Genomic DNA, 537,051 nt, shown 5'->3' with positions numbered 1-537,051 from the left:
GGAAGCCACCTCACACGCAGGAGGGATTCAACCAGCCCTGAGCATCCATGTTAACTAGCAACCAGGCAATTTTAAATCAGAATAAGGAAATGAGTGTCTTGTAGGTTCAATTCTTCATGTGTCAATGTGATATTCTAAGACCTTCATTTCAGAGTGTGGAAATGAATTGATCTGTGCACCTGGGCATTCTGCATTTGCTCAGAGGCTCTCCCTACCCACTGTAATGGCTACGCCATGAGATGGTCAACAACAGCAGTCAAGTCGAGAGGTTGAATCCTGTTGTAGAAGACCACAATCTCAGATGTGTAGGGCAGGATCGAATGACTTACAGGTAAGGGAACATTCATTTTCTTACTCACATTCTTTGCTACATTCCTACTGGACTGACCCTTGGGGCAACTTTCACAATGATAAAAAGCACAATGAAAACTAATTAAAAGCCATAAACAGTGCAATTAACAAAGCAGTGCAAATAAAGCAGTGAACTGCCCAATCCTGTATGAAACATGCACTGGCAGAGCACACAGTCCAATGGCAGAAGCATCTGGTCACAGTGCCTGGATCCACTGTGCATCCAGTGAGGGCCCACTTGCTGAAGCTGCTGGCAAGCGCAAGAAGTCCCCAGTGCACTCTCTGGCAGCTGCGCATGCCAGCCATTGAGAAAGACGCCATCTGTTGAGGCCAGGTAAGGCAAGGAGCAGGAGGGAGTAAAAGAGATGGGGCATATCTGGGAGGCAAAGAGTTGGGGAGGGAGGCGGAACGGGTGGGAGGGGGTGTCGGGGAGGTGGTCATATCCTTTCCCCTTTGTTCTGTGTCAGTGCTTTGTGAAACTGAGTAGACCTGCAGGGAAAGAGAAGGGAACAAAAGTTCTTTCACCCTGAGAGTCCTCTGCAAGGGCTCCGCCCACCATACAATGCAGCACATGCGTCCTTGGTGCCCATGCATTGGTGGTGGGGGATTCTGATAGGATTGGGGCCTAAATCATGGCACTCTGCACATGTTCAGTTGTGATTATTCATTTCTTTTTACTTTGTGGGTCCCATCCAAACAGTCTCCCTAGCTGAGCTCAGGGGAAGCCTGTGCGAGGGTCTCACTGTATGGACTTCAGCACAGTAGAGGAGAGCAGATCTTCTAGGCCAGTGTTTCTCAGACTTTTAGCACCACTTTTTAGAATGATAATCTGTCTGGGATGCACCAGAAGTGATGCCATGGCTGGAAGTGACATCATCAAGCAAATTTAAATAAAGTAAAACAAATAAATGAGGGGAAACCAGCCATGTTCCATTTTCTCTGTAGCCTGCCTGCAATAAAGCTCTCCCCCAACAAAAAAGTCTGTCAGATTTTCAGCCCTACCCAGTGCCCAGTTCAGTTTAAGCTCTTGTATTTAAACCGCATCACTATCCGACCCACCTAGCTTTACAAGCCTAAAAAAGAAAAAAAATTCACCTTACCAACTCAAGCCTCTGTTTTATTCTTTTTAGGAGGGGGGGCTGCCTTCAGGAGCATTTGTTGAACTCCACTTTCATCAGATCAGGTCCATTCTGGTGGCCCTACATTCCTCTTTACCTAACCTGACCATGAGCCAAGGAACAGTTGCTTACTTGCGAGTAAACATGAATGTGTCATTCATTGCACAATCCTAATTCACATTACTTTCCAGCAGTGACTTAGCTGTGCCAATGTGGCATGCACTGCATCCTGTAGTAGGGAGGCAGTCAAGGAGGCCTCCTCCAGGTAAGGGCATGTTTGTTACCTTACCTTGGGGCTGCATTGCGGCTAGGTCAGTGCTGGAAAGTTGGGTAGGATTGTGCACTTAGTTATGCTTTTCAGAGGCTCAATTCATTCGTCAGCTTGGAGGGAGAGACTTTCTCTTCGGGTGTTTTTGGGGGGCTGTGTTCATCAGATCAGGACCATTCTGGTGTTATTGAATTCCTCTCATCCTGCCCTTTCCAATGGACTAAGGCAAGTTTGTGATATGGCTCAGTGTCACTCTTCATAGGGATCCATGCATTTGCCTTCTCGGCTATCAGCTAAAGCTTTGGGACCCACCAATAATCAGATCACAACCCACCAAGTGGGTTGAGACCCACAGTTTGAGAAACCCTGATCTAGGCAGTAACAGAAGGAAAACAAACAACTGCTTTTATGGAGGGGGCAGCAGCTTTGTCATGGTTGACAGGCTGCAGCCCAGGAATTCCCTTGATTTTTGTCAAATTGCCACCTCAGTGTGTACTGGGATATTGGATTATTTAACCCCACCTCCTCCTGCAGGGCCCTGATCCAGATTGCCCTCTGCCCATTGTTTTGCAAGAAAAGTTAAGTCCATTATCACCAATGACTAGAGGTGCTTGGAAATTGTTATTTATTTTACTCAGAAGTAAGCCCATTATGTTCAGTAAGACTTAGGCTGTAAGTCTTACTGTTTTACTCATTTACCCTGTTTTACTCATTGGAAACAAACACCTCTACCAATGACAGATTTTACATGTAGTTGAGCTTTTGTCCTGTGCTAAGCCATCAAGCTCATTAATGCATACTCACACTCATAATGTGTGAGTAAAGTTCACTCCAGCATGTTATCTTTTCCAGTGGCTGTTGCTGGTGTTTTGCTTTGTTTAGATTGTGAGCCCTTTGGGGACAAGGAACTATTTCTTGATTTATTTTACTACATAAACTTCCTTGTGAAGTACTTTTGTAGAAAAGTGGTATGTCATAACAATAGTATTTAAATTACATATCAATAGACTGACTTGCCATTGATTTTCATGAAAATCCAGACAGATTCCTAAGATGTCTGGCCTTTCCCCTTGACATTATGGTCCAAACTCCCATAAGGCATTTTCCACCTTGGTCTCATGTTAAGGGAGTTCTTTGCATCTGTCTTCACGGCAGAAGACCTCGGGCAGATACCGCTGCCCGAACAGCCCCTCCTAACCGAGGAGTTAAGTCAGATAGAGGTTAAAAGAGAAGATGTTTCAGACCTCATTGATAAATTAAAGATCAATAAGTCACCGGGCCCTGATGGCATCCACCCAAGGGTTATTAAGGAATTGAAGAATGAAGTTGCAGATCTCTTGACTAAGGTATGCAACTTGTCCCTCAAAACTGCCACGGTACCAGAAGATTGGAGGATAGCAAATGTCACGCCTATTTTTAAAAAGGGAAAGAGGGGGGACCCGGGAAACTATAGGCCGGTCAGCCTAACATCCATACCGGGTAAGATGGTGGAATGCCTCATCAAAGATAGGATCTCACAACACATAGACGAACAGGCCTTGCTGAGGGAGAGTCAGCATGGCTTCTGTAAGGGTAAGTCTTGCCTCACGAACCTTATAGAATTCTTTGAAAAGGTCAACAGGCATGTGGATGTGGGAGAACCCGTGGACATTATATATCTGGACTTTCAGAAGGCATTTGACACGGTCCCTCACCAAAGGCTACTGAAAAAACTCCACAGTCAGGGAATTAGAGGACAGGTCCTCTCCTGGATTGAGAACTGGTTGGAGGCCAGGAAGCAGAGAGTGGGTGTCAATGGGCAATTTTCACAATGGAGAGAGGTGAAAAGCGGTGTGCCCCAAGGATCTGTCCTGGGACCGGTGCTTTTCAACCTCTTCATAAATGACCTGGAGACAGGGTTGAGCAGTGAAGTGGCTAAGTTTGCAGACGACACCAAACTTTTCCGAGTGGTAAAGACCAGAAGTGATTGTGAGGAGCTCCAGAAGGATCTCTCCAGACTGGCAGAATGGGCAGCAAAATGGCAGATGCGCTTCAATGTCAGTAAGTGTAAAGTCATGCACATTGGGGCAAAAAATCAAAACTTTAGATATAGGCTGATGGGTTCTGAGCTGTCTGTGACAGATCAGGAGAGAGATCTTGGGGTGGTGGTGGACAGGTCGATGAAAGTGTCGACCCAATGTGCGGCGGCAGTGAAGAAGGCCAATTCTATGCTTGGGATCATTAGGAAGGGTATTGAGAACAAAACGGCTAATATTATAATGCCGTTGTACAAATCGATGGTAAGGCCACACCTGGAGTATTGTGTCCAGTTCTGGTCGCCGCATCTCAAAAAAGACATAGTGGAAATGGAGAAGGTGCAAAAGAGAGCGACTAAGCTGATTACGGGGCTGGGGCACCTTCCTTATGAGGAAAGGCTACGGCGTTTGGGCCTCTTCAGCCTAGAAAAGAGACGCTTGAGGGGGGACATGATTGAGACATACAAAATTATGCAGGGGATGGACAGAGTGGATAGGGAGATGCTCTTTACACTCTCACATAATACCAGAACCAGGGGACATCCACTAAAATTGAGTGTTGGGCGGGTTAGGACAGACAAAAGAAAATATTTCTTTACTCAGCGCGTGGTCAGTCTGTGGAACTCCTTGCCACAGGATGTGGTGCTGGCGTCTAGCCTAGACGCCTTTAAAAGTGGATTGGACGAGTTTCTGGAGGAAAAATCCATTATGGGGTACAAGCCATGATGTGTATGCGCAACCTCCTGATTTTAGGAATGGGTTAAGTCAGAATGCCAGATGTAGGGGAGAGCACCAGGACGAGGTCTCTTGTTATCTGGTGTGCTCCCTGGGGCATTTGGTGGGCCGCTGTGAGATACAGGAAGCTGGACTAGATGGGCCTATGGCCTGATCCAGTGGGGCTGTTCTTATGTTCTTATGTTCTTATGTTCTTAAGGGAGATTCTTACAATACCTGCTGTGATCTGAGCAGGACTGCACTTGGCTAAAAACAGTGAAGGGAAAGTTTCTGAGAAACATTTCTTGGAAGATGTTTAGCCTGTATTTGATAAATAAATGTTCTTACTCTCATGCCTGTGTGCTCCTAAAACTAATTAACAAGCATTGTTGGCACATCTCGACTCCAACATCACCAGGAAACTATTTTCTGATTAACGTTCAGAAGAAAATGTGGGACTCTGCCAGGGAAGGCAACACTGCTGAGTCACCGAAACCAGTGGTGGAGAATTCTGGCTCTACTAGAAGCACATTTTTCTTTCCCGCTTGTCTTGCTTTCCCTCCAAGGAGTTTAGGGTGGCGCAGGTGGCTTTCCCTCCCCAACCACCTAGCAACCTCATGAGGTGGTAACTGGCCCAGTCTCACTGAATGAACTTCATGGCGGAGAAGAGATTTGAATCCAGGTTTCCCCTGTTCAAACCTGCCACTCTGTCTCCTACACCTCTGGGAGGGAGCTGGAGATTTCTGTCAGACAGACAACACCCAGTAGCCTTTTTTGATGACTCTTAGCAGGTGAACCCAGTGTAGTTAAACGAGAAAGAAAGCAGTTAAAAATCTGTAGATGTACCTTGAGATTGTGAGCGCCACACAAGACACAGCTGGTGTGTGGTTATTTCTAGTACCTTATTAGCATTGACCTCATGCTTCTCCTAAGTCGTTTGGCCACATTTATGGTGTTGAGTCTTACTCTGATGATATAAGGCAAGCCAGTGGTTAATTGTTTTGTAATACAGGTGGAAGAGGAGGGCTGAGGAGGAGGGCTTGCCTAGTCCATGGCCAAGACTTATTTATTTATAGAATTTATACCCTGCCTTTCTACCCCACGAAGGCACTCAAGGCAGCTTACAAATAAAGCGATAAAACAATACTCAAAACACTGAGATATTATTAAAACAATCCAAGCTGCAGGTATCAATGGCAGTTTTCCTAGTTCACATGCTTCCGGTCTAACCACTATGCTATGCCACTCACATCCGTAGAGGAGGAAACCTGCAGGGCCTTCCTGTTCATGGGGACAGCTGAGGTCTTTGCCTCTGGCAGTGGAGTGACAGGGGACATTACCTCTGCATAGCAAGCCACCTCACTGCTGCTGCTCCTCCTCCAGCTTCCTGGTTTTGAAAGAAAAACAAAAGGTGGAGCAGAGTGGCTGGATAGAGTGTCTCTCATCTCTAGGGCCAGCCCAACCATGAGGCCAACTTCAGTGGTCACTTCAGGCAGCAGACAGGTGAGGGGCACTCACTTCTGCCTGCCAATTTGCTTCCACCGCTCCTCCTCCTCCCTAAATTGGAGAAGGAAGAGGAGAACCAAGCAGAAGAGGGAGGAAAGTGCTGAAGTGGAAGACTGGAGAATGGGAGGAGCGGAGGCTGACATTTCCACTACAGCTTTAATCCACTTGCAGTGCGCTTAATGCAGGGTGACAGTGGAGGACAGAGTGCCTGTCCCTTTAACCATTGCATAAAAGAGGGAATATTGGCAGGTGCAGCTCAACATGGATTTCCAAAGCTGCACCTGCCAACATTCCCTCTTCTATGCAATGGTTAAAGGGACAGGCATTCTGCCCTCCATTGTATCTGGTCACCCTTGATGGAAAAATTTGGGTTATCCCTAAAGAGATAAGATAAAATTTGGGTTATCCCTCAAGGCAGCATGGCAAGAACTGCACTGACATGTGGACGGAAAATTGTATTAACTAGAAGAGAAGATGTTAAGAATGTCAGCATAGAAAAGAGCACATAAACAGTACAGTATGTTACCCTTCCAGATAGAATCTCCAAAGATGGTCTCAGCTCTGGTAGCTGCAAGCTATCATCTAGTCCAGGGGTCTCCAAACCCCAGCCCGGGGGCCAGATGCGGCTCATGGCAAGCCTCTATACAGCCCGCGGCCAGCTTCTTGTCCCCTCAAAGCTCTCTTGCCAAGATCTGCCACTCTACTGCCCCTCGGGCTGGACCTTGTGGCCTTTTCTAGGCCTTGCAGGCCTTCTTGCTGGAGAAACTGAGGCTGCAAGCTCCTATACACACTTTCCTGGGAGTGAGCCCCATGGAACAGACTGCGACTTACTTCCGAGCAGTCATGCATAGGATTGCACTGTTAGTTTTCAGTCTGGTCAGGAATTGATTGGCAGTTACTGGATACTGCCTGAACGCTTGAACTCTTTCCTAACACTCTTCCCTAATGTGGAGGGGGCTGTAGTTTGTTAAGGTACCTGGGAGCTGTTAGAGCTTCCCCAAACATCCTCCAGAATGCACTGGGGTAACAGAAGTGCATTGGAAGTGGATTAAAACTGTAGTGGAAATCATCATTGTCATTGGCATCCTTCAGTCTCGGGAGACTCTGGTATCGCGCTCTGAAAAGTGGTTCTGGAACAGTGTCTAGTGTGGCTGAAGAGGCCAATTCAGGAAATGCAACACTGAATAACTTTGTTTTGTACTGTATAGTTTGTTTTTTCATTGCCCAGGCCCCCAGAGGCCCTGGTCCTAGGGAATCTGCCCCCTGCACCCCCTCTCCTCAGGCCTGATTAGCTGTGAGAGCTCATGCACGTCCGCCTCTGAAATGAGACATTTGTAAGATGTCTGAACCCTGAAAGCAACGTTGGGTAATTTCACTTTTTGAGAATTGTCCTGCCCCAAAGCAGGGCCTCCAGAGGAATTTAATCAGGGAGCACTAAGTTTCTCTTGAGCCCCTTCCCAAAGGGGGAGAAGAAAGGGCAAAACAGGGAGGGGGAGAAGGTGCCAAAAGCTGGAAAAGTCTCCAGAGCCCAGGTCGACCTGCCCAGTAGACCTGGCCTCCCGGTTAGTCCAGCCTGCTGTTTGGTCCAGTTTCCATCTTTTACTTTCCTGAGGCAGCTGAGATCCTAGGAAATTTCAGGTGGCAAAACTTCCTTCTGCAGCAGCTGTGTCCCTGAGCTTCTGTATACCCCTTCATGGTGCGCAGATCCACAAGCCAGAGAGCTGCTGCAGCAGGCCAGTTTCCTCTCAGATTTGATGATATTTCTGCCCAACGTTGCGTACACGCAAGAGGGGTCACCTTTGGGCTGGGCAGAAGTAGGTCAAGGCAGTGATTTTCAACCTTTTTTGTCTCACAGCACACTGACAAGGGACTAAAATTGTCAAGGCACCCCCTCAGTTTTTTGACAATTAACAAGGCACACTAAGCTGTTGGTGAGAGGCTCACATCCCACAATGGCCCAACTAATAAATGACCCTCCCCCAAACTCCCACGGCGCACCTGCAAAGCATTTGCAGCACACCAGCGTGCCATAGCACAGTGGCTGAAAATGGCTGGGTTAAGGAGTGTCACATATGCATTCCTCGCCCCGGTGCATATGACTTGTGGCAGCAGTTGTTGCCAGGTGGCCTGCGGTAGTGCCCCAGTATGCCTTGCGTGAGGCCAGGCTGGAGCTGGTGTGGCAGAGGCAGTGGTAGAGGCCACACAGCAACAGCCACAGGGATCCTGTGCAGGCAGTGAATTCAGGTGAGATTGGAAAATGTAAGATCCCAGAAAATTTCTGGGTCTCTTTTTGACCTTTGGCCCAGGAACAATTTACCACCTGCTCCCCCTTCCAATGGGCCCTGCCCCAAAGTATCGCCTGCAGTTGACTGGGTGCCTGCTGTATTTCTGTAAGGCCAACAAACAAGGCCATTATCAGTCCCTCTCTCTGGGATGCATGCGAAGCAGAGCGAAGGGTTTTGGTTGGGTGATGCCTTCTGGCAATAATCCCACGCTTTAATTGCCATATCTCTGAATGTGTCTGTCTGGGCCTGTTGGAGATGAAAGGCTCACTTTCCTCTTTGATGTGAGTCGGTGACTCTTATAAACATTAATAGAAGATACATCAATAGCAGAAGACGTGAATGTGGAGAGACTGCTGTGCTGCCTCCCCCCCCATCTCCGAAGCAGGGAATTCAAGGCTGGAATGATCCTGAATGGATGATACGTGCCCAGAAATTCCCTCATGTTCCATCTGCTGACTGCCTGCCACGTTCCCCCCACTCCCTGGTGTTTTGGCTCTTTGTTGGTGTTTGCCAGACGTGGATCTCAGATTCAGTTAATTGAAGGGAAATCTGTTAGCTGGAGATCACAAAAAAGGCAAGGAAATAAATAAATGAAACCAGTCCCAAGGCGGGGGTGTGTGTGTCAAAATAAGCTCTCACCATTCAGAAAAATACCTTGTATTGCTTGTGCTGCAAATGCAGTCAGGTGAACAATTCCAGAGTTACACTTTATTCTATTGATTTATTAATGGAGGCATAATTTTGATGGAGGTAATGCTGTTCAAATCTTTCTTTCTTTCTCTCCACCACATGGTTCTCATGTGTGAGCAGCCAGTCTCTGCCCTCCCTGCTCTCCCGTGTTCTAGCTGTGCATTCTCCTCGCTTCACATTCCCTCCTCCTCTCTGTCTCCTTCTTCCTTTCCAGACTCAGGAGTGGAAGGAGGAGGAGGCGCCCTGGAGGTGAGGAGCTGGGTAGGGATGAGCACCTGCCTGACATAACTTCCAGAGTAATGACATCACTTTCACTGAGTGATGTAATTGTCATTCTAAAAAGTGGGTCCCAGAGCTAAAACGTTTGAGAATGACTAGATTAGACTATATATGTCAATAAATCACCTTCTCTCCAGCAGAGACAGCAGCGTGAAGCAGGACTGTGTTCTTGCACCAACCTTGTTTGGGATTTTCTTCTCCGGACCAGATCAGACGGAAAGCTCTTCAACCTCTCCAGACTGAGAGCAAAGTCCAAAGTCCAGCTGAAATGTCTGCGTGACTTCCTCTTTGCCGACGATGCAGCTGTCACTGCCCACTCTGCCAAAGATCTCCAGTAGCTCATGGATCGTTTTAGCAAGGCCTGCCAAGATTTTGGACTGACAATCAGCCTGAAGAAAACACAGGTCATGGTTCAGGATGTGGACTCACCTCCCTGCATTACAGTCTCTGAGCATGAACTGGAGGTTGTCCATGACTTTGTGTACCTTGGCTCAACGATCTCCGACACTCTTTCTCTCGATACCGAGCTAAACAAGCGCATCGGTAAAGCAGCTACCACGTTTTCCAGACTCACAAAGAGAGTCTGGTCCAACAAGAAGCTGACGGAACATACCAAGATCCAGGTCTACAGAGCTTGCGTCCTGAGTACACTTCTGTACTGCAGCGAGTCATGGACTCTTCGCTCACAACAGGAGAGGAAACTGAACGCTTTCCACATGCGCTGCCTCCGACGCATTCTCAGCATCACCTGGCAGGACAAAGTTCCAAACAACACAGTCCTGGTATGTGCTGGAATCCCTAGCATGTATGCACTGCTGAAACAGAGACGCCTGCGTTGGCTCGGTCATGTCGTGAGAATGGATGATGGCCGGATCCCAAAGGATCTCCTCTATGGAGAACTCTTGCAAGGAAAGCGCCCTACAGGTAGACCACAGCTGCGATACAAGGACATCTGCAAGAGGGTTCTGAAGGCCTTAGGAGTGGACCTCAACAAGTGGGAAACCCTGGCCTCTGAGCGGCCCGCTTGGAGGCAGGCTGTGCAGCATGGCCTTTCCCAGTTTGAAGAGACACTTGGCCAACAGTCTGAGGCTAAGAGGCAAAGAAGGAAGGCCCATAGGCAGGGAGACAGACCAGGGACAGACTGCACTTGCTCCCAGTGTGGAAGGGATTGTCACTCCCGAATTGGCCTTTTCAGCCACACTAGACGCTGTGCCAGAATAGACCAACTGTTCTATTATATTACAGACTTCTTCCGCCTCATACAGAAATTAATCACGTTGATTGCCTCCTGCTTTCTCTCTCCACCTGAGTTAGTTTAGCTAACAGTCAGTCCTATCCAGCTTTCCAGTGCTGCTGCCGCTGTGGCTTCAGGGCGTATGCTGCATGCTGCAATGGAGGGGAAGCCAGAGGCTTCCTCCAGGCAAGAGATTGTTTGTTTCCTTACCTCGGCGCTGCATTGTGGCCGCATCATTGCTGGAAAGTTGGGTAATTTGGGCCATACTTGGGTCATAATCATGTAATCTTGTGCATGTCTACTTGGTGAGTTCCACTGTGTCCAAACAGGCTTACTTGCGGAAAGTGTGCACAGGATTGCAGCCTAAATCTAATATTTATCAAACACTTTCATTCTGCCCCTTCTCTCCTTCCAGAGCAACTGGAACAGAGGCAGGGAAAAGAGTGGCATGGCAACAGCATGCACTCAGATTTGACAGGTGGTAGGGAGAGAAGAAGTCAAGGCAGGAAGCAGACGGAATGTCATGGCAGAGGAAAGCAGGTGGATGGGTGGGAGACTGAGGGGGCTCAGCCAGAGCCACTCTTCCAAACCCAGTGGGATTTGCCTCATCTAGGGCCTCAGCCCTTGCCGCTGTTCCAACAGAGTAGGCCTAAAGCTTGAAACAAAATGGTGGCAGGAGTACTGAAGTCAGTTTGCGATTCTCAGCTGGATCCCAATACTGCTGTTGAAGACCTCTCCGTGCCTCATGCATCCTGATCCCTTCTTTCCTTTGGAATCCAGGAAGCTGGAGGAAGAGCAGCAGCAGAGACTGGCAGATGGAGGTGGCTGCTCTCTGCCAATCTGCCACCTGAGGCAACTTCCTCCATTGGCCGCATAGGTGGGCCAACCTTGAGCCCTGTCAGGCCCTGACAGGTGGGGCACTTGTTACAGAGAAATGAAGCTGACAGCAGCATAAGGTGCATTGGAGGCTACAGTAAAATCACTGTGTGGGAAGACATACGACACGTCCAACCATGTTATACAGTGATTTTTTATATGCAGATTTGACTCAACACGAATGGCCCCTGCCAATGAGAAGGAATGTGCTGATCTCTGGAGAAGGGGAAAATGCACCCCCTATACTGCTCTGGGCCAGGGTATCTTAGAGATCGCCTACTCCCGTACAATCCAGCTCGTCCTCTCAGGTCATCAGAGAAGGCCTTTTTACAAGTGCCGCCGCCTAAGGAGGTACGTAGGGCGGCGGCAAGAAACAGGGCCTTCTCAGTAGTGGCACCAACACTATGGAACTCCCTTCCCCTTGACTTGAGAATGGCTCCCTCTCTTGAAACTTTTCGGCAAGGCCTGAAGACCTTGCTGTTTAAACAAGCCTTCTGACTTCATGGCCTTTTAAACATCTTTTATACATCTTTTAGTTGCTTTTTACAGGCCTGATTCCTCCATGAACTGCTGTTTTATGCTCTTTTTTATTCTGACTTTTATCTGACTACTGTTTTTATGGTTTCTGTTAATTGTGTTTTTAATATGTTTTTATCTGTTTGTTAAATTATATTTTAATCTGTTTTTAATATGTTGTAAGCCGCCCTGGGTCCCTTTAGGGAGAAGGGCAGGATAGAAATAAAGTTTATTATTATTATTATTATTATTATTATTATTATCCCTTTAAAATCACAGTTTAAAAAAAAACTGCTTTTCTTACTGTTTTAGTCATGCAAGCAATTACAGGTATAACCTAATTATCCATGGATTTTCATCTCAATGCAATGAGAAGGGCCTTTAAATTAAAGGAAAAAACATGTTTAACAATAGCCTGGTTAATGCTAGAGAGAGCAGCCCGCTGGCAATCCATCAATCATTCTCTGTCCAGGGACTTAGAACAGCTGCACTCCAAGGCAAGCAACCCCTCCCTTCCCCCTGAGCACATGAAAGAAAGATAATCACTTAGCATTCTTTCCCAGTGAAGGGAGGGTCATTGGCTCTGTGTAAAGCATTTCTAAGAGCCTAGAGAGAGACTGATTGATGGATTGTCTTCCTAATGACTTGTCTTACATGACAAAGGCTGTTTCTAAATCCTCTAGCAAAGGAAAGTTGTTTTTTAAATGGATTTGCTTTAATGGGCTTTTTACCATCCATGAGAGTGAACACTCCTGAATAATGAGACTTAACCTGTTCTTTAAAACAAAAAGAGCAAGGAGATGCAAGTGTTTCCATAGGACTGGGGCAGACACAATTGGTAAAGAACTAAAACGTGACAGTGTTCTCAGCAAGAGTGCAAAGTTGTATGAAAAGTTCTTGCACAGACTTCCCAGTCAGGATGGGAGTTTGCCTGGGGATCAAGAGTATCTTGAGTCCTCCCAACTGACATTTGTGCTCTTTAAATCCCAACACTTAAGAGTGACCAAACAAGAGCCAGAGGCATTGGCTTGCCCTTCCTGAAGCCAGCTAAGGCTGCTACATCAGGATGTATTTGGTAGGCGTTGCCAAACTCTGTCTGCCCACCCACTTACACGACACCTCCCCCCCCTTCCTGGATCCAAGAGAAAGAACAGAGAGCTGGAAGAGTGGAGGAGAACTGTAGATCAGAGCTTCAGAATGTACATAAGAACTTAAGAAGAGTCCGGCTGGAACAGGCCCAGTGCCCATCTAGTCCAGCTTCCTGTACCTCAGAGTGGCCCACCAGATGCCTCAGGAGCGCACAAGACCACAAGATGCTTGCATCTCGCTGCCACTTCCCTGCATCTGACGTTCTATTTACCCTCACACCCCCCAATGAAGACACCACAGTGACCAATTTTTAATGCATGATACCTTCTGAACATACCTTCCCTCCCTCTCTAGGCCTTCAGACATCTGTCCAATTCCCTTTTAAAGGTATCTAGGCCAGATCCCATCACCACATCCCATGGCAAGAAGTTCCACAGATGAATTACATGCTGGGTAAAGAAATATTTTCTTTGGTTTGTTCTAACTCTCCCAACACTAAATTTTTGCGGATGTCCCCGCTTCTTGTGTTGTGTGAAAGGTAAAAGAACATCCTCCTATACCCTGCATAGTTTAGTATGTCTCAGTCATGTCCCTCAGTTGCCTTTTTTCTAGACTGAAGAGCCCCAAATGTCATAGACTTTCCTTGTAAGGAAGGTGCCCCAGCCCAGTAATCATTTTGGTCACTCTCTTATACACCTTTTCCAATTCCACTATATCCTTTTAGAGATGTGGCGACCAGAACTGAACACAATACTTCAGGTGCAGCTAAGAACATAAGAACAGCCCTCAGGCCATAGGCCCATCTAGTCCAGCTTCCTGTATCTCACAGCGGCTCACCAAATGCCCCAGGGAGCACGCCAGATAACAAGAGACCTGCAAGGCCTCCTGGGAATTGTAGTTAAGAACATAAGAACAGCCCCGCTGGATCAGGCCACAGGCCCATCTAGTCCAGCTTCCTGTATCTCACAGCGGCTCACCAAATGCCCCAGGGAGCACACCAGATAACAAGAGACCTCATCCTGGTGCCCTCCCTTGCATCTGGCATTCTGACATAGCCCATTTCTAAAATCAGGAGGTTGTACATGCACATCATGGCTTGTACCCCATAATGGATTTTTCCTCCAGAAACTTGTCCAATCCCCTTTTAAAGGCGTCCAGACCAGACGCCATCACCACACCCTGTGGCAAGGAGTTCCACAGACCAACCACACGCTGAGTATAGAAATATTTTCTTTTGTCTGTTCTAACTCTCCCTACACTCAATTTTAGTGGATGTCCCCTGGTTCTGGTATTATGTGAGAGTGTAAAGAGCATCTACCTACCCACTCTGTCCATCCCCTGCATAATTTTGTATGTCTCAATTATGCCCCCCCTCAGGTGCCTCTTTTCTAGGCTGAAGAGGCCCAAACGCCATAGCTTTTCCTCATAAGGAAGGTGCCCCAGCCCAGCAATCATCTTAGTTGCCCTCTTTTGCACCTTTTCCATTTCCACTATGTCTTTTTTGAGATGCGGTACTGGACACAATACTCCACGTGTGGCCTTACCATCGATTTGTACAACGGCATTCTAATATTAGCCGTTTTGTTCTCAATACCTTTTCTAATGATCCCAAGCATAGAATTGGCCTTCTTCACTGCCGCCGCACATTGGGGCGACACTTTCATTGACCTGTCCATCACCACCCCAAGATCTCCCTCCTGACCTGTCACAGACAGCTCAGAACCCATCAGCCTATATCTAAAGTTTTGATTTTTTGCCCCAATGTGCATGACTTTACACTTACTTACATTGAAGCGCATCTGCCATTTTGCTGCCCATTCTGCCAGTCTGGAGAGATCCTTCTGGAGCTCCTCACAATCACTTCTGGTCTTCACCACTCGGAAAAGTTTGGTGTCATCTGCAAACTTTGCCACCTCACTGCTCAACCCTGTCTCCAGGTCATTGATGAAGAGGTTGAAGAGCACCGGTCCCAGGACAGATCCTTGGGGCACACCGCTTTTCACCTCTCTCCATTGTGAAAATTGCCCATTGACACCCACTCTCTGTTTCCTGCTCTTCAACCAGTTCTCAATCCATGAGAGGACCTGTCCTCTAATTCCCTGACTGTGGAGTTTTTTTAGTAGCCTTTGGTGAGGGACCATGTCGAACACCTTCTGAAAGTCCAGATATATAATGTCCACGGGTTCTCCCGCATCCACATGCCTTTTGACCTTTTCAAAGAATTCTATAAGGTTTGTAACGTAAGACTTACCCTTATAGAAGCCATGCTGATTCTCCCTCAGCAAGGCCGTCTATGTGTTTTGAGATTCTATCTTTGATTAGGCATTCCAGCATCTTACCCAGTATAGATGTTAGGCTGACTGGCCTATAGTTTCCCGGGTCCCCCCTCTTTCCCTTTTTAAAGATAGGCATGACATTTGCTATCCTCCAATCTTCTGGCACCGTGGCCGTTTTGAGGGACAAGTTGCATATTTTAGTCAAGAGATCAGCAACTTCATTCTTCAATTCCTTAATAACTCTTGGGTGGATGCCATCAGGGCCTAGTGACTTATTGATCTTTAATTTATCAATGAGGTCTGAAACATGTTCTCTTTTAACCTCTATCTGACTTAATTCCTTGGTCAGGAGGGGCCGTTCGGGCAGCGGTATCTGCCCGAGGTCTTCTGCCGTGAAGACAGATGCAAAGAACTCATTTAATTTCTCTGCCATCTCTAAGTCTCCTTTTATCTCCCCTTTCCCTCCCTCACCATCCAGAGGGCCAACCACTTCTCTGGCGGGTTTCCTGCTTCTAACATATTTGAAGAAGCTTTTATTATTCCCCTTAATGTTGCTGGCCATGCGTTCCTCATAGTCTCGCTTGGCCTCCCCTATCACCTTCTTACATTTCTTTTGCCACAGTTTATGTTCCTTTTTATTCTCCTCATTAGGGCAAGACTTCCATTTACGGAAGGAAGCTTCCTTGCCCTTTACAGCCTCTCTAACTTGGTCATACGGGCACCCTCCTGGATTTAGTGGAACCCTTCTTTCTTTGTGGTATACACCTCTGCTGGGCCTCTATTAGTGTTGTTTCCCCAATGGCTCAGTAACATTGACATCTCTAACCAGGTCCTGTGTACCGCACAATATTAAATCCAGAGTCACCTGTCCTCTGGTAGGCTCCATGACTAGTTGCTCTAAGGCACAGTCATTTAGCATGTCAAGGAATCCGGTCTCCTTTTCGTGACCAGAACACAAATTGACCCAGTCAATATGAGGATAATTGACATCCCCCATGATTACAACCCTGTCCCTCCTTGTCACCTCCCTGATCTGTTTCCTCATTTCAAGGTCCCCTTCCGATTTCTGGTCTGGAGGACGATAGCACGCCCCCAGTATTACATCACTCCTCAGGCCTGGCAATTTAACCCACAGAGATTCTACAGTGGAGTCAGACCCACCTTCAATCTCTACTTTGCTGGATTCTATCCCTTCCTTAACATAAAGGGCCACCCCACCTCCAACACGCCCCTGCCTGTCCCTCCTGTAGAGTTTATAGCCTGGGATTGCGGTATCCCAGATTCTCCGCATTCCACCAGGTTTCCGTTATGCCCACTATGTCAATGTTTTCCCTTTTCACCAGACATTCCAGTTCTCCCATCTGTGCTCAGAGACTTTGGGCATTCGCATAAAAGCATTTGTGCATGGAATGCCCCAGGCTGGGCTGCTTATTCGCTCCTTTGTCCCCGCATCCTCTCACTGTGCCAAACGTCTATTACGCTACCATTCCCAATTTCTTCTCCTATTCTGCCTTTGTCTTGTTGTTCTCTAACCTCCCCATCCTTGTCCCATAGGGATGAGGAGCCCCGAACCAGATTCCCCTCGGCTCCTGTCGGCCTTCCCCCAGGGATCAGTTTACAAGCTGCTCTGCCACCTTTTTAATGTTATGCGCCATCAGTTTGAACAATGGCATTATAGTATTAGCTGTTTTGTTCTCAATCCTCTTTTTAATGATCCCTGGCACGGAATTGGCCTTCTTCACTGTCGCCGCACATGGGGTCGACACTTTCATCGAGCTGTCCACCAGCACCCCAAGATCTCTCTCCTGTTCTGTCACAGTCAGCTCAGAACTCATCAGCCTATATGTAAAGTTTTGATTCTTTGTCCCAATATGCAAGATTTCACACTTACTTCCATTGAAACACATCTGCCATTTTGCTGCCCATTCTCCCAATTTGGAGAGATCCTTCTGGAGCTCCTCACAATCCCTTCTGGTCTTCACCACCCAGAAAAGTTTAGTGTCATCTGCAAACTTGGCCATCTCATTGCTTATCCCTGTCTCCAGGTCATCTATGAACAAGCTGAAAAGCACTGGTCCCAGGACAGCTTTTCACCTCTCTCCATTGTGAAAACAGCTCATTGAACCCATTCTCTGTTTCCTGGACTTCAATTAATTCTTAATCCATGAGAGGACCTGCCCTCTTATTCCCTGTGAAGTTTTCTCAGCAGTCTTTGGTGAGGGATGATATCAAATGCATTATGAAAATCCAGATATATAATATCCACAGGTTCTCCCACATCCACATGCCTGTTGACCTTTTCAAAGAATTCTTAAAAGTTCATGAGCAAGACCTTACCTCCAGGGTGGCTCTAGCCCACCACTGTCTCCTCCTCCACACCAGTGGCATTCCTGGGGGAGGCAGCAAACCATTAAGTTTCTTCAGGTGCCTGGCTGCTGCTGTAAAGCGTCCCCCCCTCCTTGCCTTTAGAGCCAGTCACAGCTGCAAAAGATTTTGCAGTCACAGCTGGCACTGAAGGTGAGGAGGAAGACTTGCTTTACACCAGTGACCAGGTGCCTGAAGAAACTTAGTGTTTTGCCCCCCTTCCAGGAACGCCAGTGTGGCACACTGCCTCTTCTGGTCTGTTCTCAAAACCAGGGAGTGGGGGAAGAAGAAGTAGGAGGAATCTCTGCCAGGTGTCTGGGACAGCATTTGTCACACTGCTTCAGATATTCTGAGATCTTGGGTCACTCCTGGGGAGCTCAGCCATTTTCAGCACCTGTCTTCTCTTGGGACAGGAGAACGTTTCTTTGCCTTCCTGGCTAATTTAGAGCTGTCTTGCATCTAGTTTTAAAATATCCCAATTTTACCAGTCATTTCCTTAGGCTTCACTCCCAGGTTTCTGTCTTCTAGAGTAAGTAACACAGAAACCCATTAAGCTTTTTTCCTGACTGACGTTTGCCCCAAGGCTGTTAAGCCTCGCCAAACTGGTGAAAGGGATTTTGGTTTGGGTTGCTTGATCATTTTCAGAATTAGAGGCTCACCTCTGAGAAAGTTGGCTAAATAAAGCTCCAGGATGCCAAGGAGCTGCTTGCCTGTGCTTGTCAAGTGCAGCCACTTGGGTTCTGAAAAATAATCATAAGATGAGTGTACCAGAGTGCCTCAATAGAGGGTATGAATGATTGATGGCAAGCGAAGGGATAAGAAAGGGAAGGTGTTTTTTTTTTTTTTTTACCAAAGAGTAGCTAACTATGTAACTGCCAGATTTGTAGCCCACCTAAACTGCTCAGGGTGTTTGTGTGGCGTCATCTCATTTTGTGTTAAGAAGCACTGCTGCAGAACTTTCATGTTCCACAAACAAGTTACTATCACCCTTTGGATGAGGGCAGTTTGGCTTTCTCAAGCAGTTTTTGCCCATTTCCAAACGCTTGACTGGTTTCTCCAGCGACTGAGGTCGATAGAGCTGGTCCCGTCAGGCTGCCCACCTGAGCGCCCCCCCCCACAGGCCTCCACTGCTCCTCCTCTTCTCCATTGGCTCGGATAAAGACAAGGGAGACAGAACAGAAGAGGAGGTATGCAGGAGGAGAGGACCCTCTTCTCCACGCTTCTTCCGCTCGGTCTTCCTCTTTCTTTTCCAGTCCAGAAGTGGGAGCAGCAGATGCCAGCAGATCACCAGGCAAGTGGGGTATCCTTTGCCTAAGGCACCAGGTGTTGGGATGACCCCAGGTTTCCCACAGCCCAAACCACCACATGCAGCAATACAGCAGTAACAGTGTGGCGTCTGCTGCATCCTGCAGGGGAGTTCTGGCATCTTGAGACCTCCTCAAGGGAAGGAAACATTTATTTTTTCCTGCTGCTGTCATGGGTCAACTCAGACCTGCGCCAGTGATATGACTGGCACAAGTTGGCATTGACCACGAAGGGAGGTTGGACCAGGGAAGGGAGGTAGGATTCGGTTGCTACCAAACCAACCCCCCTTCCTGAACCCAATCTGACCTCCTCTCCACCCCCTTCCTGCCTCTCTCCTGAACCCTGCATGTCCTCACCTGCACTGGTGGGCATCGGGGGTCCATCTTTGTGTGGACCTGCTCCTGCCCACTTGCAGCAGTGGTCAGGCCACACACTCTGCCAATGCCATGTTTGTGACAGCCAGAGAATATATTCTACCAGCATTGTGCAGCCATAGAATTGGCCCTCAGTCTTTCCAGAAATAAATTTTCACCCTGCTTATCCTGTGTATTTGAGATTATCCTAAGACTTGGCCGCTTAAGTTTTTGGCTGTCTGATATTCCTGGTTTCAGTTTTGCTTGGTTGTTTGTTCCTCTCTCTCTCTGTGCTATAACTACATGTATGCCTGTGTACTGCCTCTAAAATTTCAGTGCATCTGATGACATGGACTGTAGTTCTGTTGTTCATAAAAGCTTAAGGTGAAAAAATGTGTTCTTGTTTCAGATGTCACAAGAGTCCTTGTTTTGTATCTAGCTAGCACCTGTGTGGCTGACAAGTGAGCACTCAGACATTTGGATTGCTGAGGGATGACTAAATCTGGGGGGAACCAGTGGACAGAAGAACTGGGTTGCACGCTAAGAGAACTTCAGGTGATTCTGTGTGGTAGAGCTGTAGAAACAACTGTCCAGGCAGAGATTTATCAGAACATGAGAGCAGAAACATTAGAGTGGGAGATGATGCAGCTGCCATACTGAGTCCAACACTTGGCCTGTGTTATCAACACTGACTGGCAGCAGGTCTCCAGGGACTCCACAGGAATCTGCCTTATTTGGAGGTGCCAGGGATCAAACCTTGCGCCTTCTCCACTAGCACGTTCTTTGCCATTGAGCAATGACCCTACTCAAGAATCCAGGAGCACTGAAAGGCAGAGGCACAGATGCTCTTGGCAGTGTACAGATGTCAGGAGAAGTCCCACTCATGGTGTGAGCAGTTAGAAGTGGCAGAGAATCAAGAGAACATATCTGTTCAGTCAGAGCTGGTCTCGGGAGCTGCAGGCCCCAGGTTCACAGCCAAGGTCTGCAGAGTCTAAGAGATATCAATAAAATTTATTATAGACTTTCTATCTCTAGGGTAGAATGGAAAACCATCAAACTGTGCGCTTAAAAAGTTAATGGACCAAATGGATTTAAGCACATTTTCATATAAAACTGCATACAAGACTATAGTAGATGATGCTTGTGCGGAGCCAAATGGGTTAAATCAGGCCCAGTGTTCAGTTGTTTTGAGCTTAGACACTCTCCTTCAGTGGTGTGAGAATTATTAGGTGTGGCTGCTGTGTAAAAGCACAGGAGTCCCCACTGTTGAGTTTTTTCACTATTTGCTTGCTCCCTGAAAAACCAATTGTCACTCCGGGGCTTTAGAAGCCACTTGTTGATGTTGCATGTTAGGTGTGGCACTGTGCCAGCAGAACATTCTCTCACATGAGTCTTCCTTGGGTCATGTAAGAAGTCTCAGTAATGGTTTGGGAGGTCCAACCATGACTTTTACACGTAGACAACAAAAAAAGTGACACAAAAGTCTCTTTTGCACATTACACACGGCAAACTTCATCATTACTGGATGGAGTAATCCTTGCCAGAAAGTCTTCACTGGGGCCTTGTGTAAATAAAAACAACTTGAATTTCAACATGGGAGTTTTGTGATCTGACCAGGGACTGCATCCAAGGCTGCCACGTGATGGTCAGTTTTATTTGTTCTGCCATCCCTGCCCCCACCATTCTCCATGAATACTTCTTTTGACATCTTACAATTGAAATTCTGCACACCAAAGCTTCTGATGCCCCAAATCCAACCCTGCACAAATTTATCATTCGTACCACGGACTGAGCAAAACACAGCTGCTCTCCCCCCCAACAAATACTGTCATGTTTTCCTCTCTAGAAGCCACTTTATGGATTTGCTTCTTTGTTCACAGAATTTCTACAGTGCTTTTCTTAAAGGTCAGGTAGAAGGTGCTTGATTCAGGCCCAGCTCTCTTGTCTTCTCCACACTTTCTCTTCCTTTTCAAATGTGGAAAATGGGAGGAGGAGAAGCAGGGGAGGGGGTGGATGGAGGCAGAAGCAGCCTCCGCATCAAACTCGTGGATGTGGGTGTCTGTATGGACAAAGCAGGGCCCAGCTTGCAACAAGTGGAGACTTTTCAGTGGATCACGGCAGATGCATCACAAATGCCCATCACTTTGTGCCACTTTACCTGCCATGACTTATCCTACGGAGCTGTAGTATGGCTGGGATCAGCAGCATAGCTGCCTCCTCTGACACCCCGGGGGCAGTGACTCCTGGCGTCACCCCAGCTTGCAGATGTGGAAGTCATGTAACGATGTGTCTGTTACCACCAATTACTTTCAGGTAGGCAGTTGCTGACTCAGGGCTCAGTTTCCCAGCGTCAGTGCAGCTGTGCCATCGGCACATGCACTGCATCCTGTGGTGGGCAGGCAGGCAGGCACCTCCTCAGGGTACGGAGACATTTTCTCCCTTGCCTTGGGGCTACATTGTGGCTGCAGCAGTGCTGGAAAGTTGGATAGGATTGGGCCGACAGCTGCTTCTGCGCTGTGCTGCACTCCTCTTGGAGCGTGGTCTGAGCAGCCTTCTCTTGTTTCAAGGAACTAAGCAAGGGCGTGTGTGATTTTGCTGTGCCACCCCTCTGTTCCTTTGCCTTTGGAATGAACGAAGGAGTCCCACAGTGAGATCACACCCACCGCCTTCACTTAGAGGCAGTGCTGTGCTGCCCCTCCGTTGGAGGGAACGGGGGGGGGGCACAGTGAGATTGCCACTACCTCGGTTTCTTCAAACACTTACAGGCAGTGGTGGGTGCAATCTGCAGTCCTGGCTGGCCTTGCTCACCCCCCATATGAACTCTGGGTTGGAACCCAGGGCAGCCCACCCACACCCTGCCAGCCATGCCACTGGCTGCAATGTCGTATTTTCTTAGAGATTTCTAGCCTCCCTGCTAGAAATACAGTTCTGGGATTCCCTGGGAAGAGGGAATGACTACCAAGCCAGTTTAAGCATGTGGTATGGACAAGGCTGGCCCATCCATGAGGCCAACTGAAGCAGTTGCCAGCAGCCCAATCCTGTGCTTCCCAGCACACAGGGCTGCAGCAGCACCAAGATGGCTACTACTGCATCCCACGGGACTGGGAAGCTGCACAGGGTCTACTTGGGATCAGGGAGCTTATGTTCCCTTACCCCATGTAATCCCCAGGTGGCCCTGAGGGGTCTTTTCAGATCTGTGCCCACTACTGGGCCAGGAAGGGGGTTAGGATAGAGCAGCAGGGTGTGCCACCATCTTGGCTTCCTCCCTCCCTCCACACCTCTGAATGCCTCCCCCCACCCCCACTTACCAGTCTGCTGCCCAGCACTTGCTTATGGCACATTTGCAACACTGCACACCAGCACTGGGCTGGCATGGCCCATTTGGATTGGGCCCTCAGGCAGCAGGTTGGTGGAGGCTGCCCATTTGGTTGCAGCCTTCAGTCTCAGAAGACTTGGTGTGTGTCTGCCTGCCTACTTGCCTTCACTGCTCCTCCTTCTCCTTCCACTCCACAGACTGGAAAAAGAAGAGGGGAGCAAAGGAAGAATGAATGCGGAGGGGAGGAAAGGGCTGAGCCAGAACAGTGAAGACTGCAAGGAGCAGAGGCTGGTGCAGCATCTGGTAAAGGGAGCAGCATCCTGCATGTCCTCTAAGACTTCAGGAGGTCTTAGGCCAGCCCTGGCTGTAGAGGACGTGACCTTAGTAACATTCACTTGTAGGAACATTTAAAACCTTGTTGTTTGCTAACTTGGCAATAGAATCATAACACAAGGAAAGTGTTAGAGTTGCAACCCTTTGTCTGGTAAAGAGTTGTCTGGAACCTTGGATGAGCAGGCACACAAAACAGCACCCACCAGCAGAGTTCTTTGAATGCAGTGGTTATATTTCAGAGCAAGGGTTATCACAGGCAGAGTAAACAGTCCTAGTCAGCACGATGAGCAGTCAGTCCATAAACAACAAATCCAAATCAGTTTTCCAAGATACACAGTCAAAGTTCATTCCATGGTCAGTAACAACATATACATACTCACATCCAGCCTCCCAAGCTACTGGCAGCAGTTCAGTAGTCTCCTACTGCTGCACTGTAGGCTCAACAGACCAAACATTAAGTAGTTGGAGTGGCCAATCAGTGTAGGCTAAGCCACACCCAGGGTGAGGCAGTCACAGGTGTTTGCTGATCCTGCTGACTCCAGCAATCTGCACCTGTTCCTGAACCACCTTGTTGGCTGTGTTTCTGTCTTACCCAGAACATAGACCTGACAGAAAGGAGAAGACATTTATTCATTTACGCTAACAAATAAAAGATAAATGGAGGAAGCAGCAGTAGCTGTGGCAGTGATACAGGGGGAGATGTATTTGTCAGAGGCATCTTAGAAAAGACGGGAGGGCAGCACGGCCTTCTACCCCTCATTCCCCGTCTCCTGTGGTCTCCAGGCACATCTAGTTGTTGGCAGTAGACCTAGATTGCATGAGAACGCTGGGAAGCTAAGTTGAAACAGAATTAAAGGAGGCAGCTCTTCCATGCCTCATTGCAACAACAGGTGGAGCAAGATGCAAAGGGGGGGGGTCACTAATCTACAGACAAGATGTCATACCAGGATCTTGAGACCATCAGAATCAGGCTGGTGGCCCCACCTAAATCCAGACCTATCATGTGTGTGGCTCTCAGGTCAGTTGCTGAAGCTGGACATTAAGTCAAAAGCCTGAAGACTGTGTTGACCTCAGAGTCGCCAGTGAATTGGAACAGTAGGCTTACTGCCCCAGCCTTTCCCCTATCATTGTTGCAGATGCAGCTGTGCCATGGAAGCAGGGGGGGGGGAGCAATCAGGAGGCCTCCTCTAGGCACAGGAACTTTTGTTCCGAATAGGCCACCTGATGGCCTATGGATCTCCTCAGACCTGTATTTGTGCTATAGCCGGCAGAAGTTCAAGGACAGTAAGGAGGCCACATGGGCTAAAATGAGGGGGATAGGATTCAGTGTATGCATCTGCCTCCGAGACACCCCCCGGTCTGCTTCCTGCCTCTTGCCCTCCCCACTGATCCACCCAAAAACTCCCTTTGCCCTCCTCCTCCCTACCCACAAAATGCCTGCCCCATGCCAAGTTTAAGCGGACCTGAACAGTCTCAGATAACATGGGGAGACTTCAGCCTGGGCTCTTGGGATGGGAGCTTCTCTAGTTGTGGCAAGAATGGAACTGAATGCGACACCAGGCGGGTGACACCACTGCAGAGCACAACATAAATTCACACTCTTGGAGCATTTGCCGTGCGTGTGATCTGGATGCGCGGCACGCCCCTCGATGCCCAGCACGACGCCGTCACAAACACCAAGGAAAGCTGCATGAGAGCAGAATCCAGACTCTTTGTGGAGCCCAGCTCCACAGACTCTTTCCCAGGCGTTCAGGTGACAGTTAATAGGAGGTGTGTTTGTATGGGTCTTTTGCTGGCCTTGATGTTTTCTTTGGTGAGGACAGAAAGCCAGTAAAGTGTGAACAAGGTCCGGAAACTGCCTCCAGGGAGGGAGCTGGGAGTTCACAACCCTTTCATGTGTCACTTCGGGTCTCTGGCTGGCTGGAGGGCCTCCGCGCACAGTGGCCAGAAGGCATCTTCTGGCTGCTGTGCTGGGGGCCGGCTGGCCTGGCTGTCGCGGGGTGGGTGGTGGCCCTGCTTGCCTGCCAGGCTGCAGCCCAGTCCTGCAGGACTGCTGGGCTGGCCTCTGGGAGGAATCTTTGGGCCCTTCCCACAGAGGGGGCAACGGTGGCGGGGAAGTGGCTACAGCCGAACAGCCTTGGCCAGGCCTATGTCTTCCCAGCGCAGAGCTCGGCCTGCAGCCGGACAGGGAGGCTCAGTGCACTCCAGGCTCCGCTGTAGGAGCTCCGTCTCCCAACGAGGCTCGCCAGAAGCCAGTAATGATGAATACTGGGGTGGGACACCCTCCTTATGAGGAAAGGCTACGGCGTTTGGTCCTCTTCAGACTAGAAAAGAGACGCCTGAGGGGGGACATGATTGAGACATACAAAATTATGCAGGGGATGGACAGAGTGGGTAGGGAGATGCTCTTTACACTCTCACATAATACCAGAACCAGGGGGCATCCACTAAAATTGAGTGTTGGGCGGGTTAGGACAGACAAAAGAAAATATTTCTTTACTCAGTGTGTGGTTGATCTGTGGAACTCCTTGCCACAGGATGTGGTGCTGGCGTCTAGCCTGGACGCCTTTAAAAGGTGATTGGACAAGTTTCTGGAGGAAAAATCCATTATGGGTTACAAGCCATGATGTGTATGCGCAACCTCCTGATTTGAGACATGGGCTATGTCAGAATGCCAGATGCAAGGGAGGGCACCAGGATGAGGTCTCTTGTTATGTGGTGTGCTCCCTGGGGCATTTGGTGGGCCGCAGTGAGATACAGGAAGCTGGTCTAGGTGGGCCTGTGGCCTGATCCAGTGGGGCTGTTCTTATGTTCTTAACTACAATTCCCAGGAGGCCTTGCAGGTCTCTTGTTGTGAGATACAGGAAGCTGGACTAGGTGGGCCTGTGGCCTGATCCAGTGGGGCTGTTCTTATGTTCTTAACTACAATTCCCAGGAGGCCTTGCAGGTCTCTTGTTGTGAGATACAGGAAGCTGGACTAGGTGGGCCTGATCCACCAGGGCTGTTAAGCGGCCCCCTCTGGCAGAAGGCAGGCCCTGCCCTCCCAGCGGCGGCGCTGCTCAGGAACGTGCTGCTGCCGGTCCGGCCACAGGAGCCTGGCTGTGGGCTACTGGGCGGCACAGGGCACCCCTTGACCCCTCCGCAGGCCACCCCCGGCACAGCGGAAGCGGAAGCGTGCAGGAGGACGAAGGGCGGGCAGGCGGGCGGGGCCCTCCGGAGGACAGGCTCTTCGGCGGCGCCTGCGCTGCGACAGGAGCGCGCCTGCCCCGGAGCGCCCCCTAGCGGCGTGCTCGCCGGGGCGCCCCGCGCAGCCGCCCTGCCCTGGGGCGGGCCCGCTCCCCGTCTCCCTGGCGACGGCGCCGCGCCGAGCCCTTCGCCGCCGCCATGCTGGTGCCGGTGTTCAGCCTGAAGCTGCGCCACCGCGTCCTGCCGCGCACGGCCGCCCTGGGCAGGCTCGACGGCGCCCACCCCTGCCTGGCCGCCGCCACCCAGGCCGGGAAGGTAGGCGCGCGGCCCGGGCGGCGGGGCAGGCCGCGGGCGCGCGGACTCGGCCGGCCGGCCGGGGGCAGGCCCAGAGCGGGGCCCGGGAGAGGCCGCGCCCTCCGCGGGGCTCAGCCGACGGCAGCGCCGCCTCCCGGCGAGGGGCCCCGCGGCCCCCCCGCCCTGACGCCGGCCCCGCTGCGCGGCGCCTCCCGGGCCCTCGGGAGCCCCGGCCCGGCCCCGCGCGCAGCCTCACCCCGCCTCGCCCGCAGGTCTTCATCCACAACCCGCACGCGCGCGGCCCGCGCCCGCCCCCCGGCCGCCTGGCCCCGAGCGCGCAGGACGCGGACGTCTCCCTCCTGAACATCGGCGAGGCCGTCTCCTGCCTGGCCGCGGGGCCGCTCAGCCCGCGCCTCGGCCGCGACGCCCTGCTGGTGGGCACGCAGACCAGCCTGCTCGCCTACGACGCGCACGACAACGCCGACCTCTTCTACGCGGGGGTGAGCGCTGGGAGTCGGGCGCCGCCCTCGCCCGCGGAGCGGCTCAGGGAGGTGGCTGCCTGGGCGCTCCTGGCCCCTGCGCCCTCCGGGCCTCCTCCTTCCTTTGGAGCCCGGCTCGGCTTGCGGACCAGGAAAGAGCTCCGTGTCTGCCCGCTGGTTGACTCTGGCCAGGCCTGTCCAGCCTTCCAGCGCCGGTGCAGCCCCGAGGAGGTCAGGGAACATGTTCCCGTGCCTTGAGGAGGCCTCTGTGGCTGCCTCCCCACCACCGGGTGCAGGGCACACTCCACTGGCACAGCTGCACCAGCGCTGGAAAATCAAATTGCGTTGGGCCCTCAGAGGCCGCATTATGGCATCAGGGGTTCCCAAACTAACTGCTGCCAGGGCCACCTCACTCAGTCCTGCTGTTGTAGGAGGCCGGACCAGGTTGATGACAAGACATAATGTATGTACAGATCCAACCTTGTTATACACGGATTTGACTCAACAAGAATGGCCCCTGCAAATGAGAAGGATTGTGCTGATCCCTGGAGAAGGGGAAAAATGCATCCCTTTAAAATCACAGTTAAAAACCGCTCCTCTTACTGCTGTAGGGAGACAGGGCCCAATCCTATCCAACTTTTCAGCGCCGGTGCAGCTGCAATACAGCCCCAAGGCAGGGGTACAAATATTCCCATTGGCATGGCTACATCAGGGCTGGAAAGTTGGATAGGATTTGGTCCACAGTCATGCAAGCGATTACAAGTGTAACCTAAGTATCCACAGATTTTTCTATCTCAAAGCTGATGAGAAGGGCCCTTCAACTTAAAGGAAAATAATTGTTTAATAATGCCATGGAGAGCAACTGGCTGACAATCCATCAATCATTCTCTCTGCAGGCTTCTTCCTTCCCCCTGAGCATGTGAAAGAAGGTGAAATGGCAGCGATTATCACCTTCTCCATTCTTTCCCCCTTGCTGGGGCTCCTGGTGAAGGGAGGAATTGCTTCCTCCTTGTGAAGCCTAAGGGCCTGGAGAGAAACCGATTGCCTCTGTATGCATGACAAAGGTCAGCATGGCTGTTTTTAAATCACCAGAGCAAGAAGACCCGCTTTTTAAAATTGATTTGCTATAGTGCATTTTTCCACCATCCATGTGAGTTCTTGGAAAGGAACCCTCCAGAATAATGAAACTCAACCTGTATATTTTGTACTTAAATTTTCACAATAGAAGAAACATATTTGCAGTATTTCAGCTGCAGGACTGCTTCTGCGAGCTCTCTCTCTCTCTCTCTCTCTCACACACACACACACACCCCAGAACTCTTAGCAAGAGTGATCCAGTCAGGCAAGAGGGAGAAAAGCGAGGATGATGGGCAAGGATAGGAAGGAATAGGAGGGACAATGCCACTGTGTTCGGTGAGCCAGTCAAAATCTGTAGGTGGACCAGGTGTGACCGTGGGTCATAGTTTGGAGGCTCCTCTTAAATATGCTTTGAGATGCATTTCTGATGGATGCTCATGTCATGAAACTCATTGGCATAGTCCCATAGTGGACCAGTTCTGTTTCAGTATGTGGAAGTAACCCAGGGGTTCCCAAAGATCGGTCCAAAGCAGATAATGTTTAGAAAGGAAGTTATTAATGTGGCTTAAATTTTTGATGTCTGACACTCTGAAAATATCTAAGTTTCAGCTTTCAATATCAGTGTTTCTGTTTTCTGTTGACGTTTTCAATTGTCTCCTCATTAAAGTTGAACTTCTTTTTGGATAAACGCATTCTTTTGTTACAGTAAATGATGGAACACCTTTTGGATATTTTTTTTAACCTACTTAGTTTTTTCTGTGCCTTATGTATTCTATGCATATGGATACAGTTTAACTGCATATGGATACAGTTATTATGTCTCTTTGTAGGTTCCTGATGGAGCAAACGCAATTGTGCTGGGAACGTTGGGAGACATTTCCTCTCCTCTTGCTATTATCGGTGGGAACTGTTCTTTGCAGGGATTTAATCACGAAGGGAAAGACCTTTTCTGGACGGTGAGGGTCGTTTTCTGTGTTTCAACTGGTAATCTCTGTAGACTGTTATGAAACAGTGGATTAAGGCTATATATGTACGTACGTATGCATTCATGTTTTCTGGCCCTCCACGGTGGCTCACATAATAAAAGGTATTAATACCATCCATGGAATCAAAACAGAAACAGCACATGATGAAAAAAGAAAACAAGTAGCAAGAGCAGAATAAGAACAAAGTCATAATCAACAGCCTGTCAACATGTTTCCCCAGAGTAAAAATAACACAGAAATGCCTGGGGAGAAGGAAAAGTCTTAGCCAGGTGTCCAAGTGTCAGCGGTGAACAGACAAAGCATCAGTGCAAGGGTAGGAGTTCCATAATCTGGGGGCTACCACTGGTAAGGCCTGGACCTTAGTCCCCCACCTCCCCTGGAACGTCTGATGAGGAGAGAACGTAGCAGAGTGCCCCAGGTGGTGGGTAGATTGCTACAGGAGAAGACAGCCTAGCTCCCTGTTCTTGCATGTTACATTTCTGTCTGGCTGGAAGAAGTACTCTGGCTCTGCCTTTCCTGGGCAGACTCAGGAGACTGTATGCACAGCTGTTTCTAGGCAAAGGTGTGAGTCTGACAGCTACTTGTTGGGTGCACTGCAGAGATCCTTTGAGGGCTTGGGGTTAAAGTAGTGAGAAATGGGGAGCATTGTAGTACCCTGTGCCACAAGGAACGCCACAAGGAATGTAACTTCATTCCATCTCGGGTGAGACCTCCCTTTTGATGCTGTCATGGGGGTGGGGAGTTAAAATAAGCCAGCTTCGGGTGTATTGAGGCAGCTCAGGACTTTGGGAACACAGGGCAGCTATGCTTCCAAACTGCATTACATGGAGGGACTTGTTCTTTGGTTTCTGGCAACCCATACCAGATACCTTGTTTAGCAGCAGCCATCTTGTTTAGCACGAGTCTAGCATCAGCGATGTTTGGTCTTCTGACTCCAGGGTGGAGAAAAGCGACCTCCTTTTCTGGACCAAGGAATTCTTGCTCCTTTGTGGAACAATGATCTGTAAAGTGTACCACAGAGACAGGCAACTGATGATTTGGGGGGCACAATCCGGCCTCTAGGACTTCTTAACTGGCCCCCAATCCCAGGGACACTCCTCCCCATCGCTGTCTGAACAGTGTGAATGCCACACCATTATTTTATCACAGGAGTGAGTCCTAGGGGAGTTTGGTGGATTCCTGATGTGGAATGAGGAGGAAATCTCAAGTGATATGGAGCTTATGAGAATTAACAATACCACATGAATCATCTATTTACCATGGAATGAGAGTATTGTTTAGACCTGGTCTCAGGCACTTTCTCCTGAGCAAGCAGAGACCATGATAAGGGGTTCTGTAATATTTGCCCTGCAGGAGTATCAACAGGAGCTCTCTCCTTATTGTCCATCGCAGTGCTTTTTCCCATGGTCCTGCATAAATATTGTCTGCCATGGTGGTATAATGGCAGACAATACCAACCCAGATAGTAATGACTCAGTAGGCAGCAGTTTCTTATGTTATATGTAGAAAACGGTGATAACAAAATAAAAATGCTTAACACCAAAAAGAAAACAACCCTGAAATTTGGGGGAAAAATAAAAACATTAATTTGGTTTTCATTTAAATGTCGAGGTGGAAATGTGGAGGTGGGATTAAAGATGACTTTTTGCTTCTAGGTTGTATAGCAGAGGGCATAAGGCAATTATTCTGTCTAAGCCTCTCCAGAGATCAGTTTAAAGGGCAATTTTGACCCCAGAGATAAATTTAAAGTACAATTTGCCCATGAACTGCTCATACATCAGTGGAGTGAGTCGGTGTTGTTGGCCCCTGTTGCAATAAAAACTAGTTGTCGATGGAAGGATAATCACGTTGCAACTTGCTATACACAAGATAGCAATTAATAAGGGACTGTTAATTTTGATGTTTGTCTCCTTGCAGCCGAAGGCACTGGAAAAAGGTTGAGGCAAAGCAAGAAGTAATATTGGTTTTTGTTTTAATTTTAGGTCACTGGGGATAATGTTCGTGCCCTGGCACTGTGCGACTTTGATGGTGATGGGAAAAAAGAGGTATGGCACATGATGTTTGCATTATCTTGCTTGCATTATTTCCTGAATGGGTGACTTTTGCAGCCGTTGGAATCATTACAGCCTGAGTTCTTCGTTTATTGGGATCATAGCCAAGTACTACAAGGCACATCTGTACTGCATACAGAACATGGCTGAAGCTTAAGTTGTCATGCTAGCCCCCTAAGGCCCTCTGGGAACTGCAGTTCTTTGGGTGAGCTGATGATCATAGTCAATACCCTGATTAAACTACAGTTCTCAAGGCCATGTTTGGGGAGCAGGTGTCAGTTAATCTGGCTACAAATCAAATCACGTGTTGTATAAGTAGTCCTGATTCGGGTTCAAGGCTTCACAATGAACTACTTAGAAGATAAAATATATGAACAAAAATACATTCTGTGCCCATGTGCACCTCCCCCCCCCACAAATTCTGGAGGCATACAGAAAATGAAATAATTAATTTCAGTCCGTAATTTAGCTTCTTTAGTTGCAATTGTGCAAATGTTTTCTTCCTCTTTAGGTAATGGCACATAATTTTACGCACACAGACCTCCCTCAGCCCCTGCTTTGTACTTCGTTGTGAAAGCTTCCCTAGTGGGTTTGCATTGGATTGCAAGACCAAGGGTTTTCCCAGCTCTGTTGTGGCAGGAAAGTGAACAGACTAGCTAGAAAAGCAGTGCATGTGAAGGCAGAGTTGCTCATGGTTCTCTAGGCGAGGGTGTGCACCCTTTTAATCTCAAACAATATTTACACACACTTTTCTGGCTGGGTAGTTTAACCATCAAGCTTCATGGCTGTAACAGACCAGATAACCCAGTTCGGTTCTGTTTCCCACCGCTTTAAGTCCTGGTCACGTTATTTTTAGATGTTCGTTCATTCATGGGAGTCACGAACATCTTTGGCTACACAGGAGACCTGGTGTAGCATAGCGATTACAGAGATTGAGCTGTGAATTGGGCTGTCTCTGGTTCGCATTTTGTCACTGTCATGAACTCATTGGATAACCTCTGGCAAGCTGCTCTCTCTCAGCCTTGCTGTCTGCATATGCAGTAGTACTTACCTCATAGGGTTGTTGTAAGGATTACAAAAGGAAAATATCTGGAATGCTCTGCACATGCAGAATACTATACAGATGCTAAGTATCACGCATGATGAGCCTAACACTGGAGCTAGGAGCTTCTGGATTTTGGTTGCATCACTTTTTATAATGCATTTTGGAGCCCTAGAAGGCAGTTGGTGAAGTTGTGCATGTAGATATTCCCCATGATAAATTAAGCAGCCTGAGGTGATGTGAATGGGTCTTGTGTTTCTAGAAAGGTTAGTGCCCCAGTTCCTTCTCATGTTCCTGAAGCTGGTCTGGGTGACTGGAGAGAGAGGTGGTTGCTTGTAGGTGAGCAACATTGTGCATTAACATGTGTCTTTTTTCTCTTTTCTGTTTAGCTTCTTGTTGGGTCTGAGGATTATGACATCAGGGTTTTTAAAGAAGATGAGATTGTGGCAGAAATGTCAGAAACTGAGGTAAAAGGAAAAATAAAATTGAAAACATTATTTTATATGACAGAAGGTTCCATTTGGAAAGGAAGAACCAAGAAATCGGGTTAAGTCGTAGTCATGTACGATGCTCACGCATTTGGCTCTTGCGAAATACAAGAATGATGTCTTGTCACTCAGCTTGTTGGAAGTCTCTGCTTTGAAGGCTGCTACTTCAGCCTTCTCTGCCTTATATCCTTCCTCCTTCTGGTGCCTTCCTTCTCTTTAGGTCAGTGATTTTCAACCTTTTCCATCTTGTGGCACACTGACAAGGTGCTAAAATGGTCAAGGCACACAATCAGCTTTTGTCAACTGACAAGGCACACTGCACTGCCAGTGGGGGGCTCACATCTTCCAGTGGCCCTATTAATAAATGACTCTCCCCCAAACTCCCTGGACCATTTGTGACACACCAATGTGCCATGCCACAGGGGTTGAAAATCACTGTTTTAGATGGTTTTGTGGCATTCAAATGTGAATTGGAGTCGTTTTTCTGCATCAAGGTGAGCAATGAAGGAAATGTGTGCCTCTGGTTTGGTGCCGGTGTGTGGACAGGAGGAAGCAGTGGGATGCTGCCAACAACAGTCTCCTCTGTTGTCGCCTGGGATTGCAGGAATATTGCTCGTGTCCCAAAGCTTCCAACGTCCCCATTCCCCCCCGTTCCACTAAGGCCCAGTCAGTAGCAGCACTGAAACGGAAGAAATGTAGTGAACATAGGAAGGAATGTAGAAACGGAAGGAATCTTTGGAAGTGGAGAGAAGAACAGCCGGGGAGGAGCATGCTGGAGCTTGTTCCCCACTTTGTGGCTTTGCAGCTGCTCCAAAGGAAGAAGTTTTCCCACTGCTGCTTGGGATTTTTTCCTGCAGACCAGTATGGCTACTGCGTTTTCAGAACTGGAACACGGTGGTGCCCTGCAATGAAAGGGTTAACAGTTGTGGTTTCCGTGGCAGATTTTCCTTTTGATTCCCTCCAGTGGCTGAGGTATTAATATTATAATGCTATTGTACAAAATCGATGGTAAGGCCGCACCTGGAGTGGTGACCAGAACTGGACACAATACATCTCAAAAAGGACTTAGTGGAAATGGAAAAGGTGCAAATGAGAGCAACTAAAATGACTACTGGGCTGGCGCTCCTTCTTTATGAGAAAAGGCTACGGCGTTTGGGCCTCTTCAGTCTGGAAAAAAGGCGCCTGAGGGGGGACATGATTGAGACATACAAAATTATGCACAAGAACAACAGAGTGGATAGAGAGATGCTCTTTTCCCTCTCACACAACACCAGATCCAGGGGACATCCACTAAAATTGAGTGTTGGTAGAGTTAGGACAGACAAAAGAAATTACTTATTTACTCAGCATGTAGTTGGTCTGAGGAACTCCTTGCCACAGGATGTGGTGACGGCATCTGGCCTGGATGCTTTTAAAAGGGGATTGGACAAATTTCTGGAGGAAAAGTCCATCATGGGTTATAAGCCATGATGAGTATGTCAGATACTCCTGATTTTAGAAATGTCAGAAAGTCAGATGCAAGGGAGGGCACATGATGCAGGTCTCTTGTGTGCTCCTTGAGGCATTGGTGGGCCACTGTGAGATACAGGAAGCTGGACTAGATGGGCCTTTGACCTGATCCATCGGGCTGTCCTTAGGTTCTTATGTGCTCCTGGCTCAAAAAGGGGGAGCCGGCCAATTGGAGGGCTGGGGAGGTAGGACCAGTGGAAAGTTCTAGGCCTGAGACTCTCTCCTGCTGCAGGCTCCAGAGTGGGCAGGACAGAGGGAGCCTTTGGGAAGCAGAGGGAGCTGCTGGGGAGGGAGAGTCCAAGGGAAGGAGAGAAGGGACCCGGCAGAAGCCAGTCAGTCACACCAGGCTGTGTTAGTTTGACTTTGTCCTCCCCATCCAGAGCTGGGAGCTCTCAGCAGCCTAAGTTAAGGCTGGGTTGAGTAGAATTCAGGCTCAGCCTAATCTTGGCCTGCAGAGTCAGCCCATTCAGGGAATGTCTGTTGGTTGTAACCCAAGCCTGTCTAAATAGTGTTTTTTCCTCACCTGTCATTAAAACCCTCTAGTTCCAAACCTCTGCTTGTGCTGGATCAGTGGATTGTCACCTCCCAGCTCTGCAGGCCATTTACAACCTTGTATAGCCTTCTTGGGGAGGGGTTTTGCCCTAGCAGTCCTTCTGGGTCCCTCTGGGTTCTCTTGGGCTAGTGGCAGCGGACAGCTCTACCAGGTCTGGTCCCACCAAGCTGCAGGGTAACCTGATTGGAAGAGTGGGGGATGGGAAGGGAATGAGTGCTTGGCACTGTGCACCACTGCCCTGGAGCAGAGGGTGATCGCTGGAAGTCCTCCCCCCTTTCATGATATGCTCTCCCCTTTCATGATATGTGGATGCTTTGTATACTACTGAGTGCACTGGTTGTCCTGGCAGGCTTTTCATATCACTTATTTTGCTGCATGCCTGGGGGCAGCCTGCCTTTAGTCACTGATTTTTGCAAGTTTATGTCCAGTGCCATTCAAGAGTGCTTGAGGCGTTTTCAACAGTTAAACGACAATGCAGAATGGGCAGTGCAACAGACCAAAACAAATCCAAACCAGCATAGATCTGCTAAAAAATGCAGAGCTTGTTTGTGCTTTGTTCAGCAGCATTTGCATCCTCCCCCAAATTCTATCCCTGTTCAGTTTTGCCTGGCCTTTTAGCAGTGCTGTTTTTTGGTACATTTCCTCTTGCTTTGGGTGCTGCTTCATTAGAATTGTAAATTAGGTTGCTTGTTTTAAAACTTAAAAGAGTCTGTTTTATTGCTTAATCCTCTTTGATTATCACTTTTTCTTGTGGTAGAAAGAGAATAAACATTTGTTTTGAGCAAGTGATTGTAAAGAAAAAGGAGCTTGGCACTTCCTCGCCTTGCCTCTCTGCTAAACTTCAGTGAGCAAGAGGAGGGGGAGAAGTGAAAGACTTAAGGGTAATCTGAGAAGAGTGTCATGGGAAGAAGTTTTGCTGCTGGAAGGCGGAATCAAAGCTCTGGAAGAAGATATCCGGTTTCCTGCTTGCTGTATAATCTGGGACAAGAGCTGGCACAATGGGCCAAACCTGCAGATGCTGCTAAAACAGACGGAAGTTGTGCAAGGGTCCTCTGTTTTGAACAGTGACATTCTGCGTAGCAGGGCTTCTGCAGGAGATGCTCCAAGTGGGCCTTGCCTACCACCCTTTGGCATGGAAGAAACCTCAGTTAAGATAATGGAGGCTGTGCAAATGTGCTAGTGACAAAAACCCCTTCGAACAGCTTCTGCAGAAGGAGTTTTTGGTACAGTATTGGAGGCTGTCATTGGAAGGGTGAGTTGGCAGAACTGTGGGCATGCTGGTGACCTTTCAGATGGATTGAAGGCTGCCCTCAGTCTCAGTCAGCCTTGCAAATCACCCCATAAGTGTCACTAGTGGACACGATCACTAGCCTTCCTTCCCACTTGTAACTGTGCCAGTTACTTAGGACTCAAAAGGAAAATGCTCCACCTTTTCCAAATCATTCCTCCTCCATAAGAACATAAGAGCAGCTCCAGTGGATCAGGCCATAGGCCCATCTAGTCCAGCTTCCTGTATCTCACAGCGGCCCACCAAATGCCCCAGAGAGCACACCAGATAACAAGAGACCTCATCCTGGTGCCCTCCCTTGCATCTGGCATTCTGACATAACCCATTTCTAAAATCAGGAGGTTGCACGTACACATCATGGCTTGTAACCCGTAATGAATTTTTCCTCCAGAAACTTATCCAATCCCCTTTTAAAGGCATCTGGGCCAGATGCCGTCACCACATGCAAGAAGTTCCACAGACCAAGATGTGTACGCGCAATCTCCTGATTTTTTAAATGGGCTATGTCAGAATGCCAGATGCAAGGGAGGGCACCAGGATGAGGTCTCTTGTTATCTGGTGTGCTCCCTGGGGCATTTGGTGGGCCGCTGTGAGATACAGGAAGCTGGACTGGATGGGCTTATGTTCTTATGTTCTTACACTGAGTAAAGAAATGTTTTCTTTTGTCTGTCCTAACTCTCCCAGCGCTCAATTTTCGTGGATGTCCCCTGGTTCTGGTGTTATGTGAGAGTGTAAAGATCTCCCTATCCACCTTTTGGTGGATCTCCCTATCCACCTTATCCTTCCCATGCATAATTTTGTATTTCTCAATCATGTCCCCCCTCAGGCATCTCACAGTACTCCAGGAGTGGCCTTACCATAGATTTGTACAACAGCATTATAATATTAGCCGTTTTGTTCTCAATACCTTTTCTAATGATCCCAAGCATAGAATTGGCCTTCTTTACTGCTGCCGCACATTGGTTGACACTTTCATTGACTGGCCACCACCACCCCACGATCCTCCTCCTGATCTGTCACAGACGGCTCCATTGCTGAAAGAACCTTTTTCACTTTCCAGAAAAGCCCAACTGAGTGGTAGTTTGCAGACATGATTGCTTTGTGTGTGTGCAGGGGCTGCATCACGTCTGTATGTTGCAAGTGTCTCAGCCTTGAAACAAGTTAGGGTCATGTTATGGGAGAAGTACTGCTTTTCTGACAACGGTTTGACACTGCAATTTATTACTACTTCAGTGAGTGTCAGTCCTGCCCCAGCAGGCTCCTTTGATCCTAGGCCTTCAGGTTGTTGCTTTTGCCTGCGGTCTTACTGGAGCAAAATAAGCCATTTGAGGCAAAAAAAATGCCCACCGCTGCTTTCATCAATGCAGTAATAGCAGTGTTGACAGCATACTGGGAATCTGGCCTAATCTGAAATGTTTAAAGGTCTCTAAAACTCCTCTTGAAAGGTAGGGTAGAAAGAGTGGAGATGTGCAGTGTTCATTACAGTTGTGCAGTTCATCTTCTAGCATACTAGAAATCAGTTGTTCAAGCCAGAGGTGGCTTGATACTGCCTGTCATTCTTGGAGACAGATCCATGTCTCATTCCTCTGTCTTCCAAGTTCTGTTGCCAGTAGCCACTGGCCAACTTCTCCTCCTTTGGAAAACGGACGGGTCAACAACTAGGTTGACCTAAAAGTCACTAGTTACTGACCGATATCCAGTATGCATCTTTTTTTCAGAAGTTGTGCTAGTCCGGTGGTTCCCAACCTGAGTGGAGCTCAGGGACCACTAAGGCAAAATTTGGAGACGGCAGGGACCACATGCAACCCCCCCACCCTCACACACAAAAAATACAATTAAATTTGTAATACATAAGAAGATTATTTAATAATTAATGTGATGGTTGTGCTTGCATTTGCTTCACTAGCTGTGAAAGTCTTGGGTTTACATGGAATACATGGAATACAAAATAATTTTCCCCCAACTCAGAGGTTTTCACACCCACCCAAATCAATCCAGTCTCTTTTCCCCCACACCAGACCACATTACGCACAGCCCTTGCCTCTTTTAAGTGTGGAAAAACACCTCAAAAAGGGAGAGGATGAGGCACAAGGGAATTATAGACAAGTCATGCAAGGTAGTTAAATGAGCCAACAGAAAGCACACACATCCCCCCCACAGTTCCTTTGTTACATAGCCCTGCTCCCCCCACTTGTGAGTCCAGAGTCTTTAGGAAAGTGTTCAACACAATTTAGGCAGGTCGGTCCTGAAGGAGAAGCACCAGCTCAGAGTGACATCTCAGAATGGCTGCTGCATGTCTCAGGAAGAAAAGTCCTTTTGGTGTGCACTGCAAGGTCTTTAGGGGGAAAAAAGCCTATCTTCACTTCCTGTTCTGTCATGCTCTAGCTGTGGGCTACTTTGGTTGGAGCTAAGAGTGTGTGAGCAAGCCTATAGGTAGGCTGCAGCCACAAAACAACAGCTGCCTACTCTGCCATTAGTCTGTGGAACTCCTTGCCCCAATGGTGTGATGATGGTGTCTAGACTAGATGCCTTTAAAAGGGGATTGAAGAAATTTCTGGAGAAGTCCATCACAGCCAGTGTGACTAATAGCCCCATTCTAGGCATGTCTACTCAGAAGTAAGTCCCATTATAGTCAGTGGGGCTTACTCCAAGGTAAGCATGCATAGGATTGCAATCTGAAGAGATAGGGAACTGGTCAAGTGTGGGGTGGGGGAGGGCTCCCAATGGGCAAAGCTGCTGCTGCTCTCTGAGGAGGAAAAGTCGGGGGTTCCACCTGCTGTACTTGGCTACGGTGGTGCCTGTTCTGCAACTTCTGGAATTGCTTCTCCCCAGGTGGGCAGCCTGCAGTAAGACAGCAGAGAGGCTGCCAAAAAGGGGCTCCAAAAAGGGGTGCAAAAACCTGGTTGCCTGGATCCCTTGCTCCACCCCTAGGCGTTAGAAGAGCACATCCAGGAGGCCCAATCCTGCCAACTGGGGAGGGGGTACCAGGGCTGGGGGTTCAGCATACTGTTTCTCCCCTCTCCTGCTGCCACACTGCCTCCAACTGTGTTCCCTGGCCAGCTGGAGTCTGCGCTCCCAAGGAAATCGCATCCAGTGCAACCCACTCCCAGGGAAACTCCCCCAGTCAGCCAGCTAGCCAGCCAGTGATGCTTTTGGGAGCCTGCTCCTCCTCCTCCTCCTCTTCATTACTCCCATTCCTCCCCCTTCTCAGGTCCCTCTCCCCCTCCCCCCTCAGGCCTCCCTCCTCAGGCCCCCCCACCTGCCCACCCACCTGTCCCTCAAAAGGGACTTCCCAGCTGGCTGGAGTCCTGATCTGACTCCTGAGAAACCAGGCTGCCAGGGCTCACTTGAAGGCACAGGGTCAAGGAATGGAGGCAGTAGGCTGGAGGCAGTGGGCGGCAGGGCACCTCTCCACTGCATGCAGCTGAGCCACGAGGCTGCACAAACATGCGCACACCTTACAAGGTGCCTGCGCTTCACTTTTTTGCTTGTCTGGGCACTCACAGACAAGGAGGAAAGGGAGGTGGAAGAGGGAGGCAGGAGACGGAAGGCTATGCTCTGATGGCTCTGAGCGGTTGCTGCCGCTGCAGAGGCTTTTTTTCTAACTGGAAGGGCATTTTTTTCTTTTTTCACCAGAGACATCACGGACCACCTGGGGGGGCACTGCGGACCACCAGTGGCCCGCAGACCACGGGTTGGGAACCCTAGTGCTAGGCCCTCACTGTACAGTGAACTGCATGGGCTGGAGGGTAGTCCTTTCCAGCAGTTTAAAACAAACAACTCAGCTGTGTCCAGCATTAACAGAATCCTTTTTTAATGCACTGTGCGGCACTGTTCAGGGGAAGGTTGTTGTGGTCAGATACTTCTAGAAAGAGTCTCCTGAAATTGGTGTGACTATCTGACTGGTTTAGCTGAAGGCAGGGCACTTGACTGAAATGTTTTGGTCTGTTTTTATATACCGCAGGGTTTAGCAGGTGCATTCATGGACCCTCGTGCTTTCTTTGTTTTCCAGACTGTCACTGCACTCAGCCCCATGTGTGACAGTCGTTTTGGCTACTCCTTGTCCAATGGAACAGTCGGTGTTTATGACAGGATGGCTCGCTATTGGAGAATTAAAGTGAGTGTTCTTGAACTGATCAGTAAATGGGGAAAGATCAGAACTGCAGGGTGGTTTGGGACAGTTTTTCAAGTACAGAAATGTTGTTTGTCTTACCCAGGTTGAATTTTCCTTAGGTCTGATATTTTCCTGGCATTCTCGATATTCAGGAAAATAGAATCAAGCTTGGCATTTTGTAGCATTTTTGAACGTTCAAGTGCTTTAGCCATTCTTACTACAATCGTGTAGACCAGTTTTCCTAGCTTTTCTCATCTATTCTTTGTGCTTATTTCCCTGCAGTCTAAAAACCAGGCAATGAGCATACATGCGTTTGATCTCAACTCTGATGGGGTATGTGAGCTGATCACTGGTTGGTCTAATGGGAAGGTGAGCTTTGGGCAGAGTTGACGTTTAAACATACCCTCTTATGCAATTGTGAGATTCTTCCAGTTAGATTTTGCTAGTCCTTACTCTGGAAACCCTACTCTCAGGAATTGCTTCTGTCGACTTGTAGCACTGTTACTGCTTAGAATTCTGCAGCTAGATAAACTAGCAGGCAGAATGAATTGACACAAATTTGCAGAGATGTATTTATTATTATTATTATTTTATTAATTTGTACCCCGCCTTTTTGCCCAACGGGCACACAAGGCGGCTAACAAACAATTTAAAAATACAACATGAAAAACAGTTAAAAACAATTTACAATGATTAAAAAGCTAAAAACAAAACAAACCCCGTGGATTTTCATATAAAAAGCAAGAACGCCAGCCAGCCTGTCAACAATTAAAAGCTTTTTGAAATAAAAAGGTCTTCAGTCCACGCCGAAACGTTAGCAATGAGGGAGCAGTTCTCAGTTCTAAGGGGAGGGTATTCCACAGTTCGGGGGCCACCACCAAGAAGGCCCTCTTCCTGGCCGCCACCCCTCTCACATCTCTTAGTGGCGGCACAGTCAAAAGGGCCCCCCCAGAAGATCTAAGAGCACAGGCTGGATTGTAAGGAAGGAGGCGGTCCCTCAAATACCCCGGACCCGAGCCGTATAGGGCTTTAAAAGTCAAAACTAGCACCTTGAATTGGGCCCGGAACAGAACCGGCAACCAGTGTAGCCGCCGGAGCAACGGCTCGACAGAGTCAAACCGACGTGCCCCAGCAACCACACGAGCAGCCGCGTTGTGTACAAGTTGTAATTTCCGGACCGTCTTCAAAGGCAGCCCCACGTAGAGCGCATTGCAATAGTCTAATCTAGATGTCACTAGGGCATGGGTTACTGTGGCTAGGTCCGCACAGCTCAGGTACGGTCGCAGCTGGCGAATCAGCCAAAGCTGAGCAAAGGCTCCCCTGGCCACCGCCACCACCTGGGACTCCAGGAGCAGCTGTGGATCCAGGAGAACCCCCAAACTGCGGACCTGCTCCTTCAGAGGGAGTGCAACCCCATTCAGAGCAGGACGATAGTCCAGCACCCGAGTTGTGGCTTTCCGAACCAAGAGCACCTCTGTCTTATCCGGATTTAATTTCAGCTTGTTCGCCCACATCCAGCCCCTAACTGCCTACAGACAGCGATCCAGGACCCCAACCGCCTCCTCAGAATCAGGGGGAAAGGAGAGATAAAGCTGGGTGTCATCAGCGTACTGGTGGCAACCCACTCCAAACCCCCGGATGACCTCTCCCAGCGGCTTCATGTAGATGTTAAAAAGCATGGGGGATAAGATGGAACCCTGCGGCACCCCAAACCTAAGAGGTCGGGGTGCCAAACAGGCGTTCCCCAGCACCACCTTCTGGGATCTGTCAGCCAGGAAGGAGCGGAACCACTTCACAACAGTGCCTCCAAGCCGCAATCTGGCCAGCCGATCCAGAAGGACACCATGGTCGATGGTGTCGAAAGCCGCCAAGAGGTCCAGCAGGACTAACAGGGTTGCACTCCCCCTGTCCATCCCCCGGCGAAGGTCATCCACCAAGGTGACCAAGGCGGTCTCCGTCCCAAACCCCGGCCTGAAGCCAGATTGGAATGGGTCCAGATAATCCGTTTCCTCCAGAACCCTCTGAAGCTGGGACGCCACCACCCGCTCAATAACCTTGCCCAGGAATGGGATATTCGAGACCGGCCGAAAGTTGTTAAAATTAGTGGGATCCAGGGAGGGCTTCTTCAGGAGGGGGTGAACCATCGCCTGCTTCAAGGCAGGCGGGAGCACCCCCTCCCTCAGAGATGCGTTCACCACCCTCCCCGTCCACTCGGCCAGCCCTTCCTGGGCAGCCCTAATTAACCATGCTGGGCACGGGTCGAGCGGGCAAGCAGCAGGTCTCACACTCCAGAGAATCCTGTCCACATCCTCAGGCTCTACAAGCTGAAAAGAATCCCAAATAGCAGGATAGACAGGTGCCGCGGGGACATCAGTAGACATGCCCACCGCGGCGTCCAAGTCATGCCGAATCCGATCGACCTCTGCAAAGTGTCTTGCAAACTCGTCACAGCGAGCTTCCGTGTGCTCCTCCCCACCAGTAGGGGGGGCCAGATGTAAAAGGCTACGGTCCACACGGAAGAGCTCAGCAGGACGGTTCTCTGCAGATGCAATGATGGCAGAGAGGTGTGCCCTCTTAGCTGCCACCACCGCCTTAGAATATGCTCTCAACTGGGCCCTAGCCCGTGTACGGTCAGATTCGGTACGAGTCTTTCGCCACCGAATGTATTTAGCATGGATGTTCTCTTTTTGGTTGCTTTTTTTCTTCCTTCCAGAAATGGAACTTTTTGTTACAGTATATGACAGGAAGTTTGTTTAATGGGAAGGACCATGGTGTTGAGGACAGTAGCTTGTCCTTGGAAGAGTCTTGGATAACTAGAAACTTTGCCTTGTTTCTGTTTTTAATAGTTTAGCAGAAATTTCCATATTTTAATTTTTTTATCTCTAAAACAGTAAGGACTAGAAACTTAAAAAAGAAAGAAAACTTTGACTTCTCAGACCCTTTAGGTAGGTAAAGGAATGATTTAATGTTCAATGACATTTCTTTTAATGTCGCCTGGGGGAATTCTTTGTATTGTAGATTGATGCACGAAGTGACAGAACTGGAGAGGTAATCTTCAAGGATAATTTTGCTTCTTCAGTTGCGGGAATAGTGCAGGGGGATTACCGAATGGATGGTAACACCCAGTTGATCTGCTGCTCTGTTGATGGTGAAGGTAAATGTATCAAGAGTCCATTCCAGATTCAAGGTCTTCTGTTTAGATTGAGAACAGTGTGAGTGTTTCTGTGAAATTGTAAGTGTTCCATGGCTCTTAGAGTGAGAGAAAATGGTTTTATCTTGCTCACAGATTGTGGTGTTTTCCAAAGTTAGAATTGCAGAAAGTGGTACTATGTGTTTTTATTCAAAATTTACATTATAATTATAAATTATAATCACTTTTTAAGTACTAGGTAGGTGATATAAGTGGTGTAGTGTCAGTAGATGCAGCCACAGTCATTACCTCTGCACCTGTCCATTAAATAATAAATAAAAACCAAATAAAACAGTTTTATTTTATGCAGATTTTGGGTTTTTGTTGTTGTTTTTTATAAAAATGAGAAGTGCAGAAGTGCAACGGGGTTATGTGTTTAGCTACAGGGGTTCTGAGACCCTGGGATGCTCTGGGTCTTTTGTGTTTCTCATGGGAACAGCTGGGATGGAAGCAAGGGGAATTGTAGCAGGGCAGTTTGCACTTTGTAAGGACTGCGCCTTAGTCTTTGTCATTCCTTTTGATTTTTTAAGTGCTGTACTTTGTGCTATGGCAGCTCAAGAACCCTTGTAGCAAGATCTGCACCTTGTTTGTTTTCCTTTTGTGTAGTACGAGGGTACCTGCCAGGAAGCCAAGAAATGAAGGGAAACCTGATGGACACCTATATGGAGCAGGACCTGATTCGAGAGCTGAGTCAAAAGAAGCAAAATCTGCTCCTGGAGTTAAGAAATTATGAGGAAAATGCAAAGGTAGTCATTTGTATGAGTGAGAGAAGAGGCTCCAGCTTTGTTATATCTCTCTCTAACATAAAACATAGGGTTAACAAATACAAAGTGGAACAGGCTGCCTGTACCTTTAACCATTGTGTAGAAGAGAGAATTTGGGCAGGTGCAGTTCAAGATGGAGGAGTTTAAAAAGCTACACCTGCCCAAATTCCCTCTTCTATACAATGGCTAAAGGTACAGGCAGTTTGTCCCACTTTGCATTTGGTAACCCTAGTAAAACAGGAGTAACTCCAGCTCACACAGTTGAACTCAGGAACTGAGACGAGGATTGACCTACAACCAATTCAGAGCATAGTAATCAAAGATGATTTGTTGATTTGTTTTGCTGGGTAAACTGCTTTGTTGGAAAGCAGTATATAAATTTTTTACTATTATTATTATTATTATTATTATTATTATTATTATTATTATTATGTATTTATGTACATTTATATACTGCTTAACAGATTATATTAGTAAAATTATTATTATATTTATATTTGTAATAATATTACTAATAATACAATCTGCCACTTTGTATGGGATGCAATCCTATACACACTTACCTGTGAGCAAGCCCTGTTAAACACGATGGGACTTATTTCTCAATGCATCTGCATAGGTTGCACTGTTGGTCCTCCTTCCCACTCTTGATTGGAGAACTGAGCCTGAAAGGCAGAACATTGTCAGGGCCATCCATCAAATCCCTGGCTGATAAGGGAGGTATCAAGATCTCCCTAGCCTGTCAGGACTGTACGTTGGTAAAATGGGCTGGTACTTAAGTGATTAACAAAACATACATGTGGTTGGATGGTATCCGCTTAGGGTTAAGTACTTGAGCATTAATTTATTGAACAGCAACAAAGAACAGAAAATGGAGCTACTGCTACTTATAAACAATGACCCATCTTCTAGCATACTAGAAACCAGTTGTTCCCAGAAGCCTTCTGGGGCCCCAGGCCAGATCACATGGTGGTCCTGACTCCTTGGTGATTGTTGGCGCAGTCCTATCTGGGCTGGGCGATGTCAGTGTGCCTCTTGCACTGGCACTGGCTGCTAAAGAGACTGAACAGATCTCTAACCTGCTGCTAGGAATGGTGGTGGGAAGGCCAGAGCCTGCCTTCTGGCGCCAGCTGATCTGGAGCCACCCACTGCTGAAGGTAAGATGGAGGAGGGGTAGGGAGGGCAGAACAGGGCGGTGGCAGAGGATGAGCAGATTAGGTCTGGGAAGGGGATGGGTTTGGGGGCTGTGGCTGAATCCTAACCCCCTTCCCAAACCAGATCCTGCAGCATGGGTCCACACAGACTTGCTCCAGCTGTTTAGCTAGCACAGGTCTAAGTAGACCCTCCCCCTGGACTGTAGTGACCTTACGCAATTTTTCCCAGAGGCAACCTCCACAACTCCCCCCCCCCCCCCAAATACAGCAGTATTCATTTTGGCACCACTGAATCATCAGGGACAGGGGAGAATAAGATTGGGCTCTAAGAGACTTGCTAATCTATAGACTTATAATAGATAGATTCATTACAATGCTCCACTTCTGGGTCCCTTTTTGGGAGAAGGGCGGGATAAAAATAAAGTTTTATTATTATTACTTCTGGATTAACTTTGAATGCCATTTTTTGGCTTGAGGGCTGGCCGTAGAAAACAGTGGAGGAATTTAAGATTTTAGTGAGCTGCAACCAGGAAGCCATGTGTTCTCCCCTACATTGCCCCCCACAAAAATTAGCAGCTAAGACTGGACTTCTTTTCTAACTTAAGTCTTATTTTGTATGAAAATATGCATGTTTTGTTTTTAACATTTAAAAGTGCAACTTGTTTGCATGTTTCCATTGAGCCCAAGGCTTCTGCATACAGTTGAATGCTGGGACCTGGGCTGCAGAGGTGGTGTTGAATGACCCTTGCTGAGCTAGAACAGGAGCCCTGAGTGAGCAACGTGAAGGACTCTGGGCTTTAAGAACTCCTTGAGAGAATGTTACAAGGCACTAAGAATAGCCATCCAAGGTATATGCCGCAGTGAAAGAGAAGCCTAGTTAAAGGATTAATTGAACCTAATGAAGGTTTGCAGTTAGAATCCTTTCTTAGGAGGGTGATTTTGTTTTAGATGCATTGTGTTGGAGTGCTTCTGAAATTACAGTCACCAATAATCCCGCTTGGAGGTGGCTGAGTTGGAATCCTGTTTTACAGCAAGTGGAGCTGAACACTGAAGTGAGTGAGATGGACGGGCAAAGGGGTGTGATTCCAGCCAACACCCAGCTCCAGACGGCGCTCTCTGTCAACCTGGGTTCGGACAGTGAGTCTGCTCATGTGGAGTTGTGCATTTCCACATCTAATGGTGAGAGACGTTCAGCAGTAAAAACTTGTTTTATTTATTAAGAACATAAGAACAGCCCCACTGGATCAGGCCACAGGCCCATCTAGTCCAGCTTCCTGTATCTCACAGTGGCCCACCAAATGCCCCAGGGAGCACACCAGATAACAAGACACCTGCATCCTGGTGCCCTCCCTTGCATCTGGCATTCTGACACAGTCCATTTCTAAAATCAGGAGGTTGCACATATACATTATGGCTTGTAACCCATAATGGATTTTTCCTCCAGAAACTTGTCCAATCCCCTTTTAAAGGCATCCAGGCCAGACGCCATCACCACATCCTGTGGCAAGGAGTTCCACAGACGAACCACACACTGAGTAAAGAAATATTTTCTTCTGTCTGTCTTAACTCTCCCATTACTCAATTTTAGCGGATGTCCCCTGGTTGTGGTGTTGTGTGAGAGGGAAAAGAGCCTCTCTCTATCCACTCTGTCCATCCCCTACATCAGGGGTCTCCAAACCCCAGCCCAGGGGCCAGATGCAGCCCGTAGCAAGCCTCTATCCAGCCCGCAGGGAGTAGTTTTTAATTCCACCAGAAGGGAATTCCATTACGGTGGCACCACTGCAGAGAAGGCTTGCCCTGCGCCACCATCGCTCTAACTTGGGACAGAGGCGGCACTTAAAGGTGGCACATGAAGGAGAGCCTCCTCAGATGACCGAAGGGAGCGGGCCAGGATGTATGGAAGAAGGCAGCTCCTCTGATAGCCTGACCCAAACCTTGAAGAGCTTTCAAGGTCAATCCCAGCACCTCAAATTGGGAGCAGAAATGAATGGGCAGCCAGTGTAGCTGCTGAAGCAGTGATCCAGCAGAGTCATACCTTCTCGCCACCGAAACCACCCTGGCCACTGCATTCTGCACTCATTGCAGCTTCTGAACCATCTTCGAGGGCGTAGAGCTCACAGAGCGCTCCTGACAGTAGTCCAGTCTTGAAGTCACTGAGATGCGTTGTTCCCTCACAGCCATTGCTCAGCTGATGTTCCTGGATCCAGTGCTACGCCAGAAGGCACAAATGGCAGCTTTGGCCTGGACCCACCTTTTACTAGTGACAGCGTTTGTGTAGAGAGGAGAAGGACCTTGTCATCCTCTTCCACACAACTATAGTATTCTGTGTGGAGCCGGGACCTGGCCGAAGGTGTGTAACTGCTGAAGCTAAGTGGGTCTGAATCTGGGTCTGCTGAGTACCTGGACCAGAAGTCACGTGGGACCCTGAGTTCCTTGGTAGAATGAGAGTGGGATAGAAGAGTAATAAATCAATACCTTTTGGCTGCCCTTGAAGGCAGAAGCTTCAGCTGGTGGAAAATGCTGTTCCCTGAGCAATGTCATGGTCATGCATCAAATAGTTGCACTGGCTACCCAGTTGGCTTCTGGACCAGTTCAAGGTACTGGTGTTACACTACAACATGCATCCCTGTGGGACCACCTGCCCTTGTATATTTTTCCTTCCATTGAAGATCTGCACGAGGGTCTCTGATCCGGACGCTCATCATTTTGTCAAGTCATGTGAACCTCAGCAAGGAGCGAGTGGTGTTTTTTTGGTGGTAGCCCAAGGGTTGTGGAGTGACCTGCAGAAGGATGCTCCTGAAAGTTAGTCTCTTGTGGCTTCTGGAAGAGACTGCAAGATACACTTCTTTGGAGGATGTACAGAAGCGGAATCAGTCAGTGTGGTATATGCAGTGCTATTAATTTTGAAAGTGTTTAGTTTTTGAAAAGTGCGCTTGTTTTTTTGGGGGGGGATTGTTGTGGTCTTAGTTGTTGTGAGCTGCCTCTAGCATGAGAGTGGACAAGGTACTTGTGTCATTGAAGCCCCCAACCCAGGAATTAGCAGGGTCATAAACCCATCATCCCCTACTAAGCCTGACTGGCTTCTGTTTATTTTCCCAATTGCTCTCTTAATACTAGGAGCTCTCAGACCATACAGTGGGTCAATTTTATTATGCTCAAAGCAGTCCTTCTCCCAGCCTGAGTCCCCACTCAGAGGGGACACAAGGCACACAAGCAGCAAGGCACAGGGCACCTGTAGTAGGTAAGACTGAGTCACTGGATTCAGCTACAACCGGTTCCCTTTAGGTTACTCAATAAACAACACAGCTGTAAATAGAATTTATTTTAGGATAGACCACAAAAGGACAGGCACTTCATAGGTCATAGATTTAGAGATTTAAAGAGCATACATCACACAACAATTTAAAATAATAAAAACTAACGCTTAACACTAACACTCCAAAGTTTCACATCCATAAATCTCAGTGCATCAGCCAACCCCACTGCGGTTAGGGTGGCACATTCTGGAGCAGTGTAGTTAAAGCTCAGGTTCACAGACCAGAGAGGAACTAAGATGAAAGCTAAAACAAAGGAAATTTCCCAAAGCTGACTCTTGTATCAAACTTGGACCCAACAGCCAATCAGAAAGTCGGAGCACCCAAACATTTGAGAGGCCTGCGTGCGTCCAGGCTTCTTGCTCGTGGTGGTGCCCCCTCTCCCAACCTAAACACACAGCTGGAAGGAACTTGCAGTCAAGGTGTCTTTGGGCCAACTAAGCACTCTCTGCAGAGATGAGGGCCTGCCACTCCCCCTGTTTCACAGATGCGGGTTCCTCTAGTATGCCATAACGAGCAGCATTCTCACACTCCAGGCTGCTCCCAACTAACAACCAGTATTGTTTATCCAGATATGCAGCTGCTGGGCCCGTGGAGAAGGAGAACTCACTGCACATTAATGTTCTGCATTAATAACTAGATTTATTATTTAATAAATTTATTATTATGGCCTCCGACGCATCCTCGGCATCACCTGGCAGGACAAAGTTCCAAACAACACAGTCCTGGAACGTGCTGGAATCCCTAGCATGTATTCACTGCTGAAACAGAGACGCCTGCGTTGGCTTGGTCATGTCGTGAGAATGGATGATGGCCGGATCCCAAAGGATCTCCTCTATGGAGAACTCGTGCAAGGAAAGCGCCCTACAGGTAGACCACAGCTGCGATACAAGGACATCTGCAAGAGGGATCTGAAGGCCTTAGGGATGGACCTCAACAAGTGGGAGACCCTGGCCTCTGAGCGGCCCGCTTGGAGGCAGGCTGTGCAGCATGGCCTTTCCCAGTTTGAAGAGACACTTTGCCAACAGTCTGAGGCTAAGAGGCAAAGAAGGAAGGCCCATTGCCAGGGAGACAGACCAGGGACAGACTGCACTTGCTCCCGGTGTGGAAGGGATTGTCACTCCCGGATTGGCCTTTTCAGCCACACTAGACGCTGTGTCAGAACCACCTTTCAGAGCGCGATACCATAGTCTTTCGAGACTGAAGGTTGCCAATACCAATATTACTTTATTATTTGATTCCAGTTATATACCAGTGTTTGGCGCAATGCGGTGTGTTGATCGTGAACTTAAACCAGATATTTTGTAGCAGCCCCACCTGCCCTCCCCAACTGCTTAAATTCTGAAAACCACCCAAAAGAAAAGCCACTAACTGCTCACAGTTTTTTTCTCGTCTTCTTTCAGACACCATCATCCGTGCAGTGCTCATCTTTGCTGAAGGAATATTTGAAGGTGAGAGCCACGTGGCCCATCCCAGTCTTCAGAATCTCTCAGGCCTCATTAAAGTTCCCCTCACTCCACCCCAAGATGTTCCAGTGGATTTGCACATCAAGGCCTTTGTGGGATACAAGAGCAGGTAAAGGTGATGCCGGCAAGGAGAAGGTATCTCCAGTAAGGATGAGCAGCTTGGGATACAAGAGCAGATTTCTCCAGTAGTGCCTGGCTTGGCCTGCTTTCCTGAGCTGCTTGTGGGGTGCTGTTTGTTCACTCAAGCTCTCTCCTTAGTGAACAGAATTGTATGCTGCTGAGCAGGGCCGATGCACCTCAGGGTAACCTAGACTGGCCTTGGGCTGGGTCAAGGAGGAAGCTGAAGTACCCAGGTTCTTCCTCCTGATCCCTTGCTCATTGAGCTGGGCCACTGTTATCTGCCAGGCTCTGGCCTGGCTGTCTGCTTTCCTTCTACTGGGTTGTCTCCTCATCTTCCTGCCAGGTGTTCATCTGCTCTGTCTCCCTGGGGGAAGTGGCGCCCCCCTTCCGTCCGACCATCTCCAAAAGGAGAACCTCCAGCACCTCCACCCACTTGGCTCCGTCCCTTTCCCCTCCCCTCATCATTTATCCCCTCCTGTGGGGTTTGTCTCCTTCTGTCCGCCGACGACAGCGCGTTGAGGATGTACTGGATCTGGCCTCCAGCCGCTCTCTCCTCTTCCAGGGGCAAGTGCCACCAGAAGCCCTCCTGCGCCTTGGCATCCAGCACTGCAGCCCGCCCCAGAGGGTCTTGCAGTGTGGAGGCTGGGGCCAGCAATGCTGAGGCCAGTGACCTTGGCCTGGAGCTGTGGGTGGCAGTGGCTGCCAAAGAGTCTGGGGGGCTGCATCCTAGCCAGCAAGTGGCATGGGAACTCCTAGGCAAACCCGTGGCCCATTGGCTGTGACTGCTGAGGTGGGGTCTTAGTGTTAGATTGTGTGTATGTGTGTGTGGAGGTGTTGAACTTTCTGATCCTAGTCCAATCCTATGTCCTAGTCCAGGGGTGTCCAGCCTCGGCCCGGGGGCCAGATGCAGCCTGTGGCTAGTCTTTGTCTGGCCACTGGCCAGCCTCTGGCTCTCTCAACCAGAGGCGACCGGAGCTGTGCTCTGCCTGCATCCGGAGGGTGTTCTGAGGGCTGCGCGGCCTGGTCCTCAGAACACCTTCTCAAGGTCTAAAAACGTCAATTCCTGATTTTCCCGGAAGAAAAATGAAGTAACTTTCTGTGCCTTCTGAAGGTCTGAGGAGGCTTTTTTAGAGTTTGGGAGGACTTCCCAGCCCTCGCAGTGCGCTCCCAGTGTTTCCTTCGATGTGCTGCTTCTGAGGCATTTGCTCCTGTACATTTAAGTTTATTTACTTACTTTATTTATTTATTCACTTTATTTCTGTGGTGTGTTTTGGTGCTTGAAGAAATTTGGGAAATCTGAGTCCATTCATTCATTTATTCATTGATCTGCCTTAAGTTCCATCTCTAATGTATTTATTTAAATTTTATATTTAATATTTTCTTTTTCTCGGCCCTCGACACTGTGCCAGATATTTGATGCAGCCCTCTGGCCGAAAAGTTTGGCAATCCCTGTCCTAGTCCAGTCCTGTGAGTCTGCGAATCCTGGCTTCAGCATTCCAGACACAGCCTGAATCTTTGACTGGCTTTTACTGTGTGTAACTGGGGCTGTTTTGTACACTGTAACGTGTATTGTAGCTAGAGGAGAGGGCTTCTGCCCTGGCAGATCCCTGTTTCTTCTGATCTCCTGGCTTCTTTGCTTTCTGTCCTTCTCTGTTGCCGTTTCAGAATTTGCCAATGTAGTTTTGAGTTCTGCAGAAACCCAGATATTGCATCCATAAAAAAATGGCAAATAATGTTTGCTGACCCAAAGGTTCACATACCCCCCTCTTCTTGGCATGCTTTACCATAGCCATTTTGTGTGATGCTCAACATGGTAGGCTGTGAAGCAAAATAACCTTGAATGCTACAGGCTTTGATATCAATGCAAGTCTCATGTATGGGGTAGAAAGTGTTGTGGCTTTTACTGTTCAATGTTGTACAAAGATACTTGTGTAGGTTTCAGGTTTTTTAATGTCATGTACAACTCTGGCAGGACTTGGGAGAGAAGCAGAACAAATGGAATACAGGAAGACAGTAAAAAAGGCTGGGGAGGAACAAGGCACAGGGCGAATCTGTTGTGCAGCCGGTCTCTTTCAGTGTCCTCTGCTTGCCTTTGATCCTTGGATCCCCACTGCCCTCTAAAACTGGACTTTGCGTTTGCTAAGCTTAGGACCAGGCTTGTCTTCTTCTCTTTCACCCTCAAAAGCTCAGGAACGCAGTATTGGTGACTATCTGAGACTTTGCAGCACATCTATTAAAAATTACTTTCTAGTCAACATTACCAATCCTGTGTGTGTCTGCTCAGAGGTAAACCCCTTTCAGTTAAATGGAACTTCCTGCTAGATGTGTAGGATTGTCGCCTTGGTGACTATCTGTGGAGTGATCCATGATGTTTGTGTAGTGCATTCTGAGTGTGCAAAACACTTCACAAATACTACCTCGAGGTCATCCTTAGGACAATCCTGTGAACCAAGGAAGTCGTATTTATTATCCCCGTGTTGCAGGTGGGAAGACTGAGTGTAGAGGGAATGACTTGCCTCAGGCCTCCTAAAGAGTTCATGGCAGTGGCAGTGTTTGAACTGGGGAAGTCCTGAGTTGCAGCTCTGTCTCAGTGTGACCCTCACTCAGCCACAGTGTGACCCTCACTCTGCACAAAAGGAGTTATGGGCAGACCATTGTGGATGGTCACTTGAAAGCCAGAGTTAGTGGGGGGAGGGGCTGCTGGTAGTTGTTCCTTAGTTTTTGGGTGTGTGATGCCACTGGCTGTCAGAGTTTCAGGGAAAGCTGTTACAAAGGTCTTTGCAGTGTAAAGTGAACTTGCTCCACTACACTAACAGCCTGAAGACACACAGTGTCTTTTGTGACACCTCCTGACAGTTCCTTTGGGTCTCCTTCTAGTATGCAGTTCCACGTCTTTGAGCTGACAAGACAGCTTCCTCGCTTCTCAATGTATACGCTGAGTAGTCCAGACTCTGCTCCTGAGCCTCTGAGCTTCGTGAAATTTACCATCAGTGAACGGGTGCAAAGGGTATGTGTCAGCTCTTTTCTCATCTTGGGTGCCAGTGTTTATTGACTGCTTTGCAAGAGTGGCTGGCTGGTGTTGTCCCTTCTGAAATTCCCCAGGCTTGGGTTTGATATGGAAATTAGGGTTTAAACATAATTGTTGTGGATTGTTCTTCAGAACTGCTTGTCCATTTCCTGTGCTTCCTTGGGGAAGATGGTTGAGCAGTTGCTTTGTCTGCAGGAAGTCCCCAGCTCCATCCCCATGGGCTCCAGTTCACAGGAACTTTGATAGCAAGGCTGAGGAAGAACCTGCCCAGAACTATGGAGATCAGTTGTTTCAGAAGCAACAGAAAGATGCCTGCTGTTGCCTGTCATTGGGAGGGGAGAAGGGCCGGGTTCCAAGTGCCAGTGTTGTCTCGCAAGAGGATGAAATGTTAACACGCCTCAGAGGCCCCCTTTTATGCAAGAATGATGAACCAGTTTCATTCTGGGGCAGGGGGACCATCTTCAACACGTTGTCTTCTGCCTGTGGGGAGAGAGCAAGGCTTATCTTGAGGTGGGTGCAGGGGAAAGAAGGGAGAATAGCTACACTCTTGCCCCTGCAACCTAGTCAGCAGTGTGTCAGTGTAACTAGGCAATCTGCTGCAGGACCGTGGGGCTCCTGAGTGAGGAGATGCGAGCTGTGGGGGAACAGATGCCGAACAATCTAGGTCAGCGTTTCTCACACTGTGGGTCAGAACCCATTAGGTGGGTCACAAGCCAATTTCAGGTGGGTCCCCATTCACTTTAATAGATTTGATGCTACTATATGTGACAGCATTTGGGGAAACACGAAGGATCTGTACTTTGAACAGGCTACTCCAGTGTTTTTCAAACTGTGGGTCGGGACCCACTAGGTGGGTCATGAGCCAATTTCAGGTAGGCCCCATTCATATCAATATTTTATTTTTAATATATTAGACTTGATGCTACCATGGTATGTGACTGCATTTGGGGAAATGTTACAGACCTGAACTTTTAACAAACTGCTATGTGTATTATTTTAACAATGAAAGTCAATGGGACTTACTCCTGGGTAAGTGTGGGTAGGATTGCAGCCTAGGATTGTTAAAAATGTTCCAGCTTGATGACCTCACTTCCGGTGGGTCTGGACAGGTGGTGGGTGGCACATTCCTGGCATGGACTGTGTCGTGCATCCCCGTGAGACCCTGTTAGGCAGAGAACTTGAATTTGCTGATGGAAGGTGATGCGGCCACTTGCCCACCCTTATGGTGGTGCAGGCAAGCAGTCGCTTGTACTACTTCCAAGATGGCAGAGCACGGAGAGGCTGCCCGTTCTGGCTCCTTGTGCCAGGCCTGGCATAGACACAGCACGTTAAAGGAACACTTGAAATCTTCCTAGAGGGTCACGCTGTGAATTTTATGTTTCAAGGTCATCATGTGGCTACATCAGAGTTTTCTGTTACCAGAGGACATGGAAATCCAGAGCGCATCCTTCCAAGTCTGCTTCACCTCCCTGCGTGATGCAGGGCAGCTGTGCATCAAAATGAAGCCAAGTGGGGAGGTAATGTTTTTCCATGTGGTGCTGTCGTTCGATGGCTAGTCATGGGTAGGGCATGACCAGGCTGGGAAAGGAGTTTGTTATCGTCCTGGTACAGTTGGGCTTATCAAGGGGAATTTTCTCCCCTAAGAAACAATGTAAATAGGGCTTAGAAGGGAGTGCGCGCACAGCCATGCCCCTCATTCGACTTAGAGGGGAATTTTATCCTGTACAAAACATGGGAATAAGGTAGGAATAGAGACTGTAGTGAGTGACATGCGGTCCCACACCAGTACCCCCCATCCACCCTTTGTAACAACCCAGCACACAGCACCCATCTTGTACCATTAATAATTTTACTGATGCAGAATTTTATGTCAATATAGGATGAACTTAAAAACGCTCACAGTTTTAAAAACACTGTGACTTAAAAGAAAAGCTTTTGTAAACATTTTCACATAAATCAAGTGACTTGGGGCCCAGTCCTATCAAGCTTTCCGGCTCTGATGCAGCCACAATGCAACCCTGAGATAAGGAACTCATGATATTCCTTCTTATCTGCTAAAATTGGATTCAAGTTTTTGGCTCTGATTTCATCATTTATGGGGCACTGTAAGAACACACGTTGAAGAGATAACGTAAGAGTTAACCCTGGGGAGGGGGGAGATAAGGGAACAAATGTTCCCTTACCTTGAGGGGGCCTCTGTGACTGCCCTCCTCCTTGCACGATGCAGCACATGCCCCGTTGGCACAGCTGCATCAGTGCTGTAAGTCTGACATTTTTTTTCTGGTCTGTCAGATCACCATCAGCACAGATGACATTAACCTGGCTGGTGACATCATCCAGTCCATGACCTCCTTTTTGGCAGTGGAAGACCTGCAAGTGGAAGCCGATTTCCCAGCGTACTTTGAGGAGCTGCGCAAGGCCTTGATCAAGGTGCGCAAGGCCTTCATGGTCTCTCTTGGTGGCCTTTGTGCCCCTGAGAAGCCTCAGATCCCCAGTGGGAGCAGACAGTTGCCCCCTTGCCCAGTCTCTTTGCTCCCGTATGGAGAGCCTGGCAAGCACCTGCTCTTCTGGTTGGTTGGCTTGTGGAGCAAGGTGGATCCGGAACCCTCAGCCTCAATTGGTGCTGCCAGGCACAGGCATTGACTTGGGACCCGGTTGTTGGAAACAAGTTGCCCAGGTTGGAATGGAGCTATGCAACTCCTCTTGGTTTCAGTGGGACGTGTGCCAGAGATGTTGGGGGGGAGGGATTGAGTCCAACTGTTGCTCTTATCCTCTCACTTAAAGCAGACTTGGTGTTCTCTGTGAAAAGATCCATCTGAGTCTGTTTCCTGAAACAACTCCATTCCTTAGCTGTTTTTCCTTTTGGTAGAGCAGGTCATCCTGGAAGGTTGCTGTTGACACAACCAATGGCAGGACCGTTCAGCTCTATCCCTTCCGGTGGGAGGAGCGTCTTCTAGTTTAATACTCACCTTCAACAGAAGAACAGATTTCTCAAGCTAGGCGTAACTCTAAAGTTCTGTCATGCCCTCCTCCATTATGCCTAGTGGAGCTAGGAAGCGGGCAAAACAAAAGCTGGGAACCTGATAGTTTGGGAGTGCCAGATGTGTTAGAGTGGAAGCCTGGGTGTGATTTGGGTGCTTGGAAAAGGATCACTATAGCTCTTTGGAGGGGGAAGAGGGAGGGCCTCACCCTCTGGCCAAGGTGAGCAGTCAGTGGGTGTCCTGCAGTTATGGCTTCCTGGGAATAGTGGGACTGGGAATCTGTGTGATGCCCCACTTGGTGTTGGGGGCCATGTTGAATGAGTGTTACAGTGGCACTTGCCCAAAGGCTCACAGGGATCTTCAGCAGTGTCACCAGAGGGTCAAGACCTTGTCCTTTTCCTCCCTGTAAATGATGGAGGTGTCAGCATTGTCTGATCATGCTGAGTGTGCTTGAGTACAGTGTGGGTATCCTCATGTCTGGATGGCTCTTCCCTCATAGGTGGATGACTCTCACTCAGTGTGTCAGAAGCTCACAGCCAACATGGCTGACAAGTCCGGCCTCATCCGCAGCATGCTAGTTCGAGCAGAGGATTCACGCCTCATGGGAGACATGTGAGCTGACTTTGTGTTGCTGCCTGTGTGTGTGTGTGGTTTGCTTATCCTAAATGCAGGTAGAAATTTGCATCTAAGATGCACTGTGAAGTTGGAAAAAAATGTCCACTGCTGTTTCCTTTCTGTGGCTTCCACCTGCATGGAATTTCTGGGCCGACCTGGCAAGTCCTGGAGTGGGACTCTCGGCAGTCTGGGCTTCTTATCTATTTAAAGCAAGTTTGTTGGCCTTATATGAGGATGTTCTTGAAAGTAAGGACTATTTCAGCATGTGGTGTGAAGAGGTGTTTTGTGTTTGTTTCTGGAATGCCTTTGAAATGGCAGAGCATGAACACAGCCCACCAGCCAGGGTAGCAATTTAGAAGAAACTAGATGGGTCCTTACCTGCCTGCCCTGACACTATGAAAAGAGCCAGCTCTTGGCACGCCACAGTACATGCCTGCTGGGCTGTTTGTGCCTTGATAAGACACACCTTCCACACACATTGATAGTCTGGTACACTTTCCTGTTTTTTGCTTTCAGTTCAATTCAATTCAAAACCTATATTGGCATAAACAAACATACAGGGAACAAAAAAAGTTTTAAAAAAGCAACAAATAATAAATATCTTAATCCCAACAGGTCCGGTAATCAGTCAAACTCCTTCTTCTATGTCTTACTACCAACTTCAAAAAAATACAGATATTGGAATGTCTAATATCTTGACATCCTCCAGTGATAGGATGCAATGTACATTATCTTGATCAGACCAACCACCCATCTTTGTCAGTATCGAATCGAGTTACTGAAGGTGAAAGTCTTGGTACAATGGACAATATAGGGTCATATGTGCTGGGGTTTCAACCACCCCCCAGTTGGCACAAACAGCATCTCTCAAGATAGGGAATCACTTTAAACCTTTCATGTAGGACCGCTGATGGCATCACATTGCACCTTGCGTGCATAAATGCTCTGTGGTCCCATGGGCACTGTAAGAGATAAAGAACAAGGGGCTTGCTGCCTTATTTTATGGGAATAGACAAATATAATGGGAAACCATGTCAGCATAATCCAGCAATTCTTGTTGTTCAGCATCTAGAAACCTGCGCTTTATCTTTTGGTAGGCTTCTGCTTGGTTTAGCAAATGTACTAAGTCTCCCTATTGAATCTGATATCCAACTTTCCAGAGCCAATGCAGCTGTGCCAATAGGGGCACACTGCATTATGGGTAGTCACAGAGGCTTCCTCAAGGTAAGGGAGTGTTTGTTCCCTTACCTTGGGGCTGCATTGCAGCTGCATCAACAGGGAACGTTGGATAGGATTGGGCCCTAAGTCCTTTTGGAATGTTGCACCTCCCACTGACTTACAGGACCAATTCTCACATTCTTTCTTGATATGTCATTGGGAGGCAATTCTGCCTCACCTGGAGTACTGTGTCCAGTTCTGGGTACGTCACTTCAAGAAAGTGTTAGAGTTGCAACCCTTTGTCTGCTTTCACTTTGTGCTGAGCTGAGGAATGCTGCTTGTTATCTTGAAGCACTCTGTTGTCTTGTCTCCTCCTTTCCTCATCAAGGAGTCGACTGGTGAGGCTGGGTATTGTCAATTCCGCTCGTGGTATCACTTCCATGTTTGCTACAAATTGGTCATAGCTTTCATCTAGTGAGCACAGAATGATGTACACTTGCTGAAGTCAGTAAATATTAGCTCGTGTTCTTGGAGTTCTCTTAGAGTTCGTTTCATAAACTCCAGGTGATTAAGCATGTTTCCTCCTGTTTGGAGGCAAGCCCAGAGCAATTTTTGCATTAGGTGTATCTGTGCACTGACACTGTCCCTTACGTAAATAGCTCGAAGGGCATCCCAGCAGTCCTTTGCTGAGGTTAGTCCATCTATATGGACCAGCTGCTGATCCTCCAAAGTCAGGCCAATAATACACAGAGCCTTTTCATTGTCCCTGTGGTAGGCCTCTATAAGTTCTGCATCATCTTCCTCATCGAGGGCTCCCAAATCTGGTGGAGCAACTACCACATTCCACAGGGCCTCACGCTTCAGTAGCAATGTAACTTTGCGAGACCAAGTGGCATAGTTATGTCCATTTAACCGGGTTATCAGGAACCCAGAGGCTGTGACTGCACTCATCTCCATGCTCTCTCGAGTTGTAGCCTCCTGTAGCTTTAACAGCAACAGCAGCTCTTGTAGCTCACCAGCCCACCAATTCAGCAGTTGCTGGGCCCATAACCCTTGTTAGAGTTGCAACCCTTTGTCTGGTAAAGAGTTGTATGGAACCTTGGATGAGCAGGCACACAAAACAGCATATACCAGCAGAGTTCTTTGAATGCAGTGGTTATATTTCAGAGCAAGGGTTATCACAGGTAGAGTATTCAGTAAACAGTCCTAGTCAGCACGATAAGCAGTCAGTCCATAAACAACAAATCCAAATCAGTTTTCTAAGATACACAGTCAAAGTTCATTCCATGGTCAGTAACAACGTGTATATACTCACATCCAGCCTCCCAAGCTACTGGCAGCAGTTCAGTAGTCTCCTACTACACTCCTACTGCTGCACTGGAAGCTCCAGCAGACTAACCTTATGTAGTTAGCTTAGCCAATCAGTGCTGGCTTGGTCACACCCAGGGTGTGTCAGTCCCAGGTGTCTGCTGATTCTGCTGACTCAGCAATCTACACCTGCTCCCTGAACCAACTTGTAAGCTGTGGTTCTGCTTTCCTCAGAACACAAAGCTAACATTAAGATGCAGCCAAACTGGAGCAGGTTCAGAGGAGAGCAACAAGGATAATCAGAGGGCTGGAGGAGAAGCCCTACGGTGAAAGGTTGAGGAAACGTGGTATGTTCAGCCTGGAGAAGGTTGAGAGGCGATATGGTAGCTCTCTTCAAATACCTAGAGGACTGTCATATGTTCTCAACTGCCTCTGAAAGTAGAACTAGATCCAACGGGTACAAACTACAAGAGAAGAGATTCCAATTGGATATCAGGAAAAAATTCCTGACAGTCAGGGCAGTTTGGCAGCGGAACAGATTGCTGAGGGAGGTGGTGGACTCCCTCACTGGAGATCTTCGAACAGAGGCTTGACAAGCACCTGTGGGAGATGCTCTAGGAGAATTTCCTGCTACAGGCAGGGGGTTGGACTAGATGACCTATTAGGTCCCTTCCGATTCTGTGATTCTCTAGCATCAGTTTTGTGGGGCCATCTTTGCAGTACCTCACTGCGTTCCTTCTGCAGCATTGTGCCTCAGAGCTGGCCTGCATAAAATTGAAACTCTGGCCTGGCGAAGATTTTGGCTAAGGGTCAGCTTTGAGGCAAATTGGAAAATCTTGCTTAGTAATATCCTTGCTGATGGTCCTCTTTCCCCAGGTCTAACTTTATTTTATAAAAGACTTATAAAGACCTAGCTGCTTGGTCTATCACCTGACCTGCTAGGAGGGTTATCCTTGCCTGCTGCTTACAATCTCATTCGGAACCGACTATTTGATATAGAGAAACAGGATTTACAAGCTGTAGCCTATAAATCTTGTTCCCCTTTGTATTTTGGTCTTTCATGACCCTGTGATTCGGGTTCAAGCTATCTTTCATGCGTTCCCTCAGATTCGTAGAGCCAGGTTTAATATCCTGCCTACGAACGTGCTGGGAGCAAAATGTAATCGGTCATTGGAGAGTTCCCAGTCATATTCCTATGATCTAACCTCCATTGAGTCTTTGGTCCATGTGCAATTTTATTGCCCCCATATACTGATTTACGTCATCAATTCCCATTCCCGGAAAACTTTCACGGATCGGATATTGACGCTGTTCGGTATCTGCTGGATGGGACAAATGAATGTTGCTCCATATATGTTGTGAGATATTTGCTCTCAGTGTTGTCAAGGTGTAATTTTTATGTATTTCTGCTCCCCTACATAGTGATAGTTCTATATTGAACCATACCAAAATTTAATGTTACGAAGAATTTCCTTGGAGGGGGGGAATGGGACAGACAGCACCATTTCCCCCCCTGAAGAACCATCATAAGTTCTCTTTGGAGGTGCACAATGGTGATGTTAGTGCAGAGGAGATTCACAAGATGTGGCTCTTGGCATGGCATCTTGAATCAAGCTTGATTGTCCCTGCGTGGAAAAGTTAGACAAGGGTAATGAATTACAGTGTGTTTTCTGAGATTGTTGTGGATCCTTGTAAAGGACCTGGCCTGGATCTAGGATCCTGCCTCCAGATCTGTCCTAGAAACCTGGATAGATGATGAATTCTGATGCAGCTATTCAGTGTGCATGTACAGAGAGCAGCAAGCATTTTACAGTGTTAGTAGTTACTTTATATGGTTGTCTGGAACAAGCCTTCAGTTTTTGGACAAACACAAGTGATGCTGCGTCTTGCTACCTCAGCCCAGGGCTTGGAAAGGAAGATGGGAAAGAAACCTTTCAAGTGCTTCATGTACTAAGATTGCCAGCGGCAACCTCCCTTCCAGGTCAGGTGATGCCTCACTGAGCATGAATATGACAGTTTGATTCTTTGTCAATCACAAGCCCCTGAATGGGACTGGCTTTGGTCAGAACTTGTTTCTGTACTTTTTTGATTTACACATTCCTGGTTGTGTTTATTTCTGCAGGAAAAACATGAAGAAGCGATACATGGAGCTGTATGATCTCAACAGAGATTTGCTGGCCGAGTACAAAATCCGCTCCACCAACCACACAGAGCTTCTAAACAACCTGAAAACAATTAACCAGGCTATCCAGAGTGCAGGACACCTGCGAGGTATGTGCCAAGGAAGGAAGGAGAATGGCACAGGATCATCCCCTTACTGTGTGCTTGACTTGCTTGCGGGAAAGAGTGGGAATAAGGAAGTGGGTGTCTTTAGCGGAGGAGCTGTCACTCAGGCACATGCATGAGGGTCTGTGGAAGTGGATGCTCATGGGCCTTGCGGGAGGTGAAGTCATGTTGGTGTCACCTGGTGTGGTCAGCACCCCTGCCCCCACCAGTGACACCACTGCCTATCGCTTCAAGAACTTTTGCTTACTTGGCTGTTTCGATCATGACTGTATTGGGGAAGCATATTTATTCATGGTAGTCCGACAGTTTTTTGGGGGGAGGGGAGTAGAGGTTAACGCAAGCATTTATTCATCTTTCTTAGACGAGGTATTTTCATTAACCTTTTAAAACGGTTTATGGCAGAAGTGAGGGCAAGGTGACCCAACATTGCATATGGGAAAACATGTAATGATATGGTTTCCAGCCATCATCATGAGCACATTTATGGTTCATTGTGCTTTGCAGCCAGTCTCTGGCGAAGAGCTTAAACTGCCACAATCACAAGAGAAACTTTTAGAGAGCATCACATTTGGGGGAAAAGAAAACATGATTTCCGTGTCTGAATTGAGTATGCAGAGCCCTCCCTTTAGGGTGTGTTGCCTTTTCACCTTTTGTTTGTTAGGATTGAAGAGGACATTTTTATGTCTGCTGCGTGCTAGAAGTATGTTTGTCTTGCTGATTTCTTTTTCTTCTTTCTCCAGTTGGCAGGCCCAAGATGCAGGTCATTACTGCTTGCCGGGATGCTATTAAGAACAACAACATTAATATGCTATTCAGAATCATGCGTGTGGGAACAGCCTCCTCTTGACACTGCAGACTGCCTTGGGATGCTCTTTGCAGAGCAGCAGCTGCATGGTAGTCAGCAGCCCAGTGGTGTAGGACAGGCCTGTATAGAAGAGTTAGCGCGACCTGCTGTCTACTACAGCAAGAGGAGATGGAGTGAGCTCCTCTTATGCTCACTGTAGTTAAGAAATGCAATAAAAGGTTTAGCACTCCCCTAGAAAGGACCACTGTGAATTGTGCTTATGGAATATTGCCTAATGGCCTATTTGTGGAAGCAACAGTATTTTGGAATAGATCACTTTTCAATAAAACAGCCATCAACTTTCCTCTTGGATGCAGTTGAGAAATACATTCTTAAATTATTCTGAGCAGTTTTAATACAGCCTGGTTTATAGAATCATGGACTTAACAAGACAATTTTTAGCAAGTATGGGCACCCCCTCTGGCCATGGAGAATACTTTTTGCTGCTATCATCATGGATGCCTGAAACCTACTCAAATTGCCTGTCATGCTTACGACTCACTTAAATTTGCAAAAGTCAACCTTTGCACTTTGGAAAGCAGTGAGAACCTAGACTCATCGCTGCTAGAGAATGTGACAGTGAGATTCCTAACAGGAAGTAGTCTAGCATTCTTGCTCTCAGCTTCCTGTTAGTATCCTCATTGTCACTGCCTCTAGCATTCCTCTAGCAGCAGCAAGTCCATGTTGTATCTGCTCCCTTTTCCAAAGCAAAAGGAAGAAAAAATTGCCTTTTGCAAACCAGGAGAGATGAGTTGTAAGTGGGATGGAGGGATTTGAGACCTGTGACTAGGGGGAAGGGGGTGCTACTATATCTCTAGATCAAAATACTTCTGTTACCGCAAGGACTGTTAGAGGGTGAATTGGGGCTCAGTTCTGTTCAACTTCCCAGTGCCAATGAAGCTGCAATGATGCCCCCAGGTAAAGAAACAACTGTTCCCTTTTCTTGAGGAGGCCTCCATGGCTGTGACTCCCACTGCAGGCTGAGGTGTGTATGCCCTGTTGGCACAGCTACATCATGCTGGAAAGTGGGATAGGATTTTGCCCTTGTAAAGTTCAGAAACCACAGATAAAACTTGCTCTGATGCTATACCTTCACCATTGTGAGATACCTTTTAACCCTCACACATAGTTTATAGTAGTTCACCTTTAAGGTGCTACAGAACCTCTTGAAACACTGTTGAGATAAACAGGCCCCCCTTCCCCAGTTACTGGCTTGATGTTTTATCAGGTCGGAGATAAGCATTCACTTAAAGGTAGGCTCCCCACTTCCACCCATCTACCTCAAGTGCACAGATGAACAACAACAACAACAACAGTATTTATATACCGCTTTTCAACGAAAAGTTCACAAAGCGGTTTACAGAGAAAATCAAATATCTAATGGCTCCCTGTCCCAAAAGGGCTCACAATCTAAGATGCAACACCAGCAGATAGCCACTAGAAAAGACACTGCTGGGGTGAGGTGGGCCAGTTACTCTCCCCCTGCTAAATAAAAGAGGAGCACCCACTTGAAAAAGTGCCTCCTAACCAGTTAGCAGGGGTTATGAAGAAAATGACTGAATCTGCCAGTAAGTCTAGTGATAGCTGAGCACCCTGACTACTTAGGTCACCCAAGGAAGCTTTGAATTAATATGCAATAAGTTGGTGGTTGCAACAATCTGGCCGCCCCACTTGCAGAAAGAGACAAAGTGATCAACCACAGCATGTTTCCTTCACTTTCCAGTACAGCAGTGTAGCCAAACGAATTGTGCTTCTTTCTATAAACCTTACCGACTATATTGAGCACTTTCTAATTTATCATTTGCATCACAGATACTTTACTTCTTCCAGGATGATGAGGAGCAGACTAGTTATTAGCCTGCTACAAATAGCAACTTTTCCTCCTGCTGCCTTGCTATTTTCCCTACTCAGATGTAAGCTTGAGCTGACACCTTGCTAACTTGAAGGTGTATGAGCTGGGCAGATATGCCTACATCCGTGTATGAGAGCAGTTCCATATTGGAGTGTGAACAGTCCAGGATAGCCATCAAATGCTACAAGGAGCACTGTGTGAGAATTAATTTGAAGCACACCATGCCTGGTATAGGAACCAAATAGGAAGCAGAGATTGCAGAGTGTGATTGAGAGCGAGTGAAATTTCCTCCTCCAGAAGCTGCCCCAGTGGCACCCTTTCCTAGGAACGACGAACCTCTTCTTGAGAACATTCGTAGTAAACAAAGCAGAAATCCCAGAAGCCAGTGCTTTCAGGGTGCGTCGCAGTCCGCTCCAGACTACGGTGGTTTATGTACTTCACAAATTTCAGTGTCTCTCGGTCCCTGTAAACCAAAGCCAAGCAGTTGTTCTCTGGACTGACTGTCAGCAGCTTGTGGAGAAAACCAAATAAGAAGAGTTAAGGATGCAAACTAGGATTCTTTGGCAAACATACACCATCTACTTGTATATTCAGGTTCTCTAGACCAGGCTCTTAAACAAGCAGAGGGCAGAAACATGCAAATGCAGTGCAGATTATTTCAAGCCCCGGGCAAGACAAGATGCTTGTGTCTGTTCTTACCTGGCAGAGATGAGAGAGAAGTTGCCCTGGTCTGGGAGAGTGGTTTCCCTGCCCATTCCCCTTACAGACTGTGGAGACAGCCCGTTCCCAAAACTGATGTCTCTACCAAGAGTTTTGGTTACAACAAAATAGCAGTTGTGTGACTGAGAAGGGAATACAATATTTGGGAACTTTTGCAGTGCAAATTAGGACAAAAGTTAAAATGACTACACAAAAAAGGAGCTAATACTGTGTTTCAGCTGTAGCATCAGCCTGTAGTCATTCCGGGGATAAGTGCAAGTGGAACCTTTTTTGCCTGGGGGTTTCGTCCTCTGAACCTTTGCGATTGTGAAAGTCCACATGTTGCCACATCAGAACCAGAAATGACATTATTTTACACAAATTACCTACAGTTAAGCAAATAGGGCTACAGCCTGACACTTGGGGAGGGAAGAAAATGACAAACCCTGTTGCTAGCTGTCCCCACTTGTTTCACATAAGAACAGCCCCACTAGATCAGGCCCTAGGCCCATCTAGTCCAGCTTCCTGTATCTCAAAGCGGCCCACCAAATGCCCCAGGGAGCACACCAGATAACAAGAGACCTGCATCCTGCTTTTCTCTTAACCCTAACCCTGGTGCCCTCCCTTGCATTAGCAGTTTGACATAGCCCATTTCTAAAATCAGGAGGTTGTACATGCACATCATAGCTTGTAACCCGTAATGGATTTTTCCTCCAGAAACTTGTCCAGTCCCCTTTTAAAGGCGTCCAGGCCAGACGCCATCACCACATCCTGTGGCAAGGAGTTCCACAGACCGACCACACGCTGAGTAAAGAAATATTTTCTTTTGTCTGTTCTAACTCCCAACACTCAATTTTAGTGGATGTCCCCTCTTTCTGGTGTTATGTGAGAGTGTAAAGAGCATCTCCCTACCCACTCTGTCCATCCCCTGCATAATTTTGTATGTCTCAATCATGTCCCCCCTGAGGTGCCTCTTTTCTAGGCTGAAGAGGCCCTAACGCCGTAGCCTTTCACAGGTGGGATGCTGAGCTTTTAAGAGCCCAGTCTATGCCTCAGAAATAAGCTCCACTCCAGTTAATGGGGCTTACTCCCAGGAAAGTGTGGAGAGGAGTGGCCAGGATTGTAACCTAAATATAATGCTTCGGATTGCTCCGAAGACTTGCTTGCTGGGCTGTTTTGCTTTGTAGGCCGGAGCACACAGCCTGCACCATTTCAGTCTGAAGGAGCGGGGAATTTGGCAGAGGGTGCCTGGTTTTCCCTTCTCATTTTCAGCTCTGAGAAAAGCAGACAAAACAAGGTGAAGGAAAAAACTCCATGCATGTTAAAAATAAAACATTTTTAAAGAAATCCCGTTACTACTGCTTTCCTACCTGCGCTCTCTCGCTTACTTGCGAGAGAGAGAGCGCAGGCGCTCCTTTCTGCTGAACCTGGCTACAGGTGCTTTCCCCTTGGCTTTACCTCTTGAACACAATGTTAAAGAGTCTCATTGATGGCTCGGAGGCCACGTCTTACTGTTCCTTCGCAAGGTGTGCAATCTTATGGAGCCTCTTCAAGGGCTACTGTATTTCTGTGCCTGGGCGAGGCGCAGCCTTCTTTGAATGTTTTGGGCTGCCTTGAAACGGAGCAAGACACCAGCACGGGGCAAATGTGTGTGCGACTTTGAATTCCCCCCCCATGGGTTGAGATAAATCCGCAAATAAAAAAATCAGTGTATAAAAAGGTTGCAGCTGTATAGCACTCTTGCCAACTTCTTTCCTACAGTTGCCCAACAGGGAGCTCTAGCCCCTGAAGACATGATAGATCTACCCTTTAAATGTCATGGCACAAGGTGATGCAGATAAGGCCATTTGTGAGTACTTTGGAAGATGAAAGCTGTGGATATCAAGGGCTCCATTCACCCCCTAGCCCCAGAAGCCAAAACACTAGAAAGGAAAAACTGGCCAAAGACTTAGATGTAACAACTTTAAAATGGGCTGGTAGTCCAATGAGTCTGCCTGCCGCTGGTTCAAAAGAGACACTTCTCACCTCTTCATCTTCACCTTTTGCAATGTATGATGTGAAGCCACCGTAGTCCATGTCCCAGTCTAGAATGGCAAAAACGATAGTGAAAAATCCACACAGTTTGCACTAAAACAATATGAGGAGGAAGTAATATCATGCTAAGCACGCATACAGCAGTATGTTTTATTGGTTAACCAAAGAAAGCTTATCTTTATTTGCTATCTTAAGCAGCTATCTTAAGCTGCTCATGTAGATGATGTGTTTATTCTGCCAGCAGGACTCAAAACAGCCTTCTAGAGAACACTGGCCTCCAAAGTCTGGCCCACAGGCAAGATCTGGCACACTGGGATTTTCACCCTGGGTGCAGCAGTGAAGAGGCCTTACTGTTCCACCTGCAGCCACTGCTTGTCAAGCCTGATCTTTGTGCCTTCCCCATTGAGGCTCACAGCCTTCTGGGGCGACAGGCAGTGGCAGCAGCTGCCTAGCATGAGGCTGTGGGGCTGAATGGGAAGGCCTTGCCACTGCCACTGCCACACCCTGAGTGAAAATTCTGGCATATCACAGGCCGTGTTCAGAAGCAAGCCACAGTTAAGAAAGCAATGTGTGTGTAGTCTGCAAGTTTGAGCAATACAGAGCAGCATTAACAAGCACAGCTCACTTCTTAACCTCCAGAAACCTGCCAATGAAGCATGTTGCAGTTTGAGAGGTTTCCAAGAAGGGAATGGCGTTTCCAGTTGTGCCTTCATCAAGGAACGTCCACCTCTCCCCAAAAAGACAGCCTCAGGCACTTCAGCCAATGTTCCCTTATCTCCCTTTGCCTTCTTTTGAAGTCAAAACCCTCTCCTTGCCCAGGGAGTGCTAGTCTGGTGACTGGCAATTTGCTTCAGCACTTCCTTTCTGTATAGTCTCAATAAGGGGATGCATCAACTCTTGCCAGCCCTTGATGGTCTACCTGGTCAAGTGGGAGCAGAACTGAGGGGCTTGACACTCTCTGGGGGGATGGATTCTTGCACTTTGGCTGTGCATTACAGCACTCCGATTGCTGCTCTCTGGACATGCACCAAGGAAGTAATGCACAAGGAAGCTGGCAGCCAAAAACAGCCCTGTCTTCTTAGAAACATACATGTTTTTACCCTGCCTCACCTAAGCATTGGGAGCAGTGGAAAATAATGAACTGACTCTACCTACCTTCACACCCACAGAAGAGCAGCAGGTCCAGGGCAAACTCTGTCATTTGAGCATCGTGGACCAAAGTGTAGCAGCCATTTGTCCAATGTCTCAACTCTCCAGAACACAGAGGGACGTTTGAGCCTGACAGGGAAGAACACTTCATGTATTCCATTGGTCATGCAACACCAGCTATGGGGCCATATCCACCCCCACACATCTCTCATTTGGTCTCAGCACAGGCCCTGATCCCTAGGACACCCCCCCTTCCCACTTTCTCCCAAGCATAGAAACTGACATAAGCCCCTTCTCCCACAGTATAGAAAGCAAGAGGCTTTGGCAGGACTTCCCCTTGTGCATTTCAGCTGCTTGTTCTTGCACATGAGCAAAGAGCTTAAAAGAAGAGAACAACAGGAGTGCTGAAGGGGAGAAACTGCTAAAAAGCCTGTCTTGCTGATCACATTTGGAGAGAGGCTTTAAAAGCCCCTTTGCTTTGGCTTAGATGGAAGGTGGGGTCAGTTGGAGGGTGGGGCCTCCAGATTTAGAAATGAGCTCCAACAGAACATACAAATCTGGCTTGCAGAGGTAAAGCAAGGGTTGCCGATAACAAGCATGTTACAAGGGTAACTGCAAAGCCTTCAGAACACCCATTTAGTTCACTTGGTCAAATGCTCTTCCAGGAAGCCAGCAAGCAATACTGCAGCAATCCCGACAGTCCAGCATCAGAAGGAACAAAAACTGAATAGCTGCAAAAAGCCTATCACGTAGAAATGGCTGAGCTGCAGGAATCCAGACTGGCACTGTGTGCCGTCAGGCAGGGCTTTCTCTACAATACAGTATTTTGAATATTTTTTGTTAGTGTTTTAAGTGAATAATGAGATATAAAAATGATTGAAAGTATCTCTAAAATGAACGCTATTGCAAAGCACACAGACGGTGAGACTGAGGGCCCAATCAAATCTCACTTTCCAGCACTGATGCAGCTCTGAGGTAAGGATATAAACATTCCCTTACCTCCATGACTGCCCTTTCCACAGCAGGATGCAGTGCACACCCCACTGGCAGGGGTGCAACAGTGCTGGAAAGTTGGATAGGATTGGGCACTGAAAGATGCTAAGATGGACAAAAGCAGGTGTAGAAACGTTGCATGATACTCAAGTTGAGGTAGAACTTGTGTATCATTCAAAGTTTCTACACCTGCTTTGCCTCTGTCCATCTTAGCAGTGACCCTGCAATTCACAAAAACCTGAATGAGGAATACCAAACAGCAGCAATAATTTTGATGCTGCCCTGTAAGTTAATGCATACGTTTAGTCACACAATGAAGAGCTAAGGTATGCACCTCCCACTAGTCCAGTACCATAGAGGTCCCGACAGTGTCAGACTAGAATTGTACTGTGAGTGGTTGATGAATTTGCCCCGGAATAAACTGCTGACTCCTTCAACCGAATTAAGAGAGAAAAATTCCCAGGGCTGGGTACAGAGCAGGGACCACGAAGAAAACAGGACACCAAATCTAGATGTTCCACATACCTCTTTGTCCATCCTCATTTTCAGAGACTTCCTTAGGCTTGTCCGTTTGGCCTCTACTGCTGGTTTCATCTTGACTGCTCACTTTTGGCATGTGCTTGAAAGAATCGCCTCCTGCAGCTGTTCCTTCTTCCCCCTCCTCTTCCTCCTCTGCAGGTGCTAAGAAATGCAGCTTCAGGCCAGTGAAGTTGGACAGGAGCAAGAAAAAGGCCTCCGAGCCCAGCAGTTCCATACACTCTTTCAAGACAGTCGGCAGGCTCGCCTCTTCTGCTCTCTTATAAAATCTGGAAGGACAGCAAGCAACAGACCTGAGGGTACTCTGTGTCCCTTCAAAAAACAACAACCACATTCTGCACAAAAGGAAGTCAAAGTGTGCTTAGAGACTGCAAGCCAAGCATTTACAGGCTTGCATGCAAAGCTGCTTTTGCTACCTGAGTGCAGGTTTGCCAGTAATTTTTTTTTAACTGAATTTGCAATTTGGGGAGGTGAGATCCATCTCTCATTTTTGTTCTTCAGCCTGCCTTCAAGATGCTCTAAGTCAGGGGTGCTCAATAGGTGGATCGCGATCTACCGGTAGATCGCGAGGCAAAATGAGTAGATCGCGGAGTGCCGACCCCCCCCTTCAGGTGCCTCTGGGAGGAAATGCCGGGAGTAAGGCCCACTGTACTCAATGGGGCTTACTCCCAGGTAAGTGTGGCTAGGATTGCAGCCTCACAGCCTAATCCTAGGCATGTCTACTCAGGAGTAAGTCCTGTTATACTCAGTGGGGCTCAAGGTACACCAACATACATTGTACACATAAATGTTATATGTTAAGATGGCGCGAACATTGTAAAAAAAACTGTGGTAGATCTCCGGGCCTTGCTGGGTTTCAGAGTAGCTCTCAAGCCAAAAACGTGTGAGCACCCATGCTCTAAGTGGCACACAATGGGCTTCTGCTGCATTTTCTCCTCACAGCACATTTGCGACTGTCTCTTTCCATCCCTCAAAACAGGCACACCTGGCTCTGGAAAGAATAAAAGCTCAGTCTGGCAGGGAGACCTGAGCTCCACTTCCAGCCAGCAGGGAAGCCTGAATTCTGGAATCTTTTCTAGCTGCAACCAGGCAAAGGGATTCTACAGCTGGCCATGCCCCAAGTTTAATACTGGCTGTGTTGGGAGAGGGGGGGGTGAGGTGTGGCCTCAAGAAAGCATGCAGGGCCTGTGGCACTCGGGAATCCCAGGTGGTCTCCATCCTGGTACCGACTTGATGTCAAAGACGATGCCCATAGTGAGCTCTGGCCTTTAAGTAACTAATCTGGAGGTGCCTGTTCCTTTGCCAACCCCACTGCAGTGCCAATCTCAGCTACTAGAGGGGAGACTTCTGCTGCCTCTTTGCTGACCCTGTGGCACTTTGTCATGGCCACTAGAGGGCAGTTTCCTCTGTTGTGAGCTTCAGCTGTTTTTAGCCATCCATTTATTTAGAGAATTTTTATACTGCCTTTCCCTTGGCTAAAAGCCTGTCTGCCTTCTTAGTGACTGTGGCTGGAACAGCACTGGGGTTGGCAAAGGAACAGGCAGCAAAGAAGTCTGCCCTCTAGTGGCTGTGACTGGAAGTGCCAAGGGACAAGAACCATCCAGGTTACTTAGCTAAAGGCAGCTGATGCGCACAACAGACAAGTCTGCCCTTTAGAGACGATCCTGCATGCTGGGGTGGGACAAAACACAAAGACCATTTGCTGGAGAATCTCGTGGTGCACACAATGTGTAGTTCTGCCCATCTGTAAACTGCACCGAGTCTCAATTTAAGAGTAGAAACAGGCGTGTATTAGCCATGGGGAAGGTAGATGAAACGATGGAAGATGCTGCAGTCCCCACTGTGGGACTGTCCCGCTTTTGTTTTGTGGGAGTCCCGCTTAACCCTCTCCGCTATCAGAGATTCTGAGCAGCAGCCTACTGACCAACCTGGACTGCTCTCTGTGCCACTAAACTACTTGCAGCTGGGATTTGCTGATGTCCTCAGACTGCCCAAATTCCATGCCAGTTGCTTACATTTCCTTCACATGCCTCAAGTCCTAAAAGTGAGCGGCACAGGCACAGCCTGTTGACCTAAGAGAAGCATCAATGCATTCTAGACCTGCAGATTAACACGGCCCTACCTTTTGTTCGGAGGCCCAGTGCTGCTCAACCTCAGTCCATCCTTCTTCAAAGCCTCGCAGACCAGGTGAAATTTGTCCCTCTAGGAACCAAGCATACCAATCAAAACAATCCTAAAACCAACCAGTGCTGGAGGCAGAGTGTCGAACCACCCTTGCCAGTGATACTCCATCCATCACTGCCTCCAACTCCCTGGATTCAAAGAAAAAGAGGACAGCAGAGCATAAAAGCAAGTGTGTAAGAGAGGACAGTGCAATTTACAGCATGCTATCTATGTAGATGGCACTTGACACAGAATGAACAGACAGGCCCCTGCCTTGAGTGGCCTGCAGTCTAGAGATCATGGTGGTCCAAAATAAGGCCTACAGGCTGCATGTGGCCCGCAGGGCCCTTTTTGGTGTGCCCTGAAAGCCCAGTTGAAGCCCCCCCACTGCCTCCTCTCGCTACAACCGCTTCTCAATTTCCCCTCTGCGCTGTTCTGGCTTCTCCTTTGGAGAAGGAGAAAAAGGGAGACAGAAAAGCCTTGCCGCATCCACTGCGGGCTTCAGGAGTTCAAAACACGGAAGTAATTGGTGCTGATGTTATCACATCACCACCAATTACTTCTGGGTCAGCACAGCCAGGGGTCACACAAGGGTCATGCAGCCCCTAGATGACCTAAGTTTGACTGCCCAGCACTTACCTTCTTGCCACTGGTCGCTGGGGCTTCCGCCAATGTGCTGATGGGGCAACACAGGCTTTCCTGCTGGCGCTACTTACCCTGTAGGTGCCAAGAACATGTCTTACGGCACATTTGTGACACCCAGTATTGGTGCTGGGCTGCAGCACCAATGCTAGAGCCCAATAGGATCAGGGTTCTTCCCTTATGTAGTTACTCCTCAAAGAAAACGGAGCATTTGGGGTCTTGGCTCCCTCACCCTGCTGCTCAACACAGATGCGTAACTTGCTGTGTCTTCTCTTACCTGGCACTTTGTCCCAATGAGGCACTTGGTTGGAGGAGGTGCACTCGCTGCTTGTGGAAAGATCCTTGCTACTGCTCTTACCCATTGGCCAGAAAAAACCTGCAACTGGTTTAATCCTGCCAAGTAGAGAAGCGCCTTCTAAAGCAGTGACTTCTTTCATTTAATGCAGGGGTGCCCAAACCCTGGCCCTGGGGCCACTTGCAGCCCTTGAGGACTCCCACTGCGGCCCTCAGGGAGCCCCCAGTCTCCAATGAGCCTCTGGCCCTCTGGAGACTTGCTGGAGCCCATACTGGCCCGATGCAACTGCTCTCAGCGTGAGGGCAACTGTTTGACCTCTCGCGTGAGCTGTGGGATGAGAGCTCCCTCCACTGCTTGCTGTTTCACATCTGTGATGCAGTAGCGGCAGCAAAGGAAAGGCCAGCCCTGCTTTGTGCAAGGCCTTTTATAGGCCTTGAGCTATTGCAAGAACTTCATTCATTCATTTGTATAAGTTCATCTTTAATATAGTCATTTATGATAATCGAGCTGTGCTGAGAGGTAGAAACTTTCAAGACTCACCTTGAGAAAATCTTTCAGCAGGATCTCAGAGCGATCCTCAAACTCCTCCTGGATCTGAGCCTGAGAATCCATCTCCAGATAAACTGGGTTGATCCAGTCATACAAGATTTCATGCTAAGAATAAAAAAATCACAGCAAGGGGAATGGAAAAAAGCAGCAGGAACAAAAATCTAATTAGGGAACCAAAAGTAATTCTCCTGCATACAGACTGACTCTAGATGAGCACACTGGTGTTCGCAGGCACACCAAATTCACACAGACTGGTTTGCATTTCAGAGCAATCTCACAAGAATCCTCCGCATTTGCCAGTGGTGTTGCTAGGATCTGTGCGGAAGGCCAGACCGTCATGCCCGTGCTGGACCTCCAACCCTGCACTGGGCAGTGCCTCAGGCATGGGCGTGGTGATGCACCACTGCCCTGCCCACCTTTTTTTGCTATAATGTTTGATAGAATAAAAATATTCCAACATGGTTTCTTTCACTGCATTCTGCATGAAATTACACATTAATGATGGTATTATTCAGAAATACCAAGATTTAAAAAATTTTGGCCAGTAGTGGTGTCATCCCCCGTGCACATCACCAGATGCAGCCTGTACCCACTAGTGACACCACGGGCATTTGTACAGTTCCTTCCAAGTATTCAAAGTGCTTCTCACATGTATTAACTTGATATAATCCTGATTTGCACCTTAGTCTTGTAGCCACGACACTATACCAGCTCTCAACTTCACCCGGCATTACCCAAGATCAGATCTACCTAGTCCAAAACGAGGCCAGCAAAAGGAATACTCAGAAAGCAGATAAAAATCTGATCCTTACTTCCAGGAGTTAACTCCCCTAAATCTTTTCCTATACACCAGGAGAAAAGACTTCTATGCTCTCTAGATTCCCTTTTACTTGCTGGATGAGAAGGGATGGGGAAGACAGACACAGAAGGATATTTTGCTACACAAACTAACCCCACCCCATAACAGGGGTTGGGTACCATAAGAAAAGTTGGCACCATAAACTGTAGGCCTCTGCAGTAATGGTGAACATGCATACACTTGTTCATTTTTTATTATTTTCTGTTACTTCTGAATTTAATTTTTCTGTATTATCCACTGTTTACTATGGCTTATTATTTACTGTTACAGGAAAGACAGTATACATTTCCAAATAAAAAAATACATAATTCACACTCTAAATCATTAGATCGGCCATTTTCGACCACTGTGCCATGGCACACTGGTGTGCTGCGAATGGTCTTCAGGTGTGCCGTGGGAATTTGGGGGAAGCTCATTTATTAGTAGGGTCAATAGGGATGTGAGTCCCCACCAATAGCATGGTGTGCCTTGCCAGTTGTCAAAAAACTGATGGTGTGCCTTGACAATTTTAGTGCCTTGTTAGTGTGCCTTGAGACAAGAAAGGTTGAAAATCCCTGCATTAGATTCTTGGCATTCACCCAAGAGTTATTAAGGAATTGAAGAATGAAGTTGCAGATCTCTTGACTAAGGTATGCAACTTGTCCCTCAAAACGGCCACGGTGCCAGAAGATTGGAGGATAGCAAATGTCACGCCTATTTTTAAAAAGGGAAAGAGGGGGGACCCGGGAAACTATAGGCCGGTCAGCCTAACATCCATACCGGGTAAGATGGTGGAATGCCTCATCAAAGATAGGATCTCAAAACACATAGACAAACAGGCCTTGCTGAGGGAGAGTCAGCATGGCTTCTGTAAGGGTAAGTCTTGCCTCACGAACCTTATAGAATTCTTTGAAAAGGTCAATAGGCATGTGGATTTGGGAAAACCCGTGGACATTATATATCTGGACTTTCAGAAGGCGTTTGACACGGTCCCTCACCAAAGGCTACTGAAAAAACTCCACAGTCAGGGAATTAGAGGACAGGTCCTCTCATGGATTGAGAACTGGTTGGAGGCCAGGAAGCAGAGAGTGGGTGTCAATGGGCAATTTTCACAATGGAGAGAGGTGAAAAGCGGTGTGCCCGAAGGATCTGTCCTGGGTCCGGTGCTTTATAACCTCTTCATAAATGACCTGGAGACAGGGTTGAGCAGTGAAGTGGCTAAGTTTGCAGACGACACCAAACTTTTCCGAGGGGTGAAGACCAGAAGTGATTGTGAGGAGCTCCAGAAGGATCTCTCCAGACTGGCAGAATGGGCAGCAAAATGGCAGATGCACTTCAATGTCAGTAAGTGTAAAGTCATGCACATTGGGGCAAAAAATCAAAACTTTAGATATAGGCGGATGGGTTCTGAGCTGTCTGTGACAGATCAGGAGAGAGATCTTGGGGTGGTGGTGGACAGGTCGATGAAAGTGTCGACCCAATGTGCGGCGGCAGTGAAGAAGGCCAATTCTATGCTTGGGATCATTAGGAAGGGTATTGAGAACAAAACGGCTAGTATTATAATGCCGTTGTACAAATCGATGGTGTGGCCACACCTGGAGTACTGTGTCCAGTTCTGGTCGCCGCATCTCAAAAAAGACATAGTGGAAATGGAAAAGGTGCAAAAGAGAGCGACTAAGATGATTACGGGGCTGGGGCACCTTCCTTATGAAGAAAGGCTACGGCGTTTGGGCCTCTTCAGCCTAGAAAAGAGACGCCTGAGGGGGAACATGATTGAGACATACAAAATTATGCAGGGGATGGACAGAGTGGATAGGGAGATGCTCTTTACACTCTCACATAATACCAGAACCAGGGGACATCCACTAAATTTGAGTGTTGGGCGGGTTAGGACAGACAAAAGAAAATATTTCTTTACTCAGCGTGTGGTCGGTCTGTGGAACTCCTTGCGACAGGATGTGGTGCTGGCGTCTAGCCTAGACGCCTTTAAAAGGGGATTGGACATGTTTCTGGAGGAAAAATCCATTATGGGGTACAAGCCATGATGTGTATGCGCAACCTCCTGATTTTAGAAATGGGTTATGTCAGAATGCCAGATGCAAGGGAGGGCACCAGGATGAGGTCTCTTGTTATCTGGGGTGCTCCCTGGGGCATTTGGTGGGCCGCTGTGAGATACAGAAAGCTGGACTAGATGGGCCTATGGCCTGATCCAGTGGGGCTGTTCTTATGTTCTTATGCGCCTGGGGTATCGAAATCATGTGCAGAGAAAAAATTCTGCAACCAGCATCAGTGAAGCAAAACTGAATGCATTTGTAAAATGTCTCTTTTCCAATTTAAATTGGCTTTTCTAAATACAGGAAAGGGCACGGACGCTGAAGACCCCCATCTTCCAAATCTGATCCAGCCTCCTCAATGACTTCTGAGAATTCAACAGACACGTTTGGAGCTTTAAGGGCTAAAACTTTTTTGCTTTATTAAAATTCTAAAAAGAAGCTACAAGGAGAAATTTTGCATTTTTAGAAGACAAATGGAGGGTGTGTGAGGAGTGCTTATGTCTCCTCCCACCTACTGAACCTCCCCTGCAAATGTCCTTCATAAGCTCAGCTGGGCCTGCCACTGGTTTAGAGCAGGCTTCCAAACTCCAGCTCGGGGGTCAGGTATGGTGCGCCAGCATCATCAGCTCAGGCGCAGCAGTGGCAAAGCCTCACTGCTCCGCCCCACAGCCTCCTTTTCTTCACACCCAATCACTGCAGAGATCTTTGCAGAGCCTTTTGCATGATTTTTACAGAGACTACCTCATGTTGGCAGCTGCATCCCCTGGGAAATTGGGGTGCAGAGGCTTCTGGAGCAATGTAGAGCGTGAGGCTCTGTAAAGATCAGGCACAAAGAAAGGAGGCTGTGAGGCAGGAGGTAAGGCTTCGCTGCTGCCGTGACCAAGCATGGCGCACCACGGGCCGTGGTCTGGAGCGTGATGGGGGAGGCAAGGAGGGAAACACACAACATGGGGAGGATTTGTGCCCTGCTGCCCCACCCACAGGCATGACATTTGCCTTACGAAGAAGACCCGCAGTTGCACGTAACCTTGGCAAGGGCAGTGAGCCACTCTGTATAAAAACTAAAACAGCTGAACAGGAAGCCAGTTCGTACCACACACCTAGACTAAAGTTTGGTGGTGCTGCCCCAAGGCACCATTCCTTGCAAACTCTACATCCAGCCCCTAAAATTATTTTTCCCCACAAGTGGACTGTGAAACAGCCAGGCAGGAAACAGGAAGCAGTACAGATGGATTCAGAAAAGTAAGTTCTCCTCTCCAAAATACATCCAGTAAAAAATGAGGACACTGCAGAATTAAGCTACTCCAATCTTGGAGGGCAGTACGGTAAGGAGTACAGCAAAGTATGCTTACGTCACGAGGGATATGGGGGCTCCGAGGTAAGAGTGGCTCAACATGGCGGGGCGGCCTTGCTATTGGGGGGCCATGAAACCAGCCACTCACGGACAAGCGACACTTCCCCTGGGAAATAACTTCAGCCACCTGCAATAAAGAAAAATAAGCAGATCGTACCATCAGCACATGCTTCTCAGGCACGGAGACCAAAGAGAGGATTTTAACAGTTTTACCAGTGCCTCTTTCCTCAGCTCTGGACCCATAATTAAATACAGTCATGTGAATAGGTTACAGACCCAGCTGCTAAGCCAAGCTACAGCCAATGCATTTCAACCTGCTGCACCAATACCACAGGCAGCACTTCACAGATTGCAGGTGATTCTTGGCCAAAATGGCACGGTGACCCTGGCGTACCAACTTCGCCTGGTGTGACTCCGTGGAATTGCCTGGCCCTTCAAAACAGACATCGCTTGCAAGAGGAAGGTGCAGGGCAAGGCCACCCACCTCTGTGCACAGCTGGAGGCAGCAGAAGTGCTACTTGCAAAAGGCAGTGCAAAAGAGTCCACACTGAAAAATTCTGCCATCGACCAAACCACAGACTGAAAGACACCCCAATAACCAAGAATCAAATCCAGACAAGGAAGTCTGTGAGTGGCCAGCATGCAACATGAACACCATTGATTAGCATTGGGAGAGAAGGTTTATGGCATTCTGGAGTGCACACCAAGGAATGATGGACCTGGCTAAGGCAGAGTCAAGCCTCTGCTCTGGCTTGCCTCACTAGCTCTTAGTTACCTGCTGGCTCCCTGACCCACACCAAAGCAGGAGGGGACAGTGATGCGCAGACTGCAGGATGCACTAAAGCACCACTATGAACATTTGGCTGCCACTGCAAAAATTTTAGCACTCAAAGCACTGAGCCCCATCAATGCTCCTCCTCTTCTTCATTCCCTCCCCAGCAGTTGTTTTTCCCCAAGCATTTTTCTCCTTGGCCAGACTCCAACATTGGAAATGTCTTTGACAGGCTTTCAGCAACAGGGAGAGAAGAGGCAGAGATCAGGAAGGCTCAGAGCCTCTTGCCTGTACTCCTTTTCTCTTTCCTTCCTGGTTACTGGGGCAATTGTACTTGTAACACACACAGAGTTGCCATTGTTGTGTCTAGTTAGAGCTTAGGAGCGAGGACTTGCAGTAGCTCCCTTGAGAAAGCCAGATGCTCATTTCTCAAAAGTTTTTCTCCTCACACAGAACGGCTTCCCCGAAACAGTCTTGGAGCATGGAACTCAAGAGAGGAAGAGACCTGGATCACCTTTCCCTGCTCCTCAGGCTCCGCTGACACCAAGAGAGTCTCAAAGCAACTGACAGTCAGGGGAACTGAGCCTGGGTGGAGGTGCATGAAGAAGGGGGCGTTCAGAAGAGGGCAAGAACAAAAGAGAAGCCTCCTTGCCTGGTGGAAAGAGACTGGCGACACTTCAAAAAAAGTCAGAGAGTTCCATGACGGCACCAATGACTTGGTGATGAGCTGAGGTTGGAAATGGTCTGTGGGAGGAAGGAGGAAAAAGATCATATGGCAGACACCTCTGAACAATTTGGTCCAGCAGCAAAAACCACCTGCATTCCAACCATCACCTTCAGAGTATGAAGCCAGCATAGGAACTGCGCAACATACCACAGCTTCACTTATCACTTCTTTTCATCACCCAGTCTGTTACGCACATCTGTACCTGTTTTCCTTTGTATTCCTGTCCTGGAAGACCGATGGCATACAAACCACAGCGTGGAAAAGGAGAACCTGGTCACTCCTATGAGCTATCCGTAAACTGAAAGTGATGAGGGGCTAAGGTAAGCCACACCCTGTGAACCTCAACCCAAGACACATGAGAACAGACTATGGGCACACGTGAAGTTATCTTCTGTGGACCAGTGGTCCAGCATAGTGAAAATGGACAAGCAGCAACTCCAAGGTGCTGGATGCAGCTCTTTCCCAGCCCTCCCTGGAGATGTTGCCAGGGAATGAACTGAGGACACTGGAGCGCCACTGCAAGGCAGTACAGGCAACAATGATCTAGATGGACTTTGTGTCTTGCTCAGGACATGGTAGCTCCCAAAATCCTACGCCTCTGGGCAGTAAATATTCTGTTCCATTTTCATTAATGCTAATAAAAAGATTACACAGTTGCTTTTCCTTGTATGAAGGTCTCCTAGTTGCTAGGCTGGTCATGGAATCTTCAAACGCATCCTTAACTACAGAGAAGTCAACTTTGCCAAGCCAAACCACCAAAGGGAGAACAATCCAAGGTCATTTGGGATGCAGGGAAAACAGAAACATGTGCCTCAGGTGCCCAGGGACACCTGGAATGGTGCGTTATTTATGGACAAGGAGCAGAAAGGTTTGAGGCTTTAAGAAAGAGGCACGTGCATCAAGGGTTAGTTCCATCACAAGTGTCTTGCTTCCCTTGAGAGAGAATAGACGACGACCTACTATTAGCACATGGTCTACACTTGCAGCAAAATGAGAGTGAGATGGACTCTCAGCAAGCACAATGAAGTGATCCAGTCCATTCTACTCTCTCTTCACTACCACCTGATTCAGCTGTTTGCATATTCAGAGCCAGTGGGGCTGAGAAGTGAGAACAGCAATGTAGGGGTGGAGCAACCTGGAGCAATGCCCGGTGACATCTGGGCTCTGCTGCCTCTGTGCTACAAAAAGGGGGAAAAACCCCCCAAACCAAAACGCTTGCTGTGCTCCTCACATGCTGCGTTGCCCCTGTAATGCCCTCACGCATTCACAGCAATGCGTGAGGTGCGCGGCCAGGAGGGGAACAATCTGCTTCTTGAGTGAGTGGGAAGCAGATCGCTGTGGCGTTCAGAGGTGACAGGTGAGGAGAGGCAGTGGCAGACTCAGGGTGAAAGGAACCTAAATTCCGCCACTCCGAGACCCCTCAGAAACCGCTGCTGATGCGACCTACATCTGGTGGCTGCGTAGGGCCTGACAGCGTGCTAATGGTAGCACACCCAGTATGTTGGGCTGCAGCTGATATGGTCTCTTTTCATTTACTGCCCTCTAGAACAGCCAAAAATATACGTTGCAGAGAGATGAACGGGCTTACGCTTTTCAACTTACCGTCTGTGCTGAACAGGTCCAGGGTGCCCCCATCAGCCTTGTCCCATGACGGTACAAGATAGAGAATGAAGGCGATCCGCCGTCCCTCCAGCTCGTCATCATGGCAGAGCAGGGCATCTGCAAGGCACGCAGTGTAGCTAGGGTACCATTTTGGGCAAAGAGAGCAGGAGCTGGGGGTTGGCTCAACTCCCAAGCTCTGCATTTTGCATGAATCCCTCAGGTCCACGTTACGCTTCAGAGATGGTGCACACAGTCACTCCCCATCAACACGCCAGACTTCTCCCTTCAGCGGAGGCTGTAGGAAAGGGCTACCCACCAGTATAGTCATATTTAGCACAGGACAGGTCAACGGTTGGCTCCAACTCCACTTGGGTCACTTCCGAAAGCCACAGCCGGAATTCTTCAAAGAGCAGTTTCCTAAGAGAGCAAGAACAGGGACGGGAGTCGGAAACTCTGCCAGCGCAGCCACTTCTGCTGCCTGTGGGGTGAAGCCCGACCTGCTGCCATCTTTTTCACCTTAGCAAGACGGTCACAATCCACCGGTCGGTTCCTCCAAAAGCTCACGCACGGGTAAGCTGCTGGAATGCAGGTGGGTATGCAGCGCCTGCCCAGCAGCGTGTCATGCACGGCGCTTTCTGAACATGCAGAACACCACACGCATGTGGCGAGGACCATGTCGGGAAGAACTTAGCAGCGTCAGCTCCGCTCCCACGCTGTGGACGGGGAAGACGGGGCTGGCAGGCAGCGGCTCGCCTGAGGACACCCAGAGGGTCTGCGCAGAACAAAGGCCTGGACGGGGCTCGCTCTCAGCCCCGCCGCCCGGCTGCGTTCGGCCAGGCGCCACCCGCAGCCCCGACTCACCTCAGCGCGGCGATGTGGGGCTCCGTCCTCCTGCGCAGGTCGCTGGACTGGCACATGCAGAAGAAGAAAGGCGGCTGAGCCCTTGCGCCCCGGGCGGCTCGGACCCCAGAGGGGCACGGCGAGGCCGTCCTGCGCGGGCCGAGACCCGGCACGGGGGGAGGGGGGCCGCAGGTACCTGCTTGAAGGCGTAGAGGTCGTTGCTCCTGCGGCGGAAGTCCAGGCCCAGCAGCTCCTCCCGGAGCCCCCGCAGGAAGGCCTCGCTCTGCACGAAGCCCGGCAGCCGGCAGTGCGGGAAGGGCGCGGGGTCCAGCAGCACGGCCCCTGCGGGGGAGGCGCGTCAGGCAGGCAGGCAGGCAGGCCGCCCGCTCGGAAGCCGGCCTCGGGCAAGGGCCCACCCCGGGGAGGCCGGCCGAAAGGCGACCGCCCCGCACGGGGCTCGGACCGGGCCCCCTCCCGCCCCGCCCCGCCCGCGCCTCCAGGCCGCCCCGCAGGCCCCCGCCTCACAGCGCGCCCCCCTGCGCCGAGCCGAGCCCCAGCCGGCCGGCCGCGCCCGCCAGGCAGGCAGGCAGGCAGGCAGTCGGAGGGGCGCCACGGAGCCTCGCGCCCTACCGAGGTCGAGGGCCTCCCGGCGGGCCCAGGCCTCCGCCACGCGCGCCCGCACGCCCGGCTCCCTCGCCGCCGCCGAGAACTCCGCGGGGGGCCGCGCCCGCCTCTTCGCGGCCGGGGAGGGCGAGGGCGAGGGCGGCGAAGAGCCGCCGCCGAGAGCAGAGGCGGGCCGCCGCCGGCCGCTCATCCTCGCGCGGGAAACTACGACTCCCGGCAGGCCCCGCGCAGCCGCGTGAGGCGGGAGGAGCGGCGCGGCGGCGGGTCTGGGCGTGCGCTCTATGGTCGCCGGAAGCGCGGCCTGCTGGCTTCCGGCGCGGGCTGGCGGGAGGCCGAGGGGCGCGGGGCGCGGCGCGCGGGGCTGTCTGGCGGAGGCTCGCGCAGGATGTCGGTGGTGCCGCCGAACCGCTCGCAGACCGGCTGGCCGCGCGGCGTGAACCAGTTCGGGAACAAGTACATCCAGCAGAGCAAGCCGCTCACGCTCGAGCGCACCATCAACCTGTGAGTGCCGCGGCCGCCCCCCGCCCTGCGGCTCTGCCCGGGGGCTGCAGCCCTGGCGGGCACCGCGGCTGCCCAGCAGCGCCAGGCGCACCTGCTGCCCGTGCGGGGCTCGCGTCCTCCGCTGACCCTACCATAAGTGGCCTTCCCCCGCACTCCCGCGGCACACCGGTGGCCCGCTCGCGGCCCACCGGTGTGCCGTGGCAAGCGCTTGGACGTGGCTGGGTTGGAGCGTCCTTTGCGTCTCCTGCTCGTGGAAACGGATCTGGGCCCCCGCGGGGGGGGGGAAGCGCCTGTGGCCTCAGCACTGCTTTTGCGCCTGCTGCTGTCCCTGCAGGTGGCTGTTTTGCGTGGTGGGCTTTCCGCTGTAGCCGGTTCCGTTTCTATAGGTCTAAGTCCCAGAACGGACGGCCGGCTTGCCTAAAGCGCCTCCTGTAAGACGCCCTTCCTTCCTTCCAGGTACCCGCTCACCAATTACACCTTTGGGACCAAGGAGCCTCTGTACGAGAAGGACAGTTCGGTGGCGGCCCGGTTCCAGCGCATGAGGGAGGAGTTTGACAAGATTGGAATGAGGCGGACCGTGGAGGGGGTGCTGATCGTGCATGAGCACCGGCTGCCCCACGTGCTGCTGCTGCAGCTGGGCACAACTTTCTTCAAATTGTAAGTGAGCTGGGCCGGGCCAGTGCTGCGTCCTGGCAGCGGTAAAGACGCTCAGGAAACGCCTTTGCGCGTATGTCGGCAAGCAGTATTCGATTTCACATCTTCTTGGGCAGTTTCTAACTGACTCGTCTGCTTCTTACGGAAAGCCGTCCTGGACAGAACTGGAGTCCTGAGGATTTTAGGTTTCTTAAAAAGAACACTGCACTCTCCATTGGACCTGAATGCATGTGGTGCACAAATGCTTGCAACAAGGGGTGCTTTTTCTAGGGAAAGAGAAAGTATAAGACAGGTCACAGGACGTGAAGGCCTTTCCTGAGTCCGAGCGCTGGTCTGTCTTGCGTGCTGTTTCAGCACTGACTGCCGGCAGCTCTGCAGAATTTCAGACAGGAGTTTTTCTGCTTTAACTAGAGATGCTACCACAGACTGAACCTGGAACCTTGTGCGTGCAAGACATGTTCCCCACCACTCGTCTGCAGCCTTTCCTTCTAATAATGCCACGTGCTAGGTTTTGTTCATGAAATTGCAAGTTATTCCATAGTTCAGTATCTTGAAAACATTTTGAAATGTAATATTAAGTATTTTACAGTCAATCAGTAAAAGAGCAGGCAGCAAGTTAATTCTTTAATTTACTCTAAAGGTGCATGTTTTTAAAGTTATTGTCTTTGTTCCTTAGGAATTATTTCAGGAGTAGATGCCTTTTGCCTCCTGTTGGTGACTTAGATTGGTCAGAATTGTCACACCAGACTTCTAGTTTCTTGCAAATGAATAAGGGCCCAATCCTATCCAATTTTCCAGCCGCAATGCAGCCCCGAGGTAAAGAAACAAATGTTCTCATACCTTAAGGAGGCCTCTGTGACTGCTGCCCCACCACAAGATGCATTGCATAGCCCAGGGGTGCTCAATAGGTGGATCGCGATCTACCGGTAGATCGCGGAGTGCTGGCCCCCCCCTTCAGGTGCCTCTGGGAGGAAACGCCGGGAGTAAGGCCCATTGTACTCAATGGGGCTTACTCCCAGGTAAGTGTGGCTAGGATTGCAGCCTCACAGCCTAATCCTAGGCATGTCTACTCAGGAGTAAGTCCTGTTATACTCAGTGGGGCTCAAGGTACACCAACATACGTTGTACACATAAATGTTATATGTTATGATGGCGCAAACATTGTAAAAAAAACTGTGGTAGATCTCCGGGCCTTGCTGGGTTTCAAAGTAGCTCTCAAGCCAAAAAAGTGTGAGCACCCCTGGCATAGCCCATTGGCACAGTTGCACTGGCATTGGAAAGTTGGATAGGATTGGGCTCTAAGTGAGATGAGGAGGAACTGTAGTGTTTGCTTTTCAGTGCATTGCTGTTAATGGAATATTCAAATAAGGAAGCACTTCTTGGCCATGGAGCCTTCAGATGTCACAGTGTACAGTGTGGGAACCACCAGGTTATTGTGGTCTAGATGATTGCACATTCTACTGTTATTTTCTAAAACGTTAAATGTGTCTGATGTAGCTGATGTGCAATTAAAACCATGCCTATGATTGTTTTGGAGACAAATAACTCATTGAAGTATGCTGAGGCTTGATACTTTCTTGGGTCAGAATCAGTCCAAACAACAACAGGGATGAAATATTGGAACACTGAATGTTTTTTTGTTTGTTTTTTTTTTAGTTGTTGGCTAAGCTGAAACCTTACGGGTGAACTTATAATTTTGGGAAATTAACTCATGAAACTCTCCACTATTCTTTGATTCTGATCGAATAACTCATGTTTTATCATGGATTTATCTTCAACAGGCCTGGTGGTGAACTGAATCCAGGAGAAGATGAAGTAGAAGGTCTCAAACGTTTAATGACAGAGGTACATAACAAGTTTGTTTTTTTTCATTCTGAGGGTTTGGGGTTGATTACCACAGGCTTTATGATTGTATTTACGTGAACAAAGATGAATAGGATTTAGTACATCTATAGGGCAAGTTGAATTTAAAATTTAATTTTATTTATTTTTTGTTAATTTACACTTATGTTTGGATGGTGCTGTTTTTCCCTCTCAGAAGATCAGTGAAGTCTCCTCAGGGTATTTGAATTCTGTATTGTTCTGGTTAAAACCCCTCACTGATGTGGCCCATCCATTTACTGAAAAGACGTACAGGTGGGTCCCCTGTATCTGGATTTAGTTATCTGTGGATCCACCCCGCCACCTCGTGCCCATTTCCTTTGTCTTTGTATACTAGCAGTGGAAACACTGGTGTTTCTTCTTTAAACCAAGCAAATTTCTTGCTAAACTGAAGAGTGACGTGCAGGCAACCAGCCTGCACACTAGAGGGTGTCGATCTGAATCGACACAGAAAAGTGCTTCCTATTAACATTAGTCTCCTTTCTGTAGTGTGCAGTTTCATCGCCTGCAAGTTGTTCTTCAGTTTAGCAGTGTAGTTTAACTAATCACTCTGACCAAGAGGTTTGTTTGCTAAGGCTGCTACATTAGGTATGCTTACTTGGGGCGTAAACTCCATTGAATTCTGTGGGACTTGCTTCTGAGTAAACATGCCTAGTATTGGACTGTGAACCTATGCTTTGTGATCCTTACAGAATTTTGAGTATATTTAAAACAATCCTCTAAATATTAATTTCTCAGATCTGATTATTTTGCTGTTACCTTTGGTACACTCATACTAATAGATCTCTTTTAGCCTGATTCATCTGCCAATAAGGGGCTGCATCTTTACAGTCCAATCCTGAGCTCTCTAGTGCTGGCAGTACAATTGTACCGCCAGCGCTGGATGTTGCAACTTGTGCTGTAAAGCACTTTTATGGCACTAGGAGAGTAGGGAGCACCAGTGCTGGGCTTCAGCACCGAGAAGAGTTACAGCAGGAGCGCCAGGCGGTAAGTAGCACCACCAGGTGGCAGTGTGACTTTTGGGGATGGGGGAAGGGCAGAACTGAGCAAAGGAAGGGGAGGGGAGTATCAGGCCTGGGAAGGAGATGGAGACAGTGGCAGGCTCTGCTGCTGTATCTTGTACTCCCTCTAGCCCAGGCAGGCTGACATGGGCTCTTTGGTTCTTGGGGGTCCTGCTGGACCACAGCTGCTCCTGGATTCCCAGGTGGCGGCTGTGGCTAGGGGGGCCTTCGCTCAGCTTCGGCTGGTGCGCCAGCTGCGTCCATACTTGGATCGTGCAGACCTGGCCACGGTGATCCATGCTACGGTGACATCGAGGTTAGATTAGGTTATTGTAACACGCTTTATGTGGGGCTGCCCCTGAAGACGGTTCGGAAACTGGAATTAGTGCAGAATGCGGCGGCCCGTGTGGTCACTGGAGCTAGGCGGTTTGACTCGGTCGGTCCGCTCCTCCGGGGACTACATTGGCTGCCCATTCGTTTCCGGGCCCAATTCAAGGTGCTGGTTTTGACCTTTAAAGCCCTATACTGCTCTGGGCCAGGCTATCTTAGAGATCGCCTACTCCCGTACAATCCGGCCCATCCTCTTAGGTCATCAGAGAAGGCCTTTTTACAAGTGCCACCGCCCAAGGAGGTTCGTGGGGCGGCGGCAAGAAATAGGGCCTTCTCAGTAGTGGCACCAACGTTGTGGAACTCCCTTCCCCTTGACTTGAGAATGGCTCCCTCTCTTGAGTTTTTTCTGCGAGGCCCCTGCTCTTTAAACAAGCCTTCTGATTCCATGGCCTTTTATACATCTTTTAGTTTCTTTTGACAAGCTGGATTCCTCTATGATTTGCTGTTTTATGCTCTTTTTATTCTGACTACTGTTTTTATGGCCTCTGTTAATGTGTTTTTTAATTTTTTTTATCTGTTAAATCATGCTTTTTAAAATTGTTTTTACATGTTGTAAGCTGCCCTGGGTCCCTTTCAGGGAGAAGGGCGGGATACAAATAAAGTTGTTTATTATTATTATTATTATTATTATTATTATTATTATTATTATTATTATTATGTGTCCCTCAAAAGCATGCACAGATCCAAGGAGACGCATTGGTGCCACAGCGGCTTTACTCAGGGTAAGGGAGCAAATGCTTCCTCACCCCAAGGGGTTGTCCGGCATCCCTGAGATACAGCAGTTGCCGTTTTGGCTGCGTTGTAGCCTTAGGCCACTGGCGAGCATAGGATTGGGCTGTAGGTAGTGTTAGTTGTGACTAAGGAAATGAACTGAGACTAGGGTTGTCGTCTTATGCACTCTTACCTGAAAATAAGTCCCATTGAACTTATTAGGGCTGACTTCTTCATACGTATACATAGAACTGTGTTATAATTCTAAAATTCCATTGATTTTAATGGGACTCCCAGCACAATCCTATCCAACTTTCCAGCACCAGTGCAACCACAGTGCAGCCCCAGGGTAAGGGAACAAATGTTTCCATACCTTAAGGAGGCCTCTGTGACTGTATCCCCAACACAGGAAGCAGTGCGTGCCCCATTAGCACAGCTGCACCGGCCCTGGAAAATTGGATAGGATTTGGGCCCTTAATCAAGACTAATTTCTTTATTCGTGACTAATAACACTTAGGCTGCAACCTAGAATGTTTGGCAAATTAATCATCAACACAACTCCAATGTTGTGTTTTCTTTATCTTATGACATAGATAGTGAAATAAAAACCTATAACACAGAAGTTATTTCTGCACTTCTCATTTGAAAAACAAAATCTGCGAAAAAGTAAAAGTATTTCATTTGGTTTTTATTTATTATATAATGGGGGTGCAAGGATAATGACTGTGACTTCATCTGCTGATACTGTACCAGCTATATAATCTACCTAGTACACTTTGAAAGTCGTTATATCTTATAATTATAATGTAGATTTTAAATAAAAACACATAACACCACTTTCTGCACTTCTGCCTTTGCTAAAAACTGACACCTGTGAAAATATAAAACTGTGGTCTCCCACCTCTAGATAAAGACATTTCTCTCTCATGGAATGCATTGAATAGTTTTGTTTAGTTTTTGTGGTGCTGCGAAAATTCTGGGGGCTCCTTGAGTCTCAGTCTGTATTTAGTGGGCTGCTTTTTTCATCATTTTACTGTTTTGCTGCCAGTCTTTAATCCAACTCTATTCTTTCACAAGTTTTTTAGTTCTTTTATTTTTTATGACATTTTAATATTTATGTATGTTTTAATACTTATTTAATTTTTAATGTTTATATATATGATAATTTTTTGTAAGCTGCATTGACTGCCCAGCAGGGAGAGAAAGCAGGGTAAAATACTTGTAAATAAATAAATAACTGGGCAGGAACAAATTAAAGGTCTTTCATTCAACAGAGTCTGACCAGGTTCTTCCTCTTGTTCTCAAAAGTGTATTGGTTGTAATTTGTTACGCTCAGATGCAGAGAGGTGTCTTTGTTTTGCTTTGAACACTGAGGTGTTAATGGGTTGAACCTTCTCAGATACGTGTGTATAAGTTCTAAACAACCAACATCAATTCTATGCTGGATGTTGCATTTATTTATATGTTCTGTAGGACCAATATGTTTACCTTGAGTACTGTCTCATCAAAGTCCTGGCAGGAATCATACAGGATTTGTCTCTATTTTGATAGATACTCGGTCGTCAGGATGGAGTGCAGCAAGACTGGGTCATTGATGACTGTATTGGCAACTGGTGGCGACCAAACTTTGAACCGCCACAGGTAACTGAAGTTTCCGTTAGCATGTTCATTTTATTATTTTTGTGGACTGGTAGCCCACCCCATCCCAAGAGCTCGGAGTGGGTTCACAGTATTCTAATTATTCTACTCTCTTTCTCTTCCTATCCTGACCTTGGCCTTCAGAAGAAGTTTGAATTTAAAAAAAATTCTTGCATGGCTTCTGAAATGCATTCAGGCTCAAAGTTTGATGAGTTTCTCAGGGAAGAGAATTTCAGAGGCAGTCACCAAGGAGGAATGTCTTAGCAAAATGTCTGTGTGGGTCCTTGGAAGGAAACTGAATAAAATTCTTATTTTTGGTTTCCCTTGTAAGTTTGTGTGTCCCTTCCACAGTATGTAACCATGCATCTAGCTTAGTACCCTCTAGAGCAGGGACCTCAGCTCAGGGGCTGTCGGGGACCTCCATTCTGGCCCACAGGGAGCCCCCAGTCTCCAATGAGCCTCTGTTCCTCCAGAGACTTGCTGGAGCCCGTACTGGCCCAGTGCAACTATTCTCGGTGTGAGGGTCAACTGTTTGACCTCTCACGTGAGCTGCGGGCCAAGGACTCCTTCCGCTGCTTGCTGTGTCATGTCTGTGAAGCAGCAGTGGCAGCAAAGGATAAGGCCAGCCTTGCTTTATGCAAAGTCTTTTATAGGCCTTGAGCTATTGTGAGGCTTTCATTCATTCATAAAAGATCTATCTCTAATATATTAATTTATGTAAATTTATTCAAATTTTAAATGTAAAATTAATTCTTTTTCACTTGGTCCCCAACACAGTGTCAGAGATTGATATGGTCCTCCTGCCAAAAAGTTTAGACACTCCTGCTCTAGAGCTTTGGACCTGTGCATTTTGAACAGCAGCTTGAGTTATGTTTCCTAGAATAACTATGCAATCTTTTATTTAAGTTCAAAATAAGGTTTCAATGATGTTTCCTAAGCTATTTGGAGAACTCTCTGGAGTAGCCTTTCAGGCTGCTATAAAGGGAAGGTTGGGAACTGATGTGTACAAAGCCCCTTATCTTGCTGTGTGCCCTTTAACTTTTTCACACATGCAACTTGTGGCCAGGATCATTCCTTAAAGTTTTTCGCTATATTCAAAAATTGACAGAAGATTTTTACCCAGAATTTGAAATTTCAGTATTTTGACAGCTGCAGTTTGAAACGTTCAAGTTCAGGTGTCATAATTGAATGTTTGTTTCACCGTCTTAATTTTCAACTGTTCTTTTTGGACCATTCAGAATGTTCAACATTCTGGGACATACTGAATTTATGATTTCTTTTGTACATTTGACACTTTGGACGTGGACGTGTGGGCCACGGTTGGGATCTTCGACAGTTGAAATACAGTCTTACCTGTTTCAATATCTCTCATCTGATGCATGTGTTTGGAAAATGCCATCAAATGTTCCTGTACAAAGGACGTGTTAGAGAGGAGCCGGACTTGGACAAACCTGTGTGTGTTTATTTGTAGTGAGTCGATTGGCACCGTTTCAGAGAAACTGTACGTAGACATCAACCAACATTCTTTTTTGTGTGTCTCTCCTACAGTATCCATATATTCCTGCTCATATTACGAAACCGAAAGAGCACAAGAAGCTGTTCTTGGTTCAGCTTCAAGAAAAGGGTATGCTGCCTTTTTAATTTTCACGCCTATTGGGGTTTTACTAAGAGTCGAAGCTATTTCAGTGGGATCAAACATTTCTATGTGCACAAAAGTGTTAGTGGGAAGGACTGGACTGTGAAGTCTTAAAGTGTGGTCTGAAAATCTGTACCTCAGTGCAGCACATTTGTGAGGGAGAAATCACCATGTGATTGTAAAATATTCACATTTCCATCCAGTTTTTTTCCAAGGAGCCCGGGGATAGTGGTGGTGTCCAGTTATCCTTACTGCATTCTTGAGGTGTAGAAAGCTTACCTAAGACTCTCTCCATGGAAGTGGAGCGCGATCGCTCCACTTTCACTTTCGAAGCTGCAGGGAGCCCTGCAGAAGGTCATGCAGGGCTCCCCGCCCCCCCCCGGGAGGCTGCAGAAGGCTCAGGTATGTGCAGCCAAGCCCCTGCCTCCTCCCTGCCTCCTGGCTGCCCCCGCACCTTAAGGGGGCAGAGGCCAGGACCCACAGGCTGGGGCATTGCGACACCGCAGTCTGAAAAGCCCTGCTCTAGGGCTTTTTCTGTTGGTTGGTGGGGAGGGCAAGAGGAGCCACTGTTGCTGATTCCCCACTGTTAAGTTTCAGGGGGTGTGTGTGTTGTGATTTCTCCCAGATCCTGGTGCCAGCATTGACTGTTGATTTGAATAAGAGAGTGCGCTAGTGCTTTAATTTCTCCTCAGATTTGGTGAGACTTCAAAATGCTTAGTGTGAAGGTGCCATGTTTTTAGGATATGTTCAATATGGTATGAGTTTGCTATGTTGGGCCTGGATATCACTTTAGAATGACGTTTGAAAGAAGCCTTTAAGGCAGGCAGAGCACCTGAGTATTCAAACTGTATGAAGCAAGTCATTTAAATAATATTACCTGGATTTAAGAAACATTAGTCCATCCCCCTTAATCTTGGTTTATTTCTTGCTCTTTTTAAATAAGTTCTCTCTTGAATTTGTCTTAGCTTTGTTTGCGGTCCCTAAAAATTACAAGCTGGTAGCTGCTCCATTGTTTGAGCTCTATGACAATGCGCCAGGTTATGGACCCATCATTTCCAGCCTTCCCCAGCTTTTGAGCAGGTAAGCGGATGCTGTGGTGTTTCATTGTGTACTGATTTCATGCTACCAGTTGGGGAGAGTAGAGAAGGATTCGAGCGTTCCTTCTCTTGGTTGTGTTAGCATTGTCTGGCTGAGGTAAGTACTTGTTTTCTCATATTCTTTTTGTCATGCCTGGATGTTGGTGTGACTGAATTAGTAGAAGCAGTAGTACTAAGAATATCTATGTGCCACTTTTAACAAAAACATTAACATGATGGTTTTACATAGCTAAGTAAATGAATGGTTTGTTATTACATCATTAGAATAATTCAGGCTGAGGCCCTCTTATTGCTTACTTAGAATTGCTTGATTCTGTGACAGTGAGAAGAACGGCAGTGGCAGAGCAGCTTCTCTGATATCAAGTTTTCTGGTCTCTACTGCTGTTGCTCTGAATGTACACTGGGGCTCAGAGTTGCCACTTTTGCACAGGCGCAGTCCATCCGTTGTGGTGCTTTTGCATAGGTGCGATAGTGCTGGGCCAGCAAGAGCCAGCAAGTCATTTGACATATGGATGTTCCAACTTTGGACAAACTTCCAGAACAGAACCAGTATATAACATGGGGACTCAGGGCCCAATCCTATCCAATTTTCCAGCACCGGTGCAGCCACAGTGCAGCCTCAAGGTAAGGGAACAAATGTCCCAAGACCTTGAGGAGGCCTCTGTGATTACCTCCCCACCACAGGAAGCAGTGTATACCCCATTGGCACAGCAGCACCAGCACTAGAAAATTGGATAGGATTGGGCCCTTAGTGTATAGGGAAATATCTGCATGTATTTCAGAAAAAGTGTAGTAAAGAGGAGGAGCTGTAGCTCAGTGGAAAAACACATGTTTTGCTTACAGAAGACCCCAGGTAATATTGGGGAAGACCCCTGTGTGAAATCCAGAGGAGTTGCTGCCAGTTATTTTAGATAACACCGTATTAGGTGGACCACGAGCCTGACTCAGTAGAAGGCAGACCATGGGACACAGCAGGATGGAATATGCTGATACATGCACGTAGCTCACTGGGTAATGTTCTGTCTGAAATGTGTGCAATCTAAAATGGGTCCTGAACTTGGTTCACCCATGGAGCATTCTGGTGGTGCCTGCCTGGGTGCCCACCAACCCATCTACTGCTATTGGCACCCAGCCACTGTTCCACTTGATCACATGAAATAGGAAGTGTGGTGAATGGTGAAAGACAGAGTGTCTCCCTCTTCCACATTTTCTCTTCCATTCCCTCCCCTTGTAGACACATGCACAAGCTGAGCCAAGCAGCATGCTGAGAAGCAGGTTAGGTAGTGAGGGCGGTGAGATGGCTGGATAGAAGATGTGTATGGATGAATGAGTGGGACGCCTGTGAGATCACATTTTGTGCCTATCCCCACTGCCTGACTGCCATTTAACGGTGGTGCCTTCTCACACTCCTCTGGCAGAGGCTCCATCAGGTTGGAGAACCCTGTTCTAGACTATGCTCCAAAATCTTTTACAAACGTGTAAGGATACCATACCAGAGTATGTGGAAAGAATTCTGTGTTGATGGAAAGCAGTTAAAATCCATGATCTAGATCAGGGTGGTCTAACTTTTCATATCAAGCGGACCACAGGCGTACTTCCAGAACCCAAGGGCCACACAAAGAATTATTATTATTATTATAACAACAACAACAACAACAACAACAGTATTTATATATAAAGTTCACAAAGCGGTTTACAGAGAAAAATCAAATGACTAATGACTGTCTGTCCCAAAAGGGCTCACAATCTAAAAAGAACACCAGCAGACAGCCACTAGAAAAGACACTGCTGGGGTGAGGTGGGCCAGTTACTCTCCCCCTGCTAAAAAGAGGAGCACCCACTTGAAAAAGTGCCTCTTGCCCAATTAGCCCAATATCGTAGATTAAAGTGTTCTCAATATATTTATTTTATTTAATATACAGATAGGGCCTCTTTATCCGTAGGGGGTCTGTTCTTGAACCACCTGCGGATACTGAAAATTGCAGATAAGTGAATCTGTGATTTTCAGCCCCTTATGACCCGGAGAACTTCCCTCAACCTCAGAATACCTTAAATTTTAATATTAAAACACTTAAATTGAGTATTTCTCAAACTGTGGGTCAGGACCCTCTAGTTCAGGGGTCGGCAACCTTAAACATTGAAAGAGCCATTTGGACCCGTTTTCCAGAGAAAAGAAAACCTCGGGAGCCACAAAACCCTCTTGACATCTAAAATGAAGATAACACTGCATATATAGTTTTTTTAACCTTTATGCTATGTATAAAAAAACTATAGTGTGTTAAAATCAATGGGATTTCGTTTGACTGCAAAGTGGAGTCAGGTGAGGGGAAAAAAACTGATAATTGCTGCTTTGCGCTGAATCGAAGCAATGGGAAGACTTATGCAGGCTTACTCAGAAGTAAGCGCCTTTCTGATTTCCATGGGGCTTCCTCCTTAGTCAGTGTGTGTAGTATTAGGGTCACATCCTCCACCCTCATACTTCTTTTGGAAAGTCTGCCTTGTCGGTTTCAGAGAGACTGACTTCCATGCTCAGGCGCACTGACCAGGAGAGAAATCGCACGAAGGCCAGAGGGACTGATTCTGGAGTCGGATCCCAATCCTAAGCATGCCTACTCAGAAGTAAGTCCCATTCAGTTCAATGGGGTTTACTCCCAGGAAAGTGTGGCTAGGATTGCAGCCTCGGGCTGCTGGAAGGGAGCTTGGATTGCGCAGTGTGCCCAGCCAGGGTGCTTTGGCTGTCTCCACTCGCTGCAGGTGCACTCCAGGGAGCTCCAGGGTTGGTCACCCCATCTCTTCTGCAGTGGGGGGGGGGGCAACATTAAGGCAAAGGGCGTCACGAAGGATCCCCCTGCCTGCTCTGTGCGGGGGGGGGGACGGCGCCAGGGTGAGAAGGGCCCAGCCTGGGCGCAGGGGAGGTGCACGCGCACCTCAGGGAGGGGTCGGAGGAGGCTTCAGTGCGCAGTTTATCTGCCTTGGAAATGCCTTTGTATTTTTACATAGTAATTAATTTAGCAAAGGGGGTGACAGAGAGGTGCTCTGTCACCCCCTTTGCCACTTTCACCCGCCCTTCCCCGCTGAGCCCCTGCGTCGCTAGCTCTCCCTGCCCGGCCACAGGGGTCCCTGCAAAGCGCCCCCTAAGCCCGTCACCAGCGGCCCTGTTCCGCGTTTCAGCCCCCTGCCCGTTGCAGGGAGAAGGAAGGGCGCAGGGAAGAGGTGCCCGGCTGCCCCCCGCGCCTGCTCGCAGTGGGGCGCAGAGAGCAGGTGAGGGAGAGCGCCGCTGCCCCTTCCTTTGATGCCCTTCCCCGCTGAGCCCATGCACGGCCATGCCAGAGTCACCAGCTCTCCCTGCCCGGCCACAGGGGTCCTTGCAAAGCGCCCTCTGTGCCCGCACCCAGCGGCCCTGTCCCGCAGTTCAGCCCCCTGCCCGCTGCAGGGAGAAGGAAGGAAGGGCGCAGAGAAGAGGTGCCCGGCTGCCCCCCATGCCTGCTCGCAGTGGGGCGCGGAGAGCGCCGCTGCCCCTGCCTGCCGAAGGAGCTGCTGTGGGTGAGGGCGGCCCCCCGGCCCCGCACTCACCAGCAGCCAGCGCCCGCAGCACATCGCACCCGAGAGAGGCGCCCTCGGAGCTGGGCTGGTTGGGCGGCGGCCGCGGGGCAGGCGCCCCGCTTCCAGCCCCCACTTGGGAGCTGCAGCAGATGGCTGAAAGAGCCGCATGCGGCTCTAAAAACACAGGTTGCCGACCCCAGCTCTAGGTGGATCGTGAGCCAATTTCAGGTGGATCCCCATTCATTTCAATATTTTATTTTTAATATGTAAGACTTGATGCTACCATGGTACATGACCACAATTGGGAAAATTGTTCTTTTAACAGGCAATTTTGTATATGATAGTCAGTAGGACTTACTCCTGGGTAAGTGTGGGTGGGATTGCAGCCTAGGATTGCTAAAAAATTTTCCTGCTTGATGATGTCACTTCCTGTCATGACATCACTTCTGGTGGGTCCTGACAGATTTTCGTTCTAAAAAATGGGTCCCAGTGCAAGAAGTGTGAGAAGTGTGAGGTCGATGAAAGTGTCGGCCCAATGTGCGGCGGCAGTGAAGAAGGCCAATTCTATGCTTGTGATCATTAGGAAGGGTATTGAGAACAAAACGGCTAGTATTATAATGCCGTTGTACAAATCTATGATAAGGCCACACCTGGAGTATTGTGTCCAGTTCTGGTCGCCGCATCTCAAAAAAGACATAGTGGAAATGGAAAAGGTGCAAAAGAGAGCGACTAAGATGATTACGGGGCTGGGGCACCTTCCTTATGAGGAAAGGCTACGGCGTTTGGGCCTCTTCAGCCTAGAAAAGAGATGCCTGAGGGGGGACATGATTGAGACATACAAAATTACGCAGGGGATGGACAGAGTGGATAGGGAGATGCTCTTTACACTCTTACATAATACCAGAACCAGGGGACATCCACTAAAATTGAGTGTTGGGCGGGTTAGGACAGACAAAAGAAAATATTTCTTTACTCAGCGTGTGGTCGGTCTGTGGAACTCCTTGCCACAGGATGTGGTGATGGCGTCTAGCCTAGACGCCTTTAAAAGGGGATTGGACAAGTTTCTGGAGTAAAAATCCATTATGGGGTACAAGCCATGATGTGTATGCGCAACCTCCTGATTTTAGAAATGGGTTATGTCAGAATGCCAGATGCAAGGGAGGGCACCAGGATGAGGTCTCTTGTGATCTGGTGTGCTCCCTGGGGCATTTGGTGGGCCGCTGTGAGATACAGGAAGCTGGACTAGATGGGCTTATGGCCTGATCCAGTGGGGCTGTTCTTATGTTCTTATGTAACCACTGCCTTAAAAGGCATAAAAATGTCACTTCCGGTTTTCCTTGAGAAACCGCAAATGGCATTTGTTTGCCTCTACGAACCATTCTGAAGCCCACAAAGGCAGCGGACGGGTGTGCACTATCTCTCTGTGCTTCAGAAAGCCTTCTGGAGGGGACCGGAGCACAGCTCTGGTCCCCTTTGGAGGGTCCAGGTGGGGCCTGAATCTGGCTCAGCCTAGGTCAGGAGGGGAACCATGTTGAGCCAGATCTGTGGATACAGGATCCACGGATATGTAGGCCCCACCTGTACTGTGTATACACGTTTCTTTTATTTGATGTAGTATTTTTCAGATCTAATCCTAGCACTTACTGTTCCGAACTGGAAACTAAGTAGGTTCAGTAACTTCATGGTTGAGTATGACAAAAGTTATACTAGCACCAATATTGTGTGTCAATAATTAAAGTTGTTTTTATAATACCTGATTGAACCATTTCTGCTCAGCCCACAGGGGTACACATTTGATCCCTGTTGCATATATGCAGCATTGGGCAGAAATGGCTTAAAGATAATCTTATTCAAGATGGGTCCCTGTGTGCTCATCAGAATTTTCTGGAACTCATTACTGTTTCTGGCACTGGTTAATGAACTGATTTCTTTACAGGCACAGCCTGGTCCCCTAAAAGGGATCAAGGGCAGCTGCTTATTTGTCAGCTGATTATATTAAATGACTGCTGCACAAGTCGACTTGTCATTACCAAGCTGGGAAAGAAATATACTTCTAATCTAACACTTCTTATTCTGAGCTGGAAACTCAAGGTTCACCATCCCAAAACTAAAGTTAGCACCAATATCCTGTGGCCTGGACTCGGAAGGGGGACTGGGGAGGCTCCATGCGACACGAGGGCTGAACCATCCAGATCTAGATGATTCTGAAAATGCAGGTGATAAATCAGTAATGCATTACTGAACCTCCAGGAGGTCATGACAACTCACCTTTTTCTTTTGCAGGTTCAATTTCATTTACAACTGAATTTCCCAATCCCTGAATTGTGTGGTAGAAGCCGTCTCTGTGAGAACAGCTTTAAAATGTAGAAGAAAGGAAACACGATGCAAGGATTTTTTTTTTATGTCTGTTCCCCTTCCCTGCACCCTCAACTTTCTACCGTCTAAATAGGAAAGGAAATCTTGACTGTTTCGATAGTGGAATGGCGAGTGTAATCGCGTTTTAATTACCTATGTTGTGATAGTCACTTGATTTTTAAAAAAATATTAAACAAAATAGACTACAGTCTGTATTTCTTTTACAGTGTGTATTTTTTTCATCCAGAGAAAGCAGATAGGAGATGCCTGATACCTTGCTGAAAGCTTCTTCAGCCATCTAAATATATTTGGAGAAAGCAGCACACAAGACCTGTTCAGTATTAGCAAGGTCTTTTGGTGTAGAAACTGATGGGATATTGAAACTCAGGTCTGCAGCAAGCCCTGAACCTGAGACCCCATCAACGTTAGTATACAACTTTACTTACATCAAAACGCATAACATACTTTTTTAATGTTTAAGTATTTCCTGTTATTAACACTGTTAATAAATACTGTTAATTTCCGAAGCTGCGTATAACAAAACATGTTTAGGAACTGAAACAGAAAAAATCAGAATGAATAATATTAAAAACAGCTGTTGGCATCCTTTAGTCTCGGAAGACTATGGTATCGCGCTCTGAATGGTGGCTCTGGAACAGTGTCCTCTCCAGTACGCGAAGCCTGGGAAAAGTAGGTATGGAGGATAGGCTGTTACCCATGCAGCAAATCCCCCCTCTCCACGTCGCTGAAATGGTCCAATGGAAAGGCAGAAGCCAATACGGTTGGTTCCAGCGGCGTCGCAGGAGTTGCCAGAACGTGACTGTGTTCAGCCATGAACTGCCTCAGGGACTCCAGCTCCTGATTTTGCCTCGAGGTTGACTCCTGAAGCCTTTTCCATAACTGGATGTAGCCACAAGGCAGTGGAGGTTTGGGATCAGAGTTTTCCTTCTCCCAGATGAGCTGCCTTCCCAGGCTGACGAGCCCCATCTACCCGGTGGCTGTTTAGTCGCCTCTTACGACAAGTACAGCCAAACTGAGGGCCTATTCTTATCCCCAGCCCCCAGGGGAGATTAAAAACAAATCATGCAATAAAACAACAGATCAGTGGTTCTCAAACTGGTGGGTTGCGACCCACCAGTTTGTGTAACACTTCCCCCGTCCCTTTAAGGGGCAGGGGAAGGGGAGGGAGGGAGGCAGCAACGCAATCCCCAGGATTGCGTCGCGAAGGGGGGCAAGGGGGGGTGCTTGTGCCTAACTTTGCAAGATGCTGGGCTGCTGCAGGAGGTGCAGGCAGCCCTGCACAGCGCTCCCCGACGCTTGGAACCTGCAAAAGAAGCAGGCGCAAAGCACTTCCTTTTTGTAGGAGGTGCTTTGCGCCTGCTTCTTTTGCAGGTTCCAAGCATCAGGGAGTGCTGTGAAGGGCTGCCTGCACCCCCTGCAGCAGCCCAGCATCTTGCAAAGTAAGGCACAAGCACCCCCCCTGCCCCCCTTCGCGACGCAATCCTGGAGATCGCGTTGCTGCCCTGGCCCCTCCCACACAAGAACTTACTGAGGGAGTAAAGCTCCCTCAAAGTTTGCGAAACGCTGCAACAGATTAAAAAGCAGCCTGTTTAAGAACTCTCAAGATAAAATCAGTTTTACTGTTTGTCAAAATTAGGATCAAATAAAGCTGTAACCGTTTACCTTACACTGATCAGAGATGATGTATGGTCGAACCCTTAGAACAGCCATTTTCAAGCACTGTGCTGTAGCACACTAGTGTGCCGCGAGAGGTCCATAGGTGTGCCACAGGAATTTGGGGGAAGATCATTTATTTGTAGGGCCAATGGGGAGGTGAGCCCCCCACTGGCAGCTTGGTGTGCCTTGTCAATTGTCAAAAGTCTGATGGTGTGCCTTGACAATTTTAGTGCCTTGTCAGTGTGCCACAAGATAAAAAAGGTTGAAAATTGCTACCTTAGAAGAACATTCTGAAAGCAAGGCTGCCTCCACCAAAAAGGCCTTTTCCCTGGGGAACCACCTGCCTCACCTTTCAACAATAGGAGTTCCCTAGAGAAGGGCCACTAATGGAGACCTTACTTTCAGCCAGATTTGTAGGAGAGGGCAATCTCTGCTATCTCTCAGCTCAGGAGAGAAACCAGCCAAGGAAACCTCTGAATAACAGGCTGGAGTGGGTTATTTGCTAACCCCTGACCCTTCTAAAAATATTGAACTCTTAACTTAAAGCTCTGGCTTGTGCAATTCTCTTCAGAGGTGAAAAGCTTGTGCAGGAGAAGAAAGTAAATGCTAAGAAAGTTTGGAGCGCACAGAATTTCCAAGATTATTAATGGCTGAGTTAATATCAAACTACAGGCATCCACGTTAAGTGGTGGATGCCTGTAGTTTGATATTCACTCAGCTGTTGACTGTTGTTAACTCCATTGTTGACTGCATATATGATGGTTGTCAAAGTACAATAAAGATGCTCTGAATGAGGCAATTGCTTCTCCCATAGCCTGCAGCAGAGTGTCTGTTTACACAACAGAGAGGCACAATGCAAAGCAGCAGCAATCTGTTTCCAGTAGCCTGTGCAGCCAGCTAGTGTCTGGCAGGGAGTATCTGTTTACACAACAAAGGCAATAGATTGGACTGAATGTTCACTTAATGACCTAATCGCATAACAACAGGGATTGGAGAATGTATCCCCGTTGTTAAGTGGTGCACACCTGTATATTTTAATGCACTGGGAAGTCATTGTTTTATCTTTCAGAAAGGCTCTTAGTAGGGGTATGTTTGACTGTGGGCCCAATCCTATCCAATTTTCCAGGACTGCTGCAGACACAATGCAAGCCCCAAGGTACGAGAACCTTCCCTTACCTTGAAAAGGCCTCTGGGACTGCCTCTTCACCACAGGATGCAGCACACACCTGCATGGCTGCATCAACACTGGAAAGTTAGACAGGGTTGGGCCCTGTGTCATTTTAAGTGTGTGAGTACTGTATTTCAGAGGCCCTCATAGCTACTGAGCTCAATAAGAACACACATCTGCCATTAATCCAGGCCCATTTGCTCAAGTTCCTGCCTGCAAAAATGTGGATCTCTGGTTCACATTCCTCTGCTATGCTGGGGATAAAAATAAAATGCTCCGCATTCACTTTTAGTATGCGTGCTATACGCATTTGCATACAGATGCAGGCAAATGAAGCCACTTTCATTTGGAATAACAGTTGCTGCTGTTTTGGTGATGGTGTTTGTTAAAGTAGCATAGTTCTGAAAGATACTTCTTTCCAATTCTAGATGATGTTTTGTTTTCTTATTCGGTCTTAAACCATGGTGCTAGTGTTGCAGCAAGAACTATTTGGGCTTCACGGCCATGGTCTACAAAAAATTTCATTTCCTAACGTGTCGCTTACAACCATGGCAGGCATTTTCAAAGGACTGGAGATGAGAACCACAGTTTGTCTCACCCCAGAGCAACTGTCAATACCTGTCCACTGATCTTCCAGTCGCTTACCATGTATTCTTACATGCTTTCTTTCTGCAACTCAGTTCTTTTCCTGTTTCAAATTCCTGGATCCTAGCCTTTCTAAGGCTGGTAGCCAAGCATTGCTGATCCTCAAAGTCCCTTCCTATTAATACTATTATGGTGTTTTTGTATCTCAATCTGTAAATTCAAGTGTGGTATTGGTATTGTCTAAAATTTTTGTGCACATTGGAAATCCATCGTATGGCCTGTCTTTGCCATGTGTTCATCCACAGCTGATGCGTCAACCTGTAACTACCAACAGTGCTGCTCATGTTCTTTTACCCTGACGTTCATGCTCCTTCTCATGGTGCCTTTGTACACTTGATCACAGCTACATGGGATTCTATAAACCCCTGCCAGCGAGGGGGGGGGGCTCTTACATCTTTAGTAGAACATAATTTCTGCTGTATTTTCTGAGTGGGCTTAGGCTGGACAAGTTCTCCTTCTGCAGACCGCTATCTGTACAGTCTATTATGTTCTTTATGTAAGGAAGGCTTTTATCTTTTAGTCAAATTGTTCCTTTGCCTGTGAATCATTCTGCCACTGGGGTTGCATTGGTCTCTGTTTCAGAATATCTATTTTTCTGTAGAGCTTGTGTTATATGGTCCAATTCAGCCTAGAGATGTTGAGGTTCTGAGATCCACTTTGCCATCAACGAGATCACCCCTCTTTTTCTCGGATGGTGATTACAAGTCACCCCTGGGGGCTGGGGGATAATAGGCCCTCAGTTTGGCTGTACTTGTCGTAAGAGGCGACTAAACAACCACCGGATAGATGGGACTCGTCAGCCTGGGAAGGCAGCTCATCCGAGAGAAGGAAAACTCTGATCCCAAACCTCCACTGCCTTGTGGCTACATCCAGTTATGGAAAAGGCTTGAGTCAACCCTGAGTCAAAATCTGGAGCCAGAGTCCCTGAGGCAGTTCATGGCTGAACACAGTCATGTTCTGGCAACTCCTGCAACGCTGCTGGAACCAACTGTATTGGCTTCTGCCTTTCCATTGGACCATTCCAGCAACGTGGAGAGGGGGGATTTGCTGCATGGGAAACAGTCTATCCTCCATATCTACTTTATCCAGTGGGAGTCCAACTGTTACCCTGCACATGCCTGATCTCATCTGATCTGGGAAGCTAAGCAGGGTCAGGCCTGGTTAGTACTAGGATGGGAGACCACCTGGGAATACCTGGTGCTGTAGGCTTATACCATAGTCTTTCGAGACTGAAGGTTGCCAACCAACCAACCACTTTATCCAGTCTTCGCGCTCTGGAGAGGACATTCTGTTCCAGAACCACCATTCAGAGCGCAATACCATAGTCTTCCAAGACTGAAGGATGCCGATGAATGATTACAAGTATAATGTACTTGTCAGTGTGGGTGAGTAGGATGTCCTAATGAGCAGTCTTCCTTGCAACTAACCAACACATCCAGAAATGGTAATTTCCCTGTTTCTCCACAGAGAACTTTATTACTGGGTATATGCTGTTAAGGTGTAACAAAAATAGATTTAATTCAAACTCCCCTTGTCCCCAAATTGCGAAGACATCATCCACATGTCTGACCCTCTGTTGGTTTGCACCCTGCCGTACTCAAACCTCGAACCGCTCCATATAAAAGTTTGTGACCACAGGGCTCAACGGGCTACCCATGGCCACACCATCCGCCTGTTCATAATACTGTTAGTTCCATGAAAAATAAGTTAAGTCAGACAGCGATGAAAGAGCCCAGCAATATCCACAGGAAATATTTCTGTAAACAAAGATTCTGCGTTGACGCTCGTGCAGATGGAGACTAGCAGAATGCCATCTGGAACAGAATCTGTCCTGCTTTCCGTGAACGTTCTGTTCGTCTCCTCCCTGTACTGTGCAGGCTGCTTGCTTTCTTCAGGTGAGCAAAAATGTTTGCGTAGGCAAGAAACACCAGTGGAAAAGAAAGGTCATGGGGTGGGGGGAGGCTCTGTTTATACAGCTCTCACCTGTACCTGTGATTTCTGTATGGGGGGGAGAGGAATGGGACCCCCTGCGGATATGGGGGGGTGCCTGTATGAATGTCTCAACCAGGAGCCTCCCAACTACAGGCCGTGCGCCAAGCAAGCCTCCCGGGCGCAGCAGCAGCAGCGGGGCTTTCCCTCCTGCCTGCCGCCATCTGAAAACGTGCCCCGGGCCGCTGCTTCCCGGACCCCCGGGGCACTGGAAGCAGAAGCAGCTGCCCGGGGCGAGGACGGGGGCGCTGCGAGGCCCGCCTGTTCCCACAGCCGGGGTGAAGACGGAGCCGCTTCGGGCTTCGCACGACTCCCGCGGCAGCTCAGCAGGGCGGGCGGGCGACACCCGAGGGGCGCAGTGCGGGTGCAGGCGCGCAGCGGCGCTTGCTGGGCGCCCTCCGGCGACGGGGAGGCTCTGCCTCACTCGCCCGCCCGCCCGCGTCCCGGCCGCTCTTCGAAGGCGGGGCAGAGCCTGGGCCCGGGCGGCGCGGGGCTTCTCGGGAGGCTGTGCCCGGGCCGCCTCCGCTGGCTGCCGCTTCTGCGCAGGCGCGGCGCTTCCCTGCGCGCAGGCCCGCCGAGCGCGGCGAGACTGGGGCCGCGGCCCGCCTCCGGACGCACGGACGGACGGCCGCTGGGGGAGCGCGCTGCGCGGGCGGGCGGGAGAGGCGAGGCCGCCATGCCGCTGCTGTTCCTGGAGCGCCTGCCCTGGCCCAGCCTGCGCACCTACGCGGCGCTCAGCGCCCTGGCCCTGCTGGGCACCGTCCTCAGCGCGCTGCGCCCGCCCGCGCCGGACCCCGACCCCGACCCCGGCCGGGACCCCCCCGCGCCGCCGCCGCCGCCCGCGCGCGCCGCCCTCGACCTGGCGCGGCACCTGCTCGCCGACAGCCTCGCCGTCTGGGTCAGTGTCCGCGCGCCTTCGCGGGCGGGGCTCCGGCTGCGGCTCGCCTGCCTGCCTGCCTGCCTGCGGGCCCGGGAGCCTCCGGCGGGCTGAGCCGCGGCCCTCGATGGGCTTCCCGGGGGCTGCGGGCCCTGCCTCGTCCGGGCTGCCTCTGCCCTCCGGGGAGGCCTCTCGCCCTGCCTCGGCCCTGCAGCGCCGCCTCCTGGTCCCTGCCCCGCAAGGAGCACTGCTGCCCGCACCGGCCTGGGCCTGGGCCTGGGCCGGCCGGCCGGCGGCTGCGGTGAGCTCGGCTGCTCTGCCCGCCTCTCGCGGGGGGTGGGCGGACGTTCCTTCCGGGAAGGAGCCTGGGCCGCCCGGCCCCAAGCGCTCGGCAGGAGCCCTGCCAAGAGCCTGCTTTCCCCCCGCAGGTGCTGGTGAACGCCGCCTGCTGCGTGCTGATGCTGGTCGCGAAGCTCCTCCAGCGCGCCGTGTTCGGCCCCCTGCGCGTCAGCGAGAGACAGGCAAGAGCAGCGGCCGCGTTTGGAGGGTTCGGGGGAGGTTCCTGCTGCTCCAGGCAAACAAAGCGAAACCTTCCGGAGTGCGTTTGTAGCAAAGCTTGTCCGCGCTGGCAGCTCTGCAGGCTGATGAAGACAAAGGGGCCCCCATACCCCTGGGTCCTGTATCCGCGAGTTCATTTGTCCATGGATCGGGTCCAGGCCCCCCCCCCACACACACACCTCCTCGGGGGCAAGGGGTGCTCAGCAGAGGACTTTCCCAGGCCTCCTTATAAGGCATTAAAAATGACACTTTTGGTTTTCTGAAGTTGCATGTTCTTGACCAAGAATTAGTTCAAGCCTGGCAGAGGCTGCGGATGGCTTGTAGCAGAAACAAAAACCTTTTATAAAACTGAACCTCTTGGCTGTGAAGAACCTTAGAAAGAAAGGGCCCATTTCCCCATTGTTTTTCATTTGTCTTCATTTTTTGCATAACCTTCACAGCTATGTTATTAACCAATTCTAATTTCTGTGTCTGAACAACCAAGTTGAAACACAGATAACACTAGGAGTCTAGATGCTATGATAGATATGGGGCTGGCTCCTGCCTACCTGTGTCTTTGGTATTGTCTACCAAGAGATACATTATGCTGCTCCCAAGGGGTGAGGAAAATTCACAGGAACTGAGAAACAGGATGTGATGAAGTTTCATCGTGATCTTTTTACTAGGTGTAATCGGGACCTGTGTGTTGTCATCAGCCACATACTCCTAGTATCATCGGACTAGGTCCTTGGTTCACAAAGTGTTATTGTGCAGATACCTTAAGACATTCCCTGGAATCCTCTTCAGTGTACAAGGATTCTTCCATAGGCAAATTGATGGGGAACTTAAGGAAGTTTGGAAACTCACTCTCATTGGAACGAGATGATAAATTGAAAAGAGATATTTATAGACAGTAGTATCTTAGGGCTAAGAACATGTAATTGGTGTGTGGGGGAAAACCAAATTGTGCAGAAGATGTATTGCAGTTTCTGCCACTACAATCTTCATGCCAGAGCAACCTGCAAGAATCTGGAAGAATTAATTGAGAATCAGGATTCTGGTTTGAGCGTGAAAGCAGTTTTGTACAGTAAATAAACTTTCTGCAGATTGTACTTGGGAAATGTAGCTAAGAGGTCCTGGAGGCCAAATTTATTCTGCTAAGTAGGAAGCTTAAAGCCAGGAGCCCAAAGGTAGCATTCTCAGAAGTGCTACCTGTTCCACGCACAGAGCCAGCTAGGTAGGCAGAGCGCAAGTGTCTCAATGCGTGGATGAGACAGTGGTGTCAGGAAGAGGGGTTTAGATTCATTGGGCACTGGGGAACATTTTGGGACAAGAGGGGCCTGTACAAGAGGGACGGGCTTGAACCAAAATGGAACCAGACTGCTGGTGCATGACAGTAAGAAGGTGGAAGAACAGTAAGAGCAGCTTTTAAATTGACCCCTGGGGGTAAGCTGACAGGAGCCGAGTAGCGTCTGGTTCAGGACTCCTCATCTGTAAGGGATGAGGATGGGGAGGTTAGAGAACAACAAGAAAATTAGGAGTAGGAATTGAGTGGAAACGCAATGGTATATGACAACCAATCCAGCAAAATGGGAGGTTATGCAGATAAAGTCTCAAATAAGCAGCCCTTTTTGGGGGACCCCATATACAGGTGCTTTTATGCAAATGCACAAAGTCTCTGAGCAAAGATGGGAGAACTGGAATGTTTGGAGGCTGGGGAAAACATTGATATAGTGCAGAAATTCCCACACCTTTTAGAACGGGGCCCACTTTTGAGAATGACAATCTGTCTGGGACCTACTGGAAATGATGTCATCAACCTGGAAGTGATGTCATGGCTGGAAGTGACATCACTGTTCTCACCTAGTAATTCATTAACTGCAAATAACAAGAGAAAATAGTCCCGCTCAGAAGCTTGTTTCAATTCTCACCGCACCCCCTCTTGCTACCAAGCATCCCACCTGTTGACTGTATTAAAAGGAGAGTATCTCGCAGTATTTTATTAGCATTTATTGGGTTATTTCTCAGCCATTTTCCACCTATTTACAACCTTGACAAAAGCAAAATAATATCCTGGACTACAGGATTGCCAGAGCAAATACTCTGCAAAAGTCAGCTTGGAAGAATATCAGCATCTTATCAGAGCCACAAAAGCTGTAGGAAGGGCTTCCTACTGCACTACTTGCAAATCATGCTTAGAAAACCGTGTCTTGCTCACACACCAGTCTGTATTTCCACTAATAAGTAAAAAACCAAACAGACAGGCAGCAAAGGAGAGCGCAGGGACAGACTGCTGTCTTGCATTTCAGAGACCATTCCTAGCATAAGACCAACAGATGCACCTTCCCTCTCTCCATCTCTAAACAACTGCATCAGCTTTCTAAAAAGATTCAATATTTAGATGCAAGGACCAAATCCATATCAGTGAGAGCTCATTCCTGTGCATGTCTACTCAGAAGACCCATTATAGTCAAAGGAGCTTACTCCCAGGTAAATGTGGATAGGACTGCAGCCTGAATCACTGTTATGTAGCACAACGGGACTTCTGCCATAATGCTTGACCTACTCTCCTCAAGTTGCCTTTACAATCAGGGGGCTTCCCAGGTATGTAATTTTTTAATAAGTTCATAAATTGAGACATCTATTTCATTAAAAAAAACACAACTCCAGAAAAACCTAAAATCTGCTGAGGTTGAAGTTCCTGGAGGGGGGGTGGGAAAGGCAGAGCTTGGGTTGGATGAGAGTAGGGAAAGGGAGAGGAATAAAAATGCCCCCCACCTAACAGGGATCTGCTGAGGTTGAAGTTCTAGAGGGGGAGAGGAATGCACATTTCTGTACCAGGGCTGGATCACAGGGCAGAGCTTGGACTGGAAGGAGGTGGTGAAAGAGAAAGCAAAACAGACAAAAAGTGGTTGGCAACCTTCAGTCTCGAAAGACTATGGTATAAGCCTACAGCACCTGGTATTCCCAAGCGGTCTTCCATCCAGGTACTAACCAGGCCTGACCCTGCTTAGCTTCCGAGATCAGATGAGATCAGGCATGTGCAGGGTAACAGTTGCTGCTAATCAAAAAAAGACTGCACCCCATTTGCAGGGAGGGTTGCAGCCCACCTCAAGGTAATCAGGCAGCGCTCCCTGAAGACACTCAGCAGACACACTCACGCCTGTGCAGGCTGCTCTTTTGCTCCTGGGAGGAGCTTTGAGTACACACAGGCAAGCTGAGGCAAAGGCAGTTCCAGCTTCCAATATGGCACCTCCTGCCTACTTTGCCAGCTTCCAAGATGGTGTTGCACATACAGAGCATGCTTAGGCAAGGCAATTCCAGCTTCCAAGATGGTGCTGCCTGCCTAATTTATCAGTTTCCAAGATGGTGGCGCGCATCTTTCCGCAACCCACCTGACCTCAAGTCGCAACCTACCAACGTCTGTTCCAAGAAGGTGGAATGCCTCATCAAAGATCTTAAAACATAGAAGAACAAACCTTGCTGAGAGAGAGCCTGTATGGCTTCTGTAAGAGTAAGTTTTGTCTCACAAACCTTTTAGAATTCTTTGAAAAGGTCAACAGGCATGTGGATGCGGAAGAACGTGTGAATGTTATATACCTGGATATTATATTTTTGCATTTGACATGGTCCCTCACCAAAGGGCAGAAAGGTTCATTCAGTAGGTTTCATGCATAAATTGGTCACTGTGTTTAATACAGTAGCATAACTTCAGCAGAATTGCAATCTGGTGACTTTGCTGGGGGGTGTGAGCATAAATAGAATGCTAGAAGCAGGGAGGTGGCAGCAAGATGCAAGCATCTTGTGGTCCTGTGTGTGCTCCCTGCGAGATACAGGAAGCTGGACTAGATGGGCAGTGGGCCTGTTCCAGGAGGGCTCTTCTTATGTTCTTATGTTCTCCTCAATTGCTAGTAAGGACTTTCGCCTTTCAAAGAACCAGTGATTGTGAGGATAGACGGACAGGATTAGAGAACAAAGCTATGCATTTGTGGTTAATTTTGCATTGAAAATGTGTGATTGATAATTGACATCTGTTTGACATGTGCATCAGTAGCCTCTTTCTTGCATATCTTTTTTTTTCAGCATCTCAAGGATAAATTTTGGAATTTCATCTTTTACAAGTTCATCTTCATTTTTGGTGTGCTAAATGTCCAGACAGTGGAAGAAGTGGTCATGTGGTGTCTTTGGTTCTCTGGGCTTGTATTTCTGCATCTCATGGTACAGCTCTGCAAGGACAGGTTTGAATATGTAAGTTGGTTTTGCCAATAGCGAAGTAGCTTGCCAGTTGCTGGGAACTGGGACTGGCAGGGATTTCATTTATACAGGAGGCAAATATATTCTCTCACCCAGGAAATTTAAACCTAATCCTTTGAATATATTATGCAAGTTGGTTTGTGTGGGTTATCTTTTCTGGACATTTTAGTGAATTTGGATTTCATGGCAAGGAACTCAAATAGGTAAAGGAGAATAGAAGGAAACATGGTCATGTAGACCAGGGGTGCCCAAACCCCGGACCTGGGGCCACTTGCAGCCCTCAAGGCCTCTCTGTGCGTCCCTCAGGGAGCCCCTAGTCTCCAATGGGCGTCTGGCCCTCCAGAGATTTGTTGGAGCCCACACTGTCCTGACGCAACTGCTCTCAGTGTGAGGGCAACTGTTTGGCCTCTCGAGTGAGCTGTGACATGAGGGCTCCCGCCACTGCTTGTTGTTTCACGTCTGTGATGCAGCAGCGGCAGCAAAGGAAAGGCCAGCTTTTCTTTGTGCAAGGCCTTTTATAGGCCTTGAGCTATTGCAAGACCTTCATTCGTTCATATAAGTTCATCTTTAATATATTCATTTATGTAAACTTATTCAGATTTGAAATGTAAATTAATTCGGCCCCCGACACGGTGTCAGAGAGATGATGTGGCCCTCTTGCGAAAAACTTTGGACACCCCTGATGTAGACTATCCAGTTGTCTTATGGTGGGGCAAAAAATAGCTCATGGAAGAGTGAGAGCTGCATTCAGAACTAAAGCCCTAGAAAACTCTTCCACTGTACACGCTATTCTCTTGTCATAGCATTCCAATTTGGATTAGGGCAGCAAGCCATGAGCTGGAGCAAGTCCAGGCAAAATTTCTTAGGGCAATCCTGGGGTGACCTGGGTGTGCCCCCTATGCCGCCACGTGTTTGGAAACAGGGCCAAAGCTCTTGTGAATCAGAGCCTGCCTTTTGTCCATCTGATATTGGTTACACATTACAATTTGCCTCCAGATAGTCTGCTATATTTTATGCTCGGTGAGCTTGATCTTTCTTCATGGTCAAACTATATAAGGAAGAAAATTGAGACAATAGGGATCTCACTAGACCAGGGGTGTCCAAACATTTTGGCAGGAGGGCCACATCATCTCTCTTGACACTGTGTCGGGGGCTGGGAAAAGAAATGAATTAATTTACATTTAAAATTTGAATAAATTTACATAAATGAATTTATTAGAGATGGAACTTATACGAATGAATGAAGGTCATGCAGTAGCTCAAGGCCTATCAAAGACCTTGCACAAAGCAAGGCCAGCCTTTCCTTCACTGCCACTGCTGCATCACAGGTGTGAAACAGCAAGTAGTGGAGGGAGTCCTCATCCCACAGCTCAGGAGAGAGGTAGAACAGTCGTCATCGCGCTGAGAGCAGTTGCATCGGGCCAGCAAGGGCTCCAGCAAGTCTCTGGAGGGCCAGAGGCTCATTGGATACTGGAGGCTCCCTGAGGGCTGGACTGGGAGCCCCCGAGGGCCGCAAGTGGCCCCCGGGCCAGGGTTTGGGTACCCCTGCACTAGATCATCTGAACATGTGTTCTTATTCTGAGGCTTATCGGAGCATCACAGTCAGACTGTTAGATTTTGAATTTCAAAATCTTAGTGAACAGGCAACAAAGGTTTGCTTGTCCTTATATCATTCCATCCCATACCAGTTTGGGTAAATGGCAATCTATCTGACAGACCCCAGAGAACATCGCACCATAACCCAGGCAAGGTTCAACATTATTCCCTCAAGGGTGACAGTTGGGAGATATCGTAAGATTCCCTACCAGGACCGTCTTTGCCCTTGTAACATGGAGTCAGTTGAATCTCTTCCACCTATATTTTTCTATTATCCTAGGCATAATAGTGCCCGCTTCACCTATCCAATGCCCATCCTGGTTAATAGGGTGGGTCTTCCAGATATGGTAAAAGTTATTATTAAATGATTGCTCACCTTAGAGTTGAAAAAGGTTTCAAAATTCTTGATGGTGGTGACAAGCCATAACTACTGAATGATGTTTTCATTCCTGTAACCAAGAGGGTGGTAGTCTGTCTGTAGCGGATGGTGACAAGTAGACCCAAGAGAGGCTATATTTTATGTTAGGCCACTGTGTTCTATATGGGACAAATATATCTGATTTATTTAGTTATGTACCCTTATATATTATAGGCTTGTACTCACTACTGTTCTTTTTGTTGTGTTTGTGTTTGCTATGTGTGCCAATAAAGGTATCTATCTATCTATCTATCTATCTATCTATCTATCTATCTATCTATCTATCTATCTATCTATCTATCTATCTATCTATCTATCGCATAATGACTAAGAGACGGAGCTTCGAATTGGGACGTCCTCACTTTGGATCTTACGTGTGCCACAAACTGACGAAGTGGCACTCCTCTCATTCTCAGCTTTTCCCATTTGCAATATGGGGATAATATTACTTATTCATACAGGCTTGTTGTAAGGAGTAAATCAGAATAATACATGTGGAGTAACTTGCTCAGAGCACTATGTAAATGCTAAACAGTATTAAGTTCCACTTTTTAAACGGTATTAGGCCCAATACTACCCTTTTTCCTGCCACAGCTTGCAGCTGCATCAGAACAGGTTGTGCTGCATGCTATATTGGGAGGGGGAACTGATCAGGAGGCTTAGGGGGGAAGGGAAAATATTTGTAGCTGGTGCAAGTCTGATGAGACAAAGACAAATGTTAGTTGGTTCTGGAGGGGATGGATCTGGCACAGGTCTCCTGTGCTGGTTCCCACCCCTCCCACCTCTGACACGCCCTCAGTCCTTCCCCATATCTGCCCACTCCACCAACTTACTGACATTGGCAGGATGCTGCCATGTGTGGGGTCCTCCCCAACATCTGCAGTGGTGACCTGTAAGCACATGGCTTCGCAGGCTTCCATAGAAGCTTTCACGGTGCCATAAAGCATCAACTGCCTCCAGAATGCTGGTTCCGGTGGCAGAGCTGCATGTCTGCATTGGGCCATAAGTCTTTGTCGGCTTCCTGTACTCTTGTTCAGGCACCTAGCATTGTATGAAGAGTAAGGAAGTCTTTCTTGATAAGATGGGTATCTTATCCTCTTTGGGCACCTCTGCACAGTAAACCAGGCAGACAGCTCAGCCTGCACTAGTCCGATTGTGTGGGTGAGCCAGGAACTAATCTGAACCAAAGGGCCCTCCATGTAGAAAGGATCGACGTGGCTAAAAAGCTCACTTTATTCTTCCTAAAAACAACTTCTGGAGATGCACATTTATTTGTTTATTAAAAATAAAATATGCGTGATGTGGTTTTCAGTAATTAAAACACAATAAAATCTAAGGCATGCCGTTGAAGTTGTTGGAACCAAGCAATAGGTTTGGAAATCACAATGAGCAAAGGATGTCTTCTTACATCTTTGTTTTCATGTTGCAGCTCTCTTTCTCTCCCACCACACCGATGAACAGCCACATCAGAGTCCTGACCCTGTTAGTAGCTATGCTTCTTTCCTGCTGTGGGTTAGCAGTTGTGTGTGGCATTATTGGCTATACCCACGGAATGCACACGTTATCTTTCATGGCGGCAGAGGTGAGATTTCCTGTAAAATGTGGTATTTAATGCTCTCTACATTCCTGGTTTAACCCTTCCTGGCTTTATTTGTGTAAGCGTCAGCCATTATATACGAGAAATCATTTGTACGTTGCATCCACCCTCAGACTCAGTTTCTAAGTAGTTAACAATATCGTTCATGTATCTTAGAGGTGGACAAAGTTGACTTAATGTATGAGCCACAAGCAATAAACTTTGGATGTTTGGGAGCCGCAATATTTAAGAAGCATTTAAATACTTAAACATATTTACTGACAATGAACATTAAATTTGTTTTAATCCAGTGGATTATCAGTTTATACCTGATGATTTTCTTATTTACCTTTTATATTAATTGTGATGCAGAAAGGAGTTCAGCCAACATATTTCCAAGAGCCACATATTATATTTCAGAGGGGCAGGAGCACATTATATTTCAAGGAGCTCCCAAGCAGCAGTTAGCCACCCCTGATATATCTGAATCTATGGCTTGCACAGTTTCAGTGAGTCAGGATGAATTACAGCATTCATTCCTAGATGAATCTGAGAGCTCTTTCATTAGGGAGTTCTCTAGATTTGAGGGAAAGGGAAGACAGAATGTGTCTTGACACTCTTGCTATCATTGTCTCCTTTCATATATAACTGCTTATTTGATCAGTGCTGCTTTTCTCAGTATTTGTTCCCTAAGAAATCAGCACCACAAACAATCCCTTCCCCAGCATTCCTTCATCCATACCCCTACCTCAGTGATTTTCAACCTTTTTTACCTCGCGGTACACTGGCAAGGCGCTAAAATGGTCAAGGCACACCATCAACTTTTTGACAGTTGACAAGGCAAACTGTGCTGTCAGTGGGGGCTCGCATCCCCCAATGGTCCTATAGATAAATGACCCTCTCCCAAATTCCCGCGGCACACCTAGGTACCATTCGCGGCACACCAGTGTGCCACGGCACAGTGGTTGAAAATGGCTGCCCTACCTATTTGAGAACTGAGCCTGATGGGACACTGGCTCCATTTTGCTGCCAGCTGCAGAATATCTACTTCAGGACCTCATTGCAACTGCCTCAGGAATGGAATCCCCTGGCCCTGCTGCAACCAACCATTTCTTCAAACTTCTAGTGATGAGAGATTTCACTCTGCACTTTTGCAGCTTTTTCCGCGCCTACTTTTATACTTAGGAATAACCCTAACCTTTTCACAAAAGTTTTGATTTCTCATGTTGCCTGCTTTAGGTAAAAGGTGGCTGATTCCTATCCTTCTTAAAAAAACAACTTTTCATGTAATCCACACCTTCTTTTCTCCAGTCTAAACAACCCAATTTCCTTCACTCCTCCCACGGGTGTCAAATTCTTCCCTCTTTATTTCTGTTCTTCAGCTTCCCCATTCCCACCTTCATGATGCCTGTTAGGAAGTGTTATAACTAGGTTTTTTGTTTGTTTGTTTTGGTTAAAAACACATAAAAGCATAAATGCTACATGTGTGTTTAAAATATCCAAATAAAAACACACCACCACATTTTGGTGTTTAAGATATTTTCAAAAATTAGATTTCTTTTCCAGTTAGAAATACTATTGTGGCTTCATCTGCTGACACCTACTTAGAACACTTTTAAAGTGTTTTAAAATTAATAAAAATGAGAATGGAGTAAAAACACATAGCACCACTTTCTGCCTTTTAAATCACAAAATCTATGGAAAAAATAAAACCATTTTCAAACACTCCTAGTTATAAGAACTGAATGCAGTACACTGCACCCCCTGTATCTGTGAATTCCATATCTACGATTTCAGTTAATCGCAGATATGGGAGCACCCCCCCTCCGGAGGCTCTTGTGCGGCCTGCAGAGGCTGCGTGTGTCCACTTGTAGCCTCTGCAGGGCTCAGAATGGCTGTTTCAGCCGAAAAAACACTTCTTTTTTTTGGCCAGGCTTCCCTTGCCTCTGGAGGGTGGAGGGGCATTCAGTTAACCATGGTTTCAGTTAACCAGTATCTGTGGTTTCAGCTAACTAGAGTTCAGGGTTGCCCTGGTATCTGCGGGGCTCCATTGTGGAACCTCACGGATCCCAGGGCATGCCTGTACTCTAGTCAAGTCCTTACCCATACTGGATAGAATGACAAAGAATTTCCTGCATTTCTCTACTTATTAAGGTAACCTTATAATAATAATAATAACTAAGTGTTTATATACCGCCTTTCTGGTCATCAGATTACTCCTCTGACTTTATTCAAGGAAGTTTACATAGGCAGGCGTTTCTAAATCCCTCAAGGGGATTTTTACGATCATAGAGGTTCTCTCTTTCAAGAACCAGCAACATTTCAGATGTATCTTCCTGGTTTGGTCTCACTTCTGGCCTCCGGTTCTCCCAGCAGGCTGACAAGCAGCTCCATCTCTCACATGGAGGGCAGCCAAGACGCTTCTTGTTCACACCAAGAGCAGGTGGAATCACTCAGCTCAGCTTGTCAGCTGCTTCAAGATCTCGCCATTCTCAGCCGTTCAAGGAGCTGCCGATGCCCTTGAACTGGCGACCTTCTGATGTTATCTTCGGGCTAACGGAGGCTCTACCCTCTAGACCAGACCTCCTGCCTGTGGATTATACCGTGGATTATTATTTTTTTTTTGCTGTAGTAATAAGTTCTTGTGTCACGTTCAGCCTGCCGTCTCCTCTGTCCCTTGTTCTGTTCTGCATGGAAAGTCACAGGACAGATGTCTCATGTAGCAGTCCTGCTACTGTATTGCATTTTATCTGACTTCTTTCCAGTTAGTTGATCAGTGTGTAGGATGAGCCTGTTTCGCAATTCTCTGCAGTTTAGCCTCATTAGAAATGAAATTTTAATTCCCTTGTTCGTTAGTTTGATGGGGTGATCTTTTCTTCTTTCCTCCTTATGCATCCTGGCAAATCTGCAGATATTTAGTGGCACAGACAACAAAATGCATTTTCTCTGTAGTTTAAGTGCTTCACCAAACTCGAAACTTGTGAAGGGAAACCATTGAATAATTCAGCATACAGGATTGAAGGCTGGTTGAAAGCCTTCAGTAAGCCCTCAACGGCATCCCCTACCTGTAATAGGGCATTTAATACATTTAATAAATGTCTCACTGATAACTAGGATCAGACAGTTACATAAATGAACAATGTATGCAGGATAAGTCTACCACGCCCAAGTTGCCTAACCTGTGAGGAAAGAACCTGCAGTTTCCATGAGAGAGGAGTGCTGCAAGATACGTTTTGGTTAATGTTTTGACTGATTCTTTCCTTTATATAAAGAGCTGCTTCTTATGGCTTTGATTTGGGGGGGGGGGGTAGGATGAGTTTTTAAAACTCCTGGTAGGATAAATACATTCTTTCCTATTAGTTGGTTTTATCAGTCCTTTTACTTGTCTCTCCTTCCTTAAGTCTACCCCTAATCTACTGAAAACCATTTGGAAACTCCCTCCCATCATCATCCAATGTCCTAATGAAGAATCCACAGCCTGAACTTGTAACCTTCAATCTTGGACACAGGCAGGGAGCCAGAATTGGCAGTTGGCAAGAATTTAGGACTGAAATTTAAGAAGCCTGTAACAATCTGAAAAAACTGCTCTTGTTCTTCTAGTTTGCAAAGTTGGGTTTCAAATGTTGTTTAATGAGTTGCTTCTTTTTTATACCCAATAGTCCCTCCTGGTCACCGTGAGAACTGTGCATGTGATTTTACGGTAAGTAGGGGATTTTGTCATGTGTCCAGGGCATAGGTGGGGTTTTGTTTACAAAGTGTCAGGGTTGGTGGTGGAAGGTTGCTCTTTGGTTCAAATGCCAAACTGTTGGTTTTTCTGTTTTTTTCTTTGCATACTATAGTTCATTGCAGTGACAGAAATGCAGTAAGGTGTAAACTTAAAAAACACATGGTGGAACAGAATTAAGAATAATAGAATGTTCTAGTAGTTGATTTAAAATTAGGAGAATGAAGTAAATCAGGGTTGAACAGCTTGTTGCCACTTAGTTGGAAGCCTGCATCTTGCTCAAACTTAGTAGCAATAAAAATTATCTGAGCACTTTCTGAATATGGTAGATACTGTCGCTCTGGCTGACATGCCTCTTCTTTCAGTATTCTGCACATGGATGAAACATGAGTCAGATCTACAAAAAAAAAATAAATTGGAGTCAGTGGTTATGGCATAACAAATGTTGGAAAAACAATGAATTCAAGCATCTTCTTACTTAATGTACTTTCTACAGGCCTTAGCTGGATTGCCTTAATAGTTACAACTTTATCAGTGTAACCATTCATGCTGGAAGTGTTTCCAGTACAGGTGGAGCCTATTTATTTGCGTTAGTTCCATTCCGTGACTTGGTGTGATTAATAAAAAACGCATTGTGCTAAATTCCATAGAGTTATGCAAATACACTGCAGCCTGACACTTCCGGATGGAAGGAAACTAAGGCAGCTGTTATCAATCCCTTCCCCTTTGCTCCGTACTCAGCCCTCCCGTTGCCAGCTGCCCCGCTGAGCTTTTAAGAGTCCAGCCCTATGCGTTTCTACTCAGAAGTAAGCCCCATTGTGGTCAATGGGACTTATTCCGAGGAAAGTGTGGAGAGGATTGTAGGCTAAATCACATGCTTTGCTTACTGGGAAGGCTTGCTCGTGTCGGTGATAGCCTGCACCATCTCAGTGGGGGGGGGGTTGCTTGTGTCGGTGATTGCCTGCACCATCTCAGGGGGGGGTTGCTTGTGTCGGTGATTGCCTACACCATCTCAGGGGGGGGGTTGCTTGTGTCGGTGATTGCCTGCACCGTGGGGGGGAATTCGGCAAACACTCCCTGGGTTTTTTAAAGCAATCCCCTCTCTTGCTACCACACCTGCCCCTGCATGTGTGTGTGAGAGAGAGAGAGCAAGAGCGAGAGAGTGAGCTCCACCTTGCTGCACGTGTTCTGGCTACAGAGGTTTTCCGCCCCCCCTTTCCCTCTTCAGCCTCTTTGCTGACTGAAGGGCTCCAGGAATGTTAATGTTCCTTGCAAGGGGAACCTCTTCCAGGGCTCCAGGGCTATTTCCCTGCCTGGGCGAGGCAGAGCCTTTTTGCAGTGTTTTGGGCTACCGGGAAACGGAGCGAGATGCCAGCGCAGGGCACAGGAGGCAAAGGTGTGTGTGACTTTCAGTTCCCCCACCCCATTCTTTGCAGATAGCTGCAAATCTGCAGATAAAAAATCTGTGGATAAATAGGCTGCACCAGTCTTCTACTCTTCAGAAAAGTGTGCGGGGGGGGACGACTGGATACCTTTGTAATGACTTAGGACCCAATCCTATCCAATTTTCCAGTGCTTGTGCAGCTGTGCCAAAGGGGCATGCAGTGCATCCCGTGGTAGGGAGGCAGCAGCACTGGTACAGTGGGTCATTATATTGTATGCTTTATGGTGTACAAACTGAACATGTGGATTGTTGCCCAAAGGGTATGAATATTTTCTTTCTCTCTCATGGTGAAATGTTGTATTGCTCAGGAACTACCAGTCCTCACATCTGGAATGTTCTGAGCACTTAGTCCTCACTAACCGTGCTTTGTTGATGTCCTTGCTTGTATAGAGAGTTGGACAGAAATCTTTGGGATACAAAGTATTTGTCGCTTTGTTCTTTCCCAATCTTCTCATCTTAATCCCCACTTTCATATTTGTTTCAATGCACATTCAAACTCTACTACAAGTTAGGAAAACTCGCTTCTGTGTACATTTTACAGCCCAAATCAGATTAGTTTTTTACCCCTGGAATGTTGGTCCTTTAATGTTGTCCTGTATTATTACTAGCCTAGCTAAGGCAGCAGGCAAGGTGAGTAAAAAGGCCATATCGGCTTCTTGCTGGACTACGTTGCCCTTATGGATCATGGGCCATAGGATTAGTAACAGGTGTGTACCATAGTGTGTTAGGAAGGAGTAGTTGCAGGTAGTTCCAAATGCAAGGGAGTGGCACCAGGATGCAGTCTCTTGTTGTCTTGTGTGATCCCTGAGGCATCTGGTGGGGCCACTGTGATACAGGATGCTGGACTAGATGGGCCTTTGGCCTGATCCAGTGGGGCTCTTCTTTTGTTCTTAGTTCTGTTGCTGCTTTGTTTGTAAAGCTAATATATTGCTGGTTCAGATAACATAAGTATCTCTTCTGCACTCACCCAGTTACGTCATTCATCTTTGGGATCTCAATCATGAGGGCACCTGGGAGAGCAAGGGAACGTACGTTTATTATACAGATTTCATCATGGAGTTAACACTTCTGTCGCTGGATCTGATGCACCACATTCACATGCTGGTAAGCAACATCACTAGCTCCTATCCTTTTGCAGAACGGGCTCAGCACAGAATTGGCTTTCATAGAAGAGTAAAAATGGAATGTTGCTATTTATGATTATTAAAAATGTATATACTCTACCACTTTTCAACAAAACAACTTCACGACATGGTTTACAGAGAAAAACCAACTAAATGGTCCCCTGTCCCAAAAGGGCTCACAATCTATTTAGTAATTGCTGCTGCTTGTAATCCACAGAAGAGCTAGGAGTGTGTAGAGACCCATGCAGACTGTTTCAGCTCTTCTTGTCTCAGCATTTTGCAGGACAGAAGAGGCAGGCCACTCTCTAAACTGGGAAATAGCTTGTCTCAGTGGCATTGGGATGTACTGTGATAAAAACAGCCAAGCTCTGGCTGCAGAATATACTTAACTATGCACATGCCTCCCTAGAAAGGTTTTGTTGTGGTGCAGTGTAGATCCTAATAATTATCCATTTCACAAGCAGTTATTATCTTGCTTTCTTCCACATCTTGTTGGTTCTAAGTGACATCTTGTATTGTGGAGATCTTTATTGCATCCTATTATGCGGTCCTTTGAGGGCTTTATCCTCATTCCCTTTGGGAGCAGTAAGCAAATGAAGCTGCTGCCTTCAGACTGAAACATGAAAGTGCTGGAACATTCCTGATGTCCATTAGGGACGAATACATTGTATGATGGTACAGTGTATTGTAAAAGTTAATGGTCTTCAGCCTTTGTAGATGCAAGATATACCTCAGTCTCCAACCTGAAACATGGAACCCCTTCTTAATTTCTGTTTCAGCCTTGTCATAGAAGTTTTGTAGCATTTTTTAGGGAGCAGTGACCCACTTCCTTCCCCACTTGCCTGAGTTCCCCTCTTGATCCCACAGTCCACTGATAGTACCATGTGCTGCGTTCCCTCTTCCTTCCGGAGAAGAAGCTGCAAGGAGAAGCAGACATGAATTCTGCTGCTTCTTGCATGCTGTAGTGTGACTGTAACCTCTGGGATGCTGTCCTGGGGTGGGGGCTTTCTTCTTGCTTCGTGTTTGGGGGAAAAAGAAAACTGTTGTGTAGCAGTCTCAACAGAGCAGTGATCTTAAAGCTGCTTGTGAAGCCACTTCTTGGCATGCTAATGTGTTGGCTTTTGAGGGAGAGCCAAGTGCACTCTGGAATATTTTCTGCTTCCCAGTTTAAAAGAACAAGTCTTATGGCACCATAAAATCAGGCACCTTAATTATGGCTTTGGCTGTTATGAACTAAAACCCATTCCATGGCATGCGTGAAGTGTTAGCTTCAGTTGGATGGGTTGAGAGTGTGTATTTTATATGCTTAAAGCTATCATTGGAAAGGAGGAAAAAATTGTGAACTGTGGAACCCAGAAATACAAGGGCCGTATTCTGTGGTTATTATTTAAAGGCTGAATGTATGAGACGGACTGCTATGGTAATTTACAGCAGCAGATATTGGTGATAGATTGAAAGATCATTGCTGGAGGGTGCATGTTCGTAGGTCAATCTTTTTTCAGTTTAACAGTTGCTGAACTAATGCTTTATCTTTCTTTTTTAATTTATAAGCTATTTGGCAATATCTGGTTGTCGATGGCCAGCCTGGTAATCTTTATGCAACTGCGTTATCTATTCCATGAGGTTCAGCGTAGACTTCGCCGCCACAAGAACTATCTCCGCGTTGTAGGAAATATGGAAGCACGGTAAAGTTGATTGCAGTTGCATTATGATGGGTTGTCTGGGTCCACAGTGCCTGGCTGGCATCCTGCTGGCCCAACGTGGGGCACCTTTCCTCTGATGGGATCAACATCAACACCACTCCAGGCAGCTGAGGGGACCTTGTGGAAGTCCCAGTGGGTGATGCTGAGTTCCTTGTGAAGCATAATCCTGGTCTCCTGCTGAGAAGGTTTCCTGTTCCTGCCCCTCCAGGGTCACCAGGGCAACTCTGAGACAGGGAGGACGGGGAACAATTGGGAGCAGGGAAATCTAAAAAGATAGTCGGTAACAGGTGGAGAGAGGAAGGACGGGCATTAAGGGAGAGCCCAGGGTGTGCCTCAGGAGCCCTGCCTTATGGACAGGAGGAGGACTTGTGTGATTCACTCCTCCCGTTTCAAGGAATGTCAGGCACCTGAGGGAATTGAGGTGAACAGGGTAGGTCTGTTCCCCACACACCCCAAGCTGTGTAGGCGGAGGTTTCTGGTGTACAGTTTGGCTCTTCTGTTTCCTTATGTTGTGGCAGTTGCATGACTGGCTTCACTGTAACAAACTTGTTGAACCAAATATTCAGTTATCTCAAACGTAACTGACTGGCTGAAAAACAGCATAGAAATGGAGGTGGAGAGTTGTGGTTAGCCTTTTCCTCATCCCCACTGGTTTTAGGCCTGTCATCCAAGTAAAAAATACTTGTCAATTGATCCTATGCATTTCAGTCTATTTCATCAGTTATATTGGCATAAATATAAGCATGAAGAGTAAAAAGATCATTTGAAGGGGGGGGGAACATTCTTTCTTTATAATTAGTGCACTTGTCATAGCAGGTATTGTCTTAGAAGATGTTCCCTCTTGTGTATGAGAGAGAAATAATGTTCTTTCTTAAAATATGCCTGGTGCTCCTTAAAATATTGCTGTACAGTTATTTGGGACCTCTTCATAGTGGAACTAACCAGTCCAGCCAATTGATAAAGTAAACATTATAGCTCTGGTTGCTTTAGATTTTGCCCTTGTCTGACAATCCTCTGATAACTCCTCTGGTTTTTGTACTGGTCCTTTATGTCAGTTGGACCTTCTCGGCAGTCTCTAATTCTGCATATTCATCCCATATGTGAATGACACCCAGCTCTGCCACTCTTTCCCACCGTGTTCCAAGGGAGCTGTTGAAGTTCTGGGGTGCCATGTCAAGGTTGTGGCACCACACCTCTGGAACCAGCTGCCAGAAGATCTGAGAACAACTTCTTCAGTACACGGTTTCTGGCAGCATTTGAAGACCTGTCTGTTTCACCTGGCTTTTGGGGAGGGAGGTGCTCCTTAGGGACCCCTTAACTTTTTAAACTTTTAAAAACTTTTATGCTGCTATGTATTATTTATTTCCTATGTGCTCTTTTGTTGTTTAAAATTGTTTTATTGTTTTAATGGTTTTTTATTTTAATAATTTATTTTGACGTTCTTATGTATTGATGTTTCATTGTAAACTACTTTGGATGTTTAGAAAATCGGTATAGAAATCTCTTAAACAAATAAATGATAGAAGTTTGCAAAGTAGAGATAATTAACAACTTGGCAGGGGTCTCTGCTTGCAGCCTTGCCCAACAGAGCCAGCAGCACAGGGAAGAAAAAAATGCAGGAGCCAGCCAGGGAGTCTCCTCATCAGGGAGCAGGACAAGGGTCAAAATACAGGGCGGCTGGGACCTGAACTAGCACGGGAAGAGGAAACTCTCCCTGTATTAGCTACATTTAAAGAGCAAGAAGAGGACAGAAGGAAATATTTCCTTCACCCAGTGTATTATTGGTGTGTGGAACTCCTTACCACAGAATGTTGTGTTGGCACCTGGCATAGATGCTTTTAAAAGGGAATTACTTGATTTATGGGGGGAAAGTGCATCACAGATTATAAGTCATGATGACTGTGTGCAGTTTCTGAGTATTAAATGTCCTAGGGCTCAGTCCTAACCCCTTAAGTTAGTGCTTTCCAGCACTGACATAAGGGCAATGCAGCTCCAAGGTAAGGGAACAAACATTCCCTTACTTTGAGGAGGCCTCCGTGAGTGACACCCAACTGCAGGATGCAGCACAAGCCCCTTTGGCACCACTATGCCATTGCTGGAAAGCACTGACATAAGGGGTTAGGATTGTGCCCCTAGTTTGTGAACTGGTTTTCAGACAAACACAAACCACAGCTATTATGTGATCCACCATCAAGGGTCAGAAATGGTGTGAGATAGGAGGGGGCAGTGGTATCGTGAGAACTCAAGCATTATTCCTATCAGCCATAATTTGGCATTGCATGTGAATGGGACCTTTGGCGAATTCTGAACAGAGTAGATGTCTTCAGCCCAATCCTATGCATGTCTACTCAGAATTAAGTTCCATTGCAATTAGTGGGTCCTCCTCCCAAGTAAGCTTGTTTAGTACTGCAGCCTAAACTGATTATTCCAACTGTTGGAAGGAATCCTGTGTATCTTCATCCTTAAATGAAGGCTAGATATCCTAGCCAAGATGGCATTTTAGTTGAGTCGATGATAGATTTCTGGTGGAACTTCTTTTGTGTCTGTTGCTGTGCTGATGCTCTTGTAATTATTCCCTGTTTGCTTTCCCTATAATAGGTTTGCCGTGGCAACTCCTGAAGAGCTTGCAGCGAATAACGATGACTGTGCCATTTGCTGGGATTCCATGCAGGCTGCACGTAAACTCCCTTGTGGACATCTCTTCCATAAGTACGCACCTAGGGAATGAAGTGGGGCAGAATATACACTACTTGTCTGCAATTATTTGATGGGTTTCAGGACACACCCAGTTCTTTCACTCACCTCTTCTGTGTTCTTAATAGTGTGTTCCTTGTTGGAGTTTATGGACAGGCTGCCTGCAGAGCCCTGACTCCAGCCAGAGTGGAACGCAGTGCAGGAATGTGTCTTTGCAACAAAATGCATAAGACAGGAAGTTTATCTACCCATGCAAAAGATTAGTTGAAATGATAGTTGACAGTCTTCGTCATGCAGTCCAGCCCTTCAAAATGCTGTTACATTAATTTTTTTAATTTCCCTACACTGTATTAGATTTTTTTCTTGTGTATTGAATCTTACAGTTGGGGCCAACTTGCTTCATCTCCTCAGCTGTTTGCTTGCAGCCCATTTGTTCACTGGCACCACGTTTTAAACAGGCTAATGTTTGAAGTCTGAAACAGATGCTGCCTTAATCCAGCTGCTAGAGTGATTCTTGAGAGAACACATTATGTGGTGGAACTTTGGAATTTCAAAATGGACTGGGTGTGTTGTTGAGTCAAGTTGAGGTGTTCCAGTTTTACACAGTGTGTTTCTCCTATAATTTTAGTGTGGGGATTTTCAGCTTGGGACTCCAGTATCTGCAGGGGTGGCCACCCTGTGGAAATGAATGGCAATAGATTCAGGTCAAGGCACACAAAGATATGCCTGAAGATATGTATGAAGAAAACTCCTTCATACAAAGCATATGATTCGATACAACGATCATTTGCTGTGGTTGCTTTCAGAGGGGATTGTTGAGATGGATTTGTGAAGGAGGTTAATCAATGGCTGATCCTCCATGCTCAGAGGTAACATGCAACTGAATGCCCGTTGCTGGGAGGCAGGAGGAGGGGAAGGGCTACTGCCCTCATAGCTATTCAAGTGGCCTTGCTGGGACCCCAGCTAGGCTTTCTGCTTTTGGAAAGAGGATACTGGACTAAATAGACATTTGGTCTGATAAAGCAAAGCTCTGGAGTAGCCCTCAGTGGGGTTGTGGCTTTGATATGCATCTTCATGTACTTTTTGGTCCTCGCTCCTCTTATTTCCATCTCACTTATGCAAGATGTCACTGGTATCAAATCAGAGGAGGGTAAAATTCAGGGGACAGTTTGTTCAGTGCAAGCCATGCCAGAAATATTTATCAGTAGTTCAAGAAGCCTCTAATAGAGCAGTTTTCAACCACTGTGCTGTGAATGGTCCACGTGTGTGCCACGGGAGGGTCATTAATTAGTAGGGCTGTTGGGGGAATGTGCGCCCTCCACTGGCAGCATGGTGTGCCTTATCAATAGTCCAAAAACAGATGGTGTTCCTTGATAATTTTAGCACTTTGTCAGTGTGCCATGAGATGAGAGAGGCTGAAAATCACTGCTCTAATAAGATAATGAGTTGCTACTAGAAGATACTTATATCCACCAGTCAGTCTTGAAGCTTCCCTTCAGAACTGCTGTTCCACTTGCTGAAAATTATATTGTTGCTCTGCCATGAGTCAAGGTGTTTGAAAACTGTTATTTACTCAGAAGTAAGCCCATTGTGTTCAGTGTTTTAGGTTTACTCACCAGAAACAACACCTCTACCTGTGAGGTCAACTTACTGTCAATGCTACTGAGCTCTTAGCGCCATAGATTTGTGTGCGTGTATGATGAATACTGAATGCCTGCAGTATGTTATGAACTGAGTTCCATTTGTACGAGAGACCCACAACTAACTCTTTGCAGTTTACCCCTCCTGAATGCAGCAGCCATCTCCTCTGTGTCCTGGCTTCAGCAAACTCTTGAAAGATTTGTCAGGGTGGAGGGCTGCTGCTGAAAGGGAAGGGATAGGAAAGTTTTGTTGCATATACTGGCTTCCACTCACTCAGCTGGATACAATCAAAGGTACTTGCTTATCATTAATCCATTTCTGCCCAGCCCACAAGTGTACACATTTGATCCCTGTTGTGTATATGCAATATTGGGCAGGAATGGCTTAAAGTTCTAAATGTCTGATGTCATCGTAGGGTGCATCTTCTCTCTCTCCCACCCACCCACTTCATGCATTAAGATCAAATGAAGAGAGAGTGTTTTGGGTGCCACCACCATCTGTAGTAACATTGTCTCCCCCTAGATGTAGGGTTTTTTCTGTGGTGGCACCTTCATTATGGTACTTGCTTCTAGGAGAAATCCTCCATACCCATTCTGTTGACAAGAAATGTTTTGATGAAAACATTTCTAAGTTGCCAGCCAAAGTTGGCTCATAACTCTAACTATAAATTAAATTTTTAAAAAATGAGATGTGTGTGTTTGGCACCTTAAGTCTTAGCTTTGTGTTTAAGGCTGAAGCTTGACTGAGGCTTTGTTTTATTTTCTTTTATAACCAGCTCACGGCACACTTGGTTTATGTTCATTAATTCCGAGAAGTTCACTTAAACTGTCCTGTTCATCATTAGCTCCTGCCTGCGCTCCTGGCTTGAACAGGACACCTCCTGTCCCACCTGCAGAATGTCTCTGAATATCACTGACAACCATCATGCAAGGGAGGGCCACCAAAGGGAGAACCTGGATGAAAACTTGGCTCCTGTGGCAGTAGCTGAAGGCAGACCTCACCTGAACCAACATAATCACTTCTTCCACTTTGATGGTTAGTTTATTTGCCTTTAACCAATAGGGGGAGGAGTTGTAACTCAGTGGATTAGCATCTGCTTTGAATTCAGAATTCCCCAGGTTCAATCTCTGGTGTCCTCAGGTAAAGGAAAACTCTCTCAAATTCCTGAGGGCTGCTGCCAAACAGTATAGGTATTCCATTGTTCTGGCCCAGAAACACCGGTAGCAGCCTTCTACTCTGATTTTAAAAACTGTTATTAATGCTTTTCAACCAGAGTAGTTCACAAAGCAGTTTACATGACAGAAAAATCAACAGATATCACTCGGACATCTTAGCAAAGAGGAAGTTGTGTTTTTGAGGACTTCTCTTTCAGGGGCAGAAGTGGACACAGTCACATCATCTTTTTTGTGACTTCCCAACTTGCTGGGTTGTGTTGTCGCCCTGAGCGAGCTCTGTTTAAGACTAATCATGTTGTGGTACTGCAGCTTCTGACTGTGTAAAATAGGAATAACTGCTGTGTACGACAAGAACAGGCTTTGCTTTCAGAATGATAGAGATCTTGAGATCCTCATGAAAGTGTTTTGCTCATCTTATTTTGTTTAATGAATTTTTCCCCACCTTTTCCCAGTAAGGGGACTCAAAGCAGCTTATGATTTCATGTACCTTAACTGCTCATTTCATGTTTGCTGCTTATGAGACAGTGAGTTAGCACAGGGTTACAGCATGCTGTAGGGAAACCTGCTGTCATGATAACAAGAGCAGCAAGCAGACAGCAGGACTCCTTTTTGGTGGCTTAAGAGCAAACTCGAAGACATCTTGTGGCTGGTCACTTGATTTCGCCAGAATCAACTCTGGCAGGCACACCAGCAAAAAATCACACACCAAAAAGACAGATGCAAAGGCAGGAGTGCTTGTGTGGCTGCCCTGGATTATGGTCATCCAGTACACAATTGCAAATTAGAGAAAATATTTATCTTTTTTGTGTTGCCCTTTAAAACTCTGTGTCACAAGCATGTCTCTGGTCAACCTAAACGCTGCCTGTATGACTAAAAGATTGTTAAAATTAATAATGCACCTACATTCTGGAAATTCCTTGTGTCAAGCTGAGTAATGATGGAGTCATTTCAGATTCCATACCTGGTCAAAGAGGTATCAGGCAGGGATGTGTTCTTGCACCCCACTTGCTTAACTGTATTTAAATGATTTTGTTCCAAAACTACTCGAAACTGCCACCTGCGCACCATGCCTAGGAAATAGACTGGTGCCTGCTTTATTGTATGCTGATGACTTTGTTTTATTGTCAAGAACTGAAGTTGGTCTAAAACGCTCCATAAAAGCATTTATTGCATATTGCTACGAAGAGCTACTGGAAATAAATGAGGATAAGTCTAAAATAATGGTTTTCACAATGTCAACAAGGAAGGCAAATAAAATATGGTACATCAGCACATACAAGCTGCAGTAGGTCAATGAATTTAGTTACCTGGGAATTGTATTTCAACCAAATCTTACATGGTCAAAAAGTATTCAGCATCTCAAGAGTAAAATTGAACTAGCCTTATTAGTACTGAAAAAATGTTTCTGTTTTAAAGGAGGACAAGATGCACTAGCACTTCTAAAAACATAAAGCTACATTTTGCCATGCTCACTATACAGCTTTCAGATCTGGTTCCTGGGCCCAACAGAACAACTCAAAAGACTCCAACAAGCTTTCATGCCGAAAATACTATCCTTCCTTGTATAGCCTCCATAATAATATGTTTGGATTTAGGGCTCTCAAAGATCCTAACTGATATGGAAAGTTATTATCAGTTTTCAATATTGATTAGCAAATGCTGAAAACCTTCCCACCTTTACAAAATTAGAAGCACAAGAACGCTGCTGGACAAATGGGAATGATGAAACTGATATGAAAATATGTAAGCTGGGTCTACAGAGTACAGGAAATCTGAACGCAAGAAGATGCTTGTAGAAAAGTTACCTAAGATTGGGGAATGCCTTCAGGAGGAAGCCAAGCAGAAATGCTTTACTTAAGATTCAGATTTCCTGCTAAATTTGCCTTGCCTTTCTACTTAAGTTTTGACGGTTCCCAAGATGAGGCAGGCATATTTGGTTGAATGCTGTAATGCACTACCAACCTTGAACAAGTGATTGCAAAAATATTCAGTGCTCCCAGACCCTCCAGGACTGAAACTACCTTTAAGCAGTTTTTGTAAAGGATTTTTTATAGACATGGCCAAGTTTTGTTTTAAGGTGTTTTTAATTTCAGATTTATAGGTGTTTGGCTTATGGGCTGTTTAACCTAATAAACTTTGATTCCTTTAGAACAATGCCCCTGATCAAGGGAATACTGAAAAACTTTACAACTCTTAAGCATATGTCTTAAAAAAAAAACAGGTGTTTGTTACAGGCAGGGGATAGATTTTAAAGTTATTTAGAGCACTGCCTGTGGACAGCTGGAAAAAATTTAATGCCCCCACTTATATGTTAAAGATCCAAACTGTTTTATCAATGTTTTATCTTGGAGACGCTGATTACAGAAGTGACAAAATGTGCTTTATGTCCCCATGGAGCTCCATAAATATGGAGGGATCATTAAGCAGAAAATATATTTAATTCTCTATATGATGGCTAGGAATTATAGACTCTTAGCTGTGCTATGAACAGGGTGGAGATATTCTGCTTTAAAAAAAAAAAAGGCCATTTCTTTTGCCAGGGAATCCACATATTGCACCAAGAAAAACTGACTTTTGCAATCTTGTGCAATTGTGATCTTAGGTACTTGTTACTCTGGCTTTGCTAATTGTGGGGAAGGGCAAGAAGCTGCAGTTGGTGTTGGAAGCCCTGTCTGTGAACCATTAACAGTCTTGTTCAGTTCCCTTCCTCCCCTTTTTATGTTCTGAGACATCATCGGGTGCTCTGCCACCATGGGTTGGTGGTAGAGCACCTGTTTACTGTGTAGAATATGATCTTAGGTTCAGTCACTGGCAGTGTTTCCAGGTAGGACTAGAAATGACCCTTGTCTGCAACATTGAAGAGCTGCTGCCAGTGAGTGTTTACAGTCCTGACCAAGGGTTTGATGCAGTACAAGACAACCTCATACATTCATGCATATCTTTGCCGTCATAAGGGCTAGAAACTTGCCTTTCTCCGGTGGGTTTTCCATTTCGGGGTCACTCTTCCTAAGGTGGGTAGCTCCTCCTCTCAGGATAGGCAGGTCAGGCAAAGCTGACCAAAAACAAAACTGAGATTCTAAGGAATCTGGCCACTACTCCAGCTACCATGTTCTGTGCTACTGTTGAACCATAGTGAACACGCACTTCTCTGCCGAGGAATCCATAGGTTTGAATTTATTTGTGCTGTTCAGATACTGTTTCTGGATTTTCATTTAATAAAACATCAGTTGTCTTCTAACAGTTCATCAACTCCTGTATTAATGAAGAGTCTTTACGTTGCACATCCCAGTCAAATCTTAGCCAATGACAGTTTCAGTAAACATGGTACTTCTTAATCCTCTGTGCATTTAGCTCTCCATTCACAATAAAATGAAGGTAAGTGCATTTAAACTCACGAATTACTTGGAAGGATTTCATGCCTTGGCTTTTTGTCTTTCTTTTCCAGGCTCCCGCATAGCAAGCTGGCTGCCTAGCTTTTCAGTGGAGGTGATGCACACCACGAATATCCTTGGTATTGCACAGGCAAGCAACTCCCAGCTCAATGCTATGGTCAGTGTCTCTGTGTTTTCTTGACATTGGTAATTTATGCAGCTTCATGTCTGTGTAAAGTGTTGTAAGCACACAAAAAATTTCTTGAATCAAGTAGCTAAGAAGTAGCTTGAATCAAGTAGCTGAGAAGCCAAGACCCTCGTGAACCAAAAGAGCAGACTCCCTAGTGGCTCTTACTGCAAGACACAGCATTTCCCTTTCCTGCCTGTTTCCTTTAACATAGTGGTGCACACATCAATTTGCACTGCAGGATTAGTAAAGCAGAATGGTGAATGCTATTTGGAGCAGGTAATGTGCCAGAAGTGCAGGTGGATTATTCTGATTTTTCCCATTTTAGTTTTTAAGAGAGATGCAAGGATGGTCTGGTGTCAAATTCAGGTGGAATTGGTATTTTTAGTGTGAAATGAAAGGTTAGCCCCTCTCGTTGGTGGCCCATTCATGTGCAGAAGTTTGTTGTGTGCAGGTTATATGCAGCAAATACGCTTTCTGCTGCACGTATTCTTGAAATGCCTGCTGCTCAATCAGGAGCCCCAGTATGATGAGCCCAGGAACATGTGTCTGGCAGAGCCTCTTGCTCCTGCCATCGGAGTCTAGACTCTGCTCCTTGGAGTTATATTGTGAAAGAAGTGTAGGGAGTCGGTTGATAGAACATTTCCCTCCTCCCTCGAACACTTCCTCTTCTCCCATCTTTAAGTGCACAAACACTTGCTGAGCCAAATGGGGCTTCAGAGGGCAGGGTGCCAAACCGGGCAGGACAAGAGCAGGTGAAATGGTGCTTGCAGGTTTGGAGCTACAGAGGAAAGTGAAAAGCAGGTGTGTACAGGTGCCTAGGTGGATCCCAGGTGTATACATTGGTCAACCAGTTTGTGATTGTGCACCCCTCCTGGACCAGCTGTTTTGCAGTGGTGCCCACCATTCCTTCTCAGAATCTCTGTGGTGACCATAAGCTCCACAGTGTTGGGGATTTTCTGTACTAGTATATTATGCAATGTTTTTAAATAACATTAACTTCACCTATCCCATGAATCATTCTGTGAATCAGGTCCCTTAATTTCATTCACAGCTGCCCACACATAGGCAGAAAAATGTACATTAGGTACAGATGTACGTCCCCAGGAGTAATCCCAAAGGTAGTTCATATTTTTCCTACACATCTCTGTGTTCCAGTTACATGCTTCAATGTTAAGTACACAGCTGGAGACTTCTAATTTTTGTGTATGTCTCAAATTGCAGGCTCTGGAGTTTGGCCTGGAAAGAAGTTATTGCAGGCAAACTTTCTCATTGTTTCCAGCTAGAAGGCAGGGATGCATTTTGTTGTATTTATTGGTAAAAAGCTGCATTTTGGGGGGCTGTTAAATAAAGCCAAACCTATCTCACAGTGCTGTTGAGAAGATAGAATCGTGTGGGGAGGCAATATATATGGCCTGTAGCTTCCTGGAGGAAGTTCATGATAAACATAATGCATTATTATTTAAATGTAGTTGAAGAAAAATTGTGCAGTATTTCATATTCTTGTGTTAAGAACATGTCCTTCCATCACTGTCTGTTCTTGTGGAAATAGCTTCCTATTTCTGTTTCAGTGAACTCTTATTAATGTGTACAAATGACAGCTGGAAAGAGGTTGCAGTGTTTGCTTTTGTCCTTTAGTATGAGAAGCTGGAGCTTTGGGGAGTTCTGGGAAACGAAGCATGATGCTGTTGGGTCGCCAGTGGTAACCGTGCAAGCCTTGCTTTTTCCAGGCACACCAGATTCAGGAGATGTTTCCTCAGGTTCCTTATCACCTCATTCTTCAGGATCTGCAACTGACACGTTCCGTAGAAATAACAACAGACAATATTTTGGAGGGGCGTATTCAAGTGCCTTTCCCAACACAGGTCAGTCAAACAAAATGTATACAGTAACGAACCAGAAATTTCTCTTTTTGTTTGCTTATAGTTGACGTGCCCCCAAGGCCTGCCCATTGTTACCAGTGTTCTTTCTCCAAAATTCATTGTCTGAAAATATTACCCTGAAATGTGAAGCTTTCAGTCTGTGCTGTCTTGAGTAATCGTGAACTAGGAACTGCGTAATGTGATGCTGTTTCCTTTTCCTTGCCTCTGTGTGGTCCTTAATATTTATCAAGGGGAAGCTGTCTATTAGTCTGTTGTTGCAAGAAGAGCACATGGTCATAAGAACATGAGAAGAGTCCTGCTGGATCAGGCCCAGTAATCATCTAGTCCAGCTTCCTTTATCTTACGGTGGCCCACCAGATACCTCAGGGAGCACACAAGACAACAAGATACTTGCATCGCACTGCTATTCCCCTGCATCTGGCGTTCTATTTACCCTCACACACCCCAACAAAGACACCACAGTGACCAATTTTTAATGCATGAAACCTGTTGAACATAGCTTCCCTCCCTTGCTAGTCTGGGGTAGGAGAAAAAACTGCCATCCACAGCCAATTGGGATGACAGAAAAAATTCCTACCCAGCCCTAATGATGAGCAAGCAGCTAATCTGTACACATTATGGCTTGTAATCTGTGGTGGAGTTTTCCTCCAGAAAGCTGTCCAATCCCCTTTTAAAGGGATCTAGACCTGATGCCATCACCACATCCTGAGGCAAGGAGTTCCACAGACTAATTACACTCTGGGTAAAGAAATATTTTCTTTTGTCTGTCCTAACTCTCCCAACAATCAATTTTAGTGGATGTCCCCTGCTTCTGTTGCAGTGCGAGAGGGGAAAGAACATCCACCTATTCACTCTCCCCTGCATAATTTTGTATGTCTCAATCATGTTCCCCCTCAAGTGTGTCTTTTCTAGACTGGAGCCTCAAACACTGCAGCCTTTCCTCATAAGGAAGGTGGCCCAGTCCAGTAATCATTTTGGTCACTTTTCAGCCTTCCATGTCGTGGCACACTGACAAGGCACTAAAATTGTCAGGGCACACCATCAGGTTTTTGACAATTAACAAGGCACACCATGCTGCCAAGTGGGGGCTCACATCCCCATTGGCCCTACTAATAAATTATCTTCCCCCAAATTCCTGTGGCACACCTGTGGACCACTTGTGGCACACTAGTGTGCCACAGCACAGTGGTTGAAAATGGCTGTACTAGAGGTTTAATTCTACTGCATTCATTGTTAGTTGGTATTTTAATTGACATTGTGCTTTTTTTTGTAATTTACCTTGGACACTTACCTTTTATGATGGAATGGTGGGACATACCACCATTGATGGAGTTGAGGAGGATGGTGGTAGGAGTAGGGTCTTCTTGACAGTGGCACCCCAACTGTGGAATTCCTACCCCTTGAAACTGCTCCCTTTTTGTTTTTTTTGTTCAAGAGGGCTTTTGATGGCATTTTCCATGACCCTCGATAAGTTGGGGGTAATACTTGGGGTGTGTAAAATTCTTTGAAAATAACTTACCAGGAATTGTTCTGAGGCAGCTGCAAGAAGCCAAGAAGAAGAAGAGCTATTTTACCTTCTTCTCCAAACAGGAAGGGAGATAAAGTGCTTATGGGAATTGTAGTCTTTGTAAGGAGTACAGCGGAGCACTTCCATAGCAGCAGCCCTCATACAGACTAGAATTCCCATAAGCGCCTTCACTTGTCTTCCTGTTTGGAGAAGAAGCTAAAATGACTACTTTTTTTGTTGCTGCCTCTGAACAATTACTAGTAAGTAAAATTACTCTTTCCCCCCACCCTCTGCGTCCTGCTTCTCAGCCTATCCCACCCACACACACACACAAACAAGTCGATCCATGTTTTTAGGTCATTTTTAGGCATATTTTTTTACATATACACGAGTACATACGGTATATATGGTAAGTATCTAAAACAGTGGATCCCAAATGTTTTAGCCCAGGATGACAACTTCTAGAATGTCAGTTTGTCCAGGACCCACCAAAAGTCATGTCATGGCTGGAAGTGCAGTCATTGTGATGCAGCAACAAGTGGGGTTATTTCTCAGCCATTTTCCAGTAGCAAAGTGAATCAGAAAGAAAAAAAAGTCTAGCAACAACCATGACACAAGATAATGCGCCAGGTGTTACGTGACCCTCCTGAAATTGACTCGAAACCCACCTGGTGTGTCCAGACCACAGTTTGAGAAACAAAGAGATTGTAAAGGAATCCAGCTCCGCTTACGTTAGTCATTCTACAGAATACCTTAGGAGAAATCATTGAACACTTATTAGACATACAATGAAAAGCATAACATGTGTGTGGTGTTTATAAACTTTTCATGGAAGGGATACCGAGGCTGAAAGAGACTTGCCTGGTGATTCTGCATTAGAGCTAAGATCTGACCCCAAGCCCACCACTTTTGCCCAGTGGATTGTTTATCAAAGCATTTTATTTGAGTCTAGCTTCCCCATTCACATCAGTTAAGTTGGTTCTTTTTATACTTCCAGCGTTCAGAGAGCATCAGACCTGCATTGAACAGTCCCATGGAAAGGCTCAGTACTGACCAGGAGGAAACTGAAGGGGTTACCCAGGTAACTTGGCAAAGAGTGTGCATTATAGCGAATGGAAACTGATTAGCTAAGTGCAAACAGCAGAATGGAGTTCTGGAAAGAACAAAACCAGCCTACCCATGAGTTAGGTGGCAGATTGACAGGGGACTGGGGGGAGCCTCTGCTGCTGCTCCTCCCACTCCCTGGATTCAAAAGGGAACAGGGAAGTGGAGCAGAACAAGTGTGGAGCAGAGAAGAGCGATGGGCTAGAGTGGTGTTGCTGCTTAAGGTGACAGTTCAAATGTTGCTTCCGTCCTTAGGTGCTGGGAGGCCCTGAGAGGCTATGGAGTGTTGATCAGCATCAACTGCCAGGAAGGCTTTCATAGCCAAGCAGCTGAAGGGGGGGAGGGGAAGAGCCGGAACCAGCATAGAGTAGGCAAAAGAGGAGCAAGAGACAGGCTGGACAGAGAGGAAATGTAAGGAAAGAAATGAGTAGCAGGAAAGGGGGGAGCGAGGTGAGGGAAGAAGACTGTAAGAACGTGGGAAAGGCAAGGATGTCTTCCCATCTCACTGACAAGGATGAAGCCCCGTAGCCTGCTCAGGCCAGGAAGCCTGGACTTCCTCCTGTCACTCCAAGGAAAGTCCCTGGATAGTCTGTCCATGTGGGGCAAAAGTGGAAGGAAAATGGGGCTTCCCCCAAAAAGCTCCCTGTGATGATCCCAGAAGGGCTTCATTGTGGATTATTCCCTCTTTAAGGGGACCTGCAGTTGCAAAGCAGAAGTGTCTTGGATCAGGCCCTTCCTGAAGCAGCATTTCTTGGCCTCAGGTGGCTAGCTCTTTCTTCCAGGGGCCAGATCTGGGCAGGTCATCTCTTACCCTACTCTATACAATGTAGAACTGCCACCTGAGGGGGGCGGGGAGCACCTCATCTGGAAAGATCTCCTGCTCTGCATCTTTTCCTCAGCTTTGTCACTGATGTACTTTGGAGATGCCGTTACAGGTAATTTCTGGCTAAAAGGTGTACACAGGCTGATGATGCAAGGATAATTGTCCCTTTTGGGACTGACTGTGTGAATTCTTTCTTGTGTTTTGCGGGAGGAGGGCTCTGGGGATCAGTGTTCCTAGTAATCTGAGCTCCTTGACAGAGGAAGATTGGCTATTAAAGGAATGTTTTTACCATTCTGTGTTTAAATAGGTTATACAATGTTTTATGTTGTTTTGTAGCAATTTGTTCTTCTAAAAGTGAGATAAATTATTTAAATAAACAATTGTATTGCCTTTTGGTGCTGAGATATTTCTTCCACAATTGCAGGAGGCATGTAGACCCTTGGCTGGTGGCCCACGGACCATAACCAGGGCTTCTAGCCTGCAAAGTGTCTGTTTTGTATCTTCTCTCTCTAATTTCACATGTTCCCGTGTGCTAGCATGCATTCTTTCCTTATGGTACTAGCCCAGTTTGGGCCACTCTGATTTCCTGCTCTTCTTCCTGTGCACCATGTGGGCAGTGAAATTGTCATTCTCTCAGTGGCAGAACAGCTGGTGGGGTCTGTGACGGGAATGCAGAAAACCAAGGTGAGAGTGCTGGGCCTGCAAGTGTAGCTCTTTCGTTCCTCGACTGCACAAGGCCTGTGTGCAGGCAGTAGAGCAGCTGCACCTGTCCTGTCCACCCTGCTGTCAGCAGCAGTGCTCTCCACAACCTTTGACTGCAGCCCTGGAGAATTCGGACTACCCTGACTACACAAACTGTTTGCATCCAAGCTGCACCTACTGCCATGCACTGTATGTGGAGCTGCATTTAAAATGATGTAGAAGCTCTGATTACCGAGAATGTACAATTTTGTACCATGTACACTGGCTGCCAACTTATTTCCAGCCCTAATTCAAAGTGCTGAGCTTTTCCTTTCCAAACCTTTAACTCCAGTTACTCAAAGGACTGTATTCTCCCGCATCAGCCTGCCCTGCTCTGAAAATCTGTATCAGAGGCCCTGCTGTTTGGTCTGCTGAAAACAGAGTTCTTGTTGGTGGGCAAATGAAATAAACTTTTTGGTGGTTTCTCTGCTGTTGTGAAATTTCTTGCATCTTTTAGGAAGAAACTAAAAATAATTTTTAGACTTTCTTATTCTGTAACTTTGTGCTGTTTATATTGGTGTTTGCTGTTGCTATTTTAATATCTGTATGTGGTGGTGGTGTTAGTGTTTCATCAATTGCTTTCATCTTTTGAAAAAGTGGTCTAAAAATTGAACAAATAAATAAAAATGATCAAACACTTTTGAACACTTTACTGTGTTTTGATCAAACACAGTAGTGCAGACATGAAAGCAATAAAATCAGTGAATTTATTAGATTCACAGATCTAATAAAATTATTTTTTGAAGCCTGATAGCACTTTTTGCAGTTGGTTATTTAAAGACAACAAGAGACAGAGCCTAACACATCTCCTTGAGGGGGAGAGTTCCTGCCTCTGGCACTGAGAGGCCCTAATATATTCAAAATAAAAATTTGAAATGAATGCAGACCCACTTGAAATTGGCTCACGACCCACCTAGTGGGTCCTCACCCACAGTTTGAGAAACACTGATCTACAGGTATAGCCTAATTATCCACTGATTTTTATCTCACTGTGATGAGAATGGCCCTTTAATTTAAAAGAAAAACATCCTTTAACAATAGTGTCGTTAATGCAAGAGAGGGCAGCAGGCTGACCATCCATCAATCATACTCCATGCACTTAGAACAGCTTCACTCCAAGGCTAGAGACCCCTCCCTTCCCCCTGAGCATGTGAAAGAAAGATAATCACTTTGCATTGGTGAAGGGAGGAGTGAAGCCTTTCTAAGTGCCTGGAGAGAGACTGATTGATGGATTGTCTGCCTAATGACTCTGCCTTACCTCACAAAGGTCAGCAAGGCTGTTTTTAAATTACCTCGCAAAGGGACATTGTTTTTAAGTGGATTTGCTTTAATGTGATTTTGTCATCCACTTGAGTTCTGAGAACTGGAACCCTCACGAATAATGAGACTCAGCCTGTATTTCTACCCAGTGCTAGTCTCCTAATATAGTCTTGTTGCTGCTGTTTATGAATAGAGAATTGCTTGGCAGAGCCGTCTGGGACATCCTTCCTTCTTTGTGGTGAAGATGGTAAGGAGATGGCTGTGGCAGCAGGAGTTGGCATAGACATCTGCCTCCACTTCAAGAATGAGTAGCAGTGCGCCATGGGCATGGAAAATGGCTGATCACCCTCCATATATCTTTGCAGGAAAGACAGCTTTTCGATTTCCTTTAGCAACATTTACCGTTACATTTTCCACAGTTGAAAGTAAATGTTGGGACTAGATCCTATAATGTGTTTTGATCCATGTTTTAAAGATTTGATCAACATGTTAAACTGTTTTTAAACTCATTCAGCCATGAAAGCCTTAGTATGTTTGTAATATTTACAACCTTTGTTATACTAGACCAGTAAAATAGGTATAGCCCCCTGCCCCACCCTTGATCTTCTGCTGGTGTTGAATGAAGTCATGCAGACCTTCCTGAATTCTTTTTCAATTTCCTTCTGTGTGATAGACAGAGAGAGTCCCCCTGGAGCTGAACTCGAGGCTGGAAGAGATGGTGGAGGCCAGCGAGGTGGAGGCAGAGTCCACGGAGACAGAGGACTTTGAAGTGAGGGGTAGTCGCTTTTCCAAATCGGCTGACGAAAGGCAGCGGATGTTGGTCCAGAGGAAGGAAGACCTGTTGCAACAGGCTCGCAGGTAGGCCCTGAGTGCTTTGCGTCTCGCATCTGGGGCTTCCCCCTAGTAACTGTACAAGGCATAAGAGGAGTCTGCCATATCAGAGGTGCATGAAATAGCAAGAGTTGTTCCATAAGACTCTGTTCCACCTGTTGGAGGTGACCCCCCGTTCACTTTCAGTGGTGTTTCATCTTCATGGTGTGGGGAGTAGAATGGCTCATTTTTATAATGAGTGAATGATGGGAAGAAGGTTTTGGGGACACAGGTCAAGCATCTCCTTTTTTTGGAGCTCGTTAATTGTATTGAGACTTTTCGGCGAGGCCTGAAGACCCTTCTGTTTAAACAAGCCTTCTGAGTTCTCAGCCTTTTTAACATCTTTTATATTTTTTACAGGCCTGATTCTTTTATGATTTGCTGCTGCTCTATGCTCTTTTTACCGGACTATTTTTTATCTGACTGCTGTTTTTATATGTGTTAATATGTTTTTATTTGTTTTAAATTATGTTTTTAATCTGTTTTAACCTGTTGTAAGCCACCTTGAGTCCCTTTGGGGAGAAAGGCGGGGTAAAAATAAAGTTGTTGTTATTATTATTATTGAACCCCTTTGTCAGTCCTCTGATATCTAACTCCTGTATAAGGAGCACCCTGTCTTGCCTGCTCCTCATGGCCAAGTACTGTGTTAACTGTGGCATTTGAGAGAAGGAAGGCTACTGGGTGCCCCAGTCACAGCAGATCTCTCTAGTGCATTGCAGAACAGAAAGATGTTCTGATTCTGCGGCAGTGCTTGGTTGCTTGGCAGAAGAGTGAGGACTGCGGGGTGTAGAATTCCTGATCTTAGAAAGCAAAGTTTATGCTGAGCCAGGTCTCCTGTACACCAAGGGCTGGTTCTTATGGACTGCACAAGTGAAAAAGGCCTGTGTCTATTGCTTTGGTTAGGAAGGGCTCACAGCTATATACAGTACGTGGTTCTTATCTTAAAAAAAAAAAATGAAATGCATGAACCTTGTGGTTTTTTCAGTTGCTCGTCATGCCCAGGTTCAAACCCTCATTTAGCAAAGAGCGAGTCTCCACCAGCTAGTTGCACACTGTCAGGCACACCTACTTTACAAGATTGTGGTGAGGATAAATGGAAGGCAAGGAAAGCTTGTACACCAGTCACCCTGAGCTCCATGGATGGGATAAAAACACTAAACATTATTTCAGAGGCTGCAGCCTACCCTTGCATGCCCCCTTCCAGGCTGGTGTAACAGTGTGAAGACTTTGTGCAATGGCTCAGGGCACAAAACGTCTGCTGTGACCCAGGAGAGGATTTGAGCAGCGCTTCAAACCTTTGCAGCTCTGCTCAGCTGGCTGCCTTGTTCCCTTTCCTTTCAGGCATCTTCTCTGTGGCTATGATATTGGAGCAGGGTGGTATGTTATGGTACTAAGGGCAGTCCACCCACTGGCACAACGTACAGAGGAATTGTATTCAGTGGCTTCTGGTTGTGTTTAGACTCCGTGATTATAGGGAAGAAGACATCACTTAGCATGGGAAGATGAAGGAACTGTTCTGGGGAGGGAGTGGAACTAAGGTGCAGAAGCAGCTTGTAAGTGTGGTGGCACAGAGGGGGCAAAAATAGAGACTAGCAGGTTGTATGTCTTGAAAGTAACAGTGTTATCTGATAGGTTTGCATAGGATGGATCCAGAGATCTCCTAGAAATCTGTAGCGCATGCAAAACTGTGTGCAGTGTCAACTGAGGGGGCCTTTTGGAGTGTTGGCAGATGTGCACCTGGCAGTGACATGTGAGAGAACCTTCTGCATTGGCATCAAAGCTCCACCCTTTCGCCATTCTGAAAGTGACTGAGAACAATTTGTTTTGTATAGCCTTTGGGGCCTAAGTTTATATTGACTGGTTTCCTCTTTGTTCAGCTGTTGTGTTACTATTTTTCTACTGCTGTATCTTTTAATGATGGTGTCTTTTTGCTAATATTGAATATATTTTTATTGTATTTTGTGTTATTTTAATATGTTGGCTACTTTGAATGCCTTCCTTGCTGGAGGAGAAAGGCAGGATGCAAATACTTTGAACAAATATTCTTCAGGTGGTGGGGGGGGGGCTGAATTGGGTGCTTGGTTCCAGATTTGACTTGAGACTAGCTGTGTGTCTTTTAATTTGGAAAAGATTCATTTAGAAAAGAATTGGCTTCCTGGCTCTTGTGGCTGCGGAAATACGGTTGGGTCTGTGTGCCATGTTTGCTGACATCTTGAAAGTCGGGAGGGTGGCTGTGCAAGATGTCTAGTAGGCGGGAGTGGCGCTCCATAGCCGAGTTCCTTGCACCCAGCCCTGAAAGCATCTTTGCCTGCTAAGGTGAAGGCTTAAATGCAGAGTGGACCGGAGGGTGTTTCTGCTTTCTCTTGACCCCTAATTTTTCTCCTTCCAGGCGCTACCTCCACAAGAGCTCCGATGAAGACCCTGTCCCTGACACCTCGCTGCAGGCTGAAGGAGCCACTGCTGACCCTACCACCTTGCGCCGCAGAACCCTGGCTGCTGCTGCAGAGCGGAGGCTTCAGAAGCGACACCCATCTTAACATTTCCAATTGTCTCCTGTTCCTTTTCTACAAGAGCAACAAAGAGGCCATTTTGCCCCCTTGCCCTCAGTAGAGAGGGCCTCCTCAGAGCTCCGCTCACTCATGGGAGCACAAGTGGGCTGGCTGCACCTTCACTGTACAAAGCATGTGGTACCTAATAAGTGTTTGGACAGCTGACAAATTAACCTTTCGGGATACATTTTTGAAAGAAGTGTCATTTAATTCCCTTCTGCAAACATGTACAGCCTTTAAAGCCCTAGGCATGATTTGCTGCTTCACGTGAGTTGCAGAAGGAGGCGGCTGAGAAGTTCCATGTCTGTTCACTGCTCTTACGCACTAAGCTTGCTGCTCCTTTCTGAGACGGACGTGAAAAACCAAGGAATTGTACTGGCACTTTCTCCTAAGTAGGCACATCCCAATGTCAAGCATCTCAATTCATCTCAAGAGTGAGTTTTCCAGGTTTTGCAAAGCCTTTAGATAAAGGAAGCATTTCTAGGTGCTGGAACAAAGGAACGGAGGCCGCCAAGAGGACATGACATCTTGGAGCGGATGGTGTCAAACTAAGTTTTAAAGTGCTCTTTGACAAGGTGTTTTCTTTTTGGCCCCAAGATGGACGACATTTTCACATTTCTGGACTGCTGCTGGAGGCTGGTTTGTTTTGTATGCATTTTATTGCCAGCAGCAGATGCGTGGCTGAGGAAGAATGCAGGAAAGCAGGCCACCGATATGCCTCACCTTATCATGTCAGCATTTCAGTAAGCACATAAAAGACTGGTGAGAGCATCTATGTTTGATCTCTGAGGCAGTTTGCAAAAAAGGCTCCCTTTTAGGAATGGGGATAGGCCATTTATTAAAAGAGACAAGGTGGTCTGAAAGTATCTTTATTTTTTTAATGACATTTTGTTATAATATTGCCCCTTAGCTTAATCAGATGTACAGGATTGAGGAGTGGTCAGACTTTTCACTAGTATTGTACAACTGTGATAGATAAATGGAGACCTCTGGTCAGAGCTTGCATAAGTGAGTTTTACGATGGCAGTGGAGTCATGTTTAAGTGTTTGAGGAATATCATTGTCTTTCAGAAGGGTTGCCCCAGTATTATAAAGGGTAAAAAAGATTATAAATTCTTTTTACTGCAGGTTTTTAGGATATTTGAAGGTGAATACAGGAAAACTATGAAATTTGGAAGTGTTTAAACAAAGATAATTTATTTCAATAAACCCTTCTTTCCAAAAGAAGCCTTACCTTGCAATATTTAGTAAACTTTTGATGAAAAAAGACTTCTTTGTGATTCTGTTTTGTTCAGAGCACAGTCTTTGGTTTTATTGTTTTAAAAGAAATAAAATTCTTGATCAGTGTTTGAAATGCTTCAGAATTTCTTTTTTCTGTGTTGCAAATTCCCATTCTCTTCTTTATTTCCCTGCCCTTCCTGGTCATTGATTGTCAGCGTAGATCCATCAGTCTACCTGGGATGAAGGCAGTTGTCCTGAGGCTGCAGGGGCATCTGTATCAACCTGTCCAAGTGGCAAGGAGAACTTGACCACTTGCTGTGTAGGGTAGAAAGTGGTTCAAATGATCACCCACAAGTGTAATGAACACTTGGTTTGAGGGTTATATCTGAAGTTAAATAGAAAAATCAGTGCACTAACCCTGACACCCCCCATTGACAATCCATCAATCATTCTCTCTCCAGGCACTAACAGCTTCACACCAAGGCAAGCTGCCCCTCCCTTCCCCCTGAGCATGTGAAAGAATGCTAAATGGCAGTGATTATCACCATTCTCCTGCCCCCCCACCCCCCATACTGTGGCTCCTGGTCAAGGGAGGGATTGCTGCCTCCAAGTGAAGCCTTTCTAAGCACCTGGAAAGAGACTGATGGTCTGCTTGATGCATTACAAAGATAAGCAAAGCTGTTTTTAAATCACTGAGCATAAGGACCTTGTTGGTTTTTTTTTGGATTTGCTTTAGTGCGATTTTTGCCATCCATGTGAGTTCTGGGAATGGAACTCTTGCGAATAATGAGACTCAATCTGTATTGCATCCAGTTCTTGTCACCACATGTCAAAAAGGGTATCGTGGAAATGGAAAAGGTGCAGAAGAGAGCAACCAAAATGATTACTGGGCTGGGGCACCTCCCTTAGAGGAAAGGCTACAGCGTTTGGACCTCTTTGCCTAGAAAAGAGGCACATGAGGGGGACATGATTAAGACATACAAAATTATGCAGGGGATGGATAGAGTGGATAGAGAGATGTTCTTTTCCCTCTCTCACAACACCAGAACCAGGAAATATCTACTAAAATTGATTGTTGGGAGAGTGAGGACAGACAAAATATTTCTTTACCCAGCATGAATTTAGCCTGTGGAACTCCTTACTACAGAATGTGGTGATAGCATCTGGCCCAGATACCTTTAAAAGGGGGTTGGACAAATTCCAGGAGGAAAAGTTCATCACAGTTTACAAGTCATGATGTGCATATGCAACCTCTTGATTTTAGAAGTGGATCACCTCAGAATGCCAGATGCAAGGGATGGCACCAGGATGCAGGTCTCTTGTTGTCTTGTGTGCTCCCTGAGGCATTTGGTGGGCCACTGAGAGATCCAGGAAACTGGACCAGATGGGCCTATGGCTTGATTCAGCATGGCTGTTCTTATGTTCCTAAGTTTGCTAAAACCCAGACTGGTCCTTGCTACTTCACACAGCCAATTTGCTTGCAAACGTGTACGGCTGTGGTAGCATCACAGGAAAGCTTACACCAGCTTGTGATAACTTACAGAGTGCAGTGAACTGGATGGCCCCCAGTCAGGTTCTACCTGGAGAAATCTGAGAGTCTCACAAAGTTACAGTTTTTAAGTCTTTTTGGGAAAGGATGTCTCTGAATCCACCATTTTCTGGGTGACTGAACCAATGCCTAGTTCTCTGGCTGCACATGTACTGTTTGATGACTGCAGCCTCAAGATGAGACATGCAAATCTGAAGAAGATGCTAGTTGATTCCTCTCCACAGAGCTTTTGTGCCACCTCACATTGCTGCAACTACTGTACTTTTTTTTTAAGAAGTTGGAGCTGAGTTCCCACAGACAGTTGTTGCTCAAGTGCTCATGAGTAGCAACTGCCCACTTTTCCACAGTCTCTTCCTTAACCCTAACCTGCAGACTGGGGACCTGAAATCGATCCTGTCGGGCTGACAGAGGAGGTTGGAATGTGCTCCCTAGCAGAACAGCAGTCTGGTGGGGCCGCACAGGAAGCAACTGGTCCCAAAAGAAGCCACAGGCACAGCAGGCTCAGAGACGCTTGTCTTGAAAAGGAGCAGGCAGGACAGTAGTCATCGAACGGTCCGAGGTCAGGTACAGGCAAGGCAGAGTGACAGTAAGCAAGCCAAATCCAGCTGCCCTTCCCCACATCCACCGCATACAACCCACACTTAGTGACTGCAGCAGCCGCCTTATATTGCAGAGTCCACCAATCACAAACAGGATGCCCACGTTGTCTCGTGACTGCCAATCCCATGGTGCTTTGCATCACCTCTCCATAGGCTTACGTTATGCCTCTGTGGCTGCATTTTTACCCTGAGATCGCATGACTCCAATTTATGCACGCAGCTGTCTTATTATACATTAGGTTACAGTGTCAGACATCGGGTCTTCCTGCCACATCCTGGCTTTAACAATCCTGGCCTGAGTGATGTCAAAGGCCTAACAGACCCACTTCCCTCCCAGGCCCCATCTGCCCCCCCGTCCACTCCCGACTCATTAGGTAGCCAAATATTCTTACTGGAGACAGCAAAAAAGTTACCCTGAAGCCTGGCACTGGCGAGAGGCATTTTAGCACAATGGCAAGAACCTGAGCGGGACTGGGACACACCAGATGCCTCCCCTTGACTGGTGGTGCCCCAGTCCAGTGGTCCTCAACCCTTTTTGCTCCTGTAAGTTGCTGTGACCCCACAAGTTAGGCTTTGCAACCCCAGTGGGGTCATGACCCCAAGGTTGACTAACACTGCTGTAGGCAAATCTTTCTTTCTGCAACGACTGGATGCAAAACAGGACTCTGGCTGATGCTTCCTTTGCTGGAATGCAGCTTCTCTCCCCCTCGCAACCAGCTGCCACAACTATCTTGTATTGATCAACTGCGTCATTATGAAAGGTCAGTGTTTGGTGCCCCCCCCCCTTTTTGGCATCTGATTTCTCCTGGCTGGTTCACCAGAAACTGGAGGGAGGGGCTCACTATAAACAAAGATGGCAATACTGCTGTTGCATCTCCACTTTAGACCAGGGCACTATCTGGGTCCGAAACTGTCAGCTGAGGATTAGTGCCCCCAGCCTATTTCACAAACTTGGGGCCCAATGGGTGGGTTGCAACTCGATGTGTGGTGGGCCAGTGGAGAGGACGCAGAGCCAATGGAGGCCTGCAGCAGGCAGTGCAACCTGAAAGCATCCTCCAGGGACTCTAGTAAGGCTTCTGGGGGCAGATTTGACCATTGTGTTCTGACCCACGAGGTGAGTCACGGTGCTCAAAAGTTTGGGAACCACTGCCCTAACCTATCTGTCCTTAGGACAGTGGCATAGCTGGGTCAATTGACACTTGGGGCCCAGTAATTTTTGTCACCCCATATGATTTTTCACATTTTTATACCACCCTTCCTCTAAGGAACTCAGGGTGGTGTGGATGGTTCCTCCCCCTATTTTGTCCTCACAACATCCCTGTGAGGTAGGTGAGACTGAGAGATACTAATAGTCATGACATGAAATGAATAATAATAGCTAGAAAATAAATACAGTGAATATTTCCCCACAAGCAATGATGAAATTCTGCATCAAATGGTAGGTAACATGATTGTTTCATTCCTAAAAGCCATGATTTCCACAATTCTGGTCACTAGGGTGTCGTCCCCCCTGAGGATGTCTCATTGGTCCGTTTTGAGTTAAGGCAACGGTTATCTAACTTTTATCACTGGGACCGAGTTTTTAGAATGACAATCTGTCTGGGACCCACCAGAAGTGATGTCATGACTGGTGGTGACATCATCAAGCAAAATAAAATAATTAGAAATAATTAAATTTTTTTGTTTTAATTTCTCTGTAGCCTGACTACAATAACGACCCCCTCCCCCCACAAAAAAAATCAATGAGATTTTCAGCCCTACCCAGTGCCCACTTCAATTTAAGTTCTTATAATTAAACCAGATCACTATCAGGACCCATCCGGCTTTACAAGTCTACACTCTGGGGGCCTCATATTCCCCTTTGCCTGGTCTGACCACAAGCCAAGGCACGCTTGCTTACTTGCGAGGAAATGTGAATGTGTGGCTTAGTATTGCTTTCCATAGGGCTCAATACATTGTCAGCTGGAGGGAGAGATTTTTCTTCTCGGGTGCTTTTTGGGGACTACATTCATCGGATCAGGTTATTCTGGTGTGGAATTCCTCTTGGCCTGCCCTTTCTGATGAACTAAAGCAAGCTCACCTATTTGTGAGTAAACATGTGATAAGGCTCAGCTGCACTTTCCACAGGGCTCCATGCATTTTTGTTTTCTGGTTCTTTGGCCATAATTTTTGATAGAATGGAGATATTTCACTCCGGGTTTTTCATTGCATTCTGCTGTGAATTCCACATCCAATGGTACATAAGCATGATGGGGTTATTCCTAACCACTGCAATTTTGGTCATTTGTGGTGTCACCCTCCCCCCAGGCTGATACCTAGGGCAGACTGCTCCACCGCCTCTCGCTAGCTATGCCATTGCTTAGGATCAGAACATAAGAGCTCCGCTGCATCAGGCCAAAGGCCCATCTAGTCCAGCTTCCTGTATCTCACAGTGGCCCACCAAATGCTTCAGGGAGCACACAAGACAGCAGTCTTGGATATCTTCCTTGAGGGAGTGTTGAGCATTTGCCAAGAAAGTAACGGTGACCTCTGTTGTGCTGGGCAGGACACCTTGGAAGGGTGTTCGTGGGAGCAGTTTCTCAAGATCTTGTACCTTTACAAGAAATACATCTCAGATGGAATATTGGCAGAACTGGCATGGTAACTCGGTAGTACCCATGCCTGCTGGTTAAGGAAACCCATCTTATCTCAGACGTGATTGCCTTCTCCTCCTCTACTGCAAGAGAACAAGCCAGTGCAAAGCTAGGAGGTTGGCAGGAAGCAGCTACCTTCTGGCAACTCAGCTCACAAGATGGTGATGGACAGACAGACCCACAGCTGTGTGGAGAGCTTGCTTGGTGGCCCCAAACACAGAGAGGTCGTGGTAGCTATAATCTACCTCTTGTGTATGGCAATGGCATGAGGTATGTGTGGTTTCTAATGTGATTAAAGGGTGGGGAGCTTCATGGAAATGAACATGGTGCTACATTATTAGCCTGCCAACCACTGCATCTGCTAACTTGGCCTCACCTGCAAGCAAGGGGAGATGATCCAGTTGCCCATCACATATTCTTCCCACACACACCAACTATCCTGCTCTTGATGACTAGTGGGAAGAGCGGTGTGGTCAGTGAGACTGGGCCAGGGCCAGGAAGGAGACCAGTGGGGTGGACAACTGAGGCTGCCACATGTGGCTGTGTTTCATTTAGCCTCATTAGCAACCACTGTTGTGGTGCTGCAGTTTCTAGGTCTCCTCTAGCAGCACTGCAAAGCTGTACTGTGTGGATATGCCCGAGACTGAAGCTGCTTCACTGCCAAACGTGCCCTTTGTCAGGCAGAGTGTGGACTGAGTTTGGAGGGATCTGCATAGAAGCCTGGGTGGGAACTCGGCTGATGGAGTGCAGGGAGCCAGCTTGGTGACTAGGCTTTGTTCTCTCTTCTCCAGGCCGCCTGTGCTTCTTCCTGTGCTCCGTGTTGCAGATTTCATGTTGTGGGTCTGCATGATCTGCAAATGACTCATGACACAGGAGTGTCATGGCAGGAGTGACACAGGGCAGGAGTGACACAGGCAGCTGTGGACTGCTTTTATGTATAGGTGGAGCAGTGCCTGGAGCCCAGTCTGTGTGGCAAGCCATGCACCGGGGTGCGAGACGTGGAAAGGTAGCAAGGAGGAACTTGAACCCGAATTGGGCAGAACCCTCAACAGCAAAACTACATTGGGCAAGGTGGGGGAGGTTTCATTTATGAAGTTTTAGATGACTTTTCCAAAGCATTTCACAAAAAAGCAAAAGTTGCAAGAGTCCTAAGCACATTAAAATACCATTTTTGAATCTCTCTTCTCCCCCGGCTCTCAACAATTCCCTTCAAGTTGAAACTGCAACCTGGGCCTTTGGGAAGAAAGACTGTTCAATCCAGTCACTGCTGAGATAGTTTCATATTTGCCGGGAATTATTCATATATTGTTTCTTAACCAATTATTTGTTATATTTTTGTTTTGTTAAATCCTATAATTGTAGTACCTTCATCCCAATTATTTTCAGGAAGAAAAATGAAGGTACTATCGAGGCTGGACAACAAAACCCCATCTCAACAAAACCAATTAAAGAGGTAACGTAATAGGGAGCTGAGCCCAACAGCCAGTAGGTCCGGGGAGCTGTGAGTCGAAACCACTGGAATAAGTTGTGAGTGCAGCACCCAGTACTGAAGCCTGGTCTGTTAAGACTCCACTAACAACAAACCCACTCAAATGTCTTCATTAAAGTGCTTTCTTCTCCCCCCACTCACTTCTCTGAAACACAGTGTGGCTCCTTTAACAGCCCAGCTCATGTAATCCCAAACTTTTGGAGTGGATTGCTATAGTTTTAAAACAAAGTACAAAAACAGGATTTAAAAAATTTCTAATGAAATCTAAAAGGGACAGTATGTTAGAATGCCAGCCTCTGCAAGTTTGACTCTGTGCAATAAGACTGACTCCCAGGCAAATTCACTTAAGTCTGTAGCCTTGTTATATTATCTCTCAGGTGACTCGCGTGAAAGATGATGGCCATGACACGAACGTATCCCCCTAGGCACATTTCTCAGTTGGCCTCCTGTTGAGCCTGATGATTCTGTCTGGCAAAGGTTTCAAAAGGAGCACCTCGGCATGGTTGCTCATAATGTCACTGTTCTGTTCCAGAAGAAGTCCTGGAGCACTGCTCTCCCTTGACTGCGCCCTGGCCACTGGTGGCTGACGGTTAGCCTTATTAAGTGTTCACCCCTGTATCTTCTTGGTTTGGAGCACCTGCAGCCCTGACCATGCCTTGGATGATGTTGCTATGATGTAAACCCCCAAGCAGGCTGTCAAATAAATGTTTTTTAGAAGAGCAATTAAACCCAGAGAGATGCTGATCCCCACCCCCTCCTCAAAAATTAAAGAGGAAATGATTAAGTACAATGACCAGATTCTTGAATCAGAAGGTGAGAGTCTTGATGGTACGGACAAACATTTTCTTTATTTAAGCTACACATGAATTTTCCATTCGTCAGAGAAAGAAATTGGCAGTGTCTAACTAGATCACAGAAACCTCACTGATTGGTAATAGAAAGGCTTAGAAACACCTGGCGCTTTTAGAGTTGTTTTTATATATATGTATACATGTATACATACATACACGCACACGTTTAGTTTTTCATCTTTTGTTTTTTGTAAGTTTTTTCAGTTGAAATTGGTGCTACTGGCTTTCTCCAGCAAAGGTACCACAAAAGTGAAACTGTGAAGACATCTGAGATTGCTGATCAAAATAGAAATGATAAAGGGTTGCTCATGAAAACAGTGGCCTTTTAAATAATGTAAACACTACATTCAATTTTTATTGTTTTTTATTTTTATTTTTTTGCATTTTTTGTGTATTTTTAAAACTTTATCAGGTGGGTTTCTGGTTTATTTTTTCTTGTTTTTTGTCTTTTTTTCTTGTTTCTTTTTGCAGCACAAACATCCCCACATGAGGGGGGGGGACACCATTCACCAAAGAGGAAGGATCCGAAGGTGAGAGGCGGCAGGGGGTGTGTGTGGGGAGGGGGGGGAAGCAGCACAAAGAAAAGCATTCACAGGGAAGCATGGAAAACAATAAAAAATCTGAACAGAACAAACAAAAAATATCCTCCCAACCCAAACTAACCTGCATTAAAAAAATAGAAAGAAATGAGATGGAGAAACGGAGAAAGGTACAAGGGGCACCACGTGATACAGTGTCCTTTAAGCTCCAACAAGGGAATTTAGGGAATTTGGGCCTCTTGAGGCCAGTGACAGCTGTGCTTATTGTCATTGTATTTATGTAGTTTGAAATACAAATCCTCAGAACAATGAATTGTTATCAAGCGGAAAGGAGAGGGGCATCGCTCTCTGGCTGGCGGGGCCTGGCCCACTCGGAAGGCAGCTTTGCTGAATTATTGTGTGCACAAGAGGCTCTTGGGAGGAAGAACCTTCCTGGAGGCCAATCTGGAAAGGGCAACAACTCGTGCAGCAGTGACTGAAATAGAAAAATAACCCCTCACTGACCCTTAGGCTTCCCCTGCCCTGCCTCGGCAGACTGCCAGCGCTCCCCTTGGGGAGTGGGATGCAGGGCAACGGAAGAAAGTTTGCCTCTTCTCTCCCAACCCCATGGACAAAAAACAGCACCGGTAACAGGGGAGGGGGAAACTGGGAGGCAAGCCTGAAAGTCCCATTTGACTGGTGTGTCCTTGGCTGCATTCCCCGCAGGTGTCTGGGCAAAGGCAGGCCATTCTGAGAGCCAATTCCAGAGCATGATCAGAAGGGCCTTCATTCAAAGTGCCTTTCGACTCCAAACTCTGGATGGCGTTTCTGTCCTCCCAGACAAGAGTCCTCTGCAGGGGTCGAGGTGTTGCCAGCATGGTCAAAACCAGTTCAACTGCAGAAAGCCTCACTGGGAATGGGTCGTTATACTGGTGTGTGTCTGCGTCTCTGTGCTGCTGAAACTAAAGCAGGGGGTGTTGGAGTTTTATCCTGTTCTTATTTATTTATGACATGCATGGACGGGGGACTCTCTTTTATTTCCACTTAAATCTCTCTCGTGTGTGTGTTTCCCTTCTCAGTGTAACAAGAGCAGTTTGGACAGCACCCCAGGGAACCTCACAGCCATCATGCAGGACGTCGCATGTGCCGAAGGCTTTATGGGCCTTTATGCAAAGGTGCAGCTAGGATGTTACTATCAAGAAGGGGGTCAGCAGAAAGGTGAGCTGGCTAGAGAGAAACAAAGGTGGTCAGGGGTCAAGGGCTGTAGGGAGGGCAAGCCCCAAGCCACAGCCAAATAAAACTGTATTTGAATTGAGTTATAATGTTTCGGTGGGGTGTGTGTGTAAACATTCTCTTTGTCAGCTCCCTGAAAACTGACAATTCAGAGATAAGTGTCATCTCCTCCTGGCCTCAAGGAGGGTGTTTTAGGAGCGACTTTTGAGCTGCAGAGAGGAGTGGCCCCCCACTCTTTCTTGCAGTCTCCCATGCTGGCTTAAAGAGAAAATGAACACAAGCCTGCCCATTTCCAGCACATGAGCTCAGGGAGAGTTAACATTCTCAAGCCAAGGGCTCTTTAGAAAGCAAAAACATATAAATAAGGATGTGATCCTGTCATCTCGTTATGGGACAAAAAAACCCCAAAAACAGATTTCCTGCATTGTTTTCTTTCCCACAATGCCTGGGGGGGGGTGTTTACGGGTTTTTAATCACACAAGAGCTGAACGGAACTGAGAAACCCCAAAAGCTCAGCCCCTGTGGCAAAGGATGCAGTGCAGCAACAGTTTGATGAAACATTCCCACAAATGGTGGTACCTTGAGAAAACAAAAAATCTACAGGAACCAGGAAAAAAGCAGATTTTTTCCACAACCCTAAAGCACCCTGACGCACAAAGGAGTCTTAAAAAAATACTACCACTTTTTCTGTTTTCTTTCTGTGTTTTTTTTAGAAAGTTGATTCCTTTAAAACTCACATGAGATCCATGTGATTCAAATAGACGGGTAGAGCATTTAGAAAAATTCCGTGGTGGGTGGCTGGTTGATCTCTTTGCTTAGCATTTTCCAAACATGGACTTTTCAATGGAATAATTTGCTATTACAGTTACTTTAGCCAGAACGAGGGACTGAGACCTTGTCAGGGACGTGAGTTTTGTCTAGAGCTCCTTGAGATGAATGGAAGATAAAAATAAAAATAAAAACTGATGTTTGTTTTCTTTAAATATACATTATTTTTCATTATGCCTTTTTATTGACCAACTTCCATGATTATTTATTAGTGTGTGTGTGAGTGAGTGTGTGTGGGAGTGAATGTGTGTGTGAGAGAGAGACTCATATTTTGTTTTGCCTTTGTTGTTGTCATATTTTTCAAATATTTTATTTTATTTTCCTCTCGCTGTGATTGTTTCCAAATAAGTTGCTTTGCTATACAGGATGGAAAGGAAAAAGGGGAAGGGGTGTGGGGGGGTCAGTATAAGCCGCAGCCTCGGAGGTTGTTGGCAATAATGATGTCGGTGACAGCGTCGAATACCACCTGGATGTTGCCCGTGTCTGTCGCACAAGTCATGTGACAGTAAATCTCCTTGTTCGGGGAGCGATTTTTGCTTTCAAATTGTGCTTGAATATAGGCTGCAGCATCTTCATATGTATTGGGACCTGCAGGCAGAGAGAAAACAGGAAGGGGGCAGGCGGCAGGGGGAGAGGAGAGAATTTTTCCAATCAGTGACTGTTGTTTATTCTTCCCTTAAAAAAAAACAAAAAACCAAGATGGCAGACTCAGGCACCCCCAAACCCAAAGTACTGGTGGGCACTTGGGAAGTGGGTGAGCGCAGGCCCAGTGGCAAGGATGTCGGTCTGCCCTCCGCCAGTCTTCCTACAGCTCCACGGCCTCCACTGCTTCAGCTCAGCCGGGCAGCAGGCACGAAGAAGAGCGAGAGGGCACAGGCAGAGGAAGCACGAGAAACACTCTGCCCTCCCATCGCCGCTGCTCTCCACAGTTCTCGTGGGAGGCAGAAAGGAGAAGGAGTGGCAGCAGCTGGACAGGCGGTGGACATCCTTGCACAAAGCGGTGCCGCGCTGGGGATGCCGAGACTAGGCCAGTGCTTCCTAAACATTTCCGGCTGGCGGCTCCCTTGACATACTGGGCCACTGGCCGCAACTCCCCACTAGGGCTACAGTCCTACACATTGTGTAGGTGGCAGATATTTTGTGAAGAATCCACGGCTCCCTGGCTGGCTGGCTGGCAGGTCATTAGTTCCCTTAGGATATTCTGTTATGCACTTATACAAAACCAAGGTACGGAACAGCTCTATGCCTCTACTTTACAATAAAAAGACTGCAGAGGACCCCCTTTGCAACTGTTGCTTTCCAGCAACTGGTCTTCAGAGGCAGGTGGGGCTGTGCATGGCCGTCATGACCAGGGTACCTTTCTGGGCTTGAATTTTTCCAATACTCCTTTGAAGCTACAGGGGCTAGTTTGCCACCATCATCACACCTTGCAGCAGTGAATTCCACAGACCAGTGACACACCGCTAATGATGCACGTGTATACAGTGCATGTGCGATGCTGATAAAAATGCAAAGGTTTCTCAGATGTGTGCTTGGTGTAGAGACAGTGAACAGACTGGAGTCTTTCCTTTCTCTCGATACAGGGATTTGGCCTCACCACATCTCCTGCAATTAATCTGGAGCATAAATGATACAGTGTGAGAAAGAAGGATGGCTGGGCAAATCCAGTGCGGCCTGACTCAAGTCTAGTCATGAGTCATTCCCTTTAAAAAGTCAGCTGGGGGGAAAGGGCTGCTGCTGGTGTGTGCACACACGTGTGTGAGTTCTCTTTAACCACTTGCCTGCTGCTCCATCCCATCTTTAAACAGGGTGGAACATGCTGCATGCGAGTGGGTTTAGAAGTGGCAAGAGAGAGAGGCAGTTCACACACAGCAGCTGCAAGGCTTACCAGGACAGCCAAATCCTTGGCAGCTCTACTCAGAAGTAGTCCCACTGCAGCTGGATCATTCAATGGGGCTTCCTCCCCACAAGTAACAGCAGAGCTCCCAGCAGCCATGCGATTAGAAAGCACGATCACTACGAACTGCCCGCCCTGCTGCCCCACTCCTCCCCCCCCGGCTTCTCCAGCCAGTCCTAAGCCAAAACCCCCCTTGGGCTCCTCTTCCTGCCCTCCCTCATCCAAAGAAAAAAACCAGACTGGTCATGAGTCCACAGGACGCTGGGGACACATTCAGGTAGTCCTGAAGTCCCCTGCTGCAGGAGGCAACTGTAATGGAGGAGACAGGCTGTGGTGTCAGCAGTGGCCCCTTTAAGGGTCAGGCCTGGGCATCCAGCAGAGCGTGCTGCACAGCTGCAGCCACTGGAAGGCAATGGGGCCCTCAGGCATCAAAGCACCTGATGAAGGGGGAGTGTGGGGTGGGCAGGGGGAGGAAAGCCTGAGGACTGGAGAAAAGGCTATTGGAACTGATTGGTGAATGGACTCTGGAGGCTGCTGGAGCAGAAACTGCAGACCCTGAGGCTGGTGTTTGGCTGCCGGGCCTGCTGAGGACCAAAGTGCTGCTATAGTGGTGGGAGGAGCTGCTGGCAAGAGGAAGGAGGACCTCTGCAGGTTAAACAGGCGAGCTGCCCTGGTGGTGGGGTCCAGCAGTGCTGCAAGGCAGAACTAGGGTCGTTTTGGGGGAGAGAAGAGGAGCTAATTAGCTTAAGGTGGGCATAATTCTCCAGGCGGAGTTTGGACTGGGAATCTGGCAGAACAGCGTGACTTGTGTCCTTGGTGCTCTCTCCCTTTAAGGTTTGGTTTCCCCAGAGGAAAGCCAGAGGAGGCCCATTCATCACAGAGAGCAGACGAGGAAGCTACAGGCTGTCCTTCCCCAGCACCACCTACTCTGAGCAGAGGCGCAACTCACTGTCTCAGCACCGTGGGCAGTGATGTCACAGTGTCATGTGACACTGGGTCTTCAGTTTACCCCGAGTTCTAGTATTATGAGAGAGGAAGAAGACTTCTATTTCTCCCCTTTTTCCACAGTGCCATATCTGTTTGGCCCTTGCACTGCATTTTTTCTAAAAGAAAAGCCCCCAAATGTTCTACCATTCTACAAGGAAAGGCTACAACATGGGTTCTGCATACATGCTACGGTTTCAGGCCTAGTCCCAAGTATCTGCACTTAGATCTCAAGTAGCAGGCTTAGAGAAACCCTCTATCCCAGTGGTTCTCAAACGGGTGGGTCACGACCCACCAGTCCATGTATCACTTCCCCTGGCCCTTTAAGGAGCGGGGGAAGGGGAGGGAGGCAGCGATGCGATCCCCAGGATTGCGTCACTAAGGGGGGGCGCTTGTGCCTTACTTTGCATGATGCTGGGCTGCAGCAGGCTGCAGGAGGTGCAGGGAGCCCTGCGAATTGCTCCCCGACGCTTGGAACCTGCAAAAGAAGCGGGCGCAAAGCACTTCTGTTTTGCCGGAGGTGCTTAGTGCCCGCCTTTAGCTACCGTTCCAAACTTCAGGGAGCACTGTGCAGGGCTTCGCAGGGCTCCTTGCACCTCCTGCAGCCTGCTAGCATCGTGCAAAGTAAGGCACAAGCGCCCCCCCTTAGTGACGCAATCCTGGGGATCGCATTGCTGCCCTGGCCCCTCCCACGCAAGAACTTACTGGGGGAGTAAAGCTCCCTCAAAGTTTGAGAAACCCTGATCTATCCTGCATCCCACAGAATCACTGCTAGTTGGAGTGAATAACACGAAGGGTGAGATGAAATTGTCCCCTTCTCCTGCTTCACTACTCTATTTGCAGGTGGCGAAGTGGAGGGTGCATTTTCGGGGCGCAGGGGCTGTGGTTGGGAAGCAAACATTAGGGCCACAACCCTGTTCCTTCCAGCAGCTCCTGTACAGTGGCTGCTGTTTGCAACCACATTTCCCAGGGTCTTTAGCTCTTGGGAAGCTGGCCGCCACAGCACCCAAGGTGACAAGGCAAGAGACTTAAGTGAAAACTGTCCCTCTGTTGCCTCCAGGAAAATGGTCTGGGAAAGTGGAGAAGCAGGGTTCATGGGGCACGGGGTTGGAGAGGCATTCAGCACCTATTGCACATGTGGCAATGTCACAGGGCTAAGTTTCATCATTGGCCTTGGATGAAAATGAGCTTTATTGTCATTTTTCCCAATTCCAAGCTGAGGTGGGAGCTTGCCTACTGCGAGACCACATCGGGCTAGAGGGTGTGGGTCCCCTGCAGGACAGTTTCATAAGCTCACACACCATCCAACAACTGTGAATATCAATCAGTTCAAAAAGAAATTGAGAGAGGAGCAATCGGGGTGTGGAGGGACAGGTTCCTGGGGGTGGATCCACCAATCCATTTGCATGTCTGAAAACTCTACAGCAGATATGAAAAGGTCAAAGCCTTTTCCCTGGATCTATGCATTTTGTAAATACAGAACTGTTTGTTTTTTGCAACTGGACAATCCATCAAAAGCTGCATTAGATAGTTTGTTTCTGACTGACCCTCCTTCCTTCCTTCCTTCCCAGTGGCTCCAATTCTGAACATTCTCTGACACCACAGAAGATAGGGATTTTGGTTGGGGCAGATGATGGTAGGCAGTTGGCCAGCACGTCTTCTGTTCTCTGGGGGTTATACCTCTGAAGCAGTGCTGGATTCAAGATCTGGGAGCCTGATGCTGAACCACAGTCTTGGGCCTCGGCATACACCTGCCACACTCTCATCTCTGCCATGTCCACTGGTCTTAGGCTGCCTTGCCTTTGGATCCTTGAGCAATCAAGGCGGAGCCATCACATACCTGTGTATTCAGGGAAGCAGATGGTCAGAGGAGATTTCTTGATCTTCTCACCGAACAGGTCTTTCTTGTTGAGGAAGAGAATGATGGAGGTATCAATGAAGAATTTGTTGTTACAGATGGAGTCGAACAGCATTAGAGATTCATGCATACGGTTCTATGGTAGGGCACATGTCAGAAAAGGAAAAGGAAGAGACAAACAAAGAATGAAGGAGGGAGGGAGAGAGAAAGAGAAACAGCAAAGTTAGGCTTAAGGAAAGAGAACTGTTACCAAACCAGCACTCAAGAGAGGGTTAAGGAGCCACGTTTGCAAACTCAGAGCAGTTACAGATCATGAGAGTGAAGGCAAGAACACAGGCAGTTATGTCTCCATCACACTGAGCAGCCCTCTCACCTGGCACAGAACTCGGACAAGACTTTCCTGAAAAGAGTTAGGAGTTTTTTTAGTATCTGAAAGCAACAGTGGTACAAGGTGTTTATAAGGTCATAAAGTCATGAACAAGTTTTTGAGTTCACCAGCAGCATTCTTTCCAGACTGGGTGTTATGCAATGCAAAGCAAAACAAAATAAAATGATAAGGGGAAGAAAATAGTCTAGGTCTACAATGTGGACTAGTCTCCCAATGTTGGTCAGGAGATGTTGGGCAAAATCCATTGCACCAAAAGATCATGGGACAAAGAAGCAATGGTTACTTTCCTCTGAAATGGCCAACAGTTGTCTGGATCTGTCTCCAGTGCTAAGTGGAGCACACAAGTCTCTTGAAATCTGGAGACACATCACCCAAAGTTTACTTGATTATTTTAAGTCCATATGAGGCTTCTCTGCCTCCGTAATTCCTCCCTTCTGCTCAGTTCTCCAGACCTCTGCTTTGTTTTCTCCTTCAGTGCCCCCATATTTTTATGAGATGTATGTCAAAGGTTCAGTACCAAGCTTCTCAACATCAGCTCATATGTGCCCAAAGTGGGCAATCCAAATCACTCAAGTGAAGTTTGCATCGCACAGTTGTCAGCAGAAGAAACATTTGAACCAGGTTGCTTTCCTCTCCCTCGGACCTGCTACAAGGTTCTTCCACTAGTCAAAACTGACTTGTAACAAATGTGCCATTTATGGTCCTTGCCTCTCCAAAGTGAGAACAATTGTGATAATTCTGTGCCATTGCAGCAGCTTTTTAAAAGTTATCTTCCTGTTGGAACTGATGGAATGTTTTTCTGTTTTTGGTGCTTTGATGCTCCCACTGTTTTTCTATTGCTCTTGTTTTGTAATGTCATTTCCTGCTGTGACTTTTGTCTTTGATGAGATGAAGCAGGTTAAATAAGGACTAAAGAAATAAGGGCCTGATCCGATCCAATTTTCCAGTGCTGGTGTAGCCATGCCAATGAGGCATGCACTGCTCCTGTGGTACGGAGGCCTCCTCAAGGTAAGGAAATGTTTGTTCCGTTATCTCGGGGCTGCATTGTGGTTGCACCAGTGCTGGAAAGTTGGATAGGATTGAGCCCAAAGATGGTCCAGGTACCAGCTCAGAGCCAGTTAAAGGGGTCAAGCTGTAGTGCAGGAAAGCATGGCAGGAATAGGTTAGCCAGATGGATCAGTGGATGATCTCTGTGGCCATTAGCTAACTCCTACCCCACCCAGTAGCAAGTGGTTATCTAGGTATGCGGTAAATGGGACTCCTTCACCCTTCTAAGAAACCCAGGTGAGTGTTGGCTTGGATGAATTAGTTTGAACAGCCTTGCCATTCCGGTCCCTGTAACTTGTTCATCCACAGCCCATCTGGTCCATGGGAACCTGAAAAGAAGTCTGTGAAGTCTCTCTCTCTCTCTTGCGCACACACAGAGATTGGCTGATAATCTTAAGAAGTGCTTTCACAACCTTTCCCTTCTGTGCTCCTTTTACCTGCTCTATGGGGGAAAGGATGCTGGCCACAGGCAGGTCGGGAAAGCAGGCAGAGCCTGCAGGAGAGGGAATAAATGGAAGGCTCTCTTGACCAATAGAAAAGGAGTCCTGTGAGAGGGAGGTGGGCACCTCAGCCCATGGGAGGCAAGGACAGGGAGTGGTGGTAAGTGGGCAGAGGGTGGGCAAGCCAGAGCAATGACTCTCCCCCAGGATAAAGGGGGGGAGCAAGAAGGGGGAGGCGTGAATGGAAGTGGGGCACAGGGAGCCAGGCTCCCCCACCACTCCTGACCTAGGCCTGAGGGGGCAGAATGGTGGGCTCGTCCAGGTGAGGAGCAGTCATGTTGGTTGAACCCAATAAACCTTGTCTAATTATTACCAATTTAATAGGGGTTTTTTGTGCACAGGGGAGTGCAGTTGCCTCTGGTCCACGACAATTCCATTTCTGCCTCAATGGCCAGCAATTTCATGAAGGCTGGGACCCTCCCCCCCAACTGGACTGGCCCCAAATGCAACTCCTAGTCCTGCAGGAGCCTGGCTCTTGCAGGCCTTGCCAACTTGCCTCTTTTGCAAACACGTCCCCACTGGCAGGTGTTTGCAGAGGGTGTCCCGTGGCTGTCCCTGCAGCAAGAGAGGCTTTGCCACTCGCTGCCACCTCCTTCCTCAGCCCATGCCTTTTCTGGAGGGCTGGGCTGCTGCTCAGTTCTGCCTTGCCTCTGGCACACTGCTGCACCCCAACCATCTCCACTTCCAGTGGAGGGCGGGCAGGCAGGCAGGGCGGAGCAGTGCTCAACAGGACAGTGTCAGTGGTATCAAGTGCCAGATGCCACACTACGAAGCACCACCAGCGGAAAAGTTTTTGCAAAGGTGGGGTATAAATGTAATGAAAACAAAGCAGGCACATGCTGAATCCAGGCAGGTTTACTGCTGATTCGATGTGGTTTTCTTTTTCTACCCAGCAGGGGAGTCACGCTGACCATAAAAGGATGGAAGCCCATCATGCCTGTGTGGCTACCACTGCTTTAGGGTTTACATGCAGACAAACAAGGAGGACTCCGCCAAGCTTGTTAATAATTTCTGGAAGGTGCCCTGGAAGAGGAGGACAATGAAATGTTTCACGTGCTTGAAAAAAGCCGGCACTTTATTAACAGTTGGTAACTAATAAATATATTACTGACAGCCAATAAATTATTACAATCAGAATTAAAATAGCTAGTAAACTAAGGCCAGACATTCACACTCCATACAGAAGGACAGTTATTAGAGATCAATTGAACACGCAACTAACTGGCACAAGTGAGGAAGCTTCAGTGCCCCGTCGTGTGTGCAGTTAATGGGGAAAAAGAGGCGGCAGAAAGGCTGGGAAGCCAGTGAGGAGAGAGAGTGAGCGTGGCTGGCAACGATGACTAGGAGACAGAGCTGCTCCGTCTCATGAGGGTCACTGCCATGTGAGAAGCAGGCTTCTGAGGGCAAGCCCCTGGCTGGAGCCACCCGTGGGACTGGGTGCTCTGTTTGCAGTGTGTCCCCTGAGCCAGCTGCCAAGGCCAAGTGGCTTGGTACTCACAGGCAGGCCAGCACAGATGAACCGATAGCCACCCAACGCCACTGGCTCCTTCCTTCCCACTAAACGCCTCACTGGTGCAATTACTGATTCTCTGACAAGGCTGAATCTGTGGAGAGCTGGATCAGGGCCACTGGGTTTAATCCTAATTCAAAGGGCCCATCCTTTGGATGAGACTCAGGAGGAGAAAAACGGAGGAGCAAATACTATTTTCAATTAACATTTCAAGCAAAAGGCTGCGTTGTAGGATTCTGGCTGGTTCTGTGGGCTGCAACCCAATTCTGCCGGAAAGGGAAGAGATCCAAGGGCAAAAGTGTTCCTGATAGAAAAACAGTTTCTTTGCTTTTCGAGGAAACCCATTCAGACAAAAGCAGCTGCTTTGGGAGGAGTTTGAAAGCTCCTGGAGGGGGCTTTGAGTTTGAAAGCTCAAGGAGTCCTGGAGGGGCTGCTCCAGCGCCACGTCAGGCTTCAAGATGGTGGGGACGTCAGGACCCAGCCTGAGGGAAGTTCAGGCACGCAGGCTGGGTGAACACCCTCATTCAACAAAGGAGATCTGTGTGCCAAACTGGCTTGTGCACACCCAGACTGTGGCTCCATATGCACATCTCAGTACACATTCATATTGCAATACTCTTTAGGTTCTGGACCACATAAAAGTGGTCAGCACATCATTTTTTGTGGATGGGGATGTGCATCACTATTGATGTACTTGTTGGAGATCATGGGCAAAACACAGAGATAGCAGAAGTGCAAACCGGCAGCTGCAGCGTGTGGTGCTCAGAGCACAGGGGAGAACGCCAGAAAAAGGAGGCAAGGCCCAGGGAAGTCCCAGCACCAGAGGCTATTTACAGGCAGTATTGACAAGTAGAAGGCAGTTCTAGAAATCGGCAGTCAGAGGCAGTCCAGCAAACAGTCCAAGTGGTCAGCAAATCTCTGGCCAGCAGAGATTCAAGCAGCAACTCACTCCTACAACCCGCACAGTGGAGTGTGCTGGTTGGACATTTATACTCCTGTCAGCCAATGGGGGGCGCCATGACCTCATCACTGAGGAATGTCATTGCATCATCCTGGGCGGGGATTGCATCAGCTTTCCCCATCTCTCCTTGTTCTGTGCAATGACTCAGCACTTTGCCCTGATTGGTCCTTGCCCCCTTGTCTGACAGGTATGCTTACATTTGGCACACACATCTGCAGTCTGGTAGGCCTGCCTTTTCCAGCCACCAAATTGCCTTGCTGTATGGGGCACATACTGTAACAGCACTAAACCAATGAGAAGCTGCACAGACACCCCTCGGCCTATGCTGCTTAGGGTTGACAAAGTGCCACAGGCCATGTGTGAAATTATCCCCCTTTATCTATGGGTACAACAGAGGCTGCCTCTGTTGCTGTTCCTCCAACTCCCACGGCCTGAAGTGTGGAAGGGCAGACAGAGGTGGCCTCTAGTCCAGTGTTTCCCAAACTGGGTCGCGACCTGACTAGCAAAGTGTAGAGCCCGATAAAAAGTGAAACGCAGCCACACACGTGTTTACTCATGAGTAGGAGATCTGATGAATGCAGGCACCGAAAAACACTCGCGAAGGACGTCCACCCTTCAAGCTGACAAGAAACATGTATTGAGCCCGATGAAAACTGAAACGGAGCCACACTCGTGAGCAGGCCTCAGCCCACTATGGGCGAGGACTGAACTGCTGGGCAATTTATTTTCTCACTAGATAGTGTAAGGAAAGAATATGCTTGGCAAACACACTTGCTTCATAAGGTATGATTAATCTTAATGGATTCTTCCATGTTCAGGACTGATGCAAGATCTGCCAGAATCTTAGATGGGGTGCCAAATGTCAGTGCCCCTTTCCCAAAGGTGTGCCAGCAAGAGAAGAAGCTTGGTCATCTTCTGCATCCTTTTCCTTCTCCTTTGCCACGGTCACTGCTACTTCCACTGTCCTTGAATTTGGCAAAAGGGAATTGGAGTGGAAACTGGAAGCAGAGGAGAGGAAGTAAAGGCTCAGCCCTAGAACTAAGTCCCATGGAGCTAAACGGGACTGACTTCTGACGAGACACGCACAGGATTGTGCTGCTTGTCTGCTAGAACATCTCCGACACGAGATCACAGCTCTCCTCTCTCCCACTGCCCTCTTCCTTTTCAGATCCATCAAAAGCTGGAGTGGCAGCAGTACTGGTTGAAGAGGTGACCGAGGCAGATGTAGGCGGTAGCATCTCCTGCTAACCTACTGCCTGATCTACGGTGACCGTCTCCATGTGCCTTGTGGGTGGGCTGTCTTTGTAATTGCTGAATTATTGCGACATTAGTACTCTAGGAGTAACTAACAGTTCAGAATTTGCACAGTATTGACAGAACTGCTATCTGTGAATATGGAGCTGACACAGAAAGTTGCAATTCTGCCAGAACACAGAAAAAGGACAGAAAGCAGGCACAGAATTCAGCTTCCTAAGATCAGAAAAAATTCAGTCCTGACTGCCAGGACTGCTGAGATACGCTTGAAAGTGTGTGTATGCAGGCAATCCCTGCAGTGGCAGACCTCCCGAGCCCCGTGCCCTGGGCAAAGCTCTGCGATGGGCCCTCCTGCACAGAAATCCGCCCTCCCCTCTCACCTGAGGCCCACAGAGCCTTGCGCAACCCCAGCCTGGGTTGGGGAAACTCCCCGAGGCCTCCCCAGCGCTATAAACTGTTCTTCTGGGAAACTGGAAGCACAGTTTCTGACCCCATCAGGAGCCTCAGGGAGGCGTCTGTGGGGTCCTACAGGCTGGCACCCAGGGCCTCTGCCCCATCAGACAAAACGGGAGGTCCGCAACTGCACCCCGGTAGAACACGCAGAAGCCAGAAATTGAGCTAAACATGATTTTCAGTGGTGGTGGGTGCAGGCCCAGTGTTGTTGCCCCTCCCCTTAATTCTGGTAAGATGAGAATTATGCAAAAAAACTTTTAAAATATACCATTATGAAAAAAATAAGAAAAAAATCAAATTTGCAGTATCTAGATTTCTTGGCACAGACTTTGCATGGACTGAGTGCAGAATTTTAACATGTGTTCCCTTATATAGGAACTAAGGGCCCAATCCTAACCAACTTTCCAGCACCTGTGGAGCCACACTGCAGCCCGGAGGTAAGGAAACAAATGTTCCCATACCTCGAGGAGACCTCTGTGACTGTCTCCCCACCATAAGATGCAGCACATGCCCCAGTGGCATGGCTGCACCGGCCCTGAGATGGAAATCCCATTATAATATTTACATGGGAATCACAGGATATTTCATGGCTGAAAGGAGCTCACCGGCCCTTTCTGAACATGACACTGTTTTGGGGGATTAATTTGATGATGAATGTTGATTAATTACTATGTTGAATAAAGCATGCAAAAGGTCTGCCAGTTGGTGGGGGCGGCCCCAGGAGTGGGGGGGGCCAACACAGTGCACTTGCGCAGGGTCCCCCCCTCCGTCACACTCACCACCCAGCCATGGTGACTGCAGCTGTGGCAATCCCTGGCGCCAATGGTGCCGTACACAACGTGCGGCACCTGAAAAACAGTTGGTGGTGACACGATGACAGCACCACCAGCTGCTTCTGGGGAGACAGGATGCAGGGCCAAGCGAATGCAGGAGTGGCGGGAAGGCCAGCACAGCAACCTGCTCACTGCACAGACGACTCCATGCCGGGGCAATGGAGGCAGCCCAGGGCCCCTCCAAAGGGCAGGGCCTGAATTGGCCAAATTGCCCTAAGGCCAGCCCGGGGGGGGGAGGGGGAGGCAAAAATAAAAACAGTGGAATGAACTTATCTGTGCTGGAGTCTGGTGATTATAAAATGAGGAGTCTGGGTTGATGTTTTGGCACAATTGCAAGAACACGGAAATGCCCCTGGCATTCAGCTGTGGCCTGGTACAACAAGGATGAACAATACATTGCTTCTTGCAAAACAGGAATGAATTAGGAGTCTCCACTAGTGCCTTTGTAAAGGTTGTTAGAAATACAACCTATGAACTGCTCTTCAACTCCTTAAATCAGTAAGACGAAAAGGGGCCCGTATCTTGAAAGAGCATTGTCAGGAATCGCTCATAATTCATATTCTTAGTAATCCGCTAAGAAATTTCTCAAGTGTAAGACAATGGTGCCCAACCCGTGGCCCGGGGCCACAGGTGGTCCGTGAGACCCCAAGAAGTGGCCTGTGAGGTCTCAGGAAAAAAAAAAAAAACTTATCACCTTTGATCACCAGGGTCTCAGCAAGTGAATACCCCCCATAGACCCGTGAAGTGTCAGCTATGGCTGTACGTAGTACGTTTTGTGCCCTCTCAGGTGCTCCAGTTCTTACTGAAGTGCCAGCTATGGGAGGGTCCATTCTCCACCCTTTCTGGTAGTCTGTGGAGGAGTGGTCACCCGACAAGATGCTTCCCCATGAACCACCAGAGGGGGCGGAGAATGCCCCCTCTCCCCACAGCTGGCATTTCCAGTGCCTTGCCAAATGCTCTCTCACGGGGCACCAAAGTGAATTGCATTTTCTGGTGTAGGAGAGGAAACAGAAAGCTTTCCACATGTGCTGCCTCTGACGCATCTTTGGTATCACCTAGCAGGACAAAGTTCTAACAATACAGTCCTGGAATGAGCTGGAATCCCTAGCATGTGTGCACTGCTGAAACAGAGACGCCTGCGTTGGCTCGGTCATGTCGTGAGAATGGATGATGGCCGGATCCCAAAGGATCCCAACTCGTGCAGGGAAAGCGCCCTACAGGTAGACCACAGCTGCGAAACAAGGACATCTGCAAGAGGGATCTGAAGGCCTTAGGCAGTGGCACTCAAACTTTTCCGGCCGGTGGCTCCCTTGACCCCCGTGGCTGTTGGCCATGACTCCCCATCATGTTCCTGAGGGCTGGAAGTGATGTCATTAAACAGGAAGTGGCCAGAAATATTAACTATATTAAATATAATATTATAATATTATATTTATTATAATATAATATTAAATATATTAACTATATTAATATTAATTATATTAATCATATCATTAATTAAATGTAGATCCTAAAAATACATTATTAATACACAGCAATATACATGCTTTATAAATGATCAGCTGCTGATCACTGTTGGAGACAGGATGCTGGAGTAGGTAGATTTTGTCTGGTCCAGGAAGACTCATTTTTTTTTAACTTTGCAAGCATACCAACAGAATTGTTTTATCAAATGAATTTTGTGAACAACCAGTTTGACCAACATTACGCACACGCACCCCTGTGGACCCCAATCCAACTAGTCATTTCTCCATTCTCCTTGGATAGGATTGAACCCTTTATTAATTTAATGAAATTAAATTTTTCCAGCAGCTGGTGGGGAAAACAAAAATAGACCATGAAAATCTATCAGAGCTGATAAGGGTTTCGTCAGGAAGCTGATTTGTCTCCTATACTAGGAGATGCACAGTTCAAGAATATGCATGTCTACTCAGAAGTAAGTTCCATTAGAGTCAATGGGGCTTACTCCCAGGTAAGTGTGGATAGGATTGGGCTGGCAATCACTTCATCAATGGCTGATAAGTATTCCCTTCAAATAGCAAGATTCATCACTTTAAAAATACAGCCTTTCCTCTTCAGTCAAACTACAAAATTAATCAGTCACTTTAAAAACAGTCCCCTTTTTCTGCTCCTGGCCAAGTAAAGTGTGTGCTTCTCTCTCTCTCTCTCTCCCCCCCCCTTTGCCAACTGCATGGAAACAACTTTAAGACCCCTGGTGACTGGTCAAATAGGAAGCGTTTTATTTGGGGAGGGGGAGGAAAGCGGGAAGGTCTGAAGATCAAAAGGGGGGAGTGGAAGAGGGAGGGGTTGGAAAGAGAGATTTCACTTTGATGAGAATCGATCCCAGGCTGGGAACTAAGAACCAACCAGACAAGGATCAGCGAGGGTTAAGGACTGCAAGCTGAGCAAGCTTTGGAAACACAGAAGGTGGCAGCCTGGAAGAGGAGGGAGAAGAGGGCGGGGCGGCAGCAGCCACTCTTGCAGTTCCTCTAGGAGCAACTCCTGTTTCTTCTGCTTTAAAAAAAAAGCGCAGATGATGGGCTTGTATTCTGCCCAGGGGTGTGACTGAATTGCTGGGAGAGGACATCCTGCACCTCCCCTTTGAGTTCCTGGCGCCTCCCTAAAGAGCCACGCCTCACAGTTTGAATAACACTGACCTTAGGAATGGACCTCAACAGGTGGGAAACCCTGGCCTCTGAGCGGCCCACTTGGAGGCAGGCTGTGCAGCATGGCCTTTCCCAGTCTGAAGAGACACTTGGCCAACAGACTGAGGCAAAGAGGCAAAGAAGGAAGGCCCACAGCCAGGAGACACACCAGGGACAGACTACATTTGCTCCCAATGTGGAAGGGATTGTCACTCCCGAATTGGTCTTTTCAGCCACACTAGACGCTGTGCCAGAACCACCATTCAGAGCGCGATCCTTTCGAGACTGAAGGATGCCAATGAATGGGAATGGAAGGGGTTGCATGTGGTCCATGACAATTCCAATGTTTGCCTCAGTGGTCTGTGGGCTTCTAAAGGTTGGGAACCACTGCTGTAAGAGCTGTCTGGAGCTGGAACCATCTGGCTTGTGAGCTCTCCCCCACTGGAGGTTCTCAAGCAAATACTGGATGGCCACCTGCCAGGGCTGCTGAGGTAACTGCCTGCACTGAGCAAGAGGTTGGACTAGATGACCTTGAAGGTGAATGATGCTAACAATGGGGGACTGACAGAGAAGGAACGAGCCTATGGCAGAGGGGAGGTCAGAACTGGAGAATGCCTGGATCAGAACTCCATTAGCAGCACTTCCCAGTTTTCCAGGGCCCACAAGGCCCCTTGTGCTGCCAAGGCTTCTGGAAGCGACTGGTGAGGAGTTCATTGCCAGTTGCTCCTGGGGTCAGAGACCTGGATGCAACACTGCCAAGGACAGGAAGAGGCTCAGGGCCGGCTGGCAGGCCTTTCCAGAGCACGAAAACTGCGCCCAAGAGCTTGGCCGGCTAAGCGAGCCCTTGGCAGTCTCACGCTGTTGTTTTGCAGCCAGCTGGCAAGTGGCCACCACACCCTGCAGGGGGCCTTGCGATGTCCCAGCGTGTTGTGATACACAGTCTGGGAACCCTGCCTTTAACTCTGACGCCCGCTGAATACTCATCTCAACCTTTCTCCTTGTCCCCAGAACTATCAACTTCTATTTCCCATACTTGCTCCAGCCTGTAACATGCCTCCCTTTTCCTCCTTTACGCCCTTTTAGGATTCCCCTACACAAACCACAGCAGGCACTTGCCTATAAGTCAATCTCACAGAGGGCAGGTTTTGAGCCCCAAATCACGGAATTTTCCATCACCCTCGGATAAGTCGGGGGTTAAACTTAAGGGGGTGTCTGACTATAGTTTTGTCTGGTTTTACCCGAGGCCAGATCCTGAAAAATAACCTACCAGTAATTGGTACCCAAGAACTGTACAGTCTCGAATTTATTGAAAACATAGTAGAAGACCATAAAGATACCTTTTTTTTCTTTTTAAATTCTGGTCTTCACCACCTGTTTGCAAACACTATCAGAGTAAGTGCACTGTAAACAACATACCAGTAAAACAGTGGTTCCCAATCTGGGGTTCCCAAGGGGCACTCAATAGTACCTTTAGGGGAACTTGAAAAAGAATGGAATAATGGCAGAATGCAGGAAGTGCTCCAGAATGCCTTGCAGGGCCAGCAAGGCAGGAAGGGAGGTAGCTAGATGGCTGTGAAAGCCCCACCAATAGCTAGTTTTTGGTCATCAATTCATGTATGAACCATTGATTGAAAACTAGCGCAGTAAAAAAGCTAAAACATAATATGGAAAGTGATCAATCACCCAGAATTGTTCAGGACACTTCTGGTGCAAAACAGTGCAAAGGCAGAGTCTTCTGTTCTTCAAACAGATAAAAAGAGAAAATACTGTGATGAATACATGAAGTCTGGGTTTTCATAGAGAGGAGATGATGACTTGTATTATTAATTACAAACATTAGCTAATATGAAGGGTACAATTTATGGGAATAGGCTGCCAAGGGATATGCAAGTGAAAAAGGTTGGGAACCACTGCAGGAGATCCATGAATCAAATCCACCTTTAAGGTGCCTGGTGTGTTAAGCCAGTTGCTCTACATATAACATACAACTTGCAACACATAACTGGGACTGTGCAATTCACAGCAGAGAGATGAGCAAGTGCAGTTGCATATAGTTGCAACCCTTTTTACTCAGAAGTAGACCCACTGCTTTCCATGGATGTTATTTGTAGGTAATGGTGCACTGACCTGTAGCCTGGGACTTTGTTTCAAACGGAAAGGATGACATCCTGGTGTTGAAAAAACAGACCTCTGCCCAATGCGAGCATTTGCAAGGCAGAGTGAGGCTGCAGCAGCATTTGCAAGATGGAATAACTGTTGCTTGATTTCACTGGAAGCCTTGAGCCCTTTTTCAGGAGCAGAATAAAAGGTTAACTTGGGCTGGAATTTCTCAGGGAGGTAACCATAGAAATTAACAGCCCTCTAAAGATCTCTGCATTTCTTCTAATGATCAAGAGTTGCTTGAACCTCAGAGATCAGGTGAGGTGATGATCTAAGCTTGATTTCTTGGCAAAAATTTCTCGCCCTGTAGGCAAGTGTCTACAGTAGTTCTGTGCAATAAATGCAGATTTGCTTTGCATTCGTTGCATTTAATCCTCATATCTTAATTCACTCCTGCTGGAAGATACGGCATTTTCCAAGCAGGATAGCTGGGAAAACAAGCAGTTCGCAAAGCTTCTATTCCCCAGCAATGCCCTTGCAGACGCAGGGATTTTCTGTTTCTGCTGGTGCAGGCCTTCCCACCAGCGCTGCCGGCTCCCAAGCAGTCACAGATGTGCTTGGCGGCACTCGAGGCGGGTGCAGGGGCCTCTGCGTGGAAGAGCCAGCACTGAGGATTCTGCTGTCAGACGTCATCAACGTGTGTCACGTCCACACCAGAGCTCGGGGAACTGCCAGATCTGAATTGGCTTCCAAAGCCCCTTCCAAATATTATCTGGGTGTGCAAATATTCAGTTAACCCGCATTCTGCAGAAAACACTCCACAGTGACTTGCAATCACTGAGTCCAGGTGGCACCAGATGTCGTTTATCCACATTCAACCAAATCAGGAAATGCCCCAAACAGGTGATTTTGAATCCTGATGCCACATTTCAGAAACCTCACCCAAAACATTGCCCAAGGGTTTATTTTCATCCAATATCCTTTTGCTTTTCAGAATTGAGTCTTAGGTCTACCAGAAATACCAGGTCGAGTTCCCCCCGTCTGAGATGAATTGTCACCACTTCCCCAAGTGCAGCACGTGTCCCCTGCCCTTTTTTTCTCCAAGCACAAGTGGCATCCAGTCACTCTGGCCAGAGAACGCTCTCTGCCTGCAGAGCTCTCTCTGACAAAGCCCGGTAGCAGAAGAGGAAAAGACAGAGCGGGAAGATCTTCTCCAGCAGGGGTTCTCAAACTTTTAGGGAGATTTACTCCCTTAATAAGTCTTTGCGGGGAGAGGTGAGGGCAGCAATACGATCCCCAGGACTGCATTGCTAAGGAGGGCGCAGCAATGCTTTCGCTTACTTTCACTATTCTAGGGCTGCTGGAGGCTCCAGGAGGTGTGGGGAGTCCCATGCAGCCCTCTGCAGCCCCCCCCCCCATGCTTGGAATGTTGTGAAATGAGTGAGCACAAAGCGAAGAGGAAATGCTTTGTGCTCACTTATTCTGCAATGTTCCAAGCATCAGGGAGCCCTGCAGAAGGCTGTGCAGGGCTCCCTGCACCTCCTGGAGCCTACAGTAGTGGAAGTAAATGAAAGCACCCCCCCTTTTCCCTCTTAGCGACTCAATCCTGGGGATTGCGCTGCTGCCCTTGCCCCTTAAAGGTTCACCACCCCTTTACACAAACTGGTGGGTCGTGACCCGCCAGTTTGAAAAGCTCTGTTAAGAGCATCTCCTGGGAGACATTTTGGGCTGCCACCACTCTAAACACCTCACTTCTGCTTCCTATGCTTTGTCACGGAAGTGCTGTGGAGGGGGTTGAGGCAGAGGGGCAACAGCAATGCAAGCTACTGCCGTCACTTGTAGAAAAAAGGGGTACCGAAAGGCAGCTCCTCAGGCAGGATCAGCAAGAGAGCCGGTGGGCCACCTGGCTGGAGCATCACTGTCACCTCTGCTAATCAGGCACTTGGAGAGGCCAGTCTCATCTGTGGTCAGCCAGGGGACCACAATGTGTTCACCCAGAACGTCACCACACACACAACTAACAAGAAACTCAGTGAAAGTGTCTCAGAACTCAGTCCTACTGCATGATGAAACAGCATGGCTCTCATTTCCTTTCAAGCCCTTCTTCACAACCCCACTGATGCTAAGCCCTCAATGGCAGATAGAAATCTGAGATGTCCCTTGAGATCTGATGCATTCGTTTTGTTTAAGTACAAATCCCAATGTCTAAATCCCATACAGAGTAGGACTTTTAATGTTCACATGTGGGTGCAATTAAACGTGGCCTTGCTCAAATTCAGTGATCAATTTGTTGTATTTGATCTGGATCCTGAGTCTCCAGCCAGTGTTGTAAAACCAAAGGAGCAGTTTGCATCTCAAAATCCCCATTTCCGAATTTGCCTTCTAGAAAGTTCACATTCTAATTATCTTTAGGTCACATTTGCCTTGCTCTAATGCCCACTTCCTTAATCCCTAGACTTGAGGCTGGGGCTTCCTCTCCTCTCTGACTTCCACTTATTTTCTCACCTTCACACTCCCCCTCACCATACTAATCCTGCACCTGCCTTGCTGAGACCACAGAGATCTTTCTTTCTTTCTTTCTTTCTTTCTTTCTTTCTTTCTTTCTTTCTTTCTTTCTTTCTTTCTTTCTTTCTAGTTCAACTTAGGGTCAAACTTACATGTGATGTGACACCTATTATTCTGGCTAACAGGTTTATTTTTAATTGAGTTAGCAGCAGCTGGATCAGGGCCCCCAGTGGTGGTGGTGTGGGGAGGGCCTTAATTCTACTGGATGATCATGGTCCCAATCTGGATCACTCCTGACATGCTGCACCAATGGGAGCGGCTTTCCCTTGTCATGTGACAGCTGACAGTGCCTGGGGGACCCGTGGCATTGGGCAGGGTTAGTGCCCCCTCCTCACCCCACCGTTTCAATTCATACAAGCCTTTGATCAAGCTGAGATTTACCCAACTAAAAACAAGTCCGCTTTAGTCCTTTATGTCACGTGTTACCTTCTGAGTGACCAAAAATCAGTTAAGTTTCTGCAAGCGTAGATGAAAAGTGGTCAAGAGCACATGGCAGCTCCAGCTGTTGAGGGGTCTTAGGGCAATAGGGATGCTCCCTCCCAAATGCTTTGGAAAGGGCTCAGGCACCCCCAGGCCAGCTGACCCTCTACAGATGTCAGCACAGTATGCTACATATTGATAGGCATTTGGGGTTCGATGCAACCTCCACCAAAGGTCTTGGAATTGTTTCGTTTCCTCAGCCTGCCACTGCTAGTTGCAATAAAAACCTCTTGATACAACAGGCAGGCACAAGATCGTGTCTGCCATTCGTCACTTGATTTTTCTCTGTAAACTGTTTTGTGAACTTTTTGTTGACAAGCAGTATAACAACAACAACAACAACAACGTGCTTGGGAATAGCCACAGACAAGCCAAGCTAACACCCCCACCCCAATGCCTGAGTGACACAGCAAATGCCAGCCCCTTGCCTGGAGGCAGGCTGGTCACAGCCCCTGCCATTCCTCCTCTCAGTCCTGGGGGAGGACAAGACACTGGAAGGGGCTCCACACTTCCTCTTCCACTCTGCTCCCTTCCTCCTCATCTAACCCGGGGAAGAGGGGAGGAGAAGTGGTGGGAGTGGTGGAGCAGGCATGCCCATCAGTCTGCTGCCTGAGACCAGCCTCGCCCACAGATCTTATGCTTCAGTACCACAGTTGCCCTTGGAATGAGAGCTGGTCCTCTTGGCAGCTCTGGCCTTGCTAGAACTCCCAGTAGCCACTGCAAGCAAACAAAACCAGGAAAACAGGCCCTTCCATGCTCAGCCCTCTCCAGTCTGTGCCTTCCCACAAGGTGGTACCTGCTCCTAGGTGGTGGAATTCCCAGTCTTGCTGGTTTCCATACCCCGTGTCTGTCCACTCCTGGTAGTGTTCACTCTGTCTACTCGAAGGTAGTGAAGTGCTGCCTGTTCCACGCGCAGGGCCAGCTAGGCAGGCGGAGATCAGGGGTCTCAACGCGTGGATGAGACAGTGGTGTAGGGAGGAGGGGTTTACATTCGTTAGGCGCCAGGGAACGTTTTGGGAGAAGCGGGACTTGTACAAGAGGGACGGGCTCCACTTGAACCAGAATGGAACCAGACTGCTGGCGCATAACATTAAAAAGGTGGCAGAGCAGCTTTTAAACTGATCCCTGGGGGAAGGCCGACAGGAGCCGAGGGGCATCCGGTTTGGGACTCCTCATCTCTATGGGATGAGGATGGGGAGGTTAGAGAACAACAAGACAAAGGCAGAGTAGAAGAAATTGGGAATGGTAGCCTGATGGGATGTGATAGACGGTTGGCACAATGAGATGATGCGGAGACAAAGGAGCGAATAAGCAGCCCATCCTGGGGCATTCCATGTACAAATGCTTTTATGCAAATGCCCGAAGTCTCCGAGCAAAGATGGGAGAACTGGAATGTCTGGTACCAGGGAAAACATTGACAAAGTGGGCATAATGGAAACTTGGTGGAATGCAGAGAATCAGTGGGATACTGCAATCCTGGGCTATAAACTCTACAGGAGGGACAGGCAGGGGCGTGTTGGAGGTGGGGTGGCCCTTTATGTTAAGGAAGGGATAGAATCCAGCAAAGTAGAGATTGAAGGTGGGTCTGACTCCACTGTAGAATCTCTGTGGGTTAAATTGCCAGGCCTGAGGAGTGATGTAATACTGGGGGAGTAATATCGTCCTCCAGACCAGAAACCGGAAGGGGACCTTGAAATGAGGAAACAGATCAGAGAGGTGAAAAGGAGGGACAGGGTTGTAATCATGGGGGACCAATAATCCTCATAAAAGGAGACTTAGAGATGGCAGAGAAATTAAATGAATTCTTTGCATCTGTCTTCACGGCAGAAGACCTCCACTCTGAAGACCTCAGGCAGATACCGCTGCCCGAACGGCCCCTCCTGACTGAGGAATTAAGTCAGATAGAGGTTAAAAGAGAAGATGTTTCTAACCTAATTGATAAGTTAAAGATCAATAAGTCACTGGGCCCTGATGGCATCCACCCAAGAGTTATTAAGGAATTGAAGAATGAAGTTGCTGATCTCTTGACTAAGATATGCAACTTGTCCCTCAAAACGGCCACGGTGCCAGAAGATTGGAGGATAGCAAATGTCATGCCTATTTTTAAAAAGGGAAAGAGGGGGGGGGGGACTCAGGAAACTATAGGCCAGTCAGCCTAACATCTATACCGGGTAAGGTGGTGGAATGCCTCATCAAAGATAGAATCTCAAAACACATAGATGAACAGGCCTTGCTGAGGGAGAATCAGCCTGGCTTCTGTAAGGGTATGTCTTGCCTCACAAACTTTTTAGAATTCTTTGAAAAGGTCAACAGGCATGTGGATGCGGAAGAACCCGTGGACATTATATATCTGGACTTTCAGAAGGCGTTCAACACGGTCCCTCACCAAAGGCTACTGAAAAAACTCCACAGTCAGGGAATTAGAGGACAGGTCCTCTCGTGGATTGAGAACTGGTTGGAGGCCAGGAAGCAGAGAGTGGGTGTCAATGGGCAATTTTCACAATGGAGAGAGGTGAAAAGCGGTGTGCCCCAAGGATCTGTCCTGGGACTGGTGCTCTTCAACCTCTTCATAAATGACCTGGAGACAGGGGTGAGCAGTGAAGTTTGCCAAGGTGGTGGTGGCCAAGTTTGCAGATGACACCAAACTTTTCCGAGTGGTGAAGACCAGAAGTGATTGTGAGGAGCTCCAGAAGGATCTCTCCAGACTGGCAGAATGGGCAGCAAAATGGCAGATGCGCTTCAATGTCAGTAAGTGTAAGGTCATGCACATTGGGGCAAAAAATCAAAACTTTAGATATAGGCTGATGGGTTCTGAGCTGTCTGTGACAGATCAGGAGAGAGATCTTGGGGTGGTGGTGGACAGGTCGATGAAAGTGTTGACCCAATGTGTGGCGGCAGTGAAGAAGGCCAATTCTATGCTTGGGATCATTAGGAAGGGTATTGAGAACAAAACGGCTAGTATTATAATGCCGTTGTACAAATCGATGGTAAGGCCACACCTGGAGTATTGTGTCCAGTTCTGGTTGCCGCATCTCAAAAAAGACATAGCGGAAATGGAAAAGGTGCAAAAGAGAGCGACTAAGATGATTGCTGGGCTGGGGCACCTTCCTTATGAGGAAAGGCTACGGCGTTTGGGCCTCTTCAGCCTAGAAAAGAGACGCCTGAGGGGGGACATGACTGAGACATACAAAATTATGCAGGGGAGGGACAGAGTGGATAGAGAGATGCTCTTTACACTCTCACATAACACCAGAACCAGGGGACATCCACTAAAATTGAGTGTTGGGAGAGTTAGAACAGACAAAAGAAAACATTTCTTTACTCGGCGTGTGGTTGGTCTGTGGAACTCCTTGCCACAGGATGTGGTGATGGCATCTGACCTGGATGCCTTTAAAAGGGGATTGGACAAGTTTCTGGAGGAAAAATCCATTATGGGGTACAAGCCATGATGTGTATGCGCAACCTCCTGATTTTAGAAATGGGTTCTTATGTTATGTCAGAATGCCAGATGCAAGGGAGGGCACCAGGATGAGGTCTCTTGTTACCTGGTGTGCTCCCTGGGGCATTTGGTGGGCCGCTGTGAGGTACAGGAAGCTGGACTAGATGGGCCTATGGCCTGATCCAGTGGGGCTGTTCTTATGTTCTTATGACATCAAGGCAACATGCAGGGCACTGCCTGCTGTTACACATGCTTACGTTAGCAAAGTGCACTCAAAACTGCTGCTAACAAGTGACAGGGGAGCCCTGTGAAGTGCTGCGGGACAAACAACAACAAGCACCTTTGCAACACCTTAAAGATTAACCAAAAATTTGTGGGCTACTTTCCATGTCATCTGATGCATGAAGTTTTATCTTCAGTTGGCAGGTAGATACATAAGTGGGGACAGAGAAACTGTCTGAAATCTCTCCAAACTGGCAGAATGGGCAGCAAAATGGCAGACGCGCTTCAATGTAAGTAAGCGTAAAGTCATGCACATTGGGGCAAAAAATCAAAACTTTACACATAGGCTAATGGGTTCTGAGCTGTCTGTGACAGATTAGGAGAGAGATCTTGGGGTGGTGGTAGACAAGTCGATGAAAGTGTGTGGCGGCAGTAAAGAAGGCCAATTCTATGCTTAGAAAAGGTATTGAGAACAAAACAGCTAATATTATAATGCCGTTGTACAAATCTATGGTGAGGCCACACCTGGAGTATTGTGTCCAGTTCTGGTCGCCGTATCTCAAAAAGGACATAGTGGAAATGGAAAAGGTGCAAAAGAGAGCGACTAAGATGATTACTGGGCTGGGCCACCTTCCTTATGAGGAAAGGCTATGGTGTTTGGGCCTCTTCAGCCTAGAAAAGACATGCTTGCGGGGGACATGACTGAGACATACAAAATTATGCATGGGAAGGATAAAGTGGATAGAGAGATGCTCTTTACACTCTCACATAACACCAGAACCAGGGGACATCCACTAAAATTGAGTGTTGGGAGAGTCAGGACAGACAAAAGAAAATATTTCTTTATTCAGCATGTGGTTGGTCTGTGGAACTCCTTGCCACAGGATGTGGTGATGGTGTCTGGCCTGGACACCTTTAAAAGGGGATTGGACAAGTTTCTGGAGGAAAAATCCATTACGGGTTACAAGCCATGATGTGTATGCGCAACCTCCTGATTTTAGAAATGGGCTATGTCAGAATTGCAGATGCAGGGGCGGGCACCAGGATGAGGTCTCTTGTTATCTGGTGTGCTCCCTGGGGTATTTGGTGGGCCACTGTGAGATACAGGAAGCTGGACTAGATGGGCCTATGGCCTGATCCAGTGGGGCTGTTCTTATGATCTTGGCATGTCCCTGCTTGCAATCAAGTATTGATCTGCCTCATGTCTGGACCTCATTCCACCTTCATATGGACTCTCACTGGCTCCAGACTCCGAAATCAGCCCCCATGAGCCTAACCATGAGCTATGCGGGTAGCTGTGGTACCTGGCAAAGCAACTGAGGGAGTGCCGCACAACACCTTCTTTCTGCTTGATTTTCTAAATTGCCACTCCTCTGCCCTATTTTGTAGTTAACACTATATGGCAATAAAAGAAGAACTAACATTTTAGGCTTTTAGCTCTCAAGTAACCACAGAAAATGAGTGTTAATGCTAGGTCTGTTTCTGGCTAGTTGCCCCTTTGCTTCCTAACTGGTCAGGACGCTGCACGTCACACATTATGGGCTCAGTTCAGAAGCAGATGATTCCTCTGGTGAAGAGACAACACCCTGCATGGAACCAAAGAAATACGCTCATCTCCCGTCTTCTCAGGTGTGCCTCTAACGTGCTACATTCTCACGGCTTCCAGTTCATTGCTAACATACACCTTGAAAATATTTTCTGCCCAAATACCCTGAATCCATGACTGATTCATAAGAATGCAAGAGAAGCCCTAATGAATCAGGATAAAGGCTCACCTAGACTAGCACAGTAGCCCACCTGATGTCCCAAAGTCCACAAACAGAAGAGAAACAGCGGACCCTCTTCCACTATGGCTCCCTTGCAGTTGGTATCAAGAGGCAGACTCTATTGAGCCTGCAGGCAGCCAGGCTGTGTAGCAATCCTGACTCAGGACTGCCACTGACAGATCTGTCCTCAATGATCCCACAGTGATTACTGGTGGTCTTTTGTAAGATGAAGCTTGCAAGTGTAACCTATGAACATTTTTCATGAACTGGTGTACTGGAATTGCGGCAGATCCACAAGGAGATGGGATGTGGTGTCTGCAGTAGCCCCTTTAAGGGTGAAGGCCTGGGCTTTTAGCAGAGGGTGTGCTGCACAGCTGCAGCCACTTGAAGGCAATGAAGTCCCTAGTGATATAAGGAGCACCTGAGCAAGGAAGGGCTTGTGGGTTGTAGTGGAGGAGGGAATGGCTTGCTGGCTGACTTTGTGGCTAACTGGACTGCTAACTCATGGACTGACTTACGGCTCTGCGTTTTGGACTGAACTTCTGGCTTACTGGCTATTGACTTATGGACTGACCCACGACTCTGCTAATGAACCAACGGACTGCCTAAGGACGTACTGGACTGTCAGACTGATTATCTGGCTCACTGACTAATGGATTAACCAATGGACTACACAAACAGCCTGCTGAGGTGCTGCTGCTATACTTGGAAGGATGGCTGCCTTAAGAACTGGCAGGAGGGACCCTGCAGATCTACAGGCAAGCCACTTACTGGTCTCCTTCCTGCTGGTGCTGGACACAAGTAGTTCTTCTGCTAGATCTATCAGTGGTTAAGCTGGGGGAACTAATCAGCTTAAAGTGGGCATAGGATCCCTAGACAAAGCTCCGACCAGGGAGCTTGTCAGAACAGCTAGCAATAAGACTGCCAGAGGGTCAGGCACATGAAAGTTGACCACAAGGGGCATCATTATAGAATACGTAGATTGTTAAGACAATACTGTTGGTTTATGGCACACGTAACAATGGCATTTGGGTATGATGAATCAAGTCCACTAAAGCCTATTACAGTCATGGAGAAAGGCAGCAATCCCTCTGCATGGTTGAACAGTAGGCGCAAGGAAGGCGAGATCTGTGAGGCAGAGAGAGGAATGTGCTCCTCTTCTTCCACCACCTGCATGGATTGGTGCCCATGTACTAGGGATTGATCAAGCACACAGTGTGTGAATGATCTTCACAGATACACACTTTCTTTTTGCAGAATGGAGATTTCTCATCAACTCTAATCCAACAAGGATATATGCATCACACAAAACTTCACCATTCCTACAATGCAGTTTGGAACACAAGAGTTACTACCAATGAACCCCCAAGAACTGCCTCAGGAAAAAAACAACTGATCAGGTAACAATCAGAAGGGGTTATAGGGGGAAAATGGCTACAAAGCTACAGGGATTCAACCTGTTTCAGGCTTGAGGCAAAAACGTATCAGTCATGCGAATCTATTTGGCCAGGGGCTTTCACACATTTGACCTTCACGGACCTGTTTCGTGGCTCTTGGGGAACCCCCAGGTTTGGTCCAATCCACCACTATGTCTGAAATGGCCCCCCTTTTTTGTCTACGTGCACACTTGCAACTCCTGTGGCTGTCTCCTCCACTCTTTTCCTGCTTGCTCCCGTGTCACAAAAAGCTTGGCATGGCCTGGAGGGCAAGAGGAAACGGGTGGAATGGGCTGGCCTAGTGCCTGCACCCCAGGATCACCACTCTGCAATCCACACACTTCCTCTTCGCTTAATCCCCAGGCGCTCCCCTCGACCTGTCACTCCTTCACCTGAGATACTTGAGGCACTTCACCAGCGGGCAGGCCCTGGGAACACCTGCAATTCTGGAGCATCGTGTACAGGCAGTTGATGCAGAGTGTCTACTGAGGCACGGGACCCACTGCTGCCACCCAGAAGCTGAATCTCTCTTGCAGCAGCACAGGGGAAGAGTGGTGATGGCGGACAAGAGGTCTTTCAGAGCAGTTCTCTGCCTTGCTAATCTCATTGAAGATCCCAACCAAAGTGGCCGAGAAGCTCCATGGTTTGAACACCATTGCCTTAGGTTATTCCAGAATACTTGGGCTGCAATCCTATACTCGTTTACCTGCAAGTAAGTCCCAATGGGCTTTCCTTCTGAGTAGACACAGAGGATTGACTTCTTAGTAACTTCTTCTCTAACAGGGCCTGTTCTATTAAGAGAAGCTGACAAAAGCTTTACTATCTGACTGCTTTGGGCATCCGGTTAATTGCCTGTAAAATTAAAACAAACCAAAACCAACTCTTTGACTTCAAGCCAACTCCTATGACTGTCAGCTGGACTGTTCACTAAACTTTGGGACAGAAACTGGGGTCGGAATGACTCTCAGGAAGGTCAAAAGGGGGGAGATGGGAAAGTTCCCGATGTACTCATGGTTTCTGTTCTCACACGTCATTGTGTTCCAATTGTCATGTTGAGGCCAAACCGTTCCAGTTTTGGAGGGGTGCTCTGAAAAACAAACAGCTTCCTGTGACTTTGCTGAACCCCTATTGCAGTGCTTCTCAAACTCCCTGGGAGAGTCTGAGAGCCACCAAGTCTTTTCCTCAGCAGGCAGAGGCTGGATGCAGGTGCCTCTGATCTGGGTGCAGGGCACGCTGCCACTCACCGCTGCCTGCAGCAGCCTCCCAGGGGTCAGGGGAGCCGCACCAGTCTCAGCAGGGCTCCCACGCAGCTCAGAGCCCTCCAGAAGGCCACTGCGACCACTTACGGTTTTGCGATCGGGAAATAGGAAGTGGTCGTGATGGTCTTTTGGAGGGCTTTGCTCTGCCCGGGGAGCCCTGCTGAGGCTGGCGCCAGGCTCCCTGAACCCCTGGGAGGCTCCTGCAGGCAGCACACCCTGCACCCAGACCAGAGGTGCGATGCTGGGCACTGCGTCCCTGCCTCTTAAGGGAAAACAGCACAGGGCTCTCAGACAGGGTGTCGCGATGCCCCAGTTTGAAAACTACTGCCCTGTTGGGTGAGGTTCAGTACTGGCTCCCATTCCAGAAACAGAATGGTCAAGAAAGTCACAAAAGTGTTTTTAAAAAACAGAGAGAAGGGAGTAGAATTTTCAGCCAAGATGTGAAGAGTCAGGACAAGGAGGAGGCTGCTGTTTCTTTCAGAGGAAGCTGCTGCCTAGCAAGGCATCCCACTGGGTCAACACCGATTGGAAACCACTTTCCAGAGGTTAGGGCAGGGGTTGTCCCCAGCCTAGCCCGGAGAAACCAGAAGCCAAGGACCTTCTGTATGCCAGGGCTGCGCTCTACCACCGAGCTGCAGGCCACTTTCCTCTTATTCAAGAGGACCAAAAGGCCACGGCAACTTCTCCCTCAATGTGTGCACGGTGGAATGTCTGTGGCTGCAGACCCCGTGTTGGGATAAATGCACATTCACAAGACTGTGGTCACCACATAAATACTGACGTAGGAGATTGGCCACGTTGGGACATGTAGCTGTATGGAGGGGTGTAAATTAGGATGGAGGGGAGCACTGTTCCCTCCAAGGGGTCTCTGCCAGTGTGCAGGCCCCTTCAGCAGCTATGGAGTGTCATGACCCAGTGCAACGCCTGCTCCAGACATTCAGCGATGAAGTCATCACTGAACTTCCAGGTTGCGCTGGGCAGAGCTCAGCTGGCAGGGGCGTGGCTGTGCTGCCATCCACTTGAGCGGGAACAGTGCTGGGAAGTGGGACAAGGTGAGGTCGACAGTGAGAGTGCTTCCCAAGGTGGGAGGGAAAGAGAAAGGAAAGGGAGGGTTTTAGTACAGTCCACAGCCACGCAAATTGTTGGCAATGATGACGTCAGTTACAGCATCAAAGACAAACTGGATGTTATTGGTGTCAGTGGCGCAAGTGATGTGCGTGTAGATCTCCTTGTCGGATGACTTGTTCTTGCTCTCGTATTGAGACTGGATGTAAGTCACAGCTTTGGAGAAAGAGCTGGGTCCTGCAAGAAAGAAACACATACGCCAAGAGTGTCTGTTTTGAAGCATGAAAAAGCCTGCCTCCCCCTCCCCCACTGCTCCTGCCCGGCCGTGCTCCCTTCCAGGGGTATGCTGGAGGGGGAGGGGAGTTCCCACAGCAGGAGCAGTGATGTTATCAGCAGGAGGGCGAAGATGCTGTCTTCAAAACTTTTTCAAAGCACCTTAGCTTAGAAGAAACACCAGGAGGCCAGCTGAGAAAGCTGCTTAGGATGGCGATTGTCTTTCCCGTGGGTTGCCTCAATATGTAGCTCAGGTTGCAATCCTAGGCAAACGGACCTGGGAGAAAGTCCTGCTGAACACAATGGGATTTCCTTCTGAGTAAACACGCAGAGACTAGCTCTCTGATAGACCTCCTGTTTTCTGAGAGAGTTTTTAATTCCAATGTTTATACCTTTCTTTCAAATTGTTGCAACCCAGTCCAAGAATCTGTGAACGACATGTTATGTTCTTAAACCAAGAATTAGAAATTTCAAACTAGGAATAAGTGCCAGGAGAAGAAAATGTCTGAATGAAGAAATTTGAAGTTGACTTAATTTTTTTCTATAGCCTTAGTGAAGCATGGCGAGGGGACGTGTCATGGTGAGTACCTGTGATTCAGTTTACCATGAGACCACTCCACCCATCTGATGCCAGGATGAGACCAGAGGTCTTGCAGGACTCCAATTTGGGGTCTTTGCAAAACTCACGTTAGGGAAGATCTCATGGTCAACATCCTGGTGTACAGAGGCAGTTCTGGGGCTTTCGCTGCCCAGGGCTGCTTCCCACTTGGCCGCCCCGCTCCCTGACCAGCAAGTAATTGCAGTGACATCATCACATCGCCACAATCGCTTCTGGAATCGTGCTGGGAGTTGAAGCCGCACTGGGTGCCATTCTGTGCTGCTCAGGACCACCCCCCCCCTTTATAGGAGAAGAGGAAAGATGCTGCCCAGAGTGGTGGGGAATAGCACAGGGAGTGGCTGCAACTCCTGGCGCGACCCACTCTGGGTCATGTCTTTCCTCTCCTATAAAGGGAAGGAGGGGCGATCCAGTGCGGCACGGAATCACATCCAGAATGGCTGCAACTTGCTGGTATTCTCAACGCAATTCTAGGCCACCCCTACTTCATCAGGAGGAGATTTTTAACTGGCGGCGGCGGCGGGGGGGGGGAGGCTGAGGGTGCCTCCCGGGGCATTTGCACCCCTTGCCCCACAGGTGTGCCACTGCTTGTGTTCCAATTATCATGTGGCCAAATATTTCAAGATCTGGGTAACTGCTTTTGAAAACAAACACAGGCATTCAGAATTGCGAGAAATAGAATTGCTATATTAGCATTGCAGCTTAGGCCGATGTATAGGGTACCATTTAATTATCATAGCAAATAGCCATTTCTAGATTCAACCTCCACAAATTACTAAGTCAAGTCAGATCTGGCTTCTGGGATTCACTGTGGTGTTGTGGAAAATTCTGAAGTTCAGGCGCTTGTCTCAACAGGCCCCCTGTAACTACACCCCTTAAACTATAACACACAAAACAATTCAACTTTAAATGTCTTCATTTAAGTGTTCTCTTCTCCTGCAATTTATTCCTACTTTTGACCCATTTCTGCCCAGCCCTCAGGTGTACACATTTGATTCCTGTTGGGTAGAAATGGTTAAACATGTTATTCTGCATTTACAGATCTAATTTCATTCAAAAACTCTTGAAATGGGCTGCATCAATGTATAAAACAAATGCGTAAAACTTGAAAAATTTATAAATTGCTATAATGGCATTGTAGCTTAGGCATGTTTACTCAGAAGTAAATGTGACTGGATCCTATAGGGCATATTCTCAGGTAAATTTGCCTAGGATCACAGCCTGAATGTAAGCTAAGCTACATACTGATTTTAACGGCCTCAACACGAGCATATGCCCCTAGGCAGCTTTCTCAGTTTGCCTCTTCAGTTTGGTTCTCCTATGCGAAGGTGCTCTGCACCTGAGCACTCCTGCCAATGATATCCCTGCTGCAGAAGAAGTCCCAGAGCTCTGCTCCCCCTTGATAAGTCCGCTGTTGTTCATAACCTACCTCCAGACTGGTTTGCTGCCACATGCTCCAAATGATGCTGCCCTTGTCTGGAAACTGCAATTGGTCTAGAGTAGGTTCCCAAACTTCCCTGAGTCACGACACCCCTGCAGCCTCCTCAATGGGGCACCGACATCTTGGATCTTGCGAAATCAAGATTCAAGATGGTGGCACCTGGGGAACAGGCACGAGGGGCCATGGAGGACATCCTGGGGCACCCGTGAGTGTGCTGCACACTTTGGGAACTCATACGCTGGAACCCCTGGTCTGAAGTGAGTCTGTCAAATGGGCGTGAGATGTTCGGACTCCTTAGTCTGGCCCCAATGCACTGTGTAAGCCCTTCACGTTGCCTTTGGACCCATTCCGGGAGGTGAGAGCAACACGGAGGCATTGAGATGCCTGCAAAACATAGTGCTATCCCCCCCCCCCCCAGAATGCTACTGTCCACTGGCCTTCTTTGGAGTTCCTCTGCTGTCAGCTGAATGTGAAAGAGGGCCTTTACTGCTATGGCTCCCAGGTCATGGAACACATCCCCAAGAAGGTTTGCCAGACTCCAGCACTGACTGCCTCATTCCACCCCACTGCAGTGTGCCAGTGCTTAGATCTGCTCTTTTGCGACGATTGCCTTACATGGCTGCTGCTGCTCTACGTTGCATTAGTAGGATTAGCGTAAAATGTTGTCCTGCTTACTGTAATTTAATTTGTTATATTGTTCTGATAAGGGCAGGCTCAACCATGTCACCAACTGAGGTAGTTGCCTCAGGCAACAGACTGATGAGAGACTAGGATAGTGGTTCTCAAATTCTCATTTAGAATTTGTGAATCACTCAGAGCCCAATCCTGGACTCAATGCGCCTGCTGACCACCCGTGCGTTCTGTCGCAAACATGCGGTAAGGCACGTCTGCGAGGCTTACTGTGCTGGGCTAGCGCTAGGTGGATGCCCGGCCTCCACCACTCGGCAGTCGCACGGACCACTGAGCCGCGGAGAGAAAAGGGGGTGGGGGAAGGAGACACAAAATGCGTCGGCAGCCATTTTCGGTGCCGCCACAGCCGTGTGCCGTGGGAACCCGGGATTGGGCTGCCCATCTTTGCGGGGGTGGAAGGGAAGGCGGGGTCCCCGTGTCTTGGAATGTTAAAAAATGCGATCGTGACCCACTTCCAGTTTCGCGACTGCAACCTGAAAGTGGGTTGTGATAGCATTTTTTGAACATTCCAAGAAGCGGGGAGCCCTGCAGACGGCTTGGCGGGGCTCCCCGCACCCCCAGGAGGCCGGCACAAGCAGGTAAGTTGATGAAAACGTCCCTGGCGGTGGCACGATCCTGAGGATCATGCTGCTGCCTCCCCCCCCTTTAAAGGGAAAGAGGCAGCGGTTCTTGGGCTGGTGCATCGCGACTCACCAGTTTAAGAACCACAGCTCTGTGACTATTTCCTGATACAGGCAGGGGGTTGGACTAGATGACCTTATGGGTCCTACCAATTCTATGATAATATGACACCAGTCGCTGCCCTCCTCCACTGTTTCTCTTCCTCCTGTCCCCTGGATTTGAAAGTGAAGAGAGGAGTGAAGAAAAAGTGTGGAGGAGTGGAGAGTGGCGGACTGCTGGAGTGTGAAAGATGCTGCGGCCCACCTCCCTCCCTCCCTCCCTCCCTCCACACTTCCACTCCTGCCTCCCTCCCCTTTTCTTTTTCAACTGTAAGGAGCAGGCGCTGAAGGAACCAGGAGGCCCAACCACGAGACCACTTGAAGTGGTGCCCTTGGAGGTCAATGGACAGACAGGCAGATGCGCCCTCTGCTCTCTCCAGCTCACAGCCCCACTTCTTTCAATTTGCTGGGAGGAAGCTAGAAGAAGCTTCCAGCACTGCTGGAAGTAGGTAAAAAAAAGGAGAGCCGCCAGGAATCCAAATGGCTACTTACAAAACCCCAAGAAGGAGAGGTGATTTGGAGGCCATCTGCCCCTTCCCTGTACTTACAAAGATCACTGTGTGAAACCTCCCCACTCTGCCCTGTCACGTCTATTTACAACGAACGTGAGCCAAGGAGGCTGGATTACCAGCACCCCTTAACTTCAAACAGAAGAGATGTGACGTGCCGGAGCCTGCACAGTACGTGCTATGGAAGCAGAGGAAAGTTGGGATGGAAGTGTGCCTGCTGGTTTGCCCCCCTCCCTCCCTGAAGGGATATGCGCAGGCATGTACAAGCAGGGACAGCACTGGGCAGTGGATTCAGGTGGGGCACAGGCTAGTGCTGCCCCGGAAGGAGTGGCGGGGTTAGCATGTGTCTGTGTAAGTGGAGGTGGCATTTGGCGAAAGTCGGGATATAAATTATAGCAATAAGAGCATAATCAAAGAATCCTTCTTATGTATAAGAACATGCATTCCATTTGGAGCCCAGTGCCCAGCAAATCAAGATTTCTTCTTCAGCCTAACCCTAGTTACATCAACTGACACCAGCTTTGCAGCCATACTGAACTCTTCTGTTTGGTGTTTTCAGATTTTGAAAACCCCTTTTCCCTCCCTTACCTGCGTAGTCTGGAAAGCAGATAGTTAACGGGGATTTCTTAATTTTCTCCTCAAAGATATCCTTCTTGTTGAGGAAGAGGATGATGGATGTATCTTTGAACCACTTGTTGTTACAGATACTATCAAAGAGCTTCAGTGATTCATGCATGCGGTTCTGCAACACAAAGGAGACGGAACATCAGGCAAGAGGCGGTGAGAACACCGTTTTCAACATGTAGGGAAGCATCTAAATTAATAAAGGGGGAAGCACAAGGAAGTAGACAACAGCAAAGATGACCAAACCGTTGTGCACATACTGGAAAAAGTGCACACAAAGACAGAGATGCATTCCCTGCAAATCTGATGTCAGTTAGCAGCACTGTAGGAGCTCTTTCTTATCTTTACAGGGCTGCATTTTTTGCACAGCACATCTTTCTACAGGAGCCCAGCTCAGACCAATCATCATGCACCATGCACGACCAGGGGGAGAAAGACTACTGCCCCTAAAGGCCGAAAAGCTAGACTGAAGGGCAGGAGGTCATGCAGATTTTCTAGAACATTCTCTTAAAATTATGATCTTGTAATTGGCGCATGTGTGTAGGGGGAGGTGTATCTGGTTGCATACATTAACCAAGGACTGATGACATCCTTGAATTAATTGAGAGTTGTAAGCAGACCATGAGGTGACATCTTCTTGGCAGTGACCTTGCTGTGGCCTTAGACCTGGAGCAGTTGGTTTAATGTTGGTTCTTTTTAGTATGAGCCTCTTTCGGGAAGAGATGGTTTGATTGGAAGTGTCTCTTAAGAAAATTTAATGGATTAGAGAGAAAAAGAGAGGGGGGCAGACAGAAAAACAGAGCATCTGTCAGCAGACTGGCTTGTTGATGTTAGGACATGCCTCTAGGAAAAGGATTAGATTTGGCATTTGGGTTGTTTGTTTTTCAGGCAATGCCATAAGGTCAAATGCACAAATGAAGGGAGGTAGCTTTTTAGTTGGAATTCATGCAATAAACAAAAGTAGAGCACAGGAAACAGATAAGATGAAAATCAGTGTATTGGTTAGGTAACTGTGGGATCTGAATGGTGATGGAAGGAGCTCACAGCAAAATCAACCAGTTGATGTCATGTCCCCACAGCTGCTTTCAACTCTTAGTTTTCTCAGTTCAAGAGATGCTTCCTACCTGCCAAATTTGGAGGGTCTCTCAAAATCTCATTATTTTGGCCTTTTGTCTGGTTAGGAAAGGTCAGACGGCCGCAGAAAAGTGGAGCTGGTGTAGAAGTCTGGTGAAGTTTGGAGCAAGAGGCTGAAGCCGGAGCGTCTGTGCCAGTCGTGCGGCCGCCTCTCCCAGTCGGAAACGGAATAGCAGAGAGAAGGAGCCATAATGGAGATTGAAGGGCACCCAAAGATTCAAGGGCTTATGAAGAGGCAAAGCAGGTTACAGACCAGAGAGTGTTCTTTGTGTGTTGTCAGCAGCACTTAGAGTGAGATGCTGTGGTTCCCACCGTACAAGACTAGCGTAAGTCATAAGCAACAAAGGAAATAAGATAGCTAGAAAAGTACTCTGCGTATCTATGGAAAGCCTTTTGGAACAGTTGGAATGCAACCCCCAGCCACCTGCTTCTGTAATGGTCACACAGTATGGTTGCACCATATGGTCACCAAGACAGCCATTTTCTCAGTGTGTTTAAACTCTGGGATTCCTTGGAAGATTACCAATAAGAATACCACTAATGGAAGACAAGCGTTCCTGAAAGACCTCTTGCCCATCATCACCACTGCTTATGGTTCCTGATCATGCCATTGGCACTGCAAAGGAGGGTTGGGTCTGCTGTCTCAGTTCAAGAGAGGCATTTGGAAAAGTAAGTGTCTTGACTGTCCTGTAAACCTCACCAATGGCAGGAATTCTACATCAGTCAAAATGGCAAGTCTTGTCTCAGTACAGCGCACTAGTGAAATCATGCCCCTTTGCCTGGTTTTGGAACAGAGATCCTCGGAAAAACCAACAAAAAAACCTTGCAGCCATTATTTCAATGGATCCTTTGGACTGGAGGAAGGAAGGGAACGGAGTGGAAAATACAAAGGGAACAAGAGTATCATCCTTTGCAGTCTCTGTCCCAGAGGGACGGAGTATTTGAGAAGTCCCACCCTTACTGCAGACGAAATGCACAATGCTTCAAAGTAGAGAGAACCACTTGATTTCCCCCCCCCCCAGTATAAAACAAGATCAAAGGGAATGGAGCTCCATTTCGGAATGCTCCTGGAATTCCAGATTCAGCAGCATCTCCCCTTCCCACCACAGAGCAGCCACGAATGCAGAACCTTTTAATGGCACTGGAAATGTGGTTATTTCCTATTCCAATCAGTAATGATAAACTCTTTGAATGGTAACAGTACTTACTCTTTTTTTAGTCTGCAGTCTCCTAATTGTTTGAGAATAATTAGAAAAGAATCACAGCAGGTTAAAATGGAGGCGTGAGCAAAGAAGATTAAATAGAGGTTATTGTACTGCAGTCAAAGAACATAAAGACACATATGATGGGAAAAAGAGAAATTCACTTGTCAGTCCTTCCAACCTTCACCCAGCTGAATGAACTATCCAACACGCTGTACAGTCCAGTACCCCATTCCCTACTTCAGTGCTACTTAAAAGCATCCTTCACAGCTAAGTAAAGCCTCTGAGCCACCACCTTACACTTAAAAAACACCCACACCGTGCTTGGCAATTTCAGTCCACCCCAGTGCCCGCTGGATGAAACCACAGTGACTGCCAGCCGAGAGTATGACGAGGACGGCACAAATTCTACTGGTGCAGGCAGTGGACACTGCAGCTGAAAGGCAAAGGCACAAAACCCAGAAGTGGGTTCTCGTGAGGCATCTGATCAGGGAATTCTTGCAGCGGGGGGGGGGGTGCTGCTCTCGGTGTCACAGTGTCAGTTTGCCGGAGGAGCTTCTCTGGCAGGTCCTCTGCTGCTCTACAACACTATCATTGCAGATGGCCCAGTGATGGTATTGGAGCTGCCAGCTTAGCAGGAACAGGTGACCCAAGGGGCCAACAGAATCTCACCAGGTGCTCGGAGGATGGCGACTCCCACTTGGTCGTCACAGGGTTGCTATGAGAATAAAAGGAGGGGAGAACTGCACGGGGGGTCCTTGAAGCTGGGAGTATATCCTAAGTAAGTTGCGAGTCTCAAACAAGGTACAATGGCAGCAAGATGAAAGGCACCTTATTCTCTTGCTTGTCTGCTGTGCTTTAGTGCCATCACTGCTTCCGATGGCCAAGAAGGAATTCTGGAACTCTGAGCTCCAGGGAGGCCAGGAGGTGACAGAAGGGCCATGCACCTGGGTTTTTACCTGGCTCTTTCCTGGTTCTTCAGCCTGACCAAAGTGCTTATTAGTACAGATAGACTGCCTGACCCTGCCTGCTTTCTCAGCTTGTCTCCAGCCTGCCAGTCCAGAGAGAAGCCAGGTGGAAATGCTCAGCCCACAGCTGGAAGGCCTCAGAGGCTTCCAAGGTGTGACTGGAAGTCACTTCCAGTTCATGCTGGTGGCTTCTGGTCATGTCCGGGGGTGTTCTAAGGTCCTCCAGTTGCAGATTTAATTATCCATGGAATTTGGTATCCGTGAGGGGTCCTGGAACGGATACCCTGCAGATACTGTATATTTGTTTCCCTTCTCTTCTGTGCATGTGTGTGGGGGAAAGGAACATGGTGTGTGCAAACACATGTGTTTGAGAAGCACTGAACTCTAGCAATAAAGAAAAAAAAATATGTAAAGGGTGTCAGCTTCAAGGAAGGAGGCCTCCAAGCCAAACCTGCTTATTAAAATAAATGCTGCCGTGTAGTGGTCCAAGAAGAACACAAATGCACAGAATTCTCCCTTGATTCTTTGTCAGCTGAGCACAGGACAAGCTCTCCTTTGCCAAACCCACCTGTAAGCAATTCTGCCCCTTTGTACCAGATACATTAAATAGTAATGACCCCAGATCACACATATGCTGGTCTGTTATGCAACTGAACGAAACCCAGGCCCTTGCTTTCCCCAATAAGCCTTGAACGCGTTCTGGTTAAAAGGGGAGTGCAGCTCTTGAAGTCAGTGTGCATGAAACAACAGCAGTTAAGTTTTTGCTTTGAAACCTCTCATAATTTATCTACATTCAGGGTTAAGACCATGAAGCTGAGATTCACTGACGTGAGAATGAAGGCATTCATTTAGATCCAAGGACATGCAGACAAGTTCTCAGCACTGTCTAACAGGAGCTCAGCCTCACCTATACTAGAGCTACTTTAGGTCAGAAGGTATATGACATCCCTGGTGGGAGGGCTGGGATTATTTTAGTATTATTATTAAAGAGCATAAGGCTTTGTTGTTTGTGTTATGCCTGTAAAGGTTCCTAAACCTAAACCTTTAGCTGCCTGAACTACTCTTTTTCCTCCACCTTTTGGTTTCCAGTGCAGTTTCTTCTTTGCAATATTGCTAAACATTATCATGAAATTCTTCTAACCACCAGACAAAAAGAACATGCAATGTTTGCTACTTCAGCATGAGAGCGCCGCTTCCTCCAGCCTCCTCCCTCTTGCTTCCACCAGGCGTGGCACCAAACTACTCAAGAAGACATGCTCTGTGCACACAGCAACACTGCACACAATTAGGGTTGCCAGGTCACGTGTATCCCAAACCCCTGAGGATTCTGAGGCAGAGCCTGGTGATGTCATAAGGCAAGGTCTAGTGATGTTACAAGACTGCCAACTCTTGCAAAATGAGGCAGGGAATTTGTTATTGAGCAGAGTCCCATGGCAAAGGGGTGGAGACCAGGAGTGAAACCTAGTGGCAGCCTCTGAATTGCCACTCGTCCTGAGAAGACCTTTGCCACTTGTTGCAAAAAAGCTGGAAAGGAAGCATGACCATTTGGGGCAAACTGGCAACCCTAAAAATATTTCTTATACAAGTGCAATAGCCCTCAGGTTGGTGATTGAAAACTCCTTAGATGTGAACTGCAACGCTCTTAAAATCTTGCCAGCCAACGGTGAACCCACAATGTGACTCTTCTTAGAAGAGAGTCTTACCAGGTGGGAAAAACAGGGATTTGAAAACTGACAGCCAAGAGTCAATAAACAACACAATTTGGCCCAGAGAAGGAAGAGAGAAGAATTCTAACAGCACAGCAAATAAGGAGTAGGTCACCTCCATTTTGCAAAAAGAGGAAGCAGGGCTCGAATTTCACTCAGCTGGGAATTCTGCTCAATCCCTGGCATGCTGTGGGCACCAAGGAAATACAAATTCATTCTCATATAGCAATTCATTCTCAAAAACTCCTATGTTCAGAATAGCGGTTTGTCTCATTATTTCTGGCTCTCACCAAATTCCATGTGACTTCATCGTTTGCAAAGAACTAATTACCAAGGAATTGTAATATGGCCAGTGTTTACACCTCCTGACAACATCCACCCTACAAAACTTACTGCCACGAGGGGAAGAGGGAGGAAAACATGGGCATTGTTTTCATCACGGTAGACTGCTATTAATATTTGGTCCACTGAACTTTCACTATCATTAGCAAATTTAATATTTACATAAATTTATAGAAAAACATTTAATATTATTATTAAATAAAATGCAGAGGCAAATAAGCCTGTTGTTGCCGTACATTTTCATTTCAACCGTCTGTTTAATACATTGGGGCTCCAGTTTTGTCCTTGCACACTGGCCCTCACTGTTTAGAAACTTGCCTTTTCCAGTCTTGCCTTTTCACTCTTTTCTGCAGTAGAAAGAGTGATTGCACCTAACAAGCAAAGATGAGTCATCCCCACTCTGGGCAGCAGTGGTGCTTGTTCACATTCACGTCTCTGTAAGCACCTTGGGGCAAAGAACTGTCAAGTTTGGGCTTCATCTGCAATGCTCTATGATAATGACTCCATCATAATAAATCTGCAGCTTGCTTTATTTTTAAAGGGCTGCTTCAGATTATTTTCTTATGTCACCTCAAAGCAGCATTTCTCCACCAAGGGCTTGGGACTACCTAAGAGAAAGGGAACCAGCTTATGGCCAAATTCTTGATACGTTTGAAAAGAGAGTGAGGAAATTTTATCTGGTCTAAAGTTCCCAGTTCAATGGATGACTTAACATCCAGCATTTGGTGGGGGAAGCATTCAAGACTCTAACAGCACAATCCTAAGCTGCACTTGGGCCAGTGCAAGTCCCTTGTGCCAGCCCAGGAGGGTCGCAAATGTGCCGGAAAGCACGTTTGTGCCTCCTCACGAGCAAGCCACATCACTGCACAGAGGTGTGCTGGCACACGGAGGCTGAATCTATCCTCCGTGGCGGCTTGTGCAGCTGGGCCAAAGCTGGGGTGGGTGGGGAGGAAGTGGGGAGGAGGCAGGAGGGAGGTATTCCTGGACCGGGGGAAGGTGGGCAGGGGGCAGCCCAGGGGCGGGTGGGTGGGACATGGGAGGGAAGGCTGGGATTCGGCAGTTATGCCAGATTCCAAGCCGTTCCTGGGGAGTTCGGAGCAGCTTCAAGCCACTCCGCTCTCCTCGGTCTTGCGCCACCTCTGAATGTGGAGCGGGTCCAAGAAGACCCATAGGGGCCAGGGTGCCTTCCCAAGGGGTAAGGGGAAAAGGTTCCCCTTGTCTCTGGCTGAGCCGACTCTGGCCCCTATCCTGCGTTGGATACAGCGCAAGCCTCTTGGCTTGCATGTTCCAGTGCAGGATAGGATTGCGCCCGAAGAAAGACAGATGAGTAACAAAAAAGTAGATCCTAGGCATCTAAGGTTAACCTTGCTCCAAGCAAATGTGAGACACAGAAAATGGATCACTTTTCAAGCATTCTTTTGTCCAGCAAATACTCACCGTGGTTTCGTCTTCATGGAGCACCTGGTCATACCCACTCAGTGCAACACAGAAAATGATTGCTGTGACATCCTCAAAACAGTGGATCCATTTCTTACGTTCTGATCTCTGACCCCCCACATCAAAGAGCCTGAGGAAGAAACCAGAGCAATTCTTTGTTAAAGAATATGCTTCACGTATCACCAGCATGACCTTATTTTCTGGTCCTGCCCTTAGAAAACAGTGAACTCCAGTTATGCCTTTGCAGGGGAGAAGGCAGCTTCTGCTTGGGGATGGTCCCGGTCTGGGGTCTTTCAGGAGGCCTCAGGTTGGCACAGGGGGAGGGGGCTAAGTCACGCTGGTTCCCCCCCCCCCGGCACAGCCCTTGAGACTGAGTCCCAGGCAGGCACTGTTGGAGACACAGCCTTCTGCCCTCATCATGGGCCTCCTGTCAGTTCTGTCGGCTGCTTCCTCCTCCAGCCCTGCCCCTTCCTTACTGGGAAGGGCATAAAAGGGACCCTGCCCAGAGCCTCTCTTCCTGGTGTCTCCTCCCTTGTCTCTCCCTCCCCCCTGACCTCTTACTGGGTCAGGTCCTTCAGGCCCCCCACCTTCTCCCCAACACCAGGTGCTCCAGTCAGGGAGAGGTGCCCTGTCAGCAAGGGATGTGGAAGGTTGTTGGGCAGACTTGCCTGAGCCAGGCGGCTCTCCCTCTTGCCTGGCCAAGCTGCCCTCCCCTTTTGTCTCCTTGGCCCCCTTGCAAGGTAAGTCTGGGTCTGGCGGGAAGGAGGGCACCCTGGCACCAAGTCAAGTGGCCAACTAGCCTCTGCCTGAAAACCTCCAGTGAGGGAAGCCCACTCCTGCAGAAGGCAGACTGTTTCAACTGCTCCAGTTCTTCCTTGAGCACAGCCCACTTCCCTGCAGTTTCAAGCAATTGGGTCTAGTTCTACCATCAAGAGGCGCACAGAGGGGCAGCCCAATCCTGAGCTGCCTGGCATGCGGGGCTGCAGTGGCACCGAAAATAGCTGCCACCGCATCCTGTGCGCTCCAGGCAGCCGCCGACAGCTCCTTGGCAGAAGGGGACTTTTGTCCCCTTCCCCTGGGTAAAGCGAGTAACCTGCAGTGGGGCTACTCGACGGTGACCCAATGGTCGGTGACCCAATGGTCGGTGTAGAATCAAGAGCTTCGGTGTTGGGCGGCCAGCAAAGCTCTACCGGTCCCGCCTTCCTCCTGCCCCTCCCCTCCCCCGAACACCTCCTTCCCACCCTCCCTCTGCCTCCCCCCTCCCTGGAACGCCTCCTCCCCGCCTCCACGCAACCACCAAGCAGCGGAGCTCTGTGCTGGGCTAGCACCGTGGAGTACCAGCACTAGGGCCCGCAGGCGGCACATTTGCAACAGTGCACGGTGGCAGGGAGCTGGCACGCCAAGATCAAGGCTGGGCTCTCAGTTCTTGCCCTTGTCCCTTGTGACAGCCCTTGAGATACTTGATTACAATGATCTCCCCTTAGTCTGCTCTTCCCCAGGCCAAGCACAGCAAGCACTTTCATCCACCCTTAGGACTCAGATTCCAGTCTTGCCCTCCTCTGACCCTGCTATACCCTGCGACATTTGCACACTCAGGAGAACATGTTTGAAGTTTTGCTCCACCAGAATAGTTTGCAGTCAATTTCTGCTAACCTGAAGTGGAGGTTTTTGAACGTGAAATGGGTTTCTACGATGCCGGTGGTTTTGACCCTGGTTCGGAGGATGTCTTGCTCTGTTGGCTGGTAATCAGCACCTCCAATTCGATCTAAGCTGTCTAGATAGCTGCAAAATAAAAACAGTAAAAAAAAATAATCTAAGAATGAAGTAGATCATAATATTTTTCAGGGCTACTGATGCTTAAGAAAAAAGGAGAAATCTCTTTGGGGAAAAAGCATTTTAACATCAGAAATAAAATCAGAATCACCAACCTGAGAATAATCATCTTGGGTTGCAACCCTATATACTTACCTGGGAGTGAGTTCCACTAATTCAATGGAGTTTACTTCTGAGTAGATATGCATAAGATTGTGCTGTCAAACATATATGCTTCGTATATGGAACTTACACATAGGGAATTTCAGGAACCACCACTGCAAGGATGTCCTTGTGGCATGTGGACTGGCCAGTGAGGCTGACCAAGATGATTGACTCACAACAGGTAGGTTGTGTGTGCCTGTCTTCATCTGGCCACTTGCCTTCACCACTTCTCCTCCACCGGAATTTGAAAAGAAACTGAATGGAGCAGAAAAGGGAGGAGAGGAGCGTGGTGGGCTAGAGCAGTGGTTTCCGTGCTGAAAATTCCTTCTCTGGTGCAAATGGAGCTTACCATTCCGCTGGGAAGCCTTCTATCTTCCTCTCTGATTTCCCCTTAAGTTTGTGCCGGCCAGCTGTGCCTGCCCAGAAATCCAGGTGCAGTGTATGCTGGGGCAATGAAATGCAGGCGCGGTTGGCCGGCGCAAACTTTATGGGAGGTGCTAGAGGTGCTTCCAAAGTTTAAAGAGCCAGTTCAAAGAAGCAGCAAAGTAAGGGATGCACAAGTCTAGGAGAGGAAGTGGCCGTGTGGGGGGCAGCACGATCAAACTACCTCATGTGCATGTTTCAGACCTCATGTTTCAAAAGATGTTTCAGACCTCACTGATAAATTAAAGATCATTAAGTCACCGGGCCCTGATGGCATCCACCCAAGAGTTATTAAGGAATTGAAGAATGAAGTTGCAGATCTCTTGAATAAGATATGCAACTTGTCCCTCAAAACGGCCAGAAGATTGGAGGATAGCAAATGTCACGCCTATTTTTAAAAAGGGAAAGAGGGGGGACCCGGGAAACTATAGGCCGGTCAGCCTAACATCCATACCGGGTAAGATGGTGGAATGCCTCATCAAAGATAGGATCTCAAAACACATAGACGAACAGGCCTTGCTGAGGGAGAGTCAGCATGGCTTCTGTAAGGGTAAGTCTTGCCTCACAAACCTTATAGAATTCTTTGAAAAGGTCAACAGGCATGTGGATGCGGGAGAACCCGTGGACATTATATATCTGGACTTTCAGAAGGCGTTTGACACGGTCCCTCACCAAAGGCTACTGAAAAAACTCCACAGTCAGGGAATTAGAGGACAGGTCCTCTCGTGGATTGAGAACTGGTTGGAGGCCAGGAAGCAGAGAGTGGGTGTCAATGGGCAATTTTCACAATGGAAAGAGGTGAAAAGTGGTGTGCCCCAAGGATCTGTCCTGGGACTGGTGCTTTTCAACCTCTTCATAAATGACCTGGAGACAGGGTTGAGCAGTGAAGTGGCTAAGTTTGCAGACGACACCAAACTTTTCCGAGTGGTAAAGACCAGAAGTGATTGTGAGGAGCTCCAGAAGGATCTCTCCAGACTGGCAGAATGGGCAGACGCACTTCAATGTCAGTAAGTGTAAAGTCATGCACATTGGGGCAAAAAATCAAAACTTTAGATATAGGCTGATGGGTTCTGAGCTGTCTGTGACAGATCAGGAGAGAGATCTTGGGGTGGTGGTGGACAGGTCGATGAAAGTGTCGACCCAATGTGCGGCGGCAGTGAAGAAGGCCAATTCTATGCTTGGGATCATTAGGAAGGGTATTGAGAACAAAACGGCTAGTATTATAATGCCGTTGTACAAATCGATGGTAAGGCCACACCTGGAGTATTGTGTCCAGTTCTGGTTGCCGCATCTCAAAAAAGACATAGTGGAAATGGAAAAGGTGCAAAAGAGAGCGACTAAGATGATTGCTGGGCTGGGGCACCTTCCTTATGAGGAAAGGCTACGGCGTTTGGGCCTCTTCAGCCTAGAAAAGAGACGCCTGAGGGGGGACATGACTGAGACATACAAAATTATGCAGGGGAGGGACAGAGTGGATAGGGAGATGCTCTTTACACTCTCACATAACACCAGAACCAGGGGACATCCACTAAAATTGAGTGTTGGGAGAGTTAGAAAAGACAAAAGAAAACATTTCTTTACTCGGCGTGTGGTTGGTCTGTGGAACTCCTTGCCACAGGATGTGGTGATGGCATCTGACCTGGATGCCTTTAAAAGGGGATTGGACAAGTTTCTGGAGGAAAAATCCATTATGGGGTACAAGCCATGATGTGTATGCGCAACCTCCTGATTTTAGAAATGGGTTCTTATGTTATGTCAGAATGCCAGATGCAAGGGAGGGCACCAGGATGAGGTCTCTTGTTACCTGGTGTGCTCCCTGGGGCATTTGGTGGGCCGCTGTGAGGTACAGGAAGCTGGACTAGATGGGCCTATGGCCTGATCCAGTGGGGCTGTTCTTATGTTCTTATGACATCAAGGCAACATGCAGGGCACTGCCTGCTGTTACACATGCTTACGTTAGCAAAGTGCACTCAAAACTGCTGCTAACAAGTGACAGGGGAGCCCTGTGAAGTGCTGCGGGACAATCAACAACAAGCACCTTTGCAACACCTTAAAGATTAACCAAAAATTTGTGGGCTACTTTCCATGTCATCTGATGCATGAAGTTTTATCTTCAGTTGGCAGGTAGATACATAAGTGGGGACAGAGAAAAAGGGGGGGGACCTGTACAAATACAGGAAGGGCAAAGGCTATGAAATGCAGGAAGTCTGATCTGTGTCTGGCTTTTGTACACCAAAATGATGACAGTGATGATTTTCAATAGAAGCAATTAGTTACGCTCAATTGGCCGATCCAAACCGGGCCTTGGGCCGGCGCATGTCCCTTGCGCTGACCCAAGGCTCTCACAAAAGTGCCGTAAAGTACGTTCACGACAACCTAAGTGGGGTTAGGCCTTCCCATGCAGATGCGGGCCCCGGGAGGCAGGAAGGTTGTGCCACGAGCTCAACTGATACAGGGGTTGGGGTGTGTGCGGGGGGTGGGGAGGAGGCGTTTTGGGGCAGGGGGAGGGCGGGCGGTGGGTGTTCCCAGGGGCGGGTGGTGGGAGGTGGGGCCAGGATCCAGCAGTTATGCCAGATCCTAACCCCGTTCCCGGGCAGCCCAGGGCAGTCCCGGACTGTTTGGATTTGCGCTACCGCTTGAGGAGGCGCAGATTTGAGTAGTCCCATTGGGGCTTTACCCGGGGTAAGGGGAAGCGATTCCCCTTGCCCCAGGCTGAGCCGCTTGCAGCCCCAATCCTGCCTTGGATGCAGCGCAGGCCCTCTGGCCTGCCTGTTCCAGGGAAGGTTTGGACTGCACCTGTAGTGTGTTAATTGTCCTGTTCCGATTCAAGCCTAGAATCAGACCTGTGGAGCAAATGGCTGTGGAATGCCTGAGATGCTGTCTGTGCTCATTTTTATGCAAAGGGAACAGCTAGCCTGCATCAGGAAGAGGAGAGGAAGCAAAGGTTCAGGACATCTCCTACAGCAGGGGTGGTAATAAGCAGGAGTGCTCAGGTGTTGACTTTGAAGTTACTGGAAAAGTCCCATTTAACACAGTGGCACTTACTTCTGAGTAAGCATGCAGAGGCTAGAATTCTAATATACCCTTCATATTTACTGGGCAGCTCCAAGCTAACAAGACTCCCCTGCACCGATGCAGTGGCACCAGCGTGACCTGTACTGCATCCTGCAGGGAAATTGCAGGCTGCAGGTCTCCACCAGGTAAGGAGATATTTGTCCCCTTGCCCCTGGGAAAGCCCCAGCCACAGCAATGGGTCTACTGGGACTTGTATCTGCTAAATCACTAGCGCAAGTGCAGGTGAATCTGTGTTGGTGGATCTCATCTGGGAATATGCCAGCCTCTGCTCCTTCAGTGTTCCAGTTCAGCTCCACATGTCCTGTTCCTCTGTGCCCCTCTATCCCTTTTCCAATCCAGGAGGTGGGAGGAGGAGGAGGAGGAAGAGCAGTGGAGGTGACTTGGAGATCAGAAATGGGCACCCCCACCAATCTGCTGCCTGAAGCTACCACTTCAGTTGGCCTCATGGTTGGGCCGGCCCTGCTCCCTGGATTCAAACTGACGCAGGGAATGAAACAGAAGGGAGGGAAGAAACGAGAAATTTCCTCATTTACCGAGTCACTGGGTAGAAGGTTCACGCCTGCATCTCACCCAGCACTACTGCCCGCCACTCTTCCTTCTAGGAAGTCTGAGCAGCATGTGCAGGGTTGCCCCATATTCATATGTCACAACTCTGTAATCTGTGCATTAGGCTGAGGGAGAGGGTGCCCAAGGGTCGCCCAAGAAGCTACACGGTTACCATACACTGGTCCTCTCTTTCTCTAATATGCACAGCCACACACATGGGGGGGGCGGGGAGGGAGAGATGCATTACTCATCAATGCAAACCCAGTCTTTGAATTTTTAAAATTAATGCATTGGTTACTACTTAGCGTTGCTGTACATCATTAATGTGCATAGCAAAGAGATAGGTTTCTGCCCTGAGGAACTTACAAGCTAAAATTTGCCACCAGAGGCAGGCAAATGGAAACAAAGAAGATCAGGGAAAGCGCATATAGCCAGGTCAAGCACTCCTACTCTTTAAACTTAATTTCCGTAAAAGATAAAGGGGACTAACTGTGCCAGCCTATGCTCGTGCCTATGGATCACGCCGCTCAGGGGGCTGCAGGGGTTTGGGTGCACTTACCAGAGCCTCCTGCAGCTCCCCGGGGGTGCACGACTGCCTACAGGGCACAAAACTGCAAAAGTGAAAGTGGAGCAATTGTGCTCCACTTCCGGTTTAGCGGAAGTGGAGTGCGATTGTTCCACTTTCACTTCTAAAGGGCTAACCAGATCCCAAGTGGTCACAGGCAGTCCTGGGTGAACTGTCATTTGTATCACTGCCTGGTGTAGCAAATGCATCAGGACCTGGAAGGTGGGAGGACGGCCAAGCATTGCCCCCTGACAGGCTCTCCCTGACAAGTGTTGAAGAATACCAGAGGGGGTGCCCCAGCAGTCACTGAGTTGGGCCTGCTTTTGTCCGATGAACTTACAGGCCAATCTTGGGCTGCCTGTGCAGGGGGCTGCAGTGGCGCCCAGCATGCCCCAGGCAGCCACCACCACCTCCTCAGGAGAAAGGGCTTTCGTCCCCTTCCTCTGGGTGAAGACAGTGGCCCCGCAATGAGGCTACTCAATTCTACAATGACCTGGGGGTCGGCGTAGAATTTAGAGCCTCCATGTTGGGCAGATGGCCTGACAGAGGCTCAGGATCCGGTGGAGCCGCCCCCCCCATGCCCCACCTGCCTCTCTGCTGCCCGGTGGTCCACGGAGCTCTGGTGCCCCACTGGTGCTAGCCCACTGCCGGTTAGTGCTGAGCTAGCACTGGAGGACCCGCAAACGTGCCTTATGGCACATTTGTGACAGTGTGAGCCAGTGTGCACTGGTTAGGATTGAACCCTTATATATTCAATCATAGTCCAGTCATAACCATACAGTCACACAAACAGTTCTCCAGCTGCAGTGATGTCAGAGGAGGGGTGGCTGTGGACCAGACCTCTCTTCCACCACGTGGACGTGGCTCTAGCAACTTATTCATTATTTCAGAGACTGAGGTTGCTAAGAAAGCTCAAGATTTGCCCAAATACATAGCCCACATCCATGGGTTCCATATCCGTTGGGGGGCTGGGGGGCTGGAAAGGAATAAAAACCAGCAGATGCAGGGGGACACCTGTATTTATGTACTGCCACTCTCGTAGACTCATAGACTTTATTCTCGCTGACCGTAAACCCCATTTTTTAAAAATGTGTGTTTTTACAAGTGTTCTTCCATGAGAAGAAGTCACAGAACCTTCCATTTCTCCAGATATTGCACTCCCTTCATAGTGCAATTGTCATCATGGCTGCACAGATCTTGTGCTTTCCAAGCGTCCACAGGCAGCTGCAATACACATAGGCTGGTTCTCAAGATGTTGTCCATTTCTTGCTGACTCCTCCACACTCCACATGCCTCCACTTCCTTCCTCTCTTGCCAGCAGCTTCCACTCACCCATCACAGACAAGTCCCAAGCAGCTGATCCTGCTTAGCCTTTACAGGTAAGGGGCTAGTTCAACCTCCAGACCACCCCTCCTGCCCTTTCGCCAGCCTGGCCTGTTCCAGGGTATTCATGAAAGTGCTTTACAGCACAGTTGCAAAACTCCTGGGCTGGTGCAAGGGACTTGCACTAGCTGATCAAGCACTCTGGACTGCACTCTTAAAGGATCAAGCTTGTAGCTAAGGAATGCTTCTGGATCAGTCCTTGAGCTTGGATGTCCTATGATGCTTGCTCGATTGCCTTTAACCGGCTTAGGTGGTGGGATCAACAGCATCCGGCCTTGTCTCAGGCAGATCTCACTCTGGTGAGACCAAGGTTGGACTACTGTGGTGCATTCTTTGTGGTGCTGTCTGTGAAGATTGCTCCAAATCCAACTAGTATAGAATGCAGTTGCAAAGCTTTAGAGTGGCACCAGGGGGGTGGGACCAGGTCACACCCTTCCTATTACCTCTCCACTGACTTCCTGTACATTTCCAAGCAGAATTCAAAGCAAGGGTGATGACCCATAAAGGCCTTAATGGTTTTGGTCCTAGACTTTTGAAGACTGTCTATCAGTGGTGATTTTCAACCTCTGTGCCGTGGCACATTGGTGTGCCACAAATGGTCTGCAAGTGTGTCACTTGCAGTTTGGAGTTTGGGGAAGAGTCATACACTAGTTGGCCCATTGGGAGATACGAGTCTCCCACCGGCAGTGTGGTGTGCCTTGTCAATTGTCCTAAAACTGATGATGTCCCTTGACCGTTTCAGCACCTTCTCAGTGTGCCATGAAAATTGCTGGTCTATCCTCTTATGAGTCTGCCCATCCCTGAGGGCCTCACACTGTTGTGGGCACCATTGCCTTTGTTATTGGTGGGCAGCAGTGGAGCTTTTTCATGATGACACCCAGCCTAGAAAATACATTCTCCACCCTGATCAGAAGCACCTGCCCCCCTTCTGGCATTTGGAAGGGGAGTGGAAGCATATCTGCATCTCGCAGCCAGCTGACTGCTTTGTGTTCCTATTACAAAAGGCGCTCCAGCTTTTTTGACTCTGCTGGGCTTTCCGTTTGGTTGTTTGCTTTCAATTTGTTGCTGTTTGCTTTTGATGAAATCACTGTTGTGTTTTTGCTTTTTGCTTTCTTCCTCCAATTTTTCATTATTTTTTTGTAAGCCTCCTTGAGCTGCCTGTCAGGGCTTGAAAAGGCAGGGAAATAAATACTTGTATTTCAAGCTAATTAAATAAATGTACCCCCAGCAATATATTTGGCTTTGGAATCTGAGGTGCTGTGGGAAGGGGCAGGTATTGGTAGCAGAGGAAGAGAGCCCCAAACCAAACCTGTCCAGCTCAAGAACAGGCAGCTGTGACATGCAAGATGATGAGGACAATAACATGCTTGATGCATTTAAAACATCTGAACGTTGACAAAATCACTATCAGTCAAATTCAAAAAGCTACCCTGCTTGATCCAGCACACATGATCTGTAAATACATTACAGTGTACTAGGCCCCTTGGTGGGGCCTGGCTAGTGATTAACACCAAGTCCAGCTAAAGAATGGGCAGCTGGGATATGCAAGAAATAATAATAATAATAATAATAATAATAATAATAATAATAATAATAATAATAATAATGATACATTTGTGTTTGATGTCCTCTTTTTTCTGGCTCAGAGTTGCAGTAACAAGCCATTACTGAGCGATTTCCAGCCACACTATTTAGTTGTCTTCCTTCCCGTAACCTCACACGGCTCAGCCCTGGTTGCCCAGCTGTAGCTCCTGAGTCGTGCAGTCCATTTGTTGGCACATGTCCAGGTACTCTAATACCTGATGTGGTCCTTGCTGACCTGGGTAACAACCGATCCAGTATAGGATTATGTTTTATTTGTTTCCCCATACTAAGAATGGGTTTGGGACATATTTAGGGTGCAATCCAAACTGCCCCATGGGCCGGTGACAGTCCATGGGTGACAGGAGTGTCACGAAAGTGCTGTAAAACACTCTTGCGTCGCTCTGAGGGGAGTGAGGCCGGGCATGGATGTGTGCCGGCCTCCCTCTGCTGCCATGGCCCGGGAAGAGGTACGTTTTGTGCCTGCTGAGCTTGGCCGATGCAGGGGTCTGGGAGGGGCGTGAGGAGGAGGTGGCGCTCCCGGGGAGGAGTGGGCAGGGAGCAGGAGGCAGGGCAGGATTCGGGACTTATGACAGATCCTAACCTCATTCCCAGGCAGCCTCAAGCTGCCTGGATTTGCACCACCTCCTGAGGTGGCGCAGATCCAAGTAGCCCCATTAGGACTGCAGTGGCTCTCTCGAAGGTAAGGGGAAAAGTTTCCCTTTGCTCCTGCTTGCACTGGGTACAGCGCAGGCCCACTGGCCTGCCTGTTCTAGTGCAAGTTGGGATCGGGCTGTTAGTCTGACTTCTCAGCAGAGGCTTGTCTCCTTTGGGTGGCCCTGTCCAGCTTAGCCCCCTGCCTCACTGAAGCATGCAAGCCCCACCACCACTACAAGGTGGTGTCCCAAAGATTATGGCACAAACCAGCAGTGGTGACTGGTACACTGGGTGCAGTCCCAAAAATGCTTGAACTGCATTTAAAACATCTGAACATTGACAAAATTATTATCAATGGAGGGTACCAGGAAGCAGGTCTCTTGTTATCTGGTGTGCTCCCTGGGACATTTGGTGGGCCGCTGTGAGATACAGGAAGCTGGACTAGATGGGCCTATGGCCTGATCCAGTGGGGTTGTTCTTATGTTCTTAAACTACAATTCCCAGAAAGCCTTGCAGGTCTCTTGTTATCTGGTGTGCTCCCTGGGGCATTTGGTGGGCTGCTGTGAGATACAGGAAGCTGGACTAGATGGGCCTATGGCCTGATCCAGTGGGGCTGTTCTTATGTTCTTAACTACAATTCCCAGGAGGCCTTGCACATCTCGTTATCTGGTGTGCTCCCTGGGCATTTGGTGGGCCGCTGTGAGATACAGGAAGCTGGACTAGGTGGGCCTGTGGCCTGATCCAGTGGGGCTGTTCTGATGATCTTATATCAGTTAAATATAAAAAGCTACTCTGCCTGGTTCAGCACAAAATATTTGTACATTACAATGTCCTCGGTCCCTGGGTGGAGTAATTAACTCCAAGTCCAGCTAAAGAACAGGCAGCTGCTATATGTAAGATAATAAGAACAACAACACAATGAAGACAAAAAATAGCTTGGTCTTTTGGAAGGACTCGACAGGTGAATACAAGCAAAGTCCAGTCAAAAACAACATGACTGTGTGAAAATATAATAATAATAATAATAATAATAATAATAATAATAATAATAATAATAAAGGCCAATTGTCTCTGGTCTGTCTCCTGGCTGTGGGCCTTCCTTCTTTGCCTCTTAGCCTCAGACTGTTGGCCAAGTGTCTCTTCAAACTGGGAAAGGCCATGCTGCACAGCCTGCCTCCAAGCGGGCCGCTCAGAGGCCAGGGTTTCCCACTTGTTGAGGTCCATCCCTAAGGCCTTCAGATCCCTCTTGCAGATGTCCTTGTATCGCAGCTGTGGTCTACCTGTAGGGTGCTTTCCCTGCATGAGTTCTCCACAGAGGAGATCCTTTGGGATCCGGCCATCATCCCTTCTCACGACATGACTGAGCCAACGCAGGCGTTTCTGTTTCAGCAGTGCATACACACTGGGGATTCCAGCTTGTTCCAGGACTGTGTTGTTTGACACTACCCCTCCCATCAACCCACGAATCCCATGCTAGGGATTCCAACACGTTCCAGGACTGTGTTGTTTGGAACTTTGTCCTGCCAGGTGATGCCGAGAATGCGTCGGAGGCAGCGCATGTGGAAAGCATTCAGTTTCCTCTCCTGTTGTGAGCGAAGAGTCCATGACTTGCTGCAGTACAGAAGTGTACTCAGGACGCAAGCTCTGTAGACCTGGATCTTGGTATGTTCCGTCAGCTTCTTGTTGGACCAGACTCTCTTTGTGAGAGTGTGTAATAATTATTGGTATGTTCCGTGTGTTCCGTATGTTCCAATTACATATTGGTATGTAATAATTATTGGTATGATCTTGGTATGTTCCGTCAGCTTCTTGTTGGACCAGACTGTTTTTGTGAGAGTGTGTAATAATTATTAATTATCAATAAATAATTTATTATTTATTATTATTTATTATTTATTTAAAAATAAAGAGAATTAAAAATAATTCTCTTTGTGAGAATGTGTAATAATAATAATAACTATTAATAATAATAACTATTATTATTATTATTGAGCGGAAAACCCGTAAACTGATGAACGTTCACCACTTGCCGCATCCCAGAAGTGACGCTGACTGACTGTACCTACCGAGGAAGACTGGAGGCCAGGAGCTTTTGCAAGTACAACAAACAGTAGAAGAGGAAAAGTGAGGACTGAATGACTCTATCAAGCTTGGAAAAGTTGATAGAAGCAGTTAAGTCAGAAAACTTGATGAAAGTTGCAGAAAGTAAAGAGGAGTACAAAAACTAAGAGTATGAAAAACGGGTCAACAGCTGGAGAGAAAAGCTATTGCACAGACAATTCATTAAAGGTAAAGAAGGCAAGAGCAATAACAGCTTGAGTTGGGCATGGTTAAGAACAGGCACCATCAAGAGGGAGACTGAAGGACTGATTCCAGCCGCACAAGATCAGGCTCTGCAAACGAATGTAATGAAGACAAAAATACAAGGCACCAGTGATGATAGTAAATGTCGTTTATGCAAAAAATGGGACAAAACAATCAATAATCTCATTTGCGAATGTCCCAAAATAGCCAACACCGATTACAAAGAACGGCACAATTATGTGGCTAAATTAGTTCACTGGGCCTTCTGTAAACAGTGCAGCATACCCACATCAGAAAAGCCGTGGCAGCACCAGGTAGAAAGAGTAGTAGAAAATGAAGAGGTCAAAATCCTGTGGGACTTCCGGATACAGACTGACAGACGCATGGAGGCCAATACTCCAGATATTACCATCATAGATGCCAGGCGCGTGTTAATCATAGATGTTGCCATTCCTAGCGAGTCACAAATTTTGGAGAAGGAACAGGAGAAAGTAACCACATACCGCGACCTGTGCATAGAATTGACACGAATCTGGATGACGCATGTAAAAGTGCTGCTGGTAGTAATTGTCACGCTAGGAACAATGTCATCACAATTTAACGAGTACTTTGCACAACTGGACGCCCCGCAATAGCACCAGTTGAATTACAGAAGACCGCCATAATTGGCACAGTGTCCATCCTTTGTCGGTACCTCATCTACACCTAGACGTCAGGCAGATGTCCATGTGGATGAGTATTCACCAGCTGATAAATGTTGTGGTTTTTGTGTGTATACGATCACTATTAGCTGTGTTGTCATTTTGATGCGAATTTTTAAAAAAATTAATAACAATAACAATAACAATAAAAACCAGCCAAAAATTGGTGGGAGCATAAACCAGAAAAAGTACCAAAAAATAAGAGAGTGAAAATCTTGTGGGATTCTCAAATACAAACTGAAAAGTTTTGGCATGCAATACACCAGACATCACAGTAATAGAAAAAAATTAAGTGACTATCGCAGATACAGCAATACCTGGTGATAGCAGAATTGACAAAAAAGAACATGAAAAAATTAGTAAATTTCAGAATTTAAAAATTGAAACCCAAAGATTATGGTGTAAACCAGCAGTGGTTATTCCAGTGGTAACTGGTGCACTGGGTGCAGTCCCAAAAACACTTGAACTGTATTTAAAACATCTGAATGTTGACAAAATCACTGTTGGTCACATTCAAAAAGCTCCCCTGCTCGGTTCAGCACCAATCATTTGCAAACATATTACGACGTCCAAGGCTAGTAATTAACGCCAAGTCCAGCTAGAGAACTAGCAGCTGGGATGTGGAACATAACAATTGTCATTGTTATTGTCATTATTGTTTGCACCGGCCCAAGTTCCTCTCTGGATTGCGCTCATAGTCAGTAGATGCAGCTACAGAATTATTTCTAACTGGAAAAGTGATCTATTTTAATTCCTAGAAAATCTCTTTAACACCAAAAGGTGGCGTTTGATGTTTTTATGCATTTTAAACAAAAGTTAAAAAAATTAAAATTACAAAAAAATAAAAACACTGTCAGAGGTTGAGAGGGGGGAACTTCCAAGGTGAGGGGGAGGGGAGGCCTTAAAGCCCCAGTGGAGGAAGGGGCGGGCCTGAGAGGGGCTGGCCCAGCTGGGGGGGAGGGGGAGGAGGCAGCCTGCTGCAGCGAGGCCAGGCTGCTAAGGAGCCCCACGACCACAGAAGTGGGGAAACCTCCGTCTGTGGGGAGAAGGAGCCAGAAGAAGTAACTCTTTCCTCCACTGAGGCTACTTGGGCCAGCTGACTGCCACAGGAGACGGACCCCCAGGGGACCCCGCTGCCACCCCTCACGTCACTCCTGGGGCCCACACACCCCTACCCACAGGGCACCTCCCTTAGACTCAACTCTGAAAATCTACTCAGCCTGGCAGTAGTGATTCAGATTTGGGAACAATCCTGAGAGCTGCCACACAGACCCTGTACTCCAGTTCTGGCCAATGCATTTTTCTGCTTCAGTCCACTTTTCATTCCAGCTTCCTCTCCTTCCACCTGCCCCACCGTAACTTCCCTGCCCAACTCCTCACCCAACAATCAGTTTTATTAACCTGAACTCGCCAGAGATTGAAAATAGAGGGCTCTGTGGATGCAAAGCACCTGAGCTCCAGCCTCAGACATGATTCAACACTTACTACTGAGCAGAGTCATTGAGTTGATATTCTCGGGACCGGTTGAAGCATTCCTGGATGCCAGAGTCTGCCCAAAGTCTCATCATTGCCGAAAGCAGCTCTGGAGAGAAGGGTTCTGTGTCCTCCATCCGACTCACAACGTCGCAAACCATCTTTGCATCAGCCTAGAGAGAGAGAGACAAGGAGACAGATGTCAGGTTGGTGAATGCATGAAAGCCAGAGAGCCGGCCTCTCCTGGATCCTAGGAAGAAGCTTCTCCAGACATGCTGGGTCAACAACAGGCCATATCCATGGCTATGGACCACCAGGGATGGAGCGGCCACATTTTGTGACTGCCTTGGTCAAATTCTGGAGTCAGGTCAAATTATGCAACTTATGCCCCCATCTATGTAATGCATAGCTTACCCCCCCCCCCCACCACCTATGCAATGCAACTACACTGCTGGAGTGGGAGCTGGATGCTGTAGTGGGGGGACAAATAAATTTGATTTACTTCTTCAGAGGCTGCCTGACTATCCATGGGTCTCCTCAGACCTATGTTAGCTATTTTGCTGGCAGAAGTCTGAGGAGAGTAGAGGGTTTGTTTGGCTGGAAAAATTAGGGTAGGATCTGGCATGCCCCACTCCTGCATGGCATGGCCACTGGCATGCCCCACTGGTGCCAAGATCCTTGGTCAGGTGTTGGTCACTTCTTAGTTCCATACAGCATCATGACACTTGACCCTTCTGCATTCTTGGTTTCTTGAGCAGCGGAAGCACATCAGGCAGAGAAATGGGTCTGACTGAGAAGTCCTGCTCCAGCAGTTCTCTTTTGGAAGAACGTGATTCCAAGTGGCAGGTGACCAGGAAATAAAGAGATCTGCTTTGGAGGAACAGGGCTGTTTGGTGAGCAGGCAGCAGTCTAGTGAGACAAAGAACCCTCCAGAATGAGAATATGCTCTCTCCAAGATAGGTCTGCCAGCCTGCAAATGTGCATAAAGAAGGCAACATAGCAGGTTGAAAGCTAATAGTTGGACGAGATTGGTCCTAAGCCAAAGAGTCACACAATCCCAATCCAATGCACTGGCAGAACTTGTGTGTCTGGCAGCACAGCATGCTTTGTGGCTGCCAGAAAAGGCAACAGTCCCTACAGTGTGGCCTGGCCCCTGCTGCAAGCAGTAAGTGCCCCAGGCCATGCGCCAGCAGCCCAACAACAAGCCCTGGCCCTATGAAGTCAGCTCATGGGGCCACTGGGAAGCAGGAGTGGGTGGAACAAATCTGGGGGGCAGACTGAGGTAAGGAGGGGTGGATTCCAAAGAGAGTGGATGATGAGGCTTGTGGAGTCAGAATTCACCAAGAGATGTGAATCCCCACCCACAGATTGGGAGGCACTGGCCGAGAGAATGTCCAAGGAGATATTCTAGCCCACCACTCTCCTTCCTTCTTCTCCCACTCCGTCCCCTCCTCCTTTCAAATCCAACAAGGGCAGAAAAAGGAGTAGTGCCCAAGATTTTCAACCCAAACTTCCAGCCATGCTGTTTCTACTTGTCCCATATCCTTCCAAGAAATGTCTCACTTCTTTTTGTGTTACAGTGTGAACAGACTGTACTGAATGTGGTCTTAAAGAAGAGGCACCTTATTCAAGCAGTGCCATGCCTTGGGGCACATATCTAATTTCAACACAAGCAAATGGAAGACAGAGGAAGGACATCAATGGACAGTGATGATACAGCAGAATCCAAAGCTAAATAAGGGAACTCAATGGGCTCTCAAGTGACAACGAAGTCCTCAGTTTGGGACAGAGGCTGAGCTAATATGTCAAGACAGAAGTTATTTTGGAAGCCACAAAATCAGCAGAAATGGTACCTCCCCGCCACTTAATGCAAAGATAAATAAATCAATGTTTTGAAGCTGTAACAGTTCCAACGTAAGAGAAAGGGGCCATCAACAGTCAATGGAGAAGGGACAAGAGCACATCAATTCTCCTGCAGATTTGGGGTTCCAAAAGGGAGCTTTACTCCATGTACCTTCCGAAACAGCTCTTCATTTAGACTAACAGGGTTTATTTTTATTTTTTAAAAACCACGCATAGAGATTTAATGATTTAAAAAAGCATCTCCACACCACACAACTACCCACTGAAAGGGCACCGGGTCCAGGCCCTCAATGTGTGCTTTTGTTAGCAGACTTAACAAGCAATTAACAGTCCAAGTGGAGAGGACGGCCCTTTCTGTTCTTGCTCTCCAGGACACACTCAAACTGTGAATGACCTTCACTTCTTTGTCCCCCCTCTGAGCCCAGCAGGCCAGATTCTGAAGCAAGGCCTGCCTGAATCTCTTTCTCTTCCCTCTTCCCCCCAGCCTTCCTCAGTCTCTTGCACCCCCCTCCCTAAGGCAGTGGGACATACACCTCCTGCCAGGCTTTGCCATCTGTAGCGAAGTGTGCAATTAAAGAAAACAAAACAGAAACACACCGCGTGCAACCCTAGCAGTTCCCATCCTACTGGGGTCTCATTTAATGAATACTGTGGTGGTATTTCAGACAGGAGGGAGCCAAAAATAGACAAGTGGGCACTCAAGGGATGGCTGGACTGAGAGGCACAAACAGGCTGTTTGCTGGAAGGTGACACGATGACCCTTTTCTTCTTGCTGTGCTTCCCATTTTCTTCTCTACAGTCCACCTGGTCCAGCTTCCTGGATCTCACTGTGGTTGACCAGATTTCCCAAGGAGCACTCAAGACAACTAGACATCCATATTCTGTTGCCACCACCTTGCACTTGGCATTTGGAGGCTGGGGTACCAGGGAACAGGGATGCCAGACTCAGGATTTGCTTATTTACTTATGATTTACTCTTTATTTTAAGCGCCACAAGCACTGGAAAAGTCACACACACACTTGATACAGAGCCCAGTTTCAGCCTTCAGGCCCATGGCTGGGGCATACAATTGGCTTCACACACAGGACACCAAGACTCTTGTTATGTTTAGAACAGGGGTGTCCAAAGTTTTTGGCTGGAGGGCCACATCATCTCTCTGACACTGTGTCGGGGGCCGGGGAAAAAAAAGAATGAATTTACATTTAAAATTTGAATAAATTGCATAAATTTACATAAATGAATATATTAAAGATGAACTTGTATGAATGAATGAAGGTCTTGCAATTGCTCAAGGCCTATAAAAGACCTTGCACAAAGCAAGGCTGGCCCTTCCTTTGCTGCTGCTACTGCATAACAAATGTGAAACAGCAAGCAGTGGAGGGAGCTCTCATCCCACAGCTCAGGCGAGAGTCGCCCTCACACTGAGAGCAGTTGCATCAGGCCAGTGCGGGCTCCAACAAATCTGTGGAGGGCCAGAGGCTCATTGGAGACTGGGGGCTCCCTGAGGGGTGCATTGAGAAGCCTTGAGGGCCACATGTGGCCCCAGGGCCGGGGTTTGAGCACCCCTGGTTTAGATGCTAGGGAAGGATGCTATGCGGCAGTGGACCAGGACAAAAACAGAACACCAGCAGCCTGTGGAACACCAGCAGCAGTTACCCTGCGCCGAGTCTTGGCTTCTGCTTACAGCACTGAGAGTAGTTGTGCAAAAGGAGATGGTGATGGGAGAAAACGGCAGGCCAGGCTGTCTCAGCTGCTACAGAATCTCTGAAGTTGGACGAGTGCCCAGTCAAAGAGAAGCAGGGAGGGGGACCTGGTTTGGCTTCTGCTTTAGAGCATTGCAAACTGCTGTGCAGAGGGAATAATGTGACGGTAAAGAAACATCTACAGTCCCTTCCCCCATCACCCCCTGACTATGAGTCTGGGAGAAGGCAGGGTAAATAAGGACCAGTGGCTCTACCACAAAAGGTACCTTGCAGCGTGCCATGTGTTGGTGACTTGCATCAGTGGCATAGCTAGAAGGAGTGCCAACGGGGGTACACCTTCCATGGCCACCCCAACTCCTCCAAACGTGACTGGAGCTGTGTGACCAAAAACCCGTCTCTCTACTCTGTCCATCCCCTGCCTAATTTTGTATGTTGCAATCATGTCCCCCTTCAGGCACCTTTTCTCTCTAAAGAGCCCCAAACACTGTAGCTTTTTCTCATAAAGGAGATGCGCCAGCCCAGCAATCATTTTGGCCACTCTCTTTTGCACCTTTTCCATTTCTAGTATATCCTTTTTGAGATGTGGTGACCAGAACTGAACCTAAGAACAGATCGATGGATCAGGCCAAAGGCCCACCTAGTCCAGCTTCCTGTATCTCACAGTGACCCACCAAATGCCTCAGGGAGTACACTAGATAACATGAGATCTGCACCCTGGTGCCTTCACTTGAATCTGACATTCTGAGGTAACCCACTTCTAAATTTATTTACTTGATTTATACCCCACCTTTCTCCTTGAAGGGACCCAAGGCGGCTTCTATAATGTTAAAAATCAAAAAAGATTTCTAAAATCAGGAGGTTGCACAATACATGTCATGGCTTGTAACCTGTGATGGACTTTTCCTCCAGAAATTTGTTCACTCCCCTTTTAAAGGCATCCAGGCCAGATGCCATCACCACATCCTGTGGCAATGAACTCCACAGACCAACCACATGCTGAGTAAAGAAATATTTTCTTTTGTCCGTCCTAACTCTCCCAACACCTAATGTTAGTGGATGTCCTCTGATTCTGGTGTTGTGTGAGAGGAAAAGAGCATCTCTATCTACTCTATCCATCCCCTGCAGAATTTTGTATGTCTCAATCATGTCCCCCCTCAAGCACCTTTTTCTAGACCAGGGGTGGGCAAACATTTTGGCAGGAGGGCCACATCGTCTCTCTGACACTATGTTGGGGGCTGGGGAAAAAATTAATTTACATTTCAAATTTGAATAGGTTTGCATAAGTTTACATAAATGAATTCATTAGAGACGTAACGTATATGAATGAATGAATGAATTTTACTGAGCTTATTTATAATGCACATGAAAACTATAATACAGGCATGTAGAACCACATGAGAACTATAAACTGTTTGCCACACACCTCTTGCACAGTGAAAACAGACCAACCAAGCCACTAACACACGGAGACACAAGTTGTTCAGAGGCAACTGGCCGAGAGTCGTTTAAAATAATGCTCAGGGAAAAGAAGAAAACACATGGAGGCTGCACAAGGCCTCGTAACTCGGCCTGCAGCTCTCAGTTGGCGGTCATGACCGGCAGTCACAGGCCAGTGCAGGCTCCATAGTCTCTGATGGGCCAGAGACTCATTGGAGACTGGGGCTCCCTGCGGGCCAGATTGGGGGACTCCCACAGGCTGCAAATGGCTCCCAGGCCGGGGTTTGCTCACCCTGTTCTAGACTGAAGAGCCTCAAACACTGCAGCCTTTCCTCATAAGGGAGGTGTCCCAGCCCAGGAATCGTTTTGGTCGCTCTCTTTTGCGCTTTGCTACTTACGCGACTGGCTCTGGCTGCTTTATGGCCATCAGCAGCAACACACACCGGACTGGCTGTCAATCTCTTGAACAAGGATTCCAAGCACGGAATTGGACTTCTTCACAGCCACACTGACCTACCTTCATGGCTTATTGCCAGCCAAATGCCCAGAGGGGGACTGAAACCAGCACTGGTACTCCACCCCACCCCACCCCACCATAGGGCCCTGAGGCCTCTCACTTCCTGCTCACTTCTCCCTGTCAGGAAGGCGCACTTCCTCCCTTCGTCTTGTGCACTGAGTTACCAGGACCCGACTTGATTTTATTTTAACCTTTACTGGCGTGAACAATATCTGATAAATGGTAGCAATGGCAACATAAAAAGCTTACAATAAGCAGAGGGATAAAACGGCCAAGGTTGAAACTACTCATTGCTCAGGGTCACTATATAGGGGAGCAGAAATACATAGAAATTTGCGCCTTGACAACACAGAGAACACAAGCAACACTCCTTGCTGCCATCCAGCAGATACCGAACAGCGTCAATATCCGATCCATGAAAGTTTTCCAGAAATGGGAATGGGAATTGATGATGTAAATCAGTATATGGGGGCAATAAAATGGCACATGGGCCAAAGACTCAGTTGAGGTTAGATCACAGGAATATGACTGGGAACTCTCCAATGACCGATTACATTTTGCTCCCCGCACGTTCGTAGGCAGGATATTAAACCTGGCTCTACGAATCTGAGGGAACGCATGAGAGATGGCTTGAACCCGAATCACAGGGTCACGAAAGACCAAAACACAGAGGGGAACAAGATTTACGGGCTGCGGCTTGTAAATCCTGTTTCTCTACATCAAATAGTCGGTTCCGAATGAGATTGTAAGCAGCAGGCAAGGATAACCCTCCCAGCAGGCTATGTGCTATTGTGGCTTCTCTTGCGACTAGTCCCAGTTCCTCCCCTGACCAAAAGTTCCACTCCAGGCACTGAGTGTCCTCAGAGGGACTCAAACTCTCACCATAGACTCTGTGCTGGTTGCACACGACCACCCTCTTCTAAGGAAGCTCTCCTTTAAATCTCGCTCTGCGATGCGCAAAAAATTATTCCTTGGACACGTGTGACAGACGGGGATTGCGCCTCGGGTTTAAGGGTGGTGATGGTGTGGCATCCAGTGTGTTATCCTTGAGTGTGGCATCCTGGGGACCCTCTTCCTGCTTCGTGGAGGTGCCCTGTTGCTGCACTGCTCACCCCCCCAGTGCTGGCTGTCCGCGGGCCCTAAGCCGCCCCCTTCTCTGTTCACCCCGCTTGCTCTTCTCTGACCACCAGCACTGGGGCTGGGTGGATGCAGTGACTGTCTCCTTGGATATCACACCAGTGACACAGACACAGACACGACTCCAACGATGCACTCATGCCGTGTCGATGTCTGGAAGCTGCTCAACAGGTGACAGGCTGTGCTGGGGTTTCCATCAGTGCTGTCGATGTTGCTGGAAAGGGCCACATCAGAATTGTTGGGGGGACTGTGCTGGCACGGCACTGCCTGGACAGGCTTAAGGTGTGATGGGAATGACACTGGCGTCTGTGTGACACTGGCACAGGGTTGGGCCTTAGCAGTCTGAACTGTGAATTCCCAATCCAACCTCATTGGCACCACCAGGGATGTGAAAGCCGTTTGGTATAGTGGGCTGAACGGCATTCAGGGTGCCCACTGAGGGCCGGAAGTGACATCATCAAGCAGATGATGGCCAGAAATAAGCTCTTTCTCCTCACATAGAAACTTATTAGTTGCAAATCCCAGAAGAGAAAATGTGCGATCTTGTTCATATTTTCAAGAGAGCCCAATTATCACACTCAAAGAGCCCAGTTATAACAAGGGCCAGAGAAAGTGCTTCCGGGGGCTGCATTTGGCCTTATGTTTGACCCCCCTGCACTGGATGGTACCAGGCAAGCCACTTCTTCCCAGCCACCGGATCCAATCCTTTTCCGTTTCCCAGAGCTGATGCAGCACTAGCGGCAACGGGGCATGCACTGCATCCTGCAGCGGAAGGGAAGTCAAGAGGCCTCCTCAAGGTAAGGGTATGTTAGTTCCAGCACTGGACATTTGGATAGGATTGGGCCCTCAGAGCCCAGTGTACACTCAGAAGTAAATCCCACTGTGGTCAATGGGACTTACTCCCAGGAAAGTGTGTATAGGATTGAAGCATCAGTATCTCAGTTTACAAGATGGGAATTATAAAGCCCACCCAGCCAGGAATTATTCAGGCCACCTGCTGTTGCAAAGCAACAAGTTAATACTTACAAATGTGTTATCAAGTGACACTAGATCAGTGCTAAAGCAAAAGCAGAATATTTCACTCAGCTCCTCTTGCACACGAAGGAGCAGAGGCGAACGGGGTTCCCTTAAGCCAGCTCTCATTGCAGGGAACCATGTTTTCCTGTCACATTTAAACCTGGCCTAAAACATTATAATCCAAAACAACAACATGGTCCTCAGAGGAATGTGCTTGTTGCATTTCTGCATGAGTCACTGCTCTGAGATGCCCTGTGTCAATCATGAGCACATCACGGCAGGAAAGCATGGGGCACAGACTCTTTTGGGGGTGGGCAGTTAGAACAGGCCCTCTTAAAATGGGTTATTGTTTGTGTAAAAGGATAAACACTTTTAATTTAGCAAAAACACTGATCTACAGAAAGAGCAACAAGGAAGGAGAAACACAAAACAAATGAAAAGAAACAGAATGAAGACAATGTCCACCCATCCCAGGAAGTGAGCAGTAAAATTAGATCTACTGCAATATGTACAGTGTATGTTTCTGACATGTTAACTAAAAATTAGAACAACGGGGCACGGGTTTCAAGCATGACAGTGCCTCCTCCCCATGGGCAGTCCGTGGCAGCCCACGGACGATGTCCAGAGCCCTGCTGTTCGCTGACAAATCCGCACCATTAATTGCAGGGTGGATGTGGGTCCCCACCTCCCAGCACTGAGCTAGGAACAGGCAACTAATTACTGGGTTCCAGCACTGCTTCCCAGCATGAGGAGAATGCCCTATAAATCATCCACCGTGAGCTGTATTTAACTCCAGATGAGTGAGTGTCTTTGGTGTATTTAAAGGCAGAGCAGACATCACTTGTGTCTTGGTTACATTTGCATGTTTCCTTTTGTCTTACCAGTTCCACCACATTCAGCCCTCCTTCAGTTCACTTCCCACAATTCTTAGGGTCAAACAATGTGCTATGGTGAATGAGCAATGCAGCCCTTTGGTGTTTTTTCCGCTTTGGGTAGGGGGTAAATCTCTCATGGGGGGCGGTGAGATGAGCCAGGCTGCTTCAGGTGGTCAAGAGACAGCCTGCGTCTATTGGCCACCTCTACACTGGCCATATTTTCTTCCGCACCCCCTTCTCTATGCTGCTCTACGGTTTGAAACGGAGTGACAGAGTAGGGTGGAAAAGGACAGCTGGGAGAAGCATCTTTCCACTTTCCATTCTCTTGGTTTTCATGTTCCATCTCACTCTGCTGTGTTATTCAGACGCGGGGACTGGGGAAGGCAGGTAGCAGCAGTGGTGACACGGGAGAAGGGCTGCCATCACCGTCTGTCATAATTTCCTCATCCTATCTCCACCTATGGCCACCACCATCACCTCTCATCCTGCAATGGAGAAGGTGGGGCACAGGGGCAGCAGTGGCAGCATCAGATGCCACTTCCCCTTGGACTGAGCCTGCTTAATATTCTGAGCTCTCCTAGTCAATTTCTTGTGACAGCTCCACCTATACAACACCGTAACTAAGCCCAAGGTACAGGATACAATTGCATCCTCTTCCACAGCTTGGCCCTTCCAGCCTTGCCACTTCCCTTCCTCTGCTGTCTCCTTAGTGTCAATTTCTAGACTGCAGACCCCTCGGGGCCTGTCATTTGACTGAATGCCAGCCTATCTGGGTAAAGGGGTGGGATGGATCAACCAGGTGGGCTCCACTCATCCAGTCAGGCCACCTGATGTCTCCATCAATTCTAGGATTCTTAGGCTCAAGCACAAGCATGCTTATTCTTAGACCTAAGTCTTATGGACGTAGACCTGGAAGATCCAGGTTCAAATCCCCCCTCAGCCATGAAGCTTCCTGAGTGACGTTGGGCCAGTCACTTTCTCTCACCCTCACCTACCTCAGAGGGTTGTTGTGAGGACAAAAGGAAGGGAGTGCTGTGCACACCGTCCTGAGCTCTGTGGAGAAAGGCCGGTACAAAAACGTGAAAACATAAATAAATTCCACCAGTTCTACTGTTGGAAGCAGCAGCTGGTTTGCAGAGGTTACATCTACTGACTTTTCAGGCCAGGATTCCTGGGACACTGCACTTTTCCAGCCAACCCGAAACCTTCCCTGGTTCAGAGGCCTGGGGGGTTTTGTGAGCCTGGCTCTTGTGCTCCTTCAGTTCTTCTGCTGGGCATTACTAGTGACTGCAGCCAGTCTGGTCCAGCTATTCTTGTTTTGTGGGCATCCAGCCAAGTGCAGATCACTCTGCATGTGCTTTCTGACACAGAACTGGGGGACAGGACATCCAGGAAGTCCCAAATGGCACTGGGGGAAGAAGACAGCCCGCTGCCGTCTTTGCTCCCCACAACTGCCTGGTGAGCAGCCCCAAGGGGCCTGCCTTGCCAGCTGGCAATGAGGAGGAGCAGAAGCAGCACGTCATCACTGCCTCGTGGGTGTGATGGACACTTGTGTGGACACAGGTCCCAGCAGGCTCCACCAGGCCATGTCTCAGAGCTTAATGCAACTCACTGCCAGTGCTGGTGAATTGGTGGGAGGGGTAGGAATGGAGGAGTGGCAGGGCAGGGAGGGGGCAGGTGGGAGGCAAAGGAGTGGATCCTGGCAGTACCTGCGTGCACCAGGATCCCACCCTTGTTCCCTCTTCTCTTCCCTCTCCCTTACTCTCCTCGGACCTGCACTAGTAAAATGGCTGGCAAGGAGAGCCATTCAGGCAGTGGAGGTTTATCCCAATGTTTGGGAAAGAATGTCTGTGACTGACCCCCCCCCCCCATGCAGTGCATGCTGTGTTAGTGTGGCTGCATTGGTGGGGGGGGGCATTAATTTACTGGCTCACAGCATGTGAGAGAACAGAGAGAGAAGGAATGGGGGGAAGTTGGTCTTAATGGCTGTTAGGCTGACCTTTCAGCCATTAGTGGTGCAGTGCAAAAGTGTCTTGAGACACCGGGTTCAATTCATCTCTCGCTGTCTCTGAAGACTCCTATGCTGGCTGCATAACGCAGGCCAAAGAAGCCCACTGCTGCATTCTCATTCTCCTGAAATAAAAGAAGGACGCAGCTCTTCAACATGGTACCTGCAACTGCCATGGCATCCTTCAAAACTTACCTACTCCAGGAAGGACTTCAGAAAACCCCAGATGTGGAGGTTTGACTTGCTGATCCATGTAGTCATTCAGGATTTGGGGTCTTACTAACAGTGGCCACACAGCTAGAGCAGGGCTCCAGCTTTCAGCAGCCGGGGACCACATGGCCCTTGTGTGACCCCAGCTGTGCCAACCCGGAAGTAATTGGCGGTGATATGATGACATCACTACTTCTGTGTTCTGAGCCTGCTGAAGTCATTTGGCGGATGCAGAACGTTTTCTATCTCCCTGCGTCACAGTTCTGGCTTCTTCTCCAAAGGAGAAGCTGGAATGGTGAGGCAGGGAGACCAAAAGGCTTCTGAAGCAGAAGGAGGTGGTGTGGGGGTTGTGGCCAGACTTTTGAGGCTGCCAAAAAGGGTCTCAATTCGTGGGCCACATGTTGGACTACCATGACTTAGAGCAGTGGATCCTAAACTGGTGGGTTGTGACCCATCAGGGGAACTGGAAGCAGGGCATTCCTGCTTAAGGGGTGTGGCCCTGCTCTGATGGAAGCGAGGCGTCTCGGCAATTGCAGCTGCCACTTCCAAGGGGCTTTCTTACTTACCTGGGGGTGGCGCTGGCCTCCTGCAGGACCCTGGAGGCTCACAGCCCCCTCTGATCTCCTCCTTAGCTGCTGTAAGAAAGCCGTATCTCTGTTTTCAAGCTACTACCTGTTTTCCATGAAAGCCGGAAGTAGCTGCTGATCAGAGATAAGGACTGCAGACAGAAGCCATGGAGGTGATCCGAGGGGCCGCAAGCCTCGGTAACAAACAAGCCCTTTGATAGTGGCAGCGCTGCGATATCTAAGGTGCCATCACTGCCCCCCTCCCCACCCACACAAACACGTGGTTGCGAACTCCCCTCTAGGAGTGTGGGAACGACTCTAGAGGAACGAGCAGCTTCCTCTTAGCTTTGAATCAGCCAGGTTTGCATTCCTCAAAACAGAAGCAGCTCATGCTACACCAGTCTGAGAGGGATTTCAATGTGCATTTGAGGGTTAGCAGGAGAAAGCAGCAGAATCTGCCATAACCGTAACATGGGAAGCCACGTGTTGTGCTGATCATGTGCTGTGCATTGTTTTAGGAAATACTATTTTACTCTGTTTTTCATGAGAATGGTTGCACCTTTGAAAAAAATATCTGAGCCATCTTGGGCAACTTTGGGATGGTAAGAAAAGATAAAAGTATTGGGAAAAAGAACAACATAAAATAAAAATGATTGCAGCTAGAGAGTATTTTGCATAGCAAGACAAAGAAGACCAACATATGCGCATCCCATGAGCCCCAGATCTATATCTCCAGGCCTCCTCTTGCCCATCATCAAGTTAGGGCGCAATCCTAACCCACTTTCCAGCACCAGCATCAGGGCAATGCAGCTCTGAGGTAAGGGAACAAACTTTCCCTTACTTTGAAGAGGCTTCTGTGACTGCAACCCAACCGCAGGATGCAGCACATCCCATTGGCACAGCTATGCCAATGCTGGAAAGTTGGTTAGGATTTGGATCTTAGGTTCACTTGGTGGGTACAAGGCATGAGTTCTTCACAGCAGTGGCACTGTGCTTGTGCAATATCTTCCCTGGAGATGTGTGCCAAGCTTTGGAACTGGCCGATTTTAAGAAAGGTGTGAAGACAGTTTTATTCCACCCAGTTTCCATGTGTCCAGTCTTTTGGGGATTCTAATGCTGGTTTTAAGTTGACTGAAATGGCCTTTCTTGTTCCTTATTGTCTTTCAGCCCAACAAGAGGATTTGTTGCACTTAACACCATATAATAACATGGGTACTCAAACAGTTCAAGCAAACATTTGTTCTTTCTTAAGCACAATCTCACACCCATGACCTCAGCAGCAATTCAGTTAGGGCTGGACCATCAATGAGGCCTGCTGAGGTGGGTGCATCAGGAGCCTGCCCACCTGCCTTTACTCCTCCCCCTCACACTCCAACTCCTTTGTCCCTCCCGCTTCCTCCCACTTCAGCTTCTTGCATTCAGTCAAGTTCCATCAATGTCCTCCACACTTCCTTTTTGAAGCCAGGGAGTAAGAGGAAGAGAGCAGTGCTGGCAGCTGCTGTACAGCTGAATAAGGGGGAGGGAGGAGGCAGTATTGGGTGCACCGCCTCAGGCATCGGGATGTCTTGGGCTGGCTCTGTGTGTTTATGAAACTCATCCACAGAGGAACATCTTGACTAACTGATGAGAAGCAGCGAATGGAGATGCCGAGGACCTGAGTGGCATTCATACAATGTCTGGAACAGGCGGTTGGGCAGGCATATTGAGCTCCTCTGAAACGCATCACTTGGGGTCTGAAACAGGCAAAGAGCCCCTTCAGTGGCCCTTAAGAAGCCTCCTTCTGCTCAGCCTGCAACAAACAGCCTCTCTCTCTCTCTGTTTGTGTGTGTGTGTGTGTGTGTGTGTGTGAGAGAGAGAGAGAGAGAGAGCGCGAGAGAGAGAGAGCGCGAGAGAGCGTGTATACATGTGAGAGGCAATTTTCTCATGGATCCTCTGCCAGCGATGCATTGTGATGGAGACGGGGGGAGTGCCTTAATGGAATGAATAGTGCCACGAAAATGCAGCCACCACCTCGCCTCCATTAGCAAGAAGCCTGCTAGATGTTTGTTTGGTTAATAAAATGATGTACAGAAAAAGAACTCAGGACCAAGTGCAATGATCCCAGAACCTCCAGCTATCTAAAGGGCTTGGTTACCAAGGCAACGTCTTGTCTCCTAGCTGCAAGGCTACAAGAATGAAGGCAGCCTATGGAAAATGAATAGGGTGATGGCGAGATGATGATAACAACAGCAAGAAAGAAAGTATCTGCCAAACAGAGTGTAAGGAGAGGGAGGGAGGGAATTTCTTGGGCCAAGAACAAAAGGCAAATCAAGTCAAGATTAGCTAACGAACCAAAGAGCGAGGACTTAATTTCAGAGCTTCTGAAATGCACGGCACAAATCTCATTGTTCTTATGGTGAAGCAAGGAGGGAATGAAAACATGCAGAAAGCCAACCTGGGTTTGTTCATTTCAAAACACGGATCACACGTTAAATTCATTTTCCTAATGGATAACTGGTGGGCAATTCTCTGCATCATCTCCATCTGCAGTGGGATTCTAAGAGGGCAAAAGTCGAAGCAGCAAGCGCAGCGCAGCACAGCAGTCCACTGCCAAAGAGCCAAGTCACTTTGAAAAGCAGCCGCTAAGCTCTTCGGCAGCAGGATCGACAATAGTGAGAAAGAAAGCAAGCTCCTGTGGCTCTCCTGCGCTGCTCCTTGGGGCTTATGGGAGGACCACCTTTCACATCTATGGCTGTTAATTCACTTTTGCTGTAGAAAGGCAGCCTATGAAGAGTTCAGGTAAATAAACAATGCGGTAGTTTTCAAGGCTAACAACACTGACCAGCAAAGTAACAGGATATAAATGCTCAAGGAAAGGAAAAATTAAATGTGACATGACTGCAGAGCACTACAGCACATTCATGCCCTGTGTGCATCACAGCTCCATTGTTCTGGGCCACCTATAATGATCAGCTCACCAGCCGGCTGCAGATTGACGATGGTTCTGGATGCAGGGACAGCCCACCTGTGAGGAGTTGCCTCCAGCTGCCCTTCTCTTGCTCCCAGGATTAGAAGAGCAAGAGGCAAATGGAGGGCAGGAGGACAGATGGAGGCAAAGAGAGTGATGGGACTTTACTCCCCCCCCACTTCCTTTTCTGTTTTGTTCTCTTTTTCATGTTCAAATCCAGGGGTCGAGGGGGCGCCAGTGTAGGCAGCTTCTATGCATCACTAGGTTGCGGGGGGCATATTTGGTACTTGCCTGACCGTGGAGAAGGTATGTGCATCCCCACTTTTGTGTCTACCTCCAGGGCCAGGACAAGCCCTCCAAGCCAAATGTCAAATTCTGCCCCCCCCGCCCAGTCTCACTCCCCTCTTTGGTGACAAAGATATTTTGCAATCCAGTCTCTGCCACCCAAGTCGTCTCCATCCCATCCAGATCTCTGCCTGATATCCCCACACAGTCCTCTTTTGAGACAGATGACTTTCCACCTGCTCTCTGTGGGGCTCAGCAGCTTTCCACCCAGACCATTTACTACTGATTACAGGTGGAGCATTTCTTAGCCAGCAAAATATATGACAATTGCAGTCTGGAGACTCCTCTCACATTTCCTCTGTTCAGACCTGAGGTGGACAGAGTCAGTGTGGAGGCATCTTCTCCCCCATGCATTAGCTTGAGGTACATGCGTGTGTGTACTTATGAGTGCTAATCTAGATTTCAGATTCAGATCCACCCACTTCTCTTCATGGAAAAGCTGGATGCCCTTGCCACCCAACATCCAGCAGCAGGCATGGCGGAATGGCCACTTGAGTCAGGTACAAAGTGGATCATGCCCTTGGAAGCTTTTTTGGTCTTCCTTTGGCTTTCATGCCATGAATGGAGACGTCCCTCCTGCCCACCTTGCTTGTTAATGAGAGGAATCTGGAGAGGATGATCTGGGAGGAAAACCTAGTTCATGAAGGGCATGGATGGAGAGTCTAGACACTGCTGTGCACTGGCAGAAGCTGGAAATCCTGGGAGACAGTTTCTATGGGGCAATGTGCAAGTGGGGAAAAGCACCACCCTCAATGGGCCCGTTTGGAAGCGACATCAATCCGTTTTTTCCAAGATGTGGAGGAGCACGAGCATGATGCCCACTTCCCCTCCGTCCCACATCTCATCAGGCTACTGCACAGTCATGTGGGCGCAGCTTCTCCAAACTACCCCACAATGTTTCCTTATCTCCATATTCTATATTCACACCAGGCAGCCTTGCAAACACGAAGCGTCCCGATGCAAATCACTCACCATAAGAGGCTCTTTTTGGTGGCTCACTGGGACCTCAGCCTCTGCGCCTGAGACCAGCCCACACAATGAGAATTTCCAGAGTTCCTTGAGAGGAAAACTGGGACCAGGTCAAAGCCACTGTGGCCAGCAATGGGTCTTGGAGAGACACCATCTATTCTGGTGCCATATGACCAAGGAGGGAAAAGGAGAGGGGAGGTTTCCAAAAGAAGGCATAAGATTTGGGTGTACTACTGCTGCACCCCTGGTTCCCCTTCTCCCCACCCAGAAACACCCCCATTCCTCCCCATTCCGCTCTCACACACCCCACTGCTCCCTTACCTGCTACCCGTGTGCAGCACTGCTGCCCGGATCCTGACACTTCTGCCTGCGGAAAGCATGTTCCGCCAGCGGGGCCTTGCGGATAGTATTGGGACACAGATCTTGTTGTGGCGGAATGATGTGCGTGATAAATCAGGCTCCTCTGTTCCTTGCTCTGTCGGTCAGTCAGGGAAGCACTCCTCTCCTTGGTGGCAGGCAAAGTGCCCACCCTGATTTTCTGGATAACGGCTCCAGCAACAGCCAGGTTTCCTGGCAGGACCCACATTCTGTGTTGCATCCTTCCGATTATTTTTTCTAGAAAGCTTCAGAGCCTTGTAACAGGCCCACCTGTTCTTGCCAGCATTGTCCTTGTCTTCATTCAGTGCTCCCAGATAGACGGTGCTTGCCAGAAAAGGATCAAAGACATGGAGGTGGCAGGACTCTTGCGCCAAGCTGGAGTTCCAGCTCTAAGGATGGAGGTACACTACTTGGGAGCCCGGCTGTCTTTCTTTGGGCAGAATAATGCAATTCCATCACCCTCCTGAGAGAGAAGAGAACTACCAGGAGTAACAGTGAGAGAGAAAAGACGATCTCTCCATTTTTCACTGCTTAGTTCTATCCCCTACCCTGCTGAAGCATGCAGAAGCACCGTGGAGGCAGGCACTGTGTACTATGGTGGGCTATCAGGAGACCTACATTTTCCCTTACCTCTGGGTAGACCCTTGGTGGCCTATTAGTCTCTGTGGACCAACGTCAGCTATATAGCTGGCATAAGTCCAAAAGGGTGTGGGGCAGGTTGAAAAACAGGGAATAAGACCCGGTTCCTCCACTGAAAGGGCCCTTCCTGGCCCACTGTCCACCCCTGCACCCATGCACCTCTTCTGGTGGCTGGGCAGTTCAGTGGTGCACATGTGATTGCCAGCCATTTGCGCTGGTGGCCCTTTGCACACATCATTGCTGCATCTGCAACGCCAACAAAGAGGGCCTTCTGCTGAGGGAATGCACCTGTAGGAGTGAGCCCTCAATTAGCTAAGATGAACCTTTGAATAAAGGAGAAGGCAAATTCACGGAGGACAGGTACAGGAATCCAATGAAACAAGCCTGAGCACCACATGCTGGGACAAAGAAATGAGTGGGAGCAATGGTCTTCCAGAGCTGCTTCTGAGATTCTCAGAGGCATCTGTTTTGTTGGTTGCTCCTGAAAAGAGATTGCTGGGCTACGAAGACCAATGCAGGGAATAAAGCAGGGAACATTTATGAAACAGTTATCTCTGGTGAGCTTCTCAAAACCTCCTTTAAAAACCTCCACTGCAAGACCTCCCAGAACTTGCCAAATGTTGTTCCTCTTAGCTGGCACGCCAGCCTTTGTCATCACTGCTTGTCTCCTGTTTCCTGGTTTGAAAAGGAAAAGAATGGAGTAAATAAGAATATGTGGAAGAGAAGAGAATGATGGGCTGAAGTGTCTCTGAAGCTCTAGCCCACTAAGCGCCTCTCTTCCACTCTTCCTCTTAAGCTCCATTCCCCTCGTCTTTTTCAGATCTAGGGAGCCAAAGCGGAAAGAGAAGCAGCACAGGCCAGCAAGTGGACCAAAGATGACACCCCTCTCCACACCACCACCACGAGAAATGACTGCATCCATTGGCCTCATGGATGGAACACACAAGGGACGTACTGAGTTTTTCACATTATGATCATGTCCAGCAATTATTACATTACAAGATGCCCATAAACAGAGCCTTACCATTAAATAAATACCAATAGGAAAAAACTTTGGGAATGGAAAATACTAATCTGAGAATATGAGTGGAGATCTTCCTATTATGAACTTTTCCATTTAAGCAGAAAGAGTTCTGGTCCTCAATAAAATCAAAATAACAGTATGAATATTTTATTTTAATTTACGTTTTTGGTATGTGCTTGCATTTTTCGCTTTCAGAAGTAATTAAAAACAAAAGATTCCTTTGATTGAATGCAGCATGGAAATAGCCACTGTGATCAACATGAGGGGTTTCTCTGCATCCATTACGCTCCCAAGTAGACAGCTTCCATCGCCAGCAATTAGGGCTTGAAAAATAGCACCTACATCACCTTTTTAGAAACACAAACTCCTGCAGATTTTGAGAACCACTCTAAGCCTTTGCAAGGGTGGGGGGATTGTGGCGACGTGATTGCCAGGATCATGCCGTTGCTGGAGGTTAAGGGGGATTTTGGCACTTACCTATGCCAGTGGTAGCCTCTAGGCGGTGTAGACCCCTCTGCAGGGCGCCCTGCACTTCAGAACAGTTAAAAATAGTGATAGGAAATCACTTTGGATTTTGAGATTGCAACCCGGACGTGGGACGTGATCGTGATTTTTAACTTTTCTGAGACCCATAGGGACCAGTGGCCCTTACCCTGGGGTAAAGGGAAAAGTTTCCCCTTGCCTCTGGTTGAGCTGCTTATGGCCACAGGATTGTGCCCACAGCCCATTTCTAAAATCAGGAGGTTGCACATACACTTCATGGCTTGTAACCCGTGATGGATTTTTCCTTCAGAAATTTTCCAATCCCCTTTTAAAGGCATCTAGGCCAGATGCCATCACCACATCCTGTGGCAAGGAGTTCCACAGACCAACTACACACTGCGTAAAGAAGTATTTTCTTTTGTCTGTCCTAACTCTCCCAACACTCAATTTTAGTGGATGTCCCCTGGTTCTGGTGTTGTGTACCTTCATAAGGGAGGTGCCCCAGTCCAGTAATCATTTTGGTTGCTCTTTTCTACAGCTTTTCAATTTCCACTATATCCTTTTTGAGATATAGCGACCAGAACTTGACACAATCCTCCAGGTGTAGCCTTACCACAGATTTGTACAACGGCATTATAATATTAGCCGTTTTGTTCTCAATACCTTTTCTAATGATCCCCAGCATAGAATTGGCCTTCTTTACTGCTGCCGCACATGGGGTCGGCACTTTCATCGACCTGTCCACCACCACCCCCAGATCCTGATCTGTCCCAATAGCCTATAGGTGAAGTTTTGATTCTTTGCCCCAGTGTGCACGACTTTACACTTACTTACATTCAAATGCATCTGCCATTTTGCTGCCCAGTGTCCCAGTTTGGAGAGATCCTTCCGGAGCCCTTCACAATCTCTTCTTGTCTTCACCACTTGGTAATGTTTGGTGAGCTATTTGCAGTGCCTGCCTTTCCCTGCACTACCCAACAGCCAGCCCTGCAGAAATGTGCTGGACTGCCTGTCACTCAGCCTCTGTGCTGCAGGCTGCCCAAGAGATAAATTAGGGAACAGTTGGACAAAATGAAATCCTGCTCATTAGCTGCCATGCAGGAAGAGAAAGTGGCTGCTTTGCAATGAGGAGCTGAGAGAGAAATTCTTTCTTGGAAACCCTTCTGGTTTCCAAGACTTTCTGTGCTGTGCAGTAGGAACAAGCAGGCATTGAGAGTCCCTGTTACTTGTAGTGTTTTCTAATAGTCACCATAATGAGTGTATGTGTGTGTGTGTGTGTGTGTGTGTGTGTGTGTGTGTGAGAGAGAGAGAGAGAGAGAGAGAGAGAGAGAGAGAGGCATCGACACTATTGTTAAAGCAATTCTTGGCAGAGAGAAAGAATCAACATATGGATTTGTTTATCTATTAACTGGAGGGTAATCTCTGTTCTTTTTTGTTGTGTGCCATTGTTTTCACAGTGTTGGCTCTCAGTAGAAGAAAATCAACATTTCCAAACTTTTTCATTACAGGGATGTTTGGTTTTGGTACTGAGTACTTGGAAGGAGGGTTTAATCAAGACCGCAGGAGAATTCCAATGGCAACTCTGCAGTATCACTTTCAAATGCAGATCTTCTTTGATAATCCCAAAAGGTCAAGGGGACCCTGGAACTTTACCAAGGGCCCTGAGGCTACAGAGACCAGCCTCTGGACTTGGTTGGTGGAATGAACCTCTTCCCTGCCCAACACATGCACACAAACTCCCCCCCTCCACACACATCCTTTTCTCTTCCTTGTTGAATGTTATGTTCATATACAAAGAGCGCAGTTAATAATTGTCAGAGGAGCCAATTCTGCGGAGACTGACCTTTCATCCCCTGAGCTGAGCACTACTCTTCAGGGCTGAGGCCAAGGAGCCAGAGACTGAAAGCAAAGCAAGTGCTCCACTGCTGAGTGTGACTGAGTGGTGATGCTTTCTGTAGAACTGACAACTTCAGGCTGCAGAAGGGGTGGGTGCAATTTTATGGACTGATTTAAAAAATGTCTGGGCTGCTTTTCCCTTTCAAACAGGACGCAAGGTGGCTTGCAGACCTTAATGCAGAAAAAACCACAGGCACACAAAATACAGAAGCAAAAGAGCATTCAAGAACACCGCAGATTTTAAATGAAAAAGAGGCTGAAAAGCAGTTGAAAATGCATTCAAGCATTATTCTTGAGAGAATAAGAAGGCATTTGCCTGGCACAAAAAAGTTTGCAGTTTATATATTTCAGCAGACAATCTCATGGACTGCGTCCACACTATTCGATGCAGAAAGATGCATCTCTTCATGTATCTAATGTGGTGAACTATAATCCAGGGAAATAAATGCTGAAATATATTTGTTGGTCATTAAGCTGTTACAAGGCTCTCTGAAGGTTTTCATCAGTAAGTTTATAAAGCCATGTTGATTATGGCTTCCTCCTAAGCCAGTCTCACACTTGCCTCAAGGATCTAGAAAGAGCTTTGAGGGATGCAGAGAGATCTTTACAAAATCAAATAAATAAATGAATAAATGTCATCACAAGCTTCAATGCCAGATCAGGGAAGAATTTATTATTCCCACCCCCTTGGATCTCCTGAAACATGGTCCAGATCTTGACATGTGAGGGCTCTCACTTCATTAATTATTTGCATGAAGTCCCAGATTCAAATCCTGACATCTCAGTCCAAGCCTTCTAGCAGCAGTGGAACTGTTGTCAATCACAGGTCACACATAGATCAAAGATGGTCCAGACTTAATATACCAGAATGTTAAACAATAACCTCTGCTAACTGAGTAAGAGGCACTTTTTCAAGTGGGTGCTCCTCTTTCTTTTATTTAGCAGGGGGAGAGTAACTGGCCCGCCTCACCCCAGCAGTGTCTGTTCGAGTGGCTGTCTGCTGGTGTTCTTTTGCATCTTTTTAGATTGTGAGCCCTCTTGGGACAGGGAGCCATTTAGTTATTTGATTTTTCTCTGTAAACTGCTTTGTGAACTTTTTGTTGAAAAGCGGTATATAAACACTGTTAATAATGATGATGATGATGATGATGACGACGACGACGACGACGACAACAACAACAACAACAACAACAACAACCCTGAAACACATAGAGTTACTTATAGCAGCAACAAGCAATGACAGTTCCTTTCCACCAGGGGTCACTGTAGCCCTGGCAAGTTACTGACAAGGATCAAAAGGCCCTGCCTATAGTTGGCAGTCCCACATCCCACAGGCTGGAATCTGTCAGGTTTAATTGTGCACTACCTGCCTGAGCAACCAACCTCCTTCTCACTGGTCTTTGAACAGTGCCAATCTGTCTGCATGCAGTGATGCTTGCACCCCTGGGCCGGCTGGCTCCAGCTGACACCAGTGAATGGGGCAGTGCTGACAAAGACTCAGGCGTCTTTCTGTTCACGATGAAATGGCTGGGAACAGCAAGTCCAGTTCTGCTCTCTGGAGCTCTGCATCACCAGCAGTGCAGATACACTATCTGTTGGAGAGGATTCGATGAAGCCCATTCATGGGTTCTATTTTACTCTATTTGTATCAGAAATAGAAAGGCGGCCTGTTCAGATCATTCTTTCATAGCAAGGCTGTGGAAAAGAGCTCTGCCAGGAGATGCCGAACCATCCCAGCATCCAGCCTTAAGAGGGATTGAGATGCTGTGCACATTTCCGGAGAATGGCCATGGAATCACAGATCTCATCACTTGCCAAAGCCTGAAGGTTGAAACATCACAAGCAGCAAACACTTATCAAAGGCTGTAATGAAGAAGGACCTTTGTGTGAGGTCACTTGGCTTGCAAAGGTTCAAATTTTTGCAAACACATTGAAGCTGGTCTGGATTCTACTGACAAACCTTCAAGCAGGGGACTTGGGTATTCTGAGCACCTGGGACAGAATGCCTGCAGTGTCTCTGCTTCAAATGGACTGCACCTCAAGGGAAGGCCAACCGCAGGATTATTTATTCCCCAGACCACTGTTCAAGTGGGGGGCTGGCCCCTTGAGTATATTCCAGGGTCCCTCTTCCTGAATGTTCAGCTTGCAGTACCAAAAAGCAGTCTCCAGCCTTTTAACTTGTGGCGGTGCTGATTCAGAAGCTTCCTTTTCCCAACTCTGCATGCAGTTGCCATGAGCACAGTGCCCCCTTCCTTTCCTGGCAAGGCAGATTGCCACTGCCTAATTGGGTTCATCTGAGCTGTCACTTCTACACAATTTAAATTTAGATGCCCAACATGCTTCATCAGGTATCAGCACCTGTAAAAGGCCTGGCCTCAGATGCAAAGCGAAGGATGCAAGGCAGGGGAAACATCAGGGGGACACCTGACTGGGCTGATACCCTAGTGGTGGCACAGGTTAGATGAGAGATTCAAGCCACTCTTCACCCGACGCTACCACCTGAACTTTATGTTACCCCTCTGCCACAAGTCTGTTATATGTATTATGGGCCCTGTTTCATTATGGGGTTCAAGGGGATCTTCCGATTGGGAGGTGTAGGAAGAAGGAAAGGACTCTACAAGAGAAACTCACGTGGCAGTTCCTCTTACCCTCCCCATCAGCCAATAGGATTTCCCATCATAATTCATTCAATGGTGTGTCCCCCATTCAGCAACAGAAAAGGTGGAAGGACTGCAGAGGTTTGCTCCAGGACTTCCAGCAACCTGACCAGTGCCATTGAGGCTTCCAAGATAAGAACCAACACCTTGAATTAGTTCAAGAAACACATGGGGTGACATTGTGTTGGGGCAATACACTCTCATTGAGCAGTCCTCGCTAAAAGTCACATGTTGCAGGCACCTTGCTGATCTTAAGATGGGAGACTACCTTGGAACCCCGTGGGTGCCATTTTGAGAAAGCTGGGTCAGAAAAGTAACAAACAACAATAGTGAAAGCCAAAGAAAGATGCTACCTTTCATGTGTCTCTTCAAACATTTGAAAATAAATCTATGTTCCCTATGACTAAAATGTGGCCAGGTTTGGGGAAGAGCAGACAAGCTGACTTTACAGACTGCATCGGGTCCCCAGGCCATCAGCCGGCCACCTCTGCTATACTATACGGAGGAAGAACAAATGCACAGCTAGTGATGGTCAAATGTGACATTGAGTTATTTGTACCTTTCCGCAGGGTTAAGGAATGAACTGCTGTTGTTGCAATACAGCAGAAAGCGCCAGATGAGAACCGACCCCATCGCCCAGTGCCCTGAGAAAGGAAAGGGTCGCAGAGAAAGGAAAACACATTTGGTGGCTGAAACAGAACATTTGAGCCCTGCAGAAAGGATGAGATTGGCTCTCGCATTCTTGAGCTCCCTGTGTCAGCTCCTGAGAAAGGAGCTGTTGCTCTTGGAGGTGGGGGGGAAGCACTACATTGCCCCTCCCAGTGGTTCTGGGCAGTGGCTGCTGAAGATGCAAGATCTGTGGCCCTCTGCAGACGTCCATCAAAGAAGCTGCCAGTGGTGACAGTTTTATCAGCGTGGTTTCTCAGCAACAAGATCAAGCACTGGCACTCAGTCATATGCTCCCATCTTATCAAGGTTCCTTCTGAGGGAGGGAATAATATTAGGTGGGGATAAAACAGAACACAGGGTATTGATGTCATGGCCTTATTCCTTCACAGGCTTTGCCCAAGAAATCCTGGGACTGCAGTTTTGTGAAGCTGCGGATTCATTAAGGTGGGGCCAAATGTTGCACTTGGAAGCGATGGTGCAATGAAGACATTTGCTCATCCCCTGAGGCTGGGTGGCTCAGTCACCACCTTGAAGGAGCCTATGAGAGCAGAAGATTTCTCTCTCACTGAAGGCAATTCCAGGGTGAAAAGGGAGAGGCCATCCCTTTGATGCTTCTCCCCTGCTCCAACCGAGGTTGGTCGGAAGACCATGAAGTGGTTGAGGTGCGGTGTGAAATTCCAACCCCTCACTCAGTGGTGTGCCAGTTGCTTCTCCGCCTGCTCCCTGATCCAAAAAGAAAGAGGGGAAAGGAGAGAAAGAGGAGAGGAGAGGAGAATGGTAGAACCAACTGTCTCTTGGAAAAGGAAGAGGGAAACAGAATACAAGAGGAAGTGCAGAGAGAAGGAAAGTAGTGGGCTAGAGTGTCTTCAGAAAGTGCAAAGGAGAGGGCAGTGGTGTCCAAAAGAGAGGCTAGAGTGTCTCTTTGAAAAGAAAGAGGGGAATACAGCAGAAGAGGGAGTGTGGAGGAAAAGAGACTGGTAGGCTAAGCACTGAAGAATGGTCAGCACACGTGGTGCTGCTAGACACGGAAACTCAGACCAGCAACTCCTCTGGTCTGCAAGCCACCTTCGTGGCACGGGGAGTGAGGTGCCAGGGAGCCTGGCCACCTAGAAGCTTGTCTTGGATCTGAGTTGCCCTCGGAGAACATAATGGGGCGTTCTCTAAATTTGGGTCTGGGATGTGCAAAGCATCCCTAGAATGGTGTCAGACCACGCATTGTGCACACTGCTTGGCAAGTTGCTTCTACTCATGAAGGAAGCTCTAAGCTCCCTCCCATTGTGTGGAATGTCCCATACAAAAGCTCTCGGAGAACAGGACTATGGATGAGTCACCTCTCAGAGACCAGGCATCTATGGACTGAAGGCACTGATTTGCTATACAGCAGCGATAAACGCGCATGGGGGCCTGAATGGGATTTATGAGATAATAAGAGCAAAAAGCTGAGCACAACAGCATCTTGATTGGAAATATCTGTGTCAGCACCATCTCCTTGCAACTTCGGCGCAACACTCTGGATTTATGATATTCTGCAGCTGAAGCAATTGATACACCCCCTGCCTTGCTGTTCAAGTTTTAAAATGCTTTACAAATGTTAAATGAAGGGGGAAAATACTCTGAAATTATTTTAAGAGACACAGATGAAAACAGCCAAAGCCTCCTGCGCCATCCACTCATTTAACCCCTTAATTTAAATAATTGCTTAGGTATCAACCACAGGAGACCTCTTTATGGGGGGGGGGTACAATCAACACTGCCTCTATTGTTTAACACTCACAGAAACACATATGGGATGACGCAAGATCTGCTGGCATTTGAACCAGGAAGCCAAAAACCAAAACCAGGGAGCCCCACATTCCCCGGCCCCCACTCTTTTACTTTGTAGTAGTGGGGAAAGTGGTGCACAGCAGGCAGCCAAAGAGCCTCTCTTCCTTCTCTGTGGAATTTGAAAAGGAGAGGGAAGGGCAGGCAGTGGAAGAGAGCCCAGAGTATCTCCTTTCCATTCATGAATGCAGAGAGGAAGAGGAAACGGAGGAGAGAAGAATGCTGGCCAAGAGTGTACTCTCTCTTCTCCATTCATGGTGGTAGTGGTGAAGTGAGGACAGCAAAATACTGGCCTAGCGTGTTTCTTCCCCAGTCTCCAGAACAAGCACCAACAGCTGATCACTTCCCCCCAACAATCTGCCGTTTGAGGTCACTCTCTCAAATTCAGCTCCTGATGTCAACAAAAATGAATCTCTACAAAGAATGGCATTTGCAGGAATACTCTTCATACTAACACCATCTCCTTTACTCACATGTTACAGACCAGTTACCATATTCACCAGTTCAAAAAGAACTTCAACACCCCCCCCCCCCCCCGCCCAAAGTAACATAAGAAAAAGATGCCATGGAGTCATGTGCCCCATCAAGGGGGAGGGGATCAGGAGGCCTCCTTGAAGTAAGGTGACTTTTGTTCCCTTCCATACAGGAAAGGCCTGGGTTGCCCTATCTGCTTGGTTCTGCCTGTCATGGCAATAGAATCTGGGGGCATGGCAAGGCTACGCAGGATGCATAAGATTTTGGCAGCACCTTTGTCACCAATAATCATACTCACCCTGACCAGCCCTGTAGCCCAAATTCTATAGGTGGGGGGGGGGAACTATTTTTTCAAGTGGGTAATTATGCTGGCTATCTATACTGGTGTGCGAAATGAAAGGATATAAGTATGGAGAACCATCAAAGACCGATAATTCACCCAAATTGCATGAAGAGGAAATATTGGGGGAGGGGGTTATGAAAGACGCATTCATTATCTGTCAAGCAGCATAACAATAATTTGTGCTGAATAAATGTGTGTCTGCATCCAGCGTAAAATGTCTCTGTCTACATAGAAATAACATGCAACATCTCCTGGCAGAATGGGCAGCAAAATGGCAGATGCGTTTCAATCTCAGTGTAAAGTCATGCACATTGGGGCAAAAAATCAAAACTTTACATATAGGCTGATGGGTAATGAGCTGTCTGTGACAGATCAGGAGAGAGATCTTGGGGGGGTGGTGGACAGGTCGATGAAAGTGTCAACCAATGTGCGGCGGCAGTGAAGAAGGCCAATTCTATGCTTGAGAACAAAACGGCTAATATTATAATGCCATTGTACAAATCGATGGTAAGACCACACCTGGAGTATCGTGTCCAGTTCTGGTTGCTGCATCTCAAAAAAGACATAGTGGAAATGGAAAAGGTGCAAAAGTGGGCAACTAAGATGATTACTGGGCTGGGGCACCTTCCTTATGAGGAAAGGCTGTGGCATTTCGGTCTCTTCAGCCTAGAAAAGAGAGTCTGAGGGGGAACATGGCTGAGACGTACAAAATTATGCAGGGGATGGACAGAGTGGGTAGAGAGATGCTCTTTACACTCTCACATAACACCAGAACCAGGGGACATCACTAAAATTGAGTGTTGGGAGGGTTAGGACAGACAAAAGAAAATATTTCTTTACTCGGCATGTGGTTGGTCTGTGGAACTCCTTGCCACAGGATGTGGTGACGGCATCTGGCCTGGATGCCTTTAAAAGGGGATTGGATCCATTATGGGTTACAAGCCATGATGTGTATGTGCAACCTCCTGATTTTAGAAACGGGCTATGTCAGAATGCCAATGCAAGGGAGGGCAGCAGGATGCAGGTCTCTTGTTATCTGGTGTGCTCCCCAGGGCATTTGGTGGGCTGCTGTGAGATACAGGAAGCTGGACTAGATGGGCCTTTGGCCTGATCCTGCAGGGCTGTTCTTAAGTTCTTATGTTAACATATTCATTCATTTTTCACGCCAGCACAATCCAAAGGCTCACAGCTGTGCAAAAGCAAAGCAGATCACTGTGATGCAAGTAGTGCTGACTTGTATTGAAAACCTTTCATTTGCTTAAGACACATTGCTGGTGCATTGATACATAATGAACTGCATGAACTCCAGTGCATGAACTGGAGGTTGTCCATGACTTTGTGTACCTTGGCTCAACGATCTCCGACACTCTTTCTCTCGATACCGAGCTAAACAAACGCATCGGTAAAGCAGCTACCACGTTTTCCAGACTCACAAAGAGAGTCTGGTCCAACAAGAAGCTGACGGAACATACCAAGAACCAGGTCTACAGAGCTTGCGTACTGAGTATACTTCTGTACTGCAGCAAGTCATGGACTCTTCGCTCACAACAGGAGAGGAAACTGAACGCTTTCCACATGCGCTGCCTCCGACGCATTCTCGGCATCACCTGGCAGGACAAAGTTCCAAACAACACAGTCCTGGAATGAGCTGGAATCCCTAGCATGTATGCACTGCTGAAACAGAGACGCCTGCGTTGGCTCGGTCATGTCGTGAGAATGGATGATGACCGGATCCCAAAGGATCTCCTCTATGGAGAACTCGTGCAAGGAAAGCGCCCTACAGGTAGACCACAGCTGCGATACAAGGACATCTGCAAGAGGGATCTGAAGGCCTTAGGAGTGGACCTCAACAGGTGGGCAACCCTGGCCTCTGAACGGCCCGCTTGGAGGCAGGCTGTGCAGCATGGCCTTTCCCAGTTTGAAGAGACACTTGCCAACAGACTGAGGAAAAGAGGAAGAAGGAAGGCCCATAGCCAGGGAGACAGACCAAGGACAGACTGCACTTGCTCCCAGTGAAGAAGGGATTGTCACTCCCAAATCGGCCTTTTCAGCCACACTAGACGCTGTTCCAAAACGACCATTCAGAGCGCGATACCATAGTCTTTCAAAACTGAAGGTTGCCAACAGAAGATATATACTCAAATAGAATTTATTTACTTTACATAAAAGTGAGAGGAATGATATGCAAGTCAAATACAGTCACACCAACGGAAGATTAGATTTCTACAATACTCATTACTTTTCAAAAGCAAAGTGTAGAAGATCTGAATTTATGAAATTTACCAAGCAGAGCTGAACTCGCCTATCTTTCTGAGAGTTGAATCTCCTGAGAACCAGGAGTGGATCCAATGTGTGTATTTGGTGGGGGGGGGGGCATGAGTACTACCTTCAGAGCCCAGTTCAACCAGGCGCGTGGATCTGGGCTCTCACCTGGACTTGGAGCCAAGATCTACCAGCCAGATAGATCTGGACTCCAGATTGAATTAGTAGCCTCTGTGACTATTTGCTGGGTAGGTAGACCTGGGCTCCCATTCCAGCCAATTGTTTTGGTGCCTGCCCAGTGGATGTTCCCCTGGCACCCGATTTTGCTTTCCATCCTAGCGGGTGCCCTTTCCTGCTAGCAGGACAATTTGGGGTGGGGCATGCATCTGTGGCCCCCCCTTGGATCCACCCCTGCTTGGAACCTCTTCCACACTTAAGTTCTTGATTCTCTTTAGCTCAAATGCTTTCCATGGCTTTCTTCCACCAGAAAAAGGGTCTCCCCATCCCCCAAGCAGCAGCCATTAATTTTAAAAATACATCTGAAAGGCAAAAACCCCACCATGATTTCTCCAAACAGAAAGGTTTCTCCCTCCCCCTCCCCCACAGCAATACCTTTGTAGTAATCACCATGTTGCACAGTAGAAGAAACAGCACCATCCCTTCCAGCCTTCTCCCTTCCAAGGAGAAATCTGATTGGAGGAGGCAGCCTGAGAGGAGGGGCTGCCATGCCTCCCAGCAGTCCCAACCCCTTCCTTGATCCTCCCTGCTCTTCCCCATCACTCCCCACCCGCTCCCTGCAGCAGCCAGATGAGCAAGCACTGCCTGCTGCCTGCAGGCGCATCAGGAGGCCTGGCAGCACAGATGGGGGAGAGGATCGGGCAGTTAATGACACCTGGGAAGGTGTCAAGTCAAGAACGGGAAAGTTAGGGGACAGCCAGTTATTGGAAGGCTAACTCTTGCCCCCACCCCGTCCAGTGTCAGGGAGGACATTTCCAGACACAAATGGCGCAGCCAGCAGGGCTTCCCACAGGATGACTCAGCAAGCAGGTGGAGATGACAGCTACGAGTACACGAAGTGCATCTCAATACAAACTGCTGCGCAGTCAGCGATTCTATGAAACTGGAACCGGATCAGCTGGTCCAAAAACGTTCTCAGCAGGGTGGGCAAAAAGATGCGAGGGGTTTCTGAATCCCCCCAGGTGGTGTGCCAAGACTTATCCTAGTCTCCCTCACAGTAGGAACTGGAACCTTCTCCTTTGTGTCATCTGCCCCTTGTCACACTTACTGCAGAAAGCACAGCTTCCATACACGATCGTGACACAGGCAGGGATTCCAAATGCATAATGTGCAGTCATCTTGTTTGTTACAAATAAAGCATCTTCCTGACAAACAGAAAGTTGACATTCAAAATGCCAAACCTCAGTTCCTTCAGTCCTTTGCGGGATGCCACAACCTGTGGCATCAAACTGACAGAGCATGGACATCGATGCTTCTGTGAACACCAAATGAAACTGAGGCTGCAATCCTATGCACACTTACTTGGGAGTAAGCACCGTTGACTAGAATGGGAATTACTTCTGAGCAGACATGCCTAGGTTTGGGCTGTAAATCAACTGTGAATTTGAACCAGCATGCTGCAGCCATCTCTGATCCCGAAGTGGAGTTTCCCCCAAATACATGACCTGCTGCCACAAGTTGCCCAATAATCCTGTTGTGGGAATCCATACTGCAGTCTGTTGTGGGAATGCATGCTGCAATCCATGCTCTCTGTGCCTGGCACCTGGAGCATGAATAGAGGGTGACACTGGTGCAATAGTTAGTGCACTGGACTTAGACTTGGGGTCAAATCCCTGCTCGGCTACCAAACTCACTGGGTGACCCTGAGGTAGTTCCAAAACTAAAGTGCCACAGAACAAACTGAGGTTCTGTTTCTGGAAGAAGCCAGCTGCGCACTGCAGCAAATTGCAACAGGTAAGGAAATAAGATTCTTTTGGAGATGCTGATGACTGATCGTGGGAAAGCTCTGGGCTTAGGTTGGAGAACATGGGTTTATTGCCCACTAATTATTTGTTGCCCAGTTACAGCGGGATGCAAATTACCAAGACATAAAAAAAGGACATAAATGCCCACTGATGCCAACGATTGGGACGCATTTAATTGGGACACAGTCGCCCAGGATGCAGATACCTTTGTCCCATCTTGCTACATCTTCACTGCTCCCACAAATGGTACCTAAATATAAAACCAGAAAAACAAAACCAATTTCTTCTTCCTCGCACATGCCTACAAAATGCCTCTTTTCTGAGGGTTACGGCTTCGATCCTTTGCTTTGTGCAAGACTAGGGCACAAGAATACAAGAAGAGCCCCACTGGATCAGGCCATAGGCCCATCTAGTCCAGCTTCCTGTATCTCACAGCGGCCCACCAAATGCCCCAGAGAGCACACAAGACAGCAAGAGAACCACCTCCTGGTGCCCTCTCTTGCACCTGGCATTCTGAGGTAGCCTACTTCTAAAATCAGGAGGTTGCATATACCCATCATGGCTTGTAACCTGTGAACAACCACATGGATGTTCTCAGATGCACCAGAGAAGAACCACAGGAGTGGGTTTTTGACTCTGAAGTCCCAGGGACAGCGGCAGCCCCAGCAGGGAGGTCTGTGCAGCAGCTCCTGGGAGACTTTGCCCCACAGTCACTGTACTTTGAAAGGGAGACCTCAGACAGGCCAACACACATTTGCTGTCTTAGGAGTTAAACCTCTTCCTGGATACATTTGGGGTTCTAATTTCAAAAATGGCATCCGTTTTGCCCCCTCACGTCTCGTTTCAGAGATACTGCCTAGTCCTGTTAATGAAGGGATCAAGCAGCTTCCTCCCATTTCCTCTCCCCCGGGGTTCAGTAGGAAACCCTCGAGTCTCCACCTGCTAAGCTTGGTGAGGAAGCATTTCATTTCACCACCCACCAGTCCTAGCCTTGGGACCAAACCCCAGACTCCTCCTGTGTGGGACAGAGGTAGAGGAAATACCAGGTATCACGGGTAGAGGAAATGGACAAAGAACGATTGGGAAAGAAGATGGCCTGCTTCTGGATACTGGCACACTTCACGAGAGCACCTTCCAAACAGAAATCCAGCCCCCTTTAGGAGTCTGTCTGAGGCTGGTTTGCTGTTGCTTTGCTGCCTCCTCACACCGGAGACACTTGGGGCCTTGGGGCCATTATTCTTCCCTGGGTGCGTCAGAAGCTGTTGCTATCTTGGTAGCCATGAATAGCTAATGCCGCAGTTCCCTCATCATTAATCCTGTGTTAGTGTCACAAACTTCTCTCTATCCTTTCCAGCTTCCTTTTGTTCTCTTTCACAATCTCCCTCTGGCAGCTCAGAAACATCCACTGCATTTTAGAACGAAGCACATTCACAAAGGCAATCAGCTTGTCCACAAGTGGACATAGCGGAGAACTTAAAAACACAAAAACAAAAAGCTGTTTACCTGGGCATCTTTCCTGAGCTGGGGTGGGGGAGGCAGAGAGCAAGGGGGTAGCGAGCGAGCAGCTGTGGGGAGGCAGGATTCCCCCATTGTTTAAACACAGGAAGTGATGTCACCTGTGTTGTCACTTCTGGTGTCCATGTCACTTCTGGGGGCCACATTTGGAGTTTGGCCTTCAGCAGAGGCCATAAATTTGATGTGGCCCCTGGGATGAAATGAGTTTGACACACCTGACCTAGTGGCAATGAATTCCACAGATCAGTGATAAGCTTGCCTGAAGAAGTTTCTTCTGGTGCCAATCTTAACTCTCCTGCCAGTCAATTTCATAGGATGACTCCCAGTTCTAGTATTGTGAAAAATAGTGAAAAACCTCTCTCCCCCCACTCTTTCTATACCATGCATAACTTCATAAGTCTCAGGCTCTGACCAAATATGCAAAAACCCATAAGGAAATGGCATTGCCCACGGAATAAGGACGTTAGGATGCAAAACCCATATGGGTTTCCTTATCTGTGAGACCTCCCTGCGTTTTCCAATCCAAGTTCCTCTTCCTACTTTTTCAGTTCTTAATCTATGAGTCTGGAGACTTGCACTTGGGTATCCGAAGGTATGGCCACAAAAGACACTGGGTTTTCAAAAGCTGTGAATTCTGAGTCCTCTGAGAATTCTCACCCCTTCTAAGGTGAGACGTTGCCCTAGGCTGCCTCTCCCTCCCCAGTCACGGCTCCATAGAAAGTGGCATGGCAAGGGGTATCTGGCTGAGTTGGCTGCGTCTATGTTATTTGATGAGTAGAAATAGTACCCTGCCATGCAGCAGACAAGGAAAAACATGGCTGGGGGGGGGTATCTGGTCTGTTCTGGGCCTCATCCATTGTGGTCTGAGTTGCCTGGCACACCACACAGGATTGGCAACGTTTCCACCAAAGGACCTGGAGTGGTGACACTGCCACAGAGCGCAGAGCGTGACCCAGGCTCAGTCACAGTTCCTTCTGGAGGAGCACTCTGCACATTCTAAGAGTGAAAGCCAAGAGTCGCCTTTACGGCTCTCCAGCAGTTTGGGCAAAAGTCTTTCTCAGCCGTCGCTGAAGATGCTGCAAGGAATTGAACCTGGAACCTTCTGCACATGAAGCAGCAGGTGCACCACAAACGTACAGTCCCATCCCAGTCGGTTAACATGATTTCTCTCACTGTGGGGCAGAGCGGAGGATGTGCTTCCTCTGCTCTACAAAGTGGAGCTCTATGTTAGGGGATATCTGAACTGGGCACAACATGCTGGTAAGCCTTGAGTGGGCTTGCTTCCCCCGCCTGGAGTCCCCAATGGAAAGGGAGGCCTCAGTGGCGTTCACTCATTTCACTGAGTGGCATTCCCCAGAGAACCTCTTTGCTCTCTCCCGCAGAAGTGGATGGCCGGCAGGGAGCAATGCTGCCTGGTTGGGCAGGGCATCTTCCATTCTTCCCTGAAGACATGAAATGGGTACAGAGCGAAACCACTGACTCACTGGAGCGCTGACGGAGTCACGGCCACGTGACCACTTCCCCACTAGCAATCCCTGAAAACATCTCATTCCCTGCAAATGAAAATTAAAACAATAATTTCAAGTGAGGCCATCTGGACTGCTCTCTCGGTGATTATGCAGATGTGCCAGGCTGAGCTTGCGGCAGATGCAGGGAAGGGGTGGGGAAGTCAGAAATGTCCTTGATGGGGCTGAACATAGGCAGTCCCAGTCTCTCTCCACTTGGGCACCATCCATGAGAGGGTACCAAGCACCAAGAAGCCAGGTAGGTATTCTGCCTGTTGCTTCCAGCCTTGACTCAGCCCTTGGCTGTCCCAAAGACGGTTCTCCTCTTGCCTGCCAAGGAAATGGTAGTGGTTGCTCAGGCGTTACAATGTGATCAGTCCCTCCTTCTGACCTGACTAACAGGCTACACGTTACATACAGCTGCTTACAGGGGAAACGTACTGTGTAGAATCCTGACCATCTCCCTCCTGCAGCTATCCCATCAGGCTGGGAAGAGTTGCATGGATGGAAGGGGACACCTCCACTTCTGGCAGCTGCTGCCAGAGACTGAAGCTGGTACTTTCTAGGGACAAACCTGGTGCTCAACTCCAGAGCTACAGCTTCATCCCCATTTCCTACCAGGTTACCACCAGGCTGCCCCACCAATGCCATTCCACACTCTTTAACCTGAGAACCCAACCCAGTGGAACGCTCTCCTGCACAAGATCCACTGAGATGAATAGCAGGGCAGCTTCTGCCCCAAGATTTCCTGCTCTGTCAGCCTTAATGGCATCTGAGTGTTGTCTCCTGATGGCTCACCGAGATGGGCTGCAGCTCCACATAAAGCAGATCCACCTGCTTTATATTCAGCTATCCCATGTTCAAACTTTAGTAGCTCCAGGGAAAGACCCTTCCCTAAGTCTGGATTGGTCCAGTCAGTCAGTATTAGACGGTCCAATGGTCTGGCTCAGCTGGAGACAGTTTCACTTGTTCCACATCTGATGCTTCTTTCTCCCTTTCTTTCTTCTCATTCAGGTTTTCTTGCTTGCTTGAGGAAGTCTGAGGCAGGCATATGAAGATGTGAATGATGGTGGGCAGTGCGAAAGGCTTGTTAGAAATCCATTGTTTTTGCCTGGGAGGGATTTTCAGAAGGTTTGAAAGGGGGATCCATCACTTGACGCCATCTCTCGCTGCCACTTGCACGAGAGCTGTTTCCTGCCCCCTTATCTTGCTCTCTTGTGCAGTCCCTTTAAACAAAGCAGGAAATCAACCAGGAACACATTCCCCAGGCTCTCTGTTTTGTTGAAAGGGATTGTGATGAAAGAGAACGTTAGGGGATGAGGAGCAAGCCCCCTGCCTTCCAATTCGTTTCCCGCTTACTTTTAGCTGCTCCCCACTGCTCACCATTCAATGTGAGCGACAAGAGTTGCCTTACACTTGGGTCACTCCTGGTTTGAAATTACAAGGGATGGGTTGAAAGAAAGACAAGGGGGACATTCGGGAATTAAATGAGGATTAAAAATACATGATCTGTTCATTAGTGGAAAAGTCTGGCCTAAAATTAGTGAAATGAAAATTAAAACAAAGACATTTGCTTGCTGCCAGGGGTTCATTTGCTTTTTTGAAAAAGGCGGGGGGAGAAAGGAAGAGCTGAAAATCTGCCTGGGAGAAATGTTTAGAAGAGAGCAGCTCATGGCCCCTACAGTTTTGCAGGCAGAACTCCTTTTCAATGTCATTACATTTCAAAGAACTGTGGTCAGAAATATCACCCGTGTCATTCTACCCTGCTCCAACTTGGCCTTGTACTTGATGCCACAAATAGCAAGTGCTTGATTGTGCATTCGCACTCTGATAACACACAGCTCCAGCTTCAAAGAGAATCGAGGAAGCAAGCTTAAATGATTATTTTAAAGTGAGGATTAGAAATGCTGTCATGGCAACAGGAGCCACATTACCAGGACACAGAACAGTCCTCAAAAATGCCATGCTGGTGGCACTCTGATTGTATTTTCAGGACAGCAGTATTGGAGTACACACAGACACAGTTGTTGTTGGCAACCTTCAGTCTCGAAAGACTATGGTATCGCGCTCTGAATGGTGGTTCTGGAACAGCATCTAGTGTGGCTGAAAGGCCGATTTGGGAGTGACAATCCCTTCCACACTGGGAGCAAGTGCAGTCTGTCCCTGGTCTGTCTCCCTGGCTATGGGCCTTCCTTCTTTGCCTCTTAGCCTCAGACTGTTGGCAAAGTGTCTCTTCAAACTGGGAAAGGCCATGTTGCACAGCCTGCCTCCACGCGGGCCGCTCAGAGGCCAGGGCTTCCCACTTGTTGAGGTCCACTCCTAAGGCCTTCAGATCCCTCTTGCAGATGTCCTTGTATCGCAGCTGTGGTCTACCTGTAGGGCGCTTTCCTTGCATGAGTTCTCCATAGAGGAGATCCTTTGGGATCCGGCCATCATCCATTCTCACAACATGACCGAGCCAACGCAGGCGTCTCTGTTTCAGCAGTGCATACATACTAGGGATTCCAGCTCGTTCCAGGACTGTGTTGTTAGGAACTTTGTCCTGCCAGGTGATGCTGAGAATGCGTCGGAGGCAGCGCATGTGGAAAGCGTTCAGTTTCCTCTCCTGTTGTGAGCGAAGAGTCCATGACTTGCTGCAGTACAGAAGTGTACTCAGGACACAAGCTCTGTAGACGTGGATCTTGCTATGTTCCGTCAGCTTCTTGTTGGACCAGACTCTCTTTGCGAGTCTGGAAAATGTGGTAGCTGCTTTACCGATGCGTTTGTTTAGCTCGGTATCGAGAGAAAGCGTTTCGGAGATCGTTGAGCCAAGGTACACAAAGTCATGGACAACCTCCAGTTCATGCGCAGAGATTGTAATGCAGGGAGGTGAGTCCACATCCTGAACCATGACCGGTGTTTTCTTCAGGCTGATTGTCAGTCCAAAATCTTGGCAGGCCTTGCTAAAACGATCCATGAGCTGCTGGAGATCTTTGGCAGAGTGGGTAGTGACAGCTGCATCGTCGGCAAAGAGGAAGTCACGCAGATATTTCAGCTGGACTTTGAACTTTGCTCTCAATCTGGAGAGGTTGAAGAGCTTTCTGTCTAATCTGGTCCAGAGATAGATGCCTTCTGTTGCAGTTCCAAAGGCATGCTTCAGCAGGACAGCGAAGAAAATCCCAAATAAGGTCGGCGCAAGAACACAGCCCTGCTTCACTCCACTTCGGATGTCAAAGGGGTTTGATGTGGAGCCACTGAAGACAACAGTGCCCTTCATGTCCTTGTGGAAAGACCTGATGATGCTGAGGAGCCTGGGTGGACATCTGATCTTGGGGAGAATCTTGAAGAGGCCATCCCTGCTGACCAGGTTGAAAGCCTTTGTGAGATCTATGAAGGCTATAAAGAGTGGCTGTTGTTGTTCCCTGCATTTCTCCTGCAGTTGTCTAAGGGAGAATACCATATCAGTGGTGGACCTGTTGGCTCGGAATCCGCACTGCGATTCTGGATAGACACTCTCTACAAGTACCTGGAGCCTCTTTAGTGCAACTCGGGCAAACAGCTTTCCTACAACGCTAAGGAGAGAGATGCCACGGTAGTTGCTGCAGTCACCCCTGTCACCTTTGTTCTTGTACAGCGTGATGATGTTTGCATCCCTCATGTCTTGAGGTACTCCACCTTCTCTCCAGCAGAGACAGAGGATTTCATGCAGCTCAGTGACGATGATCTCTTTGCAGCACTTTAGGACTTCAGCAGGGATGCTGTCTTTTCCAGGTGCCTTGCCAAAGGCAAGGGAATCCAGGGCCACGTGAAGTTCTTCTAGGGTTGGTTCACTGTCAAGCTCCTCCAGCACAGGCAGGCACTCATTGTTGTTCAGTGCTTCTTCGGTGACTACATTTTCTCTGGAATATAGCTCAGAGTAGTGCTGCACCCAGCATTCCATCTGCTGCGCCCAATCCTGGATGACCTCGCCTGCGGCAGACTTCAGAGGGGGCAATTCTCTTCTGTGTTGAACCTAGGGCCTGCTTGACACCATCATACATCCCCTTGATGTTGCCCGTGTCAGCTGCTATCTGTATCTGGGAACAGAGCTGGAGCCAGTAGTTGTTAGCACATCTCCTGGCAGTCTGATGGACTTTGCTGCGAGCAGCTCGGAGGACCTGCAGGTTGCGCTCACTGGGACAGGCCTTGTATGCTGCTAGAGCTCTCCTCTTTTCCTCAATGACTGGGGTCAACTCCTCAGAGTGGGCTTCAAACCAGTCTGCTGCCTTGTTGGGCTTCTTGCCGAATATGGACAAGGCTCTGAATATGGACACAGACAGACATACAAACCCTCTGTCCTCTGGCTCCACTAAACACTTCATTTTCTTTCCCCATCGCAGAACAGGCCCCAACATCTGCATTACTATCTGGACTGCTTGTGCAAATTCAATCCAGAATTTAGATTTTTCTGTGGGAAACATTCAGAGCAATGGAAGGCAGATTGCTGTGGAATCTATGAAATTTTCCATCTTCTCCGAGGTGTTCCTATAAGGCTTTGTTCATTCTTCTAGAAACCTGTACAGCAGTTTCTCAATGTCTGTCCTCCATTAAACCACTTCACATGGTCCACCTATTTGAAGTAACTGGTGATGACATCATTGCCATTTACCTCTGGGTTGGGAGGCCAGATGTGTCGCAACACCTGTAAGAGGCTCGGGATGAGTGGATGGGAGGGCTTTTTCCAGCATGGAGAAGCCTGCTTTGGAGCTCTGCCCACTGAGCCTCCTACCGCTGCTTGTTATCCCACGTTGCTGGTCTCACTCCCAGGCGGAAGGTATCCAGGGGTTCTGCAAGTGCCACCAGGCACCATCTCAAGTACCACTGGTGGCACCCATACACTGGCTGAGAAACTGCTGCACAGCACAGCTTCTCTGTTCAGCTTGATGGGAGTTTTCCATTCAGTGGTTTCCTTTCTCTCGCCAGGCTTTCATTTCTCTATAAATTGCAAACCCAGAAATGTGTCCAGGGCCAGCCCATTTTGGAGGCCACATGTGGTAAGTACCCCAATGACAGTTCTATCTCCACCTGCCTGCTGGTCTTCACTGCTTCTCCTCTTCCCACTCCCTGGTTTTGATAAGGAAGAGGGGAATTGAACAGAAGAAGAAACATGATGGTCTAGAGAAGTAGTCACCAAACTCGTGACTGCTGTGAGGAGAAAAAGTGGTCCCCGTTTGGACCAGCTCTTACCATTCCATACGATGCTTGAAAGAACTCCACCCAATTGCTGCTAGGCAACTTTCTAGGCAGTCACACCTGTAGCCCACTGCCCCAGCAGACCTTGCACCTGCATTTCCAGGCAGACGCAACTTCCTAGAGCAATGATTTTCAACCTTGTTCATCTCACATCACACTAAAATGATCAAGGCACACCATCAGGTTTTTGACCATTGACAAGGCACACCATGCTGCCTGTGGGGGGTTCACATCTCCCATTGGCCCTACTAACAAATGACCTTCCCCCAAATTCCTGTGGCATACCTGTGGACCACTTGCGGCGCACCAGTGTGCCATGGCACAGTGGTTGAAAATGGCTGGCCTAGAGGGTGGTGTTCCAGCAATTGGGTGGGCTTTCTTCGAGCGCCATGCTAGGATGGTAAGCACAGCTCACAATGGGAAGGGCTCCAGCGTTGTGCCGGATGTAGCCTGTGGGCCGGTTTGGCGAATGCTGGTCTAGAGATGCTACTCTACTCCGTGCTTCCTCTTCTGCTCCATTCCCCTCTTCCTTTTCCAATCGGAGAAAAAGTGGTAGTCGGCAACTGGTGCATCAGCAAGTAGACAGATTGGAATAATTTGCTGCATTGGCTCAGGTATCGGGAGGTCCTGGGCCAGCTGTGAATGTGTCCATTTCAAAACCTGACTATGATGACAACATCAAAATACGGACATGTTGTAAATGAAGCATACCTCCCCCCTCATTTCTTTGTCCTCGCATTCCACTGGAGCTCAGCCTGTGACCATTCAGCACCAGGAAAACTGGAGAAGCAAAAGCCTTGAGCAGGGATAGAATACAAATGCACAAGGACAGTTGTGGTTTGCAAAACATGAAATGTTGGCAATGTCCTTCCAGTTTTGGCTTGGAACGGAACTTTGGGGGACTGAAAAAGTCCCTGTCAAACTAGGGTTGAACTTCCAAACTCCCAAAACTTGCACAATACGTTCTATTGGTCACAGGGCACTCCAACTTCACTGCAAAACATTAAAGCCACCTCTCTAGAGATTCTCACCTCACTGGAGATTCTCAGCAAGAATTTATGTCCGAGTTGATACCACGATCCCAGTCGTGAGGGATAGAAACTTTTTTTAAAGAAATTAAAGTTGAGCTTCACAGGAAGATGAGAAGCACCTTTTCTGTGCTCCCGAGGGTATGCATCCCCATCCTGCATTGAGCACACCAGTGCCTTTGAATCACTTACTGGGCCTGGCAAAGCCACACTTTGATTGGCTAGTCCAGAAGATTTTTCTCTCATCAATTAAGACCAAAGCCCTGTCTGGCTGTTGGCATAATCCAGTGTGCACTAAATATGATTGATTCCTGAGTTGTGGTGTGTACCTGCTGGCTGATGGAACAGCTGGGCTACAGTCCTTTTGACCTCGAGTCCTCTTGCTTTAAAACATTTACCATCAAAGGACTGTAAAATTTACTCCCTGATGAAACATACCATCACCTGTAGCAGACACAGCCCATCAGCCAAATCTGCCCCTTTGCTGCAATGTCCCAGGCCTGAGATGACCCCACCAGACTCCAGTCAAAGTGTGGTTTCCTTCAGAAGAAAGAGAAAATCACTTCCAGGGGTAACAAGACAGCCCCTCCCCCTTTGGGCCTTGAAGGCAGCACTCCAACACAACCCACCAGTGCTCCCTTCCCAGGTACCTACAGGCTCATCAGAATTGGTGTGAGTACCTCAAGCAGCACAGTCCTAACTATGACTTAGGGTCGCAAACATGCCGTAAAGCACATCTGCACCTCCTCTAGAGGATTTGGTTGAGCACTCTCAAAAAATCTTAGAAAACCTAAGCCAGTTGTGAAGAAGAGTTCACTAAGGAATACCAGGAAGCAAAATAACATGAAACAAGGAATCACGTGGTAAGTTATAGTGTCTTTAACTTTTATCATTGCTAGCAAAATATACATCATGAAGGAGGAAATGCATGTGAAGAGGAAGGAACTGCAGCGAAACTGTCCTGCCGCAGGGTCCATGTGAACGCCAGGAGCATCCACCGCCAGAGAGGGAGAGCAGGTCTCAGAGCAGCCACCCCAAAGAGAGAGCCTGATAGAAAGGCAGCGATTCACTTGCAAGGGACAAAGGAAAGGGCTGTGCGATTTTAACCTGCTTTGTCACGTCCTGGGCTCTGTTTCTTGGTCACTCAAAGCTGCTTTCTGTCGTGCCTGATCATGGATCCGCCTAACTCAGTACAGTCAATGCTGAGGCTGCGCCACTGAGCTACAGCCCCTGTAAAAGAACAGTGACAGGAATGAGGGAGAAATCAACAGCGATACGTAGACAGAGAAAGGAACTAATGTGCAGCTTTCTGCAGACCCATTACCGTTCTGCCTGCAGCCCTGAATATTTCTGTCTTGTTTAGCAAGCCCACTCTCTCTCCACCTTTGCTTTCCTTCCTCAGCGCCATTGGCACAGGGGATTTGGAGCATCTCTCAGAAGCACAAAAGATATACGTGTGGTGCCATTCTTCATTGTCACATCTCCCCCCAAATATATCTCTGCTTGACCCACCCTCCTGCCTCAATATTTCAAAGGCATCAGCCATTCCAAGCAGCCACAATGCCCTTCCCTTGAGGGAGCCAACGACTGACCTTAGCAACAATGTGGACTGTGAAAATAATGAGCAAGGAGGCAGGATTCTGGATTCCCCTCTCCCCCGCCACCTCTCCGTTGCTGAGTTTTGTCTTTGATTTATTTTCAGTGCCCCTTGAAAGCTCAGAAAGGTGAGTGGCAATTTGGGCAAAGGGGACATTCACAGGGGCACGACTGCCTCCTCCTGTGCCTCAGCTGCAGACCAATCTGATCTGGAGCGGCTGCTGCTACCCAGCCGTGTAGAACACACCTGCATGCAGAAGGTCCCAAGTACAAGTCCTGTGGAGGGGAGCCAGAAAAGACACCCCAAAGAACCAGCATCAGATAACATCAAGTCAGTGAGACCTATCAGAAGAGTCCTGCTGGATCAGGCCAAAGGCCCATCTCATCCAGCTTCCTGCATCTCATAGTGGCCTCAGGGAGCACTCAAGACAACATGATTCAGGTCTCATGCTACAGGTATCATATTGTCACTCCCCTGCTACCTCTGTGTGCAACCTCTGCCTGGAGGTTGCACACAATTATCGTGACTTCTGATGGACCTTCTCTCTGTAAGGCAGCTGGCTCGTTATAGGGATAAGCCGAGTTCCACCATGCCACTGGCCAAGAGGAGGCAAAACATGGAATACCACCCTAGATGCCAAGTGACGACATAGCGCACAGACCCACAGACCCCTGTGAATACAAGTGCCCAGATGGAAACTATTCAATGGACAGCACAGCAGCCTTGGTGCTCCTTTCCAGCCACTCTTTCTTCCACCCTATACAATTAGCCCTCCTTGTCTGCAGGCTCAGCATCTGAAGATCCGAGCATCCGCTGATGCTGAGCCTGTGGCTCAGTGAGCCCCAGAGGGGGTCCCAGGTGCAACTGGAAGTGGCTTCTGGGTGCGTCTGGGAGACTTTCTGAGGTCGGGAAGACCTTCAGAGTGGGCCGCAGGTCTCCTCTGGCCCCAGAAGGCCTTTCAACGCAAACAGAAGCCCCTTCCAATTTGTGGCAGAGACATCGGGGAGGCATTCGGAGGCCAGGGAAGGTGTGTGGTCGACTCCATAGGCCACCCCTGGTCTGAGAACACTTCTCTGATGTGAACAGAAGTCACAGTTGCAAACGGAACAAACTGCAAGTAGCTTCTGGTCGCGTCTGGTTAGCTTTCCGAACACGCTGGGAAGCTGGTGCAACCTACGGAGGGCCCAGCATGGCCCCAGGTGAATCCCTGTCATGCCAAGACCTTGGCCCACATGGATTTCATCATCCTTAGATTTTGGTACCCATGGGGGGGGGGTTGTGGAACTGATCCCCCTGGACACTGACAGCCCACTGCATTTGTGAGGAAATGCCAGCACCTAACATTTTTTAAATACAGGTGGGGCCTCGGATCTGTTCTCTGACCCTCCCCACCCGCAGATACCAAAATCCTCGGTCTTGGCCCCTTTAAAGTCTACAAAGGCAACTGGAGCTATGCTCTGGTGGCCCCTGTGGGCTTCAGAATGGCGTAAAAGGCAAAAAAAATGACTTCTGTTTCGGGAGGGAAACCGGGAGAGGTGTTTTTCATGCTTTATAAGGCATAGAGAGGACCAGGGAAGCCCTGGAGGGTATCCCTGGGCCTCCTAATGCCTTATAACAGTGGTTCCCAAATTGTGGGTTGTGACCTGATTTTTGGTGGGTTGCCAAAGGGTGATGGAAAGATCAGTTAATTCAGCCATTTTCAGCCACTGTGCCGTGGCACACTGGTGTGCCTCGAATGGTCCCCAGGTCTGCTGCGGGAATTTGGGAGAGGGTCATTCATTAGCAGGGCCATTGGAGGATGTGAGTCCCCCATTGACAGCACAGTGTGCCTTGTCAATTGTAAAAAAAACGGACGGTGTGCCTTGACCATTTTATTGCCTTGCTAGTGTGCCATGAGATGAAAAAGATTGAAAATCACTGAGTTAACTAATTGCCTCAAGCCATGAAGCTATTCAAAAATCAGATATTGTAACTGCTAACTGCCTTGCAAGGAGCTGAGCTGCTGCAGTTTGCAAGCATGTGGAAATTTTGGAAAATAAATGTTTGTGAGTCTTTCTGGTTATAATTACTGGTAAATACATAAATAAATATTATTTCCTTGTAGATCCTTTTTTTTTTTTTAAGTCCGGTAAACCTAGGTGGATCCCAATAGAGTGTTGTTTTAAAAAGTGTGTCCTAGGGCTAAAAAGTTTGGGAATCACTGCCTTATAAGACATTAAAAATGTCACTTCCGGTTTCTCCCTGGAAACTGGAAGTCACCATTTGTTAGCCTTTTAGACCATTCTGAAGCCTGCAGAGGCCGCGAGCAGACACTTGTGGCCTCTGTGGGCTTCAGAAAGCCCTTCGAAGGTGTCCAGAGCACAGCTCCTGACCTTCCCTCCCCCAACCTTAAGGCCAACATGACCTTTGGGAGGCCACACTGCTTCAAGGAGCAGTTTCAGGGGATCAAAAGCCCCAGTTGCAACAAGACACTCCAAGACAATCGGAGGTCTGACTTTAGACAGCAGCAGCAGAAGCATATTTGAAGCTCTGTCAACAGCTTTGGCGGCAGCTGCTTGCTCATTTGGTCAAGAACCTACTTTTTTTTTTTAAAAAGGCGCAGTGTGCATATTTAGGTAGCATGCAACGGAAAACCCATTCCATTATTCACTGATACACACGGACTTGCCCCACAAGAGTATGGGATGGGGAAGCTTTTACTATCGCTTGTGCCTGAGCAACAGAAAACACAAGCCTTTCTGCCCCTTCCAGGGATGCAGCTCTGAGCACGGGGAGAGACCGTCTCTTTCTGCAGCCTTCCAAGCGTCTTCTGATCTTCAAAAGTCTCCAGCCCTTTTACTGTCAGAGAAACAAGAGAGCTCTGCAGAACGGGGCTGTGGCTCAGTGGTGCAGCCTGGCTGGCTGTGGAAGCGTCACTGGGAAGGGCGGGAGGAGCCCTATGCTTCAGAGCTGCTACAAGCCAGTGTGGACAGTGCTGAGCAAGACAGACCGCACGCCACAGAAGACGGCTTCATATGCTCTGGAAAGAGGAGGCACAGCAGAGTGGCCAAGGGCCAAATCCCACATTCCCAGAAAGCATAATCTGGTCCTCCCTCCCCCATAAACAGCAAGCCTAAAGGGGGCTGAAACTGCAGCAGGAGGGCAGGGGACTTTAGCTCTTTTCCTTTTCTGCGGAAACTATCCTGATCACGCCGTCGTCTTCCCCCACACACCATGTTTATTGGGAAAGAGGTCCTGCCACTGAAAGTCAAAGCAATTTTTTTTAATCTTTGAATTTAAAAAATTGCACAGTGAAGGGTGGGGAACTGTGTTGGGGGGGAACCATGGCAGGGCAAAGAGCAAAAGTCCTCTTTCTTCCCATCATAAGAACATAAGAACAGCCCCACTGGATCAGGCCATAGGCCCATCTGGTCCAGCTTCCTGTATCTCACAGCGGCCCACCAAATGCCCTGGGGACCACACCAGATAACAAGAGACCTGCATCCTGGTGCCCTCCCTTGCATCTAGCATAGCCCATTTCTAAAATCAGGAGGTTGCACATACGGATCCCATGATTTTATACCATTTTGGGCTCCCTCTGGCATGGTATTTAGAAAACTACAATTAAAAGGAAGGACCCCATTACCTGTTTCTGGCACCACCAATTATGCCTCCTTCACTGCCCCCAGGGGTTGAAGAAAGACAGAGCATTCCACTAGCATATCTTGGATCTCTTGCATAAGAGTTTCTAGGCTCTTCTTGGGATCAAGGGGATGAAGAGTGTTTTAAAGACTTGAGGGTATAGCAGAGGAGAAATAGGTTGCTAGGCCACTGAATCATGGTCAACTGTGTCCCAGTCAAACGTGTCCTGGTATTGGACATCTGTGTCCTAGACATTTGTGTCCCAATCTATTTATATTAGAAGTACTTTTTTTATTCTTAAAACACAAAGGTATGGTTAGTTAGGGGTGGGCTAATAGGCTTATGTTATATAACATGGGGTTTGCTGCCCAGTTATAGTGGAATAGTGCAAGGAAAGCGCCCTACAGTGCCCTAACTTGCCCTATAGTGCAAGGAAAGCGCCCTACAGGTAGACCACAGCTGCGATACAAGGACATCTGCAAGAGGGATCTGAAGGCCTTAGGGATGGACCTCAACAAGTGGGAAACCCTGGCCTCTGAGCGGCCCGCTTGGAGGCAGGCTGTGCAGCATGGCCTTTCCCAGTTTGAAGAGACACTTTACCAACAGTCTGAGGCTAAGAGGCAAAGAAGGAAGGCCCACAGCCAGGGAGACAGACCAGGGACAGACTGCACTTGCTCCCGGTGTGGAAGGGATTGTCACTCCCGGATTGGCCTTTTCAGCCACACTAGACGCTGTGCCAGAACCACCTTTCAGAGCGCGATACCAGAGTCTTTCGAGACTGAAGGTTGCCAATACAATATAGTGGAATGCAAATGACCTTTACACACACAAGAATGTCCAGGGACACCAATGACTGGGACACATTTGACCAGGACAAAATCATCTAGGTCACAAATACTCCAGTACCATTGACTGGTATCACGAAAGTCGGGCAGCCCAATCTTAACTTGCGCTGGAACAGGCAGGCCAGTGGGCCTCCGCTGTAGCCAGTGCAAGTGTCAGGCAGCCAGAGGCTCAGCCAAGGACAAGGGGAAACGTTCCCCCTCAACCCGGGAAGAACCACTGCAGTCCCAAAGTGACTACTCATATCTGTGCCACCTCAGGAGGGGGCACAAATGCAAGCGGCCCTGGGCTGCCAGGGAGTGCGGTTAGGATTCTGAACAAGTGCAGATCCTGGCCCTGCTTCCCACTCTCTGTCTGCCTGCCCCTGGGAACACCTCCCGCCCACCTTCCCCCTGCCCCAAAACACCTCCCTCCAGCCTCCTCCAGCCTTCCCAGGCTCCTGCACGGCTGAGCTCAGCCAATGAAACCTACCCGTCCCCGGGTCCCATGTCAGCACAGGGAGGCTGGTGCACGTCTGCACACTGGCCTATCTCCAGTTGGGCCGTGCTTTACGGCACTTTTGCGACAACACTGGGCCGTGCAAGGGACTTGCATCGGCCCAAGGGCACCTTTGGACTGTGCCCTAAGAAAAGCCATGTTGGAACAGGCCCAAGGTCCAGCTAGTCCAGCATCCAGTCTCCCAGCCACCAACCAGCTGCTCCTGGGAAGAGCACAAGCAGGAGAGAAAGGCAGGCACTGCTCCCCTGCAAATGGCATTCAGAGGCAGATTGGATGTGGAGCTGGTGCATATCCAACCGGAAGTGGAGTGCGATCGCTCCGCTTTCACTTGTGAAGCATCGGGGAGCCCTGTGGACAGTTGCTCCCCGCACCCCTGGGAGACTGCAGGAGGCTCTGGTAAGTGTACCCAAACCCCTCCAGCCCCCCTGAGTGGCACGATCCTGGGGATCGCGCTGCTGCTTCCCCCCTGCCCCCGCAAGAACTTACTGTGGCTTTCAAACTCCATGGGAGTTTGAAAACCACAGCCAAAGGTCATCACAGAAGGCCCTTTTACAAAGTGCTGCCACCCAGGGAGGTACATGGGGTGGTGGCAAGAAATAGAGCCTTCTCAGCAGTGGCACTAATACTATGGAATTCCCTCCCCCTTGATTTACGAACTGCTCCCTCTCTTGAAACTTTCTGGCGAAGCCTGAAGACATTTCTTTTTAGACAAGACTTCTGAGTTCTTGGACTTTTTAACGGCTTTTCACATCTTGTTCACAGGCTTGGGGCTTTTTAAAATGGCTGCTGTTGCTCTTTTACACTTTTAAATGTCTGACTGCTGTTTATAAGATGTTCTTTGTGAATGTGTTTTTATCTTGTTTTTTTTGTATTCCTTTTAATTATCGTTGTAAGCCGCCTTGGGTCCCTTTGGGGAAAAAGGTGGGATATTAAACAAACAAGCAAACAAACAATTCTGGCAATTGGTTTCCCCCAAGCTTACAAAGCACTGTAACATGCAACTTGATGATGCAATAGAAGATCCATAATGAGACAGTTATGATCCATAATGAACCACTGCATAATTTCTCCTACATGCCAGAGCCCCTGAAAGATGAGGCACCAGCTCTAGGGGCTGCATACGGCAACCCTAAAGCACATGCGCAGTTGGTGGCACAAGAATGCAGACATGAAAAGCAGCAGTTAATTCCACAACTCAGAATAGGTTTCTGAGCTATTTGTAAGCACAAAAGGACATCAACAAATCTCTCACGAAGTCCTCATCCATGTAAGCTGGGTGGTGTTTTTGTGCATAGCAGGTCTTATTTAGTAGGTCCTGAGTACACTTCTGTACATGGACTCTTCGCTCACAACAGGAGAGGAAACTGAACGCTTTCCACATGCGCTGCCTCCGATGCATCCTCGGCATCACCTGACAGGACAAAGTTCCAAACAACACAGTCCTGGAATGAGCTGGAATCCCTAGCATGTATGCACTGCTGAAGCAGAGACGCCTGCGTTGGCTTGGTCATGTTGTGAGAATGGATGATGACCGGATCCCAAAGGATCTCCTCTATGGAGAACTCGTGCAAGGAAAGCGCCCTACGGGTAGTCCACAGCTGCGATACAAGGACATCTGCCAGAGGGATCTGAAGGCCTTAGGAGTGGACCTCAACAGGTGGGAAGCCCTGGCCTCTGAGCGGCCCGCTTGGAGGCAGGCTGTGCAGGATGGCCTTTCCCAGTTTGAAGAGACACTTGGCCAACAGACTGAGGCAAAGAAGGAAGGCCCACAGCCAGGGAGACAGACCAGGGACAGGCTGCACTTGCTCCCGGTGTGGAAGGGATTGTCACTCCCGAATCGGCCTTTTCAGCCACACTAGACGCTGTTCCAGAACCACCATTCAGAGTGCGATACCAGAGTCTTTCGAAACTGAAGATTGCCAACAACTAGGTCTTATCTGAAGAAACAAAAATTACTCTTGACTGTGTCTGTCTCCTGCCATGTTGAAGTCCCATAAAACATCCCCATATGCTTATTCCACTGGAGTACATGGCTGGAGAAAGAAACATTCCACATCGGGGCATACATCTGACCATCTAGGGCAGGGGCAGACAAGCATTTTGACCCAAGGCCACTGGGGTTTCGAAATTGCACAGAGGGCCGTAAGGCAGGCTTGTGGTTAGAATTCCCATCATAACTTTGATTCTGGCTCAGTCAAGAAAATATTTTGCATGTCATTCTTTTTTCAAAAGGCAATATTCACTGCAGTTTTTTGGGTGGGAGGGGGTGGCAGCGCTCATTTCTGAATTCTAGAGAGGAAAAGAGGAGTTCTTCCCCCCCTCTCGTTTTGCATAGGTGTGTTTTGCCCTGCACTGCTCCCAGACAGGACACACTTCACGGACTTCAAGTCAGAAGGGACCTTACAGGCCCAACCTCTCACTCAGCGCAGCACTTGCTCAGCCTCAGACCTGGCATTGCTGGTCGTGGCCTTCTTTCAACCCCCCCAACCCCCAGCCACTGATAGGACCCCAGAGAGCAAGGCTGCCACAACTGAGTGGTTAGCCCCACTCACTAGATCAGTGTGCCCGCACAGCAGAAGGATCCAAGGACTGGATTTTCAGCCATGGATGGGGAACATCTAGAAGGCCAGATTGGAAGCTCTCATGGAGCAGTTCCACCCCCGGGACTTACTTTGCCCACCAGTGCTTTACGAATATGGAAGAACAGGTCCAACCTTGTTGTACATGGATTTTTTTATACACGGATTTGACTCAACAAGAATGGCCCCTGCAAATGAGAAGGAATGTGCTGATCCCTGGAGAAAGGGAAAAATGCCTCCCTTAAAAGCACAGTTTCAAAAGCTGCTTACCTGCTGTTGTAGAGAGACAGTCATGAACGCAATTACAGGTATAACCTAATTATCTACAGAATTTCCACCTGTGGAAAAATCCATGGATTCTTCTATCTCAACACAACGAAAAGGGCCCCTTAAATTAAAGGGAAGCAGTCCTTTAACAATAGCCTTGTTAATGTGAGAGAAAGATAATCACTTGCTCTGGGTAAAGGGAGGGGTCCCTGGTTTGGAGTGCAGTGAAGTCTTTCTAAGAGACTGATGGATGGATTCTCTGCCTAATGACTCTGTTTTACATCACAAAGTTCAGCAGGGCTGTTTTTAAATCTTCCACCAAAAGGACATTGTTTTTTAAATGGATTTGCTTTAATGCGATTTTTGCCATCCTCTGGGAACAGAAACCTTCCGAATAATGAGACCCAGTCTTTATGAGGATTTGCACTCCTGAACAGTCCTTTGAAACTACTGGAGAACTCATCCAAGAGGAGAGTAGCAGCAGTGACACTTGGCTTTAGCCTACCACAACCCACCAATAATTGACCTGAAAGGGTAATCTGTAGCCCATCAAAGGCAACTGAGACAACAGTAGATGTCTGGCTGGCTGAGATTCACAGCTTGCCTCTGGGTAGATGGTGAACTGTCCACTACAAAAGGCACAGCAGTGCTCCTCAGGCTAGAACAGGGGTGCCCAAACCCCGGCCCGGGGGCCACTTGTGGCCCTCAGAAGCTCCCAATCAGGCCCTTGGGGAGCCCCTAGTCTCCAATGAGCCTCTGGCCCTCCGGAGACTTGCTGGAGCCTGTGCTGGACCGAAGCAACTGCTCTCAGCATGAGGACAACTGTTTGACCTCTCATCTGAGCTGTGGGATGAGAGCTCCCTCCCCTACTTGCTGTTTTACGTCTGTGATGCAGCAGTAGCAGCTAAGGAAAGGCTGGCCTTGATTTGTGCAAGGCCTTTTATGGGCCTTGAGCTATTCCAAGACCTTCATTCATTCATATAAGTTCCATCTCTAATATATTCATTTATGTAAATTTATTCAAATTTTAAATAGTAAATTAATTCTTTCTTTCCCGGCCCCTGACGCAGTGTCAGAGAGATGATGTGGCCCTCCTGCTAAAATGTTTGGACACCCCTGGGCTAGAAAATAAGCTGTATCACACACAGTAAATACTTTAATTCTTGAACTGACCTACTAGGACCACAATGAGTATGAAACATCCAATGGTGTTCCCCAGAATTCTTTAATGCCATTTGGAAAGAGCTGAAAGGTCTATCTTCTGCCTGAGCAATTTCTCAGTGGTTCTCTCTCCCCCACCCTCTCATAACCCTCTCATTTCGGTGGGTAGCCTTAGAATTCAGCCCTTACTAAGGGACTACAAGAATCCATGGATTATGACAAGCAACACCAAAGGACTTTTTCCTGACCCATTTGCATGTATAAGGATGCACAAATACTTGGCATATGCCTACCGAACTTCATTTCATGCCTCCGAATCTTCTTTGAACTGCAGTGGGAATCCACAAAGGGTACACAGCCCCTCCCCATCTTTGTGCCTAGTCATCCCTCTGAAAGCTACCTTGCAAGAAGAGCTCTGCCCATTGACTTGAATCAATAGACCTGCCCAGAGCAGGAGGATATTTGGTGCTTTTGCTTCTCCTTCCTCTAAGCTCATCCCCTGATGAGCCCAGCGGAAGTGTGTACCGCAAAGGAGGAAGGGTTCAGCTAAGTCTAGGAGGTTGCCAGCATGGCTAACGAGCCAAGTTAGAGAGGTTGTACAGGGCAAGGAAGCTTCCTTCCATAGATGGAAGACTTGCCCAAATGAGGAGAATAGAAAGGAACATAAACTGTGGCAAAAGAAATGTAAGAAGGGGATACAAGAGGTTAGGAAAGATTCTGTGGAACGCATGGCCAGTAACATTAAGGGGAATAATAAAAAAGCTTCTTCAAATATGTTAGAAGCAGGAAATCTGCCAGAGAAGGGGTTGGCCTGCTGGACAATCAGGGAGGGAAAGGGAGATAAAAAGAGACTTAGAGATGGCAGAGAAATTAAATAAGTTCTTTGCATCTGTCTTCATGGCAGAAGACCTCGGGCAGATACTGCTGCCTGAACAGCCCCTCTTAACAAAGGAATTAAGGGCGCAATCCTGAGGCGCTCTTGGGACAGCGCAAGTCCCTTGCGTCGGCCCAGGAGGGTTGCAAACGTGCCATAAGGCACGTTCGTATCTCCTCATGAGTCAGTTAGGCTGGTGCATGGAGGCGCGCTGGCACGTGGAGACTGAAATCAGCCTCTGTGACGACAGCGGGACCAAGCCTTGCGTTGGTCAAGCTCCACCAATGCAAGGCTCTGGGGTGGTTAGGGAGGAGGCAGGAGGAAGGCATTCCGGGGCAGGGGGAGGGTGGGTAATGGGCGGCCCCAGGGGCAGGCGGGTGGGGAGTGGGAGGCAGGGCTAGGACCTGGCAGTTATGCTGGATCACAGCCCCGTTCCCCGAGCAGCATAGAGTGACTTCAAGTCACTCCGTTCTCCTCAGACTTGTGCCACCTCAGGAGGTGGCACAAGTGTGAGGAGGCCCATAGGGGCTGCAGTGGTTTACTCAGGGGTAAGCCACTTTCAGCCCTATCTTGCACTGGATACAGTGCAAGCCTCCTGGCTTGCCTGTTCTAGCACAAGATAGGATTGTGCTACACATCAGACAGAGGTTAAAAGAGAAGATGTTTCAGACGTAATTGACAAATTAAAGCTCAAAAAGCTCCTGGGCCCAGATGGCATCCACCCTAGAGTTACTAAGGAATTGAAGAATGAAGTAGCCAATCTCTTGAGTAAAATGTGCAACTTGTCTCTTAAGACGGCAATGGTGCCAGAGGATAGCAAATGTTACATCAATCTTTAACAAGGGAAGGAGACCGGCCCGGGTAGCTGTAGGCCGGTCAGCCTGTTCCAAGTAAGATGGTGGAATGCCTCATCAAAGACAGAATCTCAAAACACATAGACGAACAGGCCTTGCCGAGGGAGAGTCAGCCTGGCTTCTGTAAGCGTAAGTCCCGCCTCACGAACCTTTTAGAATTTTTTGGAAAGGTCAGCAGGCATGTGGATGTGGGAGAACCCGTGGACATTATATATCTGGACTTTCAGAAGGCATTTGATGCAGTCCCTCACCAAAGAATGCTGAGGAAACTCAACAGTCAGGAAATTAGAAGGCAGGTCCTCTCATGGATTGGGAACTGGTTGAGGACTAGGAAGCAGAGAGAGGGTGTCAACGGACAATTTTCACAACGGAGAGGTGTGAAAAGCGGTGTGGTCCAAGGATCTGTCCTGGGACTGGTACTTTTCAACCTGTTCATAAATGACCTGGAGGCAGGGTTGAGCAGTGAGGTGGCCAAGTTTGTAGACGACACCAAACTTCTCAGAGTGGTGAAGACCAGAAGGCATTGTGAGGAGCTCCAGAAGGATCTCTCCAAATTGGGAGAATGGGCAGCAAAATGGCAGGTGCATTTCAATGTAAGTAAGTATAAAGTCATGCACACTGGGGCAAAAAATCAAAACTTCACATATAGGCTAATGCAGTGGTTCTCACACATAGCATCAGGACCCCTTTTTAGAAAAAGAATCTTGTCGGGACCCACCAGAAGTGATGTCATAACCGGAAGGGACATCATCGAGCAGGGAAATTTTTAACTGCTAGGCTGCAATTGTAGGCTTACTCCTATTTACTAATAGGATACTAATAAGATAGTAAAGTCCTATTTACTATCATTATTAAAAGCATATACATAGTAGTCTGTTAAAAGTACAGGTCTATAACATTTCCACAAATGCAGTCACATGCTATGGTAGCATCAAGTCTCATATATTAAAAATAAAATATTGAAATGAATGGGGACCCATCTGAAATTGGCTCACAACCCACCTAGTGGGTCCCAACCCACAGTTTGAGAAACACTGGGCTAATGGGTACTGAGCTGTCTGAGACAGATCAGGAGAGAAATCTTGGGGTGGTGGTGGACAGGTCGATGAAAGTGTCAACCCAATGTGCAGCTGCAGTGAAGAAAGCCAGTTCTATGCTTGGGATCATTAGAAAAGGTATTGAGAACAAAAAAGCTAGTACTATAATGCCGTTGTACTCGCTGGTCACACCTGGAGTACTGCGTCCAGTTCTGATCGCCACATCTCAAAAAGGATATAGTGGAAATGGAAAAGGTGCAAAAGAGAGCAACTGAAATGATTAATGGGCTGGGGCATCTCCCTTATGAGGAAAGGCCACAGCGTTTGGGGCTCTTCAATCTAGAAAAGAGATGCCTGAGGGGGGACATGATTAAGCCATACAAAATTATGCAAGGGGAGGATAGAATGGATAGAGATATGCTCTTTTCTCTCTCACACAACACCAGAACCAGGGGACATCCACTAAAATTGAGTGTTGGGAGAGTTAGGACAGATAGAAGAAAATATTTCTTTACTCAGTGTGTGGTTGATCTGTGGAACTCCTTGCCACAGGATGTGGTGATGGCATATGGCCTGGATGCCTTTAAAAGGGGATTGGACAAATTTCTGGAGGAAAAATTCATTACAGATTACAAGCCATGATGTGTATGTGCAACCTCCTAATTTTAGAAATGGGCTATGTCAGATGCAAGGGAGGGCACCAGGATGCAGGTCTCTTGTTATCTGGTGTGCTTCCTGGGACATTTGGTGGGTCACTATGAGATACAGGAAGCTGGACTAGATGGGTCCATGGCCTGATCCAGCAGGGCTGTTCTTATGTTCCCTTGTATAGGGTGTGATGTTTGTGTGTACCTCAAACCAGGACTCGATGAAGCCAGTCTTTAGAAACTGATGTCTTGTGAGCTCCACTGGCCTATCAGCAAGATATTCTTCAAAGGGTGAGCTCTAGGGGACAGTGCTGGGCTGGATGCAGTTAACTACCTAGCCTGGATGTGGTCAGCTGATCTCCTAGTCTTACAAAATCTGTGCCTACAAGCCAACCTAGGAGTCTGAGCAACTCATCCAGACAGTGACACAGGCAACCTGGCCTGTTCCTGCTTTGCCTTGAGACTTTGAATCACTCCAATGAAGAAAAAATCCTGGAGGTCTCAGAAGGTGTTGGCAGCTTGTTTGCAGCTCTCTTCACCACCAGCAGACCTTTCCAAACTCCCTTTCAGACTTTCAAGTACAGAATTCTGAACACCATCACCACTGTAGGCTTGTTCACACTCCTGCATGTTCCGCACTTGACGAAGGCCATGGCAAGCAAGGGCTTGCAACCCATGACAGATCTGGTGCCACAAAAGATCCCTTTCCTCTCACCTCCCACACAATGCTTCCAACTGAGCTTCTCTGCATACATTCAACTGTGTATCACAAAAGCAAAGCAGTCCAGGGACGAAGCCTAAGTCATGAGTCTAGTGGCCACCACACAGTTCACCATCCCACAGGCTCAGTGGGGAATAACTGCTGATTCCGCAGCACAACACTAAACACCCTACTGCAGAAGGACAGTTGGCAAGATAATTGGTGGCGTTTCCAGGAACAAGTTCTCAGGCAAACAACCTCCAGTAATTAAGGCAAACAGCTGAGCCATCAGGAGGGGGAATCGTCCTACAGCTCAGTCAGGCATTCAGGAAGGAAGCCTACCAGAATCCAAACAAAATGAAAGGGTTGAAGGTGGACATGCTGCAGGTGGAGCTGCCCTGACAGGTGCCTCTAAGCCAGGGGTCGGCAACCTTAAACACGCAAAGAGCCATTTGGACCCGTTTTCCGGAAAAAATAAAACCTTGGGAGCCACAAAACCCTTTTGACATCTAAAATGAAGATAACACTGCATATATAGTTTGCGCTCCTCTCTTATAGGTCCCAGTTATATAATACACTCCCCTCTTAGAGGTCCCACTAAAAATCAGGTCCAGACCCACCATTGGAGAACAACAGTTTTAGATTGTGCACAGGTGAACTGCTTGTGAAGGCTACTGTCATTCTTTACTGTCATTTACTTCTGTACTTCTGTAAATGCCTTTCCACACAGTACTACCTCTGAACAAGACCACTTAGTACTACTGAACACTGTTCACAAAAGTGCTCCTGAACAAACAAGCCAAGAGTTCAAAACTGCATAAAATAAAAGGCATACTAACAGTGATTACTTCCCAACCATGAAATAGGCTTTGGTGCTACATATACAGTATGTTACACATACAGTATACAAACATATACAGAATACCATCTGGTGCAGGGGTCTCCAAACCCCTTTCAAGTTTCCAAGTGAAGGAAATGGAGCAGTGAGAGTGTGAGTGAGTGACGGGGGGGGGGTGCTGAGTGGGGAGTTTGAAGGCTGTAATCCTGTGCACACTTTCCTGGGAGCAAGCACAATGGGACTTACTTCTGAGGAGACACACACAGGATTGTGCTCTGAGCTTGGGAGGAGGATAGAGCAGCTGCACTCAATTGCTTGCTTTTGCCTTGGCTCCCTGGGGTCAGGGCTGCTTGTGGGAAGGGGGGATCATCAGGGTGTTCAATGGGACTTACTTCTGAGGAGACACGCACAGGCTTGGACTGCGGCTCCGGCAGGAGGGAACGTGCGGTGGCGGGGGCGGGGGCTCGCTCCACCAGTCGTTCGCACCCTCTCCAATGGGGCGCAGCTGCAGCCCGTGTGCCCGGGCTGTGGCTCGGAACGTGCGGTGGGGGCTTGCTCTCGGCAGAGGAGCTGCTCCGCCAGCCGTTCGCGCCCTCCTATGGGGCACAGCCGCAGCCCGTATGCTCAGGCTGGTGAGCGGCGGCTGCGTCGCGGGAGGGGCAAGCCCCTCCCCGGGACGGGTTGGCCCGCACAAAGCCGCAGCCGAAGGCTCAAAGAGTCGCTTGCGGCTCCAGAATGGCAGGTTGCCGACCCCAGCTCTCAGCCAACCTTCAGAATTAGTTCTTGTGCTTCAACTAATTTTCATTCTGTTCCATCATGGAAACGGTGCAGGAAAGAGAATGAAAATGGTCAGGTGTTGGAGCACCTTCCTGACGAGGAAAGGCTAAAGGGCTCTGGCTTCAGGGCTTGGGAAAAAATGCAAAGCATGGAGAAAGTCAGGGTTGACCCAAGTTCTCCTGAAACAGTGTGCCAAATGCTACCCTCCCATCTGATGATGCTTCAACCTGTCTTCCTCCAACTCCTGGACTGGAAAAAGAAGGAGGGAACAGAATGAAGACAGAAGTGTGGAGAAGAGGAGAGATCCAGGTTTTTGTTTCAGAGAGCCCAATCCTGAGCTTGTCAGTGCCTGCAGTACGAGTGTACCACCAGTGATGGGTGTCGCAAACATGCCCAGAACACCTCCCACCAAATCAGCGCTGTTGCCAGCCCAGCACCAGTCGGTGCTGAGCACAGTGCCAGCTGCATGCTGGCAGGAGCAAGGGAAGCGCTCTGGTCAGTGGTAAGATTTTTCGGGATGCAGGGGGGTAGGCGTTCCAGGGTGGGGGAGGGCGAGGAGGGGAGAAACCAAGGCAGGAGGGGGGCAGGATTAACGGAATTCTGAGTTGGGCCTTCTAGCCCAACACAGTGTCTTTCAACTCTGTGCCGGCAAAATAGCCAGTGCCCACTTGAGAAGCCCCATTGTGGGGCTTGGGGCTTTCTCCAGGGGAAGGCAATGAAAGTTCCTTTCCCCTGAGGAGACCTCCAGGTGCTTTCCAGTGCCTGCTGTATACAGCGGTAGCCATTTTGGCGCTGCTGCTCCAGTGGGTGCCAGGAAGATTGGATTAGGCTGTATTTTAAAGAGATTTGCGCCAAATTCACCATAAACATAAAGGGGAAGGGACAGCCAGACAGAAGCTGCTGCCTGATGCAGCCCACCACCACGGCAAAAGAAAGAAAAAAATGGAACTGTGGGTACTTCTCTCGCTCAATCTCGCGCAATCAAAACAGGAAGTCCAAGTGACACCAGGAACTTCCAGCCTGCCCTGCACTTTCCATTTCATTTAAGGGATTGCAAGGTAAGGAGCTGCATCCCTAACCTCTCACATTACTCCTTCCTCACATAGTCCCCTGAAGTTTAGAGGGATCACATGAGGAAGGAGAGATGTGAGAGGACAGGGAAGCAAATGATTCGCCTCCCGCTTGCTTTTAGTGAATGGGAAATGGAACAGTGCATCTCTCTCCAGGGAGGGCTGGAGGGAGGTGGTGGCAGGCATGGGTGACGGGTACCCAAAATCTGCCACTCCCCCTGCCACCTGCGGCTGATGGGAGTCACATCATTTGCTTCATGACTGGGCTAGCTTAGTGAAGAAGGAACACCATGCCAAACCTGTCCTTTGGGCTTCTCTGGAAAAGTCTGAAGAAGAACACTAAGAGCCTCCAAGTGTGATGAGAATTTGCCACAGAAAGACAGGGGGTCTTAATTTCAGAGAATCATTACCATAACGCCCCAATAAATAGACTTTCCCTGGAGATTTCTTTTGGGGGATGATGGGACTGGATGCCACGCTTCTCTCTAAAACTGGCTTGCTGTCAAGTCCCAATGCAGCAGATGCTGCTCTTTCCACATCCCTCTTTTGCCTCTGAAGTCAGCAATTGGAGAAGGTATTCCCTGTAGAGGTCAGATAAGACCAGAACTATAAGGTCACCAAGACTTCATAGCACATGGACTGTCCATGTTGAGGTGACACACTCCAAGGTAACATGTTCATGTGGGTGCATCTGAGAGGATAATCCCAAAAGATATCCCATAACGTAACACTGAACTTGCCTTCTGGCAACTGGACCTGATGCTTCTCAGACAGTGGTTCTCACCCTTTTCCACCCGGGACCCACTTCTGAGAATGACAATCTGCCTGGGACCCACCGGAAGTGATGTCATCAACCTGGAAGTGATGTCATGGCAGGAAGTGACATCATCAAGCAGGAAGTGACATCACTGTGATATCAGAGCCGGAAGTGATTTCATCAGACAGGAAGTGACATCACTGTTCTTACCTAGGAACTCAAACTAAATGACAGGAGAAAATATTCCAGCTCAGAAGCTTCTTCCAATTCTCCCCCCCCCCCACACACACATTACCATTGTACCATACCAGAAGTAAGCCCTTCTTACTGCCCATTATGTTAAGTTGGGAACATCATTTAATGTAGCTTTGTGATATTCTCCAAAAGGAAAGATTCTTAAATCTTATTACTCACTCCCTGGAATTAGCCTGGGTCATAGTGCTTTGGAGACACGGATGCCAGCAGGTGAAGCAGTGTTTGGGCGGGCATACGGCAATGTGGAAGTCAGGGCTCCTGAGTTCACAAATTAATGACATGATTCTGTGCTCTGAAAAGGTCTGGTGTTTACATTTAAAAAGCAATTCTCCATTTCTACGGAATATCTTGGTGCTTCCAGGAATAAATATGAAAGTTTAACAACCTGCATCTGTAAAACCACCACCAAGAAGTAGGAAGTTTTAAACAAATGCCAGAACTGTCAGCTGGCAACAATAAAGCAAGCTGGTGAAAGACCATGTTGGAGCTGTGATTCTCGGAAGACTGAACCAGAGACACAAGCAAGAAATGAGCCTTGTGGGCTTTGAAGTCACTCTGCTGCCAGGACAGCCACCACCATTCCCATCATCAGTAACGCACCCCATTTCACAAATTACCCTAAAGATTCCAAATGCTTCTCTGCCAGATACACTGACTTTACTTTCAGTTAATTTCACATACAAACCTAAAGATCACCAAAATCATGGAACTGAAAGGGACATAAGAAGTCATCTAGTCTACCCCGTCTGTGGCTTCTCAGACATATGCTCAGTGCTTACTTTCAGCCCATTTCACACACAACCCTGAAGATCACCAAAATCATGGAATAACCTGAAAGGTCATCTAGTCCGTCTGTCCGTCCGTCCCCCCGTCTCTAGCTTCTCAGACATATGTTCAGTGCAGAAGAAATGACCAAGGCACTTGGAGAGATGTATCATACCTGTCTGACTACTTTTAATGGTGTGCATCAGAGAAGTGTGGGGCGGGGCCATGGAGCATCCCCCTCACAGCTGGGAAGACAGGGATGCCCTACTGTTCTCCTCCCAGCTGCTAAAAGGAGCCAAACAGTGGGGTAGCTATATTGGGAGCGCTCGCTTGTCCTGGCCTCTCCACACTCCCTCTCGCCTGGCTGAGCGTGTGGCAGCAGCGTGGGCACTGAAGCTGCCACCCACGGTCCCCACTCCAGGGCGCTTTTCCACTCTCCCTCTCGCCTGCCTAAGGTTAAAGGGAGCCAAACAGAGGGGTCCTGCACACCCCCAAGAATGAGGGAGCAGCACCTGAAAATCACCAAGCATGTTCTCCTCTCCTCTCCTCTCCTTTGAATGGGGTTGGGCAGCAGCACACCCACAGAGGAAAAGTGGCATGCTGCCTGCCCTGCGCATGTGCAAGTCGCTCTTTCTGTTTGTTTACTCTGTGCCTGGAAGCCTAAAATAGCTCCCCAAGGGTCTGTTCACTCTTTTTCAAAATGGCGCTGCCCAGGTCCGCCCTTTTTCAAAATGGTGCCGCCGACTTCATTTTGCCCTTTTCCAAGATGGCGGCCGCCATATTATCATGACCCACCAAGTGGGTCATGATCCACAGTTTGAGAACCTCTGTTCTAAGATATCTGCTACTCCAAGGAGGTTCTTGTGTGTGTGAAGGGGGAGAAAAAGAGCACCATGGACCCCAGTTGACGCTAGATTTCTTTTTTGCACCAAACGGACCTGTCAGAAGCACCCGCTTCTGTAGTAAATGAGGGTGCCTTCTGAGGACAACCAGGGGAGACACTTCACCTCTAGGTGGACTGTACAATTTCAGAATGCAGTGGGGACTGGAACCATGTCGGGAGGTATGGTTTTTGGTGTAGGCTTTGTTTTTTTAAATTGGAGGTTGATTCAAACACAGTTCACCATCTCCAGCCTAAATGCAACAGTCGAGCAACAGCTTTGCCGTACAATTCTCCCAGCTCATCTCTTTCACTTGCCCCCCCCCTCTCTTTCCACTTTTTTTTTCTGTTAGGATAACAGCTTACCTTGATAATGTTATTCAGGTAGCGAATCATTCTACATTCTATAGCTCCCAAAACAAAGTTTAAACACACCAATTTTTCTTTCTGGACAGATAATCAGCATGATAGTGCATGCAAATTGGTGCAATCATTTGCTTGCAAGTGCAATGTACATAGGTACATGTCAGTAGAGTTCTGCGTGAGCAGCCATTTCTTTTTTTTAGATAACATTCAAGCTAAAAGGACCTTCTTATGCATGGGTTTTTGCAAATAATCTGTCACTAGGCAAATTGCTGGATTCTGACTTACCCTCCTCTCCTTGTCTCCATATTCGATCCCCAGGGTGTCCATAGCACGGACAATAGCTGCCAGTGACTGAATAGTGTTGCTATAGACCACAGGCTTGTACTGTTTCACGTCATCTCCAGAAAAACCATCTTCATGGATGATTCTTTAAAAAAGAAAAAGAGTTTGTATGGTTGAAAAAGGAAGAATAGCACACAATTACAACCAGAATTATTCACCAATATTCCTTCCAGGACTGATGTAGTTTGGTGGCCAGGCTCCACATTACTGAGATCAGGAGAAAAAACAGTCATGAGTAACTCAGATTCTGCAGAGTTCTGAAGGTTTATATATTAGGTATTTATCTTCTAAAAATTATACTCAGGGCTTTCTCCTCACACTAAGTAGGCACTCAGACTGGCTTACAAAACAAAGCTTCAAAACAATAATTAAATAAGCAAAAATGTAATCAATATCAGTAAAACAGGAATATCAAAAGCAGACCCGAAGAAGCAAATGCTAACAGCAAACTCAGACCATCATTAAGAGGCCACTCGAAATAAAAATGACTTCTGCCATCATTGAAACGGACTGACGACCCAACCCTCTGAGTTGCAAAAGGCCCAGCAACTTCTTCCCTTCTTCAGTCCTGAGCTGGTGCTTGAGGAGCAGGTTGTCCTCTCAACCAGTAGGATGCTGTTGGAGCAACAAGGATCCGTGTGTCATTCATGATACACTTCTGCTCCGGGCGATTGGTGGTGATAGCAACAGCACAAAAGATCACATCACTAACAGGCCAGTCTGAGCTGCTGCTGCAAAGAGGCTGGGGCTCTGGACCCAGAGTGACACAGCTCCTGTAAGTATGCAGCAAGGGGATGTTGTGGTCAGAGACAGGGCGGGCAGGGGAAGTTCTGGGGTAGACTGGAGGAGAGCAAGAGGCTGATCAGGGAAGGGGGTGGCCCCTGGTGGCCCCACAGTGTGCCAGGATACTATCCCCTCTTTGTGTCTGGTCCCTCCCCTTTTCTCTCATTGGCTGGCATAGGTCCAAGGAGACCCATAGGCATCAGGAGATGTACAGAGAGATGTCTCCCAGGCCTCCCACCTTTGCATGCAGCCCTCTTGGTGCTAGTGTAGGTGCCAGCCTCAGCTCCTGTAAGAGGAAATGGGTGCTGCCATGAGCAAGCCCTTTCAGGTGTGGCCACCAGATACCTGATGGAACATGTAAATGGGCCTTTCCTGAAGATCTCAGGCATATTTCCATGTGAGAGGAGGCAGGCCTTCAGATACTCTGGTTTCAAGTAGGATCCTGTCCCCTTACCTGGTGGTGCTCCAACTTCTGCCACTGTTTCTCCCTGCATTTGAAAAGGAAGTGTGGAGGAGAGGGTGAGCTAAGATATCAGATTAGCTCACCACTCTTCTCTACTCCACACTTCCTCTTCTGCTCCATTTCCTTCTTCCTTTTTGAATTCAGGAGGAAGGAGGAGGAGAAGGTGGGACAGCAGGCGGAAGGAGGTGGTCTCCCATCAGTCTACTGCCTGACATCTCCCCCATCAGCCTCACAGATGGCCCAGTCCTGACTGCCTGCCATCTTTCCCATGTTGTTTATCTCTGCTTATTTTATCCCTCTGCAGATGCTAATTGTCTCTGCTCTTCCCCCTCCCAAACTCTAGGGAAAATTAGCTGCCTAAAGGAGAGAAAGATAAGCACAGATAAACAATCAACAGCCTCACAATCCTCTATGGCATTCTCTCTCTGCCTCAGGGGATCCACCAGAATTCTCAACAGTCAGAAGTTGGTTTATAACATGGTTACCATCCATATGTACAAATGATGAATGAGAAGTGTAGCTGGGTCAAGAGCTGGAAAGGGAGTGGTGAAAACCTCACCTTTGCCATGAACTCAAGAGGCACATCAATAAACCTTCCCATATAGACTGTGAGGTGTTTCTATTGCCCACCTGCTCAGGTGTGGCTCAGGCAGGGTGTTGAGGCTCATGGCAGAAGGACGAGGAAACGGCCTGGGACAGCTGGGCAAAGCAGGTGAGAAGGGGAAGAGCAAGGCTCAGCTGGCCCTGTGCTCTAGTGCACTCACAGAGTAACATCAAGATGGGGGGTTTATTTATACAGATATTTATATACCATCTTTCTTTGGTTGTCAGATTTCTCCTCGGACTTTCATCCAAGGCGGTTTACATAGGCAGGCTGTTCTAAACCCCCGGAGGCATTTTTACAATTGAATAGTTCTACTCTTTCATCAAACTCCTCTTTCCAGCTGGATTCCTTCCCGGTCTGGCCTCTCTCTGGCCCTTCGCCTCCCACGCTCCACTTGACGGCAACTCCTCTCTGCCATGGAGGGTCAGCTCATCAGTGTCCTCAGTTCTCGGGTACTTCCGGTTGTTTCGAACTGGCAGCCTCAGATCTTCAGGCATACAAGGCGGCAGCTCTACCAACTGAGCCAGACCTCCTGCCCGGGGTTGTAGCCCCCGGCTCCTTCTCCACCGTAGGGGAGTCCAGTCGGCTCCTAGGGAAGGGGGTGTTAGCCCCCCTTTATTTAATGCCAGATGCAAGGGAGGGCACCGGGATGAGGTCTCTTGTTATCTGGTGTGCTCCCTGGGACATTTGGGGGTCGCTGTGAGATACAGGAAGCTGGACTAGATGGGCCTGTGGCCTGATCCAGTGGGGCTGTTCTTATGTTCTTAACTACAATTCCCAGGAGGCCTGGCAGGTCTCTTGTTATCTGGTGTGCTCCCTGGGGCATTTGGTGGGCCGCTGTGAGATACAGGAAGCTGGACTAGATGGGCCTATGGCCTGATCCAGTGGGGCTGTTCTTATGCTCTTATGCCCCATGATGTGGTCTCACTGGCCTCCCTCAGCTGTTTCTCCAAATCTCCTCTTCGCAGGACTGCAGGCTCTTTTGAAGCTTCCTCCCTTGGAAGGCCTTCCTCCACCCCTTCCTGGCCCTGCCCCATTCTCCCAACTGTTTCTCCCCATTCCTCTTTAGTTATCTTCCCCCCAGTGAGCCTTTCCCCCCCCTCCTGGGTAAGGTCAGACCCTTCCTGCAGACTGCTCCATGTGGGCACATCCTCAGCAACGTTGGGACCGAAGCAGGCCCCGGGGCTGTCGGCTGAGGTGAGGGCAGGTGGGCACTTGCTCCGCCCACCTTTGAGCCAGCCAGCCATTCACTCTGTGGCCAGGATCGCAGTCCCATCCCAGCCTGATGCCTGGGACTCTCCTCTAGCCACCAGCTACGTCTGTGGACAGACACAGACATAAAAAAATACTGGCCTCAAGGACTGCAACAAGAAAAGGTATATGAAATATACGGGCTATTCTAAAGTGGGTTCTAGAATTCTAAATAATCATCACCATAATAATTTTCTTATTCTTGGTTTGGACAACTGAGGAAGCAGACGTCAGTTGATGCCGTCAGTGCCACTCAATGGGGCATGTGCAGGAGAAGTCCCCAGCCCGGGTGGGCAGGCTTTAGGCTGAAGGGAGCACCTTCTCTGTTGTTTGCCAGAGGATGAAATGGCAGATTTTGGAGGCAGAGCTGGTTGCAAACTGGTGGCATATACAATCATGTACATTTTTGAGCTGTTTTTACACACATGTATGCACACACACGGACTGTGCTCAGCACTGCACAAATGCTCCAAATGAGACTGGGCTGGGATTTGAATCTGGACTCCGCGGGTCTGGGGAGGACCCAAGACAAAGACTAATCATTGAGGTGAGGGAGGAGGCTAAGGAATGCCTTTATTGGCAGCTCTGGCATGACCCGCAGAATCGCAGAACATTAGAGTGGGAAGGGAGCTTGGTGGTCATCTAGTCCAACTCCCTGCTCAGTGCAGGCAACAGCTGTAGCATCCCCAACAGGCTGCTTTCCTGCCTCTGCTTGAGAATGTCCACTGAGGGAGAGCTCCTACTGAAGGGGGAGACTATTCCAGTGCCAGACAACTCCTAGTTAGGAACTCCTTCCTCATGTCCAGCCCCAATAGACTTCCCTGCAGTTTCAGTCTATTGGTCCTAGTCCTGCTCTCAGGAGCCACAGAGAACAAGCCTTCTTCTTTTGGCCACCCCTTCCGGAAGATGCTGTTCTTGAGCCTTTCTTTCCCTTCTCTTCAACAGCCTTAGGGGGCATATTTGACGAGAACCTAAGGGCCCCAACCACTTTGACTTTCCAGCACTGATGCAGCTGTGTCAACAGGGCACTCACTGCATCCTGGAGTGGGTGGCAGTTACAGAGGCATCAGTGTTGAAACGTTGGCTAGGATTGGGCACCAAGTCTGACATCTATGGCCCAGTTGTAAACACGTCTCCTTGGCAGTAAGTCCCACCACTGTTCCCCCCAACCTGTGTGGCCACAAGCTTGATGCTGAACTCTGCGCAGCTTGGAGCTCAGCTACACAAAAGTTGGCCATGATGTGTGACGTCACTGCCAAGTGGCTGGAGACTCTGCCCCACTGCTGTACAGCACTGGAGGGGGGGAAGGGCACAGTGGGGGGACAGTGAGCCCCACACAGTTCAAATGGATTTGCATCTGTGTAAAATTAAAAGTGGGCACATAAAACAAAGTTATGATTGGACACCACAAATGTCCAACCCTTTTATTATAAGGTTTTGTTTTTACTTTATTAGATTTTATGTGTTGGGTTGTGGAGTTTAGTTTTTATTTTATTTTATTCTGGGTCCTGGCCCATCGCCCCATGCCTGTACTTCTGGGATCTGTTCAGAGGATCCTAATTTATTTCGGAATCCCCATTTGTTTTTGTATTTTTTGAATGAATTTTTTTTCTTTAACTTGGTTTCTGCCTCCAACTGTGTCTGCTTCAGCAAGAGTGGCAATGCACAGTTGTCTCCTCTCGGCCCCATCGTGAATGCCCATGCTGCCCTGGGGTGCGGCCATGCCCTGGAGCGGTGTGGGTTTAAAAAAAAAGGCAATTGCCATACTGAAAAATCATTTAAACGGAGGGGGGAGACCTACCTGCAGCCTCTGAAGGCAATTAAATGGAAGGGAGATCTTGACTCTCTCCTAAGCAGAATGCAATGAGCTGTAGACATCTCTGCCTTATGTCTCTGCTTCTTCCCCTTCAAAATAAGTCTGTAGATTTTGCTCAGGTAAAGCTCAGCCTGGCTACTGGGAATAGGTGTGCTATGAAGTCAACAGTAATGATGAGTAGGAACAGCATCGCCACAACCCATCAGCAATTTTCATTTACGGGAATAAGCAAACATATCACAGAAGGCAGGGACGTGCTGGCACAAACACCAGGTGGTGCCTGGGCCTGCAGTCATGTTGTGGGGGGGGGGGCAGGGGGAGAGATAGGTAAAGAAACACAAAACAAATGCTGAGCAAAAGATTTGGTGGAGACAACCAGGCTTTCTCAGATTGGCACATTCCCCATATGCCCAGAGCACCCTCAGAACTCGAATCTCTCCATCTCTGATGGTCCTGCACTGGTCAAAATGGCTCCCTTTACTGAGGCCCCAGAACAGCTGGTGATTGCTTCTGTTTTCACAACAACTGGGGTGCTACTTCCAGGCCACACTGGGGAGCAGGAGATTGCAGAGCCTGCACAAAGTGCTGCATGGGGACTGCAGAGCCCTGATGAGCAAGAGGCTGGCTGGAGAGCAAGAAACCGGGCCTATAAGAACAAAGGCCAACCATCGCTCTGTAAGGCAGCTCCCAGGAGGAACAAGGTCAGTTTCAACCCCTCTACCCTCAAGTCCATTCTGAGGCTCCCCAGAATGGACTACTTCCTTCTGGCAGCTGGGTGGGTCTGCCCACTCCTGCTTCAGGCTCCCTTGCTTCTACAGAAGGGAGAACTTCAGAGCAACCTGGACACTGCCCAGGCAGCAGACATCAACCTCACAGAACGGACTCAGGAAAATCAGCTTCCAATGTTCCTGACAACACCTTTCTGAGAAAACAAGAGCCAGCACCAGTAACTCAGAGAGCCTTTGCACAGCAGCCACACAAAATGGCAGACGGACACAGATGGACAACCATGGAACGATTTGGCAAACAAAGCTAACAAACAATCCAATGGTTTATTTAAGATACAGGAGAGGGAGAGAGAGAGAGAGTTTAAAGGATCATTTGTAATGAAAACTGGGGACAGTGGGCTCTGTGCAGGCACAATACTAGCACTAACCAGCATTTACAAAGCAGAAAGCACCGTGGAGTGCTTCAAGCATTTCTCATCCTGTATTTTACTTTCATCATCCTTCCAAGCAGGGTTGCGAGTTGCATCACAGGCAGATGGTTGGCAACGGTTAGTCTCAGACAATGTCTGGGCTGCTCCTGGGCTCCAGCCCTTCCTCCGGGCACGGCTGTCACCAGATTTCACCCCCTTCTCCGCTTTCAAGGTTTGGCAGTCTTGCTGCATCATAAGGCAGGCCTCAGAAATCTCTGGCTTTGAAACGCAATCCGCCTTGTAAAACCCAGTTAGTTCAGTCAGTGCTCTATTATCCCCGTGTTATAGACAGGGAGGATGAATGCCTGCAGGCTTGGCCCCATCCATGAGGCCAACTGAAATGGTGGCCTCAGGCAGCAGACTGGCAAGGGGCGCCCACTTCTGCCTGCCTGCTCACCTCCACTGATCCTTCCACTCCCAGGATTGGAAAGGGAAGAGGAGGACAACACAGAAGTGCAGAGAAGACGAGTGCAATGGGCTGGGGCAGGAGTGTCAAAGGTTTCATACAGCGGGCCAAATAGCATTTATGACGCCTGCCGAGGGCTGGAAGTGATGTCATCTGGCAAGAAATGATGTCGTTAAGTAGGTCATAACCAGAAATAAGCACTTTTTTCTCACTTAGGAACACATTAGCTGCAAATGATAAAAGATACACAAACCTTGATCAGATTTCAGGATATAGCAGAGCCTAATCATCATGTGAGCCACCCTTTCAGCAGTAACACCTCGGCACTGCTCAGCAGCTGAGAGCCCGAGAGCCAGATAAAAAGCTTCCGCGGGTCGCATCCGGCCCCCGGGCCGTATGTTTGACATCCTTGGGTTAGTGAGTGTTGGAGGCACACAGGCTGGCACATCACCAGGTGAGAGGTGCAGCATTTGGCACCCTGCCTCAGGCATCCAGAGCACTTGGGCTGGCCCTCACTACTTGCTCATTGTAGAAGCACAATATCTGCTGGGAGCTGCCTGGTCCCCAGAGCGTGCAGGACATTCCTTGCAATGCTGACAACATGCACAACAGCTGCAGACCACCTGCTTCCCCAGAAGGTACAATCATTCCTGGCAGAGCGATGGGCTGGTTTGGAACCTGTTCACCAGGCCCAAAACGCCAAGGAGATCTCAACATCAGACGGACTCCTCCCCCGCAGATATACTGCAAACACAGACAGAGAAAGGAACTGGAGTGCCAGCTGGCAGGTTCTCTCTTCTCTGGCTGAGGTGTGGATCCCATTCCATTGCTCAGGATCCACCTGCTGTCAACTGTTTGTCATCACAAACTTGCACTCCAAATTGATGGTCAACTTTGGCTCTCGAAAACAATGATGTCTCCAAGAATTCACTCTCCAGATTACTGCATGCACTGGGAATTATTCCCCACAGCACAGAAAGTGAGTTGCATACCAAGATTCCTCCATGTCATTCCAAGACAAACACATTCATGTGAAAAGATGAGCCAAGGGGCTTGCGTGCAGGGAACGGTGTGTATCCTGGGGACTCTATTTGCAGTGTGTCTGTGTGTTCTACACAAAGAAACTCAGGCACCGCCCAGGGATCTGAACTGATGAAGGACGGGCCAAACAGTCTCAAGAGTGGAGGGTGGCAATGCTATTCCCAAAATGCACCCTGCTTACTTTGTTCCACAGACTTCAAGAGTATTCACTGAGAACCAAATGGGTCAACTTGGACTTGTGCCAGTATTGTCGCTGGTGCAAGTCCACATTGATCCATGCAAGCAGATCAGGCTTGGGAAGGGGATTTGGATGCAGTGCACATCACAGGGCCAATCCTGCCATCGGTCTGCAGACACTCCCATCCCATCTCTTTGCCCTTGGCCTGAGCCCCTGGGATCTCACAGAATGTTCACAAACATCCCAACTCTTGGAGAGAAGCCTCACCAGGTAATCTGATGCACGCAAAGGTAAATCTCCACTGCGTTCCCCTAGGAAGTGTGTTTCAGATTGCAGCCCAATTCTGATCTTGCTGATACATGGCAAAAAGCACTGTGTGGAAAGTCCTTGGATGGGGAGGAAAGACCTCAGAAGAGGCTGTTGGAGGCAAGGAATGCAGGGGGGAGTGCTGAACGTCACAGTCAGGTTGTAAGCAGCACAGATATTAAAATGTCTCCAGCTGCCAAACTCATGCTTAGCAGTGTTTAAATAGAGTTGATCTCACAATTGCACTCACGTCTACTGACAGCCTCATTGGCATTCATCTGGTGTGCATCCAAGACAACTTCTTCAGGCCCTAGCGACAACAAGTGCCAATCCTTGCATATCATTAGATTGGTCCATGCTGCAGAATACTTGGAACTGGGGCAACAAAAGCCAGCTGTACACCATTGTCTCTCAAAGTGCATTGTCCAGGCACATGATCGGCTCTGTTCTGATCACAAGGCTTTTGTTAGTGACCATAATATAAATGGCAAAACGGCCCAGCTGTCTTTTTCATAGGAAGGCAGTGCAGACCCTTCGGAACAGCAGCTCAGGACTGGAAAAGGTCTTCAAATTTAGCGTGAATTCACAGAACCGAGGGAGCTGCCATTTTTAACATGTTACTGTGAAAGAACTAGAAAACGGTTTAGCAAATGAGGCAGTGAATTGTAAGAACATAAGAACATAAGAACAGCCCCACTGGATCAGGCCAAAGGCCCATCTAGTCCAGCTTCCTGTATCTCACAGCAGCCCACCAAATGCCCCAGGGAGCACACCAGGGAACAAGAGACCTCATCCTGGTGCCCTCCCTTGCATCTGGCATTCTGACATAACCCATTTCTAAAATCAGGAGGTTGTGCATACACATCATGGCTTGTACCCCATAATGGATTTTTCCTCCAGAAACTTGTCCAATCCCCTTTTAAAGGCGTCTAGGCTAGACGCCAGCACCACATCCTGTGGCAAGGAGTTTCACAGACCGACCACACGCTGAGTAAAGAAATATTTTCTTTTGTCTGTCCTAACCATCCCAACACTCAATTTTAGTGGATGTCCCCTGGTTCTGTTGTTGTGTGAGAGTGTAAAGAGCATCTCCCTATCCACTCTGTCCATCCCCTGCATAATTTTGTATGTCTCAATCATGTCCCCCCTCAGGCGTCTCTTTTTTAGGCTGAAGAGGCCCAAACGCCGTAGCCTTTCCTCATAAGGAAGGTGCCCCAGCCCCGTAATCATCTTAGTCGCTCTCTTTTGCACCTTTTCCATTTCCACTATGTCTTTTTTGTAGAGGAGCACATCTGAACTGCCCCCCAACCTGATTAGGCCCCAAAGGGCCTTGTGCTGCTGAAACTACTGTTCCAGCAGTTCAAGGTCCTTTACCGGTGGTGCGAAAGCTGGGCCACCACCATGCACTTCTGCATCCAGTGGTGATGGGGCTGACTGGATGCATCGTGAGCTTCACCAGTGCAGCTGGACCGGCATCAATGGTGGGGGACAGGATCAGGCCGTAAGGAAACTAACAAGAAATGAGGGGAGGGGCCTCACTGCTGACATGCAACTTTGTCTCCTGCCCTCGTTGCATCCAACATTTTTTTTCAGCGGTAACCATTGAACGTGGGAAGAGTTTTTCCCTGTGACTAGAACCTGAGAAAGTTCCAGGGTTTCAGACACAAGGAAAACCTCCCGACATTCAGCCTTTGCCTCTGCAGACAAATCACCGAGCATGGGAGGAATGGAGGGTGGGAGTAGTCCATGCCTCGTCAAAGCTCTCCATGCGGAGAAGATCTGCACAGGGCTTACAAGTAGGGTGGAGTCTTCTGTGCTTCCAGGCAAAATTGCTAGGAAATGATTTCTGACCATTTCTACAAATGGGCCTATCAGCAGGATGTGCCATGAACTGGGGAACTGTCTACCTGAGATTCCTCCATTTCCTTCTTCTCCTATCATAAGAACATAAGAACAGCCCCACTGGATCAGGCCATAGGCCCATCTAGTCCAGCTTCCTGTATCTCACAGCAGCCCACCAAATGCCCCAGGGAGCACACCAGATAACAAGAGACCTCATCCTAGTGCCCTCCCCTACATCTGGCATTCTGACTTAACCCATTTCTAAAATCAGGTTGCGCATACACATCATGGCTTGTACCCTGTAATGGATTTTTCCTCCAGAAACTCGTCCAATCCCCTTTTAAAGGCGTCTAGGCTAGACGCCAGCACCACATCCTGTGGCAAGGAGTTCCACAGACCGACCACACGCTGAGTATAGAAATATTTTCTTTTGTCTGTCCTAACCTGCCCAACACTCAATTTTAGTGGATGTCCCCTGGTTCTGGTATTATGTGAGAGTGTAAAGAGCATCTCCCCATCCACTCTGTCCATCCCCTGCATAATTTTGTATGTCTCAATCATGTCCCCCCTCAAGCGCCTCTTTTCTAGGCTGAAGAGGCCCAAACGCCGTAGCCTTTCCTCGTAAGGAAGGTGCCCCAGCCCCGTAATCATCTTAGTCGCTCTCTTTTGCACCTTTTCCATTTCCACTATGTCTTTTTTGAGATGCGGCGACCAGAACTGGACACAATACTCCAGGTGTGGCCTTACCATCGATTTGTACAACAGCATTATAATACTAGCTGTTTTGTTCTCAATACCCTTCCTAATGATCCCAAGCATAGAATTGGCCTTCTTCACTGCCACCGCACATTGGGTCGACCCTTTCATCAACCTGTCCACCACCACCCCAAGATCTCTCTCCTGATCTGTCACAGACAGCTCAGAACCCATCAGCCTATATCTAAAGTTTTGATTTTTTGCTCCAATGTGCATGACTTTACACTTACTGACATTGAAGCGCATCTGCCATTTTGCTGCCCATTCTGCCAGTCTGGAGAGATCCTTCTGGAGCTCCTCACAATCACTTCTGGTCTTCACCACTCAGAAAAGTTTGGTGTCGTCTGCAAACTTAGCCACTTCACTGCTCAACCCTGTCTCCAGGTCATTTATGAAGAGGTTGAAAAGCACCGGTCCCAGGACAGATCCTTGGGGCACACCGCTTTTCACCTTTCTCCATTGTGAAAATTGCCCATTGACACCCACTCTCTGCTTCCTGGCCTCCAACCAGTTCTCAATCCACGAGAGGACCTGTCCTCTAATTCCCTGACTGTGGAGTTTTTTCAGTAGCCTTTTGTGAGGGACCGTGTCGAACGCCTTCTGAAAGTCCAGATATATAATGTCCACAGGTTCTCCCGCATCCACATGCCTGTTGACCTTTTCAAAGAATTCTATAAGGTTCGTGAGGCAAGACTTACCCTTACAGAAGCCAGGCTGGTTCTCCCTCAGCAAGGCCTGTTCGTCCCTTGATACCACAGGCTGACCAATACAGTGATACACTGTTACAGTGAGCTGCTGTAACATCAAGGGGAGGGAGAACTTCACCTGACAGTCTCCTTCTTCCTCCCAACTCAACCTTATCCCAGAATAAAATGGGAGTAATCACTGCCATTACCAAACTGGACAGCTTAAAACTAAACTGGGGGGAGGGAACAGATTGGAGATCTTCCTTTCCAGCTCTGTGGTCCTAGATTTCCAGTTGATCCCCAGAAACAGATGCAGTACAGTTGAACTGGTGGTTATGAACAGCCGCGGACCTCCGCAGCCCTGCGCCCGGGGCAAAGCTCTGCGATGGCACCCCCCGTGGGCTGTCGCCCCCTCCCCCACTTACCAGGGGCTCATGGAGCCTCACGCGACCTCCGCCCATGCCAGAGAAACCTCTGTGAGATTCCCTGGCGCTATAAACTGTGCTTCCGGCAAACCAGAGCACAGTTTCCGCCCTCGTCGGGGGCCTCAGAGAGGCTTCCATGGGGCCCTAGAGGCTGGTGCTCCGGGCATAGGTGTGTGCCTATGGCAGGCACACAACTGGTAATGGAAATGAGACAACACACTGTCTACTGAGTCAACCAGACCAGGAAGGTTAAGGCTTAAAATAAAAGGGGTGTCAGTCCAAGGAGGCTCCTGGGAATGGGTGGGAAGAAGGGGGAAAGGATTTGCGTGCACCACTGCTGCCAAGATCTTCCCCCTCCGACACCCCTCCTGCCCAGCCCTCATCTGCCCACAATCCTCTCCTCCCACCAACTTACGACGACGGGGGATGTGCGTTTACTCCAGGTGACCGTTCCTGCCCATCATGACATTTCTCTCCCCAAGTGGTGAACTGGGCCCTGCCAACGCACTGGTCACTTGGTCGGGGTCCAGAGATAAGAGCATCCTTCAGCTTAACTTTATATGCTCTCTATTTGATGATATTAGTGTTCCATCTCACTGGTCAAGGCTTGGTAACGTGGGCATCCTTGCTTAACCAGACCTTGGCCAGATGGGCAGGGGTGCGCAACCTGGACACATGCCAGCTCCCACTCCAGTGGCAGCGGGTGCACTAATCCGATGCCCTCAGGAAGGAAGGAGCTTAACCCCTAAAGAAAAGATCATGCTCTGGCTCCTAAAGGTTACAATCCTTAAAGTACTCAGTAGCTCATTTGACACAGAGGAGGGGGATATCCAGGGACGCTGGTCAGGCTGCCACTAGCAAACGTGGGTGCCAAACCATCCGGCCCACCGAGCAAGACAAACAGTGTCCTAGCAGAAGCTTCCCATTTGTTTCTTTGTGGTGCCCCCCCCCCCAAACCACCAGTTACAAAAACTGCAGCCAGGTTTATCTATGCTCTCGCCAGATGATATTCTAACATAAGAACATAAGAACAGCCCCACTGGATCAGGCCATAGGCCCATCTAGTCCAGCTTCCTGTATCTCACAGCGGCCCACCAAATGCCCCAGGGAGCACACCAGATAACAAGAGACCTCATCCTGGTGCCCTCCCCTACATCTGGCATTCTGACTTAACCCATTCCTATAATCAGGAGGTTGCGCAGACACATCATGGCTTGTACCCCATAATGGATTTTTCCTCCAGAAACTCGTCCAATCCCCTTTTAAAGGCGTCTAGGCCAGACGCCAGCACCACATCCTGTGGCAAGGAGTTCCACAGACCGACCACGCGCTGAGTAAAGAAATATTTTCTTTTGTCTGTCCTAACCCGCCCAACACTCAATTTTAGTGGATGTCCCCTGGTTCTGGTATTATGTGAGAGTGTAAAGAGCATCTCCCCATCCACTCTGTCCATCCCCTGCATAATTTTGTATGTCTCAATCATGTCCCCCCTCAAGCGTCTCTTTTCTAGGCTGAAGAGGCCCAAACGCCGTAGCCTTTCCGCATAAGGAAGGTGCCCCAGCCCCGTAATCATCTTAGTCGCTCTCTTTTGCACCTTTTCCATTTCCACTATGTCTTTTTTGAGATGCGGCGACCAGAACTGGACACAATACTCCAGGTGTGGCCTTACCATCGATTTGTACAACGGCATTATAATACTAACCGTTTTGTTCTCAATACCCTTCCTAATTATCCCAAGCATAGAATTGGCCTTCTTCACTGCCACCGCACATTGGGTCGACACTTTCATCGACCTGTCCACCACCACCCCAAGATCTCTCTCCTGATCTGTCACAGACAGCTCAGAACCCATCAGCCTATATCTAAAATTCTGTTTCCCCGCGTGAGCCAAATAATATTTGAAATGGTTCTAATAAACTCTAATCACACCCAGTGGACATCCTTCCATGCGTCTTACGGAAGGACACCTGGTTGCAGCAAGTCAGCTGGTGGCTTCAGAAGGCTGGTTCTCTCTCTCCTGCCCCCAAGAGAAAGCAACGAAGTAGACTCCTAGCAAAGACAATGCTTCTTCCCTCCACAACTCTCATGGACCTTTGTGGACTTACCATTAGGTCCAATGGGGCAGATACCCAGGCGCAAGCCTCTAGGACCCCATGGAAGCCTCTCTGAGGCTCCTGACGGAGTGGGAAACTGCTTCTGGTTTTCCAGAAGCACAGTTTATAGCATCAGGGAATCTCAGAGAGGCTTCCCTGACGCGGGCGCAGATCACACGAGGCTCCATGAGCCTCAGGTTCATGGGGGCAGATTTTCATGCAGGAGGTGGCAACAGTCTGCAGGGGGTGCCAATGCGGACCTTGCCCCAGGTGTGGGGCAGGGGAGGTTCGCTGCTGCTCTCAAGTACACCTCCCTTTCTGCATACTCTTAATAAAGTAATTATTCAAACACTTTAATGAACAAGCTCTGTGGGCTACTGCGGCTTCTGTATATCAGTAATTAGATTGTCTGTGCAGGAGGGGCTCCACGGCTGGGGCCCTTGCCTACACAAGGTTGGGCCAGTTCAAACGATGCTTCTCACCACTGCCCAGTATGCAGGGCTCTCTGTGATGCTTCCAGCCTGCTGCTGCTGCTGCAGGTTCCCAACATCGTCCAGTAAGTCAGCCAGGGTTCCGAGCCAAATGGAAAGGCTTACAAGGAGGTTATGGGGAGCAAGGCGCACAAGCAAACAGGAGTCTTCCTTTAAACTGCCACCTGTAACAACAGCAGTGAAGGGGAACTTGGACACTGCCTGGTTCATTTCTCCGGTGACAGCATGAAGGAGTAGTTGCATTTGCCTGTTGCCCACTTCCTGGAGAACATGGGGGGGGGGGGGACGACAGCTGGCACATATAGGCTCTTTCCAATCCAAGGGGAAGTGCCAAAAAGCGGAACCTGTCTTTCACCTCTGGCTCTCCTGGCCCTGAGCCACCAGAGAGGAGCAAGAGTGGCAGAAGACATTTGGAAGTGCACATGGATCGTATTTGCCACTGATCCCTGAATGTTACATCAGACTTCTGATGCAACGTCAACAGGATGAACTGTTCAGAACGCTTAACATGCTTTCAGCTCAAGTCAACACCTCGAGCCGCAGGAGCCTCATCTGCTCCCCTCTTAAAACTGTGGGGCATCACAGTAAACGAACCAGAATCTTCATCTCTGCAAACTGGCAGAGCAGCTTCAACGTAAGCAAATACAAAATGCCTGACGTTCTGGGTGGACTTGCTCATTCTGCAGTTTCAAGATCAGAGTGTCGTTGTCTGTGGATTTCAAACATTTATGTTCCACTTTTCCAAAAAGTGGTTTGCAACAGTCCATTAAAAACATCAGAACACCAGTAAATAAAAATAATTTGGAGACAGAAGGTTTAATGTTGACAAGGACTGGGTAATGTATGTGTGGGGAGACGATAGAAGACAAGCAGGGCTGGCCCTGAAATCCCAGCCAGCAAGAGGCATTCAGTGTGGGCAGTGCATGCATGCCCAAAATCAGTGGTGTAGCTAGAGGGGGTGGGGGAGGCAGTCCATCCTGGGTGCCACGATGGGGGTGTGTGTGTGACACCACAAGTGACCAAAATAGCAAAAATCGTGGTTGTTAGGAATAATACCCTAATGCTATATACCACTGGATGTGTAATTTGCAGCAGAATGCAATGAAAAAAAACCAGAGTGAAAAATCTCCATTCTATCAAACGTTATGGCCAAAAAAAAACAGATGGGTAGACCTGGGCTCCCATTCAGACTTGAAACCCAGATCTACTTGCCAGGAAGACCTGGGCTTCCATTCTGAGACTGCCCTCTGGAGCCACCTCTTCAGATGTGTCTGAGCTCCAGATGGATGTTACTGAGTACTATGTGCACAGGAGCAATAGCAGGGAAGGGGACTCACCCACTGCTTGTCAGGAAATATTCACTGCATTTATTTTCTGACCATTATTATTACCCATCTCATGTCATGTCTACTACTATCTCTCAGTCTCACCTACCTCACAGGGTTGTTGTGAGGACAAAAGGGGAGGAACCATGCACACCACCCTGAACTCTTAATGGAAGGGGGCTATAAAATATGAAAATATTACTTAATATTTATATTAATTAATTAATATGGGGTCATATGGTGGTATCAAAAATTTATGGGCCCTAGGTGTCAAGTGACCTAGCTACGCCACTGCCCAAAATATAGCCAAGCACAAGCACTCCACGTATCATGGCACCCACCCTGTATCTAACTACTGCTGTGTATCTAATTACCAGGGACGGGCAAATCCAGCATGGCTTGAGTCGAGTCACAAGTCTCTGCCCCCCATGAGAAGTCGAAAACAAGTCCTAACAGGGGCACTTTCCAAGTTGCCTGGAGCGTTTTCGCAACTTTTTGATACGTGTCAGGCACAGAAAAATAATGGAGCTGCTGCCGGGGTGTGTGTGTGTCGGAGTTCTCTTTAAACCCTCCCTTGCTGCCCCATCCCACCTGTAAACAAGGCGGGAGGGGTGGGATGGACTGTGTGAGAGCAAAGACAGAAGTGGCAAGAAGGAGGAGGATCACACACAGCAGCTGGGAGGCTTACCAGGATGACCCAATCCTTTGCAGCTTTCCTCAGAAGTAGTCCCACTGCAGCCGGTGATTCAATGGGGCTTTCTCCCCTCAAGTAACAATGGAGCTCACAGCAGCCATACAATTCGAAAGTGGGATCTCTACAAACCTCACTCCCGCGCCTCCTTTTCCCCTGGGCTTCTCCAACCAATTCCAAGGCAATCACTCTTTGGGTCCTCCTCCTCCTGCCCTCCCTCATCCAAAGAAACAAATCAGAACTCCCACCCTTCATCCAATGCTCATTGGTGCCGTCAGAGATGGGCAAGAGTGCCTGCTGCCGCTCCCCCTCCCGCTCAGATGCAAAAGGAAACATTAACCCCTCCCTGCCTCCTGGCTGGAACTTCCCTGCCGCTCGCCTGGCCTGAATGATGGCCCCACAAGGTTTTTCACACCGTGAAAACAGTAAGCAAGCATACCCAGACGCAGATAAACTCAGGTCTACATGCATGGGGATTGAATGCCGAGTCAGGGGCTCTTAACTCGAGTGTTTTGCTGAGTTTTCCACACGTGTGACTCGAGTGTACACAAGTCAGCAAAAAACGCTGATTTTCATGACTCTGACTCAAGCCTGACTCGAGTTCCCATCCCTGCTAATTACACATGCGTTAGCCTCCTATTGATTTTGGTGAGTTCTGAGCACACGAAACATGCTCCAGCCACAATGCACGGTGATATTGTTTACTAGAGTGCAAAGGCATAATTCCCGTGCCTTTCACTGTAGTTTGCTCACTTAGCCACAGAGTAGGCTCTGGATAGTCTTGAGCCATTAAAATAAGCAAGCCCAATGGATGGCTGCAGAGGTGGAACTGAACCCTCAAAACACTATGACAGTCACTTCCTGGCAACAACATTGTTCTCTGGGAAGGTGATCACCCAAATATAATTTAGCAACCTGGCATATTCTGAGAAGGTGCCTATCCAAGCATAAATGGGTCAAAGGGGTGCCCTTGGAATGACACCACTCTCCACACCAGTCAATGAGAATGATGAAGTTATGTAGCAGAAGAGCACGTTCCCATCTGAAGTAGGTAAAATAATACCCTCCCTTGGGTGAAGTGAGGACCTTCAGGCTGAATGTCCTATCAGGAGAGCAGCTGCTAGACCAACAAATCAGGGATGTCTTCAGTAGCCACAGCAAGCTGATAATTATATACCAAACAGCCCAATCCTATTGGGCTCTCCTGCTGCCACATATGGCTGACAGCTTTATGGCTGTCACAAATGGTACTCAGGAAGCGTGCAGAGCTGCACGCTTCTGAACCTGCACCGGAGAGGCTGGAGTGGCTCCGCATGAGTTGGTGATTAAAAGAGTGCCCACTAATGAAGGTGAGTTGGTGGGGAGGGCAGAATGGGGCTGGGGGAGGGCTGGGAGCAGGTATTGCTCCAGAATGCCTTGCAAGGCCAGCAAGGCAGGAAGGGAGGTAGCTAGATGGCTGTGAAAGCCCCACCAATAGCTAGTTTTTGGTCATCAATTCACGTATGAACCAGTGATTGAAAACCAGCACAGTAAAAAAGCTAAAACATAATATGGAAAGTGATCAATCACCCAGAATTTCTCAGCACACTTCTGGTGCAAAACAGTGCAAAGGCAGAGTCTTCTGTTCTTCAAACAGATGAAAAGAGAAAATATGTGATGAATACATGAAGTCTGGGTTTCCATATGGAGGAGATGAGGGCTTATATTACAAACGTTTTGCTAATATGAAGGGTACAATCTATGGGAATAGGCTGCCAAGGGATATGCAAGTGAAAAAGGTTGGGAACCACTGCAGGAGGTCCATGAATCAAATCCACCTTTAAGGTGCCTGGTGTGTTAAGCCAGAAGTTCTACATATAACATACAAGTTGCAACACATAACTGGGACTGTGCAATTCAATTCACAGCAGAGAGATGAGCAAGTACAGTTGCATACAGTTGCAACCCTTTTTACTCAGAAGTAGACCCACTGCTTTCCATGGATGTTATTTGTAGGTAATGGTGCACTGACCTGTAGCCTGGAACTTGTTTCAAATGGAAAGAAGGATGACATTTGCAAAATGGAAGGAGACTTGCTTGACGCCTTTAGCCCTTTTCTCAGAATAAAAAGTTAACTTTGGCTGGAGCTTGCCTGGGAGGTTACTGTGAAGATTAACAGTCCTCTAATTATCTCTGCATTGTTTCTCTGGTGCTGCAAGTTGCTTTAAAAGCCCTGACCCCTGAATGACCTCACAGACAAGGCAAGCTGATGATCTGGTTGGCAACCTTCAGTCTCGAAAGACTATGGTATAAGCCTACAGACCCAGTATTCCCAGGCGGTCTCCCATCCAAGTACTAACCAGGCTGATGATCTAAGCTTGATTTATAGGCAGAAATTTTTCAACCTTTAGGACAGTATCTACAGTAATAGTCATTACTGGTGATTACCACAAAGCAGATCTCTTCCCCCAAGTCTTTTGGCTTGCTCAGAATGCTTGAGAAAGGAGAAGTCTTTTCCCATGTGCATCACTGGCCTAAAGCACATTGTAACAGGGAAGGGTGGAGACAGGGATTGACCAGGCCCAGGAGGAGGTGGGATCAGTAGTGCAGGCCAAATCCTAGTCCCCCTCCTGGGTCTGAAAGCCTGACATGGGACTTCTGGGAATGGAGCCGGCCATTGGCAAGCGGAAGAGCTGAGCACCTTTCTTAGGAGGAAAGGAGACAAAGTGATGGAAAGATAATCTGTGAAATTCAGTGCCACAAGATGAAGTGATCGTCAGAACTTTGAATGGCTTCAAAAGGGGACCCGGACAAATTCATGGAGGACCAGAGGTCTATCAATGGCTGTTAGTCAAGGTGGTGATGATCCATCTCCCAGCAGTCTGCCTCTGAAAACCAGCTGCAGGAGAGCAATGGCAAGAAAGAAGTCTCCCCTTCTGTGGGCTTCTCAGATGGGCTGATGGGCCACTGTGGGCAGAGTTGGGCCAAGGAATCATGATACCAGAGGTGGCATGACAATTGCTTCCCCCCAACCCCATAATGTGCCATCCTCCCACTCTCCACACTCCCTTTTTCTCTCTCTCCGCCTCCTCCTTTTCTAAACCAGGTAGTGGAAGAACAAAGAACAGCAGTAGAGAAAAGCAGGTGGTCTGAGACAGGTACACAGCCCCAATCTGCTAACTGAGGCAACTACTTCAGTTGACCTGTCAGATGAGCCAGCCCTGACTGTAGGAAACTGAGTGCTTGACCAGATGGGCTTTGGGCTTGATCCAGCAAGATTTTCCTTGTGTTTTTATGTTTCAGGTCCCTTGTGCTCTACTGACAGGCTGAAATGCTGAGGCACACCAAGACAGAGCACTCTGCACAACCAAACCCTTCAGGACTGTCTGGGCTGCACTAAGGGTGCAAGACATTTTCTTGTTATCACAATGGAGAGTGGATGTTCCGTTGTGACCAGCTCCTGCTCTGGCTGCTGGAGAATGAAAGCAGATGCTTGTAGCAAATGCAGGAACTGCCAAAAGGCTATAAATAATTGCTTCCACCAGACGCGAGAGGCTGTCAGGACTGGATTCCGAAGAGCAGACAGCGCACAAAGAAATCCAGACCAGCAACTCATTCACCTGAGAGATGCAGGCACAGCTCCTCATTTGGAAAGCCATTAATCAGGCCTTTGGCCTTGAGAAAATCATAACAGCAAAGGCAGGGCCTCCCCACCAAGCCTCCTTCCTTTTCCTTGCTGGACACACAACAAAGCACAGCTACAGCTTTACAAAGAAGAACAAGCAAGGTGTATGTCCACCCCCCCCCCCAGGCTGTGGCCTGATAACTGGCATGCATTGCAAATGGAGCACTTAAAGGGCGAGGGGGCGGAGAGAGCAATTTTCAAATTCCCTTGAGGCCCCCAGAGCTGTGCATGTCTCCTGGCACCCACAGTTGCATCACATGCGTTCAGAACGGGGTATTTGCTGCAGAATGCAGCCGCTGGGGGCCCCTGAGCTCAGAAGATTGTTTCAAACTATTGCTTCTTGCCTATCACAGCTACCCCTTCTGTAGCTGGACTTGGCGTGAATTGCTTCTCGGGCCCCACACAGTAATGTATTTACAAAGAATGTGTGCTGAACCAAGCAGAGTTGCTTTTTGAACTTGACTGATAATGATTTTATCAATGTTCAGATGTTTTAAATGCAGTTTGTGTGTTTTGGGGACTGCACCCGGTGTGCCAGTCACAACTGGGATAACTAACCACTGCTGGTTTGCGCCACAATCTTTGGATTTCAATTTTTAAATTCTGATATTTACTAATTTTTTCATGTTCTTATTCATCAGTTCTGCTATCGCCAGGTATTGCTATGTCGATAATGGTTACTTAATTTTTTTCTCTCACTGTAATATTATGCGCCAAACCTTTATGAGACTGTATTCAAAGATCCCACAAGATCTTGACTTTCTCATGATGATGATGTATCTATTCTAGAGCAGTGTTTCTCAAACTGTGGGTTGGGACCCACTAGATGGGTCATGAGCCAATTTCAGGTGGGTTCCCATTCATTTCAATATTTTATTTGAAATAGACTTGATGCTACCATGGTATGTGACTGCATTTTGGGAAGTGTTACAGATCTGTAACATTTTAATGGGCTACTCTGTATATGCTTTTAACAATGATAGTAAATGGGACTTACTCCTGGGTAAGACTGCAGCCTAGGATTGTCAAAAATTTTCCTTCTTGATGATGTCAGTTCCGGTCATGACATCATTTCCGGCGAGTCCTGACAGATTCTCATTCTAAAAAGTGGGTCCTGGTGCTAAATTTTGAGAACCACTGATCTAGAGCTTTATCTGCAGGCCCAGAGATGGTGTCAGACACAACATGGGCACTGGCCAAGTGCTTAGGCCTCCCAGGCCTCCCTAACTGAGTTCTGAAGCCCCCCCCCCCGTACCCACCTTTGTGATGGGAAAGCAGCAGCACAATGAGAACTGTCCTCTGTTTCCTGCCCCGTTTTCTGGGATAGGAATTCTCCTTCACATCATTATTACTGCATCCACTGTGCTTTCACCATGTCCAGAGCCTACTGAGAATGGAGGACAGAGCAGAGGTGACGGTTGATTCTTTCTTCCTAGGTGTCATTTTAAGAATTTATGGATGCCTGATGCTGTCTCAGGAATTGGGACATCTGGGAATTTTAAAGTGTGGCTGCTGTTCCATTCTGTATCATGCTTAGGGGGTGATGTGGGGAAGCAGTAGCTGCAGTAGACGTAGCTCTCCACCTGCATCCCAATTTCTGGGAAGTCAAGAGATAGCTGGTGAGCACCCACATGTGTATGCATGTGAAGTGGGCTTCCACAAAGCTTGTGCTGAGGCTAGACAGGCCTCTCAATTAGGCAGTCACATTTTTTGCTATTTTGCATGAACACAAACATGTCAAATCCTACACATGGACTCAATCATACAGAAGCACCAACATCTGTAAGAAAATTCAGTAACTGTTATTAAAACTGCTACTGAGCCAGCTACCACTTAGAAAGCACTGGGTGCTTCTAACAGTGGCAGTTAATGACATACACTCCATCTCTATATAAGCAGCCTTGCCTTAAGGACCACTGCTTATCATAGTGGCACAGGATCTTATTCTCTGTCTAGGACTGTCATCTCTTTAGACCCAGCCATACATTGCACGTTCTCCAAATAAGTCAAATTTAATGAAAGCCACACAGTCACCATCCAGGCGCTTTCAGGTTTGTCTGTTTACAGTATTTTTATCCCACCTTTCTCCCCAAAGGGACCCAAGGTTGCACTGATTCCAATGGGAGACAACTAAGCACATGCTGAACTCTCCCACTGAAATCAATGGGATTTACAAGTGCTTCAGTTTGGTTTGATCATGCCCAATGGCCATTCTTCATTCCAACCACAGTTATTTCAGATTTCCTCAGCAGTATATAAAATTACGACAGTATAAATCACAGAGTTTTCCAGATTACACATGGTGCAGAGAACCTAATTAGAACTTCGGGTAATTCAATTAAATTGATCGGCAGGGAATTCAGGAAAGAAAAAGGGCCCAATCCTATCCTTAGCCTGCAACGGCAGAGTGTGCACTCAGTCGATATGCGCTATTACAAAAGCACTGTAAAGCGCTTTGTGATGACGCTTCTAGCTGACATGCTAGTGGGAAGGCCAAAGCCTTCCCCGGCACATCAACAGCCTTCCGGAATGTGCCAGAGCAAGTCCAGCACAGGAGCAGGGTGAAAGTGAGAGGGGGGAAATGGGATGGGGGGAGAGCGGTGACAGGAATGGGAGGTGGGCAAATTGGCCCCTGGAAGGGGTGAGATTGGCAGCACCACTGCACACCATAGCCTATCCCCCTTCCTGGGCCAGATCCCCTGAAATGAATCAACACCGACTTGCATCAGTGATATTGCTGGTGCAGGTCCGAAAAGACCCAAGTAAGCTCTTTGCACAAAATACACTCCCATTAAGAAATGCATCTGAGGAATTCTACAGGGAATGTGGGGAGACAGGGCCTTGGATCCCCCCCTCACATATAGCTTACAAAATATGCATTATTCATTGGAGATGGCTCTGTCAGCTCCACAAGTCTAGACTGGAGGAAAACATTTTTGTGGCTTAGGTGGGGAAAGTGGAACTCTGAGATAGGGCAAGGTTTCTCTCATCTAAAAGCTTGGCTCTCCTCCACGCCTGCACTTAAAGCTTCACACTGCATCCATATTACATGAATGTCAGCAGCAGCGAAACAAGTTCAGTGCTGCTGAGAAATAACCCTAAAGTTATACAAATCAAAACCCTGAAGATGGGGATCTAAAAGATCTGGTGGTTCCCTCTTCCCAAATCTGCAACATGGCAATGAAGGCTGTGCCCTGCTCACCAATGATGGTTTGCTTATTTTGAAGCTGAGTGCAAGATGTCCTGCCCACCTTCCTTCCTGGGTGTTTCTACTCCTCAGCTGCCTTGGCCGAAGCCCAAGACATTTCCCAAGCCTGCTGGTTTATATATGTGGCAGGTCATCTCCTGGATCAGGAACTGGTTGAGGACCAGGAAACAGAGAGTGGGTGTCAATGGGCAATTTTCACAGTGGAGAGAGGTGAAAAGCGGAGTGCTCCAAGGATCTGTCCTGGAACCGGTGCTCTTCAACCTCTTCATCAATGACCTGGAGAAAGGGGTGAGCAGTGAGGTGGCCAACTTTGCAAACGACACCAAACTTTTCAGAGTGGTGAAGACCAGAAGCGATTGTGAGGAGCTCCAGAAAGATCTCTCCAAATTGGGAAATGGGTAGCAAAATGGCAGATGCGGCAGATGCAATGTAAGTAAGTGTAAAGTTCATGCACATTGGAGCAAAAAATCAAACCTTCACAAATAGGCTGTTGGGTTCTGAGCTGTCTGTGATGGATCAAGAGAAAGATCTTGGGGTGGTGGTGCACAGCTCGATGAAAATGTTGACCCAATGTGCAGCAGCAGTGAAGAAGGCCAATTTTATGCTTGGGATCATTAGAAAAAAGATATTGAGAATAAAACTGTTAATATTCTAATGCCATTGTACAAATTGATGGTAAGGCCACACCTGGAGTATTCTGTCCAGTTCTGGTCTCAAAAAGGACATCTCAAAAAGGACATAGTAGAAATGGAAAAGGTGCAAAAGAGAGCGACTAAGATGATTACGGGGCTGGGGCACCTTCCTTATGAGGAAAGGCTACGGCGTTTGGGCCTCTTCAGCCTAGAAAAGAGACGCCTGAGGGGGGACATGATTGAGACATACAAAATTATGCAGGGGATGGACAGAGTGGGTAGGGAGATGCTCTTTACACTCTCACATAACACCAGAACCAGGGGACATCCACTAAAATTGAGTGTTGGGAGGGTTAGGACAGACAAAAGAGAATACTTCTTTACTCAGTGTGTAGTTAGTCTGTGGAACTCCTTGCCACAGACATGGTGATGGCATCTGGCCTAGATCTCCATGCACCAGACTTCAGCTGACTGCAACCTTCCCTGGCTGGTGTAAGGAACTTGCGCCTATCCAGCACAATCTATAGATGGCGCTTATTATGTTTTAACTCTATACCTGCTTGAGGTGAGCCTTCAAGGCCCGAGGTTTTGGCAGATTATCCCCAGTTTATTGCAATGTCTCTTCAGGCTCTGTGCTATAATTGGCCGCCTGCAACGTTGACTTTTGCTCCTTCTTGTGCATGGCTTTCCTGTTGTCATCCAGTTGATTCTGACAGATCTGGGTGCTGTTACAAATGCAAGAACTCTGGAGCCAGACTGGCACTGCCATGCCATCACCATGGAGGTCAAACACTCCCTGCCATCCTATGAAGGACCACTAAGACTACTGGCTGAAAAGCTCTGCAACACAGCTCTATGGCTGTATTGATGAAAACAACAACAAAAGAACTCTCACACCATGATAGGGTGGATTTTGGTGCCCCAAAGCCTCTACTGCAGAAGGTCAGGCTTCTCTGCCATCTTGTATCCCTGAACATCCTCTTTCAGTCAGTAATTTCAGACTCGCTCAACTGGTGGCCAGGGGGAAACAGCTTGTCACTGACGTATTTCTTTGGAGAGACTGATGCCAGCCATATCTGTCCAAGCACCTTGAGGTCAGCTGGGGCACTGCTACACCATGACAATCTTGGCGGGTGCAAGTCAAACAGATCCAACTGGGAACATTCATCAAGTGCCTCAGGCACAGCCTACATGGGGCTGCCAAGGCAGAGATGAGCTCCCAACTGAAACCACTGCAGCTCCAGCCGTTCCTGCCAGGTCACTGTTGACAGTATGTACCACATCTGCACTTTGACAGGACACTTGCTACACTTGAAGCAAAGGCATGAAGAGCTATGAAGGTCTGCATGGAATTCTCTTGCTTTAGAAACAAGAAGGAATGAAATGCCGGCCTCTGCCCTCTCAAAAATCAAGGGGGGGAGGGGGAGGTGAAGATATTCCAAAATGATACTTGTTTGCTTAGTACAACAATCCTCTTGGTGGGACTGTGTGAGCATTGCAGGTTTCTGCAGGAGCACAGAGAAAGGGCTGCATATAGCGCTGGATGCAAAATTACGATCTCAGCAATGGGTGGAGCAATGCATCTCCGTGTGTAAAGTGTAAAGTCATGCACACTGGGGCAAAGAATCAAAACTTCACATACAGGCTCATGGGTTCTGAGTTGTCTATGATGGATCAGGAGAGAGATCCTGGGGTGCCAGTGGACAGCTCGACGAAAGTGTTGGCCCAATGTGCAGCAGCAGTGAAGAGGGCTAATTCCATACTTGGGATCATTAGAAAAGATATTGAGAATGAGACAGCTAATGCTATAATGCCGTTGTACAAATTGATGGTAAGGCCACACCTGGAGTACTGAGTCCAGCTCTGGTCGCCACATCACAAAAAGGACATAGTGGAAATGGAAAAGGTGCAAAAAAAGAGCAGCTAAAATGATTACTTGGCTGGGGCATCTTCCTTATGAAGAACCTGCAGAAATGTCATTTTCTGTCAGTGTGGACCTCCCCAGTCCCGTGCCCCAGGGCAGAGGTCCATGATGCCACCTCCCTCAGGATGCTGTTGCCCCCCCCCCCCCACTTACCTGGAGCTCACAGACTTTAAGCAACTCCAGGACACATCAGGAAACCTTCTCTGAGGTTCCCTGACACTTTAAACTGAGCTTCCGGAAGACTGGAAGTGCAGTTTCTGACCCCGTTGGGAGCCTCAGAGAGGCCTCCATGGGATCCTAAAGGTGCGCAAGGCTCCATGCCCGAGGCATTTGCCCCATCAAATGAATGGGAGGTCCACCACTGTTTTCTGTTGCCTTTTCCACTTCGTAGTGCTTTCTGTAGTTTATGCTTTCCTTTTTTCTTTTCCTAAACTAGCAATTTAGACCAGCAGGCCACCATTCATATTATATTGAGGATATATTTTAGACCTCACAATAATTCATTGAGGTACATAGTAGTTTTGATATCACAAAAAGGCATTTCTTGACCACATCTATAATGATCCAAGTATTCTCAAGAAATACCATCTTGGAGATCTCACCTCACCCCACAGCTACTATTAAATTTCTTTACAACTCCTGGGAGATCAGGGACCCTTTGTGTCCCATCTAATTTGGCCTTTTCTGACAAAAGATCACAGGCTATTGGCAGCTTGTCGACATTTAAAATGAGCAGCGTACATGAGCAGTGACTGTTCAGTTTTTTCCAATGGGAGCCTGCACCCCCAACCTGGGCAAAAAACAAAGAAGGGCTGGAGGCTTTGGAGTCTGCTCAGCATTTTAGATTTTCAGCAGGTCCTTATGAATTTCAGGCTGGGCTGACTGCTTCATTCAGTATGGTGAAGTTTTGACTGCCTGGGCGCTTTGACCTTTGAGAATACTTGTGATGCTCATTTGCTCTTGGCCCCCCGAGTCAGTGGACAGCAGGGAGTCCAAAGGAGATTGCTGGGATGCGGAGACTCCCTCCCTGTGTTGTCTCCAGTCCTGGCACAGAGACACTGCAGAAGTGGTTTAATCAAGTTAGAACAGTGCTTCTCAAACTACAGGTTGTGACCCACTTGGTGGGTTGTGGCCCAGGGCCAGGTGGGTCCAAATTGGAGCCAAACCGATGCAGCTGGAGGTCACTTCCAGGTTGTGACCCACCTCTGGAAGTCAAGCCTGGGAACACCTCTGGAAGTGACTTCTGGGTCCCTTCCAGTTTTGCGGTTGCATCCTGAGGCCTGTTTTGGGTTGTGACGCTGGCTCTGGAGGCGGATCACGGCTCCGCTAAGTTTGAGAGAGTCTTTCTATTCATTAGGTGTCCCCCAATTTTCACAGGGTCGTCCTATCAAGTTAGCAGGAATATCTTCTGCTTCTCCACTCAAGTTCAGCTTGCCCTCTGCACTGCTGAAATAATGGCTGGCCTGGGAGCAGACCCTTCCAAAGCATCACTGATGGGACAGACTGCCACAGGACCATGGGTTTACAGCCCCTAAGGTGGTCCCACTGTGCACGGCTCCACTTCCACAGGACAGGCAGGGGAGGGGTCTGGGGTTCTGGGCCCCTTGTGGTCCTGTGAGACCCAAGACCCTTGTGGAGCCCCGCTGGAGTGGATGGGGTATGCAGCCAAGCCAGGGGAAGAACAGGTGTCCCCAGGTGCTGGCCACTTCCAGGGACCTCCAGGAACTGAAAGTGGGCCTCCACGGTGATTAGCCCTGAGCCTGGGAGGCTCTGAGGCCATCTCTGGGGGGGGGAGTGTGCTCTCCCAGTTAGCCTCCCGGCAAGAGAAGAGCAGAGTATGGGCTGCAGGGTCTCCCAGGAAGCCAAGTTCCTATGGAGGTCACTTGTCAGAGAGCAACCGCTTGTGTTGACTGCCCTGCCCCCTTTAAAGCAAGTGGTGATGGCAGTCGGCCCTGGCACTTCCAGCCACCTCGCTTCCCCATCCTCTTGTGATGATAATGCCAGATGCAGGGAGGGCACCAGGATGAGGTCTCTTGTTATCTGGTGTGCTCCCTGGGGCATTTGGTGGGCCACTGTGAGATACAGGAAGCTGGACTAGATGGGCCTATGGCCTGATCCAGTGGGGCTGTTCTTATGTTCTTAACTTATGTATTGGCAACCTTCAGTCTCGAAAGACTATGGTATCGCGCTCTGAAAGGTGGTTCTGGCACAGCGTCTAGTGTGGCTGAAAAGGCCAATCCAGGAGTGACAATCCCTTCCACACCGGGAGCAAGTGCAGTCTGTCCCTGGTCTGTCTCCCTGGCTATGGGCCTTCCTTCTTTGCCTCTTAGCCTCAGACTGTTGGCAAAGTGTCTCTTCAAACTGGGAAAGGCCATGCTGCACAGCCTGCCTCCAAGCGGGCCGCTCAGAGGCCAGGGTTTCCCACTTGTTGAGGTCCATCCCTAAGGCCTTCAGATCCCTCTTGCAGATGTCCTTGTATCGCAGCTGTGGTCTACCTGTAGGGCGCTTTCCTTGCACGAGTTCTCCATAGAGGAGATCCTTTGGGATCCGGCCATCATCCATTCTCACGACATGACCAAGCCAACGCAGGCGTCTCTGTTTCAGCAGTGAATACATGCTAGGGATTCCAGCACGTTCCAGGACTGTGTTGTTTGGAACTTTGTCCTGCCAGGTGATGCCGAGGATGCGTCGGAGGCAGCGCATGTGGAAAGCGCTCAGTTTCCTCTCCTGTTGTGGGCGAAGAGTCCATGACTCGCTGCAGTACAGAAGTGTACTCAGGACGCAAGCTCTGTAGACCTGGATCTTGGTATGTTCCGTCAGCTTCTTGTTGGACCAGACTCTCTTTGCGAGTCTGGAAAATGTGGTAGCTGCTTTACCGATGCGTTTGTTTAGCTCGGTATCGAGAGAAAGCGTTTCGGAGATCGTTGAGCCAAGGTACACAAAGTCATGGACAACCTCCAGTTCATGCGCAGAGATTGTAATGCAGGGAGGTGAGTCCACATCCTGAACCATGACCGGTGTTTTCTTCAGGCTGATTGTCAGTCCAAAATCTTGGCAGGCCTTGCTAAAACGATCCATGAGCTGCTGGAGATCTTTGGCAGAGTGGGTAGTGACAGCTGCATCGTCGGCAAAGAGGAAGTCACGCAGACATTTCAGCTGGACTTCAGCTGGACTTCAGGTGGATCATCCCACCTACTGTGGGAAGTGAAAGAATTTTGTCCCTGCAGCTCCAGTCATCAGCAGGACCTATCACTCTCATCAGTGCTTATGCACCGACTCTGTCGTCTCCAGCAGAAGCCAAAGACAAATTCTATGATGACCTGGCCACCACTGTCAAGAAAATCCCTGTAAAAGAGCCATTGTTCATCCTCGGCGATTTCAATGCTAGAGTTGGTGCTGATAACAGTTCATGGCCCACTTGCTTAGGTCAGTTTGGCACTGGGAGGATGAACGAAAATGGCCAACGCCTGCTAGAGTTTTGCTGTCATCACGGTCTCTGTGTCAGCAACACGTTCTTCAACACAAAGCCCCAACATAGAGTCTCTTGGAGACATCCAAGATCAAAGCACTGGCACCAGCTCGACCTGATCCTCACCAGACGCTCCAGCCTTCCCAGCATCAAGATCACACGCAGTTATCATGGTGCTGCCTGCGACACTGACCACTCCCTGGTGTGCAGCAGAGTGAAACTGCAAACAAAGCGACTGTATCACACGAAAAAGGAAGGAAGACCTCGCATTGATACCAGCAAGACCCGGGATCAGAGAAAAGTGGAGGAATTTGCACAAGCGCTTGAGGAATCTCTTCCAGGCCCGGCCGACGCAAACGCATCCAACAGATGGGAACATTTCAAGAATACCGTTTACAACACCGCCTTGTCCATATTCGGAAAGAAGACCAACAAGGCGGCAGACTGGTTTGAAGCCCACTCTGAGGAGCTGACACCAGTCATTGAGGAAAAGAGGAGAGCTCAAGCAGCATACAAGGTCTGTTCTTAACTACAATTCCCAGAAAGCCTTGCAGGTCTCTTGTTAACTGGTGTGCTCCCTGGGGCATTTGGTGACCGCTGTGAGATACAGGAAGCTGGACTAGATGGGCCTGTGGCCTGATCCAGTGGGGCTGTTCTTATGTTCTTAACTACAATTCCCAGGAAGCCTTGCAGGTCTCTTGTTAACTGGTGTGCTCCCTGGGGCATTTGGTGGCTGCTGTGAGATACAGGAAGCTGGACTAGATGGGCCTGTGGCCTGATCCAGTGGGGCTGTTCTTATGTTCTTAACTACAATTCCCAGAAAGCCTTGCAGGTCTCTTGTTAACTAGTGTGCTCCCTGGGGCATTTGGTGGCCGCTGTGAGATACAGGAAGCTGGACTAGATGGGCCTATGGCCTGATCCAGTGGGGCTGTTCTTATGTTCTTAATTACAATTCCCAGGAGGCCTTGCAGGTCTCTTGTTATCTGGTGTGCTCCCTGGGGCATTTGGTGGGCCGCTGTGAGATGCAGGAAGCTGGACTAGATGGGCCTATGGCCTGATCCAGCGGGGCTGTTCTTAATAGGCACAGTGCCATCAACCAACTGAACATGATGGCACGCTTGGGCAGGTTTACCTGCTATACTGTGGCAGGGTGGCAATATTGTCAGCTGCCTTGTGGGCCTTGCTATGGACAGAAAGACAAAAACAGAAATAATTTATTAAAATAAGTAGGGCAGTTCACCTCTGAAAGAACTGTTTATAATCTACAATCTTTTCACTACAGAAAAAGACTGAGTCTCATGTCCACTTACTAGCGCCAACAGCACACTGAGCAGAACCTCCAATGTCAGCCTTGCTTACAAGCCACAGATGTTAGAAGGCACAGCGCATTGTGGAGGGAGATTTGGCCCACAGCCTGCTGACCAAGACCAGGTCTAGAAATGCAGGGGAAAAAATTCAGGCTAGATGAGAGGAAGAATTGTCCAGCACTGGAACAGTCTGCCTCGTGTGGTGTGGGTTCACCCTTATTGGAGGGTTTTCAAGCAGGGGCTGGATGGCCACTTGTCAGAGACGCTGTAATCACTGTGCTGGTGCTGGATACCCTCGGAGGTCCCTTCCAACTATGGGATCCAAGAGATTCTATGAAATCTCTGGAAGACTCTCCAGAGAAGTCTAATTGACTGCTGCCTTTTTACATCCTTGTTGATTTCATATTAGTTTGTTTTGATGCTTCTTTACTGTTTTATTTTCAAAGTGTAAGCTGCCTCAGTATATCTGCAACCAAAAGCTGGGTGAGGAAGCCAGTTAGTCAACGAGAGGCAGATGATCAGAATCCTGACCCTGGGCTGTCTGTCTCAGAGTTCCTCCTCCTGTGGATTGTAAATGAATGCTGGGTTTGAATTCTGGTGGCATAAATGTCGTGGACACGGAGGGGCTCCACAGTGAATGCAATGGCAGACTCCAAGGAGTTTCTGCTGAATGTGTTTGAATGGGTTGAGCCCATTCAACCTCCCTGAGCCAGCCCTGATGGCAGTTAATTCGCATTTGCAGAGCCACTGACAAATTTCAAAAGAGGGATTTTTCCCCTCTATTTTTAATCTCTTATTTTTTAAATATAATTGAAAGCAAGCTCTTGTACTCAGAAGCTGCCAAAATGCACGGGGATATTTTAGCAGCATCCCTCAGGGAGAACTGTTGTTGTTGGAACGGGTTCTTGCTTTGCTCCCATTTGCTATGCAGAGAATGGTCAGTTTAAAGCCTTGAGAAGTTGCCTTAGATCTGTCACAAAACCAGAACATTCTTCATGATTTCCCAGGCTGGCTTTGCTGCACTTTTGAATTGGACACAGAGCTGGAATTTCTCTCTCACAAAAAAACAGAGGCAGGTCTAGAGCCAAGTTCAGATCTTGGTGGGGAGGCTGTATTGTAATTTAGAATAATTGTACTGAGAGGCAGACTGAAGCCAGCAAAAGGAATTATGGGATACAATTTACTCAAAAAACGGGGATTGCTGCTGCCACGTGCAATAAGTTTCTGGTAGCCAGGCAGGGCTGGGGGAGGGGAGCAGGCAGCCTCTTCAATAGCACCCAAGTAATGCACAAACTGAGTAAGCCACAGTTTAGGACCTCACCTTAGGAGGGGGACTCTAAACACTGAGGTTTCCAGTCTTACATGATGTGTTGAAAACTAAAAGACCTTTATCTATGAATATGCACAGGTGAAGATCATTGTTTCTATTTTCTTTGTCTTTTCTGAAAGAAAAATAGTTTCCCTGACAATGGGGGGGAGGGGCTTCTTTAGCTTATCACAGTCTAAGGCCCCAGCATGGTTTAATCTGGCCTTGCTCTTCCATCAGAGAGCAGAGTGGTGCTTGTACTGGCTCTGAAAGAGGAAGTCAGCACTCATCAGTGACTGCCCTTTTGGGAGTCTTGTGTTTGGGAAGAGAAAAATGTCAGATCAGGCTGTGATTAAAAAGAGCAGGAAATCCAGCCTGGGGAACTGGCAAAAGAATGTGCTGATTTTGTGCTGAGATTCAAGCCACTTTTTCCAAGGCACCAAACTGACAATAGGGAATGGGAGCTGTAAGTCTAGATTTCAAGAAGTCCCAGTGATGATGGTGGGTATGTGGCGTGGAGCCTGATGCTTCAGGGGGCTCCTGGGGCAGGGTCCTCCAATTGAGAGAGTCTATGGACAATCTCTGTCTGGACTCTCACTGGGCAAGAGATTCAATGGACAATCATTGTCCTTCCTCTCTCTTCTCCTCCACACTTCCTCTGCTGCTCCATATGCTTTTTGAATCCAGGGCACAAGAGGAGGAGGAAAGATGGAGGACGACCACTCTCCCTTTAACAGTGGCAGCACCGTGCACTGAATTAACTTCATACAGCAACACTTTATCACCTCCCATCCAAGCAAGACTAACACAAGATCCCTTCACTGCTTGAAGTGGCCTGTCAAATATGCCTGGAGGTTCACCAGCTGCTACAACTGCCTCTCCAGTTCCTCCTCCTCCTCCTGGATTTGAAAAAGTGGAGAAGAACAGAAAAGAAGTGGTTTAGCCTACCACCCTCTTCATGCCATTCCCTTCTTTTTTTCCAAAACCAGGCAGGAAGTGGGAGGAGCAACAGAGGTGGAAGGAGGCAGTCTAGCAGACAGTTGGGCAAATGGGGTCATCCTCACCAAGACACCTGAGGCCCCTGCCTCTGGCAGCCTCGTGGACGTGCCAGCTCTGCCTCAAGAGCCAGTTCATCCAGGAGATTAACTGAGGCAGTTGCCTCAGGCAGCGGACTGGTGGGGCACTCATCTCTGTCCCTCTGGTTACCTCTGCTGTTCCCCCTTCTCCTTCTACTCCCCAGTTTGGAAAAGGGGGCAGAGAGGAGGAGGAAATGTGGAGGTGAGGAGAGGGCTGAGCTAGGACACTGGAGAGCAGGAGAAGCAGAGGCCGGAACATCATTGGGTGAGGAGGTGCAGCATTCGTAGTGGAAAAAGCATAAGATCCCTTGAGGAGACAGGGCGTGGTGTGAGCAGTGGCCCCTTGCTCAGACAAACCTGGGAACTATGGGGCTGACACCAAGGCCTAGACTGCAGTGAGTGTGCAGCACAGCTGCAGCCACTTAGAGACAGCAAGGCCCTCAAGTACAAAAGCAGCACCTGGAGCAGGGAGAATTTTGTGGATAGGAGATGGAGGAAAGATTGGAGGAAGGAAGGAGAGAGGACTAACTGAAGGACTGATTGACTGGGGGACGGACTAACAAGCTGATGGACTGACTCATGGACTGGCTAACTGACTAACGAACTGACTGCCTGGCAAACTGACTAACTGAACAAAGACGGAGTGGTGGCCAGCTGAGGCCACCTAGAAGTTGTACTAGAAGAACTGCTGCTTTAAGAACTAGGAGGAGGGACCCTGTAGCCCCACATGCAAGCTACTTACTGGTTACTTGGGCTCAGCAGCAGTTTCATCCACCACTAGAGAAAGCCCTGTTTGAGCCAGGGGGACTAATGAGATTAAAGTGGGCATAAGTTCTCTAGACCAAGCTTGGAAAGAGAATTTGGCAAAAAACATTTGGCCCAGGCACCAGGAGGTCTCGTATCTGTCTGCCTCCAAATTTCCATTTGAACTGTGGAGGAGAAAATATGTAGGTACTATACAGGAGCTCCCCCTTTTACAAATTATTATTAGGAATCAGAGGTGATGTCTCAAGCCAGTGCCGGCCACATGGCCAAAAGGCCCGGCCACTCCAATGGCTTAAACTGGAGGAAATTCCTGGCTCTTCAAGCTGAAGGGTGGATATACCAGACAGAGTCATTTTGTGTAGGCATCTTTGCAGCACAACTTTAGCCAACACATCTGTAGCCCTTCTGAAGGAGCCCGGCAGCCAGGATTTACACCCAAGCCTTGCACTGAGGCATGTTTTTAGCTAACAGCTCTTCTCTTTGGGTTGTTTGTGTGCAGAGACACTGCTGTTAATCAGAGCGCTTTCCACCCAAGTACGTCACAGGGAAATCCCAGGCAAGTTCTTTAATCCTCCTCGGGTCCAGCTGTGGATTCCATTCCTGCCACTCACATCAAGCTTAGGAAACCAAAGACTGTTCAGAGATCAAGCCTTAATCTGGCTTGCCCTAAGATCAATACAAGGGGAGGAGGAAGAGAAGGTCACAGGCATCTAGCACAGGCATCGTCAAACAGAAAATGTCCTTGTTTAACTGAATTAAGCCATTCTCAAATGGTAACCCCCCCCCCTTTGCACTGATGTAACCCAATCGGTCTCATTGACAAACAGAAGGCAAAGCCATTAGTTCACCATTGCCCCATCCTTCTCCAGCTCTGTTTTGTCTTAGAAGCTTTCAATATTGCCCAGTTTCTACTTCAGTTACGTTCAACAGTACTTGATATGCACTGCATATATAGTGCATTTAAATCCCACTCATGCCAAAGGGAGAAAATAATTAGAATTCAGCCTGGTGATGTATTTATACCACACTTATTTTGTAATTATTCTCTCTCCCAGGGAATCCTGGAATCTGTAGTCCTGTGAGGAGGCTAGGGAATCTCTGCATGTCAGTATCCTCACCAAATACAATCCTCATGATTCCTTGGGAGAAGCCTTAACAGCGAAACTGGCACTAAACTGCTATCAATTTATCTAGTAAAGATACAGCTTGATAAAGATATAATACCCATTAAATATAAAGTCCTGTGTGCCCCAAAGCATTATGCATAACCCAATGTAGTATCAAAAGATGCTGCGCTTTGATGAAGCATTTCCAAAGCCATGCAATCAATATGTCTGTATGAATGCCATTTATTACATTTGGTTTTGGTACATGGAGAGTAAAGTCAAGATTGCATTCTCAGATTCTGCTTCACCAGTTTTCCCCAAGAACAATGGTCCTAGCCTGCTGAAACTGACATGAACCAGTCAAGCGGATATCCAAGCCCACCTGACCAGGCCAGGGGGTCAGTAGAGATGCTCAGCTGGTTGCAAACAAGCCTACTGAATGGACCCACAATATCACTGAATCAAAGTTTTTTATGGTCGAGCCCAAGGATGCCTGCGTGTGTTTGGGCACGGCTCCCTCAGAGAACACATCTGTAGGTGGCCACACTCTCACCATCTCCTGGGGGTCCAATAAGGGCGATGAACCCTGCAAGTTGATACTGGGGCAAGTAAAGTTGGGAAATAATGAACTTCTGAGGCATTAGGAAATGCTTTTGAACATAAGAACATAAGAACAGCCCCACTGGATCAGGCCATAGGCCCATCTAGTCCAGCTTCCTGTATCTCACAGCGGCCCACCAAATGCCCCAGGGAGCAGCCCAGATAAGAGACCTCATCCTGGTGCCCTCCCTTGCATCTGGCATTCTGACATAACCCATTTCTAAAATCAGGAGGTTGCGCATACACATCATGGCTTGTACCCCATAATGGATTTTTCCTCCAGAAACTTGTCCAATCCCCTTTTAAAGGCGTCTAGGCTAGATGCCAGCACCACATCCTGTGACAAGGAGTTCCACAGACCGACCACACGCTGAGTAAAGAAATATTTTCTTTTGTCTGTCCTAACCCGCCCAACGCTCAATTTTAGTGGGTGTCCCCTGTTTCTGGTATTATGTGAGAGTGTAAAGAGCATCTCCCTATCCACTCTGTCCATTCCCTGCATAATTTTGTATGTCTCAATCATGTCCTCCCTCAGGCGTCTCTTTTCTAGGCTGAAGAGGCCCAGACGCCATAGCCTTTCCTCATAAGGAAGGTGCCCCAGCCCCGTAATCATCTTAGTCGCTCTCTTTTGTACCTTTTCCATTTCCACTATGTCTTTTTTGAGATGCGGCGACCAGAACTGGACACAATACTCCAGGTGTGGCCTTACCATAGATTTGTACAACAGCATTATAATACTAGCCGTTTTGCTCTCAATACCGTTCCTAATGATCCCAAGCATAGAATTGGCCTTCTTCACTGCCGCCGCACATTGGGTCGACACTTTCATCGACCTGTCCACCACCACCCCAAGCTCTCTCTCCTGATCTGTCACAGACAGCTCAGACCCCATCAGCCTATATCTAAAGTTCTGATTTTTTGCCCCAATGTGCATGACTTTACACTTACTGACATTGAAGCGCATCTGCCATTTTGCTGCCCATTCTGCCAGTCTGGAGAGATCCTTCTGGAGCTCCTCACAATCACTTCTGGTCTTTACCACTCGGAAAAGTTTGGTGTCGTCTGCAAACTTAGCCACTTCACTGCTCAACCCTGTCTCCAGGTCATTTATGAAGAGGTTGAAAAGCACCGGTCCCAGGACAGATCCTTGGGGCACACCGCTTTTCACCTCTCTCCATTTTGCTTTTAGGTCTGCTCGGAATAGTCTACTTCTCTTTTTGCTAAGAGCCACACCTAGGCACTGCCAACATCCAAGCCATTTCACAAGCCTACGTGCTTTATTCGTTCCTCCTTGTATTATCCATCCCCCTTGCACTTTGAAGAAATTCTCTTTAGCTGCCTGTGGCTGGTTGACCCTAGTCAGATCCTTGCCCCAGGCCTCCCTGACTCTTAGCTACACACTAAGGATAGGTTTCTGGAAGGGATGCTTCTGGTTCTCTCTCTGGCTTTGTCCTCGCGAGGGCAGCACAGTCTACCAATTTTGGCCCCTGCACAAGAGCAGTGTAGGGAGAAGGACCGAGGTATTGGCACTAGGGCCTCTCTCCTTCCAATTACCACAGATGATCCCATGAAATGGTTAGAAAGAATATCAGGTCTAGTGGAACAGAGTCCACTGGCAGAACTTTTCCTGTGCTGGAGTTGGTGCAACTCCGTCTGCTGTCCAGAAGGGGTCAAGCTATGGCCCAGTGACTCTGACCTTTCTACCTGTTCTCTCTGTGATCCTTGTGGGGTGTGGCTTTTATCCTTCCCTTCTCCTCTGAGCACTTCCTCTTGTCCTCTGGCCACCGACCTGTTAAGATGGGCACACCAGGGCTCTGATGCCCAGGCCATCTTGAGCACAAGGCATGCGGGGCGAGGCAGCTCCAGGGCCTTGCTATCTCTAAGTGTTCGCTGAACCGCTGATCCTAATCAGATGCTGTAAATATACACTCAATGGAACTGTAAGTAAATAACTTCTTTTTTGCAACTTTAACAAGCCATTGCCTCTTTGTCTTTTTTATTGATTAGCAGTCAGCCGGGTGAGGGAGGTTCCCTGGGGTGATACCCAAAGGGGGGGGGCTCTGCTGCCTAAGCTACTCTGCTTCCCCCCAAAGAGGAAACTATTTTTAATTTCCTCCAACATCCTGAAGTGCAGTATCTGAATCTGCACAGGGGAGGGGGTGCACATTTGAACATTCCCCTGGGGAAAAAGTACTCTCTGTCTATAGAACACAGAAAGAACTAGGCTGAACTAGTATGCATGACATACTAGTTTTCTACATGCAGTGATTTTTTCCCCCACAGGATGGGAGCCTTCAAGTGTACAACAGCCCACCTGTACAATGAAGCAGCACAGCCCACGAAAGCTTCTGCATGGCTTCTGCTGTATGCATAAACTGGGCCTAAGCTATTCACTGACGAGTCACCCAGTGAAAAACAATACGCCAATATAAAGACCAACACAGCAGTGACCTGGAGAAGCTGAAGTTGTTTCTCTTCCCTTATTGTAAGATCATTGCAAGTTTGCATGTGCTCGCTCTCTCTCTCTCTCTCTCTCTCTCTGTGTGTGTGTGTGTGTGTGTGTGTGTGCGTGCGTGCGTGCGTGCGTGCGCGCGCGCGCGCACATGTGACATAGATTTTAATATGGGGAAATCATTCAAAGAATTGATCTCCCACTTGCAGTATGAAATTATACAGCCTGGATACCTGCAGGTTTCCTGCTTATCCATTTTAGCTTTGAATTCCACGGCAAGTCTTGACCATCACTTCTGCAAGTGGACAAGAAAAATACACATCAGTTTGCCGAACCTGAAAATGAAGCAAAATCTCTAAAAAAACAGTTAATACTTCCACATCCAGGAAAAGCATTAGGGGTGATATATTCACTCCCTGTCCAGATTCTCACCACCTATGTGAGGAAGTGATGAAAAAGTGAAGTGTGTGTGTTTCACTGTGAAATAATTCGCTGGAAGAACTGAGTGCACTGCACTGAAAAGCCACACTGCTTAAGAAAGGCACGTAAAAGAATCCGTTCAAGGAATAATCAGAGCCCTAAAATGAGCAGGGCCTTTTACAGTTCATCCATCATTCCTGAATCTCTGCCCTGCCTCCATGGGTGCCACTAATTAACCCTTGGCTGAGCAGAGTTGGAGAGGAGAAAAGAACTCCCCGGATTATGCATCCCAAACCCCCATTAGGCTTCTTCAATTTCATCAAACTGAACCATGTTAGGCAACATGTGATAATAAATAAAAATACAGGCAAAGCTTGTATGCTCTGGTAGCCCCCAATTGCCAGGAACTGCTCAGATACCTGTCCCTGGGAAACTAAGGGCACAATCCTATCTTGTGCTGGAACAGGCAAGCCAGGAGGTTTGTGCTATATCCAGCGCAGGATAGGGGCCCAAAGTGGCTCAGCCAGAGGTGAGGGAAACCTTTCCCCTTACCTCCAGGTAAGCCACCCTGGCCCCTATGGGTCTCCTTGGACTTGTGCCACCTCCTGAGGTGGCACAAGTCTGAGGAAAGCAGAGCAGCTTGAAACCGCTCCGAGCTCCCTGGGAATGGGGTTGGGATCCAAAGTAACTGCTGGGTGCCAGCCCCACTTCCCGCTCCAGGGCTGCCCCGCCTTCCCTCCCCCTGCCCCAGAACACCTCCCTCCTGCCTCCTCCCTGCCCACCCCAGAGCCTTGTGTCAGCCCAGCTGGGTCGATGCAAGGCTCACCTCGCAAGCCGCTACGGAGGCTGGATTCAGCCTCCGTGTGCCAGGATACCTCCATGTGCTGGTGCGGCTTGCTCGTGAGGACGTGAAAACATGCTTAATGGCATGTTTGCGACTTCCAAAGAGTGCAGTTAGGATTGTGGGGCACTGTTCCTATTTTCTCTTCTGGGAAGGTTTTGTGGATGCCTTTTCAACATTTACACAACGTCTTCAAGCTGCTGCTGCTTCAGGTTTCAGCCACTTTGGGGAAACCTACTTTCCAGAAAAATGGGGAGTTGCAAAATCTCTGGGGAGATCCCCTCAAAAGCCGGACAGTCTGGAGGTCTGGGAGGACAGGGCAACCAACTTCCTCCCAAATGAAAGGAGACTGGGCAGATTATAAAAAGTAACATTAAAGGAGTTGATTCAAAGAATAACAATAGCAAAACTACAAGAGGTTAATAAAAGGGCACTCAAGGAATCAGGGAAAGGCAAAGGTGGGTTTTAGATGGACGGGGTGCACAAAGAATTGACAAGCATGTCAAAAAGCAAGCTGAAAACTAAACAAAAGCCCAGTGTAGCTTCCTGGATACCTTCCCTCCCCTAAGTATTCACTCTGGCCCAGGATCTTGGTCCTTGCACCCACACTTAGCCAGGCAGGTGGGCAACCCTCTGGTGGTGAAGACACTGCTTGGATGAGCAGTCAGGGCAAATGTGCAGAGATGGTGTGTGATCCTGCTTTTTATAACAAGGGGGTATCATCACCTTTTACACGTGGGACTGGATCCTGGGGGGGGGGGGTCACCTCAGCCCTTGACTTCCCTGTTCCTGGGAACTGGGTAACTCAAAGGTGGTCCAATGAGATGACTCAAAGCCACGTTATTGGTTTACTGGCAGTAAGAAGGAAAATGGCAAACAATAGACAACCAACCACTTATTTTTTTACCTAGACTGAACTGTCCTATTACCACAGGGGCTCCTGTGATGCCTCAGCATCCCAAAGAAAGTGCTGAGTTGTTTAGATTCAGAAGCCAAGGCCTTCCTTTCAGGTAAAAAATAGGCTAGGAATAGGAGGAAAGCAGAGATTTTCACCACAACAACCATCAAAGTTATCCCAGGAAAAATGCTACAGGCAAAGCAAAACGAGTATGAATATAATGGAGAACATATATCCAACTTGTTTCAAAATCTCCGTTTCCGGGGAAATGATATGCAGTTGAATGGACCCATAAGAACAGCCCCACTGGATCAGGCCATAGGCCCATCTAGTCCAGCTTCCTGTCTTTCACAGTGGCCCACCAAATGCCCAGGGAGCACACCAGATAACAAGAGACCTGCATCCTGGTGCCCTCCTTTGCATCTGGCACAGCCCATTCCATCCATTATTCCATCCCCTTCTAATTCCCCATTTGTGGAGCGTTGCCTATTTCAAAACATACTGGGAGACTTCTCGACAATTACATTTGCCCTTCTTGGCCATTTCCTGTGCAGTTGGAGCATCCAGGTTTTCTGTGTTTGCTGTTCCAGGAGAAGCCTGATCATTTAAAGGAGATTAGTGACCCCATGATGCAGTGCTAGAGCTTATCCTGCTCTCTTTGCTGAGAAGCAGCTTCTGTGAAATCAGCCGTGTGTCAGCCACTGACAGAAGATGGTGGATCAGGGCAAGAACAGGGTCTCAGCAGGATCCTTGCTTCACTTGTTTTCTCCACAGGGAAAATCTCAGGGAAGGAGCTCAGTGGCAGAACGTCAGCTGTGACTGCAAAGGGTTCTAGGACCGCTCCCTGGCATCTCCAGGCATGGCTGTAAAAGACCCTTCTCTGAAATCCTGTGGAGCTGCTGCCTCTCAGCGATGCCTCCGCTGAAGGAGAGGACCACTGGGCTGCTCCCTGAGGCAACTGGTGGGTCACTGTGAGATACAGGAGGTTGGATTCACTCCATGGGCTTTTGGACTAATCCAGCCGAGCTTTTCTTACGAGCCCAGGCCATCCTGGGGCTCCGCTGGTGGCACCCCCACTCTCAGTCACCAGACCATCTCTCAAGCCACAGCCTCAGTGGCACTGCTCTGGGCAAGGAATCCCCCCCCCCCCCCATAGAGGGTTTCTAGACTACCAGACCTTTAGGGACTGTGAGGCAGTCATGGATTTATGGAAACCACTTTGTGAATTACTTTTGCTGAAAAGTGTTACATCAATATTCTTAACAATAACCACTGAGGAAAGGAGCAGCACAGGAGGCACACTTGGAGCTGACAGCGGTGCGAAGGGCCCTGGCCTCTTCCAGGGGTTTGAGGCTGCTTTCCCTATTCCGAGAGCACAGAGGCACTTGAGACAGACATCGGGTCCAGAGCACCGGTGGCTGCAGGCAAGAGGGATTTAGGAGGGGAAAGACACAGGAATGGGGTCTCTGTGGAAGGCTCTGGAAGGCAGAGGCCCTGGGAAGCCAACCCTAAGTGGGCGCAGTATGTCCCTCCCCTCTCCCTACACCCAGAGGAGGCATAACGGAGACAGAAAGAGGCAGTAACCGCTGTGATGGGACTGGAGGCCAAGTGTCCTCACCCAGGCAGAACCTGGATCACCTGGAAGGTCCAGCCTGAGGTGACCGTGACGGAGGATGCCCTCCCTGGCCTCCAGGCGAGAACAGGGCACTGCAGGGCAAGTCACAGCAAAGGCCGGTCCTACAACAGGCGCCTAAGGGAGGCAGAGTACACAGTGCCTCGGGCCGTATAGAGCGTTCCTGTCTTCTTTTTATTAAATGCCACAGCAAAACAGATAAAATACCATCACAGACATACAGAGGGGGTGGGACCCAACAAGTTTAACAAATATATTTAGCATTTGTATAGCAATTTCTGAATGTTCAAAGCATTTGACATGCCATTATTTTTGATATTTTAGTTCTGTGCAGCTGAGATTTGGTTTTATTGTATTCTGTGTTTATATGACTGCTCTGATGGTTCTTTAATTTATTGCAGGAGCTGTTTTCTACTGTGTTTTACGTAGTCTGCAGTTAGGCTTTTATGTTGCTGTTCACTTTCTCAATGGGATTTTACAGCAATGCTGATTTTTATATGACTGTTTTGGGATACTTTTATACAATTCACATTTTTATTGTATTGTATATTTATATACTGTTCTACTGTATTCATGTATTTGTATTTGCAAGCCACCTTGAACACCCCTTGTTTGGGGAGAAAGGCAGGGTGAAACTGAGCAAAATAAATATTGGAAGCAGCTATAAGGTGAGGAAGACTTATTATTCCCATTTTACAGACAGGGAAGACTGAGGCTGAGAGGGAAAGGTTTGCCTAAGTCCAGCTAGTGAGTTTGTGGAAGGGACAAAATTCAAAATGGGGAAGTCCTGATTTGCACGTCAGCCTCTCAGCTGCGATACTAACCAACTCTCATCTGTTCACAGAGATACAGTGTCTCTCATGACACTGGCCCGTTTCTGACAACATTCCCTTCCCTCCTTTCAATGAACATGGGGGTGGGGGAGAGACATGTGCTAACTAGTCATGCCCCCAAAGCCAGTCTGCCTGCTAGCCATGTCTAGCAGGTCTGGTCTAGGAGGTCTGGTCTAGAGAGTAGAGCCTCCATTAGCCCGAAGATAACATCAGAAGGTCGCCAGTTCGAGGACACCAGCAGCTCCCTGAAGGGCTGAGAATGGCGAGACCTTGAAGCAGCTGACAAGCCCAGCTGAGTGATTCCACCTGCTCTTGGTGTGAGCAAGAGCGTCTTGGCTGCCCTCCATGTGAGAGATGGAGCTGCTTGTCAGCCTGCTGGGAGAACCTGAGGCCAGAAGTGAGACCAAACCAGGAAGATCCATCTGAAATGTTGTTGGTTCTTGAAAGAGAGAATCTCTATGATTGTAAAAATCCCCTTGCGGGATTTAGAAACGCCTGCCTGTGTAAACCACCTTGAATAAAGTCTATTATTATTATTATTATTATTATTATTATTATTATTAATAATAATAATAATAATATCCCTCTTGCATTGATTGGTACTGTCTAAAAGGGGCTGAGCTGGACTATCAGTGTGTCTACACATACAGCTCAAACCCTTTCAGGCAAACTCCAAATAGGTAGCCAAGGAAGTCATGACCAGCACATGTGTTAACACGACGGGCATGGCTAGTGGGTACAATCCTGCTCCCCCGACATGTATTTGGTTAGAATCATAGAGTTGGAAGGGAGCTATAAGATCATCAAGTCCAACCCCTGCCAATGCAGGCTGTTCACAGCTGCAGTGCATTAATGTGTATGAGTGAGTAAGTAATAACAAAACCAAATTCTATGTTCAGAGACAGCTTATATTTACAGAACTCAGTAAAAAAAATTACTATAATATAGGAGGGTCCCGTCATTGCAGATCCATGGTTTCATTTATCCATGGATTGGGTCAGCAGCCCCCCACAGTCCCCCCCAATGCATGCCCTTCTGGAGGAAAGGCCTCGCCTCTGAAAGGTCTTCTGAGCCCGGCAGAGGCCACATGCATCTGCCTGCAGCCTCTTCTAGGCTCAGACTGACTGAGAGTAAAAAAAAGCAACTTCCAGTTTTTCAAAAAAACCAGAAGTGATGTTTTTAATGGCTTATAAGGCATTATGATGCCAGGGAAGCCTGAGCCTCCCAATGCCTTATAAGGCATTAAAAACGTCACTTCCTTTTTTTTAAGTCACTTTTTAAAAACTCTGCGTCAGTCTGAGCCCAGCAGAGGTCACGAACAGACGTGCATGGCCTCCATAAGACTCAGAAGACCCTTCAGAGGTGAGGAGAGCACAGCTCCCCTCATTTGCAGAGGGTGGGGGGGGCATTCCCTCATATCTGCAAATTCATTATCCACAGGAGGTTCCATTCCAGAACCCCTGCAGATACAGGGTCACGCCTATACCTTTTTTGCATGTTGCCTCTTTTCTTTCCTAAGCATGTTGCTCATTCATTTCCTTATTATTTTATTGGGCAAGAAGAAACGGACAGCCTGGCTTTCCCTGGTTTGAATGATCCCCAAGGTGGCTCACAACCAACTGCATCAATATAATGAATAAATACACAAAGGCACATGCAGACAAGCTGGCTTGGTCCTCTGTCTGAAGCTAGAATGTTTTTCTCTCATGGTCTGTAGCCCCTGGGCAACTAACAGTTGGAGCAAACCACAGTTCTATCCGACACAGAGGGGAAGCATGCTTTTGGCATCTGTTCCTTCATCTCTGGACGTTGGCTGGGGTTCAATTGGTCTTCCCTGCGCTCAGGTGTTTGCACATCTATTTATATATTCATTCACAAAATTAAATTCCATATTTTGGTCCTCAAAGGCACCTCATAACAAAAATATCATTTACAAATAATATCAAAATGCATAAATGCAACGATCAAATAAGAACTAATGAAAAAGCCAAAGCCATGGGGGAGGGGAGGATCAACTAATCGGGGTAATCAACATAACTGAAATGTCCAACAAAACAGAAAGATTTTTGCTAAGTGCTGGAAAGTTGGTATTGAAGGCGACAGATGGGCCTCTGGGAGCAGGGATTTCCATGGCTTGTGGAATCATAAGAACAGCCCACAGGATCAGGCCATAGGTCCATTTAGTCCAACTTCCTGTATCTCACAGTGGCCCACCAAATGCTCCAAGGAGCACCCAAAACAACAAGAGACCTGCATCCTGGTGCCCTCCCCTGCATCTGGCATTCTGACATAGCCCATTTCTAAAATTAGGAGGTTGCACATAAACATCATGGCTTGTAACCCATGATGGACTTTTTCTCCAGAAAGTGTCCAATCCACCTTTTAAAGGCATCTAGGTCAGGTGACATCACCACATCCTGTGGCAATGAGTTTCACAGACTAATTACATGCTGGGTAAATATTTTCTTTTGTTTGTCCTCACCCTCCCAACAAACAATTTTAGTGGATGTTCCCTGACCCTGGTGTTGTGTGAGAGGGAAAAGAACATCTCTCTATCCATTCCCTGCATAATTTTGTATGTCTCAATCATGTGTCCCCCCACCCCACCCCCCGGTGCCTCTTTTCTAGGCTGAAGAGATCCAAACACTGTAGCCTTTCCTCATAAGGAAGGTGCCCCAGTCCAGGAATCATTTTAGTCGCTCTCTTTTGCACCTTTTCCATTTCCACTATGTTCTTTTTGAGTTGCGGCAACCAGAACCGGATGCAATACTCAAGGTGCGGCCTTATCAATTTATACAATGGCATTATAATATTAGCCGTTTTATTCTCAATACCTTTTCTAATGATCCCTAGCATAGAATTGGCCTTCTTAACCACTGCCACACATTGGGTTGACACTTTCATCGAGTGTCCACAAGGACCCCAAGATCTCTCTCCTGATCTGTCTCAGACAGCTCAGAACCCATCAGCCTATACAGGTCCAGCCTATTTATACCCATGAATGGCCACTGCAAATGAGAAGGAATGTGCTGATCCCTGGAGAAGGGGAAAAATACACCCCTTTAAAATCAGTTTAAAAAACTGAACAGTCCTTTAACAATAGCCTCCTTAATGAGAGAGAGAGAGAGAGAGAGAGAGAGAGAGAGAGAGGGCAGCTGACTGACAATCCATCAATCCTTCTATCTCCAGGCAGCCCCTCCCTTCCCCCTGAGCATGTGAAAGAAAGGTGATCACTTTGCATTGGTGAAGGGAGGGGCTGAGTGAAGCGCCTTTGTAAGCGCTTGGAGGAGGACTGATTGATGGATTGTCTTCTTAATGACTCTTACCTTACATCACAAAGGTCAGCAAGGCTGTTTTTAAATCACCGGAGCAAAGAAACTTTGTTTTTTAAATTGATTTGCTATAGTGCATTTTTTGCCATCCACATGAGTGCTTGCAACGGGACCCACACAAATAATGAGACTCAATCTGTATGAGAAATTTTGATTTTTTGTCCCAATGTGCATGACTTTACATTTACTTACATTGAAGCGCATCTGCCATTTTGCTGCCCATTCTCCCAATTTGGAGAGACCCTTCTGGAGTTCCTCACAATTGCTTCTGGTCTTCACCACTCGGAAAAGTTTGGTGTTGTCTGCAAACTTAGCCACCTCGCTGCTCAACCCTGTCTCCAGGTCGTTTATGAAGAGGTTGAAGAGTACCAGTCCCAGGATAGATCCTTGGGGCACACCACTTTTCACCTCTCTCCACTGTGAAAATTGCCCGTCGACATTCACTCTCTGCTTCCTAGTCTTCAACCAGTTCCTAATCCAAGAGAGGACCTGCCCTCTGATTCCCTGACTGTGGAGTTTCCTCAGCATCCTTTGATGAGGAACTCATCAAATGCATTCTGAAAGTCCATATATACAATAATACAATTTTATAATACAGGTTCACAACCCTGTCCTGTGTCACATCCAAAAGAGCCTCCAATGGTGGAAGAACATAGATAAGAGGCGTCGCTGGGGTTCATGCTACCCGGTGAAAGAGCTCATTGCGTCACCCCCGTGATGGACCTCTTCCCATACTAAACCATACAGAATAAATGACCATATCAGACACACAGCCTCAATGCAGTGTCATCACTAGGGTTCGTGTAACTCCCATTAAGCCATTTCTGCCAACATTGCATAGACGTCACAGGGAACAAATCCACATCCGTGGATTGGGCAGAAATGGGTTATCTTTATTTTAATAGATGACAGCACAGGTCACCCAACAAATCACCAAGCAACAAAAAACCAGTGGCCAACTTGATAGCACTCACACAGTTCTAATTTGAGCTCTGATACATGGAAATAAGAGCTGACTTACATTAACACCTCATTGGTTCACTACTGTGTCATAACAACACCTCTTGCAGCTGGAACAATCAGTCTGATTGGTCAATTTTGAGTTAAGAAAATCCACTTTTTGTTACATTAGGCAGTTGTTTTCCTTCCATTCTGCAGTCTCTGGGCAAATGATCTACAATAGCAAAGGAACTTTCTTTTAGCAAAAGAACTATTACCTTGCTTAGGTTTAATGTGGGATTAAGAGTGCAGAAGGTACAGAAACACATATTCAAGGTTTGCAAAATTCTTTACTGTGTAAGGAAGAGCAAGGCCTTGGATCCCAACAAAGTACACTGCACATGTAGCTTACATGAGAACATAAACAACACTTGGATGGATCAGGCCAAAGCACCCCACTCCTCTAGCACCCCACTTCCCACAGTGGTCTGCCAGCTGCTGCTGAAAAGCCCACAAGCAGGAGAGAAAGGCCGACGTCTCTCCACCATTGGTCCTTTGCAACTGGGATTCAGGAGTGTATCACAGCTGAACCTGAAGACTGTGCATATTCATCATCTCTGGTAGCCACTGACAGACCTGTCCTCCATGACTTTGTCCAATCACCCTTGAAAGCCATCCAAACTAGTGGCCAGTACATTATGTGGCAATGAATTACAAATTATGTGCTGGCTGAGGAAGTAGGCTTGGTGTCCATTACTCTCTGGAGTTGCTCTCTCACCTTATGTGTTACATCTATATTCATCTGACTGATGCTCTTAGAAAAGAGAGCTATGAATCTGCCGTCAAGGGCTGGGCAATGGCTCCAATGGTACATTGACCAAGTTATCTCCAGAGGCAGCCCAGATCAAGACAGACAAATATTTCTTGCAGGGCCAACCTCTGATAAACACAGGACAAAAAAAAAAAAGGAGCCAGCTGGCTTTGTGCAAGAGTGCTACGCTCCCTCAAGATATAAGGTGTTCATCCCCGTCCCCCCACTAAAGGATGCAATCTCTTTCAGACAAGAAGTTTACAAAACCTTATAAATCGTGCAGAACGGGAGAGGACTGTGCAAACCAGCTGCAGAGAATCTCAATATTTGAAGTGCTAAATAAATGATGCTCTAACACATTTTCAGAATCCATGATGCATCAAGTCCTTGTGGCCTGTGTCAGTTTGTGTAAATATTGCGAGGAAGAAGAGAAAGATGGGTGGGCTGCCCCAGACACTGCCCTGCATGTCTAGTAGCATCAAACCTAAGGCTGCAAGTGAAGATCCACCTTCTTCAGAGCTAAGTCTACTCAGCATGAAAACAAGCACATCAAATCAAAATAATGCACCAAAGACAACACAACAAGACAGGACGGGAGGGGGTGATACTATGCAGGCCTAGTTGCTTCAAAGGAAAGTTATAACTCCTTAAGAAATTTCAGCGTTCATCAAAACAAACCATAACCTTTCTTCTCTTACCTCAAGGCTGCTTCTGTGCCAGAAAGTTGGATAGGATTGGCCCCAATAACAACAACAACAACAACAACAGGTATTTTTATACCGCCTTTCTTGGTCTTTATTCAAGACTTTATTCAAGGCGGTTTACATAGGCAGGCTTTATTAAATCCCTATTAAAATAGGGATTTTTACAATTTGAAAGAAGGTTCTTTCTTTCAAGAACCACAACATTCAGGTGTTTCTCTCTGATCTGGTTTCACATTCTGGCCTCCATCCTCCCACGCTCAGAGCAGATGGAATAGCTCGGCTTCAGCTTGTCAGCTGCTTCAAGGTCGCACGGTGCCGGTGGCCTCGAACTGGCGACCTTGTGGATGTTATCTCTAGACCAGACCTCCTGCCCAAATCAATTGGTCACCTATTTTTCTAATATTTCTAATATGAAGTTTCCACCTATTTTTCTAATATGAAGTTTTCTACTCAGGGACAGCCCACCCATGAGGGTTGGTGCCTAAGGAGGGTGCCTCAGGAAGGGCAGCAGATTGCTGGGGTGGGCACTCACTCCCCTTGGTTTACCTCGTCGCTAACCTAGTGGCTTCCACCTGCTTCCTCTTGCTACACAGGTTGGAAAAGGAAGTAGAGTGGGCTAGAGAAACGCTCAAGCCTGTCACTCTTCTCTCTTCCATACATCCTCTGTCCCTTTCTTCCTTCTTCAGTCCAGGAACAGCAGCTGGCACATCACTAGGCAAGGGGGGACAGCATCTGGCATGCCCCCACAAGCGTCAAGAAGTCTTGGGTGGTCCCCATTTCCAGTTAGTCAGACTGTTTATACTTCTAGCTCAGGACTGTTCACACTCTCTGGCAGGAGCTTCAAACAGAGCTATTTCTCAGCCCTTTGGAGATGCCAGCGACTGAACCCAGGACCTTGTGCATTCAAAGCAGGTGTGCCACCACTTACCTACGGTATCATCTCTCCTCATCATGAACTCCTTGCCACTCTATCTTGCTGCCACATAAACATTATTTAAAAGTCAGCAACCCCATCCCCCGAACCAGAATAATGTCTTCAAAACAATTTATTATTCAACATCGATCTGTTAGGAACATCATTTGTATTTTACTTGATTAACTTTATTTAACATACCTGTTTGTTTGCACTGTCAGTGGGATTCCAGGGATAAAAGCCAGAAACTGTTTAATCTATGGAATATTATTCATGTACATTTGTATTTGCAGAACAGTGCTGGTTCAAGATAAAAAAATCATTACAATCATTTAGAATTTTACAGCATTGTTTCCCATCAAGAAATTAGCTTGAATAATGAAATTCATATAGATCCCTTTGTTGGAGTTCAGATAAAACAATGTTTTCCATATAGACGTATGGATGGGCACATTCTTTTCAACTAGACAAATGCCTAACCTGGTTTTCATTTACTAACCCCTGCTAATTGGGTAAGAGGCACTTTTTCAAGTGGGTGCTACTCTTTTATTCAGCAGGGGGGAGAGTAACTGGCCCACCTCACCCCAGTACTGTCTGTTCTAGTGGCTGCCTGCTGGTGTTTTGCATCTTTTAGATTGTGAGCCCTTTTGGGACAGGGAGGCATCAGTTATTTGATTTTTTCCCCCCTGTAAACCGCTTTGGGAACTTTTTGTTGAAAAGCAGTATATAAATACTGTTATTGTTATTATTATTATTATTATTACTAGCAAACTGAGTTTTGAACCTCTCTCTTTTTTAAAAGTTCCCACCTCTGTGCCAGAAAGAATGCCTCAAAACAGGACTATCCCCAAAGAATATGGCATTTGCTGGCTATTTACTGACCTCCAGAGATTTGAAACCACTTTTTTTAAAAAGGCAGCCAAGTGGGGGCAAAAAGGCCGTGGATGCTTTGGCTCCAAGATGGCTGACAGCCCAATCGAAAAAGGTGATGTGCCTTACAGCGCAGCCTGGTCACCACCACAACAGCCGCCTCCACACAAGCCCCAACAGTGGTCAGTCGCCACAGGGAGTGGGGGAGGGGGAAGGGGAAGGAGGCGTATCAAGGTCAGGAAGGGTGTGGTGTTGGGTGGCAGAAGTGCCACCAATATCCCATCCCCCTTTGTGGCCTTGGACTTCCACCAGCAAAGTAGCTGGTGCAGATATGCAGTGGAGGCTTGCCCTGGGGCAAGGCAACAAATATTCCCTTACTTCAAGAAGGCACCCAGGACCCAAACCCCCCTGTGTGATGCAGTGCACATCTCACGGGCGAGGCCGCATCAGCACTGGGGGAGTTGAGCAGGATTGGGCTGCCCAGGTGCAAGAGAGGGAGTGCACATTCCTAGGGAGACTGCTGTGAGTTGGACATTCCTGCCCAATGGATACGAGCAGACTTTTAGTTTCTATGTCATTACAGAAAGATTTAGTTGCCCGTGTGGAAGACAGACGGAGTGGCGAGAGGCTGGAGACCGAGAGGAGACAGGAAGAAACCTGGGAAGAAGATTTGAAGAAGAAAAGAGCAGCAGAGAAAGAGAGTGAGAAAAAAACCAGCTGCCTGTGAAATACTGGAACATGCAACCAGGCCTCTACATTGCAATCCAGGTCTTATTCAGACTGGGTAAGCCTCTTGGTTCGGTGCACATACTGCTATGGTTTCAAAATGTAGCTTCCAATGTGCCAAGATAAGAGAATCCTTTCTGATGCACCAGCCTGACCCATCCTATATAGAAAAGGAATTGGCTAGTTTCCAACTGAGGCAGTGACCCTTTGCCAATTAAAACATCAGCTTCCACCATGGCTAAGCATGTTTTCTGACTGCTGCTGTGCACCTGATCATCACAACTGACTGCAAAACAGGAGTCCTCTCCTCGGCTCCCACAAGGGCTGGAAAGTTCAGTGGGCTGGCCAAACGTCCCTTGCCAGGGAATCAAGAGACACTTTCTGGTTTAATGAGAACCCCACTGCCTAATGAGTCACTTTCCCCTCACATTAATTCACTGGAAAACAACACTGTTGGAGCGTAAACGTCTCTCTGATTATCACAACAAGCAGCCCGGCTGCACCTTGGCTTTTTATTTCCAGTCTGTCGGCGGGGGACCACAGCCCTGTCATGTAAAGCCATCTTGCCCATTAACATTACCTCTTAATTATATTAAGCGCTTAACGATCAGTGACAAATGGAATGTCAGCCCTTCCCTGCATGAAGTGAAGACAGGCGCATATCAGCTACTGAGGGAGCACCAAATTTCAAACCCAGGGCCAGACTTGGGAGCCACTCGAGATGGGAAGGAGCTTTCCATTCTCAAGATCCCCTACAATTTTCTCCCTTTGGTGCACCAGATACATCTACTTTTCAGAATGGGTGATTTTTTTTTAAGGCACCTTTGCTTTTCATTGTGTTGAGGCTTTTCATCATGGGGTAGAAAAACAAAAATATCTAAGCAATCACAGAAGCCTCACCAGCTTAAACCTCCATTTTCCCAGTGGGTCTCTTCAGATCTGCACTAGCTATTTTGCTGGTATTACTCTTGAGGAGAGTATGGGAGAGGGAAGGGGAGAAGGGTCAGGAATATCCTAGCCCAAGTCACTGATGCTGTGAGCCACTCTCTTCCCACCCCATTCCTTCCACTGCCTGCCCCCAATGCTGGTTTATCTGTGCTCCCATGGTTAGCCAGCAGAGGCAGAAAGCTGCTGACAATGAAAGCTGATACTGCAGCAGTGGCTCCAAAGGGCAGCTGGCTGTGTGTCAGTCATGCTGCCATATGACCATGTGGACAGCTGAACCTCTGCCCCACCACTGTAGACATTAATTAAGACTGGGCTGTAAGACACACATGCAGGCTCTTTCTCCTTCATTCAGGCATTTCTTACTGTCTTCAGATCCCCCCATAATTTACATATATGATGACCACATCAGGCCATTTAAAACTGGGAATCTACAAAGAAGATTCTTAATTAGCATATCTGTAAACCATTTCCACCCCACCACCCACCTCCACCATAAAGACAAGTGCAATCATAGTTATTTCTACTCAAAGTTGTACTCTGCGCTACACGATCATTTATTCTGCTTTGCTATTTACACCCTCTTGGCTCTACTGCTGCACCAATTTACTCTTGATGTGTAATTCCTTCTGCCATTATTTCACCATCTGATCTCAACTGGAGAACAGAAATAGCTGGAAAAGAACTGCAACACCTCTCAAATCCTACACCTCTTGACAGTGGTGATGCTGTCTACTGCAGAGACTGAAGGCACAGAAGCATGTTTCAACACAGAGAAATGCATCACGGAGTTAGACTTCCAAGGTAGTTCTTCCAAGAACTTGAAGTTCCAAGTTCTTCAAAGTCTCTCTTTTCAGTTCAGTTCTGGCTGAAGATGAGAGAGATGAACATACCATGACAGTTAGAACAAAGCAAGAGCCACTAATCAGATAAGCGACTGCAATGCAGCTTGCTTCATGTTTCTTTGTGGTACAGCCAGCCCAAATTAATTTACTGAAAAATAGATCAAATTTAAAACTGTCCATGCTCAAGCTCGTATCTCACTGTACTGCGAAAACTTAAATCTTCTGCTGTTGGTAGTCAGTATTAGTATTTCAGCTGTACTCGTTGTAACCCACACCGGTGCCGGTTTGAATCCATTCACACCCCAAGACACACATCAACACACCAAAAGGGGAATCCCTGGAACTTAATTCAATTCTAGAGATTCTAATCTCTTACCTGCTCCAGCACACTTTTCCTCTGGATCTGGCACCAGTGGGATAGCGCAGGCCTTACTGCCAGTGCTCCAAACTGCGACAGCCGAGGCCAGCACAACACGGGAATAGGACTTGCCTAACAACCCAATCCTGAGCTGCCCAGCATGCAAGGCTGCTGCAGTCGCAGCACAAAAATGGCTACCGCAACATCCTGAGCGCAACCGGGCAGCTGGCAGCGGCTCCATGGAGGAAGGGAACATTTGTCCCCTTCTTCCAAGTAAGGGAAGCAGCCCTGCAATGGGGTTACTCAACTCTGCATCGGTTGCTTAACAGACACAAAATCAAGAAGCCTCATGTTGGGCCAGATCCCATCTGGATCTGGTGGAGTTGAGCTCTGCTGGTACCACCACCATCCTGCCGCACGCCCTCCTCCCCCCATGCGCCGGCCAGCTCAGAACACTCCTCCCCACCTCCTCCCACGCCACGGTGGATCAGCAGCCTCCAACCGGTGCTGTTGCAACACAGGCTTGCGCTGGACCAGCTCTGGTGCTGGGCAGGTGCTAACTCCCGCAAAGGTGCTTTGTGGTGAGCCGGCACGCACTGCATAGGATTGGGATCCAAGTCCCAAGTAAGAGGTTTGCAACATCAATTCCAGAACTGCTCATAAGCAGCAGCGCAAATTGCAACAAACATTGTGATAATTCAGTCAGTAAGGTGTGCTGTGCCCAGGAAGAGCCCAGGAGCTCCAGACACCTGAACTGGCACGCTAAATGCTGTGCCCTTTATTGGATGACGTCCCAGCCTCTGCTCCTCCCACTCTTCTCCCCTCCACACTCCTCCTTCCTCTCTATCCCCTCCTCCTTTTCCTTTTGTGGGTGTGGGAGGAGAAAGACGCGCAGTGGAGGCAAGTGGGCAGGCAGAGATGGGTGTCTCCTCCCACCACCCGCTGCCTGAAGTGCCTGCTTCCCATGGCCTCACGTGTGGGCCAACCCTGACCATCCCCTCATGAACGGCTCTGCCACCTCGGCAGGCTATCTTCAGGAACAGGAAATAAAACGGGGCTTCCTGCCTCCTCGCTTCTCTTTCCAACCCCCCCCCCTCTAAAGCCTTCCCGTCTAAGCACAGAGACCACCATTGATCCCTTGTGCAATGCCTTCCCTCCAGCCCACGTTTCCCCTCTTGCTCTCCTCAAATGCACCCCAAGTGCACATTTGTATCGTGCCATGGTTAGGGGCACGATACATGTGCCGGCCAGCACAAAATGTGTGTGTCCGGAAGGGTATTATTTTGGTACCTGAAAAACTGATATTTCTTCTTTTTCCCCAGTAAAACTGTGCTCTTTGATTGGAAGTTCTTGGAAGCCCAGCCTATTATTTAAAAACGTGTTCCTGCTCCACACTGGTTTTGTACCGTTTAAACATTCCTTATTTTTTCCATTTTTAATTATTTTAACTTTTTCCTTGTAAGGGGTAGGACTGGTCACCCTGGGTCCTTCTCAAGGGGAAACGTTTATTAAATAATTCCCCACACATCTCCCTTGGTAACAATGCTTTCTGTCCAACTTCTGGGCAGAAGGGAAGGTTGTCAGTTTGGCTGAGAGTCACTGGGATTAAAAACGTACATAGCCCCCTTCAGAGACAAAAGGAGTTTTGGGGTAGACAGAGGACTTGGAAGAGATCCCAGAAAGTATGAAAGTGAAACGAGATCCTTTCAGGGGTGGTGCCAGTTTTTGGGAACAACCTTCCATCCTATAGGACAGTGTTGCTCAAACTGTGGATTGGGATTCACTAGGTGGGTTGCAAGTCAATTTCAGGTGGGCCCCATTCATTGCAATATTTTACTTTTAATATATTAGACTTGATGCTACCATGGTTTGTGACTGCATTTGGGGAAATGTGACACATCTGTACTTTCAACAGACTACTACGTACATGCTTTTAACACTGATAGTAAATGGGACTTACTCCTGGGTTAGTGTGGGTAGGATTGCAGCCTAGGATTGTCAAATATTTTCCTGTTTGATGATGCCACTTTCGGTCACTTCTGGTGGGTCCTGACAGATTCTCACTCTAAAACATGGGTCCTCATGCTAAACATGTGAGAACCACTGCCAAAGGAGTTTTGGCAATAAGTCAGAACTCAGCATTTCAAGAAAGCTTTTAGCATCAGTCAATTTGTTAAGAATACTTGATATTTGCAGAGCATTAGTTGAGTGTATAATGACCCTAAGCTCAGGGTGATGTACATGGTTCCTTCCCTCCTTTTATCATCACAACAACCCCATGAGGTAGGTGAGGCTGAGCAAGAGTGACTGGTCCAAGGTTGCCCTGGAAGTTTCATGGCAGCGCAAGGATCCGAACCTGGAACTTCCAGGCCCAAGTCAGACTCCCAAACCGCTACACCAGCCTGGCTCTCGATTCCGACTAGGCTTTAGGACAGTGGAACAGAGGATTCCACTGCCATAGCGGTCTTGCAGTCAGGCATGCTCCACACCACCGGTAACTAGTTTGGAACTGCTGCCGCAGCCAGCTACACACAGAGTGCAGGTAAGCAGTGGTGGGCAGGGAGGGGGTGGAACAGGGGAATGTCTGGGTGGGGAGGGGGCAGGCTGATGGTGAAATGGATGGGAGGCAGCGACTTGCACCAGCAGTCACCCATTCCCCACTCCAGGGCTTCTCAAACTAGGGCACTGCGACACCCCAGCCTGAGGGCCTTAAGGGGGGCAGCGACACAGCCCCCAGGATCAGAAGTGGAGCGTGGCAGCTTTCACTTTTTAACCTTTGGGGGTCACACAGGGCTCTCCGCACCCCTGGGAGGCTGCTGCAGGGACTGCTAAGTAAATGCAGCCCCCTTAGTGACAATCCTGGGGAGCCCGCTGCTGCCTCCCCCTGCCCCCACAAGGAGTTACTGTGGCTCAAACTCTCCCAAAGAGTTCGAGAACTGCTGCCCCACTCCCTCTTCCTTCCTGTCTTCAGACCAGCACCAGCAAGGAGACCCATATGGGCAGTGGAGGCTTGCCCCAGGATTCCTAGAGGATACCTCCGTGACTGCCCCCCTGGAGGAGGATGCAGCACATGCTCTGTTAAGGCAGCTGCATTGGTGGCGGGTGTTTAGTTAGGATTTGGCAGGGCATTCACATGCATTATTTTGATGCAATCCTTTCAGCAACCAATTTCTAGATTAGTGCTGGTGTCTTTTCATGCTGTACTGTTTCCATGATGCTGATCATGGTTTCATTAAACTGTTTTATATGTTCATTTGGTGTTATGATGTCATCTCTCTCTCTCTCTCTCTCTCTCTCTCTCTGTGCGGTCATCTGCTTGGACATTTTAAAGAGAAAAGTAGGTTATAAACCTTTTAAAATAAAAACAGATCCATATTTGGCTACAGGCTTCTAGCCATTTCCTAATGGTGAAGACAGAGGCTGTGCAGAAGTGCCAAGAAGTCGCCTGTTCCAGCACAGAAGCTGTCCTGATGAAGGTACCATGAACTGAGTTATTTTGGCTTAGATGACAGCCATGCTTTACCTCACTCTTTATTGCAATGTTGCTCAGAGCCACCAATGCATGTGGCCATCAGCCTGCTGAGAGGAAGCGTTTGTGGCAGACCTTTGAAAATGCTGACCCAAGAATATTTTCAAAGCAACTCGTTCATTCTCCCCTCTTGCAATATTTATCATCTCCAGCCACCATTTGACCATATAATTACAAGCCATTATCTGAAAGGAAAAGCTGACTGAAAGGTAACAATGAGCATTCATCATCTTGTAAGAGGGTGCCATTCTTTTCTATGGAGTAATCTTCAGTAAATTGTTCAACTGGCAGCTTAGAATCCAACACAGCTCCTTCCCCCACCCCCTTCGGCTCCAGAGGATACAAGATCTCAGGTCAGGCACTACTCAGAGAGGGAGCACAAGTTTCATGTTCTGAAGGTCCCAGGTCCAATCCCTAAACTTTCCAGGATTTCCATGAAGCAAGTGCTGGGAAGGTGCCTCTCCTTGGAGATCTGCTGTTTTCAGTGGGGAAAGACAAAACTGCACTAGGTGGACCAGTTATTTGATTCTGCACAAAATAGCTTCCTATGACTAATTTGTAGAAAGAGACCGTGTCCCAAGGCTTTCTTCTTTAGAAGCCATAAATGAAACACAGTTTGTGCTGGGACAATGAGAGAAGACCACAGTGGAGTGACTGAAGGTGTGAAATGGCAGGGTGGCAGGGCTGAGCGTCAGCACCACGGACAGCTCTCAGGGAAATATTTACCTCAATGAACTTCAGAGATATGCTGAGATCTTAAATAATTCCATGCTCAGATTACATCACCTGCACCCTGTTTCCATGCTCAGATTACACTCCCCTGCCTAGAGAGTGGGGGCCTTAAAGGAGCCATCCTCTGGCATTTCTCTTACCTATCAAGTACAGTACAACCTGCCTTAGTCTGTTTCTGGCACCGATGTGTGAGGACCGGGGGCACAAGGTTCATGGCGTAAGAGGGGCCCGGGGAGCTAGGAGTAGCTTCAAGCCGCTACACTCTCCTCAGACTCGTGCCACCTCAGGAGGTGGGACAAGTTCGAGGAGACCCATTAGGGCAGTGTTCCTTAACTGGAGGTTTCCCCTTACCTCTGGCTGAGCAGCTTTGGACCCCTATCCTGTGCTGCATACAGCACAAGCCTGTTGGTTTGCATGTTCCAACTCAGGATAGGATTGCGCCCTTACAGTCTATCAAATACCAGCAAGATACGCTGAACTTCACAGAGTACTGTCAGCAAAACATACAGGTTCCTGCAAGATTTCAATTATAGGAAAGATAACTAAGGAAAGAGAGGGGGAAGATGCTGGCAAAGGGAAGAAATATGTACAAACGCAGTATAAAATAGTTTGGCTTTTATTCGGCAAGGACCAATGAGGTATACCAGAAGCTTCCATTGGACCCATCCCCCCCGTCTCCATGTGTTCAGTGGAAGCTGGGGACAGACCCTCCACACGGATGTTCTTACTTCACAAGGTCGGAGTTAGCAGATGCAACTGCTTCTCCACCTTCTACGTACTGACTGAATGTGTGGACACAATATGAGAAGATGATTCACAGTAGGGAAATATAAACGTACAGGTCTTTGAACATGATAAAATAAAATAAGTATGTTATCATTTTGGCACCTTCATTTTTTTCACTGAATCTTTAACTAATTACAGAACATGTAAAATTTACATAGTACCTATCAGTCAGACAAATGCACTAAATGGGATTCCAACTGATTTAGGGCTCTGGAAAATTTTCAAGAGTTTTTCTCCCCAAATTCAAACGTTTTCAGAAACATGGCATCAGAGGTATGGACTAGATCACTCCAACTGCAGCTGGAGACTTCTGTGAGGGAATAAACATTCCTACACACAGAAAATGAGCACGTAACAGAGAAAGACTTCAGTGGTTCCCAAACCAAAGGCCTCAGAGGCAGCTGCCCCATTTATAAATACCAAGGGGTGTGGCTACAAGCGTGATTGGGCTACAGTGCTCCCCATGCAAACAGCACTTGTTTACAGCACACAGCCTAATTTGCCCTGCCAGTTTTGCGACCCAACAAAAATTTGATTAGGACCCACTGGTCCCAGACCCACAATTTGAGAACTGCTGGCCGAGCTAAAGGGAATTTTCAGGAATTAGAAAGGCACTTCACAGGCATTCAAACCCACCACCTGGATTCCTTTGCCACTGGGCTGACTAGGCAGTGAGGGGGGAACATGCCTCTGTCTGTTCCCTGCCTTTGCTGATTTTCACCCTCCTATTCCCTGAATTTGAAAAGGAAAAGGGAATGGAGAGGGTAGTTGTGGATGACTCAGGGCAGGGCTGTCAAACTCATTTCATACAGTGGGCCGAATGGCACCTGCTGGGGGCCAGAAGAGACATCATCAATGGGTCACAGCCAGCCCTCAAGCCTTATGTTTGACACCCCTGGACTAGAGACTCTCCTCTATACTTCTTCTGCTTCATTCCCTGCTTTCTTCTCAAGTTCAGGGAACAGGAGCAGCAGAAGTGGTCTGGCATGCTGCTGGATAAGGGGTGTGGCATTTGCTGCACTGCTCCAACACTGGGAGGTCTTGGGCTAGCCTTATTCTCTGATTTTTGTGAGGCTAAGCCCCTGCTACTAGGACCAGTCTGAGAGTAATCGCCACTCCTCTCCAACTTTCCAGCACCAACGCAGCTGCAGTGGAGCCCCAACACAAGGGAACAAACATCCCCTGACCTTGAGGAGGCTGCCCTGCCTGTTTGCAGGACTGATTCCATCTGGATTCCAAACAAACTTCTCTGGCGACAGCAACCTGACAGCTGGGAGATCCAGCAAAAGGTGCCAAAGAAAACATGGCTGAAACATATAGAAGAACATCTAAAGAATCAACGATTGCCCAAACTGATCGGTAGGAAGTGTGTGGTGTTCTGACTTCTGGGAAGATTATCAGCCCATCTTATCCTCAGCTGGTAGAAGGCAGTCAGCAACACCGGCACAGTACCCACACACACTATGGGCAGCCAGGGGCCACGACGTGACAGAAGGCAAGTAAAATAAATTCTGCTGAGACCTGGTCCCTGATGGTCTACTCAGATCTGTGTCAGCTGTTTTGCTGGCACACATCCAAATGGGCCCAAGGAGACGTATCAAGGCTGGGCAGGGGGCACGGGATATTGGTGCCGCCACTGCCACCAATACTCACCCTCTGCCATCCCCAACACCCCCGTTGGCCCTGGGCCTTAGCCTCCCTTCCTATTCACAGCCCACCTATGCTGCCAACTTTTCAGCACTGGCAGTGGCTGGGTGCCCCAGTGGTGAACACATGGTCACCAACCATTTGCATGGCAGTCCCACTGGATGCACATTCCTACAGCTGCAGGGCCGGCGGCCAGGAACTTCTGTCGACAGAATGCGCGTCCAGTCAGCAGAAGGTCCACAAGGGACAGGATCAGAATTCAGTGGCCCAGCAGGCACCTCGTAATCAAATACTGGGGAGTAGTAGAGGTGGATCATAATCAGGGAATAGAACAGAACCTGAAGAAAAAACCCCAAACAGTTCCAAGAGTCCCGTCCCCCCCCCCCCCACTGAAACAGAACTGAACCCAGCCAAACATCTCTTGGCTGCCTTCCTTCCTTGAAACACAATCAAAAACTTCAATACAAAAAGTGGTAACCAGTTCAAAGTAAGCAGTTTCATAATCAGGCACTCCACTTTCAGCAGCATGATTCATGTCTCTTTTTCTGCTTTCTTTTCCTTTCAATCCTGTTGAAAGCCACACACAGGGTTCCTTGGACTTGCACCAGTGACTTCACAGACACAAATCTAAGTAGCCCCATTGAGCAGCCTGGGGCACTACATAGGGTAAGGGAACAAGTGTTCTCTTACCCCAAGGTGACCTCCAGCCTACTCAGTTACAACACTGGATACAGCATGAGCCCTACGGCCCTGCTGCACTAGCGCTGGTTAAGATTGGGCTATGAGACTGCAATTCTTTACATGCTTACCTGGGAGTAAGTTCCATTGAACCGAATGGTTTACTTCTGACTAGACATGTAGAGGACTGTGCTCTGTGTAAAAAAATGCTTTTGCCATCAGAAGGAAGAGAATTCTGTTTATTTAAAAGATTTCTAGGTCATCTTTTGGTCACATTCAAGAAACCATCAAGGCAGCTTACATATTAAAATTCACAAAAAAAAAAAAAAAAAAACCCACTAAGATGTCAGCAACATAAACCACAAGACAGAAAACCAGCAGCAGATCAAACGAGTGGTCACAGAGTCAGGCGAAAACTAAAAAAAGAAATATTTTCATTGCCCCTTAAAGCAGACAACATCCAGGCCAGTTGGTGTCCATGAGAAAGGAGATACCACACCGACCCAGTGAACAGGTCCTGCCCCATCCCCCCCAACAAACAAATATCCAACAGCAATGGGAGAGCCTCGTGATGAATGCAAAATGTGAACACTGCATATTAGAGGAGACGGTCCCTCCAGTATCCTGAACCCAGGCCCCCCAAAGTCTCCAAGGCATTCACCAGCATCTTGAATGAGCTGGGAAGCATCCTGGGAGCCAGTGCAGATCCCAGCGCACAGGCGGAAAGCTCTCTGACTGTCGGCACCCGAAGCTCTCTGGCTGCTGCCTTTTGCGTACTGAATCACAGAACTGGAAGGGACTGACAAGCCCAGCCCCAGCCTGCAGCAGGCAGTCCTCCCAGACTCAAGCGTCTCAGCAAGTGCCTGTTGAGCCTCTGCTTGAAATGTCCCAGTGAGGGAGAAACCACCACCTCCCTCTGCTCTCTGTTCCACTGCCCAAACACCTTGACCATCAGGAATTTTTTCCTGAGTCCAATCGGAATCTCTTCTCTTGCAGGTGGTACCCACTGGGTGGAGCAGAACTCAATCCAGAAGGTACAAACGGAAAGAGAAGAGATTCCAGTCAGAAGGCAGCTGAGGACACATTTGCCCCTGCTTCCATACGCAGCCCTGCAGGCCTTTGAAGAGCACCAACGTATCCCTTCAGCCTAACTTAGATTTCAAGGGCAGTTCCAAGCAGAACGGATCTGTTGTCTACTCTAATAGAAATGGCACCAAGGCAGGAATTACGGTACCTTCCTCAGGAATGGTCCCAGCTGGTTATACCTAGCCAACGCTGCACGAAAGCACCGCTGGCTCCAGCCGCCACTATCCCTTCAGCAGCAAAGCTCTCCCAGACTGCGCATCTGATCCTCCAAGGAGAGTGCTACTCCAAATCAGTTTGTAAATCTAGCAGCAGAAAAGTGAACGACAGCAGAAGGAATGACAGGAGGAGGACAGGCAGATCCCAGTCAGCTAGGAATGGTGCTCCCTTGGATGTGGTGCCCTTGTGCAGTGCACAACCTGTACATGGCAACCCTGCCTATTGACTAACAGCACCTCTGATCTACTTGGATTAAGCTTCAGGTCTGCAGCTGTCAGACCCTGGTTAAGGACCCCCACAGCCTCCCTAGTCCTAGATGGAAATGAGAGGTAGAACTTAGTGTCATGATGAGGCAGAGTTTAGTGTCTTACCATGACGAAGCAGCACTCCAAACCTCTGGTTGGCCTCTCCCAGAAGCTTCATATAGATGGTAAAGGAGCAAGATGGAACGCTGCATGACTCCATAGGCCAATCACCCAGGAGTCAAGCAGTATGCCCTCAATGCTAATTCTGAGAGTGACCCGGCAGCTGAGAGCACAGCCAGTGAAATATGGCAGCCCGCAAGCCATTCCAGCCAGACAGTGTCACAGGACACCATGGTTATGATCAAAAACCACTGAGACCCCAAATATGGGATCCACCCTGGAAGCGTTCCATGGCTAAACCACGTCAGCCCCAAGACCTCAACATGGATGCATTAAGATCATTTCAAAAAGTCAACTAAAAACACACACATGCATGCCACACTCAGAACATGTTGATATATACGTTTAATATATGACACATGACTCAGCAAAAATCAAGCACACACCCCAAATTAGGCAACCTTCAGTGCAGCTCTGGCTAAGCCAAGGGAGCTGATGAGCAGCTACTCAGAATAATCATGGAGGATGTGATCTTGTAGGAATTTCAGTTGTGTTTCCATATGATGCATTTCCCACCACATGCTGCTTTGCTCCCAAGACCTGTGGCTGCTCTCAGTTTTTTTCACAGTCACTGGTAGCCTTGGGCAGGGAGTTATTGCTGGTTTGGATTTTTCCCTGCTTCCTGTTCAATTGAGTTACCCTCCATATCTCCGTAAGTGCTTTTCCTCCAAGGCCTTCTCCACCCTCCCGCTTTCCTTCTCCACTCATCCATGCATCATTCAGATGTTTCCAGCAAACACCAGCTGCAGACAATAAGAGTTCTTGGGCATCTTCTACATTTAGAAAACTACCAAGCAAGCGAACAATACTAGCAACTGCCCTATGAGGCCTGAAGACTGATCCTTGGGAAGGGTTTTTCATTGGAACCAGCTCCATTCCATCAACAAAATACAGAGGGCCAGCGACCTTCTATGGAACAATGTGAAACTACCCAGAACACCAATGCCCTGATGCTACGCAGCAGTAAATTATAGGACTCAGACGCATGATCCATCACACTGCTGGTGATGCTATCAAGCGGCAATCCCTGGTCATCCGGTAAGCAAATTCAAGTTGGCAAGACTGCCCTCTACATCAAGAGTCATATCAAGTTGCAGACCACGGCTGGTTCCAACCCATGAAGCAAGTTACTGGGGACTCTCACGATCTGCTGCCGTAAGTCCTGGTGCAGCGCCACAAAACTGTTGTCATGAGCTGCAGAACCGCTGGTGCAACCACCTGGAGGCCCTGGGCACATGCCAGTGGCTCACCAGGCCACACTAGAGCAGCATGAGCAGACTGTGGGCAACACGGGGCAGGAGACGGGCAGGGAACAGGACTGAGAGGGGTGGGTGAATCTGGGCAGCTGCCACACATGCCACAGTCCTATCCCCCTTTCCTCAGCCTGTTGTATCCCTGAGGCTCCTCCAACTTATGCCAGCTAAGTAACTGGCATAAGTCCAAGGAGACTCATTTGTGGTCAGATGGCTTATGGGAAAGTAGGTAAAAAATATTTTTACTTTCTTCCCCCAAGCTAGCTAGTTGCCTCCCCCACCCCACAGGATTATGCACATGCTCTGCTGGTGCTGCTGCATTGCAGGGGCTGTGGGGTGTAGTCCTGGGCTAATTATTACCACCATACAGGTGGCATTTTGATTTTCTGTCTCAGGCACCAAAACGTATAGGGTTAATTCACTTTATACAGAAAATACAATTTGTTCACACTGTTTTTCTCTGCAGCAGAAGAAAATGGTCTTCAGAGGGAACTTGGGACTCTTCAATGGATCCTTGTTGGCGATTACCAGTGATGCACTGGTAATCACCTCCAGTGATAACTGGAAGCAATCATTTCAGGAAAGCAGCTTGCACTACCTCGTCTCTACTTAGTGGAAAAGGTGGGGAACAGACCTGGAGATGGTAGGTTTTGATGGAGTCTCCATCTAGGCAACAGGGTAGTCAGAGTTAACCTTACATCCCAAAAGGCTGTTAGGAGAAGTTGGGAGAACACTTGGGATGCAAGTGTGAGTTGGAAGGGAGAAACACATTAAATTAACCCACTCCCTGCAAGTGAAACTGACAAGCCATCAACAAAAGTGGCCAACACTAATCCAATTGAAACAAGGACTGGAAGCCAAACAGCATTTTCGCTCCTACAATGAGGAGGGAGGAGAGTCGCCAATTCCTCTCCCAAATGTAACCTTTTCCAGATTATCTGAATTAAGAACATAAGAACAGCCCCACTGGATCAGGCCATAGGCCCATCTAGTCCAGCTTCCTGTATCTCACAGCAGCCCCACCAAATGCCCCAGGGGGCACACCAGATAACAAGAGACCTGCATCCTGGTGCCCTCCCTGGCATTCTGACATAGCCCGTTTCTAAAATCAGGAGGTTGCACATACACATCATGGCTTGTAACCCGTAATGGATTTTTCCTCCAGAAACTTGTCCAATCCCCTTTTAAAGGCGTCTAGGCCAGATGCTGTCACCACATCCTGTGGCAATGAGTTCCACAGACCAACCACACATTGAGTAAAGAAATATTTTCTTTTGTCTGTCCTAACCCGCCCAACACTCAATTTTAGTGGATGTCCCCTGGTTCTGGTATTATGTGAGAGTGTAAAGAGCATCTCCCTATCCACTCTGTCCATCCCCTGCATAATTTTGTATGTCTCAATCGTGTTCCCCCTCAGGCGCCTCTTTTCTAGGCTGAAGAGGCCCAAACGCCGTAGCCTTTCCTCATAAGGAAGGTGCCCCAGCCCCGTAATCATCTTAGTCGCTCTCTTTTGCACCTTTTCCACTATGTCTTTTTTGAGATGCGGCGACCAGAACTGGACACAATACTCCAGGTGTGGCCTTACCATAGATTTGTACAACGGCATTATAATATTAGTTGTTTTGTTCTCAATACCTTTTCTAATGATCCCAAGCATAGAACTGGCCTTTTTTACTGCTGCCGCACATTGGGTCGACACTTTCATCAACTTGTCCACCACCAACCCAAGATTTCAAACCCAAATAGTTACCACTAAGTCATCCCTGGACAGATTTTCTAGAGAACTCACAATGTTACATTCAAATACGTAAAATCCCACAAAGTCACATCAAGTTTGAATGTTCCACCCTGGCCCCCCTCCCAAAGGGGATGGAGAGAGAGACAGATCTCCCTGTACATCAAAAATGAGTGTGTCAGGGAGAAGACTGCGTCCTCCTCTCAGCATCCTCACCAAACTACAATTCCCAAGGGTGCATTTTGGGAGAGAAACCACAACAGTCAACCCAATATAAAATCAGTTAGGTTTACAGCGTCCAAATAAAGACAAAAAACACCCAAAAAACACCAGCTCTCTCAGGTGTAAGGAGAGCCTCCTTGGGTGCATGCAGGCAGGGCAGCTGTAGTGTTTTTCCATGGATTACGATGGGGTGGTTCTGCCTCACCTGCCAAACCCACACTGCATGTCCCTGCCTAGATCAGGTGCTCAGGAGTTGGAGGTAGCCTAGCCAATGGGCTCCCCTGATCACTCCTCTAGTTACTGGCTTCCACATTCAGCAAACCCTGTGCTTCTCAGCATACCTCAATGGGAGGTGGCATAAGAAGGAGTGCCTCAGTCCGAAGCCATTTCGACAGCAAATTTCCTTTTTGAAGACAACAAGTCTGCCTGATTTTATTCAAAGGGGGACTCTCCAGTGGCGTTTTGGGGGAGGCACAGACCTAAGTTTTGCAGGGTGCCTCAAAGTGCCATGTCAGCTGTCACTCCCCCTGCCACCAGAGTCATCCAGGTGATGAGAGCAAAGCAGAAGTGCTCCCTCTGCTCTGCTTCGCACTTGTCATCCGGAATGGCTCTGATGGTGAGGGGCAGCTGATATGGTGCACTGAGCTATCCTGCAAAACTTGGGGCTGTGCCCCTCCTCTGGGACCCACAAGTAAATGTGAAAGTCAGGTTCCATGTGCACCTGGCTGCCCTCCCTGTTACTCCTCCCAGCAGGCCACAATGGCTGCACCACACCACACCACCACATCTTGGTTCAAATTCCACCTCCACCACACACTTGTTGGATGGCCTTGTGGAGGTCACTTAGTACTCCAGACTAGAGCTGTTAACCGGTTCCTGAGTTTTAAAGGCTGATTAAGAAACCCACTTCCAGCTGAGCAGACAAGCCCTGGCCTGTGTTTGTCATCTGTGTGGTTCTTCCACTCCATCGTGGCACAGCATGTATTTCTTCCAAAGTTAACTGGTTTTCTCATCCACGTGGGAGAATTTTTAACAAAGGGTTGAAGCCATGAGAAAGCATTATCAACCTCTTTGTTTCTTTTACAGCATGAAACCACTTTACGTTATGGCAGGTCCATCTATCTCCATCTTGTCAACTCTATTTTGATGGACAACAGTTTGAGAAGACAAACTCAGGTCCCCTCGAAACACCTTCACCCCGCTCTCCCGTCATTCAAAGGAACTAATACCAGTCATATTTAAAATACACAACAATCCATCAAAAACCATGTGATAAAACAACTAAAATACACAGATTAAATGCTAAACAAAATTGGATCAAAAATCACCAGCAGCCCCAAGATCCAGCTGAGTTTTGCTAGGCAGCTCTGGACAGTTTCAAAACCTTTTCAGCCTTCTTGCTTCCACCCCTCCATGGGTGGTGACAGATGTCTGCCATAAGGTATCTCTCACACAGTCACACACCAAACATCAGCCCCCTTCTTTAGCAGCAGCTCCTTTTAATCTTCTGCCTGCTCACTGTGTATCCAACAACCTCACCAGGCAACAGCTTAAGAACAGATTGCTTCCTCACTGTCCTCCTTCAAGCAGGAGAGATTCATACACGTTCAGTAACATCCTGCTTGATTTTTCCCCCCATAACTGAATCCTGGCCATTATGAAAATGACCAAGCTGGGGTCAGCTCTGGCTCAAACCACATTTCAAAGAATCCATGTTCGCACAACTTGGAAAGTAGTTTGCAACATCACACAAGAGGATGTGGGCAGGGGCAGAATTCCAGGGGGGCAGGGGGCAAGTGTTCCCCTCCTGAGGATACTTCCTCAAGAACTCCAGTGATCCTGGCCGAGGGGTGTGGGGTGGGGCGTGCAGATCAGAACTACAGTATACAAAGTTTATTTTTAAAACATTTCCCCTATGCCACTTTACTACTAAAAGTTACCCCCCCCCACCTGCTATTTGCCACTAATAGCTACTTCAGGAACAAGCAATAGTAGGTGAATAGGTAGAGGTGGTTTTTCTGTGATAATGAAATAAAAACTCGTAACATTGCTTCCTGCACTTCTTATTTTTGCAAAACAAAACAAAACTAGAAATCTGCAAAAAGTTCTCTACATACATGTGGTTGCATCTGCAGACACTATACCTAGTACAGGCGTGCCCCTATATCCGTGGGGGGTTCCGCTGCAGAATCCCCCATGGATATGTGAATCCACAGATATTAGGAGATGCCCCCCAACCCTCTGGAGGATCTTCTGAGGTGGTGTCCTCCCGTGGCTTCTGCTAGCCTCAGAATAACTGAAAATAGTGAAAAAATGCTACTGCAGGTTTCTCTATGAAAACTGGAAACGACATTTTTAAAGCCTTATAAGGGCTTCCCCAGGCCTCCCTGTGCCTTATAAGACACTAAAAGTGTCACTTCCAGTCTTCACAGAGAAATCAGCCATTCTGCATCCAGCAGAGGCCGCAGGCAGCCACACGCGATGTCTGCTGGGCTCAGACGACCCTTGCCTCCGGAGGGTGGGGGCAGGGCCCCTCCCGCATCCGCTGGTAGGTGAATTCGCGGATACAGGATTTGTGGCTACAGAGGCGTCATGGACGGAGGGGCCCCTGTACACTTTTAAAGCAATTATAATTTATAAAAATGAAATAAAAACACAGAACACCACTTTCTGCACTTCTGACTTTGGAAAACAATAAAAATCTGTGAAAAAATAAAACCACTTTCACCCACTTCTACGAATAGGTAATTTTCACCAAGAAAATGGCCCAAGTGGGAAGCCCCCACCCGACACGTACTCTGGTCTCAATCTGGATCACTCCTCTGACGGCTGCTTTTCAGCTGAAGCACTTCAGGTCTTAAGCAGGCCTCTCCGGAATACATGTCTTCATAACATGCTGCCAACAGTGTTCCCTCATTCCAAATGGCAAAGGTGGCATCTCTGCCATGGGCTGCAGGGAGGGAGGGTCAGAGGCTGCCTTCTATGAACTCAAAATTCAGCCAGCTCAGTCTTGCCAACACTGATGGTTCCAGAGTGAAGCTTCTACTCAGAAGTATCAGAGATTGCGCCCGGGACCTTCTGCATGCAAACTGTGTGCTCAACACTGAGTGACACCCCTCCCCAAGGGCACAGCCTCCCACTCTCCACCAAAGACACCGAGGCTGCAATCCTAACCACACTTTCCTGAGAGTAAGCCTCAGTGAAGAAAATAGGACTTACTTCTGAGAAGACCTGGTTAGGTTTGTGCCCTGAAGATGCTTAGCCTATGCCATGAAGCAGCCAGCAAGCATGGGCGGGAGGAGAGGGTTGCCCCAAATGCACACATTAACCATTAGGTTGCCAGTTTCACTGTATTGACTGTCCTTGGTGCAAGACTAAAAAAAATCCTTCACAAGGTTCTTCCGCTGCAGCCCGTCTCTGATGGGACCGCTTCCTGCACATGTTTCTGTTCCCACACGGAAAGAGGGAAATGTCTGCCTGACAGGGCTCCAATCAGTTCAGAAGCAGGTTTTGCCAAGTCTAAGTCAGACTGAAAACATGACAGGCAAAAAGCTGGCTGCATCGTCACAAACAGATGCCTGCCACCGACTGACTGCACTTCCCAGTTTGTTCTTCCTCCAAGAACCTGCCTGAGATTTACATCTGTTTCCCAGCCGTTCCCCTGTCCTGGTGGCACATGGGGCCAGGCCACAGCTTCAGCAGTAAACTTCTATACCCTCTGACATTTTACAGAGGAAGAAAAGGACATTTCTATGCATGAGTTGGTAGAGCTAGGGCAGGGGTGTCAAACATAAGGCCCAGGGGCTTGATGCAGCCCGCGGAAGCTTTTTATCCGGCCCTCAGGCTCTCAGCTGCTGAGCAGTGCTAAGGAGTTACTGCAGAAAGCGCAGCCCATGTGAAAATTGGGCTCTCCCATATCTTGAAATATGATCAAGATCTGTGTATTTACTCTTCTGTTATTTGCAGGTAATGAGTTCCTAAGTGAGAAAAAGTGCTTATTTTTGGTTAAGACCTGTTTAATGACATCACTTCCTGCCTAATGACATCACTTTTGGCCCTCAGGAGGCATCATGAATGCTATTCAGCCCTCTATATGAAACAAGTTTGACACCCCTGAGCTAGGGGAAAAGTCCACAGTCAAGGGTGGGGCCAAGAGAATCCAAGTGAAAATGAAAAGTTCATGCAAGCAAATGGTTCTAGATTATACGAAGAGTGAAGCAAGCCCAATACAGATCAGAACACACATGTATGCTATACTGCATTTATACCATTTACAACAAAACTTCAAATTCAACTTCCAGTCCCACATCTTGGGATCCTGGGAGTCTTACTCATAACATGGACTGGAGCATAACAGTGATAGAAAATAATGTACAGTATTTTGTGCATATCTTTAAGAACTCTCACAAGACAAGAACAATATTTGCAGCTAAGGGGTTACTGACTATCTCTCTTTCAACGGGATTCTCAGGGAGAGTGACCCACTTGGAACACTTGCATCCCATTCCTTATTTTTCCTCCTTATTCTCACAATTCTTCACAAAAACAGGATTTGTTGTTCACAAATCCGTCCGTCTTGCCTGCAAACTGACTCTTCTCCCCCCCAATCCTGAGTCCTGAAATGTGGAACTGTAAGCACAAAGGAACATAAGAAGAGCCCTGCTGGATGAGGCTTAGAACCCATCTGGTCCAGTTTCCTGTTCATCCAGCTCAGTCTTGCTAACACTGATGGTTCCAGAGCGGAGTTTCTACTCAGGGATATCAGAGATTGTACCTGGGACCTTCTGCATGCAAACTGGGTGCTCAACCACTCCCCACTGAGTGACAGTCCAGTTTCCTGTATCTCACAGCGGCTCACCAGACGCAACAGGGACCACACACAAGACCACAAGATACTTGCATCTTGCTACCACCTCCCTGCATCTAGCATTCTATTTACGCTCACACCTCCCAGATTTCAATTGGGTTCAACTTGTGCTACTGTATTAAACATAGTGACCAATTTTTAATGCATGAAACTTACTGAATATACCTTCCCTCCCTCACAAGTCCGGTGGAAGTGAAAAAACTGCCATTCATGGCCAATTCAGATGGCAATGGACCTCTGATCACGCGCAGAGTGCTTCTCCCTCACCGCTAAACAAGTACAGTCTCCTGCCTCTCCAAAAAACATAGGAAGCCTCTCCACATATGTGTAGACAGGGTCTTCAGTGTGAGAAATGTTTTTCTTCCATGAATAATATACTCCTGACTTCCTGCCACCCACCCCACCCCCGCAGCCCAATTTACAAAATAAAGCTATGGCTCTCCTTTTAACATCTTACCGACACTGACAAATGTGGAAGAAAGCACATTTTAATTTTAATGTTAGTTTTTGGTGTAATTTATCCATGCATTCAAGAAGGGTCAAAACACACAGCCACACTCCTCCTGCTCTTGGATCCACCAACCTTGTTGCAGAGCTCAGCAGGTTTTTCTGGAATCTGAATAGGCTTGGAAGATCAGAAAGAATACCACAATTGTCTAAGCGTCTAATAAGCATTTCACACTGAGATTCTGGAAAAGGTAGGTCAAGTGGTATTGGTATCAAAGCAAATGCCTTTAAAAGAATACAGGCTGAGTTTCATTATTTGTGAAGGTTCAGTTCCTAGAACTCAGGTGGATGGCAAAAATTGCATTAAAGTAAATCCATTTAAAAACAATGACCCTTGGCTCAGCGATTTGAAAACAGCCTTGCTGACCTTTGTAATGCATCAAGCAGACAGTCTCTCTCCAGGTGCTTAGAAAGGCTTCAGTCCTAGGAAGCAATCCCTCTCTTGACCAGGAGCCACAGTGCAGGATGGGGGGAGGGGGGAAATGGAGGAAGTGATAATCACTGTAATTTAACAAAAGAAAATATTTTTTTTACTCAGTGTGTGGTTGGCCTGTGGAACTCCTTGCCGCAGGATGTAGTGACGGCATCTGGCCTGGATGCCTTTAAAAGGGGATTGGACAAGTTTCTGGAGGAAAAATCCATCACGGGGTACAAGCCATGATGTGTATGCGCAACCTCCTGATTTTAGAAATGGGCTATGTCAGAAGGCCAGATGCAGGGGAGGGCACCAGGATGAGGTCTCTTGTTATCTGGTGTGCTCCCTGGGGCATTTGGTGGGTCGCTGTGAGATACAGGAAGCTGGACTAGATGGGCCTATGGCCTGCTCCAGTGGGGCTGTTCTTATGTTCTTATATTATGTTCTTATATTCTTTCACATGCTGGGGGGGGAAGGGAGGGGTCACTTGCCTCAGACTGAAGCTATTCTAAGTGTCTGGAGAGAGAATGATTGATGGATTGTCAGTCTGCTGCTACCCTCTCTCCCATTAAAGATGCTATTGTTAAATGAATTTTCTCCTTTAAATTAGAGACCCTTCTCATTGTGTTGAGATAAAAACACAGGTGAAAAATCCATGGATAATTAAGTTAAACCTGTACATTTTTGTCCCTTTCTTTGTTTGCCTTGGTGATCAGCTTTTCCATGTGATCAGCTGCTATCATTTTTAGCATCACCATATAACAATAGATGTCAAAGAAACAGATGTCTATGTTGTACTTTGAAAGGTAGTTTCTATCTGAAGCTGGCTTTAGGTGACAGAAGCAAGCATACTAGAGACACATTGACACAGACAGAATGCTTATTTAAAATCTGGAATATCAAAGGGTGGGATTTTCTGAGCATGGGACAAGGTTCTGAAAACACAGCTAAGTGAATCAGGACCAAGCTCTGGGCACTTAACATATATGTCATTCTAGCACAAACATTTTTTAATTGATATTACAATTCACAATTTGTACTATAACACAGCACTTTTATCCATGTCTACTCAGAAATAAAATCCAATAAATTCAATGGCCCTACGGCTGCAATCCTACACAAAATTTGCTTGGGATAAGTCCCATTGAATGCAATGGGAATTAAATCTGAGTAGATATCCCAAGGATTGTGCTTTAAGAAGCACATGTCCATCCATCACTAAATCCAGGAGGGTGCCCGCATGGCTAACCAGCCAAGTTAGAGAGGCTGTGAAGGGCAAGGAAGCTTCCTTCCGTAAATGGAAGTCTTGCCCTAATGAGGAGAATAAAAAGGAACATCAACTGTGGCAAAAGAAATGTAAGAAGGTGATACGGGAGGCCAAGCGAGACTATGAGGAATGCATGGCCAGCAACATTAAGGGGAATAATAAAAGCTTCTTCAAATATGTTAGAAGCAGGAAACCCGCCAGAGAAGCGGTTGGCCCTCTGGATGGTGAGGGAGGGAAAGGGGATATAAAAGGAGACTTAGAGATGGCAGAGAAATTAAATGAGTTCTTTGCATCTGTCTTCACGGCAGAAGACCTCGGGCAGATACCGCTGCCCAAACGGCCCCTCCTGACCGAGGAGTTAAGTCAGATAGAGGTTAAAAGAGAAGATGTTTCAGACCTCATTGATAAATTAAAGATCAATAAGTCACCGGGCCCTGATGGCATCCACCCAAGAGTTATTAAGGAATTGAAGAATGAAGTTGCAGATCTCTTGACTAAGGTATGCAACTTGTCCCTCAAAACGGCCATGGTGCCAGAAGATTGGAGGATAGCAAATATCACGCCTATCTTTAAAAAGGGAAAGAGGGGGGACCCGGGAAACTATAGGCCGGTCAGCCTAACATCTATACCGGGTAAGATGGTAGAATGCCTCATCAAAGATAGGATCTCAAAACACATAGACGAACAGGCCTTGCTGAGGGAGAGTCAGCATGGCTTCTGTAAGGGTAAGTCTTGCCTCACGAACCTTTTAGAATTCTTTGAAAAGGTCAACAGGCATGTGGATGTGGGAGAACCCGTGGACATTATATATCTGGACTTTCAGAAGGCGTTTGACACGGTCCCTCACCAAAGGCTACTGAAAAAACTCCACAGTCAGGGAATTAGAAGACAGGTCCTCTCATGGATTGAGAACTGGTTGGAGGCCAGGAAGCAGAGAGTGGGTGTCAATGGGCAATTTTCACAATGGAGAGAGGTGAAAAGCAGTGTGCCCCAAGGATCTGTCCTGGGACCGGTGCTTTTCAACCTCTTCATAAATGACCTGGAGACAGGGTTGAGCAGTGAAGTGGCTAAGTTTGCAGACGACACCAAACTTTTCTGAGTGGTGAAGACCAGAAATGATTGTGAGGAGCTCCAGAAGGATCTCTCCAGACTGGCAGAATGGGCAGCAAAATGGCAGATGCGCTTCAATGTCAGTAAGTGTAAAGTCATGCACATTGGGGCAAAAAATCAAAACTTTAGATATAGGCTGATGGGTTCTGAGCTGTCTGTGACAGATCAGGAGAGAGATCTTGGGGTGGTGGTGGACAGGTCGATGAAAGTGTCGACCCAATGTGCGGCGGCAGTGAAGAAGGTACAATTCTATGCTTGGGATCATTAGGAAGGGTATTGAGAACAAAACGGCTAGTATTATAATGCCGTTGTACAAATCTATGGTAAGGCCACACCTGGAGTATTGTGTCCAGTTCTGGTCGCCGCATCTCAAAAAAGACATAGTGGAAATGGAAAAGGTGCAAAAGAGAGCGACTAAGATGATTATGGGGCTGGGGCACCTTCCTTATGAGGAAAGGCTACGGCGTTTGGGCCTCTTCAGCCTAGAAAAGAGACGCCTGAGGGGGGACATGATTGAGACATACAAAATTATGCAGGGGATGGACAGAGTGGATAGGGAGATGCTCTTTACACTCTCACATAATACCAGAACCAGGGGACATCCACTAAAATTGAGTGTTGGGTGGGTTAGGACAGACAAAAGAAAATATTTCTTTACTCAGCGTGTGGTCGGTCTGTGGAACTCCTTGCCACAGGATGTGGTGCTGGCGTCTAGCCTAGACGCCTTTAAAAGGGGATTGGACAAGTTTCTGGAGGAAAAATCCATTATGGGGTACAAGCCATGATGTGTATGCGTAACCTCCTGATTTTAGAAATGGGTTATGTCAGAATGCTAGATGCAAGGGAGGGCACCAGGATGAGGTCTCTTGTTATCTGGTGTGCTCCCTGGGGCATTTGGTGGGCCGCTGTGAGATACAGGAAGCTGGACTAGATGGGCCTATAGCCTGATCCAGTGGGGCTGTTCTTATGTTCTTATGTTATCACAGCTGTACGCATCTTTTGCACTGGGGTGCCAGAATCATCCTGACCTGACCCCATTTACTTCCTCTGCAGCTTTTCCCAAGCAGTATTTAACTCTTTCTCTATTGTAACAGTCATCTGCTGCCAATTAAAGTAAATCACAATCACTGCTTGCCCCCATAACTGAGCTCTGACAAAACACCTATGCTTAATAGTTTTACATTTCTTTGCAATCCCTCTTATCACACCCAATAACTATTTCCAGCTCCAGTGAATGACCAATGAGGAAGACATTTGTTTTCTGAAACATCCTTGAGAACATATTTGTTGCATATGATGTGCTTTTATGGCCCGGGTCTTCATAACATTGGCTACATACATTCCCTTTTAAGAAATAATAGGAGTTAATGAGCACCGTGCATACATCCATACCCATATTGGAATTTTGATGGAAAATCTTCTCTCATAAGAAACTATGGAGCAGAGTAGGAATGAGAAATAGTGGCAATCCTGAATGTGTACAAATCTGTACATTCCTCTGTATCCATTCATAACAACTCAGAACACATCAACACCCACTTCAAACCAGTTATGATTTTAAAAGACCCTAACAGATAATTTTATATCACTATGATCATTTTTAAAATACATGCTTTTAAAAACATTTTCCTATAAATCATGGTTTGCTGATACATGACACTGTACATGCTCCAGGTGCCTCCAGATTTCATTGATCCAAAAACACTTATTTGAGCTCTAGCTCCGTGTTTTTCAACTTTTGTCCCCCACCAAACCACTTTGCATGGTCCACTTGCTGAAAGTACCACCAGAAGTAACTGGTGATAATGTCACTGCCAGTTGCTTCTGGATTGGGAGGCCAGATGCAACACAACAAACAAACAGATGGTATGAGGTTCAGGGAGGATAGGAGGGCAGTTTTGAGAATGCAAAAATCGTATGCTTGAGCTTTGCCCACGAAGTGAAGTCTCGCACCACTGCTTGTCGCGTTGTGTTGCTGGACTTGCTGCCAAGCAGCGGGGTCTGGGGGTCCAGCATGTACCACTGGATACCACCTCAAGGACTGAATGCTCCCCCCTGTACATTTCTTGCACACAGAAAAGTAGCATATCAGGGAGCAGGCTGGTTAGAAACTCAATCGCTAATGTATAGTTTCTAACAAAGATGATTTCCTTGTATGGAAGAGCAAGGTATGTGCCGCCACTATAGGTATAGACTGTGCAGGTGAAGGTTGACGACTGCCTCATCTGCTTTTATGAAAACTGGTTCTCAAAGACAGAATGCAATAATGACACAAAACAAGCCATCCACTGCTTGTGCCAGATTTCTGGGGGGTCCTGAGGAAAACTCCTGCACTGGTTCTCATGGCAAGTCTTCGTCCAGCACTGGATATTACCACTGCCATGAACACAGCGGGTTTAGGGACTTGCCTGAATAGGAGGGTCCTCTGACTGGCATGGGACCTCAGCCAATGGCCCACCTGGCTGATACTACCCCTTAACCATTTCCCACCTGGGATTTCAAACATGGATATAACATGTAATCAAATGGAAGGCACAGAACATAGCCACAGAAATGCTAACCAATCTGTTTATCTGAACTCTCCTTACATCATCTTCACTGTAGCAAACCAAAGTACTGACAACAACAATCTGTGCACGTCAACCAATGAAAGTAAAAATGTGATAAATAATCTCCCTTCAGTTTGGTTTTTTCCAGTTTCACATTTTTTAAAATCCTGTTTTTCTAAATAAAATTGGCACAGAATGGTTCACAAAATAAAATAAGTAATCATTCACACCTAAACCAATAATAACAATGATACAAACAGGCCATCAAAAATTCTAGCAATGCCTGGAATTTCAACCTTCACATAACAATACGACCGAGCTAGAACAAATCCGATCAAAGCAGAGCCAAGCACAATGAAAACGGACCGTCCCTGGTAGTGTGGCACGGGCATGCTGCCACCACAGAAAAGGCTCTGTCTGGTAACAGTTCCTCCCAGTACCCCCTTCCAAATGAAAGCCCATCTCAACTCATTTAACACAATTAAAAGAATCAGAGAGGGAAGAGATCAACACAACTGCTTTCCAATATTCCACTCCCATACGATCAGCTGGCCTTGCATGGCTTGGCTACAGCCTTTGAGAGCAAAACCAAGCAAACCTTCTTCACCTCAGTGTCATGAGCACCCAGACACAGTACCATGCTTAAAACTGCATCCACCCCCTAAAAACAGACACAAGCTACTTCTAGCTTCCGCTGGGCTAAGGGTCACAGTTAGGGATTGGCATTCACATCGGAAGCTGCACCAGAAGTGTCATTGTGATGCACGTGTATAACAAGACATGTATCTGCTTTGACATGACAACTTATTTATTTCCTGCATTTCCGCCCTGCCTCTCCCCCCAAAGGGACCTAAGGCGGCTTCACTGAAGTAGGTCCCTTGCTGAAGTGAGGGACTATATTATTCTGGAATTCAATTATCCACCTCCTTTGTTGTTTAGGCCACTGTAAAACATCTCAAGAACCAATTCAAAGCAGGCTTGGAAGAGAGAAAAAGAGGAAGCAGATATTCCTGAACCATATACAGACACTGATAGAGTATATTCTGCATATACAACTCCCGAAAAAGGCAGGGAAGGGATGCACACTCTCAAGTCCCTCAGGGATTGCACAAAGGCACAAGGGATCATGAATTCTGGGCTGATGGAGGTACAGTTTATCTCAGGTGCAGGGATGTGGGGAGGACCATTTCAGACAGCGGGGGTGGGGGTGGGGGTGGAGATTGCAGTAAGGAGAACAAGTTTCTGAAGAGAGTTTAAAGGCCCAGGCTTGCACATGTTCAAAACTGCATTGAACACACACACCTCACTACAACAGAGTCCAGTATATTTTATGAGCAAGACTGAACAAATCAGGGAGATAACCAGAGATATGGAGACTCCTCAGGAATCATCACATGTGGTTGAGATATGGTGGAGAAGGAGCTCAATTCCCTTCTCTTCTCTCCCAACAGGCAACCAATGGGGATGTGCATGGGAGCTGGGAAAAGGGATGAAGCACTGGGAGGTAGTAGTAGGAGAGAAGAAAAGACTATCGGCTTGGGCTGCAGAAGACAGGAGGCTACACTTGTAAGATTACTAGTTTGGGGAAGAAGAGGATAGTCAAGTAAGCTTGGTGGATGGTCCTTAGCTCAGTGATAGAGGCAGCATCTCAGTTAAGAATCTCAGTTTGCAGACTTGTGGAGGCTTGGCTAGAAACCTTGGAGAACCACTGCTGAATAGAGGAGACAGCTTTGGGCTAGATCAGAGGTGTCTAAACTTTTCAGCTGAAGGGCCACATCAAATATCTGGCACAGTGTCGAGGGTCGAAAAATATAAATAAATACATTAGAGATGGAACTTAGATGAATAACTGAAATGAACGAATGAATGGGCTAAAATGTCTAGGATTTCTCCAAGCACCAAGACAGCCTAAGAAATAAAGCACACACACTAAAATGGACCCCCATTTCCCCCACCTCACAAGCACAACTCTGGTTGTGTTTGGTCAACTGGGCCAGAGGCTCTCAGGGGATCAGAGGCTGGCCGCGGGCCAGATAGAGGGTCTCCGCGGGCCGCATCTGGCCCCCTGGGCCGGGGTTTGGAGACCCCTGGGCTAGATGGATCACTGATAGACAGTGCATGTCTACACTAAGTCCCATTGTGTTTAATGTGGCTTACTCCCAGTAAAGAGTGTATAGGACTGCAGCCTCAGTCAAAAACAGAATGCCCATATATTGGAAACAAGGTGTTTCTAAAATACCTAGAGCTATGATTCCTCACTGGATTTATTCCCCTTATAATCTTATGAAGCTGCCACCTGTTGAGTCAGCCCCCTGGCTCATCTAACTCCATAATGTCAACACTGACTGGTAGCAGCTCCTCAAGGTTTCAGGCAGGGCACTTTCCTGGCCCTACCTGGAATGGCTACAGAATGAACCTTGGACATGTGCTTCTCCACTGAGAGATGTCCCTGCCCAGGGCCTTCTCACTGCTTTCCTAGACACTAGAAGCACACTGTTTTCAAGCCCCCCAAACGAATCACATGTAAGGTCAATAAAGTCCAACATAGAACAGAATGGGCTTGGATCTGTATTCAAATCCCCGGCCCAATGAAGTTCTCCAAAAAACCATACACTAAAATAGTGTTAAGATGTGAACTCATCCACTAGACACTTCTCAGCCCCATCAGTAGGATGGGGAAAGTAGGAATGAACGAATAAGAATAAAACAACCTTGCAGAGTTAGTGCAAAGATGAACAGGATAAAATAATCTGCCCATCTGATGATAGCAAGCATTTGCATAGTGCTTTCTGGGTGGGCAAAACAGTATATTCTATCTTGATCTAATCCCAACTACGTTCCTATTAGGGGAAAAGGGATTCTTAAGCCCATATTGACTCAGGCTGAGAGGGAGTGGCTTGCCTAAGGCCACATCGTCAGTTCATGGCAGAGGTGAGATCTGAACCAGGGAAGTCCTAGGTCACCACTCAGTCTCTTTGCCACTGCGTTAGGCTAATGCTCGCACATTAAAAATAACCTGCCTAAGGGCCCAATCCTATCCAATTTTCCAGTGCCAGTGCAGCCATGCGAATGGGACATGCACAGCATCCTGTGGTGGGAAGGCAGTCACAGAGGCCTTCTCAAGATAAGGGAACACTTGTTCCTTTACCACGGGGTTGTATTATGGTCGCACCGGTGCTGGAAAGATGGATAGGACTGGGCCCTTAATGGTTAACCACACAACACTGACTTGATTTAAACAATCTTTATGGGTGAGAGCAAATGGGAGGAGGGGATTCAGTGCTTTATTAGACAAAATTGCAAATGGCTAGACTTTTAAATTTATTTCACAAAGCTCAGAAGATCGCTTGATAGGAAACAGAACCCATATAGCAGCTATGGCTAAGAGACAGGGCCTTCCAAAGCAAAGTAGGCTTCACAGCTGTGGAGCAAGGATGTGACCAACTGCAGGCAGGAGAGTCCAGGCCAAAAGCATCTTTTAAAAAAATCAATCCCAAACATACACTCCCGTACTTCGAGGAGAAAGAATAAGATTTCCGAACAGGGCCGAAGCACTCCAACTCTTGCCAAACAGCTTGTTTGGAAGCCAAAGGCTTCCAAAGGCATTCAAATCTCAAGAGCGGAGACGAGCCAAGGTTTGCCAAGCTCCCCAGAGCCAATGGACTGGGGGAATCTCTGCCTGCCGCTGTCCACCACTTGCACCAGCTGAAATCTTTACCTGGAGAGAACGGAAGGAATCAACCCAGGAAGCAAACCTGCATGTGCGTGCATGCACGGGCGTGTATGGAGACTGATTCCCCTGGGCACGCGGTTTTGCAAATAATAACCCCCCTGCCAAGTGCTGTCTCTTCCTTAGCAACACACAAGCCATCTGAAGGGTGGAAAAGGCTCTCTAGCAGACAGCAAGAACACACTTCTCTCAGCCTTGGTCTCGGCTTCCATTGTGAGCTGCGCCTCATCAAAGACAAGGAGCGATGCCTCCCTCAAACTAAGGCAGGGCAGGGAGTCTTCCCTTTCTCACTCTCTCCTCCCCACAGTCTTCTTGCTCTGCTTTTAACACCCCACCCCACAGCACCACCCTGGAGCCGCCCTCCTGGCCACATCCCTCTCCCCAGGGATGCCATCCGCCCAGCTCTCTGGGCATGCTGGCACTGGTAGTGGGTGATTGTTTCTTGCACAGCAACCATCAGCCTGTGTGTGTGCAACAGAGCCACACACCTGCAAACTGCCAGCAACCATAAGAACAGTCCCACTGGATCAGGCCATAGGCCCATCTAGTCCAGTTTCCTGTATCTCACAGCGGCCCACCAAATGCCCCAGGGAGCACACCAGATAACAAGAGACCTCATCCTGGTGCCCTCCCTTGCATCTAGCATTCTGACATAACCCATTTCTAAAATCAGGAGGTTGCACATGCACATCATGGCTTGTAATGGATTTTTCCTCCAGAAACTCGTCCAATCCCCTTTTAAAGGCGTCCAGACCAGATGCCGTCACCACATCCTGTGGCAAGGAGTTCCACAGACTGACCACACGCTGAGTAAAGAAATATTTTCTTTTGTCTGTCCTAACCCGCCCAACACTCAATTTTAGTGGATGTCCCCTGGTTCTGGTATTATGTGAGAGTGTAAAGAGCATCTCCCTATCCACTCTGTCCATCCCCTGCATAATTTTGTATGTCTCAATCATGCCCCCCGTCAGGCGTGTCTTTTCTAGGCTGAAGAGGCCCAAACGCCTTAGCCTTTCCTCATAAGGAAGGTGCCCCAGCCCCGTAATCATCTTAGTCGCTCTCTTTTGCACCTTTTCCGTTTCCACTATGTCTTTTTTGAGATGCGGCGACCAGAACTGGACACAATACTCCAGGTGTGGCCTTACCATCGATTGGTACAACGGCATTATAATACTAGCCGTTTTGTTCTCGATACCTTTTCTAACGATCCCCAGCACAGGTGCGACCAGAACTGGACAGGGTGCTCGATGCACAGCCTGCGCAGGGAAGGGGGTGGTCTGGAGCTCAGCCAGCACTGCCTGGGCGTGGGGGGCGAGGGGGCGGCCGGCTCACCTCCTCCGGTCTCCCCGTCTGCCGCGGGCCCAGCTGGCTCGGAGCCTCCGCCCCCCCCCCGGGAGCGGGCTGCGGCTGCGGGGGGAGCCCGGCGCCGAGCATGGCGGCCAGCCCGGCTGCGCTTGCGTCACGCGCGGCCATTGTGTGCGCGCCTCTCCCGCACTGGCCTCGGGAGGGGCCGCGGCGAGCCGCCTTCAGCACCACCGCGCCGAACAGCGGCCGGGCAGAGGCGGCCCCGCCCTCCGCGCCCCGCGGAGCAGGGCCAGCCCTTCCCGCCGCGAAGATGGCGGCCGCTCCGCGCGAGGAGCCCCGGGAGCGGGAGCGGCGCTGGCGACGCGGGACTTACTTCATCTGCTTGACGATGGTGCTCTTCCCGGACTCCCCCGCGCCTGCGGAGAAAAGAGAAGCGCCGTGAGAGCGAGCCGCAGCGCCCGGGCCCGCGGGGGGGGCCGGGCCGGGGGCGCGCCTGGCCGGGGGGCTTCCCGGAGGGCTGGGCGGGGGCGGGGGCGGGGGCGCTCACCGAGCAGCAGCAGCTTGACGTCCTTGGCGGCGGTGATGCCGTCCTCCTTGAGGTTCTTCTCGATGGCCTTGCTCCGCTCCAGCGCCGCGCGCTCCTCCGCGCTCAGCGTACATCCCATGGCGGCGCAGCTGCTCTGCCTCCGCTCCGCTCCGCTCCGCTCGCCGCCGCCGCGCGCCCCGCCTCGGGCACTCCAGGGGCCGCGCAGGGAAGGCGCTGCCACGGGCTCGGCACCGCGCGAGAGGAGCCGCTCCTCGCCGGCACCGCACGGCACCCGCCCGCTGCGCTCTGCGTCGCCCGCCCGAGGAGGCGGGGGCTGCGGGCGCGGAGAGGGAGGGAGGGAGGGAGGGAAGGGCGGCGCTGCGGGCTCGCGTCTCCGGGCGGCGGCCTGGCTGCTGCGCGGTCCGCGCTGCCTGCGCTCCCCTGCGCGGGGTCTCTGCTGGGCGGCGGCGGCGAGCTAGCGCATCCTTCAGCCCAGCCGAGAGATGCGGAGAGCAGCGCAGGGGGCGGGCGAGGGCGGGGCCGCGGCGGGGCGGGGCGAGTGCGCAGGCGGGCGGCCGGCCGGCCAGCAGGGCTCTCCGCTGCCTCCCCGGCGGCGAGCCGAGAAGCCGGGCTCGCTGACTGGCTGGGCCGCCTCGATGACGTCTGCGGCGCCGCCCGCCCCCCCCGCCCCGCCCGGGGCTCCTCCTGCCGCTGTGGCCGCCGGCGGGAGCTGCGCTGAGCACGGCCGAGGCTCGCGCCCGGCCCGGCCCGGCCCGGCCCACCTGCGGAGGGAACGGGGCCCGCTCGTGGCCCGCCCCCGCCGGAGGAGCCGCGGCCCGGGCCGTGCGGCCTGCCGCAGTGAGGAGCGTTTGCTCCTGCCTCGCTCGCCCGCCGCCGCTCCCTGGAGGAAGGCGCGGCGCGGGGCGGCTCCTGGGAGTCGGAGCGCCAGGCCGGCCTCCTGCTGCCCGTAAGCCGCGCCGGGCGGCCCGCCCCAGCAGGCTCTTCTGTGCTCTTAGGAGCCAGTGCTTGCCCCCGCGCAGCTCAGGCGGGCGAGGGGTGCAGGGCCCCGGGCGCCAGCGGGCTCCACTGGCCAGCGACCCAGGGCGGTCTCTAAAGGGGAGGAGAGGCTGAAGGCCCTCGGCTCAGCGGCAGGTGCCTAGAGCGGCTGCGCTCCTGCCCCTCTAGGCCATTCTCAACTGCACTTCCTGAAAGTGGGGGGGGAAGGGGAGGAGGACGCGGCCCTCTGCGCAGCCGGGGAGCCCCCAGAGCGGAGCACATCCTCCAGGTCCAAGGAGCCAGGCACATCACTGCCCGTGGCACAGAAGGCTCTGGCAGGGCCTGGGCCACAGCCTCCTGCTCCTTAGCACTGAGGAAGCAGTGCTGCAGAATTGCAGAGACAGTGGCGTCACTGCAGTCACTTCCCGGTCAGGAAGTTTGCCTGTTGATTTGAATTAACAGTGAAAAAATAGAGTGAAGCCCATGGCAGATCCGCTGTGAACGCAAAAAATAGAGCAGTCAAAGTAAAAAGCAATGGAACTCGGAGCCTAGTCCTGTTCAACCTTCTAGTGCTGTTGCAGCCAGACCAGCAGGGCATGCACTGCAGCCAGCCATGGGGGGCAGTCACAGAGGTCTCCTCAAGGTAAGGGAACTCTGGGCTGCATTGCAGGTGCATCGGTGCTGGAAAGTTGGATAGGATTGGGACCTTAAAGAAATAATTACCATAGACACTAGCCTAAGGTGAGAAATTTCTGCCAATAAAGCAAGTGTAAATCATCTCCTTGCCTTATCTGTAAGGTCACTCTGGGGTCAGGGCTGTGGCAACAGCAGAGATAATGACAGGGCAGTCAGTCTCCCTGGTGACCAGGCTTCAAGGCAAGCTTTAACCAAAGTTAACCTTTTCACTGTTCCTGAGACAAAAGTAAGCCGGAGCTCAAGGCTTCCATTTAAATCAAGCCAGCCTTCCACACTCTCATTCCATTCTGCAAATGTTTGGCAGAGGTCTGGTTTTTAAAACACCAGGATGAAATCCTTATTTCCATCCGATACAAAGTTCATGGCTACAATTCAGTGCATCATTACTTAAGAATAACACCCATGGAAAGTAATGGGTATACTTCAGAGTAAATAGAGTTGCAACTATGTGTAGCTGCACTTGCTCATGCTCATTCCTTGTTGCTTGTCTCTCCATTGTGAATTGAATTGCACACTCCCAGTTACGTGTTGTATGTTATATGTTGAGTCCCTGGCTTAATATACCAGGCACATTAAAGAAGGATTGAATGGTTCTACCAATATGATGTTTAGAGTGCACTTACTCTGACAGTGTTTACAAAAAGGATGTGAAGAGCAGAATTTAAAAAGTTAAAAAATAGAAATCTTACGATCTTTTATGATATTTTAAACCAATTATAGACTGTATAGTTAGTTCTTAGGTAACAATTACTGGTAGGATCTGGCCTTGAGTAAAATCAGACAAAACTATAGTTAGACAGCCTTCCTAAGTTGAACCCTCAATTTATCAGAGGGTCATAGAAAATTCCATGATTTGGGGCTTAAAACCTGCCTTCGACTTATCTGTGAGATTGACTTATACTCAAATATCTTTGGTGATATTTTCGGTATTTAATTTTTAAAATATTTATATCCATCTTTCCAGATCTCAGAGAGAACAACAATTTACTTTAAAAACCTTCTTTAAAAAAATCACATAAGTCACACAAGCTAAAATAGTACAATCACCATGAGTAACAGCAGCATTACAAATAAGTAAAATAGCAGCTAAAATAAAGAAGGTACATAACTAGAGGAAGGTATTAAAGCAGCTTACAAAAAATAAAACGAAAACAATATTGATGTTTTTCATAACTGAACCTTTAAATAATAATTGCAATAATTGCAACCCTTAAATTAAAATTGTACGGTGCTTTCATATCTTATCCTAGAAGCAGGGTATGAATAATATGAATATATTAAACATCAGTATTGTGATGGGAAAGGGATAAATGTTCTAAATCAGTAATAAATGAATAGAATTGTAGCATGTTAAGAGTTGGAAGGATTCATAAAGGTCATCTAGTCAGTGGTTCTCACAACTTTTAGACCAGAAACCACCTTTGAGAATGACAATCTGTCTGGGACCCACTGGAAGTGATGTCATCAACCTGGAAGTGATGTCATGGCCGAAGGTGACATCATCAAGCAGGAAGTGACATCACTGTTCTCACCTAGTAGTTCATAAACTGCAAATGACAAGAGAAAATTGTCCAACTCAGAAGCTTGTTTCAGTTCTCACCGCGCACCCCCCCTATTGCTGCCAAGCATCCCACCTGTTCACTGTATTAAAGGGAGAGGATCTCATGGTGTTTTATTAGTTTTTATTGCTGCCATTTTCAACCACTGTGCCATGGCACACTAGTGTGCCACTGGAATTTATTTTCCCCACAGGAAAAGATCATTTATTAGTAGGGCCAATGGGAATGTGAGCCCCCCACTGGCAGCATGGTGTGCCTTGTCAATTGTCAAAAACCTGATGGTGTGCCTTGACAATTTTATTGCCTTGTCAAGATGAAAAAGATTGAAAATCACTGTTTTATTGGGTCATGTCTCAGCCATTTTCCAATAGCAAAGTACAGGTGCAGCCTATTTATCCATGGATTTTTTATATGCACATTTGTCTTAATTTGAATGGGGTGGGGGTACTGAAAGTCACACACACCTTTGCCTCCTTTGCCCTGCGCTGTCATCTGGAAGCCCAAAACACTGCAAAAAGGCTCTGCCCAGGCAGGGAAATAGCCCTGGAAGAGTTTCCCCTTGCAAGGAACAGTAACATTCCTGGAGCTCCTGAGCCTGCAAAGAGGCTGAGGAGGGGAAGGGGGGGCAGAAAACCTCTGTAGCCAGAACATGTGCAGCAAGGTGGAGCTTGCTCTTGCTCACTCGCTCGCGCTCGCGCTCGCGCTCGCGCTCTCTCTCTCTCTCTCTCTCTCTCACACACACACACACACACACACACACACACACACACACACACACACACAGGGGCAGGTGTGGTAGCAACAGAGGGAATTGCTTTAAAAAACCCAGGGAGTTGTCAGATCCTGGGGAAGGGGTTGAGGGTCCTGTGGCCAAAAAGGGTTCACCCTGTGGCAGGTCCCTGGGATGAGGCTGAGTGGCCTCAGGTCTGAAAAGGGGGGTTAGATCCACCCAGGTCCCCCTCTTTGGCTTCTAAGGTAGCCTGGGTCTCATGGCATGCAGCCTTCCTCCTGGCTGTTAGCCTTGCCTAGCTTCCTCCTCATCATTGGCCTCCCTGGCCTTTATGGAGTTCCCAGCTCCACCCCTCTCACCCCGGCACCTGGTCCTGGAGCCAACCCCGCCCTGCTGTCTGAGGCTTGATCACCAGCTGACCGGCTCTGCGCCTCGGCCTGCCTCTTGCTCTTCCTCCCCACCTGTCCTCCGCCCCCCTGCACCTCCAGGTAAGGCAGGGGCTGGCCAGGCAGCGAGCCCCTGACAGGAGTGTTTGCTGAATCCCCCCTCCCCCCATGGTGCAGGCTGTCACTGACACAAGGAAGACTTCCCACCAAGCAGAGCTTGAAATTTAGCCTACAATCCCCTCCACACTTTCCTGGGAGTAAGCCCCATTGACTACAATGGGGCTTCTGAATAAGAACATAAGAACAGCCCCACTGGATCAGGCCATAGGCCCATCTAGTCCAACTTCTTGTATCTCACAGCGGCCCACCAAATGCCCCAGGGAGCACACCAGATAACAAGAGACCTCATCCTGGTGCCCTCCCCTACATCTGGCATTCTGACTTAACCCATTCCTAAAATCAGGAGGTTGCGCATACTCATCATGGCTTGTACCCCATAATGGATTTTTCCTCCAGAAACTCGTCCAATCCCCTTTTAAAGGCGTCTAGGCTAGACGCCAGCACCACATCCTGTGGCAAGGAGTTCCATAGACCAACCACGCGCTGAGTAAAGAAATATTTTCTTTTGTCTGTCCTAACCCGCCCAACACTCAATTTTAGTGGATGTCTCCTGGTTCTGGTATTATGTGAGAGTGTAAAGAGCATCTCCCTATCCACTCTGTCCATCCCCTGCATAATTTTGTATGTCTCAATCATGTCCCCCCTCAAGCGTCTCTTTTCTAGGCTGAAGAGGCCCAAACGCCGTAGCCTTTCCTAATAAGGAAGGTGCCCCAGCCCTGTAATCATCTTAGTCGCTCTCTTTTGCACCCTTTCCATTTCCACTATGTCTTTTTGAGATGCGGCGACCAGAACTGGACACAATACTCCAGGTGTGGCCTTACCATCGATTTGTACAACGGCATTATAATACTAGCCGTTTTGTTCTCAATACCCTTCCTAATGATCCCAAGCATAGAATTGGCGTTCTTCACTGCCGCCGCACATTGGGTCGACACTTTCATCGACCTGTTCACCACCACCCCAAGATCTCTCTCCTGATCTGTCACAGACAGCTCAGAACCCATCAGCCTATATCTAAAGTTTTGATTTTTTGCCCCAATGTGCATGACTTTACACTTACTGACATTGAAGCGCATCTGCCATTTTGCTGCCCATTCTGCCAGTCTGGAGAGATCCTTCTGGAGCTCCTCACAATCACTTCTGGTCTTTACCACTCGGAAAAGTTTGGTGTCGTCTGCAAACTTAGCCACTTCACTGCTCAACCCTGTCTCCAGGTCATTTATGAAGAGGTTGAAAAGCACCGGTCCCAGGACAAATCCTTGGGGCACACCGCTTTTCACCTCTCTCCATTGTGAAAATGGCCCATTGACACCCACTCTCTGCTTCCTGGCCTCCAACCAGTTCTCAATCCACGAGAGGACCTGTCCTCTAATTCCCTGACTGTGGAGTTTTTTCAGTAGCCTTTGGTGAGGGGCTGTGTCAAATGCCTTCTGAAAGTCCAGATATATAATGTCCACGGGTTCTCCCGCATCCACATGCCTGTTGACCTTTTCAAAGAATTCTATAAGGTTTGTGAGGCAAGACTTACCCTTACAGAAGCCATGCTGACTCTCCCTCAGCAAGGCCTGTTCGTCTATGTGTTCTGAGATCCTATCTTTGATGAGGCATTCCACCATCTTACCCGGTATAGATGTTAGGCTGACCGGCCTATAGTTTCCCGGGTCCCCCCTCTTTCCCTTTTTAAAAATAGGCGTGACATTTGCTATCCTCCAGTCTTCTGGCACCGTGGCAGTTTTGAGGGACAAGTTGCATACCTTAGTCAAGAGATCTGCAACTTCATTCTTCAATTCCTTAATAACCCTTGGATGGATGCCATCAGGGCCCGGTGACTTATTGATCTTTAATTTATCAATGAGGTCTGAAACATCTTCTCTTTTAACCTCTATCTGACTTAACTCCTCGGTTAGGAGGGGCCGTTCGGGCAGCGGTATCTGCCCGAGGTCTTCTGCCGTGAAGACAGATGCATAAAGAACTCATTTAATTTCTCTGCCATCTCTAAGTCTCCTTTTATCTCCCCTTTCCCTCCCTCACCATCCAGAGGGCCAACCGCTTCTCTGGCGGGTTTCCTGCTTCTAACATATTTGAAGAAGCTTTTATTATTCCCCTTAATGTTGCTGGCCATGCGTTCCTCATAGTCTCGCTTGGCCTCCCGTATCACCTTCTTACATTTCTTTTGCCACAGTTTATGTTCCTTTTTATTCTCCTCATTAGGGCAAGACTTCCATTTACGGAAGGAAGCTTCCTTGCCTTTCACAGCCTCTCTAACTTGGCTGGTTAGCCATGCGGGCACCCTCCTGGATTTAGTGGAACCCTTCTTTCTTTGCAGTATACACCTCTGCTGGGCCTCTATTACTGTTGTTTTAAGCAGCCTCCATGCACTCTGGAGAGATTGGACTCTTTTTACCCTCCCTTTCAACCTCCTTCTAACCAGCCTCCTCTTTTGAGGGAAGTCCGCCCGTCGGAAGTCAAGGGTTTTTGTTAGAGATTTGCCTGGTATTCTTCCCCCAGCGTGCACGTCAAAACGGATCGCAGCATGATCACTGTTCCCCAATGGCTCAGTAACGTTTACATCTCTAACCAGGTCCTGCGTACCGCACAAAATTAAATCCAGAGTCACCTGTCCTCTGGTGGGCTCCGTGACTAGCTGATCTAAGCCACAGTCATTTAGCACGTCAAGAAATCCGGTTTCCTTATCGTGACCAGAACACAAATTGACCCAGTCAATATGAGGATAATTGAAGTCCCCCATGATTACAACCCTGTCCCTCCTTGTCACCTCCCTCATCTGTTTCCTCATTTCAAGGTCCCCATCCGATTTCTGGTCTGGAGGACGATAGCACGCCCCCAGTATTACATCGCTGCACAAGCCTGGTAATTTAACCCACAGAGATTCTAAGGTGGAGTCGGACCCACCTTCAATCTCTACTTTGCTGGATTCTATCCCTTCCTTAACATAAAGGGCCACCCCACCTCCAACACGCCCCTGCCTGTCCCTCCTGTAGAGTTTATAACCCGGGATTGCGGTATCCCACTGATTCTCCGCATTCCACCAGGTTTCCGTTATGCCCACTATATCAATATTTTCCCTTGTCACCAGACATTCCAGTTCTCCCACCTTTGCTCGTAGACTTCGGGCATTCGCATAAAAGCATTTATACACGGAATGCCCCAGGATGGGCTGCTTATTCGCTCCTTTGTCCCCGCATCCTGTCATTGTGCCAAACCGTCTATCACATCCCATCACCCTACCTTTCCCAATTTCTTCTCCTACCCTGCCTTTGTCTTGTTGTTCTCTAACCTCCCCATCCTCATCCCATAGGGATGAGGAGTCCCGAACCGGATGCCCCTTGGCTCCTGTCGGCCTTCCCCCAGGGATCAGTTTAAAAGTTGCTCTGCCACCTTTTTAATGTTATGCGCCAGCAGTCTGGTTCCATTCTGGTTCAAATGGAGCCCGTCCCTCTTGTACAGGCCCCGCTTGTCCCAAAACGTTCTCCAGTGCCTAACGAATCTAAACCCCTCCTCCCTACACCACCGTCTCATCCACACATTGAGACTCCTGATCTCCGCCTGCCTAGCTGGCCTTGTGCGTGGAACAGGTAGCACTTCAGAGAACGCTACCTTTGAGGTCCTGGCTTTCAGCTTCCTGCCTAAAAGCCTAAATTTGGCCTCCAGGACCTCCCAGCTACACTTGCCCACGTCGTTGGTGCCGACATGCACCACAGCTGCTACCTCTCCCCCAGCACTGTCTACTAACCTGTCTAGACAAGAAGTGATGTCCGCAACCTTCGCACCAGGCAGGCAAGTCACCATGCGGTCCTCACATCCGTCGCAAACCCCCCTCTCTATGTTTCTAATAATCGAAACCCCCACTACAAGAAGCCCCCGACCCCCCTCCCACCGAGGAGTATCCCGAGTGCGCTCGGATACGGGCCCATCCCCTGGAGAAGGGATCCCCCCAGGGGATTGTTTCCCTCCTCTCCAGGATGACGTCCTCCAGTCCCGAGACTTCCCACCCGGGCAGCCGAGGAGCTGCACGCCTGAGGTTGGGACGAAGCCTGATTGTCCCCGGAAGTCTCCCCACGGTCCTCCTCTGGCTGCCTGCGCTTCTCCAGGTCGGCCACCAAGGCTTCAAGGGAGCGGACGCATTCCCTGAGAGCCTGGAGCTCCTTGCACCGAGGACACACCCATGACTTATGCCCCAGAGGCATATAATCATACATGTGGCACTCGATGCAGAACACTGGATAGCCCCCACCCTGCTGCTGGCTGTCTGACTGCATAGCTTTTTTGTTGTTGTTGTTTTATTTAGGGGTCCTTTTAAAAACCGTACAATGGATAGCAGCCCTTTTCTCTAGGGAAGAGGAAGGGCAGTGTATGGGGCCCTGGCCTCCTTGCCCTGCTGCTGAACTCGCCCAGATGCTAAACTCTCGTGCCTTACCTGGCACTTAGTTCCCGAGTCACTGGGTTCCCAGAGGCCACACGCGTCTGCAGAGAGCCTCACGCGATGGCCCGCCTAGCTTTATACTCCTGGCTGGCTCCTCCTCCCTCCTTCCTTCCTGATTGAAAGGGGGCTGGCCTTCCCAGGTGAGTTTACAAAAGCTCAGGAAGGCAAACGGCTGCTGATGGGCGTGACCTACTCTGCAGTCTCCTGAATGGACTGCTTGGATTAGCCTAATGGGGCTCTTAATGGGTTGGGAATTGGCCCTTCCTAGGTTCTTTCCCTCCTAGTTCTGTTCTCTTAGGCTGGAATAGAAAGGCATAGGGCTGGACTCTTAAAAGATCAGCATCACAACTGTGAAAGAAGCTGGGCCGCTGGCAATGGGAGGGCTGAGTACGGAGGGGAGGGATTGATAACAGCTGCCTTAGTTTCTTTCCATCCGGAAGTGTCAGGCTGCAGCATTTGCATAACTCAATGGAATTTAGCACAACATGCTGGGCGTGTTAATCTCTCCAATGAGCTGTGGGACAAGGGCTCTCTCTATGCTTCTTGTTTCATGTCTGTGATGCAGTAGCGGTAGCAAAGGAAAGGCCAGCCTTGCTTTGTGCAAGGCCTTTTATAGGCCTTGAGCTATTGCAAGACCTTCATTCAGTCATATAAGTTCATCATTCATTCATGTAAGCTAAGTTCATTAGCTCGGCGTGTTAATCGCACCGAGTCACGGAACTAATGCGGATAAATAGGCTCCACCTGTATAAGGAGAAAAAACCTATTTAAACCTTGACACATATTTAAACCTCCCCTACTTCAGGGATCTGCTGAGGTTTAAGTTCCTGGAGAGGGGAGGGAAGGGCAGAGTCGAGCTGGATGCAAGTGGGGGGGAGAGGGGGGCTGGATCTCAGGGCAGAGCTTGAACTGGAAGGAGGTGGTGAATGAGAAAGCGAAACAAACAAACATGCCCCCCATTTGCAGGGAGAGGCTGCAGCCCACCTCAAGATAAGCCAGCAACGCTCCCTGAGACACTCAGCAGCCACACTCACTCCCGTGCAAGCCACTGTTTTGCTCCTGGGAGGAGCTTTGAGTCCGCACAGGCAAGCTGAGGCAAAGGCAGTTCCAGCTTCCAAGATGGCTGCCTGCCCTCTTTGCCAGCCTCCAAGATGGCTTCACACATACATAGAAAGCTTAGGGCTTTAGGCAAAGGCTGTTCCAGCTTCCAAGATGGTGCCGCCTGCCTAATTTGCCAGCTTCCAAGATGGCCGCACACATACAGAGCGTGCTTAGGCATACGAAGTTCCAGCTTCCAAGATGGCGCCAGCTGCCTAATTTGCCAGTTTCCAAGATGGCAGCGCCCATCTTTCTGCAACCCACCTGACCTCAGGTTGCAACCCACCAAGTGGGTCGTGACCCACTGTTTGAGAAACCCTGATCTAGTCCAACCCCCTACTCAGCACAGGCAACTGCTACTTGATTTATTAATCAAAATATCCAATACACTGAAACAAAATACTGAATGGTCAGTTAAGATACCCGAGAGTGCTTGTTGTTGAGATTGACAGATAAGACCTCACTTTCAGTATCTTTGGGTCTAGAACAGGGATGTTCAAAGTTTTTGGTAGGAGGGCCACATTGTCTCTCTGACACTGTGTCGGGGGCCGGGGGGGAAGAATTAATTTACATTTCAAATTTGAATAAATTTACATAAGCTTACATAAATGAATATATTAAAGATGAACTTATGAATGAATGAAGGTCTTGCAGTAGCTCAAGGCCTATAAAAGACCTTGCACAAAGCAAGGCTGGCCTTTCCTTTGCTGCTGCTACTGCATCACAGACATGAAACAACAAGCAGTGCAGAGAGCCCTCGTCCCACAGCTCATGCGAGAGGTCAAACAGTCGCCCTCACGCTGTGGCGGGCCAGTGTGGGCTCCAACAAATCTCCGGAGGGCCAGAGGCTCACTGGAAACTGGGGGCTCCCTGAGGGCCACATTGAGCAAACTGGGAGGGGTATATTTGTGGCACTGAGTCTGCAGGAGGCAGGAAAAGCAATAGAGTCAAGTAGGATTTTAAAAAGGTGAATATTGGTACAGCCAGATGGATGGGGGAAGCGTTGTACCCTCTTAAATTACTGCTTCACTAAAAAATTGAAATGAACATAAGAACATAAGAACAGCCCCACTGGATCAGGCCATAGGCCCATCTAGTCCAGCTTCCTGTATCTCACAGCGGCCCACCAAATGCCCCAGGGAGCACACCAGGTAACAAGAGACCTCATCCTGGTGCTCTCCCCTACATCTGGCATTCTGACTTAACCCATTCCTAAAATCAGGAGGTTGCGCATACACATCATCGCTTGTACCCCATAATGGATTTTTCCTCCAGAAACTCGTCCAATCCCCTTTTAAAGGCGTCCAGGCCAGACGCCAGCACCACATCCTGTGGCAAGGAGTTCCACAGACCGACCACGCGCTGAGTAAAGAAATATTTTCTTTTGTCTGTCCTAACCCGCCCAACACTCAATTTTAGTGGATGTCCCCTGGTTCTGGTATTATGTGAGAGTGTAAAGAGCATCTCCCTATCCACTCTGTCCATCCCCTGCATAATTTTGTATGTCTCAATCATGTCCCCCCTCAAGCGTCTCTTTTCTAGGCTGAAGAGGCCCAAACGCCGTAGCCTTTCCTCATAAGGAAGGTGCCCCAGCCCCGTAATCATCTTAGTCGCTCTCTTTTGCACCTTTTCCATTTCCACTATGTCTTTTTTGAGATGCGGCGACCAGAACTGGACACAATACTCCAGGTGTGGCCTTACCATCGATTTGTACAACGGCATTATAATACTAACCGTTTTGTTCTCAATACCCTTCCTAATGATCCCAAGCATAGAATTGGCCTTCTTCACTGCCACCGCACATTGGGTCGACACTTTCATCGACCTGTCCACCACCACCCCAAGATCTCTCTCCTGATCTGTCACAGACAGCTCAGAACCCATCAGCCTATATCTAAAGTTTTGATTTTTTGCCCCAATGTGCATGACTTTACACTTACTGACATTGAAGCGCATCTGCCATTTTGCTGCCCATTCTGCCAGTCTGGAGAGATCCTTCTGGAGCTCCTCACAATCACTTCTGGTCTTTACCACTCGGAAAAGTTTGGTGTCATCTGCAAACTTAGCCACTTCACTGCTCAACCCTGTCTCCAGGTCATTTATGAAGAGGTTGAAAAGCACCGGTCCCAGGACAGATCCTTGGGGCACACCGCTTTTCACCTCTCTCCATTGTGAAAATTGCCCATTGACACCCACTCTCTGCTTCCTGGCCTCCAACCAGTTCTCAATCCACGAGAGGACCTGTCCTCTAATTCCCTGACTGTGGAGTTTTTTCAGTAGCCTTTGGTGAGGGACCGTGTCAAACGCCTTCTGAAAGTCCAGATATATAATGTCCACGGGTTCTCCCGCATCCACATGCCTGTTGACCTTTTCAAAGAATTCTATAAGGTTTGTGAGGCAAGACTTACCCTTACAGAAGCCATGCTGACTCTCCCTCAGCAAGGCCTGTTCGTCTATGTGTTTTGAGATCCTATCTTTGATGAGGCATTCCACCATCTTACCCGGTATAGATGTTAGGCTGACCGGCCTATAGTTTCCCGGGTCCCCCCTCTTTCCCTTTTTAAAAATAGGCGTGACATTTGCTATCCTCCAATCTTCTGGCACCGTGGCCGTTTTGAGGGACAAGTTGCATACCTTAGTCAAGAGATCTGCAACTTCATTCTTCAGTTCCTTAATAACCCTTGGGTGTATGCCATCAGGGCCCGGTGACTTATTGATCTTTAATTTATCAATGAGGTCTGAAACATCTTCTCTTTTAACCTCTATCTGACTTAACTCCTCGGTCAGGAGGGGCCGTTCGGGCAGCGGTATCTGTCCAAGGTCTTCTGCCGTGAAGACAGATGCAAAGAACTCATTTAATTTCTCTGCCATCTCTAAGTCTCCTTTTATCTCCCCTTTCCCTCCCTCACCATCCAGAGGGCCAACCGCTTCTCTGGCGGGTTTCCTGCTTCTAACATATTTGAAGAAGCTTTTATTATTCCCCTTAATGTTGCTGGCCATGCGTTCCTCATAGTCTCGCTTGGCCTCCCCTATCACCTTCTTACATTTCTTTTGCCACAGTTTATGTTCCTTTTTATTCTCTTCATTAGGGCAAGACTTCCATTTACGGAAGGAAGCTTCCTTGCCCTTCACAGCCTCTCTAACTTGGCTGGTTAGCCATGCGGGCACCCTCCTGGATTTAGTGGAACCCTTCTTTCTTTGCGGTATACACCTCTGCTGGGCCTCTATTACTGTTGTTTTAAGCAGCCTCCATGCACTCTGGAGAGACTGGACTCTTTTTACCCTCCCTTTCAACCTCCTTCTAACCAGCCTCCTCATTTGAGGGAAGTCCGCCCGTCGGAAGTCAAGGGTTTTTGTTAGAGATTTGCCTGGTATTCTTCCCCCAACGTGCACGTCAAAACGGATCGCAGCATGATCACTGTTCCCCAATGGCTCAGTAACTTTTACATCTCTAACCAGGTCCTGCGTACCGCACAAAATTAAATCCAGAGTCACCTGTCCTCTGGTGGGCTCCGTGACTAGCTGATCTAAGCCACAGTCATTTAGCACGTCAAGAAATCCGGTTTCCTTATCGTGACCAGAACACAAATTGACCCAGTCAATATGAGGATAATTGAAGTCCCCCATGATTACAACCCTGTCCTTCCTTGTCACCTCCCTGATCTGTTTCCTCATTTCAAGGTCCCCATCAGATTTCTGGTCTGGAGGACGATAGCACACCCCCAGTATTACATCGCTGCTCAAGCCTGGTAATTTAACCCACAGAGATTCTACGGTGGAGTCGGACCCACCTTCAATCTCTACTTTGCTGGATTCTATCCCTTCCTTAACATAAAGGGCCACCCCACCTCCAGCACGCCCCTGCCTGTCCCTCCTGTAGAGTTTATAGCCCGGGATTGCGGTATCCCACTGATTCTCCGCATTCCACCAGGTTTCCGTTATGCCCACTATGTCAATATTTTCCCTTGTCACCAGACATTCCAGTTCTCCCACCTTTGCTCGTAGACTTCGGGCATTTGCATAAAAGCATTTATACACGGAATGCCCCAGGACGGGCTGCTTATTCGCTCCTTTGTCCCCGCATCCTCTCATTGTGCCAAACTGTCTATCACATCCCATCTCCCTACCTTTCCCAATTTCTTCTCCTACCCTGCTACCCTGCTACCCTCCTACCCTCCTACCCTTCTCCTAAATAATAAATGAGATTATTTAGTGCTGTAGACTCTCACTGCTAGGCAATGTGTGGAATCTCCCCACATAACAGACATGAAGATGTGAAAGGAGAGTAGCTTTCAAAGCAAAAACAGCAAAGAAAACCTGATAGCTGAATCCTAACCAACTTTGTGGCACTGATGCAGCCACAATTCAGCCCTGAAATAAGGGAATAAATTTTCCCTTACCTTGAGGATGCCTCTGTGGCTGTCTTCCCCCCCCCCCAACTGCAGGATGCAGCGCATACCCCGTTCGTCTGCTGCTTCGGTCTTGGAAAATTAGTTGAGATTGGGCTGTAAATCTAATTGCCTTCAATGCTGAAAACAAACTCAATGCTGAACTTTCTTTCCAGCTCCAGTAGTGACAGTATTCAAGAACACTGTAAGTCATGATAGTGTGACTCCCAACAGGGTGCTGATTGGTCCTTGACTCTTTCAAATGCAGCATCTATCACATCTCCCTAGTGTGAGGAATTCATTTACAAGCTAATTACAGGTTAGGCTTCTGCGGACCTGTGCTACTGCCAGCCCCACCTCTAAACCTTCAGTCCACTTCTTTCCATTAAAGAGCCCAAGTTTTTCCAAGTTTTCCACGAGGGAGGGTCAGTTACTCCTTTTTGGAATGCCTGGAGTATAAATCAGCACTTCAGTTTTTAAAAAAGGCTGTGCTAAACTTAATATGAATAGATTTTTTAAGCATTTAAAAATAATAAATCAGTGAGAACTATTTTCAAAAGAGAAAATATCCCCTGCAGTGGTCACCCTGCAGGGTTTGTTACATGGTGTGATGAAGATAAGAGGCAGGAAGTTAAGGAGTGGAGAGCTGTTGAAAGGCTTATTTTCATAGACTACAAGGGTATGGACATGGAACAATGAGCAAAGGGGCAAAGAGAGCAATACCTATTTAAATAATTCATGTGAAGTAGATGGTGATGATTCAAGGGAAATATTTAACTTGGCAGCCTTTTAATATTTCCATAATGCTTAGATCCTCAACACACTCAAAATTATATTTCTGCTACAATCTTCCATTGGTTTTATATGTTTATAGTATGGCTGTGAAAGCTGGACCATAAGGAGGGATGAGCGCTGAAGAATAGATGCTTTCAAATGATGGGAGAAGACTTTTGAGAGTCCCCTGGACTGCAAGGAGATCAAATCAGTCAATCCAGGAAATCAACCCTGACTGCTCATTGGCTGAAGCTTAAATACTTTGGTCATCTCATGAGATTTTAGGACTCTTTAGAAAATACCCTGATGCTGGGAAAAATTGAAGGCAAAAGAAGAAGGGAACGGCATAAATGGTTAGATAGTGTCACGGAGGCAATGAATATGAATTGGGATAAACTCTGGAAGTTAGTGGTAGACAGGCGTGCTGTGGTCCGTGGGATCACAAAGAGTTGGACACAATGACCGAACAACAACAACAGAGATGTAAACCAGGGGTGTCAAACTTGTTTCATACAGAGGGCTGAATAGCATTCATGATGCCTCCTGAGGGCCAGAAGTGATGTCATTAGGCAGGAAGTGATGTCATTAAACAGGTCTTAACCAAAAATAAGCACTTTTTCTCACTTAGGAACTCATTAGCTGCAAATGACAGAAGAGAAAATACGCAAATCTTGATCATATTTCAAGATATGGGAGAGCCCAGTTTTCATGTGGGCTGCCCTTGCAGCAGTAACTCCTTAGCACTGCTCAGCAGCTGAGAGCCTGAGGGCCGGATAAAAAGCTTCCGCGGGCTGCATCCGGCCCCTGGGCCTTATGTTTGACACCCCTGATATAAATGGTTTAATGGGGGAGTGGCTTCCCCCAGGGAATTGTGGGAGTTAGTTAGATGAAGAATGCTGGGAATTTCAAGGGAGTGTACTTTTTCTGTCAAATGCTCATGCTTCTGATTTTTGACTATACTGGCCCACAAGGCAGTGGACAATCAAACAAAAACTATAATAAAAGTGACATAAGAAGAGCCCTGCTGGATCAGGCCAAAGGCCCAGCTACTCCAGCTTCCTGTATTTCACAGCGGCCCACCAAATGCCCCAGGAAGCACACCAGATAACAAGAGACCTCTTCCTGGTGCCCTCCCTTGCATCTGGCATTCTGACATAGCCCATTTCTAAAATCAGGAGGTTGCACATGCACATCATGGCTTTTACCCCACAATGGATTTTTCCTCCAGAAACTTGTCCAATCCCCTTTTAAAGGCGTCCAGACCAGACGCCATCACCACATCCTGTGGCAAGGAGTTCCACAGACCAACCACATGCTGAGTAAAGAAATATTTTCTTTTGTCTGTTCTAATTCTCCCAACACTCAATTTTTGTGGATGTCCCCTGGTTCTGGTGTTATGTGAGAGTGTAAAGAGCATCTCTCTATCCACTCTGTCCATCCCCTGCATAATTTTGTATGTCTCAATCATGTCCCCCTGCAGGCGTCTCTTTTCTAGGCTGAAGAGGCCCAAACGTCGTAGCCTTTCCTCATAAGGAAGGTGCCCCAGCCCCGTAATCATCTTAGTCGCTCTCTTTTGCACCTTTTCCATTTCCGCTATGTCATTTTTGAGATGCGGCAACCAGAACTGGACACAATACTCCAGGTGTGGCCTTACCATCGATTTGTACAACGGCATTATAATATTAGCCGTTTTGTTCTCAATACCTTTTCTAATGATCCCAAGCATAGAATTGGCCTTCTTCCCTGCCGCCGCACACTGGGTCGACACTTTCATCGACCTATCCACCACCACCCCAAGATCTCTCTCCTGATCTGTCACAGACAGCTCAGAACCCATCAGCCTATATCTAAAGTTTTGATTTTTTGCCCCAATGTGTATGACTTTACACTTACTGACATTGAAGCGCATCTGCCATTTTGCTGCCCATTCTGCCAGTCTGGAGAGATCCTTCTGGAGCTCCTCACAATCACTTCTGGTCTTCATCACTCGGAAAAGTTTGGTGTCGTCTGCAAACTTAGCCACCTCACTGCTCAACCCTGTCTCCAGGTCATTTATGAAGAGGTTGAAAAGCACCGGTCCCAGGACAGATCCTTGGGGCACACCGCTTTTCACCTCTCTCCATTGTGAAAATTGCCCATTGACACCCACTCTCTGCTTCCTGGCCTCCAACCAGTTCTCAATCCATGAGAGGACCTGTCCTCTAATTCCCTGTCTGTGGAGTTTTTTCAGTTGCCTTTGGTGAGGGGCCGTGTCAAACGCCTTCTGAAAGTCCAGATATATAATGTCCACGGGTTCTCCCACATCCACATGCCTGTTGACCTTTTCAAAGAATTCTGTAAGGTTTGTGAGGCAAGACTTACCCTTACAGAAGCCATGCTGACTCTCCCTCAGCAAGGCCTGTTCGTCTATGTGTTTTGAGATCCTATCTTTGATGAGGCATTCCACCATCTTACCCGGTATGGATGTTAGGCTGACCGGCCTATAGTTTCCCGGGTCCCCCCTCTTTCCCTTTTTAAAGATAGGCGTGATATTTGCTATCCTCCAATCTTCTGGCACCGTGGCCGTTTTGAGGGACAAGTTGCATACCTTAGTCAAGAGATCTGCAACTTCATTCTTCAATTCCTTAATAACTCTTGGGTGTATGCCATCAGGGCCCGGTGACTTATTGATCTTTAATTTATCAATGAGATCTGAAACATCTTCTCTTTTAACCTCTATCTGACTTAACTCCTCGGTCAGGAGGGGCCGTTTGGGCAGCGGTATCTGCCCGAGGTTTTCTGCCGTGAAGACAGATGCAAAGAACTCATTTAATTTCTCTGCCATCTCTAAGTCTCCTTTTATCTCCCCTTTCCCTCCCTCACCACCCAGAGGGCCAACCGCTTCTCTGGCGGGTTTCCTGCTTCTAACAGTATCTCACAGTGGCCCACCAAATGCTTCAGGGAGCACACAAGAAGCAGGGCTCTTCTTATGTTCTTAAAGATATTTCAGTATGACTCTCATGTTGTCTAAAATCCTGAGCAAGTTTACCTGTGAGTAAGTCCTATTGTCCTCAGTGAAACTTGTTTCTGAGTAAACCTGCAGAGGCTAGCACTGTGTTATGTTTGACTCCTGCACCCCTTTTTGGCTTTAGAAAGCTAGTTCCAGCCGTTTTGAACAGTTCTGAACTTTTGGGAAAGACAGAGGCATACATATGAATGTTTGCCCCTAGGCAAATTTCTCAGGTTGCCTCCTGCTGTGCCTGATGCTGAGGTTCTTTGCAAAAAGTGTCCAAGGCAGCACCTGAGCATTCCTGCAGGTGACATCACCGCTTCACCTGTAGAAATCCTGGAGCTCTATTCTTCCCCCCCCATACCTCCTCAACTACATCCCTATACATATGGGAGAAGGTAATCCTTATTGTACCCTCACAAATTCTGCTGGTAAACTGAAAAAATGAGGGCCATGCAAAGGATGGCAAAGATGTTAGAAAGCAAAATGAACCAATCAACTAGATGCATGACTTGGCTCAGTATCCTCAGGCTGCTCCAGGCTGCCAGTTCTCTCACTTGAGGACACTCAAGGGAGTGGCACAACTCATTGCTCTGGTGCTGGACCAGAGTAACTGCATATGGGAGGGGGAGGGGGCTTGGGATCCCCCTCCTGTATTGGACCTGTATTGGACAGGTGCGTTTTGTGAGATTTGATATCAGCGGGGAGTGTCATAAGAACACGTGAAGAGCCCTGTTGGATCAGGCCGAAGGCTCATCTAGTTCACCTTTCTGTGTCTCACAGTGGCCCCACGAGATGCCTCAGGGAGCACACAAGAGACCTACATCCTGGTGCCACTCCCTTGCACCTGGCATTCAGAGGTAGTCCACTTCTAAAACAAGGAGGTTGCACATACCCATCACGGCTGGTAACCTATGATTGACTTTTCTTCTAGAAATCTGTCCAATCTTCTTTTAAAGGCATCCAGGCCAGATGCCATCACCACATCCTGAGGCAAAGAGTTCCACAGACTAACTACACACTGGGTAAGGAAATATTTTCTTTTGTCAGTTCTAACTGTCCCAACACTCAATTTTAGTGGATGTCCCCTAGTTCTGCTGTAGTGTGAGAGGCAAAAGAAACATTCTTCTATCTACTCTATCCATTTCATGCATAATTTTATACATCTCAATCATGTCACCCCCAGCACCTTTTTTCTAGACCAGGCATGTCCGAACTTTTTGGCAGCAGGCCACATCATCTCTCAGACACTGTGTCGGGGGCCAGGAAAAAAATAATTAATTTACATTTCAAATCTGAATAAATTTACATAAATGAACCTATTAGAGATGGAACATATGAATGAATGAAGGTCTTGTAATAGCTCAAGGCCTTTGCACAAAGCAAGACTGGCTTTTCTTTTACTGCCACTGCTGCATCACAGATGTGAAACAGCAAGCAATGGAGGGAGCCCTCGTCCCAGAGCTCACACGAGAGGTTGAACAGTCGCCCTCATGCTGAGAGCAGTTATGTCAGGCCAACATGGGCTCCAGCAAATCTCCAGAGGCTCATTGGAGACTGGTGGCTCTCCATGGACCGGACTGGAAGTCCTCAAGGGCCACAAGTGGCCCCTGGGCCCGGGTTTGGGCACCCTTGTTCTAGACGGAAGAGCCCCAAACTCTGTAGCCTTTTCTCATAAGGGAGGTCACAAGACCACTAATCATTTTGGTTGCTCTCTTCTGCTCCTTTTTCAGTTCCACTATATCTTTTTTGAGATGCGATGACCAGAATTGTATGCAGTACTCCAGATGGGACCTTACCATAGATTTGTACAATGGTATAATATTGGCCATTTTATTCTCAATCCCTTTTAAAATGATCCCAAGCATGGAATTGGCCTTTTTCATGCAGCAGTTTTCTGCACACTAGGTCAACATTTTCATTGACTTGCCACCAACACCCCAAGATCTTTCTCCTGATCCGTTACAGACAGCTCAGAACCCATTAGCATATATGTGAAGTTTTGATTTCATGCCCCAATGTGCATGACTTTATAATACTTATTTATATTTTGCTGCCCATTGTCCCAATTTGGAGAGATCCTTCCAGAGCTCTTCACAATCCATGCTGGCATTCACCACCTGGAAAACTTTAGCAAACCTGGCCACCTCGCTGCTTATCCTTATCTCCAGGTCATTTATGAACAAGTTGAAAAGCACCAGACCCAGGACGGATCCTGGGGCACACTGCTTTTCATCCTTCTCCATTGTGAAAACTGCCCCTTGATACCTACTCTCTGTTTTCTGGTCCTCAACCAGCTCCTAATCCAGGAGAGGACCTGCCCTCTGACTGTGAAGTTTCCTCAACAGCCTTCGGTGAGGGACCGTGTCAGACGCCTTCTGAAAATCCAGATGTCAGGGTTCTCCTGACTGACCTGAGTGTAGAGCTGCCCAGGAGCAAATCCCCAGGCTGGGTAGCCGCAGCAGCAGCAGGAGGAGAGAGGGGAAATGGGGCCACGGGGCTGCCATGGGCAGACCCTCACACCTGCCAGGAGGGCAGTAGCAAGGCCAGAGGGGATTAGCCTGCAGACTCCTGGGAGCAAGCCATGGCAAGCAGCAACTGGGCACTCAGTGGTGAACCTCACCGGTTCCTGAGCTCGGCGCTGGGACCGTGGGGGACCAAGCCAGTCCCTAACCAACTGGGCGACCTCCAGCAGACGGCTCAGAGCTCCAGGGCTCGCTGTTGCCCCCTGGCTTGCCAGTCTGCAGGGGCAACACTGCCCACAAGCCCAGTCCACTCCAGGGGCAAGGTGGTGGGAAGCAGTCCCTGCAGGCTGGCAGAGCAGCAGGGTGAGGCTCAGGTGAGGAAACAGAGGGAAGACGCAGGTGGCCAGCAAAGGGGCAAGGGCTTGTTCTTCTGTATGTTTTAAGACTGTATCTTTGATGAGGCTTCCCACCATCTTACCTGAAGCAGACGTTAGATGATCATCCTGTAGTTTTCTGGATCTCTTCTCCTTCCTTTTGAAAAGACTGGTGTGACATTTGCCTAACGGCAGAGAAGCTGTTTTAAGGGACAAATGGCATATTGTAGTCAAAAGAGCAGCCGCTTCATTCTCTAGTTCCTTAAGAACTCTTAGGTGGATGCCATCTGGGCCAGTGACTTCTTGATCTTTAACTTGTCAATTGGGTCTAAAATGTCTCCTCCTTAACCTTCCTGGACTTGTGGTGCAACCTAATCTTTTCTAGTGCTGGCGCAGCAGATGTGCCATAAAGCCCGTTGGTGGCACCCAGAGAGGAAGTTGCCTGACAGGAAGGCCTGCATTGCCCGACTGGTGCTGCATTCAGATGTTACGCTGGCTAGAGTAGGTAGGCTACTGTTGGGCAGTGCAGGGGCAGGCGGAGGTGTGTAACCAGAGGGGTGGACCAAGCTCCAGAGGGGGTGGGATAGGTGGCACTGGCCCATGTGGAATCCTATTCTGCCTCCCAGGCTTGCAAGCTGGACGCAGGGCTTCTTGGAGTTGCGCCAGTGACGGAGCCCGTGTAGGTCCAAGAGGCCCCATTGCAGAGGCTGGGGCTCGACACAGGTGCAGGCACAAATGCTCCCTTGCCCTGAGGAGACCCCAGCCTGCTCCTTCCCAGCGGTGGATGCAGCGTGGCCGTGCAGCCCCCTTTTATTCTCCTCGTGTGGCAGGACGTCCAGTTACAGAAGGAAGCTTCCTTGCCCCGAACAGCCTCTCTGACGTGGCTCTGAGCCGAGCCCTTCCTCCTTGGCGACACGCACTTCTGCTGGCCTCTGCCGCCCACCACTGTTCCGAACAGCCTCCACGCAGCGGGAGGGACTGGGCCCCTTTCACCTCCTCAGCAGCCTCATTCGAGGGAAGGCCGCCCTTTGGGGTGCTGTCGGCCTTCCCTGGCCCCCCCCTGACATTCACTCCTTAGCACGTCCCGAGTGCTGCACAACAGGAGGCCCAGAGTCACCTGTCCTCTCCAGGCACAGTCGCCAGCAGGTCAAGGACCTGCTCCCCTCGCATCCAGAGCGTGAACTGGCCCGGTCCGTGTGAGGAGCGCTGAGTGACCACAGCTGGGAGGAGACGGCCGTCCAGCCGCTCTTCACGGTGCAGGATTTTCCCTCCAATTCTGAGGCGCTTCAGGTTCCCGGGGAGCCAGCCAATCGGGGGGGGGGGCAGGAAGAAGGTAAGCAGGCCTGAGGACCTTCTCCTTTGTCTGTGTGCTTCTGAAGGGGGCAAGACAGGGAGAGCCACTCCTGGGCTCAGAGTGGAGGCTGCTGCGGAGAGCCACTCTCTGGGGTCAGGGTGGAGAGCTGCTGAACTTGCCGTGTCTACCTTGGTACTTCATCCCAAGGAGGCACATTTGCTGACTGTGGAAAGAGAAGAAAAGTTCATTACAGGTTGCAAGTCATAGCAGGTATGTGTACGCTCTTACACATGTGTAAGCTCTTGGTTTTAGAGGCAAGCTGCCTCTGATTGCCAGAGGCAGGGGAGGGCACCAGGACACAGGTTGTGTCTGTTGTCTTGTGTGCTCCCTGGGGCATTTGATGGGCCACTGAGATACAGGAAGCTGGACTAGGTGGGCCCTTGGCCTGATCCAGCAGGGCTCTTCTTATGTTCTTAAGAGACATGGGATCCTGAAATTTTCACTCTGAGAGTCATGTGGGCTTCTTAGACCAATGACTGGCTCAAAGCCTTTGTCTGCCAGTCAAGTGGAAGATGCTCTAGGGAAAGAGAAGATGCTAAATAAAGAATGGTGGTGTTTTGCATCTGGCTAACTCAGCAGCATCCTTAGAATGCTGAGGCATCACAAAAAACTTCAGGGAACTGGACTGGTTCAAAATATGTGCAAAAAATAAGCCAAAAATCAGAGATTTCCATCACACCGTGAATGCCTCTATGGTCAGACTAACTCCTTGGATGTAATCTTCCTGCCTGGGGAGTCTTCAAGGGGCATCCTTCTGGCCTGATATCTGGCACTTTAGCAAATCCCACCAAATCTGTTGCTGGTGCTGGTATATAGGGAGTGTGACATACCCAGCATGGGGGAGGCCAGTTCTTCAGAGGTCTCAAGCTCTCAGCGTGCTGTTTCTGGGAGCTTCTGGGATTTTTTCAGGTTCCAGCCAAGTGTTGGGCCCAGAACTGGGTCTGGCATTGGTCCTACTTCCTCAGCATCAGACTCAAGACACTACTCAAAAGGAGGATAGTGACAGAAGAGCACCAGATTCTGCTCCTGATTCAACAGGAAGTGTCAAGTCCTCCTGCTCCTGTTGCTGCCAAAAACCCATCAGCCTCCACCCACAATTAGCTCTTCAGCTCCACCAACTGACAAGGTATTTTTAAATTCACAAGTTAGTGACCCCATTAATGAACCTGTCATTTTGTCAGCCTCTCCAAAGACCACAGAACTGCATAGGGGAGGCATGTAGGCTCATGGAAAACACAGCATATGAGACTCACTCTTTTTTTTCTTTTTTCTTTTGAGAAGCTAACAAGCTCAGGAAATACAGTATTTGAGTTTCAGGAGTTATTTGATATAGTTCCTGTCCAAGCAGTAGTTGCAAAGCACTGAGTCTACCAAGAAGTGTATTAGATAAAATGGCAATAAAGCTGCCTAATGTATGATGTGCTGATGATGCTGCAGCAATGGGTAATCCACACCATTCAGAAGCAACAGTGGAGTGGGGAGGGGGCTGTTAGCATTCTCCACTACTGTGCACATTTATACAGTGAGTGAAATAGTCACTGCAGTGACTGAGGAAGGCAAGTGGAGGCAGATCAGGGCTAGTCCGGCATCAGTGCCCCAGCTTAAAAGGAATATAAGAAGGGCCCTGTGATCCAGCACAATGGCCCATCTCACCAGCACTGATTCCCACAGTGACCAGCTGCCTCTGGAAAGCCCACAAACAAGAAGGCACAGGCCTCTCCCACTGTTGCCCCCCTGCAACTAGTCTTCAGAGGTAGACTGCTGATAAACCTAAAGGTTTCAAAGAGCTATAATGATTAGCAACCAGTAACAGCATTGTCTTCCATGAATTTGGGTAATGTAGATGTGCCACAGTACCACAAAGATGCAGTCATTTCCCGTGACCAGTGGGAGTGGAGTCCGTCTCTCTGCTGGTGATTGAGAGTGATGGGCTCTGCTGTGTGTGGGCTCAGCTCTTTCATTTCATATGTTCCAGCACTGAACCCTGGTATTGTGAAGAGGTTCCCTGGCAATGCCAGAACCACATTCAGTCCCAAGGAGAGCAACTCTGTTTTTGCAGAGCATCATGAATGCATTCTCCAAGCAGCTTTGCTGAGGGGGATTCTACTTACTCATCATCACTAAACCCTCCTGGGCTCACCATCTCTTTTCCGACCCAGCAGAATAGAAGGTAAACCAAAAATTGTGGAAAAGAATTATTACCCCAAGAATGGACCAGCGACACATTTTGCCATGTTGGGATAGAATTAGAAACCCATGGTTTTCTGCATCATGTGTTGGGCACCTCCAGTCCCAAGTGGGAAGCCTCTCTCAAGGCATCAAGAATTCTGTTATCTAGTTAGACACTCATTTTTGACCCTGTCACAAAAAGGGGGGGGACTTCCAGCGATCACCCACCGCTCCAGGGCAGTGGTGCCCAGTGCCAAGCACCCACTCCGTTCCCACTCCCACTCTTCCAGTCAGGTTACCCTGCAGCTTGGTGGGACCAAACCTGGTAGAGCTGTCCGCTGCCACCAGCCCAAGAGAACCGGTTCCCAGAGGGGCTGCTTGGGTCAAACCCCTCCCCAAGAAGGCTATGTAAGGTTGTAAATGGTCTCACTCTGCCAGTAAGGCCTGCAGAGCTGGGAGGTGACAATTCACTGATCCAGCACAGGCAGAGGTTTGGAACCAGAAGGTTTTAATGACAGGTGAGGAAAAAACACTGTTTAGACAGGCTTGGGTTGCGACCAACAGACATCCCCTGAATGGGCTGGCCAAGCCTGAATCCCGCTGGGCCCAGCCTGAGCAGAGGCTGCTGAGAGCTCCCAGCTCTGGACGGGGAGGACAGAACCAAACCCACGGAGCCTGGCGTGACTGGCTGGCTGGCTTCTGCCCGGTCCTTCTCTCCTTCCCTGGTCCTCTCTCTCCCCAGCAGCTCCCTCTGTCCTGCCCGCTCCGGAGCCTGCAGCAGGAGAGAGTCTCTCTCAGACCTGGAGACTTCCCTCAGGCTCCACCTTTCCAGCTCTCCAAAAGGCTGTCCCCATTTTTGTCTGAGGGATTTCAGCCATTGGAGGGAGTCAGAGGGAAAATCCCCAGCAGAAGTCATAACTATTAACCCTTTCATCACAGACCCACACAGTCACCTAATCTGTATTTAGATGGCATTGTGGAGGTTGAGAGTGTTAAATCTTTTCTGATGAAAATCATCCCCAAGGACAACACATTGATAGGGGGTCATTTACCCCAGTGGTTTGCTGCAATGGCACCTGCAGGAGTGGGCTGATGATTTTCAGCAGAAAATCAGCCTAAGAAACAGTCCAGCCTAAGAAAACTGAATCAGGAGGGTAAGAACCTAGGAAGGGCCAGTTCCCAAGCTGACCGGGCAATTTAGCATAGTCATTGACCTTTAGGAGTTGATAAGAGCCCCATTAAGTTAATCCAAGCAACCCTCAGGAGCCTGCAGAGTAGATTAAGCCCATCAGCAGCCTTTTGTCTTCCTGATCTTTTGTAATCTCACCTGGGAAGACCAGCCCCCTTTCAATCAGCAAGGAGGGAGGGAGGAGGAGCCAGCTAAGGGTATAAAGCTAGGGCCTGCCACTGCCTGAGCCTCTGCAGAAGCGCGCATGGCCTCTGGGAAGCCAAGTGCCTTGGAAACAAAGTGCCAGGTAAGGCACTGTGAGTTTAGCATCTGTGCGAGTTCAGCAGCAGGGCGAAGAAGCCAGGGCCCCAGACACCGCCCTTCTCTTCCCTTGAGAAGAGGGCAGCAAACCAGTGTAGGGTTTTTTTAAGTACCCCTAAATAAAAACAAAACAAAAAAGCTATGCAGTCAGACAGCCAGCAGCAGGGTGGGGGCTATCCAGTGTTCTGCATCAAGTGCCACATGTATGATTATATGCCTCTGGGGCATAAGTCATGGGTGTGTCCTCGGTGCAAGGAGCTCCAGGCTCTCAGGTAACGCGTCCGCTCCCTTGAAGCCTTGGTGGCCGACCTGGAGAAGCGCAGGCAGCCAGAGGAGGACCGTGGGGAGACTTCCGGGGACGATCAGGTTCCGTCCCACCCTCAGGTGCACAGCAGCCTAGGTGGGAAGTCTTGGGGCTGGAGGACGTCATCCTGGAGAGGAGGGAAACAATCCCCTGGGTATGTGGGTATGTGGGGTGGCCATTTATTAACAGTATTTATATTATTATTAACAGTATTTATGTTAAGTATTTATGTTAAGGAACATATGTTAACATAAAATTTACAGGCTGTAAAGGGCAAGGAAGCTTCCTTCCATAAATGGAAGTCTTGCCCTAATGAGGAGAATAAAAAGGAACATAAATTGTGGCAAAAGAAATGTAAGACGGTGATACTGGAGGCCAAGAGAGACTGTAAGGAATAATAATAAATAAATAATAATAATAAAACTTTATTTTTATCCCGCCCTTCTCCCTAACGGGACCGAGGGAGGAACACATGGCCAGCAGCATTAAGGGGAATAATAAAAACTTCTTCAGATATGTTAGAAGCCGGAAACCTGCCAGTTGGCCCTCTGGATGCAAAGAGGGCCATTACGGGTTACAAGCCATGATGTGCGTGTGCAGCCTCCTGATTTTAAGTGTGGGCTATGTCAGAATGCCAGATGCAAGGGAGGGCACCAGGATGCAAGTCACTTGTTATCTGGTGTGCTCCCTGGGGCATTTGGTGGGCCGCTGTGAGATACAGGAAGCTGGACTAGATGGGCCTATGGCCTGATCCAGTGGGGCTGTTCTTATGTTCTTAACTACAATTCCCAGGAAGCCTTGCAGGTCTCTTGTTATCTGGTGTGCTCCCTGGGGCATTTGGTGGGCCGCTGTGAGATACAGGAAGCTGGACTAGATGGGCCTATGGCCTGATCCAGTGGGGCTGTTCTTACGTTCTTAACTACAATTCCCAGGAAGCCCTGCAGGTCTCTTGTTATCTGGTGTGCTCCCTGGGGCATTTGGTGGGCTGTTGTGAGATGCAGGAAGCTGGACTAGATGGGCCTATGGCCTAATCCAGTGGGGTTGTTCTTATGTTCTTAACTACAATTCCCAGGAAGCCTTGCAGGTCTCTTGTTATCTGGTGTGCTCCCTGGGGCATTTGGTGGGGCCACTGTGAGATACAGGAAGCTGGACTAGATGGGCCTATGGCCTGATCCAGTGGGGCTGTTCTTATGTTCTTAACTACAATTCCCAGGAGGCCTTGCAGGTCTCTTGTTATCTGGTGTGCTCCCTGGGGCATTTGGTGGGCCGCTGTGAGATACAGGAAGCTGGACTAGATGGGCCTATGGCCTGATCCAGTGGGGCTGTTCTTATGTTCTTAACTACAATTCCCAGGAGGCCTTGCAGGTCTCTTGTTATCTGGTGTGCTCCCTGGGGCATTTGGTGGCCGCTGTGAGATACAGGAAGCTGGACTAGATGGGCCTATGGCCTGATCCAGTGGGGCTGTTCTTATGTTCTTAACTACAATTCCCAGGAGGACTTGCAGGTCTTCTTGTTATCTGGTGTGCTCCTGGGGCATTTGGTGGGCCGCTGTGAGATACAGGAAGCTGGACTAGATGGGCCTATGGCCTGATCCAGTGGGGCTGTTCTTATGTTCTTAAATGGCACATAAATAGATAAAGCACCTCCACCACCACATCTTGTTTCCAGGCCAGAGCAGGAGTCCATGCAGCTACTACTTTAGAGTAAAGAGAAGGTTGTAACTCAGTGGTTCTCAAACTGTGAGCTGTGGCTGCCCGGGGAGCCATGGAAAGCATCCGGGGAAGCTGCAGAATCTTTGCGGAAACCTGCCACCCTATACAATTTATAGGATTAGGCCCTAATGGGGAGCCACAGCCAATGATCAAGAGAGCCCCCAGTCAAAAAAGGTTGGGAACCGCTGCCCTAACTCAGTGACTGCATCTTTAGTGCCTAGTCTAGTTTGGCCCTCAGTGTCAGTGTGAATCATAACTCATGGTCATAGTGTCACTTGGGGTAGTGTGAAATCTGGGATCCAATTTATCCTGGGTATCCTTCTTTTGCATTTATAGGCTTCTAACAAGAATGAGTTTCAGTTGAGTCCACAGTATTTTCTCCTGAGTAAGGCTAAGAAGGAGCTTCACTGCTGCTTGTTTTGCCGGGTAATCATCTTTGACTGCCGCAGGGTTGGAAATCAAGGGAAAGCTATAGATCCAGCGTGTGTCTGATGAGGTACAACTCTAACCTGCAGCATAAAGGAGCTGAGACTGCAATCTCATGCTCACTGGCAATGGACTTCTAGGTAATCTTACTTTCAAGTAAACTTGTTTGGGATCAGGCTATGATTAGAGGCTGGTTCACACCATCCTTTTTCATGAAATAAACTGCCTGCAAGCTATCCCCATATCTGCAGGCAGGGGGAAAAGCAAGTTCAGGCCATAGTTGAGACACCCTGTGTGGCCTGCAGAAAGTCCCAGGTTCAACCTTTGGCATCTCCAGGTGAGGCAGAGCAAAATTCCTGGCTGAAAATCTGAAAACCAGCTGATGATGCTGATTGAGCTGGACCAAGGATCTGACACAGCATGAGGCAGTTCTGCTTCCTAACAGTGCAATCATATACTTGCCTACTTAGAAGTAACAGCACAATTAGGTGTGTCTACTCAGAAGTAAGCCCCATTGTATTCAGTGGGGTTAGTCCCAGGAAAGTGTATATAGGTTTGCAGCTTAAAGTACTGTTTGAACATGGATACACATACACTTTGCACCCATTTTATTGACCACAGAAGCACTGCAATTGCCAAAATAGTTTGAAACTGGTTGTCTGTCTGTCTGTATGTAAGTGCTGGGTCAAGGGAGGTGCTAAAACAGCATGGTTATGGTACAGGGTGTTAGGCACCACTCACCAGCTCACCACTTCACCCAAGTCTGCCACCTGAGACAAACTTTTCTTTTGGGCCAGTCGTACTGCAATTGATGTCATTAATGGAGTTTTCAAGTTACCACCAAGAGTCCTCATAAATTCCATACTGTGTGATTTGAAGGGGAGGGGGAGATGTATCCTGGTTTTAGACACAGGACATGGATCAGGTGGGTGTAGTCACGTTGTCTTAGTCACGGTGACTTTTGAATGCTTCCTAAAGGGTGTTTTCCCAACCCAAATGAGACCCGTCACTTGAGTGCTTGAGTTCAAAAGCTGCAGGATAGTAATAAAAGGTCACAGATGATCCTTTAGGAGAAAGGGGAGGAATCTTCCTTGAAAGTATTTAATAACATTTCACCAGAACGGAAATATATTAAAAGATTCTTTTGATATTGTGGACGTCTAGTAGCAAATTAACTGAATCGTGTGAGGCCCCTGCAATAATTCAAAGTGGGTGGGGTACAGGGATACTTGCTTATAAAGTCAGAAATTTCTGCCAATAAATCAAGTGTAGATCATCTCCTTGCCTTATCTGCAACTTACTCAGAGGTCAGGGCTGTTCAGGCAGCAGAGATAATGACAGGGCAATCAATCTCCATGGCCGTGGGCTCTAAGGCAAGCTGCAGCCAAAGTTAAGCTTTTCACTCCTTCTGAGACTTCCTGAGACTTTAAATCAAGCAAGCCTCATTCTCTTTGGTAGGATCACACCTGACCCTGACCCTCCTGCATCCTCATTCCATTTTGCATATGTTTGGCAGAGGTCTGGTTTTTAAAACACTAGGATGTAATCCTCATTTCCATCTGAAACAAAGTTTACGGCTGCAATTCAGTGCACCAGGAATAACACCCATGGAAAGCAGTGAATCTACTTCTAAGTAAATTGAGTTGCAAGTATGCTTAGCTGCACTTGCTCACAGTCATTCCTTGTTGCTTGTCTCTCCACTGCGAATTGAATTGCACACTCTCTGTTATGTGTTATATGTTGTATGTTATATGTAGAGCCTCTGGCTTAACACATCAAGCACTTTAAAGAAGGATTTGATTAATGGCTCTACTGGTATGTTGTTTAGAGTGCACTTACACTGATAGTGTTTACAAAAAGATTGTGAAGACCAGAATTAAAAAAGTTAATGAATAAAAATTATATCTTAGGATCATTTACTATAACTTTAAGAGATTAGAGAGTGTACAGTTCTTGGGTAACAATTACTGGTAGGTTATTTTTCAGGATGTGGCCTCTGGTAAAATCAGAGAAAATTATAGTCAGACACCCCTCCTAAATTTAATCCCTTGACTTATCTGAGGGTCATAGAAAATTCCATGATTTTTGGCTCAAGACCTGCCCTAGACTTATCTGTGAAATCAGCTCATACTTGAGAGTCTATGTCCAAAGTCAATAAGCCAGGTCACAGTCCGAGGTCAGATTCCAAAGTCAATAAGCCCAGTCAGTCAGACTCCTTCTCCAACCCACACCCCCTTCCTGCCTCAGGTGCACCTTATATCCCTGAGGGCCCTATTGCCTTCAAGTGGCTGCAGCTGTGCAGCACACTCTGCTGGATGCCCAGGCCTGACCCTTAAAGGGGCCACTCTGACACCACACCCTACCTCCTTGCCAGATCTACGGAGATTCCAATACAGCAGTCTGACTGCATAATCCTAGCTCCCACCATTGGTGACAATGTGGCCACATCAAGGAGGCATGTGCTGCATCCAATGGTGGGCAATGGGGAGGGGAATATTTCCATACCTCTCCATAGATATCCTGATCCTCAGTTTCCTCAGACCTATGCCAGCTATACTGAGCCAGGATGGCGTACTGGTTTGCCAGTTGGACTTAGACCTGGAAGATCCAGGTTCAAATCCCAGCTTGGCCATGAAGCTTCCTGAGTGACCATGGGCCAGTCACTGTCTCTTAGCCTAACCTACCTCATAGAGTGGTTGTGAGGATAAAAGGAGGGAAGGAACCATGTACAACACCCTGAGCTCCTTGGAGGAAGGGCATTATAAAAATGTGATAAATAAATATAGCTAGTGTAAGTCTGGGGAACACAAAGAGAAGGGACTGATCAAGAAAGAGGGGATAGGCACCTCCCCCTCCCCCAATCTGGATCCACCCCTCCCCCAATCTGCCCTGTCCTCCTCCCTGAATCTCTTCAGCCCTTCCTCTGTCCGTCCCAGCATCCTATTTACTGTGAGAGCACAGCCTCTCAGAGCAGTTGCTACGTCTGCTGCACCATTGCCCGTTTACAGCACTGACCTGGGTTTGTGCCACCACAAAGGGCCTTGTGTTGCCAGAATGCAAGTCCTTGCAGTGAAAGGCCCTAATAGGATTGGGCCATTAGTGAAGTATATTTTTTCCTAAATAATATGAAAATGCAAAGGCAAGATAACAAGAATCCCAGATAAATAGAAAAGGTATATTAAAGTACAATTTTATTTATGTGCACTCAGAAGTAAGCTCCACTTTCACCAGCTGCATTTCTGGGATCTCCTCATACAACAAAATCAAGTGAACACATTCCCAGTCCTCCTCCTAGGGGCAGGATGCAGTCCTACTTCTCCCCTCCACCCGCACACCTCCTCTGTCCAGTGGGTTATCATTCTGTGCCCGTTGCCCTATCCATAACCCATCAGCTCCTGGAGGGACAAGGCAGGCTGGGGCTTAGGCTGGGGCAAAAGTCTCAGTTTTCCTCTGCTGAGCCTTGTTCTTCTTCTCAGCTCCTGTCCTTTGAGAAAAACTTTGAAGCCCCCTTGCTGGTAATGTCTTCTACACTCCTGTTGTAGGAGAACCTCTGGAGCTGCCCTCCTCTTTCCCTCTTTCTAGGGCACCCCTACTTGTGATGAACAAATTAGTAGACTAAGGGTGCAATCCTATCTGCACTGAAACAGGCAAGCCAGGAGGCTTGTGCTGTATCCAGCGCAGGATAGGGGCCAAAAGCGGCTCAGGCAGAGGTAAGGGGAAACTTCTTCCCTTATCTCTGGGTAAGGCACCTTCTCCCCTATGGCTCTCCTTGGACTTGCACCTCCTCTTGAGGTGGCGCATGTCCGAGGAGAGCAGAGTGGCTTGAAGCCGCTCCAATCCCCCTGGGAATGGGGGCTGGAATCTGGCATAACTGCTGGATCCCAGCCCCGCCTCCCGCCCCCACCCACCCATTTGCCCCTGGGGCCACCCACTGCCTGCCCTCCTGTCACCCAGGGATGCCTCCCTCCCGCCTCCTCCCCGCCCCTCTCCTCCCCCCCGCCTACCTCAGAGCCTTGCGTTGGCCCAGCTGGCTCCACCAGTGATAGCCCAGCACTGGTCAGCACTGGGCTATCGCTGGGTGAGCACTGGAGCTTCATTGCTTGGTGGTCGTGCAGACCACAGAGCAGCAGTGAGATAGATGGAGGCGGGGAGGGAGGCAGCTTCGCTCCACTGGATCCAGAGCCTCCATGTTGGGCTCACCGCCCGACAGACATGGAGGCTCTTGATTCCCCGCCGACCTTTGGGTTGGTGGAGAATCAAGGAGCCCCATTGCAGGGCTACTTGCTTTACCCAGGGGAAGGGGACGAAAGTCCCCTTCTCCCAAGGAGCCACTGGCAGCTGCCTGGAGCGCGCTGGGTGTGGCAGCAGCCCTGTGCCCCGGGCAGCTCAGCACTGGGCTCTGTGCCATTTGGATTAAAGCCAGGAGGAGGCCCAAACTGGCAGAGATGGTGATTTCAGTAGAGCAGTGAATGATTTTCAGCCGTCGTCCCCCACCTTTGCGTCATTTGTCAGCTGCTGCTGGAGAATGGTTTGTGCAAGACCGAGATTTCAATGCATGTTGTGCACTAAAGTATTTGTGACTATTTCCTTTGCAAAGGACCCTTTTGAGGCATTGTATATGGAGCTGCCATCTGTTCAGAACTGCATTTCAAAGCCGCTTGTCTCTTGGCAAACTTTCTCGCTCATGGTGTGTGCATTTTGCATGAAGGAAAAGGTAGGCTGGATGAGCAGGAATTACGGCTTCATCCCTCACCTCAGGGCAACAAACAGCACTTAATGGGGTCAGTCCCAAATGTGGAGATTTTGAGTGAGGCTTATTTGACCTGCAGGATTCGTGCAGTGATGCTGCAGTGAGTGGTCCAGTTCCTGCAGAGCGTCAGGACACCAGTCTTGGAAGTGACTACAATTCTGACAACTCGGATTGCGACTCCTCCACAGAAGAGGAGCAGCAGCTAACCTGGTGAGGAAGGCCAGCAGCTGAGGTCCTCAGGAGCAACTCCCTGATGTCTGCTTACAACCACAGCCAATGGGAGATGTGAAATTAGGGTAGTACTGAAGGACTCCATTGAGCTCCAGCCACTGTCAATTTGCCAGTTTGCAGCAGAGAGCTGATGAAGTCCTGCAGCTCCAGCCGGATCCCACCTGTCATCCTTTCTTTAGCCACAGTCTTTCCCTTGGGTTTGTGTTTGTGGTCAGGATAAGACACACACACAGGGAGGCAAGGAGTAGAGGACCACAGGCAAACAGTAGGACTGAGAAGACAAAGAAGAGGGCAAGAAGTAAAAGATGTGGTTGAGGCAAGGCTGCATAGCTATCCAATATGGTCACCAGGCCAGATGCTTTGAAAAACTGGAGATGTCTGAATGTGGAGTGGTGTGCAAGGAGTTGAAGAGGGGAAACTGGAGACCTCATTAGAAAAGGTATTGAGAACAAAATGGCTAATATTATAATGCCTTTGTACAAATCGATGGTAAGGCCACACCTGGAGTATTGTGTCCAGTTCTGGTCGCCACATCTCAAAAAAGACATAGTGGAAATGGAAAAGGTGCAAAAGAGAGCGACTAAGATGATTACGGGGCTGGGGCACCTTCCTTATGAGGAAAGGCTACGGCGTTTGGGCCTCTTCAGCCTAGAAAAGAGGCTACATGCTGGAGGGGGGGTAGGGAGGGGTCGCAGGAAGCTGGACTAGATGGGCCTATGGCCTGATCCAGCTGGGCTGTTCTTCTGTTCTCTCAGTGCCACAAGCTGTGCCTTTCTACAAGTACAGAGTGGACAGGCTTGGCAGCAGCACATGTAACCGAGGATCTCGGTGTTGGGAAGCCCAGTCCTGTATATGAGAACTCACCTCTTACGGCCACCCATCCTGGATCCTTCCTTACGAGAACACTGACTGCCAGGAACCTGCCAGGACCTGTCGCAGAAGGTGCTTTGACGGCACAACTGAGCTGCTGCCGGGACCACTGGCAGGAAGGCCAGTCCCATTCCTGCTTCTTAGATTGCTGAAAGAGATAAGTCAGTGGGAGAGGTGGCAGGAGGGTGAAACAGGCGTGGGGAGAGGACGGAATGGGGCAGGGAGGGATGGGGGATGGGTGGATCAATCCCAAGAGGGGGAGGAGCAGCAGTGACAGCACCACCATTTTCCTGGGCCTGCTGCTGCAACATGGGTCAAGGCAGACTTGCAAGAGCAAAACAGCTGCTGCAGGTCTGACTAGACTTTTCTGCCTCAGGGAGGCTGGCCTGACAGCCAGGTAACAATTGTTCCCTTACCTAGAGGAGACCTCTACTACTGCGCCCAAATTCAAAGATTGCCATCTTGGTGCTGCTGCATTGATGGGGGCAGAAAGGATAGGACCAGGTCAAGTGGAATATGAGCCAGTAATGAGATGGGGCTGCCCCCCCCCCCCCCCGAAGGATAATCCAGCACTGGGCTGCATTAACAGAGAAAGGAGAAATAGGAGTTCTATACTCTTCTGCACTAGCTGAACCTCACTTGAAATTCTGCATCCAAATCTGGGTGCCACATTTGCTGAAGAATATTGACAAACTGGGAGGGGTTCAGAAGAACGCGACTGAGGGGTCTGGAAACCAAGTCCCATGAGGAACCTGCTATACTTCACCTGGACAAGAGAATACAAAGGGGAAATACAGTATTGGCAACCTTCAGTCTCGAAAGACTCTGGTATCGCGCTCTGAAAGGTGGTTCTGGCACAGCGTCTAGTGTGGCTGAAAAGGCCAATCCGGGAGTGACAATCCCTTCCACACCAGGAGCAAGTGCAGTCTGTCCCTGGTCTGTCTCCCTGGCTATGGGCCTTCCTTCTTTGCCTCTTAGCCTCAGACTGTTGGCCAAGTGTCTCTTCAAACTGGGAAAGGCCATGCTGCACAGCCTGCCTCCAAGCGGGCCGCTCAGAGGCCAGGGTTTCCCACTTGTTGAGGTCCATCCCTAAGGCCTTCAGATCCCTCTTGCAGATGTCCTTGTATTGCAGCTGTGGTCTACCTGTAGGGCGCTTTCCTTGCACGAGTTCTCCATAGAGGAGATCCTTTGGGATCCAGCCATCATCCATTCTCACGACATGACCAAGCCAACGCAGGCGTCTCTGTTTCAGCAGTGAATACATGCTAGGGATTCCAGCACGTTCCAGGACTGTGTTGTTTGGAACTTTGTCCTGCCAGGTGATGCCGAGGATGCATCGGAGGCAGCGCATGTGGAAAGCGCTCAGTTTCCTCTCCTGTTGTGAGTGAAGAGTCCATGACTCGCTGCAATACAGAAGTGTACTGTGAAAGGGGAAATAGGAGAGCTAATTCAAATATGTTGGGAGGAGGTATATTCTTACTCCCTGTGACTCCAGAGGGAAGGACTAGAACCAATGGCTTGAAACTAGAGGGAGGTTTCAGTTAGACATGAGGAATACCCTTCCTGACTATAAGAGTTAGCACTGGATAAGACTGTCTTGTGCAGTGGTCGGCTCTCCCTTATTGGAGGTTTTCAAGCAGAGGCTGGATGGCCACTTGTCAGAGATGCTCTAGCATTTGCCTGCACCAAGCAGGGGGGGGGGGTTTGGCCAAATGACCCCCCAAGACATCTTCTAACTCTACCAGTCTATGATTCTCTGCCAGACCCTCCTCCCACTTCCTGAGTTGGAAAAGAAGAGGGATTGGTGCAGAAGAGGAGCATAAGAACATAAGAACAGGCCCGCTGGATCAGGCCATAGGCCCATCTAGTCCATTCTCCTGTCTCTCACAGCGGCCCACCAAATGCCCCAGGGAGCACACCTCATCCTGACCTCGAGAGACCTCATCTTGGTGCCCTCCCTTGCATCTGGCATTCTGACATAGCCCATTTCTAAAATCAGGAGGTTGCACATACACATCAAGGCTTGTAACCCGTAATGGATTTTTTCCTCCAGAAATTTATCTGGCAAATTTCTAAAGGCAAACCCTTCTAAAGGCATCCAGGCCAGATGCCATCACCACATCCTGTGGCAAGGAGTTCCACAGGCCAATCGCACGCTGAGTAAAGAAATATTTTATTTTGGAAGTATGGGAGAGAAGAGAGTGGTAAGCTGGAGCATCTCCAGGCTCACTTTCTTCTGCTCCACACCTTTTTGCTCTTCCTTTTCAAATCAAGGAGCAGAATTTGCACCACCAATGCTCCTGTGCAGCCAGCACTACCAACTACAAAGAGGGGTTCCCCTACCAGAGGCCCTTGCACCATTGTGGGATGTCTAGCAGGAGTTTGCATTGGATGGTGGGGAGGGTGAGAGGAAGAGCTGCCAGACAGAGACTCACAGGGTGGTGCTTCCCATTCTCTGCATTGGTCAATGGGCTCTCTCCCCCCCCCCCCTCTCTCTGTGCCTTTATCCCAGGTCCTGCTGCAACCTGATCCTGGCCTTGGGAAAGTGTCACTGAAGGAAACTTTTGAAAACTTTCAAGACTTTTGAGAACTCTTTTAACTTCTAAGTTTTTCTCATTTTTGTGTGTGTTGAAAATGTACTTTTTAATAAGTATAGATTGTTTAAGTTTTGATAACTAATTTTTTTGTATGATTTTGTAGTAGTAGAACAAAGAAATGTAGTTTGAGATCTCCACACTTGCCACACAACTTGTAATATCTTAATTTTTTTTTAATTTTTTGTATTTGTATTTAATAAAACAAAAAAGTATTTTAAAAACAAGAATTTTGAAAACTCTTTTGAAGCCTAATGAAGACCACCCTCCCTCCTGTCAAGGTACTACATGCCCCAGTAGGTGAAACAGCCTCGTCCATGTCTTTGCTGGAGGAAACTTATTTTCAGAAACCTGCCATAATCTTTTCTCACTCTGGTGCAACAACTACAGTCATCGCATATTAGGATTCTGTCTGAATGGATGAACACCTGATTGATGACAGAGTCTTGTTGAGGAATGACATGATTAGTGTCCTGTCTTTAGTGTCCTGTTCTTTGTGGGAATGGAGACTGCATGTACAGGAAAGGATTGCAAATGGTCAACCAGGACAGCCGAGCAGACCCATGAGAAAAAAGATAGAGACCTGCTAGCACCCTGGTATTATGGGCTGCAGCACCTGGACAGCTCCCAATGTGCTGCAATGCTGATTGCACAAGCACTGTCCGCGCCACCTTTCTTCCATGATGGGGTTCAAGGGACTGTCTACAAGGTTTCCACTAGATCCCCTATCTAGCTTGGTTAATTTGAGCAAGGATGCATCATTAAGTGCTTTCAGACCGTGTCATGGGACTATAAGTGTGTGGACCTTCAATGAGATGTTTTCTCAGCACACAAGGAATGCACATATCTTGACTGCCTCCTAAGGTGAAAAATGTTTGGAAGGGGCAAAGGGACTCTGGATTGCAATCATGCACATTTTTGCCAGTAGTCTTCACAATGGGCGCCCTCTAAGGAGCAAATAATCTTAGCTGATTGGTGGGCTGGTGAAGCAGACACCCCAGATTTCTCATGAGAAGCTGAGGACCACCCAGTCCCAGATTCAGCAGTCTTATTCAAAGGCACTTCCGTATCTTCTTCAGAGATTCCTTCCAGAGATGATCTCCAGTGGTTTGGAGTGTTTTGAGATTTCTCAGATTGGTCCTTTGAGCTCATATATGTCCCTCGATTTGAACAGTGATGTCCCAAGCCACACCATTCCATCTCTGGTTTATGAGATTGAGGGGAGGGATGGGGTGAATTGCTTAGAACTATCAACCTTTTTTTCCCTCCATCGTTCCTGTGTATGTAATAACCACCTGAAACAGAGAAATTAAGCATGTGAGATGTTACCAAGCATGGAGATAAGCTGGTTAGAAAAGTCAGCTTGCCTGTTAACCTTGTGCAGTGACATAGCTTAGAGGGTGCAGGGGGTAACAATTGCACCAGGCAACAAGCTTTAGGGGAGCAACAACCTGAGCTTGACACTTGTAGTCAAAATTGTGAAAACCTTGGTATTTTTGAATAATACCATCATGTTATACACCATTCAATGTGGAAGTCAATGCCGAATGCAATGAAACAAACCTTGTCAAAATATCTCTATTCTATCAAAAGTTATAGCCAAATAACCAGAAAATAAAAACACAACTGCATTGTGTAACAAAAACTGGATTTTCTTAACTGAAAACTGACCAATGAGACTGATTGTTCTGAGATCCAATTAGGTGTTATTATGATACAGCAGGGAACCAATAAGGTCTTGATATGGGGGTGGGAGCCTGTTGGGAGGCAGCAGAGCAAGTGGGCGGTGAGCTCCTAGGGGGGAAGAGGCAGATTTCCCCCCCATTTTCACTTTTTAAAAAGCTGGGCAGGATGCCACTTACAGGACATCATTTTGAACTTGGCATCGGGCTACACAATCATTAGCTACACCACTGATCTTGTGTCATGCAGCTTTTAAAAGCACAGTAGCCCTGCAAGCAAAAAAGCTGGCAACTTGTGGACTGTTCTTTGCACTTAAGAAGAACAAGCCACTGCACCTGGCATTTAGGCACTGATCTTGGTCAGTAGCATACTTCAGATAAAGGGGCTGATGGGCCTCAGTTCTGTTTTCAGCCAAATGGAAACTTTGGGATGTTGCTTTTTGCTGGATGCCCATTTGTTCTCTAGTCATCAGGCAGCTCCTAATTATTTAATTAGCCATGCAATGCAGTATGAGATTTTTGCACATTGAAATCATGACTCCAACAGTTAGAAGGCAGTTCTGTTGAGCACTTTTCACACAGTGTCAAGCATGGAGGGTTCTTCCTGGCCCTTGTCTGAGCAGGTGACCACTGGTTGGCCTGTGGTTCCACACAAAGCTGCACACAGTTCTGCAGCTTAAATCCAATTGACTTCCATTATGGACAGAGAGAGAAATAATGAGGTGTAGGAGAGTCTCAGTCAAGTTCAAAGGTCCACCCTAATTCAAAAGTAAATTGCAAGAAACAAAATCAAAAAGGGCAGAACATTTTAAGAGGATTCATCACGCTTATTTTCTATCCCCTTCTCCAGATCTCATAATACCTTTAACGTGGGCACAGATCATAGAAGTGTTCTTTTTTTAATGCCTTGCTTTCATGACCATCCATGACAGGTGATCCACAACATTTTACAGTCCCCCACCTCAGCCACTTAAACTTTTGCCTCTTGCAATTGGCCGGTCACCCCCCCCCAAGTGTGGGAACATCCACAAATAAGACGTGGCCTGGTGCAGTTTTTGATCCCCAAAAGTTAATGAACTCTCAGAATCCTATTTAGTTTAGAAAAATTCTTAATGCTGATTGCCCCATGATTTTAAATAATTTTAGTGGTTGTGGTTGTTATTGCTTTTCCAAACTACACGAAACACGGCTGTGAATTGGCGTTGAGCCTGAGGCCTGAGTATCCAATAGGTAAGAGGCGCAGCATGTACAATATTCCTAAAAGTGCCATTTTTTGCAGATCTGATGATGTTATTTCAGTAAGCTGCAGTAATTCGCAAAACTTTTTGAGATTGTTCCAGGTGCCCTGATGACAATGGGAACCACTTTGTTACGTTTTGTCCAAAGCGGTGTGATTTCAATGGCCAGATCTGGGTATTTGGTCATTTTTTCTAATGCTTTTTCTTCAACTCTGGCATCTCCAGGAATTGCAATGTCAACTAGCCAGATATTTGATTTTCTACTATTGATATATCAGGTGTATTATGTTCAAGGTGTTGGTCTGTCTGAATTTTAAAGTCCCACAGGATCTGGACTTGTTCATTCTCCAGCATCTTCTCAGCCTGATGTTTCCAAACATTTTTTGAGGGTGGCAAATTATACTTTTTGCATAATGACCAGTGGATTAATTTTGCAGCTGTCTTGTGTTTGACTTTGTAATTCATCTTCACAATCTTACTGCATTCACATTTAGATGAGACACAGTTTCATCTTTTTCTTGGCAAAGTCTGTAGTTCGGGTTTTCACCTATTTTCTGAATTTTAACCTCCATAACATTTATTTGTAGTGCCTGGTCTGGTGCAGCAAAAATCAGACCTTTGTGTTGGTGGTGGTGGTGATGGTGATGGTGATGAAATAAAATTTAAAAGGCACACAGTTTTGTCTTTGAATCTTGAAATTGTTAAATAAATAAAAAGGCTGATGACCATTTTTTTTTACTTTGAGATTTTTTTCCTTACTTGGCTGATTTCACTGGGTCAACTAAACTATACTACCTGACGGCCAAACTAGATTATACACCATTGCCCAATTGCGCCCTGTGGATTGGTTTTAATTCAATTTCAATGGCAGCCATGGGGCCCCCCATCCAGACTGGGACTGTAGTGTGTGCAGACTCTGTAAGTTTTCCCCTCCACTAGCAGTCCCAACCTGTACGGTACACCCCCCCCCCCGTAAATGTTGTTTGATGCAGGATAGAAGTTTCCATTGATGTCAGTGGGAGATTTCCTCTTGGGGCAAAGAGCAATTGAGGACTATATACTAAGTCAGACCATTGTATTATCTATTGTCTGCCTCAATATTGTCAACACAGCTTGGCAGTAACTCTTCAGGGGATACTATAGATTGAACCTGGGAACTTCCACATGCAACACACATAGAACTGAGAGCTGGCCAGAGACCTGGGTACTCCTCAATACTAAGCACATGTACTCTGAAAGATGAGAGTCGGAAGGGACCCACCTTCCCCAGCAGGCCTGCCTCTCCAGAACATACTGGCTCCCAGGGAAACTCTGCCAGATGAATGGATTATCCACGAGACTGGAAACCCAAGAAATGTCACATCCTCCCTAGGTGACGGAGGACATCTGCCTTGTCACCAGAACCCCAGCACTCCTGTACATTGGTCAGGGCCACGTGTCTCTGAGAGGCACCCGGAACAAATGTGCCTGCCTCTAGAATGACTGTTGCAGCCAAAGCCTCCTCTAACGCAGCAATGTGATAACAAGAGCAGGGGACCAGCCAGGCTTTCCACATGCAGCAGGACTAATCCCCTCCAATCAACAACTGTTTCTTTCTTGCCAGGGAGACAGAGGGAGTAGAGGGAGGGGAAGGAAAGGGAGAGAGCATCGACCATGTTGCTGGCATTAATATAGTAAATGGCTTTGGTAAGCTGACTTAGAGAAATGATGTGGTTGGCAGCAGAATGAGCCTAGGCCTATCCACCCCCCCTCCACAATCTGTTGAAGGGCGTGTGCCTGAGCTCTGCAGAAGTGACATGTGCTGGCAGCAACCAGGTGAAACAGCAACAGCAGCCATGTTAACAGCCCTCCCAACACAACTGCACAAGACCCCCAGGTTCTCTTCTTTGAGCAAGGAAGGACAGCCTCTGTCTACTTCATCCCCCCATTCACAGGCCTTTGTAACTGAACACCATTCAAAAACAGCCGCACTCTCTCTCTCTCTCTCTCTCTCTCCCCAAAACAAAACAAGAGACCTGATCAATACAGGTCGCAGCTACTTGGACTCTAATAGAACATCACTTTTTCAGGAGTTAAAGGAAATTATAGTAATTGCCCATTTACTTGCATAGGAAAGACAGGCAAGCAGAAGAGAAATAGACAGCTTAATAATCCGGTTTTCTTTAATACATAAAAAGCAAGACTAAAGAAAGCATACAATTATCATCTTTCCATTGGTTTGCATTTTGCGGCCTCCCCCTGGCTTCACTTGACAAGGGTTGCTGACCCTCCAGGATGGGCCTGGAGTCTCCAGAATTCAACATCTATCACCAGGTGACAACTGAAAGCAATTTTAAAAGAGATTTTAATAGCACCTCCAGGAATTCCCTACACTAAGTCCTTGGGGGGGATGGGACTTTCCAGGAATAATTTCAACTCAACCCTCATCCATAGGGCCAGCCCATCCATGAGGCCAACTGAAGCAGTCGCATAAGGCAGCACATTGGTAGGGGTGCCATCTCTGCCTGCCTCTGCCTCCAGTGCTCCTCCTTTTTCCACTCCATGGATTGGAAAAGGGACAGAGAGGAAGAGAGGAGCGTGCAGAGCTAGGAGCGGGAGGGGCAGAGGCTGGGATATCATATCTGAAGGAAAGATCCGTCTGAAACGTTGTGCGGTTCTTGAAAGATAGAACCTTCTGTGATTGTACAAATGCCCTTCAGAGAGGGTTTAGAGGTAGCCTGCCTATGTGAACGCCCTGAATAAAGTGAGAGGAGGAATCGGGTGGCCAGAAAGGCGGAACACAAATAGCAGTGTTGTTCTTGCTAACATCCCAGGCAGCCCCAGGTTTAATAAAAAGATACACTGCTGATTTGTTTCCCTGGTGCTTTCGTGGGGCTGAGATGCGGAACTAAGAATGAACTAAGATGAAGAACTAACATCCAGGCAACCCCTTTAGAGCTTTCATTAAAAAATAAGATGCTGATTTGTTATGTTTTGTTATCAGAGAGGGAGCAGGTGATGATTTTGGGCAGTTGTGTCAGCCTTCCAAGGCTCCCCTGCCAGGTGGGGGGCGACCCACAAGTACCTGCCCAAAGGTGTAGAGGTTGTTGCTCTTCTGGTGGAAGTCCAGGCTCAAGAGAACTAAGGAGAACACACACCCCAGAAGTTTCAGCATTTGAACTCGTTAAAATGAAGAACTAATGAGTAAATAACTAACATTATTAGTTAGCAGGAGGTCTGGTGTAGAGGTTAGAGTTTCGTTAGCCGGAAGGTAACATCTTAGGGTCGCCAGTTTGAGGCCACTAGCAGCTCCGTGAATGGCTAGACCTTGAAGCAACTGACAAGCCGAGCTGAGTTAATCCACCTGCTCTTTGGTGTGAGCGATGAAGCGTCTTGGCCACCGTTCAAGTGAGAGATGAAGGAGCTGCTTGTCGGCCAGCGTGGGAGGCAACTGGGGGCCAGAAGTGATACCAGACCAGAAAGATCCATCTGAAATGTTGTTGGTTCTTGAAAGAGAGAACCTTTCTGTGACTGTAAAAATCCCCTCGGGGATTTAGAAACAGCCTGCCTATGTGAACCGCCTTGAATAAAGTCAGAGGAGTAATCCGATGACCAGAAAGGTGGTTTATAAATACCCATTAATTATTATTATTATTATTATTATTATTATTATTATTATTATTATTATTATTATTATTATTATTATTATTATTATTATTATTATTATATTGAACCCAGAATTCCCAAAGAGGAGTGCTAGCAACTGATGCACTGTTGGGTGAGGAGGGCAGCATTTGGCATACAGTCCCAAACACTAGAAAGTCTAACATCACCCCTGAGATCATGGTTAAGGATGGACAGAAGTAGAAACAATATTGGTCTCCTCACATAGCTATTATTTAAGTTTTCACCAACTGTGACCTTCCAGGCTAAATGTAGCTCCCTGAGTGGTGGCAGCTCACCGGCTTCTAGACATCCACTTCAAGTGCAGTCCATTTCCTGAGACTTCAAAAGGGGGAGGGATGGGGGGGGTGTCAAGCAGACACATGTTCCTGCAACAGTGTTCAGATCCCTGACATCTCTTACAGCCTGATTTGACCCATTGACTCAGAAGTCAGCTCAGAATCCCCCCAAATGTAACAAAGGTTTCAATTCCGAGTTACAATTTGGGGATTTGGGATGGGAATGGGGAGATGCAACCTGCTTCCAGAATGGCTGGGCTGGGCTGGGCTGGGATTCTGCTCATCTCTTGACCTCATCACTATAATAACAAGCAGCCGTGTTGATCAACTCCTCATCAGCTGTGCCATTTAGAAGATTAATATTTCTCCAATTCCATTTCTAGTAAAAGAGGATTGCTGACCATTTTCAGAGTGGAGGGGGTGGTTTTGATCTGCTCATGGTGTTTATGGAAGGGAGAGAGGCAGAGAGGCTGCATTTTCTATCCTTGCAATCAAATCCCAAGTGGGATCATTAGTTCCCCAGAGAGCATGTGCAAAGTGCAGGAACTTGGGGCTTTTTCCTAACGTCAATAATATTTGTAAGCCTTTTGAGTTCAAGCCTGGGAAGCAGAGTTCCACGGAATGACTCCAATAGCCTGATCGTAGCCTGCCAGCTGGGGGGGAGGCAGCGGGCACAGGGGGTGGTACCCCTGGAGGAGTGCCTCTGGGAAGCACAGTGGCAAGGAACTCCACTGCATCTGCTTTACTTGAATTGCAACCTGATCAAAAAGGCTTCAGCTAGGTAATGGAAGTCTGACAACAAGGTGATTGAGTAAGCCTCTAGCGAAGGGAACTCAGTGGTCTGGGGCCTGTGACCTAGAAGGTCCTGTCATGCATTTCCCTCAACCAAAGAATTGTTAGCAGGACAAATGATATCCTTCATTTGTTTATAAAGGTGTATCAGCCACCTTTCCAGTGAGCTGCTCAAGGCAGTGTGCAAACCAGCCATAACATGCACAACCAAAACCATTCCAATAAAATCAAAGCAGAAAAATTCCAGACCACATTTAACCTGCTGGACAGAAAAGGAAGTTTTCACTTTCTATAACTCACCAATGTTAGCTTAGCAGCCACCCTTGGGAAGCGCATTAGCTTGCAAGAGCTTACTGGGTTCCTAGCAGGTGGGAGGGGATGACATTGACTCTCCCACACGGTTTGTAGCTTCCTGACGAGCTCCTGCAGGCTTGTGCTCATGTGGATCACTTGATTCTTGTGCACAAAACCGCTGGACAGATCAGACAAACAAGTAATCCTTCTGGTACCCCGGTTGATGTGCTGGAAAGATCCAGACGTCAATGACTGCAGAAGTACCTGGAGTACAGAAGGAGTGAGTGGAAAGGAATGCCTCGTAGTTTTGCAGATGCCTTGGAGAGGGGAATAGGTGGTGATGGAGGAGCCAGCATTCCTGCAATTGATAGATAGCCTCTGAATTTGACTGCAAAACTAATGGGATTGATAAGCACCCCTCAAGGATGGACATAGCATAGACCAGCCATTTTCAAGCATTTTCACATTTTCTGCTGTGGCACACTGGTGTGCCCTGAATGGTCTGCGGATGTGCCGCAGGAGTTTGGGGGAGGGTCATTTATTAGTAGGGCCATTGGGGTATGTGAGCCCCCCACCAACAGCATGGTGTGCCTTGTCAATTGTCCAAAAAACCAATGGTGTGCCTTGACAATTTTAGTACCCTCGTCAGTGTGCCATGAGAGGAAAAAGGTTGAAAATCACCAACACAGACAGATTGGGATCAGAGATGGATAGACTGGGCACTGTAGACCGAATGGGTACCAACATGGATAGATTGGACTGCATGGGAGCTTCAGCAATCAATATGGAGAGGATGAGGCAGGCCAAGGAGAGGGTGGCCCAAGAAAGAAAACAATGGATGATTGATCAAGGGGACTGTTGTGACACCAAGGGGTGAAGTATAATGGAAATGCGCAAGATCCCTCAAGGAGGTAGGGGACGGTGTCAACAAGGACCCCTTGCTCTGGCAGATCAGCCAGGAAACCTAGGGTTAACCCCAGGGCTCTAATGAGCAGTGGGTGTGCTGCACAGCTGCAGCCACTAGAGGCAGTCAGGTCATTACAGGGATAAAAGCAGCACCTGGAGCAGTGAGAGTATTTGGGTAGTAGAAGGAGGAGAGTTTGGAGGAGGGAGGGAGAACTAAATGGACTGATTTACTGGCTGATGGACCAAAACAACTTGGTAAATTGACCAACGGACTGTCGGACAGACAACAAACTGGTGGACTAACTCATGAACTAACTAACGAATTAATGGACTAACTGACTGCCTGACAAAATAGTGGAACAGAGACTGCTGGAGACGCTGGAAGCTGGTGTGTGGCTGCCATGCCCAAGAGCTGCTGCTTGGAGAACTGGGAGGAGGGAGCCTGCAGCCCCCAGGCAAGCAGCCTGCTAGTTGCCTTCTCGTTGGTGCCGGGCTAGAGTGGTAGTTTTCCTATGCTGCCATAGCCAACTGTATTTGAGCCAGGGAAGCTGATTAGCTTAGAGTGGGCATAAGTTCTCTAGAACAAGCTTGGAGAAGGAAACTGGGGGGGGAGCAGAGGAACACCCTAAGAGCCTCCCTTAGCCTATCCTGGAGTTTAGGGTCAGGGAATGAGGATTCTGGGAGGGGGGGGTTCCCATTTCAGGGTCTCTTGGCTGGCAGGGACTGTTCTCAGCTGGGTGTGAGGACCTGGCTCTGGGTCCAGTGCTGGCCTTCCCTCCTGAGAGCTGCAATGGAACAGGTGCTTGTGATGCAGGCAGTGGGACAGGATTGACTCTCCACGAGCACCTGATTTACCCAAAGGAGGATGATTCTGCTGTTTGCATCTTGGCTCAATTCTTCCTCTGAGACTCATTAACATAACAGCACGACAAGCAGAGGACTTGGTGCCTGATCTGCAGACAGCCCTTTGAATCTGCAGCCTCTGACCTCCACTTGCACTCTCAGGCTTGCAAGGAGAATATTTCTCTCTGAACAGGGATGCAGCTTGCTCAGCTGGCCCCAGTACCTTGGATGCCCCTTGAGCAATTCAGATAACAAGACTGCTCCTTCAAAGGCTCCTCGTCACTCACGGCCGTGACACCGTTTGCATTGCAGAGCACTTTGTCAGGGATGCATCAAAGCAGGGGGTTCCTGGGACAAGGACAGCACATCCTTAAATCACACAATTCGTCCAGCTGGAATATGTGACAGAGGAATCAGGGCAGAAGCTTGAGCTGCAGAGGCAGCTGTTGTCATGGTTTTCAGAGCACTGAGTTCCTGGGAATTCTTTCCACACGTACCGTCCTGCCAGGGGCCACAGCGCAACTTCCTATCAGGACCAAGGGCTGGGCTCAGAGAGTATCGTTGGATCACGTTCCCAGCTAGGAACGTCAGCATGCAGCACAATCCTATCTTGCACTGGAACAGGCAAGCCAGGAGGCTTGAGCTGTATCCAGTGCGAGACAGGGTGCCAAAGTGGCTCAGCCAGAGCCACTAGGTAAGCCCCTGCAGCCCCTATGGGTCTCCTCGGACTTGCATCACTTCCGGAGGCGGTACAAGTCTGAGGGGAGAGGAGCAGCTTGAAGCCACTCCATGCTGCTCAGGGAACAGGGGTTGGGATCCAGCATAGCAGCCAGATCCCAGCCCCGCCTCCCACTCCCCTCCCGCCCCTGGGGCCACCTGTCCCAGAATGCCTCCCTCCCACCTCCTCCCCACCCAGAACCTTGCGTCAGCCAAGCTTGGTTGGCGCAAGGCTCCCTCCACAAGCCGCCACAGAGGCTGGATGCAGCCTCTGTGGGCCAGCACACCTCCGTGCACTGGTGCGGCTTGCTCCCAAGGAGGCGCAAATGTGCTTTCCGACACGTTTTCAGCCCTCCTAGGCTGGCTCAAGGGACTTGTGCCAGTCTAACTCATGGTTAGGATTGTGCCCTTGCACGGTTTTAATGACCAATGTTGTTAATTGTCTAAAGATAGCTGATGTAGCATAGTCTGAGCTACCAGTAAGCTATAAGAATGACTGAGCTACCAATAAGGAAGCCCTCAGTCTGAATTGGTTGGCAACCTTCAGTCTCGAAAGACTATGGTATAAGTCTACAGCACCCAGTATTCCCTGGTGGTCTCCCATCCAAGTTCTAACCAGGCCTGACCCTGCTTAGCTTCCAAGATCAGATGAGATTGGGCATGTGCAGGGTAACAGTTTTGCTATCAATTTACTAACTGGCTCAGGTAAGTTTCAACCTCAGTCTTCCCAATCTACAAGCTGGGCATAATAATACTTTCCAACCTTACGGGGCTGTTGCAAGGCTAATGCATGTGTTCAACTCCCTTTGTTGGTCCTTTCTGTTTGCTGCAGGGACCTCCCATCTCCCTTGCTGCAGTCTCTGAGATGGGGCCCTTGTAGGTAGAACAGCTGGGGCTTCTAACTGGGCCTCAGAGGGTGTTGTGGGAGGTCACCCAAGTCCTCCTCCAACAACCTGGGTGTTTCCCTCATCAGTCAGAGTGAGAGCCAGCCCTCAAAAGAACATAAGAACAGTCTCACTGGGCTGCTTCCTCCTTAGCAGGAGAGGCCAGTCTGCTCTCCGCTTTGGAAGCTGCTTCATTTCTCAGCTAGTCTTCGCACTTCCAGACAGGGCAGAGGATCTCTGCAAGAACAGCTAGAATACTTGCTCTTCAGCAGACAGTATCTCCAGCTAAAGTAAACTCTGAGTTCATGAAGAGCAGGATCCTTGCGCTTCACTACAGCATATGCCAGCTGCTCAGAAAGGCAAACAAACATTTCTCGTTTCAGGTTTTACGGGTTGAAGGTCACAGGCCTGTAATATCTCACTTCTAAATATCATATCAAAAGCATGATAAAGGGATATATCAAGGACAGGACCATTGCAGCCTGGACAACAGTGTCCCCATCAAATGCCTCCCAGTATTAGACATTTGTGTCCACTCTTTTTGCATCCTGGACATTTGTGTCCCAATGTATTTTTATATTAGCCAGACTTTTTAATTTTGAAAATACAAAGTTAGGGTTGGGGTTAGGGCTGCGATAAGCAGGGATGGGGAAACCCAGCAAGGCTTAAGTCAAGTCGCTCACCACCCCGCGACCGGCTAGAAAATGAGTCATAACAGGGGCACTTTCCAGGTCTCCAAGTCACCCTTTAGTGACTCTAATGGTCTCAAGTCAAGTTGCCCTCCCCTTTAAAAAGCCAGCTGTGGAAAAAATGGGGATGCTCCCAGGGAGTGTGTGTCATTCTCTTTACTCACTCCCCTGATGACCTGCGGGGGGAGGGGGGACGGGACGGGACAGGGCAGGAGGCTTGGGAGGGATGGTGAGTGAGTGGGGACAGAAGTGGTAAGATAAAGGAGGGTCACACGCAGCTGCTGCAAGGCTTACCAGGACGACCTGATCCTTGAAGCTCTACTCAGAAGTAGTCCCTCTGTAGCCAGTTATTCAATGAGGGCCCCCCTCCCAAGTAACAACAGAGCCATGCCATCCAAAGCATGAGCACTATGAACTCCTTCCCTGCCTCCTTTCTCAGCCTGGGTTGAGTCGCCCTCTTTAAAAAACCAGCCATGGGAGAAATGGGGCTTTTGCTGGGTCCTGTGTGTGTGTAGCAAGGCCTGCCAAGATTTTGGACTGACAATCAGCCTGAAGAAAACACAGGTCATGGTTCAGGATGTGGACTCACCTCCCTGCATTACAATCTCTGAGCATGAACTGGAGGTTGTCCATGACTTTGTGTACCTTGGCTCAACGATCTCCGACACTCATTCTCTCGATACCGAGCTAAACAAGCGCATCGGTAAAGCAGCTACCACGTTTTCCAGACTCACAAAGAGAGTCTGGTCCAACAAGAAGCTGACAGAACATACCAAGATCCAGGTCTACAGAGCTTGCGTCCTGAGTACACTTCTGTACTGCAGCGAGTCATGGACCCTTCGCTCACAACAGGAGAGGAAACTGAGCGCTTTCCACATGCGCTGCCTCCGACGCATCCTCGGCATCACCTGGCAGGACAAAGTTCCAAACAACACAGTCCTGGAATGTGCTGGAATCCCTAGCATGTATTCACTGCTGAAACAGAGACGCCTGCGTTGGCTTGGTCATGTCGTGAGAATGGATGATGGCTGGATCCCAAAGGATCTCCTCTATGGAGAACTCGTGCAAGGAAAGCGCCCTACAGGTAGACCACAGCTGCGATACAAGGACATCTGCAAGAGGGATCTGAAGGCCTTAGGGATGGACCTCAACAAGTGGGAGACCCTGGCCTCTGAGCGGCCCGCTTGGAGGCAGGCTGTGCAGCATGGCATTTCCCAGTTTGAAGAGACACTTGGCCAACAGTCTGAGGCTAAGAGGCAAAGAAGGAAGGCCCATAGCCAGGGAGACAGACCAGGGACAGACTGCACTTGCTCCCGGTGTGGAAGGGATTGTCACTCCCGGATTGGCCTTTTCAGCCACACTAGACGCTGTGCCAGAACCACCTTTCAGAGCGCGATACCATAGTCTTTCGAGACTGAAGGTTGCCAATACATATGTGTGTGTGTGTGTAGGAGTTCTCTTTAACTTCCCCCCTGCTGCCCCTTCCATCTGTAAACAGGGCGGGAGAGGCTGGGAGGGACTGAGTGAGAGTAAGGACAGAAGTGGCGAGAGGAAGGAGGGTCAGGAGCAGCAACTGGGAGGCTTACCAGGACAACCCGATCCTTTGCAGCCCTACTCAGAAGTAGTCCCACTTTAGCTGCTCATTCAATGAGGCTCCCTCCCCTCCACCAACCATGCTGGCTCCTCCTCCTGCCCTTCCTCAGCCAATGGAAATATAAGAATGCCCATCCTTTGTCCAATGATCACCCATTCCTTCCTTCCTATCAGAGGCAGGAAAAGAGAGCCCAGTCCCACCTCCTCCTCCTGCTCGCACTAACTTTTCCCTGCCTCCTGGCTGGAACTCACTGCTACTTGCTGATCAGAATGCTTGCCATGAGCTTTCGCATGCTGTGGAAACAATAAGCAAGCCCCCCCAGACAAAGACAGACTCAAGTCAACATGCAGGGGGAGTGGTCCTGACTCAAGTTTTTTCAGAGTCTTCCATGCAAGTGACTCACGAGTCACAGAGTCACACTGAGGGCGCAATCCTATCCTGCGCTGGAACAGGCAAACCTGGAGGCTTGTGCTGTATCCAGCACAGGATAGTGGCCATAAGCGGTCCAGCCAGAGGGAAGAGGAAACCTTTCCCCTTACTCCTGGGTAAGGGTTGCTGACCCCATGGGTCTCCTTGGACATGCGCCACCTCTTGAGGTGGCGCAAGTTTGAGGAAAGTGGAGCAACTTGGAGCCGCTCCATTCTCCCCATGAATGGGGGTTGGGATCCGGCATAACTGCCGGATCGCAGCCCCACCTCTCACTCCTCACGCACCCGCCTGCCCCTGGGGCTGCCCACCTCCTGCCCTCCCCCTGCCCAGAAAAGCCTCCCTCCCGCCTCCTCCCTGCCCCCTGGCTACCTTTTATCCTTGGTCAAGGAGGAAGCTGGCGTGAGGAGAGTCAGGGAGGAAGTTTGCGCTTCTCGGAGCACCAGCCCGGCTTCCTCTTGAGAAGGCACAAACATGCCTTATGGCACATTTGTGACACTCCTGGGCTGGCGCAAGGGACTTGCATCAGCCCAAGGGTACCTCTGGATTGTGCCCCAAATCACGCATTTTCGCAATTTGAGTCCAAGTCACTGATTTGAGTTCTGAACACTGCGGATAAGAGGTTTGAACATAAGAACAGCCCCACTGGATCAGGTCATAGGCCCATCTAGTCCAGCTTCCTGTGTCTCACAGCGGCCCACCAAATGCCCCAGGGAGCACACCAGATAACAAGAGACCTGCAAGGCCTCCTGGGAATTGTAGTTTAAGAACATAAGAACAGCCCCACTGGATCAGGTCATAGGCCCATCTAGTCCAGTTTCCTGTATCTCATAGCGGCCCACCAAATGCCCCAGGGAGCACACCAGATAACAAGAGACCTGCAAGGCCTCCTGGGAATTGTAGTTAAGAACATAAGAACAGCCCCACTGGATCAGGCCACAGGCCCATCTAGTCCAGTTTCCTGTATCTCACAGCGGCCCACCAAATGCCCCAGGGAGCACACCAGATAACAAGAGACCTCATCCTGGTGCCCTCCCCTGCATCTGGCATTCTGACATAGCCCATTTCTCAAATCAGGAGGTTGCGCATACACATCATGGCTTGTACCCCATAATGGATTTTTCCTCCAGAAACTTGGCCAATCCCCTTTTAAAGGTGTCTAGGCTAGACGCCAGCACCACATCCTGTGGCAAGAAGTTCCACAGACCGACCACACGCTGAGTATAGAAATATTTTCTCTTGTCTGTTCTAACTCTCCCAACACTCAATTTTAGTGGATGTCCCCTGGTTCTGGTGTTATGTGAGAGTGTAAAGAGCATCTCTCTATCCACTCTGTCCATCCCCTGCATAATTTTGTATGTCTCAATCATGTCCCCCGAGGCACCTCTTTTCTGGGCTGAAGAGGCCCAAACGCCGTAGCCTTTCCTGGTAAGGAAGGTGCCCCAGCCCCGTAATCATCTTAGTTGCTCTCTTTTGCTTTGGATAGATAACATGAGGTTTGGTGCCCAGTTATAATGGGATGCAAATGATCAAGACACAAAAAAACCAGACACTAATGTCTATGGGTGCTGATGACCAAGACGCATTTAACCAGGACACAGTTGTCCAGAACGCAAATACCCTAGTCCAGTGGTTCTTGCACCTTTTAGCTCCGGGACCCACTTTTTAGAATGACAATCTATCTGGACCTAGTGGAGTCCTTACTCCTGATTTGTATTTGGTTTCCCATCCTTTCTTTTTGTCACCTGAAACCCTCTCGAGGCCTGAATGGGATAAGGCCGTGACATTTTTCACTTCCTACTGAATGAGTGAATGATCTCCAGCTCTCCGGCTGATTCCAACTTTTTTTATGGCATGGCCAGCTTATGGGGCTTATTGCTGATAAATCAGTTTAAGCTCCAAACTGAGATTTAGGTTTTTAAACTCACAAATTTACAAAAGGCTTTGGAGAGGAAAAAGCAACAAGCATCTGAAACAGCAACAGAGTGAAAATCTGCAGCCCAGTGAATCCACAGATCCTCTGTTATGAAACAGCAGATATAAAAATGGTTTTTAAAACCCTCCTGATGTTGGCTTTGCCCTGCCAAAGTATTAGTGGAATAACCTTTTGTTCTTGTGAGGCATTGCAGAGGGTGGTTCTCCTCTGGGGAAAAAAAAAATGACTATGCAGAAATGGTCTTTTTAGGTCTCAATTATCAGTCTGGTGCAACTGCAAAGGATGTGAATCTGCAGGGGGGTATTTGCCCTAAGCAAGGCTAGCTCATCCATGAGGCCCACTCAAGCAACAGGAGGTCTTGGACCACCCTGGTTCGAGCTCACACCACTCTCCTCCACACTTCCTTTACCAATTGAAAGAGAAGAAGGAGTGGTGGAGGTGAGTGGGCTAACAGGTGGGTGCCCCACACAATTCAGCGCCTGAGCCAATTGCCTCAGTCATAGATGGACTGGCCCTGACATTCTTTGGTTGCCCGTTTGTTCCGCAGCAGCAGTGCTGGTGTCCCACACAAGTCTACTTAAGGCGATGCTTTCTGGGTTGCAGAGATCGGTGCAAGCCTAAGGCCACCGAGTGACTTCACAGCAGAAGAAAGATAATAATAATAATAATAATAATAATAATAATAATAATAATAATAATATAATATACAGTATTTATATACCGCCTTTCTTGGTCTTTATTCAAGACTTTATTCAAGGCGGTTTACACAGGCAGGCTTATTAAATCCACGCAGGGATTTTTACAAATTGAAAGAAGGTTCTCTCTTTCAAGAACCACCACATTCAAGATGTTACACTCCGATCTGGTTTAACATTCTGGCCTCCATCCTCCCACGCTCCGAGCAGATGGAACAGCTCAGCTGCAGCTTGCCGGCTGCTTCAAGGTCGCACGTTGCCGGTGGCCTCGAACTTCCAACCTTGTGGATGTTAATCTTCAGGCAAATGGAGGCTCTACCCTCTAGACCAGACCTCCTGCCCATAAGTCAGTCAGATAAGTCAGTCCAAGCCCCAAACTGAGATGTCGGCTTTTGAACTGAAAGATATACAGGAAACTTGACTGGGGGGGAGGGGGGGGAAAGCAACCAATCCTGTCCCCAAACAGCAATGGACAGAACGAAAATCTGCATCCAAGTGAATCCACAGATCCTCTATTGTGCAACAGCTGGTGCGAAAAGAATATTTTAAAACCCCTCCTGATGTTGCTTGTGTCCTGTCAAAGGAGGAGGAAAAGAGCCTTTTGTTCTCGGGGGAGCATTGCAGAGAGTGGTTCTCACCTGAAAACAAATAACTGTGCAAACAGGCCCTTCCTCTGCCATCGTCTTCTGAAGAATCTTTCTCTTTGCTTGCCAACAAAAAGCAGTTCACAAAGTTGTTTCCGTAGCAAAACCAGTCCATCCAGGGCTCCCCGTCATTGATCTTCTCGTGGTGAGGTCCTGTTTGGTGCCCTCGGATGGTCTTTGAAAACTGACATGGAGCTACTGAGCACATTGCATCTGCTTGGGTAAGGAGGAGGTCTGGGAAAGGGTAAGGTAAGGGCAGGAGGTCTGGTCTAGAGGGTAGAGCCTCTGTTTGCCTGAAGATAACATCCGCAGGTCGCCAGTTCGAGGCCACCGGCACCGTGCGACCTTGAAGCAGCTGGCAAGCTGAGCCGAGTTACTCCATCTGCTCTGAGCGTGGGAGGATGGAGGCCAGAATGTGCGGCCAGATCAGAAAGAAACATCTGAATGTTGTGGTTCTTAAAAGATAGAACCTTCTTTCATTTGTAAAAATCCCTACGGGGATTTAAATAGCCTGCCTATGTAAACCGCCTTGAATAAAGTCTGAGGAGAAATCTGACGACCAAGAAAGGCGGTATATAAATACCTGTATTATTATTATAATATTATTATTATTATTATTATTGGGTAAGGGGAGGTGTGAAGTGGTTCTGGCAGTGTGAATCTAACCAGGAAAGGCAGAAGAAGCCTGAATTGTGCAGCTTGCCAGCAACATGAGACTGGTGAGAGGGCGAGTGCCGAGGGTTTGCTTTGGCTTTTGAGGACCCCTGAGCAACATTCCCCAGTGGATTTGGCAGTACAAATTGCTGCAGTTCATAACATTCATGTGTTCTGCAAGATTCCCAGTCCAAGCTCCACCTGGAGAATTATGCCCACTTTTAGCTAATTAGCTCCCCTTCTTTCTTCAAAAATGACCCTGGTTCTGCCTTGCAGTACTGCTGGACCCCACCACCAGGGTAACTCACCTGTTTAACCTACAGAGGTCCTCCTTCCTGCCAGCAGCCTCCCACCACTACAGCAACCCCTTGGTCCTCAGTAGGTCTTGGGCACAGCAGCCAAGCACCAGTCTTACTGTCTCCAGTAATTTTTGCTCCAGCAGCTTCCAAAGTCCATTCACACATCAGTCCATCAGCAGTCCATTAGCCATCGATTCCTCAGTCCATGCCTCTAGTCTCCCCTTTCCTCAAGCTTTCCTCCTTCTGCTACCCACCCCACACTCCCCCTTCATCAGGTGCTCTTATATCCCTGAGGGCCCTATTGCCTTCCAGTGGCTGCAGCTGTGCAGCACACTCTGCTGGATGCCCAGGCCTGACCCTTAAAGGGGCCACTGCTGACACCACAACTACCTCCTCGCCAGATCTTTCGTGATTCCAATACATCATGTGATGTTCTGGGGTTGGGGGGGATCCTTTGGATTCTGCTTCTGCAAGATCTCTGTGTGTGAGATGTTTGGCATTTCTTGTTGTTTTGCTTTCTGTGGGCTACCTGAGGTGCTGCCCTTTTGGGATAAGGAAGGCAGGATCCAAATGTGTTGACAGAACATTTCTTGGTATTGTGTGTACCTCAAGGTACAATGTGATTGTTGCTGAGTTTTACATTTGGGTTCATGTGACAACTGAAAGCAAGTCTGACCATTTTTAAGGGGCCCTCAGGAATTTCCAGCATTGTATCACGATGGAAAAAATATCTCCAGGAACAGTTTTGTCAGAGTTGGGAACCTAAATGCCCAGTGCCTGAGGAGGATGGGGACCCAGCACTGGAGAAGAGAGCCAGATGTGGGCAGAGAGGGAAAGTAGCCTGGGGAGACAGAGGGAAGCAAGCAGACGTGAGCTGTACTGGGCAGTGCCATTCCCAGTTTTGCAGGGCACATCAATGCACCATGTCAGTTGCCCTTTCCCCTCACCTTCAGAGCCATTCCCAGTAGTGCGAACCAAGTGAAGGAGACCCCTCAGTGGTGCTCTTGCTACCTGGAATGTCTCCAGCAGTGTGGGGGAGGGGCAGCTGACCTGGCGTGTTGAAGCACTCTGCAAAATGCAGGCGTGCCCTGTGTCCCCTCTGGGAACGCCTCTGGGAGCGGGCGTGGAAGCTTACTGGGGCTGGAGAGGGCTAGAAGCAGCCTTATGTCCAGGCTCCTGATGACATAATTGGGGGCAACAATCTGTGAGGTTGTTCAGAACCAGACCTCGGAAGAAATTTTCCAAGCTGGGGGGAACACTTCTGCTTTTTGCCCAGTTTTGAGTTTTACTGGCTGAACTGGAAAGGCTCCGTCTGGGCCGTTTCTTGCTTCCCCATGCTCCATTGTTTTTGAAAGAAATGAGATGTTCCAAGAGAGAGAACTCTTTTCTAGTCAGGAACCTCAACCATCTTTGGCTTTGGGGAAGTGGCGATGATGAAATGAGATTGTCTCAGGCCTTCCCTGTTTCCAGTTCAGACTCAATGGTTCATCTGGGGAAGGCTGCCACTGTCAGCAGAGCCTGGGATGCGGCAACCACAGGAAGAGTGGAGAGTCTGCTCAACAGTGAGACCAGTCCTGCCGCTGCGTGAGCTGAGCTGAGCTGCCCCAAGGAAATGTAATAAAAAATGGGGAGGTGGTGCTGGTGGAAGTGCGTGTGCGTTGAAGGGATGTTCACTAAATCAGTTTCAAATTACCTGCCACCATAATATTACTGACGTTAAGCCTCTCCCCCTCCCTCTCCTCTCTCTTGCTAAAAGCATCCATGATCAGATTTGTAGATTTGCTCCATTTTGAGGTTTCAGGAGACCTGGCTGACTACAGGGAAAGAATAAGCGCCTTTCAGGATTGCTCATCCCCCCCCCCCCAGCAAAATGCCAAGTGCAGATTTGGAGGAATCACACAGGGCTAGAGGGAAATCAGCACTCAGCCAGGATGGGCACTGGCTGAAGAGCTGCACCCAACAGAAAGCCCACCTGGGTAGACTGGCCCCTGAACCCTCAAGTACCAGTGGTAGTGGTTGTGCCCAGTCTGCCATCAGGGGAAAAGTGGGGGCATCAGGGGGGCCCAGTGCAGTGCTTCCCCCAGGATTTATAGCAACCTGGCACCAACCCTGCTCTGATGTCACAGTGAGCTTGACATCAAGCTTGAGCTTGACATCAGTGGAGTGGCCCTGGGCTGCCTCCACTGCCAGATGAAGAACACACTGGAGCAGGTCAGGGCTGCTCTGAGCTGCACTGGGGAGGGGGGAGGAGAGGGAGGGGGCGTAGTGGGGTGGGGGGAGGTTGGTGACAGGGTGAGGGTGGCGGATTGGGCCCAGGAGGGGTGAGGTCAGCGTCAGTATGCACTTTAGTCTATCCCACTTCCTGGACCAGCTATGCTGACATGAGGCAACATGGACTTGTGCTGGCTAATTAGCAGGTGCGTGCCTGAGTTGCCTCATTTCGGCAGCTGGGGCTTACCCCAAGGAGACCTGCAGCACTCTAGCTTCCCAGATAGGGTGCAGAATAGCCCATGTTGACCCCACTGCATTGGCCTGGGGGAGGTGATCTAGGACTGGGCTGCTAGATGACAGTGCGTCCTGCAATGTGCAGAATAAATTCCTTCCTCAGAGTCTGGCATTAGAAGAGCTATTCCAATATATGATGTCTCTATTTGGCCATCACCATCACAGGCTGGGAAATGATCCCCTCCTTCCTTCGCACCACCTCTGTTAAATTAATCTACCGCAGATACCTGCCTATAAGTTGACCCCACAGATAAGTCGAGGGCAGGTTTTCAGAAAAAAACCCCATGGAATTTTCTATGACCCTCGGATAAGTCGGGGGGGGGGGTTAAACTTAAGGGGGTGTCTGACTATAGTTTTGTCTGATTTTACCCGAGGCCAGATCCTGAAAAATAACCTACCACTACTTGTTACCTAAGAACTGTACAGTCTCTAATTTATTGGTTGGCAACCTTCAGTCTCGAAAGACTATGGTATAAGCCTACAGCACCCAGTATTCCCAGGCAGTCTCCCATCCAAGTACTAACCAGGCCTGACCCTGCTTAGCTTCCAAAATCAGATGAGATTGGGCATGTGCAGGGTAACAGTTGCTTAAAAACATAGTAAAAGATCATAAGATACATTTTTATTCTTTTTAAATTCTGGTCTTCACCACCTTTTTGTAAACACTATCAGAGTAAGTGCACTGTAAACAACATACCAGTAAATCAGTGGTTCCCAACCTGGGATTCATGTATCCCCAGGGACACTCAACAGGACCTTTAGGGGTACTTTAAAAAGAATGGCATAACGGCAGAAAAAGGCAGGTCATGCTCCAGAATGCCTTGCAAGACAGGAATGCCTTGCAAGGACCAGCAAGGCAGGAAGGGAGGTAGCTAGTTGGCTGTGAAAGCCCCACCAATAGCTAGTTTTTGGTCATCAATAATAATAATAATAATAATAATAATAATAATAATAATAATAATAATAATAATAATAATAATAATAATAATAATAATAATTAATAAACAACTTTATTTATATCTCGCCCTTCTCCCCAAAAGGGACCCAGGGCGGCTTACAACATGTCAAAAACAGATTAAAAACATAATTTAACAGCGAATAAAAACATATTAAAACACATTAACAGATACCATAAAAACAGTAGTCAGATAAAAAGAGCAAAATGTAGCAAATCATAGAGGAATCAGGCCTGTAAAAATACTAAAAGATATAGAAAAGCTGTTAAAAAGGCCATGAACTCAGAAGGCTTGTTTAAACAAAAAGGTCTTCAGGCCTCGCTGAAAAGTCTCAAGAGAGGGAGCCATTCTCAAATCAAGGGGAAGGGAGTTCCATAACATTGGTGCCACTACTGAGAAGGCCATCAATTCACTACTAAGAAGGTCATGTATGAACCAGTGATTGAAAACTAGCACAGTAAAAAAGCTGAAACATGATATGAAAAGTGATCAATCACCCAGAATTTCTCAGCACACTTCTGGTGCAAAACAGTGCAAAGGCAGAGTCTTCAGTTCTTCAAACAGATGAAAAGAGAAAATATGTGATGAATACATGAAGTCTGAGAGGAGATGAGGGCTTGTATTATTAAATACAAACATTTTGCTAATATGAAGGGTACAATTTATGGAAATGGGCTGCCAAGGGATATGCAAGTGAAAAAGGTTGGGAACCACTGCAGGAGATCCATGAATCAAATCCACCTTTAAGGTGGACATGAGAAGAACCATGAATCAAAGACACCTTTAAGGTGTCTGGTGTGTTAAGCCAGAAGCTCTACATACAACATACAACCCATAACACATAACTGGGAGCGTGCAATTCAATTCACAGCAGAGAGTCGCAGCTGCATATATTTGCAACCCTTTTTACTCAGAAGTAGACCCACTGCTTTCCATGGCTGTTATTCTTAAGTAATGGTGCACTGTATTGTAGCCTGGGACTTTATTTCTAATGGAAAGGAGGATCCCATCCTGGTGTTGGAAAACAAGACTTCTGCCAAATGCATTTGCAAAAAGGAACCAGGTTGCAGCGGCAAAAGGGAACAGAGGAGAATAAAAGATTAACTTTGGCTGGAATTTTCCAGGAAAATCAGTATAGAAACTATCTCTGTATTGCTTCTGACGGGCAAGAGGTGCCGGCCTGAGCCAGAAACTTTTCAGAGTTGAAAGGCTCTGCCCTGTGACTGACCCGGAGATCAGGCGCAGTGAGAATTGGACCTTGATTACTTGGCAAAAGTTTTACCTACCTGAGTATCTACGGTAATTCTTCAATCAATCCTCACCACCTTTCCGAGCCATTCCTTCACAGGGGCACAAGCTCCCTGCTGCTGCTCGTTCTGCTCTTTCTTGTCACTCTCCAGGCAGACCTGCCCAATAAGGAGCACAAGGGGATGCTTCATAAAAGGGGAACACTGTGTTCAAGTACCCTTCCCCCCCCCCCCACTGTGTTGTAACATCCCAATGTGAGTTTCAGGAACAAATGGGATAAGACATAACAGGGTGGAAAGAAGGGATTGACTTCAGGTGGCCAGTTTCGCAACAGCCGACCCATGGAGGTGCCCTTCTTGCCAAGGAGTGGCAAAACCTCGTCTTCTGCCTTCTTCAATGGCCGCAAGTTAGCAGATCTGTTGGTTTTGTAATCCACTGACTCCCTGATCAGAAGACAGTGGCTGGGATGAGGGGCAGTAATAAAGGGTTCGGAAAGTCACCTGATCTTGCACGTGAGCAGTTTTGCTTAGATGTAATTACTAAAACATTTGCATGAACCATGTTCTTAATGGAAGAGAACGGCAAGGTCAGAGAAACACTCCAGCTGGAAGGGCAGGCCAGGGCCAGTAATTCCATGAGCAAATCTTCAGTACCATAAAACTGTTAATGGAAGTGCTGACCAAGAATTTCAGGGTCCAAGGAATGGGGGACGGTCTGCATTTGGAATATTCTAGAATCCCAGCAGCAAACACAGCAGATCTGCTGCACCCCCCTTTGCTCCAAGGAGCACCCCACGCTCCTTTGTCAGCCGCAAAATGAGAGATGGGTCAGTCTGAGAGGCAGGGAGTGGGCCAGGCAGGTCTGGCCCATCCATGAGGCCAACTGAAGTGGTCACCTCCAACAGTAGACTGGTGAGGGTTGCCCGTCTCTGCCCGCCTACTTGCCTCCACTGCTCCTCCTCCTCCTTCTACTTCCTGGATTGGAAAAGGAAGAGGAGGACAGAGAGGAGAGTCACGGGGAGGGCAGAAGGGTGCAGAACTAAGATGCTGGAGAATGGGGGGAGCAGCCGCTGGCACATCCCTTGGGTAAGGGGGAGCATCTGGCAGGAGGGCTTGGGCCAGTCTTGTGCCCAACCGTTCCCAAGTAAGATGGTGGCTGAGTTGGGATTTGAATCCCCAGCTCTAACCACTACAGCACACAGTCTCTTCTGCCTGGTTGTCATGGAAAATCTCTCCAAAGAAGTCTGAATTTGTGTCATTCTTTTTGCTGTGGTTGTTTCATGAGCATTGGAGAGAAGGCAATGCACATTTTATAAATAAACCTGCTGAGTGGCACGTGTGAATGAGCCAACAAACATCTCAGAGCCGGGGTCAGCCCAAGACCTCCTGGTCTGTTGGTAATGCACCAGCTGCCTCCTCCCTGCTCCCCCCCTCCTGCTTCCTGAATTTGAAAAGAGGGAATGGAGTGGAAAAGAGAGTGTGAAGGAGAGGAATGTGGAGGGCCTGGGCGAGTGCTGCTGCCCCATGGAACCACGGGGAGTCAGCCCCACTGACTCCACTGCCCACTTGAGGCAAGTGGGGGGCGTGAGTGGCTGCATTGGCCACCCTGGCATTTCCCCGGCAGTCTCCTTCGAGGTCTTGTTGTTCCTTCCACCCGCCCAGGAGGTGTGTTCAGTACTAGCCTGTCCACAGATGAGGCCAGTGTCTTCCCAGCAGCCAGGAGGCTGGCTGGGAACCTCTTGCCCATGAATTGCCCAGTCAGCCCCAAAACCCACAGATTACCCTAGTGGGGGGGCCCTTAGGCACAAGGCCCAACTGGGAACAATTGGTCCAACGGGCTTAAAGCCAGCCCTGTTGGAGATACTCTTAACACATCATTCCCTTCTCCTCGTCCACTCCATTCCCCGCTTCCTTTTCAAACCTAGGATGATGGAACTAGGTGGGCAGACAGAGGGTGGTCACCCTTTGCTATTTCTCAGCCTGATGTCAGAGTCTTAGGGCTCAATCCAGCACTTGACTTGGGCTGGCGCAAGTCCCTTGTGCTGGCCCAGGAGGTCACAAATGTGCCATAAGGCACGTTTGTGCCTCCTCAGGAGTTGGCTAGGCCAGCATGCAGAGGTGCACTGGCCTGTGGAGGCTGGAACAAGGCTCTGCACCGACGGAGGCACCGAGGACTGCATCAGCCTGACTGGGCCGATGCAAAGCTCTGAGGGGGGCAGGGAGGAGGTGGGAAGGGGGTGGGGAGCGGGAGTGGGGGCTGGGATCCGGCAGTTAATGCCAGATCCCAACCCCTGTTCCTGGGGAGATTGGAGCAACTTGAAGCTGCTTCAAGAGGTGGCGCAAGTCCGAGGAGACCCATAGGGCAAGGGTGCCTGGCCCAGAAGTAAGGAGAAAAGTTTCCCCTTGCCTCTGGCTCAGCCGCTTTTGCCTCCTATCCTGCACAGGATACAGCACAAGCCTCCTGGCTTGACTGTTCCAGCGCAGGATAGGATTGCGCCCTAAGTCAGCCTTATGCGTCGTCTAGCCCTACGAATGGTATAGAGGTGACGTCAAATGCACTTATCTTGATCCCACTTAAGGCTGCAATCCTATTACCCCTGCTAATTGGGTAAGAGGCACTTTTTCAAGTGGGTGCTCCTTTTTTTAGCAGGGGGAGAGTAACTGGCCCACCTCACCCCAGCACTGCCTGTTCTAGTGGCTGTCTGCTGGTATTCCTTGGCATCTTTTTAGATTGTGAGCCCTTTTGGGACAGGGAGCCATTTAGTTATTTGATTTTTCTCTGTAAACCGCTTTGTGAACTTTTAGTTGAAAAGCGGTAGATAAATAATAATAATAATAATAATAATAATAATAATAATAATAATAATATACATACTTACCTGAGAGTAAGCCCCACTGAACCCAGTGGTGCTTACTTCTGAGTAAACAGGTATAGGATTGCATTGTAAGATACTAGCATGAGTAAACAGGCAACTGTACTTGTAAACAGGCTTGTATGCAGGTGTCACTTCCTAGATTGGGAACGGTGGGCATACATTGGATGCACAGGGCCGGCCCTTCTCTGAGGCCAACTGGAGCAGTTGCCTCAGGCAGCAGGTGGGGGCGGGGAACCCATCCCGTCCACCCTTCCCTCCACTTCTCCTTTTCTTCCCTGCAGACTCTGGATTTGAAAAAAGTAGAGGGGGTAGAGAGAAGAGGAAAGCACACCACCTGGCACGCTCTTCTCCTCCACACTTCCTCTCTTCCTTTTCCAATCCAGGAAGTGGGAGAAGAAGAGGCTGGCACATCTGCCAAGAAGAGGGCAAACCTCAGGAACCACATGGTCAGTTACATACATGTAGGGATACAGTTTCTATACACCCCATTGCTTGGCATAGGATGCAAATTTCCAGCTGCACAGATGCGTCCTGTTTTTCTGCAACTCGCCTCCCATGCAGAGCAGCACTGGATCCAGGCCCACACCTGTCCACAAAGGTAGTTCTCTCTCTCTCTCTCTCTCTCTCTCTCTCTCTCACACACACACACACACACACACACACACACACACACACACACGTAGCTGTTGGTCATTAAGTGTCTTCAAGTAATGAGATGTTGAGGACATGTCTGTGGACATGCCAACCCTCTCCAAGAACCTCCTGAGGAAAATGGCTCCACATTGAACCAAGATTGCTTGGAGTAAGAAGCAGAGGAAGAAAAAACCACTGACCACACTGTAGCAATGCAGATTCTCCCGTTGATCCTAGTAAAACTAAAATGGGAGCTACGCACAGCCCTGCACACGCACTCCGGAGGCACAGCCTAGTTTGGAGTCTAGATAACATGTATACTATCTATTCGCAGTTGCCATGGAAACCAAGCAGTAGAAATTCTTGAGAAAGCTGAAGCAAACGTGGACTTCTACGGCTTCTCAAGAAGCAGAAGGAGGGTGTTCCTCTCAGCCCTGCAGCCCACGGCCCCACCCAGCTGCCCTGAAGGCTGCAACAGTGAAGCTGACGTGAAAGGAGCACCCTGATGCCCGCATCCCCTTCTTCGGTCTGTTCTGCTGCTCAGCAATGCTGTGTTGCCATAGAAAGCGTTTTCCCGTCAACTGCAGGCACCGCCTGGATCCTGCAGGGAAAATGCAGCGCTGGAGAAGGACCCTCCACTCCATGGACACTTGCGAGGAGAACATGCCACGCTGCTATCTGACTTGAGATTCAGATCCTGCCACAGTCTAGGGCTGACTGCCCGGCTTCAGCTGGTGTGCTGGCTGCTGCCATACCGGTGTGGGTCATATCTGGTGACAGTGACATCTTGGTAGGGCTACTGTAATGCACTCTGCGTGGGAGAACCCCTGAAAATGGTTTGGAAGTTGCAGTTGGTGCAGAAGGGAGCAGCTCGGTTGGTCACTGGGACTTGGCATGCAGAATCTGCTCTGCCATTGCTCCACTGGCTACACTAGCTGTCTATTCCTTTTCCTTTCCAAGCCCAATGATGACCTTTAAAGCCCTCTACCGCTTAGGACCAGGATACCTCAAGAACCGTCTTCCCCCATATATTGCTGGACATCCCTTGCGGTCATCAGAGAGGGCCATTCTGAGGGTGCCTCCACCATTTTATGTTCTTATCTGAAGACAGGGGATGCCAGTGGGGTGTAGGGCCTTCTCGGTTGCGGCACACGCCTCCGGAATCAGCTGCCAGAAGAGCTGAGGGCAGTTTCTTCAGTATGTGATTTCTGGCAGGGTTTGAAGACCTGTCTCTTTCGCCTGGCCTTTGGGGAGGGAGGCACTCCTTAGGGACCCCTTCTTACTTTTATGCTGCTGACAATATAATTTGCTGTCTTATCTTTAATGTCATCTTTAAATTGTTTTAATGGTTTTGATTTTTATAGTTGATTTTATTGTTTTATCTTCATGTGTTTGTTGTACTCAGCTCTGGGTTTTTAGAAGCCCATTTGGTGGCATGCCACATGCTCCCCCCCCATCTGATGAAGTGCCAGTCTCTGGATTATAAAAGGAGAGTATGACGGAGTGGAAGAGGAAGTGTGGAAGAGATACGCTCCAGCCCACCACTCTCTTCTCCTCTGCACCTTTTCTTTCACTCCCCCCTTCCTTTTCTAATCCAGAGAGTGGAAAGAGGAAGAGGGCAGTGCAAGTGAGGGGGTGGGCAGAGGTGCCCCCACCACCTCTTTGCTCCTGGAAGCAACTGCTTCAGTTGGCCTCACGAATGGGCAAGTCCTCTCTGGGACTGCATCCTGGAACACCCGTGTGATGCTGCCTCACTTTCCTTCAAATTATCTTTCTTGAAAAAACATCCTTTCATTTAGAACAACACTTTAGTCTCAACTTCTTAATGAAACAAAAGTACCCGCAACTCAGAAAACTGCTTATTCTTCCTTTGCTTCCGCTTGCCTCAGTTTCCTTTCCCTTCCTCAGTTTTTTCAGATTGTAAACAGCTTAGGGTGGGGACCTGTCCTCTCATCTTTTGGAAATTTCCATGCACATACAGAGGCCTATATAAATCAACACACACAGAGGCCCCCAAATTAAAATATCACCTTTTCTTTAGCAATTGGTGTGCCGTCTTGGAACGTGCTGGAATCCCTAGCATATATGCACTTCTGAAACGGAGACGCCTGCGTTGGCTCGGTCATGTCGTGAGAATGGATGATGGCCGGATCCCAAAGGATCACCTCTATGGAGAACTCGTGCAAGGAAAGCGCCCTACAGGTAGACCACACGTGCAAGGAAAGTGCCCTACAGGTAGACCACAGCTGCGATACAAGGACATCTGCAAGAGGGATCTGAAGGCCTTAGGAGTGGACCTCAACAGGTGGGAAACCTTGGCCTCTGAGCGGCCCGCTTGGAGGCAGGCTGTGCAGCATGGCCTTTCCCAGTTTGAAGAGACACTTGGCCAACAGTCTGAGGCTAAGAGGCAAAGAAGGAAGGCCCATAGCCAGGGAGACAGACCAGGGACAGACTGCACTTGCTCCCGTTGTGGAAGGGATTGTCACTCCTGAATTGGCCTTTTCAGCCACACTAGATGCTGTGCGAGAACCACCATTCAGAGCGCGATACCAGAGTCTTCCGAGACTTAAGGTTGCCAATACTGAGGTGTGCCGTAGATCACGTGTGAACAGAGTTTCAGTCTTTTGTCTGGCCTGGAAGTTCCCAACTTCACATCTTGCTGTTATTTCTGCAAAGATATAAAGAAATATTATTTCTTTCTAGGTCTTTTTTTGTCTAGCGGGTCACAAGAGGATGTCATTTAAAAAAGTGGGTCCTGGTGCTAAAAAGTTTGGGAAGCACTGCCTTAGAAGGCCTTCTGATGCCTAGGGAAGGCTTCTAAGGCCTTCTAAGGCACTGGTTCTCAAATTCTCTCTTAGAGAACCAGGGTAAGTTTTGCAGGGGTGGGGTGGAAAGCAGCGATGCGATCCCCAGGATTGTGGCACTGCAGGAGAAGGGGGGCAGTTTAACTTACTTGCTGTCGTGGTCCAGGGATGCAGGGAGCCCCTGCAAGAAGGTGCAGGGCCCCCTGTGGCTTGCAGAATGTAAAAAGAAAAAAGATTGTGACCCACTTCTGGTTTCGTGATTGCAACCAGGAAGGGGGATGTGATTTTTTTTTTTATGTTCTAAAAGCTGCAGGGAGCCCTGCAGAGGCCTTCATGGGCTTCCTGCACCTCCCAGACTCCAGCAGCAGGCAAGTTAAGGTAAAAACAGCCCCCCTTCCCCCACAGCAGCACAATCTTGGGAATTGCGTCACTGCTTTCCCTTGCCCCCGCCCGTTAAAGGAAAAGGGGCCGTGTTCCTCAGGCGGGTGGGTCTCAACCCACCAGTCTGAGAAATACCACTTCTGGTTTGCTGAAGAACTGAAGTGACATTCTAAGGCCTCAGTACACCCTCCAGATGTAACTGGAGCACAGCTGTAGTCACGCTTGGAAGGGGTGGCCGTGGAAGGTGTGCCACACCTTCAGCTATGCCACTGAGCAAAGGTGCCTTGAAAAAGGTTTCAAAGGCAGCCCCAGAGCACTTTTGCTCAGGGCATCACCACTCTTCCTGCAGCAGAAGTCCCAGAGCTCTGCTCCCCCTTGATGCCATCCCTGCTCTTGACTGGTTAACCCCAAAGGGGAGCAACACAGAGACGAGGCAACTGCTGCTTCCCGCCTTGCCTGATCTTCTGGAGGGCTCTCATCTGAGTAGGAGGCCTTTGCCTTTCCCATATTGCCCACTTTCTCGTCTCTTTGCACAGCTCAAGCCAACGTCCACAGCAGAGCTTTGGTGCTTTGGAGTCTGCATGCCGTGGTCACCTCTCGGAGCCCTGCGAGAAGGCCCCACGGACTGCTTCTGCCGCGTCTGCAGCGGTTGCCCGGTGCGGCTTGCCCCAGCTGCTGCAACACGCAGTCTGCTGAGAACCAAAGCGCAGCGAGGCAGACAGAGAGCAGAATGCGCAGAGCTGGGGACGGGAGCCCTCCCTGCCTCTGCCGAAGCTGGGCTTGGAAGCAGCCTGGCCCTGTCAGTGAAGCTGGCGCTCCCCTCCTCTCTGCATGGCTCTATTTTTAGCCGTGCGCAGCAGAGTGGCACAGGCAGAGTGGAAGTGCCAGCAAGCGAATGAATCCCAAGCAGAAAAGACTCCCGTCATTGGTATGCATGTGTGTGTGGCAGGATCACGGGAGTGCCGAGGGAGGGAGCTGGCAGTCGTTCCTTCTCCAATGGCATGCAGGGCAGAGCCAGGCTGTGGTGCCTTCCTGAGAGGCAGCCACGTGACTGGAGCTGCAGTGGGGAGGACAGAGATGAGAAAGCAGCAGCGCTCCCTGGGGAGAGGCAGTGGGGCCTCTGCGGCCTGGCAGTCAAGGCGGCCCCACGGCTGCAGAGGCTTCTCACCTCTGCTTCTGTACCCACTTCAGGCTGCCAAGAAGCCACAGCCACAGAAGCGGTCCTGGCCAGGGAGGGAGGGAGGGAGGGGGAAAAACACACACCGGTTGCTAGGCAACCCCAACATGCTTGTTCCTTTTCCCACCCCTGAAATAGATTCCAGGCAGGCCCAGACACGCAGGTGCCTGGTCTCTGCTGGTGGGAGAGCAAGGACCCTGCTGGGAACCGCCTGCTTCTCCTTCTCCCCCGACCTCTTGGCTGCGCTGCCTCCCCAGGGCTCCCCCCTCAGCCCCCCTCCTGCCCCTCCTTTCCCAGCACTCTCTCTTCTTGCAGTCTCGCCTTAGGACCGCCTTTCTGCTTGCTTTTGCCCACTCCTAACTGGCCCAGGTGGCAAATGCCGTCCCCCTCACCCAGTCCTGTGCCCGCCTCTGCTCCTCCCACTCCCCAGGGTTCTAGCTCTGCACTCCCCTCCTTATTTCCTCTCTGCCCCCCCTTTCTTATCTAAGTCAGGGAGGAGGAGGAGCCGCAGCAGTGGAGGCAGAGATGGGGCATCCCCACCAATTTGCCACCTGAGGTGACCACTTCAGTTGGCCTCATGGATAGGCTGGCCCTGGTCCGAGCTCCTCTTTCTCAGGACATGGGCAGAAGCAGGGCTTTCTTCTAATGGAATGCGGGGGACGGAGTTCCGGCACCTTTTTGCAGGGGCCCCTCCCCTTCGGAGGCATTCCAGGAGGGAGGGAGCAAAACAGAGGCATTCGCTGGGTGGGTGCTGGGGGGTGCAGGGTGGGCGGGCGCCTGGCCCCTGCCTGACCGCACAACGACCCCCTCCTGCCCCCATCCCCAAGCTCTCGTCTGAGCCCAGCCCGCCTCCCCTCCCCCCGCGCTCTGCTTCCCCGCGCAGCTTCCATGCCAGTGGAGGGTGTGGGGGACACACACTGATGCCGAGGAGGAGGATGGACAGCCAGCCAGCCAGCCAGCCAGGGAGACGGGCTGCGGCACCCACGGAATGCCCAGGTAATGGCTTGGCGGAGGAGGAGGGGAAGGAAGCTGGCTGGTGCAGCCCCCGTGCCAATCTGCAGCATGAGCCTAGGCATGTCTACTCAGAAGTAAGTCTCATTGTGCTCAATGGGGCTTGCTCCTGGTAAAGGGTGCATGGCCTTGCAGCCTGAGAGCCCAAGCCTATACATGTCTACTCAGAAGTAAGTTCCATTGTGTTCAATGGGGCTTACTCCCAGGAAAGTGTCATAGCCTTGCAGCCTGAGTAGACAGGCAGAGGAAGGGCTCTGAGGCTGCAGTCCTCTCCACACTTTCCTGGGAGGAAGCCCCACAGTCTCTACTGGGACTTACTTCTGAGTAGACAGGCACAGGATTGGGCCCTGAGGCTGCCATCCTACCCACAGTAAGCCCCATTCACTAAAGTGGACTTCTGAGTAGACATGCATAGGATTGGGCTCTTAGGCTGCAATCCTAGGCACTTTCCTGGGAGTAAGCTCCATTGACTATACTTCAGAGTAGACATTCCTAGGATTGGGCTCTTACTCCTGGCAGAGATATATATCTGCACCCGTTTTCACATGCTAAGGGCAGGTGAAAAGGGATTCTACGTGTGTACAACGTGCTGTCCAGCCTTGCCAGAGATCCTCCTCATCCTTCCCCCACAAGCATGCCCTCCGCCAGCCAGAGTTTGCAGCTCCTCTCCAGCAATGCACAGCAGCTGCTCAGGGCAGCACAGCACATACAATTGCATGCCAAGCATCTTCCCAAAGACACAGAGTATTCTGATACCTGAATTAAACCATATTTAATTGCTTGTTTGCAAACGTAGCTGTTTCTATGTGCACCTAAGGACCCCTCTCGTGTAAGAATTCCTTTTTTGTTCTTACTCCCACAGTTGCTTAGAGTAATTTTACTACATGGAACTCATGTAAGCCATTTTCGGAATCCATTCACTGCTTCCTCTCCTCGAAGTAGTGCCACACTACATACTACACGATACAAGTGCACCTGTACAGTATTTTTCCCCTTGTGTAGAAAAAGTAGCTGGGGGAAGGGCATGTGGAGGTTGACAGCCCAATCCTATGCATGTCTACTCAGAAGTAAGTTCATCTTTAGGGGGAAGCATATAAAAATATTTTATTTCTCCAATAAAAAATGGTTTATAAATAAATAAATAAATAAATAAATAAATAAATAAATAAATAAATAAATAAATAAAAGATTAACAAGTTGTGAGTTCCTGTACCTTTTCTTTTACAAAAAAAAGCACTGGGCAGAAGTCATGTGATTCAGCAGCCCTGCTGAGACGGAGCAAGTCAGGATCCCGCCTGTGGCTGGAGGGATGATGACCTGGGAATCTCCTTGTAAGTTTTTCTCTCCTGCCGGGAAAGTCGAGGGCAACGTGATGATGTCATTAGATTGCTCCAAAACGTCTGGAACGCACAGCTCCTTCAGGTAAGCACTGCCCCTGGTGGTGCTCAGGTCAAGGGTGCTTCTGGTAGGGAGACCCCCATCCTGTGCATTGATGGCCTGAGGGACAGTGGTAGGAGCAAATCTACAGCCACATACTGACCACACAGTGATGGTGGCTCCTTCCCCGCCAGGGTTGTAGAACTGGAGTCCCTGAAATAGAGGGGCAAGTCCAGAAGCAGACACTCTGCAGGCTGCTCTCAGTTCCAGGGAGTCAAGGAAACCTATACATGTAATATATTAACTCTTCTTTTTGTGTCTCTCACCATAAATCACCAGCTGAAGACAAAGTGTTAGTTTCAAGTACAATTCAAGGGGCTAGTTATGACCTTTCAAGCCCTAAATAGTCTTTAGGGTAACCATCCGTCCTGATGCAGGGGAGGGCATCAGGATGCAGGTTGTGTCTTGTTGTCTTGAGTGCTCCCTGAAGCATTTGGTGGGTCACTGTGAGATACAGGAAGCTGGACTAGATGGACCTTGGGCCTGATCCAGCAGGGCTCTTCTGATGTTCTTGTGTTCTCAAGGGTACGTCACTGGACTTTTCACGAGTCTACCTTTGCCATCCAAGAGCTCATCCATGACCAAGAGATCATCCAATTGGTCCCTGCTGCGCATCCCACGCATGTAGAGGGGATTCACAGGAGGGTCTTCTTGGGGTGCCTCCCTCTTTGTGGAGAGTGCTTCCCCCGGGTGGTTCATTGTTTCCCTTCTCCGTCCTCTTCCATGGACTGGGAGTTGCTTTATTCCTTGATTTGCCTTGTCTCAAAAATGACTGTATTTCAGGCATTCATTAGCCGCTTCAAGTGTCCTTTGAGAATAAGGCAGGATATACGTCTTTCCAAATGAATGAACATGCATGGGAGCAGCCCAGTGACAGAAGTGAGGCCCACTTGCCTCCACAGCTCCTCCTTCCACTCCGTGGATTAAAAAGGAAGAAGGATCACAGAGAAAGAAGAAACATGAAAGAGAGGAGAGTGCTGAGCTAGAACTTTAGAGACTGGGAAGAGCAGAGGCTGGCACATCGAACTGGGCATCACAACGAGTACCCTGGGGCGTTGTGGACTGGCCAAGCTGCTCAGCAGCATGAGCATGGCAGATTACAGAGCAGAGACCCTGTTCCATGAGTAGAGGGCCATGCATGCTACTATGTGGGCCCACTTGCCTTCATGGGCGGTTTTACACTGATTTTTTTTTTTACCTTTTTCCAGGTGCAAATCTGGAAGTAAGTGCTGATGACATAATGACCTTGTGTGTTGTTGTATCATCAGCACTTATTTCTGAATTCAGTAGTTGGCAGAAGCAGGAGGAGGGTGTTGCCGGCCTGGTAAGTCTGGGAAGCACTGAATGAGAGGATCACTGCTGAGCTGCACACAGGATGTCACCACTTCTGACCTCTTGTCACCCAGTCGATTTCTCCCCACCCTGCCTGCACACACACCGAGCCAAGGAACAAGAGGAAACCACGCTGCTCCCAGCTGCTTTCAGCTGTGATTAACTTTTCTTCCAGAAATCCCTCCTTCTAAAGGCATCTAGGCCAGATGCCATCAGCACAACCTGTGGCAAGGAATTCCACAGACTAATTACATGCTGTGTAAAGAAATATTTTCTTTTGTCTGTCCTAACCCTCCCAACACTCAATTTTAGTGGATGTCCCCTGGTTCTGGTGTTATGTGAGAGTGTAAAGAGCATCTCTCAATCCACTTTATCCTTCCCATGCATAATTTTGTATGTCTCAATCATGTCCCCCCTCAGGCGCCTCTTTTCTAGGCTGAAGAGGCCCAAACGCCGTAGCCTTTCCTCATAAGGAAGGTGCCCAGTCCAGTAATCATCTTAGTCACTCTCTTTTGCACCTTTTCCATTTCCACTAAGTCCTTTTTGAGATGTGGTGACCAGAACTGGACACAATACTCCAGGTGTGGCCTTACCATCGATTTGTACAACAGCATTCTAATATGAGCCGTTTTGTTCTCAATACCTTTTCTAATGATCCCAAGCATACAATTGGCCTTCTTCATTGCCACCGCACACTGGGTCGACACTTTCATCTTGGTAGCCGTCGCAAGCATCATCGTTTGCCAACTGCTGAAGAGCAATCTACATTGTTGGAGAGTGAGCAGAGACTCCCCCCAGCAGTATCACTAGAACAAGGCAAAGTCCCTGTGTGAGGCCAGGACAGGATGCTGCACTCCTCCTGAATTCTAGCTTAAGCAAGAGAATTTCTAAGATTTATTCCAGAACTGATGTGAGTTCAGTTTGTTACAGTTCTGAGTTCCTTCAGGTCATGGGACCCCCCCCCCCCCCGCCTTCTGTGGTACCAATGCACACATGTTCACTGATGAGACACAGAATGAAACAGAGCTGATGTGATTCTAAGTTTAGTCTCCATGACACTCTTTTTATGCATCGTTCTGCATGGACAGGGGAGCCACGTGGGGCTCTCACAGACTCTGCACAACAGTCAATGATTTTTTAAAAATGCAGCTAAAGAGGATTTCTAATGCAACTTTTCTACTCTGGAAATGGGGCAGATCAAATCCAGGGGGAAATTTTGGATGAGGAGCATTTTGGAAACCTCCATAGATTGGGGGGGGGAGGGGAGACCTGGATGTGTTTTTCCCTGTGTAATATCATGTTTTGTGTGGGTCTCTCTCTCTGTCTGCTTAGCACAACTGAGGGTTTCAATATTTCATTCAAGGAAGCCAAACAGCCAAACAGCTGTCTACAACCTGGGAAGCTGCAGCAGCAGTAGAAAGACTTAAGGGGGAGGTGTGGAATGGAGTCTTGATGACTCGGTCAACTTCCCATCCTTCTCTCCTCTAGAAGGGACCACAGCGAACCTGCCAAGCAGATACAAAGTGAGGCAGGGAATGTTGGGAGGGGGCACTGAACCTTCTCCAACCTGTTCCCTCAGTGAGCATCTTCTGGCTGGGCTCCAAGATTGGCACTTTTCTGGGGGCAAAGGGCCCGTGGGGAAAATATTTTAGGAGTGGGGAAGCACATGCAGGAGAAATAAGTGCTGGTCACTTGTAAGTGGAATAAAGTAGATCAAGCTCATTTCCACTTCTCCACTTAAAACTTGTGGTCTTCGTGGTGGCAAATGCACTCCTCACTGAGGGGGGAGCCAGGTTGGACCCAGACCAAAAACAGGTTTCTGGAGCCTGAAATTCAAGTCTTTCCAGCACAAACAGCTGAAAATGTGACAACAAGCAGCACTGATGCAAGAAACACTATAAGTGTGACAGTGATGACTCTGATGATGTATTCATTTTATTCAGTTCATTAAATTGTGCTCCGGATATGCCTCTTTTCTAAGAAAGCCTCCAGGTGACCTACAAATTAGTTAAGAATACAATACAATAAAAGCAGTTGAAAGCCATTCAAGGCATTCTCTTCAAAAGACCTGTGCTGGAGCCAAGTTGCCTGAGGGCCTTCACTGGACCCCTGCCTTCCATAATGTGTCTGTCCCCATGCCTTCGCAAGCTTACCAGCACTGGGCAACAGTTCCACCCACTCTGCAATGAAAGCATCCCAGAGAGGCCCTGCAATTACACAGGAGGCAGGAGGTGTGGTCTGGAGGCTGACCTGTAAAAGCTAAGCAGGATCAGCAGCCTTGAATGGGAAGAGCAAAAGCCAAACTCTGAAGCCACTGAGGAATCTCTGCTGAGGAGTGTGAAGGGATGTGGAGGAGTCTGCTGCAAGATAACACTGGAAGCTTGATTTGCACTTGCATGCAAATGTTTGGAAGCCCCAAGGGCTGGCAAGCCAGGATGAGGACTATGAAGGGAAACATCTGGAGAAATGAAGAACTCTATGAGACTCCCTCATGTAACAATACTTGTAAAAACCCCACTGAAAAATGGGGTTGATGACTAGCCTGCCTTTGTCAGCTGACTTGAATCTATGATTCAATCTATCTTCAATCTATGGTTGGTCTGGTCAATCTATGGAGACGCCTGCGTTGGCTTGGTCATGTCGTGAGAATGGATGATGGCCGGATCCCAAAGGATCTCCTCTATGGAGAACTCGTGCAAGGAAAGCGCCCTACAGGTAGACCACAGCTGCGATACAAGGACATCTGCAAGAGGGATCTGAAGGCCTTAGGGATGGACCTCAACAAGTGGGAAACCCTGGCCTCTGAGCGGCCTGCTTGGAGGCAGGCTGTGCAGCATGGCCTTTCCCAGTTTGAAGAGACACTTTGCCAACAGTCTGAGGCTAAGAGGCAAAGAAGGAAGGCCCATAGCCAGGGAGATAGACTGCACTTGCTCCCGGTGTGGAAGGGATTGTCACTCCCGGATTGGCCTTTTCAGCCACACTAGACGCTGTGCCAGAACCACCTTTCAGAGCGCGATACCATAGTCTTTTGAGACTGAAGGTTGCCAATACAGGTTGGTCTGTGGAACTCCTTGCCACAGGATGTGGTGACGGCATCTAGCCTGGACGCCTTTAAAAGGGGATTGGACAAGTTTCTGCAGGAAAAATCCATTACGGGTTACAAGCCATGAAGTGTATGCGCAACCTCCTGATTTTAGAAATGGGCTATGTCAGAATGCCAGATGCAAGGGAGGGCACCAGGATGCAGGTCTCTTGTTATCTTGTGTGCTCCCTGGGGCATTTGGTGGGCTGCTGTGAGATACAGGAAGCTGGACTAGATGGGCCTATGGCCTGATCCAGTGGGGCTGTTCTTATGTTCTTATGAAAAAGGCAGTACAGAAATACTGTATAAAAATCAGTTAATCAATCTTCTCATTTGTACGTGGGAGTACTAGGTGTGGCAGCAAAAGGTGCTAATAGGTGGAGCAGAGCATCTCCCAAAGATTTGAACAGGTGGGTAAATTCCAGCTGTTTGTTGTAGACAACGTCTGAATATTGACCCAATAGTAATGATTCAGAATATAAAACTTCTGAAAGTTCATTAGGAAAACATCAGCAGAGGAAATGAATGATTTGATTCTTCCTCATACTAAATTGACAGCCCAACCTGGTGAGTTGCTAGCATCAAAAAGCATGTTTGTGACAACCTGGAGTAGGCCACACCTGTGGGAAAGCCTGCACCATCCTGCCAGTGCTGAATCCACATCAATGGTCACTGGTGCTGGTAAGCTCAGGGTGGTGTTGCAGGTCAGGGGTGGGTATAGCCTGAGTAGCCCCATTGGGCAGGCTGGGGCCTGCCCCATGTTCCCTTATCCCAAAGCCTGCTCAGTGTCAGTGCTGGATACAGCCCTGCTGCACCAGCGCTGAATAGGATGGGGTTATGATTCACGGATTTATTTCGTCATCAGCGTGGGAATTACGGACGCACAATTATGCCAGATGTAGAGATACACATCTTAACATTGGGGGAGAAATGAAAGAAGACTGCAGGAGCCATTTGATGAAATGAAGACGGGACAGAATTGAACCTAAATAAAAGCGTGTGGCTTTTCTCTTTTCCTCATTACTATCCTGGGTGTGGGTGCGGGTGCAGGATTCTCACAGCTGCAACAAGAGCAGTGCCGGAAGAAGAGGCCTGGGGCAGGCGGCCTCCTTTGGGCTGGCAGCTTTGGCATTGCAGTGGCACAGTGCTGTGCTCCTCCCAATTAAGACTGAGCAGACTGTGCCACTGGGACACTCAGGTGGTGCCTGCACACAGCTGTCCTCCCTCATTGCACAACTCAGTGTTGCCCAGAACCCAGGAGAGCATTTCCTGCAGTTCTCTGGCTATCTCTGTTGTGTGGAACCCGAGACAGGCATTATGGGAGGGGGACAACCAGGATCTCACAGATCTCTCCAATGATTGTCTCTGGTTTCCAGGCACTTTGTGCTTGTCCCTCCCTGCATTGGGTGCTAATTGGGGATCATGTCAGGTCAGCCAGATCACACAGTAGCTGAACAACCCCATAGCCCTTGATACTGGTGGTAATGGGCTCATCTGATATTTATTTCATTTTTATACCACCTTCCTTCCTCCAAGGACCTCAGAGTGGTGTACATGACTCCTCCCCTCCCCACCCCTCCTCTTTTGTCCTCCCAACAACCCTGTGAGGTAGGTGAGGCTGAGAGAAAAAGTGACTAGCCCAAGGTCACCCAGGAAGCTCCATGGCTGAGGGGGGATTGGAACCTGGGTGTTCTAGGTCCAAGTCAAACTCCCGAAGCACTGCACCGTCCTGGCTCTCGTATACCACAAGGAGACAGATGGTGCCAGGGTGCCTCAGTGCAGGACTTTGCCCCAGGAGTACCAGCTCTCAGCCTCACGCTGCAGCAGGCAGGCACTTCCCCTTACTTGGTGTGGCAATGTCATCATCGTGGAGTGATGGGGAGAGAGCAAGGCAGCTGCCAGTATCTGCAGGAGGTGGAAAAGGAACCCCATAAGAGGGAGAGAGAAGGCACTGAAGGAGGAATGAAGAGGAATGAAGGAAAGGTGGAGAGAAGAAGTGGATCAGGACAGCGAAAGGAGGAGACATCCAGAGGATATCCACGAAAGCTGAGGGTTGAGTTAGGACAGACAGAAGAAAATATTTCTTTACCCAGCATGTAATTAGTTTGGTACTCTTTGCCACAGGAAGTAGTGATGGCATCTTGCCTGGATGCCTTTAAGAGGGGATGGGACAAATTTCAGGAGGAGGAGTCCATTACAGGTTACAAGTCATAGTAGGTCTGTGCAAGCTCTTGGTTTTAGAGGCAGGCTGCCTCTGATTGCCAGATGCAGGGGAGGGCACCAGCCACAGGTTGTGTCTGTTGTCTTGCGTGCTCCCTGGGGCATTTGGAAGGCCACTGTGAGATACAGGAAGCTGGACTAGATGGGCTACACGATCATTAGCTATGCCACTGCTGCCACCTGAGGGATCCTGTTTCACCTGACTTCTTGGTAGGACCAGCTCCGGTTGATAGTAAAGCAGCAAGAAATTTACTGGAGAACAAAATTAGCTGACCATCTCTGGTCCCAGGGAGACTTCAGAACTTCTCTTACCTCAGTTCCCCTCGGATTTGGGGTCCCAAATGACCTGGCTTGTTAAGTGGAATGGATGCAGAAGGAAAGCCACATTGCTCCACGTTCCGCTTTCTCAGTTCTACAGAGCTCTGTGTCTGTTGCAGCTTTTAGTCCCCTCAGTTCTTTTTGCACCATCAGCTCATCAGTGCAACTCGTGTGTGTTGATAAAACACTGGTTGGCAACCTTCAGTCTCGAAAGACTATGGTATAAGCCTACAGCACCCAGTATTCCCAGGCAGTCTCCCATCCAAGTACTAACCAGGCCTGACATTGCTTAGCTTCCAAGATCAGACAAGATTGAGCACATGCAGGGTAACAGTAAAACACTATGAACAGGCAAACTTGGCATAGCTGTGCTTGCAGCTGTATCCAGACCCATTGTGTGTGGTACACGCAAGCCCATCATGCAACAGACAATGTGGTTTACACGGAGTAGTGGGCTGCAGGGGGAGCAGCAGACCTGCTTCCCCACTTCCTGTCTTACTCCTTCCAAACAAAGAAGCTTCAAAGGAGTCAACTGGAAATCAAGTTAAAGCTGATCTTCACATCCAGTTAGCTTGGCCACCTCTTTTTTCTGGCTCCTGTTCCTACAAGACTGATTTCTCCTACAACCTCTCTCTAGGTCTGGAAAGTGTCACTTGCAATGGTGTTGGGGAAATTAAAGACTTGAAAGCAGGCCTGAAAAAAAACACACACAAGGTGCTGACCCTATGTTCATACTTTTCTTTCACCCCTTTGTAAAAAATCCTTCCTTTCCTGAAATAACCCTTTTCTCCCTTTGTCTGTTACATAACTATAACTGCCAGACCCTTTTACAACTTCATGTTCCATCCAATGGGTTCTGATAAAGCAGCCTGTGGGGACACAATTAGCAGCTCTGACATACTGTCTGACTGTAGAGAGGATTTCTTCTACTAAACAATCCTGTGCTACCATTCCTGGCGAGGATACCATGAGCAAGCATCTAAGGGGAGGGGGGAACTAGCAATGGACATGTGAGCTGATATAAAGAGCCCATTTTCATTTGCCCTCTGAAAATCCGATTAGCTGAAAACTGGGCTGGTACAGACGGAGAGGACAGCAAAGCACTTTGGTTCCTCTTTTTCCCCCCTCTTTCCCCGATGCAAGGATTGATCTATTAATTTATAAAACAGTCTATTGGTTAAAATATGGCAAAGCACAAAGGGGAAGAGAGGGCACATGGATTGGAGAACACCACTGCTCTCTCTCTGTCCTGGCAAAACCGAGCCCCCAACATTAATTGAAAGCCCAGTGAAAAATACTGTCCCTTTTTTTTTTTAAAAGAAAGGCAAGTCCATTTGCTAAATGCCCTGAACATCTGGAGCATGCAGTCGTTCCAAAAGGCATTATCGCTGAGCAGCAAAGGGAGTGCTTATGACTGACACATGTAACTAGCTTAAAGAGATAAAGAGAGAAAAAATGTTTAAAAGGCTGATGAAAGCATTTTGCGGACAACTGGAGGTGCGGGAGGAGAAATCTTCTGAGGGCTTTCGAGGCAACTGCTGAAAGCGTCTTATGGAACGCATCTCCTGCAGCTGGGTTGGGGCTCTCAGATCCAGCACTGTTGTGAATGGCCGAACTCACCAATTCAAAGGTGCTCCAATGTGTAGTGAATGCATTTCCCTGATGCAGAAAGAGATGCATCAGATTTGGGAGGGATTAGGTAGGGTCATGTCCTGTTACATGAATCAGCCCGTGACCTGCCATGACACAGCAAAGGAAAGAAGGGCATATTATAGCCTCTGAAAAGTCCTCTTAGGGGACAATCCCAGCTCACTCTCATTTAAGGGATAAAGCGGCTCTTTGGTATCAATGGGCCCCTGATGGCCTCATTGTCCCATATGGCTTTGCTTTTTGGCCTACACGTCCTGAAGTGGAACCTACGAAGCTGCCTATGGAGTCAGACTATTGCTCCATCTAGCCCAGTATCATCACCATGGACTGGCAGCAGCTCCTTAGAGTTTCAGGCAGGGGTCAGGAAATACCAGGGATCAAAGTTGGAACCTTCTTCTAGGTGATGTGCTCTCAGAGTTGCATGCAGCGAGCAAGATGCTTTAAATTTAGTTTGGAAGCGTGCAAGCATCAGATCAAACATTATTTATTTATTTATTTATTTAAGATATGGGTACAGGGAAAATCAAGAATACATATGTTAGAGGTAATACAAAGGGAAAAACACTAGGGAATCGCAGAACTGTAGCTAATACTATTTTGTTTCTATAATTATCATCACTTAGATAGCTCCTAATCATTTATCCAACCATTCATATAACGGGTTCCATAATTTCTGTATTCTCTCCATCTTGCCATCTCTCAGTCTTTCCGTCAAAACATCTATTTCAATAATTTCATACAGTTTCTTAATCCACATCTCTCTCATGGGAATTTCTGAATTCTTCCACATCTTGGCATAAACTAATCTTGCTGCAATAATTACGTATAACAAAATATGTCTGAAATCATTATTATAGCTTTCAGGGAAAATGTTCAATAGAAACAATTCTGGTTCGAAGGGTATAACAGTTAAAATAGTTTGGATATTTCTATGTATTTTTTCCCAAAATTCTTTTGCCTTAGGGCAAAGCCACCACATGTGATAAAAAGATCAAACATTTTAACAGGAGAGAGAATTAGTTCTTCACCCAACAGCATGTAGCCAAAATAACAGCAGTAACATGTTGTAATTGCCCATCCAATAAGAATCAGCTACATCAACAGGGAACTGTATGAACAGGGACGTCAGTGAGAAAGTTCCATGTCAAACCGATTTCTGATGGTGGTAATATCTGCAAGAGGTTTTCACTGACTGATTGCAACTCCCTGCATGAGAAAGTTCATGCAGGAGGGCAAAGTACCCCATAACTGCTGTCTTGACCAAGCAGGATCAGATCGCCAGGGTTTATAGCAGGCCTGGCCAATCCAGAAGCACCATATTAGCTACCAGTCACAGAGAATGATGTTGCTCACCCTTTTGTGCTAGAAGATGCCTGGGATGACTAAGCACATACACTCCCACTTTGCACCCTAATCAGCTGTGCCCTAATCTTAGACCAGGAGATCTGCAGTACCAACCATCTAGAATTGGCCTGCAGTCTCCAGGAATCCGCATCATTTTCTAAGAGGCCCCTGAATGCAATCCCGGAGATTTTAATACTGCCTGTCTGTCTGTCTGTCTAAATGACATTCTATCACACATTGGTGATCCTGGCCCTGGTGCTGCCTATAGCCACAATCGCAGGCTGCCGCCCCACCCACCCGCCAAGCTGCCATCCCCCCACTGGAGGGCTGCCACCCCTGCCTCCCTTCCAGAGGCCCAGGGAGACTATACACACCCTCCCCGACCCTCTGAAGGCCTTGTAAAGGCCTTGGGTGCAAAAAACATCACTTCTGGTTTCATGGAGGAAACTAGCAGTGATGTTTGTATGCCCTTAGAAGGCATTCTGAGGGCTGGGGAAACCTCCCTAGCCTGAGAAAGCCTTCTAAGGGCTTAAAAACATCACTTCCGGTTTCCTCCGTGAAACTGGAAGCGATGTTTTCAGCCCTCTGAGGCCTTTACAAGGCCCGCAGAGGGTCAGGGAGGGTATGTGTAGCCTCCTTGAGCCTCTGGAAGGCCTTCTGTGGGTAGCCGCCTTGAGTCCCTTTGGGGAGAAAGGTGGGGTAAAAATAAAGTATAATAAATAAATAAATAAATAAATAAATAAATAAATAAATAAATAAATAAATAAATAAAGTATAATTCTGTGGGTCAAGGAGGCAGCGTGCTGCTTCTCCAGCCCACAGAATGCCTCTGGGCAAAAGGCCCTGAGTAGCGCCAGGGGGGTGGATGGTGACACTGCCTCCCAGCCTGGAGCCTGGGGCACTCATCCCACTCCCCCCCCCAGGTACACCACTGATATCACACTGCAGGAAAAATGTCCAGAAATAGCTTTGGTCTGAATTGGCAACCATATTGTCAACAGGGTCAAATGCTCTGCTGCCTGTTGTTTTCTCTTTGTTTTGAGCCAGTTGCCGATTGAGCCACAAATCCAAACTGAATTTATTTTCGTAAATAGGCTAAGTGCAGCAATTGCTGCATCACTCAGTAAACCATGCTAGGCCTGAGCCAGATTTCCCTCTCCATTTGCTGTGCTGTCAGACTACAGCTGCAATCCTAACCACACTTTCCTGAGAGTAAGCCCCACTGAACAAAATAGGACATACTTCTGAGTAGACCTGATTAGGATTGTGCCCGATATCTCCTAGGAAGCAGTGCTTCAGCTAACTTGTTTATTTATTTTATTTTATTTATATAGGCATTTATATACCACCTTTCTTTGGTCGTCAGATTCCTCCTCAGACTTTAATCCAAGGCAGTTTACATAGGCAGGCTGTTCTGAACCCCTGTAGGGATTTTTACAATTGAATAGTTCTAGACTTTCATAGAACTCCTCGTTCCAGCTGGATTCCTTCCCGGTCTGGTCTCTCTCTGGCCCTTCGCCTCCCACGCTCCACTTGACGGCAACTCTTCTCTGCCACCGAGGGTCAGCTCATCACTATCTCAGCGTGTCCTCAGTTCTCGGGTACTTCCAGTTGTTTCGAACTGGCAGCCTCAGATCTTCAGGCATACAAGGCAGCAGCTCTACCAACTGAGCCAGACAGGAACTATTATGTCTAAGAATGAAATCAAACTTATACCTGAGATGACCATGTCATATCTGAACTAGACCCTACTGGCTGGCTTCACTGCTGGGTTTGGTTGCATCTGGACTATATGTGGAGGCCCACAAGTAAGTCTGCTAACCCTCCAGAATTGGCACCAAGTCTCCAGGAATTGGCATCAATCTCCTGGTGACCATGGAAAGCAATCCCAGAGACTTTAACAGGGCCTACAGGAATTTCCAAAGCTACTTCAATGGGGGGAAAATATCCACTGACAGTTTTAGTCAGTTTCCTAAACCGCTCCACAAAGGTGAGACCAGGTTGGAACGTTGGAAATGGGCAGGGGAAGCCAGAATCACAGGACCATGGATAGCTCCAAGGTGAGAACTCATTCTGACAAGGGTCAGAGCTACATACTACGTAGGTTCCTGCTTTATGACGGGCTCACAATGCAATGAAATCACTTTACAGTGGACTCTCCATGGCCAAACAAGGCTCATTATGTGATGGCTTACTCTCTGTACAATGGGCTTATGATTGCTGCCAGCAGAATGTTGTGGGAGATAGATAAGCCAATCGGTGATGCAGTGCGAATGTTTGGTACTGCCTCAGCCAATAGCAGTGCGTTTTACATCATGGCTGCATATGTGTTTGAGGGAAGAAGTGAGGACGGCAATGCAATGCAAATGGAAGCCTATGAAGTGTAGTAGCTCTGAGCTTTTTACAGCCTGCTTAAGACTCCACGGCACAGTAAATGCAAACCTGTTTAAGCAGCTGTTTTGCCAGATTCCCAGTCCAAGCTTCACTTAGAGAATTATGCCCACTTTAAGCTAATTAGCTCCCCTTCTTTACCCAGCAATGGCCCTATTTCTGCCCTGCAGCACCCCACCACCAGGGCAGCTCACCGGTTCAACCTGCAGAGGTCTTCCTTCCTCCCCTCTCCTGCCAGCAGCTCCTCCGTCCTTCGCAGGTCTTGGGCGTGGCAGACACACACCAATCTCCAGTGTCTCCAGCAGTCTCCAAAGTCCATTCACCCATCTGTCCTTTAGTCTGTTGCAGTAATCCATCAGCCATTAGTTCCTCAGTCTGTTTATCCATCAATCCAGTCTCAAACTTTCCTCCTTCTACCCCCCCCTTTCCTCCCTGCAGGTGCTACTTTTATCCCTGAGGATCCTTTTGCCTTCGAGTAGCTGCAGCTGTGCAGCACACTCACTGCAATCTAAGGCCCTGCTGTTAGCCCCATGCTTGCCTGCCAGAGCAAGGGACCACTGTTGATACCACACCCTATGTTCTCAAGGTATCTTGTGCATTTCCATTACAGCTTCTAGAAGCATTTAACATCACAATGGCTCTATGCCTGTGAGGGAAGGAGCAAGGCAAAGGCTTTGAAGTTTGGCAGCCTTCAGCTTCTAGGTTTTCTTTCTTTCTTTCTTTCTTAAAAGTTTTAGTATTTGTTTAGTATTCTATATGGAACTAATCTCCTTTGTAAAAATAACCTTTTAAAGGGGGAAATAGCTTAATTCTGTGGGGGAGACTTATGAGGTCTTGGAACAAATAACCCCCCCTAAAAATGCATTATAGCAGGCATGTCCAACTTTGAACAGGTCGTGATCTACTTTTTCTGGCCAAAAGTGCCGGTGATCTACCACCATGAAAATTAAGTTTCAAATTAGTTTCAAATTAAATTTTAACCCAATAAAGTTGGAGGATTCCCCCCCCATTTTTAATGAACCTTCTGTCATTTACTTGGATGTGATCAGCTGTTAAGCAAATTAAGCAAAAACAAAACAGAGAGACGAAGATCCAGTAAGAACTGCAAGGGGAAATGGAAAGTACATTTTTTCTTAAAGTTTTATTGAGTAATAACTTTCTTTAACTGTCTTAATAACTTTCTTTAACTTTTATTGAGTAATTTGTGTTAAATTTAGGTCGAGTATTGATCCAGGCTGATCTTGCACAATCTTTAATATTTCGCTCTTGCTCATTAGTGAGACGTCTGAGCCTGCCTTTCATCCACCAACTTTTTGAAGTTGGGTGAATATTGCATGAGGGCCAGTCTCAAGGAATCCTGGAGATGTTCATCTGTCATGTTGGAACGTTGTGTACTCCTTGTCATTTTCAGATGGGAAAACACAGATTCACACAAATAAGTTAAACCGAAACAGGAGTGTACAGCTTCACTGCATCTTCTCAAGTTGGAAAATTTGTCTCTAGACACTAGCTTCCAAAATGATTCTTGCTCAGCACGGGTCTTGAAAAAAATGTCATTTTTAAGGGTTAATATTTCGTTTTCAAGAGATGGCTTGTTCAATGAGTAATTTTTACTGATAGCAGCTGCAGTTTCTTTAATGTCCACATCTACTTTGAATGGGTATGACAACCCACAACTGTTCCAATTTTTTGGAAGTCACAGAATCTATTTTCGAATTCCTGGATAACAGAACAGATTTCTGTCACATACTTCTCGTTCTGAAAAACAAAATTTGGATATTGTCCCAGATGGTCCTGCATATTAGGAAAATGATCAAAAGTGTTTGCAAGGTCAGTCATCATTGGCTCAAATTTGCTCTTGTAGGATGAAACTGTACTCATCATCTCGCCAATGCATTTGTTTTTACCTTGTAGTTCAAGGTTCATATCACTTAGTTTGTCTGTAAAGTCAATGTCAGATCACATAACCACTCCTCATCTTCCAACTCTGCTTGGTCATCTCCTCTCTCCTTCAAAAAACTTCTTATTTTATTCAGCAAATCACGAAATCTTTGCAGAAATTTGTGCCTACTTAACCACCTTACATCTGTGTGCAAAATGATTTCCGCTGACCCTTCATCAAGAGTAAGATTGAAAAGCCGTCTTTGATCTTCCACAAACTGAATTTGCAATTTTGAAACTGATGTCCATGACAATCATTGTATTGAGTCTCTTGCTTGCCAAAACTTGCTGGTGAATTATGCAGTGGTAAGAAAGGAAATCTGGAAAGTCATCATGCTGTCTACAGAGGGCTATGAAACCGTTAACCTCACCTGTCATTGCTCTTGCTCCATCAGTAGTGATGGAAACAAGTCTATGCAATGGAAGATTACATTTTATCACAAAAGAATGGAAAGAACTGAATATTTCCTGACTGGTAGTTCTCTCTTTTAAAGAAATCATTCCAAGTAGTTCTCCTTTAACACTGAAGTCTTCAAAAACCATCCGGATAAAGACTAGTAACTGGGCTATGTCTCTTATGTCTGTAGATTCATCCAGTTGGAGTGAGAAAGCAAAACAATTTGAAACATCCTCCAACAATTGTTCATTTGTATCTCCACACATCTTTTCTATTCGCCGCACGACAGTGATTCTTGACAATTGTACATCTTGAATAGCAGCTATCATCTCTTTTTTATTTTTAAATCCTTCAAAAAGATTGTCAGCTGCTTCAAGAAAACAATCTTTTACAAATTCCCCTTTAGTGAAAGGTTTGCATTTCTTTGCGATCAGGTTGCTGACCTTGAAGGATGCTATGGTTGCATTGACCAAATGTGACCTTGGCTTCGCCATCAACTGTTGCTGAGTAGCCAATTTCGATTTAAGTTCTTTGAGCTTCAGTTTACGAATTTCACTTTTGGGTGCAAAATCAGCATCAAACCTATTGCTATGCAGAGCCTTATAATGACGTTCCAGATTACCCTTTTTGGGCAAGGATACTGGGGCGTTACAAATTAGACAACAACACTTGTCTTTCACCATGATGAAGAAGTAGTCCATTTCCCATTCATCATGAAAGTGGTAGGTTTTACTCTTCTTTGGAACACTCATCTTCGTTATACTGGGGTGGCTGGATGTAAGAAGGCCAAATCTGCTAAGTTAGTATAAACACTGGCTGAATCTGGTCCAAAACTGTCACTGTCTCAAAGTATTAAAGATCAACAGGAACTGAAGACCTCTGGATGATGTGCAATACAAGGACTGGAGATGCCAAAACCACATATGCAGTTCTAAAAGTAAAAATAAGAATTCATCATACTGTCACCAATAATCAAATACCACCAAACCATCATCAAAAAAACTCAAACACCTGTCCAGCAAACCAAATAAAATCAAATACCGCCAAACAAGTTCAAATACCACCACACGTGATTTAATAAATTCTGCACACAGTGTAGAATCAACGCAAAGGTTAGGCAAAATAAAATGGTTTGAACCAATTCAAAGGCAAGGCATAGGCAAGTTAGAACAAAATTGGAAAAGCCCGCCAAAATCACCAAATTCTTGACACTTTGTTGTGTCTGCCTGAAAACGTTTAATGAAAGCGAACTATAAAGCGACCAACAACCAGCACATGACACAACTAATACGGTAAGTGTATTCAGTTAAAGCCCGGGCGAATGGATATCGCCCAGTATATAACACACTTCTAAGGGGCATTGGGGCGGGGGCAGGAATGGGTGAATCTGAGAGGCAGGAGACCAGGTATGACGCCAGGCCTGTGGCATCTCGTCATGGGGCGCAGGCGGCAGCCCCCTGGGGTACCCACAAACTATTGGCACGAAAACAACAAGCGCCCCCAATACACCCAAAGGCAAGATTCCCGCAGGCAAGGAAAAAAGACAGGCAAAGGATCAGCAGCAGCGGCAAGCCCTTGGCAGACGACCTGCGGGCACGAGCACTCTCCTAGCGATGGGGCGAGCTGCTGGAGAGATGGAGCCAAGTGGAGCTGGCAGTCTAGCTCTGAACCCTCCGCAATCTACAGGTAGATCGCGATCTACCTGTCGGACATGCCTGCATTATAGGATCACATTACAATGTTTTCACAATACGGTGGTGTCTCAAGAATGGATTACCACTATAAAATGAGAGTTTGTTGTATTGAGGCCTTAAATACTTCTCTGCTCACACTCTCTTTCCTGGACTCCACCTCTCTGCCTGGATAAGCCTTCTGGCCTGGAGTCTTGCATTCTACCTCATCTTGCTCAAGACCTGCCTTTTATATTGCTGATGTGCAGGCACCAGGGAGTGTGAGGTTCCTGGCAAGGGAGGAATTGCTTCTGCTGGAGGTTTCAGGGGCTTGGAGTCCGAGGATGCTGCCTCAAGCAGTATGGGGGTCTGTCCTCCCTCTGGCTCGGTGTCAGGGCCTGGTATCTGGTCCAGTCTTGGTTTGGTTTCCTCAGGTTTGAGTTGCTACTCAAAGGGGGGGGGGGCCATGACAGGTGTGTATTGGACTCTGCCCCCTGACCCAGAGGGCTTCATCTCAGATATTGACAGTTTTGCTGTGGAGAATTGTAACTCTAGAGTCCCCAACAACTTCTCAGCTAGTGTTCTCCACTATGATCATGAGGATGAAATGTGGCAAACAGATTTTTGGTCACACAGATGTTTACTATATTGTCCAGAATGGTCCTGTTTTCCTTATGCATCTAGATAGGAGGTTAGTGAGAGCACAGTCCCTTTGAGAATGACTAATCACTGAGCATTGCTGAAGGTTCCTAGCTCTCCAAAGGATGCTTTTCATTTCCATTCATGGTCTATTTTTTTTGTCCTCCATTCCATACAGTAATGTTCTCACTCTGACCCTGATAGAATTCATTGTTCATTCTCCCTTGGTTCTCTTCCAAAGTATTTATTGTGAATTCTCTCAGGGAACTGCCTTTTAACATAAGAACATAAGAACATAAGAACAGCCCCACTGGATCAGGCCATAGGCCCATCTAGTCCAGCTTCCTGTATCTCACTGCGGCCCACCAAATGCCCCAGGGAGCGCACCAGATAACAAGAGACCTGCAAGGCCTCCTGGGAATTGTAGTTAAGAACATAAGAACAGCCCCACTGGATCAGGCCATAGGCCCATCTAGTCCAGCTTCCTGTATCTCACAGCGGCCCACCAAATGCCCCAGGGAGCACACCAGATAACAAGAGACCTTATCTTCCCAGTGAACTGTAATGCATGACTGAATTCAAACCACCATCTGTGGTCAGTAGCCTCCTTTTCTCCAGGTATGAATAAGCACACTTTCATGGATTTCCAAGGGACTGAAATGTACAAACATGACAAAAGAACATAGTGGAGTTTGACCTTCATCTTGGACTGCTGAGACTCTGAGAGACAGGAGCAAAAGAGTGTGTGGATTACTTCATTCTTTCCTCCTTTGTTCATGCTGCCTGAAGGCTTTCCCAGGTGAGTTACTATTTAACTGTTACTGTTAAAGAGGTAGACCAGAATTTGGAAACTGAGAATAATTTGGCTGATTTGGTGGACATGGGCTCCATGCTGCAGAGAGGCCTCGCGCTGCCACTGCCCCAGGATGGAATCACCCATACCTAGATGTGCCAAACAGAGCACTGTGTCGGCCTTCTTGCCCATCCTGCCCTCTGAATGGCCCAAAATGAGCATCTGGAAGCAACTGCCAGTGACGACATTATGTCTGCTTTGCCTGTGGCACCATCAGTGCTTGGCTGGCTGCTGGGGGGGGGGGTACTTTACTGAACAGCTTTAAGTGTCAGGGGGGTTTGAACCAGGCCTGAAAGGGGGGAAAATTGAGAATCTTTTTCCAGCAATCAACTCTGTCCACAGGTGCATGAATGGAGGAGCAACTTCAATCACAACAGATGCACTAGTACCTGTGTAATTAACACATAATCCCTGGGATTCTGCTTGTTGCTATTTGATATTCATTACTGGGATTGCATCAGGGTTGGAATATGTGTGAGTTAACTGCTGCAAAACTGAACTGGAGGCCTTCGTTCATCTAGGGTCCAATCCTACCCAACTTTCCAGTGCTGATGCAGAGGTTCCAACTGATTGGTGGATGGAATTAGGTTATGTAATTTATATATCACTGGCACAAGGTGTGTTGATGGCCACTAATTTGGATGGATTTCAAAGGAGGTTGGACAAATTCAGACCAGAGGTCTACTTCAGCAACAATTGGTATCCCTCTGAATACCAGTTGGATTATTATTAACATTATTAACAGTATTTATATACCGCTTTTCAACTAAAAGTTCACAAAGCGGTTTACAGAGAAAAATCAAATAACCAAATGGCTCCCTGTCCCAAAAGGGCTCACAATCTAAAAATATGCAAAGGAATACCAGCAGACAGCCACTAGAACAGACAGTGCTGGGGTGAGGTGGGCCAGTTACTCTCCCCCTGCTAAAAAAAGGAGCACCCACTTGAAAAAGTGCCTCTTACCCAATTAGCAGGGGTAAATGCTGGGATGGGAGCAATGGCAAGAGAGGGGTGTGACTTTCTCCCATAAGAACATAAGAAAAGTCCCGCTGAATCAGTCCAAAAGCCCATCTAGCCCAGCATTCTGTATCTCACAGTGGCCCACCAGATGCCCCAGGGAGCACACAACAAGAGACCTGCATCTTGGTGCCCTCCCTGGCTTCTGGCATTCTCATCTTTGACCTGATTGAGCAGAGCTTTTATTATGATCTTATGTTCACTTGCAATTCTCTTTGAGTGATGCTCCTTTACAAGACTGGAAACTGGAGTGCACTTAGTCCAAAGACAATCTCATAGAAACCCGCTGGACTTCTGAGTAAATGTTGTTAGAAGGACTGGACTCTGTATCCAGCCTTTGCATTCTCACCTCAACTCAACAAGAGAGCCTGAAGAGTTGAAGCAATTTCTTGGAGGAGTAGCAGATCAGGCTGTGAGATCAAAAGAACCTATTAATGTCATCCTGCCTAGTTATCTGTAAATTCCTTATTGTCAGATTGTTGGTACTCCATCCAACGGAGCTTTTAAACATCCCAAGTGGTGGAACATCAAGATCATTCTCTCCCCTTGGGAGCTTCTTTCAAAGCATCAATGATCTTTGAGCCACTGCTCAGTGCTTACGTTTTAACTTGACACTCAGAGCTTGCATGTTTCCTTCCTCTCCTTTTTGAACTTGCTACTCATTGCTGTCTCTCTTCTGCTATCTTAAATAATTTAGGTCATCTCAGCAGCTTCAGACTTCACCTGCCTGCACACAGCTCGTAACAGCAGCATAAGTAACCCTGTCTGCCTGCTGAAGGAGGAGGAAGAGATGTGTTGGGGCTGGATAGGCCCCTCCCTTTGCCAATCACATGCAGATTCCCCCTGAATGGAGAAAATCATGGAAATGATGCGTTAGGAGAGGGCGTCTAGTTGGTGTGGACTTGAGGGGTGTGGGGATAGCGACCAGAACACCCGGAGTTTTCCTACAGCAAGAGTGATCAGATGCCGCCTTTGAAAATCTTTCACTAATAAGCATCAGGCTCAGCAGGAAGCATACTGAGAAAGCTGCCTAGGAGTGTTAAGTCAGTATCTTGACCAGTATTTTGCTGGGGAGAGAGAGTGGAGAGGGAGGGAAGCAGGACTGTGGAGTGACCTTCCACTGGATCCAGCGCCTCCGTGTTAGGCTCACTGCCCTACACGGAGGCTCTTGACCTTTTTGTTGGTGGTGAATCAAGTAGCCCGGTTGCGGGGCTTCTCTTTTTACCTGGGGGAAGGGAACAAAAGTCCCCTTCTCCCTTAGAGCACCTAACAGCTGCCCGAAGTGCATAGGATGTGGCGGCAGCCATTTTCAGCACCACCATCGAAGCTCAGGATTGGGCTGCCTGAGACACCATGTAGCTCATGGAATATTAAGCCCACACTCTTCTGCACATTAATCTGGAAGTAAACCCTGTTGAACAGAGTGACACATGGTTGTTGGCATCCTTCAGTCTCGGAAGACTATGGTATCACACTCTGAATGGTGATTCTGGAACAGTGTCCTCTCCAGTGCGCGAAGCCTGGGTAAAGTAGGTATGGAGGATAGGCTGTTACCCATGCAGCAAATCCCCCCTCTCCACGTCGCTGAAATGGTCCAACGGAAAGGCAGAAGCCAATACGGTTGGTTCCAGCGGCATCGCAGGAGTTGCCAGAGCGTGACTGTGTTCAGCCATGAACTGCCTCAGGGACTCCGGCTCCAGATTTTGCCTCGAGGTTGACTCCTGAAGCCTTTTCCATCACTGGATGTAGCCACAAGGCAGTGGAGGTTTGGGGTCAGAGTTTTCCTTCTCTCAGATGCGCTGCCTTCCCAGGCTAACGAGTCCCATCTACCCGGTGGCTGTTTAGTCGCCTCTTATGACAAGTACAGCCAAACTGAGGGCCTGTTCTTATCCCCAGCCCCCAGGGGATAGTGACACTAGTAGTTGGCAACCTTCAGTCTCGAAAGACTCAGTAAACATGCAGAGGCTGGCCTGCTAAAATGATTTTTAGATTTATTTGCAATAGCGAAAAATTCAATTTTCAAATCTTTAAACATTTATTTTTAAGAATATCTATATACTACTTTTTAAAAAAAAACAAAAGTACGTAGTTCACAAACTTTTGCAACTCTTTCCAAGAATTTGGGATAAAATGAACGAGAACTTTAAATGAAATATAAGTGGTATCTGTGGGGGTGCTGTCCATTCCCAGACCCTTCCCCCCCTGCAGATACTGAAACCGGTGGATAATGAAATCTGCAGCTGGATCTCTGGAGGCACCCGGAAGAGCCTTCCGGTTGTGTCCAGAGGTGTTCTGAGGCCACACGTGACCTCCTCACGATTCAGAAGGCCTGCCAGTCAAAGCCAGCAGTGCCCGTTACAGACCTTCTCAGACCTTCTCTGCCAGGTGCCTCAGACCCGCCCTGAGCAGCTTCACTTGCATTGCGCAGCAGTCCAGCGTCACCAGGACTCCACAGGGTCATTTCAGACATGGGCTTCCCAGCACCTGTCCTCCAGGCCCCATTAGGCTGCAAGCTCAGCCCTCTTGCACCCCCCTCCTCCTGGTCCCTGCCCTGAATCTTCCCTGCTCCTGCTCCCAGCTCTGTTGCTGTTTCCACAAGTGCAACAGAAACAGGTTTGTGGATTAGGAAGGTGTCGGGATGCCTCCTTTTGTTTCCTTTCCAAACTGGCTGTTCCCAAATGACGGGGCTGGATGGGTTATTTTCTGCAGTGGGGCTTGGATTCTGGCTTTTGATGAAGGATTGAAGTTGTCATAAATATTCCATGGAGTTTGATGACTCATTCCTGCTCCAGAGCCTGTTGGATTGTGACCTATTTTTTCAATGAAAAGCAGAAACGGAATGCATCTGTGTTATCACAAAAGTCTTGCTATGCTGGAGATGAGGGTCTGGAGTGAGGGAGGAGGAGCCTGCAAATGATCTCGCTCTTCATCTGAATGCGGGAGGGGGTGCACACTCACAGGCCCTTCCAGTCATGCTGCTGGGCTCAATGAATTGAGCAGGGGCACAAATAGCATTTTGCTTTGCTGAAGTTCTCTCTTTTTTTTTTCTTCCCCTGCAGACAGTTACTGTTGATTAATAACCTGAACTGATGAGAAGAACTGAAAACCAGCCCTGCCCGATCAAGCCAAAGATCCATCTAGTTCAGCGCTGGTCCATCCATGAGGCCAACTGAAGAGGTTGCCTAAACAGCAATTGGGAGAATTGCCCATTGCTGCCCACTTAGGGCCCAATCCTAAACTCACCCAGAGTAGGCACTGGGTGCTGTAAACGTGCCATCAAGCGTGTTTATGGCACCTGGTAAGTCGGGAGCGCTGGCGCTGGGCACATGTGCTAGTCAGGTGCTGGGTCCAGCACTGGCAGGAGGAAGAGATGGCACTGCACAGAGTAAGTGAAATTGCCAGGTGACAGTGCAGCCTCTTGGGGGTGAGGGGAGGGCAGAACACGGGCGGGGTGGAACTGAGGTAGGAGGGGTGGGACAGGCAGAGCTCTGTTCTGCCAGATCCTGAACTCCATGTTGGGCTACAAGGCCTGACACGGAGTCTCTCAAGCCTGGGCTGGCCGTTGCAGGGCTCGGGGCTTTCCCTGGGGAAGGGGGCAAAAGGAGAAGACTCCTGCGGCTTCCCAGCTTCCACTGGATGCAGCCGTAGCCCCTTTGGCGCTGCTGCCCCAGCGGTTGCCAGGAAGCTGAGGCTGCCCGGGCTCAATCCTATCCAACTTGCAAGTGCCAGTGCAGCAGCAATGCCAGCCCCAAGGGCAGGGAACAACCGTTATCTTGCCTTGAGGAGGCCTCTGGGACTGTCCCCCCAACACAGGACTCAGTGTGTGCCCCACTAGCATGGCTGCATCAGTGGAATAGGGTGGGGCCCTTACAGGTTGAGCCTCATTATTCACGATAATGGGTTCCAATGGGGGTGGGTTCCTCCAACCCCCCCTCCATTTGTTCCAAGCACTCAAGTGGATGGCAAAAAACGCACTATAGCAAATCAATTTAAAAAACAAAGTTTCTTTGCTCCTGATTTAAAAACAGCCTTGCTGACCTTTTGACACTAAGATAAGAGTCATTAAGAAGACAATCCATCAACCAGTCCTCCTCCAAGAGCTTAGGAAGCTGCACTCAGCCCCTCCCTTCACCAATGCAAAATGATCACCTTTCTTTCACTGCTCAGGGGGACGGAGGGGTCCACTGGGGAGAGAAGGATTGATGGATTGTCAGCCAGCTGCCCTCTCTCTCTCTCTCTCTCTCTCTCTCTCTCTCTCTCATTAAGGAGGCTATTGTTAAAGGACCATTCAGTTTTTCAAACTGATTTTAAAGGGGTGCATTTTTCCCCTTCTCCAGGGATCAGCACATTCCTTCTCATTTGCAGGGGCCATTAGTGTTGAGTCAAATTCGTGTATAAAAAATCCCTGCATAAATAGGCTGGACCTGTACTTGCCTCCCCTCCCCAGTCTTCCATTCTCCTTCCACTCCCTGGATTGGAAAAGGAGGAGGGGAGCAGAGAGGAGGAAGAAATGTGGAGGGGAGGAGACAGCAGAGCTGGAACGTTGGAGAGTGGGGGGAACAGAAGCTGGCTCACCACTGCGCCTCTAGGATGCCCACAGAGCAAAGCATGAAAGCAACCGCTCTCATTAGAGGAATGTCCCCCAGTATCTAGTATTCTGAGATAGGCTGCACCTGCACCTGGAGGTCCCATTCCTATCACAGCTAATAGTAACATTATTAACATTTGCCACTGCTACAGTGTTCAAAGAATTTCACATGCATTAAGTTGATGCTGCCCTTACTCCAGGCCTGCCAGGCAAGTGTGAGCTCCCTGTTGCAGCTGGAGAAGACTGCTGAGAGAGCGGCTTGCCACGGGCTGCCTTGGACTTTGTGGCAGAGGCGTGAGTCAAACCAAGGAAGTTTGGAGTCACAGTTCAGTTGCTCAGCACTACACTGCAGCAGTTCTTACATCCCAGCAAAATCAAAAACCACCAAATCAGTCCAGCTCTTTTGCTGACAGCAGATGAAGGTTGACGTAAAGGGGTGTGTGTGTGTGTGTGTGACTGAGCAGATTTGGCAATTGTCTTCTTTTTGACTATCTCTTTGAACATAAGAACATAAGAACATAAGAACAGCCCCACTGGATCAGGCCATAGGCCCATCTAGTCCAGCTTCCTGTATCTCACAGCGGCCCACCAAATGCCCCAGGGAGCACACCAGATAACAAGAGACCTCATCCTGGTGCTCTCCCCTACATCTGGCATTCTGACTTAACCCATTCCTAAAATCAGGAGGTTGCGCATACACATCATGGCTTGTACCCCATAATGGATTTTTCCTCCAGAAACTCGTCCAATCCCCTTTTAAAGGCGTCTAGGCTAGACGCCAGCACCACATCCTGTGGCAAGGAGTTCCACAGACCGACCACGCGCTGAGTAAAGAAATATTTTCTTTTGTCTGTCCTAACCCGCCCAACAATCAATTTTAGTGGATGTCCCCTGGTTCTGGTATTATGTGAGAGTGTAAAGAGCATCTCCCTATCCACTCTGTCCATCCCCTGCATAATTTTGTATGTCTCAATCATGTCCCCCCTCAAGCGTCTCTTTTCTAGGCTGAAGAGGCCCAAACGCCGTAGCCTTTCCTCATAAGGAAGGTGCCCCAGCCCCGTAATCATCTTAGTCGCTCTCTTTTGCACCTTTTCCATTTCCACTATGTCTTTTTTGAGATGCGGCGACCAGAACTGGACACAATACTCCAGGTGTGGCCTTACCATAGATTTGTACAACGGCATTATAATACTAACCGTTTTGTTCTCAATACCCTTCCTAATGATCCCAAGCATAGAATTGGCCTTCTTCACTGCCGCCGCACATTGGGTCGACACTTTCATCGACCTGTCCACCACCACCCCAAGATCTCTCTCCTGATCTGTCACAGACAGCTCAGAACCCATCAGCCTATATCTAAAGTTTTGATTTTTTGCCCCAATGTGCATGACTTTACACTTACTGACATTGAAGCGCATCTTTGGCAGCAATGGTGGAGAGAGCAGTAAAGTTCTTCTCAATGGCTGCTTCTCACTTGACACTACGATTCCCTCCCCCAGATGGGAAAGGGGTTCCATCTTCCTTGCTCCCCTGTAGCCCAAGCCTGTGCCTCCCAACCTGGAGCAGCACACCAGATGCCCCTCCCTTGACCTGGCAGTGTGCGGCTGTCATTTCCCTCCCTTTCACCCTTGGAATCAGGGTGGGCTGCTGGGGCCACTACAACTGTCTGCACTTCCAAAGAAGCAACAGTCTTAGTTGGTGAATTTTCCAAAAGAAGCTGTCACCAACCCATAGTAAACCACCACTACAACTTTCTCAAGTCTCCCCCAATGACCAAAATGACCCCCACTGTTGCTGCCTCTCAGTGAGGGGCCTGTGGATCAACTCCAGTTCCAGCGATCTTCTGCTCAGCCTGAAGATGGCCGCAACAACTTTGCATGGAAAAAGCAGCCCTCGTGTGGAGGGTGAAACCAGCTTTAGACCACAGAAAATATAGTTGGTCACAACTGTGAGAAAGAATAAAATATGAACCTTCAAAGGCTCTGCGTTTTTCGAAGATCACAGATGTGGCATTTTATGCTTTGTGAAAGAACAAGCAGAGCAAGCGCAAGAGAAGAGCATTTTAAATTTATTGCTTCCATTTGAATCAAAGAGAGGTTCTTCCTCCAGAAAAGCTTTTAGGAACTCAGTGGAAAGCAGGGAGAGAGCAGGGCGTTAGACGGAGCAGTGCGTGAACGAGAGGAGTCACTGCTTCTGGCCCAGAAAGAGTTTTAAGTGCTGGTGCGGATGGAGCTTCTCTAATGTGGCCCAAGCCGCCAGGGATGGCTGTGGGTCTTGTTTCCTAAGTTCTGTCCATGTGGACTCCATTCAGTGTCCCTGTGACAACTTTGCAGTTGCCTTCCTATCCATCCCTTTCTCTTAAAGCAGAGAAAGCAGTTCTTCAGCGTGTGGGATGCAACCCCAGTGGGGCTGAGAAGCCTCATTTGGGACGTCATTGCAACTGTTCAAAGCCCAGGCAAGAGAGGGCCTGGATCCAGTCCAGTAGGTTGGCAACCTTCAGTCTCGAAAGACTCTGGTATAAGCCTACAGCACCCGGTATTCCCAGACGGTCTCCCATCCAAATACTAACCAGGCCTGACCCTGCTTAGCTTCCGAGATCATGGTATAAGCCTACAGCACCCGGTATTCCCAGGCGGTCGTAATGGTCCTGCCTTAAGACAGAGTCCCTGATGAAATCCTGCACAGCCTCTTTCTGCTGTCTTGCCCCGCAGCGCCTAAGCCTGGACCTGCTCAGGCTGCTGCCTCACAGGGTTATTGTGAAGATGGAAGAGGGAAATGGGGCAGGCAGGGTGGGAGTGGGCAGTGATGGGGACGGGGTGGGCTGATCAGGTCCCACGAGGGGGGCAGGATCGGCAGTGGCCCCCCAGTCTCTTATTTATTTATTTATTTATTTATTTATTCAGGGGGTTGTGACGCAAACAAGGTCGAAGAGCACTGGCTCAGAGCAGTCACTTCTTTTCCAGATGTTACTGATGGTATGATAGGAAAAGTGACCTTTGTGAGAGTGAAGTCACGAGGACAAAGCAGATCCCTTTGTAGGAATTTGACAGCTCTTGGCTAATGGTCACATAACTGACAAAAGCTGAAGTCAATTCACGTGGCTGCTGAAGACACAGCAATGGTGCAGACTTGCACAGACAGAACTCATGCTCCATCAGCACGAGCCCCAGGCTGCTGGTGTGACAGTCATTGCAATGGCCTGCAGGCCACAAACAGCTGGTGGCCCTGCGCTTTCATTGTACGAGTTCTCCATAGAGAAGATCCTTTGGGATCCGGTCATCATCCATTCTCACGACATGACCGAGCCAACGCAGGCGTCTCTGTTTCAGCAGTGAATACATGCTAGGGATTCCAGCTCGTTCCAGGACTGTGTTGTTAGGAACTTTGTCCTGCCAGGTGATGCCGAGGATGCATCAGAGTCAGCACATGTGGAAAGCGTTCAGTTTTTTCTCCTGTTGTGAGCGAACAGTCCATGACTCGCTGCAGTACAGAAGTGTACTCAGGATGCAAGCTCTGTAGACCTGGATCTTGGTATGTTCCGTCAGCTTCCTGTTGGACCAGACTCTCTTTGTGAGTCTGGAAAATGTGGTAGCTGCTTTACCGATGCGCTTGTTTAGCTCGGTATCGAGAGAAAGAGTGTCGGAGATCGTTGAGCCAAGGTACACAAAGTCATGGACAACCTCCAGTTCATGCGCAGAGATTGTAATGCAGGGAGGTGAGTCCACATCCTGAACCATGACCTGTGTTTTCTTCAGGCTGATCGTCAGTCCAAAATCTTGGCAGGCCTTGCTAAAACGATCCATGAGCTGCTGGAGATCTTTGGCAGAGTGGGTAGTGACAGCTGCATCATCGGCAAAGAGGAAGTCACGCAGACATTTCAGCTGGACTTTGGACTTTGCTCTGGAGAGGTTGAAGCTTGCCGTCTGATCTGGTCTGGAGATAGATGCCTTCTGTTGCAGTTCCAAAGGCCTGCTTCAGCAGAACAGCGAAGAAAATCCCAAACAAGGTTGGCGCAAGAACACAGCCCTGCTTCACTCCGCTTCGGATGTCAAAGGGGTCTGATGTGGAGCCATCGAAGACAACAGTGCCCTTCATGTCCTTGTGGAAAGATCTGATGATGCTGAGGAGCCTGGGTGGACATCCAATCTTGGGGAGAATCTTGAAGAGGCCGTCTCTGCTGACCAGGTCGAAAGCCTTCGTGAGATCTATGAAGGCTATAAAGAGTGGCTGTCGTTGTTCCCTGCATTTCTCCTGCAGTTGTCTAAGGGAGAATACCATATCAGTGGTGGACCTGTTGGCTCGGAATCCACACTGCAATTCTGGATAGACGCTCTCTGCAAGTACATGGAGCCTCTTTAGTGCAACTCGGGCAAACAGCTTTCCTACAACGCTAAGGAGAGAGATGCCGCGGTAGTTGTTGCAGTCACCCCTGTTGCCCTTGTTCTTGTACAGCGTGATGATGTTTGCATCCCTCATGTCTTGAGGTACTCCACTTTCTCTCCAGCAAAGACAGAGGATTTCATGCAGCTCAGTGATGATGATCTCTTTGCAGCACTTTAGGACTTCAGCAGGGATGCTGTCTTTTCCTGGTGCCTTGCCAAAGGCAAGGGAGTCCAGGGCCACATGAAGTTCTTCTAGGGTTGGTTCACTGTCAAGCTCCTACAGCACAGGCAGGCACTCAATGTTGTTCAGTGCTTCTTCGGTGACTACATTTTCTCTGGAATATAGCTCAGAGTAGTGCTGCACCCAGCATTCCATCTGCTGCGCCCGGTCCTGGATGACCTCGCCTGCGGCAGACTTCAGAGGGGCAATTTTCTTCTGTGTTGGACCTAGGGCCTGCTTGATACCGTCATACATCCCCTTGATGTTGCCCGTGTCACCTGCTATCTGTATCTGGGAACAGAGCTGGAGCCAGTAGTTGTTAGCACCTCTCCTGGCGATCTGTTGGACTTTGCTGCGAGCAGCTTGGAGGACCTGCAGGTTGCGCTCACTGGGACAGGCCTTGTATGCTGCTTGAGCTCTCCTCTTTTCCTCAATGACTGGTGTCAACTCCTCAGAGTGGCCTTCAAACCAGTCTGCTGCCTTGTTGGTCTTCTTGCCGAATATGGACAAGGTGGTGTTGTAAACGGTATTCTTGAAATGTTCCCATCTGTTGGATGCATCTGCATCGGCCGGGCCTGGAAGAGATTCCTCAAGCACTCGTGCAAATTCCTCCACTTTTCTCTGATCCCGGGTCTTGCTGGTATCAATGCGAGGCCTTCCTTCCTTTTTCGAGTAATACAGTCTCTTTGTTTGCAGTTTCACTCTGCTGCACTCCAGGGAGAGGTCGGTGTCGCAGGCAGCACCCTGATAACAACTGGTTAAATGGACCCACCCCACAGTCACAGCTGAACACATTTTGAATGTTCAGCCCACTTTTGGAAAGTTATTTCTGAAGTCATCTGAGCCGAAAGCTTCCTACTTTGCTGGTCTCTTTCCAGTAAAGTCAATTAACTCAAATTAATAAGAACATAAGAAGAGCCCCGCTGGATCAGGCCATAGGCCCATCTAGTCCAGCTTCCTATATCTCACAGCGGCCCAGCAAATGCCCCAGGGAGCACACCAGATAACAAGAGACCTGCAAGGCTTCCTGGGAATTGTAGTTTAAGAACATAAGAACAGCCCCACTGGATCAGGCCATAGACCCATCTAGTCCAGCTTCCTGTATCTCACAGCGGCCCACCAAATGTCCCAGGGAGCACACCAGATAACAAGAAGAACTGCAAGGCTTCCTGGGAATTGTAGTTAAGAACATAAGACCAGCCCCGCTGGATCAGGCCATAGGCCCATCTAGTCCAGCTTCCTGTATCTCACAGCGGCCCACCAAATGTCCCAGGGAGCACACCAGATAACAAGAAGAACTGCAAGGCTTCCTGGGAATTGTAGTTAAGAACATAAGACCAGCCCCGCTGGATCAGGCCATAGACCCATCTAGTCCAGCTTCCTGTATCTCACAGCGGCCCACCAAATGCCCCAGGGAGCACACCAGATCACAAGAAGAACTGCAAGGCTTCCTGGGAATTGTAGTTAAGAACATAAGACCAGCCCCGCTGGATCAGGCCATAGGCCCATCTAGTCCAGCTTCCTGTATCTCATAGCGGCCCACCAAATGCCCCAGGGAGCACACCAGATAACAAGAGACCTGCAAGGCCTCCTGGGAATTGTAGTTTAAGAACATAAGAACAGCCCCGCTGGATCAGGCCATAGGCCCATCTAGTCCAGCTTCCTGTATCTCATAGCGGCCCACCAAATGCCCCAGGGAGCACACCAGATAACAAGAGACCTGCAAGGCCTCCTGGGAATTGTAGTTAAGAACATAAGAACAGCCCCACTGGATCAGGCCATAGGCCCATCTAGTCCAGCTTCCTGTATCTCACAGCGGCCCACCAAATGCCCAGGGAGCACACCAGATAACAAGAGACCTGCAAGGCCTCCTGGGAATTGTAGTTAAGAACATAAGAACAGCCCCACTGGATCAGGCCATAGGCCCATCTAGTCCAGCTTCCTGTATCTCACAACGGCCCACCAAATGCCCCAGGGAGCACACCAGATCACAAGAAGAACTGCAAGGCTTCCTGGGAATTGTAGTTAAGAACATAAGACCAGCCCCACTGGATCAGGCCATAGGCCCATCTAGTCCAGCTTCCTGTATCTCACAGCGGCCCACCAAATGCCCAGGGAGCACACCAGATCACAAGAGACCTGCAAGGCTTCCTGGGAATTGTAGTTAAGGAAATAAGAACAGCCCCACTGGATCAGGCCATAGGCCCATCTAGTCCAGCTTCCTGTATCTCACAGCGGCCCACCAAATGCCCCAGGGAGCACACCTGATAACAAGAGACCTCATCCTGGTGCCCTCCCTTGCATGGATGGAATGCATGAATGGAACTGGAATATGTGGCCTTTGACTCTCATTGAAGCAGAGCTGGAAGGAGCTACTGTGGTTGGCAGAACGGCTGCTGGCAGGTAAATTCAGAAGTGATGCTGAGGATGACCAGGTTGGGACAACCGCACAACTTTCCTTCCCCAGCGACAGTGACAGTGTGAGCTGACTGAGAGCAGGGCCAGCTCAGGGATTCCCGGGGTTCTTCATAGTGCCCTCTGCTGCAGTATCTGCTCGTGTGACCCTTTTACGTCACCATCCTGATTCTAACCCCAAGCAATTGCTCCTGTTTTTAAAGTAACGTGTATTCCAGGGGGAAACAGTCTATTCCAGTGGTATTCAAACTGGGGCATTGCGACGCCCCAGCCTGTGGGTCCTGGCCTCTGCCCCCTTACGGGGCGGGGGCAGCCAGGAGACAGGGGGAAGGCAGCGGCTCGATCTGCAGGGGCTTGGGTGCACTTGCCCAAGCCTCCTGCAGCCTCCCGGGGGTGCGGGGAGCCCTGCACAACCTTTGGCAGGGCTCCCCAAGTCAGGAAAAGGGAAAACGGAGCGATCGCGCCCGCTCCGCAAAACCGGAAGCAGAGCACGATCGCTCCGCTTTCCCTTCTGATGGGGCTGCAGGGACTGGGGTGCACCCCCCAGTCCCTGCAGCAGCCGTCCCTGTGTGAGGGGAACCCTCTGCGAGCGCCTGCAGGGCTCCCCAGGTCAGGGAAAGGGAGAGTGGGGCGATTGCGCTCCCTGCAGCTCCCTGCACCCCCCTGAGCGACGCGATCCTGGGATCCTTCCCCCTGCTGCCTCCCCCCACCCCCACAAAGACTTTCTGTGGGTTTCAAACACCGCAGGTCTGTTCCAAACACTTGTCTCTTGGGAGATCACAGGCTCTGAATTCTTTTAAAAGGCCTCTTTTAAAGGCACCCAGAAAGAGAATGAAGCTTGTTTGCCTGCCTGTCAGAGGAAGCCACCCGAAAGCAGTGCAGCTCCCTGAATAATTCAGTGCCCTAAATATTCGACTGCTGCCCTGTTTGGCTCAGAGTTTGGGGTATTCGGATTCCACTCCAGTCGCCCTGCGAGGGGACACTTTAATTCCCATGTTGCTGAATGTAAAGTTGCAAGTCAGAGAGAGAAAGACAGAACCCCACATCTTACAAATGCCTTGAGGGAGGCCCCTTCCATCTACTATCCATTTTGCAAGGTCTCCTGGCAGTGCGCCAAATGCTGCCCCTCCAATCTGGGCAGCACCCTGACCGCTGGTTTTTTCTACTCGTTCCACTCGCTGGATTTGAAAAGGAAGAGAGGAATGGAATGGAGAGGCAGAGGAGGTGTGGAAGAGAGACGAGTGAGAGGCCAGCACAGCCATTTTCAACCACTGTGAAACACCACGGCACACTGGTGTGCCACGAATGGTCTGCAAGTGTGCTGCAGGAGTTGGGGGGTGAGTCATAGTAGGTCCATTGGGGGATGTGAGTCCCTGGTCAGCAGAGCAGTGTGTCAAAAAACCTAATGGTGTGCTTTGACAGCTGTAGCACCAGGAGATGAAAAAGGTTGAAAATTGCTGAGCCAGCAACAAGAGAGAGAGAGAGAGAGAGAGAGAGAGAGAGAGAGAGAGAGAGGCTGACGAGAATTCAGTACCAGACTGCCAGCTTGCTTTTGACTATAGCTATGACCCTTTGATTTCCATCTGTCTGCACTGAACCTGGACCCCAACCCAGTCCATCCCTTCTGGACCCTGGTGCTACCTGATATTGCTGACTTATGTATAGCAGGGGTGGCCAAGCTGCAGCTTGAGAGCCATGTGCAGCTCTTGGACATATTATGACAAATGCTCTCAGAAATATGTCAGCTGAGCTCTTTTTGGCATCACAGTTAATATAAAGGGAACTCAGAAATGTTCCAGCTTGAGAATTATTTACTGGTTATAAACTGTTAGAACACTGGATTAAAACATGTTTAATGTCCATGGTGAATAAATATATTTAAGAATTATATTGCAGCTCTCTAAATCTGAAGTTGATGGCATCTGAATCTGATATCAGGCACATTTGGGAACCCCAATGTATAGTTTTACACCCCACCTTTTGATCCATGTGATCCCCATAAAGGCTGACAATAACAATGAAAAACAAGCCAGGAACTCTGTAGTCCTTCAGCCTGATGCTTCTGTTCCACTTCTCCAGTCCACAGGCAACAGGCGGTTGGAGCCAGATTCTTTCCGGTGATGTAGGGGCCCATTTCACATGCATAAAATGCTAGGTTCCTATATCCAGGGAATTTTCCATATGGAGAAGCATTCAAATATATGGCATCACACAAATGCCGTCTGAAACAGTATTACAGCTCTGTGTGTGTTGCCTAGTTTTTTGTTTGTTGGCTAAGACAAGGAGAGGAGGGAAGGTGAGAGCCTGTCTCTGAGGGATGCTACCAATCCACAGCATTCTTCATGCCTGTGTGTTTTATTTTTATGTGAGTTTACGGTCCTCTTTGCTATGCTGTTCCAGTTTTTGCTCACATGCACCAGATGGAGCATCTGTCCAGACTGCTCTGTGTGAGTATATTGAGAAACAAGGATTGGACTGTGGGAGACAGACATGGAGAGGTAAGAGACAAGATATGCACAGATTCATATGTGAAAGTATGTGCAGACACTGAACATTGGCGCATGCACTTAGATTCACTAAGGCGCTTTGAAGTCTTCTGGTTTTGGAAGCCTTCTTAGCTCATTCATATTTTATCAAGATGTCTAATGATAAAGGAACATGGCAGGCTTATAAATAATAGCAGTTCGCACACGGATGCATTAATACTTCATGAGCCTGCTTGTGTATCATTGGTCAAAGAAACTGCCTTCAACCTAGAGTGGCTGACATTTCAAAACTGGGCTCCCCCTATATCAATATAGGCTTCAGAGCACTTTCACACCATCATGACTGCGGTGCAGAGACTCGGGGTCTCTGTTCCTTCTGCATGGTGAAAGGGTCTTCTGAAATACGTACCTTCTCCCACCCAGTGTGGAAAGTATGGTAGTGCCCACAATCCTTCTGAGAAGAATTAATGTCTAGCTGTAGCAACGGTAAGCCTTGTCAATCTTGGACACTTCCTATGGTCAAAGATTGTTGAATTACGGTGCCAATTGTTGATTTCTGGCCTGCCATTAATGGGGATCCTGCAGTGCCACCCTGTGAAATTCCCTCCTGGAAATTGGCCTGACTCCCTCCCTGTCCACATTTAGTGGTAAACTGGAGACATTTTTATTGGAGATTGCATTTAATTCACTTTTACTGATTTTATGCTGTCACTGCTGGTATGTTTTGCTGTTATCTTACTATTGCTGTCTTTTATTTGTTCACAGTCTATTTTTATGGTTTTGTAAGTCACGCTGGAAATCTCTCTGTCACTCTCTTCCTCTTCCGATGCAGGGCACAGAAAGAGGAGGAACAGTGGAAGCTGTAGGCACACCCCGCCCCCCAATCTGCTATCTGAGTTGGTTTCATAGATGGGCCAGCCCTGGGTATATGGGCTAGGAAAATGGACACGGAGCTGGTGCAAGATACAAAAAACACATTCATGAGTTTACAAAAAGCACATCCACTTGTAATAAGTAATATCAAGTAATCAACCAGGCAAACATAATTTGATTACCTGAAATACCAATCAGATTTAATTAGGCACAATCTCTGTAAAATTAACAGCAGTGGTAGCAGTTTGTCTGAATCCATTTACAGAGACAGACGTAAATGCTGAGAAGAAGGTTTGTGATTATCAAAGGGACGCAGAGACATGTACCTGGGAGCAGAATCAGGAAACTACAACCACACTGTTGAGTGCATGGATGGGAGACGACCCTCAAACAGGGATGGCATCTGATCAATTCAGCCCACAGACGCTTGCAGTCCCATACACAACTCCACTTTTTTTCTCTCGGGAAGGAAAAAAAGATGGTGAGGTGGTGATGAAATGCGCTGGTGAGAAAGAAGCGGCAAAGAGACTCAGGAAAGTGGATAGCAGCACTATTGAGTTCAGCTGAGAAACACCACTGCCAAGTTCTGCTTTCGTTTTTGCTTCCATCACCTTCTCCCTGACATGCTTTGTTTCTGAGTTCAGGGAGCTGTTTTTCATGGGCAAGGTGTTCAGACATGCAGCCTCCCCCCTACACATATGTGCACACCATCGCTTCTGTATCCTGAAATGGTAGCGAGAAGAGAGAAGCATCGGAACAGATTTGAACACGCACCCTGTGCCTTCAGTCTGTCAGAAGAAAATGTATCTACCACAAAAACAAATCCTAATGGAGACCGAATGGTGCGCATTTCCTCTCCGATGCAGTAGACATTATTCTGAGGCTGACACGGACTCCACAAATCCCACTTTTGAGAAAACACAGGGGAGAAATCTAGACAGAAGGCAGAGCACAGGTGTGTGTGTGTGTGAGAAAGCGAGAGAGAGCGAGAGCATCTACAGAGTATCCTAAAATGTTGGGACCTGCTGTCTTTGAAGTGAGAGACAAGCAAGTGACACTGACTGTTTCCGGAGAAACAGCATGTGAAGCGTTTCTGAGAAAACCCAGCCCACAGCATCGTCAACACAGCATTTGTCACCATATGCAAATCATCCGCATTTGCCGCTTTCTTTGCACCTCTGTTGCAAGAGGCAACAGAACCAGAACGCCAGAGAGCAAAATCCGCCCTGCAAAGAAACATTCTCATGACCAGGAAGGTGGCCCGTTGTTTTGGCTCCCGTCAGTGGAGGAGGGGTGGTCTCTTGTCACACCTGTGTGCAGGGGGGAGGGTTGCTGGTTTGCCAAACCAGCTTTTTTTCTTTTTCCTGCAACAGACAGGAAGGAGGTTAATCTGAGGACATTACTGGGCCATCTCTGGGCTCTGCTCCACCCTGGCATCAGACTCCCTCCTCCCCATTTTTCAAGAGTTGGCAGACAGGTGAGCTCACCAGGCCCCAACACAGAAATCTCAGATTTTGGGATGCATCTGACCTGGCAATCCTGCTTCAGAGTTTCCCCCATACGTTCTGAGTTCCTTCTTCATTTCTGAAGAAGACCTCCTGCGCTCCACCTGGTTAGTTCCAGATGGTGTAGGGAAACACTACGTGGCTGCCACTGAGCAATGGATCCTCCTCACAGCCCCTGTTTCTGGCATCCTGCTCGGTCAACCCCACTGCCTCCATGTTCTCCGCTTCCTGCCAGTACACCACCACTGCCACCATTCATGATCCTCCCTGGATACAATGCTGCGCCAGAGCTCTCCAGACTCGGGCCCACAGGCCAGGTCTGAATTGTGGAGAGGCCTTTTTTAGGACAGTGGTTTCCAGTTTGGAAACTCTGCCTAGTTCAGGGCTCTCCTTTCCTCCACTCTTTCTCTTTCACACCATTTTGTGCTCCTTTTAGAAATCCAGAGCTCTGGCGGTGAGATCCAGGCAGAAGAGACGAGGAGCAGCAGTGGAGGCAGGCAGAAGGCACCATCAGTCCAAGGTCTGAAGCAAAGGTCTCAGCTGACCTCATGGATGCATCAGCACCGCTGGGGTGTCAGAGTGGGCTGGGCAAAGGATTCCGTGGAGGTCTGTGCCAGGCTCCTATCATTTAAGAAGAAATGTCTTGGATTTTCCACCTCTTTAAAAAGTACTTTAAGTCTCGTCAAGGAATCTTGCGGTTCTGGGCCTTCATTTTCTGTTGCCTAGCAACCTTGTTTGCATCTTGTTTATGGGTGGCATACTTTGTTTTTTGTTCTCAGCCATAGTCATGCAATTGGCATTTTAAAATTTTGCACACAATTCCAGCAAAAGTCCAGCCTTTGGCAAAAGTGCCACTCAAGCCATCCCTTTTAAGTCTGCTTTTTTAAAGGGATCAAAGCAGCCCTTTGGATTCACTTTTACCAGGGTCTCTCAGACATGGTTAGATGAGACCCACCCAGGCAATCTGAGTCCCTCGCTTTGCTGCAACAGACTGACTCTCATTTTGATCCTGTGGGAGAGGCATTGCAGAGTATTGTTCTCCTCTCCTGTAGAGATTTTTAGCCCATCTTTCTGTTACTTAGGTCAGTAGTCCTCAACTTTCTTGTGCCATGGCCCCAGGAAACAGATAAATAAAGTATGAGACTGGGGACCTACTGCAGATCCTGCTTCCCTCCTGAGACCCCCATCTTTCTCTGCAACCACCCTGTGAGGCAGCAGCCGGAATACAGTTAGTCTTAGGAGCAGTGGGTCAAGACAGCAAGATTATATCATATCAAGAACTCAGTTTTGATAAGGTAGTATCATTATTGGATTGGATTCAAGCCTTCTCAGCAACTAAAGGCTTTTAGGTTTGGGTTTTGCCCCAGTTTGGGGGGAACCCTCTCTGAACATTTTCTTGGGCGGGGGGGCGGGTAGCTTAGGTTTGGTTTGACTGCCTGCCCCTGGTGCATGCTATTGGTCAGGGATGGCTCCAGCTTCTGGGGGACCTGGGAGAAAACCTATGGTAGGACCTCAGTGGGCATGCTTCCCCATGTTTTGCAGAACAGAGGCACATGCCAGCCAACCCCAACCACGTTGCTCAGGGAGTGGGCAGTGAGCAGGCAACAGTCCTCTTTTCATGCTACTACCCACAGCTGGAGTGGTGGCAGTGAAGATGCCCACTCTCCTGGGTGCTGAGTGGGGATGAGGGGCAGTTTACAGGAGAAAAGTGAGCAGCCCCCTCCCCATGCACTGCAGTACTAACCCGATGCTCCAGGCAGCTGCATTTTTCCATACAAGGAACTTTCTATTTGCTTCCAGTTTAAAGTTGGCTGATTAAGTTATTGTGTACTTGACCCAAAGTTGCCACATACATGATCACTTCTGCGAGACCAGAACATCTCCAGGCAACTAGGAAGGTTAGGAAACCAAAGGCAGTTTTGTTTGCGTTTTTCCCACTAGCCACCAGTCACTACGACTAAGGCAAGGCCAAAGGGAGAAGCCATACTTATGCTAACAGGCCAGAAGTAAATACAGTAAAATGTCATGATGTTTTGTTCAAATGTATGTATGAACCAAGTGTACATGATGCCAAGATGTATCAATGCTGAATAGTGCTAATGAACCAAATGTTATGTTATGTTAGAGGGAAAAATGCATTTAGCATGACCAAAGTCAGTTATTCTGTAAAGGCAGATTGTTTGAACAGGGCAATATGTTTGTGCTTAGGACAGTTCAAAAGCATTTCACAAACAAGACTTAAGCATATATGTTATGCAAGCACATTTGGTAAGTAGATATAAGAAGAGTTTGAATCCATTTTGCCCAGAAGCCTTAGAGGGAAGACTACAAGCTGGGATTGGACTTAAAAGGGAAATGCATAGTCTGTTAGGAAAGGAATCAAAGATACATCCCCAATTGCTCTTTTATAAGAACAAAATTAAAGGAGAGCACCCAATTTATTTATAAGCAATAAGTTTAATAATGTAGATGCAAACAGTAAATAAGTTTGGAAATAGAATCAGAATAAACTTTGTGTGACCCTTCAGAATCAGAGCTAGGAGTAACAAGTTCGTTAAAGCAGGAGTAATGAAATGGAATGTTACAAGAGACCTCCCAGTCATAAAATTAAAGTGACACCTTGATTAGATTACGGGCTTTAAAGACTCCCTTTTGACAGATTTATGACAACTGAGCTCAAACTGCTTGCTGCTGGAACCCATGGCCCCCTCTCAGTCTGCATGCCAGGCTGCATAAGAGCAGAAAATAAGATTTTTTGTTTTAAGCTTTCTAAGTTACAGATAAGTTTACCAAAATATGCAAGAACATTAGAAATTTGGTCTTGTGTAGGTTCTCAGCAAAATACATAGTATAAGGCAGCCCTGGGCAGGTTCTGTTACTAGGACCAAAAACACCATAGAAGTTGCACAGTGTCAGGAATTGAGGAGCTAAGATGGCTAATCAATTAAATTGATAAAAGAGAACCAAAACTGCTCCTGAACAAAGAGAATAGAAGAACAAATATGTGAATTTAAAGAGAGGCTTAGCAGTATTTTAAAACATAGAGGAGAGCATTCTACTTCAGCGAAATTAGCCAGGCAATAAAGAGATAGAATTACAAATCCTACTACCAACAGGCAATAAAGTAATAAAAGAGTTACCAAAGTTGTAAAGACATTAAGGAAAAGTAAACAGAAGCCAAGAAGTCAATCTAATGCCTGCTTCTGTGCAAGCTCCCTAGTACCAAGATAGAAATGCCCATAGTTCCCTAATGCCCTAAACTAAAATTGGCAGCATCAAAAGTGAATCCTTAGCAGAATGAAAGACAGAAATAATTATTAGAAGCAAACTGCCAGCCATAAGAGTTTAACAAAAAGCCAGCAGTTCTGTAACTTCAAAGTGACAAGTCTAAATATTTCAATCAGAACTTCTAATTGAAATAAGAAAAGCACCTAAAGTGAAGCTTGAAAATAAAGGCAACACAGCTAATGTGGAATGAAGAATTCTTATCAAAACAGAAGCAAGCTTGCTCCCTGTCAGCTTGCAAACTTGCCAAAATTTATTGTTTGTAAACTCAGAAGTTAGCAAGTATATTCTTTGCTGAATATTAGTTAGATTAATAAGGGAAAAACTAAGTTGAAAGGATTTGAGTCTGCCTCAGATGAGGCTTGCAAAATAGATGCAGCATAGCTAATTAAAGGTAATACAAACAGATTTGGAATGTGGTGTTCTTATCTAAGTAAAAGTATTCCAGACTTTATGGAACCAAGAAATAAGGGAGTAAGCTCAAATATTTATGTCTTTCTCCTGACCCAAGAGCAGACCCAAGAATATAGAATAATAAGAATAGTTAATCTTAGTAGACACAGACTCATTAGCAGAAAGTCTGTTCAATATCAAAGTTAGCAGAATCCGATAAGGAAGATGCCTCAGGAATGTGAGAGAGAGGCCTCCAGCTGGAGATATTTCTTGAAAATACAACTTATATCAGAGCAAAGCTGAGATTTTACAGAAGAAAGAAAACTCTTAAAAACTTTGTTTAGAAGCAAAATATAAACTGTTCAAGATCAGAATAAGTTAGTACATTTGAAAACAAACAAAAGAAGTCTAAACACTAATTAAATAAAAGCATAATTGGAGAAATAGGAACAAGTAAGAGAATTAAAATAGGCACACAGTGCCCCCTGAAGAGCCTTGAGGACAGTGCATTCTGGAAATATGATAGCACTAGGAGGGAGGAGTTCACCAAATATGGCAAACACAGTAACCTGAGATATTCAAATGCACTCTCCATATATGGCACAGCCAATCAATGCTAGGGGTCTGTGGCCAATCAAAGAAAGTTCCATTTCTGACATCATGGGCTCTAATGAACAGCAGTAAGATTTTTCAAACAAAGAATCTTAGGGGTATTTAAGCTGGAACATACATTGGAAAGTTGCTTTTTTCTCTGGGACTCTGAGAGACCACAGCTCTCTGTGTTCCCATTTTGAACCACCGAAAGAAGTTCATTGCTGGCAATGAATAAATGTTTGCTCATTTCACCAAGCTTGCTTACCGAGTTTATTTTGAGTTTGTTTCAACTTTGCTTTTCAAGCTCATGTTTGAGCTTGCTTGAAATTTTGCTGCGGACACAACGTGAACACCCTGCAACACGACTGCACACACATTTACCTGAGAGTAAGCCCCACTGAATTCAGTGACACTTATTTCTAAGTAACCATGTGTAGGATTGCACTGTGACATAGATATGAGTGGGCGTATGGGGAAACACAAATGGCACAGCTAACGACTTTTGTAGACCAAAGTCTACCATAATAAACTCCCAGCAGTTTTTCTTTGCATTAGTTCCTGTGTGAATCTGCCCTGAACAACAGGAGGCTCAAAGCAGGCAGGGCATTCTGGATGCCCTCAGCAAGATGGAGCAGGTCAGTTGTGCTGAAATCCACTTCAGAGCAGGACTTCCCCATGGGAAACCAACAGAGTTGGGGGGAGCAAACAAAGAACACCTGCAGTGATCTCCTTAAGGTTTGGTTCACAGGAGAAGCCCCACTCATGGGCCCAGGCAGTCTCAGGATTGCATGTTGGAAAGCTTTGGGAAAGTTGTAGAGCACAAGTGCTTGATAGCAAGCAATAGCCCCAGGATGATTTTGAGAGGGCTACCTGCAGGAGAGGGAGTGAGAGAAGTGTTGACAGGTGGTTGTTCTTCATCTTTTTCATCCTCTTCTTGTTTCTCAGACTTTTAAACTCCCACCCCTTTAGACAGGCCAGTGCTGCTGGCATTCATGCAGACACAGGAGGACCACAGAAGGCTGATTGGCAGTGCCAGAGGAGTACTAGCATGGCTTTTTCCATGAATAAACCCCCAGGTGGGAGTGAATGAGTGGTTGTAAATCCAGAGCCATAGCTAGAGAGGGGCCGGGGGGGCTTTGCCCCCCTGAACCAGCAGTTTGCCCCCCTAGCATTTTTTCCAAACCTGTCCTCTATCTAATCTGGTGTCAGTTGGGGGTGATTTGAAGCCCTTTTTGCAACAGTTTTTGTGCTCTGGAAGGAAGACGGTTCACTGCTTCTGGCAGGGATTTGGGAGGAGAGAGAGTGTGCATGTTTGTAGAGTGAGTAGAACAGGGTCCTGGGAGGGCTCCTTGGAAGTTATGACCTCTGGTCACCCTGCCCCCATCCAGAGCACATGGCGAGCAGGGCTGGTCAAGAGCAGCTACAGGAAGGTTGGGAGAGATTTTGACTTGTACTGGCTGGGGGAAGGGAGGGTGCTATTTCTTCTACTGTGGAACATGCTAATTACTATAATGGTACTGCTTTGGGGGGGCAGGGAGAAATGTTTCTGTTTGGAGAAATCATGGGGGCAGGTTCTTGCCTTTCAGATATACTTTTAAAATTAATTACTGCTGCTTGGAGGCTGGGGTTTGAGGCTGGGGTTGGAGGCTGGTTTCCTGTTTGAAACCTTAAAATAAGCTTTTAGTTCAGAGCTCAGCACCGCATAACAGAGGCAAAGAAGGAAGGCCCATAGCCAGGGAGACAGACCAGGGACAGACTACACTTGCTCCCGGTGTGGAAGGGATTGTCACTCCCGGATTGGCCTTTTCAGCCACACTAGACGCTGTGCCAAAACCACCTTTCAGAGCGCAATACCATAGTCTTTCGAGACTGAAGGTTGCCAATACCTCCAAATGACTTCTGTAGACTTCATGCTCTCCTGTTTCCATTGAAAAAACTCACCTATTTAAGGTGTTCTGATTTCTGTAAATCAGCCATGGGAATTTCCTCCTTGCCTTTTACAAATTTAGCACGAGAGGCATGGGTCAGTTAGCAGTAATAAGCTTGTTTAGTTGAGTTTCTTACAGTTTTGCCATACAGCTACCACAATCAGGATTCTGCTCTGGCTATCTTAAAGTGTTCTCTGAGCTTGTCTTGGGTGATTTCAACACACTTAGGTGAGACTTACCCCTGGGGGTTGGGGCTAAGAATAGGCCCTCAGTTTGGCTGTACTTGTCGTAAGAGGCGACTAAACAGCCACCGGGTAGATGGGACTCGTCAGCCTAGGAAGGCAGCTCATCTAAGAGAAGGAAACTCTGACCTCAAACCTCCACTGCCTTGTGGCTACATCCAGTTCTGGAAAAGGCTTCAGGAGTCAACCTCGAGGCAAAATCTGGAGCCGGAGTCCCTTAGGCAGTTCATGGCTGAACACAGTCACGTTCTGGCAACTCCTGCGACGCCGCTGGAACCAACCGTATTGGCTTCTGCCTTTCCATTGGACCATTCCAGCGACGTGGAGAGGGGGGATTTGCTGCATGGGTAACAGCCTATCCTCCATACCTTCTTTACCCAGGCTTCGCGCACTGGAGAGGACACTCCAACTTCGCCATACGGCGTCGGCACAACACGGGAAGCAGCAGTTTACCGGTTATAAGTCTTTGCTCGATTGGCGTAGAGCATGACGCCAGGGGCTGCTTCCGACGGTGGGAGAGATCATTGCATCTCATTGGGCAGCTACCGCCCGCCTTAAGCTGGGCAGTCCCCAGCCAGTAAGGTGTTGCCTCGCCACGGTCCGTTAACCTCATGGGGTGCGTGGGGTTTAGGGTGAAAACCGACAAGCGGATCGACAACTCTGCACCATGCAACAGAAAACAGAAAACTACTGTCCTAAAGCTGGGCACCTGGAACGTTAGGACAATGACACCTGGCTTCTCTGATGACCTGCAAGAAATAGACGACGCACGCAAAACAGCTGTCATCGACATGGAGCTGAGCAGACTGCAGATGGACATCGTCGCCCTTCAAGAGACTAGGCTGCCAGATTCCGGATCTGTCAAGGAGAGAAATTTCTCATTTTTCTGGCAGGGAAAACCACCAAACGAAACCAGGGAACATGGCGTTGGCTTTGCGGTCAGAAATACCCTGCTGAAATCCATCATTCCACCTACTGTGGGAAGTGAAAGAATTTTGTCCCTGCAGCTCCAGTCATCAGCAGGACCTATCACTCTCATCAGTGCTTATGCACCGACTCTGTCATCTCCAGCAGAAGCCAAAGACAAATTCTATGATGACCTGGCCACCACTGTCAAGAAAATCCCTGTAAAAGAGCCATTGTTCATCCTCGGCGATTTCAATGCTAGAGTTGGTGCTGATAACAGTTCATGGCCCACTTGCTTAGGTCAGTTTGGCACTGGGAGGATGAACGAAAATGGCCAACGCCTGCTAGAGTTTTGCTGTCATCACGGTCTCTGTGTCAGCAACACGTTCTTCAACACAAAGCCCCAACATAGAGTCTCTTGGAGACATCCAAGATCAAAGCACTGGCACCAGCTCGACCTGATCCTCACCAGACGCTCCAGCCTTCCCAGCATCAAGATCACACGCACTTATCATGGTGCTGCCTGCGACACTGACCACTCCCTGGTGTGCAGCAGAGTGAAACTGCAAACAAAGCGACTGTATCACACGAAAAAGGAAGGAAGACCTCGCATTGATACCAGCAAGACCCGGGATCAGAGAAAAGTGGAGGAATTTGCACAAGCGCTTGAGGAATCTCTTCCAGGCCCGGCCGACGCAAACGCATCCAACAGATGGGAACATTTCAAGAATACCGTCTACAACACCGCCTTGTCCATATTCGGCAAGAAGACCAACAAGGCGGCAGACTGGTTTGAAGCCCACTCTGAGGAGTTGACACCAGTCATTGAGGAAAAGAGGAGAGCTCAAGCAGCATACAAGGCCTGTCCCAGTGAGTGCAACCTGCAGGTCCTCCGAACTGCTCGCAGCAAAGTCCAACAGACTGCCAGGAGATGTGCTAACGACTACTGGCTCCAGCTCTGTTCCGAGATACAGATAGCAGCTGACACGGGCAACATCAAGGGGATGTATGTTGGTATCAAGCAGGCCCTAGGTCCAACACAGAAGAAAATTGCCCCTCTGAAGTCTGCCACAGGCGAGGTCATCCAGGATCGGGCGCAGCAGATGGAACGCTGGGTGCAGCACTACTCTGAGCTATATTCCAGAGAAAATGTAGTCACCGAAGAAGCACTGAACAACATTGAGTGCCTGCCTGTGCTGGAAGAGCTTGACAGTGAACCAACCCTAGAAGAACTTCACGTGGCCCTGGACTCCCTTGCCTTTGGCAAGGCACCTGGAAAAGACAGCATCCCTGCTGAAGTCCTAAAATGCTGCAAAGAGATCATCGTCACTGAGCTGCATGAAATCCTCTGTCTCTGCTGGAGAGAAGGTGGAGTACCTCAAGACATGAGGGATGCAAACATCATCACGCTGTACAAAAACAAAGGTGACAGGGGTGACTGCAACAACTACCGCGGCATCTCTCTCCTTAGCGTTGTAGGAAAGCTGTTTGCCCGAGTTGCACTAAAGAGGCTCCATGTACTTGCAGAGAGAGTCTATCCAGAATTGCAGTGTGGATTCCGAGCCAACAGGTCCACCACTGATATGGTATTCTCCCTTAGACAACTGCAGGAGAAATGCAGGGAACAACAACAGCCACTCTTTATAGCCTTCATAGATCTCACAAAGGCTTTCGACCTGGTCAGCAGAGACGGCCTCTTCAAGATTCTCCCCAAGATTGGATGTCCACCCAGGCTCCTCAGCATCATCAGATCTTTCCACAAAGACATGAAGGGCACTCTTGTCTTCGATGGCTCCACATCAGACCCTTTTGACATCCGAAGCGGAGTGAAGCAGGGCTGTGTTCTTGCACCAACCTTGTTTGGGATTTTCTTCGCTGTCCTGCTGAAGCAGGCCTTTGGAACTGCAACAGAAGGCATCTATCTCCGGACCAGATCAGACGGAAAGCTCTTCAACTTCTCCAGACTGAGAGCAAAATCCAAAGTCCAGCTGAAATGTCTGCGTGACTTCCTCTTTGCTGACGATGCAGCTGTCACTACCCACTCGGCCAAAGATCTCCAGCAGCTCATGGATCGTTTTAGCAAGGCCTGCCAAGATTTTGGACTGACAATCAGCCTGAAGAAAACACAGGTCATGGTTCAGGATGTGGACTCACCTCCCTGCATTACAATCTCTGAGCATGAACTGGAGGTTGTCCATGACTTTGTGTACCTTGGCTCAACGATCTCCGACACTCTTTCTCTCGATACCGAGCTAAACAAGCGCATCGGTAAAGCAGCTACCACGTTTTCCAGACTCACAAAGAGAGTCTGGTCCAACAAGAAGCTGACGGAACATACCAAGATCCAGGTCTACAGAGCTTGCGTCCTGAGTACACTTCTGTACTGCAGCGAGTCATGGACTCTTCGCTCACAACAGGAGAGGAAACTGAGCGCTTTCCACATGCGCTGCCTCCGACGCATCCTCGGCATCACCTGGCAGGACAAAGTTCCAAACAACACAGTCCTGGAACGTGCTGGAATCCCTAGCATGTATTCACTGCTGAAACAGAGACGCCTGCGTTGGCTTGGTCATGTCGTGAGAATGGATGATGGCCGGATCCCAAAGGATCTCCTCTATGGAGAACTCGTGCAAGGAAAGCGCCCTACAGGTAGACCACAGCTGCGATACAAGGACATCTGCAAGAGGGATCTGAAGGCCTTAGGGATGGACCTCAACAAGTGGGAAACCCTGGCCTCTGAGCGGCCCGCTTGGAGGCAGGCTGTGCAGCATGGCCTTTCCCAGTTTGAAGAGACGCTTTGCCAACAGTCTGAGGCTAAGAGGCAAAGAAGGAAGGCCCATAGCCAGGGAGACAGACCAGGGACAGACTGCACTTGCTCCCGGTGTGGAAGGGATTGTCACTCCCGGATTGGCCTTTTCAGCCACACTAGACGCTGTGCCAGAACCACCTTTCAGAGCGCAATACCATAGTCTTTCGAGACTGAAGGTTGCCAATACCAGGAGGCTGGGGAGACTCTTTTTCTGGTGGGAGAAAACATGGAAAGCATTTGAGCTAAAGAGAACCAAGAACTTGAGTGTGGGAAAGGTTCTAAGCAGGGGCAGATCCAGGGGAGGCCATGGGTGTGTACCCCCCCCCCAACTGTCCTGCCAGCAGGGAAGGGCGCCTGCCAGAATGGAGAGCAAAATCAGGTGTCAGGGGAACACCCACTGGGCGGGTGTAAAGGAAATTGGCTGGAATGGAAGCCCAGGTCTACCCACCCAGCAAACAGCCACAGAGGCTTTAAGCTCAATCAGGAGCCCAGGTCTACCCAAATAGGCAGACCTGGGCTCCAAGTCCAGACGGGAGCCCAGGTCTACCCACCCAGCAAATAGCCACAGAGGTTGGAGGGGGGGACATGATTGAGACATATAAAATTATGCAAGGGATGGCTAGAGAGATGTTCTTTTCCCTCTCACATAACACCAGAACCAGGGGACATCCACTAAAATTGAGTGTTGGCAGAGTTAGGACGGACAAAAGAAAATATTTCTTGATCCAGCATGTAATTAGTCTGTGGGACTCTTTTCCACAGGAAGTGGTGATGGCAACTTGCTTAGATGCCTTTAAGAGGGGATTGGACATGTTTCTGGAGGAAAGTCCATCACAGGTTACAAGTCATGATAGGTATGTGCAAGCTCCTGATTTTAGAATGCCAGATGCAGGAGAGGACACCAGGATGCAGGTTGTGTCTTGCTGTCTTGTGTGCTCCCTGAAGCATTTGGTGGGCTACTGTGAGGTACAGAAAGCTGGACTAGATGGGCCTTTAACCTGATTCAGCAGGGCTCTTCTTATGTAGCCTATAAGCTCAATCAGGAGCCCAGGTCAACCCAAGCAGGTAGACCTGGCCTCCAAAACCAGGTGGGAGCCCAGACTGAGGTCTGCCTGCCCAGCAAATGTCCACAGAAGCGATAAGCCCAGGTTGGTTACCAGCTACCTGCCTGGTTGACGTGGGCTCTGAAGGTAGTGCTCATGGCCCCCTCCCAAATACAGACACTGGACGCATTCCTGGTTCTAAGGAGATTCAACTCAGAAAGCTGGGAGGATTCAGCTCAACCAGGTAGATTCAGTAAATTCAAATCTTCTGTACTTTGCTTTTTGAAAGTAATGAATATTGTAAAAAAAACTAGTGTTCCAATGGCATTACTGTATTTGACTAGCATATCGTCCCTCTTGCTTTTATGTAAAGTAAATAAATTTTATTTTAATATGTATCAATGCATCAGCAATGTGTCATTGACAAACGTTATATAGGTATTAGATAGGCACTATATAGGTGCTAGAAAGGTGTTGCATAGGCACTAGATAGGCATTATATAGGTGTTAATAGGTGCTATATAGGCATTAGATATGCGCTAGATAGGTGCTAGGTGTTAGGCACTGGTATTGGCAACCTTCAGTCTTGAAAGACTATGGTATCGCGCTCTGAAAGGTGGTTCTGGCACAGCGTCTAGTGTGGCTGAAAAGGCCGACTCGGGAGTGACAATCCCTTCCACACCAGGAGCAAGTGCAGTCTGTCCCTGGTCTGTCTCCCTGGCTATGGGCCTTCCTTCTTTGCCTCAGACTGTTGGCCAAGTGTCTCTTCAAACTGGGAAAGGCCATGCTGCACAGCCTGCCTCCAAGCGGGCCGCTTAGAGGCCAGGGTTTCCCACCTGTTGAGGTCCACTCCTAAGGCCTTCAGATCCCTCTTGCAGATGTCCTTGTATCGCAGCTGTGGTCTACCTGTAGGGCGCTTTCCTTGCACGAGTTCACCATAGAGGAGATCCTTTGGGATCCGGCCATCATCCATTCTCACGACATGACCGAATCAACGCAGGCGTCTCTACATACATGCTAGGGATTCCAGCACGTTCCAGGACTGTGTTGTTAGGAACTTTGTCCTGCCAGGTGATGCCGAGAATGCGCCGGAGGCAGCGCATGTGGAAAGCGTTCAGTTTCCTGTTCAGTTCGGTTCAGTTCAGTTTCCACTAGATAGTCGCTATATAAGTGAAATAGGTGCTATATAGGTGTTAGATAGGTGTTATAGGCGCTGGATAGGTGTCAAATAGGTGCTAGGTAGGTGTTAAATAGGTATTAAATAGGTGCTATATAGGGGTTATGTAGGTGTTAGATAGGTACTAGGCGCTGTATAGGTGCTAGATAGGTGTTAGATAGGCGCTATATAGGTGCTAGATAGGCGTTATATAGGTGTTAAATAGGCACTTCCAATACAAGTGAATACTCCCTGCATCACAGTGATATGTTTTACTTTTACTTTTACAACAGCATCCAGTAAAGAGAAGGAAACTGTGAGAAAAGTTGATGGAGATGAAGGGAGGGTTGCAGGCCTGTGTATTGCACTGGTGTGTAAATGAAAGGATATGTTGCATGTTATTTCTATGTAGGCAATACATTTTACATGGCATGCAGAGATGCATTTATTCTATGCAAATTATTATTACATTGCTTTACAGCTAATCAATGCACCTTTCAAAAAAAAAAAACACCCCACATTATTTGCTCTTCATGAAATTTGGGGGAGTTACGGGTATTTGATGTTTCTCCATACTTATCCTTTCATTTTGCCCACCAGTATAGATACCTGACATCATTGACCCCCTTGAAAAAATAGTCTCCCCCCCACCTCTAGAATCCTGGCTACGGGCCTGTGCAAATCTCACATGGGTTGACACTCATGTGTGCAACTCACAGATGTCATTTTCCATGGATGCAGTTCATGTTTGGTCTGGGCCTTGGATGGCTATTGCTAACAACTACTGGAAAGGAAAAACCTTAGACATGGGGGTGTGGCACAAACAAGCACTGTTCCTAATATTAAATCTTTCTGGGTCTAGGACTGTTCATGCCCCAGAAGAAACTGAACCTGCCCAACTACTCATATAAACTTTTCATGCACAGCTGAAACTGTTTCCCAGTCCTCTCATGTGGCCTCTCTCATCCTGAGGCCTTCTGGGTTTGCCAGAAGAGTAGTATACAGCTGGTAGTATTGTAAAGAGGTAGTATACAGTCTGTGTCTCTGTGCAGTGCTGCTGACCCTTTGTGAATTCAAACTTTGAGCCCTCTTAAAAGTGCTTTACTTACCAGGGCTGTTATACAAGCCTAAGATCCTAAGATAGTAGTAAGGTGGTAGCAGTGGAAGGAGGACTGGGAGCCATAAAAGGAGGGAAAAGAAAAGGGGAGGACAGAAGGAGGAGGAGGAGTAATAGAGGCCCAGCAGAGGTGTATACCGCAAAGAAAGAAGGGTTCCACTAAATCCAGGAGAGTGCCCGCATGGCTAACCAGCCAAGTTAGAGAGGCTGTGAAGGGCAAGGAAGCTTCCTTCCGTAAATGGAAGTCTTGCCCTAATGAGGAGAATAAAAAGGAACATGAACTGTGGCGAAAGAAATGTAAGAAGGTGATACGGGAGGCCAAGCGAGACTATGAGGAATGCATGGCCAGCAACATTAAGGGGAACAATAAAAGCTTCTTCAAATATGTTAGAAGCAGGAAACCCGCCAGAGAAGTGGTTGGCCCTCTGGATGGTGAGGGAGGGAAAGGGGAGATAAAAGGAGACTTAGAGATGGCAGAGAAATTAAATGAGTTCTTTGCATCTGTCTTCACGGCAGAAGACCTCGGGCAGATACCGCTGCCCGAACGGCCCCTCCTGACTGAGGAGTTAAGTCAGATAGAGGTTAAAAGAGATGTTTCAGACCTCATTGATAAATTAAAGATCAATAAGTCACCGGGCCCTGATGGCATCCACCCAAGAGTTATTAAGGAATTGAAGAATGAAGTTGCCGATCTCTTGACTAAGGTATGCAACTTGTCCCTCAAAACGGCCACGGTGCCAGAAGATTGGAGGATAGCAAATGTCACGCCTATTTTTAAAAAGGGAAAGAGGGGGGACCCGGGAAACTATAGGCCGGTCAGCCTAACATCCATACCGGGTAAGATGGTGGAATGCCTCATCAAAGATAGGATCTCAAAACACATAGACGAACAGGCCTTGCTGAGGGAGTCAGCCTGGCTTCTGTAAGGGTAAGTCTTGCCTCACGAACCTTATAGAATTCTTTGAAAAGGTCAATAGGCATGTGGATTTGGGAGAACCCGTGGACATTATATATCTGGACTTTCAGAAGGCATTCAATACAGTTCCTCACCAAAGGCTACTGAAAAAACTCCACAGTCAGGGAATTAGAGGACAGGTCTTCTCATGGATTGAGAACTGGTTGGAGGCCAGGAAGCAGAGAGTGGGTGTCAATGGGCAATTTTCACAATGGAGAGAGGTGAAAAGCGGTGTGCCCCAAGGATCTGTCCTGGGACCAGTGCTTTTCAACCTCTTCATAAATGACCTGGAGACAGGGTTGAGCAGTGAAGTGGCTAAGTTTGCAGACGACACCAAACTTTTCCGAGTGGTAAAGACCAGAAGTGATTGTGAGGAGCTCCAGAAGGATCTCTCCAGACTGGCAGAATGGGCAGCAAAATGGCAGATGCGCTTCAATGTCAGTAAGTGTAAAGTCATGCACATTGGGGCAAAAAATCAAAACTTTAGATATAGGCTGATGGGTTCTGAGCTGTCTGTGACAGATCAGGAGAGAGATCTTGGGGTGGTGGTGGAGAGGTCGATGAAAGTGTTGACCCAATGTGCGGCGGCAGTGAAGAAGGCCAATTCTATGCTTGGGATCATTAGGAAGGGTATTGAGAACAAAACGGCTAGTATTATAATGCCGTTGTAGAAATCTATGGTAAGGCCACACCTGGAGTATTGTGTCCAGTTCTGGTCGCCGCATCTCAAAAAAGACATAGTGGAAATGGAAAAGGTGCAAAAGAGAGCGACTAAGGTGATTACGGGGCTGGGGCACCTTCCTTATTAGGAAAGGCTACGGCGTTTGGGCCTCTTCAGCCTAGAAAAGAGATGCCTGCAGGGGGACATGATTGAGACATACAAAATTATGCAGGGGATGGACAGAGTGGATAGGGAGATGCTCTTTACACTCTCACATAACACCAGAACCAGGGGACATCCGCTAAAATTGAGTGCTGGGAGGGTTAGGACAGACAAAAGAAAATATTTCTTTACTCAGTATGTGGTCGGTCTGTGGAACTCCTTGCCACAGGATGTGGTGCTGGCGTCTAATTGCCTTTAAAAGGGGATTGGACAAGTTTCTGGAGGAAAAATCCATTACGGGGTACAAGCCATGATGTGTATGCGCAACCTCCTGATTTTAGAAATGGGTTATGTCAGAATGCCAGATGCAGGGGAGGGCACTAGGATGAGGTCTCTTGTTATCTGGTGTGCTCCCTGGGGCATTTGGTGGGCCGCTGTGAGATATAGGAAGCTGGACTAGATGGGCCTAGGGCCTGATCCAGTGGGGTTGTTCTTATGTTCTTATGAGTAGAGAATGAGCAGAGGGACTCTGAGAAAGAGGAAAAGGCAGATTGCAGAAGAGAAGAGGAGCGAAAAACAGCAGCCAGTAAAGAGAAGGAAACTGTGAGAGAAGTTGATGGAGATGGAGGAGAGCAGAAAACTAGCAGGTGCTGGATTGGGACCCAGGGTGTTTGCTGCAGTTGCGGAGTCTCAAGCCAAGAAGGACAGCTGAGCCTCCTCAGGGATGACACAGCTATACTAAGGACTGACCCCCCCTTACGTAGCACTGGAATAGTGGAGTGGGATGTAACTGGGAGAGGCAGCCCAGTGAGAATTGCGAAGCAGGTGCCAAGTACACCAGCTGATGGAGACAGGGAAGTGGCACAGGCATTGTGTTGGGGCTAAACTGATGGCACGGACAACTTGGATTTGTAGGACCCCAGCTCTCGTGTAAATACATCTTGTGAAGCACCTGGTGGTCAAGAAGTAAGTTGGGGTGGAAGAGGTGGGGAGGAGGCATCCTGAGAGAGGACTAGGGTGGAGGAAGATGTAGTGGGGGAGGGGTGGGACAGGAGGGGGTGGGACTGGTGGGGTTCTCAGCTGGACCTGGAACCTCATGTCAGGCCTTGCGGTGCAACACAAGGCACGTTGATTCTGCACCTGCTGAATAGCCACCGCAAGATTAGTAGCCCCATTGTGAGGTTGTGAAGGGATGAATGTCCCCTTTCCCCAAGGAGCCGCAAGCAGCTCCCTGCTGCAGTTAGAATACCACGGCAGCCATTTTTAGCGCCACAGCAGCCCCATGTGCCAGGCAGCTCAGGATCGGGCTCTAAATGTCTCATTTGTACTGAGTCAGTGTTTGTGTAGCATTGTGGCTAACAGTGCAATCTTGTGCGTAATCTACTCAGAAGTAACTCATTGAACTCAGTTACATGAGTCAGGACTTACATATCAGTGTGTATAGGACTGCAACCCAAGAGTCTTATCCATGAATTAGGATGCCCCTCATCTGAATCTTACCTCTGCCACAAACTCACTTGGTGGCCTCACTAAACTCTATGAATCAGGAAGCTTCCTCAGCTAAAAATCAGAAACACTGGGGAGGAACTTACCATAGATACTCATCTATAGTATGTAAAATTTTTGCCAAGTAATCAAGCTCCAATTCTGGGTCAATCTGGGCAGAGGCTTTCAGCTCTGAAAAATTTCATGCTCAAGCCATTAGAAGTCATTAGAAGCAATGCAGAGATCATTTGTTTCTATAGTAACTTTCCTGGGAAATTCCAGCCAAAGTTAACCTTTTATTCTCCTCTGTTCCATTTTGCAAATGCTTTTTGCAGCCTGGTTCTGTTTTGCATTTAGCAGAGATCTGTTTTTTGAAACACCAGGATAGGATCCTCCTTTCCATCTGAAGCAAAGTCCCAGGCTACAATTCAATGTACCCTTACTTAAGAATAACACCCATGGGAAGCAGTGGGCCTACTTCTGAGTAAAAAGGGTGCAAATGTATGCAGCTGCATCTCTCTGCTGTGAATTGAACTGCACACTCTCAGTTATGTGTTATGGGTTGTATGTTGTAGGTAGAACTTCTGGCTTAACACACCAGACACCTTAAAGGTGGATTTGATTCATGGATCTCCTGCAGTGGTTCCCTTGGCAGCCCATTTCCTTAAATTGTACCCTTCATATTAGCAAACTGTTTGTAATTAATAATACAAGCCCTCATCTCCTCTCTATGAAAGTCCAGAATTCATGTATTTATCACAGTGCTTTCTCTTTTCATCTGTTTGAAGAACAGAAGACTCTGCCTTTGCAGTGTTTTGCACCAGAAGTGTGCTGAGAAATTCTGCATGATTGATCACATTCCATATTATGTTTCAGCTTTTTTTACTGTTCTGTTTTTCAATCACTGGTTCATACATGAATTGATGACCAAAAACTAGCTATTGGTGGGGCTTTCACAGCCAACTAGCTACCTTCCTTCCTGCCTTGTTGGCCCTGCAAAGCATTCTGGAGCATGACCTGCCTTTTTCTGCCATTATGCCATTATTTTTCAAGTACCCCTAAAGGTCCTGTTGAGTGCCCCTGGGAGTACATGAATCCCAGGTTGAGAACCACTGTTCTACTGGTATGTTGTTTACAGTGCACAGACTGTGTTTACAAAAAGGTGGTGAAGACCAGAATTTAAAAAGAATAAAAATGTATCTTATGATCTTTTACTATGTTTTTAATAAATTAGAGACTGTACAGTTCTTAGGTAACAATTAATGGTAGGTGATTTTTCAGGATCTGGCCTCAGGTAAAATCAGTCAAAACTATAGTCAGACACCCCCCTAAGTTTAAACCCCGACTTATCTGAGGGTTGAGAAAAAAATAGAAAATTCCATGATGATTTTTTTTTTGCTCAAACCCTGCCGTCGACTTATCTGTGAGATCCACTTATAGACAAGTGTCTGCAGTATGCTATTTCTCCCTGCACTGAGAGTAGTTTGGTTCTCATTCCGAGTCATTCAGGGCTCAAAAACAAACTAAGGCATTGTCCTTAGAAAGATGGGAAGGGAGAAAAGACAGGTCTTTTTCACCCTCTTTTTCCAGGGGAAAAAGAAGCAGCCAGCAGAGTCAGTGGGGAAAATTTCCCCAACATCTTTTGGGAAGCCACTATCTCTCAGCTTCAGTCTTACCCACCTGCAAGTGGAGAGAATGATCTTGTCATATTTTACAGAGCAGCTGGAGTGATGAGACAATGAGGAAGGTGAGATGCTGTGAACAATGTAAATTCTGTTCTTATCATTCCTGGACTGTCTGCTCCAGTGGTTTTCAACCACTGGCACCACTGTACAGTATGGTGGGGGTACTTTATTGCACTGCTGTGGTGATGATGTAGTGGGCAAGATGAGGCTGTGCCCTTCAAAAGAGGTATGACTTGGGGAAGGAAGGTGACGAGGGAAGCCCCAATGGTGGGACCAGTTGCTTAATCTTGCACACATTGGACATTTCTGGTGGTAGTGGTGTCACCTGCCAAAGGCATTACTTGCAACAACTTCCCAAAAAAGGTTGACAATCTTTGGTCTCCCGTCTGGCAGCTACTTCCAAGGTTTTAATTGGAGGTCAACTAAAGGTTCTCGAAACCTGCGTTCTTCTGCATGCAAAGTGTAGACTCTCCTGAGCTTTAGCACCTCCTAAAGGGTCAACAGAAAGATTGCTTTCCACTTCCTTTGCATCTGTATCAGCATCAGCAAAAACACCGCCACTGCCTCCTTCTGAACAACTGTTTGCACTTCCTCTTCTCGCGATCCGTTCTCCCCACCGCCATTTCCGGTGGATCCCCCTGAGTCACTTCTCTGTGACTTGAGTGCTCCTCATTGAAAAATACAGTAAAATGTATTGTGGGTAATGGAGTGTTGGGCTTTTTCAATGCTAATTTATGATTTTAAATGCACAGAAGAGTTTATTAAATAAGTCAAGCATGAACATCTAAGAGAAGATTACTGTGAGCAAAAACAATTATGTACTTAAACAAGCAGGGAGACATTTTAAAAAGCATATCCAAAGTTATTTAAATTGTGTTTTTTTTAAAAGGTTAGAGGAAAGATTAGTTTCAGCAAATTACTCAACAAGTCAAGTTTAAAAAATATTTGGCAGCAGGCACAAAAGAAAATAGCTGTCAAAGGCATTTATGGGTGGCAGGGGGGAGGCAGGGTTCAAGATTGAGAAATAAGGAGCACACCAGGCATCGTAGGAGACAAAGGGCCCAGTTCTATCCAGTTTCCCAGTGCCGGTGCAGCTGTGCCAATGGGGTGTGCACTGCCTCCTGCGGTGGGGAGGCAGTCCCAGAGCCCTCCTCAAGGTATGGGAACAGTGGTTCCCTTACCTCAGGGCTGCACTGCAGCTGCACCGGTGCTGGAAAGTTGGATAGGACTGGACCCAAAGGCACCCTGAAGGTCTGACAAAGGCCCAGCCCAGACAAAATTTTTTTACAGCCCTCTCTGTTCAGAAGAGCCCAGTAACCAGCCTAGGTGGGCGAGGCCAGTCCAGAGCGTTTTCACTCTGCTGCAGTTCTAGCAGCTCACCACAAGGGGCAGCTGCTAACTCGAACGCTGGACCATTTCCAAAACCTGGGGAGGATGGAGGCTGAAGCCAGAAGTGACCTGATGGTTGTGAACAAAGTCAAGCCACCCACAATGACTCTGTTTCTCCATTTCTCCCCCCCCCAGGCAGGCATTCGGCAAAGATTAACATTCGGCCATTTTGGAGACTTGGCTGGACCTTGACTGCTGGGCTCTCTATGCTATCCCATATTTCACCCCATTTTCCATGGAGAAGCCATCTTGTGACATTGCCAGGCTCCAGCTCAGAGATCCCAGGCGTAGGGATGCATCCAGTGTGACGACCCCATACCAAGCTACATCCCGATAAGTGGATCAGGGATTGCAGTGCTCCATCAGGGGCACTTAAAATGGCAGCTCCACCTCTTGTAAATAAGGTGAGTGCCACTGCAGGCATTCCGACTGCTACAACCAGAGACTACTCATTTTTGGTGGGGGGAGCAGCACCATAATAGGGCCCAGCATGGCACAGAAAGACCCCTTCAAAACTGAAGATCGCCCTGGATTGGAGCGTCTTCCTTGGCAGCAAGGGAATCCCAGATTCTGGAACAGTTCTGCCTGCCCTCTTGGCCGTTGGCTCTCCCATAAAGAGTGCTACAGACTTCCTGCTGAGGCTGGGACTTTGCTCCGGTGAGGCTTGTCAAGTTCTTTCCAAACTTAGGCTTGTGGATTTTTGTGAGTCTTGGCTTGATTACTAGCTCTGACTTTGCAGAATGGACAGGACAGGACAGGCAGCTGAGATGGGGTGATTGAAGAGGAGTCAACACTGGTGGTGGTGAGGATTTGTCTCTCACATATAGGTATTGGCCCATGTGGGATTCTTCATTTTGGTTTCAATGAAGACTGGCCTGAGAAATGTGACTGGCCTGCCACAGGGGCTTGTGACACCTGAGTGCTGGAAAAGGACAAGGAATTGGGAACAGAGTGTACGGTACTCATTTCATTCTGACCACTGTTGGATAGAACCATTTCATCTCTAATTGATTTATGTATTGAATAGCTATGGAATTTATATATGACCTCTGTACCTATGACCGACAAGCAACTCAGTAGTAAAATCCAATATACAGTATCACCATATGACTTACCCCTGCCCAGTGGGGATATGCCATGGGGAGGCCAGTGCACAACCTACCTGACTCCAGAGTGGTCGCAAGCTTGCTTTATAGCTTGTTCACGACACTCCCAGGCTGATAGTGTCTCCAATCACTGAGGGGCTTCCTTGGAATTGCGCTTTCAGTCACTACACTATACATGCTCAGGCAAGACCCACTGAATTCCATGAAAGGTACTTGAAACTTTATTACCAGTCTATTTTTTGTTTGTTTTGTTTGTTTGAGGCTGAAGATAGCAACTGTTACCCTGCATGTGCCCGATCTCGTCTGATCTCGGAAGCTAAGCAGGGTCAGACCTGGTTAGTACTTGGATGGGAGACCGCCGGGGAATACCGGGTGCTGTAGGCTGATACCATAGTCTTTCGAGACTGAAGGTTGCCAACCACCAGGCTGAATGATGCCAGAGCAAAGCACTTTTGTGCAGGTTCTTCTGTATTCCTGTATAGAAGACGCTTTCCAATGCTGAAAATCACCCCACATGTCCTGGCTGTGATGGTCATCATTTGCTCTAGAGTACACACCAGCACTTTCCCCTACCAGATGGTAGCCCAGCAACATCACTCCAGAGGATCAAGCACAATTCAACCAATAGAAACAGCTTTGGATGTCTGCATTGAGGAGCCCTGGCTGGTCAAGGTACCCCAAACCAGATTTCCCTGAGAAGAAAGACCTTCTGAAATGTTCATGAATTCATCTGTCCCAGAAAGGAGCAAGGGCATCTCTCCAAAGGGAGTCTGGGATTGGCAAGTGAGTTCTCAAATGCCTGAAACTGTTAGAACCTTGAGGTACATTCCTCTGGCCGAGCTGCAGTGTCATCTCGAGACAGATGCTTTTAAAGGCTGGTGGTGAGACTGCTCCAAGTTTTATCAGTAGCTTTGTGGCAGTATTGTTGAAACTTTGGGTTTCAGAGCGCGATACCATAGTCTTTCGAGACTGAAGGTTGCCAACAACATGTTGAAACTTTGGGTAGGGTGGGGGAAGCTCAGAGTGTTTCCTTGCATTCTCTTTATATTCTGTATTGGGCATTTGGTATTCCCTATAGCTTCTAATGCCACCTTGGCAATATTCCATAAGTACTAGGAAGGGGAAGAGCCATTGTGTAGGACGCAAGACCTTCTGATGCCTGAAGAGGCAGGCCAAATGCTGCCTTCTTGCCCAGTGATGTGCCAGCCTCTGCTCCTTCCACTCTCCAATACCCTGGCTCAGCACTCTCCCTCTTCCTTTTTCAGCCCAGGGTGTGGAGGAGGAGGGGGGATAGTGGAGGTAAGTGGGTGACTACAGATGAGTGCCACTCCCCCATCTGCTGCCTGAGGTGGTCAGGTCAGTTGGCATGAATGGGCTGGTCCTGCTTGGAGGAGCCTTCAGTGAGGGGAGGGGAATTGGCAGCCACCCCTGCTTCAAAGGAACAAATGAAATATATGTGGGTGGCATTCTAATCATCACATGAAGCTATTGTTTGAATTGACCCTATTGGTGAATTTGTGCCTTGACAGCAAGATAAGACCTTGCAAAGAGCTTCTGCAAAGACCTTGTTGAGGTCATGAATGCTGGCTGGCCACTGGTTTGTCAGGCTAATTTGTCAGCCCATTTCCATAAATTGCACCCTTCATATTAGCAAACTGTTTGTAATTAATAATACAAGCCCTCATCTCCTCTCTATGAAAGCCTAGAATTCATGTATTTATCACAGTGCTTTCTCTTTTCATCTGTTTGAAGAACAGAAGACTCTGCCTTTGCCCTGCTTTGCACCAGAAGTGTGCTGAGAAATTCTGGGTGATTGATCACTTCTCATATTATGCTTCAGCTTTTTTACTGTGCTGGTTTTCAATCACTGGTTCATACATGAATTGATGGCCAAAAACTAGCTATTGGTGGGGCTTTCACAGCCAACTAGCTACCTTCCTGCCTGCCTTGCTGGCCCTGCAAAGCGTTCTGGAGCATGACCTGCCTTTTGGTTGCAGTGGCAAGTATATGGTTTAATTTGCTGAGCACAATCATGAGGGCTGAGGGGGTTTCTCCTTCGGAGCCTGCCTTGATCTCTCTCTCCCTCCTCCTAGTATGGGGGCTTCCCCAGGCAGCTGGATGCCAGACCCGAGGCTAAGGAGCAGTGGTCAGCTGGCAAGCCCTTGTTGCCTCCCTGGCACCTGGCGCAGAGATTGGGGTCCCACAGCTGCTGCCACTGGGTCCTGCCCCATTGCCAAAGGCCTGACAGCAGTGTCGCCCTGATGGGCTTAGCCACCAGCCAGGAATGGCCTGGGGACCCTTCAGGTTGCTGGGAACTCCCTCAGGGTGAGAGAAGGGTCAGGTTGTGGTGAGATCCCAAGGAGTGCTCCATGCTGGCTGCTCTCCCAAGCGTGACTGGCCACTTGGCTCCTTATGAAGCCAGCAGCTGCAGTGCCAGCCTAACCACTTCCAGCCTAGCTGGCCTGATGACTGTTCTGTTGGGAGAGCAGTGCTGGCTGTCCAGGTCATGTGCCTGCCACAGCACTCCAGAGACTTGTCACTGTGCTCCCTGCTGCGCCGCTCACCAGGGCATTCCCTGGGTGGCCACTTGGTGCTGCTTGTCCAGTCTAGCCAGTACTCCAGGCCATAGTGGGCGGCGGGGAGTGACTGCAGCTACTGACATTCAGAAGCATCCCCTTTCCTGTGAGGATTACAGCAATACAGGATATTGCTCCTGTATACTGCCAGTTTGGGGCTTTAAAATTCCAGATCTGTTCTTATCTGGATTTAAGGAGTAGGACCTCCAAAGGGTGCCAGACATTCTAGAGCCTGAGTGGAGATTCTAAAATGAATCCCAAGGAGGAAATTCTGGAGGGGAGGGGGCTCAGACCACATTGCATAGCAGTGATGTCATCACAATTGACCAAGGCAAATATCCAATCCAAAATCCAAATTAATGGTCCAAATCACCAGAAGACATTTGGGAAAACAATACAGAGATCCTCGAGTGGAGCTAGAGGGTTGCATCTCTTCCTTGTTTTCTTCAAGGGTTGAATGCACTTTGTCAGGAATGCCTAGTTGTATACTATCATGTCCAAAATAATCTGGACAGTCATATTTTGCAGCTGCATCAAGATTGTCCATTAATCCAATGTGGTTTTCCAAGCCACATTGTCCTGCGCTGAGGGACCATCACTGGTCCATTTCCTGAAGCACACCGAATAAGAGCAAGGCTGAAAGAAAACTCCTGCAGTGATGAAGCACAGGGAAGTTTGGTGGGGAGCGTTCATCTTTTCTTGTCCACCCAGCCACACTCCTGTTATTCCATTGTTCCATTCTTGCTGCTCTCTGTGTGAACAAAAGAGACACCAAACACGACGGCCCTTGTCAAGGCCTTAAATAGAACCTGTCTAGATGTCAATGACAATGGGTGTTTCATCCAAGGACATTTGTGTGTCTCTTAGTGTGCTGCCTTATTACGCTTTCTGACCTCCCTCCCTCCCTACTCAGCATTCTGTCTCCTTGAAAATTATATGGGTCCAGCTGGGGAAGTCTGTGGCTGTCCTGCTGACAGAGGGTGTGCTGCAAAAAGCAGCAGAGACTCGTGGTCTTAATTCAGTTTTGCAATGGAGAGGTCAGCCTTGTGAGTGAGCAAAAAAGCCAGGTGAAGGGCAAAGACAGAAGCCTTTCAAAAATGATCCCATTCCTCAGTCTGACAAACTGCATCATGCTTGCCTTTAAGTCAAGAAAAATGGATATAGGATCCAAGAGAACTGCTGAATCAACAAGGATGCTCTGGGACATGTTCTAGGGCACATCTTGGGGTTTTGGGGGTAGGGTGGTCCTCAAGGCAAGATGACATTGGCACTTGTCTCCTCACTAGACACACACGCAAGAGCAGATGGCAGGGTTCACAACTATCTGTGGTTTTGGGATCCATAGTAGCAGTAGGAATATATTCCCCACAGATACAGGGGGGCTACTGTACTTCCAAGTAGACATGCATAGAATTGCACTGTTAGGCATCCCAAAGCTCTTCTGCTGTTTTAAGATTCTACCATTCTTTTCCTTATTCCTTCACAGCCAAGCTCAGAACTAACCTTTTTTCCCAAAGTCTTTGACATTTTTTGCTCCTCTACTACTGTTCAAATGAAGCCTAAATTAGCATCTCTACATCTTTTCAAAGACAATTCTAGTTAACTGTGCATCTTTTGTATTTTCCTTTCACCATTGAGCCCTACCCTTCAAACCACCTTATTGCATGCTCCTTCTATCCTCCCCTTCAGGAAGAATCCCATCAGGCCAGGGTTGCAGTAACTCAAACAGCTTCAAGCAATTAGCTATAAAACATGACTCAGAGGAGGAATGAGGTGGCTTCAGCTCTGGACCATCATGTTCTTACCAGACTTGCTCACCTCTCTGGGTCAGATTCCGAGCTGCTGCTCTGGAGAAGGGTCATGCATGGATTAAGGACCTTTTGTTTGCTTTTTAGCACAGTATAAAGCTCTATGTACACTGCTGATATACTAACCCATCACAATCTTATGCAAGTCTACTTAGAAGTAAGATCCATTAAAGTCAGTGGAACCTTCACCAGCTTCTACAGGCTTGCAACCCTAATAATTTTTGTGTGATACTCTGTGCCTGATATTAGTCTTGACAATGCATGCTCTGCGGTGAGATCTCTGTTCCTGAGATCCTGAAAAGCTCTGGCAGTGGAAACACAGGTTGACTCCAAAGACGTGGAATCGCAGCCTGACATCTACAGCAGGGCCTGGGAGTCCTGCATGGGAGTGTCCCAAAAGTGCATGGAGGCACTTAAGCTAACAAGCTGTACGGTACTGGAAGCCACGGCAAGTAGGCGCCCTCTTCAGGCCTGTGATGGGAAGTGGAGATTCAACACTCCCCATTAAGAGAGACCAGCTTTCTACACCCCTGCACGGTGTCTAGATCTGACAAGGCTTCTTGGAGCTGACCTTAGTCTGGTATTTGTCAGGCTTCAGAGCTTTAACTCTTTCTGTACTCAAGACTTGCTCTAGATTATGGGTGAATACAGGGAAGCAGTTTAATGCATGGTGACTTTGTCCGACGTGGTTTCTGGGTCCTAATTAATACAATTAATTTGTATTAATGCAAATAGGATGCCTTTTTTCCCCTGTCCCACACTTCCATGTGTGGCAATGGCTTAGTGCAGTACCCAAAAATGAACTTTCTCCGCTTTTCCTAACTGGTTGGATGGTTGTCTGAGTTACAGTCCAATTCTAACCCGTGCTGGAACAGGCAGGCCAAGTGGTCTGTGCCGTATCTAGTGCAGGTTAGGAGGTGGCTGGGGCAAAACTTGGAGCAAGGGGATATTTACCCCCTTCCCCCATGTTGTGCACCAGCCACCCCTAGGGGCCTACTCAGTTCTGCGCCAGTGAAATTGCTGGTGCAAATCTGAGCAGCCCAGTGTAACGCCGACCGGGTTGGGGGAGGGGTTAGCATGCAGCCTAAAGTGCTGATGCCAGTCCCAACCCCCTTCCAGGCCAAGTCCACCCACCGGCCCACCCTTCCCTGCCCCAAAATGCCTAGTCCCACCCCCCACCACCCTTTCCCACTCTCTGTGCTCCCCTCCACCGCTGGATCTGTACCGGGAACTGGCTCATGAGTCTTTGCGAATGTGCTTCATGGCACATTTGTGACTCTCGTAGGCCAGCACAGGGGACTTGTACCAGCTGATTTGGAGGTTTGCTTTGCACTCTTAGTAATCTGTGGCTGGTGATTCTGAGCGAAGGCTCCATTCTCACCTGGTTTCAGAGGTTCAATACTAGAGTAACTTTTTAAAGAACCATCTGCATTTGCTCCTCTTTCTTGATGGTTTCCATCTGAGAAATGGAAATACCCACATGTTTTTGTAAGTTTAAAATATATCATGTTGGCAACCTTCAGTCTCGAAAGACTCTGGTATCGCGCTCTGAAAGGTGGTTCTGGAACAGCATCTAGTGTGGCTGAAAAGGCTGATTCGGGAGTGACAATCCCTTCCACACCGGGAGCAAGTGCAGTCCATCCCTGGTCTGTCTCCCTGGCTATGGGCCTTCCTTCTTTGCCTCTTTGCCTCAGTCTGTTGGCCAAGTGTCTCTTCAAACTGGGAAAGGCCATGCTGCACAGCCTGCTTCCAAGCGGGCTGCTCAGAGACCAAGGTTTCCCACCTGTTGAGGTCCACTCCTAAGGCCTTCAGATCCCTCTTGCAGATGTCCTTGTATCGCAGCTGCGGTCTACTTGTAGGGCGCTTTCCTTGCACAAGTTCTCCATAGAGAAGATCCTTTGGGATCTGGCCATCATCCATTCTCACGACATGGGTATATACATTGCTGTGTTTGAGAGTTTGTTTTACTCAAACGAAAACATTACCCTGTACTGTGCTATCTCTGAAGTCATGTTAGGACAAGGGACATATCTGAGATTGAGTCTGAGTGATTTTAGCATCTAACATAAACGTTATGTAGGGAGCTTCATTTTGTTTTCATTGTACAGGGGTAATTTGTCTGTGTGCACAACAGAGGTGCCCCCCACAAAAAATAATTAAGGCAAAATCTACCTTAGAGAAGGTAAATCCATTTTTAAAACATGGGGCATCATGTTCAGTACCTGGACGTCAGCTTTTGAGACAACAGAACAGAATAAACCATCTACTTCCCTAAAGAAGCAAAACTAGGAAGTCATGACCGAAAAGGATGTCAGGCAGCAGGCCATGGAGGGAACAAACATCTCTGCTCCGTAAGAACAGAACAGTTGGACATTTGTTGTGGAGCAACAGCAACAATGGAATAGATGAAGACTGGCCTGAGACAGTCACAGTGACCTGTACTTTTGCACTTTATCTATTTGTTCATTCATTTCTATCCTCTCCTGGGCCTGCTCATTCATGAGGCCAACTGAAGCAGTTGCCTGAGGTTGGTGGGAGGGGTGTCTGAAGGTGTCAGGAGGTCTCAGGCCAGTCTTGATCCCACCTTGCGTTGCCATGCAGGGAATTAGGTAGGATTGGGCTGTTAGTTACTTATGTACCCTTGTGAATTACGGCATAGACTGAATCATAGTGAAGGCTGTGCACTGCAATTTCAAAAACTGGAAATAAGAGACGAATGGCAGGGGTTCCTTCCAAGGCAGAACATCTGAGTGTTGAACATCCAGGGAAGCTAAACAAGTGTGAATCGACAAGTGAAATTTACACTGGCACCCCCCCCCCCCTCCAAAAGAAGCACACGAGACACAGGCTTGGAATGATTTAAACTTTATTAATAAACAATAAACCTGCAGTAGGGAAAAATTTATCTAAAGTCCCCCAGCATTCTGGCATCTAATAGCTTGGGGGAAATGGCGCTGGCCATCTACCTCCCCCTGACCCCAATAGGGCGTCACATCCTGGCTCGAGGTGTCACTCAATTGAGTACTGAGTTATCCTATCACGGCCAACCCCAAAGGGTCAAGGCAGCCGGCTAGCACAGACCCACACCGGAAAACCTTGTGTAAGCCTTTGCTTGAACCGACCAAGGGGCTTGCCAGCCAGCCTAATCAACCCGGATAAGTGTTGTCAGAGTGGTTCTGGCTTACCCCTTGGCCTTGCTAACCTCAGCATGTATGCCTGCCCCTGTTCCTGGCTACCCAGCCAGCACGCCACCTGCTACACAGGGGAGTTAGCCTAGCGCTTAACCCCCCACCGCCTCACGGAAAAGCCCAACAGACTCCGCAGACCCTGCTGCAGGTGAAACAGAAAAATATTGGCCCCAGTCATAGATAGATGTACTCTGTGAGAACATGATCTCAGGGTGGAAGATGGTGGTTTCACCTTGTCTGGACATAACCCACCTCAGGTATGCATTGATCTTGTGCCTGGAGATGTCACCTACAAGAGGGTTGACAACCCCAAGCCAGACCCTTCTGCGGAGCATGTCTGACCAGATTATGACAATTCCTGGTAGCCAGCTGTGAGTCAGAGCAAGATTCCTATGGACCAGTAGCTTTAAGGACAACGAGGTCCTCTGGTGCAGGTCATTCTCGCCAAAGTGTATTAACAGTACCTGAGGGGGCATCCTGGAATCCAGAAAGCTCACACAGCAAAGGGAGTAGCTGGCCCCAGTGCATACATCTCTTGGCAGCCTATTACATCTCAGCCATGTTGCCCAAGTCGAGCTGGGTGCCAAATTCTGAGGCCGCTGCCCTCTTCCTTGCCCAAAACACAATGGAGTGTCCAATGATTAGGACACAGGCAGGGAACGATCAGCAGCGACCTGAAAACACAGAAAGGAGTGTAAGTAACCTGAACCTGTAACCTAAGACTTGTAACAGTACAACCTTAAGTGCCCATCACACTGGGCAAAAGAACTAGGACCTATCACACCAGCCCCTGACCATGCCGCAGTCATGGCCCCCACATGGGACACCCATCACACTGGGCACCCAAACACTTAGTGGTACCTATCACACCAGGTTCTGTTCATTCACACAGGCCAGGCCAACACTAGCCTACTGGCCATGTACTTACCCACCATGGGACACCCATCACACTGGGCACCCAAACACTCACTCAGCGGCACCTATCACACCAGGTACCACTCATCCACAGACCAGGCCAGCACATAGCCTACTGACTTAGGTAGACTTATAAGTGACCAACCTCCACTGGCCGATGCGTTGAATACCCACTGGTGAAAGAGCGAATACTGCTGCAACAGATGCTGCCCCAACTCTGAATGAATGCAGCCCACCCATATAGGGTGCTGAATACCAACCAGCCACTGCAAGGCAAACACTGGTCAATGAAGGCCTACTTCACTTGCAAACGTAGCCCCATACAGAGTGCTGAATGCCTGCCAGCCACTGCCAGGTAACCGTGGGCCAATGAAGTTCTCTTTCACTCACAAAAACCTATTTCTATAAAGAGTGCTAAACACCCCCCAGCTACTTCCTGGCAACCGTTGACAACTAAAGGACATCACTTGTAAGTGTAGCCCCATATGGGGGAATGAAACTCTCTGGCTACCACCAGGTAAACATGAACCCATGAAGACCTATTGCAAATTTTGCCCCATATAGTGTACTGAATGCCCCCAACTACTGCCTGGCAAACATTGGCCAATAAATACCATTTTCACTTGCAAACTTAGTCCCATATAGGGTGCTGAACGCTCCCCAGCTACTGTTGGGCAACTATATGCTAGTAAATGCCTACTTCACTTACAAATGTCATCCCATAAGGGTGCTGAATTCTTGCTGGCTATTGCCAGACAACTATGGGCCAGTAAAGCCTACTTCACTTGCAAACACAGTCCCATATAGGGTGCTGAAAGCTTGCTGGCTACTGCCATGCAGCCATGGACCAATAAAGGCCTTCTTCATTTACAAATGTAGACCCATATAGGGTGCTGAATGCCCACGAGCTACTGCCAGGCAACCATGAGCTACTAAAGGGACTACTTCCCTTGTAAATGTAGCCCCAGATAGGGTGCTGAATGTTCACCAGCTACTGCCAGACAAACATGGGCAAATAAATGCACCTGCAATATATAGCCCCAGATAGGGTTCTAAATGCTCGCTGGCTACTGCCAGGCAACTATGGGCCAGTAAAGGCTTATTTTACTTATTAGTGTAGTCCCATATACTGTGCTGAATGCTTGCTGTCTACTGCAATGAAAACAGGGGCCAATAAAGTAATATTTAAGCTACAAAGGAACTCCTATATAGGGTGCCAAATGTTTGCCAGCTATTGCCAGGCAACTATGTGCCATTTATAGCCTCAGAGAGGGTGCTGAACTGTCATCAGCTGCTGCCCAGCAATTATGAGCCCATGAAGGCCTAATCTACTTGCTGGCATAGCCCATAGAAGATGGGGATGAATTAACCACCTGAATGCAATTTGAACTTGAGTGGCCAGAGGTAAGAGTGACCTAACCTTATGGGCAAATAGTGAAGGAATGGGAGCATTCTGATGCAAAATACAGAGAATGTGACCAATCAGTCCCCTATACATATCTAATCTTGCTGCTCAGGAACATATGTCTTGCCATAGTAAGGAGGACCAAAGGAGTCTATGAGACCTGATCCTCCATGTAATGGTCTGAGTAATGTCAAGCAAGCATGGTGTGCAGTAAGTAAGCTGCTATTATTATTATTAAATTAAAAAACACTGTAAATTAAATGGCATGTCCCCAGTCATGTGTGTAAAAAAATCTTCATTGATGATTAAGGAGTAACCTGCAGCACTTCTGATAAGGGTTCTAATCTAGGAGTTCTGTGAGTTTAAAAGACATTTTAGAGTGCTGTATAAAGACATATGCAGCCTATGATGACGCTATTCTGGGCCCAAGGAGTGGCAAACAAAGCACCCTCATATCAATGCCTTCCCCAGGGACCACTTAGGTCCCAGTCCTATCCAACTCTCCAGCCCACTGCTGTTGCAATGCAGCCCTGAGGAAAGGGAACAAACGTTCCCCTATCTGGAGGAGGCCTCCATGACTGGCAAGGCTGCATCAGCGCTGGAAAACCAGACAGGACCTGGCCCTTATTTATTTATTTATTTATTTATCAGATGCTATACCACCTTTACCTGAAGGAGCTCAGGGAAATGTACATGGTTCTCTCTCTCCCTTGTCCCCTACAGTAACACTGTGAGTTAGGTTAGACCAGGGGTCGGCAACCTTAAACACTCAAAGAGCCATTTGGACCCGTTTTCTGGAGGAAAAAAAACCTTAGGAGCCACAAAACCCTTTTGATATCTAAAATGAAGACAACACTGCATTTATAGTTGTTTTTTTTTTAACCTTTATGCTCTTATAAGTCCCATTTCTAAAATGTAGCCCCCTCTTGTAGCTTTTAGTTAGTTTTGTCACACATTCTTGTCCTATGCTTTCAGACACCTGGTCCTCTATGGTGTTTTGCCTGATTCCAAGGCCATTCTCTGCCTGGAGAATTACGCCCACTTTAAGCAAATTAGCTTCCCTTCTTTCCCCCAACAAATGACCCTGGTTCTGCCCTGCAGTCCTGCTGGACCCCACCTCCAAGGTAGCTCGCCTGTTCAACCTGCAGAAGTCCTCTCTCCTGCCAGCAGCCTCCCACCACTACAGCAGACCCTGGGTCCTCAGCAGGTCTTGGGTACAGCAGCCACACACCAAACTCCAGTGTCTCCAGCAGTCCATTAGTCACAAAGTCAGTCAGAGAACCCAGGGCAGAGTCCAAAGTCAATAAGCCAAGTCACAGTCCAAGATCAGATTCCAAAGTCAGTCAGTCAAATCAGTCAGAGTATCCAAGTCAAAGTCAATAAGCCAAGACAGTCTCCTCTCCAACCTGCACTCCTTCTACAACCCACAAACCCTTCCTGCCTCAGGTGCCCCTTATATCCCTGAGGGCCCTATTGCGTTCCAGTGGCTGCAGCTGTGCAGCACACTCTGCTGGATGCCCAGGCCTTACCCTTAAAGGGGCCACTGCTGACACCACATCTACCTCCTCACCAGATCTTCCAGGATTCCAATACACATGGCGGTTATGACATCTGTTTATCTTACATGGATACTGAAGAACTCCCCCCACCTTCCAGAGGCACCCTGCTGGAAGGAAAAAAAGGACACAGACTCCAGAGGTGGGGAAGAGAAGAAGGGGGGGCAGCCACAGGCCAGCTTCTGCCCTGCCTGCCTGCCTGCCCTCCCTCACTCAGGCTGCAACCCTCTCCACACTATCCTGGGAGTAAGCCCCATTGACTACAATGGGACTTCTGAGCAGACAAGCTGGTTGGAGCTCTCAGGTTGCAGTCCTCTCCACACTTTCCTGGGAGGAAGCCTCACTGACTACTTGTGAGTAGACCTGCATAGGAGGAAGCTGAGGCTACAGCCCTCCACACCTTCCTGGGAGTAGCCCAGGGAATACATCAGGGCTTACTCTCGAACAGACCTGCGCAGGCTCCCACTCACCCATCCTTGCACTTGGCCTTGAGCATGCTCCAAGGCTGCCATCCCAGGCACCCTTTCCTGGGAGTAAGTTTCATCCACTGTAATGGGGCTTACTACTGAGTAGAAACACAGGATGTCTCCTCAGCTGTGGAGGAAAAGCCTCTCCTTGCACTGAGTGGGGACCTGCTCAGGGAAAGGCAGGCTGCAAGGGCTTGCAATGGCTGAGGAGGAGGGCGTCCTGCTGGAGAGTTGGGGAAGGGAAAAACAGGGAGCTTAAGCCTGCAGAGAGGCAAAATTGAAAAGGGAAAACAATGCAGGGCAGGTGGGGGTGAAGGGAGAGGAGGGCAGTGAGCTCAGGGGGCGGAGGGAAGCAGCCTGCCCTCCCAACACAGGTGCCTCCTGTTACCCCCTTTGCCACTTTCACCGGGAGGAGCCGCAACAGGCAGCTGAAAGAGCCGCAGGTTGCAGACCCCTGGGTTAGACGGAGGGATAATGACTTGCCAAAGTCACCCAGAAAGTATCCTGGTCAAGCAGGGCTGAACCTGGATCTTCAAGATCCAGCCCATCCTCACAGCCACCACCCCTCAGGCTCTCTGGCTCCAATATTCAAATATATCCTAATTTTTCTTCCCAGGCAGGGCTCTCCCCATAAACAAGAAGCAAGAAATAACAGACAAAGAGGGTCTGAAAAGGTTGTGCAACCCTCATGATCTGACTTTGATTTGCTTTGCCTTGCAAAAGTTAAGAGGCGGCCTCACTCCAATGAGCAGTTCCAAGCAGGCCTGTTTCTCCTCTTGCAGAGACAGGCAGCCTCCTTAACCCGTCCTCGTCTTCCCTTGATATCACATCATCTAACCAGGAAGCCTTGATTCACTGATCACTCCCTGGCCACTGCAGTGAGACAATAATAATAATAATAATAATAATAATAATAACAACAACAACAGGTATTTATATACCGCCTTTCTTGGTCTTTATTCACGGCGGTTTACATAGGCAGGCTTTATTTAAATCCCTTATTAAATAGGGATTTTTACAATTTGAAAGAAGGTTCTTTCTTTCAAGAACCACTACATTCAGGTGTTTCATTCCGATCTGGCTTCACATTCTGGCCTCCATCCTCCCACGCTCAGAGCAGATGGAATTGCTCGGCTTCAGCTTGTCAGCTGCTCCAAGGTGCCGGTGGCCTCGAACTGGCGACCTTGTGGATGTTATCTTCAGGCAGACGGAGGCTCTACCCTCTAGACCAGACCTCCTGCCCTGACAAGCTGGTGGGGAGAGCACAACTGGGGCAGCACAAGCAGCACACACAGGCCTCCCTCACACTGACACACACTCACATATAGGCTTTAAGAATCCTCGCATTTGTTCACTATGTAGAACAACCTACCAGTAAATTCTCAATTCCCCCTTTTATACATATGCCAACTTTTGCAGTTTGATATTACCCTCTAATTGTATGCCAATAAATTCACATGTGAAGGGTAAGCAGTGGGAGGTCAGCTTGTGTCTCTGCAACTCTGAATGCTTGTGCTGCAAAAAGGGGGAGCGAAGCAGGGCAGGCAGAAACAAGCACAGCGACTGGGAAAGTTCCTACCAAGTCTACACAGCCTGTGATCAGGGCCCTCCCCAGGCTGGAGGAGGAAAGAGCCAGAAGCCCAGCCTGAAGTCAAAAGCCTCCGAGGGAGTGGGCTCCCCCAGGACTAAAAGGGCTGCCTGAGGAGAAGGCCAGGAGGCAACTGGCAAGTGGCTGGCTGCCAAGAGGGCACAGAGAAAGGAGGAGTTTGTTCAGGGCAAAAGCCCAAGAGGCAAAGAAAACACTGCCAGCAATGGAAGAGAAGTGAAGGGGGCAGGAAAGTGCCAGAAGAAAGGGCCAGCCAGGCAGGAGGGCAGGGCTGATTCCCACTGCTGTGAGCAGATTTCCAGCTTGGAAGAGCCGTGACAGGGGGCTTGCCAGATGGGAGCAGGCGGAAGCTGGGCAGCCTGGCAGCCCCAGCACAGCCCTCCCTTCCAAGAGGCAGCCCGGTGCCAGCCTGTATTTGCCCGCCTTTGCCTCATGTGCCGAGGCGGAGGGGCAGCGCACGTGGCGGCAGGGCTGCAAGGGCCCCGCCGGAATTCTCAGGGAGTTTCTGCACAGCCCTTAGCCAAAGTTATTGTTTGTTCCTTCAGCGTAATCGATGCTTGCGTGTGCTGGTGTGGACAGGAGAAACGGACGGGGAAAGAGAGGCCATCTACTGACAACTGCAGCACGCTGTGTATCTGCGGCTTCAGAAATTCATTTTAGAAATTCTCCAGCAGGTTAAACAGGAGACTGGAGCAGAACAAACAATCACAGAATGGAACAACGAAAACCTGTTCGACCCTGATGGCAGCCAGGCCCTCGGAGACAACCTGACAGACGAGTGAGCCACTCAACGTGCCCCAAAAGCCCACGGAGGGCAGTTGAAACTAGGAAAGCCTGGACACGATCAAGGCTGTGTTGCTGGCCAATCGTTCCAGTGCCCTGGTGTTGCTTCCAGTGTCACTAGGAAAGTGCAAAACAGATGCCATGGGAATCTGCATATCCCCCCATGCTAAGAAGTAAGTAATTAGTGCAGCAGCATTTGCAACCCAACTGCTAAGCTTTTATGAATTAAACCACAAATCTGGGCTTTGTCAGCAACTGAGATTAGTTAAATACTTGGAACTGATTTTCCATGATCCCGAAATGACCCTCTGTCACTTCAGCGTTGGTTGAGCAACTGAATAGGCTGAGCCAGAGCAGAGGAAGGCGGCCCGTAAGGAACATGGCAGAACAGCCTGGCATCCTCCAGTCACAGGACACGTGTGTTGTGACGAAGCGGAGTGGCTTCCAGGCTGAAAGTACTCAAGCATTTTTGGGATCGTACGGGGTCTGTGCTGGTGGTTTTGGCATTAAACAATGAGGATGTGGCTTGTGCTAAGTCAAAATAGGGTTCATCCAAGAGGCTGAATGTGGGGCTCAGCTCAGGCAGCAGATTGCTAGAGGCACCTGCTGCCACTGTTCTTCCCATTGCTTGGGAGAAGAGGAAGAGAGGAGCAGTGTGGCGGAGAGGAGAGCAGAATGGCCAGCACTGCCCTTTACAGGCAGGGTGGCCTTCTGTCCTCTGCCCTGTCCATGTGGCCAACCCATTTATTAGCAAGTTGCAAAAGCTGAGCATGCACATGGATGACCTCTCACTTTGAAGGAGCTGCTCTGTGTTCTCAGGCTGAGCCTGTGACAGATCAGGAGAGAGATCTTGGGGTGCTGGTGCATAACTTGATGGAAGTGTCGACCAATGTGGAGTGGTGGTGAAGAAGGCTAACTCCATGCTTGGGATCATTAGTAAATAAGGCGGCTAATATTATAATGCCCTTGTACAAATCGATGGTAAGGCCACATCTGAAATATTGTGTCCAGTTCTGGTCGCCACATCTCAAAAAGGACATAGTGGAAATGGAGAAGGTGCAAAAGAGAGCGACTAAGATGATTACAGGGCTGGGGCACCTTCCTTATGAGGAAAGGCTACGGCGTTTGGGCCTCTTCAGCCTAGAAAAGAGACGCCTGAGGGGGGACATGGTTGAGACACACAAAATTATGCAGGGGATGGACAGAGTGGATAGGGAGATGCTCTTTTCCTTCTCACATAACACCAGAACCAGGGGGCATCCACTAAGTGTCCCCTGTGGGACAGAGGCGTAGCTAAGTCATTTGGCATCCGGGGCCCATAAATTTTTGTCACCCTATATGACTTAATTAATTATTAATTATATTGTTTAATTACGTAATTCACTTTTTATACCATCCTTCCTCTAAGCCACTCAGGGTGGTGTACATGGTTCCTCCTCACAACAACCCTATGAGGTAGGGGAAACAGAGATAGCAGTAGTCATGACATGGAATGAATGATAATAATGGCCAGAAAAATAAATGCAGTGAATATTTCCCCACAAGCTATGGATGAAATTCTGCATAAAATGATATATAAGATGGTGGTATTATTCCTAAAAGCCGCGATTTCCAGAATTTTGGTCATTGGGATGTCACCCCCCCCCCCCGGATGTCTCATTGGCCTGTTTTGAGTTAAGGCAGCGGTTCTCAAACTTTTAACACTGGGACCCACTTTTTAGAATGACAATCTGTCCAGGACCCACATCAATCTGCTGCTCAAGGCAACCACTTCAGTTGACCTCATGGGTGGGCATCCGAAGGTCTTCTGCTCACCTCTGACTTTTCCCCATTATTCCCCTTTTGCTTGGCACTAGCTTGCTGAACCCCTGCCCAGTGCTTCCTTTCAGATACCTTCCTAAAGCACATCTTTCCAGAAGGTCTTTGGCATCATTTCTCTGCTGTAAGTATGTGAACCTGAACCATCTGCTTCCTCTGTTGAACCGGCCTCCGTTTCCCTTCCTTTGCTTTGCTCGCATCTATCCAGACTGTGAGCTCCACATGGCAGGAATCTATCCATTCTGGGCAGAGCATGCAGTGTACATGGATGGCAAGGTTTGCGTGTGTTTTAAATATTCAGGGGATGCATCTGAAGACAGTGAAAGGGCAGTGCTGAGGGAAAGCAAGGGGCGGGGAACAGGGAAGCACTCTTTCTCCCTGCAAATCACGCCCTCTGCCTGCTCACTGCTTCGTAAAGCTTCTACGGAAAACAAGACTCCCAGATGCGTCTCTCCTGCCGTGTCCCCCCTCCCTAGCCACCCTTTGTCCTTGAGCTCCCTCATCAGCCATGTGGTTTTCCCTCTTGCAAATACCCCAGACGGTTTCACCACATTTCCTAGAAATGAGAAAATGGTCCAAAGTGACACCTGTCCTTGTGGCCAATCAGAGAAAACTACACTGTAACAGCTGCTGCATATACATCTTAACCAGGTCACTGTTCCTGCTTCTGCCTTTGTCTACTGCAGGCAAGCAGAGTGCTTAGACACTTCAGTATCTTTTGCCATGTCCACGGCTGCTTCTGCTTCGCTATGGGTGCTAGAAATTAGGGGAAGAATCCAGAATTCATTCCATCTCAAAATAACAGGTAGCCTACCCGTAATGGCCAGCGACCATCTTTCCAGCCTGCCAGCCATCTTTTTGTGTGTCTCCCATCTTCAGGGAACTGTCAGCTTTTCCCAAGAAGCTGAGCTAAAAACAAATGATCTCAGTCACAGCTGGCTACATCGAAAACACAATTATGTAGTGCTTTCTCCAGAAATTCAAGATTCCTAGTTATCTCTTGCCTGTACCAGCTTCCCCAGTTAGCTGGTTGCACCTGCACGATAAGATGCTTCTAAGCCAGCCAGTGCCCCCCCCTCAACTATGGTTAAGAACATAAGAACATAAGAACAGCCTCACTGGATCAGGCCATAGGCCCATCTAGTCCAGCTTCCTGTATCTCACAGCGGCCCACCAAGTGCCCCAGGGAGCACACCAGATAACAAGAGACCTCGTCCTGGTGCTCTCCCCTACATCTGGCATTCTGACTTAACCCATTCCTAAAATCAGGAGGTTGCGCATACACATCATGGCTTGTACCCCATAATGGATTTTTCCTCCAGAAACTCGTCCAATCCCCTTTTAAAGGCGTCTAGGCTAGACGCCAGCACCACATCCTGTGGCAAGGAGTTCCACAGACCGACCACGCGCTGAGTAAAGAAATATTTTCTTTTGTCTGTCCTAACCCGCCCAACACTCAATTTTAGTGGATGTCCCCTGGTTCTGGTATTATGTGAGAGTGTAAAGAGCATCTCCCTATCCACTCTGTCCATCCCCTGCATAATTTTGTATGTCTCAATCATGTCCCCCTTCAAGCGTCTCTTTTCTAGGCTGAAGAGGCCCAAACGCCGTAGCCTTTCCTCATAAGGAAGGTGCCCCAGCCCCGTAATCAGCTTAGTCGCTCTCTTTTGCACCTTTTCCATTTCCACTATGTCTTTTTTGAGATGCGGCGACCAGAACTGGACACAATACTCCAGGTGTGGCCTTACCATCGATTTGTACAACGGCATTATAATATTAGCCGTTTTGTTCTCAATACCCTTCCTAATGATCCCAAGCATAGAATTGGCCTTCTTCACTGCCGCCGCACATTGGGTCGACACTTTCATCGACCTGTCCACCACCACCCCAAGATCTCTCTCCTGATCTGTCACAGACAGCTCAGAACCCATCAGCCTATATCTAAAGTTTTGATTTTTTGCCCCAATGTGCATGACTTTACACTTACTGACATTGAAGCGCATCTGCCATTTTGCTGCCCATTCTGCCAGTCTGGAGAGATCCTTCTGGAGCTCCTCACAATCACTTCTGGTCTTTACCACTCGGAAAAGTTTGGTGTCGTCTGCAAACTTAGCCACTTCACTGCTCAACCCTGTCTCTAGGTCATTTATGAAGAGGTTGAAAAGCACCGGTCCCAGGACAGATCCTTGGGGCACACCGCTTTTCACCTCTCTCCATTGTGAAAATTGCCCATTGACACCCACTCTCTGCTTCCTGGCCTCCAACCAGTTCTCAATCCACGAGAGGACCTGTCCTCTAATTCCCTGACTGTGGAGTTTTTTCAGTAGCCTTTGGTGAGGGACCGTGTCAAATGCCTTCTGAAAGTCCAGATATATAATGTCCACGGGTTCTCCCGCATCCACATGCCTGTTGACCTTTTCAAAGAATTCTATAAGGTTCGTGAGGCAAGACTTACCCTTACAGAAGCCATGCTGACTCTCCCTCAGCAAGGCCTGTTCGTCTATGTGTTTTGAGATCCTATCTTTGATGAGGCATTCCACCATCTTACCCGGTATGGATGTTAGGCTGACCGGCCTATAGTTTCCCGGGTCCCCCCTCTTTCCCTTTTTAAAAATAGGCGTGACATTCGCTATCCTCCAATCTTCTGGTACCGTGGCTGTTTTGAGGGACAAGTTGCATACCTTAGTCAAGAGATCTGCAACTTCATTCTTCAATTCCTTAATAACCCTTGGGTGTATGCCATCAGGGCCCGGTGACTTATTGATCTTTAATTTATCAATGAGGTCTGAAACATCTTCTCTTTTAACCTCTATCTGACTTAACTCCTCGGTTAGGAGGGGCCGTTCGGGCAGCGGTATCTGCCCGAGGTCTTCTGCCGTGAAGACAGATGCAAATAACTCATTTAATTTCTCTGCCATCTCTAAGTCTCCTTTTATCTCCCCTTTCCCTCCCTCACCATCCAGAGGGCCAACCGCTTCTCTGGCGGGTTTCCTGCTTCTAACATATTTGAAGAAGCTTTTATTATTCCCCTTAATGTTGCTGGCCATGCGTTCCTCATAGTCTCGCTTGGCCTCCCCTATCACCTTCTTACATTTCTTTTGCCACAGTTTATGTTCCTTTTTATTCTCTTCATTAGGGCAAGACTTCCATTTACGGAAGGAAGCTTCCTTGCCCTTCACAGCCTCTCTAACTTGGCTGGTTAGCCATGCGGGCACTCTCCTGGATTTAGTGGAACCCTTCTTTCTTTGCGGTATACACCTCTGCTGGGCCTCTATTACTGTTGTTTTAAGCAGCCTCCATGCACTCTGGAGAGACTGGACTCTTTTTACCCTCCCTTTCAACCTCCTTCTAACCAGCCTCCTCATTTGAGGGAAGTCCGCCCGTCGGAAGTCAAGGGTTTTTGTTAGAGATTTGCTTGGTATTCTTCCCCCAACGTGCACATCAAAACGGATCGCAGCATGATCACTGTTCCCCAATGGCTCAGTAACGTTTACATCTCTAACCAGGTCCTGCGTACCGCACAAAATTAAATCCAGAGTCACCTGTCCTCTGGTGGGCTCCTTGACTAGCTGATCTAAGCCACAGTCATTCAGCACGTCAAGAAATCCGGTTTCCTTATCGTGACCAGAACACAAATTGACCCAGTCAATATGAGGATAATTGAAGTCCCCCATGATTACAACCCTGTCCTTCCTTGTCACCTCCCTGATCTGTTTCCTCATTTCAAGGTCCCCATCAGATTTCTGGTCTGGAGGACGATAGCACACCCCCAGTATTACATTGCTGCACAAGCCTGGTAATTTAACCCACAGAGATTCTACGGTGGAGTCGGACCCACCTTCAATCTCTACTTTGCTGGATTCTATCCCTTCCTTAACATAAAGGGCCACCCCACCTCCAACACGCCCCTGCCTGTCCCTCCTGTAGAGTTTATAGCCCGGGATTGCGGTATCCCACTGATTCTCCGCATTCCACCAGGTTTCCGTTATGCCCACTATGTCAATATTTTCCCTTGTCACCAGACATTCCAGTTCTCCCACCTTTGCTCGTAGACTTCGGGCATTCGCATAAAAGCATTTATACACGGAATGCCCCAGGATGGGCTGCTTATTCACTCCTTTGTCCCCGCATCCTCTCATTGTGCCAAACCGTCTATCACATCCCATCACCCTACCTTTCCCAATTTCTTCTCCTACCCTGCCTTTGTCTTGTTGTTCTCTAACCTCCCCATCCTCATCCCATAGGGATGAGGAGTCCCGAACCGGATGCCCCTCGGCTCCTGTCGGCCTTCCCCCAGGGATCAGTTTAAAAGCTGCTCTGCCACCTTTTTAATGTTATGCGCCAGCAGTCTGGTTCCATTCTGGTTCAAATGGAGCCCGTCCCTCTTGTACAGGCCCCGCTTGTCCCAAAACGTTCCCCAGTGCCTAACGAATCTAAACCCCTCCTCCCTACACCACCGTCTCATCCACGCATTGAGACCCCTGATCTCCGCCTGCCTAGCTGGCCCTGCGCGTGGAACAGGTAGCACTTCAGAGAACGCTACCTTTGAGGTCCTGGCTTTCAGCTTCCTGCCTAAAAGCCTAAATTTGGCCTCCAGGACCTCCCAGCTACACTTGCCCACGTCGTTGGTGCCGACATGCACCACAGCCGCTACCTCTCCCCCAGCACTGTCTACTAGCCTGTCTAGACGAGAAGTGATGTCCGCAACCTTCGCACCAGGCAGGCAAGTCACCATGCGGTCCTCACATCCGTCGCAAACCCCCCTCTCTATGTTTCTGATAATTGAATCCCCCACTACAAGAAGCCCCCGACCCCCCTCCCGCCGAGGAGTATCCCGAGTGCGCTCGGATACGGGCCCATCCCCTGGAGAAGGGATCCCCCCTAGGGGATTGTTTCCCTCCTCTCCAGGATGACGTCCTCCAGTCCCGAGACTTCCCACCCGGGCAGCCGAGGAGCTGCACGCCTGAGGTTGGGACGAAGCCTGATCGTCCCCGGAAGTCTCCCCACGGTCCTCCTCTAGCTGCCTGCGCTTCTCCAGGTCGGCCACCAAGGCTTCAAGGGAGCGGACGCATTCCCTGAGAGCCTGGAGCTCCTTGCACCGAGGACACACCCATGACTTATGCCCCAGAGGCATATAATCATACATGTGGCACTCGATGCAGAACACTGGATAGCCCCCACCCTGCTGCTGGCTGTCTGACTGCATAGCTTTTTTGTTGTTGTTGGGATCCACCAATTTTGTGGATCCACCAATTTTGTTGTTGGGTTCTGGGATCCACCCAATTTTTGGTGGTTTGCGAAATTGACAGATTAGGCAAATTAGGTTACGTGCATCAAGGGTTAAACAAGCTGCTACTTGTGAGGGGGATGGGACACTGCTCCACTTACCAATATAGCCACAGAGCAGTGGCGAACGTTCCCAGCACCATGCCTGGGGCAAAGGTCTGCAATGGCACCCCTCCCGCGAGATGCCGTCCCCTGCGCACAAATCTGCCCCCACCCCCACTCACTGCATCATTACAGAGCCTTGCGTGACTCCAGGATGCACCGGGAAAGCCTCCTAAGACTTCCCCATAATCTGAAACTGTGCCACCACCAAACCAGAAGCTCAGGGTCTGACTGCTGGCAGCCTTAGAGAGGCTTCCGCAGAGGTGTGTGGGGCTCCACATCTGGGGCGGTTGCCCCATTCAGTGAATGGCAGGTCCACTACTGCCATACAGGCTTGAGTGGCTGGTAAAGTGGAACTTTTGGTAGGTGGGTCCAGATGCCAAACAGTTTGAGAACCGCTGTTCTAAGAGATGAGAACCTAGAGCAGCCATTTTCCACCTTTTTTAGCTCATGGCACACTAACAAGGTGCTAAAATTGTTGAGGCAACGGCATTTTGATGCTTTTAAAAGGCATTATGAGGGCCGGGGAAGCTCTCACTGGGGGCCCATCTCCAAATCTGAGTTTCTAGTTCAAGAGCACCTGACTCTGAACTCTCCTGATAGTCCTACTTGCACTCGAGCTTGATGTTGAGACCAGCGACTGGGTCCAAGCCCTTCTTACTAGACTTGCTCTCTCCTCCTCTAGGTCAGATTCCGTATCCACAGATTCAGGTATCCATGGGGGGTTCCAGAATGGAGCCCCCACGGATTTGGGGGCGTGCCTATACTTCCCAGTATATAGATCCCGCAATCCAGAATGTGAATGGGATAGATTCATGGCTGATGCTTCCCAAATTTTACAGAGCACAAGCCAAAGAGCTTGTTTGTTCCTCGTCTCCAGATTCTGTTCCCAAATTTTCAGTGTGAGGCTCATCTTCTTCTGTGGGTCAAATACTTGCAAACTGCACGTGCTCTAAGCATGCACTGCCCATGCATATTTTATGACTAATAATGGAGTTGCTCTGTCAATATGGTTCCTTGCAGAAAAGCACAGAGGTTGCTAAATATTTTGATAGCTCACAACAGTTATGGATTTCCTTCCCTGAGGAGATGTTTTAGACCTCCATGTTTACAGTCCAATCCTATCCTTCCCCCTCCACCAATGCAGCCACTTCAAGGAAGCTTGCACTTCATCCTGTGGGGGAAGGGGGTAGATTGGAAGGCTTTGGAGAGGTAAAGGAAAATAGTTGCCAGATCAAATCAGAGGTGATGGCATCAGGCACCCGTTGCCCATGCTGGCTGCCAGCCCCTCCTGCCTCTGCCACAGCCCCAGCTCTCCCTCGTTCTGCCTTCCCCATGGACCTACCTTGTTCAGCAAGTGCTCCAGGTCTTGCCGCCACAGACAGGTCTGCTCTGGCCTCTTCACTGCTGTTCTGGAAGTGCGTGACTCAGCCTGCTTTCAGGAGGCTGTTTACAATGGCCAGAAAGCATGCCCTGCTTCTGGAATACTACTTCCAGCAGCAGGGATGGGGGATAGGATCGGGCCATGTGCCTTACACTTAGGTTGTGATCCTAAACATGCTTATCTGGGAACAATCTCCATTGAGCAAAATGAGACCTACTTCTGAGTAAACATGTCTGGGATTGTGCTGGCACTGTTTGTGAACAAACTGAAAAACACTTTTTCATTTGTGCTTGTGCTGCTATAAAGACTGGCAGCTCAACCCTACCCAATTTTCCACTGCCGATGCAGCCGCACCTGTGGGGCATGCCCTGCAGGTGCCGAGGCCTCCTTGGGGTATGGGAACATTTGTTCTGTTATCTCAGGGCTGCACTGCGGCTGCACCCGTGCTGGAAAGTTGGATCGGATTGGGCCCTGGCTTATTTTCCTGGTGTTTACTCCTGCTAACTCCTATGGGCTGGAACCAGAAGCATTTTCTAGACAGCAAGCAACATTAAGCAGCGGGACTTATTTCTGAGTAAATATTTCTTGGGACTTATTTCTGACTGCATGCAAACCTAAACACACAATAAAATGAAATGGGACTTCTAGGGAAACCTGCATAGCATTGTGTTGTTGGTGTGTTTTTCATTTCTTTTCTTTCACACTTTGCAGTTCATATACCTACAGTTTTACCTGTAAGCCATCTTTTGAAAATCATATTTTAAATGGCTGTCTTGTTGGCATCCTTCAGTCTTGGAAGACTATGGTGTCATGCCCTGAATGGTGGTTCTGGAACAGAGTGTCCTCTCCAGTGCACGAAGCCTGGATGAAGTAGATATGGAGGATAGACTGTTTCCCATGCAGCAAATCCCCCCTCTCCACGTCGCCGAAATGGTCCAGTGGAAAGGCAGAGGCCAATACGGTTGGTTCCAGCGGCGTCGCAGGAGTTGCCAGAACGTGACTGTGTTCAGCCACGAACTGCCTCAGGGACTCCGGCTCCGGATTTTGCCTCCAGGTTGACTCCTGAAGCCTCTTCCATAACTGGATGTAGCCACAAGGCAGTGGAGGTTTGGGGTCAGAGTTTTCCTTCTCTCAGATGCGCTGCCTTCCCAGGCTGACGAGTCCCATCTACCCGGTGGCTGTTCAGTCGCCTCTTACGACAAGTACAGCCAATCTGAGGGCCTGTTCTTATCCCCAGCCCTCAGGGGAAGGGCTGTATAGAAATCTATAGAATGGCTGTATAGAAATCTAAACAACACTTTCCTCTGCCGCCGTCTGAGTTGCAGGCTGAGGGTAATTGGAGTAAAAAAAGCTGGAGCCCACCTCTCATTCCCGGTTTGACCTCGCCAGACCTCACAGGGAGCGCTTCCTCCTTGTTCCCAGCTTTTCATCCACATTGCAGTTCCATTCACAGCCACTAGAGGGCATGCCACACCGCTCCCCATTGCAATTCCGGTTACAGCGGTGTAGGGAAAGCCGCTCTCTAGCCATCCCAATTGTGGTTTCAGTCACAGCCAGTAGAGGCCAGGCTACTCTCCTCCATTGCAATCCCTTTTCAGTTTCTGTGACAGCCAGTAGAGGGCAGCCTACCCTGCTCCATTGCCATCCCCATTGCAATTCCAGTTGCAGCCACTAGAGGGCAAGCCACATGACTCCATTGCCATCCCCATTATAGCTCCTGTTACATCTAGTTGAGGTCAGACCTCCCTGCTCCCATCTTCACTGCAGTCCCAGACACAGCCAGTAGAGGGCGGTTCCCATTGTGGTTGCATTCACAGCCAATATATGGCTTCCTGGCTTCACACACACCAGTCTTCATCTTGTACTGGGGTGTCAGTGGTGCAGAGCACCCTGCCCTCTACTGGGTGTGACTGATAGTGACTGCTTTTGTGGTCAACCAGAACAGAAGCTGAAACAGTCAATTCTAGTTATCGACTGAGGTTCGGTTCCTGGAAAGCCCAGCGGATACCAAAGAGTGGGAAGTGAAACATTGATCCTATGGGATCAGTGGGGTTAGGGGGAGGGATAGTTTACCTGGCCAGGAATGCCAGCAGTGGATAGCCTCAGAGTGGTGCAGAAAGCCTCAAAATGGTGCTGATAGCTTCAGGTTGGCTGTGGGTGAATGAGAATGGTCATTGATAGCCAAGAACAGGCAGCAGGTGGTGCAATTTTGTTCCCGCACATCAGTGAATCCAGGGGAACAGAGTGTGCAGTAGTGAGAACTGACTATATTTTTCAAATGGAAGCCATTCATATCCACAGAGCCAAATTCCAGCAATCCCACTTGATACATATTGAAGCAGAGACGAGGCCCACAGAGAGACATTATTGGTGCGATTTTATTAATCATGCACTTGTGTAAAATATTTAACAACATGGCAGGCTTTGTATCAATTGGTTTCCTGTAGCACAGACTTGGAAACCAGGTTGGCAAAACGACAGGGCCCATCACCTAGTTTGACAGAATGTCAGAAAACATCTGTATGTTTTGCAGGTGAGAGAAATAAGGCACAAATAATATGAGAGATGGCACCTATGTGGAGACCAGCAGCCAGAAGGGAGTTGAGCAGAGAGTGGGTGGATGGGAGAAAACGCCTCCCGATGCTAGTAAGGCATAATGGACCTGCGTGGCAGTTCCCAGATCACAAGTTTTTTCAGGGAAGCTTTCACACGCTCTTGCTCAAAGGCACTGCAACAGGCCTTCCCCTCCCCCACCAGAATCCATATATAGGAGGCAAAGTGACAGCATCCCATATGTTTTATGATGTGTCCGCCTCCCCCTTTGACCCTGATAGCAAGAGGGCTTTTGTTCAATATTGCCAAAACTATCTAGATCAGTTCTTCCCAAATTTACTTTTTCTGAATTAAAATTAAACATACATTTCACTCCTACATGGTTAAAGAAAAAAAAACCTGTCCATATTGAGTCAGATCAACAGCCCACCTAGCCCAGATTTTACTTTGGGAATATTTTCCAACCTTGATATTAGCCCTCTCCCCTTTAACAAAAATGCTGGTCCATTTCAAGGGAGTAAGGGATCTACTGGTGGTGATGGTAGATTTCTGCCTGTTTGAAATTTGAAGTAATGTTGCTTCTGAGAGCAGTAACTGCAGTGGTGAAAGTGTTGCTCAGTGGTGAAAGTGTCTGACTGCCATCTTCTATCCCAGAGTACACTGGTTGCAATGCATTATAAAATAGAAGATGGCACCTGGCAGGAAAGCAATATCCTTGAGGTGACAAGCTCCCTCCCCCATTTCTGAGTTCTGCTCAAGGCCCATAAGTTCATGTCCGGTGGCTTTTGGAAGCTTGCAAGCAATTTTGTGCGCTGTGCTGCAGGTTCAGCTATGAGCTGAGGAAAGAGGGGATGCAGAAGGCTCCAGCTGCTGAGCTACGATGACACAAAACACGTACAAGGAGGCAAAGGCGGGGAGAAAAACTTCTGTAAAACACATGGCATCGAAGGTATAATTAAAGACCGACAACAAACAGTGGACCGCAGTATATCCCTCGCCAATGAATCATCTCTCCAGAAACAGATGCTCGAACCCTATAATGAGTGCTGAAAGGTTCAATTAAAGAGGGATATACCTTGGAGAAGAGCCGCCTGGCCAGCTGGGCTGAGCTTCTCCGCACTGCAGCAGGGGGCAATTAAGGCTGGGCCTCTTGCACAGCCTGGTCTGACTGCTTGACAGAAGCTGCGCAAGAGCACCTGGGGGGTGAGAGGGAGGCCAACTGTGCTCAGGCGAAGCAGAACTGAAGCCGCCATCTGAGCAGGCCACTGTGGCCCAGAAATGTCTTTTCTGCCCTCCTTCCTTTCACTTTTCATATTAACGTCAGGCTTCTCCTTAGGAGCAACTGTGCAACTTCACACATTCTGTGCATCACAAAACTCTGTTCCTCTTCTTGTGGGGATGCCGAGTGTCTGAATGGCACAATGTGCAGTGAGTCACAAAAGTCACGAAAAGGCTGACACGCGCCAGACGGGACCAGCCAAAGGCGTCCAGTGTTTCAACTGTCCCTGCAACTTGATGCTCCAACCGTCAGCACCCACTTACCCAGTGGGACCCCATTGGCCGCCTCCATCGTTACCCCTCCTGCCCCCACTGTCTGGATTCCAAGAGAGGAGCGAAGTGGAACTGCAGAAGAGGCAAGCTAACCCACGACTCTCTTCTCATCCACACTTCCTCGTGCACTCCAAAATGCATACACACGCACACACTAGTCGCAGCAGGTTATGAAAGTGGCCCCTATTTGGGCAACTGAAGGGGATAGTTGGGGTGCAGGAAGGGTAAAGCGCATTCGCCCAGCATGGCACTTCTTCCATCAACTGGTGGTCTCCTAGCAGCACTAGGTTGGGCATCCAGGAAGGGGAGGTTAGCCTATGTGCCAGATCCTGGCTCCACCCCCTCCCGGACTAAGACCAGCCCGCCTGCCCCCCCCACCAGAATGCACCTGTTCCACCCTCCCCCCACCCTCCTCATACCCCCACACCTGCCTGACTTGGCCAGCATGAACTCAGCGGTCTACTGGCACAATGGCACTGAATTCAATCTCTGGAGGCTGGTACACATCCATGAAAGACAGCCAGGACTATTCCAGCCTTACCAACCCCCAAAAGCTAATGTAAATAAAAATGTTTTATGCCTTGCCAGAAACTTTCTATTGAAGGGGCGGATTTTAGATGTTCTGGTAGTGAGTTCCATAAAAGTGGTGCCACACATGAGAAGACCCTGTTTCTTGTCAATGCAGTCCTCACTCCTCCCAGCAGCAGCACTGTCAACAGGATGACCTAAGAGGGTGGGCAGCATTATATGGGAGATACCAGGGTCCCAGGCAATACAGGGCTTTAAAGGTAAAATTTATTGCTTACTTGCATAGCATTAGTGGGACTCTCCAAGAGGTTTCATGGCAAGGCCCTGCACCTCCAAATATACCATCACACTTTGCTCTCAACTCAGTCTCCCTTCTCACATTAGACACCATCCATTTCCAAGCGCATGTCAAATAAATTGTGCTTGAAAAGTTCTTCTTTAGTCCTCCTTGACTCACCTCATTCCTGGGCAAGAAATCAGCAGCTCTGATGATGATCTAAAAACTGTGCTTTGATTTTTTTCCCCCCTTGCCCATTGCTAGATTGCTTGCCCATTGCCCATTGCTAAGGAAGGAGTCAAATCGCTTGGAATTGCTGCAGCTGGTTGGTACACTCTGGTGATCACACTGCTTGCTGCAGGGTTATTTTGGGAGGCTCCCAGGAGACTTTCAGATTTCATATTGCACAAGTACATATACTCAGCACTACAAGTGAAAATCAATGGGCATTTATATTTAATCACCTTCAAACAGAGCAGCAGCAACCAGTTGCATTTCTATTGGCAGAAAGCTGTGCTGGGGTAGAGGCTGTTCTGAACACTTCATCTGGTACACCATTCTGATGGCCAATATTCAAAAGCCATGGAGTAAACCCTAGGGAAAACGTGAAAGAATGAAAAGCTCTTGTATCATGACTTCAAAAAATGGAAGAGCCAAACGACATTGAGGCAGCCTAAGAGATCATTTGGAGGCATGAGCAACAGATGAGCAGATAGTGATTGACTTCTAAATCTTATTTGTTCAGCAAGGATGAAATCAATGGAGAAAAAGGCAGAGCGAGATGGTAATCCCCCTTCCTAACATAAGAACAGCCCCACTGGATCAGGCCATAGGCCTATCTAGTCCAGCTTCCTGTATCTCACAGCGGCCCACCAAATGCCCCAGGGAGCACACCAGATAACAAGAGACCTCATCCTGGTGCCCTCCCTTGCATCTGGCATTCTGACATAACCCATTTCTAAAATCAGGAGGTTGCACATGCACATCATGGCTTGTAACCAGTGATGGCTTTTTCCTCCAGAAACTTGTCCAATCCCCTTTTAAAGGTGTCCAGGCCAGACGCCATCACCACATCCTGTGGCAAGGAGTTCCACAGACCAACCACACGCTGAGTAAAGAAATATTTTTTCTCTTGTCCTAACTCTCCCAACACTCAATTTTAGTGGATGTCTCCTGGTTCTGGTGTTATGTGAGAGTGTAAAGAGTATCTCCCTATCCACTCTGTCCATCCCCTGCATAATTTTGTATGTCTCAATCATGTCCCTCCTCAGGTGCCTCTTTTCTAGGCTGAAGAGGCCCAAACGCCGTAGCCTTTCCTCGTAAGGAAGGTGCCCCAGTCCAGTAATCATCTTAGTCGCTCTCTTTTGCACCTTTTCCATTTCCACTATATCCTTTTTGAGATGCAGCGACCAGAACTGGACACAATACTCCAGGTGTGGCCTTACCATCGATTTGTACAACGGCATTATAATACTAGCCGTTTTGTTCTCAATACCTTTCCTAATGATCCACAGCATAGAATTGGCCTTCTTCACTGCCGCCGCACATTGGGTCGACACTTTCATCGACCTGTCCACCACCACCCCAAGATCTCTCTCCTGATCTGTCACACACAGCTCAGAACCCATTAGCCTATATGTGAAGTTTTGATTTTTTGCCCCAATGTGTATTACTTTACACTACACTTTATTCATTATTAGCAAAACCAGAATAATCTTATACACACCTTATACAATTCTATACACATTTACATGTGAGTAAGTTCTATTGAAATGAGTATTACTTAAGCCACAATCCTAACCAACTTTCCAGCACTGACATAAGGGCAATGCAACTCCAAAGCAAGGGAACAAACATTGCTTTACCTTGAGGAGGCCTCCATGACTGCCCTCCAACTGTGGGATGCAGCACATGCCCCACTGGCACAGCTATGCCAGCACTGGAAAGTTGGTTAGGATTGTGCCCTTACTTTTGAATTGCACTATAAATGACCCAAATTGTATTGGCAACCTTCAGTCTTGAAAGACTATGGTATCGCGCTCTGAAAGGTGGTTCTGGCACAGCGTCTAGTGTGGCTGAAAAGGCCAATCCGGGAGTGACAATCCCTTCCACACCGGGAGCAAGTGCAGTCTGTCCCTGGTCTGTCTCCCTGGCTATGGGCCTTCCTTCTTTGCCTCTTAGCCTCAGACTGTTGGCAAAGCGTCTCTTCAAACTGGGAAAGGCCATGCTGCACAGCCTGCCTCCAAGCGGGCCGCTCAGAGGCCAGGGTTTCCCACTTGTTGAGGTCCATCCCTAAGGCCTTCAGATCACTCTTGCAGATGTCCTTGTATCGCAGCTGTGGTCTACCTGTAGGGCGCTTTCCTTGCACGAGTTCTCCATAGAGGAGATCCTTTGGGATCCGGCCATCATCCATTCTCACGACATGACCAAGCCAACGCAGGCGTCTCTGTTTCAGCAGTGAATACATGCTAGGGATTCCAGCACGTTCCAGGACTGTGTTGTTTGGAACTTTGTCCTGCCAGGTGATGCCGAGGATGCGTCGGAGGCAGCGCATGTGGAAAGCGCTCAGTTTCCTCTCCTGTTGTGAGCGAAGAGTCCATGACTCGCTGCAGTACAGAAGTGTACTCAGGACGCAAGCTCTGTAGACCTGGATCTTGGTATGTTCCGTCAGCTTCTTGTTGGACCAGACTCTCTTTGTGAGTCTGGAAAACGTGGTAGCTGCTTTACCGATGCGCTTGTGACCCAAATAGCTTTTCACAAATATTGCAGAATAAATTATGCAAAATAAGAAAAATTAGGGATATTTACTAAATGTGCATAATATGTACAGATTTTCTGTCAAAAGAACTTGGATTATCTTGGTGAAATTTTTCCTTTTCCTTTCATTTTTTTAAAGCATTGAGAGTGCTATAAATGACTCAACAACTCTTAGAACTTCCTGTAGCCAGGCTGAAAAAATATTACTTATTCTTTGGACTGCTCTCAGATGCTTATGTGCTTATCTGAGCTGATCGAGTCTTTACATTTTGTCATCTGCACACAGGAGTTTTCTAAATTTTCCTTTGCCCAGACAATGTCCATTCAAGAGGACAAAGAGGAGACTGTCCCATGAGCAACCTCTGCCTCAGTTCCTCCTCCTCCCATTCCCTGGATTTGAAAAGAAAAGGGGAGCAGAGTTGCAAAGGAAGTGTGAAGTGAAGGAGACTGGTGGGTCAGAGCAGCAGCTGACTGTGTTCACAGCGCCCTTCGTGTCAGGAGTAGTTGCTTCACGGTGCTGTTACAGTTCCATTGCTGTCTTTGAGAACTTCTGGGGAAATAGCTGTGACATGCACGGTGCCCTTGTGAGTCCACGGAGATGCCCCAGGGCACCAGGGTATACAGGTTGGGAACCACTGGATTAGACTTTAGAGCATCTCTGACACTCAGGCCTACTACTCTATGGACTTTCCACTCTGTTCTTCGCCTTTTCAAATCCAGGAGCCAGAGGAGGGGTGGCAGGTAAGGGGCTGGCTCCTCCTCTCTGGAGCAGGATCCGGCACTGGCGAGTCAGCGCATGTACTTCAGATTGCTCTGCCAGGGACTGTGGTCTTTTAAGGATCTGCTTCCTTGTGCAGAGGCTGCAGGGTGTGCGGCTGGGTTCTGGAAAGGAGGGTGGTCTGAGACGGAAGACGCAAAAGGCCTCAGTGCGACTGGGGTTGAGCTGCAGCAAATGCCTCACGTGGAGCTTTTCAAGGCCTTGCAACTCTAGCCTGCCTTACTGCTTTCATGATGCCCCGTCACACTTTGTCGGTTCCCACTTGTGGATAGGACAGCAGGAATTGTAGGGGTGCTGGGAACCTTAGGATTCCTGACCCATTTCAAAGAGCCCTACACAAATGCAGCTGCACATGCACAGGAGCCCAGAGAGGGCACCAGGATGCAGGTCTCTTGTTATCTGGTGTGCTCCCTGGGGCATTTGGTGGGCCGCTGTGAGATACAGGAAGCTGGACTAGATGGGCCTCTGGCCTGATCCAGTGGGGCTGTTCCTATGTTCTTAACTACAATTCCCAGGAAGCCTTGCAGGTCTCTTGTTATCTGGTGTGCTCCCTGGGGCATTTGGTGGGCCGCTGTGAGATACAGGAAGCTGGACTAGATGGGCCTCTGGCCTGATCCAGTGGGGCTGTTCTTATGTTCTTAACTACAATTCCCAGGAAGCCTTGCAGGTCTCTTGTTATCAGGTGTGCTCCCTGGGAGATTTGGTGGGCCGCTGTGAGAAACAGGAAGCTGGACTAGATGGGCCTATGGCCTGATCCAGCAGGGCTGTTCTTATTTTCTTAACTACAATTCCCAGGAAGCCTTGCAGGTCTCTTGTTGTCTGGTGTGTTCCCTGGGCATTTAGTGGGCCGCTGTGAGATACAGGAAGCTGGACTAGATGGGCCTATGGCCTGATCCAGCGGGGCTGTTCTTATGTTCTTAACTACAATTCCCAGGAAGCCTTGCAGGTCTCTTGTTATCTGGTGTGCTCCCTGGGAGATTTGGTGGGCCGCTGTGAGATACAGGAAGCTGGACTAGATGGGCCTATGGCCTGATCCAGCAGGGCTGTTCTTATGTTCTTAACTACAATTCCCAGAATGCCTTGCAGGTCTTGTTATCTGGTGTGCCCCCTGGGGCATTTGGTGGGCCGCTGTGAGATACAGGAAGCTGGACTAGATGGGCCTATGACCTGATCCAGCGGGGCTGTTCTTACAAGCCTTCCACACTAAGGTTGAAGATGTAGGTGTCTGGCATGCAGTCAATGGGCACACCAACACTGGGGGCAGCACCACTGGATGTGGCTCTGCTTCCCCTCAGACAGTCAGTGCATGGATGCTGGAGATGTGTGTATTGCGCCAATTAAATGTCCACAAGTATTCTGTAAGCAAGAAAGCACCCTCAGACTGCTTCTTAGCCTAGATCAACACATTCTGCTTCTGTGTTCAGCCACCACTCAGTTCCTGGAATGAGACCACTCAGTCCCCCTTTCCTCCTCTTATAGACGAGTGTAAGGAAAATGCGAAGGCAACAGTGACTGGTAACTTACTGAACTTGACTGTTGATCCCTGGGGAGGTTCCTACAAGACATTACTGCCTCTCCCATCTGGTGTGATGCAGTGAAGGACCTGCAATAAACCAATAACAGACGCCACTTGTCTTGCGCATAGATTGAGCTAAGATGTATTACCCTAGTGTGGCTGAGGGACTCTCAAGTCTCCAGGTAAGCTGTCCCCCAAGATGAAGCTCTTCAGAAGGGCAAAGCTCAGGAAACGTGGGTTCTCTTTCCCTAAAAGTCAGTCATAAATCTTGTACCCTGAACAGGAGGCAACAAAGGCTTCCAGGAAGTCACAGCTGCATAATCAGTAGCATTTGGCTCTTGCCTTCTCCTCTCTTCCTCGCACTGCACCAAGAACATTGAAATGTGGAAGGAGCAGAGGCTGGCACATCGTTGGGTAAGGGGACGACGACACACCATTTTGCCTGCCACTTCAGGCATGAGGGGATCTTGGGCCCCGAGAATTGCTACTAACTGGAAGAGGGAAGGCCTACGTGGGGCACAGAAAACCTTTCCCCTCCCCCTCCTCCTCTTTCTCCATCAAACAGTCCCTGAATAAACATTCAAGCTTTTTACTGCAGCCATAAGATCTAGATTCTGAAACTCGTGACTTCAGGAGGAACGACTAAGAGCACAGTCCTGACTGCACTCTGTGCCGGCACAGCCAAACTGCCCTGGCCCAGGAGTGTCACAGACATTCATGGCTACTTGAGAGTGGCCAGATCCAGCCTCCGCACCAACGCTGGCCCAAGCAAGGCGGCGCAGGGGGTGAGAGATGGTGGCAGATGGCATTACAGGGAGGAAGGGGCATTTGGGGGAGGGGGAGGGCGAGCCGGGAGGGGGGTGGGACCAGCCATGGCAGCCTGCGCCAAATCCTAACTCCCATCCCTGGGCTGAGCAGCCTTACATTGGCTGCTTGGATCTGTAGCAGCGAATTTGCTGGCGCAGATCCAAGTAACCCCATGGGGGTGGGGCTTGACACAGGGGAAGGGGGAAATATCCCCTTACTGCAAGTTGCCCACCAGCCGCCTCCTAACCTGAGCTGGATTCTGCACAGGCCACGCGGCCTTCCTGTTCCAGTGCAGGTCAGGATTGGGTTGCCCGATTCATGCAGTCAGGGGAATAAGCAGGCATAAGACTGTGCAATGCAAGCTTAGCTTTTCTTCTTGAGATAACAAGTTTCTAGATCTCATGGCTGCAGTAATACCCTGAGGGAGTAAACCTGCGCAAGGTAAGGGGTAAGTCCCACTGTCAGTGAACACAGCCTTGCAATGCCCCATTTGACATTGAACGATCCTTGAATTTGTACCAGAATACACTGCTCTGAGTTAACAATCTAGTCTACTGTCTCAATCATTTCCAAGGAAGCTATGCAGGAAATATCCTGATGGATTGTTCCCAACGGGTGCTGCTCTGGGCCGTTGACTCAACACTGGGAGAGGCCAATGTTCACTATTGAAACAGAAGCTCATGTTTTTTTGTTAATTTTTGAATCAGCTCATTTGTAAAGGGAAAGAAAAAATGCCATCAGCATGAACGTTCTCTCTGGGAACACTGCCAAACATGCTACAACAAAGGCCCTTGATTTGAAACTACCAAATAAATATAGCTCTTTTCATATAGGATTTCTGTAAGTCAGAGGAGAATCTGGAGAATGATCAGTGTCCCAATTTAAGGCAAAAGGGAGCATTTGTCATCAAGACTTCAAATGTAAAGATGCCAGTTTAGCAGTCCCCAAACGGTTCCATTCTGTGACCCACCTCGTCGTCGTGGTAGGTCACGATGCCATGGCGGGAGTCAGTGGCGTCGCTAGGGGGTGCAAGGGGTGCGGGCCGCACGGGGTGACACACAAGAGGGGGGTGACATGCACTGGGAGGGTGACGCACTAAAATCGTGGTGGTTAGGAGTAATACCATCATGTTATATACCGTTGGATGTGGAATTTCAAGCAGAATGCAATGCAAAAAACAGGAGTGAAATATCTCCCTTCTATCAAAGTTATTGGCAAAAAACAGAAAACAAAAAATGTATGGAGCCCAATGGAAAGAGAAACCAAGGGTATCGTGCTTTTACTCGTGAGTAGGTGAACATGCCTTAGTCCATCTGAAAGGGCAGGCTGAGAGGAATCCAACAACACCAGAATGGTCCTGATCCAATGAATGTAGCCCCCAAAAAACACCCGAGAAGGAGGTCCCTCCCTCCAAGCTGGTGAATGTATTGAGCCATATGGACAGCAAAACTAAGCCACATGGTCACGTTTACTCAAGAGTAAGCAAACGTGCCTTGGCTCCTGGGAAGGTCAGGCAAAGGGAAATGTGAGGCCACCAGAATGGTCCTGATTTGATGCAACTGGAGCTCAACAAATGCTCCAGAAGGCCCCCCCCCCAATAAAAAGAATGAAACAGGCTTGACAGGGTAAGGTGAAATTTTTTTCTGTTTTAGGCTGCAGTCCTATCCACACTTTCCTGGGAGTAAGCCCCACTGACTATAATGGAACTTACTTTTGAGTAGACAGGCATAGGATTGGGCTCTCAGACTTGCAAACCACGTGGGTCCTGATAGTGATATGCTTGAAATATAAGAACTTAAATTGAACTGGGTACTGGGTAGGGGTAAAAATCTTACTGATTCTTTTGGGGGGGGGGTGTTATTGCAGGCAGGATACAGAGAAAATTCACTTGGTGGAACAGCGCTGGCTTTCCCTTATTTATTGATTTTACTTTAATTTATTTATAATTATTTATTTTAATTTGCTTTATGATGGGTCCTAGACAGATTGTCATTCTAAGAAGTGGGTCCCAGTGCTAAAAGTTTGAGAACTGCTCCAATAAGGTGTTAGTAAGTTGACACCCTGGGGGGAGGTGACACCACTAGTGACCAAAATCACTAAAATCAGAATTTGGAGGAATAATACCAGCATGTTATATATCAATCAATGTGTAATTTCATGCAGAATGTGATGAAACAAACTACATTGCAATATCATTATTCTATCAAAAGGTACAGCCAAAAAACCAGTGGGGGCGGGGCAATGGTAGATCACCACACCCACCACCTAGAGTGTTGCCCCGCCCACTGCAGGCGGTGACACGCTGGCCTCCCGCACCGGGTGACGCGAACCCTAGTGACACCACTGGCTGAAATGCCTAAGTGAGGCCTTCTCCAGGTTGTGCCAGGTCCACGACCCACTCTACTGGCCTCTGCAGGCCTCAGAATGACCCGCAGAAATGTCCAGAAGGGACTTCCAGTCAAACTGTAGATTTAAAAACAAACAAGAGCACCTTGTTGGGGAAGGGGGACACAACTTGTCTTTCATGATAATTTACACCCCAGCTTTGCTGAGCTTCAGCCTACCTGATTTCATGTCATTTTAACTGATCAACTGAGCAGGAACAAGAACTCACAAGCTTAACAAAAGCAGATGGTGACTCTCGCCTGCTCTGATTCCATCTCAGGACAACAGTAACCATCAAATGCCTCTCTGGGGAGCTGCAAGGAGACAATAATGAAGCGTTTCTGCCTACGGCATTTCTGCCGTAGCTTGGGGACACTTAAGGAGTGAGCAAAGGTTTTTGTGTATGAATTAGGCCAAGCTGTTATCAAGCTTCAGGTTTCTTTGGAGGAAATGCTGGCAAAGGGAATTCCTGTGCTATCATGAAGGAGAGACCTCCAAAACAGACACAGAAATATGCAGGGAAAGTAAAAGGGGTCAGAGAAAAGCTGTTTGTTTCACAATGACTGGGAAAAATCAAGGCCAGCCCATTCATGAGGGCTGTTGAGGTAGTTACAGATGCAGCAGTACAAGAGGAATGAGGGAGCTGCCAGTACAGCATGTCTGCCTGGGCCAGCCCAAGACCTCCTGATGCTTGAAGTGGCTGCTGTCCTTATCCAACGACATGCTGGACTCCGGCTCAGCACTCTCCTCTCCTCCACATGTCCTCTTCCTCTCTATCCCTTCCTTTTCCAGACTAGGGAGCGGAAGGAGAAGGAAGAGCAGTGGAGGCAAGTGGGCAGGCAGAGATGGGTGCCCCCCCCCCGACAATCAGCTGCCTGAGGCAAACACTTCAGTTGGCCTCTTGGATGAGATGGTCTTGATGTCAGCTCTGCAGTACTCTTGGCTATGGGGTGGAGATGCTACAAGTGCAGTTAGTTTGCTTCAGGTTGCATGCTGCTTGTATTGACTGAGCAGCTTGTTAGGTGACGAGCAGTTGCAATCCTATGCATGTCTACTCAGAAATAATCTTCCTGAGCTTAATGGGACATACACCCAGGTAACGGTGTGTAGGATTGCAGCAGTGGTGAACTCATGAAGCCTATTCTGAACTTTAATACACCAGAAACCGCTTCAGTTTGCCCCACCAGACTGCTGCTACTGTTTGCCCGTCATTCTGTCCTTGCTGTTTATGGCCTCACCAGTCCCCTGGCAAGCTCTGTATCCTGGAAGGAATGAGTGAGGCAGATTATGTTACAGAGTCACGTTATGAATCCTCATTACTTTAAAAAGGATTTGATTCTTTTCCCAGGTGTGGCCATGCAGAAAGCAAGGAATAGGCAAGTTGAGTTAGCATTTTTGCATCCCGACCTTCCTCCAAGAAGCCCCCCCACAGCAATCAAGCCAGCCAAATACACACCATTGACAGGATGTCCCCAGCTTTCTTGTTGCCATTGCCTGATGAGAGGGTGGAGATGGGGCGGGGAAGGAAAGCCATGGTTCTTTCCAGGACCAGGCAATCAGAGCCCTAGAAAAATAAAAGACTGTCTAATTAAGCAGGCAAGCCTTAACACAAGGTGCCAGTGGAAGGTGGTTTAATGCCATTCCTAGAAGGCTGTGCCAACGTCAACCCATCGCTTGCACTGGAAGAGAAAGACGGAGTCAGATATACAAAGGACCGGAAGTTAGTGATGTTTCTGCTGTTGGGAAGGCAAGGCTGTAAAATGACACCAACTCTGCTGAGAACAGGCACTCCACTGCCACTTGTTCCAGCAACAGAGTTTTGACAACCAGCAACTTGTCCAGCAAACTGCCATGAACTCAGTGACCAACCCTTGCCACTCCGACACTCCCCTTGTCCAACGGTTCAGAGAAACAGGGTGGAAGCTCTCAGCCAAGCAGCCTGCAGCCTCAAGCAGTGTTCAGTCTCCACTGGATGTTTATAGTTGCTCCAGGAAAAACGTGGCTAGCTGACGCCAGAGTAATAACTGGGAGTGAAACTGGGCTGACTGGAATGACAAAACTTGCATAACATGCTTGCCTTAAAATCAGCTAATCCTGCAGCACAGGGTTTGTAGGGGGAAATTACACCCTCAGGAAATACGCCCCTCTTGCAAATGGAGTGGTCCAGTCAGGGTTTGAGGGGAGCTGTGACCAGGCAGACGGCCCCACAACAGACGTTCTGTGTGCAGGACCAGCTTCCTACATGTGATGGCAGCAGATGCCACAGGATGAAATGATCTGTCTATTTGCATCAAAATACATGTAGGGCATAAGAAGAGTTCTGCCAGGTCTGGCCTCAGACCCAACATTGTTCTCCCTGAAAACCCACAAGCAGCAGATAGAGGCAGATAGAAGCATGTCCCTGAGATGGAATAAGGTCTGACTCCAGGGGATTGTCTTAACCCTTCACTTTCTAAGTTCAGTGAGGATCAAAGAACTTTCTTTTTCTCCTTTATTACTTCTTACACAATAGGCAATGTATGAACTATGGCAATGTTTCTCAAACTTTGGGTTGGGACCACTAGGTGGGTCGCAAGCCAATTTCAGGTGGGTCCCCATTCATTACACTATCTTATTTTTAATATATCAGAACATAAGAACATAAGAACATAAGAACAGCCCCACTGGATCAGGCCATAGGCCCATCTAATCCAGCTTCCTGTATCTCACAGCGGCCCACCAAATGCCCCAGGGAGCACACCAGATAACAAGAGACCTCATCCTGGTGCTCTCCCCTACATCTGGCATTCTGACTTAACCCATTCCTAAAATCAGGAGGTTGCGCATACACATCATGGCTTGTACCCCATAATGGATTTTTCCTCCAGAAACTCGTCCAATCCCCTTTTAAAGGCGTCTAGGCTAGACGCCAGCACCACATCCTGTGGCAAGGAGTTCCACAGACCGACCACGCGCTGAGTAAAGAAATATTTTCTTTTGTCTGTCCTAACCCGCCCAACACTCAATTTTAGTGGGTGTCCCCTGGTTCTGGTATTATGTGAGAGTGTAAAGAGCATCTCCCTATCCACTCTGTCCATCCCCTGCATAATTTTGTATGTCTCAAACATCAGACTTGATGTTACCATGGTATGGACTGCATTTGGGGAAATGTTACAGACATGTACTTTTAACAAGCAACTATGTATATTCTTTTAATAATGGTAGTAAATGGGACTTACTCCTGGGTAAGTGTGGGTAGGATTGCAACCCAGGATTGTTAAAAAGTTTCCTGCTTGATTATGTCACTTCCGGTCAGGACATCACTTCCAGTGGGTCCTGACAGATTTTCATTCTAAAAAGTGGGTCCCAGTGCTAAATGTGTGAGAACCACTGACCTGTGGGACTCTGTCCTAACCAAATTGGAAGTTGAAAGACCCATGTCATCCCTGCATTGCTGGATATGAAGAAAAAAAATCCTCAAGGCTGTAGTTACTTAATTCATTTTTTTCCTTGTTTCTCTGGTGCTGTATTTATGCACTGTGTATTTATGCAAATATTCTGTTGAATATTCCTTTCTTTTCTTTTAAAGGCATGTCCCCCTCTCATCCTTGCTCACTTGCAACTGGTACTCAGGCTGAACCTGAAGGTAGCACATCGTAATCATGACTAGTGGCCATTAATAGATCCTGTCTGTAGTCTCCTTTTAAAGCCAGCAGTGTTGGCAGTCCTCACCACACCTAGTGGCAACGGGTTCTGGAGACTGTATGCATCCCCAAAGGGCTAAAAGAGGAACAACACGAGGACAAGGATTTACAGGAGTATCATGTGTCACTTGTCCCTTTGTGGACTATCACACTGGTGATGCCACCGGCTGAGCCGAGGATTCTCTTCACACAGGCAAATGTGTCCAGTACAAGACTGCTGAATTCCTAAATCCCCAGTGCTGAAGGAGATCCACCAGAGGGCACCATTCACTGGGCCGTCTTCACTGACATGGACTGTGTGATTTGCTGTGGTGCTAATGTGACCTTAACCCCCAGAAGGTTCTACCCAAGCTACAGAGAGAAGAAATGGCAGGCCAAAACTGGGATAATTGGGTTTGATATTGGAACTGAAGGAATTTTATATCTTTAATCCAAAGATCAGGGTCTGAGCACACATGTGGCAGATTCAGCCTCATGTGCTGGCTGCATGTAGCAACTATGTGCAGCTTCTCTTGTATTCATGTGGCCTTTTTTGATACACCAGAACTTATATGCCCAAATGAAGAGGAGAGGAAGAAGAAATGTGGAGGAGAGGAGAGGAGAGTGCTGAACTCGAACCTTGGAGAGTGGGAAGAGCAGAGGTTGGCTCCTCATCTCCTCTGTGTTACTGATGTGCTGCCGGAGGAGAGGAGGTGGGTGCAGAGCTGTGCCAGAGAGTGAGGAGGGTGGAGAGAGGGGGAGGGGAGGGGAGGCATTCCTGGGTGTAGGGAGGGGAGAGAGAGGATGGAAGGGGGGAGGGACCAGTCCAGAAGGGGCAGTGGGACCAGCTAAGGTCTCCTTAGAAGCCCAACACAGGGTTTCTTGAGCCCACTCCAGCAATTTAGCTGGCATGGACTCATCTCCTCCTCCTTGGGCTTTAGAGCCCAAGCCTATGTATGTCTACTCAGAAGTAAGTTCCACTATAGTCAATGGGGTTTACTCCCAGATAAATGTGGATAGGATTAAGCCTCATTCACGGTAAGGGGATGAATGTCCCTTCTTCCTAGGAGACCTCCAGCCTGCTTGCATCCAGCCTAGGATACAGTGGTGGGCATTTAGCAGCGCTGCTCCTGTGTTCCTGTGCTGAGCCAGGATTTCATCTGCCACTGCTCCGGGTGGGCTTTCCTCTTTTATTTTCCACTCTACCACTCAGGCCTCCTCTAAAACTCCTCCATCCCCCATGACATATCACCTGGGAAATCTTGCAAGCTGTTTGAGCATGTGGTTATATTGTATAGTCAGTCTTTTTTTCTTTTTCCTTAAATTGAAATTTACTTCCACATATGCCTACCACAAACATTATTAAAAACCAACAAACTAGATCACACGGCGCATTCTCTGCATCACCTGGCAGGACAAAGTTCCTAACAACACAGTCCTGGAACGTGCTGGAATCCCTAGCATGTATGCACTGCTGAAACAGAGACGCCTGCGTTGGCTCGGTCATGTCGTGAGAATGATGATGGCCGGATCCCAAAGGATCTCCTCTATGGAGAACTCGTGCAAGGAAAGCGCCCTACAGGTAGACCACAGCTGTGATACAAGGACATCTGCAAGAGGGATCTGAAGGCCTTAGGGATGGACCTCAACAAGTGGGAAACCCTGGCCTCTGAGCTGGCCGCTTGGAGGCAGCATGGCCTTTCCCAGTTTGAAGAGACACTTGGCCAACAGTCTGAGGCAAAGAAGGAAGGCCCATAGCCAGGGAGACAGACCAGGGACAGACTGCACTTGCTCCCAGTGTGGAAGGGATGGGCCTTTTCAGCCACACTAGACGCTGTACCAGAACCACCTTTCAGAGCGCGATACCAGAGTCTTTCGAGACTGAAGGTTGCCAATACAAGATCACATGGCAAAGTGACTTGGGCAAAATTCTGCTGTTCACCTCAAATATGTAGCTCTCAAGTCAGATCATGGATGCAAAGGAATCTCACCAGCATCATTCCCAAAGGAAGGGCACCGGGTGCAACTCAGCCTGCAAGAGCTCTTGTGCTTATAGTAGACCCTGATGCCCTGTGCTGGAACTGGCAGTAGAAGGGAACCAGCACCTTTGAATGGGTTATTGCAGCCGCTAAAGACAGCACTGAAGGTTTGGAAACGCTGCACAGTCAGTGGGGGGGGGGGGGGAATGCCTGTTTTCCTTGTAGTTTTAAGATTCCCTCTCTGAACTTGTTTCCCTGGTTTGGTTTGTGAGAAGCTTTTTAATCATGTATTACTGTCTCCGAATTAAAAATAATTATTAAATGCACTCATTTTCTCTGAATGCTTCCAGTGATTCAAAATTTTTCTGAAAGCATCTTATCTGCCTTTGAATCAGGATTTTTTCCCAGCCCTTCCACCCAGGACACTTTCACTTAATTGCAATAATTAAAAAGCTTTTTCTTCCCAGTTCTTAATGAACCAGGGTTTCTTCTAAGGGGAAAAATATGCTTGCATGATATCCAAGAAGATGCATACATATCAGTGAGCTACTTGAAGAGCTGGACCAAGCTTAAGAGACCATGAGATTCTTGTTGAAAAAGCTGTTAACATTTCAAGATAAGAAATGGGACTCCCTTGGAAAGACTGAGGTTGATGTGCATGAAAACAGGTAAAGGATTTTCTAACTGAGTTTTCCCAGAATTTTTGTGGCAAAACAGAAATAAATTTCACATGATGCTCAGTTGCATGTTATTTTTTCTCCAATAATTTCTCCTTTCAGAAAATGCAGCTGCCAACTCAGCTGAAACTCAGAACAGAAGACTGCCTGGGATGGGAGGGGTTTTCTTAACCCTCCCCCCCCCCCCCGAAGATTTTTTAAAACTGATTTTCCTACTGTTCTGGGGAGAAATGCCGCAAACCTTCAGTCCCCAGGCACTGCAGCTCTTCTACATCTCCATGGCTGCATTTTTGTAAAAGAAGGAAAAACAGGAGGCTGCCATGTGATAAACTGTCACATTTGGCCCTGCGCTGCCTCAGTGCATTGGTGGCCAAGAACGTGGATCTCTGAGGTGGGAAGCCAAATGCTGCCCCTGCCCACTGCTGGCCTCCGTTGCCTCTGCCTCACTTAGTCATTGCCCCCATACCCTGTGACAGCATGTGGAAAGTGGCTCCTTGATGCCTGCACCTCCTCCTCTATTCCCCCACCCCTCGCTTTCAAAGGTATGAGTCAAGGAGAAGAACAGGGTGGCTTTTGTGTAATGCTGCCATGCCAGGTGGTAGCAAAGAGGAGGGCAGGGCTGGGGGCTAAGGAAGTTGTGGCAGTGGAGGGGGGCAGGAGCCTCCTCCTCATCCCTAATAATCAGCCCTGCTGCCTAAGGCAAGTGCCCCCCTTCACTTGATGATGAGGCTCTGATGGACAAAGAGTGCTGAACATTTAGATATCTGAATTATTTGCTCCACTCACTCACTCCTGCAGCCTTCCTCAAACACAAAAGAAAGTGAAGGGAAGTTTGATGGTGTGCCTTTAAGTTGCAGTCAACAGGGCTGGCCCCAGAATGAGTTCCAATGAACACATACAGGCCACCAGGACAGCCCATTAGAAGAATTGGTTGGACCATTAGCCTAATAGGCAGCCATGGATACCACTGATAGGGGCTGCCCTCCCCACTCTCCCAGCTCCCTGCCTGCAGCCCTTTCGGAGGGAAAAGTGGAGAGAGGTGCTGAGAGGAGCTGGCAGAAAGAGGGTCCTTTCCCCTTTCCTTCCACTCACCTGCCCACCCTCTGCAGGCAGCAAGCAAGGACCCTGGAGGGAGAGAGAGAGGAAGAGACCTCCCTGTTTGTCATCATGCCGTCATCTTTATTCCCCTTCACCCTCCTGACTGCTGTTCAAAAGGCAATGAGAGCAGGAGGAGGAAGCCCCTCAAGGCTGCTAATTTGGGCTTCTGTCTACTTTCTGTCTCCTGCCTCTACCTTCTCTGCCCTTTGAAAGAATGGCAGTGTTGAGACAGGGATATGCCTTGGGCTGCCCAAGGTAACTGATGGCAGACAGGGCACTGGGCTAGATAAGCCTTTGCCCTGATTCAGTCAGGCTTTTCTTAGTGACTAGACTGGTCGTGTGTCTAGATGAAGCCCCAGCTGTATCAGCAACTGTATACGAGCAGGTGTGTGGCCTGTTAGAGTTGGGTTTGGGAAAGCTAAGTTCAAATGCCAGCTTCATCTGGGACTTGTGTATTTTTGGATCAAGTTGCTATTTCTCAGACTCATTCTTCATCTGTGAAATGGGTATAAAAGATCTCAGGCTGGCTATAAAAACATATTAGAAATGCCATGTTAATAATAAACAAATCAGGGGCAGTCTAGTTTGACAATTACTCAAGATGTTTTCCTGAATGGTCAATAACATTGTTACATGTTTTATTACATGCAGAATTAGAATTAGAGGACAGGTCCTCTCATGGATTGAGAACTGGTTGGAGGCCAGGAAGCAGAGAGTGGGTGTCAATGGGCAATTTTCACAATGGAGAGAGGTGAAAAGCAGTGTGCCCCAAGGATCTGTCCTGGGACCGGTGCTTTTCAACCTCTTCATAAATGACCTGGAGACAGGGTTGAGCAGTGAAGTGGCTAAGTTTGCAGATGACACCAAACTTTTCCGAGTGGTGAAGACCAGAAGTGATTGTGAGGAGCTCCAGAAGGATCTCTCCAGACTGGCAGAATGGGCAGCAAGATGGCAGATGCGCTTCAATGTCAGTAAGTGTAAAGTCATGCACATTGGGGCAAAAAATCAAAACTTCACATATAGTCTGATGGGTTCTGAGCTGTCTGTGACAGATCAGGAGAGAGATTTTGGGGTGGTGGTGGACAGGTCGATGAAAGTGTCGACCCAATGTGCGGCGGCAGTGAAGAAGGCCAATTCTATGCTTGGGATCATTAGGAAGGGTATTGAGAACAAAACGGCTAGTATTATAATGCCGTTGTACAAATCTATGGTAAGGCCACACAATGCCTTAGAGTACACACAAGGCACAATGCCTGGAGTATTGTGCCCAGTTCTGGTCGCCGCATCTCAAAAAAGACATCGTGGAAATGGAAAAGGTGCAAAAGAGAGCGACTAAGCTGATTACGGGGCTGGGGCACCTTCCTTATGAGGAAAGGCTATGGCGTTTGGGCCTCTTCAGCCTAGAAAAGAGATGCCTGAGGGGGGACATGATTGAGACATACAAAATTATGCAGGGGATGGACAGAGTGGACAGCTGCCCTGGGTCCCGTTAGGGAGAAGGGCAGGATAAAAATAAAGTTTTATTATTATTATTTTATTATAGGGAGATGCTCTTTACACTCTCACATAATACCAGAACCAGGGGACATACACTAAAATTGAGTGTTGGGCGGGTTAGGACAGACAAAAGAAAATATTTCTTTACTCAGCGTGTGGTCGGTCTGTGGAACTCCTTGCCACAGGATGTGGTGCTGGCGTCTAGCCTAGACGCCTTTAAAAGGGGATTGGACAAGTTTCTGGAGGAAAAATCCATTACGGGGTACAAGCCATGATGTGTATGCGCAACCTCCTGATTTTAGAAATGGGTTATGTCAGAATGCCAGATGCAAGGGAGGGCACCAGGATGAGGTCTCTTGTTATCTGGTGTGCTCCCTGGGGCATTTGGTGGGCCGCTGTCAGATACAGGAAGCTGGACTAGATGGGCCTATGGCCTGATCCAGTGGGGCTGTTCTTATGTTCTTATGTACATAGATTTAGTGGGTGTGGCTGATGGGAATAAAAACATAAGACCGTTCTGAAGTCCTTTACAGATCTGGAAATATGGGTTTGAAATCATGTCACTGTGGAAAACAAGGGCCAATTTGAGATAAATGAAAGAACAAACCCTGAAATTAGCATTACTGCATTTGTGTAACATCTCTCTCTCTCTCTCTCTCTCTCTCTCTCTCTCTCACTCACACAGTAGTCAGATATGCAAACTGTCTCCACATCAGAAAGTATTTTAATTATTTTTTCACAAAGGCAGAACAGAATAAGTTGGGGAGGAGGTGGAAATGGGCAGAGAGCAGGGTGTGGAGGGAAGTGGCGTAGCTAATGATCGTGTAGCCCAGTGCCAAGCTCAAAATTTTGCCCCGGAAGTGATGTCACAACCGGAAGTGACATCATACCCAGGCTTCTTAAAAAGTGAAAATTGGGAGGAACCTGCCCCCTCCCCCCAGCAGCTCACCACCCACTTGCTCAGCTGCCTCCCCCCAGTTAGTGGCACAGCTAAGGCAACTATCTGCAACCAAGAAGATTTTGTAGCCCCCCCACATGACAAAATCAAATTTAATTAAGTAAATAAATAAAAAATTATTGGTTCCATGCTGAATCATAATAATATCTCATTGGCACTCAGAACAAACAGTCCCATAGGTCAGTTTGGAGTTAAGCAAATCCACTTTTCGTTCCACAAGTCAGTTGTGTTTTCATTTTCTGGTTAATTGGCCACAAGGACAACAGATATTCCAGTGCCGTTTGTTTCATTGCAATCTGCATTAAATTACCTTCCCAATGATATATAACTGATGGTATTATTCATATCAAGATTTTCACAATTTGGTCACTATTGTCAAGCTCAGCTTGTTGCCCCCCTGAAGCTTGATGCCTGGTGCAACTGCTACCCCCTGCACCCCCCTTAGCTATGCCACTGGTGAAGGGGGGTGTTCAAGGCCAGGAAGGGGGTGGTATCAGTGCCAGTAGCACCATAGTAGATACCCTATTCTCCTTCCCAGCCCCAATCCACCTTTATGGGTCCACTCAGACTTGCGTTAGCAGAATCAGTGGTGCAGGTCCCAGTATACCCATTCAGGCAGTGGAGGCTTACCCCTGAGCAAGGGAACAAATGTTCCCTTAGCCAGAGGAGATGTCCGGGACTCCCCCCCTCCCAGATGTAGCTTGCACTTGATAGTGTGGCTGGATTGGATTTAGTGAGAATCGGGCTGCAAATCTGAGAGCCTACAAGGAGCAGAAGTTGATTGTGGAAAAAGATTCCAAAAACCTGGCAGAGAATGCAGAAATAATTACAGCTTGCTAAATGTCAAACAGGATTCAACCTTGCCCAGAATATAACAACCAAGAGCTTTGCTAGTTATGTAAAAAGAACACACAGAGAGAACAAATGGAGCTATTGTCTGTCCTGGGATAGAAAGAGATCAGAGACAATTGGGTGTGAACGGAATATTCAAGGATAATTTGCTCCAGTTCTTTCTAGCATGAATGAAGATGGTTTGGTTCTCTCCATTTTCTGGGGCAGCCAATTTCCTTGGAGGAGAGTTCATTCTGCCCGACTTCTCCTTTATTCATTTACAATACAATCCTATCTACTTAGTAGTAATCCCCATTTGAATTTAATGGAACTTATTCCCAGGTAATTGCATATAGCAGTGTTTCTCAGACTGTGGGTCAGGACCCACTAGGTGGGTCATGAGCCAATTTCAGGTGGGTCCCCATTCATTTCAATATTTTATTTTTAATATATTAGACTGGTATGTGACTGCATTTGGGGAAATGCTACAGACCTGTGCTTTGAACAAGGAGCACTTCAGAATTTGACTTTCCAATACAATAAGATGGGGATGGAACTGCTTGTCCATTTTGAGATCTGCAAGATAGACATTTGAGTGTCAGCAGTTTCTGGCAGCATTCACACAAGCAGGGCAATTATCAGTTTGCAACTACAGGTATTAAATAGTGTGGGAGTGGAGAGAGGATGGAAAACAGAGCTCCTTTTAAGAAACTACTACGTATATTCTTTTAACAATGATAGTACGTAAATGGAACTTACTCCTGAGTAAGTGTAGGTAGGATTGCAGCCTAGAATTGTTGAAAATTTTCCTGCTTGGTGGTCATCTGGTCATGACATCACTTCTGGTGGGTCCTGACAGATTCTCACTCTGAAAAGTGGGTCCTGGTGGTAAATGTGTGAGAACCACTGGCATATCGGATTGCAGCCTTAGGGAAAGGTATACTCACCCTTTCCCTAAAATAGTGTTCAAGGTATTAAGATCAACGAGCCCAATACAATAAATTATTAAATAACATGCTGCTTATGCAGAACCTCCAGGTTCAGAGTCTGTGAACCACTGAATATCAGTTGCTGGGAAGCAGTCTGGGGGTATCTTGTAGGTCTAGCCCCCCTGACAGTGACAAACATTGGAACAGCAGCTGGCCAAAATAAATGAAACACTTGCTGCAGGTGTAAGAATTTAAAAGCCCACTCTCTAGTTGCCACCATCTCACCTGTGTAAGTAAAGGTACATGGAGGAGGAACTGGGCTGGAGCTCAGTGGCAGAGAACATCATCTGTAAATACAACATTCCGCGTTTGATTATAAATGCTCAGCAGGTGGGGAGGAAGCATTCATCTGGGCAGCGGGAATCCCCAAGCACCACAAGTGCAGCATGCCTTTATCCCAGCAAGCTGCTTCTGCCATTTCTTTATAACCTCTTCCAGCAAGGTTCCAAATCAGCTTGTCCTTGGCCCAGATTTCGGGTCACTCAACTGGGCTGTTCCTCTTGGCCAACAGAAGGTCTCATATTTAAAGAACTTCTATTTTCCAGCTTCCAGTCTTTCTTTTAGGGCGCAATCCTGAGGCACCCATGGGCCAGCGCAAGTCAGGAGGAAGCTGGGCCGGTGCACGGAGATGCATCGGCCTATGGAGGCTGACACAAGCCTCTGTGCCGGCTTCCTCAGCGAGGCTTCCATCGACCCGGCTGGGCGTGGTGGAGGCGGAAGAGAGGCATTTCTGGGTGGGGGGAGAGTGGCTGGTAGGTGGCCCCAGGGGTGGGGGGTGGGGAGCAGGAGGCGGGGTTGGGATCCAACACTTATGCTGGATCCCAACCCTTGTTCCCGGGGAGTTTGGAGTGGCATAAAGCTGCTCTGCTCTCCTTGGACTTGTACCACCTCAGGAAGTGGTGCAAGTCTGAGGAAACCCATAGAGGAAAGGGCGCCTTACCCGGAGGTAAGGAAAAACGTTTCCCCTTGCCTCTGGCTAAGCCGCTTCTGACCCCTATCCTGCACTGGCTACAGTGCAAGCCTCTTGGCTTGCCTGTTCCAGCGCAGGATAGGATTGCACCCCTAATTTCTTAAATATTCTTAATTTCTTAAGGAACTTGGATTATAATTTGTGTATTTCCCTCATTCAGTCCCATTTCTAAGGAATTAGCCAAAAAGAAGTGTTAGAATCCAGAGAACGGTGTCAATGCAACAGCAAAACAGAGCATGAAGGGCTTGAAACGTGAGCAACAAAAAGACTCTGGGAAAGCTGCCTGCCTGACTTCCTCAGTGCCAGAAGTTGTTTTGGCAGCAGTGGCACAAACAGAAAGGGCTCAAAGTGTTAGGCCTGATGGCCCGATTCTCTTTGGCAGTTCTGTTTCCTGAGCTCAATTCCGCTTGCATTTCGGCAGCTTCCAACTGCATGCCAAGGAATTTGGTGCAGTCAAAGGAACCTTGAGGCAAGCTTGCAGTGGTTTTCATGCTGATGTTTTCTCCTCGCAGTTGCACTGCGTCATGGGATTGTTCCTTTGGAGACTGCATAGGCATAATACAGAATTGCTACAATGGACCAGGATTCAGAAAGGAGAGGACCACAGAAAACTCCAACCATGTGTCTGTTTTACAGAAAATGCCCCAACGAAAACAGAAACCCAATGGCCTGAGAGTACAGCACTTGCAATTTCATCAAGCCATCTCTGCAGTGAAAATCTGCCTGCTTTTTGTCAGGAGAAGAAGAGGTGGGGTCTTTGAGGAGGAATTTTGGTCTCAAATAATCACAGTACAGTTGATGGTTTGCCTTAGTTGGGTTAGGTTTTTGAAGCTTTGTTTCTTGACAACACAAAAGGGAGTGAGAGACAAGAATTGCTCAGAATAGAATTCCCAGCTGGGGGCGGTCGAAAGGCGGCAGAGTTGGCTTCTGCAACAACTCTTCAATAAGTCAAGCAATCCACAGATCAACTTCCATTCCGCTCACAGTTCAGCTTGATCTGCCTCATAATTCCACGCTTCTCCCAGCATCATCCCCTTCACTATCTCCAGAGGGATCTTAGGGTCAGTGGCACTCCTGGCCACCGAGTTGCCCATGATACACCTCCAGGGTGCCGCCAGACCCGCTGCCTCCCCCTCAGGTGTTCTGAGACCAAAAATAATCACTGCTGGTTTTCAGCCAAAAACCAGATGATTTTTCAGCCCACAGAAGGCCTTACAAGGCCTCTGGGGGAGGCTTCTGGGAGGAGGCCCCCAGGGGGTGGCCCTCAGATTGGCACACCAGTATTGGAGGCCAACTGAGTGCTATGGGATGGGAGTAGATGGCAGCGCAGCGCAGCACTGCCCACTCAAGCCTGCCACAAGCCGTTGGAAAAGGTACACTGTTGCACAGCTACTTTTGCAAAGACAAAGGGTCGTGTGGACCTGACAGGGCCGCTAGGTGTCCCTCTTCCATCAAATAAAGCCGCTCTCAATAGCACACTTGAGGAAACCCAAATCTGTCACACAGTTAGAGCTCATTGTGGAAATAAACACATGGAGGGGAGAACTGGGATCACGTTTGCTGACCCCATCTCAGCTGCCAGGCACTCAGCAGTCCCTCAATGCAGATACCTGTACTTTCTTACGTGATCAGAGCATGCAGAGGTGGAGGTGGGGCAGATCCCGAGCCTCCTCTTTTTTATTTCTGTACTAAGCCATTTCTGCCCAGTGCTGCAGATACGCAGCGGGGACCAGATGTGTACACTTGTGGGCCAGGCAAAAATGGGTTAAGGTGAATGTAAATGCCCAGGGCCCAAGTGCCATAGATTTCTACCAATATCATTTCCCCAGGAAAGGATCTCAAATTAAGTATTTAGGCTGCAAGCCTAACCACACTTTCCTGAGAGTAAGCCCCATTGAACAAAATAGGACTTACTTCTGAGTAGACCTGGTTAGGATTGTGCCCTTAATTCATGGTCCAAGTTCATATGGCAGTGCTTGTTCAGCTTCTTGTGGGGGATTCTTTATTCTGAACAGTCTAAGCTCCTTCTTTGCGTATTCCTGGCTTGTCACATCAAAGGAGGAATTCATGAGCTTCCTGAAGGCAACTGATGGACCACTATGGAAAACAGGATGCTGGAGCAGCTGGGTCTTTCCAGCACAGCAACATTCACAGAACCGTAGAATGCTTGAGTTGAAAGGTGCTTTGGAGGTCATCTAGCCCAACCCCCTGCTCAGTGCAGGCAGAACCCTAACAGATGACCCTCCAGCCACCCTCCAGCCTGAGAACCTCCAATGAAGAAGAGCCCACCCCCACCCCACCCCCCCGGCAGGCTGCTCCGTTGCTGGACAGTCTTACAGTCTAACCTCAGTTTCCTTCTCGGCACTTTCAACTTCAGTGCAGCCCAGCACTGCAGGAGCTTTTTATTTCTGCAGCTGCATCACGTTGCTGGCTCAGGGTCGGCTCATCATCCACTCAGGGAGCACTCCTATAACACGATCACAATGTCCCACGAAAATTAAGGGGCTTATTTCTGAGTAGATGTGAATAGGCTTGCACTATAACACACCTACATCTTTTCACCTATCCTGTATTTGTGCCACTGCCTTTTTTGTAACCAGGAGCAGGGCTTGAGATTTGCCTCTCTGCTTAACTTTGTCTTGCTGATGCGGTCCAACGATCAAGTCTGTCAAGATCATCTGGAATTCTGGCTTGGTTTTCCAGCTGTTATACCCCAATCCTTGCCAGGCCTCACACTGCCAGGACCCTCATTCTGGCGGCATAAGACTCTTTATGGCTGTCAGCCTGACACAAAAGATGACAAGTCATTCACTGTGGTCTGGCTGTCAACACAAGCAGCCAGGTCCATGTGCCAATGGACTGGGGAAGCCCACAGGTGCCAGTCAGGTAACGTAAGAACAGCCCCACTGGATCATGTCATAGGCCCATCTAGTCCAGCTTCCTGTATCTCGCAGCGGCCCACCATATGCCCCAGGGAGCACATAAGACAAGAGACCTGTATACTGGTGCCATTCCTTGCATCTGGCATTCCGAGATAACCCACTTCTAAAATCAAGAGGTTGCACATACACATCATGGCTTGTAACCCAGGATGGACTTTTCCTCCAGAAATTTGTCCAATCCCCTTTTGAAGGCACCAAGGTCAGATGCCATCAGCACATCCTGTGGCAAGGAGTTCCACAGACTAACGACACGCTGAGTAATGAAATATTTCCTTTTGTCTGTTCTAACTCTCCCAACACTCATTTTTGCAGTGGTCCCCTGGTGCTGTGAGAGGAAAAAGAGCATCTCTCTATCCACTCCATTCGTCTTCTGCATAATTTTGTATGTCTCAATCATGTGCACCTCAGGTGCCATTTTTCTAGACTGAGTTGATGTAGGGGGTTGGGAGGTGGGAAGATGCAGGGAGTTAGAAGGAGGTGACAGTGAGGCAGTCAGGGAGGAGGGTGGATTGATGTTGGGAAGGGAGCGCTATCGGCAGTGGCAGCAGCCCATACTGATCTCCTCACCCGCTTCCCAGCCTTGATCCCCCAACCTGGGTCCTCTGCTGCAGGTCCAAGTAGACGTATGGGCTGGCATGGGCTTACTCCAGGACAAGGGAATAAATGTCCCCTCACCCTGAGGAGGCCTCCAGAGGCTGAAACTCCCCTGCAGGATTCAGCAGGGGTCAATGCTGCAGCATCCTCATGTGGGAGTTAAGTTGGACAGTGCTGTTAGCTATCCCCCCCCCCACCAGTTTTTCGTCACCTGTAAATTCTAAGCACCTTGAAGAGCACAAGGCCCGAGACAGAGCGCTTCAGAATTTGACTTTCCAGTACAATAAGATGGGGATGGAACTGCTTGTCCATTTTGAGAGCGGCAAGATAGACATTTGAGTGTCAGCGGTTTCTGGCCACATTCACACAAGCGGGGCAATTATCAGTTTGCAACTACAGGTGTTAAATAGTGTGGGAGTGGAGAGAGGACGGCCTACTACTGCCACCTGCTCCCCGCTGCCTCCCAGCAATACTCTCCACTGGGTACCCAGCTAGGAAAACACAGCCAGCACTGGGCAGTAGATGTGCTAGAGTCACCCTCCACCACCACCACAGCTGCACATAGTGGTGTGAAGGAGAGGGCCAGCTGGCTTGCACATGTGCTTCCCAGAGCACTGAAGGAGTATTCCATTGCCCCCCCCCCACAATGATCTCTCAGTGACCTTCAGAGATGGGCAAGAAGAGCCTGCTCCCACCTCCCCTTATCCCTGGGCTTTTCCAGTCAATTCTAAGGCAAGAACCCCCTTGGGCTCCACTCCTGCCCTCTCTCATTCAAAAAAACAAATCAGAACTCCCATCCCTCATCCAGTGACCACTGGTTCCTTTAGAGCTGGGCAAGAGAGCCCACTCCTGCCTCCTGCCCTCCCGTCCCATGCAAAAGCAAACATTAACCCTTCCCTGTCCCCTGGCTGGAGCTTCCCTGCTGCTTGCCCAGTCTGAATGATGGCCCCACAAGGTTTTTCACACCGTGAAAACAGTAAGCAAGCACATCCAGATACAGACTTGAGTCTGCATACATGGGACTGAGTGCTGAGCAGGGGCCCTTGACTCGAGTGTTTTGCTGAGTCTTCCACACATGACTTGAGCGTACATGAGTCAGCGAAAATGCTGATTTTCGTGACTCGAGTCACGTGACTGGAGTTCCCATCCCTGGAATCTGAAGCCACCCCTGCCAATATTGGAAGCTGCTGTTATCGCTGGGAGGAGGGAGGGATCACTTGGCCCAAATCTGACTCCACAGCTACACAGTAGTCCTATTTCTTGCTGCTTGCCCTGTAGGTCCAGCAGCACCTGTTCTCAGCTGTGACAAGGCAGGGAGGGGGGCATGAAGCACTGCTGCCTTGCTCCTCTGGTCCCCAATCTTGCTCGGTCCTGCCAAAGCGGAACTCGTGTCTCTCCCCGCTGCCAAGAGGCATGCACGTCCACCCCCTTGCAACATGGTGCTTGCTCCTACCCCCTTGCAACATGGCAGAGCTGCGTGGGCAACTGGAGGTACTTGTGCCAGGCGTCCTGCTCCTTCCTGCTCATCGCAGTTGAAATGGGCCACAGACACCAGCTTTTAGCCATGATTTTCTCCCTCAGCTAGATCTTGGCAGATGACTAGATTGAGATTGCATGCTCCATTTCAGAAAATGCAAATGCAGGCCTATAATTTGGGGAGAGTCATGCTTTCCACTCTCTGACAGAATGTAAAGTCTGAGGTAAGCAGCCACTTCTAGAGGCCAAAAGAGAATTTGTCTGGTTTTCCACGGGAAGGGTCTGTGATCTTCCCTGCCAACTGTCAATTTAAATTCTGCTATCTTCGTATTGACTTCCTCTTGCCCTTCTTAATGCTGGGCCCTCTATAGACTAACCTCAGCTCTGAAGTGAAATGGATTTTGTGTGACAGCCTTAATGGATTTTTGTTGTTGCTTTTCTTCCCTTCCTCCACTCCCTCCCAGCAACCTTGAAACGGTTCTGAGGCCTTGCTGGCGTTAGGGAATACTTATACCTGAAAGGAAATCACTCCATCAGGCAACACTCTCCCTGCGTAATGCAATCTGTCCCCCTGAGGAGCTCTGCCCTGCTTCAAAGAGGCCAAAAAAAGGAGCTGATCACAGGGAAAGCAGCAGCGGGTGGAAAGCCACAGAACTTCCTGGGCTGATGTCTTTAGATTCCCCCTTTTTTCCTGATGAATATCCAGCAGAGACCCTTCTGAGCACTGGCAGTAAAACTGTCTGCCAGCAAAACCAAAAGTTTGGAGCAAAGAAAAAGCAAACATCTGTGCTCAGAATGAATCCGAAGGACATCTCTGTGTCATGGCTGTCAGCAGATGGCAGTTCCCCAGGCAGAACCCACTCTGAACACATGGAAGGGCAGGGCTGCCAGGCGCAAACTCATCTCTCCATCACATGCCTTCAGTAAGGCAGGCGGGCAGGCCCATCCATGAGGCCAAATGAAGCAGGTGCCTCAGGCACCAAATGATGGGGGGAGGGCACCCATCTCTGCCGGCCTATTTGTCTCCACTGCTCCTTTTCCTCCTTCAACTCCCTGTCATGGAAGCTTGGAGAGATGTCTTCCTCTTCGCTGTATATCATCACATGGGAACTGGGGAAAGGCTGCTTTGATGTCAACAGTTTGGTTTGTATTGTCTCTGAGCTGAGGGTAAAAGAGTAGGAAACTTTGGCTGCTCCCTTCCTATCTACAGATGCACTTCTACTGCACTGCACTCACCACTGCAGGACACTCGGCTGGGGCATCACAACAGTCCTCTATCAAATCTCTTGGGTGAAGCAGGCACTGCTTACTTTTGAATCCTTTCTCAATAAAGTTACAATCTTTTACTGGAAGTTATTTCTCCAGGTTCTTCTTTGAGGGAAAGGGGAATTCCCTGCATTACACTGACCTGTTTATCCCATTTTAAGATCCCATGTTCCAATGGGGCTGTGCAAATTTCCCTTAAAAACCTGCTCTTTGGTAGCACAATAGCTCATGCCCACTTAAGAACATAAAAACATAAGAAAAGCCCCACTGGATCAGGCCGTAGGCCCATCTAGTCCAGCTTCCTGTATCTCACAGCGGCCCCACCAAATGCCCCAGGGAGCACACCAGATAACAAGAGACCTGCAAGGCTACCTGGGAATTGAAGTTAAGAACATAAGAACAGTCCCACTGGATCAGGCCATAGGCCCATCTAGTCCAGCTTCCTGTATCTCACAGCGGCCCCACCAAATGCCCCAGGGAGCACACCAGACAACAAGAGACCTGCAAGGCTACCTGGGAATTGAAGTTAAGAACATAAGAACAGTCCCACTGGATCAGGCCGTAGGCCCATCTAGTCCAGCTTCCTGTATCTCACAGCAGCCCACCAAATGCCCCAGGGAGCAGACCAGGGAACAAGAGACCTCATCCTGGTGCCCTCCCCTGCATCTGGCCTTCTGACATAGCCCATTTCTAAAATCAGGAGGTTGCGCATACACATCATGGCTTGTACCCCGTAATGGATTTTTCCTCCAAAAACTTGTCCAATCCCCTTTTAAAGGCATCCAGGCCAGATGCTGTCACCACATCCTGTGGCAAGGATGTGTGCAGGGACAGATCTAGCCTTCCAGAGTCCAGCTGCTGGGCAGCCCAATCCTGAGCTGCCCAGTGCGCAAGGCTGCAGCGGTGCCAAAATGGCTGCTGCTGCATGCGTCCGAGGGACATTCAGGCAGCCACAGGTGGCTCCTGAGGCCTCCTCAGGGGAAGGGGACATTCGTAAGGGAAGTGGCCCCCCAATGGAACTACTTGACTGTGCCAGCCAATTGCTGTCAGCCCCGTGTGGGGCCAAGATGCCCAACACAGGGTTTCGGATCTGGCGGAACTCAACTCAGCTCCACAGGACCTGCCCCGCTCCCCCCCGGGCCTTCTCCCCCCCTCCCCCTACCCCCCCGCACGCCTCCCCCCACCCCAACTTACCTCTTTGCCACCCAGTGTTCACCCAGAGTGCCAGATGGTGCTTCACTGGCCACTGACAGGCGCAGGCCCAGCGCAGGCACACACCGAGCCTACTTCAGCGCTGGGCTGACACTAGCTCCCTTACGGCATGTTTGTGACAGTGCGTACTGGCAGTGAGCTGGCATGTATTGTTCGGGATTGGGCCCTGAGTCAGGTCAACACCCAGATCAAGAGGAAGAAGATGAAGAAGAAGAGGAGAAGGAAGATGAAGAGGAAGATAGACTTGCATGGTGATTCTGTGGTGAGATGCACTACCAGACACCTTCAAAAACTGCACTGGAAAAAGAAAACAGAAAGAGAAAGAAAACAAGTCTGCAATTGGCCTCCCTTCCTTTGTTCCACCAAGAATGAAGCATTAAACTGCAAAGTGCTCTTGCGCTGAGATGCACCATGAACACAGGAAGTGAAGGTGCCCAAGGATGTGAGCCTATCGCATCTGTGCTCCCTTTGCTGCAATTATTCCAGCTATTGAGAGACTCTGCAGCAGCAGGGCCAATTAGAGCAGATTTAAATTGTCAGCCCATTCATAATCCAAGAAAAGGAAAGCCATCTAAAGCCACACAGGGTCCAAATCCACTTGCTTCACAGTGGTTTTCAGTACTGCAATCACGTGCGTCACAGACCCTCAGCATGGTTTAAGGAGCAAATGCAGAAGCGCTCGCTGTACCCTGAAAAGGTTCTTTGGTGAAGACACCTGGGGTAGAGGCGTCTGGTCAAGGAATGCTTGAAAGAGCCACCGCTCCTGGCCGGGTGCTGGCGAGTACCTCTGAGTCAAACATCAGTCTACTTCCAAAGGTCTTTGTAAAATCATCTGCTAGAAAAGGCTGGTAGATAAAAGGCTCTCGCAGCTGCCACTCCTGCCTCCCCACTGTTCTGCCTGATTCCCACTCCACTGGGCCTCGTGCCCGCTTAAGGCTGATTAGTTTCCCTTGTGAAACTCACCAGTGCAGCAAGCAAAAGTCAGAGTCCAGTTCCAGTCCACAGATTCCAAGTAAACCGGTTCAATCAATTAGAGTTGCCAAATCAGAGTCCAGAGCCAATAAGCCGAGTTACAGTCCGAGGTCAGGTTCCAGGTAAGTCAGTCAAATCAGTCAGGGTATCCAAGTCAAAGTCCAAAGTCAATACGCCAAGTCACAGTCCAATTCCAAAGTCAATAAGCCCAGTCAGTCTCCTCTCCAACCTGCACTCCTTCTCCAACCCACAAAACCCTTCCTGCCTCGGGTGCTCCTTATATCCCTGAGGGCCCCATTGCCTTCCAGTGGCTACAGCTGTGCAGCACACTCTGCTGGATGCCCAGGCCTGACCCTTAAAGGGGCCACTGCTGACACCACATCTACCTCCTCGCCAGATCTTCTGCAGTTCCAATACATCCACTGCCCTCGTATGCAAGCAAAGTGCCTGTTTTTGGAGCTGGGGAAAGCAGTGGATGCTTCTCAGGGCATAATTTCTGGTGTGGACTTCTAAGCATGCTTACTCAGAAGTAAGTCACACTGGGCACAGAAAGGCAGACTGTCCCATCCAACACAACCCCCTGCATGGTGATGCAGTGGTGCCAAAACGGCCCCCACTGCGTCCTGCTGGGGAGTTGCGGCGTCTTCTCAGGATAAGGGAACTTTTGTCCTCTTGCCCCAGGTAAGCCCACCAAGTCTACTTGGACATGCGCCAGCTCTGTCACCTGGTCCTGGGTCAGAAGCTGGAGGCCACAATGGGGGTTAGGACTTCCGCACCCTCTTCCCAGTCCCAATTTGCCGCCTTCCCTGCCCTGTTGCCTCTCTCCCCGTTCTACCCACTCCCATCTCCCTCCAACCTGTGGTGCCTCTGAGCGTTTGTGGTCTGCTGGTGTGCACAGCCAGCTGCCCACCACTTGTAGCAGCAGCAAGTCCACACACAGCAGCGTGTTGTGTCTGACAGTAGCTGGAAAGTGCCTTACACCATTGGAACACTTGCTCCGGTGGCACAAGGCTTGAGAAGGATCAGGCTGTCGCTCCCTAGTAAGTGTGTTTAGGACTGCAGCCTGAGCAGGACCCCCGGCAGGAAAACAGACCTATGGACATCATTCCCACGAGGCTGAAGACATCCAGAGACTCCTCTCCCGAGAGGAAATGATATTGGCCATTCAGAGCTGATCAGTCAGAGGCAGAGACGACCACATCTGGTCCTCACCAGCAAAAGGTGCTTCTGGGGCCCTGGAAGCCCCACCAGCACCTTCCCACTCCCAAAGGGAGGCCCTTCGCAGTATCCAAAGCACTTGGTGCTTGAGAGCCTTTGCAAGTGACTTGATGATGATGATGATGATGATGATGATTAACAGTATTTATATACCGCTTTTCAACTTGATCACCACCAAAGCTCAAGTTTTGGCAAACATGTTCAAGACTTGTGAGTGTTTGAACTCACTGCTTGCAAAGTTTGAGTTTTTGTGAACATTTGCTTGGAACTGAGAGAAAAGGATAGAGAAAAAGGACAGGAAAGGGAAACTAGGGGGGGGGATCCAAAATTTTGGGTGAGCAGTTTTCCCAGTTTCTCCAGTGGAAATTTGCAATACTTTCTTAAGCAGATGGATGAGTGAAATATTGTTTTCAAGGAGTGTTTTTAAATAACTACTACAGACAGTTAGACAGCTGCAAAATTCCTGCTGCCACATCATGTTGCCACCTCCTCCTCCTCCAGGTCAAGGGGAAGAGGTGGAGTGTTGAGCCAGCAACACACAGTGCATTTGGCATGAAAAGGAGAGGACAAGCAGTTGTAGTAGCACCAAATCATAACAGCTGAAATGTGGACCTTGGGCAGGCAGGACACTTGCCGTGACCCTCAAAGAGCCGTCCTTCCTATTCTTATTCTTGCTACCATCAATGTGCTTGGCGCTTCGCAGAGAGAGCCATCTCTGGGTTCACATTCCCAAAGGTCCTTGCTACCTAGTTCATGATTACTGTTATCAGTGATGAGGATCTGACCAACCCCCTCCCCCCCAAGTCTTTCAGACTATCATTCAAGGCTATGACACTCTAAGCAGTTGGCATTTTGATTAGCGGTGCAAATGGTAGAGTAGGTGCCTTTGAAAATGCTTCTTTTTCCTTACCCACAGGCAGCAGTGAGAACCAGGACATGTAGGGGAGGGGCCAGTGGGCAGTTGTGCATCTGAGAGCAGAACCTCACCCTGATGCTAAAACTCAGACTCTGCCAGCCAAGACATGGGAGAAGGGAGACCCCTGGGAGATCCCCCCATGAGAGTCGTGTTTGGCGCAGGAGCAAGAGCGTAACAGAGGTAATGAGAGAGCTGTGGTTTGCTTCTGGGAAAATCTAATTAAGCTGGAAGAGTTATTCTTCACCTTGTCTCTGGCGGCTACATGCCCTCCCTCAAGAGGACTGGCCTTGTACAAGTTCCAGCAATTATGCTGCATTCGGGTTAAAAAGGGCAGAGGTGAGACACGTGAGACAAAGAGACTGAAGAGGAGCAAGGCATGAAGAAGCAGGAGCAGCCTGTGTATCTGCCCCCCCCAGCTTTCCCTCCTGCGCAGCTACGAACATGTGTTTCCTGTTATCAAAAAGCCCACATCCAGATACTGATCTGCTATGTTTACACGCCACCCGTGTACCAAGGCTCTCAAGATGGTTTGCAGTTCAAAATACTATCTGGCAATTTAATAGACAAAAGGAAAAGGGATGGGGAAGGGAAGGGAAGAGGAAACAATGCCAGTGCAGTAGTTGGTAACCCATACATGGTGTGATGTGAAGGTTACATCAGGGGTGAGCAGAGCCACCAGTGCAGGAGATGGTCCTGGGAAAGGCCAGGCTGCCTGAGGAGGTGTCTCTCTCTCTCTCTCTCTCTCTCTCTAACACAGCCAGATGGCATAATACCGTCACCTGGACATCTGGAGTCTAGATATCTGAAGCAGGAGAGTGTGTACACACTTTATCTCCAACACCTGCCCCCTTGCCACATGCAAAGGGCTCCACAGTGTCCGAGGACTCTGATCTTCAGCCAGATGCAGAGCTTCTCAGCTCTCTGGACAAGAACAAGGAATCAGACAAAGACCCACCTAGTCCACATTGTGTTTTCCCACCATGGCCCACCAGCTGCCTCTGGAAAGCTCCCAGCATACTCCTCTCTCCCTTGCAACAAGAATTCAGATGGCTACTGACCCAGAGGTAATTCAGAGCCAAGCTGACTCACAGCCATTGAGAGACTGTCCTGGATGAATTTGTCCCATCCCTTTCAAAAGCCATCCAAGCTGGTGACCACCACCACATCTTTCCACAGACTAATTATATTTTCATCCTTTTTCCTGTGTAAATTGCTTTGTGCACATTTTGTCAGAAAGTGATTTAAAGATACAGTGCTCTAATTCAGCCCCCTCAATCATCTGCCAGTGCCAGAATGCTGGAAGCCATGGGACAAAGACTGCACTGGCATCTCAGGTGCCACCACCAGACCCCTGAGTGCACAATGACTGCTTTCACTGGCCGCATCAGGCCAGCCCTGTGGTTGGTGCCAGCCCTCGGCCAGTGCCAGGCCTGACCTTTGACACTATATTCTGCAATCGTATTGAGGCACTACCATAGATTGCTGTTGAAGTGATCCTGAGACGTCCGTGTTTGGGTTCCCTCCTATGCCTTTTGTGCCTTCAAAGCTAACAGCCCAATCTTATCCAAGACCAGTGTATGCAAACATGGCTCCTTACGCCCCACTGGAGAAGATGGGTCAGAAGTGGGGTATGATCATGTGTGGTTTGGGGCAGGGAGTGGGCCAGCAGGGGGCTGGAAAGGGAAGAACTCAGCAGCAGCGATGCATGCCAAGATACTATCTACCTTTCCCTGCACCAAACCTCCCTGAGTCTCCTCAGTTTTATGCCAGCAAAATAGCTGGTGTAGAACAAAGAAGACCCACTGGAGGCCAGGCAGTGCACAGGGAGGTAAGCAAGAAAAGGCTTTACTTACTTCTCAAAGTAAAGTAAGGCTTTACTTACTTCAAAGAACCTTCTTTGAAATTGTAAAAATCCCTATTTAATAGGGATTTAATAAAGCCTGCCTATGTAAACCGCCTTGAATTAAGTCTTGAATAAAGACCAAGAAAGGCGGTATATAAATACCTGTTATTATTATTATTATTATTCTCCTGGGTCATCGGGTTGCCCCCCCCAGCATAGCATGCAACATGTGCTCCATCAGCAGCACTCACCTCTGCCATTCATTTAGTAGGAAGCCTCACAGCCCAGTCCTACCCGTCACCAGTGCCGATACAGCCATGCTAGAAAGGCTCACGTTGCATCCGGTGGTGAGGCGCAATGGGACAGCCTTTTGTGGTGTTATCAAAATGAGGGTAGCGGAGCCCAGTGATAGGATTGGAGGACTCTGCCCACCCATCCCAATATGATCATCCTCCCCATGGGAGAACCCCCTACATTATAAGCTGGCTGTAAGATTTACAAGATGCTGTGATGACCACTGGAAGCATTCCAGCTGACCACTTTCCTCCACGCTTCCTCTTCCTTTGCATTTCCCTCTTTCTGAATCCAGGGAACAGAAGAAGGGGGAGCAGAGGATACAGGGAGGGGGACAGAACACTGACTGACTGCAACTGCCTCCGTTGGGTTCATGGATGGGCCGGCCTGGCACACTGAACTTCAGAATATCTCTCTGTCTTTAAAGCTAGCAAAACGTCCAAGATTTCTGCAAGCTTCAGAAGATCAGTCTTGGAAACGCTGCACTGATGTTAAGGAGAGAATAGTTAAAGAAATGCTTCTGCAGGTCAGCTGAAAATCTAATGAAAACCCAACTCCATGCAAGAGATCGGAGAGGGGAGGTTTGAACGCAAGGATATGGAAAACAATATTGCATGGTTTTCTTTTGTTTTTAAAGGCCGTTGAAGGGCACCTTTAAGTAACCCATCTATATAAAAACACTTTGAGGTTCTTGGCTGGAAGCTGATGGAAAGATGCAAGGCACTCTTAATAATATCCTACAAGACAGCTTCCCTACAAAGCTCTTGCAAAATCTAGAGTGATTCATATGGCATCAAAGCAGCCCCAGGCTCTGACATCATCAGAAACATTCTGGCGGCACCCGGGCTTGGCTGCTTCGGATTTGCTAACACAGCAGCGTTACAGCAAAGCCTCAGGGGTGGTCAGACCACACAAAAAAGCTTGAGCGGCTCACTCCGACAGCCCCTCACTCAGAAAGAGAAGGAAAGCCACGAGGTGGGGGAAGAGCACTGAATCCATGCGCTCAAGCGCAAGCAACGATTGTGGGCCCCAGTTATGTGGGAGACGCTTTGAAAGGAATCTGTAACCAGAAAGCGGTTGTCGCATTCTTGATGTTTAAATATTTGGAGTGGCAGTTTCCAAAATACTTTGTAGCTACACCCACCTAGAGAAATACTTTCTTTGGCACCCAGCTGCCGCCCCAACGAAACATGTCTGGAAAGGACCATAGGAAATAATTACCACAATAAACAGCTAATTAGAGGGCTCAAAACTCCTTTTGGAACACATTTTCATCGTCATGTTCAAGACCAAAGCAAGAAAGCAACACGGCTACATTTAGTTCCGCTCTTCACTACTGTAATCAAGATTTTATGTTTACCAATCCCCTCCCCAGCCCCTTAAGCTAGGGAGCCAACAAGAGTTGGGGAGTTTGGGTCAAGCTTTCTTTTTTTCTTTCCAGGCTGATGAGAGAGAGAAGCAGAGAGTGGCATGGAAACAGTGCACACTCGGTTTGGAAAGGGGGGGGAGAAAGAGGGTGTGAATAACTGGGAAACTGGGGGGAGGGCACCAGAGATAAACCTTTCGTAGTCAAAGTCTGCAGTGGAATAGCCGTCGTGTAGAAGCCCTAGCCCTGGACTGCAGGCCTGAGCCCCAAAGCCAAATGGTAGCTGCACTGCTGGGGCTGTCTACTTCGGGGCTGAGGCTC

The 537,051-nt window shown here is 48.3% G+C and overlaps 5 protein-coding genes and 4 pseudogenes across 9 annotated transcripts; 5 read left to right on the top strand and 4 right to left on the bottom strand.

The window, feature by feature from the left end:
- The first annotated feature begins 26,171 nt into the window (after positions 1-26,171).
- On the top strand, positions 26,172-62,232 carry BBS2 (Bardet-Biedl syndrome 2). 2 transcript variants are annotated; one of them, XM_066637252.1, is made up of 17 exons: positions 26,172-26,389; positions 26,641-26,868; positions 28,755-28,880; positions 30,893-30,955; positions 32,393-32,470; positions 39,854-39,958; positions 40,238-40,324; positions 42,974-43,109; positions 43,752-43,891; positions 46,095-46,242; positions 49,781-49,952; positions 52,841-52,970; positions 54,377-54,508; positions 55,284-55,421; positions 56,472-56,584; positions 61,176-61,324; positions 62,080-62,232. In XM_066637252.1, exons 1-17 carry the CDS (start codon positions 26,273-26,275, stop codon positions 62,184-62,186), a joined length of 2,169 nt encoding a protein of 722 aa, XP_066493349.1. In that variant the 5' UTR covers positions 26,172-26,272; the 3' UTR covers positions 62,187-62,232. The 2 variants fall into 2 exon arrangements, with proteins under 2 accessions (XP_066493349.1, XP_066493350.1); XM_066637253.1 differs by lacking the exon at positions 26,641-26,868 and having other exon boundaries at positions 26,174-26,389.
- A 1,640-nt stretch (positions 62,233-63,872) lies between these two features.
- OGFOD1 (2-oxoglutarate and iron dependent oxygenase domain containing 1) lies at positions 63,873-82,129 on the bottom strand. Its single transcript, XM_066637254.1, has 13 exons — positions 81,914-82,129; positions 81,480-81,625; positions 81,305-81,351; positions 80,760-80,860; positions 80,444-80,560; positions 78,767-78,858; positions 77,341-77,469; positions 73,088-73,201; positions 71,570-71,649; positions 69,436-69,716; positions 67,924-68,046; positions 66,760-66,818; positions 63,873-64,545 (listed from the first exon to the last, which is right to left on the bottom strand). The coding sequence occupies exons 1-13, from the start codon at positions 82,095-82,097 to the stop codon at positions 64,357-64,359; spliced, it is 1,662 nt and encodes a 553-aa protein (XP_066493351.1). The 5' UTR covers positions 82,098-82,129; the 3' UTR covers positions 63,873-64,356.
- A 55-nt stretch (positions 82,130-82,184) lies between these two features.
- On the top strand, positions 82,185-97,527 carry NUDT21 (nudix hydrolase 21). The gene is made up of 7 exons (XM_066637255.1): positions 82,185-82,408; positions 82,865-83,065; positions 84,844-84,907; positions 88,597-88,686; positions 90,232-90,307; positions 91,285-91,399; positions 97,243-97,527. Exons 1-7 carry the CDS (start codon positions 82,293-82,295, stop codon positions 97,262-97,264), a joined length of 684 nt encoding a protein of 227 aa, XP_066493352.1. The 5' UTR covers positions 82,185-82,292; the 3' UTR covers positions 97,265-97,527.
- Positions 97,528-101,899: 4,372 nt separating this feature from the next.
- Positions 101,900-102,013, top strand: LOC136660898 (5S ribosomal RNA; annotated as a pseudogene).
- Positions 102,014-103,351: 1,338 nt separating this feature from the next.
- AMFR (autocrine motility factor receptor) lies at positions 103,352-141,204 on the top strand. The gene is made up of 14 exons (XM_066637708.1): positions 103,352-103,691; positions 104,099-104,191; positions 108,291-108,455; positions 111,905-112,057; positions 115,711-115,751; positions 118,191-118,323; positions 119,895-120,028; positions 122,645-122,755; positions 125,226-125,416; positions 129,002-129,105; positions 130,845-130,979; positions 133,502-133,585; positions 137,106-137,290; positions 139,692-141,204. Exons 1-14 carry the CDS (start codon positions 103,470-103,472, stop codon positions 139,837-139,839), a joined length of 1,899 nt encoding a protein of 632 aa, XP_066493805.1. The 5' UTR covers positions 103,352-103,469; the 3' UTR covers positions 139,840-141,204.
- On the bottom strand, positions 107,154-107,273 carry LOC136660740 (5S ribosomal RNA; annotated as a pseudogene).
- A 6,966-nt stretch (positions 141,205-148,170) lies between the features above and the next one.
- Positions 148,171-348,027, bottom strand: GNAO1 (G protein subunit alpha o1). 4 transcript variants are annotated; one of them, XM_066636982.1, is made up of 10 exons: positions 347,528-348,026; positions 347,354-347,396; positions 265,933-266,074; positions 205,792-205,952; positions 192,748-192,876; positions 191,095-191,224; positions 184,270-184,423; positions 179,534-179,670; positions 155,493-155,646; positions 148,171-151,359 (listed from the first exon to the last, which is right to left on the bottom strand). In XM_066636982.1, the coding sequence occupies exons 1-10, from the start codon at positions 347,643-347,645 to the stop codon at positions 151,172-151,174; spliced, it is 1,356 nt and encodes a 451-aa protein (XP_066493079.1). In that variant the 5' UTR covers positions 347,646-348,026; the 3' UTR covers positions 148,171-151,171. The 4 variants fall into 4 exon arrangements, with proteins under 4 accessions (XP_066493079.1, XP_066493080.1, XP_066493082.1 ...); XM_066636985.1 differs by lacking the exon at positions 148,171-151,359 and having other exon boundaries at positions 155,533-155,646; positions 179,550-179,670; positions 347,528-348,027; XM_066636983.1 differs by lacking the exons at positions 179,534-179,670; positions 184,270-184,423 and having other exon boundaries at positions 347,528-348,024.
- A 47,377-nt stretch (positions 348,028-395,404) lies between these two features.
- LOC136660937 (5S ribosomal RNA) lies at positions 395,405-395,526 on the bottom strand (annotated as a pseudogene).
- Positions 395,527-474,188: 78,662 nt separating this feature from the next.
- LOC136660754 (5S ribosomal RNA) lies at positions 474,189-474,308 on the top strand (annotated as a pseudogene).
- Positions 474,309-537,051: the final 62,743 nt, after the last annotated feature.

The sequence above is a fragment of the Tiliqua scincoides genome, chromosome 9 (genome assembly GCF_035046505.1).
Source record: "Tiliqua scincoides isolate rTilSci1 chromosome 9, rTilSci1.hap2, whole genome shotgun sequence".
Taxonomy (NCBI): Eukaryota; Metazoa; Chordata; class Lepidosauria; order Squamata; family Scincidae; genus Tiliqua; species Tiliqua scincoides.
This window is presented reverse-complemented; position numbering and strand designations above follow the sequence as displayed.

Coding starts and splice junctions, on each gene's coding strand:
- BBS2 (XM_066637252.1), top strand. CDS start 26,273: ATGCTGGTGCCGGTGTTCAGCCTGAAGCTGCGCCACCGCGTCCTGCCG. Junction 54,509..55,283: donor AAATGAAGCCAAGTGGGGAG/GTAATGTTTTTC, acceptor CTGGTCTGTCAG/ATCACCATCAGCACAGATGA. Junction 56,585..61,175: donor TCACGCCTCATGGGAGACAT/GTGAGCTGACTT, acceptor TTATTTCTGCAG/GAAAAACATGAAGAAGCGAT.
- OGFOD1 (XM_066637254.1), bottom strand. CDS start 82,097: ATGAGCGGCCGGCGGCGGCCCGCCTCTGCTCTCGGCGGCGGCTCTTCG. Junction 68,047..69,435: donor AAATGAGGATGGACAAAGAG/GTATGTGGAACA, acceptor CTTCCCTGTCAG/GCTCAAACGTCCCTCTGTGT. Junction 64,546..66,759: donor CAAAAGGTGAAGATGAAGAG/GTGAGAAGTGTC, acceptor TTTCTCCACAAG/CTGCTGACAGTCAGTCCAGA.
- NUDT21 (XM_066637255.1), top strand. CDS start 82,293: ATGTCGGTGGTGCCGCCGAACCGCTCGCAGACCGGCTGGCCGCGCGGC. Junction 82,409..82,864: donor CTCGAGCGCACCATCAACCT/GTGAGTGCCGCG, acceptor CCTTCCTTCCAG/GTACCCGCTCACCAATTACA. Junction 84,908..88,596: donor TCAAACGTTTAATGACAGAG/GTACATAACAAG, acceptor CTATTTTGATAG/ATACTCGGTCGTCAGGATGG.
- AMFR (XM_066637708.1), top strand. CDS start 103,470: ATGCCGCTGCTGTTCCTGGAGCGCCTGCCCTGGCCCAGCCTGCGCACC. Junction 118,324..119,894: donor TGCACCACATTCACATGCTG/GTAAGCAACATC, acceptor TTAATTTATAAG/CTATTTGGCAATATCTGGTT. Junction 122,756..125,225: donor TGTGGACATCTCTTCCATAA/GTACGCACCTAG, acceptor GTTCATCATTAG/CTCCTGCCTGCGCTCCTGGC.
- GNAO1 (XM_066636982.1), bottom strand. CDS start 347,645: ATGGGATGTACGCTGAGCGCGGAGGAGCGCGCGGCGCTGGAGCGGAGC. Junction 266,075..347,353: donor ACCATCGTCAAGCAGATGAA/GTAAGTCCCGCG, acceptor TCTTTTTTAAAG/AATCATCCATGAAGATGGTT. Junction 151,360..155,492: donor CTGCTTCCCTGAATACACAG/GTATGTGATGGC, acceptor CTCTGCCTGCAG/GTCCCAATACATATGAAGAT.